This window comes from Nomascus leucogenys, chromosome 3 (assembly GCF_006542625.1).
Source record: "Nomascus leucogenys isolate Asia chromosome 3, Asia_NLE_v1, whole genome shotgun sequence".
Classification (NCBI taxonomy): domain Eukaryota; kingdom Metazoa; phylum Chordata; class Mammalia; order Primates; family Hylobatidae; genus Nomascus; species Nomascus leucogenys.
In genome coordinates, this window is record NC_044383.1 from 31,583,751 (window position 1) to 32,116,748 (window position 532,998).

General features: G+C 45.6%; 9 protein-coding genes, 1 non-coding gene and 2 pseudogenes across 41 annotated transcripts; 8 read left to right on the plus strand and 4 right to left on the minus strand.

Moving 5' to 3' along the window:
- Positions 1-11,163: 11,163 nt before the first annotated feature.
- HPS6 (HPS6 biogenesis of lysosomal organelles complex 2 subunit 3) lies at positions 11,164-13,847 on the minus strand. The gene has a single exon (XM_003255386.4). The coding sequence runs from the start codon at positions 13,725-13,727 to the stop codon at positions 11,400-11,402; it is 2,328 nt and encodes a 775-aa protein (XP_003255434.1). The 5' UTR covers positions 13,728-13,847; the 3' UTR covers positions 11,164-11,399.
- A 10,793-nt stretch (positions 13,848-24,640) lies between these two features.
- ARMH3 (armadillo like helical domain containing 3) lies at positions 24,641-239,750 on the plus strand. Of its 6 annotated transcripts, none has more exons than XM_003255385.2 (26): positions 24,641-24,749; positions 41,976-42,088; positions 47,855-47,911; positions 48,022-48,168; positions 53,238-53,345; positions 57,675-57,767; positions 59,171-59,245; positions 59,362-59,448; positions 65,972-66,028; positions 67,118-67,161; positions 68,224-68,284; positions 70,006-70,052; positions 70,579-70,654; positions 73,685-73,778; positions 78,203-78,304; positions 85,946-86,004; positions 87,703-87,768; positions 89,241-89,310; positions 90,676-90,736; positions 106,528-106,616; positions 124,158-124,240; positions 125,169-125,295; positions 140,524-140,599; positions 193,311-193,389; positions 235,436-235,552; positions 237,728-239,750. In XM_003255385.2, exons 2-26 carry the CDS (start codon positions 41,987-41,989, stop codon positions 237,818-237,820), a joined length of 2,070 nt encoding a protein of 689 aa, XP_003255433.1. In that variant the 5' UTR covers positions 24,641-24,749; positions 41,976-41,986; the 3' UTR covers positions 237,821-239,750. The 6 variants fall into 6 exon arrangements, 5 of the variants coding, with proteins under 5 accessions (XP_003255433.1, XP_030663837.1, XP_030663844.1 ...); XM_030807977.1 differs by lacking the exon at positions 237,728-239,750 and adding an exon at positions 204,950-205,069 and having other exon boundaries at positions 235,436-235,500; XR_004028954.1 differs by lacking the exon at positions 140,524-140,599.
- LOC101178128 lies at positions 48,842-50,238 on the minus strand (annotated as a pseudogene). The gene has a single exon (XR_178001.3). The product of XR_178001.3 is annotated as a mortality factor 4-like protein 1 pseudogene (transcript).
- Positions 149,674-150,516, plus strand: LOC115833571 (annotated as a pseudogene).
- A 1,590-nt stretch (positions 239,751-241,340) lies between the features above and the next one.
- KCNIP2 (potassium voltage-gated channel interacting protein 2) lies at positions 241,341-261,006 on the plus strand. 9 transcript variants are annotated; one of them, XM_030808026.1, is made up of 11 exons: positions 241,368-241,856; positions 255,789-255,884; positions 257,090-257,143; positions 257,792-257,912; positions 258,135-258,162; positions 258,285-258,354; positions 258,526-258,596; positions 258,727-258,834; positions 258,992-259,096; positions 259,234-259,296; positions 259,583-261,006. In XM_030808026.1, exons 1-11 carry the CDS (start codon positions 241,784-241,786, stop codon positions 259,628-259,630), a joined length of 837 nt encoding a protein of 278 aa, XP_030663886.1. In that variant the 5' UTR covers positions 241,368-241,783; the 3' UTR covers positions 259,631-261,006. The 9 variants fall into 9 exon arrangements, with proteins under 9 accessions (XP_030663898.1, XP_030663901.1, XP_030663874.1 ...); XM_030808014.1 differs by having other exon boundaries at positions 241,367-241,856; positions 257,788-257,912; positions 258,135-258,354; XM_030808053.1 differs by lacking the exon at positions 258,135-258,162 and having other exon boundaries at positions 241,369-241,856; positions 257,045-257,143; positions 257,788-257,912.
- An 8,042-nt stretch (positions 261,007-269,048) lies between these two features.
- Positions 269,049-304,976, plus strand: OGA (O-GlcNAcase). Of its 2 annotated transcripts, XM_030808065.1 has the most exons (16): positions 269,103-269,723; positions 273,952-274,003; positions 274,431-274,528; positions 277,209-277,339; positions 279,609-279,780; positions 281,692-281,790; positions 283,818-284,102; positions 287,759-287,917; positions 288,703-289,316; positions 290,013-290,187; positions 294,130-294,215; positions 295,182-295,286; positions 297,391-297,476; positions 297,742-297,934; positions 301,295-301,454; positions 302,856-304,976. In XM_030808065.1, the coding sequence occupies exons 1-16, from the start codon at positions 269,525-269,527 to the stop codon at positions 302,990-302,992; spliced, it is 2,751 nt and encodes a 916-aa protein (XP_030663925.1). In that variant the 5' UTR covers positions 269,103-269,524; the 3' UTR covers positions 302,993-304,976. The 2 variants fall into 2 exon arrangements, with proteins under 2 accessions (XP_030663931.1, XP_030663925.1); XM_030808071.1 differs by lacking the exon at positions 281,692-281,790 and having other exon boundaries at positions 269,049-269,723.
- A 57-nt stretch (positions 304,977-305,033) lies between these two features.
- On the plus strand, positions 305,034-308,080 carry NPM3 (nucleophosmin/nucleoplasmin 3). The gene is made up of 6 exons (XM_003255375.3): positions 305,034-306,138; positions 306,485-306,570; positions 306,811-306,930; positions 307,054-307,147; positions 307,550-307,677; positions 307,772-308,080. Exons 1-5 carry the CDS (start codon positions 305,943-305,945, stop codon positions 307,666-307,668), a joined length of 615 nt encoding a protein of 204 aa, XP_003255423.2. The 5' UTR covers positions 305,034-305,942; the 3' UTR covers positions 307,669-307,677; positions 307,772-308,080.
- Positions 308,081-309,040: 960 nt separating this feature from the next.
- On the plus strand, positions 309,041-319,271 carry FGF8 (fibroblast growth factor 8). 5 transcript variants are annotated; one of them, XM_030808077.1, is made up of 6 exons: positions 313,292-313,537; positions 313,630-313,666; positions 314,190-314,276; positions 314,494-314,674; positions 317,829-317,935; positions 318,774-319,271. In XM_030808077.1, exons 1-6 carry the CDS (start codon positions 313,506-313,508, stop codon positions 319,062-319,064), a joined length of 735 nt encoding a protein of 244 aa, XP_030663937.1. In that variant the 5' UTR covers positions 313,292-313,505; the 3' UTR covers positions 319,065-319,271. The 5 variants fall into 5 exon arrangements, with proteins under 5 accessions (XP_030663954.1, XP_030663937.1, XP_030663942.1 ...); XM_030808082.1 differs by having other exon boundaries at positions 314,527-314,674; XM_030808094.1 differs by lacking the exons at positions 313,292-313,537; positions 314,190-314,276 and adding an exon at positions 309,041-309,112 and having other exon boundaries at positions 314,527-314,674.
- A 69,582-nt stretch (positions 319,272-388,853) lies between these two features.
- FBXW4 (F-box and WD repeat domain containing 4) lies at positions 388,854-474,295 on the plus strand. 3 transcript variants are annotated; one of them, XR_004028979.1, is made up of 10 exons: positions 388,858-389,790; positions 407,710-407,805; positions 410,488-410,673; positions 411,114-411,246; positions 416,173-416,267; positions 448,995-449,067; positions 458,950-459,015; positions 472,454-472,594; positions 473,173-473,314; positions 473,551-474,295. XR_004028979.1 is itself a non-coding variant. In XM_003255373.3 (9 exons), the coding sequence occupies exons 1-9, from the start codon at positions 389,000-389,002 to the stop codon at positions 473,668-473,670; spliced, it is 1,770 nt and encodes a 589-aa protein (XP_003255421.2). In that variant the 5' UTR covers positions 388,884-388,999; the 3' UTR covers positions 473,671-474,295. The 3 variants fall into 3 exon arrangements, 2 of the variants coding, with proteins under 2 accessions (XP_030663971.1, XP_003255421.2); XM_003255373.3 differs by lacking the exon at positions 448,995-449,067 and having other exon boundaries at positions 388,884-389,790; XM_030808111.1 differs by lacking the exons at positions 472,454-472,594; positions 473,173-473,314; positions 473,551-474,295 and adding an exon at positions 468,465-468,795 and having other exon boundaries at positions 388,854-389,790.
- LOC115834538 lies at positions 460,803-460,909 on the minus strand. Its single transcript, XR_004029482.1, has one exon. It is a non-coding gene; the product is annotated as a U6 spliceosomal RNA (small nuclear RNA).
- A 997-nt stretch (positions 474,296-475,292) lies between the features above and the next one.
- DPCD (deleted in primary ciliary dyskinesia homolog (mouse)) lies at positions 475,293-496,914 on the minus strand. 3 transcript variants are annotated; one of them, XM_003255374.4, is made up of 6 exons: positions 496,807-496,914; positions 490,261-490,341; positions 484,114-484,238; positions 483,645-483,778; positions 476,023-476,125; positions 475,293-475,594 (listed from the first exon to the last, which is right to left on the minus strand). In XM_003255374.4, the coding sequence occupies exons 1-6, from the start codon at positions 496,868-496,870 to the stop codon at positions 475,490-475,492; spliced, it is 612 nt and encodes a 203-aa protein (XP_003255422.1). In that variant the 5' UTR covers positions 496,871-496,914; the 3' UTR covers positions 475,293-475,489. The 3 variants fall into 3 exon arrangements, with proteins under 3 accessions (XP_003255422.1, XP_030664048.1, XP_030664042.1); XM_030808188.1 differs by lacking the exons at positions 484,114-484,238; positions 490,261-490,341; positions 496,807-496,914 and adding an exon at positions 479,764-479,836 and having other exon boundaries at positions 483,645-483,708; XM_030808182.1 differs by lacking the exons at positions 475,293-475,594; positions 476,023-476,125; positions 483,645-483,778; positions 484,114-484,238 and adding an exon at positions 486,964-488,393 and having other exon boundaries at positions 496,807-496,913.
- A 4-nt stretch (positions 496,915-496,918) lies between these two features.
- On the plus strand, positions 496,919-506,323 carry POLL (DNA polymerase lambda). Of its 9 annotated transcripts, none has more exons than XM_030808121.1 (9): positions 496,919-497,005; positions 497,815-497,972; positions 499,077-499,371; positions 499,742-499,904; positions 500,302-500,619; positions 501,554-501,727; positions 502,323-502,451; positions 504,807-504,975; positions 505,384-506,323. In XM_030808121.1, exons 2-9 carry the CDS (start codon positions 497,861-497,863, stop codon positions 505,767-505,769), a joined length of 1,746 nt encoding a protein of 581 aa, XP_030663981.1. In that variant the 5' UTR covers positions 496,919-497,005; positions 497,815-497,860; the 3' UTR covers positions 505,770-506,323. The 9 variants fall into 9 exon arrangements, with proteins under 9 accessions (XP_030663981.1, XP_030664001.1, XP_012361209.1 ...); XM_030808141.1 differs by having other exon boundaries at positions 505,387-506,323; XM_012505755.2 differs by having other exon boundaries at positions 505,405-506,323.
- Positions 506,324-532,998: the final 26,675 nt, after the last annotated feature.

The following is a 532,998-nucleotide window of genomic DNA, read 5'->3' on the forward strand; positions in this document are numbered from 1 at the left end:
ACCCTGGAGGCGGAGGTTGCAGTGAGCCAAGATCATGCCACTGCACTCCAGCCTGGTGACAGAGTGAGACACTGCCAAAGAAAAAAAAAAAAATTAGCTGGATGTGGTAGCTGGCACCTGTAATCCCACCTACTCAGGAGACTGAGGCAGGAGAATTGCTTGACCCTGGGAGGCGGAGGTTGCAGTGAGCTGAGATCGTGCCACTGCACTACTCCAGCCTGGGCAACAGAGCAAGACTCCGTCTCCAAAAAGAAGAAATTAAAAAAAAAAAAAAGAAATACTCATTATTGGATTTAGGGCTCTTCTTAATCTAGAATGATCTCCTCTTGAGATCCTCACTTTAATTACATCTGCAAATACCCTTATTCCAAATAAAATCACATTCTGAGGTTCTACGTGGACACATTTTGGGAGTCACAACTTGGTTTGTAACAAGGAGCCTCCAGTTTGATGGGAGAGACCTAACCCCACTCTTGGAGAGTCCTCTAGTCTTAGAGGTGAAATCTGCCCCTACTTTAAGAAGCCCTTGTATGACAGGGAAGACCTTGATTCACAGCCTGGTCCTCAGGAGCCTTTAAATTGAGATAGGGCTGGGTGTGGTGGGTCACACCTGTAATCCCAGTGGAGGACTGCTTGAGCCCAGGAGTTGGAGACCAGCCTGGGCAACATGGTGAAACCCTATCTCTATTAAAAAGAAAAAAAAAAAAGAGACAGGCCCACAAATGTTGATGACAAGGAACGGTCAGCACTGGCAACATCCAGACCACTATTCTCTATAGAACAATGTGAGGACATTGGTCAGGATTTGGAAGAGTACGGACATTCATGTCAGAATTTGGAGGGATTGGTTCTGCCTTGACACGGCAAGTGAGGCAAGCCAGACACCTGTTCCTAATCTTTTTCCCATAGATATAGATAGATAGATGATAGATAGATAGATAGATAGATAGATAGATAGATAGATAGATGATAGATAGATGATAGATAGATAGATAGATAGATGATGATAGATAGATAGATAGATAGATAGATGATAGATAGATAGATAGATAGATAGATAGATAGATAGATAGATAGATAGATAGATAGATTTTGTATGTGTGTGTGTGGGGAGATGGAGTCTTGCTCTGTCGCCCAGGCTGGAGTGCAGTGGCGTGATCTTGGCTCACTGCAACCTCTGCCTCCCTAGTTCAAGTGATTCTCCTGCCTCCCAAAGTGCTGAGATTACAGGTGTGAGCCACCGCACCCAGCCTTGCCCATCTTTTTTTTTATTTTTTTTTTTTTTTTATTTTTTTACTTTCCTCAGCTCCCAGATGTAAAAGAACAGGTATCATTGTTGAATACCTTTTTGAAGATGAACCTCCATGTGATCAACAACAAAATGGGACTGTTCTCTAGGATGGGAGGTGTCCCATTATGGGTGGGGAAGCCATCAGGGTTAAACCCCTAGGAAGATCCTTCTGTCAATTCAAGCTAGTTCTCTGAACACTGTTTTTTCCTATCTTACAAGGACAAGGCCATTCAGCTGGGTTCCTTTTCTTTCCACTTTGGCAATTCCTCTCCCCTCCCCTCCCCTTCCCTTTTCTTTCTTTCTTTTTTTTTGAGGCAGGGTCTCTCTCTGTCACCCAGGCTGGAGTGCAGTGGTGCAATCACAGCTCACTGTAGCCTTGACCTCCTGGGCTCAAGCAATCCACCTCAGCCTTCTGAGTAGCTGGGACTATAGGTGTGCACCACCACCCCGGCTAATTTTTTTTTACTTTTCGTAGAGACAAGGTCTCACTATGTTGCCCAAGCTGGTCTCGAGCTCCTGAGCTTAAGTGATCCTCCTGCCTCGACCTCCCAAAGTGCTGAGATTACAAGTGTGAGCCACTGTGCCCAACGACTCTGGGGATTTTTTTCCTGAACTGAGAGCCATATAATATCATATCCAAATTGATAATCTGCACCCTCTTTCTTCCTTCCGTCCTACAAGCTGCAAGAGCCTCAGCCTGCTTACTGTCTACTTACTCAATCCCTGGGACTCCTCACTCCTATAGATTGGAAGCTGAGGGGGGCTAATATCTCCTCAGCTCTCCCCACACTTACTTGCCTCCCTGTTCACATCTCCCCAAAGACAACTACATGGTACCTTTTCCTTTGAAGGATTTTACAGTTGATCATTGTGGGGAAAGAGACCCAAGGTTACCAAGTCACTAGTCTGGGGGAAGGTGTGAAAATTTAAGAAACCTAGGAAACTTCTGCCAGCCCTGGTCTCTGGAATGAAAGGGCAGCCAGTAGCGTGGCTCTTTCTCCTCTCCTCTTAGTCCTGGCTTGAAGACCTCAAGCAGGGCAACTGTTCATGTCCTCCTTGCCTCAGACATGACTGCATTTGAGCTTCTTCCAATTGGTTATTTATTTATTTATTTATTTATTTATTTATTTATTTTTCTTGAGACGGAATCTTGCTCTGTCGCCCAGGCTGGAGTGCAGTGGTGCGATCTCGGCTCACTGCAATCTCTGCCTACTGGGTTCAAGTGATTCTCCTGGCTCAGCCTCCCAAGTAGCTGGGATTACAGGCACCTACCACCACATCTGGCTAATTTTTGTATTTTTAGTAGAGAGGGGGTTTCATCATGTTGGTCAGGCTGGTCTCAAACTTCTGACCTCAGGTGATCCACCCGCCTCGGCCTCCCAAAGTGCTGAGATTACAGGTGTGAGCCACTGTGCCTGGTCCTAATTGGTTATTCTCACCTCTGTATTTCCTCAGTGCCATGCAGGAACAGACCCGTTAAGGAAATATTTCTAGGAGAGCCACAAAGACTAAAGGATCTCAGTCCAAGGAGGTCTTAGTAGGGCTGACCTCCAATCTCCCTTTTCCTGTAATCAGTCCCATGGAGTTGAGGTTAGAGAAAATTGCAATATTATCAGGGGACCCGTAGTCTCTCTATGGTACCCCAGAAATAGTGAACAAGAAGGCACAGATGTTGTGGTAGGTATGGGATAGGGGTATATTCCGAGCTCCAGATCCCACTTTTACATTACCATCCCATTTCTACCATCTGCCCCAATCCATGTGGATACGCAGGTGGAAGACATTGGGATGTCAACAGAGTTGATGAAACAGAAGATTTGCTGAATTCAAATTTTAAGAAATTTGGCCAGGCATGGTGGCTCACTCCTGTAATCCCAGCACTTTGGGAGGCCAAGGCAGATGGATCAAGAGGTCATGAGAGGGAGACCATCTTGGCCAACATGGTGAAACCCGTCTGTACTAAAATACAAAAAAAAATTAGCCGGGTATGATGGCACACGCCTGTAGTTCCAGCTACTTGGGAGGCTGAGGCAGGGGAATTGCTTGAACCCGGGAGGCGGAGGTTGCAGTGAGCCAAGATCATGCCGTTGCACTCCAGCCTGGCGACAAAGCGAGACTCCATATCAAAAAAAAAAAAAAAAAAATTTGGGCCAGATGTGGTGGCTCAGGCCTGTAATTCCAGCACTTTGGGAGGCCAAGGCGGGTGGATCACCTGAGGTCAAGAGTTCAAGACCAGCCAGGCCAACATAGAGAAACCCTGTCTCTACCAAAAATACAAAAATTAGCCAGGCATGGCGGCTATGCGCCTGTAATCCCAGCTACTTGGGAAGCTGAGGCAGGAGAATCACTTGAACCCAGGAGGCGGAGGTTGCAGTGAGCTGAGATCGCGCCACTGCACTGTAGCCTGAGTGACAGCAAGATTCCATCTCAAAAGAAAAAAAAAAAAGAAATTTGGTGCACTGATAGACTCTGTGGATTCGACTATTAATATGCACAAGTTCAGAATCCATCCTTTTGAGAGACAGGGATGTGAGCACTGACCTGGGACAGATGTGAGGAAAGAAAAGGGATGACCAGGGCTTGACAGGGTATGGTGGGCAATTGAAGCTGGGGGACAGAGCTGGGAGGCACAGGGCAGACTTGCAACTGACTGAGATCTGCTGCTCTTTTGTTTTCTCTTTTCTTTTTTTATTTTTATTTTATTTTATTTTTTGAGACAGAGTCTTGCTCTGTTGCCCATGCTGGAGTGCAGTTGTACAGTCTCCGGTCACTGCAACCTGTCATTCCAGGTTCAAGTGATTCTCCTGCCTCAGCCTCCCAAGTAGCTGGGACTACAGGTGCCCACCAACACGCCCGGCTAAATTTTGTATTTTTAGTAGAGACGGGGTTTCACCGTGTTAGCCAGGATGGTCTCAATCTCCTGACCTTGTGATCCACCTGCCTTGGCCTCCCAAAGTGCTGGGATTACAGGCGTGAGCCACCATGCCCGGCCGCAACCCTTTCTTTATTCCCAGAAAAGCCACATTATGTCCTTCCCTTTCCCAACATTCGCAGGGGAGACCTACTCACTAGGGAATTCACTATGGTCTGACCAGTATGGTAAAGGGAGGAAGTGGTTGCTGATGTGTCCCTTCCCACTCCTTAGGCTCCCTGTAAATCCCATACCCCACACTGACCCTCCACTATCCCAAAGAAGCTATGAGAACAACAAGCTTATCTACTCAGTCATAAGCAGTCACTTGATTTCCCATCTGGGCAACTATCTCAGTGATACCTAGATCAGCATCCCCCCTGCCTTGTCCTAGGACCTGGCCTAGGAACTCTGTGTCCGCCTGACCTAATACCTCCCCTCAGTCTACCCTTCCTTCCCTTCCTCTACTGTGGCTCCCAATAGCCTTCCCACCCCCAGCATCAGGGCTCTGTAGGAAAGGCCTGCCCCTCAATTCTGAGGCTCCAGGCTGTTCCTAGAGCTTGCCTGGGGCTGTTAGGGATGAAGGCAATGCCCACCTTCCCCCCTTTTCTCCAGAATAAAACAAAAATAATAGAATTTGAGATGACTGCATATCACCTTGGAATCCAAATGGCTGCCAAAGCCTGAGGACCTGAAATCTATGTAAAGCCTGAACAGTTTGCTCCTCCAGGAACTCCAGGAGGCCCAGGATGAGATGGGTCTTCCACTTCCTTGGTGGAGGTCACCATTCCCCTTTCCTTAGCCCATCACAGCTCCTTCCCTTTTCCTCTATTCTCTAGATAATGGAAACTTCTAGAAGGCCAGATCTAGCTCAGCTGCCCCATTGGCTTTATGCATTGGCCATAATTCTGGTGACAGGCCCCAAAGGACCTTCTCTCTGTGCCTTCCTTCATCCTCCCAGCATTCATACCTGAGAGCCTCCTCTGCTCCCCAGAGTGAGCAAATTTCCCTGCTTCTCCCTCCTAGGCCCCTCTCCCCATGCCCATCTGTCGTCTCTCCTTTTCATTCTCTGCATCCAGTCCAGCCCCATCTTCTTCCTCATCTCTCTGATTCTGTCTCTCCTCGCCTTTGTTCTTGCTCCTGTCCTGTCTTGCTTTTGTGCAGAGACCTTCAGAGCCAGGCCCAGGCCCTCTGTTTGGGAATTACAGGAGAAAGCACTCTTAAGTCTTCTATCCACCACTGGGAGTGACCCTGGGCACTCAGTCCTGACTTCACAGCCTGATTCATCCTCTCTCCCCACCTGAATTTTTATTTACAGCAGAAATGGGGACCCATGCGGTAATAGTGTAAGCAAAGTTTATAATTCTCATGGTCTGTGAGCCCTGAAATTGTGATTCTGGAAAATATTTTTATGGGGGGGCTCACCTCTATTTCACATTTCGTGCATTAAGTGAGACTTTATTTATTTTGAAAAAGTCCCAGCATCTTCCTGTTCAAGGAAGTTCATATAAAATGTGAACTTGGTATGCCCTCCCAGGAAACTCTGCTGTGTGCCCTCAACTTCCTCCCCAGTTGGACCAAATTATCTAAGTCGGGTTGGTAGCTGGAACAGACTTCCAATACTGGAGACGAAGAATCCTGCCAGCCCAGGTCCCCTTTCTTCTGGGTGATAACTGTCCTAGTACAAGTCCAGGGCCCTTTCCCTTCTCCATGATTCTGTTCCCTGAATCTCTCCTTCCCTCTTCTCCTCTCTTGCTCTAAGAGAAGCTCCATTTACTACATCCAGAGGCTTCCTCAGTCCTTAGTTGAGAAATGGGCAAGTGTTCATGTTTGAGGGCAATGGGTGGAGTTGGCAGTGACAAGAGTAACCACCATGGGGAGCCTGTGCCTAAGAAGAGACTGAGGTGGCATAGGGGAGCCACTCAGGACTTTTCCCCCTTCATTCCCGGGCAGTAAGGCTGCCAAGCATTCCGGCCCAGGGTGGCTCCTTATAGACCTGGGAATCTAGAGCTCCTTCCTCCCCCTTTTCTGGCTCTCCTTCTCTTTTCCTGATTACCCGGGTCAGTGTGAACCAAACTGCTACATCTACACAATGTGAACGCTTCCTAAGGACAGGTTAGGAAGAACATGGCCCCTGGAGGGCCTTATTTTTTTATTTTTAGACAGGGTCTCACTCTATTACTGGAGTGCAGTAGTGTGATCACAGCTCACTGCAGCCTTGACCTCCTGGGCTCAAGCAATCCTCCCACCTCAACCTTCCGAGAAGCTGGGACGACAGGCGTGTGCCGCCTTACCTGGCTAATTTTTTGTTTTTTTGTAGAGACGGGATTTTGCCATGTTGCCCAGGCTGGTTTTGAACTCCTGGGCTCAATCTATTTGCCTGCCTCAGCCTCCCAAAGTGCTGGGATTATAGGCGTGAGCCACAGTGCCCAGCCTGGATGGCCATATTCAACGTAGGGATCAATCTTCCAGACCTTTGACCTCAACCCACAATTTCCACTAGCCCCTGTCACCAGTCTCTCCCCTGGAACCTCATTGACTCAGGCTTTCCTATCCCTTCTCAAACTCTCCTGATTTGGGGATCGGGGGCACTGGGTAGTACCAGTTATGTCCATTCCTTTCACCTCCACCTTCTCAACTCCTAAGATGGCCCCAGCTCAGTGGCTTCTTCACCCCTGCCACTGTCCTTGGTGGCTAGGTTCTGCCTTCAGATCCACCTGACTTACTGCCATCAATTTCAGGGCTGGATCAACCAAAGAGTCAGTCTGGCTTATGAAAAGAAAGGAAGAGAGCCAGAGAATCTCTACAGGCCAGAGCTTAATCCCTTCTTTTCACCCCAGGTCATAGGCATAGGGCCTTGTCAGTTCCTGCATTCACAATAATAATTAGGCCAGTTGCAGTGGCTCACACCTGTAATCCCAGCACTCTGGGAGGCCGAGGCAGGCGGATCACCTGAGGTCAGGAGTTCGAGACCAGCCTGACCAACATGGAGAAACCCTGTCTCTACTAGAAATACAAAATTAGCCAGGCATGGTTGTGCATGACTGTAATCCCAGCTACTTGGGAGGCTGAGGCAGGAGAATTGCTTGAACCCAGGAGGCAGAGGTTACGATAAGCCAAGATCACACTATTGCCCTCCAGCCTGGGTAACAAAAGCGAAACTCTGTCTCAAAAATAATAATAATAATAATAATAATAATAATAATAATAATAATTAAACCTACTATGAACCTGGCACTGTGATACATGCTGAGGATACCAAAATACAAATAACCATGGTCTGTGTCTTCAAGGAACTTGTATACTAATCAGGGAAATGAGCAAATAACTAGGCAATCACAGTATAAAAAAAGAGAAGACTGGAAGAGAAGACTGGAGAGGCAGGGCCAGACACAAAGGAAGGGATGGCTTTCTTAGGAGTTTGGCCTTTACCCTGAATATTGGAGTAGGTGATGAACTTGATCAGATTTGCTATAGTATACAATACTCTCGGTAACCAAGGTTAGATTTGAGGAGACAGGGATATCAATTAGAAAGCCAGTATAGGCCGGGTGCAGTGGCTCACGCCTGTAATATCAGCACTTTGGGAGGTCAAGGCGGGCAGATCACGAGGTCAGGAGTTCAAGACCAGCCTGGGCAACACAGTGAAAATCCATCTCCACTAAAAATACAAAAATTAACCGGGCATGGTGGTGCACGCCTGTAGGCCCAGCTACTCGGGAGGAAGGAGAATCGCTTGAATCCAGGAGCTGGAGGTTGCAGTGAGCTGGGATTGTGCCACTGCACTCCAGCCTGGGTGACAGAGCAAGACTCCATCTCGAAAAAAAAAGAAAAGAAAAGAAAGGCCGGGTGCAGTGGCTCACAACTGTAATCCCAGCACTTTGGGAGGCCAGGGTGGGCAGATCACGAGGTCAGGAAATCGAGACCATCCTGGCTAACATGTGAAACCCCGTCTCTACTAAAAATACAAAAAAATAAAAATAAAAATAAAAAAAAGCCAGGTGTGATGGCAGGCACCTGTGGTCCTAGCTACTCAGGAAGCTGAGGTAGGAGAATGGTGTGAACCTGGGAGGCGGAGCTTGCAGTGAGGTGAGATAGCGCCACTGCACTCCAGCCTGGGTGACACAGCAAGACTCTGTCTCAAAAAAAAAAAAAAAAAAAAAAAAAAAAATTAAAAAAAGAAAGAAAAAGGGAGGCTTGGGTCCCTGAGGCCACATAGGCAGTTGAAGGAGCCTTGTGCCCTGCTTCCTCGCCTTCACCCAGGATGCTTGCTGGGACTACTGTGCAGCACTCCTTGTGCCTAGCTTTACTGCCATGTGAACCTGAGAGAGCTCCTGAGGTGAGGCACACCTATGGAAATGCTCCTGCCCACTGGCTTAGGATCCTCCCCTCACCTTCCCAGGGACTTCAGATCCCCCTACTCCAGTCCTGCCCGGGGACCTTGGATCTGAGACCTTGTTCACCACTCAAAACCTTCAGCAGCTGGGTGTGGTGGCATGTTCCTAAAATCCCAGCTACTTGAGAGGCTGAGGTGGGAGGAGTGCTTGAGTCCAGGGGCTCAAGTCCAGCCTGGGCAACATAGCAAGAAATTGTCTCAAAAAAAAAAGAAAAGAAAAAAGGCAACCAAGGCAGGCATAGTGGCCTGTGTCTGTAGTTCCAGCTACTTAGGAGGCTGAGGCAGGAGGATTGCTTGAGCCCATAAGCCACTGCACTCCAGGCTGGGCAACACAGCAAGATCCTGTCTCTTAAAAACAGAAGCAAAAGGCTGGGCACGGTGGCTCACGCCTGTAATCCCAGCACTTTGGGAGGCCGAGGTGGACGGATCACCTGAGGTCAGGAGTTCGAGACCAGCCTGACCAACATGGAGAAACCCCATCTCTACTAAAAATACAAAATTAGCTGGGCGTGGTGGTGCATACCTGTAATACCAGCTACTCAGGAGGCTGAGGCAGGAGAATCACTTGAACCCTGGAGGTGGAGGTTGTGGTGAGCCGAGATCGCACCATTGCACTCCAGTCTGGACAAGAGTGAAGCTTCGTCTCAAAAAATAAATAAATAATAAATAAATAAATAAATAAATAAATAAATAAATAAATAAAAATGAAACCCATCAATGCCAGAACTTACCCCTTTCTCAGGTACTCAAGGCCAAGGACTTTGGCTTAAGATCTCCACCCTCCTATTGAGAGACTTCTGTCTGATAGCCCGCTCAGGAACTCCATTGAAACTCAGCCACACGGTGATCCCTGTGCTGTTTCCAAAGTCCTGCATCCCTGAGCTGTCTTCCAAAGTCCTGAGATGCAGTTGGGATCACTTGCACCCTCCACATTGAAAGGAAGGATAAGGCTAGTGTGATCAAGCACCAAGCCTGTAAAAGCAGGTAAAAGTCACCATCTAAGCCCACCTGCTGTGCTCAGAGATGCTGGGCTGGGTGGCCTTCATCTGGAGGCCCTACTAGTGGGTGGTCCCAGGGAACTTCCTTGAGCCATACAACCTTAAGGAAAAACCTGGCTTCCTTCCCTTGCCCATGCCCCCAGGGGCCCACTGAGTAGAATTCCTTCTCTTCTGGGCACAGAAGGAGGACCAAGCCAAATCTCAGGCTTGGGAGATTTGAGAAGAAGCAACAATGATTAAGCAGGATCATGAACAGGAAGCAGCTTCCCACTGAGGAGCCATGATGAGCCCAGTTTCAAGACCAAGAAGAGGAACTCCTTCCAGACCAGGAAGGGGCTGAGGTGGAAGCCAAGATTGGAACTGTCCCTATCCCTGGGCCTCTGGGAAGAACAGTAGCTTGACTCCAGGTATTGGTAGGCAGCCTGGCTTGAGGGCCAGGACAAGGGCCATCCAAGCTCTGGAGGAGGCCAAGATGGTACCTCAGGACTTGGCCATGTAGATGAGCCACCTCAGGACCTCTATGAGGCTGAAGAGTTAACACCAGCCATAGATAAGACTAAGTAGCTACTTCTCTCCCCTGAGAGACAGGAACTGTCCCTAGTCTCATTAGTCCTAGCCTGAGTCCACCTTAAGCCCAGGTTAAGGCTAACAGAATCTAAGCTGCAGGTCCCAGCTGAGGACAAAGTTGAGCGTCAGCTCTAACCTTGGCCCCAACCCTGGACAAGGGGTATCTGGGACTGGGGATGATGCTGAGTAGCTGCATCCAGGGTCCTACCCTAAGCTAGAACCACGGGTCTATCCTAGGCTAGCTAGGCTGAGGGGTTACTTAGGTAGAAATGAGCATGGGGCAAAGGCCTCTTCAGAATTGAGCCTGTTGAATAAGTCCAGACAAGCAGCGATCTGTGTTGCAGATGCTCTTATTTCTTGACTTGGGAGAGTCAGCAGGAATATGGGGCTCTCCAGGTAGCTCTGCTCCCAGTGAATTTTGTTACTGAGCCAGAGAGCTCTGCAGGCAGCTCTCCTGTCTGTGGCAAATCTTCCCCTAAACTAGAGGCTGCTCCAGAAATCCTGGTGGAGACAGGCAAGGACCTAGGGCCCAGCAAAGTTCCTACTCTGGAGCAGAGGAGTCCTGGGGAAAGGAAGGTGGAGCTCTGTAGTCCTCCTCCTCCTCTTAGCGGGCCAGGGAAGTCAGCATGGAGCCAGGGATGGGGAGCACATCCAAGCCCAAGCAGGTGGGACCTGCTGGGCTGTTCAGTGAGGTGGCTCCAATCTTTGAGCTGCTACTTTCTAGCCAAATGAACTTGGTCAAGTCATTTAATTTTTCTAAACTTCTATTTCCTGTAAAATGGGAATAATATCAGTACTTTCCCCACTGGGGTTATGAGAAGCATTAAATGAGGGATTATATAAAGATGAGTAGAATGCCTGGCTTGTATTAAATGCTCATAAATGTTAACTATTTTCATGATTGGAAGTGGGGACTTTAGCCAAAAGATCCAGATCCAACCACTCCCTCTATAACCTGCATCCTCTGAGACCCGTAGCTGTTTAAAAACACACAACTGTGTATATATTAAACTATGTATATATTTAACACACACATCTTAAAAATAGCTCCAGATGACAGAACAGTATTGCATACACAGGTCCATACATGGGCCCCTCCAAGTCCCAGGCACCCTTCCCTGATCACTGTGTCCCAGAAATGATTTCCTGTGTCAGTGACACAGAGGACCTGTCCAAGCAAGCCTCCAGTCCCAAGCACGCCTCCAGGCCCTGAGTGTTCCAATGCCTGAAGGGTAGTCATAGGTCCCGAGGTGGAGTCGGGGGTGGAGTGCTGGGGTCCCATAGGATGTCCTCATATGGGCTTAGAACTGGGCCCGAGGGCCATCCTTGAGCCCCAGTCTGCTCCAGCAGGGCTTTGAGCAAGCCCACAGTGAGAGGGGGCTCTGCTCCAGGCTCAGGGAATGGGGTAGGGGGCCCCACCTCATCTGGGAGGTATGTCCGCAGTAGAAGCAGGAGCTCAGCTGGAGCCAGTTCTGGTGGGCACAGGCGGCAAAGGAGGGGGAGGTGAGCATCAAGCCGGCGGTGCTGGGCAAACTCGGCCAGCAGCAGTTTGAAGATTTCACTTCGAAGCAGGGGACTGGAGGGGCCGAGGGCCAGGCCAGCATCCAGAGCCCGATCCCATTGCTCCTTTTGCACCAGCTGCCTGACAGCTTGGAGCACAGCTTTAGGCCGCCCACTGCTCAAGAGCAGCTCTAGCTCCAGAGCCTCAGGCCTGGTCCCCTCCTCACCTAGCACTGCCAGGGCTCGGCGATACAGGGGCAGTCCCGGGCCCCCTGCCCCCCAGCCCGGCCCGCCCTGCTGCTGTGCCAGCTCCACAAAGGGTGGCAGCCATCGAGGCTCCAGCTGGCACAGACATTGGCACAGGAGTTCAAAGGGGGGCAGTATTCCATTGGGGGGTTCTTTTCCAGTGGTTATTCCCCCTAACACTTTCTTCCACACATCAGGGGGTGCTTGGGACCTCAGCTTGCCATTCCCATCTGGCTGGAGCTGCAGGGCCCTGAGGGTGGCACCCCAGGCTGCTGTAGGAAGGGCTTGGAAAACGGTGTTGAGCTGGGCCAGCTGGTCTCCTATCAACTCGGTCCTCAGCAGGCGTGCCACTTCCTGCTCCGCCAGCTCAGTCCAACCAGCCTCCTCATCATCCCCAGCCACCAGCTGGGCCTTCAGCTGCTCTAAGCCTCGGTAATCCCGAAGCTCGGTCCTCAACATGATCAGCAGTGTAGATGGGGGCAGGTGGCCCCGGAGGATGGAGGCCAGAGCCTGAGGTGCCCGGAATGTGCTGCTGTGTCTCAGTTCTTCTGGAGTGAGCTGGGCACCCCGCAGGCTCCGCCGCTGGTAGTACCCGCAGGCCTCCTCAAACACCAGATCCTTGGCTGAAGGCAACTCAACACCCTGTGGGGCTTCCCAGCCCACACAAAACAGACCCAAGGCTGAAAGCAGACGAAGATTCCCTCGGGTCTCCAGCTCCTCCTCATCCTCCATGCCGGGGGCTGGCGGTTCTAGCAGATGTACCCTGTCTGTACTTAGGACCTTCCTCTCCAGCAGCTGCCCACTGCCCATGTCCAGCAGTTCCAATGTGGAGCCCAGCACACAGGCCAGAGTGCCCTGAAATGTGCCTAGGGCTGCAGACCCCCACGGGCCTACAGGTGCCTCCTGCAGGGTGCCCACAGCCCGGGTACCACCGTGGGACTGCACTAGGCTCACGGTACCCCCGAAGTCAAGCAATAGCAGGCCCTGGGGAGTTGGGGCCCAGGTGTGTACAGCCAGTGGCTCCCTGGGGGACAGCAACCCAGGAAGGCCTCGGAGCAGGGTCCGGAAGTCCCATGTGTCCCCTCGTCCAGGATTCAGACTCTTACTGTAGGAGAGGCCAAGCCGTGGGGCAGCCACCATCACTTTGCCCTTGCCTGGGCTCCAGATGAGTAGAACGTGGGCCACGCCAGGCCACGTGGTGGCAGTGGGCACCAGGAAGAGGTGTCTGCAGGAGGCCAGCAGCCCGAAAGCGGGGCAGTGGTGCAGCAGGACGTGTGTGCGGCCCAGGCTGGTGCTAGCTTCTCCGCTGGGCTCCAGGGTCCGGACGCACACACAGTGGCTGAAAGCGGCTGCTGGCGACCCTGACGGGCCCTCGGCCCGGGCCTGGCGCTCCTCGCACCACACCAGGCGGCCTCGGAGCGCCGCCACTGCCACAACGCGGGCTCCCCCGCTCGGACACAGCTCGGTGCTCTGCAGCAGCAGCCAGCCGGGCCCCACGCCCGCGCCCCACACCTCGGCCAGGCCACTCTCCCACACCAGCACCAGCGCCGGCCGCGCTGGCCACGGCAGGAAGAAGGCGTCCAGCGGGGAGGGCTGGCCGGCTGGCCAGGCCCGCTCTAGCTCCGCGCCGGGCCCTCGCGACGCGACTAGCAGCTGTGGGGCTACCGCCCCAGGGGGTCGCAGGAGCAGCAAGTGGCGGCCGTCCGGGCTGCCACGGACTCGGACCGCTGAGTCCCCGGCCAGCAGCTCCCGGAGCCGCGCCGCGCCGCCGAAGGCGCTCAGGTCCGAGAGCAGCCGCAGAGTCCCCGATCGCTTCATGGCGCCGCCGCGCGGGAGCGCGCACAGGCTTTGCCCAGGTCCAGCCGCCCAGCAGGGAGAGGCCCGATTCTCGGGGGAGCGGAGCAGGGCCAAGACTTCCGTCCCCCGTGGATGAGGTGAGCAGAGGCCGGGCTGAGCGTCGACTCCGCCCCACCAGGCCGGCTCCGGGATGGCTCCCGCAGTCGCCGTGCCGGCACTACACGCCCGCCGGGGGAGGAGCCACGGGAGCACCCCAGGGGCTCAGCGCCTGGACCGCGCCCGCCCGGGCACTCTCTCGGCGCAGGGGGAAGCCCTTCCCCAGACCCCAGGACACCGCCCAGTGGCCCGGAGTCCGACGCAGGAATAGGGATTCCAGCCCCCTGAGCCCCTCTCCCAAGGATTTCACCCCAATTTACTCATTCAGGAAATTTTTGTTAAGCACATGCTTTGTGCCAGGCTCTGAGTAGACAGCCCTAAACAAAATAGAAAACCTCAACCTCATGGAGATGACAATCTAGTGGAAATAGTAATAAACATGGCTGGGCGCGGTGGCTCACGCCTATAATCTTAGTACTTTGGGAGGCTGAGGTGGGAGGATTGCTTGAAGCCAGGCGTTCGAGACCAGCCTGAGCAACATAGGGAGACCCTGTCTCTATAAAAATTTTAAAAAGACAGAAAGAGAGAGAGAGAAGGAAGGAAAGACGGAAGGAAGGAAGGAAAGAAAACCACTTCCATATCACTATGTGACAGCCTTCTCTATCCCCTAGTCCCTTTTACAGATAAGGAAGATGAAGCACAGACAGATTACGTAATTTAACTAAGATCAAGCAGGTATTAAGTGGTGGAGGTGGGATTTCAACCACAGGCACTCTGGCTCCAGTCAGCGCACCAAATCACTTTATCATATCAACAACTCATCACCCAAACCAAAACAGAGAAACATAATTTAGAAGCACTGAGCCTGTGTGCCGACTCTTCAGTAACACCTACAAATTTGTATGCAGGGGTCCTTGCACCCCTTGACTGCCTTTTCAGGTGAGCAGTTTTCCTCCTCTCTCCAAGGCCAATCCCTCTTTATGAGCCCTGCCTCTCCTCCCCGGCCCCTACCTTCCTTGAGAACTTGCATCCATTTCTGTTTCACTGCCCTCATTCCGTCCTCAGCATAGAAATACCCTCTCATCTCTCCTGTCTTGGAATTCGTTCTTTCATCCTCATCTCCCCACTTCCATCTCCATCACTCCCTCCCCCTTTCCTTTCTCAGTCAATTTTCTTGCAAGGATGCTACATTTGCCACCTCCACTTTCTTTCCTTCTATCCTCAACCTACTACTTCCCTGAAGTAGCTTTTGCTGAGGTCTTCAAGGACATTTTTATTTGACAACCTTCTCATTGAAAGTCCCTCCTGTGGTTTGCACTCCATCTTTCCTGGCTGGTTTTCCTTTCTTTTTTTTTTTTTTTTTTGTTTTTTTGTTTTTTTTTTTTTAGATAGCACTACCTTGTTTGCCTTTGGTCCATCTTCCTCCATCCTTCATTGATTGATTGATCGAGATAGAGTCTCACTCTGTCGCCCAGGTTTGAGTGAAGTGGCACCATCTCTGCAACCTCCGCCTCCTGGGTTCAAGCGATTCTCCTGCCCAGCCTCCCAAGTAGCTGGGATTACAGGCACCCACCACCACGCCCACCTAATTTTTGTATTTTTAGTAGAGACAGGGTTTCACCTTGTTGGCCAGGATGGTCTTGATCTCTTGACCTTGTGATCCACATGCCTCGGCCTCCCAAAGTGCTGGGATTACAGGCATGAGCCACCGTGCCTGGCCTATTTATTTATTTATTGAGACAGAGTCTTGCTCCATTGCCCAGGTTGAAGTGCAGTGGCACGGTCTCGGCTCACTGCAATCTCCATCTCCCAGGTTCAAGCGATTCTCCTGCCTAAGCCTCCCTCCCTAGTAGCTGGGATTTCAGAAGCACACCACCATGCCCAGCTACTTTTTGTATTTTTAGTAGAGGTTGGGTTTTGCTATGTTGGTTGGCCAGGCTGGTCTCGAACTCCAGGCCTCAAGTGATCTGCCCGCCTTAGCCTCCCCAAATGTTAGAATTACAGACGTGAGCCACTGCACCTGGCCCCTCCATCATCCTTTAAATGTGCCCTTCCTCCTATATCCTGATTCCACTTTGAGCCCCTTTCTTTTTTCTTTTGCCTACAGCTCAGACATCTCTGCTAAGCTCCACAAAAAAAAGAGCATCCAAATGCCTACTATTTATTTCTGCCTAGAGGTCTCATCTCACAGACGTTTCATTCTCAACATGTCCTAAACATCATCTTCCTGCCCCAAACTGCTCCTCCTTCAATTGCTCTTAGTTGACATAGATTTCTTTTGTTTTTGTATCCTATCCTCATATTTAGAGTAGAGCCTGACACAAAGAAAGTCTCCACAGATGTTTGGTGAAGGAATCATAACGTTTTCATGGGCACATGTTTGTGTGTGTGATATCACTTAGAAAACTTTTCCTTAAAAATTACAGAAGTAGGCCAGGCATGGTGGTTTAAGCATGCAGTTCCAGCTACTCAGGAGGCTGAGGTGAGAGGATTACTTGAGGCCAGGAGTTGGAGTCTGCGGTGTGTAATGATTGTGCCTGTGAATAGCCACTGCACTACAGCCTGGGCAACATGGCAAGCATCCTGTCTCTTAAAAAAAAAAAAGTTACAGAAATAGACCATGGCTGTCTTAAGCAAAAATGAAGTTATTTAGAAGAACACAGGGGACTCACAGAATCTTCAGGAGAAAGGAAGAACAGGTGTGGCAAATGGTCATGAACCAAGACACCCACCGAAGACTAAGAAGTAGGAAGCACACCTTTTTTTTTTTTTTTTTTTTTTTAGACAGAGTCTTGCTGTCTCCCCAGGCTGGAGTGCAGTGGCACAATCCTGGCTCACTGCAACCTCTGCCTCCTGGGATCAAGCAATTCTTCCACCTCAGCCTCCCGAGTAGCTGGTATCACAGGTGCACACCACCATGCCCTGCTAATTTTTGTATTTTTTGTAGAGATGGGGTTTTGCCATGTTGGCCGGGCTGGTCTCGAACTCCTGGCCTCAGGTGATCCGCCTGCCTCGGCCTCCCAAATTGCTGGGATTACAGGTGTGAGCCACTGTGCCTGGCCACAACTGTTTTTTTAGCCGGAACAATTTGTTAAAGATACCATGATCTCTGGTGCTATACAAGCTGATCACTGCACTGGAAGACAGCACCTGTTATGAATAAATTCTGATCATACCTTCTACTGGGGTTCACTTCATTATACCTTTCTCTTGCCCCTGCCCACTTTTTTATATTCTATTAGGGTACAACTTTGATTTTTTTAAAAAACTGCAAATTCAGGCCGGGCGCGGTGGCTCACGCCTGTAATCCCAGCACTTTGGGAGGCCAAGGCGGGCAGATCACGAGGTCAGGAGATCGAGACCATCCTGGCTAACCTGGTGAAACCGCGTCTCTACTAAAAATACAAAAAATTAGCCGGGCGTCGTGGTGGGCGCCTGTAGTCCCAGCTACTCGGGAGGCTGAGGCAGGAGAATGGCATGAACCCGGGAGGTGGAGCTTGCAGTGAGCCAAGATCAAGCCACTGCACTCCAGCCTGGGCGACAGAGCGAGACTCCATCTCAAAAAAAAAAACCAAAACTGCAAATTGGCCGGGTGCGGTGGGTCACGCCTGTAGTTCCAGCACTTTGAGAGGCTGAGGCAAGCGGATCATCTGAGTTCGGGAGTTCTAGACCAGCCTGACCAACATGGAGAAACCCTGTCTCTATGAAAAATACAAAATTAGCCCAGCGTGGTGGCGCATGCCTGTAATCCTAGCTACTCAGGAGGCTGAGGCAGGAGAATCGCTTGAACCCGGGAGGCGGAGGTTGCGGTGAGCTGAAATCATGCCATTGCACTCCAGCCTGGACAACAAGAGTGAAACTGAGTCTCAAAAAAAAAAAAACCTGCTAATCATGTCTTTCTTTTTCTTTTTTTTTTGAGATGGAGTCTTGCTCTGTCACCCAGGCTAGAGTGCAGTAGTGCGATGTCAGCTCACTGCAACCTCTGCCTCCTAGGTTCAAGCGATTCTCCTGCCTCAGCCTCCCAAGTAGCTGGGATTACAGGCGCCCACCACCGTGCCCAGCTAATTTTTGTAGTTTTAGTAGAGACAGGGTTTCACCATCTTGGCCAGGCTGGTCTTGAACTCCTGACCTCAGGTGATCCACCCGCCTCGGCTTCCCAAAGTGCTGGGATTACAGGCGTAAGCCACCGCGCCAGGCCAATCATGTCTTATACTATTGTGTAAGTAGACAAGAAAAATAAAACTACCAAGGAGGAACCTGAACTTCTGTGTTAAGAGGTGTTTCCTAATAGATCTGGGTTTAAACGCTTCTCCACTTCTCACTAACTTTACATCTCTGTCTTTTTTTTTTTTTTTTTTTTTTTGAGCTGGGCTCTTGCTCTGTTGCCCAGGCTGGAGAGCAGTGGCATGATCTCTACTCACTGCAACCTCTGCCTCCTGGGTTCAGGCAACTCTCCTGCCTCAGCTTCCCGAGTACAGGCACCTGCCACCATGCCCGGCTAATTTTTGTATATGTATTTTTTTTTAGTAGAGAGAGGGTTTCCCCATGTTGGCCAGGCTGGTCTCGAACTCCTGACCTCAAGTAATCCACCGGTCTTGGCCTCCCAAAGTGCTAGGATTACAGGCATGAGCCACTGCGCTCTCTCTCTCTCTCATTCTCTTTCTCTCTCTTTTTTTTTTGACAGGGAGTCTCATTGTCACCCAGGCTGGAGTGCAGTGGTGCGATTTTGGCTCACTGCAACCTCCGTCTCCCGTGTTCAAGCTATTCTCCTGCCTCAGCCTCCCGAGTAGCTGGGACTACAGTTGCGTGCCACCACATCTGGCTAATTTTTTTTTAAATTTTATTATTTTTTTTTTGCACACAAAACAATAAACATTTTCTAAAAATACATACAAACAAAAAGATGCCTATCAAACATATTAGGAAGGTTGCACATGGGAAGATGGGGAATAGAAATGGGGGTTGGGAATTAAAGAAAATAAATGAGAGAGGGACTTTGTATGGATCAATGATAATAACTCAATCCTCTAATTGACAAAGAAGAAGGAGAAGGAAGAGGAAGAAAAAGAAAGTGGGATAAAGGATCAGAAAGGGAGGAAAATAGAAAAAATTAGAGTATGACTCCAGGGTAGACCTGTTTTGTTGTTGCTGGGTTGGTTGGTTGGTTTGTCTGTTGTATTTTTCATATGTTTCGCCATGTTGGCCAGGCTGGTCTCGAACTCCTAGCCTCAAGTGATCAACCCGCCCTGGCCTCCCAGAGAGCTGGGACTACAGACGTGAGCCACCACGTCCAGCCCCCACATTGCGTCTGGCCTCCGTGGTAGACCTCCCAGACAGGTTGGCTGGGCAGAGGCGCTCCCCACATCCTAGACGGGGCGGCCGGGCAGAGGCGCTCCTCACGTCCCAGACGATGGGCGGCCGGGCAGAGGCGCTCCTCACTTCCCAGACGATGGGCGGCCGGGCAGAGGCGCTCCTCACTTCCCAGACGGGGCGGCCAGGAAGAGGCGCTCCTCACATCCCAGACGGTGGGCAGCCGGTCAGAGGTGCTCCTCACATCTCAGATGATGGGCGGCCGGTCAGAGACGCTCCTCACTTCTTCCCAGACGGGGCGGCCGAGCAGAGACGCTCCTCACTTCTTCCCAGACGGGGCGGCTGGGCAGAGGCGCTCCTCATTTCCCAGATGGGGCGGCCAGGCAGAGGCGCTCCTCACTTCCTAGACGGGGTGGCGGCCGGGCAGAGGCTCTCCTCACATCCAAGACGGGGCGGCCGGGCAGAGGCTCTCCTCAGATTCCAGACGGGCGGCGGGGCAGAGGCGCACCTCACTTCGCAGATGATGGGCGGCCGGGCAGATGCGCTCCTCACATCCCAGACGGGGCGGCCGGGCAGAGGCGCTCCTCACATCCCAGACGGGGCGGCCGGGCAGAGGCGCTCCTCACATCCCAGACGATGGGCAGCCGGGCAGAGACGCTCCTCACTTCCTAGACGGGGCGGCGGCGGGGCAGAGGCGCTCCTCACCTCCCAGATGGGGCGGCCGGGCAGAGGCGCTTCTCACATCCCAGACGATGGGCGGCCGGGCAGAGACACTCCCCACCTCCCAGACGGGGTGGCGGCCGGGCAGAGGCTGCAGCGAACCAAGACCACGCCACCGCACTCCAGCCCGGGCAACACTGAGCACCGAGTGAGCGAGACTCCGTCTGCAGTCCCAGCACCTCGGGAGGCCGTGGCGGGCAGACCATTCGAGGTCAGGAGCCGGAGAGCAGCCTGGCCAACATGGCGAAACCCCGCCTCCAGCCAAAGGACAAAAACCAGACAGGGGTGGTGGCGCGCGGCCGCAATCCCTGGCAGCCTGCAGGCGGAGGCAGGAGAATCACGGCAGCCGGAGGCAGGGAGTGCGCAGCGAGCCACGACACTCCAGCCTGGGCAACAGAGGGAAGAAAAGAGAGAAAAGAAAGGAAGGAAGGAAGAAAGGAAGCCTAATTTTTTGTATTTTTAGTAGAGAAGGGGTTTCACCATGTTAGCCAGGATGGGCTCGATCTCCTGACCTGGTGATCCACCTGCCTTGGCCTCCCACAGTGCTGGGATTACAGGCATGAGCCACCGCACCCAGCCCACATCTCTTGATGAAGAACTAAGGCGCCGGGCGCGTTGGTTCATGCCTGTAATCCCAGCACTGTGGGAGGCCGAGGCAGGTGGATCAGGAGGTCAGGAGATTGAGACCATCCTGGCTAACACGGTGAAACCCCGTCTCTACTAAAAATACAAAAAAATTAGCCAGGCGTGGTGGTGGGTGCCTGCAGTCCCAGCTACTCGGGAGGCTGAGGCAGGAGAATGGCGTGAACCCAGGAGGCGGAGCTTGCAGTGAGTTGAAATTGTGCCACTGCACTCCAGCCTGAGCGAAAGAGCAAGACTCTGCCTAAAAAAAAAAAAAAAAAAGAAAGAAAGAAAAGAAAAGAAAAAAAGAAATGAAGCCCTTGAAAGCTGCACCTAGTGTCTGAACCCAGGTCACATGCCCTCACTTATCTTGGTTGCCCAGGGCATAGTTTTCCATTGAGACTACACCCAAGGAGGAGTCTTCCAGAATAAAGGAGGAAGAATTCAATGCTGAATAACCTAAACAATATGACATAGGGTTTTTATTATCCCCATTTTCTAGATGAAGAAACTAAGTCTCAGAGAGCTCAAGTAATTTCTCAGTCTTAGAGTTAGTGGATAGCAGATCTGGGATCCCTTCTCATAGTTTTCCAGAGGTAGTCCTCTTACCTACTCAGTATGTGGCCTTCTATATTTATTCTAGTCTGCATCAGTATGAAATTGACTTCCCTGGCATAGATGTGGGCAATGTATTGGGTTGCTTCATTCTCATACCTTCTTTCTTTTTCTCCTCTCCTCTAATGTTTGACTCAATCTTCACCTTTCTCAGAAAGCCTCTGGAGATTCACATGACATTTTCCCTTCTCTGAATTTTCAAGGCATTTACAGCTTGAGCCTTTGTATTCCAGCTTGTATTCATTGAGATTTAAAACATTTAATTGTATATATCTCTATCTCTGTACCTATCACTTTGTTACAATATACTCTCAGAATTGTTATTTTTCTTTTTACTGCTCCCAGGATTGGATATTCAGTAGGTGCCAAGGGGAACAATGTTGTTTATTTTATTTTATTTGAGACAGAGTCTCACTCAGTTGCCCAGGCTGGAGTGCAGTGGTTCACTGTAGCCTCTACCTCTCAGGCTCAAGCGATCCTCCAACCTCAGCCTCCCAAGTAGCTGGGACTACAGGTGCACTCAGCTAATTTTTAAAATTTTTAGTAGAGATGAGATCTCATTATATTTTCCGAGCTGGTCTCAAACTCCTGAGCTCAAGCGGTCCTCCTGCCTTGACCTCCCAAACTGCTGGGATTACAGGCATGAGCCATGGCAGCATGCCAGAAAAATAATTTTGTTAAAAAGAAATCAGATACGCCAGGGCATGGTGGCTCACGCCTGTAATCCCAGCACTTTGGGAGGCCAAGATGGGTGGATCACCTGAAGTCAGGAGTTGGAGACCAGCCTGACCAACATGGAGAAACCCCGCCTCTACTAAAAATACAAAAATTAGCTGGGCGTGGTGGCACATGCCTATAATGCCAGCTACTTGGGAGGCTGAGGCAGGAGAATTGCTTGAACCCGGGAGGCGGAGGTTGCAGTGAGCCAAGATGGTGCCATTGCGCTTCAGCTTGGGCAACAGAGTGAGGCTCCCTCTCAAAACAAAAAATCAGGTATAGAACAGGGTTCTTTTAGCTGAACACAGGCTTCTAACTGGTATTCAAGAACTATTGGGGTTCACCTCATGATACTATTCTCTTGCCCCTGCCCATTCTTTTATATTGTATTAGAGTACAGCTTTCATTTTTTTTAACAGCCAATCATGTCTTACACTTCTGTGTAAGTAGACAAGAAAAATAAAACTGTACCAAGGTAGAACCTGAACTTCTGGATTGAGAGGTCTTTCCTGACAGATCTGGGTTTGAACTCTGTAGGGTCCAGCCCTACAGGGCCTGTGGATTTTCTCTTCATGTGTGGAGATGAGAGATCGTAGAAATAAAGACACAAGACAAAGAGAAGAAAAGACAGCTGGGCCCAGGGGACCACTACCACCAAGACGCAGAGACTGGTAGTGGCCCCTAATGCCTGGCCACGCTGCTATTTATTGTATACAAGGCAAGGGGGCAGGGTAAGGAGTGTGAGTCATCTCCAATGATAGGTAAGGTTACACAAGTCACGTGTCTGCCGGACAGGGGGGCCCTTCCCTATTTGGTAGCCGAAGCAGAGAGAGAGAGCGGACAGCTTACGTCATTATTTCTTCTATGCATTTCTGAGAAAGATCAAATACTTTAATACTTTTACTAGTTCTGCTACTGCTATCTAGAAGGCGGAGCCAGGTGTATAGAGCGGAACATGAAAATGAACCAGGAATGTGACCGCTGAAGCACAGCATCACAGGGAGAGGTTTAAGCCTCCGGATGGCTGCGGGTAGGCCTGGCTAATGTCAGGCTTCTCACAAGAGGTGGTGAAGCAGAGTGTTCTCTAACTTCCCCAGGGAAAGGCCTGTCCGCTAAGTAACAGGTGCCTTCCCAGGCACTGGCACTACGGCTAGTCCAAGGTCTGCTAAGTAACGGGTGCCTTCTTAGGCACTGGCATTATCGCTAGACCAAGGAGCCCTCTAGTGGCCCTGTCTGGGCGTGACAGAGGGCTCACACTCTTGCCTTCTGGTCACTTCTCACCGTGTCCCTTCAGCTCCTAACTCTGTATGGCCTGGTTTTCCTAAGTTATAATTGTAAAATAGAAGTTATTAATAAAAGTAACGCTACGAACTAACGATTAATAATATTCATATATAATCACATCTATATTCTATTTCTAATATAGCTATTCTTATTTTAATTATTTTCTTTATTATACTGGAACAGCTTGTGCCTTCGGTCTCTTGCCTCGGCACCTGGCTGGCTTGCTGCCCACAGAACTCTTCTCCACTTCTTTTTTTTTTTGAGACGGAGTCTCGCTCTGTCGCCCAGGTTGGAGTGCGATGGCTTGATCTTGGCTGACTGCAACCTCCGCCTCCCAGGTTCAAGAGATTCTCCTGCCTCAGCCTCCTGAGTAGCTGGGATTACAGAGGACTGCCAACACGCCCGGCCATTTTTTGTATTTTTAGTAGAGATGGGGTTTCACCATGTTGGCCAGGCTGGTCTCGAACTCCTGACCTCAGGTGATCCACCTGCCTCAGCCTTCCAAAGTGCTGGGATTACAGGTGTGAGCCACCGCGCCTGGCTTATTTTAATTTTTTTACTTATTTTTTCTTTTTAATAGTATTCTTGCTGTTATAGCACATCTTTTTAAACCTTCCATTTGTGTATAAAAAAACAGAGACTCAGGCTGGGCACGGTGGCTCACCCCTGTAATCCCAGCACTTTGGGAGGCAGAGACAGGTGGATCACCTGAGGCTAGGAGTTTGAGACCAGCCTGGCAACATGGTGAAACCTTGTCTCTACTAAAAAATACAAAAATTAGCCGAGGGTGGTGGTACACTCCTGTAATCCCAGCTACTGGGGAGGCTGAGGCAGGAGACTCTCTTGAACCCGAGAGGCAGAGGTTGCAGTGAGCCGAGATCGCACCACTGCACACTAGCCTGGGCAATAGAGTGAGACACCATCTCAAATAAAAGAAAAAAAAAAAAAAAGAAAACAGAGACTCAGAGGCAGGGAGTGGTGGCACGTGCCTGTAATCCCAGCTACCAGAGGCAGAGGCAGGAGGACTGCTTGAGCCTAGGAAGTGGAGGCTGCACTGAGCTGTAATTATGCCACTGCGGCACTCCAGCCTGGGCAAGGGCAAGATCCCGTCTCAAAAAAAGAAAAAAAAAAAAAGGAAAAGAAAAGAAAATAGATTTCTGGCCAAGTTAATAGAGATTTACACGCTACTTTGCACTTAACAGGCACACACGTATTTGTTGAAAGAATGAGTTTGTTTTCAATCTTTCACGTACAAAGTTGTAATACACATTTGGAAAATATATCTTTCCAAACTTCGCCAGTATTTCTAGAGGATACATGTATTCCTAGAAGTAAAATTGCTGAGGTCAAAGAGTCGGCCATGTTTCGGAAAACTGCCATTGCGACCCAATAGGCCCTCAATAGACAAGTCCATTGCGAATTTATTTCTCGCGATGCCTTTCGGGAGTTGTAGTCTTTGCGATGCTTGCTGGGAATCGTGGTCTGAGCCGGTCTCAGGAAGCGGGCGTGGACTAACCCATTACACGGCGGGCTTTAGGACCCGGCGGGGCGCGGGGACAAGGGAAGGGTCGGGGAGGTCGGGAGCGCGCCCGTGAGCCCGGAGCAGCGGCAGCGTCGGTGGCGTCGGGAGCGAGCGGGCCCGGGAACGGCGCGGGTGGTAGAGGAGGAGCCGCGGGCTCGGTAAGCGGCGGCGGCCCAGCCCGGCCCGGTCCTCGAACCTGACCAACCCTGCGGGTCCTGCCATACTAGGCCTTGGCCCCGAGGCGGTTCTGGGGGCGGGGCCTGCGCTGGCCGCGGGGACGACGGGGACGCGAGGGGAGAGGGAGGGAGGACGGCTGCTGAGGCTGCGTATGCCGGGGAGGGCTGGGCCTGGGAGCGGCCGAGCCTAGAGAGAAACGGCTTCGCTCTTCCAGCGGCCGGTCCCTCGGACCACCCGGTCCCGGTTACGTCCTTCCCTCTCCCCCATCCCTGCGGGTCCTTTTGGCTGCCGAGGCGCTGACCTTTGGCCCCGCCAGCTGCCTCGAGAGCCTCCTCCCCGGTTCTTGGTCCTGTGGTACGGGCGTAGGGCAAGGCACCTTTGAGAATCTCAGGGATAGAGGAAAGCCGGTTTGTACGAAGTCTTCAGGTGTCCCAGAAGGGCTGCAGTCCTGTCTCTTTCCAGGCTCTGACAGGCTTTAACCCACTCTTCACACGGAATCAGTGAAGCTACTGTGTTTTCTTTGGATTACTCGGCGAGAGCCCAGGAAAGGAACCTGTTCCCAGGAGGATATAGGGAAGGAAAAAGTAGAGAGAAACCTGGTCCCCTGGAGAAGGAGAAGCTGAGGCGTGCTGTCCCTGGCGAATGGGGAAGCAGAAACTCGGGCCAGACCCAAATGTATGTCACTGGATCATCCCACCCTCCGCAGTTCTTCCTTTCCAGAAAGTTTTTTTTTTATTTTATTTATTATTTTTTTTTGAGACGGAATTTCGCTGTTGTCGCCCAGGCTGGAGTGCAATGGCGCGATCTCGGCTCACCACAACTTCCGCCTCCGGGGTTCAAGTGATTCTCCTGCCTCAGCCTTGCGCTACCACGCCCAGCTAATTTTGTATTTTTAGTAGAGACGGGGTTTCTCCATGTTGGTCAGGCTGGTCTCGAACTCCCAACCTCAGGTGATATGCCCGCCTCGGCCTCCCAAAGTGCTGTGATTAAAGGCGTGAGCCACCGCGCCCGGCCGTTTTTTGTTTTGTTTTGTTTTTTGTTTTTTGAGACGGAGTTTCGCTCTTGTTGCCCAGGCTGGAGTGCAATGGCGTGATCTCGGCTCACTGCAACCTCTGCCTTCCAGGTTCAAGCGATTCTTCCCTCTCAGCCCCCCAAGTAGCTGGGATTATAGACGTGAGCCACCACGCCCGGCTAATTTTTGTATTTTTAGTAGAGACAGGGTTTCGCCATGCTGGCCAGGCTGGTCTCAAACTTCTGATCTCAGGTGATTCACCCACCTCGATCTCCCAAAGTGTTCGGATTACAGGCGTGAGCCACTGCGCCCGGCCAGAAAAAGTTTTGAGTTTAGTGAGAGCTTTTTCTTTGCTATCCTTTAGTTACTTTGTAAACTAGGGTAAATATGATTTGTGTCCCTGCCCGTAATTTAGCAGGATTGGAATTATTTTGGGTGTACCTTAAGTTGGCTTTGTGTGCACAATAGCTTCTATGTGAAGGCTTTCAGGATATCAGATCACAGTCAAGGGAAAGAGAGATCCCTCTTGTTACGACTGTAAAGGGAGAATACGCATTTCAGTGACTAGAGAAGCCTTTAAGGTGTTTTTATTGGACTTTTAGGTATTATAATTTATTGTTCAACTTTTTTTTTTTTTTTTTTTGAGATGGAGTCTCGCTCTGTCGCCCAGGCTGGAGTGCAGTGGCATGATCTCGGCTCACTGCAACCTCTGCCTCTCAGGTGCCAGCGATTCTTCTGCCTTAGCCTCCTGAGTAGCTGGGACTACAGGTGCGCGCCACCATGCCTGGCTAATTTTTGCATTTTTAGTAATGAAGGGGTTTCACCATATTGGCCAGGCTGGTCTCAAACTGCTGACCTCATGATCCACCCGTCTCAGCCTCCCACAGTGCTGGGATTGCAGGAGTGAGTCACTGCCCCCAGCCGACTTGTTCAACATTTGTATGATTAAAACAATGTGAAAACCCCAAAGCAGTCATTATGAAATTTGGAATTTCACAGTGAGCACAGTTTAGGAATCTGTAACATTTGGGGAAAATGGCCAAAAATTGATCCAGGATATATGAGAGTGAACTGTTTATTCAACACATTGAGCACTTACTGTGTAACTTCGGGAGGCGGAGGCCAGCGGATCACGAGGTCAGGAGATCGAGACCATCCTGGCTAACACGGTGAAACCCTGTCTCTACTAAAAATACAAAAAATTAGCCGGGTGTGGTGGCGGGCGCCGGTAGTGCCACCTACTGGGAGGCTGAGGCAGGAGAATGGCGTGAACCCGGGAGGCGGAGCTTGCAGTGAGCCGAAATCGCCCCACTGCACTTCAGCCTGGGCAACAGAGTGAGACTCCCTCTCAAAAAAAAAAAAAAATTATGCAGTGTAATGGGAATACTGCCATTGCTTGGAAGAGTCAGAGAAATCTTTGCAGTGGGGAGATACTTGAGTTGGATGTTGAAGGATGAGTAGGAGATTGCACAAGTAAGAAAAGGCATTTTGACTCGGCCTGGTGGCTTATACCTGTAATCCTAGCGCTTTGGGAGGCCTAGGCAGGTAGATTGCCTGAGCCCAGGAGTTTGAGACGAGCCGGCTCAACGTGGCGAGACCCCATCTCTAAAAAAGAAAAGGCATTTCATTTGGAGAGAACAGTACTTGCAAAGGCTTGGTGAGGGTGTGAGAGGAAAAAAAATTATTTTAAATCTCAGAAATTTGTCCCAAACAAGATGTGTGGTGGGGAAATTGCTAGGAGGTGAGACTGAAAAGAAAGTGGGGAGTCATTGGAATTTTTTTTTCTCTTTTTTTTTTTTTTTTTTAGCTTCTGAGGAGTTTTTTTTAAGTTAGGGAGTGACAGAAATGCAGATTAAAGTAATGAAGAATGAGGCAGTGAGACTAATTAGAGTTGTTGCAATTGAGAGTCTGAAGAAAGTGTAGCTGTGGGAATGAAGAGGAGGGGATTTTGGAAATACTGTACTTCTGAGATTGATTCAACTTCTTAGGAAGAGAGTGGGCTAGGATTTCTAATTTGAGAGAGTGGATGTATGGGGATTTCATTGACAAGATATGGATTAGAAAAAGTAGAGCAGGTTTCCGAAGGTCAGGGCATGGAAAGAGGCATAGGGGATATGGTTTGGTACGCCGAGCTCAGGTTGCTTGTAGGATGTACCGATGGAGACCTTAGTAGGCAGCTGGAAGTGAGAGACCTGGTGAGCTTAATGTATTGGCACCAGCTCTGAATGAGGGCATATATGAAAAAAGTCTTGGGGAAAAAATAATGTTTATTTTATTTGTCTGTAAGGAAGTAGCAGATTATGCACTTCCTCCACTTAATAGTGAGCTTCTCAAGGCAGGGACTGTAATTTAGTAATTTTTTGGTCCCTTTCTGTCTTACACTATGCTTATGTTATTTATAAGGTCTGAGTAAGTGTTATTAAAGTAGCAGGAAATCAATTTACTTTGCAAGATGGCAGGTACCTTTTGGGCTTCCTTTAAGATTATGGGGTCAGGCAAGGTGGCTCATGCCTGTAATCCCAGCACTTTGGGAGGCCGAGGCTGGTGGATTGCTTGAGTTCAAGAGTTCAAGATCAGCCTGGGCAAGATAGCAAAACCCTGTCTCTACAAAAAATACAAAAATTAGCCGGGTGTGGTAGTGTGAGCCTGTAGTCCCAGCCACTCAGAGGCTGAGGTGGGAGGGTAGTGTAAGCCCAGGAGGTTGAGGCTGCAGTGAGCTGTGATTGTGCCACTGCATTCCAGCTTGGGCAACAGAGGGAGACTGCCTTTCGATGGGGTGGGGGAGGGGGGGAAGAAGATGATTATGGGACTTTATCTTATAATTTTCATTTTATATTTAGGTGGTGTTCATGAGGCTTGTATAATTGAGCAGGGGAAGAAATGAGAAGATATGAGTGACGGTGTGCCGTGTGAGGAAGTTCAGGGCTGGAGCAGGAGACAGACAGTATTAATTTACAGGAATCTCCGGCTCATTGAGAAGATCTTACCATGAATTTTCATTCTGGGATATGTCAGAAAATGTGGTTTCCAATCAGAATTTCCTGAAATACTGTAAATTTGGAGCTGGTTCCCCTTCGGAAGGAGGAACGCATTCCTTCTTGTGTAGGATAATTTGAAAGGGAACCTAAGGTGGTCATGTTTATTTAAATAAATGAGAGCTCATATTCATTTATCATTTGTAACATTAGGCAAACTGAGTAGATGCTGATGGGACCAGATTAAATTGTCTTTTGTGAAGCTAGTTGACCTGTAGTAGGTACAGACTGTGGCTGATACCTGAAATAGTCCTGGTTTTGCCACTTGCTTCTTAGTCTTGGGAAAGTCTCTGAGTTACTTCCGTTTTCAGGTATAGGCTGAACACCCATTCTGAGGGGAGCATTGTCTAGAGCACACAAGCTATGGACCCTGCCTTGTAGTGGTTCATGTGCTTCCTTAATCAGTCTGGTTCTGTCCTAGCTTCTAGAAAATAGGGATGACGCTTGTCAGGTGATGTCCTGAGTTGACTGACTTCTTTTTCTTTTTTTTTTTTTGAAATGGAGTCTCCCTCTGTTGCCCAGGCTGTAGTGCAGTGGCCCAGTCTTGGCTCACTGCAACTTCCATCTCTTGGGTTCAAGTGATTCTCCTGCCTCAGCCTCCTGAGTAGCTGGGATTACAGACCCCCTCCACCACACCCAGCTACTTTTTGTATTTTTAGTAGAGACGGTGTTTCACTGTGTTGGCCAGGCTGGTCTCGAACTCTTGACCTCAGATGATCCGCCCGCTTCGGCCTCCCGAAGTGCTGATATTACAGGCATGAGCCACCGTGCCCGCCTGACTTTTCTTTCTTTCTTTCTTTTTTTGAGACAGAGTCTTGCTCTGTCGCCCAGGCTGGAGTACAAGTGGCACAATCTTTGCTCACTGCAACCTGCCTCTCCCGGGTTCAAGTGATTCTCCTGCCTCAGCCTCTTGAATAGCTGGGATTACGGGTGCTTGCCACCATGCCCAGCTAATTTTTATATTTTTAGTAGAGGCAGGGTTTCACCATGTTGGCCAGGACAGCCTTGAATTCTTACTCTTAAGTGATCTGCCTCAGCCTCCCAAAGTGCTGAGATTACAGGCGTGAGCCACCATGCCCGGCCTTTTTTTTTTTTTTTTTTTTTTCTGAGATGGAGTCTTGTTCTGTTACCCAGGCTGGAGTGCAGTGGCATGATCTCAGCTCAGTGCAACCTCTACCTCCCAGGTTCAAGCAATTCTCGTGCCTCAGCATCCCGAGTGGCTGGGACTACAGGCGTGTGCCACCACGCCGGCTAATTTTTGTATATTTAGTAGAGATGGGGTTTTACCATGTTGGCCAGGCTGGTTTCGAATTCCCGACCTCGAGTGATCCACCTGCCTTGGCCTCCAAGAGTGTTGGGATTACAGACTTGAGCCACCACATTTGGTGACTTTTCTTGGATAAAATGGGAGTGTTGATATTGTGGATATCAGTTTGGAGTTTCTATAGAAGTGTAACTTTAACTGAATCTTTTCTTATTTATTTATTTATTTATTTTTTTGAGACAGAGTCTTGCTCTGTTGCCCAGGCTGGAGTGCAGTGGCGCGATCTTGGCTCACTGCAAGCTCCATCTCTCGGGTTCAGCCATTCTCTTGCCTCAGTCTCCCGAGTAGCTGGGACTACAGGTGCCCGCCACCGCGCCTGGCTAATTTTTTTTTTTGTATTTTTAGTAGAGATGGGGTTTCACTGTGTTAGCCAGGGTGGTCTCAATCTCCTGACCTCGTGATCTGCCCTCCTCGGCCTCCCAAAGTGTTGGGATTACAGGCGTGAGCCACGGCGCCTGGCTTTTTTTTTTTTTATTTTTTGAGACTGAGTCTTTCTCTATTGCCCAGGCTGGAGTGCAGTGGCGTGATCTCAGCTCATTGCAACCACCACCTCCCAGGTTCAAGTGATTCTCGTGCCTCAGACTCCTGAGTAGCTGGGATTACTGTGAATCTGGTTTTTAATGGTCTAGTTAGCTCTTGATGTTTTGCACTAACAGGACATTCTGATAGGGAGAAGCACTACCAGAGAGAAAGATTTAATGGCTTTATCACTTACTAGTTGTGTTACTTTGGGCAAAGTAATATCCTCATTGTAAAAATAGGTTGCGGCCGGGTGCAGTGGCTCATGCCTGTAATTCTAGCACTTTGTGGGGCCTAGGTGGGAGGATTGCTTGAGCCCAGGAGTTTGAGACCAACCTGGGCAACATGGTGAAACTCAATCTCTACAAAAAATATGAAAAGTTAGCCAGGCCTGGTGGCATGTGCCTGTAGTCCCAGCTACCCAGGAGGCTGAGGTCAGAGGATCCCTGAGGCTGCAGTGAGCCATGATTGTGCCACTGCACTTCAGCCTTGAGACCCTATCTCAAAAAAAAAAAAAGGATGCAGGCCCTACTCTATTTTCTTTCTTTCTTTTTTTTTTGGTAGCAGAGTCTCGCTCTATCCCCGAGGCTGGAGTGCAGTGTGCAGTGGTGCGATCTTGGCTCACTGCAACCTCCACCTCCTGAGTTCAAGCCATTCTCCTGCCTCAGCCTCCCTAGTAGCTGGGATTACAGGCACTTGCCACGATGCCCGGCTAATTTTTGTATTTTTAGTAGAGACGGGGTTTCTGCATGTTGGCCAGGCTGGTCTGGAACTCCTGACCTCAAGTGATCCGCCCGCCTCAGCCTCCCAAAGTGCTGGGATTACAGGCGTGAGCCACCATGCCCAGCCCTATTTTCATTTTGGATATATAGAATCCTTGGAGTGAACTAGCAGTAGAAATTCATTAAAATAGAAAGCGGCTATTTGCTTGTCTTAGAGCCAGTCTTTTGGGTGGAATTGGGGGAACCCGTCCCATGCTACTGAAAGAAGCTGTGCTAAGGAACCACGTGGAACAGTAGGATGTGATCTAGCAAGTGAGCTAAATACCTGGGGCTTTTAGAAAAGAAGAAAGAATGATGCCCACATTCTTCACAAAGGAAAAAAAAAAAGAAAGTGAGAGGCATATTAGGAGATAGCTTGAAGGGCTGGGGCTTGGAGATAGAAAAACTGCATTCTCCTTAAGTTCTTATAGTGCTAATGTTTACCTCCAGGTAGTATGGTAGGCCTTGCAGAAGGGCTTAGGGAGCAGGTAACTTTTGCTTAAAGGTTTTTTAAAAAACCCTGTATTTAGAGGAACTAGGGAATTTTTAGGAGATCAGGACAGGAGACTTATTGGAAAGTCAGGGTAGGAGACTATTTCTGGCTTGATATAAACATGTTGCCTCAGCCGGGTGCGGTGGTTCATGCCTGTAATCCCAGCACTTTGGGAGGCCGAGGCAGGTGGATAACTTAAGATGAGTTCGAGACCAGCCTGGCTAACTTGGTGAAGCCCTGACTCTACAAAAAAATACTAAAATTAGCTGGGTGTGGTGGCATGCCCCTGTAGTCCCAGCTACTTGGGAGGCTGAGGCAGGAGAATTGCTGGAACCCAGGAAGTGGAGGTTGCAGTGAACTGAAATTGTGCCATTGCACTCCAGCCTGGGCGACACAGTGAGACCCCTTCTCAAAATGAAACAAAACAAAAACGTGTTGCCTCCTTTGTATATTGGGTGAATGGCTCATGGTCAGATACTGGTAGTATTTTATTTGACTTAGCCACAACTCTTGGACAGATAGCTACATAAGATTTTCATCTCCATCACTAAGTATTGTGGATACTATAGTCAGTGTGTCTTGTAGGGATCTTCTTTCACATATGGGGAAATGGGCTACAGTCCCAAAGGAAGTGTGATTTAATGTGGGGAGAATGATATGTGGTAAGGTGAGTGTTGCTTCAATGCCCTTTTTAGAGACTGCAGAGATTTCATTCATTCTCTCATTATCCTCTGTCTAGATACTCCTTCCTTTTCCAAGTCTGGTTTAAGGCCGGGATGCGTACTTCTCAAACTTGAGTGGTCATCAGAATTACTTGGGGCAGGGTTTTTTAACCTCTTTGATATTGACATGTTGGGCTGGATAATTCTTTGTTGTGGGAGGCTGCCTCGAGTATTGTATGGTGTTTAACAGCATCCCTGGCCTCTACCTAGTAGATGCCAGTATTACCTCCTCTCCCAGTTGTGACAATCAAAAATGTCTCCAGACATTGACAAATGTCCCCTGGGAGGCAAAATTGCACCAGTTGAGAATCACTGATCTGGAGTGATTGTTAAAAATGTAGACCCAAGCTAGGCACTGTGGCTTATGCCTGTAATCCCAGCACTTTGGGAGGCCAAGTGGGCAGATCACTTGAGCTCAGGAGTTTTGAGACCAGCCTGGGCAACATGGCGAAATCTCGTTTCTACAAAAAAATGAAAAAATTAGCCAGGCGTGGTGGTGCATGCCTGTAGTCCCAGCTACTTGGGAGGCTGAGGTGGGAGGATCACTTGAGCCTGGGATGCGGAGGTTGCAGTGAGCCGAGATCATGCCACTGCACCCCAGCCTGGGTGACAGAGTGAGAGGTTGTCTCTCAAAAAAAAAAAAAAAAGTTTGGTTCAATAGAAGGGTAGGAAGGCTTAAGAATTTACATATTTAGGAGGCACCCTAGGAGATTCTGAAATAGGTGATCACAGCTCATCAGTATTAAAACATACTCTCTCCTAAGCTGAGGATTGTACAGACTCTTACTTGACTTGTTTTCCATTTCTTTCTTCTGTCCTGTTTTATAGTATCTTTCTATTCATTATCAAGTTTTGAGGGAGAATTATCCTCAGAGCACTGACTATACTCAATTAAAATAGTGAAAAAAAAATTAAAAATCCTGAAAGATAGTGGGAGAGTTTAAAAAAAATATCAATTAAATCCTGTAGTGGACATTAGGGTGTTTTATCCTTAAAAAAATTACCATATTGGATACATCTATCAACTTGACTAGACACTCAGATTCTTCTCCTGTTTTTCCAAGTTTTCTGCCATGCCTGTGATTTTGTCTATTTCTCTCTGTTTCACTTTACTATTACCTACATTTACAGACAGATGTATATACATCAGACAATTATCTTTTACTTTCTACCATGGCACCTTCATCCACTGACAAGCTAGAGTGGTGACTACTCAAGATATCTGGACATTTCATAGTTTGTTCATTAAAGCCAATGAGTACATACTCCCCTTTACTCACCTAGAACCTCTTCACAGTTTCTCTGTAGGCCCTCAGCTTTGTTTATGTATAGATGACTCTGCTCCTGCTCATTCCTCTGCCTTTTGAGATACAGTATAGCATAGTGGAGAAGAACAGGAACCCTAATATCAGGCTGCCTGGGTTTGAGTCCCCACACTCACTTATCTGGACAAGTTTATTTTCTTTTCTATTTTTTTTTTTTGAAATGGAATTTCGTTCGTTGCCCAGTCTGGAGTGCAGTGGCGCAATCTCGGGTCACCGCAACCTCCGCCTCCTGGGTTCAAGCGATTCTCTTGTCTCAGCCTCTCGAGTAGCTGAGCTTACAGGCATACGCTACCATGCCCGGCTAATTTTGTATTTTTAGTAGAGATGGGGTTTCTCCATGTTGGTCAGGCTGGTCTCAAACTCCTGACCTCAGGTGATCCGCCTGCCTCGGCCTCCAAAGTGCTGGGATTACAGGCGTGAGCCACCAAGCCCGGCCCATCTTTTCTTTTCTTTTCTCTTTTCTTTTTCTTTTTTTTTTCTCTTTTCTCTCTCTTTTCTCTCTCTCTTTCTCTCTTTCTTTCTCTCTCTCCCCCTCTCTCTCTCTTTTTCTCTCTTTCTTTCTTTTCCAGTTCATGCTTTAGTTTTCTCATTGTAAACTTTCTGGATCATAGGGTTGATATGAGGATAAAATGAATTAATATATATAAAGTGCTTAGAACAGTGCCTGGTACATAATAAGAGCTAAATAGACTCTGGTTGTTATTTTATTTTTATTTTTTCGAGATGGAGTTTCACTCTTGTTGCCCAGGCTGGAGTGCAATGGTGTGATCTCATCTCACTGTAACCTCCTCCACCTGACTTCAAGCGAGTCTCCTGCCTCAGCCTCCTGAGTAGCTGGGATTACAGGAATGCGCCACCATGCCTGTCTAATTTTTTGTATTTTTAGTAGAGATGGAGTTTCTCCATGTTGGTTAGGCTGGTCTCGAACTCCCGACCTCAGGTGATCCGCCTACCTCGGCCTCCCAAAGTGCTGGGATTACAGGCGTGAGTCACCACACCCAGCCCTCATTCAATATTTTCTATGTAACTTACTCACATTGCTTCATGTATCAGTAATGGGCTCTTGTAAGTTTCTATATGGTATTCTATTGTATGACTGTATCATAATTGTCCCATTTACTGCTGATGGATATTTGGATTCTTCTTATATATTAAAAAAATTCACAAACACAAAATACCCACTTTAATAAACTTTACAAAAACATTTCAGAAAAGGAATGTTTATGCTGTGTCTAGGCACGGTGGCATTTCTGTTTCTTGAACACGCCAAGGGCATTCAAATCTTGAGGTCTTCACACTTGCCATTCCCTCTATCTCGAACAATTTTCCCAAGATTTTTACTTGGCTGGTTTCTTCCTGTTATTCTAGATCTTAGTCCAAGTGCCATTTCCTCAAAGAGGCCTACTTTAATCTCCCAGTTGAGAGTAGTCCCCTTTGCAATTTGTCTTTAGGGCCCTTATCACTGTCTCAGTTTATCTTATTTGTTGTCTGTTTCCCTTCTACTGGAATGAAAATTCTGTAAGAGCAGGGATCTTTTCTGTCATGTTTACTGCTGTGTTCCCAGTGTCTGTGCCTAAAAGGTACTCAAAAAAATTTGTTGAATGAATGAATGAATAAATGTCTGATCTGTACATATTTTTTTCCCCCTAAACTATTTACTTTTGTTTCTCTCTCTTTTTTTTTTTTTTTTTTTTTTTTTTTTTGAGACAAGGGCTGGCTCTGTTGCTCAGGCTGGATGCAGTGATGTTAGCTCACTGCAACCTTTGCCTCCTGGGCTCAAGGCATCCTGTTTCAGCATCCCGAGTATCTGGGATTACAGGCTCCTGCCATCACGCCTGGCTAATTTTCATATTTTTAGTAGAGACAGGGTTTTGCCATGTTGCCCAGGCTGTTCTTGAACTCCTGAGCTCACGTGATCTGCCCGCCTTGGCTTCCTAAAGTGCTGGGATCACAGGTGTGAGCCACCACGCCTGGGTAATTCTAGCATTTTGGGAGGCTGAGGCAGGTGGATTGCTTGTGTTTGAGACCAGCCAGGGCAACATGGCAAAATCCTGTCTCTATAAAAAATACAAAAAATTAGCTGGATGTGGTGGCGTGCACCTATAGTTCTAGTAGCTACTTGGGAGGCTGAAGCGGGAGGATGGCTTGAGCCCAGGAGGTGGAGGTTGCAGTAAGCTGAGATCATGTCACTGCATCCAGCCTGGACAACAGAGCCAGACTCTGTCTCAAAAAAAAAAAAAAAAAAAAAAAAAAAGGCTGGGCACGGTGGCTCATGCCTGTAATCCCAGCACTTTGGGAGGCCGAGGCGGGTAGGTCACCAGGTCAGGAGATCAAGACCATCCTGGCTAACATGGTGAAACCCCGTCTCTACTAAAAATACAACAAAATTAGCTGGGTGTGGTGGTGGGTGCCCGTAGTCTCAGCTACTCAGGAGGCTGAGGCAGGAGAATGGCGTGACGTAGGAGGCGGGGCTTGCAGCAAGCCGAGATTGTGCCACTGCACTGGAGCCTGGGTGACAGAGTGAGACACTGTCTCAAAAAAAAAAAAAAAAATGTTGGCCAGGCGCGGTGGCTCATGCCTGTAATCCCAGCACTTTGGGAGGCCAAGGCGGGTGGATCACGAGGTCGGGAGATCGAGACCATCCTGGCTAACACGGTGAAACCCTGTCTCTACTAAAAATACAGAAAAATTAGCCGGGCGTGGTGGCGGGCGTCTCTAGTCCCGGCTACTGGGGAGGCTGAGGCGGGAGAATGGCATGAACCTGGGAGGCGGAGCTTGCAGTGAGCCGAATCGTGCCACTGCCCTCCAGCCTGGGCGACAGAGCGAGACTCCGTCTCAAAAAAAATAAAAAAACAGTTAACCTAGAACCCTGGACTGTTAAATTTGAAAGGCCACAGGGAGTGTTCCTTTGCTTCCTTCTACAGATTGGCAAATTGAGGCCCAGGAAAGGAAAAATAAATTAGCATTATAGAATGAGTGTATAAGACTTGGAACTGAAACTTAAGGCTTTTTTTTTTTTTTTTTTTTTAAATAAGATGGAATTTCACTCTTGTTGCCCAGGCTAGAGTACAGTGGCACAATCTCGGCTGACTGCAACCTCCGCCTCCTGGGTTCAAGCAATTTCTCTGCCTCAGCCTCCCAAGTAGTTGGGATTACAGGTATGCGCCACCACGCCTGGCTAATTTTGTATTTTTAGTAGAGATGGGGTTTTACCATGTTGGTCAGGCTGGTCTTGAACTCCTGACTTTAGGTGATCCCCCTGCCTTGGCCTCCCAAAGTGCTGGGATTACAGGCATGAGCCATCATGCCCTGCCAAACCTAAGGCTTTTGACAGATCAGCTGTGGTAACTCTGGAAATTAGGGTGAATTTCTGTTAAATTCATTTTTTGGTACTAGAGTTGGCACTATGCTCAAGAAGACAGTAAAATAAATGAATAACCAACTAGCTAAGTATAACTAGCATTCTTTGCTTATTAGACAGTTGAAGAATTTGGGTTTAGGTTTTAAAATCTTAACATTTGGCACTTCATCCTGCAAAGATGTGAAATCATGTGCATTTAAGAAGTGTGTGGCTGGATTGCTTAAGATGCAGATCTCCTCCCACCCCTCCCTCCCAACCCCTAAGACACATATCTTAAAAAGTTGTATCACACACCTGTAATCTCAGCACTTTGGGAGACAGAGGCGGGCAGATCATTTGAGGTCAGGCATTCAAGACCAGCTTGGCCAACATGGTGAAACCCTGTCTCTACTGAAAATACAAAAATTAGGCTGGGCGCCCTGGCTCATGCCTGTAATCCTTGCACTTTGGGAGGCAGAGGTGGGTGGATCACGAGGTCAGGAGATTGAGACCATCCTGGCTAACATGGTGAAACACCATCTCTACTAAAAGTACAAAAAAATTAACGGGGCATGGTGGCAGGTGCCTGTAGTTCCACCTATTTGGGAGGCTGAGGCAGGAGAATGGTGTGAACCCAGGAGGCGGAGCTTGCAGTGAGCCGAGATGGTGCCTCTGCGCTCCAGCCTGGGCGACAGAGCGAGACTCTGTCTCAAAAAAAAAAAAAAAAAAATTAGCTGGGTGTGGTGGCACACACCTGTAGTCCCAGCTACTCACAAGGCTGAGGCACAAGAATCACACCCAGGAGGCGGAGGTTGCAGTGAGCCGAGATTGCACCACTGCACTCCAGCCTGGATGACAGTGATACTCTGTCTCAAAAAACAAAAAAAAGTTGTATGACTTGGATCTTCCAGAGAGAAGTGACAGCAGCTCACCTGGCTAACAGTCTTTCAGGTTTAGGAATAAAAGCCTTCATTGATTTACCATTCAGTTGAGGGGATTTGAAACCATTTGTAAGTCTGATAGTAGGTGAAATTAGTATTGAAAAGTTGCCTGATTCTTTTTTATAATTTGTCTATGTCTTATGGCTGAGACACTGCCTTAAAGCCTAAACTGACATTTCTGTGGGATTACTGTGCCTTTGCTGTATTTGCTTCTTTGCCAGAAGGATTTAAAAGCTTGGATCAACAGGGGTCATAGCATAGTCACAGAATGTTTCTTTCTCTCCCTTATTATCCCATAGCATTTTCTTTGTACTTCTACTCCATTTATTTCTCATGATTTGCTTTGCACTATGGGTTGTTATGTGTCTGTCTCTGCCAGTAGATTATGAGCTCCCAGAGAATCAGGTCTGGAGTTGCCTCTCTTTAATCCTGTAGTGCCTAAACTAGGGCTTTAGGTGCTTTTTATATATTTGTGGTATTTCAGTGATGCTGAGAGAATCATTAGGTAATAGTCTGGTTCAATCCTCTTGTTCTACTTGTGAGGAAACTGAGAAGCATAGTAACTTGTCCATGTCGCCGAGTTGGTTGGGAGACCTGTGTTCTAGTCTCAGTTCTGCTGGTTACTTGTTCCATTATGCCTTGCAATTTCTCAGCTGATGCTGGTTCTCTCCTCTGGGAAGGAGGGGGATGGTTGTGAAATAGGAAAAAAGTGCTTGAGAATGTACAGATTACACTCACATTACTGATGTGCTGCAACTTTCTGCTCTACGAATCAGATATTTTACTTTTTCTTAGAGATGGAGTTTCACTCTTGTTGCCTAGGCTGGAGTGCAGTGGTGCAATCTCGTCTCACCGCAACCTCCACCTCCCAGGTTCAAGCGATTCTCCTGCCTCAGCCTCCTGAGTGGCTGGGATTACAGGCATGAGCCACCATGTCTGGCTAATTTTGTATTTTTAGTAGAGACGGGGTTTCTGCATGTTGGTCAGGCTGATCTCGAACTCCCAACCTCAGGTGATCCGCCCACCTTGGCCTCCCAAAGTGTTGCAATTACAGGCGTGAGCCACTGTGCCCGGCCGATATTTTACTTTCAAAATTAGGAGCATAGGCTTAATTTCTGAGACCCAAAGAAAAAGTTTTGTTACAGTTCTATAGTTCTCCCAGTCTGCCACCTTAGAAACTCCCTGGGTAGGAGTGCTGGCAGGAGGAGAAGACTTTATGTTGTCATTTTCCAGTCACATTTCAGGCAGCTTGGGTGGTAAATTCCAGTTGCCTGTGATGACAGAGAGTAATGAGTTGAGGCCTTGGCTGATTTTCCCGCTGCTCCAGATGGAAGGAGAATGATGAAAAGAATTTAATTTCGTAGGAAATTTGGTAGTTTGGATTGGAATTGTTTTTCCCTCCTCTCCTGTTCCCTTTGCTTATTAGAAAGTATTGATTCTGAAATAGAGAAAGTGAGTTTATTAGATTTGGGGTGGACATTGATTAGCTGTAACCCAATTATAAATCCTCAGAAGGGGATATTTGTAAACATGTACTTTTCACGTCTAAGAACTTGTGGTTCCCACTCTTCCTGCTAATCAACTGGTTGAAACTGAGCACAGGCAAGATCCATATCCACTAAGTTTAGAATTGCATTGCTTTTGATTTATTCTAATAGGATTCTCTTGATTTCCAATTTATTTTTCCTGGATAAGGACATCTTCCTCTTGACAACGTGTTTAAAAGACACAAGAATGTTTTGAATGGAGGCTATATTTCATGCTTTAAGGAAAAGCCATGATCAATAAAATGTAAATTGTCCCCAAGAGTCTTCTCTTTTCGTTATTGTTATTGTTTTTTTCATCAGTTCTCTCTGGACCATAACAGAATTTGAGGGCTAAATTAAGCCTCGATAGAGATATGTCTTAGTAAAATTTTAGGTCAGGCTGGGGACAGTGGCTCACGCCTGTAATCCCAGCACTTTGGGAGGCCGAGGCAGGCAGATCACGAGGTCAGGAGTTCGAAAGCAGCCTGGCCAACATGGTGAAACCTCGACTCTACTAAAGATACAAAAAATTAGCCATGTGTGGTGGTACACACCTGTAATCCCAGCTACTCGGGAGGCTGAGGCAGGAGAATCACTTGAACCTGGGAGACAGAGGTTTCAGTGAGCTGAGATCGCGCCATTGTACTCCAGCCTGGGTGACAGGGCGAGACTCCATCTCAAAAAAAAAAAAAAGTTTAAAAATAAAAATATCTAGTTGGAGAAATTTCCTGTGCTTTAGTGTATGCTCAAAGATGAATTTCCTCTTTTTGCTATATGTGTTAGAGAAGGGCAATGTCTAAGATACAATCTTTTGTACTATTGGATATATCTCTTCCTTAAACAAAATTTTGATTTTGATCAGAAAGATAGTGCATATTTTCCAAAAGTCACTGATCAAAATTAGTTCTGCTGTGTCGGATTTGTCTGGAAGTAAAATCCAGCCCCTCCCTATCTCACATACTTGTCATTGGATGAGATTAAGTTTTATTTCTAGAGCGTAGGATTTAAAGGAAAGAGAGAAACTTTGTTAATAATGAAAAGAGCCTGGGAGGTGAAGGGAATATGTGTAAATTCACAGTAAAGACCTGTGGGATTTCGGGTTCTCAATTGAAAAAAAAAAAATCGAGAATTCCTTGAAGCAAGATGGGAACATTTGGGCATGATTCATGGAACTACTTTTATATAGAATTGAAAAATACCTTGGAGTTTGATCTGCAATAGTGTTTTTTATATATATGTGTATATATATATATATATATACACATACACACAATTAAATTTGAAAGTAGTATATTACTCTATTCAGTTATTTTAAAATGAGATTTTTTTGGCCTCTTAGCTGCTATTTTCTGCCTTGGGTCTCTTTCTAGAGGAATTTCTAAAGACAGTCAAGTGCAGTGTGATTTATGAGGCAGTGAAGGCCAAGTACTTTGCAGTGACAAGGACCTACTTACTTTGGGGAAATCAATGAAGCACATCAGTCTGCAGCACACTTCCTGCCTTAATGGTCCTAAGCTCGATCAATATTTGAAATTTAACTTCACCATCAGTCTGTGGGCAGTGTGTGCTTTGCTGCCTTCCTTCCATCAACCTCAAATATATGGCCAGACCAATTACAGGTGGAGCGAGTTGCACTTTTGTGTTTGGTTTTGGATCTGCTTTAAGCCTTGTCCACTGGCACATTTTAAGAATGTAAAATGTGTTGTGCTGTTGGCCAAGTAATGATTTAAACCTTGACATTACCTAGTCAGAGAGGAGAGTGTTGGACAGATGCACAAGCTCTGTAGCATGGTTGTTTGTCAGTTCTTCTTCCTAAGTGTTTTCTCATTAAGTGGTATGTCAGGGACTCCAGCACCTTGGAGAGCATTCTGGCACTGACTGGCTTTCTTTTCTAAGATTTAATTTTTTTAGAGCTGTTTTTAGGTTCACAGCAAAATTGAAAGGAGAGGGCAGAGATAGCCCATATGTCTGCTTCCTTCACACATGCGCTGCCTCCTCTATTGACAACATCTCCCAGTAGAGTGGCATTTGTTATAAATGATGAACTTACATTCATATATTGTGACCACCCAAAGTCCACAGTTTACATTAGGGTTCACTCTTGGTGTTGTATATTCTATGGGCTTGGACAAATGTATGACATATATCTGCCATTATAGTATCATACTGAGTATTTTCACTATCCTAAAATGTGACTTTCTGTTCACAGATTTTCTAACCATGGCACAGGTGGAGAAACGTGGAGGTTTGCTCCGGAAATCTTCAGCCTCCAAAAAACCACTGAAGGAAAAAGTGGTGCTGATGTATGATGAGATCTTCATGGTAAGGCCCGCAGCCTTGTGTACAGCTTGACTCTTTAGTTTCTTAGTTCAAGATGAGAAATACCCTTACCTCTGCCTGCTAACTTCAGGTTCCTTGGGGGATGTGGAAGAGGGGTGAGAAAGAGGGTTTGAGGGTAAAAATGAAAGCTCTCAGAGTAGAGATTATAATCATGTATTAATTAATATAGGTTGTTATTGTGTTGTCCTTATAGGTTGTTGCCATGAGCCAGGTAAAACAATCGAAAGGAGAGAGGAAGGCTGGGGAAGCTCCTTTTCTGAATATTTTAAAGAAAGACTTGCTCTCTTTATGCTCCAACTTAGGACTCTCTTATCCTAGATGTCCCATGAAGTTTCTTTTGGACCTAGAATTCTATAATTCAGATACTTTTAAAGGATACATTATTATATTCCATCTCAAGTTGTTGGTAAAGGAAATAATTTCTTTTTCTTTTTTTTTTTTTGAGACGGAGTCTCGCTCTGTCCCCCAGGCTGAGTGCAGTGGCGCGATCTCTGCTCACAGCAAGCTCCGCCTCCCAGGTTCACTGCCTCAGCCTCCCGAGTAGCTGGGACTACAGGCGCCCGCCACTATGCCCGGCTAATTTTTTGTATTTTTAGTAGAGACGGGGTTTCACCGTGTTAGCCAGGATGGTCTCGGTCTCCTGACCTCGTGATCCACCTGCCTCGGCCTCCCAAAGTGCTGAGATTACAGGCGTGAGCCACTGCGCCCAGCCGAAATAATTTCTTAGGACTATCTCATTCTCCAACTATATGGGATAACTGAGGAATTATTAGTAATTGGGTTGGGGATTTCTTCGGGCCTTCAGAACTGATTGAATATGGTCCAAGCCTATATTGTAAACTATACCCTATCAGGAGCTGGGCATGGTGGCTCACACCTGTAATCCTAGCACTTTAGGAGGCTGAGGTGGGTGGATCACAAGGTCAAGAGTTCGAGACCAGCCTGATCAACATGGTGAAACCCCGTTTCTACTAAAAATACAAAAATTAGCTGGGCGTAGTGGCACACTCCTGTAATCCTGGCTATTCAGGAGGCTGAGGCACAAGAATCACTTGAACCCGGGAGGCAGAGGTTGCAGTGAGCCGAGATCGTGCCACTACACTCCAGCCTAGGCAACAGAGTGAGACCCTATCTCAAAAAAAAAAAAAAAAATACACTATCAGGGAAGATTAATTAGATATGCAGCAGGGGTACCTGCCTTCTGAAATTCTGGTCATAAGTAGTACACATAAAGTAGAATAATACTTACAAAAAGAATTACTGGCTGGGTGTAGTGGCTCAAGCCTGTAATCCTGGGACTTTGGGAGGCTGAGTGGGTGGATCTCTTGAGCCCAGGAGTTCAAGACCAGCCTGGGCAACATGGCAAAACCTCGTCTCTACAAAAAAAATACAAAAATTATCCAGGTGTGGTGGCGTGTGCCTATAGTCCCAGCTACTTGGGAGGCTGAAGTGGGAGCATTGCTTAAACCCAGGAGGTCAAGGCTGCAGTGAACTGTGATCATGCCACTGCATTCTAGCTTGGGTGAGAGAGTGAGACCCTATCTCAAAAAAAAGAAAAAAAATAAGATCATATATTGGATTTCTACTATGTGCCTGGAGCATTCTAAATGTATCACTAAATATAGAGGAGTTCTAATTCTGACAAGAATTCTGTGAGGGCGCTGGTAGTATCCTCATTTAACAGATGAAGTAATTTGAGATCTCTGCTGGAAGGTGATGGAGCTGTGATTTGAACCCTGGTGCTTGACTCCAAAGCCATGGCTAAGAATAAATAATCCAGTCTACTAAAATACCTAACTTTGGCAAGCGTTGGAAACAGAGTGCAGAAGATTAATACACATTGCCCAGGCCAGTACAAGCAGCTATACAGAGAAAATAAGTAGGTGCTAGGATCCTATTAGGATTCTTTCTGCTGGGCGTGGTGGCTCATGCCTGTAATCTCAGCATTTTGGGAGGCCGAGGTGGGTGGATCACGAGGTCAGGAGATTGAGACCATCCTGGCTAACATGGTGAAACCCCGTCTCTACTAAAAATACAAAAAATTAGCCAGGCATGGTGGTGGGCGCTTGTAGTCCCAGCTACTTGGGAGGCTGAGGTAGGAGAATGGTATGAACCAGGGAGGCAGAGCTTGCAGTGAGCTGAGATCGCTCCACTGCACTCCAGCCTGGGCGACAGAGTGAGACTCCATCTCAAAAAAAAAAAAAAAAGGATTCTTTCTTTCTTACGCAAGCTTGGTGTATACAACTCCTGCTTGAGTGAGCTTTGGGGATGGGAAGTGCCAGTTTCATGAATTCCGTGAGTTTCATTTGTAGACAATACAGTGATATTACAGAAGTGTGAGGGTCAAACTGTGACCCCTGCTTGGGAGCAGGACTTGAGAGAAAGTGATAGATAGAATCCATTAAGTGGCTGGGCATGGTAGCTCACACCTGTAATCCCAGCTACCCTGGGAGGCTGAGGTGCATGGATTGCTTGAGGCCAGAAGTTTGAGACCATCTCGGGCAACATAGCGAGACTCCCATCTCTAATAACAAAATTAGGTGGGTGTAGTGGTATGCATCTGTAGTCCCAGGTAGTACCAGCTACTCCTAGCTACTATAGGAGGCTGAGGTGGGAGGATCCCTTGAGCCCAGGAGTTCAAGGCAGCAGCTAGCTATAATTGCACCATTGCACCCAGCCTGGGTGACAGAGTGAGAACTTGTCTCTAAAATAAGTAAATAAATAAAATAAATAATTAATTTAAAAATGAGGACATTGTGAGAAGGCCAGAGATGTTGCTTCTTTATGCCATTCTCAATTAAAAATCCAGAAGAGGCTAGGCGTGGTGGCTCATGCCTGTAATCCCAGCAGTTTGTGAGGCCAAGCGGGGCAGATCACATGAGGTCAGGTGTTTGAGACCAGCCTGGCCAAGGTAGTAAAACCCCATCTCTACTAAAAATGCAAAAATTAGCTGGGCGTGGTGGTGCATGCTTATAATCCCAGCAATTTATATGAGTCCAAGGCAGGAGAATTGCTTGAACCCGGGAGGCAGAGGTTGTAGTGAGCTAAGATCATGCCACTGCACTCCAGCCTGGGTGACGGAGCAAGACTCCATCTCAAAAAAAAAAAAAAAAAAAAGGGAAAACAAAATCCAGAAGAGATTATTAATATTTTATTAGATCAGGACTTAACTACTGATGACATTAGTTACTGGTAGTAATTTTATGCTGTTTTATTTTAATTAATTAATCATTTATTTATTTATTTATTTTGAGATGGAGTCTTGCTCTGTCGCCCAGGCTGGAATGCAGTGGCATGATCTTGGCTCACTGCAGCCTCCACCTCCTGGGTTCAAGCAATTCTCCTGCCTCAGCCTCCCAAGTAGCTGGGATTACAGGTGCATGCCACCACGCCTGGCTAATTTTTGTTTTGTTTTCTTTTTTGAGACTGAGTCTCGCTCTGTTGCCCAGGCTGGAGTGTAGTGACACGATCACAGCTCACTGCAACCTCCACTTCCCAGGTTCAAGCCATTCTCCTGCCTCAGCCTCCCGAGTAGCTGGGATTACAGGCACCTGCCACCACACCTGGCTAATTTTTTGTATTTTTTATTTCACTGCGTTAGCCAGGATGGCCTCCATCTCCTGACCTCGTGATCCGGCTGCCTCGGACTCGGCCTGCCAAAGTGCTGGGATTACAGATGTGAGCCACCGTGCCCGGCCATTTTTGTATTTTTAGTAGAGATGGGGTTTCACCATGTTGGCCAGGCTGGTCTCGAACTCTTGACCTCAGGTGATCCACCTGCCTCAGCCCTATAAAGTGCCGACATTACAGGCGTGAGCCACTGTGCCTGGCCTATTTACTTATTTATTTTTATTTTTTATTTAATTATTTTTGTTTTTGAGATGGGATTTTGCTCTTGTGGCCCAGGGTGGAGTGCAATGGCGTGATCTCGGCTCTCCGCAACCTCTGCCTCCTGGGTTCAAGTGATTGTCCTGCCTCAGCCTCCCGAGTAGCTGGGATTACAGGCATGGGCCACTGCACCTGGCTGTCTCCTGGTAGTAGTTGTAAAAGGTCAACTTAAAATAAGGTGGTAGTGGGCTATTGACCTACCTATTTTATGCCATTCCTCTTTCTTTAAAGTAGGGCTTCTCTTTTTCTTTCTTTTTTTTTTTTTGAGACGGAGTCTCGCTCTGTTGCCCAGGCTGGAGTGCAGCAGCGCGATCTCAGCTCACTGCAAGCTCTGCCTCCCGGCTTCATGCCGTTCTCCTGCCTCAGCCTCCCAAGTAGCTGGGACTACAGGCGCCCGCCCCCACGCCTGGCTAATTTGTTGTATTGTTAGTAGAGATGGGGTTCACCGTGTTAGCCAGGATGGTCTCGATTTCCTGACCTCGTGGTCCGCCCACCTCAGCCTCCCAAAGTGCTAGGATTACAGATGTGAGCCACTGTGCCTGGCCAGGGTTCTCTTTTCCTTATTTTACCCATTAACCAGCAGCTTCTGACTTCCTAGAATTTGTTTGAAAATTATTGCTAGGAAATTTTGGATTTTAGCATGATAATTTTGCTTACTCTTTGGACCAATTTAAATTAAGAAATTTAGAGCACATTAAAAGCTCTGTACAGAATACTAAATGCATATGGAGGGCAAGTAGAAGCAGTCAACACAGCATGCTATAAAAACCACTGCGGTATTACTGAGGTGATCTGAATTCTGGCTCCTAAACTTGTGTAAGTCACTTAACTTTGTGGACTCTCTTTCCTAAAATGGGAGGACGCTGATAATATCTGTCCTTCCTGGCTCACTGGATTGTATTTCACATATGTGAATAGGTTTGAAAACAACACTGTACCAATGCACGGGAGACATGTTGTGATGTGACCAACTTATTCTGATGTTTGTGTTCATTTTTTGCTAGAAGATAAATATTTTAGGGAAGTTCTTTGAGCTATTATTTAACTTTTGGTGCAGAGAATATATATCCATGCACACAGTTCTCCACTTGGGGAAAAAAACATAAAGAGGTAACTGTTCTTTTTCCTGTTCTAGCAGTTTGGAATGACCAAGAATTTTCAAAGTTAATTTTGAAAACTAAGGGGCTGGGCGCAGTGGCTCACGCCTGTATTCCCAGCACTTTGGGAGGCCGAGGCAGGTGGAACACGAGGTCAGGAGATCGAGACCATCCTGGCTAACACAGTGAAACCCCATCTCTACTGAAAATACAAAAAATTAGCCGGGCGAGGTGGTGGGCGCCTGTAGTCCCAGCTACTCGGGAGGCTGAGGTGGGGGAATGGCGTGAAGCCCGCGGGGCAGAGCCTACAGTGAGCCGAGATTGCGCCACTGCACTCCAGCCTGGGTGACAGCGAGATTCTGTCTCAAAAAAGAAAAAAAAGGCTGGGCGCGGTGGCTCACGCTTGTAATCCCAGCACTTTGGGAGGCCGAGGCGGGCGGATCACGAGGTCAGGAGATCGAGACCACGGTGAAACCCCGTCTCTACTAAAAATACAAAAAAAATTAGCCGGGCGTGGTGGCGGGTGCCTGTAGTCCCAGCTACTCGGAGAGGCTGAGGCAGGAGAATGGCGTGAACCCAGGAGGCGGAGCTTGCAGTGAGCCGAGATCGCGCCACTGCACTCCAGCCTGGGCGACAGAGCGAGACTCTGTCTCAAAAAAAAAAAAAAAAAAAAAAAAAGAAAACTAAGGTTGACTGTGTATAGTATTCTTAATGCTTTTGGTGTTAGCTGGGAAGGCTGAATGTGCTTATCTTCTGGTTTCAGACAGAGGACCCCAGTAAGTGCAGTCCTCGGTTTTGGGAGGAGCTCTTTCTCATGAAGGTAAGAGTTGGTGGCATCTGTGGAATTTCCTGGTAACTAAAATTGCCTTCTCATATATTCTAGGCGCTAAGCTAAAAATGCACTCTGCCCATTATTTGTTTCCTTGGCAGGTGAATTTAGAGTACCTAGAAGGCAAGCTGGAATCTCTTGATGGTGAGGAGTTAATGAAGATCAAGGACAATATTAATTGCCTATTCCAACACTGCATCCAGGCTCTGGGAGAGGAGCATCCAATTCGAGTTGTCAATGCATTGCAGGTACAAGGCTGGGAGACTGGGGAAGTCTTGTTTAACAGGAGAAAGGAATTGTAACGCATCTGTTGGAACTGAGGAATCTAGAGTTGCTCTGAGGTATGAGGTTTTCTTTTTTATTTCTGTAAGTTACCAAATATTTATGCCATGTTTGTTTAGCCATCTTTCTATTTATACAAACTAATACTTAGGAGTAATCGTATCCATTTGTATAATTTGATCTAATGCTAAAGTAGATTCTTAGACAGAGTTCTTGTTTTTGCTTGAGAAAGGGAAGGAGAGGAAACTGAGGCAAGAATGATTAGTCTTTATAAAAAATCAGAAGACAGCTGGGCACGGTGGCTCACGCCTGTAATCTCAGCACTTTGGGAGGCCAAGGTGGGCAGATCACCCGTCAGGAGTTCGAGACCAGCCTGACCAACATGGTGAAACCCACCTCTACTAAAAATACAAAAATTAGCCGGGCATGGTGGCGGGTGCCTGTAATCCCATCTACTCAGGAGGTTGAGGCAGGAGAATCGCTTGAACTCGGGAGGCGGAGGTTGCAGTGAGCTGAGATTGCGCCACTGCACCCCAGCCTGGGCAACAGAGCGAGACTCCATCTCAAAAACCAAAGATTTTGAAAGGGATCTGTAATTCAAAAAACATTAAGAAACTGTTCTTTATGTTTTTTTTTTTTTTTGAAATTTAAAGAAAAAATTTATTGAAGATCTGAAAAACAATTCCTAAAAGATTGACTTTTCCAGAAAACTAGCTACCCAATGCGTTGCATCTATCATGTTAAAACCTGCATTAGACACAAATACAAAAACCATGAAACAAGCCACCATTCTTCAACAATTCGAGCCAAGATAAAATGCCTAAGTAACAACATGGATGACTTGCAAAGGATGGGCTCTTTACTTTAAGCACCATAAGAAAAAAAAAAAGGAGCACAAATGGATGAGTGTGTTCAGTTATATACACTGAATTGGACCTTTGGCACTAGGAATCAGAGCATTTTGTCATATAGCATTAATATGTATAATAAAATTGCGTAGTGTCAAAGGAATAGAACCACCAGCATTCAAAAGCAGCTTTGTCAACTAGGCAATAAAACACTCTACAGCATATCCCTCTGTTGTCCATCATTGAAAACACTGGCAGGAACTTTGAAATGAAAAAAAAAAGAAAAAAGAAAAAAGGAGCTATTATCCCTTTTATTTTCTCTGTTTAAAATCAAACAGAAAACAAACATCAACTGTTATACACCAACATCTTCAAAGCACATCGTTTGTACAAAGACTAAGAACAAAAATGTGTTTACGGAGATCCAAACATAAGTGAGTGAGAGTGCCTCTCACACAGCTTTCCGATGGTACTCAGGAGGAGCCACTTCATAATCGCTGGCACTAAACAAAGTTGCAGAATTCTTTGCCAGGTACTTTAGGAAATTGTGAAGATAATTGAATAATAAAGCAAGGCTCTTCTCATCCAGAGGTGTATAGGCCAACATTGCTCCAATTCGTACAAATAATCTCAGGAGATGTGGCGCGCCATACACCTGGGACATGGGTGCATCGGGATGATCTGCAAGAATTTCGGCATACTGTGGTCTCTCAAATTTGTAGAGTAGCTGGGTGCCCAACATTACATTGAAGTACTCTTTTATCCCTGCCACAACTTCATTAACTGCATACTCCTTATTATCTGTGTTTCCACGAGATTTCTTGTAATTTGCATAATCCTCAAGAATGGAATCCACGTTCTTCTTGGCAGGAAGATAAAAGAGCTGTTTTTGCCTGGTAATTAAGTCCCAGTCATCAACAAGCCACGGTTTTAGCTCTTCAGGAATCTTTACTTTAACTTCAACTCTGTTCATGAATGTTTCCTCATTTTCAACAGTAGGATCTACCCGGGCCCTTTTCTTATGAGGAGGCTGAGGGGTCTCACTGGTACTGCCACCATCTCCATTTCCAGGTGTTTTCTGTTTGTTCTGTTTTGTTTTCACTTCAACATTTTTCTGTTGCAGACCAGATGACTTCTTTCCTGGGGCAGCCCCTCTCATCTTCCCCTCTGCATACTGTTCCTGATTGGCTTTTTGAAGTTCTCACTGTTTCTGCAAATTGGTGTCCACGTATTTGAGTACTCTGCTCTCTGGAACCCACTCATCCCAATTTTTATTCCAACCACTGTAATGTATAAAGTATTTAACTTGTTTGTCCTTTATGGCAACCTTTACACACTTTGCTTCATAAAGAAAAGGCCCATGAAAGCACAGCACTCGCTCACCCTCCTGGAATTTAGGCTTCGGGTCCTGCTTTGGTGCCATTTATAAGTGATTCGCCGCCTCCTCCTTCTCCCACCACCCCCGACTACTGCCCCCTACTCTCTACCCCACCCAACTCCGTGTCAGACGCGCCATCAGGCACTGCCAGCTCTACATCCTGGGCCCAACTGTTCTTTATGTTAAGCGGCATGATCATAAGATTCACTCAACAACTATTCCTTGAATAATGTTATGTGCCAGGCTTTGGACTGCGTGATAGAGATACACTACAGACTTCTTGAGGGAAGAGACTTTGAGAGTTTCATTCAGTAGTTTGTTTCCAGTGAGTAGAATGCTCCTTGTGCACGGAGAGCAGTGTGTAGCAAATAGTACTCTAGAAGTAAGTTCTTATTGAATGAATGGTGACAAAGTTTCTAAAATTTAGTCTAGTAAGTTTAGTATAGCCTAGATTGAGAGTACCTAGGGCAGTGATTGATAGGTTTAGAATATGAAGAATCCTGGGCCGGGCACGGTGGCTCACGCCTGTAATCCCAGCACTTTGGGAGGCCAAGGTGGGCGGATCATGAGATCAGGAGATTGAGACCATCCTGGCTAACACGGTGAAACCCCATCTCTACTAAAAATACAAAAAATTGGCTGGGCGTGGTGGCGCATGCCTGTAATCCCAGCTACTTGGGAGACTGAGGCGAGAGAATGGTGTGAACTGGGAGGCGGAGCTTGCAGTGAGCCAACATGGTGCCACTGCACTCCAGCCTGGGTGATAGAGTGAGACTCCATCTCAAAAAAAAAAAAAAAAAGAATATGAAGAATCCATGATGGGATAAATAATTTTATTGGAACTTGTGATAGATTGGGTTTAAGTTTCCAACTTACTAGTTAGGCAGATCACTTTGTGAGCCCCAGTTTTCTCATCTGTAGAATGGCAATAATAATTACATCTTGAGTTGATGTCCCAGAAAGATGGACCATGTTTATACTATAGCTTTGTTAATTTTTGGCACAGTAAGTTCCACATTTTAAGTTGTAGCGTAGGGGCTCAATGAAACGTCGAAATTGTACTTCCAGTAATTGCAGTGCTCATTGTGTGGGCATGAATTGTAGACTGTTTTATTTGAGTGGAAATAAGTTGGCATTAAGCCACTTAGTGACCCATAAAATATTGTACATTGTTATAATAGCTTATGCTTACTGAGCTCTAACAGAGTTCCAGGGACTAAGTACTTTACAGTATTATTTCACATGGCCCTCATAACGTTCCTACAAGATGGATGTTGTTATTATCATTCCTACTTAATAGATGAGAAAACTGAGCCACTGGAAAGTTAACTAATGTGTGTGTCTAGAGTCTCACAGCTAGTACATAGTGGATGAGGATTATGAAGATTTTAACATTTGAAGCAGTTGGCTATTATATAGGGACTTAACTGTTGTAGTTATTAAAAATAATTACAAAAACTGTTGGCCAGGCATGGTGGCTCATGCCTGTAATCCCAACACTTTGGGAGGCTGAGGAAGGCAGATCACTGGAGGTCAGGAGTTCAATACCAGCCTGGCCAACATGATGAAACCCTGTCTCTATTAAAAAACTACAAAAATTAGCCAGGCGTGGTGGTACAGACCTGTAACTCCAGCTGCTAGGGAGACCGAAGCATGGGAATCACTTGAACCCAGGAGGTGGAGGTTGCAGTGAGCCGGGATCACCGCGCCACTGCATTCCAGCCTGGGTGAGAGAGTGAGACTCCATCTCAAACAAAAACAAAAACAAAACAAAACAAAACTGTTAAACTGTAATATAAATGCCAAAATTATTATTATTATTATTTTTGAGACGGAGTTTCACTCTTGTTGCCCAGGCTGGAGTGCAGTGGAGCAATCTCGGCTCACTGCAACATCCGTCTCCTGGGTTCAAGGATTCTCCTGCCTCAGCCTCCCGAGTAGTTGGGATTACAGGCATCTGCCTCCACACTTGGCTAATTTTTTTGTATTTTTAGTAGAGACTGGGTTTCACCATGTTGGCCAGGCTGGTCTCAAACTCATACCTTAGGTGATCCACTTGCCTCAGCCTCCCAAAGTGTTGGGATTACAGGCGTGAGCCACTGTGTCTGGCCCCAAAATTAATTTTAAATAAAGGAAAACTCCACCAATCCCATGATTGAACTCAAGAACTATTTTTAATCTTTGAATATCACCTCCCAGTCTGCTTTATAATTTTTAAAAACAAGATGACAAGAAAATAAAAAATAAGGATGACAGCAGTCTCAGTTACTGTTCCTCTTTTATTTGCTGGATTTTGCACATACTGAGACTCAGACTGGGCTGGGCACAGTGGCTCACATTTCTAATTCCAGAACTTTGGGAGGCTGAGGCAGGAGGATCACTGGAGCCCAGGTGTCGGAGACCAGTCTGGGCAATATGGTGAGACCCTGTCTCTACAAAAAATAAAAAAATTAGCCAGGTGTGGTGGAGCACACCTGTCATCTCAGCTACTTGGAAGGCTGAGGTGAGAGGATCACCTGAGCCCAGGAGGTCAAGGCTGTGGTGAGCTGTGATTATGCCACTGCACTACAGCCTTGGTGAAGAGTGAGACCTTGTCTCAAAAAAAAAAAAAAAACAAACAGAAAAAAACCCAAACCAAACAGAAAACCCCACAAAAACTCAGACTGTGTTTTGGAGCTCAGAACTCAGAGAAACTGAATTTATTCGGCGTCAGCTGTGTAAGGATGAGGCTGCAATGTGGGTCTACAGACCTAGTGTCCTAGTTTTGAGACTTCCTCTCCAGAAAGAATTCTTTCTCTCATTTCTGCAGACCCTCTGCGCACTCATTCGAGGAGTCCATCAAAAGAATAAGTCTACCTCTGGGTTTGACATTATCAACATGCTGATGGGCTTTGACAAGGCGGAGCTGTGCATGAAGGTGAGGCATAAGCTGCAGATGTGCCTGTGGATGGCAGCGTCTGACAGCTGTTCCTGGACACTGTCAGCAGACAAATGTACTCAAAGATTTGGACTCAGAAAGATACAGATGATTGAATTTGGCCTTGCATTTGGATATTTTTATTTCACAGATTTGCTTTATCTGAATAAAGGAAAATTTTAAATTCAAATTTGAATGGAGGTATTCTTTCCCTGCAGGATAAAGACAGAATATTTTGTTACTCGTATCATATGATCATACATTCTTAAGGACATTTATGAATTTAAATAAAATATAACAAATTAACATACAAGGGTAACTTTAATTCTAAACTTTAAGCTTATTTAACACAATTACTTTGATTTTATCAGAATTTTTCTTTCTGCTGTTTGACACTATCTTTTTAAAATAACAGCCTTATAATTCATATAGCATACATCCACCCTTTTAGATTGTACAGTCTGACCAGGTGCCATGGCTCATGCCTGTAATCCTAGCGCTTTGGGAGGCCAAGGCAGGTGGATCGCTTGAGCTCAGGAGTTTGAGACCAGCGTGGGCAACGTGGCAAAACCTCATCTCCACAAAAAATACAAAAATTAGCTGGGTATGGTGGCACGTGCCTGTAAGTCCCAGCTAGTTGGGGGAGGCTGAAGTGGTAGGACTGCTTGAACCTGGGAGGTAGAGGTTGCAGTGAGCCAAGATCATGCTACTGCACTCCAGCCTGGGCAACAGAGCAAGACCCTGTCTCAAAAAGAAGAAAATAAATAAAGTGTACAATCCAGTGGATTTTAGTGTATTCACAGAATTATACAATTATCATCACTATTAATTTCAGAACATTTTCATCACCCTAGAAAGAAAACCTGTACCCATTAGCAGTCATTCCCCAATTCTCCACTCTTCTCAACCCTTGGCAAGCATTAATCTGCTTTATGTCTCTATGGGTTTAGCTGTTCTGGACACCTCATATAAATGGAATCATATCGTATGTAGCCTTTTGAGTCTGGCAGTTACTTCACATAATGTTTTTGTGGTTCATCCATACTATAAGATGTATCAGTATTTCATTCCTTTTTATTGCCTAATAATATTCCTTTGGCTGGAGATACTATATTTTGTTTATCCATTCCTCAGTTGATAGATATTTGGGTCCTTTCAACATTTTGACTATTAGGAATAATGCTGCTATGAACGTTCATGTATAAGTTTCTGTATGGATGTATGCTCTTATTTATTTATTTATTTATTTATTCATGAGATGAGGTCTTGCTATGTTGCCCCAGCTGGTCTTGAACTCCTGGCCTCAAGTGATCCTCCTGTCTCAGCCTTCCAAAGTGCTGAGATTATAAGCATGACCCACTGCACTCAGGCCACACATATGTTTTAAATTCTCTTCGGCATATACCTAGGTGTAGAATTGCTGGGTCACATGGTAACTCTATATTTGACATTTTGGGAACTACCAAACTATTTTTCCATAGTAGCTGTTCCATTTTATAATTTCACTAGCAATGTATGAGGGTTCAAGTTTCTGCACATTATGTCAACAGTTGTTTTTGTCTGTCTTTATTTTTTTTTTTTGGAGAAATGTCTTTCATATCCTTTGTCCATTTCTAGATGGGGGTGTCTTTTATTGTCGAGTTATAAGAGTTCTTTTCGTATTCTGAATATGTCCCTTAGCAGATATATGATTTGCAGTGTTGGACACCATATTGAATGAATGTTTGAACTTTGAAGAACAGTCTTCTGTCACTCATTAAATGTAAAATAAATCTGTATACCAGAGAATCTTTATAATGATTAGGTTACAAAAAAGTTATTAATATATAATTATGAATATACAAATATTTAATACTTAAGAGTTATTTTTAAATTCTGGCCTTTTGCAGTTCATATATGTCATGGTAAAATCCCAGATAGCTCCTCATTCTCATAGTTCTAACTACTGCTTGTATGTTGATGACTGCTAAGTCTCTGTCTTTAGCCTTAATGTCTCTTCATGATCTCAGAGTTGTATGCTCTGCAAGTACTTGCTGAATGTACTCGCTGACACATCCCATAAGTACTTCTTGCTTGATATATCCAGAATGGAGCTCATTGTTTCTCCTGCATCTCTTCTTCCTCATTCATTCTCTTTCAGAATGGGAGCAGCTCTTTTCATAGGCCCCACGCTGTGATGAGGGGACTTCTCATCTTTTATCTCCAGATGATCACCAAGTTCAGCTAATTTTATCTCAGTTCATATTCCTCATACTTGTCTTCTTCTGTTCCCACCATCTCTGTTATGCTGTCTCTCACCAGAACTATTACAGTGATGCCTTCATTCATTCTTTTTTTTTTGAGATGGAGTCTCACTCTGTCACCTAGGCCGGAGTCCAGTGGTGCATTCTTGGCTCACTGCAACCTCCCTGTCCCGGGTTCAAGCGATTGTCCTGCCTCAGCCACCTGAGTAGCTGGGATTACAGGCATGCGCCACCACCCTCAGCTAATTTTTGTATTTGTAGTAGAGACAGGGTTTCACCATGTTGGCCATGCTGGTCTCGAACTCCTGACCTCAGGTGATCCGCCTGCCTTGGCCTCCCAAAGTGCTGGGATTACAGGCATGAGCCACTGCGCCTGGCCCATTCATTTTTTGACAAATATTTGTTGGGCCCCTATATGCCAGGTACTGTGGTAGGCACTGAGGATACAAGAGGCAAATAAGACATGGCAACTGTCTCAGGAAATTGAAGTCCTCATTAGTCTCCATCTTTTCAAGCTTACCATCTTTAAATCCATCATCCACACTGACACCACAACTGTGTGTTATTAGTGTGTATATCTCATGCTAGTGTGTACATCTTTCCTGCTTAAAATCCTTCATTAGTCTCCTGTCACTAACAGGATAAAGAGCAAACTCCCTAGTTAGACTTACAAAACTTTCAAAATCTGCACCATATTTACTTCTCCAGGCTTACATCTCCCCACTGTGCCTCATTCTTTATACTCCCTTAAAAACAAACTACTTTTATTCCAACCCCACACCAGGGCCATTTCTTTCCTTATGTGTCTTTGATGATGCTAATACCTGTCTGGAATTCCTTTCCTCCCCAATTCCTATTGAATTTTCAAAATATAACTCACTCCTGAGGGGTCTTGGAATAGGTGACTTTAGAGCAAATTCCATTCCTCTGTGTATATTTCCATCATAGTAACCACTGAATTGAAACTGTTGGCTTGTTTTTCTCTCGCATTAGACTAAAAGCACCTTGAAAGCAAGAGTCATGGTCTGAGTTTTTTCGTATATTCTTTTAAAGCACAATATTCAGCACAGAGTAGATGCTCACATATTTATTGAATTGAACTGAAGCAGCTTACCTTGGCCTTCTAGCACGCTTAAATCCTTATTCTCCATCTATTCTCCCTCATTTAATGTAGAATATTTCTTTTTCATCTTCCCTTTATTGTAGTATACAAGGGTTTCATCTTTTGATTAGTTTGGGTCTGTCAGCTGGCTTTTAGTGCAAGTGATAAATTCCGATTACATTGCCAAGCGGAGACCAGGATGGACACAAGTTAGCTTCTTTGGATAATTTATATGGCTAGTGATAGCCTGTAATGATACTGTTTCTTTTTCGTTTATTCAGTGTACCTGAATCAAGTGTTATGCTTTCTTTACCAAATAATGAAACTTGCCAGGCATAGTGGTTCACACCTGCAGTGCCAACCCTTTGGGAGACCGAGGATCACTTGAGCCCAGGAGTTCGAGACCACCCTGGGCAACATGGTGAGACCTTGTCTCTATAAAGAAAAAGAAAAAAAAAAACCCGGATGTGGTGGCACACATCTGTGGTCCTAGCTATTCAGGAGGCTGAGGTGGGAGGATGACTTGATCCCAGGAGTTTGAGGTTGCAGTGTGCTATGAACATGGCCTGCCTTCCAGCCTGGCTGACAGACAGAAAAGAAACTTATATACAATTATTTAACCATTAGATTTCCTTTTTTTATTTGCTTCCTTGTAATCTAAAGGTTTGTATGGGGATGACAGACTGCAAACATTCATTCATTTGGTAGAACAGTGAATTCTTTACTCTCTTGTGCAACTGTTCTACAGCATTTTTCTCAATATAGCTAGATTTTGAAGTCTTCCTATTTTTCTTTCTTAGCAACCCCAGCCTGAGAAAAAGGTCCTCCTTTTCTTTATCTAATCTTGTAAGTTCTAGGCCTAAGGAAATGATATTGTTGCTTTATTGTGTATTATTCACATTACCCTGTATAACATAACCCAGAGTTAGACAAAGGTGGGGTGTTATCTGGTATGGTTTAATGCTTATTGGTTCTCTTTCTCAGAACTTGATGGAGAGTTTGGATTCATTGCTTTGTGCAGAAGGTTCTGAAAGTCTGAAGAGTTTATGTCTGAAACTTCTCCTTTGCTTAGTGACCGTAAGTGACCTATGTTTGTCAAGGGTATTAATTGACAGGAGGGGCAATCCTGTTTGAATACTTGAGCCCAAAGATAGAAGGAAAAAGAGAAAAAATATTCTCAATGAGGGTATTACATCACTCCCTTGTGTCTGGATGTATAGGAAGTTAGCTGCGTGGTCTTTTGCTTCCTCTTTGGAGCAATTACTGGCATTTTTAGCCTGCAGGCTATGTGATATTTTACTTTAGAAGTTTCACTTCAGGAGAACAACTGTCTTCTGGGTTGTCAGACTTGTCCTCATCAGGTCTCATTTGGAAATAGTTTTTGTGATTCTGAGTATTTTTTTTTTTTTTTGAGACAGAATCTTGGCTCCGTCGCCCAGGCTGGAGAGCAATGGCGTGTTCTCGGCTCACTGCAACCTCTGCCTCCTGGGTTCAAACAATTCTCCTGCCTCAGCCTTCCAAGTAGCTGGGATTACAGGCATGTGCCACCATGCCCAGATAATTTTTTTTTTTTTTGTATTTTTAGTAGAGATGGGGTTTTGCCATGTTGGCCAGCCTGATCTCGAACTCCTGACCTTAGGTGATCCACCCGCTTGATCTCCTGACCTTAGGTGATCCACCTGCCTTGGCCTCCCAAAGTGCTGGGATTACAGGTGTGAGCCACCGCGCCTGGCCGATTCTGAGTATTTTTATTTGTTTTGGCTTTTATTTATTTATCTTTCAAGGTGGAGTCTTGCTCTGTTGCCCAGGCTGGAGAGTGCAATGGCGTGATCCTGGCTCACTGCAACCTCCACCTCCCGGGTTTGAGCAGTTCTCCTGCCTCAGCCTCCCGAGTAACTGGGATTGCAGGCACGTACAACCACGCCTGGCTAATTTTTGTATTTTTAGTAGAGATGGGGTTTCACCATGTTGGCCAGGATGGTCTTGAACTCCTGACCTCGTGATCCACCCAGTTCAGCCTAAATGCTGGGATTACAGATGTGAGCCACTGCACTCAGGTAGCTTTGATTTTATAACTGTAGGCTGCCTGTACTTTCTAGTGGAAGGAGGGTGGGGTGTTGATTATTTACTTTAGGAGGGTCCCTTTCCCTGCCACCTCTTGAAGACTTCTGCATTCATAAACCTCTTCCTGTGCACTTGAGGAATGAAACCCAAGAAACTGTTAAGCAAATGCATGTGTGAGGATATGAGAGAAAGAATGAGGAGTTCAAAGACTTAGAAAGTTTTAACTTGCTGATTTCCTACCCTTATGACTGTCTGTGCAGGCTCTCATGACTTAAGGGGCACTTGTGAAAGGTCAGCTAAGTTATCTAGTAGAAATATTTTAATATTTCTGTTTCTCTTAGATGTTAGGGGAGGAGACTACACAAGATATCAGAATGCCTCAGTATAGACTTTAAAAAGCCTTTTATTACATTCAGGTGACAGATAACATCAGCCAGAACACTATTCTTGAGTATGTAATGATCAACAGCATATTTGAAGCAATTTTACAGGTAGGTCAATTCCCTTGTTACCTCCTCTCTTTGGGGTAAACCACCTCTTCAAGTTTTCTCTGTGTTCTCAGGAACCAGGAGTTAGCAGTCTCATGCATTTTTGGTTCTTGTTACAGATACTTTCCCATCCCCCAAGTCGTAGGGAGCATGGGTATGATGCTGTCGTCCTCTTGGCTTTGCTGGTGAACTATAGAAAATATGAGGTAACTGGGCTCCTTAGTGGACAGTCGTTATCTGCCTATAATCTTCTTAAATGTGGCCCCTCCTAAAGGACTTTGCTTAATGTAGAAGACATGTTCTTGGTAAACGGTATATTGGTTAATTTTGATAATCCAGATTCTAAAAATCTTATATTAAATGCATGGGGCAGAGGATCTAGTTGTTCAAAGGAATCCTGTGAAGCAACTTCTAATGAAGTGAGTAAGTACTCCCTAATGTAGTGATTCCCATACCCAGCTTATTAGAATCACCTAAGAACTTTTTTTTTTTTATATTTTTGAGATAGAATTTCGCTCTTGTTGCCCAGGCTGGAGTGCAATGGCACGATGTTGGCTCACCGTAACCTCTGCCTCCTGGGTTCAAGCAATTCTCCTGCCTCAGCCTCCCAAGTAGTTGGGATTACAGGCATGTGGCACCATGCCCTGCTAATTTTGTATTTTTAGTAGAGATGGGGTTTCTCCATGTTGGTCAGGCTGGTCTCAAACTCCCAATGTCAGGTGATCCGCCCACCTCGGTCTCCCAAAGTGCTGGGATTACAGGCGTGAGCCACCGCGCCCGGTCCAGCTTTTTTTAGTTAAAAAATTTTTAAAACTTTTTAGTTAATAACTGAGACACACACACGCAAATTAGCATAGGCCTATACAGGGTCCAGATGATCAATATCACTGTCTTTCACCTCCACATTTGGAAGATCTTTAGGGAAATAATACACATGAAACTGTTATCTCCTATGATAATAATGCCTTCCTCTGGAATACCTGCTCAAGGACCCGCCTTCAGCTGTTTTACAGTTAACTTTTTTTTTTTTTTAAATAAGTAGAAGGAGTACACTAGAAAATAACAACAAAAAGTATAGTATAGGCTGGGTGTGGTGGCTTATGCCTGTAATCCCAGCACTTTGGGAGGCTGAGGCGGGTGGATCACATGAGGTCAGAAGTTTGAGACCAGCCTGGCCAACATGGCGAAACCCGATCTCTACTAAAAATACTAAAATTAGCTGGGCATGGTGGTGTGCACCTGTAATCCCAACTACTTGGGATGCTGATGCACGAGAGTTGCTTGAACCCAGGAGGTGGAGGTTGCAGTGAGCTGAGATCGCACCACTACTCTCCAGCCTGAGTGAAAGAGCAAAATTCCATCTCAAAAGAAAAAAAAAGTATAATATAGTAAATACATAAACCAGTAACATAGTCGTTTATTGTCATTATCAAGTAGTAGGTACTATACACGATTGTATGTGCTGTACTTTTTTTTTGAGACAGTGTCTCACTCCGTTGCCCAGGATGGAGTGCAATGGCATGATCTTGGCTCACTGCAACCTCTGTTTCCTGGGCTCTAATGATCCTCCTGCCTCAGCCTCCCGAGCAGCTGGGACTACAGGCATGCGCCACCATGCCCAGCTAATTTTTTTGTATTTTTGATAGAGATGGAGTTCACCATATTGTCTAGGCTGGTCTCGAACTCCTGACCTCAAGTGATCTACCCACTTCAGCCTCCCAAAGTGCTGGGATTACAGGAGTGAGGCACCGTGCCCAGCTGATAATTGTATGTGCTACACTTTTATATGACTGGCAGCACAGTAGGTTTCTTTACACCATTATCACCACAAATATGTGAGTAATGAATGCGTTGCACTGTTATAATGGCTAAAATGTCACTAGGTTATAGGGATTTTTCAGTTCCATTATAATCTTATGGGACCACCATAGTATATGCAGTCCATTATGGACCAAAATGTCCTTATGCAGCACATCACTGTATATCACATCTTATGCAATCTGCTTATGTAAGTATCGCTGTTGGCCTAGAAACTCCTTCTGATTTTAATGAAAAATCGAAGACAGTGCCTTATTCATATGAGTTCTGGAGTTCTTTTTGCCCCCGAATTAATCAAGGTGCAGATTTATAGGTTTTTGAGATGAAGAGCAGAACCCAGAGATTTATACTTGGGTTGGCACATATATTTGATTCCCTTCAAAAGGCAGAATACACAGAAAAGGAAGGGGACCACTCAAGGAAGACCGGAGGCTTCACTGGAGATTGCTTTTGAGGAGTAGGAAGCATTTGGCACTGAGTCCTGGACACTAGGAGTACATTACTGAACCCAAAAGTCAGGAGCTGCACTGAGGCAACCTGACTTTCTTCACTTAATAAATAGCAGTACTGTGAGAACTGGGCCAGCTGGAGAGAGAATTTTCTTTTTTGAGCTTCTGGATCTTCACCTAGTGATTTTTGATATGATTCCTAGTTAGGCTTTATTTGGCCAGGTTGAAAGTGATGGGTAACACAAAATCTGGAGCTTATTCTTACAAGAAGAGATATGGAAGAAGGGGAGGCTGTGAGAAAGGAATACTTAAAGAGGGACTAGAATATGCAGAGCAATGTGAATGTGTTATAAATTCCAGGATCCGATTGTTTTCATTGTCTTGGAGGAACTGATGAATGGTGGGTAGAGCTTATAATAAATATGAAATTTTTTTTTTTTTTTTCTGGAGACAGAGTCTCGCTCTGTCGCCCAGGCTGGAGTGCAGTGGCGCAATCTCGGCTCACTGCAAGCTCCGCCTCCCGGGTTCACGCCATCCTCCTGCCTCAGCCTCTCCGAGTAGCTGGGACTACAGGCGCCCACCACCACGCCCGGCTAATTTTTTTTTTTTTTTGTATTTTTTAGTAGAGACGGGTTTCACCGTGGTCTCGATCTCCTGACCTCGTGATCCGCCCGCCTCGGCCTCCCAAAGTGCTGAGATTACAAGCGTGAGCCACCGCGCCCGGCCATAAATATGAAATTTATTCCCAACACCTGTTTTACTGATGATCTGGGGGGGCTGGCATGGTAGCCATTTTGATCTCTGTCATATGTAATAGCCTCTGGGGCCTCATTACAACTGCAAGAAAAATAGCTGTGGAAAAATGCTGAGGCTAGTTAAAGAGAGGTGAGGGTTATATGTGATAGGAACACACTATCATCAGTAATGAATATTTTTGGAACATTCTACTGGATGCAGTCCACTCTGAGGCAATGGCTTGGCTTCGCTGATTGTGATCTGAATCCTGGCTCAGCTCAGTAGGGCTCTCTCAAATGTCAGTCTGAAATATTGGACATGGCCAAGGAACTGGAGAGAATCATATTTCTGGAATGAAGTATGCATCTCTAGTCTTTCAGAAGCCCCCCAGAAGAATTAATATAGTGGGCAAGGGCGAGCTGGTGGGCCTAATATATCTGGGCTTTGCAGCTTTTGATATAAATCATTCACCAGAAACCATTAAGGAAGGTTTTTGACAGGAACGTGAAGAATTCCAGATGAACATAGCAAAACCAAAGCTGGTGAAATTCTGTGCAAACTAGCATGAGACAGTGTGCTGGGGAGAATAGCATTCTAGCCCCCAGCACAATCAATCTCATGATCAATGGGGTAAGTTGTAACCTTTCCAGAAAGGTACCGAGGCACAGAGAGGCTGGGTACCCAACTAAGCACAAAGAAAGTGAAGAAGTTGTTGGACTTAAGCAATAAAAGTGATAGAAAAGATACCATGTAGTAAATGTGTAGTTCTTCCTCACTTCAAGTAATGTGTTCCATTTTAATCATTTCATCTAAAAAGACAAAAGAGCCCCCAAAAAAGGTCTAGGGAAGAGCAATGGAAAACGTTAAGTGTATCTGCAATCAAATAAAGGCAGGATCCTAGTAGAGTGATACTGTGAAGACTCACAGATTTTGTAATTCTGTCTTATGGATGAAAAGTAGATTTCCTCCAGTTTTAAAAAGTGACCAGTACAACAGGGGTATAGTTTAAATAATTGGCCTTTGGTAAAATAGAAATTTTCACAACATAAGATCCTGGCTTTCTAGGCTGGCCAAGTCTCCTGAGATGAAGTGACTCAGATCCCAACTGTTTCCTAGAGCATGACATTTCTCAGAAGTTACCATATTGTTTATTATGTCTAATTAAGTTGTTCCTTTTCTCCCCACACTGCCCTTTTTCCTAAAGAGCTTTCCTTTGAATGTGATAATAATGTAAAAGAGGAAAACACATAGCTACCTGTACCAATTATTAAGCCTTTAGCATGTACCAGCTGTTGTGCTAAGGATTTGATGTGTCTTACTTCCTTTAAGCCTTATAGCAACCCCAGGAGAAAAAATACAGGTTGACCGTTTCTAATCTGAAAATCTGAAATTCAAAATGCCCCCAAATCTGAAACTTTTTGAATACCAACATGACACTCAAAGGAAATGCTCATTGGAGCATTTCAGATTTTTGGATTAGGGATGCTTAACAGGTTAGTATAATGCACATATTCCAAAATGTTAAAATCCAAAATCCTAAGTACTTCTATCCCAAATGTTTGTTTGATTGATTGATCGAGACAGGGTCTCACTCTGTTACCCAGGCTGGAGTGCAAGGATGTGATCACAGCTCACTGCAGCCTTGACCTCCTGGACTCAAGTGATCCTCACACTTCATCCTTCCAAGTAGCTGGGACTACAGGCATGTGCCACTATGCCTGGCTAACTTTTTAAATTTTTTGTAGAGATAGGGTTTTGCCATGTTGCCCAAGCTGGTCTTGAACTCCTGGGCTCAAGTGATCCTCCCACCTTGGCTTCCCAAAGTGTTAGGATTACAGGCATGAGCCACCGTGCCCAGCCCTAAAGCATTTTAGATGAGATACTTAATCTTTATCCTCATTTTACAGATGAGGAAATAGAAACTTAGCTTTATGTGCCTAATTCGTCGCAATTAATAAGCAGAAGAACTAGAATGCAGAATGCAAACGTTTGCTTGGAAATCAGATGGCCCCAATTAAAACCTAACACAGGTTGGGTGCAGTGGCTCACGCCTGTAATCCCAGCACTTTGGGAGGCTGAGGCAGGCAGATCACCTGAGGTCAGGAGTTTGAGACCAGCCTGACCAACGTGGAGAAACCCTGTCTCTACTAAAAATACAAAATTAGCTGGGCGTGGTGGCACATGCCTGTAATCCCAGCTACTCAGGAGGCTGAGGCAGGAGAATCGCTTGAACCTGGGAGGCGGAGGTTGCAGTGAGCTGAGATCATGCCATTGCACTCCAGCCTGGGCAACAAGAGCAAAACTCTGTCTCAAAAAAAAAAAAAAAAAAAAAAAACCCAAAACTTAAAACAGTCTACTTTTGGGTGACTAGAACTTTAAAAAATTATGCCAAGATATAGTGGTCTGCTCTTTCTAGTGTTACTGTGATCGTGGCAGCATATCTAAGTCAGCCGATTTTGCTTGATTTTCTTTTCCGAGGACCCACTTGCATGGGAGCTTCCCTGAGGTCTGTAGAATCAGCAGAATTTGACTGTTTGTTATAGGAAGAAGTGTTGAGAGCCTTCCTTCTGTCAGATCAAGTAACAAATGGAGTGGGTTTTAGACCTTAAGTTGTGTTGCATTAAACCTTATAAAAATTTGGGCTGTTAAGAAAGCAAAGCTGTCTCTTTCTCTGTTCCCAATTGACATGCGAAAGATGCCCTCAGAAGCTTGGTTAAATAGGTCTGTGTGGGGAATGAGCCTTTCAGTTGAGTTTTCAAGTTTCTCAGTTATGAGTTTTTTTTGGTAGCTGTAGAAACTGCCAGTCTGAGAACTATTGTTCCTTGCCTCTCTTGGATTAGAATTGGTGCTTGATCTATATAAAATTTTTCCTCATATCCCATAGATGTAAGGAAAGGTCATTGGTTCTCATCCCCCTTGTAGGAGATGATCCAGTTGCTTTATGAGTTTAAATATATGTTGCTTTATGAGTTTAAATATATGACCATTTTCTTATGCTGCCTAACTGAGATTGGGTCTGGAAAAACCCAAGAACTCTTCCAGTGCTCTAAGTGATGGGACAATCATTAAATCCCAGTGTCCTGACCAGATTGTTGTTTGGGTAATTACATCCTTTTTTTCAGTTCTCCCTGCAGTGTTATTTGGATATCAGATCTCCATAAATGACCTCTCTGGCTGTTAAGCAGCTGCCACTTTCCACCCCAAGGTGGCTTTGCTTTACGGGTGGGTGAATCAGTCCTTGCATATAGTTTGTGAAATGGTTAGGGAGCCTTTGGGATGAAAATGTAAGTTAGCAACTTATAAATATGTGCCTTATGGCAAGAAGCTTTTATGTTCCCCAAAAGACGGCTATCTCTATGGACTTAGTAAATTATTGGTAGGGTAGGACAAAGTGAGTGTTGTGGAGCATTCACTTACTTTTTAGATGCAAGTAAAACAGAAAGATCGTAGAAGTGGTGGACATAGGGCCTGCACTGATTCAGCCTAATGGCAGAACTGAACAGAGGTGTGTATATGTATTTGTGTGTACACTTGATGAATGCCCAGACACACTGAGAAATTAACTGGAAATGGGAGGAGTCAGCAGGCAATATGGATTGGGACTGTGTATTAGGAGCATCACTGTAGAGAGAGGGCCTTATAGAAGCATTTTTATTAACACTTTGAAGACAGCTAATGGGCTTTCTTAAGGTCAGACTTACCTGGAGTCTCTTCTCTTATTTAACAGTCTGTGAATCCTTATATTGTGAAGCTATCTATCGTGGATGATGAGGCCACACTCAATGTGAGTATCTGGATCCTTGTGTATTGTCTTACTTATTTGCATTCAATGGTATTACTTTCAGTGGAAAGTACATTTAGAACAGAGAGAAGAGAGCTATTCTGTCAATTTCATCTGGTTATAGAGAGGGAATTAATATTTCTTTTTAGTGCATCAGTGCTACCGTTCTACTGTCTTCTGACTTATCATGGAAGGAAGATTTGAGGGGACATTTGCTTGCTAATCATGATGAAGTGGTTATGTTTCACGTTATAGTGTGCTGAAGTTGATTATCCTATGATGTCAATAAATTACACATTCAAGAATAAGAAAGCTTAGATGACTAAATGATGGGAGATTCCTTCTTTTAGAACTAGCCAGATAGTATTTATAGCCTGACCTGGTGAAGCTGAAACATGGGGATGATCTATATCTACTATATGTATCCTTGAAAGTTTGGGAAATAACATCTGATCTCTGAATATAGGGAGGAAGAAGATGACCAGCTGTCTTGCTTTATTCCCTTTCCATCCTACCGTATTCCTTCCTTCCAATTTCCTTTATGAAAAAAATGCACACATGATTCATGCTGTGGCCTTAATTGATCTTTGTGTTATGCATCACAGGTTCTGGGGGAAAGTTGATAAGTCACTTTAACATTTATTGAATGCTACTTGCCTTTACATTCCTGTGGCTTTAAAGAAAGCGGCTTATCTATGTGCACCTTCATTTAGCATGGACTCATTGTCACCTTGCTGTGGCTGTTTTGGAGACATTTGAGGGCTTTTTGTTTGAAGATTCTAACTGGATCTTCTCTTTCAAAGTGAAAATGATGCCAGTGAAATTGTCAACAATCTGGGCTGGTCTGTTTCACCGCTTGATAATCCATTTTAATTGTACCTGGGAACATTAAGATAATTAGACACGAAAAATCTTCCCAAAGAACTTCCTTTTGATGCTTTGACAGTGCCGCTCAGAATTTCTGTCCTTGTTGCCAACTTTCAGGCAGGACTTCTTGGGCTAATTAGTGTTCTTTCTGACCTTGTTCTAGCATCATCACCAACCCCCAAAGGCTGCTGTCTTATTTCACCTGTGCTATCTTTTCCCTTCTAGGGAATGGGACTTGTAATTGCTCAGGCTTTATCTGAGTACAACAGGTAAGTCCACCTTTCCAGAATGGAAGGGGGTCTGATTTTCATTTGAATTGGTTGTTAGAGTTTTGTTAGAGTTCTTGGGTCAAATTCCCTTACCTAGTCTAAGAGTATTCAGAGGTATAGCCCCTGGCAGATGTATTTGCTCTAGCTTTGCTTGATGGCCTTAGCAGGGATTGTTTTTAACACCAGGGGAAAAGTAGCTACCAGGTTAGTGTCTCTTTAGGCAGTTAGGCACATTCCTTTGCAACTTTTGGTATTTTATTACAGAGCATTTTAGCTAGTCTTCCAGCCACAAGTGGGCACTTCCATTTAGTCCAGTGTATCATACAAGTATTTTCCATTAAAAAAGGTTGTGAAGACTGCTTTTTTGTTATCTTAAAAAATATATAAAAGGAGAAAGTATATTAGGTAGCCCTAGTTTGACAGATGTTTCTTTTTTATTGGGAATGAATCTCAACTTCTCAGAGTCCCTGTTTCTCCTGGGGGCTCCCTTCATTGATGCTTGCTTTCCCTTTTGCTGGAAGGATCTGACATTAGTGAATGGAAACCAGAAGTATCCCTAATTCTGGCAAGGGCCAGGCAGGATCTTTCATGCTCCTCTCTAGACTTTTCTCACACACTTGGGTATCAGAACTTCAAATCTGTCCCATCTCTGCAGAGAGTTTAGTTTACTGATTTCCTTCCTCCTCCTTTAAAAAGAAACAAGATTTTCAGTGTTGTAGCCCTAAAGTAATTTTGCTGTCACACTTTTCAAGTAATAGATTGTTTGAGAAGTAACTGGATCAGCTATATGTTAGGGCACTTTTGCAGCCTGCTTTGTAAGTCTGAGTCTCTCCCAAAGTAGCCAGGCATTTTGGTACACACTACCTCAAGAGCAGACAGGTGCCTCTTAGCTTGCAGGGATTGTCATAATGCTTGATTGTCATAATGCTTGATTGTCATAATGCTTTAGTTTTCTGGAGTCAGAGAATTTTAAGAGTGCTCTGCCCTGATTATCCCAAATGCCAAGGACAAAGACATAATTGATAAATAATCCTAGAGTTGAATTTAGTTCTTTTTGTTTAGGCAGTATAAAGACAAGGAAGAAGAACACCAAAGTGGTTTTTTCTCTGCTTTAACAAATATGGTAAGTCCTGCTTTTTTTTTTTTTTTTCTCCTGAAGAAAACAAACAGTGTGGTCTGCAGGGGTGGACAAATCAGGCTCCGAAGTTCAGATATTTGAAGTGATGGCATGATGACAAGAGAGAGGCTGTTCAGAGCAGATTTTCTTGGGGAGTGTATTTCCTTTAGTGAGTTTCTTTCTTTCTTTATTTCTTTTTTTTTTTTTTTTTAAATCCCCACTTTTGATGTACCTTTAGTGAGATAGGGGAAAGGAGAGCTTTAGTTTCTCTGGTACTTAGTTTTTCCACATTAATTAATTAATTAATTAATTTTTAAAGGCTAAAGAAAAGGTACACATTAAGCCAGAATTTGCTTCCTAAAGAGTTGGCTCCGTTTAGGCACTGACTTTGTGGAACACAGTATAGTAGGGTTTGGATCTGAGTGCTCTCCTGAATGCTCCTTTGCTGTCTGCCATGGCTGTTTGATCCTCATAGCTGGTCCTAGGGTTGAGCGATTGTGCAGTAGATCTGAGCCACTCTTCTAATAGCTTAGGGTTTGGGCTTAGAGGTCTGAATTTTAGGGAAGTTATTGGTCCAGTTTGCAAGACTTCAGGGCAAGGTTTCTTGGCATTTGGTACCAGATAATCCGAGACTGATTTTGAAGAGATAAATCTAGGAGATTCTAGAATCTAGGCAGATTCAGAAAGTCTGTCTTCTGGGCATTATTATCCAAGTAATCAGCTCCAGGGCAAGACAATTTTTTGGTCATTTGCAAGAAGCAGTTGCCCCCTCTCCTCCTCCACTTCTGCAATTTTTTTTCCCCCACTGCTTACGAATTGTTCCTTCTGCCTTCTCAGCCTGTTCTCAGGAAGGGGCCTGATAAACTCTTTAACTCCAAAATGTAAATGAGTGAAGTCTCTCGGGGGCTAGAGAAGTTTGAGTTTTGTACTGGTGTTTGATTAAATGAATTAGATACAATTATACTGCTGCCAGATATCTCTGCCTTTCAGTCAAGTTTTCAGAAAGTTTTGTACCAAACACATGAAGCTCTAGCAGCATAGGTTTGTGTATAGTTTCAAGCATAATTAAGGAGGTGGAAGAGGTATTTTTTAGTGGGGGTGGGCATCTTAGTGCTTCTGATATCATACACATTAGAGGCAGCCTACTCCATTTACTTATTCACTTGCTCTGACTAGGACACAGACTAAAGATTTTGTTATCTGAAAAATGGAGAGTGGATCTTATATAGACAGCTTTGGTCTGAAACCCGAATATTGTTCCCAAAGATAGCTTTATGTTGGTTGAAGTCAGCCTGCTTCCTGTGAAGTTTTTCCTAAGTTAGTTTCTGACTTCAAATAAGCAACTTCTAGGAAAGATACAGAGTGATGAAGATGTGTAGGTTAACTGTCAGAGTGACTGAACTTACACACTGAAAAGGAGAGTTGGACAAAAGTACTAGGCTTTTTCTTTAAGGCAAGATGATTTAGTAGGCAAGATGATTTACTAGGCAAGATGATTTAGTAGGATTCTCATTATTTCATTTATTTCATTATTTCATTTATTACTTATGAGTCTTTTAAGATTTTCAAAGTGGGCTGGTTTTAGTGTGTGTGACTTATGGCCCAGAGTTCCAAGTTCTCCCCAGCTGGAAGCAGCTTGTTTTCTTCACTGACAAAAGGCTTCCTAGGCAAAAAGCTCCTCTCATATCCTCCTGCTATAAGTTTGCAATTCCCCTTTTCTTCCACAGGTGGGCAGCATGTTCATAGCAGATGCCCATGAGAAAATCTCAGTACAGTAAGTGCCTGACATTCTTGTGCAGTGACTTGGACTTTAGTGTGGGCTGTCCTGCTGGATATGAGAGTGTGCAGTGTTACCTCTTGCTAATCTTTTACAGCATCATACTTTTTTGGTGATTTTCAAATGTTTCATGGGTTTTGAACATTAATGGACCCTTAGAAATTTCTGCTTTTCATATGTATTGAGCGACAATAAGCTGAACAACTGTTGCCAGCCTATCTCTGCAATGAAACAAAAGAGGGATGAGTGTCTGAGCCAGTTGAGGACTTAACTGGGTTGAGGTGGAAAAACAGAGGGAAGATAATGAAGTAGATGAGAACTGGTCCTAAGGAATTAAAGTGAAGGCCCTGACTCCTGCCTATACACTTTTGCATACGCCCAAATGGCGAGTAAAGGGGAACTTTAGAAATGCAAAGGAATTGATAATGAGGCGCTGGGGTGCAATCCAATCTTATCTTCATGGTTATACTGTTTAACTCCCCCCACTATAAAAGCCGCTTCAATTTGTTCTCTTTTTCTTTAGAACCAATGAGGCCATTCTTCTGGCACTTTATGAAGCTGTTCATTTAAATCGCAACTTCATCACAGTATTAGCTCAGGTTGGTTACGTTAAAAATCCCAGTATTTTTTTCTCCCTAAATTTCATACCGATTAATTCCATTGAAAAGCCTATCTGGCTGTACTTGTTTAAACTCTGCTTTGCATTGGTAAGTGATAGTAACAAGGAGTTGAATCAGTTGCCTTTGTTTCCTGCTGTCCTCAAATATGTATGTTTCCATCGGTGCTGAAATGGGTCTAATAATGTGCAAAGTTAGTTTTTTTGGCCAGTTTACTGATCCTATTAACCCAAGTGAGTTGTCATGACTTCATTTTGCTCACTAGAAATCCCTGGTATTATCTGCTATGTGGATTTTTATATTGGGCTGTCTGCTTTCCACACCACTGTGGAATTACAACTGGAGATAAAATAGGCCAAGCCACTCATCTTATTATTTCACCAATTTCCAGAGGAAAAAAGTAAAAAATATCCTGGCCAGGTTAAGGTTAGCTGTTAACAGATAACGTGGTTTGCATGCATTGAAAGGAAATCATAGAATACTGAGCGCTGGGCCCTGTGCTGTGGCTCCTGCCTGTAATCCCAGCACTTTGGGAGGCTGAGGTGGGCGGATCACAAGGTCAGGAGATCAAGACCATCCTGGCTAACACGGTGAAACCCTGTTTCTACTAAAAATACAAAAAAAAAAAAAAAATTAGCTGGGCGTGGTGGTGGGCACCTGTAGTCCCAGCTACTTGGGAGGCTGAGGCAGGAGAATGGCATGAACCTGGGAGGCGGAGCTCGCAGTGAGCCGAGATCGCGCCATTGCACTCCAGCCTGGGGGACAGAGCGAGACTCTGTCTCAAATAAAATAAAATAAAATAAAAACAAAACAAAACAAAATAAAAAACAAACAAAAATACCCCCAGAATACTGAGCGATGGGTCACATGTCTGAGGGATAGCCGCAGTAATTGGCATAGAAGAGGACTAAAGTAGACCGAGAACTCAAGAGCTGTTAATGAAAGCCATTTTAAAAAATTGATAAAGTGTTTTTATCTTAAAGCCAGACTGTTTATGTATGTAGGGTTATTTTAAGGGAAAGTTTGCAGGCCGGGCACGGTGGCTCACGCCTGTAATCCCAGCACTTTGGGAGGCCGAGGCGGGCGGATCACGAGGTCAGGAGATCGAGACCACGGTGAAACCCCGTCTCTACTAAAAATACAAAAAAATTAGCCAGGCGTGGTGGCGGGCGCCTCTAGTCTCAGCTACTTGGAGAGGCTGAGGCAGGAGAATGGCGTGAACCTGGGAGGCGGAGCTTGCAGTGAGCCGAGATCGTGCCACTGCACTCCAGCCTGGGCGACAGAGCGAGACTCCGTCTCAAAAAAAAAAAAAAAAAAAGAAAGTTTGCTAATGCTTTTTCTCAAAAGGTAGATGTATATGGAATCTATTGATTTGAATTGTAACACAAAAATAACGTCATGCTTAAAAAGCATCGTGCTGGTTTGAGATCTGCTTCATAGAACACTTAAGAGTTTTCATGGCTGATAACATAGAGACTTTAGTTATTATTTTCACTCCGTTTCTTATCTGCTCTTCAAATCCTATAACTGATTTTAAAGGAAGAGGTGAGGAAGGTAAAGTGCTGGTAAAGCTGTTAGGGAAGAAAAGGGAAGTTTAAAACAGCTGTCACTCAGCTTAATTCTCAAGAGCTGATGTGGGAGGGATGGCTAAGAAAGGTTAGGGACAGAAGTGTCATCTGTTTTGGTCCCTACTGGGTGTCTCACTATGTCTTTGCCTCCCAGTGAAGGCAACACAGACTTTTGTTTGTTGTGGAACAGGAAGGCCGACGTCTGAATAGCTCTTTTGCTTTTTTTTTTTTTTGGAGACGGAGTCTTGCTCTGTCACCGAGGCTGGAGTGCAGTGGCACGATCACTGCTCACTGCAAGCTCTGTCTCCTGGGTTCAGGCCATTCTCCTGCCTCAGCCTCCCGAGTAGCTGGGACTACAGGTGCCCGCCACCACACCTGGCTAATTTTTTTTTTTTTTTGTATTTTTAGTAGAGACAGAGTTTCACTGTGTTAGCCAGGATGGTCTTGATCTCCTGACCTCGTGGTCCACCTGCCTCGGCCTCCCAAAAGTGCTGACATTACTGATGTGAGCCACCACACCCGGCTGAATAGCTCTTTTTATAGTACCTGGTATCCCCTTGACTCATGTACATCTACTAGTCAATTATGTGGTTATCAGAACAGCCTATTGATGTGTTTTAGGTTGATCTGATGAGATCCCAGGTCCGGATGGGATTGCAAATGTTCTCTGCTCTCTTGTAGAATAATCCTGTATATTTGTTTACCGAGTTTTTTTTTTTTTTTTTTTTAATTTCTATGGTGCCACAGAAAAACTTATGTAATGGGAACCTAGTTGCTTAAGATAAATTAGCACACAGAGCTTATTAGAGATTAGCAAGCATCAGCCGTAATCTCAAGTACTCATGAGAACTAAATGCAGAAGTAGTCCCTTCTCAGTGAGCTTTTTTTCTTTTCTTTTTTTTTTTTTTTTTTTTTTGAGATAGAGTCTTGCTCTGTCACCAGGCTGGAGTGCAGTGGCGTGATATCACCTCACCGCAACCTCCGCCTCCTGGGTTCAAGTGATTCTCCTGCCTCAGCCTTCGAGTAGTTGGGACTACAGGCATGCACCACCATGCCTGGCTAATTTTTTGTATTTTAGTAGAGACGGGGTTTCACCATGTTGGCCAGGATGGTCTCCATCTCCTGACCTCGTGATCTGCCTGCCTCGGCCTCCCAAAGTGCTGGGATTATGGGTGTGATCCACTGTGCCCAGCCTCAGTGAGCTTTCTAATTATGAGACTAGGGGCACAGTGGCATGCATCTGTAGTCCTACCTACTCAGGAGGCTGAGGCAGGAGAGTGCTTGAGCCTCGGATTTCGAGACCAGCTTGGACAACATAGCAAGATGCTGTCTCAAAAAAAAAAATTATAAGGTCCGGAATACCAGTCCTTATTGGTATTAGGCAGTTGATACTCAGGGAGAACTGGATTTTCTGTTTTCTTACACATCTGTGTATCTTTTTCAGAGCCATCCAGAAATGGGCTTGGTGACGACTCCTGTCAGTCCTGCTCCTACAACCCCAGTCACACCACTTGGGACCACACCGCCTTCCTCTGATGGTGAGCCAACCACCACTTTGCTTTTCTTGGTTAATATGATCTTAGATCTCTCAGAGTGAGCATAGCCGTGTTCAACAAAGAACGTAGTTGTTAATTTTTCCCACTAAATTTGTCTGTAATACTATCCTTCAGGCCTCCTAAATTTCCAAAGAAAACTTTGGAAAAAGACAGTCCAGCGATTTTCTCTGTAAAAGAAGCTTACATAACTCTAGCTTTTCCTTCTCAGGGAGTAGTTGTAGAGGCATGGAGTACTAGACCTGAAAGGTCAGTAATGCCTGTCCTGCCACAGTCTCAGAGTCCTTGTGAGGCTCAGATGAGATATTTTGTGAAAAATGCCAACTTGTGATTATAAAGCACTGAAATGAATGTAAAATAGTAATGTTATGTGATGTTACCATGTGATCAGTGAGGGAATTAAGGCCAGAGAAATGAAGCAGTTTGCCTAAAATTAGTGAGAGTAGAGACTGAGAACCCAAACGTGTAAGCAGGATCTTGTCTATTTTGTTTGCTACTATATGCCTAGCATAGTGCCCAGCATGGTACTTGCTTGATAAATATTTGTTGAATAAATGAATGAGAATGTGAACCTGGCTCTCATTCACTGTTATGTGTCTATCAGCCACTCCCAGTTGGAAATGACAGGCTTTGAGTATATTATAATTGGGAGTTTGGTGGATATGTAAGATTTCTCTCCCTCAAGACAACAATGGTGAAAATTTCTCCTTCATAAATCTTATGGCTGGAACCTAAGAAAAAGGCAACAGAAAAGAAATTATGAATTTTTGCCAAAAACTTTGAGGTCTATTATAGGCTGAGTGTTTTGGTGGAATATTGTAACCTAAAAACTATCTATGTTAATATTTGATGTTGTAGCTCAAAGATTGACCTTGTTTTGGGTAAAGAAGTACAGGCAATCCAACTTTGATACTTTCTTTTTGCCTCCCCACTGTTCGTGAAATGACCTTCTTTATTCTTTCTCTCCTTTAAGTTTTCATATACCACCTGTGGCAGTAACATTTCCAGGCAGTATAAATAGTACAGAACTATGACAGGGAGGTGCCATTGTTAGTCATATGTATGGTAGCAAATTGGATCTGTTTAGAATTGAAAGCCAAATCCCAAAATATCTTTTTTTTTTTTTTTGAGACAGAGTCTCGCTGTCATTTAGGCTAGAGTGTGGTAGTGTGATCTCGGCTCACTGCAACCTCTGCCTCCCGGATTCAAGCGATTCTCATGCCTCAGCCTTCTGAGTAGCTGAGATTACAGGCATGTACCACAACGCCTGGCTAATTTTTGTATTTTTATTTTTATTTATTTATTTGTTTTTGAGACGGAGTCTCACTCTGTCACCCAGGCTGGAGTGCAGTGGCGCAATCTCGGCTCACCGCAACCTCCACCTCCCAGGTTCAAGTGATTCTCCTGCCTAAGCCTCCCTGGGACTACAGGTGCGTGCCACCATGCCCGGCTAATTTTTTGTATTTTTAGTAGAGATGGGGTTTCACAGTGTTAGCCAGGATGATCTTGATCTCCTGACCTTGTGATCCGCCTGCCTCCCAAAGTGCTGGGATTACAGGCGTGAGCCACCACGCCTGGCCAATTTTTGTATTTTTAGTAGAGATGGGGTTTCACCATATTGGCCAGGCTGGTCTCGAACTCAGGTGATCCGCCTGCCTCAGGCTCCCAAAGTGCTGGGATTACACCCATGAGCCACCATGCCCAGCCCCAAAGTATCTTACTGAGAAGGAGCAAGTAGTAAGGATTGCCTACTTGTCTCTGTTTATTCGGGCCACAGAATAACCCAATGGCAATCCTGTACTTTCTCTTTAAGAATGAAGCCTGCCCGGTTACCATGGATATCAAAAGCAATATATATATATATATATGAGTTCCATGTGATGTTGGGGTTTGGATGCTTCAGAGAACTGCCTTTCAAACTGTTCATTGTGAACACTTCCACCCACACACTTGATTATGCAATGGCAGGATTTGTGCTTACTTACCTACAACCAGTGAGCTTTTATTTTTTCTAGTGGGAAGATCAAGTCAGCCCACTTTCAAATGACTGTCTCCCTTGACAAAAGCTGCTGGGAAGAATTATGAAGCCAAAGATCAAGGAATGACTCTTCCTTAGGAAGAAGATTTTAATTTGTGAGGGATTTTATTCTGTCTCTGTTCTATTTGTTCTTTTCCCTGTCTCCTAACTCATTTCCTTCTGTAGGGTTCCTAAGTATTACAACCTTGTTTTTAATTTTTAGATCTTAATTATAGTAGTGTTCAGTAGCCCACTTATATTTAAAGGTATGTCACCAGAGCCATATTTTTAAAAGCCGGCAGTTTAGCTATAACATTTGTTCTCAGCTCAGACTTGACATTTGACAACTCAGCCTTGGCATGAGAGGACTTTCTGGTAAACTAAAAATACATATACTTCTATATTTCTACATATTATATAAGATAGTTTTCCAGTTATTGCTGTGTATGAGCAGGAAAAAAGCCCCACTTACCAGTTAGGTGCCTCCTTGTATTGTACAAAGAGATGATTATGGGTTCTGAGCTTCAAAACAGGCTGTGGTTTGAAATGACAGTCTTGGGTCATTAACCCATAACATGAATTAAAACCTTTTAGTATTTCAACATAAAAATATATTTGTCTTATATTAGCTCTTGGAGGCCTAACTGGGAAAATAGCCAGGGGTTGGGCATGCTGATTTCTTTTCATAAGGCTTTTTGTTGTGCTTGCTGTTTATTATGGGTTCATAATATGCACATGTTTCCCACTGTTAATAAACGTTCTCTGCATATATCGTAATAACTCCAGAGGGATCTGTTACGGTTATGAGTACATATTATGAGTAATATCCCAAAGTCAACTGAGTCTTCATGGCTGAAAATATAGCAGAAAGCCATAGATTCTCTAGCTTTTCTGGGCCATTATAAGACTCCTTTTACTTATATATTGTGTCTTAGGCAGTGTAAAAGCACTTAACAAGAGGTCTGAGTCTAATTTAAAGCCTTAGAATTTTGGGAAGCCTCCATTAAGACTGTGTTCTGGGCCGGGCACAGTGGCTCATGCCTTAATCCCAACACTTTGGGAGGCCCGAGGCGGGTGGATGGCTTGAGGTCAGGAGTTCAAGACCAGCCTGGCCAACATGGTGAAACCCTGTCTCTACTAAAATACAAAAATTAGCTGGGCATGGTGGTGGGTGCCTGTAATCCAAGCTATTTGGGAGGCTGAGGCAGGAGAATTGCTTGAATGCAGGAGGCGGAGGTTGCAGTGAGCTGAGATGGCACCACTGCACTCCAGCCTGGGCAACAGAGCGAGACTCTGTCTCAAAAAAAAAGAAAATATTGTGTTCTGTATGGGTCAGCCCTGGTCATTAGAGACCAATTATCTGTCATTGTTCATTGGGACTGTGGCTCAGAGAACTTTGTGGAGAATTTCTCTTAGAAACATCAGCTAGGTGTATAAAACTCAGTTCCCAGGCTGTTCCAATCAGTAATGTTCATCTGTTTTTATTTGTTTATTTATTTATTTGTGACAGAGTCTTGCTGTGTCACCCAGGCTGGAGTGCAGTGGCGCCATCTCGGCTCACTACAACCTCTGCCTCCCGGTTTCAAGCAATTCTCCTGCCTCAGCTTCCCCAGTAGGTGGGATTATAGGCACTGGCCACCACACCCAGCTAATTTTTGTATTTTTAGTAGAGATGGGGTTTCACCATGTTGGCCAGGCTGACCTTGAACTCCTTACCTCAGGTGATGTGCCCAACTCGGGCTCCCAAAGTGCTGGGATTACAGGCGTGAGCCACTGCGCTTGGCCTGTTCATCTGTTTTCAGTCTACTATTACTTTTCAGTTCCCTCAAGGGGGGCAGGGAAGTCTGCCACTTAATAGTGGCAGAATTTGAATATACTTCTACCTTAACATTTTCCCCTCTCTATCATGGGTACGTCCAGCCTAAAGACTTGTTCTCAAAATTCAGCAAGCTTTCTCCTTGTTAGGAAGGAATCTTCACTGATTTTAAGCAGGAGACCCATCAAAGTAAAACTCATTTATATTCAATACAGATCTTTGCTTCAGGTAGAAATCAAAGTGCCTTTAAGAAGGGCCTTAAACTCTTTGGGGGTACTTGGCGCAGGAAGTGGAATCAACATACCCTTCCCAGGATGTTGGGAGAAAAAGCACCGTTCTTGGAGACTGGCCCTAGATAGGAGAGCAGGTCACTGGGCTTAATTTGGGGAATAGGAAGGGGACTCTACAGGCTTAGGAAGAGTAGATAAAAGTTTTATGATGAGCACTTGGTCCTTCCTCTGTTGTGGAAAAAGCTTATTTAGTGATTTTTTTGCCTGCCGGCAAATTGGCTATGTGGGTAGAAGTGTTAGATGGAATATGTTGCAGGCTAAGTGCATTTTATCTGTTCTATTCCAGTTATAAGTTCTGTGGAACTCCCACTGGATGCAGATGTACAGACCAGTAATCTACTGATAACCTTTTTAAAGTATAGCTCAATTGTCATGCAGGACACCAAAGGTAAGCCATAGCTATTTTGGGGGCTCAGGAAGTCAAAGGTGTGGCAGGCAGCTAGCATCAAAGAGCAACATTAATATTTTGAAGCTTTGACAAGATGAACTATTGGGGCCTTGTGTACATGGTCTTCATTGCTGGAAAACAGTGATGTCTCACTGCTAGATGGCAATTAGGTGGTGTTGGGAAAACCTGAAGCTGGAGGGGAGTACTCAAAAATAGAACAGGAAAAAAACTGGGCTCTTTGAAAACTAGCAAATCTTCTTAGCAGATCTTGGTAAGTAGATGCAGACTCATGTGTGGGAAGTGGAGGGATTAGCATGCTTCAGGGAATTCCCTTTTGAGGACAGGAACTGAAAGCATCAGCTCGTGGTGAGAATTAGAGGACTGTCGTACACAGTACAGTAGGAAGAGGTGAGATTCAGAGGGACTCTGTTCTTTAACACTTAAAATAGAAGTGTCAGTAGCCATCCTAGAAATGCAAGAGTGGAAGTGGGAGAAGACTGAGTGTTGGAAAAGTTTGAGGTTTTGTTGTGTGATTTCCTGTTTTTCCTCTGTTTATGATTTTGCTATGGCCTTTTACTTGGTGGTAGAATAGTGAAGTAGTTGTCCTAGGAGTGAGAAGGGGTTGGGAGGAGACACAGCAAATTCTATCCAGTATATATCTTAGTTTTGTTTTTTTTCCCCTACTTAGCATTTTTCTATATACAGGATTTACGTGAGTGTTCACAATTTTTATGTGTTTGTTTTTATTGTGGTAAAGTATATATAACAAAATTTACCATCTTAACCATATTTAAATGTACTATTTAGTTGCATTACTTACTTCCATATTTTTGTACAACCATCATCACTGGCTGGGTGTGGTGGCTCATGCCTGTAATCCCAGCCCTTTGGGAGGCCGAGGCGGGAGGATCACTTCAGGCCAGGAGTTCAAGACCAGCCTGGCCAACATGGTGAAACCTTGTCTGTACTAAAAATACAAAAATTAGCCGGGCGTGGTGGCATGTGCCTGTAATCCCAGCTACTTGAGAGGCTGATGTAGGAGAATCGCTTGAACCTGGGAGGTGGAGGTTGCAGAGAGTTGAGATCACGCCACTGCACCCCAGCTTGCATGACAGAGTGAGACTCCATCTCAAAAAAAAAACAAAAAAAACAAAAAAGACAACAAAAAAAATATCATCACCATCCATCTCCAGAACTTTTTCTTTTTTCTTTTTTTTGAAGGCAGGGTCTCAGTCTGTCACCCAGGCTGGAGTGCAGTAGTGTGATTTCAGCTCACTGTAGCCTCGACTTCCTGGGCTCAGGTGATTCTCCCACCTCAGGCTCCTGAGTAGCTGGGACTACCGGTGTGCACCATTATACCTGGATAATTTTTGTGTGTGTGTGTGTGTATTTTTTGTAGATATGGGGTTTCACCATGTTGCCCAGGCTGGTCTTGAACTCTTGGGCTCAAGTGATCTGCCCACCTTGGCCTCCCAAAGTACTGGGATTACAGGTGTGAGCCACCGCACCTGGCCTCAGAACTTTTTCTTCTTACAAAATGGAAACTCTGTACTCATTAAATACTAATACCCCATTCTCCTCTTGCCCCAAGGCCTGGCAGCCACCATTCTGCTTTCTGCCTCTATAAATTTGACTACTCTAGGAACCTGATATAAGTGGAATATATCCCAGTTTTAGGATTGCCTGGAAGTAAGCCTTTGATTTCATGGTGACACCGAGCTAGCATTTTTTCCTTGATTTTTTGTAATGAAAAAATTCTAGGATACAGAAGTTGAAAATAATTATGAAGTGATTTGCCTATATACTCATTAACATTTTACCATACTTGGTTTGCACTTAAATTTCTTTCTGTGTGTCGTTGTTGTTATTTTGGCTGAATCATTTTATTTTATTTTATTTTTTATTTTTTTGAGACAGAGTCTTGCTCTGTTGCCTAGGCTAGAGTGCAGTTGCAGCCAAGGCTCACTGTAACCTCCGCCTCCTAGGTTCAAGCCATTCTCCTGCCTCAGCCTCTGGAGTAGCTGGGACTACAGGCATGTGGCACAACACCTGGCCAATTTTTGTATTTTTAGTAGAGACGGGGTTTCACCGTGTTGACCAGGCTGGTCTCAAATCCCTGACCTTGTGATCCGCCCACCTCAGCCTCCCAAAGTGCTGGGATTACAGGCATGGGCCACCACGCCCGGCCTGGCTGAATCATTTTAAATGAAGTTGCAGACATCATGACTCTGCTTTACACATAAATATCACCTAAAGTTAAGGACATTTTCCTAGATATCCAGAATACCATTATTATATCTAAGAAAGTCAACAATAATTCTCTAATATCATGTAATATTTAGTCCCTATTTCAGTATCCCCATTTGTCCTCAAAATGCTTGCTTTTTTGGGACACAAAGCTAGCATTTTAATGAACATTTTTGTTAGCATTTCTTTTGGTACCTACAGGTTGATCCAGTGGGCTTCTCCTATTTAAAAGGATTTTTTGGCCAGGCGCTGTGGCTCACGCCTGTAATCCCAGCACTTTGGGAGGCCTAGGTGGGAGGATCACCTGAGGTCAGGACTTTGAGACCAGCCTAGCCAACATGGTGAAAACCTGTCTCTACTAAAAAATACAAAAATCAGCCAGCATGGTGGTGGATGCCTGTAATCTCAGCTGCTTGGGAGGCTGAGGCATAAGAATCGCTTGAATGTGGGAGGCGGAGGTTGCCGTGAGCCAAAATCATGCCACTGCACTCTAGCCTGGGCGACAAGGGCAAAACTCTGTCTCAAAAAAAAAAAAAAAAGGATTTTTTTTCCTAATTACAAAAATAATTGAAATATTCTTATTAAACAGTAAAATGTTCTAGCAATAGTTAACTTAGAAAGTGAAAGTTCTTTGTAATTTAAACTCTCCAGAGTTAATCACTCTTAACAATTTGGCATAGATTCTTCCTTTTTAAGACTTATTTATAAGAATCTTTAAATCCTTTTTAGGAACTAACTGTTCAGTAGTTTACATTTGGGTTCTTAAATTATGGTCCGCAGATGAACTTCAGATTCCCAAATAACAAAAAAACCAGTTCCACTTTAGAAGCAAAATTGCTGAAATACTATGGTTTTTGCCACTTTACTTTCTCTGAGGAGAGATTAATGCCTTGTAGGTGGTTTAAGTTTCCCTTAGGCATTAAGTATACTCTAGAAGGCTCTTATTTGCCAAGTGAGGTAGGTAGGTTTCTGGTTGGAGAGTTTTCAGAAGTTTCAGAATGGAGCTGAAAGGCAAGAACTGCATAGGAGACGAAGACCAGGATTCAGAGGCTTTTAGAGTGAGAAAGAAACCTTGGTAGACAGAGATAGGAGAGCTAAAAGGTGAGTATGGGAAATGAAGAATTGCCAGAGCAGAAAGGAGCCTGGGTGGGCAGAGTCTAAGATATGTTACACTCAGACATATTGTATTAGCTCTTGGAGATTTCTGCCTTGCAAACTTAGACTTTTTTCTTCCTTTATGTTTTGCGAGTGTTCTCTTTCAAGAGAGAGAGCTATATCAGGGATGAGATAGATGTAAGTAGTCCATGTCACTAACTCCTAACATAAAACAGTCCATTGGGAGCTGCAGAGATAGCTGAACCTCTGAGACTTGGCAAGAGAGATCTGGTAAGCAAGGATAACCAGACTTGTGTATCACTTTCTTGAAGCCATTGCTTCTTTATGGAAATGGTAACCTCTTCCTTTCTCTAGAAGTATTGCAGCAACCACAGAATAGAGAAACTGCATGGATGTGACCTAGAAAATGAACTTTTAGCTTTGCCTGATATAACACAGTGAACTGAGGCCCTTGGAACTCATTTTTAGCTTTAGTGATTATATAAGCCTCTTTGTCCTGGTCACTTGCCATCCATAAAATGGAAGGCAAAATTAAAGGCTGATTAATTGCAGAATGAGTGGTCTTGGCCAACAGGCAACCTAAATATGGCAAAGGGCAAGGTTAGGAATGAAGAGTTAATTTCAAAAATGACTCCTGTGTGGCTTTATTGGCCCAGCTTTCTTGCTGCCTCAGCCCCTGACCTGCTACATGCCTTGGCTAACAGCATCTCATTATGTTTTTAGCAGCAATAGAAGCAACTTTTTCTTGGCTCTGCTTCCACCACCCGCCCCCATGAGGATATTATCTTTTTCCTTTTTATTATATATTTATCCTTTAAACCCAAAAAGATACTTTTTATAGATATGTATAATAAGGTATAAAGTTTATAATAACTATAATAAATAGCATAACTTATAAAGTATAATAATAAAATGAACATATGTGAACCTACCACTCTTAAATAAAACAACATTAATGCTGTTGAAGCTACCTGTGTGTCCCCTCCCTAATCACTTCTCTCCTCTCCATTCTCCAGAATTTTTTTTTTTTTTTTTTTTTTTGAGACGGAGTCTTGCTCTGTCGCCAGGCTGGAGTGCAGTGGCACGATCTCGGCTCACTGCAACCTCTGCCTCCCGGGTTCAAGTGATTCCCCTTCCTCAGCCTCCCGAGTAGCTGGGATTACAGGCTTGCACCACCATGCCCAGCTAATTTTTTGTATTTTAGTAGAGATGGGGTTTCACCATGTTGGCCAGGATGGTCTCCATCTCCTGACCTTGTGATCCACCCGCTTCGGCCTCCCAAAGTGCTGGGATTATAGGCATGAGCCACCAGGCCCGGCCCAGAATTTTGTATTTATCATTCCTTTGGTTTTGTTTGTTTGTTTGTTTGAGACAGAGTCTCACTCTGTCACCCAGGCTGGAGTGCAGTGGCACGATCTTCTAGGCTCACTGCAACCTCTGCCTCGCGGATTCAAGCGATTCTCCTGCCTCAGCCTCCTGAGTAGCTGGGATTACAGGCGCACGCCACCACGCCTGGCTGATTTTTGTATCTTTAGTAGAGATGGGGTTTCACCATGTTGGCCAAGCTTGTCTCCAACTCCTGACCTCGGGTGATCCTCCCACCTCAGCCTCCCAAAGTGCTGGGATTACAGGTGTGAGACACCAAGCCCAGCCCCGATTCCCTTGGGTTTTCCCCTGCTTTTAAAGCCTTTATTCCTTGGGATTTTTCTGACTTTGGTGGTGTCACCTTAAAGAAGCTTCTGCTTAACCTTTACAATAGATACTAGGCCCTTCGCCCACTTTTTGATGGGGTTGTTTGTTTTTTTCTTGTAAATTTGTTTGAGTTCATTGTAGATCCTGGATATTAGCCCTTTGTCAGATAAGTAGGTTGCAAAAATTTTCTCCCATTTTGTAGGTTGCCTGTTCACTCTGATAGTAGTTTCTTTTGCTGTGCAGAAGCTCTTTAGTTTAATTAGATCCCATTTGTCAATTTTGGCTTTTGTTGCCATTGCTTTTGGTGTTTTAGACATGAAGTCCTTGCCCATGCCTATGTCCTGAATGGTATTGCCTAGGTTTTCTTCTAGGGTTTTTATGGTGAAGGACACGAACAGACACTTCTCAAAAGAAGACATTTATGCAGCCAAAAACACATGAAAAAATGCTCATCATCACTGGCCATCAGAGAAATGCAAATCAAAACCACAATGAGATACCATCTCACACCAGTTAGAATGGCCATCATTAAAAAGTCAGGAAACAACAGGTGCTGGAGAGGATGTGGAGAAATAGGAACACTTTTACACTGTTGGTGGGACTGTAAACTAGTTCAACCATTGTGGAAGTCAGTGTGGCGATTCCTCAGGGATCTAGAACTAGAAATACCATTTGACCCAGCCATCCCATTATTGGGTATATACCCAAAGGACTATAAATCATGCTGCTATAAAGACACATGCACACATATGTTTATTGTGGCACTATTCACAATAGCAAAGACTTGGAACCAACCCAAATGTCCAACAATGATAGACTGGATTAAGAAAATGTGGCACATATACACCATGGAATACTATGCAGCCATAAAAAATGATGAGTTCATGTCCTTTGTAGGGACATGGAGGAAACTGGAAACCATCATTCTCAGTAAACTATCGCAAGGACAAAAAACCAAACACCGCATGTTCTCACTCATAGGTGGGAATTGAACAATGAGAACACATGGACACAGGAAGGGGAGCATCACACTCCGGGGACTGTTGTGGGGTGGGGGGAGGGGGGAGGGACAGCATTAGGAGATATACCTAATGCTAAATGACGAGTTAATGGGTGCAGCACACCAACATGGCACATGGATACATATGTAACAAACCTGCACATTGTGCACATGTACCCTAAAACCTAAAGTATAATAATAATAAAAAAAAGACTGTCTATAATGAAATAGGCCTTAGTTTTGTATTCATAAACACTTTAATTTTAAAATTAAAAAAAAATATCTTAAGTGGAGAGATAGCTGCAGGCTTTTCTGTGGGAGTTGCCTATCAGTTTTTGGGAGGATAGTGCCATAGAAACTGTGGCTAAAGGTGGGTAGAAGAGTCGTGAATCTAGTTTTCTGGAGGCAAGGGCGTTACTCTTTGGCTATATCGGGGCTTTGATGAAGCTACAGGGAGTGTCAGATAGGGATTGTTACCATTACTCTCTTTGCATTGCCTATCTCTGAGGAGAGGTGAGTATATTTGTGGACTGTAATCCCCATTATGCCATCTAATTATCAGGTTTTAATTGGTAGATCCCATTTTTGACAAAGAAGCAGGTCAATGTCAGGGTAAATAGTAATAGCTAACTTCTGCAGCACTCTAATCCATTAAGAGGTCTTCTTTCTAGATTGGACTTCATTCTGGGGCCTGTTGAAGCTAATTTGAAAATCATGAGCCATTTGTCTGTTTTGGCTATGCTGGCATGATCCTCTTCTTACTTCCTTTTCACTCCTTCACCCACAGAGTTTCTGGAAAGTAAAGTAAGCTTGATGGATTCTCGTACTTGGCAGTAATGGATTAGCTCTTTTTTGTCCTTTTGTGTGTAGGCTTAGAGCCCTGCTATTGGAGGTTGCCTTCTTCTTTTTTAATAACTAGAATGGGAGTTGTGAGAGACCAGGGACCTTTGTCTGTTTTGTTCAGTGCTATATCTCTAGTGCCTTGCGCAGTGCCTGCCACATAGTAGTGCTAAGTAAATATTTGTTGAATGAGTAACTTTGACAGGAAGAAAAATGATCAAGAGTTCACAGCTTTCTAGGGCATAAGTATACAATTGCAAGGAGAAGTGTGGGCTGGACCCTAGTCTCCAGTTAATTTCTTTTTTATTTCATTGCCAGTTTGCTATGAGCAGTCATGAAATCTTTCTAGATTTTGTGGTAGGTGGTGCTTAGAGCTGGCAGATGAGAGGGTGGAAAAGGAAATGGACCTGACTATTCAAGTTCTATCAGCAAAGGGCTGATGTGAGAGTACTGGCCACAATTTGAGCCATGACAATAGGAACCATTATGAGTTAGATGGCTCTCAGGAAGGTGGTTAGCCATTTAACAGACTACCAGGATATTAAAAAAATAAATCTTCTGGGGGAATTCTTTTGCCTAGGAGAGAAGGAAGAATTACTATAGTAGTACCTTGATTTTCATTTATGGATTTTGTGGGAAAAGAAAGTGTGAATGTTTCCTTTTATGATATACGTCCTTGTTCTGTATTGAAACAGATGATGTAAGTCTGGATGATTTACAGAGAAGAGTTTCTTTTTTCTTTACAGATGAACACAGGCTTCACAGTGGCAAACTCTGTCTGATTATCCTTACATGTATTGCAGAGGTAGGTCTCACTAGCCTTCTGCTATTAGGCAGTCTTTTACAAAGTGCTGTCTTTCCCTGCCTCCCCTCACCCCATTACTATCTCATGACATTTAGGGTCCTAAAGTTTAGGAGAGAAAATCTTCCCCCTTTGTATTATCTGTCTTCTCCCACTAGAGTGTAGTCTTTGATGAAGCCATGGATAGACAGGGTCTTGTCTGCTTCCACGCTGTTTAGCTCTGTGTTTTTAAACTGTGGAGCAGTTTGTTTGTTTGTTTGTTTTGAGACAGAGTATCACTCTGTCGTCCAGGCTGGAGTGCAGTGGCATGATCTCGGCTCACTGCAACCTCCGCCTCCCAGGTTCAAGCGATCCTCCTGCCTCGGCCCCCCTAGTAGCTGGGATTACAGGCAGCGCCACCTTGCCCGGCTAATTTTTGTAATTTTAGTAGAGACGGGGTTTTGCTATGTTGGCCAGGCTGGTCTCAAACTCCTGACCTCAGGTGATCCACCCACCTCGGCCTCCCAAAGTGCTGGGATTACAGGCGTAAGCCACCATGCCCGGCAGTGGAGCAGTTTAAAAAATAAAAATAAAAAAGGAGCTCAGGTTTCCTGTGATGGGGTGAAGGGGTTGATGGTAAAGCCAGAGAGGGGAATTGGAAACTCAGTAATTGCAGTTTGCTGAGGAACAAGAGCTGAGGGGAAAAAGGAAGGGGTGCTTTGGCTTTTTAAGAAGCCACTTTTGGTTGGACTAATTAGGTTCAAACTCACCATGTATCTTGGTGACACGCAGGCATGGCAGAACTTGAGTGAGTTTAGAGCTAAATTTATAGCTTCAACCTCCCCCTTTACTATTCCCCACTCTGCTCTTTTCTCTCTTAAGAAAAATGGTGAAGGTAGTCCACATGAAGTAGAGATCTCCTCAGTCTCTCTCTCTTCATGTTCTCTGTGGAAAGATGACCTCCTTTTCACTAGATTAGGGGTGGCTGATTATAGAAGAGCTGCTTATTAGCAGTGGGCCTGGTATAATTGCTTTTCAAAAATCTTTCTAAGAAAATCTTTAAAGGAGTTGTTTTTCACAAATTGTAACAGTTCCTTGTAATTGGAGTCTGTAGGCTTGTCAGATCTTCAGAAAAGGTATTGGGAAAGGGCCAAGGGATGTTTATTACTAATCCATGGTAAGAGGTTTTTGATTTTCCATCAGTCTTCAGGAAAGCCCGGAATAGACAGGGTCTTGCCTGCTTCCACGCTGCCTGTGTAGCAGTTTGCTTCTGTTGGGTTGAACCCATTCCCAGCAGAGCACCGATTTTTCTTGTTGCTCCTAAACCCTCATGTGGAGCCTGCGCGTGAATCCTGCAGCCCCTATGAAAACCTGAAGCTATCACAAACAGAGCCAGCTCCTTGGGCAGATGGGACGGAAGAGGGAATAGGAAAACAGATTACTCTCATTCCTCTCAGCATCTGTCTTAAGTCCCTGCGTCTTAATTTTTATTGTTTTTGCTTGGAAATTTTTGACCAGTTAGAGATACACTGGGAAATTATACTGAAGAAAAATCTCATGGCTTAAGTAGGGTTTGACATAAGGCTCTAGGCTTATCCTATTAGCTGTCCAGATGATCCTTGAAAGTAGTTCTTAAAGTCCAAGGATTTGTACGAAGTGCGATAGATTACAGTTTCTTAAATATAGCTCTCACTTCTTACTTTTTCTCTATATTTTTATTAGGATCAATATGCCAATGCATTTTTGCATGATGACAACATGAATTTTCGAGTAAACTTACATAGAATGGTAGGTGTTTCTTTTGCTTCTTGTCTTTTCTTAGAGGAAATTTTTTGTATGTCGGTAGGGTTGGGGTGAAATTGATCCTACTAGAACAAATGTGGGTGGAAAGTTTTGCCAAAGGGCTTTGCATGACGGCTGTTCAACAGACCCATGCTTGTTGTTGGGATTTTTGTGTGTCATGGAGCTGTTTCTTATTCGAGAGTTTTGGAAGATTCACAAGCGTGGCAATGATGCTGGATTTCTTTTTTTTTTTTTTTGAGACAGAGTCTCTCTCTCTCTCTCCCAGGCTGGAGTGCAATGGTGTGATCTCTGCTCACTGCAACCTCTGCCTCTTGGGCTCAAGCACTTCTTCTGCCTCAGCCTCCTGAGTAGCTGGGATTACAGGTGCCCGCCACCACGCTCGGCTAATTTTTATATTTTCGTTACAGACGGGGTTTCACCATGTTGGCCAGGCTGGTCTCCAGCTCCTGACCTCAGATGATCCGCCCGCCTTGGCCTCCCAAAGTGCTGAGATTACAGGTGTGAGCCACCACGCCTGGCCTGATACTGGATTTCAATAATATAGGTTTCAGCAAGGAAATCGTTCTAAGCCTTTTGTTTTCAAAATGTAGTATAATTTTTGATTGGCTAAGACTAGCTGCTGCTCAGATTTGTTCATCTGAGAAGTGGGCAAATAGAATATGGAGGATCAGGGAATTTCTTAAAGCTTGGAGATATGTTAAAAAATATCACATTGAGGGCTGGGCTTGGTGGCTCATACCTGTAATCCCAACACTTTGGGAGGCCGAGGTGGGATCACAAGGTCAGGAGATTGAGACCATCCTGGCTAACAGGATGAAACCCCATTTCTACTAAAAGTACAAAAAATTAGCCGGGTGTGGTGGCAGGCACCTGTAGTCCCAGCTACTCAAGAGGCTGAGTCAGGAGAATGGCATTAATCCAGGAGATGGAGCTTGCAGTGAGCCGAGATCGTGCCACTGCACTCCAGCCTGGGCAACAGAGCGAGACTCCGTCTCAAAAAAAGAAAAATTACATTGAGGTTTAGATGTAAAACTTACTTTATTTTTTTGCAACTACTACTGTTGCTGCTTCACCATCATTTCCTCTTTTTTTATTATTATTATTTATTGTCAAAGAAAAATACCAGTGTACCTCTTTTGTCATTAGTAATGCCATTTATATAACTAAAAGCAAAATAAAACCAACAGTTTTCCCATTTTAGTATTCTCTAGTGCCCTTTGAGGTTGTGAATTGTAATTTTGTAACAGGTGTGCATTGATAACTGAAGCATTCACAAGTCCTCCCTTTCCCGCTTCACCCCATGCTACCCCGTTCCTCTCCCACCATGCGAAAAAGGGAAAGAAAAGGAAGTATCCCTGTAATAGTGATTTTATTTGCACAAGGAACATGATGATGGGCCACTGGATGTCAGTGCCAGTGTCTACTAATTTCCTTTCTTCATTTTTTTGTGTGTGAAGCCTATGAGACATAGGAAGAAGGCAGCAGACAAGAATCTTCCCTGCCGTCCTTTAGTATGTGCAGTACTGGGTGAGTGAGTATCATCAATATTGACATTGTTCTGTGATAGTGATAGGCTTTCATGATGAAGATGAAGAGTAGAACCTGTTTGATGTGCTTCTTCCGCAAATAAATTATTAGTTGTGTTTTTTCCCTGGCCTAAGAAACCGTGTTTATTGTTGTGTTTGGTAAAGCAACCCCAGTTATAGAGTGGTCAATAAAAGGGTCCTGTCGTTCAAAGAAAAAAGTCATTCTGGGGAGACAAATGGCTATGTCTAAACTTGATACATGATTTACATTTGTAAAATATCTTACTCTTGATCAAGATTTCAGGTTGAGCACAGTGGCTCATGCCTGTAATCCCAGCACTTTGGGAAGCTGAGGTGGGTGGATCACTTGAGGTCAGGAGTTTGAGACCAGCCTGGCCAACATGGTGAAAACCTATCTGTACTGAAAATACAAAAATTAGCTGGGCGTGGTGGCAGGCGCCCATAATCCCAGCTACTCAGGAGGCTGAGGCAGGAGAATCGCTTGAACCTGGGAGGCAGAGGTTGCAGTGAGCCAACATCGCGGCATTGCACTCCAGCCAGGGCGATACTGCATCTCAAAAAAAAAAGATTTCAAATTCTTCCCATCCTTTTTAGGTTCGAATTGATGTGCCAGCTGGCCAGGAGGCTTGAAGTTCATGGTTCACCTATACGAAACTTCCCCTGAGTAAATTAAACTGAGATGAGGCTGACTGAGTTGACAGGGGTCTATATCTTGGGTAATTTTGTCTGTCCAGAATTCTGCATTTTCCTCAGGGAATTAGCTGAATTCTTAATCCCATTTCACTTGGATATTCACCCCCAGTTTCTAAATCTACCTAATTTTAGAAACAGTAATTAAGGCTATATAATAAGCCTCTATTGACCCAAAGCCCCACAGCCCATTTCAGTCAATATCTGTCCAACGGAGCATGATAGTAAGATGAGATTGACTGACATAGCTTTAGAGCTGAGTCTCTGGTTACACAAATGTGATCCATAATTTCTTCTCTGAGCTTGCCTCATTGTCTAGTCTCAGAATATGATTTCCCTTTGGCGGTCTGCATTAATGCCATGGGATGAAATACCTATACAATGAAATTTTCCATTTATCTGAATTTATTGGCAGGTTAGGGTATCCTTCTGGAGGTCGGCGAGTGAAATAATTTCTTATTACTTTACAAGTGGCAGGTGGTGAACAGTGTTACACAAAGAGCGTTATATAAAATAAGTGTATATGAATAAAGATGTGGTTAGTGGATGCCGTTCAGTGTGAGTGCAAGGTGTACTCAGAAGCTTTTTTTCCAACTCAAAGGCAAGAAATGAATTCCATTGTAATTGATCCAGTTTTTCTCTATTCCCCTTTCAGACCTGATGGTAGAGTTTATTGTAACACACATGATGAAGGAGTTTCCTATGGATCTCTATATGTAAGTACCATGGTTCATTTAATGTGTACAAATCTATTTTAAAGAATTGAATGTTAGAAAATTCATGGTCTGTGTAGGCCAGGCGTGGTGGCTCACGCCTGTAATACCAGCATCTTGGGAGGCTGAGGCGGGCGGATCACAAGGTCAGGAGATCGAGACCACGGTGAAACCTCGTCTCTACTAAAAATACAAAAAATTATCTGGGCGCAGTGGTGGGCGCCTGTAGTCTCAGCTACTTGGAAGGCTGAGGCAGGAGAATGGTGTGAACCCAGGAGGCGGAGCTTGCAGTGAGCTGAGATTGTGCCACTGCACTCCAGCCTGGGCGGCAGAGTGAGACTGTCTCAAAAAAAAAAGAAAGAAAAGAAAATTCATGGTCTGTGTATACTTCAAGAAAAACACATTTGCATGTGGAGAAGTGTTAGGGAACATTTTCTGGCCTGGATCTGTACATCTTTTCGGAAGAGGTAATAAGCACAAACCACAATTTGGATTCTGCACATATCTGCGTGATCACTTCTAGGCACACTGCATGAAGAGGGAGCCGACACATGAATATAGTGATCGCAGGGGGCTGTTGTAATCAAAGATATGCAATACCAGCAGACCACTTAGTTGTCTCTGAGCTTTAGCATTAGGTAGGATGAATTTAGAGAGAGAGTGCTTCTGATCCCTTCTTAGCCTACATTGTCCTGACAGCCTAGCTGGAGCCCTGTTAGCTGGGCAGATTATGTCTCCAGTGGCCTGGCCATGAGATTCCTGCCTCCTGAGGAGATCTGATTGACCATCACAGTTTTTTGTTTTTGTTTTTGTTTTTTGTTTTTTGAGACAGTCTCACTGCGTTGCCTAGGCTGGAGTGCAGTGGCATGATCTCGGCTCACTGCAACCTCTACTTCCCAGGTTCAAGTGATTCTTCTGCCTCAGTCTCCCAAGTAGCTGGGATTACAGGTGCACACCACCATGCCCGGCTAATTTTTGTATGTTTACTAGAGATGGGGTTTCACCATCTTTGCCAGGTTGGTCTCTAACTCCTGACTTCAGGTGATCCGCCCACTTCAGCCTCCCAGTGTGCTGGGACTACAGGCATGAGCCACCACACCTGGCCGACCATCACAATTCTTTATAATGAGCACAACTGGAGGCAACTCAGAATCATCATATTTTATTTTTACTTTGTGACAGGGCCTCACTGTGTTGCCCAGGCTGGTCTTCAACTCCTAGGCTCAAGCAGTCCTCCCACCTCAGCCTCCCAAAGTAGCTGGGACTACAGGTGTGTGCCATTACACGTAGCCATCATCATATTTTAATAAAGTTTAAACCTTAAGAGTTTTCTTTCTCCTTTGCCACTCCTCCTACATTCTTCTCTTTAACACCCAAGAACAGCTGTGCCACATTAATGTCATCTCAAATACATATATTATCTTTAGTCCTTATAAAATATCTGAATTGAGTGTGACATCAGAATTGCTAACTCCATTTTTTGGGCAAGAGAGTAATTTGGTGAACAGCAAACTGAGTAAACCCCATTGCAGTGCCAGGCCTGGGATCTAGGGAGGTATAAAGGATTTCAGTCTAAATAGAGCAGACCTCTAGCTTGCTTTTTTTTTTTTTTTTTTTGAGATGGAGTCTCACTCTATTGCCCAGGCTGGAGTGCAGTGGCATGATCTCAGCTCACTGCAACCTCTGCCTCCCGGATTCAAATGATTCTCCTGCCTCAGCTTCCTGAGTAGCTGGGACTACAGTCGTGCCACCACCATGTTGGCTAATTTTTGTATTTTTTAGTAGAGACAGGGTTTCACCATGTTGGCCAGGCTGGTCTAGAACTCCTGACCTTAGATGATCTGCCTGCCTTCGCTTCCCAAAGTGCTGGGATTACAGGTGTGAGCCACTGCGCCCAACCTTCCAGCTTCTTAGATTGCTTATAAACTATATAGTCTTGCTTTCATAGGTCTGAAATAATGATATAAATTTTACTTTTAGGTAAGTTGGTTACAGTTTGGATTTTTCCATACCTTTTGGGTGTTTAGAAGTAAGTCTGATCCTTTATTTCAAGTCAAAGACCATGAACAGCTGCTTTTTATAACACTTAACAGATGAGTGTTCAGCTTATTTTAGCTGGGGTCCCTGAACTTCATTATCTTAGGGTTTAGATTTGTTTTTGCTATAGACTTTATTTCTGGCTCGATTATTTTATATCCTAGTTTTAGGATGTGCTATTTACTTTGTAACATGTATTACTGTAGTTTCAATTTTTTCATTTTACAAGAAAGGAAGCTGAGGCTCGGGAGATTAATTACTTTGCCCAGGGTTACTCTGTTAGTAAGCATCATTGCCTGGATTTGAACCCAAATTTTCTTACTATAAATTCTGAACTGTTACCTTCCCAGGTGTATTAGTTATCTACTGCTGTGTAACAAACTACCCCAGACATAGTGGTTTAAAACAAACATTTATCACCTCACAGTTTCTGTGGTTCAGGAATCTAGGAGAAATTTAACTGGATAGTTTTGGCATAGGGCCTCTCAAAAGGATGCTTTTTAAGGAATAAAGGTAATATGCATACTTGAGGATCACATTAACGTGGCACAGGTGTTCTTGAGTTTTAACGAGAAGAATGCAGAAGTGGCAAAGAATTAAAATCTTAAGGCTTAAACTTTATTAAAATAAGATGATGGCCAGGTTAGTTGGGGCAGCAAGCATCTGAGGTTCTACTGGGGCTCAAAAATCTGCTTTCAGGCTCACCTAATGGTTGCTGGTAAGCCTCAGTTCTTCACCACATGGGTCTCTCCGTAGGGTTGGTAGGCATGGCAGCTGTCTTTCCCCAAAGCAATTAATCTAAGAGAGAAAGAGAAGGGGAGCGAGAGCCCAGGATGGAAGCCGTAGTATGATTTATAACCTAATCTCAAGTAACATATCATTTCTAATGGTCACACAGACCAACCCTGATACAGTGTGGAAAGGGACTATATGAGTGTGTGAATACCAGGTTGGGGTCCATCTTGCAGGCTGGTACCACAGTTGCACAGCTAGTAAGCTGCATAACTAAGGTTAAAATTCATGACTGTCTGACCCTGGAGGCTGTTCTCTTAATCATGTCTGTGATAAGTGATGGAGGAAAGATTTGTATAGAGTGACTATGCTGGCTGGAGCATTAGAGAAGATATCGCAAGGTTGCATTTGACCTGAGTCATGAAGAAACTCTAGGGATTTTCTGTGTGGAGGAGTCAGGGAAGGACATACCAGGTAGGGGACCAGCATGTTTAGGTGCTTGGAGGCTTGAAAATGTGGTATGTTTGGAGAATAGAGCATAATTCCGGGTGGTTAGAGTGTAGAGTGCATAGAGGGAGGATAAGAGGTAGAAAAAAAGCTTGCCCAAGATTAAGTGGATGATGAGGAACAGCTGAAGGTGGGGCTGATATGATAAGATTGTATGTTCATTACTGTAAAGTTACAGGTATATTATCTGTTCACCCAACCCCCCACATTTCTAGCCAATGAACCTGGTCTCCCCAAATGTTCTAACCCCCTCCTCGCCCTAGTTCATAACTTCACCCTCAAAAGAGTTTTTATCTTGCCTTGCTTTCTTAGGTGCTTTTTCCACCTGCTCCTTAATTTACTGCCCTGGGGTTAGGGAAGATGGAGAAGATAACGAGGCATCAAGTTGACAGAGACTGGGCAGAAGGTCCCACCCTCAGGCTGAATTCACTTTCTTCATTACTACCCATGGGCATGTTTCCAGATCTTCCTTCTCCCGCTTCTAGCTCCCTTTCCAGTTTTTAGAATTTGGAGCATCAAGTCCTTTTGGGTGAACTTCCTGCTTCCAGCTGGGCAGCAGGCCAGGCTGCTGCTCTCCCTTCTCATTATGTACCCCTTCTCGGCAGTATACAGCAAAATGAGAAATTGAAAGCAAAATGAATTTCTGCCATTTCAGATAAGTTTATAATCTTCCTAGTGAAATATGAAGAAATATGGAGTTTGGAAAGACTTAATACTCAAAGCCAGAATCTGATTCAGAAATGAAACAATTTCACATCTGTGTGTGAATGCTGTGGGTAATGATGGGGGAAGGTGCTTATACTGAAGAAAAAAAAAAAAAAGAAAGGTCTTGCCTGGAGCAGTTAAGAGGTAGCAAAACTGAACCAATTACTTTCACCTCCTAGCTGTACTCCTTGATTCTTGCTGCCACTCTCACTGCCACCACAGGATTGGGGAGTGAGGGGATATAGTCTCTGGGAGAGTAAATTTTCCTTTAAGTTACTCTTACATGGAAATCTTGGACTCTTCTTAAGTTACATATTTCCAAACCTGTAGGTAGGCATCAGAAGAAAGGTACAGACTTCAGTGGGTCCTACAAGAAGATTTCAGGAGAAAGTGGAACTCATTTTGTGTTGAAATAGGAAATTGCTACAAGCATGAAAGAATCCCCACAAGAAGCACTAAATTTAGAGTCATTCTGCCAGTACATACATATGTGTGTGTGTGTGTGTGTGTATTTTATTTATTTTTATATTTTTTTGAGACAGAGTCTCTGTGTCACCAGGCTGGAGTGCAGTGGCACGATCTTAGCTCACTGCAACCTCTGCCTCCCAGGTTCAAATGATTCTCATGCCTCAGCTTCCCGAGTAGCTGGGATTACAGGTGCCCACCACCTCACCTGGCTAATTTTTTGTATTTTTAGTAGAGACAGGGTTTCACCATGTTGGCCAGGATGGTCTTGAACTCCTGACCTCCGGTGACCCATCTGCCTCGGCCTCCCAAAGTGCTGGGATTACAGGAGTGAGCCACCGCACCCGGCCTATGTGTGTAATTTTTTTTTAGAGGCAGGGTCTTGCTTTGTCATCCAGGATGTAATGCAGTGGCATGATTATGGCTCACTCTAACTTGGAACTCCTGGGCTAAAGCAATCCTCCCACCTCAGTCTCATGAGTAACTAGGACTGCAGGCTTGCACCACCATGCCTGGCTATTTTTATATTTTTTGTAGAGGTGGGAGTCTTGCTGTGTTGCCTAGGCTGGTCTTGAACTCCTGGCCTCAAGTGATCCTCCTGCCTCACCCTCCCAAAATGTTGGGATTTACAGGCATGAGCTACTATGCCTGGCCTCCAGTATATATAAACACACATATACACATACATGTATGTATATATACATATATATGTGTGTGTGTGTGTATATATACACATATACGTATATGTGTGTGTATATGTGTGTGTGTATATATATACGTATATACGTATTATATATATGTATATGTATATATGTGTATATATGTAAACCCATGGGATCTGTATATATATGTATATATGTGTGTATATATGTATATATATGTGTATATATAAACCCATGGGATCTGTATATATATGTATATACAAGTATATATGTATACATATATACATATATGTGTATACACATATATGTATACATATGCATATATACGTATATGTGTGTATACACATACACACATATACATATATGTATATACACACATACACACATATACATATATGTATATACACACATACACACATATACATATATGTATGTACACACATACACACATATACATATATGTATGTACACACATACACACATATACATATATGTATGTACACACATACACACATATACATATATGTATGTACACACATACACATATATGTATGTACACACATACACACATACACATATATGTATGTACACACATACACATATATGTATGTACACACATACACACATATACATATATGTATGTACACACATACACATATATGTATGTACACACATACACACATATACATATATGTATGTACACACATACACACATATACATATATGTATGTACACACATACACACATATACATATATGTATGTACACATATACATATATTCATATATGTATGTACACATATACATATATTCATATATGTATATGTGTGTATATATGTACACATATATGAGTGTGTGTGTGTGTATATATATATATTTTTTTTTGATGGAGTCTCGCCCTGTTGCCCAGGATAGAGTGCAGTGGTGCAATTTCAGCTCACTGCAACCTCCACCTCCCAGGTTCAAGCAGTTCTCTGCCTTAGCCTCTCGAGTAGCTGGGATTATAGGCAAGCACCACCACGCCTGGCTAATTTTTGTATTTTTAATAGAGATGGGGTTTTACCATCTTGGCCAGGCTGGTCTTGAACTCCTGACCTCGTGATCGACCTGCCTCATCCTCCCAAGTGCTAGGATTACAGGCGTGAGCCACTGTGCCCAGCCTCCAGTATATATGTATTTTTAAGGCCACAGCAGTGGTTAAAATTTTCATTCTGCTTGATGTATAGTATAAATTATTGAAACCACAAGGCTAATGATGTCACCTGTTGGTGACTGTGGAGACAGGAACAGAGCCTAGGAGCAGTGCTGGAGTGGATGTGGATAGGTGGCCGCAGGGGTTGGGGATGTAGGTCGCATCTCACTGCTGCTCTGGAGTGGCTCGGTGTTAGTGGGATGGCGTTATCAAAGGGGGCCAAATATAGGCCGTCCAGATCCAGGCCATATGAGAGGTGCTGGCATTCAGGAATGTACTGTGTGTGCCTAGGTAGTCATGTAAGGGCAGCATCTAGTCACATTTGCTGGCTGCAACAAAGCCGTTAGCACCAGGGACCTCATGACTCTCAATTTCATGGGAAAATTGACAGACGAGTTTGTAGATTGTTAAGGCAAATCATGCTCAAACAAGGGCGTCATTAAGTGACAACTGTATCAAACAGGATCACATCACAATTTCTAAAAATCAGCAAATTATTTGGAAACAATTAGGATGATTTATACTGCAACTTATATCACTTGGTAAGCAATTTTGGTACAGGTTTATGAGTGTAAAAAAACAGTGTTTTTTCTGTTTTCTCACTCAACAACAACAATCAACACAGAAGACTTCTATGACCAAATGTGGGGAGGGTTTACTCCCTACACACCAAGCAAGCAATCAATTCTGTAGCAGATACCAGCCGGGTGTACTGTATTTCAATTCTGACACTGTCTACCTGGAGGTAGTTTCAGATCCCATGGGTTTAGGGCTCAGTCCCTAAGACTACCCCCTGCTTTCAATGCCAATCAGAAGCCCAAGGTTATTTTGCCTGTGCTTCTGATGGACCGGCTATAAATTGGGGTTCCTACAACCTCCTCCTTAGGTTTGATTAATTTGCTAGAGTGGCTCACAGAATTCAGGGAAACACATTTACCAGTTTATTACAAAGGATATTTTAAAGAAACATATAAACAGTCAGATGAAGAGATACATAGGGTGAGGTCTGAAAGGGTCTGGAGCCCAGGAGCTTCTGAACCCTTGGAGTTGGGGTGTGCCAACCTCCCGGCACGTAGATGAATTCTTGTTCGCCTTCCTGTAGGCCTCCATGTGTTTAGCTATCCAGAAGCTCTCCAAACCCTGTCCTTTTGGTTTCTTATGGAGATTTCATTATGTAGGCATGTTTGATTAAACCATTGGCTGGCCATGGTTCATGCCTGTAATCCTAGCACTTTGGGAGGCTGAGGTAGATGGATCACTTGAGCCCAGCCTGAGCAACCTTGTCTCTACAAAAATTAGTCAGGTGTGGTGGTGTGTGCCTGTAGTCCCAGCTACTTAGGAGGCTGAGCAGGGAGGATGGTTTGAGCCGTGGAGGTCAAGGCTGCGGTGAGCCGTGATTGCACCACTGCATTCCAGCCTAGGTGACAGAGTGAGACCTTGTCTCAAAAAATAAATAAAATAAAATAAAAACCACTGGCCATTGGTAATCAACTTAACCTTCAGCCCCTCTTCTCTCCCTGGAAGTCAGGGCTAGGGCTGAAAGCCCAACTCGCTAATCATGCCTTGGTCTCCCCGGTGACCAACCCTCATTCTAAAGCTACCTAGGGGAGGCCAGCCGTCAGTCACCTCAACATACAAAAAGACATCACTTTGGAGATTCTAAGGATTTTAGGAGTTGTATGTCAGGAAACAGGGTTGAAGACCAAATATATATTTTACAACAGTGGTCCCCAACCTTTTTGGCACCAGGAACCAGTTTCATGGAAGACAATTTTTTCACAGACCTGGGGGCAGTGATGGTTTCGAGATGATCCAAGTGCATAACATTTATTGTGTATTTTATTTCTGTTATTATTACACTGTAATATATAATGAAATAATTCTGTAACTCACCATAATGTAGAATCAGTGGGAGCCTTAAGCTTGTTTTCCTGCAACTAGATGGGCCTGTCTGGGGGTGATGGCAGACAGTGACAGATCATCAGGCATTAGATTATCATAAGGAGCCACAACCTAGATCCCTTGCATGTGCAGTTCACAATAGGGTTTGTGCTCCTATGAGAATCTAATGCTGCCACTGATCTGACAGGAGGCAGAGTTCAGGTGGTAATGCAAACCATGGGGAGCAGCTGTAAATACAGATGAAGCTTCCCTTGCTCACCTGCCACTCACCTCCTGCTGTGCAGCCTGGTTTCTAACCAGTACTGGTCCGTGGCCTGGGTGTTGGGGACACTTTTTACAATATCACAAGGTTAGTTTATTAGAGAATAAAAGGGAATGACTTAAAATTTTTCCATGTATGTATTGATTTATAGATTATTTTTCTGTATGGTTTGTAAAATATTTGTTTTTTTCTTTTTTTGAGACAGAGTCTTACTCTGGCATCTAGGCTGGAGTGCAATGGCGCAATCTCAGCTCACTGTAACCTCTGCCTCCCGGGTTCAAGCAATTCTCGTGCCTCAGCCTCCCAAGTAGTTGGGATTACAGGCCTGCACAACCACTCCTGGCCAATTTTTGTGTTTTTTTGGTAGAGATGGCATTTCACCATGTTGCTAGGTTGGTCTCAAACTCCTGAGTTCAGGTGATCCACCCACCTTGGCTTCCCAAAGTGCTGGGATTACAGGTGTGAGCCACTATACCCGGCCTGTAAAATATTTTTAATATCACTGCTGAAGGTACCCCAGTCTTTGTTTTTTGTTTTTGTTTTTTGTTTTTTTTGAGATAGAGTCTCGCTCTGTTGCCCAGGCTGGAGTGCAGTGGTGCGATCTTGGCTCACTGCAAGCTCCACCTCCTGGGTTCACGCCATTCTCCTGCCTCCGCTTCCTGAGTAGCTGGGACTACAGTCACCCACCACCACGCCCAGCTAATTTTTTGTATTTTTTAATAGAGACGGGGTTTCACCACGCTAGCCAGGATGATCTCGATCTCCTGACCTCGTGATCCACCCGCCTCTACCTCCCAAAGTGCTGGGATGACAGGTGTGAGCCACCGTGCCCGGCCTGTACCGAAGTCTTTTAAGAGAGTACTGTTTAAATAGTTTTTACTAAATTCTGTCTGAGAGGCTCCTGCAAGACCACTTAGGGAGTGAGAAGAACAGAGAGAGATGTGAATAATGGAGCAAGTAGAATAAGCTAATAAGGTAGCAATGGAGGCTTATTATTTAGAGTACTATGAAAATATCTGGAGAAGAGTAATTTTAAGACTTTAACTTATAAATTTAGTTCAATTCACTTGTATCCTTGGTACGTTTTTAGGCATTTTGTTTGTTTTATTTATTTATTTTTAAGATGGGCTCTCACTATGTTGGCCAGGTTGGTCTTGAACTCTTGGCCTCAAGCAATCCTACTGCCTCAGCCTCCCAAAGTGCTAGGATTACAGGTGTGAACCACAAAACCCAGCCAGTTGTTAAGCATTTTAATTCCTCTACCTGGTGTCTCTGGCTCTCATTCTGCAGAGAGAGGTTAGTAGTGTTTTTTCTGCTTTCTTCTTTTCTCCTCTGCTAAGAGGCCCAAGAAATTAGCTACCCCTATTTTTTTTTCTTTTTCTTTTTCTTCATTATTTCTTCTTAAAAAAACAAAAAAAGATTACATGTGCAGAATGTGCAGGTTTCTTACATAGGTATACACGTGCCATGGCCTATTGATGCATCCTCTGAGTTCCCTCCCCTCACCCCCCCACCCCCCAACCCCCCAACTCACCCTAGTGTGTGTTGTTCTCCTCTCTGTGTCTATGTGTTCTCAATGTTCAGCTCCCACTTAAGAGTGAGAGCATGCAGTGTTTGGTTTTCTGTTCTTGTGTTAGTTTGCTGAGGATGATGGCTTCCAGCTTCATCCATGTCACTGCAAAGGACATGATCTCATTCCTTTTTCTGGCTGCATAGTATTTCATGGTGTATATGTACCACATTTTCTTTATTCAGTCTATCATTGATGGGCATTTGGGTTGGTTCCATGTCTTAGCTATTGTGAATAGTGCTGCAATGAACATACATGTGCATGTGTCTTTATAGTAGTAGCTACCCCTATTTTAGCTTGATTCCATGAGCTGTCAGATTGATATCCCACAGATTAATGTGGTGTCTGCTAAAGTCAGTGGGGTCTTAGGATATTCTTTGTCTCGGGTTATAGCCATAGAACTTAAAAGAGTCTCAGGCTGGGCACGGTGGCTCACGCCTGTAATCCTAGCACTTTGGGAGGCTGAGGTGGGCGGATCACCTGAGGTTGGGAGTTTGAGACCAGCCTGGCCAACATGGTAAAACCCCGTCTCCACTAAAAATACAAAAATCAGCCAGGCATGGTAGCAGACATCTGTAATCCCAGCTACTTGGGAGGCTGAGGCATGAGAATCACTTGAACCCGGGAGGCAGAGGTTGCACTGAGCCGAGATCATGCCACTGCACTCCAGCCTCTGTGACAGAGTGAGACTCTATCTCAAAAACAAAAACAAAACAAAACCCCCAAAAGACAAAAGGAGGAGCCAGTTTCATTTACCTGAAACTAGCAGTTTACCTAGGTTCAGTTTTCTAGGAACTTTATAACTTAGTTATAATAAGACTTAAGCAGTAGCATTCAGTTGGTATACAGTCAAGATTTGTTGAATGAATGAATGAAAAGGGTAGGTCTGACAGTTTCTTCTGAACCTTTTGGTTTGTGTGATGAGTGTGGAGTTCCAGAGGGGTGCAGTCCAAGCCCTGGGCCTGTGGCTGACCAAACCCTCCCTTAACTAAAAAAGTCCTAATTTAAGTACTTTTAGGGTAGAGAGGATATGACAAAGTGAGACTTAGAATCTGAATTTAGTTAAGACATTGCATTTTAGGCCATTTAGAAACCTCCATACACGAGGGATTCTAAGGGCTGAGATCATAGTTAATTGAATGTTGAATTTGTGAATTTAAGTTGAAAATAGGAAATATAAAAGCTAATCCTCTCAAATGAAGAGTATCAATTTATCCACCTAACACAGGCTATTAAAGTGGACATTTAATGGCTTAGTCAAGAATCCAAGCATACCTAGTTATAGAATATATGAAATGAACATTGCTGTGAAAGCTGTAACTTGCATATCTTGACAAATATTTGGAAAATGTAGGCCACAGAGTTTTTTTTTAAGCAGCTTTAAATTATACAATTTAGTGTTTTTAAAATATATTTACAGAATTGTGCAACAATTACCATGAACTAATTTTAGACCATTTTCAATCGACTCTTGCATAAAGAAATCCTGTACCCAGTAGTAGTTACTCTCCGTATTTCTTGCTCTGTCCTCTCCCTCAGGCCTAGATAACCCAGGTCTACAAAAATTAAAAAATCTACTTTTTGTCTCTATGTATTTGCCTATTCTGGACATTTTATATAAATGAAATAATAGAATATGTGGATTTTTACTACTGACTTCTTTAATTTAGCGTAATATTTTCCATATTCATCCATGTTGTAGCCATTCCTCTTTATGGTTAATATTTCATTGTATAGAATACCACATCATTGTGTTTATTCATTCACTAATTAATAGACATTTGGGTTGTTTAGACTTTTTGGCTATTATGAATGCCACCATGACTATTTGTATACCAGTTTTTGTGTGGACATATATTTTGTTTTATTTTTATTTTTTTTAGAGACAGAGTCTTACTCTGTTACCTGGGCTGGGGTGCAGTGGTGCAATCATAGCTTCAAACTCCAGAGCTCAAGCGATCCTCCTGTTTCAACCTTCTGAGTAGCTGGGACTATAGGTGCATGACACTGCACCCAGCTAATTTTAAAATTTTTATTTATTTTTATTTTATTTTATTTATTTATTTTATTTTAATTTAATTTAATTTTATTTTATTTTAGTTTTTGAGATGGAGTCTCACTTTGTTGCCCAGGCTGGAGTGCAATGGCGCGATCTTGGCTCACTGCAACTTCCATCTCCCGGGTTCAAGCAATTCTCTGCCTCAGCCTCCTGAGTAGCTGGGATTACAGGCGCCTGCCACCACGCCCGGCTAATTTTTTGTATTTTTAGTAGAGACGAGGTTTCACCATGTTGGGCAGGCTGGTCTTGAACTCCTGACTTCATGATCCACCCACCTTGGCCTCCCAAAGTGCTGGGATTACAAGGCATGAGCTACTGAGCCTGGCCTAATTTTTTTAGTTTTTAATTTTTGTAGACATGGAATTCTGCTTTGTTTCCCAGGCTGGTCTGAAATTTCTGGCTTCAAGTGATCCTCCTGCCTTGGCCTCCCAAAGTGTTGGGATTACAGATGTGAGCCACTGTACCTAGCCTGTTTGTGTTTTTCTTTTGTATACACCTAGTAGCGGAATTGCTGGGTTATGTGGTAGCTCTGTATCTAACATTTTGAGAAACTCCAAACTTTCCCAAAGTGGTTGTACTATTTTTATTTTTACCAGTATTCTTCGAGGGTTCTAATTTCTCTACTATTAACTTCCCTCTGTGAAGTGAGAGCCAGAGACACTAGCTAGAGGAACTGATGTGTATTTATAATTCACCATATGAATTTTGGGGGACAGATGTCAATCTGGAACATGTGCGTAATGATTTACTTGCTCTTCTCCTGGCATCAAATGTTCTTTCCATAGTTGTTTCCAGTTTTCTTTTATGAATGCTGTTTCTTTGTAAGCATGAAATCTATGTTCATTTGATATGCAAAAGTAGAATCATGTTTTAATATGCCTTTTAAAAATGAAGTTGAACATTATAGAAAAATGTTGGCTTTCCCTGTTCCCCGTTTTTGGGAGATGGAGGAATTTGTTGACTGTTTCCTTGGCCTGTCTTTGTTGTTCGAGGTTGTCTTAGTCTGTTTGCTGTTGCTATAACTGAATACCTAAGACTGAAAAATTTATAGAGAAAAGAAATTTATTTAGTCTCACAGTTCTGAAGACCAGGAAGTCCAAGTTCTAGGGGCTACATCTGGGTGAGGATCTTCTTGCTGATGGGGACACTGTAGAGTCCCAAGGTGGTGCAAGATATTGTATGGTGAGGGGGCTCAGGAGAGAAAGCCAGACTGGCTTATATAACAGATTTACTCTCATGATAACTAACCCACTCTCATGATAACCCATTAATCCATTAACCCATGAGTGGATTAATCTACTCCTGAGGGCAGAGCCCTCATGACTCAGTCACCTCTTAAAGGCCCTGCCTTTTAGTAATATTACATTTGCGATTACGTTTCAACATGAGTTTGAGAGAGGACAAACATTCAGACTATAGCAAAGGACACTGTTTTTATCATCTATGTATATAAACTTCTATATATTAAACATAGTAACTCTATTATATCATTTATTGCAAATGTAATTTCCCATGTTGTTTGCCATTTAATTTTAATCATTGAAATTTTTTTTATTAAACAAAATATTTGTATTTTTAGGAAGTAAATTTCATCAGTATTTACCTTTATAATTTCATCTGGCTTTTTAACCTTTCAAAATCCTTTCTCAGTCAGAGATGAAAAAAATGTTTTTGGTAGGTTTATAATTTTTAAAAATATCATTTATCTTAACCTCAAGCTACTAACTGCTTATTTGGAAATACTCTCAGAAACATATATGTCGTTGAGATGTGAATAACCCTGAATATTCCAGTGATCTAGCAGAATGCTGTCCAGTAGAAACTTTTGTGATAATAGAAAAGTTCTATATTTTTTTGTGTTCACTATAGTAGCCATTAGCCACATGTAGCTACTGAGCACTTGAAAGGTGGTTAGCACAACTGACAAACTGCATTTTTAAGTTTAACTTTTAATGTAAATAGAATTTAAATTTTACAGTTTGCAGCAAAAAAAAAAAGAAAAGAAAGAAAAAGAAACAGAACTTCTGGCTGAGCACGGTGGCTCGTGCCTGTAATCCCAGAACTTAGGGAGGCCGAAGCAGGTGGATCACTTGAGGCCAGGAGTTCTAGACCAACCTGGCCAACAAGGTGAAACCTATCTGTACTAAAAGTACAAAAAAAATTAGCTGGGTATGGTGGCACATGCCTACAGGGTGGCTGGGACTATAGGCATGTGCCACCATGCCCAGCTAATTTTTTTATAGATTTTATTTATAAGTAAGACTGGTATCATAATTATATATTTAATTAAAAATTTAATTTAAATAAAAACCACATTCAGATAGATATAGAGAGTTAAGGTCTTTAATTTTGTGTTTTTGCATTCCATGTCACTATACCACTTTGAGTGGAATAATTTAATTGTGATCCACTGGTTTATCCTTTTTCCCTGGAAAGGTACTCAAGGGAAAGATGTCAATGGCGCCTAATTGATTATTGACTTCTAAGTAGTTATAGCACCCTTTTCCCATTGATAAGGGGAATGGGTAGCACAAGCAGTATGTGATTGTGTGATTGCGTGTGTGTGTGTGTGTGTGTGTGAGAGAGAGAAAAAGAGAGAGTGAGAGATTGATTAGTCTACTAGAAGAAGGCAGAAGTTCTTTTTTTTTTTTTTTGGAGACAGTCTTGCCCTGTTGCCCAGGCTGGAGTACAGTGGCACGATCTTGGTTCACTGCAACCTTTGCTTCCCAGGTTCAAGCGATTCTCCTGCCTCAGCCTCCTGAGCAGCTGGGACTACAGGCATATGCCGCCACACCTGGCTTTTTTTTTTTTTTTTTTTTTTTTTTTGAGATGGAGTCTCACTCTCTCACCCAGGCTGGAGCGCAGTGGCGCGATCTCGGCTCACAGCAAGCTCTGCCTCCCGGGTTCATGCCATTCTCCTGCCTCAGCCACCCCTCCGCCCTACCCGAATAGCTGGGACTACAGGCACCCGCCACCACACTGGGCTAATTTTTTGTATGTTTTTAGTAGAGACGGGGTTTCACCTTGTTAGCCAGGATGGTCTTGATCTCCTGACCTCGTGATCCGCCCACCTCGGCCTCCTAAAGTGCTGAGATTATAGGTGTGAGCCACCGTGCCCAGCCTATTTTTTTTTTTTTTTTTTTAAGATGTATTCTTGCTCTGTTGCCCAGGCTGGAGTGCAGTGGCGCGATCTCGGCTCACTGCAACCTCCACCTCCTGGGTTCAAGTGATTCTTCTGCCTCAACCGAGTACCTGGGACTACAGGTGCACGCCACCACACCCAGCTAATTTTTGTATTTTTAGTAGAGATGGGGTTTCACCATATTGGCCAAGCTGGTCTCAAACTCCTGACCTTGTGATCTGCCTGCCTCGGCCTCCCAAAGTGCTGGAATTACAGGCGTGTGCCACCACGCCAGGCTTTTTTTTTGTACTTTTAGTAGAGACGGGGTTTTGCCATGTTGGCCAGGCTGGTCTTGAACTCCTAGCCTCAAATGATCTACCTGCCTTGGCCTCCTAAATTGCTGGGGTTACAGGTGTGAGCCACCGTGCCCGGCCAGAAGTTTTATGTATTTTTTTGCATGTATACATATTCATATCCAGGGTCTTTAGTGGCCTTAGCAAAGCCGGCTCACTAAGAAGGGATCTGTGGTGAGTTGCACTATATTCTCAGGCTTACCCTCATTTTTTGCTTTCCCTGTTACAGACGCTGCATCCAGGTAGTACACAAACTGCTCTGCTACCAGAAGAAATGTCGGGTACGCCTGCATTACACCTGGCGGGAGCTCTGGTCAGGTAACTTTCTCTGTTGAATTCATCTTTTTCTATACCTTTTATGAGCCCCTAGGCCTGGGCTCAAGATGGATTTTTTGTTTTTTAACCTTTTGGTTTGTTTAGGATGCCTTTATTTTCAGTTACTCTTTTTGTCTTTTTTTTTTTTTTTTTTTTTTTACATTTTAGCTTTTTTCGAATCCAGACCTGGGTGTGTCACATGTCTATTCTTTACTTTGTCCCTTGTTCCTTCCCCTTCCTATATTTTTTGTCAACTGGTAAAAATAATTGAGTATTTCTTGTGTTCCAGTAAATCTTCCTTTGAGTAAGAATGAGGTAGGAGGAGTCTGTACAAACTTGGGTTCTCACTCGGTTTCATTTGGTAGCCACATATGGACTATAGGGAGGCTTCTGTATGTTTCCTCAGGAATGTCATAGGGAGAGATGGAGGGATGGGGACGGGGTGGGGAGATGCGGGAATCCTGTTCTTTGTGTTACATCTGGCATTATTACTGTTTACAGACAGTGTCACTTGTACCACTCCCCCTATGCCAGAGACAAAACAGCAAATTACAGTGTTTACTTTTGTCTTTGTAACCATTTGGTAGCCCAGTAAAGTCACTGCTACCCCTGCAGGGGGGAAGTGGCTCTTCTCTAAGGGTACAATTAATGCTGGCTTGCCACCCCTTTCTTTTGTGTGACTGAATTGGAGGTTTCAGGAAAGCAGAGGAGACATGTTCCCTTGTCTTGGCAGTTGCTTGCTGCTAAGTCCTGTGGCTTTTGAGACCTGATGGTACAATAAAATCTTCTCCAGATGATTACAGTGATGAAAGGTTGCCCACCCATGGGAGAGCTGCTCTGTATTTTCAGCAGAATAGGGTGTGTTAGTGTCAGAGGCTTTATAAGAAACAGGCCAGTAACCCAGCCCCCTTCCATGGAATTCATCTCACTTGTTGTGACACATGATTTCCTCCCAACCCAATTTGGCTTTCTAAATTTGGTCCTCCATAATGGGAAGTAGAGATCTTTAATTAATGGATTAGCAAGTTTTTGCAGTTACTGCCTATGGTGGTAAAGGGGGAGTAGGAGAATAACACTAAGTGCCAATAGTGGCATTTTGATATTTTAGGAGAGGAGAGTATGATTGTGTGAGAGTTTGAGATTGAAAGAATGTCAGGAGAGTTAAAGAGAGATCAAAAGAGATGGAAATGACCAACAGTAGAATTTCTTAGGTAGCAACACCTCCTTTTAATATAAAGGACTATTATTGTTGCCTATGGATAGTTGTATGATTATTAGGCTCTAAAAGCATAGGATTAAAGAGAAAACACAATAATGATGCAGATCTTCAGATGTTGGTACAGTTGTTGGATTTATAATAAGTACAAATGGTTTATGTCTATAACTTGAATGAAATTACACATTGTAGTACTAAACAAGTTGGTAGTAGTAGTTGTTTCTGCCTGCCTCTTCTGATTCCCTTCTGGTTTTACTTTCTCTTTCATTCTATTTTCTTTCCTTTTTGTCATAGCTATTCTGTCTGTAGCCTCTGTGATCTCTGTGGCTTTTCTCTCATTCTCATGATCTGTTGTCCTCTTCCTCATTATCCTGTTCCATTGTCTTGTCCACATTGCCTTCTACTCTTCATTCTGGTCTGTCTCCTGAGACTCAGGGCTTCCTGTTATTCTCCTCCTATCCCCATTTTGTATCCTCTGTTCTCTTGATGAATCGACACTTTTATTGGTATGAAGTGTTCTTTGTGTTATTATAGTCATGCATTTTACTTTTTACGTATGTCATAAACTCCAGAATACGTTGTCCTCATTTTTGCTTAAACAAGTGATTATCTTTTTTCTTTTCTTTTTTTTTTTTTTTTTTTGAGACTGAGTCTCGCTCTGTCGTCCAGGCTGGAGCAGTGGCATGATCTCGGCTCACTGCAAGCTCCGCCTCCCGGGTTCACACCATTCTCCTGCCTCAGCCTCCCGTGTAGCTGGGACTACAGGCACCCACCACCACGCCCGGCTAATTTTTTTTGGATTTTTAGTAGAGATGGGGTTTCACTGTGTTAGGCAGGATGGTCTCGAACTCCTGACCTTGTGATCCGCCCACTTCGGCCGCCCAAAGTGCTGGGATTACAGGTGTGAGTAACCATGCCTGGCTGCGATTATCTTTTAAATTTAAAAATGTCTTTTATATTTATCTTTTCTGACTCAGCATTTTGCTCTTCTCACTAGGAAATGGTGAAGAAGAAGGCCATTCTTTATTCTGTGTTGGTCAGTTGACATTGTGTCTTTCAGAACTTGCAGCTCTATTTATAATTATGTCCTATTCTCAGGACTGATTGCATGACAGTCTAAGGCCCTTGATGAGTTGAGGGGAAGTATATATGAGTGTCCTTAGGCATGGACCATTGCTTGTCACGAAGGCATCTAGACATTTGTACTGGAGTTCTCTGCTAAGTGACGTTAGCTCCTTTTCCTGTATAGGCTGGATGAGCCCTCCTGGTATGCTGGCTCCGTGTATTCATATGTGGAGCGTACAGTGAGATGCAGAGCAGCAGGCATTAAGGAAAGCTGCAAAACAATGTTGCATCCCATGCAGTCGGAGCCCGTAATAGTGTATAATATTGCATTCTGTGAATACAAGTGTGTCTATCCACCTACCTCTTAGCAGGCACTACCCCTCATATGTTGGATTGCCCATGTTTTCACTCTTTCTTTGCCTTCTAGACTTAGGGATTTGAGGGAGCTGTGTGAAACTCATCATGGCAAATATGCTTATGTGTATATATCCTTTGCCATACATGTGCTGCAAACTGTAATGAAATGTTATTTATAAGACTGGTAAGGCATGTGTTATTAGACTGGACACACAAAAGCCCTTGGTTATCTAGGAAGCAGTCGTCTAGGGTCCAGACATAGTTTGGAATGTGGGTGTTTAGTATCACTGTACTTCATTGCTGATTTTATTTCTATGCTGTTTGACTATATTAGCTCTTTGTTATTATTGGGGAGGTAGCCAGAGGTCCCCAGATTCCCATAACAAATTTACAGGTGTGATCTTATGGACAAGGAGGAGCCAGCTGTATTAGTTGGGGGTTCAATCTTGCCTGATAAGCTTTTCCTAGTTGGTTTTACAGATATGAGCCCTGACCTATTCCCTGCTGCCACTGTCTGTTTCTATGATGCGTGTCACCATGATATCTGAGTATATAGGAAAATATATTTAGGCTAATTTTAACTAGAATATGGAAAGGAAAAAGTCCTGTTGCTCTGCATTGCTCTGTTTTCAGCAATCACTGTTTTTCACCACATTATAGAAAGTTTGAAAGCTCTTCTCTGATGTCTAGGCAACCCAAATCTCCCAGTCTGAGTAAAAGATTAGATCTTAAAACTCTCCACTGATAGAGGTAGAACACTGGGTTTTGGGATAAGATCATACTGAAATAGTTCTTTACTTTTGAGAATAGAATGAAAGCTACAGTCATCTTTGTATCCAGAAAAAATGTCCATTTGCGCATACGTATTTTGCATATAGTTTCACAGAGTTTCTGGATCCTCTGAAGCCCCTCCATGATCTTCTGTCAAAAACCTCTGTCTTAATTTTAAGTTCCACAGCCTCCCAATTAATCCTGTTCTCACAGAACATCTTAGTATCTAGGTAATTTTTTTTCTTTTTGAGAAAGAGTCTCACTCTGTTGCCTAGGCTGGAGAGCAGTGGTGTGATTGCGGGTTCAAACAATCCTCCCACCTCAGCCCCCGCCCCAAGTAGCTGGGACTTAAAGGCATACACCATTATGCTCGGCTAACTTTTGTAAAGATGGAGTTTTACCATGTTGGCCAAGCTGGCCTCAAACTTCTGACCTCAGGTGATCTGCCCTCCTCTGTCTCCCAAAGTGCTGGGATTACAGGTGTGAGCCACTGCGCCCGGCCAATATTTTTTCTTTATTTACTGGTCACACTGCCCTCCTACTGGGAACTTTAGGTTAGCAATCTCCTTTGCACTTCTTGAGGCTATAGACCATTTTGTTCACTATGTCTTATTTTTGGAGTGTTTTCTATAGCATATTGGGCCCCTATTTTAGTGTATCACATTGTTTTGCTATGTTTGCTTTTTTTGTTTTTTTTGGAGACAGAGTCTCACTCTGTTGCCCAGGCTGGAGTGCAGTGCCACAATCTCAGCTCACTGCAACCTCTGTCTCCTGGGCTCAAGTGATCCTCCCAACTCAGCCTCCTGAGCAGCTGGGACCATAGGTGTAAGCCACCATGCCCCAGCTAATTTCATATGTTTTTGCAATGATTTGTTTAAATATCTATATTTCCTCTCAAAAAAGTTCCTGGAGGACAGAGCCTGTTTTTTAATCATTGTTACATCTCCAGCAGACTGCTTGGCTATTTATTTATTTACTTATTATTTATTTATTTATTATTTATTTATTTATTTATTTATTAGTCTTGCCCGGACTGGAGTGCAGTGGCACAATCATGGCTCATTGCAGTCTCGACCTCCTGGGCCCAGTGGATCCTCCCACCTCAGCCGCTCAAGTAGCTGGGACGATAGATGTGTACCACCATGCCTGGCTTATTTTTGTATTTTTTTTTTTTTTCTAGAGATAGGGTTTCATCATGTTGCCCAGGCTGGTCTTGAAGTCCTGGACTCAGGTGATCTGCCTGCTTTGGCCTCCCAAATTGTTGGGATTATAGGCATGTGCCACAGCACCCGGCCTACTTAGCTTTTTAATAGGAACTCAGGTAACATTTGGATGAACAAATAAATGGATGAATGGATATGTAGGATTTTCATTAATGATGGATCAACATTCTCCAAAAGCAGCACAATGTTGTATTTGAGCTGAATAATAATAATAATAATAGAACCCAGTAGGATGTTGTTAATGTTTCTGTTGAGCTGACATCATCACCTTTGATAGGGCCAGCCATCCACCTTAGTTTATTTGATTTGTTGATATGAAAGAGAGTAGTTAGTAATTTCTTTTGTTTTTCTCATTCTTCCTTACCCACAGATGCATGGATTGCTTTTAACCAAGTAAAAATGGAAACTTTGATGGTTTCTAAGCCATTAAGCAAAGATTGAGCAGGATGTGCAGAGAGAAGCGTGTAGTTGTTGGAGAGAGAAATACTTGAACAGAGCTTCATGGAGTCAGCTTATTTTACTTCCACTGCACGAAGAAGGGGCATTGGAGGGGCAGGCTGCATTTAAATAGTATGACTTTCCATTGTCTGAAAACATGGGTTGATTTAAAGGCAGATTTATACTGACATTTTATATTCGACATTTATCTACGGATCACAGTTGTTACCCTTTCACTCTGACACATCCCGGTGATAAGGCATTATTTTTATCCCCATTTGTTGGGGAAGGGAGTAGAGATATAGAAGGGTTAAGTGACTTGCTAAGGATCATGGAACCAGACACTAAACAGTCATGATTAGAACTTAGAGTTCCTGACTCCTATGCTCAGACACAGATCACTAAGCAACATTTGACTCCCTGCAGGAAGAAAGGCCCCCTAAGCCCCCAGAACAATCTGTTCAGCTTCACTGTGCTAAGTAACATCCAAAGCATTCACAGCTTTGTGAAAAAGAAATTGTACATGGCCTGACCTTTTAGATATCTACTGGGAAAAATGGAAAACCCAGGGAGTATCACAGCGTTCTGGATCCAGCTGGCTCTCCCATTACTGGCAGAGGCTTATGCCTTCTAGGTTAGGTACATCTCAAGACTGGCAATTGAGAGCCTTTCGTTGGAAGCTTGTTTTACTTTTAAGTGTTGCCATACAGGACTGAAATTTTTCAAGAGAAAGGCTGACTCAAGCCATAGATTTATCTGGCAGTTCTTGTGTAGATGTAGCTTTGATAGTTCAGCAGCCCCTCTTGATTTTGAGAAACTATCCTTTGAACTTTTCATTGTGTGCTTCTTTTAGTTTAGTTTCTTTTTTAAACTTTTAATTTTGATGTAATTATAGACTTACAGGAAGTTGCAAAAATAGTATATAGAGTTTCATGTACCCTTCACCCAGCTTCCTCCAATGATGACATCTTATATAACTCTACAACATTGCTTCTTTTAGTTTTGAAGAGAGTATCCAGGCGGGAAAGAACATGGCAGTAAAAACTAGAGTAGATGGGAAGGGGAATTTTGGCAGCTGCTATTTCTATCTTGTTTTTAAAATTGCTCTTCCTCATTCCGCTAAATTTTCTCTGATTTAGGCAAATATGTCACAAGATATATTCTAGGCTGATGTGCCTAATTAAGACTGCTCTAGCTTCCATATGCAAAAATAGAGAGCCTTTTTTCCTCTATGGGTGATCAATTCCTTTCAAAATTAGAATGTTCTAATTCAGGGGCATTAGAAGGTATCTTTCTGGTTCTATAATGTAGTTATGAAATATTCTCTACAGCAGTATAGAAAGCCCAAGGACTAAAAAGGAATGCCAGGAAGCTTTTTTCCCTTTCAAATCACTACATTTGGCTGAATCCAAAATTTACACTATTTTGAATCTTTCTCTCATCCCCTCAGAAACTTGGCAAAAGCAAAAGATAAGAATCTCTAACAGGTTTAGCCTGTTACAGGGAGAAAAAGATTCCCACGTAAAAGCCCCCAAAAGAGCAAGAAATCACTTTGTTCTTTTCTCTGTGCATGCAGTCACTTCCTATCCAGAAAAATGTCAACTCTCATAGGCCCATGAGCATTTTGTCAAGTAAAAGGGACCGGGGAAGGATTAGCTGTGCTTTTGGTTACTCTGCCTATATTAGTTTCAAAGGGACATATCATGTGGTTTCATAAGGTATCATCCTTCTCTGGATCTCAAGGGAGCAAGACAAGTCTGTTATTGGTCCTACCTCATTTTGGCAAAAAGTAAAGTTATTGGTTCTGTGTCACATGGCTCCACTGAGACATGGTCTCATTGACTTTTAGATTTCTTAAAGGGTGATTTTGGCTGTCACTCATTTGGGAAACGTTGGGGGGAAAGGAGCAGGTGGTATAGGGCCCTAGAAGAAGGCAGTGGCTCCTGAGCATGCTTGGTTAGAGGCAGCTGCACAGGGACCCTACATTTCCCAAAGTCTAGGATCTGGGAACTTTCATGTGGAAACTCATTTTCATGAAAAAGAAGAGGGTGGGTGCTAATTGTGAGGTTTGCATTGGCTGCAAGAAAATGGGGAATGGAAGATGGTTGAGAACCTTATTATTACTATTTTTTTAGCAGATACACATTGACTGCAAGGAAAATGGTAAGGATGGAAGCAGATTTCCGTTTAAAGAAAGGATTTGTTCTATTTCTGACTCATTTAGAGGAATGTGGAACCTTTAGTCAGTGCAGGCTGTTGACATACTGACTTGTGTGCTCTGTTCACCTGGAGAGGCTGATAGCATACAGCCAGAGCCATTTCATTTTCTTGTTTATTTCTTTGGCCTCTGTGTCAGTGAAGTGCTTAGGCTTGCAGCCAGACAGATGCCTGTATTCTGAAAAGCCACCTAGAGTTGTTCCCCCCACCCCGGTCCCCCCACGACGGAGTCTTGCTCTGTAGCCCAGGCTACAGTGCCGTGGCGCGATCTCAGCTCACTGCAACCTCTGCCTCCCGGGTTCAAGCAATTCTCCTGCCTCAGCCTCCCGAGTAGCTGGGAGTACAGGCGCACACCACCATGCCTGGCTAATTTTTGTATTTTTAGTAGAGACGGGCTTTTACCATGTTGGCCAGGCTGGTCTTGAACTCCTGACCTTGTGATCCACCTACCTTGGCCTCCCAAAGTGTTGGGATTACAGGCTTGAGCCACCGCGTCTGGCTGAGTATTTTTAAATTATTCTACTGCCAGATGTTGGCTTCAGATTCTCTCCTGCACTACTCTGCTGATTGACAGTGAGCCTGCTGATTGCTGGCAATGTCCCTGGGTAATTGGTGATTTTGTCCAGAGATGCTGGAATTGGCTAGAGTTTATAGTGCCTCCAGGGTTTTGGTGGCATGAGCTTGTGACACTAGTACTATTTTCATCGTGTCCTTTGAGTTTCTTGACTTCTCTCCTAAGCAACTGAGATGGTAATATTATTCTTTTATCAGTCACTGTGAAATTATCCATCTCTCCTAATGACCAGGTTTTGATTTGGGTTCTGTGGTGCCTAATCCTAGCTCCATGCCAGGTCACAAAATCGAGTCTGGGTGAGTGTTGTCTTTGCTGTTTGTCTTCATAGCATGTAAAAGCTGCTCAAATAGACAGCTTTCTATGACCTGATTCTTTGGAGACATTTATTTGTGCTCTCCTGGAGGCTGTCTCCTTCCTGTTTTTAATCTTATTTAAATGTCATTCACTCGGTTTTGTAATTAAGCCTCCCCTCTCCTTTTTTTGAGGCAGGCGCCTGAGCTACCACTTAATTGTGTCTTCCTGTGGTTGGCTTGTTCCTCTCTGCACCTGGTTTACCTTAATGTGGGGGACAGGTTTTAGTCCTGGAGAAGTTCTCATATCCATTATTCATTCTACTGCTACATGGCAACACAATTTGCTGCTACCTTTTTTCCCTCCTCCTGAATTCAAAGCAGGATAGAAAAAATTCTGGGAAAGTCCTCATTGTGTATTAATGCTAGGAACAGCTCTGCAAAAAAGGTTCCTTGTGGGGTGTGTGTTCGGGGCGCTGTGTAAGATGGCAGGATTCTCAGATGGATTGTATTCAACTCTTCCTATTTGAAAATTAGGGTGGGCTGGGCGCAGGGGCTCACACCTGTAATCCCAGCACTTTGGGAGGCCAAGGCTGGCAGATCACCCGAGGTCAGGAGTTCGAGACCAGCCTGGTGGAGCCCTGTCTCTACTAAAAATACAAAAATTAGCCAGGTGTGGTGGCGGGCTCCTGTAATCCCAGCTACTTGGGAGGCTGAGGCAGAAGAATTGCTTGAACCCGGGAGGCAGAGGTTGCAGTGAGCTAAGATCACACCATTGCACTCCAGCCTGTCTCAAAAACAAAAACAAAAACAAAAAAACCCAAACCAAAAATTAGCCAGGTGTGGTGGTGCATGCCTGTAATCCCAGCTACTCGGGAAGCTAAGGCGCAAGAATCGCTTGAACCCGGGAGGTGGAGGTTGCAGTGAGCCAGGATTGCACCACTGCACTCCAGCCTGGGTGACAGAGTGAGACTCTGTCTTAAAAAAAAAAAAAAAAGAAAAAGAAAAAAAAGTTAGATTGTCTGCCTCTGCCTCTGCCTCTAGGAATTCACGTGGGATTTAGGGAACCATCAGAGTGCCTGGTCCTGGCTCAGCTTCCCAGAACCTGTACACTCTTCTATGTTCCACCTGCATCTGCATGCAGAAAAGTCAGAACTCTACACACTGTTGTCATACTCTTTCACCAAATATGATGCACAGGACTCCCCAAGGAAGGGAACATGGGCTGAAGCTGAGTGTGAGACTGATAGTTGCCTCTAGTACAGAGTCAAAAGAGACAGCAGTTGTAGCCAATTTGGAGTTCCTGAAAAAGAGCCCAGAAACTAAGTTTTCAAGGGGCCTGGTATGAAAGACTTGCCAATGAAGAAATGAGTGTGTATTGAGCACTCACTTCCCTACAACTTAAACGCATTTAATGTGTAATATAATACCTCAAATATTTTACTGCAGTAATTTCTCAGTTCTTCACTTGGTGCAGAGTAAGAGTACTTGGAGCCTCATTAAGTATAACAGATGAAACAGCAAGGATTAGGAGTCAAACCCAGAGTCCCTGAGGATTTTGTAGGATAGTGTTGGTACTTAGTGCATTGTTAGTTTGGATGGTGAACTTTGGTGATTATTTTGAAGACTGCCGCAGTGTTGCCTTCAAGGCTGCCTGGGGTTCATTTCGAATTTGCATTCCTGCTCAAGTTCGTGGGCTGTCTGTTGATTCAGTATATTTGGCTCCTTTCCTTTTACCTATCAGTGAGGAAGCATCTTTGTATGTTTGTCCCTGTACTCAGTATGGTGTACTTCGACGTGAATGTCAGCCAGTCAGTTATGCAGAGGTTACAGAGAGACTGGAGTGTTTGTGAGGCCATTGAGAGTGTCTGTGGGAAGAAAAACATTGACCTTTTGTTTTTCTTTTTAATTGGGGTAAAATAAACATAAAATTTATCATTGTAACTATGTTTAACCATACAGTTCAGTGGCATTAAGTGTATTCACATTGTGCAGCCATCACTATGTTCCATTTCCAGTACTTTTTTTTTATCTTCCCAAACTGAAACTCAGTACTCATTAAACAGTAACTTTTTTTTTTTTTCTTTTTTTGAGATGGAGTCTCACTCTGTCGCCCAGGTGGGAGTGCAGTGGTGCGATCTTGTTTCACTGCAACTTCCGCCTCTGGGTTCAAGTGATTCTCCTGCCTCAGCCTCCCGGGTAGCTGGGACTATAGGTGTGCACCACCAAGCCAGGCTAGTTTTTTTTTTTTTTTTTGGTAAAGACGGGGTTTCACCATGTTGCAGGCTGGTCTTGAACTCCTGACCTCAGGTAATCCACCTTCCTTAGCCTCCAAAGTGCTGGGATTACAGGTGTGAGCCACCATGTCCGGCCAGCAATAATTCTTAATTCCTCCTCTTGCCAGACCCTGGCAACCACTAATTCTGAATTTGATTCCTCTGGGTATTTCATTTAAGTGGAATTAAACAGCATTTGTCCTTTTGTAACTGGTTTATTTCACTTAGAATAATATCTTCAAGGTTCATCTATGTTGTCAGAATTTTCTTCCTTTTTAAGGCTGAGTAATATTCTGCCATATGTATATACCATATTTTGTTTATTCATTCATCTGTCGATGGACACTTGGGTTGCTTCCACCTTTTGGCTGTTGTGAATGATGCTGCTGTAAACATGGGTGTACAAATACTTGAGTTCCTGCAATCTCTTGTTTTTTTGAGATTGTGTGGGTTTAATTATCTAAGGCCAGTGGAGTGAAGTCCTGAGACATTTAGAGACATGTACTCTGAGCTGGCCAGGCGTGATGGCTCATGCCTGTAATCCTAGCACTTTGGGAGGCCAAGGCGGGCAGATCACTTGAGGTCAGGAGTTTGAGACCAGTCTGGCCAATGTGGCGAAACCCTGTCTTTATTAAAAATGCAAAAATTGCTGGGCACGGTGGCTCACGCCTGTAATCCCAGCACTTTGGGAGGCCAAAGTGGGCGGATCACGAGGTCAGGAGATCGAGACCATCCTGGCTAACACGGTGAAACCCCATCCTTACTAAAAATACAAAAAATTAGCCGGGCGTGGTGGCGGGCGCCTGTAGTCCCAGCTACTTGGGAGGCTGAGGCAGGAGAATGGCATGAACCCGGGAGGCGGAGCTTGCAGTGAGCCAAGATCACGCCACTGCACTCCAGCCTGGGCGACAGAGTGAGACTCCATCTCAAAAAAAAAAAAAAAAAAAAAAAAGAAAAAGAGAAGCCCTACTTTAACGAAAGGGGAATGGCATAAAATAAGTAGGTCAATAGCCTACTACCACCTTATTTTAAGTTGACCTTTTAAAACTACTACCAGGAGACAGCCAGGTGCAGTGGCCCATGTCTGTAATCCCAGCTACTCGGGAGGCTGAGGCAGGAGAATCGCTTGAACCCAGGAGGCAGAGGTTGCCGAGAGCCGAGATCATGCCATTGCACTCCACCCTGGGCAACAAGAGCAAAACCCCATCTCAAAAACAAAAATAAATAAATAAAAAATAAAAATAAGTAAGTAAATTGGCCAGGCACAGTGGCTCACACCTGTAATGTCAGCACTTTGTAGGGCTGAGGCGAGTGGATCACCTGAGGTCAAGAGTTTGAGACCAGCCTGGCCAACATGGTGAAACCCCATCTCTACTAAAAATACAAAAATGGCCGGGCACGGTGGCTCACATCTGTAATCCCAGCACTTTGGCAGTCCGAGTCTGAGGCAGCCAGATCACGAGGTCAGGAGATGGAAGCCATCCTGGCTAACGCAATGAAATAAAAAATACAAAAAATTAGCCAGGTGTGGTGGCAGGTGCCTGTAAGTCCCAGCTACTCGGGAGGCTGAGGCAGGAGAATGGCTTGAACCCGGGAAGTGGAGGTTGCAGTGAGCCATGATCATGCCACTGCACTCCAGCATGGGCAACAGAGTGAGACTCTGTTTCAAAAAAAAAAAAAAAAAATGCAAAATTAGGCAGGCATGGTGATGGGTTCCTGTAATCCCAGCTATTTGGGAGGCTACTCCAGGAGAATCTCTTGAACCCGGGAGGTGGAGGTTGCAGTAGGGCAGGATCACGCCACTGCACTTCAGTCTGGGTGACAGAGTTGAGCTCTGTCTCAAAAAAAAAAAAAAAAAAAAAAAAAAGGAGATGTACTCTGAGCTTATAGGATTTTTCCTTTGGTCACTTTGTTATGTGAGGGGCTAATCAGTGGAATTGTGATCAAAGTATGGTTTTTGGTGGCAAATATAGATATTGGCCCTAGATAGCTCCTGTATCCCCAACAAATATTTTTTAAATTGAAGTTTGGGTGGATCCAATACAGTTTCATAGACCTCAGCAGTGGGAGTTCGGAGACCTTCTTCTCCCCAGCATGATTTGTCCTTAATGCAGTTTAGCTCCAACCAGCATATTGGCTTTGGGTAATTTATATAACCTTTCTGAATTTTGATTTGCTCATCCGTAAAATGGGAACAGTAATACCTACTTCATCAGATAGTTAAGAGGATTCAGTGAGAAGAATATACTTTAAGTGCTTTACATAATATCTAGCACCTAGCAAGCACCTACTAAGTGTTACCTTTCCTGCCATTTATGACCATGGTGTTTCTCACTTTGAAAAGAGGTGAATGCAGTTTTAGGAAGGTGATTTCTGTAGTTAAGTGTCTTTTTTTTAAGGTATCAGATAGAGGGTAAAAAAAAAAAAAAAAAAGGAAAGTTTGAGATGCTCTGTGTGAGCTTCTGGACACAGTTATTAACTTGTAGTTGTTGTCACTCTTCTGGAGGAAATGATGCATTCCTCTGTGATATATGTCTTCGCGTTGGTATTTTGGGACAGCCCATTCCCAGGGATGTGGAGTATGGGCCCATGGGCATTATCTCTTAAGGTTTGGAAAGACTCAACTACCAAGCTTGCCCTTACCCAAAAGGATATTCTCTGCAACAAGCTATGCCATTCTGTTTTGAGGGAGTGAGCAGCCATTGCTCACCTAATGAGCAAAGCTGTTTACACAGTGTTAAGTTTCTATACCATAAGGTCATGTTTCATTGGAAATCTCTCAGACCAGGAGTCAGGCCTTTGGTGAAGAATCTTGTGTTAGCCCTTTTCCCCCCACTTCATTTTAGAAACTACTATTTAACAATGAGAAACATGATAAGGCAAAGGATTAAATTAAATGGTACATCCTGTCCCTCATATCTTCATAATGACTACAACATTTACTGTACTTGATTGCAAAGTCTTACAGATGTATGACTGATTAACAGTACTATGTTTATGCAGTCATCCCCTTATGTTTTAGTTATCTTAATTCTTCCCTGTATGTACTGTTACTTCTGTGAGTGTCCTTGGAACAATTTGGCTGGTCATGTGCCCAGATGGCATCAAGTGGACAAGTGGATCAAGGGCAGTTTTCTAAAGGTGTGTGTGTATGTAGAGGGGGTGAGTCAGGAGCCTGTTAGCGTGAGCTCTGTGTTGGCACTGAGATCCTGAGTGCCAGTTCTTTGCTGTCCTTGAAACTGCTCCTGACACAGGGCATTTTCTTCTTTGGCCTAAACCTGTCTTTTTTGGCATAAACCCTGTGCAAAGCTCAGTCTATAATAGTTTATAAATAAACCTGGTTATTAATTGTTTATACCCATTTTTTTTTGTTTTGGTTCTGATTTTGCCTAAAGAAAGGGGATCTTGGCTCCCTTTAATGTCCATATCCAATCATCTTCCATTGGCAGTACCTAATTTTGAAGAAGGCAACTCTGACTGAGGGAATTAGGAACAGTTTTAGTTGATAGTTATGTGCTTAAAAAAAAAAAGAGAGAAAGCCACAAGGAATAGAGAGGTGGAGGTGAGAGCTGAGATGTAGATAAGACAGCAGAGAGCAGGCCAAGGAGCTGGCAGAGAGGCCTGCTGAGGTGGCTCGTGCTGAGCGAAGCTTCTGGGAGTCTTTTTGTGTTGCCAGTGAGTGACAGGAAGGCAATAATGAGGTATTAAATACTTGTACTTTAACAGGTAGCTGAGGACCAAGGGAAAACGGGGACCAAATACGTGAAAATGACATAGAGCAGCTGACAGGTGGAGAAAGTTATAAACCAGAGTCTAGAGAAGTGCTGGTAACAGTATAGTCAGCAGGTCTAAGCACACCATTTATAGTAAGCTGTAACCCCACTCCCCACTTTAACATTCAACTTGATCTCGCACCTTTGTTTAATCTTCTCTCTTTTTTTGAGACGGAGTTTTGCTCTGTCGCCCAGGCTAGAGTGCTGTGGTGTGATCTCGGCTCACTGCAAGCTCCGCCTTCTGGGTTCAAGCGATTCTTCTGCCTCAGCCTCACGAGTAGCTGGGATTACAGGTGCCCGCCACCGTGCCTGGCTAATTTTTGTATTTTTTAGTAGAGACGGCGTTTCACCATCTTGGCCGGGCTGGTCTCGAACTCCTGACCTCATGATCCGCCTGCCTCAGCCTCCCAAAGTGCTGGGATTACAGGCATGAGCCACCGTACCTGGCTTGTTTATCTTCTTAATGTCATGGTAGAAAGAACACTAAACAGGTGACCAGGTTCTAGTCCCAGCTTAGTCACCAGCTAGTTTGGGGTGAGGGTGGAATGGGGCATGGAGTTTTCTTATCTAAAAATGAGGAAATTGGATTTAATGACCTAAGGTATTTTCTAGCTCTAAAAATCTATAATCAGCTATGTCAAAGCCTCACAGACTTAAAACTCCCATCATATCAGGTCAGAGGCTAGAATCTGTGTGTAGTGGTGTGTTATACACTGAACAGTTGATATAGTGAGTGCAAAGTCAGGGAGATGATGATGGAGAAAAGCACTATTTCATGGGATATTTGGGACATTCTCTCTTGAAGAATTACCATCTATGATGTCAGAGGCTTCATTTTAGTTGCCTGCTAAATTCCCTGTAGATAATTCTTGTTTTTTTTTTTTTTTTGGAGAAGGAGTCTTGCTCTGTCGCCTAGGGTGGAGTGCAGTGGTGTGATCTCGGCTCACTGCAACCTCCGCCTCCCGGGTTCAAGCAATTCTTCTGCCTCAGCCTCTCGAGTAGCTGGGACTACAGGCGCACACTGCCACGCCCAGCTAATTTTTCGTATTTTAGTAGAGACAGGGTTTCACCGTGTTGCCCAGGCTGTTCTCGAACTCCTGAACTCAGGCAATCTGCCTGTCTCGGCCTCCCAAAGTGCTAGGATTACAGGCGTGAGCCACCGCACCTGGCCTCTGTAGAGAATTCTTACTTCCAAGTGAGAAGACCTTGGTTCTTGGAGGAGCAGAATATCTGACCTGCATTTTCAGGGGCAGAATGCAAGCCGCTCTGGCACTGACTCTCAGAGTATTGCGGTACTGAACTCTCCCTTTCAATACTCTGGCTCCGCTAATGTCTGTGGCAGTTGGGACACAGGTTGCCTGTGCCAGAATTGCTCTCTTCCTCCTCTAATATTTATCACTTTGTCATCCTGGACTCTGAATCCCAGAGATCAAGACTATCTGTAGTCCAGCAGAGGAGCAATAAATCATTGCTCCCGCATCCTTTCCTCCAGGTTTCCTGCCCTTTAATTACCACATAGCCACTGCTGAGGCTGCATCTCTGTGCTGTGTGTCCTGGGGACAAAAGCCCTTGTTGATGGGATGTGTGCAAAAGCTGCTTTGTCGCTAGCCATTATGTTTTGCAGAGCGCCATGCGTGCTGCCCACCCCTTTCTCTCGCCTCTATGAGTTTATAGAGTCCGATTGTCAGATAGTATATCATTAACAGGGCTTGTCTAAACTCTGGGGATTAGGTGGCAGGGTGGGCAGCCCCCACGTAGCTCACTCAGCAAGGTGATCTTCTTTAAGGAGGGAAGTTTGGGTTAGTCATTTTTATGTGAATTTTAGCTAGCCCCCTTATTTGTGTGCTCCTGGTAGGAGCTAAGCAGGTTGTGTGATCCTGAATGGGCTCCCTTAGAGGCTTTTTGTCCCCCCAGTCCAAAAGATCACTTGATCACTTAACAGACACCATTAAAAGGGCCAGCTGCCTATCATTTCCCTTTTCATTATGAAACCCCAGAGAACTCAAGTTGGGGCCAGGGGTAAAGAGTTTATAAATGAAGATGCCTATCTCCTTCATGCCTGGCAAGGCTTTTTTGCTATTTGAGGGGAAGATTCAGGCTTTAGAAACAGAATGTGGGTGAAGCCAGCCTCTTGTACTTTCCTTGCCTGCTGTTTCTTTACTGTACCTGTGCTTTTAAAGGATTGAGAGTGAGGGGTGTTGTGTGGCAGGCAGCAGGAGTCTGGAGAGTCTCACTCCTACTCATCATTCCCTGCTGTTCCAAATCAAAGCTTACATCTCTTCTTTAAGAGTAGTAAACCACACAAAACTCTGACAGCATGGGAGAATGAACTTCTTTGCTGGCAAAGAAGCAGATATGGTCCTAGAAAAAGAGAGGTCAAGGCTTTTCTTGGGTCTGTGGAAGGTGGGGGTTTGTGGGGGAGAAGACAGAAGGACCACAGATTGCCTGCAGCTGCTGAACCCCTTTATAGTATCCCATCAAGTAGGGGAGGTAGGTACAGGAGCATTATCTGAGATGGGCAGAGAAGCAGGACTCATTTCGTGGACAAAATGTGCTAGGTGAATGAGTATAAGGTAACTGATAACTTCTTTTATGCTTAATATTTATTTGCAAAAATGTCTGAAGCTGTACTGTTAACCTAGGGACTTGGCAGTCAGTCTCTTTATTGAGGTTGCTTGGGTTTTAAGAATCTCTCCCCTCACTAAGAATTGCCAAGCAGAAAGAGATTTCAGTAAATGTTGTCACTGTCATGAGAGGTCAGCGCAAGCTTCACTTTGTTTGAATAGTTAGAGCAGTTAAGGGCTTTTTTTCTCTTTATGAGCTCTCCTCATCTACCGCTGCAGCCCAGCTGTAGGTTCTACAGTATAGCTGCCATATCTGGTGACCAGTTAGAATGGATACATTTTCCTCTTAGCAATGATGTCTGAAACAGATACATGTCTCAAGCTTGATGACAATAGAAGCTAGCAGCTAGGGTGGAAGGGGGACCCTCATTTTCACCTGCAAATTGAGCAAATTTGACGGGGAAATCACCATGTGGGAGTAAATTTGAAACACCAAGATGTCAGTTTTATAGTCAAATTTCTGAGCTTAATTGCTATTTAAGAAGTGGCAAAAAGAAGTAGATATTTAAAAACCTTCCATGATCAGATAAGCAGACACGTGCTTGGGAAGGTGAGTGCTTTCCTCAAATATACCTACCTTACCTGCTTTTTAAAAGACCTTGGTGGCCCAGACTTACTCACTTTAACCCTCTGGATTTTTTTTAGAGCTAGTCTGTTTTTATTTAACTTTATTAATCATGATTTGAATAGCTTGTTGATGTCTTTTTTTTTTTTTTAAAGCCTTGATAAATTTGCTGAAGTTCCTTATGTCAAATGAGACTGTACTTTTGGCCAAACACAACATTTTTACATTAGCCCTTATGGTGAGTATCAAAACAAATACTTCTTTTTCTGAAGCCATATGCTAAGGCAGAAATGCACTGGTTTGAAACAGGAGCTGGTGGTCTGGGAACTAAGCCATAGAGGGAACCAGACCTATATAATTTTTTTGGATCTGAATCTGGACTGGTGGTCCCCACTCTCACCTATGTCTTTGGCAAACTCTGCATGACTCTCTTTCCTTCATGAAAATATATTGTCTGGCAGAGGTGGGTATAGGTTAGATCTCTGTGTATGAATAGTGAGCCTTGGTCCCAACTGAGAGACTACTGTATACTACTGCGGTCTCTATGTTGGTAAATAGCAAACCCTCTGAAGGTTCCATCATGGCTGCACTTGGTTTCTGAGGGACGTTACAGATGCTTGCTTATCTGGCTGGTTATTTGGGATAGAAGGAGGCTATTTTGCATTTTGACTATCTTCTTAGGATATTATACAATGTGTTCTTAAATGTTCAACATTAGAGGGAAAAAAAGTCTTGATTCATAGCATTTGCTGATTTTCATTGTAGAGCTCCACCCACCATGGCCAATTTCAAGCTATCAGTGTGACATCAGAGTCATGCAGAGTTGGCAAGCAATGTGCAGTAGCACACCATTATATGACGTTTCCACCACACAGATATAATAGTTATAAATCTCCAGAGCATAGGTTATAGTAAAAGGCAGAAAATAATTAGGAAGTGATAAGTTTTTAATAGTTATTGCTTTCATTTTAATATAATTTACTTAACTATAAGTTTATATGAGTGAAATTTTTAATAATGCCTGTGTTTAACAACTGGCTTACAAAATTCCTGAAAATTTTACAGTCAACTCTTGCAAGACAGTAAGAGCTGGCTACAGCATACCACTGATAATTTCTAGTCTTCATAGCCTGATGCCTATATATGGGCCTTTCCTTCTTTTTTAGATTGTGAACCTATTTAATATGTTTATCACGTACGGCGACACATTTCTGCCAACCCCCAGCAGCTATGATGAACTTTACTATGAGATTATCCGCATGCACCAAAGCTTTGACAACCTCTACTCCATGGGTAAGCTGCCTTTTCTTTTTATTCCTCTCTCCACCATTTGTCTAGCTTTTGGCATATAAGAGGAAAAGACTACAAAAGATTCTCCTCTAGTTGTTTGGTGCCCTGTGTGGCACAGAAATATAGTAGCCTCCTCTTCTCAGGCAATAGGAAGGTACATGTGGGCCTTTTTGCCTTTAGGAATTCAGATTTCATCTCAGTGTAAAGCTGGTTAGCAGCCCTTTGTTGATGTTTGTGTGTGAGAGAGAGAGAGAGAATAGGGAGGCTTGTGGATTCATTGAATGCCAGGGAGAAGGAGGTGAAAGAGTGGGTGGGAATTGACAGCAGCAAATAAAAGAACTTGGATCCCAGAACATTGTGTAATTTGAGGATGTCCAGGATTTTAAGGAATCTTAGTGTACCTATGTATTTTTAGCATAACTTACAAGTGGAAGTGGGCATTAGATAAAAATCTTTTTTTGCAAATCTTTTGGTGATTGGCTCACTGAAAATGTACTCTCCAGCTACAGCAAGTATAACTTATTTCTGAAAGAAGTCACGTGTCCCTATAAGTTTGGGATAAGGGCCTTGTTAATTCTACCTGTAGTATAAAGGTTAAGGAAAAATCTCTGTAGATTGCACAGAAACAGCCACTCAGTAAAACTATCTTATTTTTAAAACCCAAATTTATTAGCTTTATTGAAGTATAATTGATATATAAACTGCACACATGTTAATTATACAAATTTTAGTAAGTCTTGACATATGTGTACGTATGTGAAACCATCACAATGATCAGGATAATAACCATATCCGTCACCCCCCAAAAGTTTCCTTGTATCTCCTTAGAATCCTCTCATGTCTCCTTCACCACCTTCACCCACTGTGCCTCATCCCTGGGCAACCACTGATGTGCCTCTGTCACTGTAGATTGGTTTGCTTCATCCTTTGTGATGAGATTAATTGTGAAAATCCCAACCTCTCCTTGGGACTCCTGTATCATGAGAAAACTGGAGAGGATTTGGAACAAGTACCAGGAGAAAGAATAGAAGCAGCAGTGGAAAAGAAGGATTGCCTGGGAGGAAAATATTTTTTTTTCTAGTATACTTTATTTTTTTTGAGAAGTGAAGGAAAACTTTTAAGAGAACTTTATAAGAGAACCTTTGCTATATATAATGTCTTAGGCAGTGCAAGTAGGGCCTTGTATTAGTAGGATGTTTTCAATGGCAAGTATCAGAAAACTTGGACTTAAAACTATCTTAAAGAGTAGGAAAATTATACGACAATTCTAGAATGGTATGATCAGTTGCTCAACAATGTCTACAAGGACCCAGGTTTTTAAAATATCTCTTCTCTCTCATTGTAATAGCTTTAGCATCAAGTCAGTTGCCCATGCAACAGCAAGTTTCAGTTGTCCCATCAAGACCCATCTCTTTTTTTTAGGAGCTTGGCAGCCTTACATAAGAACTCTCTAATAGACTTCACGTTGGCTAGATGTGCTCAGGTTACCCTAGTGTGGTTTACATCTGCCTGGCTTCACCAACTTCCTGAGAATGTAGAATGTAGAATTTTCCAAGGGTAAAGAGCAGCCCCAGAGGTTTTAGCACTCATTGGTAGATGAATAAAGATGCTTTTCAATGAGGAAAGGAAAGAGTTGGAGTGGGGGAGATATTTTATAAAAGTCTGACATACCTGCTCAACTGGGCCATATGTAACTAGTCAAATGAGATAAACCCTTGTAGCTACAGCAACAAGATAAGAGAAGATACCTGTGAATGTCCAAATCTGCCAAGGGAGTAAAAGTGTTAACCAGGAGGGCACAAATAGGAAAGTGAAACACAGCAAACAATAGGAGATAGCATGTTTCAGTGCTCTGTTTTATATAAAGTATAAACTTATGGTGAAAAAAACTTGTTTTTTATTAACCTTTTTGAGACATAATTTACATATATGGCAAAAATCACCCTTTTAAATGTACAGTTTTGAGTTTTGACAAATGCATATAGTAGTGTAATTATCACAAAAATCAAGATATAGAAGAGTTTCACTATCCAAAAAATTTCCCTTGTGTTCATATGAGGTCAACTCTGTCTACCCACAACCCCTAGCAACCACTGATCTGTTTTCTGTTCTCTTGGTTTTGCCTTTTCCAGAACATCTTATAGATGGAATCATATAACCTTTTGAGTCTGGCTTCTTTCGTATAGTATTTCATTTGAAATTCATCCTTGTCATTGCATGTATCAGTAGTTCCTTCCTTTTTATTACAGAGTAATATTCCATTGTATGAATTGCCATCTTAGTTTATCTGTTTATCAGGTGAAGGACATTTGGAAGGTTACCAGTTTTTAGCGATGATAAATAAAGCTCCTGTTAACATTCTCGTACATTAGTGAATACAAGGTTTTTTTTGTTTTTGTTCTTTCTTGAGATGGGGTCTTGCTCTTTCACCCATGGTGGAGTGCAGTGGCACAATTATGGCTCACTGGAGCTTTTACCTCCTGAGCTCAAGCAATCCTCCCACTTTAGCCTCCAAAGTAGCTGGGACTACAGGTACATGCCACCATGCCCGGGTCATTTTTGTATTTTTAGTAGAGACAGGGTTTTGCCATGTTGCCTAGGCTGGTCTTGAACTCCTGGGGTCAAGCAATCTGCCCATCTCGGCGTCCCAAAGTGTTGAGGTTACAGGTGTGAGCCACTGTGCCCAGCATGAACCCAGGTTTTTATTTCACTTGGTTATATACCTAGCAATGGGATTTTGGGGTGTTGTGGTAAGTATGTTTTAACTATGTAAGAAACCACCAAACCATTTTCCAAAGTGCATGTTCCATTTTACATTCTCTCCAGCAATGCATGAAAGTTGTCATCATTCCATATCATATCCAGCACTTGATATTCTCCACTTTGTTGTTGTTGTTGTTTGCTTGTAGATATATAGTGCTACCTCACTGTGTTTTTAACTTTGCATGAATAATGATGTTGAGCATCTTTTCCTGTCCTTATTTGCCATCCATATATCTTCTTTGGTGAAGTATTTGCTCAAATCTTTTGCTCATTAAAAAAAAAAAAAAAGGCTGGGCACGGTGGCTCACGCTTGTAATCCCAACACTTTCAGAGTCCCAGGCGGGAAGATCAAGACTAGCCTGGCTAACATGGTGAAACCCTGCTCTACTAAAAATACAAAAATTAGCCAGGCATGGTGGCAAACACCTGTAGTCCAGCACTTTGGGTGGCCAAGGTAGGCAGATCACTTGAGCTCAGGAGTTTGAGACCAGCCAACATGGCAAAACCCTGTCTTTACCAAAAATACAAAAATTTATCTAGGCGTGGCAGTGCATGCTTATGGTCCTAGCTACTTGGGAGGCTAAGGTGGGAGGATCACGAGCCCAGGAGGCTGAGGTTGCAGTGAGCTGAGATTGTACCTCTGCACTCCAGCCTGTGTGACAGAGTGGTACCCTATCTCAAGACAAAACAAAAACCAGTGCACACCAATGTTTATAATAGCACCATTCACAAGTGCCAAAAGGTGGAAGCAACTCAAGTGTCCATTGACAGATGAATAGATAAACAAAATGTGGTATATACACCCGGTGGGATATTATGCAGCCTTCAAAAGGAAAGAAGTCCTGTTACATGCTACAGTGTGTATGAACCTTGAGGATATTGTGCTAAGTGAAATAAAGCAGTCACAATGGGGTAGTACTTATATGAGGTATCCAAAGTAGTTAAATTCACAAATATGCAAAGTAGGATGATGATTACCAGGGGCTTTGGGAGGAGACAAAGAGAGTTGCTTAATGTGTGTAGAGTTTCAGTTCTACAAAATGAAAAAGTTCTGGAGATCTGTTTCACAGCAATGTAAATATACTTAACCCCTAAATTGTATGCTTAAAAATGGTTAAGAAGGGCCCCTCCAAAAGTAGAGTATCTCAGTTATTCACAGTCAGTTAAAGATTGAACTTCTCTTCTTTTCCCCCTTCTTACTACTGCCATTGATGAGTCTTTTTTAAAAAAATGGTTAAGAGGGTAAACTTTATGAGATGTCTTTCTTTTCTTTTCTTTTTTTTTTTTTTTTTTTTACCACAGTAAAAACAAACCTAAACTCTAAAGTTTATTTAGATTTTACCAATTTTTCCACTAATGTCTCTTTTGTATTCCAGGATCCCATCCATGTTACCACATTACATTTAGTCATCGTAACTCCTTAGTCTTCTCTGGTCTGTGACTGTTTGTGTTTCCTTGTTTTTTTGACCCTGATAGTTTTCAAGAATGTTCATGTCCTTTGTAGGGCCATGGATGAAACTGGAAAACATCATTCTCAGTAAACTATCGCAAGGACAAAAAAACCAAACACCGCATGTTCTCACTCATAGGTGGGAATTGAACAATGAGAACTCATGGACACAGGAAGGGGAACATCAGACTCCGGGGACTGTTGTGGGGTTGGGGGAGGGGGGAGGGACAGCATTAGGAGATATACCTAACACTAAATGACGAGTTAATGGGTGCAGCACACCAACACGGCCCATGGATACATATGTAACAAACCTGCACATTGTGCACATGTACCCTAAAACCTAAAGTATAATAATAAAAAAAAAAAGAATGTTCCTCAATTTGGGTTTGTTTTGTGTTTTACTCACGGTTTGACTTGGATTGTGGATTATAGAGAAAAATGCCACACAGTCCAAGTACCCTGACTTATATTACTGATGATACTAACCTTGATCACTTGGTTAAGGTAGTGTTTGCCATGTTTCTTTACCACAGAGTTGTAATTTTTTCTACTTTTTCATAGTCTGTTCTTTATTTTGTTTTATTTTTATTTTTATCATGTCTTATTCTTTGGAAGAAAATCACTAAATGCAGCCAACTTGAAAGTTGGGGGACAGAGAGGTTAAGCTCCACCTCCTGCAGAAGAATATCTATATAAATTATTTAGAACTTTTCTGTAAGAATTTGGTTGCTGTTGCTGCTGCTGCTGCTGCTTGTTGTTCTTGTTGTTGTTGTTCTTCTTCTTCTTGTTCTTCTTATTCCTCTTCTTCCTCCTCCTCATCCTCTGCCCCCGCCCCCCCTTCCTTTCTTTCTTCTTCTTCTTTTTTTTTTTTTTGAGACAGAGTCTTGCTCTGTGGCCCACAGTGGAGTGCAGTGGCACAATCTTGGCTCACTGCAACCTCCACCTGTTGGATTCCAGGGATTCTCCTGCCTCAGCCTCCCAGGTAAATGGGATTACAGGCCCATGCCTCCACACCTGGCTAATTTTTTTTATTTTTAGTAGAGATGGGGTTTCACCATGTTGGCCAGTCTGGTCTTGAACTCCCAACCTCAAGTGATTTGCCCTCCTCAGCCTCCCAAAGTGTTGGGATTACAGGTGTGAGCCACTGTGCCTGGCTTTCTTTTTTTTTGAGACAGTGTCTTGCTCTGTCACCCAGGCTGGAGTGCAGTGTCAATCACATCTCATTGCAGCTTCGAACTTCAGGGCTCAAGCAGTCCTCCCACCTTGGCATCCTTAGTAGCTGGGGTTACAGGTGTGTGTCACCATGCCCGGATAATTTATTTTTGTTTTTTTTTTTTGTATAGATGAGGTTGCCCTATGTTGCCCAGGCAGGCCTCGAACTCTTGGGCTCAAGCGATCCTCCTGCCTTGGCCTCCTAAAGTTCTGGGATTACAGGCATGAGCCACTGCACCCAGCCAGTATATGTTTTAATCAAAAGCTTACTGGAGTTTTGATTGGGATTATGGCAAGCCTATAGATCATTTTGGGGAAAACTGATATCTTGATAATGTACCTTACAATCCCTGACAAAATATATCTATTTATTGAAATCTTTGATTTTTCTCACCAATGTTTTGTTGTTTTCAACATGAAAATCTTGCATATATTCTATTAGATTTATCTTAATGTATTTCATGGCATTTGGTGGTGCTATTAGTATTTTTGAAAATTTTAATTTTTAATTGTTTATTGCCAATATGCAGAAACACTACTTTTTAATTTTTTTAATATGACAGCTTTATGAGATATAATTCACCTACCATATAATCTGCCCATTAAAGCATACAATTTGGTGAGTTTCAGTATAGTCAGAGAGTTGTACCACCATCACCACAATGAACTTTGGAGCATTTTCATCACCCCAACAGGAAACCTACCCATGAGTGGTGACTCCCCATTTACTGCAATCTCCTGAGCTCTAGGCAATCACTAATCTATTCTCTGTGTCTGTAAATTTGCCTATTCTGGACATTTTATATAAATGAAATCATACAATATGTGGTCTCTTGTGACTGGCTTCTTTTATTTTGGATCTTTTCAAGGCTTATCCTTGTTGTATCCATGAAGTAACAGTACTTTGTTCCCTTTTTACTGTGGAACAATATTACATTGTATGGATATACCACATTTTATTTATCCATTCATCAATTGGTAGACATTTAGGTTGCTTCTACTTTTTGCTATTATGAATTATCCTGCTATGAGCATCCATGTACAAATTTTTGTTTGGGCATGTTTTCATTCTGTTGAGTATATACCTAGGAGCAGAATTGCTGGGTCATATGATAACTCTGTGTTTATAACCTTTTGAGGAACTGCCACACTGTTTGACCTCACTTTTCCAATGTGGGTGTACCATTTTACACAAGCAAGAAACAATGCTGATTTTTAATCTTGTGTCCTGTTATCTTGCTATTTTTGATCTTGTATCCTGTCATCTCACTTATTAGGTTTATTAGTTTTTGTAACCTTTTTGGGATTTTCTACATAGACATTCATGTTGTATGTGAATGTTGTGTGCCTTTTATTTCTTTTTCTTGCCTTATTGTACTGGTTACAGCCTCCACTACTATGTTAAATTAGAGGGTAAAGATGGACATACTTGCCTTGTGTCCAGTCTTAAGGTGAAAGGATTAAGGTTATCCTCCATTAAGTGTGGTGTTAACTCTAGGTTGTTCATAGATGCCCTCTATCTGGTTGAGGAAATTGCCTTTTATTTCCTGAGAATTGTTGTCATTAATGAATGTTGAATTTTGTTAAACATTCTCTAGCATTTATTGACATGATTACATGGTTTTCCTACTATTGTCTGTTAGTATAGTGATTGATTTTTAAATGTTGACCAACCCCACATGATTATAGCATCATTTTTACATATTGTTGTATTCGATTTGCTAGTATTCATGAGGTATATTGGTCTGTAGTTTTACTTTCTTAAAATTTCTTTTTCTGATTTCAATATTAGTTAATTTTGGCCTCATGATATGAATTGGGAAGTGTTCTCTCATTGCTCATCTTCTATTTTCTAGAAGAATTTGTTTAAGAGTGGTTTATTTCTTAAATGTTTGGTAAAATTTGCCAGTGAAGCCACTGCATCTGGAGTTTACTTTCGTGGAAGATTTTAAACCATAAGTTCAATTTATTTAATAGGTACAGGACTATTTAAGTTATCTATTTAGCAGTGACCTTTGGAAGTTTGTGTCTTTGAAGAAATTTGTTTTATTTTGTTGTCACTTCTATGGGGCATACAGTTGTTGGTAATACTCACTATTAATGTCTGTAGGGTCCGTACTCAGCTTCCCTCTTTCATTCCCTATATTGGTAATTTGTATTTTCTCTCTTTTTTTTTTCTTCATCAGTTTGGATAGATGTTTATCAAGTTTATTGATTTCCCCTCCTCAGAGAACCAGCTTTTGGTTTTATTGATTTTTTTCTCTGTCATTTTTGTGTTTTATTGATTTATGCTGTTTATTTTCTTCTTATTGCTTGCTTTGAGTTTAATTTGCTCTTTTTTTGCCAGTTTTTTGGGGTGTAAGCATAGTTCATTGATACGAGACTTTTCTTTTTTTCTAATATAAATATTTTGTACTATAAATTTCCCTTTAAGTACTGCTTTAGTTGCAGCTCATAAATTTTTTTGTTGTATTTTTATTGTCTTTCAAGTTCAATGTATTTTCTCATTTCCCTTGAATTTCTTCTTTGACTTTTGAATTTTTTAGAAATGTGTTGCTTTATTTTCAAATACTTGGGGATTTTCCAGATATTCTTCTATTAGTAATTTCTAGTTTAGTTTTGTTTTGGCCCAAGAATGTTGTTTGTATTATTTCAATGCTTCGAAATTTATTGAGACATGTTTTATGGCCCAGAGTATGGTCTGTCTTGGTAAATGGTCCATTCCACATGCACTTGTATTTTGTTCTTTGTGGGTAGAGTGTTCTGTAAGTTTCAGTTTGGTTGAGTTGTATGATGATATTGTTCTGTTTTCACAAATTGTTCTGTCTACTTATTATAAAGGGACAGAGAAGATTGTTGAAACATTCAGCTGTAATTGTGGGTTTGTCTCTTTTCCTTTTTGGTTCTTTTTACTTTTTGGTTCATGTGTTTTGTAGCTCTGCTGTTAGGTGGATACACATTTAGGATTATTATATCTTGGCAAATTGACTCTTTTATCATTATATAATTTGGTCTCCTCCTTATACAATTTCTGTCTCCTCCTTTTCTGAGACTATAGTATCACAAAGATTAGACTTTTCGTTATTGTCCCATATGTTTCTGAGGCCCTGTCCCTCTCCTCCCCCATTTGTCTCTATTCTTCATATGTAATTATTTCTATTATACTTTATGTTCACTGACTCCTTTGTCAGTCTATTCTGCTATTAAGCCCATCCAGTGAATTCTTTATTTCACATAGTACATATTTTACTTCTAAATATTTGTCACCCTGGCTGGAGTGCAGTGGTGCACTCTTGGCTCACTGTAGCCTCAAACTCCTGGGCTCAAGTGATCCTCCTGCCTCAGCCTTCCAAAGTGCTGGGATTACAAGGCATTAGCCACTGTGCCCAGCTTTACTTCTAAATATTTTAATTGGTTCTTTGTTATGGCTTCAGTTTCTTTGCTGAACTTCTATCTTTCCATTCATTTCAAGTATGTTTACCTTTTCCTCATGGAGCATAGTTATGATAACTGCTTTAAAGTCCTTGATAATTTTAACATATGTGCCATCTCAGATATCTGTTTTTTGTCTTTTCTTTTGAGGATTGGTCACTTTTTTTGTTTTGTTATATATTCTGGTTCTTTATGACTAATTTTGGATTACCTCCTGGACATTTTTTTTTTTTTTTTTTTGAGACAGAGTCTTACTCTGTCACCCAGGCTGGAGTGCAGTGGCCCACTGCAACCTCTGCCTCCTGGGTTCAAGTGATTCTCCTGCCTCATCCTCCCCAGTATCTGAGATTACAAGTGCCTGCCACCATGCCTGGCTAATTTTTTGTATTTTAGTAGAGATGGGGTTTTGCCATGTTGGCCAGGCTGGTCTCGAATTGCTGACCTCAGGTGATCTGCCCACCTTGGCCTCTCAAAATGCTGGGATTACAGGCATGAGCCACTGAGCCTGGCCTCCTCCTGGACATTTTTAATGTTACGTTATATACACTCAGAGATTGGTTATAATCTTCTGGATTTTTTTTTTCTTTTTTGAGACAGAGTCTCGTTCTGTCACCCAGGCTGGAGTGTCACCCAGGCACGCTCTCAGCTCACTGCAACCTCTGCCTCCTGTGTCCAAGTGATTCTTGTGCCTCAGCCTCTGGAGGAGCTGGGATTACAGGCATGCACCACCACGCCTGGCTAAGTTTTGTATTTTTAGTTGAGGTGGGGTTTCACCATGTTGGTCAGGCTGGTCTCGAACTCCTGACCTTAGGTGATCCACCCGCCTCAGCCTCCCAAAGTGCTGGGATTATGAGCATGAGCCACTGTGTCCGGCCTAATTTTTGTATTTTTTGTAGAGACAGGATTTCGGCATGTTGCCCAGGCTGGTCTTGAACTCCTGGACTCAAGTGATCTACCCTCCTTGGCCTCCCAAAGTGTTGGGATGGCAGGCACAAGGCACTGCACCTGGCCTCTCAATTTCTTTCTCCAGAAAGATGAGGCTTCCTTTTGAGTTTTAACCATCCACACAGTTCCGCTGTGCAGCTCCGGAACTGGCTGACCCTTGGGGCAAAGCTGTAAGAGAAAATAGGAAAAATAAAACCTGGAAACTGACCCTCTTGTGAGTGTTTCTCCAAGTTTTGACTTCCCTCTATAATCTGTCTGCTTTTGTTTAATTCTCAGAGCCCTCAGATAATTACTTTTCATGTTTTGTCTAGAGTTTTTAGCTGTAATCAGCAAGAGATAGAGGCTTTAGTGGGCTTACTCTGCCATGCTGGAAGTAGAACACCATTTTTTAAAAAGATATTTTTGTTTAATATAAAATTTTTCATTCATTACTTTAAAAATCTCATTTCATTATTTTCTGGCTTACATAGTTGCTAGTAAGAGGTCCGTTGTTTTCATCTTTGTTTCTCTGTGCATAATGTCTTTGTTTTTCTCTGAATGCTTTTTTTTTTTTTGGGATGGAGTCTCACTCTGTCCCCCAGACTGGAACGCAGTAGTGCCATCTGGGCTCACTGCAACCTCTGTCTCCCGGGTTCAAGCGATTCTTGTGCCTCAGCCTCCCAAGTAGCTGAGACTACAGGTGTGCACCACCATGCTCAGCTAATTTTTGTATTTTTAGTAGAGACAGGGTTTTGCCATGTTGGCCAGGCTGGTCTCGAACTCCTGACCTCAGGTGATCCACCCGCCTCGGCCTCCCAAAGTACTGGGATTACAAGTGTGAGCTACCATGCTCGGCCTCTGAATGCTTTTATTATTTTCCCTTTATCATTGGTTTTCAACAATATGATTATCACATGCCTTGGCATGGTTTTCTTTATGTTTATTTTGCTTGGGATTCTTAGAACTTCTTGAATCTGTACATTTCTAGTTTTCATCAAATGTGGAAATGTTTTGGCTATAATTTCTTCAAATATTTTTTGACCCTGCTCTTCTGTTCTCAATCTGGACTCTCTCTCTCACTCTCACTCACTCTCTCTCTCTCTCTCTCTCTCTCTCTCTCTCTCTCTCTATATATATATATATATATATATATATAGGCTCAAGCAATCCTTCTGCCTTAGCTTCCCAAAGTGCTGAGATTATAGGCGTTAGCCACTGTGCTTAGCCGTGGGTTTCTTTTTTAATATTTCCATTTCTTTCCTCATCATTTTCAAATTTTCCTCAGTCTTCCTGAATATATTGAACATATTTCTAATAGCTGTTTTTTTGTTTTTGTTTTTTTTTTTTTTTTTTTGAGATGGAGTCTCGCTCTGTCGCCCAGGCTGGAGTGCAGTGGCGGGATCTCGGCTCACTGCAAGCTCCGCCTCCCAGGTTCACGCCATTCTCCTGCCTCAGCCTCCCGAGTAGCTGGGACTACAGGCGCCCACCACCACGCCCAGCTAATTTTTTGTATTTTTAGTAGAGACAGGGTTTCACCATGTTAGCCAGGATGGTCTCGATCTCCTGACCTCGTGATCCGCCCACTTCGGCCTCCCAAAGTGCTGGGATTACAGGCGTGAGCCACCATGCCCGGCCTCTAATTGCTATTTTATTGTCCTTGTCTTCCCTTTCCATTGTCTTTCTTCATGTCTAGGTCTGTTTCTACTGACTGATTTTCCCTCTGTTTATGCTTCATATATTTTTTGTTTCTTATGGTTCATATGTTTTTGTTTCTTTGCATGTCTGGTTATTATTGTCATTAGAATTTAGAAATTGTGATTTTTATGATGTGGATGCTGGATTTTGTTACGTTTCTTTTATGTAACATTGGACTTTATTCTGGAATGTGATTATGTTATGTGGAATCAGTTGGATCTTTTCAGGGTTTGCTTTTAAGGGTTGAGGGTAGATCAAGAGCAACCTTGAATGTAGGCTGATTTGTCCCATTACAAATGCAATACCCATTTACAGAACCTGCCAGATACTCCATGTGTTAACTAGGTCTTTCCACTCTTGCTGGTGGAAACATAAGTTATTTTCGTTGCAGAGTGTGCCATGAACTCCTCAGTTTCTTCTCCTTTCCAGTGGTTCTTTGCCCTCAGCCTTGGGTAGTTTCTTCTTCCATATGCATAGATCAGTGTCTGCAAGAGATGTAAGGGATCTCCAGAGCTGTCTGTCAAACTCCCTCCTTGCCAGCTTTCTGCCCCACATCCTCTAGATGTCTTGGCCTCTCCAAATGCTGATCTCTATGTCTTCAACTTGGCAAGACTTCTGGCTTCTATTTAGATTCCTCTTCCCAGCCCTGCAGTATGGGAACTTTTCTGCAGGGCAATTGTAGGGTTCACCTTCTTTGTTTTCCTCCTTTTAGGGGATCACAATTCTATACTGCTTGTTTTCCAATGTCTGACAACCATTGTTTCATATGTTTTGTCCAGCTTTCTGTTGTTTAAACAAGGTAGGAGGGTAAGTTATGTCTTATTACTGCATCTTGGCTAGAAGAGGAAAGACTTTTTTTTTTTTTTTGAGATGGAGTCTTGCTCTGTTGCCTAGGCTGGAGTGCAGTGGTGCAGTCTCGGTTCACTGCAACCTCTGCCTCCAGGGTTAAAGCAATTCTCCTGCCTCAAAGTAGCTGGGACTACTGGCACGTGCCACGACACCCAGCTAATTTTTTTTTGTATCTTTAGTAGAGATGGGGTTTCACCATGTTGGCTAGGCTGGTCTTGAATGCCTGACCTCAAGTGATCCACCCACTTCAGTCTCCCAAAGTGCTGGGATTACAGGCGTGAGCCACCGTGCCTGGCTCACTAAGACATTTTTGATAAAAGCACACATTTAATCTTCCTGTTTGGCTGCAGTGAAGCCCACTGTATGGGAAGGACCTCCACAGAAGCTACCCAGAACCATAAATGACATTATGTTTTAAGCTGTCTTTTCTTATTTTTAAAATCAAAGGTAATTACCAATACTAAAGAAAAAGCATATAAAATATTTAAAATCTTGTAATTCCTTGGTTCTAGTACTACCACTGTTTTCACTGTTGTATATTAACCCACATGCATGCATAGTTTTACAGAACTGTAATCATGATATCCTTCTAGCTTGTGTTTTTTAACATATGATTCATTTTTTTTGTAATTTTCATGTCTCTTTTTAAATGGCTGCGTATTATTTTTATGTACTATAATTTGCTACATAAATGATTGCTTTAGTTTGAGGCTTTTAGGGAATTTTGAAATAATTTTGTGTTTCAATTTGGTAGCTTAGAAAAGAATGTAAAAACCAATGGCGTTTCCAAAGGAAATGTAGTGATGAGGTCATCTGGGTGCCTGTTAAGTAAGGAACAGAGCTGACAGGATATTACAGAGAAGTAATCCGTGGACAGAGTTCAATACCTCTGTGAAAATGTGAGGAGGCAAAATTCAGCTCCATTTCATAAATGTCTAGGTTCTACCATCAGAGAACTTGTGATTTTGTGGGGAATCTGGTGAAAAACCAATGCATCTAAATAAATTTCACAATTGAGTTGAACAATAAATGTATGGCTTCCTGAAACAATTTTGTTCATTACATGAATAAATTCGCACATGCACGCAGTGAAACCTGAGTTCAGACTATAGAGCTCTAACTTGGAACTATACCAAATTCCCTTGCACTAAATCTTATAAATTAAAACAGCAGCACTGTTGATGTGTTTTATTAAGCCTTCTGTCTTCTTTTTCATTAAATTGCGTGAATTTATAAACGTGAGACATTGCTGGAACAGATGTAGAGCAGCCAGATGAGCTTGCTTTCCCCCATTACAGCCACAGGCCCTCCCTCTGATAGAGCTTCTGCTACAGCTCTTAAGAATCTTGGGTCAGGTGTACATAGTGATGGTACTCAGCTATGAAGGTCATATACAGATTGGTCACACATTTCTTAATGTTAGTGAGGCCCTACTTTTTTTCTTTTGGGAAAGTCTCAGGTACATGCATTCATTCATTCATTCATTCATTTGGGAGGTAGTCTGTTGAAATTAATAATAGCTAAAACTTATTTACTATGTGGCAGGCACTAATCTAAAGCTTTATGTATAACAATTCTTTCATATAGGTATTGCTGTTATTCTCTAGTAGGTGGCAGGGGCTGGACTTGGACCCTGACCATTGGCTTCAGAGATCTTGTACTTACTTCTCTACATAAATGTAGGCTCTTGAGTCATTTCCCTCCAGGTTTAAATTCCAGCTCCATTACTTACAGCTTGTGTGAATGACTGCAATCAGTTACCATACTTGTCTCCTCTGAGTCTTGGTTTCCTCATCTGTACGCTACATTACATATAACCTAAGTTGGTCCAGTGCTGGGCACATAGTAAACTCTCTACATATTTAGCTCTTATTAATTAGCCATTCATTAAAACATATACTTAGAGTGCCTACCATGTGCTTGCTCTTTCAAGGAGCACTTGTGCTGTTTTGTTTCTTTTCTAAAATGGCATGTGTGGCTCTGAAGATCATAGCTGATAGAGGATATATTCAGATCTGTATTTCTATTATCTTTCCTCTGTGTGTGAGTTTGGAAAAGGGAGAGAATTTGGTCACACAAGGGAAGAACATTCTTGTAGATTCATTTTGCCGGTCACACAGTTAAGTCAGAGGAGCAAAAAAAGGTTAATCTGTTCTCACTCATAGGTGGGAATTGAAAAATGAGAACGCTTCGACACAGGGTGGGGAACATCACACACCGGGGCCTGTTGTGGGGTGGAGGGAGGGGGGAGGGATAGCATTAGGAGATATACCTAATGTAAATGATGAGTTAATTGGTGCAGCACACCAACATGGCACATGTATACATATGTAACAAACCTGCACGTTGTGCACATGTACTCTAGAACTTAAAGTGTAATAAAAAAAAAGGTTAATCCTTGATTGACACATGACCATCCTCTATGTGGATGTGTCCTGTTTGACTGAGTTTATATGTTAAGGAGTTTATGCATATACATAGAGCAGGAAGGGACATCAACTAAGCCAGCCAGTTCCACTAAATCAGCCCCCACCATTAGAGAAATGATAAATATGGCAACCAGTTTACCCTCACATCACCACCCCAGTGTAGATTGTAAATGCATGCAAAAATTAAGTTATGGAACCCTGTTAGCAGAGGGGAGGGAAAACCTAAGGCAGAGAAGGAGTAGAGTATTTTGATAGAAAGTGAAAAGAAGTTAGAGAAAAAACTCGAGGGAAAATAGTTGAGAGAATTCTATAAGCCCTTGTATTTTTATCTAAGCCGAGGATGTTTTTAACAGAAGATTGGCACAGGCTTTGTTTGGTTATTCTGAGAGTGCTATTCTGAGATGTGTCTTCATTCCTCATGTTTGTGTTTTATGCTGGGGGTTTGACAGATCTATGTTCTTTCCTTCTTTGCAGTCCTGAGGCTTTCTACCAATGCAGGCCAGTGGAAGGAAGCAGCTAGCAAGGTGACCCATGCATTGGTTAATATCAGGTAAGGAATGAGAAGTATCTCTTGCAGAGTTCCTTGGCTCTTCTTGAGGTTTATTGTACCTTTCTAAGTAGAGTGTGTTGAACACTGCTACTATTTTAAGCCTTGATGTCTGTAGGAGTGGAAGAAAAATTGTCGTACTTGATCAAGAAAAGCAGGAGTACATGAGGCTTTTATTTTATCATATTGAAACAGCTCAAAGTGCTGGCTGTCCTGTGAATTTTTTTACTGAGAGATGGTTCCAAGCCCTTTTCAGGCATGCTAGTTGCCAGAGTGTTATCTATGTATAGGTCATCTGAAAGCTTTTCTCCAAAGATTTTCAGCTTTTCTCCATGACTTCAGTGAATGATTCATGGAGATCTAGAATGTTGACCTTTTACTTTACGTGACTGTTTCTATTTATGGTAAACAGAGGCAAATGGAGTCCATGGGGCTGAGCCATTTTAGGTTGCTTATGAAACAGCAAGGCAATTACAGAGCGCTGTATGTATTGGATAAAGTTGTGTCAGGCATGGAGTTGGTCAGGGTCTTGAGGAGGCACCACCCATGCACAGTTGTGAGCTATTGATAAATGGAGAAGAGAAAGTGCTTTCACCATTGGGAAACCTAAATTCGACTTTTCTTCTGTTCGTTGCTCCCTTTGTGCCTATGATTTTTCATTTTCTCAACAGTTATTACACTGTTCTTATAAACAATTGAAAAATTAACATTGAGTAAAAGAGGCAAACCCAACAGATGGGGAACTTGATTTAGCTCCAGATGTAAGCCTTGCCAGACATTCCTAGTAATAGTAATGCACATTTACAACTTGGTATAGATTCTAATGTGTGACAAAGCTGGTCTGTGATTTTTTTCCTATATCTTTTCTTTCTTTTTATTTGAAGTTAAAATGTCCTGTCCCTGCAGTGATTTACTACCCTGTTTGGCACATCTGGGCATAAAAGGAGAAGTGTGAAATGTGTGTGTTAAGAGGGCTGGGATGAGGGAGCATGGGGTGAGATGTGCTAACAAGATTGCAGTGAAGGTTTGGTCTGCCTTACCTGTCACCAGAGTCATTTTGCATCAAACACAATTTTATAAATCTCACAAATAAATGAATATCTGCATCTAGCAAATAATCCAGATACTGTGGTGAGGCCTTAACGATAAATGCGATTTTCTGTAAGAATCAGGAATTACAAACTGCCTTCTCCTAAATATCTGTTTATGACCCAAGGGCAGCATGACAAACGTGGGTGTTTGAATGAAGCACCAGGTCACCAGGTTCTGGGCTAGGGTATGAAGTGCATATGGGTATAATTTATGTTGTGTTGACTCATTCATGTATTTATGTAGGCCTTCCAGGCAGCTTCTTTTCATCTGGGGCCTGTTTCTTGATCACATTCCTTTATACTTGCCTTATCTTCTACTTTTCCTTTCGGTGGTTTCTGGCTTGGCTGCTGTCTCTGTTCTTCCCAAGGGCCATCAAGCAGCTGATTTAAGCTTTTGACCTCTCCTTTTTCTGACAGCTAAGAAAGGACTGGGCTGAGCCTTGTTACCATGTAACCTCTTTCTTCTCTTTGCATGACTGTCAGGCATATACCTTCATTTTCATTCCTTAAATTTCTCTGATGAACTTGCTGCAGTAATCACATCATTTTTACTGTTGCTCATAACCGGACTCAGTATACATCTAAAGTAGCAAAAAGATCCAGTCATGGACAGGCTTAGTGGCTCTTGCCTGTAATCCTGGCCCTTTGGGAGGCAGAGGCGGGAGGATCACTTGAGCCCAGGAGTTCAAGACCAGCCTGGCCAACATAGTGAGACCCTGTCTCTAAAAAACAAAATAAACAAAGATTAGCTGGGCATGGTGGCACATGCCTGTAGTCCCAGCTACTCAGGATCCTGAGGTGGGAGGATCATTTGAGCCCAGGAGTTCAGGTTGAGGCTGCAGTGAGCCAAGATCATGCCACTGCACTCCAGCCTGGGTAACAGAGTGAAACCCTATCTCAAAACAAACAAATCAGTTTTCTCAAGAGATTATTGGAAAGAAATGTTTGAATGTCACCACAGTAAGGCCAGATCAGGGAAAAATATAGGTAGTACTAAGCCTGCAAATGTTTACCCTTTTTTTTTTTCTGACATCTATTCTCACTTATTAAATGCCAGACTTTGTGCTACTCTTTCTTATACTACCTTCTTTAATCTTCAAACTCTATAGGGTGTATTATGTACTTTTTAAAATATACTTTTTCCTAGTGAGGAAACTGAGTCTTAAAGATGTCATATATTGTGGAAGGCCCCATATTTGTTCCTTGGCAAAGCTGAGAATTAATAATAGGTCTTCTTCTTCTTCTTCTTTTTTTTTTTTTTTTTTTTTGAGACAGGATCTGACTCTGTCACCCAGATTGGAGGGCAGTGGCGCGATTTCTGCTCACTGCAGCCTGTGCTTCCTGGGCTCAAGCAATCTTCCCACCTCAGCTTCCCAAGTAGGTGGGACTATAGGCACTTGCCACCAGACCTGGCTAATTTTTGTATTTTTTTGTAGAGATGTGGTTTCACCATGTTGTCCAGGCTGGTCTCAGACTCCTGAGCTCAAATGATCCACCTGCCTCAGCCTCCCAAAGTGCTGGGATTACAGGCGTGAGCCACCATGCCCAGCCTAATCATAGGTCTTCTAAGTCCAAGTTCAGGGCTGCTCTTTCTTGCAAACCATAATGCCTCCTTCTGTAAAGCTGCATTGAAGACTAACATGGAGGGTTAAACAGAAAACTCACCATGATGTATTGAAAGGAATATGGAAATTTGAGTTGGAAAAACTTATTATTTTCTTTTGTCTCTACCACTTACTGTGTGACCTTGAGCAAGTTACTTAGCTTCTGTGGGCCTCTATCCACCATCTATAAAGTGGGGGTGATGGTGATAGCAACTATTTCACCAGGTAGTAGTTGTGAGAATTATATAATGTAATGCATATGAAAGCTCCTAGTGAACTATAAAATACTGCTTATTTCACTCGTGTCTTCAAGGTTCATTCCTGTTGTAGCATGTGTCAGAATTCCCTTCCTTTTTAGGGTGAATAATCTTCCTCTGTCTGTATATACCACATTTTACTTATCCATTCATCTGTTGATGGACACTTGAGTTGCTTCTACTCTTTGGTTGTTATAAATAATGCTGCTATGGGCCGGGCGCGGTGGCTCACACTTGTAATCCCAGCACTTTGGGAGGCTGAGGCGGGTGAATCACGAGATCAGGAGATCGAGACCACGGTGAAACCCCGTCTCTACTAAAAATACAAAAAATTAGCCGGGCGTGGTGGCGGGCGCCTGTAGTCCCAGCTACTCGGAGAGGCTGAGGCAGGAGAATGGCGTGAACCCGGGAGGCGGAGCTTACAGTGAGCCGAGATTGCACCACTGCACTCCAGCCTGGGCGACAGAGCGAGACTCCGTCTCAAAATACATAAATAAATAAATAAATAAATAAATAATGCTGCTATGAACATGGGTCTCCAAATACCTGTTTGAGACCCCACTTTCACTTTTTGGGGACATATCCCCAGAGGAGGAAGTGCTGTGTCATATGATAATTTTGTATTTAATTTTTTGAGAAATTGCCATAGTTTTTTTTTTTTTTAGGTTTAGCATTTTGACCCTTCCTTAGAGTGTTTCCTAAGTACATCTTCATTTTTCCTTTCTTTTTTTTTTGAGACGGAGTCTCACTCTGTTGCCCAGGCTGGAGTGCAGTGGCGTGATCTCTACTCACTGCAATCTCTGCCTCTTAGGTTCAAGTGATTCTCCTGCCTCAGCCTCCTGAGTAACTGGGATTACAGGCACGCACCACTACGCCCAGCTAATTTTTGTATTTTTAGTAGATATGAGGTTTCACCGTGTTGGCCAGGCTGGTCTCCAACTCCTGACCTCGTGATCCACCCACCTCAGCCTCCCAAAGTGCTGGGATTACAGGCATGAGCCACTGCACCCGGCCAATTTTTCTTTTTTATAAAAGTTATTACCTTAACCTTGAAAGATATTTTGCTTTCCTTGGTAGGGAGAACTTGATAGCTTTGAATGAGGGCAATCCAGGGAGTTTTCTTTTCTCAGTCACTATTCTCTTAGCAGAGAGCAAAAAATAGTATGACTTGGAAGTATGTACTCCAGTGAACCAATGGTAATGAGTGCTGCCTTAGGCTCTTTTGCCTTTTGCTAATAGCTTGTGTTATATACCCATGACACTACTTTCTGTGGTTTAGAAAACAAGAACCTGTGTCAGAAAATCTGACCTGTGGTTATCCAGGAATACTGTGGGATATTTAACACCAAGTTGATGATCAAGGATAGAGATATAAACACTTAGCAGTAAAATTCTGATGTTGCGCAGCATTTGCTTCTGATGTTTATAAAAGGTATTTGTGCTGATCCGACATCTGAAAAGGATTTTTAAGGCAGAGTGAACAAATTCTTAGCCACCTCTTCTGTAGTATGTTCTTTAATAACCATGAGAAGGGCTTGGGTTGCATGTGAAGTCTTCAGACACCAAACAGCTGTGAGGCCTTCCAGACTAGTTTGCCAGTTGATGATAGCTCCAAATTATGTCTTTGAGATCTGGAATGCAGTGCATCTAATGACTACCATAAGGTAGTGTCTCCCTAGCAGGTGAAAGGCAGCAGGAAGGCTGTAGACCTTTCTGTTCTAAGAATACTTAGATTGTGACAGTGAAAGTTAAAAGTACTTCGACACACTCGGAGCCTAAATTTGCTCAAGTCTCAGTCTTTTTGCTTTTCACTTGTCTTTCATGGCTTAGTCAAGCTAGTTCTTTAACTGTCAAAGTTATTTGTATTTAAACAATTCGCCTCTCTCTGCCCGTTTGATCCTTCAGTGAGATTCTTAAAATGCAGCTGCTTAGAAACTGCTGTCTTTATTGGAACACAAACAGGGCCCTGTATGTTTTCTTCTCTATAGGAGAGTTGTGTCATTGCTTTGCTATACAATATATATATATATTGCTCCACCTTTGAGATTCTGCTTGTTGGTGTAATTGTTGCTTCAGCTGCTTCCACAGATCTAATGGTTCACAAAGGAGTACTTTGAGGGGCTGGTGCAGAGCTGCTTGGTGAACTGCAGCACAGTAAAGGAGTCTTGGTTTAGGAAATTCAGACATTGTAATTAAATAGTAAGATTTTTAGTTGGGGGCTGCTGTGTTTTAGAGGAGTGTGACTTCAGTATCTAAAACCCATCCTAAACTTATCCTGAAATTGGGGAACTTTTGTCTGAAGACTTACGTGCTAAATATTTCCTGCCAACACTTGGCAGGCAATCCCAGTGAGGTCTTGTACTTTAGGAAGATGTCTGCTATTAACCTTATTAGTCAAAAGAGAGAAAGATAGTAACTAAAATCTGACCTTCATCTAACCAAACAACTTTCAGGGTAAGTAATTTGAGGCCCTTAATGAATCTCTTCAAATTAAAATTTTAATGCTTTTCACTTAATGAGCATTTTATTAGGACCAAGTTCAAAATCCTGTTAGCTGATTGCTCACAGAAAGAAATAGTGACCGAATCACACTGCAAGTAGGTGATTCTCCTGATTTGTAATTTTCTTAAGTGGATAAGTTTTAACTATGGTTAATGTATTAACTTTTTTCTTTATTTGGAATGCCTTAAGCTGACATTCAGTATTTCTTAAGAATGACTTTTCAGATATTGTTATGATTAGTGACAAGCCTGGGGTTTGGAATGAGAATTTAGTGTATTTCTTTTAAATCTCTTGATGCTTCACCTAGTGAGTTTTCCTCTTGTCTTCCTGTTTACTTCGTGGTCTTTTTGTTCCAGTGCCAAAGTGGTCCCCTCACCCACCCTTCTTACTTGCTTATGTAGCTGTTTTCTTTCACCCTAAAAAACACTCTTCCCCTCATACATGGGTGCGCACATGTGCGCAAGCGTAGAGACACACACACGGTTAAGTGTACACTGCTGGGGAGGCTAAGGAACAAGAATAGCTTTCAGCAGCCTCTGAGATAACGGGGTTATTGAGTATAACATCTTTTGGAATAGGCTGTGTACAGAATTGTGAATGTCACAGGAAATAAGCCTTCAAGCAGTAATCACTGTCGATAGCAAAGTTAGGGTTAGGAAGGGATGTGAGGTCTCATCCAGCCAAAATCTCCCCAACTTCCTTTGCCCACTCACCTGTTTGGGCTAAAATCTTTGCTGCATTGCTGTAGTTCACTTAACAAAATGGATACCAATGAGAGATAAGCAGTTTCATGCCCAGGCACTTCAACTGAAGGATGCAACTTAGTCTCGTGAAAAGTAAATGTGGACTAAATTGATTAATGATAGAAGCAGAGCCATTGGGCTGTTGACTCTTGAATAGCAGGGAGTACATGAACATAACCTTCTATTCTGCAGTTGTCTGCTCTGAGGTGGCAGGTAGGCTCAGATTATCTCCACTGAGTTAGAATTTATCAATCATGACCTTTTTTTTTTCTGTTAATCAGACCCTGCTGATCTCCCATTAGAGAAAATGAAAAGCATTATGCAGATTAAAATGAAGCACCAAAATGAAGCTGGTATAATATTGTTTACCCAATGACTGGGAGCATTACATATCATTGTAATGGTCGCTGTTCCCTAATCTCTGAAGACTACAGCTAGAATTGAAAAACCAAACACTGAATCCCATGTGGTTAATCATCTGTTTTACCTTAGTTTGGTTTATGCTGCAAAATGAAGTTTTTCAATAGGTCATAGCTGGACTTGGTGAACTGCAGTACAGTAAAGAAGTCTTAGTTTAGGAGATTCAGACATTTGTAATTAAATATTAAGATTTTTAGCTGGGGGCTGCTGTGTTTTAGATGAGTGTGACTTTAGCACTAAACCCCCTCCTAAACTTATCCTGAAATTTTCTTAGAGTCTTTTTCTACATTTGCCCTATTTTTTTTTAGTTGTGATAAAAATACACATAACATAAAATTTACCATTTTAACTTTTTTTTTTTTTTTTAATTGAGATAGAGTCTTGCTTTGTCACCCAGGCTGGAGTGCAGTGGTGCAATCTCAGCTCACTGCAAGCTCCGCCGCCCGGGTTCACGCCATTCTCCTGCCTCAGCCTTCTGAGTAGCTGGGACTACAGGTGCCCGCCACCACGCCAGGCTAATTTTTTGTATTTTTAGTAGAGACGGGGTTTCACTGTGTTAGCCAGGATAGTCTCGATCTCCTGACCTCGTAATCTGCCTGCCTCAGTCTCCCAAAATGCTGGGATTACAGGCGTGAGCCACCGCACCCGGCTCATTTTAACCATTTTTAAGTGTACAGTTTAGTGGTAAGTACATTCACATTGTTGCACAACCATCACCAACATCCATCTCCAGGGCCACTTCTTTTTCTTCAACTGAAACTCTGTACCCATTAAATACAAACTCCCTATTCCCTCTTTCTCCCAGCCTCTGGCTATTATCATTCTGTTTTCTGTTTCTATGAATTTGACTATTTTAGGAACTTTATATAAGAGGAATTACAAAATATTTGTCCTTTGTGACTGGATTATTTTGCCTAATATAATATTCTCAAGGTTCGTCCATGTTGTAGCATGTAGCAGAATTTCCTTTTTAAGGATGAATAATATTGCATTGTATGAATATACCACATTTTGTTTCTCTGTGTTCGTGTCAGCGGACACTTGGGTTGCTTCCACCTTCTAGCTATTGTGACTAATGCTAGTGTGAACAGGAGTGTATATAAATCTCTTTGAGACTCTGCTTTCATTTCTTTTGGGTATGTACCCAGAAGTGTTATTGCTGAATCATATGGTAATTCTCTGTATAACATTTTGAGTAACTGCCACTCAAAGTGGCTGCACCATGTTACTTTCCAGTTTGTTCACATTCTTCCCAACACTTGTTTTCTGTTTCTGTTTTTGTTGTTTGCTCCACCTCTCTCCTGTTTTCCGTTTTTTGGTTACTAGCCATCCCAGCGGCTGTGAAGTGGTATCGCATAGTGGTTTTAATTTCATTTTTTTTAATAAATAGTGATGTTGAGCATCTTTTTATATGCTTATTGGCCATTTGTATATCTTCTTTGGAGAAATGTCTATTGAAGTCTTCTGCTCGTTTTTTAATGGAGTTTTTTGGTGTTTTGTTGTTGAGTTTTAGGAGTTCTTTATATATTCTAGATATTAATTCATTATCAGATATGTGCAGATATTTTCTCCCATTCCATGGATTGCCTTTCATTTCATTGATGGTGTCCTTTGATGCACAAGTTTTTAATTTTGATGAAATTTAACTTAGCTATTTTTTCGCTTTGTTGCTTATGTTTTTGTTATCACATCCAAGAAATCATTGCCAAATCCAATGTCATCAGGTTTTCTCCCATGTTTTCTTCTAAGAGTTTTATGTTGTTTTAGCCCTTACATTTAGGTCCTTGATCCTTTTTTGTTTTTTGAGGTAGGGTCTTGCTACGTTGCCCAGGCTAATCTTGAACTCCTGGGCTCAATTGATCCTCCTGCCTCAGCCTCCCTAGTAGCGAGGACTACGGGTATATACCACTACACCCAGCTTCCTTTGATCCATTTTGAGTGAATTTTTATATATGATATAAAGTAAGCATCCAACTTCATTTTTGGGCACATGGATATCCAGTTTCCCTAATGCCCGCTGCTTTTTTTTTTTTTTTTTTTTTGACAGTTTTGTTCTTGTTGCCTAGGCTGGAGTGCAATGGTGCAGTCTCAGCTCACTGCAACCTCTACCTCTTGGGTTTAAGCGATTCTCCTGCCTCAGTCTCTCGAGTAGCCAGGAGTATTGGTGCCTGCCACCACACCCGCCTAATTTTTTTGTATTTTTAGTAGACACAGGGTTTCACCATGTTGGCCAGGCTGGTCTTGAACTACTGACCCTCAGATATGAGCCTCGGCCTCGCAAAGTGTTGGGATTACAGGCGTGTGCCATCACACCCGGCCCCCACTGCTTTTCTGAAATAACCACAGCTCAGATTTCTTAGCTTGAGTTAGGCTGAATTTGGAACTTAACTGTGGTAAGAGATAGAAATGGAGCCTCTCCCGTTTTTTCCTACGTATTTCCATTCCTTTTTGTTTTTTAGGTTTGCTCATTCCTCTGCTGTTTAAGAGATAGCATAATGTAGTGGTTAAGAGTAGGGATTCGTGGGGCGGGGAAAGCGGAGCTCAAGCCCCACGTGGGACCGCCTCCCGAGCCATCTGAGCAGAGGGTGGGGTGCAGGCGGAATGGCCCTCGTGCCCTATGAGGAGACCACGGAATTTGGGTTGCAGAAATTCCACAAGCCTCTTGCAACGTTTTCCTTTGCAAACCACACGATCCAGATCCGGCAGGACTGGAGACACCTGGGAGTCGCAGCGGTGGTTTGGGATGCGGCCATCGTTCTTTCCACGTATCTGGAGATGGGAGCTGTGGAGCTCAGGGACAGCTCTGCCGTGGAGCTGGGTGCTGGCACGGAGCTGGTGGGCATAGTGGCTGCCCTGCTGGGTGCTCATGTGACTATCACGGATCGAAAAGTAGCATTAGAATTTCTTAAATCAAACGTTCAAGCCAACTAACCTCCTCAAATCCAACCCAAAACTGTTGTTAAGGAGCTGACTTGGGGACAAAATTTGGGGAGTTTTTCTCCTGGAGAATTTGACCTGATACTTGGAGCTGATATCATATATTTAGAAGAAACATTCACAGATCTTCTTCAAACACTGGAACATCTCTGTAGCAATCACTGTGTGATTCTTTTAGCATGCCGAATTCGCTATGAACGGGATGACACTTCTTAGCAATGCTGGAGAGGCAATTTACTGTGAGAAAGGTTCACTATGATCCTGAAAAAGATGTACATATTTACGAAGCACAGAAGAGAAACCAGATGGAGGACTTAATAATTGGCTATAATTTATAAGAATGTTGTCACTGAGTGTGTCACTTAAGGTTTTAGACTGCAAATCTAACCATATTTAATGAAATGTCTTACTGTACAAAAAGTCTAAACCAAAGGTTCTCAGGGGAGAAAGCACATGTGCAGTTTTAAAACAGAGCAGTGCTTTGTTCCATTGCTGTGATTTTTAGCCAGACTTTACTCAGTCTGAAATCCAATTAACATTAAAGGATTAAGTGTGAGATTTTGGTTTATGCTATTTCTGTATCCCATACTACTCCCTTTTAATAAACAGTTTCCACTGATGATACGAAGTGCTGGTATAAAGATGTCTTTAAATGAGTAAGTTTTCTTTGGTAAGATTAAATCTTACAAATTATTTTTAAAACCTTCTGATATATACAATGTTTAGCCGAGTTTTCTAATTTTCTGGATGTAAAACAAAAGGTTTAACCTATACATTCCTTGAGCTGTTAGTGCCATTGAAATCTTTTGCCCTGTTTAGATCCTAAACACTTTTAGTTGGGTGAGTAGGATATGAGTTTTTTTGGGTCTCGTATCATGCTTTTTGCCTTAATTTCGGTATATATAAATAAAGGAATTAAGCAAAAATAAAATTTCAGTTACTTTTTAAAAGCACCTGAAATCTGGCCAGGTGCGGTGGCTCATGCCTGTAATCCCACCACTTTGGGAGGCCGAGGCGGGCGGATCACCTGAGGTCAGGAGTTCAAGACCAGCCTGGCCAACATGGTGAAACCCCGTCTCTACTAAAAATACAAAAATTAGCCGGGTGTGGTGTCAGGCGCCTATAATCCCAGGAGGCTGAGGCAGGACAATCTCTTGAACCTGGGAGGCAGAGGTTGCAGTGAGCTGAGATTGCACCATTGTACTCCAGCCTGGGGGACAAGAGCGAGACTCCATCTCAAAAAAAAAAAAAAAAAAAAAAAAAAAGGCACCTAAAACTTTGAATAGGTTGTCTATTTCAAGTCAAGAGCTGAGGTTTTCCCCTTCTGTTTTACCCTTGCTCAAATGTCTTAATGCAGTTCTTTCCCAGGCTTTCCCTGCTTCCTTAACAATGCATAGGATGACATTAAAAGTTTTAAATCGCGTCCCTGCCTGAGAGGTTAGCTTCCCACATATAAGCTCCTTTTGTATTGTACTTGTAATTGCTCATTCAATGTTAGTATTGCCCCACAGAGTGTAAGCTTCTTGAGGGCCAAGAATGCTTCTGCCTCTTCCATTGTTGCTTCCCCAGTACCTTCTGTGTATTTCATAACCAAATAATGAAAAAGATATATTCCATTTAAAGGTCATTGACTTTGGGTTAAATGATTGTTATATTGTTTTAGGATTATCTATGATACACTTTGATGTCTCACACACACACATGAACTTTTCTTTTTACAATGCAAAAGTTTAAACGATAGCTTAAATTTAGACTGCAAGAATATTATAATCTCAATATGGTATTTGGTACTAGAGATAGATTTCTTTTATAAAATCTTAAAAACAGGACGTTCTCTTCCTTTTGAACCTTTATCCCAGAGGTGAAAATATCCAGTATGTTGTTTTCTGCATATATTGAAATAGCAGTTTCACTTTAATAAAGATGGATTAAAAGTTGAAAAAAAAAAAAAGAGTAGGGACTCTAGAGTCAGGTTGTCTGAGTTTGAGTCCTTGCTGTACCATTTCTTTGAACAAGTTATTTAACCATTCTTTCCTTGAGTTTTCTCAGCTATAAAGTGAGGATAATAATGGTCCTATGTCATTATTGAGATTATTAAATGACAATATATATAAAGCATGTAGAATAGTGCCTGGCACATATTCAGTGCTATATACATGTTTATTATTATTATCTTTAAAAATTTGTTGTCCTGATTGTGCAAGTCTGGGAATCTTATCAGCCCCTTCCATACCCAACTTTGTTCAGTCCTTTTTCCGTACTCATGTGGGCTTAGTAGGGACCAGAGATACAAAATGATATTTATTTACAAGCTGACATCAGGGGCAATACTGGAACTTAGGCTGTCAGCCTGAGCCTTTGCATCATTGATGGGAAAATAGTTTGGGTGGGAAGAGTTTGTGTTTTCTATCACTTTCAGTCCTTTGAGGAGATGTCTGACCATGCAACCTTGGCTATATCATTGTGGTAAAAGAATGTCTCCAAAATGAATACACATATACCTGAGAGGCTATTAACCAACATGTTCTTATCTCTGGGTGGCAGGATTATAGGTGGTTTTATAGGTTGGTGCAAAAGTAATGGCAAAACTGCAATTATTTTGCACCAAACTAATAAGTTTTCTTTCTTGTATTTTAATTTATTAAAACATTTAGCTGTGAACTTTTTTTGTAGGTACTCTTTATCAGGTTGAAGAAAGTCCTTTCTGTTCTTAGTTCGTTGGGTGTTTTTATCATCAAAGGGTGTTGGATTTTGTCAAATGCTTTTTCTGCTTCTATTGAGACAATTGTGTGGTTTCTATTTCTTATTCTATTTATAAAACGTACTATATTAATTGATTTTCAGATGTTAAACCTTGCATTCCTGGGATAAATCCTACTTGGTCACGGTGTATAATTTTTATATTTTGCAGGATTCAGTTTGCTAGTACAGGATGAGCATCTCAAATCTGAAAATCTGAAATCTGAAATGCTTTAAAATCTGAAACTTTTTGAGCACCAACATGATGCTTAAGGGAAATGCTCATTGGAACAATTTGTGTTTCGGATTTCTGGATTAGGGATGCTCAACTGGTAAGTATAATGCAAATATCCAAAATTTAAAAAAAAAAATCTGAAACCTAAAACTCTTCTGGTCCCAAGCATTTTGGATAAGGGATATTCAGCCTATGTTTTATGTCCATATGCAATATCTGCAGACCAAAGAGGTATTGCTATCTCATTTTTTGTTCCTCTGATCCTTCTTTACTGCTTTCTTTTGCATTAAGTGAATATTTTCTAAAAAGCATTTTTATTGCTTTAATTTTTTTTTCACTATTTTTTGAGTTATTTCTCTAGTGCTTGCTCTAGGGCTTACCATACATATCTTAATTTATCAGAATTAGCTTCAGATTTATACTAAATTAATTCCAGTGAAATATAGAAATGTTACTCCTATGCAACTCTAAATAACATACACATACAACACCCACTTCAATAAACTTTATTTGCAGAGGACACTCTTTCCTGAGAAAGTGAGGACTCACTAGAAACAGGACTCTAATTTTGTCCACTTTATCATTTCTGGAGCAAGGACTAGATGATAGTGGGGAAAAAGTCTGTATTTAGATTTTAGATACATACATTTCCTTTGTGGGAGATTTTCTCACATGTAGGTGTCAAACACAGCATTTTAGATCCTGCTCTATTCCTTGGTGAGCTAATAGCCCACAGCTATTTCTTTTCCTGTACTCAAAATGTGAGCAGTCAGTGCTCATTGGCTCTTAAGGTCTGCATATTGAGCTTTATAACAAAGTACAAGTACAAAAGTAACAGGAATAATAGGGGAAGAATTGTTTTGGGGGTATATAATTTTGAAAGGACACAGTACTTTGATAATGTAGTCAAAGAAGGAGTTGTTTGGTGTATTCCTTTATGTCTGGAGTCTTTAGAACTACAGTCTAGTTCCTTTGTGATTTGTAGAAGACATTCTTGTACTGTGCTCTATCTTTTTAAAAATTTATTTTATTGGCCAGGTGTGGTGGCTCATGCCTGTAATCCCAGCACTTTGGGAGGCTCAGGCTGGTGGATCACCTGAGGTCAGGAGTTTGAGACCAGCCTGGTCAACATGATGAAACCCCGTCTCTACTAAAAATATGAAAATTAGCCGAGCATGGTGGTGGGTGCTTGTAATCCCAGCTACTCGGGAGGCTGAGGCAGGAGAATGGCTTGAACCCGGGAGATGGAGGTTGCAGTGAGCCGAGATCGCACCATTGCGCTCCAGCCTGGGCAACAAGAGCAAAACTCTATCTCAAACAAAAACAAAAACAAACAACAACAACAGCAAAATATTTTATTGTATTGTATTTTTTGTTTGTTTGTTTTACTTTTAGAGACAAGTCCTCTCTCTGTTGCCCAGGCTGGAGTGCAGTGACATAATCATAGCTCATTGCAGCCTCAAACTCTGGGGCTCAAGTGATCCTCCCGCCTTAGCCTTCCAAGTAGCTGGGACCATAAGCATGTGCCGCTGTGCCTGGCTTGTGCCCTGTCTTTTGTATCTCATTTTCTCCCACTAAGGTAGGGCCTGCTGATTGTGGCCTGTTTTTATTGGCTCAAATGAGGAACTATTTCTAGAATATTGCTCCCAGGAGAAAAGGAGTCAATCTTGAGCTCAGCCCTCTGTCCTGAATCAAGCTACCGGACTATGAAAAAGATCTCTTTAGTGGTTCCAGGTGCATTCTCTGAGAGTATCATTTGAAGCCTTGTAGATATGGGTCCTCACCCTGTGTAAAGTCTCAGATTTTATAAGAACGTGAACAGCCAACCTGAGGAACCTTATAAGAACCTTTGATCATATTTGTGAGTTAGTTTGGAAAGATCTTGTATGTATCTGGTGACCTTACTTTAAATATTGTTTTGGCAAATGATTAAACATTCCTTTTTGTTGGTTAACTACACTGACATTTTCTCTTTCTTATTTTATTTTATTTTTGAGACAGTCTCGCTCTGTTGCCCAGGCTGGAGTGCAGTGACACGATCTTGGCTCACGGCGACCTCTGCCTCCCAGGCTCAAGTGATTCTCGTGCCTCAGCCTCCCGAGTAGCTGAGGTTACAGGGATGCACCACCACACCCGGCTAGTTTTTTGTATTGTTGGTAGAGATGGCGTTTCACTATGTTGGCCAGGCTGATCTTGAACTCCTGACCTCAAGTGACCCACCTGCCCTGGCCTTCCAAAGTGCTGGGATTACAGGCGTGAGCCACTGCATCCAGCTCTTCTTTTTGTTTTTCTTTTTATAGTGACAGGATCTCACTATGTTGCCCGGCCAGGTTGGTCTTGAACTCCTGGGCTCAAGCAGTCCTCCTGCCTCAGCCTCCCAAAGTGCTGGGATTATAGGCTGAAACTTAGTGTTCATCCTCTTTCTTAATGAATTATGCCAAATACTTACTTGAGCCTTTTGGAGGTGGCTGGGAAGGACTGCCTATGTGACTAAGACAGTGATAATGGAGTAGCTGCTTCCTGATGTCTAGCAGTAACTCAGAGTATGGACCTTGAGGTAAATTTAAAGGGCTGTGTTCTGAGCAGACAGTTACAGATGAAATTGCCAAGAACATTGGAAAAGAAATGGATGATTGGCAGTTTGCTCCAGAATATTATAGCTCTTGGTCCCAGGTAGGTAAGTAAATGGCCCCCCGATGGCAGGAGAGCACATTTTCTCCTTTCTCTTTAGGTCCACAGTCTCACTTTATTATTTCTGTAAATATGTATTTAAACAGCAAAGGCCTTGGGTTTGCACTTGTGCCATTAGTAATTGATTGGATCTCCTACCTATAATTTTATAGTATGATAAATTAACTTTAATTTTTAGTCTTAGCTTTAACTTTTTATGAGTGTCTGAAATGAGCCATCTGACATATGTCCTTTATTCTGCTAAGCTTTTAATTAGCAGGACCTACCATATGCTATTTCCAATTTCTTTAGGTAAGCATCAACATTATGGGAAGAGAGAGATTGAGAGGAGGAGAGTGAATGAGAGGCAGTGTAGAAGAAAGGTATTTCCAGTGGACTCATTCTATAATGGGGTCATAGGGATGAGAAGGGGCTAGAGTCTATATATCACTCCAAACCCTATCATTCCTGGGCGTTTGTTCTTTCCCGGCCAGCTCTCCCGAGGCTCTGGCTCTCTGGAGATGGACTGCTTTGGCTGGCGTAACTATCCCTGATCCTTTAGGGTTGTGCTATTCCCTAATTATTATTAATTCCAAGGTAGGAAAAAAAAAATTGTTTTCACTTAAGAAAAGGTTAATTTTTTTCCCCAAAGGAACTCTTCCTGGGAAATGTAGCCATTGAATTATAAAATACTGGCTACTAATTATAACTTTTATAAGATCTAGCTGCAAAGTGTATAAATAGGCATAGTTTAGGTCCCTAATTCCTTTATCTTTTCCATTCTATATCTAGGGTACTTAAAAAAATAAGTTATTTTAAAACCATGTGCAGTTTTTCTTATCCCTTATTTTTCCCTCTCCACATATCTTTCCCAAAAGTTAGAGTAGAGCTCTGGCCATATAACTCAGATATTCAATCACTAAATTCTCATGTTTGGCTGCACATGGTGGTTCGCACTTGTAATCCCAGCGCTTTGGGAGGCTGAGGCAAGAGGATCACTTGAGGCCAGGAGTTTAGCCTGGACAACATACAAAAAATAAAAAAAATAATTAGCTGGGCATGGTGGCACATGCCTGTAGTCTTAGCTATTCTGGAGGCTGAGGCAGGAGGATCACTTGGGCCCAGAAGTTCGAGGCTGCAGTGAGTTATGATCACACCACCGTACTCCAGCCTGGGCGGCAGAGTGAGCCTTGTCTCCAAAAAATAAAATAAAATAATAAAAAATAAATTATCAGGTTTATATCAGAATGGCTAAGGTACCAGAGCTCATCTTTTCTATTGGGCCTTGCCCCTGCAGGTTAGTAGTCCCTGGATCACAGAACCTTAAACACCGAAAGAACCTAAGAGGCCATCTATGTCAGTCTCCTTCCCAAAGCATAAATCTCGTTTGTTGGAGATATATTCAGCTTCTGTTTGAATACTTAGAGAAATAGTGCTTAATACTTTAGGTTCCAGACCATTCATTCATTTTTTTTTTTTTTTTTTTTTTTTTTGAGAAGGAGTCTTGCTCTGTTACCCAGGCCGGAATGCAGTAGCACGATCTTGGCTCACTGCAACCTCCACCTCCTGAGTTCAGGCAATTCCCCTGCCTCAGCCTCCCTGGGTAGCTGGGATTACAGGCACCTGCCACCATGCCCAGCTAATTTTTTGCATTTTTAGTAGAGACGGGGTTTCACCATGTTGGCCAGGCTGGTCTCAAACTCCTGTCCTCAGGAGATCTGCCCGCCTTGACCTTCCAAAGTGCTGGGATTACAGGCTGAGCCACGGCCCCCAGCCCATTCATTCTTTTAAATGATGAGTATTTCATATGTTGCAGTCTTTCTCTTTATAACCTGAACCTGTTGATTCCATTTCTACCTTTAGTTACAACACTAGAAAATTTACCCTGTCTTCTAAATGTTAACTTCTTCAAAGGAGTAACATGTGTACTACTGCTGAACATTCTTTCTCTCTCAGCTATTCTTCATATGCTATGGTTTCAAAATCTCTGACATACTGTGATTGTCCTTTGGACATATTCTTACTTCTTAATTTATCTCCTAAAATATGGTGTTAGGGTCTGCCTTATACCAAATAAGCATTCAGTGAATGTTTCCTGCATTGAATGACATCTAGAACTGGATCTAGATATGTAGCTCAGATTACAAGGAGACTGTTTATACACATGATATGGACATATTTTATTTGCAGCCTCCAATTGCATTATGTTATTCAGCAGCTGAATCACACTGTTGGTTCATAGCAAACTTGAGTCCCACTAAAACCTTCAAATCTGCTTAAAGTGACCTGCCTTCAAGCTAGTTCTCTCCCGTCCTATACTTGTTCAGTTGATAGTGGTATTTTGTTTTGGTTTGTGTGGTGCTGCTTTTTATTTTATTATTATTATTTTGTTTTGTTTTGTTTCTTGAGATGGAGTCTTGCTCTATTGCCAGGCCAGAGTGCAGTGGCATGATCTCGGCTCACTGCAACCTCCGCCTCCAAGGTTCAAGCAATCCTCCCGCCTCAGCCTCCCAAGTAGCTGGGACTACATGTGCGTGCCACCACACCCAACTAATTTTTGTATTTTTAGTAGAGATGGGGTTTCACCATGTTGGCCATGATGGTCTTGAACTTCTGACTTCAGGTGATCCGCCCACCTTGGCCTTCCAAAGTGTTGGGATTACAGGCATGAGCCACTGTTCCTGGCCATATTTTATTTTATTTTAATGCTACTTGCTTATTATAAAAAAAAATGTAAGCAGGCTGGGCGTGGTAGCTCACGCCTATAATCCCAAACTTTGGGAGGCTGAAGCGGGCGGATCACGAGGTCAGGAGATAGAGACCGTCCTGGCTAACACGGCGAAACCGCATCTCTACTAAAAAAAAAAAAAGCCAGGCGTGGTGGCGGGCGCCTGTAGTCCCAGCTACTTGGGAGGCTGAGGCAGGAGAATGGCATGAACCCGGGAGACGGAGCTTGCAGTGAGCTGAGATCGCGCCACTGCACTCGAGCCTGGGCGACAGAGCAAGACTCTGTCTCAAAAAAAAAAAAAAAAAAAAAGCAATGCAGAAAAGCACAAAGACCAAAGTAAAATAAAATTATCTAAAATCTCACCCTTCAAGATAGCTACTATTGCTATTTTGGTGAATCTCCCCTCTGAACATCTACAGTTCACTTTTTTCTTTTTAAACTAACCTATATGCAACACTTTATTTTTGTTAAATGTATTTTGTTGGTTTCAGCCCATCATTCTAGCTTCTGAGGGTATTTTTCGAATCCTGATTATGTCATTCTGTGTATTGGTTATCTTTTGCAGCTTTGTATCATCAGCACATTTAATAAATACGCCTTCTAAATCTTTATCCAGATGCTTTGATCTATTCCTGACTCTGCTACTGATTTGGTGGATAATTTGGGACTAATCTCTCCTCTTTCTGGGCTTTGGCCTGCTGTTATATGAAATGGCCTTGAAGACTGAAAAAATTCCTTAAGAATCAACTGCAAAGCTCTTTGTGAGGAATGAATTTGTGAAGAAATCTGTGGGTGGGGGAATCATCAGGGCTAGACTAGAAAAATAAGACTCTTTTATGGAAAAGTCAGGGATGACAACCTTCATAGGGTGGTTTAAATCTTCCTGTAGCCTCCTACTCTTCCCAAAACCGCAGCAGAGGGATTCACCATTTGGATAATTTAAAAAAATAAAATAAGATTGTAGCAAGCATTAGTTATTTTGTTGAGAAATTAGACCATAGCAAGTAAAGGGCAGTAAAAAAAGACATTTTTGGAGTGAGAGTAGGTGGGAGAACTTTACTGAGAAAGAAAATGGTCTTCACTGTTTTCTCTTTTAATTAGTAGTAAGCTTGGGGGTTACAATACAGGCTCTTCTGAGTTGGGGTCCTTAGGGAGGGAAAAGTGTGCAACTCACTGCTGCTTGCAAGTTCTCCCCTAAACAAGCCTTGCTAGTGCATGCATTTCTCTGCATTCTTAAAGAAGGTGTGATAATCTGAAACTGAAACTGAGGCAGCATTTTAAGCAGGCAATTAATGACATGGTAAGATTTTTTAGCTCCAGTAGATTAATTGTTAAATGAATTGTGTCTGCATTTTACTGTCATTTTACTGTGCTATCAGCCTAATTATAAATATAGTGTTACATAGTGGAAGATAATAATAAGCAGAATTATGCACTCAGTGATCAGATTTCAGGAATTTCTAACACTGAGGAAAAGATTTTCTTCTTAAACTGCCTCTTGCTGTTCTTTTTATGTAGGTTTTGATTAATTTTACCTCGATTATACATTTCTCCCTGGAGCCCAGGTATTGTGCATGCTCTAGCAAAGTGGGCTCCTGTTGTAAGAGGTTTAATGAGAGTTTTTTTTCTAATTGGTTTCTATATAATTTCTTTTAAAACCACTACCATGTGAGTGGGATGTCAAACATGGAGTATACTAATGCATTTTCACTACCCAGTGTACCGAAGGACATTAATTTCTCTCTCATTAGATACCATTTTCATATGATGAAAATTCTCAATCTCAAGGAAGCTCCAAAGACAGTTGGTTCCCATTGGTCTCCCCTCACATGCATTCATCTTGGTGACACACTGAAAAGGCAGCAGGAGTAGCTATCTGTAGTTGGATCTCATTTCTGACCACTTTTGAATGTACTTCATCTTCCTTGTGGGATAATTTACTAGATGGGATTCAGATAGAGATGGATTAAAATCTGTTCCTTTTACCCAATTAATCTGAACTAATTTCCTACTTATGCAAAAAAAGAACTTTTGATAAATTCTGTTAATGAATATATATAATAAAACTTGACATAGAATGAACATAGATGAACCACTCACCTTAAAAAATAGAAGGGGCTGGGCACGGTGGCTGTATTACACTTGTAATCCCAGCACTTTGGGAGGCCAAGGCAAGAGGATCACTTGAACTCAGGAGTTTGAGACCAGCCTGGGCAACATAGCAAGACCTTGTTTCTACTAAAAATAATTTTAAAAAAATTAGCTGGGTATAGTGGTATGCACCTGTAATAGTCCCAGCTACTCTGGAGGCCGAGGTGGGAAGATTACTTGAGCCCAGGAGATCGAGGCTGCAATGAAGTATGATTGTGCCACTGCACTCCAGCCTGGGTGACAGAGTAAGACTCTTTCTCAGAAAAACAAAAAAGAAATAGAATGTTACCAACTCACTGAAACTCAATCTTTATTTCTTTTTAATTGAGATATCGATATATGGTAAAATATTAAAAATCTTAGAAGGTGTGTAACTGAACACCTTTTTAAAATTGATGTATAGTATTTATATGTATTTGTAGGGTACATGTGATATTTGGTTACATGCATAGTCTGTATAATGACCAAGTCAGGGTATCTTGGGTGTCCATCATCACTTCGAGTATTTTTCATTTCTGTGTTGGGAACAGTTCAAGTCCTCTCTTCTAGCTATTTAAAAATATATAGTACATTGTTGGTAACTGTAGTCACCCTACTCTGCTATTGAACATTAGAAAGTATTCCTTCTATCTAACTATATGTTATATCCATTAATGAACCTCTCTTTATCCACTCTATCTGCACCCCTGCCTTCCCAGCCAGCCTCTGGTGTCATTCTACTCTGTCCCTTCATGAGGTGAACTTTTTAGCTCCTATGTATGAATGAGAACATGCAAAATTTATCTTTCTGTGCCTGGCTTATTTCACTTAACATAATGACCTCCTTTTCCATCTGTGTTGTTGCAAATGACTTGATTTCATTCCTTTTTATGGCCAAATAGTATTCCATCATGTGTATGTACCACATTTTCTTTATCCGTTTGTCCATTCATAGACACTTAGGTTGATTCCATATCTTTGCTATTGTGAATAGCTGCAGTAAACGTAAGAGTGCAGGTATCTCTTTGATATACTGATTTATTTTCCTTTGGATAAATACCTAGTAGCGGTATTCTAAACAGCTTTTTATATATGTATACCACCTATGTAAATCACCATCCAGATCAGGACATAGAACCCCAGAAAGTTCACCCTAGAAAGTTCCCTCATGACCCTTCTTTTCTAGTCAGTAGTCCCTTTCCCCAGAACTATGCCCTCTCCTGACTTCTGTCACCATAAATTAGTTGTACCTGTTCTGGAACTACATATGAACAGAGTCATATAGTGTGCCTTCTTTTGTGTCTGACTTCTTTCACTCAATATCAGGTTTTTGAGATTCATCTACTTTGTGGTATATATCAGTAGTTCAATCCTTTCAAAAAATGTTTTAAGATTTTAAATTGTGGTAAGAAATATAAAATTTGTCATCCTAATGATTTTTAAGTTTGGTAGCATTAAGTATATTGACATTGTTGTGCAACAGATCTCTAGAACTTTTTCATCTTGCAAAACTGAAATTGTACTGATTAAACAACTCCCCATTTTCCCCCTCCCCAGCCCCTGCCAACCACCATTCTACTTTGAGTCTCTATAAATTTAACTATTTTAGATACTTTATGGTGGAATCATAGTGTATTTACCTTTTTGTGACTGGCTTATTTTGCTTAGCATAATATCCTCAGGGTTCATCCATGTTGTAGCATGTGTCAGAATTTCCTTCCTTTTCAAGGCTGAATAATGTTCCATTGTATGTATATACCACATTTTGTTTATCCAGTTATCTGTTGGTGACACTTGGGTTGCTTCTACCTTTTGGCTACTGTGAATGATACTGCTCTGAACATTACTTGTACAAGTATCTAGTAGTTAGTTCCTTTTTATTGCTGAGCAGTATTTTATTATTACATAACTGTACCACAGTTTATTTATTGTTCACATTTCTTTTTCACTTGGATTCTCATAGTCTCTGATCTCACCTATCATCTTGCCTGCCTCTTTCTCTGTCTCGTTTTTCTCTCTGTGCTTGTCCCCTCGCTGGCCCCCCTCATCACCACAGAAAAACATTTAAGCTCTGTAGGGTAGCCTACATTGCCATTCTTCATCTTATTTCTAGAGTCTCTGTCCTTATCTGTCACCTCACTGCAGCTATGCCAGACCACCTGGAGTTCTCTGGACAAACCAGAGACACTTAGAATTCTCTGGACAAACTGTTTTATAGTCCAGGCCTTTTGGATATACTATTCCTCCCTGCCTAGAATGTCCTTTCCCAACTTGTCAACTCACCTCCTGAAATAGTGCATTTTGAGCATCACCTCATCCTTAGAGCCAGGCCTGGCCACACTACAGCAGCAACTATCTACTTATCTGTTGTCCTCTTGACTAGGCTGTGAGCTCTTTGAAGGCAGGCAGCATCCATGTCTCACTCATCTTAGTAACAAATTGACTCTTTCTTGAAAATAGATAAACAAACGTAGTTTCTTTCTCTTAGAGAAGTGAGGATTTAGGATATTGGTTGGGCCTGATCTAGGATTAGCTGGGAGTAATGGTACTTCAGTTATTGGGCAGATGGAGGGAGCCAACAAGGGCAATTCAGAGACAGAAGCTCAGAGAAACACTAAACAAAAATGCCAGGCAGACTTTCCAAAAGAGAAATTGACTGAAGGGCCAGGCAGAGGATAAAAATCTAGGTCAAGCCAGTAGTACAGCCCAGAAATACTAGAGTAAAAGGTTTGAAGGAAAAAGGTAAGGGTTGAAATCTAGAAGAAATGCTCTGGGATAAATAGGATATCTGCAACAGCATTTCTTTTTTTTTTTTTTTTTTTTTTGAGACGGAGTCTCGCTCTGTCGCCCAGGCTGGAGTGCAGTGGCGCCATCTCTGCTCACTGCAAGCTCCGCCTCCCGGGTTCACGCCATTCTCCTGCCTCAGCCTCTCCGAGTAGCTGGGACTACAGGCGCCCGCCACCACGCCCGGCTAATTTTTTGTATTTTTAGGAGAGACGGGGTTTCACCGTGATCTCGATCTCCTGACCTCATGATCCGCCCGCCTCGGCCTCCCAAAGTGCTGGGATTACAAGCGTGAGCCACCGCGCCCGGCCCGAGAGATGGGACTATTAAGGGAAAGGCTTATAAGGTGCTGTGAGCTTCCTTGGCAAAGAAAGATCTGTTCATCTAGTCTCAAATGTAGCCAAGCAGAGAGGGAGCTGGGAAGGGGATATGAAGATAACCTTAGCTAATGTGTGTGACTCTGCCTTTGAATGACCATTCAAAACATCAGCCTGTTGGTGTTCTTCAAACTGGTGAGGCTGTTGGGGGCTCAAGGAAAATGGGTCATTGTTTAAGACAAAAAGAAAGGAAGGGAGGGAGAGAAGGAGAGAAGAAAGGGAGAGAAGGAGGGAACAAAGGAATTTCTTTGAGTTAAATCTCACTGCATTAATATGCCCCCTCCCCCTTTTTGCTTGTTCTGAAGACCAAAAGCTCTGTTTTCTTCTGCTGAGGGTCCTCCCTTTGGGGTTTTGGTAATATCTGTGATCTATAATTGTTACTCTTAATACTAAATATTTTCACAAGTCATTTATTAATTATCTATAGATTTGACTAAACTGACCTAGATTTAGATTTAGGTTAAGCCTTCCATGCCTAGTGCCACATACCTCTGCCTCACAAACCTGAGCTCTTTGAGTGCTCCAGGACTATAACTTGATTTGAAAAGCTGAATGTTCTTTTTCATCAGAAATCAGTGTTCTACTAAGCCTGACAATTCATTGTCTCCTAGACAATTTTGAGTTGGGATAACAAATTAGAGTTAGGGATACATTACAAATGATAAATGTGACTTCCTTAAAGGGAAATCCATTTGTTTTGCCTAGTGTTTCTGTGATTAATTACTTGCCAGATTAAATTGCTCCATAAAAATGCATAGTATTTTATTCTATTGCTCTTCATGGTGATTAATTAGGCCATACTGTTGCTTGGTATGTTAATTATGCTGACATTTTTTTCTGTTCTCTAGTTTAATTAATACAGCATGTATTTGAAAGACTGTTTTTAGGATGGGATACTATCTGTTTTAGGGATAAGAAAGTCCAAACTTGCTTACAGGCTGATGTTAGGGAATTAACACTTCCAGTTTTCTAAGTATACTCTGTATCCATGACAGGCAAAAAGTAGACTAACTATGAATGAATTGGGGAAAGCTCTGTTTGGTTTTCCTATAGTTATTAAAGATAATATAATGGATGGCCAGGCACGGTGGCTTACGCCTGTAATCCCAGCGCTTTGGGAGGCCGAGGGCAGCGGATCACTTGAGGTCAGGAGTTCGAGACCAGCCTGGCCAACATGGCGAAACCCCGTCTCTACTAAAAATACAAAAATCAGCCGGGTGTGGTGGTGCACACCTGTAGTCCCAGCTACTTGGGAGACTGAAGCAGGAGAATCGCCTGAAGCCGGGAGGTGCAGGTTGCAGTGAGCCGAGATCGCACCACTGCACTCCAGCCTGGGCCACAGAGCATAAGACTCTGTCTAAAAAAACAAACAAACAAACAAACAAAAAACCCCATAATATGCTGGAGATTCTTGGCTCAATTGAAAATTGATTAATTAAGAACATAGAGAAGAAGCTGTTGATGCAAAATGAACTGCAAAACGATTGTAAACCTTAATGCCAGTGTGGGGGCTGGGGTAGTTGGGAAAGATTGTTATTTCCTGGGATGCTGCAGGGTGCTGATGAGGAAGTCAGGCATATTTAGCATTTTTATTAATGAACTAGGGCTAAAAGTAAACAAAGTATTAATGAAGTTTGTAAGTGATACTGATTTGGAGGTGTTTCCTATACCCGGGAGGGCAGAGAAATGATATTGATGGACCAGAAAGAGAAGCATCACAGAAAATAACCCAGCTATTCCCTTGGGAAAATTGCATATCTGCTAAATAGAAATAGCGTAAATAGTGTCCGGCAGATCTTTTCCAAAGTAGACCTTCCAGCAATCCACTCCTAAATGTTTACCCAAGGGAAATAAAAACTTGGATTGGACAAATGTTTATAGTGGCTTTATTTATACACTGTCAAAACTGTAGACAACCCAAATGTCTCTCAATGGTGGAACAGATAAACTATGGTACATCTATATAATGAAATACTATTCTACAGTAAAAAGGAATGAACTACTGATACATGCAACAACCTGGATTAATTCAGTTGCGTTATGCAGTATGAAACTATCCAGATCCAAAAGGTTACATGCTGTATGATTCCATTTATATGACATTCTGGAAATGGCAAAACTATAGGGACAGGGTATAGGTCAGTTGTTTTCAGAGGCTGGGGTTGGCAGGAGAGGTTGATTACAAATGGGCACAGGGGAACTTTTGAGGTAATGAAACTGTTCTGTATCTTGACTGTGGTGGTGATTATCTGGATGTATGCATTTTTCAAAACTTGCAGAACTGTATACTTGTATCAGGGTTTTTCAGAAAACAGACCGATAAAATATACATAGTTATACAAGAGGAAATATACTATGGGAATTAGCTCACATGATTATGGAGGCCAAGTCGTTTCACAATATGCTGTCTGCAAGCTATAGAATCAGGGAGCTAATGCTGTAGGCTTCCAATTAAAGGTTGAAGGACTGAGAACTTGGGTGGTACTGGTGTAAGTCCTAGAGTCCAAAAACTGGAGAACCAAGAGCTCCTGATGTCTGATGTCTAAGGGCAAGAGAAGATGGACGTCCCAGCTCAAGAAAAGAGAAACAGAGAATTTGCCCTTCCTCTGCCTTTTGTTCTATTCAGGTGGGCTTTCAACAGACTAGATGATGGCTGCTTATATTGGTGAGGGTGGATCTTCTTTACTCAGTGTATGGATTCAAATGCTAATCTGTCTCCTGGAAATACCCCTGTCAACACACTCAGAAATAATGATTTACCAGCTATCTGGGTATCCCTTAATCCAGTCAAGTTGATAACAAAATTAACCATTACAACACTAAAAAGGGTAAGTTTTGTTGTATGAAAGTTATTCCTTAATTTTAAAAATCAGAAAAAGAAATAGTTATTCACAGGGAAGGGTAAGAGATTCAACTTCTGACCATAGTTTCCATTCTTTATGTGTGGCAACCTTTTGAAAATAATTTGAATGACAGGAGTTACAATTGGAGGATTTGTATTTTCTTCATATTTCTTACAAATTCCCAGGTTTCTTTTGTTTGTTTTTGAGTGGGAGCTGGGATGGGGGTAGGTTGCTGATGGTTTTCCTTAGGTGTTTGCATTATGTAAATCTATATACTGATGAGAGGGTTATTTTGAGAAGGAAGGCACAGTTAAGATCTTGGACCTCATTGATAGCCATCAGACGTAGATCATTTCCCCACTTTATGGATTGAATCTAATTATTTGAGTTCTCTGGATTTAGCTTTCATTTTAAAGCTTTGTTATTTCTTCTGTCTGGGCCCTACTACTGTTGAACTGTGTATTATAAGACTTGGAATAGGCCAGGCATGGTGGCTCACACCTGTAATCCCAGCACTTTGGGAGGCCGGGGCAGGCGGATCACAAGGTCAGGAGATTGAGACCATCCTCGCTAACACGGTGAAACCCCGTCTCTACTAAAAATACAAAAAAATTAGCCAGGCACGGTGGTGGGTGCCTGTAGTCCCAGCTACTCGGGAGGCTGAGGCAGGAGAATGGCGTGAACCCGGGAGGCGGAGCTTGCAATGAGCCGAGGTAGTGCCACTGCAGTCCAACCTGGGCGAAAGAGTGAGATTCTGTCTCCAAAAAAAAAAAAAACAAAACTTGGAATAGTGCCAAGGGATATTTCTGTTCCAGGACTAACTTCAGAGACAACTTCCACTCCCCTCTGCACTTAGACTGGGACAGAAAGCTTCATCACACTATGGGTTTGTAAGGCAGATTTGTACAATATCAGGGACCCAGGGATAGGTGAACCATGAATGCTAAACTATTGCAGGCAGCTACTGTGCCTCCTTCCTCCCTTTCTGCCATGTCTCTAGTGATCTGAACTGTGTGTACACAGCGTTTGCTTCTCATGGTCAATTTGAAATACCTTCCCAAATGCCAAACTATCTCTATTCAATTGCTCAGGAAGGGGGAATACATGGTGGTAGTAGTATTGCATTACTTGCAGCAATAGTATTGAATATTGTTCTGTGGCTGCAACTTAGTGCACTCACTGCTGACTACTCTGAGCAGATGTGTAGCCATCATTTTGGCTCAGACCAGGTAGATTACATTTAGCAAGATGCTGATTGCCTAAGTGACTTGCTGAACAAATGTCCCTGGGTCTTTCAGCTGAATGATTTTCAGCACTGGACCTGAAGAGGCTGCTGTGGCCCTCAACCAAGACCCCATCTGTTAAAGCCTCATATTGATTTGTATCCCTTTTTTATAAATATCTGTCCCTTCTCCTCCTCCTAGTGTGATAAATAATGCAGATATACTAGATGAAGTCTACTATTGGAGCAGGACTCGAGTCATTTTGGTTAGAGTTGAACTAAACTAAACAGAAATGAGACTCTCAAATAGCCATCTATGTCAAATGGTTTCTTATTTTCTTATCCTTGTTTATCATGGTTACCAATACTTGCAGAGTCTAGAAAGTAACAAAAAGCTGTAATTAACCTTGTAAAAATAAGTTTTAATAGGGAAATAAATTATAAGAATTATAAGATGACATTATAAGTGCTTTTTTTTTTTTTTTGAGACGGAGTCTTGCTCTGTGGCCCAGGCTGGAGCACAGTGGCGTGATCTCGGCTCACTGCAACCTCTGCCTCCTGGGTTCAAACAATTCTCCTGCCTCAGCCTCCCGAGTAGCTGGGATTACAGGTACCCGCCACCATGCCTGGCTAACTTTTTGTATTTTTAGTAGAGACAGAATTTCACTATGTTGGCCAGGCTGGTCTTGAACTCCTGACCTCATGATCCTCCTGCCTTGGCCTCCCAAAGTGCTGGGATTACAGGTGTGAGCCACCACGCCTGGCTCGGGTATCATATCTTAATCCTGTGTTTTTATGCCCCTTCAGCCCGATTTACTGACTATTCATAATAGATACACAGCACTTCATCCAGCTGGGAAATGAAGGTCCATCTTGGCCAACACTTAATTAGTCATTAATTATTTATTGTTAATTTCCTGTGTACCCAACCCTGTGTCCTTAGTTTCTGACCTACATTGGTAGTACTACCACATGGCAAGATTTCATAGGATAGAATGCCATTGCAATTAAGACTTCGGAGGAACAGCTGAAGGCCAGGGTACAATCCTGCTGTACCCGAGTTAGAATGTGACCAGAATAGCTATACTTCCATTATAGCTCTTTTGAAAAGCTCCAGGAGATGACAGACCACTGCTTACCACTCATTATTTGCACCTGGGAAGTTTCTGAAGCGTTCCCTCCCTTTTGTGCAGTTATGGCAGCTCCGGGAAGGATGGGACCGCTTTACGCACCAGACCAAACAGGTCTGCTGAGGACATTTGCTCACTAAAGTCTGGGATCCTTTGGCTCTGGTCAAGACTGATGTGGGCCTGGTGCAGTGGCTTACGCCTATAATCCCAGCACTTTGGGAGGCTGAGGCAGGAAGATCACTTGAGCCCAGGAGTTTGAGATCAGCCCTGGCAACGTACAAGACCCCATCTCTACAAAAACATTTAAAAAATTAGCTGGGTATGTGACGTGTACCTTTAGTCCCAGTTACTTGGGATGCTGAGATGGGAAGATCACTTGAGCCTGGGAGGTTGAGGCTGCAGCGAGCTGTGGTGGCACCACTGCATTCCAGCCTGGGCAATAGAGAGAGACCCTGTCTCAAAAAAAAAAAAAAAAAAAAAAAAAGAGAGAGAGAATGTACTTCCTTCTGTCTGTCCTTTTAACCAAGAGCTTTCTCCTAGACCAAGAATTCCTGGCCAGGTGTGGTGGCTCACACCTGTAATCTCAGCACCTTAGGAGGCTGAGGCATGAGGATCACTTGAGCCCAGGAGTTCAAGACCAGCCTGGGCCACATAGTGAGACCCCTATCTCTACTAAAAATAAAAGCTTAGCTGGGAGTACTGGTGCATGCTTGTAATCCCAGCTACTCAGGAGGCTGAGGCAGGAAGATCCCTTGATCCCAGGAGTTTAAGGCTGCAGTGAGCTATGATTGTGCCACTGCACTCCTGCCTGGCTGACAAAGCTAGAACCTGCCTCTAAAAAAATTTAAATATTTCCTTTTTTTCCCTGTCTTTGGTATCCTTTTATAGATAGTATGTACATATGGAAGTGTGTTTTGACTTCAGGGTTTTGTTTATCCATCATCTGAGAAATGCAAAATCCATTTCTGATAAAAATTCTCAGCATACTAGGAATAGAAGAGAGCTTTCTCTGTATGATATAGGGCATCTGTGCAAAGCCTACAAGCTGTCATATTTAATGCTGAAAGACTGCGTGCTTTTCCCTAAGATTAGCAACAAGATGGATGTCTGCTGTCACCACCTCTATTCAGCATTATGCTGGAGGTTCTAAACAGTGCAATCAGACAAGAAAAAGAAAGCTATCTAAATTGTAAAGGAAGATGTAAACTGTCTTTACTTGCAGCAACATGATTGTCAATTTAGAAAACCTGATGGAGTCTACAAGTTACTAGAATAAATGAGTTCAGCAAAGTTGTAGGATACAAGTTTGATGTACAAAAATCAATCAGAAATGGTATCTAATGAAATTTTTCTCTTTTTTAGTATCATGAACTCAGCATGTTATGTATTTCAGTTTATTATTCTTGTGCTCAAATCTTTTTTTTTTTTTTTTTTTTTGAGACGGAGTCTCACTCTGTCGCCAGGCTGGAGTGCAGTGGCACGATCTCGGCTCACTGCAACCTCCGCCTCCCAGGTTCAAGCGATTCTCCTGCCTTAGCCTCCCAAGTAGCTGGGATTACAAGCGCCCACCACCACGCCTGGCTAATTTTTGTATTTTTAGTAGAGATGGGATTTCACTGTATTGGTGAGGCTTGTCTCAAACTCCTGACCTTGTGATCCGCCTGCCTCAGCCTCCCAAAGTGTTGGGATTATAGGCGTGAGCCACTGCACCCAGCCATGCTCAAATCATTTTCTTTGGACGTTCATGGGTGTACATTCATACTGGATTCCATGTCTTTTTTTTTTTTTTTTTTTTTGAGATGGAGTCTCGCTCTGCTGCCCAGGCTAGAGTGCAGGTGCACAATCTCAGCTCACTGCGGCCTCCACCTCCTGGGTTCAAGTGATTCTCCTACTTCAGCCTCCTGAGTAACTGGGGCTACAGGCGCCCACCACCACTCCTGGGTAATTTTTGTATTTTTAGTAGAGATGGGGTTTCACCATGTTGGCCAGGCTGGTCTTGAACTCCTAACTTCAAGCTATCCACCCGCCTTGCCTCCCAGAGTGCTGGGATTACAGGCGTGAGCCACTGTGCCTGGCCCCATGTCTTTTTTATGTTTTATTTTAGAGATGGGGTTGCTCTGTCGCTCAGGCTTGAGTGCAGTGGCGTGATCATGGTTCATTGCAACATCGAACTCCTGGGCTCAAGGGATCCTCCTGTCTCAGTCTCCTGAGTGGCTACGACTACAAGTGCATACCACCATGCCCAGCTACTTTATCTTTATTTTTTAGAGATGGAGTCTTGCTGTGTTGCCCATGCTGCTCTCGAATTCCTGGCGTGAAGCCATCCTCCCGCCTCAGTCCCCTGAGCAGCTGGGATTACAGGTACAAGCCTCTGCGTCCAGCCTACATCTTTTTGACAAGACTCTGGTAGTCTTTGTTAGCCTTTTTGCTTTCTGGCACAAGATGTTGCAGGATTATCATCTACATTTCCTGCTCCAGACCTGGAATCAAACATTTCTTCACAGAACCCTCACTTCTTTTGTGTGGGAGGTTTCATTATGTTTGACAGCAAAGCAGAGAATTGCAGCCTGGCACCCATTGACAGCTTATAGAATGTCAATAAATCCCCTCAAAATATACCCAGAACTGTGTTCATACACACATTTTCTGAGGACTTGAACTATAACATTGATCACCTTCTCTCTTTTTTTTTTTTCTGTATGGAATCTCACTCTGTCACCCAGGCTGGAGTGCAGTGGCATGATCTTGGCTCACTGCAACCTCCGCCTCCTGGGTCAAGCGATTCTCCTCCATCAGTCTCCCGAATAGCTGGGATTACAGGTGCCTGCCACCTCATCTGGCTAATTTTTGTATTTTTAGTAGAGATGGGGTTTCACCATGTTGGCCAGGCTTGTCTCAAACTCCTGAACCCAGGTGATCCTCCCGCCTTGGCCTCCCAAAGTGCTGGGATTACAGGCATAAGCCACTGTGCCCAGCCCACCTTGAGATTTTAGGTTCTTTTTTCAAGAATTCAGAGTGTGTATGGTAAATGGTGGCAAATAACACAATCTAAATAATCTAAATACTAACTTTAATATTTATTCTCCCAGTTCAGTGCTGGAAAGCTACATTTGGAGTAGCTAGGTTATCAAATCATAGGTGTTGGAAACAGAAGGGAGAAGCTTGTTCCCCTTGGTAGTAAATCTCCGGGATGAAGGTCAGTTTGGTTGTAATTCTTTCTTCAAGTGTCAGCGGCAGATGGTTAGAGACAGCATTTATTCACCAAGGACTAGGCATTTTGAAGAAAATTCCAATCTCCAGTGTTTCTGACTTGCCAGGGCCGCATCATTGTATTGATTTCCTACATTGAAGGCCACAGGAAGAGCAGGTAGACAAGTAACAGGGAAAGCATTTGCAACAAGGTCTACATAGCATGATTCAATAGAAATACATTGTGAGTCACATGTAACTTTAATTTTGAACAGATGAAATTAATTTTTAATAATTATTTTACCCAAAGTACCCAAAATATTATTCTTCTAACATATAATCAATATGAAAACATTATTTTAATTTAATTTTAATTTTTAATTTTGGTGGGTACATAATAGTTGTATATATATGAAATACATGAGATGTTTTGATACAGGCATGCAATGTTTAGTAATTGTGTCATGAAAAATGGGAGACTGGGCATAGTGGCTCACTCCTGTAATCCCAGCACTTTGGAAGGGCAAGGGAGGAGGATCACTTGAGCCCAGGAGTTCAAGACCAGCTTGGGCAACCTGATATTTACAAAAAATACAAAAATTAGCTGGGCCTGGTGGCACGCGCCTGTAGTTTCAGCTACTCAGACGGCTGAGATAGGAGGATCACGTGAGCTTGGGGAGGTTGAGGCTGCAGTGAAATGTGATTGTGCCACTGCACCCTAGCCTTGGGACAGAGTGAGACCCTGTCTCAAAAAAAAAAAAAAAAAAGAAACTTGCAACATACCTTCCTCTGGTCTGTTTTTTTTTTTGTTTGTTTGTTTGTTTTTTGAGATAGGGTTTAGGGTTTCACTCCTGTCGCCCAGGCTGGAGTGCAGTGGTGCAGTCTCAGCTCACTACAACCTCTGCCTCACAGGCTCAAGCAGTCCTCTTGCATCAGCCTTCCAAATAACTGGGATTACAGGCATGCGCCACCACACCTGGCCAATTTTTGTATTTTTAGTAGAGATGTTGTTTTGCCATGTTGCCCAGGCTGGTCTCCAACTCCTGGCCTCAAGTGATCTGCCCGCCTCGATCTTCCAAAGTGCTGGGATTATAGGAGTGAGCCACTGCGCCCGGCCCTGGTCTTTTTTTTTCTTTTCTGTTCTGAACATAGTACTATCTTCTGCATTTCCACTCAATTCTGTGTCAATAACGTGCCTTCACTTTTAAATTTAAAAATCTTTCGATACTTACTTTTTAAAACTAGAAACAAAATTTAATTATAATTAAAATAATAGTAGGGTCAGGGGTGGTGGCTCACACCTGTAATCCCAGCACTTTGGGAGGCTGAGGCAGGTGGATCGCCTGAGGTCAGGAGTTCGAGACCAGCCTGGGCAACGCAGTGAAACCTCGTCTCTACTAAAAATACAGAATTAGCCGGGCGTGGTGGTGCATGCCTGTAATCCCAGCTACTCGGGAGGCTGAGGCAGGAGAATCACTTGAACTCGGGAGGCGGAGGTTGCAGTGAGCTGAGACTGCACCATTGCACTCCAGCCTGGGCGACAAGAGCGAAACTCTGTCTCAAACAAAACAAACAAACAAAAAACAAACAAACAAAATGAAAAAACCCACAATGGTAATTATTTTACTTTGATTAGCAATTCTGATTTACGTAATCAGAACTGTAACTTGGTGGTTTTCAACTGATATGATTTTACCCTCTGGGGGACATTTGCTATATTTCAGTTGTCACAACTTGGAGAAAGGAGGATGTATTACTGGCATGTAGTAGGTAGAGGCCAGCTATGCTGCGAAACATTCTACAGTGCCCAGGACAGCCACAGCAACAAAGTAGCCCCAAATGTTAGTAGTGCTCATGTTGAGAAACCGTGCTATAACTCACGTTATCACATAAAATATTAAGTAAATATATTACATTGTTAAATTAATATGTAAAAAGTAAGTCATTTTAACTGAATCCATTGACATCAACTAGATTGATGATGTATTTACATGCACTACTAGAAACAACACATGTGCCCAACACATGTACTGTAATACAGCAATAATATCTTATACAATGCAGCAGTTAAAGTGAAATGTAGCCCTACCAAAACAGTACAATTGTATTTAGTGGAACAAAATTTAAACTACTTTAGTTTTTTTCATTTAAATTAATAAAATTTAAAATTCAGTTCTTCAGTTGCACTGGCCATGTTTCAGATGCTTAGGAGCTACATGTGGCTGGTGGCTACAGAACATGTCTAGAGGAAGATCAGATATGATGGGTTGGCTAAAAATTCCTTACACTGTAAGGCAAGGGGTGAGGATGGTTGACTCGTTACTGCAGGGCTTGAAGTGCGGCATGGGAGCTGAGTTTAGCCTGGTTTCTACAGCCACTATTTTCCTATACTTGATTTCTAAAAATAGAGAAATCAACACATTGTTTTATTAGGATACTACTTTGGGTTTTAACCTTGCATTTTCCAAGATTGGTTACTGCTGAAAAACAGGCCTGACTCTGGTAGTGTAATAGATTCCCAGCTATTCGTGTGTACCACTAGGATGAAACTGTGGAATCAAAACTATTATCCCGGCCCAGCACAGTGGCTCACGCCTGTAATCCCTGTACTTTGGGAGGCTGAGGCGGGTGGATCATTTGAGGTCAGGAGTTCGAGACCAGCCTGGCCAAAATGGTGTAATCCTGTCTCTACTAAAAATACAAAAAAATGAGCTCGGTGTGGTGGCGCATGCCTGTAATCTCAGCTACTCAGAGGCTGAGGCATGCGAATCACTTGAACCCAGGAGGCGGAGGTTTCAGTGAGCTGAGATTGCGCCACTGTGCTCCAGCCTGGGCGACAGAGTGAGACCCTGTCTCAAAAAAAAAAAAAAAAAAAAAAAATTAACCCAGTTCCTGAGCTTCTATTCACACTTTGTTGAAATTAGGAAGAAAATGAAGATACATTATATATTCACTATAACTTCTCAGTAAATACTTTATTTTGCTTAAAAAATACGTTTCCATAGATCTAGAAGAGCAAGGAGTTCAAAATATAAGCAAATTATATCTATAAATGTATCTAAATAGGAACTTAAAGGAACCAAAGCTTGTTACCTTTGTCAAACAGGATGTCAGGTCGTCTCCCCATTGGTAGACATTTAAAGCACAGTTTGGTAGCTCTCTGAAGACTAGTGTTATGAAACTGTCTTCTTTCATCCCTGCTTGTTCCATCTTAAACTGAAGGCTTTAGTCTAGGCAGGTGGAAAGTCAGATATAGAATTAGTTCAAGGGGAGGGTACCTTGTATCATGGGGCATGTTAGTGACTGTTTTTTTCCTAGAGTAGAGAAACTGGTGTTAACTGGTAGGAAGTGCTATTTATTTTGCCCTTAACTGTTTTGAAGCTACATATCTGATTCTTCACGGCTGCCTAGGTGGACAGGCTTCAGTTTTTACTACCAGCATGGTCTTGCCTCTTGAACTTCATTCCCTACCCAGAGGTCCCACAAGTACTTCAGACTTGACATTCCAAAGAAAACGCTTTATTGCCCTACCCCTACAATTTAAGAACTTTTCTCTCCTATGTTTACCATCCCAATTAATGGTGTCATCATCTGTTCAGTTGCCTAAAGTAGAAATCTCAGTTACTTTAAATTCTGTCTCTGCTACCCAGTCAGTAGGTTCTTTCCACCCTACCTTCTAAATATCTCTCAAGTAAATTCTTCTTCCCCAATGCTACAACCACTATCTTATTTCAATGTCTCATAATCTCTCATGTTACAAGAGCCTCCTAACTGTTCTTTCTGCCTTCAGACTTTTTCTTATAGCAGCCACTATTCAATTTATTCAGTCACAAGTTGGATTTCAGAAGCATAGGTCTTTACACTGCTGGTGGGAGTATATGTTAGCAGCATCACTTTGAGGGCAGTTTGGCAACAGCTAGTAAAGTCAAAGTTGCCCAAACTTTGTGACCCAGTAACTTCACCTCTAGGTACATTTCCTTGAGAAACCTTCTCAAACAAGGGTGTATAAACAACAACGTTGATTGCAGTATTAATCCAAAAGAAATACCAAGAGAAAAAACAAAAGCAAACCAGTTACATTTCTATGAACAGGAAAATGGATTGTGGTATATTTATACAATGGAATGTTATACAACACTGAAGATGGGCTAGAGCTACACAAATCAGAATAAGTCTCACAAAGATAATATTCATTAAAAAGTAAGGTGCAGAATATAACATGTATGTAACATTTAAGAACACAAAGTGATATGTTATTTAGAGACACATTTGTGTTTAGTAAATAAAAGGATAAACACTCTGTATAAGAATGATACTCCAGGAAAAGACGGACAGATAAACAATAAAAAAGGGGTTCATGGAGGGTTTGAAAGGTAGTTACAATTCTTTCTACAATTAGATGGTAGGTATATAAGCATTCAGCGTATTCTTTTTTGCGCCTTTTTGTACATCTGAAATATTTCATTAGGAAACCACCAGATTTTAAGTCTTGCTTGATTCTCCATCATTGATAGGGATAGAATAATGTCCAGACCTTTTTGCATGACATTTGATCCCAACCTACCTTTCTAGCCTTATTTGTTGTCACTCTCCCATCTATCCTAAGATCTGTCCCAATTAGACTTGGCCATAGAGTCTCAAATTTCATACCTCTGCACATGCTTTTACCTAGAATGTCTTCCCTCTTCACTTTTCACCTAGCAAAATTCTGTTTATGCTTCAAAATCTAGCCCAGATGTAACCTTCCTTGAAAGCTTCCTGGATTCTTTGAGAGAGAATGATTCACACCTGCATTGCCAAAGGGTTTTGTACATTTCTCTCTTGTAGCATTTATCACATTGTGGTATGGTTGTTTACATGTCTGTCTGTCACCAAATGGACAGAGACCATGACTTTTTTACTTCTGTAATTCCTGCCCCAGCACAATCCAATATCTTACGATAAGTGTTGAGTGAATGGATGGATAGCAGAATGAAAGATTTAATCTTCCAAGGCCTTTACATTGCCATCATTGTCTTCCAGAATCATCACCTGACCTGAGGCCTTAAGCTACAGAAATGGACACTGAGATGCCTAAGAAGTCCTATAGGACTTTGCCTCTGATTATGTTTCCCAAATGTGTCTGTGGAGCCCCATTATAAAAGTCTGCTTCAGATCTTAACAGACAACAGGAAATATAGTCTTAATAGCTCCTGGATTAACCCAGTATAGCCAGGAAGTATGCTTTGAAATTGTTAGAGTTCCCTTTCTCAGTGATGAACTAGTTGTTTTTTCTTTCTTTTCTTTTTTCTTTTTTTTTTTTTTTGAAATGGAGTCTCTCTCTATCCCCAGGCTGGAGTGCAGTGGTGCGATCTCGGCTCACTGCAACCTCTGACTCCCGGGTTCAAGTGATTCTCCTGCCTCAGCCTCCTGAGTAGCTGGGACTACAGGTGCGCACCACCACACCCAGCTAATTTTTGTATTTTTAGTAGAGACAGGGTTTTACCATGTTGGCCAGGCTGGTCTTGATCTCCTGACCTTGTAATCTGCCTGCCTCGGCCTCCCAAAGTGCTGGGATTACAGGCATGAGCCACCATGCCCAACCGAGTTTTTTTTTAAATCCCAACACTGTAGAATTTACTGACTTCCAGTTCCCTCCAGAGTAACAGGAAGACGGCTGAAAGGCTTTAATTATCCAAAATGGGGCTTGAGACAACTAAAGCCACTTTGAAGTGAGTTATTGATAGCATTATGCATTGTTTTTCTTTCTTTTTTTAAGTAACAAGTCAAAGCAATTAGTGCTATTTTTATCTTTGCAGATTCACTGAATTATAAGGGATTTTAAGGCTGCCTTAAAAAAAACTCCTCACTGGCTGAGTGCTGTGTTGCTGTCATTTATGTAAGCTAGAGGCCCTGCTGAGGGAATGTGTGTGTGTTCTGGGGCTGTTTCACATGCCACTGGTGTAGGTGTTTGGATGCCTTACTGCTCTTGGCGGTAAGGTGTTTGCTCAGGTTCTTCGTGGCATTAAAGGTTCTCTTCTGTGTTTCTCACTGAGGACCTTCCCAAATGTATATTATTAATCTTATAAGCCAAAAGAGAACCAAGGACACTCTTGTAACAGGCAGCTGCAAAGCCAAGCTGTTTAGTGTCATCATTGTGGTTTGGTGGAGATCAGAGACTGGAGGCTTCAGTGTGGCTTTAAGTGGAACAGCTGCATCACCAGCTGGAGACTGACAGCCGCAGAGGGCGGGCACAGCACAGCTGAGATCCATCTACCCCTATGGGAGCCTGAAAGACGTGCCTCCAACTTAGAAAACTGCTTTGTGTTTACAGTTAGTTTAGGGGAGAAGAAGTACAGATCCTGCCCTAGCCTGTCTCCATGAGCATCTTTGAGTCAGTACTGAGCAAACATGTGTAAACAGAACCCCAACAGGCAGAGGTCTTGTGGCTTTCACAAAAGTTGTCCTGCTTCCCCTTAGATGGAAAATATTTAAAATGAGACACTGGGAAAGGAAGCTATAACTTTTATCTTTAGTTTACTGGAAAAATTTGACTATTTGTTGAATGCATGAACCTAATTTTTAACTAGTAAGGTTTCTTTTGTTTGATTTAGTAAAAGTTCAGTATCAGCCTCTTTCCCTATAAGAAAATGTGCCCACACATTCTCACCTTTCCTTGCCTAATTATAAACTAATTCATATTTCGAGACTCTGCTCAAGCACCATGTCCTTCAGAATACCCTTTCTAAGCCTGCAGGTTGGGCTAAGCACCCCTCCTCTGTGCTTCCATGATACCTTTTGTCTACTCTTTGTCTGCCTTAGCCTTTACCGCATCATAATGAAATTATCTGTCTGTGGTGTGTGTCTTTTCCATCTATGAACTCCTTGATCTCTGGGATTTATTTTATTCACAACCTTCATTGCCTAGCATAGTGCCTGCACATGATAGGTATTCATATGTTTGTCAAACAAACTGAATTATCAAGAGTCACTGGCAGTGCTGGCAAACCTTTGGCTTCAGATACTGTAGAACTTCCTTCTAGGGACAGAGATTCCTTGACTATATGAGAAAGCAGTCAATTTGCAGAGTAAGAGAGGAAAAAATATAGAAGTTCTCTTTCTAAAACAGTGCTTATAGCATAAACAAAGTTCTTTAATTACTTTAAAACTAAATTTCTCCTTTTGGTAGCATTACCTTTCAGGAGGAAGAAAACTTACTGCTCTTTCTGGTATATCGGAGAGATGGCAGCTAATAACCTCTTTGTGAGCATAAAACAATTATACCAGCTTCCTGTGGAGACAGTCTGCCAGAGCCAACCGCCTCACCCTCCGCATGGGCTTCATTTTCTTACTCTGGAATCTCATCGACTCTCCCCTAAAGACCTTCATCTTGTTGCACTATTATGATGAATGTTTGGAACTGGCTCTCACCCCCTGCTTTACTAGCTATTACTGGAGGTGCTGTCAAAGAATCAGGCCCCAAATTTATCCTCCCGTTAAGTCCTCTCCTGGGCAGCGCTGCTTGGTTCTGAGTAGCAGTCATCTAGTTTCCCCTCCTTTTCCCACCTCCCGCTGCCTTTGAATGTAAGCAAACTGCAGGCCCTGCTGCAGACAAAGAGCTGTGGTAGAAAGTAAGGTTGCAAATCACTTTCTACTACAGCTCTTTGTTTGCTCTTGTTCTAGACCTGAAGAGAAGTGCGCACATATGAGTGCCTGTGCATGCATCTGCTGTGAGACCTCCAACATCAGTTTCTGTCACAAGCCCAGCCCAGAAGTGCCGCAAGTGACATTTCTTCAGTTGGTTGGTTATATCTGTCTCCCAGCAATGTCTTTAGGATTTCTTCTCCATAATAAGTTAGAGATGTATTGGTTTCTGGACACAGGGACCTTACCTACTTCTGTCTATTCATATCTATTCCTCTGAGTAATAGACATACGGTGTTTGGCTTTTTAAACTAGTCATATGATTTTTTAAGTTTGTCTCACAGGTACTCTTACAGCCTTCCCCTTGTGAGAGTTTCTGTTGAATAAAAGCTTTCTGGGTCTCTGATGTAGTTGGTTGGCATTTGGTCAATTTGGGCTTTCATTTTGACTCTCAAAATTATTTGCAGAAAGAAATAGGGCCAAAAGGTGCTTCAAGTGCCATTTGTAAATCTTAGGATAATTGATGAGTATTCATTTATTCTAGCAAGCAGTGGATTTTGTTAAATAGTAGATACTGATTAGGTCTCAACAAATCTGACCCTGTTAGCTTTGGTGCTAACTCATTAATAAAGCTGATGTTGAGGCTGCCATTAACATTAGAAAAGTGATGTTCCCTAGTAATATTTCTTTCCTTGAGGAGAAACTATTTTGCAATGAACTTCTTCCCTTTTCAGAGAGAGAGAGACTATCAACTTCACTTAGGCAGAATGGTTCAATACTTTGGGCAGCTTGTTTATTCTTTATTTACTTCTTGATTTACCAAACTATCCCATTCTCTTTACCTCACTGACATAACTGCTACCCAGCGCCCCTGCTTTCTCCCATCCTCTCTACCTCTCAAGCCTCCCTTCTGTAGCCAACCCTACCACCTGCCACAGTATCCACACCCAGGCTTCTTATAGGAAGCCATCTCTGTGAGGGTCTGTCTGAAAGTAACATAAGTCAGTGCCAGAGCAGGTGAAAGCAGCCTGCTTTTTCAGAGCTGACGAGAAGGGCGAAGCTCTCTGTCACAGTGGGTGGGTGAGCAGCTAGGGCCAAGTAACACCACATCTCAGTGGTTAGCACCTGCAGGCTCAGAGCTGACAGTGCACTGTAGTGAGATTCATCTTTGTTCACTTAACTGATGTGAGCTTTATGGTAAACGTTCGTTTGCTTAATTACTTTGGCAGACTTGCTGATTGCCTTTCCTGAGGAGTTCTAAAAGTTCCCCCTGGGATGGAGTATAAGCCTGTTTCCATGTCTTTTAATTTCATTCTTTTCCTGGAGTACTTGAAAACCAGTACGTGATCCATATGGCCCACCCTCTCATCTCTCCTGTATGTGAACATCAGGACCACTGCTATCTAGTATGGAATCCATATGGCCCACACTGGACCACTGGGAAATCTTGACAGGTTTCTTCCTCCTTTGTGCACGAGATCCTCCTCCTCCGCCACTGAGGTATTATGTATGGCTCATCTAGTCTAGTTTAGGATTCATATGCCTCTTTTTCTCTAACTGGCATGGGATCCGCAGAATATTTCCCTCCTTCCTCAGTCGAGCGTGTGATCCACTAAAATAATTTCCCTTTATTTTTAGAGACAGGGTCTTGCTCTGTTGCCCAGGCTGGAGTACAGTGGCATGATCACAGCTCACTGTAACCTCAAACTCCTGGATTCAAGCAATTATCGTGCTTCATCCTCACAAATGGCTAGGGCTATAGGTGTGCACATTATGCTGGCTAATTTTTAAAAATTTTTGGTAGATATGGGGGTCTCACTGTGTTGCCCAGGCTGCTCTTGAACTCCTGGCCTCAAGCAGTTCTCCCACCTGGGCCTCCTAAAGTGTTGGGATTACCGGCATGAGCCACTGTGACCAGCCAATTCGCCATTATTTTTGAAGTGACGGGAAAAGAAGACTAGTCAGTTGCTCATTTGCTTGCTCTCCCATGCTTAAAATTTAAGTGTCTTATAATAAATTGATTAATTGGGCTAATGGGAATGAGGTGTAATTAAAATATTTCAGGTTTTTATCTCATGCCAGTTTTTAAAACGTTCTTAATTCATATTCAAGGGATTGGAATGTTCACCATTAATCAAAATTAGATCAGTTTTTGGGGGTTTTGAGCTTATCTTCATTGCTTCAGAATTCCTCTTAGGTATGTGTTAGGATTTTCTTATGTCCTGAAAAGGGACAGAACATCTAATACACATTTTCTTATAGGCCATTCTGTTCCTTTATATTCATTTGTCATTTCTGAGCATGTAGAGGAGCCTTGCTTCTGGAAATAGGAAATCTAGGAAATAGGAAATAGGAAAACCAATTCCAAAGGTTATTAGAGGTTTTCATTCTGTAGCCCCAGGAACTCTGCCAGTAACTTCGGCCCTGCCACTAGAGAACAGAGTAAGGTAGTCAGAAGCACAGAGTAATGGATCTGAGCAACAATAGGATAATCTTGTAGGTGTTTTATGTTTAGGAACGTTGTGGAGCCTCTTTTCATTTATTGAAAGATTTAATAAAAAGTAGACATAAGGGGAATGGATTAAGTGATGATGCCTTTTATGGAAATGTAGATGGTCCATTTGACTTTTGTGGTTCTTTCAACACTTGTGGTTCATTCTCCATTTACATTGGATCATTGGGTAAAGTAAGCAACTATATGCACTGGTCAGTAGTTCATCCTTCTTGCTGGTTGTCAAAATGCCTTTTATACTAAGGTTCCATTTTTGTGTCTTTGGTCCTGAAAAGAATGGCCACAGGGACAGTAGTATAATTTATGGAGGGAAATAATTGTCCTGAAAGGGTTAAGACCTAAAACTTAGGGGGTAGGTTAGCAGGATAATCCTAACAGGTCAGTTGCTGATGTTTTGATTAGATAGTTTCAAAGTGAAAAGGTTAGAAGGTATTCTTACTTGAGGTTTTATTTTGTTTAATGTTAATCAGCAGAGTCTCTGAGGCTTGTAATGCACTTCTGTTAACAGGCATCAAGGGAAACTACTTTTTTTGTTGTTGTTGAATTGGGTGGGCTGAAGATTCATTGACTCCATGAAGAAGGAAGCTTAGTACTGCATGAAATGGGAGTCTGTGAGGCAGTTCTGAAGGTGAAAGAAATGTTAGTTTAAAATTAAATAACTCAACCTCAGATGAACCATTTTAACTACTGCCACATACACTCAGTCATACCTTTACCCCTTCTCAGAAGCCAGTATTTTACCTGTATGCCTGAAGGTTTCCCAGGTAAAAGCAATTACAAATATGATGGTTTTCTTGTCTTTAATCGCAGATACCTGAGAACATACTCTGTAGTATATTGCATAGTAGTATATCACTGGACTGGTCTAGGAAAAGGGAAGCTGCCTTGGGGGAAAAAAATTCTTTAGGGGTAGTTAGATGGTATACAGGAAAACAGAGAGGAAGGTTTTGGAAGTGAAATTCAACTAAAGAAACTACTACTCAGAGAGGTTGGTCTCTTGCCCAAAGTCACACAGTTAATAAGTGGAGGAATCCAGATTTTTTCAGATCTCCTTTCTCTAAAGGCATGCTGTTTTCTGTATGAACCATGTTGTTCGGGGAAGCAATGGTATTTTAACTGGGCCTTCAAGGAAAAAGATGACTTAGGCTTTTTAGTGGTGATAACATTCTATGTGAAGAAATCCAGGTAAACAAAAACAAGACATCCAGGTGTAAATATTTAGTAAGCATTTGAAAATACAGGGCTACAGCTCTTAATGAGGTTGGAGCTTAAGATCCAAATTTTTTACTAAGCTTGAGAAATTCACCCACAATCAGACTCGTTAATGTAAATCTGGTAGTCTTATAGGAGTAGTTTTAGGGTGAAACCTTCAAGAATCTTCATATACATACGTGTGTGTGTGTGTGCGTGTGTGTGTGCGTATTGAGTATACCAGTTATGTTTCCTCCTTCCTTGGAATGAGAGTTACAAAAACAACTTTTGCTTGTTTTTCCCTGTTCTGCCTGAAAGATGTACATAGCAGCTTTTAGAGATAGCCTGCTTCCTTCAGGTATCTCAGTAAACAATCGCCGTGTTCTGAACTTCTGAATGAAACTATTTATTTATTGTTTCATTAAAGACTCGTGGATGCTTCTGTCCATGGGAGATTGCATTTTGGAGGATTTGCTTTAGCTTTATATTGGATATGAGGAGGAATCCACATTTTCTTTTTCTTCTTTTTTTTTTTTCTTAAGACTGGGTCTTGCTCTGTCACCCCGGCTAGGAAGCACAGTGGTGTGATCATGGTTCCCTGCAGCCTTGACATCCCTGGCTCAAATCATCCTCCCACCTCAGCCTCCTGAGTAGCTGGGACTACAACAGGCACATGTCACCATGCCCAGCTAATTAAAAAAATGTATATGTTTGTTTTTTTTGTACTCCTGAGCTAAGCACTTCTCCCACTTGAGCCTCCCAAAGTGCTGGAATTATAGGCGAGAGCCACCGTGCCTGGTCCACATTTTCTCTTAAGCTATATTGCCTGCATTGTTAAAGGAACATTTCCATGCTTATCTTTAATGCAAGTTCGGCATTAACTATGTGTCTCAGTTAACAACTGCCCGGCACTTGGGAAAAGAGAACTGCTTTGCAGAGTCATGAGTCAGAGAGAATAAGTTAAAATGGACCAAGAAATCCCCAGCCAGTTTACTGCTCATCCTTACTGTTCCATCTGTCCACTTCATTTTGCTTCAGCCTGTGTAAGTGACCTCTATCTTCTGCAGTCAGAAGTTGACAGTTGCATTGGAGGGTGGCCCAGATTCCTGCTCTTAAAGATGCATTGGGCACAGTGCCATCCCTCACTGTGGTTGGCTTTAGCAATTTCTCTTTACTATGATGTTGTCTGTTTATTTTTCCTTCCCCTTTGGGACTTTCTAATTCAGTGGCTTCAGAGGCCCAGTGTCAGAATAAAACACACTCCCCCACACCTCACCTCATCCTCCCCACCCTCAAACAAACACACAAACAAAACCTAGGCTTACTTTTAGAAGGTATTAGATTACTTAAAGAAGAAATGCCAGAAAGCTTTCCTCTAGCCTCTTGATATGACTTAAGAGGAAGAAAAGCTTTATTGTCATCAGTGTCAACTTTTGCTCCTTCTTTGGGAGGACAGCTGTTCATGTCTGAGCCACCTTTTTTCCTGGGATTAGGATAAAACATTTTAATTTTTATTTTCATACTTTGGGAGGATAGCTAGTGATTCTGGATCTCCAGAAGCAAAAGCTACTTACAGTGAAACTGGACAAAATATTGGTGAGCAAAATAAATTTGGTACCTGCTGTCTTGGAGCTTTTAGTTCAAGTTTCAGAAAAGATAGAGGTTTGGTTAGAAATTATATTCTCTTTTCCCACTAAGTTCTGTCTGTGGGTAGAACTCATTTACCCTTCCTTGGGCGTTATTACAACCTATATTTCTTTAAATCCTCTTCCCAATTCTGTTTCCTTGAATAATGTGGGCAACTCCAACTATTGCTGGAAAAAAAAATTGGTAAAGGATGTTGAGAATAAGAGAAACTTTCTTCTCATCCACCAACTCTGCCACCCCCCTCAATATCCTATTCCAACAGCCAAAAGTTGACATCCTTTGCCACATGCAGAACTTTTGATTTAAGTATATCATACATATTACCATGAGTTGGACTCTTCTCACCTCCAGGTAGGGTCAGTCCTTCCTGAGCATGTGCCCTTCAGCACCAGTCTCACTCGCCATCTCTGCCACCTTTTGTGGTATTGCACCACAGAGCCCTCTCTCTCCAGAAGCTCCTGAAACTCCAGCTTCTGTAATTTATAGGACAGTCCATGGCCCAGTAAGCTCCTTTTCCTACTGCCATCAGCATTGCTAACATATGCAAGCTTTAGAAAAGTTGTCTTTTTTTTTTTTTTTTTTTTTGAGACGGAGTCTTGCTCTGTTGCCCAGGCTGGAGTGCAGTGGCGCAATCTCCGCTCACTGCAAGCTCCGCCTCCCGGGTTCACGCCATTCTCCTGCCTCAGCCTCCCGAGTAACTGGGACTACAGGCGCCCTCTACCGCACCCGGCTAATTTTTTGTATTTTTAGTAGAGATGGGGTTTCACCGTGCTAGCCAGGATGGTCTTGATCTCCTGACCTCGTGATCCGCCCGCCTCGGCCTCCCAAAGTGCTGGGATTACAGGCGTGAGCCACCGCGCCCAGCCTTAGAAAAGTTTTCTTGGTGAGTGAATCACCCTGGGAGTCACCACGTGAATTCTGTGTGGAACTGGTTGGAAAAAGCAGCTTGCTCAAAAACTGCTGGGGCCAAGGAGGCCATAATCATTTATATATGATACAGTTCATCCATTTAAAGTATACAGTTCATGTTTTCTGGTATAATCATAGGTTTGTGCAACCATCATCACAATCTAACTTTAGAATATTGTGTTCCCCCTGAAAGAAACCCTATACCCAATAGCAGTCACTCCCTATTCTTCCCTAACCCTCCTTGTAGCCCTAAGCAACCATAAATCTATTTTCTGCCTCTACAAATTTGCCTATTCTGGACCTTTCCTATAAATTGAAGTAGCTGTACCATTTTACACTCCCACCAGCAATGTATGAGAGTTCTTCTCCACATCCTTGCCAACACTTGTTATTGTTTTGTTTGTTTTTGAGACAGGGTCTGCACTCTCACCTAGGCTGGAGCGCAGTGGCTCCACCTTAGCTCACTGCAGCCTCGGCCTCCTAGGATCAAGCGATCTGCCCACCTTGGCCTCCCAAGTAGCTGGGACTACCAATGCGTGCCACCACACCCAGCTAATGTTTTTTTGTAATTTTGTAGAGCTGGGGGTCTCCCCACATTGCCCAGACTTGTCTCGAACTCCTGGGATTGCAGGCATGAGCCACTGTGCCCAGCCTTGCTGTTCTCTTTTTACCACTATCCTGATGGGTTTGAAGTGGTATCTCATTGTGGTTTTGATTTGGATTTCCCTAATGACTAATGATATTGAGTATCTTTTCTTGTCTATTCAAATAATTTGTTCTTTTAAAAATTGTATTGTGTGTAATTTATTGTTGAATTATAAGAGTCCTTTATATATTCTGATACAAGTTTCTTATCAGACAAAATTTGCAAATATTTTCTCTTATTCTGTGGATTGTCCTTTCACTTTCTTGATGGCATTGTTTGCAGCACAGTTTAAACTTCAGATCGATCCACTTTTTCTTTTGTCATTTGTGCTTTTGGTGTTTTATCTAAGAAATCACTGCCTGACCTCAAGTCATGAAGATTTACTTTTAAGAATTTTACAGTTTTTCAGGGCTGGGCGCAGTGGCTCACACCTGTAATCCCAGCACTTTGGGAGGCCGAGGCAGGCGGATCACGAGGTCAGGAGATCAAGACCATCCTGGCTAGCACGGTGAAACCCCGTCTCTACTAAAAATACAAAAAATTAGCCGGACATGGTGGTGGGCGCCGGTAGTCCCAGCCACTCGGGAGGCTGAGGCAGGAGAATGGCATGAACCTGGGAGGCGGAGCTTGCAGTGAGCTGAGATTGCACCACTGCACTCCAGCCTGGGCGACAGAGCGAGACTCCCTCTCAAAAAAAAAAAAAAAAAAAAGAATTTTATCGTTTTTAGACCTTATATTTAGATCTGTGATCCATTTCGAGTTGTTTTATGTATGGTATAAGGAAGGGATCTAATTTCATTCTTTTGCATGTGGATAACTACTTGTCCCAGTACCATTTGTTGAAAAGACTATTTTTTCCCTATTTAATTGCCTTGCCACCTTTGTCAAAGGGAAACCTTAATCTTTTCATAATGGCTATGTTTTCTCATTCATTGTCCACTCATACCTTCCTGTATTTTCTCACAGTTCTGGAGGCTAGAAGTCCCACATCAAGGTCTGGCAGGGTCAGTTTCTGGTGAGAGCTGTCTTCCTGGCTTATGAGATGGCAGCCTTCTCACTGTGTCATCATGTGACAGATAGCAAGAGAGCTCTCTGGTGCCTTTTTTTTTTTTTTTTGGCAGAGTTTCACTCTTTTGCCCAGGCTGGAGTGAAGTGGCATGATTCTGGCTCACTGCAACCTCTGGCCCCTGGGTTCAACCGATTCTCCTGCTTCAGCCCCCCAAGTAGCTGTCGGGTTTTGACCGGTAAAAGTGAGAGAGAAGTACTGTTAGAATCTCCCAGAAACCCCCTCCCTAAAGGTTCAGAAAAGATGGTAGTAAATCCTTTTGGAGGTGCTATCAGTGAGAAGTAAAGCCTAAAGAAAATGGAGAGATTCCTCCTTCATCTATAAACCTGGTGCCTCATCTTTCTCCCGCCAAGAGCTAGTCAAGCATGAGTCCTCATCTAGCGCCTTGGCCAGGTGAGATGCTGTGGAATCACAACACAGGTGAGCCTGGTAGCCGTCAGACTTCCTGGGGAAGGAGAAGCAATGTAATTCAGTTACTGCAAAGGTGTGTCACTCAGCTTGGTCTGGCTTAGCATGGTTCCAGTCTTCTGTCATTTCTGTGCCATAGCAGGACATATTTCCATTTCAATAGTACAAAGTACTAAGAACTTTAATGGGAAGCCTCCAAGCCCTGTCTGGAATTCCTTTCTTAAGAGCCTGGGGAGAGAAGAGCCAGTGTTAGACTATTTTTCTTACTGCTTAGGCTGAATACCCTCCACCTGGCGTCCCCAGGACATTAGGTTAGACTCAGATTTTGCAGATAACAGTCCCAAAGAAAGAGCAAAAAAAAACCATAAGGCCGACACATATACTGCCTTTGTGGGTACTGAGTTAGAGACTACTAACTGAATCTAGACTGTCCCACCTTCCTCAGGTTTCTAAACAGTTTCTCAACCCGCCTGGTGGGAGACCTTAATCACCTGCTTAGATCTGAAGTTCTGAGGTGAGATTGTCACAGGGCAGGTTGGAAGATGATTTTATCTTCTTTCCAAATATATATTCCCAGAGTGGTAAATACCCTCAGGATAAGTTTGCCCAAACAATATCAGCATGTATGTCCTGCAATATGAAGAACAGGTCACCCATAGAGCCAGCTGACACCTGATAAGTGTAATGGTGAGAAGGGAAGGAAACAAGTGTACATTTTGAAGGTAATGCCTTCTAGGTTTTCCTTTCTCTCCCTCACTCCCTCCCTGCCTCCCAGCCCCTCTCCCCTTTCTTTCCTCTTTCCTTTTCTCCTTCCCTCTCTTCTTCCTTTCTCTTCTTTCCTTTCTTATGTCCTTGCTTTGTTTCCTTGTGAAATAACTACTCAGGTAGAAAGGAAAGAGAATTACATCTCCAGCAATTCCATTCCCAGGGATTATTTCACTGTTCCAACCTCACTAGCTCCCCTGGGTTGCCCTGGTGGCTGCTAACATTCCACCCAGACAGATAAACAAGAACAAAACCTCTAGTTCAGTTGAGACAGGAATTTTTCAAAAAAAAAAAATTTCCTAAGAAATGTAAGGAAAGCCTGATTTAAAAAAACAAAAAACAAAACCTAAAAAAGCATAAAATGTGGATGCATTTACAGAGTGCAAAATCTTTTTCTGAAGATACCTGTGGTCTAATGGTAGATTGATTTGACTACTGAAGCTCCTTTCCTTCAATCGTGTTGGTCCTGGATGCTAAACCCTATGACTCAGACTCCACCCTAAGTGAACTTTAAATTAGTGCTACTGCTAGGATCAGTGGGATTATCAGTTCTCCTCTAAACTTGCTTCCCTTACCTTCTCATTGGGTTTAGGGTCCTGTTTTTCCTTTCTGCTTGTGGGCTGTGGTCATCTCTGCCAACATCCTTGAGCCTTGCTCTCTGATTGAGAAAAATATTTGACCCCCACTTGGTCACAAAATTCTTTCCTACTTTGGATTTGGAGCAAACCTCAGCCTTAACTTGCAGATATGATCTCCAGCTTTCTCAGTAGTTTCTGGAAAAATAAATTGTCAGAACTCTTTTCTTGCTCCTGACTCATGTCTGTCGTATTTGGTTTATTCACTTATTGAATATTTATTGAGCACAAGCTGTGTACCAGGCATTGGGTTAGATGTTTGGCATTGCTTTTCCAAGTTTTTATTATATGTACTATAAATGTTATATATTATGTTATATAAATTTTATAAATGTACCCTCTAAGATTTAGCCCTCTTTCAACAAACATTTCTTATATGGCTGTAATAAACTATTCCCAGGTATTGTGATAAGTGCTGGGATTGGTATTTTTTTTTAAGTTTTTGGTTTATACTTTTATTACCTGAATTAGATTAAATGGTTCTATAATTCTTTACTATCAAGAAGCTATAAAAGAAAATAGTGATTTGTTATGCTAGCTCATACATACACACACACAAACACACATACACACGTGCACACGTTTTATTTTTTATTTTTGAGAGAAGGTCTCGTTATATTGCCCAGGCTGGAGCGTGGTAGCACAAACGCCACTCACTGCAGCCTCATTCCCCTGGGCTCAAGTGATCCTCCCACTTCAGCCTTCCAAGTAGCTGAGACTACAGGCAAATAAATGCCACCACACCTGGCCCTGGCTTATTATTATTATTATTATTTTTTATTTTGTAGAGACAAGGTCTCCCCATGTTGCCCAGGCTGGTCTTGAACTCCTGGGTTCAAGTAATCCTCCCACCTTAGCCTCCCAAAGTGCTGGGATTATAGTTGTGAGCCACTGCACCCAGCCCACGCACCCATTTTGTTGTTGTTGTTGATTTTGGGTGGGTTTTTTTGCGGGGAGACAGGGTTTCATTATGTCACCCAGGCTGGAGTGCAGTGGCACAATCTTGGCTCACTGAAACCTCTGCCTCCCAGGCTTAAGTGATCCTCCCACCTCAGCCTCCCAAGTAGCTGGGACCACAAGTGTGTGCCGCCACACCTGGCTAAATTTTTTTGTATTTTTTGTAGAGACAGGGTTTCACCATGTTACCTAGGCTGATCTTGAACTCCTGGGCTCAAGTGATCTGCTCACCTTGGCCTCTCAAAGTGCTGGAATTACATGCATGAGCCACCACGCCTAGCCCACACCACCCATTTTAATAAACTTTCTGTTTTGGAATAATTTTAGATTTACAGAGAAAGTAAAAAGATAATCCACAGAGTTCCTGGATACCCTCAGCCTAGTTTCCCTCATTTTATGTCACCAAGGTACATGTATCAACACTAAGTAACTGGCATTATTATTAACTAAATTCCGTATTTTGATTAGATTTTACCAGTTTTTCCATTAATGTCCTCTTGCTGTGCCAGGGTCCATTCCAGGATATGCATTTAATTGTCATATCTCCCTAGTGATTTGTGACAATTTCTCAACTCTTGTTTTTCATGACTTTTAGAGTCTTAAGAAAGTACTGGCTGGGCACGGTGGCTCACACGTGTAATCCCAATACTTTGGGAGGCCAAGGTGAGTGGATCACCTGAAAGATCAGGAGTTTGAGAACAGCCTGGCCAATGTGGTGAAACCGCATCTCTGTTAAAAATACAAAATTAGCTGGGCATGGTGGCGGGGGCCTGTAATCCCAGCTTCTTGGGAAGCTGAGGCGGAAGAATTGATTGAACCCAGAAGGTGGAGGTTGCAGTGAGCTGAGATCGCACCATTGCACTCCAGCCTGGGCAACAAGAGCAAAACTCCATCTGAAAGAAAGAAAGAAAGAAAGAGAGAGAGAGAGAGAGAGAGAGAGAAAGGAAGGAAGGAAGGAAGGAAGGAAGGAAGGAAGGAAGGAAGGAAGGAAAGAAAGAGAAAGAAAGAAAGAAAGAAAGAAAGAAAGAAAGAAAGAAAGAAAGAAAGAAAAGAAAGAAAAGAAAGAAAGAAAGAAAGAAACTACCAGTCAGGGCCAGGAGCAATGGCTCATGCCTGTAATCCCAGCATTTTAGGAGGTGAGGAGGGAGGACTGCCTGAGCTCAGGAGTTTGAGACCAGCCTGGGCAATCTGGCAAAACCCCATCTCTACAAAAAATACAAAAATTAGCCAGATATGGTGGCACATGCCTGTAGTCCCAGCTACTTGGGAGGCTGAAGTGGGAGGATTGCCTGAGCCAAGGAGATGGAGGCTGTAGTGAGCCATGTTTGTGCCACTGCACTCCAGCCTGGATGACAAAGTGAGACCCTGTCTCAAAAAAAAAAAAAAAAGTTCCAGTCAGGTATCCTGTAGAATGTCCCCTGTCTGATATTTTTCTTGTGATTAGATTGAGATATTAAGTGCCCTTCTCATCAGATCATACCAAGGGTTACATGATATCTACATGATATCACTTGCAATGTACAGCTTCATCATTTGGTTAAGGTAGTGTTTACCAGGCTTCTTTGCTATCAAGTTACTGTGTTTCCCATTTGCTACTCTAGTCTTTGGCAATAAATCACTAAATCTAGCCCACCCTCAGGATGAGAAATAAACTTCATTTCCTATAGGGAGAAGTATCTACATATATTATTTGAAATTGTTCTATAAGAAAGATTTGTTGGCCAGCCGCTGTGGCTCATGTCTGTAATCCCAGCACTTTGGGAGGCGGAGACCTGTGGATTGCTTGAGCCCAGGCTTGAGCCTGGGTGACATGGCAAAACCCTGTCTCTACCAACAAAATACAAAAATAATTAGCCGGGCATGGTGGCACATGCCTGTAGTCCCAGCTACTAGGGAGGCTTAGGTGGGAGGATCGCTTGAGCCTGGGAGGTTAAGGATGCAGTGAGCCATGATCATGCCACTGCATTCCAGACTTGGTGACAGAGTGACACCCTGTCTAAAATATATATATATGAAAAAAAGAGATTTGTCTCTTCTCTATGAATCATTTATATTCATATGGACTCATGTAAAACCCTGATCTAAAACCTGTGTTCTTTTTGCTACACCAGGCAAGAAATGACAAAGACCTATACCAAGGCATTGGTTTCAGGGAAATTTATTTCAGATTTCAGAGATTTTTTAAGAGGTAGATTTGATAAGACTAGGTAATTTTGGATGTGACCAAGTGATGGGAGAAGGGAGTGTTTTAAAATGACACTCAGCTTTTGGGTTGAATGGCCGGATGTAAAATTTTGGTTTGAAACTATTTACTAACAAGTATGAAGATTGCTTCTATTTAGCCTGTATGTTGTTGGCCCAGCTTTACTGAGTGCCCTGTTCTCCCAAGTCAGAGAAGACAGCTTTTCTTGCTGATTGAAGCACCAGGGCCCCCTAGTGGACAGCCCTCTGGGTTCCCTTTCTCATCTGAAGGACTCAATATTTTTGTTTGGCCTTGGGTTTTTTCCGTTAGTTCATTTGCAGAGCAGAGATGCTTGATTCTATTTTCTGTCTAATAGTAAATCCTTCCCACTTCAGAGTTATCAGTTCACCCCCATTTGTGACTACCTCATGTTCAATAAGAGGATAGTTACTCAGTCACAATCAGTCCCATGCTCTAGTACTCTAAACCAGAGGGTACTTGATCCTTATTTTTTAACAGATGTATCCCCCTCTTCCATCTGGCACCATATTAATATGAATTCTTTGTTTCAGAGCCATCATCAACCACTTTAACCCCAAAATTGAGTCCTACGCTGCTGTGAATCACATATCCCAACTGTCAGAGGAGCAGGTAAGCCACTATTTCCCCAGATGACCTAGTTGGTGGCTAGGATCAAGCAGTTAGTTGCCTTCTCTCTGATGGCAGGGGGATTCTGTGACTGAGCTTTTGTGGTGGTGACCAGGGCCAGGCTGCTGAGAGGAATTAGTGTGGGGTTGGTTGATGGTACTTTTAATACAGAGTGATGCTGTCTGTCTTTGTGCCATCTGAAGGGTTTGTTAATTATATAGAAGATATGTAGGTGAAAATCTGGTGAATTATTGTTTTAGAGTGTGATAAGGCATTTCTTTTTTTAAAATCTTAGGCAGAGAGTCATTTTGATTTTTGAAAATAAGAAATGAGAACTTAGAAATGGATGAAACTGCCAATTAGAAAAACCCTGAGTTCAGCTTAATTTGAAGCTATTTGGCTCGTTAAAACATGAGCCCTCATTGGGACAGATTTTCCTTAGTAATTGAGTTCTCTTTGCCTTGAGCAATTATTTTTGAGGAGGTTTTTCTGTGGTGTGGACTGAGTTAGAGATGCAGATAGCCTTGTGTCTTTGTTTTCCTTAAATCTGGCCTGATTTCCCCTTCTCCCAGAGCGCCTGCACTCAGCTCTGCATTATATAAAAGTACAGATGAGGCGTTAGCGTGGCATGGGATTGAACTTGATGTGTCAAAATGAGACTCTTGAGTCCTTTTCTTAAAAGCACAAAATAAGACATCCTATTCATATGGTTCCCTTTCCTTTTCACCCGACTCCCAAATTGGAGGGGCCAGGGTATAGACTCCAAGCTGGTAGGAAGACCACATGTGCCCTGTTCTTCCTTTTTTGCCAGTGCATCTTTGTAACCCTTGTTTGAGCTTCTTGCTGGCAGAGCCAGCCAGCCAGCTATGATTTGACCATGTGTTTCAGTGTTCCTCAAAGCTATTCAGTTCTCCCAGTGAAGCACCAAGCAAGCCTTTTTCCTAATAGACAAGCTTCTCAGTATTCCCACCAGTGGCTCTTTTCTCAGCCAGATGGATAGGACTCTATTAGTCTGTCAGTTGTTCCCTTTGACATATTTGTTCTCTTTTGTGAGGCCAGCTGTGAGAATCCATCCTCACATTTAAAACTGCTTTTATAAATGGCCTTCATTTCCTTTTTTCCTCTCTGCCTGTGGAGCTATCCTGAATCCTGTTCTTTGATGCTGTGCTGTCTGTGAGGTGCTTTGTGATGCTACCATTTTCTTGTTGGACTGGTTCACACTAATTTTACTATATCATTTTTATGCAAAATAATTCAACATCTTGAGTTTTATGCAGTAAGAGAAGGGGTGACTTTCCTACCACAGTGAGCTCTGGTTAGTCTAAAAGGTTTTTTTTTTTTTTAAAAAAAAAAAAAGGAAGAGACATTTGCTGTGTCAGCCACGTGCAGTATTCATCCCCCAGCAGCTTGGGAAGGTCAAGCTGAAATCTTTCTCCAGCAGTAGCTGCCACAGACCAATAATAAAAATCCTTTCTGGCACACAAGGCAATCTGTGAAAGGATGATTAGCAAGCACGTGTCCTCAGCCTCCTCCAACTTCTTTCAAAGTTAAATGAAATGATGAAAGTGCCTCCCAAAAAGAGTGCACAAGCCAGAGATGAAGCGATTTCAGTGGAGAGGGATTTCATAGGAGAAAGGGGAAAGGATAGCAAGATTGATTTACTTGGTCAGTATATAATTGTATACCTGCTGGGTGCAGTGGGTCACACCTGTAATCCCAGCACTTTGGGAGGCTGAGGTGAGCAGATTGCTTGAGCCCAGGAATTCAAGACCACCCTGTACCACATGGTGAAGCTGTCTCTACAAAAAAAAAAAAAAAAGAGAGAGAGAGAAAGAAAAATTAGCCAGACGTGGTGGTGCGCACTTGTAGTCCCAGCAACTTGGGAGGCTGAGGTGGGAGCTGAGGTGAACCCAGGGAGGTTGAGGCTGCAGTAAGCTGTGATCATGCCACTGCACTCCAGCCTGGGTGACAGTGAGACCCTGTCTCAAAATAATAGTAATAATAACAATTATCATTATTATTGTATACCTTCTATAATATAAGTTGTGGTGCTAAGGTAAATGGGGATCAGTGGTGAATAATCTTAGTCATTGCTCTCATGGAGTCTTTGTGTACTCATTACCTCTTTTAACAGTCCTTTTCACTTGGGGGTTTGGAGGAGGGTGATACTATTCTGGGACCTTCTTGAGAGCCACCCTCAAAATAGTTGTTGCTTCTCTTCTCTAACTGACTTTGAAGGGTGCTAAATGACAGCATTACAGTACACTTGGTTTATTCTCAGCACTATCAGATTAGAGGTATTTGACTGCCTTGCTAATCTCCAGCATGTGTTGGAGCACTTCTCTCCCTTCACTTAGGAGCATTAATGTGAATGTCACTTAATGTTAACAGTATTCATGGCCTCTCAAAGAGCTAGTTTTATGGATTGCAGTAGGGCCCTGCAGTTGTTAGCAGCAGACTGAGTAGAGAAAAAAGTCAAGAACTTAATCCTCAATAGATTCTAAAGTACTCCTAAAATAAAACCTAAAGACCATGGATAGGTGTTAAATGGAATTTGTAGCATTTAGTAAGTTAGCAGAGAAGACAGGGTTCTTTGCTATGTCTGCCTGCCCAGCCTGCCGTTTTTTTCTGGCAAAGAGATTTGTGAATTCTTGAATTCTGACAACCCCTAGACACATTCCAGCCTCTGTTTGAGGCATTTCAAGGTGATACTTGTAAATCCATTATTGCATATTAAACAAAGCCCAGCCTTTCACATTGGGGTTTCTTTTCAGACATCCAGAAGGTAAATGACATTTTTCTATTAATTGTCATTGGCTTCATCATTCATGATAAACTTTTTAATCAGTTAATACCCTCAATGTGACTGAAGGATCGTTCTTTTTTGTTCGTTTGTTTTTGAGACGGAGTCTCACCCTGTCACCCAGGCTGGAGTACAGTGGCACGATCTTAGCTCACTGCAGCCTCTGTCCCCTGGGTTCAAGCGATTCTCCTGCTTCAGCCTCCCAGGTAGCTGGGATTAGAGGTGCATGCCACCATGCCCGGCTGATTTTCGTTTTTTTTTAAGTAGGGTTTCGCCATGTTTGCCAGGTTGGTCTCGAACTCCTGACCTCAAATGAGCCACCTGCTTTAGCCTCCCAAAGTGCTGACATTACAGGCATGAGCCACTGCACTCAGCCTGGTCATACATTTTTTTAATGTAATAAACTGTATGCATTTTTATGGTGTATATGCAGGTGCTATATTTGTCTGGGGTTAATTGTGAAGCTTGTTCATTTTTACCTCTTTTTTTTTAATATGTGGTAGAATATACATAACATAAAATTTACCATTTTAACCCCCCCTTTTTTTTTTTTTGAGACGGAGTCTTGCCCTTGTTGCCCAGGCTGGAGTGCAATGGCGCGATCTTGGCTCACTGCAACCTCTGCCTCTCGGGTTCAATCAATTCTCCTGCGTCAGCCTCCCCTCTCGGGTTCAATCAATTCTCCTGTGTCAGCCTCCCTAGTAGCTGGGATTATAGGCACCCACCACCACGCTCAGCTAATTTTTTGTATTTTTTAGTAAAGATGGGGTTTCACCATGTTGGCCAGCCTGGTCTCGAACTCCTGACCTCGGGTGATCCACCCACCTTGGGCTCCCAAAGTGCTGGGATTACAGGCGTGAGCCACTGTGCCCAGCCCATTTTAACCCTTTTTAAGTGTACAGTTCAGTGGCATTAAATACATTCACATTGTTGTGCAACCATCTCTGCTCTCCTTCTCTCCAGGGATTTTTCATCATTCCATACTGAAACTCTATATCCATTAAACAGTTACTCCCCATTTCCCCTACCCTGAGCCCCTGACAACCACTGTTCTACTCTGTCTCTATGAATTTGACTATTCTAGGTACTTTAATGGAATCATACAGTATTTGGACTTTTGTGACTAGGTTATTTCACTTAGCATCATGTATTCAAGATTCATCCATATTGTACCATGTGCCACAATTTTGTTCCTTTTTAAGGCTGCATAATATTCCATTGCATGTATATACATTCTGTTTATTCATCCATTGGTGGACATTTGGGTTATCTCCACCTTTCAGCTATTATGAATAATGTTGCTTTTGAACATTGGCGTATTACAACTGTGTGTTGGAGTCCCTGCTTTCAATTCTTTTGTGTATATACTCAGAAGTAGAATTGCTGGATCACAGGATAATTCTATGTTTAACATTTTGAGGAACTGCCAGACTGTTTCTCAGATTGGCTGTACCATTTTACATCCCAATTTCTCCACATCCTTGCCAACATTTGTTTTCTGTTTTTTTTTTTTTTTTAATAGCCATCCTAATGGGTATGACGTGGTATCTCATTGTAGTTTTGATTTGCATTTACCTAATGATGTATTGAGCATCTCTTCATGTACATATTAGCCATTTGTAGATCATCTCTGGAGAAATGTCTTTTCAAGTCCTTTGCACATTTTTTAATTGGGGAATTTTTGTTGTTGTTGTTTACTGTTAGGAATTCTTTATATATTCTGGATGTTAATTCCTCATTAGATATCTGCAAATACTCTACTCCATTCTGTGGTTTGTCTTTTTACTCTATTGTTAGTGTCCTTTCTGCATAAGACTTTTAAAAACTTTGGTGAAGTCCAATTTGCCTGTTTTTTTTGTTTGTTTGTTTCGTTTTGTTTTTTGTTGTTGTTGTTGTTGTTGCCTGTGCTTTTGGTGTCAAATCCAAGAAGTCCAAGAAGTTATTTCCAAATCTAATGTTATGAAGCTTTCCCCCTTTGTTTTCTTCTAAGAGTTTAGTTTTAGCTCTTATGTTTAGATATTTAATCCATTTTGAGTTAATTTTTATATATGGCATTAGGTAAGGGCATTTTGACCTCTTTTTGTATTTAACATATCTTTATGAATAAAGATTATGGAGAAGATACAACTTGCTTTTCTAAGAGCTATGAAACTACTCATAGTTTATTCCTTACTGGATTTGGCTTGTTTCTAGGACACCTTTCAAAATTGTCCTTCAGGCCCCCCGCCCCCGCCCCTCAACTGAGATTTAGTTCCTTTCTCTCTCCAGAGTGGCTTTTTAGTAAGCATGCATCCCTACCTAGCAGAATCATTTGATATGTCCAGGAAAATTGATCATCAAGGAATAAGGATTCCCAAAAAGATGAAACTAAGGGGTCAGACTGGAAGATTTAGAATGCATACCAGCTTAAGTGGTTTCTGACATTAGGAACTTTGAGTCTACTTTGATTCTTTCCATTCCTAAGGCTACTTTCTCTCTGCTTCCAGTTGTGTTCATCTCCTCTAGCTCTCTTCTCTTTTAAAGAGGACCACAAATAATGCAACCTGAGCACATCAGTCACCCTTGTAAGCCTTCCGAAATTCTGGTCTTCAGCTTGTCCCTCGCTAGTGGCCTGCACCCTAATTTTCTTTTTGTTTGCTTGGCGGATGTGTGTGTGTGTGTGTGTGTGTGTGTGTGTGTGTGTGATCTCACTCTGTTGCCCAGACTGGAGTGCAGTGGCATGATCATAACTTACTACAGCCTCGACCTCCTGGGTTCAAGTGATCCTTCTATCTTATCCTGCTGAATAACTAGGACCACGAGCGCATGCCACCATGCCTGGCTAATTTTTTAAATTTTTTGTAGAGATGGAGTCTCACTATGTTTTCCAGGCTAGTCTCAAACTCCTGGGCTCAGGCAATCCACCCACCTTTGCCTCCCAAAGTGCTGGGATTATAGGCATGAGCACCAGGCTACACTCTGATTTTCATTCCCCAGGGAGGATAGTTGTCATACAACTTGTGTTGCATAGAATAACCTCATGACCATTTTGTCTGTACTAAATAAATGTAGATGGCAGGTATTTAAGAGAAACTTAAATACTTGGGTTTGGATGCTTTGAGGATATCCTGTCTTGATGAAGCAATGCTACTACCTTCACAGAAGTATGCTGAAATGGAAGAGCTCTCCAGGGAGGTTCTTCTGCCTACCCCGTCCTATCTGACACTCTTAGATACTCCCTCTCCTCTATTCTTACTTTTATTTTATTATTTTTTTTTAGAGACAAGGTCTTGCTCTGTCACCCAGGCTGGAGTGCATGGAGCGATCATTGCTTACTGTAACCTCAAACTCCTAGGTTCAAGCGATTCTCCTGCCTTGGCCTCCTGAGTAGCTAAGACTACAGGAGCATGCTACCATGCCCCACTAAATTTTTTTCAGTTTTGTGGAAAGAGGAGTCTCAAGGTGTTGCCCAGGCTGGTCTCACACTCTTGGCCTAAAGTGATCCTCCCATCTTGTCCTCTCAAAGTGCTGATATTATAGGTGTGAGCCACTGCACCCAGCCCTATTCCTACTTTTCAAACTAGGAAAAAGATTTTGATATTATCAACTGCATCATATTAGAAATGCATCCACGTATGTGCTAGAGGTCTGCCATGAGGTTTCTTGGAATGATATTAATTCACAGGTGGTGCTTAACCTAAGGTCCAAGAATAAATAGGCTTTAGGGAGTTAGTACACACCCTGAAATTGTGTGTGAAAATATGCATATGTCCTTTTTTAAATTATTATTATTGAAGAGGGTTCATCTTTCCTAAGATCCTCAACTGGTCTTTGACTTCCCTTTTACAATATTTTAAGAATCACTAGCTTAGCTACTTTCAAAAGTACCTCATACTTACGCTGGGTGTGGTGGCTCATGCCTGTAATCCCAGCACTTTGGGTGGGCAAGGCGGGCAGATCACGAGGTCAGGAGTTCGAGACCAGCTGGCCAACATGTTGAAACCCTGTCTGTACTAAAAATACAAAAATTAGCCGGGCGTGGTGGCATGTGCTTGTAATCTCAGCTACTCAGGAGGCTGAGGCAGGAGAATTGCTTGAACCCGAGAGGCGGAGATCGCAGTGAGCCAAGATCATGCCACTGCACTCCAGCCTGGGCGACAGAGCAAGACTCTGTCTCAGTGTTGGGTTGGAGGGTAAAGTACCTCATACTTTTCTTTGCTCCAAAGCCATCATACCTTTGAAAATGCTCATTGAGGATCTTGAGCTCCTTTTAGGCTATTCACCGTTTGAGTTGGTTTACAAATGCTATGACATGGTGATTTATATCTGCTCTAATTTCCTTATAGGCAAGAGAGGGCTTCATAGCAGACCTTTGCAGAAGATTTTCTAGAGCCCTGAATATCTAGCAAACATAGTGGCAACTTAGGGTTCAAAACAAAACCTTCTCTGAACACCTTATTTCTTAAGCTTTCAGTCACATTCCTGACCAATTTTATGCCTTTGAAATATCCCACTGGAAAGCAAGTAAATTATTGGCTCATTCTTGCTTTCTTCAACCTTCATTCAGCTATCAGTATCTTGGTGTTTAGTGCCTGCTCTTTGCCTCTGAGTGTGCTAGGCATTTGAGGGATACAAAAGGGCTTTTGCTATCAGAGGATGGAATAGTGCAAGAGATGGTTTAAGGCAACTTGTTATTGTTAGCTTACCAGTGGATCTATTCTGTTAGGGAAAGATCTCTGCAGACGATCAGAAAAGTGGTCAGAAAAGGCCATACGGAGGAGAAAAGAATTGAGTTTGGCCTTGAAAGAGGAAGGGTAGGGATTGGATAAAATGAAGAGGCATAAATTGTTAAGTGTACTCAAAACCAGGATCTGAAAAGGACAGAAAGAATAGAAAATAGTTCTAGCAAGTCATGTCTTTGGGTCACAGAACACCCAGAGGCTGGATGACTTAAAATATAAGTCAGTCATTTAATCACAGCCTCCATAAACCCTGTTGCACTGCCTCTCATCCCTGTCCTAAGTGTACTGCCTTTGGTTCAATTCACAAGCATTTATTAGGGGCCTGGTATAAGCCAGCCTCAATGCTAGACATATGATGAGGCCTATTGGGTAAATCTGTCTTTTTTTAAAAATTGCGGTTAAAAAAAACCCCCCACCTGTCACTACTTACCATTTTAATCATGTTAAGTGTATGGTATAGTACACTTAACAATATGTCCATTGTTGTGCCACGGATCTCTAGAACTTTTTCATCTTGCAGAATTGAACAACTTCCCCCCAACCCTCAGCTGCCCTGGTAACCACCAGCCTGCTTTCAGTTTTTAAGAGTGGGCACACTAATCTCGAAGTTGGTGTTCTTTTCAACCAAGTGACCCAGCAGCTTGCTAAAAATCTCTGTACATATAAATTTAGAAATTTTCTGGGAAGAGCAGAAAGGTGTTCTGCTGGTACCCCCATATGTCACAGGGCCGTAGGATGGTGTAACCAGGTTCCTAAGTTTAAGTCTCCACTCTAACTAGGGCTTTGGATTTTGGATTCAGAGGAGATCTGTATAATGTTGTATAAGACATATCTTCAAAAGTATTGTGACAAAACAGGTTATTCATTTGTGGGAGTAGGTTAAATAAAATTAAGGAAAAATATGCTTTATATCTGAATGAGTGAAGGTTATGTTAGAAGCTGCTAAGTATTTTCTTATTTCCATCTACTGGTAATCTTGCTAAACCATTTTTGTTTTCTTCTGATCCTAAGAGTCATTATAAATAACTGCTGACTCTTTAGAAATACAAATGATGCCTAGCTTTATTTTCCCAGAAAGGATTGAAGCACTCATAAGAGGAGAACCCCAGTTTGTGGGGAACAACATTGTTAGGGGCCCTGGGTGGCATCCATTACATGAGAACATCCAGGAGAACAGAAAGATCTTGGGGAAAGGGCCAGAGAACACAAAGACTTATGAGGAAAATGGAGCCTGATACTTCAGCTTGAGAGTCGTTGGTCCTTGGCCTACTAGTAAATGTTTAACAATTGCTGGGGGGCCGGGGATTGTGGAGCTGTGAGTGGTGGGAGGGGGGCTGATTTGTAGTGTTCAGTGTGAATGCTCCCACCATGGCTACTAATGTGAAGCCAGCTGGCTCTCACCATTTTTGAAATTTAACAATCAACTCTCACAAGCCAAGCCTCTGTATGAGCCATCTCCAGCACACCACAGGTTGTTGAGGAAGACTGAAAGAAGGGGGCTGTAAAGCTGTGTGGGGGAGTTTTCTGAGCAGGAGGTGAATGTGACCCACTTTCCCCATGGGAGCCACCTAAGTAAAAGTTTTCCCCAGGGAAGCTTTGGATCTCAAATAGGGTAATTGAGGCCTCTCTAAGCAGCCCACTCCAAGAATTCCTGTGGTGTTTTCTCATCTTAGAACAGGACCCGAACCATCACACAAGGCAGCCTTGGCAGAGACATGTGCTGAAGAGCTGAGATGTAAGACTCCCACGACAGCCATAACTCAGTTTTCTGTGCTTGGCATCATGTTTTTCTACAACAACCTGTATTGTAGTCTTTCACTGCCTCCCTGTAGCCATGAATGATGGTTGCTTTGCGAATTCTCGAGTGTGAGCATGTGACACCAGCACTGGCCATCCAACCCCACCTTCTTTGTTGCCTTTGTTTAGATTCTGGCATTTCAGCTGACCTGTTTGCAGAAAAATGTTTGATATGAGTTGTTCACTGGATTCACTACTGCCAGAAAGACACGTCAGAAGTGGGGATGAGGTGGGGTTTTACAAGCTGCTTATCCTCAGTAATCATCTTTATGTTATATAGGGCATCTTGAGAAAGCCCACATGAGAGGGTCAGCAGAACAATGATGTGCTGTTAGGATGACCACTGTCTTCCCTGGACCAGGAGATAAGCCGCACTGCCAGAGGCCCTAGACAGGAGAGAAAGTGTTTCAGATTTAAAGTATGTGCAAATAGATAAAAGGAAAGGAACAACTGGTAGTTTTTGAGCTGCACACTTTTATATGGGTTATTTACTTAATTCTTATGTCATAGGTCGGGCATAGTGGTTCATATCTGTAATCCCAGCACTTTTGGAGGCCGAGGTGGGTGGATCAGCTGAGGCCAGGAATTTGAGACCAGCCTGGCCAACATGGTGAAACCCCGTCTCTACTAAAAATACAAAAAAATTAGCAAGCTATGGTGGTGGGCGCCTGTAATCCCAGCTACGCGGGAGGCTGAGACAGGAGAATCTCTTGAACCCAGGAGACAGAGGTTGCAGTGAGCCAAGATCATGCCATTGCACTCCAGTCTGGGCGACAAGAGTGAAACTTAAAAAAAAAAAATTCCTATGTAAATTATTTGGGGTAGATGTACTTATCATTTTATAGATGAGTACACTAAGGAAACTAAGTAATTTGTTCAGGGTCACACAGCTATTAGTGGTAAAGCCATAGAGTGAACCTAGGTCTGTCTGACTCCAAAGCCTGAGCTTTTTCAGTTTTATCAGGCTTGGGCATATGTGACAACCTAAGTGTGTCAGATATTCTGAAGGAAAAAGTACAGGAAAGTGGAGAAAGATGGAAGGAGAGTGAAGATAATGGCTTATTCCCCGGGGATGGGGGAAGGTCTTAGACGGGGAAGGGCCCATTCAGTTGAGGACAAAAAGCACTGACGAGGGGTCTGGGGACTGTGCCTGCCAGTCAGGCAGAAATGTGTAAGTAGAAGATCCTGGCACAGTATGATAACTTTATAAATGAGAGAAGAGACTCTTTATTCCAATCAAGTGTCTCAGAAAGGTCCCTATGAGAAATAAAGCTTCTTCTACACACTAAAGGGACTTGAAGACTTAATTTTTTTTTTTTTTTTTAATTTTTAGAGACAAGGTCTTGTTCTGTTGCGCAGGCCGGAGTGCAATGACACAATTATAGCTCACTGCAGGCTCCAACTCCTGGGCTCAAGCAATCCTCCTGCCTCAGCCTCTCAAAATGCTGGGATTACAGGCATGAGCTACCATACCCAGCCACCTTTTTTTTTTCTTTTTCTTTTTTTTGTTTGTTTTTTTTAAGAGATGCAGTTTCTCTCAGTCACCCAGGCTGGAGTGCAGTGACATGATTCTAGCTGACTGCAACCTCGAGCTCCTGGACTCAAGCAGTCCTCCTGCCTCAGCCTCTCGAGTAGCTGGGACTACAGGCATGTGCTACCATGTCTGGCTATTTTTTTTTTTTTTTGATAGAGATGGGGTCTTACTATGTTGCCCAGGCTAGGCTGGTCTCAAACTTTTGGCCTCAAGCAATTCTTCTGCTTCGGCCCCCCAAAGCACTGGGAATACAGACGTGAGCCACGATGCCCTACCTAAAATATTTTTACTTACTTATTTTAGTAGATAATATACCATTCAAGATCTAAAAGGTAGCACACAGAATTTTTATTTATTTTTTATTTATTTTTGAAACAGAGTCCTCTCTGTCGCCCAGGCTAGAGGGCAGTGGCATGATCTCTGCTCACTGCAACCTCCTCCTCCTGGATTCTGGCAATTCTCCTGCCTTAGCCTCCCGAGTAGTTGGGATTACAGGCGCACTTACCACACCTGGCTAGTTTTTTGTATTTTTAGTAGAGACAGGGTTTCGCCATGTTGGCCAGGCTAGTCTCGAACTCCTGACTGACCTCAGATGATCCATCTGCCTTGGCCTCACAATGTGCTGGGATTATAGGTGTGAGCCACTGCGCCCAGCCAGCACACTGAATTTTAATTGTTTTTAAAATAGTGATTCCATTTTGTTTATAGAAAAAAAAAAGACTAAAAATGAATGTCCCACAGCCAAGCTGGATGAATGCAGAGGTCACTGGCAGAGAAGAGCTCAGCTTATTATTTATCTCTATCACTGTCAACATTTTCTCCAATTAGGTATGAATTTTCAAATGACTGTCATATAAACTTCTGGGCTTTCTCAGGCAACTGTGAAGCTTCACTGGCAGTGCATAGAAGGAACAGTGATGGAGGCAGTAGGAATTCTAGTAATTGTCAGCTTTAAAAAAAAAATTTTTTTTTCTTTTTAAGACAGTCTCACTCTGTCACCCAGGCTGGAGTGCAGTGGCACAATCACGGCTCACTGCAACCTCCACCTCCCGGGTTCAAGCGATTCTCCTGCCTCAGCTTCCTGAGTAGCTGGGATTACAGGCACACACCATCACGCCTGGCTAATTTTTGTATTTTTAGTAGAGACGGGGTTTCACCATGTTGGTCAGGCTGGTCTCAGACTCCTGACCTCGTGATCTGCCTGCCTCGGCCTCCCAAAATGTTGGGATTACAGGCGTTAGCCACCACGCCCAGCCTAAAAAAAATTTTTTTTGAGACAGGATTTCACTCTGTATCCCAGGTTGGACTGCAGTGGTATGATCATGGCTCACTGCAGCCTTAATCTCCTGGGCTCCAGTGATCCTACTACCTCCACCTCCTGAATAGCTCACTGCAACCTCGAGCTCCTGGACTCAAGCAGTCCTCCTGCCTCAGCCTCTCGAGTAGCTGGGACTACAGGCATGTGCTACCACGTCTGGCTTTTTTTTTTTTGGTAGAGATGGGGTCTCACTGTGTTGCCAGTCCCAGCTGAGTAGCTGGGACTACAGGTGTGTGCCACCACACCCTGCTAACTTTTAAAATTTTTTGTAGAGACCAGGTCTCCTTATGTTGCCCTGGTTGGTCTTGTACTCCTGGGCTCAAGTGATCCTCCCACCTCAGCCTATCCAAATGCCAGGATTACAGGTGTGAGCCACCGCACCTGGCCAGTAGTCAGCTTTTGAAGAGATTACTGGAGACAGCAGTCCTTGCTTTCTTGGTTTAACCCAAGAATTATCCTTTATCCTGGTTACTAGATGAGACTGTTCAGGTAGGAATTTCCACTTCAGTTTGTTTTTTAGTCACCTTTTTTCCAGTAGATCTTGGGGAAGTTCTTTTTGTTTCCACTGCAACATCTTCCTTCAGGAAGTGGCTCAAAACTCTTTAAGATGTGCTTGGAAGAACATGGTTTGTCACTACGGTAACATCAGAGGCCACATGTGTCATTATGCAAACTTGTATCTCTATTATGAACTGTGTGGATTGGAAATGTTTTTCCTAAGTACCATAACAGCATTTTGACTTTTTATAGTGATCTTGTTGAAAAGATGTTGTGGTCTTCAAAATGACCCACCCAGTTAGAAAGGAAGCTGTGCATAGCCCACAGATGGGATTTCTGTTAAAAGATTCTGTTTGGGAGGGATAAATAAATGAGGTCTGGCAAAGAGACAGAGATCCCATGTTGAATTACCAGTGAGTTAGGAACAAAGACAATGTTTTCTCTCTCCCTTTCTTAGATGTGATGTTTCCAAGAAAGGAAATTTCAGGTGGGGAGGACAAAGATGTCAGCCTCTTGGTTGGAGCTAGGGAGAGTGCCCTGCATGCAACAAGCCATAGAAAAGAAGTTTTTTGTTTGTTTGTTTTTGTTTTGAGATGGAGTCTCGCTCTGTCGCCAGGCTGGAGTGCAGTGGCGCTATCTCAGCTTACTGCAACCTCTGCCTCCCGGATTCAAGCAGTTCTCCTGCCTCAGCCTCCCGAGTAGCTGGGACTACAGGCGCATGCCACCATGCCCAGCTGATTTTTTTGTATTTTTAGTAGACATGGGGTTTCACCATGTTGGCCAGGATGGTCTCAATCTCCTGACCTTGTGATCTGCCCGACTCGGCCTCCTGAAGTGTTGGGATTACAGGCATGAACCACTGCACCCAGCCAGAAGAGAAGTTCTAATGTGATATTTGTGTATCATGTTTCCCCAGCCCCATTAGTGTGATTGGATGCCTTGCTTGTGCAAGGTAAGGACCTGTGTGTGTTGGATTTGTAATTAGTGAAAAAAAGAAAAAAGCTTCACAAGGGGTGTCTAGGGCTTCAACCAAATAAAGTCAGAGAGGTGGGGGTGACTGCCCAGGGAAATTAAAGTCATGTCACCACTCTTTTAACCAACTGATGGGCTCTCAGTAATCACCCACTGTGAGGTTCATTATCCGGTTCACCTTGCTGAAGGGCAGAGTCAGCCTGTCAGATCAATAAATTTGAGGGCAGTGTAGAGCTCTTTGGTAGCAGGCTTGAAAGGCATGGATGGACTGGGAGAACTGGCCAGCTTAAATTGGGTCTGAAACTGGGTTTGGTCCTGAAGTTTAGGAAATGAAAATAGAAAGGGGGGAGAAACCTTCTGCCTGTTATATACAATGTGGCTGTATACAGGGAAGTTACCTTTTAAAAGGCAGAACAACTTTCTGTAGTCTAAGAGATTTGTGTCTACCTTTTGGATCATTGTTTCCAAATAATTATATTGAGTGTTTGTACCCTGGAGAGAGATTCAGATTTTCTTGGATAGAAAGTCACTATAAGCACCCAGTGGAGGGAGGGATGCTCACTCCATGAGGTCTGTGGTTTTGTTACAGTTCACTACTCTAGTTCCTGTGCTTTTGGCTATTTATTTATTTATTTATTTATTTATTTTTTCGGTCACTTTGGGCTACTAAAGTGTTGTGGAAAAAAAGAACCAATTCTTGCCTCCAAAGGAAACTCTCAGGACCTGCTTTGGTCTAAGAATTCTCAGCTTCTAAGTATCTTTAGTGCAGTAAGGCAGAGAAGGGTTGCCCTGGCTTAATGTTCCCCAGATTTATTTTCTTCCATGCAGAAGTACAGAAGTATGTATTCTGTGCCAAGCCAGGGGCTACAAAAATCCAAAAACCATACCTGCCTTTGAGGCCTTCATGGAATATGTATCAGGATCACTACTTTCATTTTAGACCTTTGCCTGTGTGCGCACCTTAGACCTCTCAGCTGATGTATGTGAACGGAGTCTTCATAGCAGTCCCACCTGACCCTTTGTAAGCCTAAGAAGGACGGATAAACCTCCCTGTTCTCCTTGAACCCCCACTGATATATTGTCTCTTTGCAGATCCCTAAACTGTTGGCTCTATTCAGAGTGAGGTGCCACAAGGAGAGCCATGATCATGTAGTATCTCTCATTCTTGCCTCAGTTTCATAAAAAAGGCAAAAGCAGAATCCTCATTAGGTGTCCTTAGTAACGGCAGGACCCCAGAAGTTCCTCAGCTTAGCAAATGATTGAGTTTGTTAGAAAGCCCAGGTAATTACACCCACTAAAAAACCTTCCTGTAGCTAGTCCCCAGCTGAGCATAGTTCCGGGCACTGTTGTTTGCTACCTGGAGTCAATTTAATTTGTCAGGGAGGATTGTGGGGTTGTTCAGGGGTGGTGGGGAAGAGCACAATGGGAGGACTCATTAGCATTGTTGAAATACTGACTCCTAGCTTAGAGTTACTGATGTATCAGTCTGAATCATTCTTGTCCCAACTCAGAATGGAATATTAAGACCAAAAATGACACAAGCTTACTGCCCATGGCCATAAATTTTTTTTTGACTAGTCCTGATTTGCTGGACTTTTAAATTTAACTTTATTGAGGTATAATTAACATATAATAAAATATGTTTATGTAACCACCACCACAATCAAGATGTAGAACATTTCCGTCACCCAAAAAATGTTCTCTTATACCTCTTTGCAGTCAGTCCTCACCCCAAGTCTGGGCCGTAGACAACTGCTGATATGATTATTTTCACTATAGAGGAGATCTGTCTTTTTAAAAATTTTATATAAATAAACTCATGCAATATGTACTCTTTTATGTCTTCTTTCTGAGATTCATACACGTTGTGACACTCCTTGGGTGTTTACTCAAGAGAAATGAAAATATGTATCCACCCAAAGATCTGTACACAGATGTTCATAGTAGCATTATTTAGGATGACCAAAAAGTAGAAACAACCTAAATGTCCATCAGCAGTTGAATGAATAAACAAAGTGTGATTCATTCATACCATGGAATATTACTCAGCCATAAAAAAAAGAAGGAAGTACTGATACATGTTACAACATGGATGACTCTCAAAAACATTATGATAAGTGAAAGAAACAGTCACAAAAGACCACATATTGTGTGATTTCTTTTATTTGAAATGCCCAGAAAATCCATAGAGACAGAAAGTAGATTAGTGGTTGCTTGGGCTACAGGTGGGGAGCAGGGTGGGCAGGGACTGCTAATGAGTATGGGATTTCTTTTTAGGTTGATAAAAGTGTTTTAAACTTAGATCATGGTAATAGTTGCATAACTGTGTGAATATACTAAAACCATTGAATTGTACACTTTAAGCGAATGAATTATATAATATATAAACTATATCTCAATAAATATGTTGAAAGAAAAAAAGAAACTGCCACGCTGGGTTTTTTTTGTTTTGTTTTGTTTTTTTGACAGAATCTTGCTCTGTCCCCCAGGCTGGAGTGCAGTGGCACAATTTCGGCTCGCTGCAACCTCTGCCTCCTGGGTTCAAGCGATTCTCCTGCCTCAGCCTCCTGAGTAGCTGGGATTACAGGCGCCTACCACCCCACCCGGCTAATTTTTGTATTTTTAGTAGAGATGGAGTTTCACCATGTTGGCCAGGCTGGTCTCGAACTCCTGACCTCAGATGATCCACCTGCCTTGGCCTCCCATTTGCTGGGATTACAGGCATGAGCCACCATGCCCAGCCACTTACTACAACTTTTTAATATTATTAGTTTTAATTTGCATGATGACTAGAGCAGGTTCAAGTGATTCTCCTGCTTCAGCCTCCTGAGTTAGCTGGGACCACAGGCACGTGCCACCATGCCCAGCTGATTTTTGTATTTTTAGTAGCGATGGGTTTTCACCATATTGGTAAGGCTGGTCTTGAACTCCTCAAGTGATCCACCCGCCTTGGCCTCCCAAAGCGCTGGGATTACAGGCATGAGCCATTGTGCCTGGCTAGAGCAGCTTTTTATGTGGCCATTATATATCTTCTTTTGTGAAATGTCCAGATCATTTACCTATTTTTAAAATTTGGTTGTTCCTCTCTTCTTAAATTGTATTATTTATGAGTTTTTATATATTTTTGATGCAGGTTGTTTGCGCCACACACACACACACACACACACACACACAGAGTAAATATTTTCTCCAAGTCAGTAGCTTGCCTTTTTTCTTTGCATATTCTCAGTGATGTCTTTCAAAGACTAGATATTTTTAAGATCAATTTTAACTTAAGTAGATATTCATGAAGATTAATTTACTTTTTAAAGGAGTCATGCTTTTGTGTTTTATTTAATAAATCTCTGCCTACTCCTGGTTGCAAAAATGTTCATTGTACTTTCTTTTTTTCTTTTTTTTTTTTTTTGAGACAGAGTCTTGCTCTGTCGCCCAGGCTGGAGTGCAATGGCACATTCTCGGCTCACTGCAACCTCTGCCTCCAGGTTCAAGCGATTCTCGTGCCTCAGCCTCCTGAACAGCTGGGATTACAAGCGTGCACCACCACACCCAGCTAATTTTTGTATATTTAGTAGAAACGGGATTTCACCATGTTGACCAGGCTGGTCTTGAACTCCTGGCCTCAAGTGTTCCACCCGCCTCGGCCTCCCATAGTGCTGGGATTACAAGTGTGAGCCACTGTACCCGGCCTCGTTGTATTTTCTTCTGTAAGTTTTGTAATTCTGGCTTTTACATTTAGTTCTGTGATTCATTTCAAATTAACCTTTTTTATGGTGTGTGGTAAATGTTCTTTCCCCCCTGCCAAATATTCAGTTATATTGCCATTTGTTGAAAAGACGACTCTTTCTCCGTTGAGGTACCTTGGCACATTGTAAAATAAATCAATTGAACATGTATGTGCAGTTTATTTCTGGACCGTCAGTTCTGTTCCATTGGTCTATATGTCTAAATTTATGGTCTACCATGTCTTGATTATTGTAGGTCTATAATAAATCTTGAAATCAGCTAACCCTCTAATTTTGTTTTTTTTTTTTAATGTTTTTAAATATTCTAGGTCCTTTCCATTTCTGTATAAAATTAGCTTGCTTGTTTCTGCAAAAAGACTGGTGAGATTTTGATTAGAATTGCATTAACTCTATAGATGACTTGGGAGAGAATTAATACTTTTAATAATACTGTTTTCATATCCATAATGGAGTAAACATACCTCTCCATTTATTTAGGTCTGTTAAAATTTTTATCAGTGTTTCATAGTGTACTTGTTTTATGCCTATTTTGCTCAATTTATCCCTAAATATTTCATTTTTATGTCATGTAAATGGTATTTTAAATTTCAATTTCCAATCGTTTGTTGCTAGTTTATGGAAATATACTTGTTTTTTAAGTGACTTTTTTTTTCTGCATCCTTGAGAAACTTATTTATTAGATTTTTGGGTTTTTTGTTTGTTTGTTGTTTCGGTTTTTTTGAGACAGGGTCTTACTCTGTCATCCAGGCTAGAGTACAGTAGCGTGATCACAGCTCACTGCAGCCTCAACCTTGTCGGGCTCAGGTGATCCTCCCACTTCAGCCTCCTGAGTAGCTGGGACTACAGGCTACCAGCTGCCACCATGCCCAGCCAACTTTTGTATTTTTTGTAGAGATGGGTTTTTGCCATGTTGCCCAGGCTGGTCTCAAACTTGTGGGCTCAAGCAATCCGCTTGCCCCTGCCTACCAAAGTACTGGGATTACAGGCATGAGCCACCTCACCTGGCCATTAGTTGTTAGAGTATTTAAAATGTTCTGTGCTCATACTCATTTTGTGTATGAATAAATTCAGGTTTACTTCTTTTTTTCAAATCCATATGCTTTTTATTTCCTTTTCTTATCGTATTTCACTGGCTGCTATCACAATATTGAACTAGTGAGAATAGATAGATGTCCTTGCCAGATCTTAAGGGGAAACAGTTGCTCTTTCATCATTAAGCAATAACTTAGCTGTGAGTTTTCATAGATTCCCAATATTAGGTTGAGGAAGTTCCCTTCTATACCAGATTTGCTGAGAGGTGTTATTATGAATGGATGTGCCATTTTGCCAATGCTGTTTCTACAGTTGTTGAGATGATCATGTGGATTTTCTCCTTTATTGTGTTAATATGGTAGTTGATTTTTTTTTTTTTTTTGAGATAGAGTCTCACTCTGTCACTCAGGCTGGAGTGCAGTGGCGCTATCTTGGCTGACTGCAACCTTCTCCTATTTTTGATAGAGACAGGGTTTCACCATGTTGGCCAGGCTGGTCTCAAACTCCTGACCTCAGGTGATCCACCCACCTTGGCCTCCCAAAGTGCTGGGATTACAGGCGTGAGCCACCGTGCCCAGCCAGTAACTGATTTTTGAATATTAATCCAGCCTTATATTTCTGAGATAAGCTCCTCTTGATCATGATACAGTATTTATTTTAAATATTACAGAATTTGAGCTGCTAATATTTTTTAGCTATTTTTGTATCAGTGTTTATGGAGGGATATCATTGCTAGTTTATGGAAATATACATGTTTTTTAAGTGACTTTTTTTCTGCATCCTTGATAAACTTATTTATTAGATTTTTGGGTTTTTTGTTTGTTTGTTTGTTTGTTTGTTTGTTGTTTGGGGTTTTTTTGAGACAGGGTCTTACTCTGTCATCCAGGCTAGAGTACAGTAGCATGATCACAGTTCACTGCAGCCTCAACCTCGTCGGGCTCAGGTGATCCTCCCACTTCAGCCTCCTGAGTAGCTGGGACTGTAGGCTACCAGGCCTCCCAAAGTTCATTGTTTTCTTGTGATGTCTTTGTTTGGTTTGGGTATTAGAGTAATATTGCTCTTAAAAAATGAGTTGGGGAAGTATTCCTTCCTCCCCTGTTTTTAAAAAGAGTTTGTATAGGATTGGTTTTATTTCTTGCTTAATGTTTAGTAGCATAATCAGTGAAGTCGTCTGGACCTATAGTTTTCTTTGTGGGAAGAATTTATACCCAATATTTTATTAGGGAAAATTTCAAACATACAGTAAAGTTGGAAAAAATTATATGGTGAATAGCCACATAACCCTCACCTAAATTCTGTTATTTACGTTTCACTATACTTGCTTTATCACATGTATGACCCATAGGATAGATCTCCATCCATCAATCCATCTTTTTTTATGTGTTTCAAAGTAAAATGCATATATCAGTATACTTCTGTGGAAAACATTTTAATTGGTAGTTGAATTTCTTTAATAGATTTAGGAATAGTGAGGTTTACTACTTGTTCTTGAACCAGTTTTAATCATTTGTGTCTTCAAGGAAGTTATTTATGTAGGTTGTTGAATTTATTGGCATAATTCATTCATAAAATTATCCCTGTTCCTTGAAATCCCTGTAGGATTTATAGTGATGCCCTGTCAAATTCATGATATGAATAATGTGTGTCTTTTCTCTTCTGTTGCTTATCAGCCTGGTTAGAGGTTTGTCAATTTTATTAATCTTTCAAAGAATTAGCTTTTAGTTTCATTGGTTTTCTGTTATTTTTCTTTTGTTTTCTTTTTAAGACAGGATCTCACTTCATCACCCAGGCTGGAGTGCAGTGGTGCAATCTCTGCTCACTGCAGCCTCCACTTTCCAGGCTCAAGTGATCCTCTGGCTTAAGCCTCCTGAGTATCTGGGACTACAGGCTTCCGCCACCACACCCGGCTAATTCTTGTATTTTTTGTAGAGATGGAGTTTTGCCATGTTGCTCAAGCTGGTCTCAAACTCTTGAGCTCAAGTGATCCACCCCGCTTAACCTCTCAAGGTGCTGGGGTTACAGGTGTGAGCCACCATGCCCAGCCTGTTATTTTTCCTTTTCATTGATTTATACAGTTATCTGTATTATTTCCTTCTGTTTGCTTTGATTTAATTTGCTCTCTTTCTAATTTCATAAGGTAGAAATTTAGGTCATTGATTTTAGATCTTATTTTCTAATATGAAAAGTTAGAGCTGTAAATTTTTCCTGTGCTAACAACATCTCACAAATTTTGGTAGGTTCTGTTTGCATTTTCATTCAGTTTAAAATATTTTCTCATTTCTCTTGTGATATTTAGTAATGTGTTTCATTTCCATTATTTGGGGATTTTCAAGATATATTTTTGTTACTAATTGCATATTTAATTCCCTGATGGTCAGAAAATATACTCAGTGTGATTACAATCCTTTTAAATTTATTGAGATTTGCTTTATGGTCCATTGTACAGTCTATCTTGTTGAATGCTCTGTGTGCATTTGAAAAGAATGTGTTCCCTTGTTGTTGAGTTGTTTTCTATAAATCGCTTTTAGAAGTTAAGTATGTTGGTAGCTTTTAAATATTCTCTCTTTACTCATTTTCTGTATACTGGTGACCCTTAAAGAACACCCAAGTTAGAGGCACTGGCCGCCTGTGCAGTTGAAAATTTGCATATTTTGACTCTTCAAAAACTTAACTGCTAATAGCCTACTATTGACCAGAAGCGTTACCTCTTTTTTTTTTTTTTTTTTTTTTGAGACAGAGTCTCATTCTGTCTCGCAAGCTGGAGTGCAGTGGCACAATTTTGGCTCACTGCAACCTCCGCCTCCCGAGTTCAAACGATTCTTGTGCCTCAGCCTCCCAAGCAGCTGGGATTACAGGCGCCTGCCACCACACCCGGCTAATTTTTGTATTTTTAGTAGAAATGGAGTTTCATTATATTGGCCAGGCTAATCTTGAACTCCTGACTTCAAGTGATCCACCTGCCTTGGCCTCCCAAAGTGCTGGGATTATAGGCGTGAGCCACCGTGCCTGGCCCAGAAGCTTTGCTGATAACATAAACAGTTGATTGACCCATATTTTATATATGTATTATATACTGTACTCTTACAATAAAGTTAGAGGAAAGAAAGTGTTATTAATGATTCTCTTAATAAGGAGAATCATAAGGAAGAGAAAATATATTTACTATTCATTAAGTGGAAGTGGGTCATAAGATCTTCATCATCATCTTCATGTTGAGTAGGCTGAGGAGGAGGAAGGACAGGGAGGGAGGGGTTGGTCTTGCTGTCTAAGGATGGCAGAGGTGGAAGAGGTGGAAAGGGGAGGCAGGAGAAGTAGGCACACTTGGTATAACTAACTTTGTGGAAGTCCATCATAATTTCTGTCTAACATTTTTACTTTTTTATTTCTCTGAAAATGTTTCTATATGGTACCAGTCTTTTTCCACGATTTGCTTTAGTTCTATTTCCTGTATCATAGAATGGTTCATGTTGTAAAAGAAGTCAAAAGCAGTCTTGAATAATTGGAAACCTTCATCCAGGTTGTCTAATGTCAATTTGTTTCCTGGCTCTGCTTCTTCTATGTCTTCTTCCTATTGTCTGGCACTGGTTGGGGAAGAACGCATCTCCATCATGTCTTCTTCTGTTTATTCCTCTGATGTTGTGTCTGTTAGCTCTGGAATTTCTCCAAGATCCATATCTGCAACCTCTTTTGTAATTTCCTTGATTTGACTCTGTTGTAAATCCTGTGAAGTCATGCACAACATCTGGACACAGTTTTCTCCTGCAGAAATTTGTTGTTTTGGACTTGATGACTCGTGGCTTTTTCCAATTCTTTTTTTTTTTTTTAATAGAAACAGGGTCTCACTACGTTGCCCAGCCTGATCTCAAACTCCTGACCTCAAGCCATTCTCCTGCCTCAGCCTCCCAAAGTGCTGAGATTACAGCCATTAGACACCACCCCTAGCCTTTCATGGCTTTTTCTTTTTTTTTGGAGATGGGGTCTCACTCTGTCACGCAAGCTGGGGCGCATTCACGTGATCACTGCTCACTGTAGCCTTGGCCTCCTGGGCTCAAGTGATCCTCCCACCTGAGCCTCCCAAGTAGCTGGGACCACAGGCATGCACCACCACACCCAGCTAATTTTTTATTTTTTGTAGAGATGGGGTCTCACTATGTTGCCCAGGCTGGTCTTGAACTCCTGGATGCCAGCAGTCCTCCCATCTTGACCTCCCAAAGTGCAAGGATTACAGGTGTGAGCCACTGCACCTGGCCCATGGCTTTGTCTGTAACAGTGATGACATCTTCAGTGTTGTAATCCTTCCAGATTTTCATGATATTCTCTCCAATTGGGTTTTCTCCCTTAGCATTGACAATCCTTTGCATAGAGTACCATATGTAATGAGCCTTAAAGGTCTTTATGACCCTCTGATTTAGAGACTGAATTAGAGACATCTTTGGGGCACCCATGGTTGGTGCTGAATTCGTGGGGTCATGGGTAGCCAAGGGCATTGTACAGTATCAAAAGAACTTTAAAAGGCAGCTCCTTACTGGCAGGGTACTTTGTGATTTCAGAGACAGAATCAATGGAACCAATCCAGTAAAAGGGTTTTTGTTGTCCAGGCCTTCTTGTCATATAACAAGAAGACTAGCAGAAGACTAGCAAGGTAAAAACTAGGTGTTTTTCTTTTCCCTTCAAGACTCAGGGCTTAAAGATTTATAGATAAGGACACTCCTCATCATAAACCCAATTGCAATTGCACAAAGCAGGGTTACTGTTCCTGCCTTAAATCTCGGTGGTCACTTTCCTTCCTTACTAATAAATGTCTTTTGCAGAAATTTTTTTCAGAATAGGGTACTTTTGTCTACAGTGATTTTCTTTGTTCGTTCTTTTTGTTTGTTTGTTTGTTTTTGTTTGTTTTTACAGACAGAGACAGGGTCTTGCTATCTCAGTGATTTTCTTAATGGTGTCTAGAAATTCATCTGTTGCCTATTGGTTGGGAGAGGCTGCTTCTCCTGTTATCTTGACGTTTTTAAAGCCAAATTTGTTTCAAAATTATCAAGCCATCCTTTGCTGATATTAAGTTCCCCAGCTTTAAATTCTTCACCTTCCTGTTGCTTTAAGTTGCCATATAATGACTTCACTTTTTCTCTAATCACATTAGAGTCTATAGGTATGCCTTTCTTACAGCGATCCTCCATCCCCATAAAAGCTGCATCTTCAATACAAGATAAAAAGGTATTTTGCAAAAAATGCAAGATTTTCATGCCTGCTGGCATAGCTGCAGGAATGGCTTTACAAATTGCCTTTCCTTTTCTTTTCTTTTTTTTTTTTTTTTTTTGAGACGGGGTCTCACTCTGTCGCCCATGATGGAGTGCAGTGGCACAATCTCGGCTCACTGCAAGCTCCGCCTCCCGGGTTCACGCCATTCTCCTGCCTCAGCCTCCCGAGTAGCTGGGACTACAGGCGCCCGCCACCACGCCCAGCTAATTTTTTGTATTTTTAGTAGAGATGGGGTTTCACTGTGTTAGCCAGGAGGGTCTCGATCTCCTGACCTCGTGATCCGCCCGCCTCTGCCTCCCAAAGTGCAGGGATTATAGGCGTGAGCCACCGCGCCCAGCCTCTTTTTTTTTTTTTCACACTTGTCCTTACACTGGATTCATTCTTCTTGAAGTGGCAAGTGACTGCAGCTGCAGACCTCAGTCTGTGGTACATATCAAGCAATTCAACCTCTTCTTGTAATGCTGTGACTCTTCTCTGCTTCTTGCGAGCACTTTCAGCCTCTCTCATGGCACTTTGTGTGGGTTCCATGGAGTTGTTCAAGTTTTACACTATTGCACTAAACACCATGAAAAATATATGAGAACTGCTAAAGATTGCTTTTGTTTGTTTGTTTGTTTTTTTCTGAGATGGAGTTTCACTCTTCTTGCCCAGGCTGGAGTGCAATGGTGCAATCCTGGCTCACTGCAACCTCCATCTCCTGGGTTCAAGTGATTCTCCTGCCTCAGCCTCCCAAGTAGCTGAGATTACAGGCAAGTGCCAACACACCTGGCTAATTTTTGTATTTTTAGTAGAGATGGGGTTTCGCCATGTTGGCCAGGCTGGTCTTGAACTCCTGACCTCAGGTGATCCACCTGCTTTGGCCTCCCAAAGTGCTGGGATTACAGGCGTGAGCCACCGTACCCGCCTGAGAGATCGCTTTTTACTGCAATACACAATTTATTGGAGAGAGGAACTACTCACGTGGAGATGATTAGCGTCACAGGGCATTTTAAGTGGATAGTCACACTTGAGCTCACCACACTAGCAACAGGAGATGGCTATGAAAATATTACAGTAGGCCAGGTGCAGTGGCTCACGCCTGTAATCCCAGCACTTTGGAAGGCCGAGGTGGGCGGGTCATCTGAGGTCAGGAGTTCAAGACCAGCCTGGCCAACATGGGGAAACCCCATCTCTACAAAAAATATGAAAATTAGCCGGGAGTGGTGGTTCATGCCTGTAATCCCAGCCACTCGGGAGGCTGACGCAGGAGAATCACTTGAATCTGGGATGCAGAGGCTGCAGTGAGCCAAGATCATGCCACTACACTCTACCCTGGGCAACAGAGTGAGACTCTGTCTCAAAAAAGAAAAAAAAAATTACAGTAGTACGGTAGGTACTACAGTTAATTTTATACAGTTATAATTTAATACTGCCTCTTTACGTTTGCTTACATTTCTCTCAGCTGCAAATGGTGCCATGTGTGGTGTTTGTGTGCATGAGTTTTGGTAAATTTTAACTTTTTATAATAGACGTGTATATTTTATGGTAGTAAATGATAAAATACTCTCTGTGTATATCTTACGTCTTCATGACATATTTAATGTTTTCTTACTTTTTTGGTTTGTTTTGTTTTTGTTTTGTTTTTTTGAGACGGAGTCTCGCACTGTCGCCCAGGCTGGAGTGCAGTAGTGCAATCTTGGCTCACTGCAAGCTCCGCCTCCTGGGTTCATGCCATTCTCCTGCCTCAGACTCTCGAGTAGCTGGGATTATAGGCGCCCGCCACTATGCCTGGCTAATTTTTTGTATTTTTAGTAGAGATGGGGTTTCACAGTGTTAGCCATGATGGTCTCGATCTCCTGACCTTGTGATCTGCCCTCTTCGGCCTCCCAAAGCTTTAATTTAATTTAATTTAATTTTTTTTTTTTGAGCTGCATCAGGGCTTTTGAGAGTTTGTAAAGTCCTGATTTTTTTTAAAATTTAAGTTCTAGGGTACCTATGCACAATGTGCAGGTTTGTTACATATGTATACATGTGCCATTTGGTGTGCTGCACCCATTAACTTGTCATTTACATTAGGTATTTCTCCTAATGCTATCCCTTCCCCTTCTCCGCACCCTACAACAGGCCCCCGTGTGTGATGTTCTCCAACCTGTGTCCAAGTGTTCTCATTGTTCAGTTCCCACCTATGAGTGAGAACATGCGGTGTTTGGTTTTCTCTCCTTGAGATAGTTTGCTCAGAATGATGGTTTCCAGCTTCATCCATGTCCCTACAAAGGACATGAACTCATCCTTTTTTATGGCTGCGTAGTATTCCATAATGTATATGTGCCACATTTTCTTAATCCAGTCTGTCATTGATGAACATTTGGGTTGGTTCCAAATCTTTGCTATTGTTAATAATGCTGCAATAAACATACGTGTGCATGTGTCTTTATAGTAGCATGATTTATAATCCTCTGGGTATATACCCAGTAATGGGATGGCTGGGTCAAATGGTATTTCTAGTTCTAGATCCTTAAGGAATCGCCACGCTGTCTTCCACAATGGTTGAACTAGTTTACAGTCCCACCAACAGTGTAAAAGTGTTCCTATTTCTCCACATCCTCTCCAGCACCTGTTTCCTGACTTTTTAATGATGGCCATTCTAACTGGTGTGAGATGGTATCTCATTGTGGTTTTGATTTGCATTTCTCCGACGGCCAGTGATGATGAGCATTTTTTCATGTGTCTGTTGGCTGCATAAATGTCTTCTTTTGAGAAGTGTCTGTTTTGTGTGTGTGTGTGTGTGTTGTTGTTGTTGTTTTTTTTTGAGACAGAGTCTTGCTCTGTTGCCCAGGCTGGAGTGTAGTGGCACTATCTTATCTCACTGCAGCCTCTGCCTCCTAGGTTCAAATGATTCTCCTGCCTCAGCCTCCTGGGCAACTGGGACTACAGGCATGTGCCACCACGCCCAGCTAATTTTTGTATTTTTAGTAGAGACAGGGTTTCACCATATTGGCCAGGCCAGTCTCGAACTCCTGACCTTGTGATCCAACCTCTTCGGCGGCCCAAAGTGCTGGGATTACAGGTGTGAGCCGCTGTGCCTGGCCTTTATTTTATTTTTTAAGAGATGGAGTCTCACTGTGTTGCCCAGGCTGGTCTTGAACACCTGGGCTCAAGCGATCCTCTCACCTCGGCCTCCCAAAGTGCTGGGATTTACAGGCATGAGCCACCATGCCCAGCCAATTTTTTCAAAATTTCTAAGCTACACAATTTGCAAGATTTTTCAAATTGTTCCAAATCTTCAAAAACCTTTCTAATATATATGTATATTTTTTAATTTGCATATAAGTGGACCCACACAGTTCAAACTCATATTGTTTAGGGTTACCTATTTGTTCTATTAGTTACTGAAAATAGTATGGAAACCTTCAACTTGTAACTATATATTTTTCTGTTTCTTCTTTGGCCTATCAATTTTGTTTCATTCAAAGTTTTGAAACTGTTATTAGATGCATATATGTATGGGTTTGCTACCTCTTCATAATGAATAGACCTCTTTATCATTACAAAATTTTGCTCTATATTCCTGATACTATTTCTTGTTCTTAAGTTTCCTTTGTCAGATATTAATATAGCAATTCAACTTTCTTCTATCATTTTACTTTCAACCTGTGTCTTTATATTTTAGGTAGATTCTTGTTGCCCAGGCTGGAGTGCAGTGGCGCGATCTTGGCTCACTGCAACCTCCACCTCCCGGGTTCAAGTGATTCTCTTGCCTCAGCCTCCCAAGTAGCTGGGATTACAGGCGTGCGCCACCATGCCAGGCTAATTTTGTAATTTTAGTAGAGACGGGGTTTCTCCATCTTGGTCAGGCTGGTCTCGAACTCCCGACCTCAGGTGATCCACCCGCCTCTGCCTCCCAAAGTGCTGGGATTACAGGCATGAGCCACTTCTCCTGGCTTAAGTGGATTTATTTTAGGCAACCTGTATAATTGGCTCTTGATTTTATATCCAATCTGAAAGTCTCTGCCTTTTAATTGGAGTATTACATTTAACTTATTTATGAATATAACTGAGTTAAAAACTACCATCTTGCTTCCCCCCATTTTTCCCATTCACTCGTTGTTCTTTTTTTTGTCTTTTTCTGCCCTCTTTTCGTTTTACTGAGGTTTTTTTTTTATGATTTCATTTTATATCTGCTATTGTCATTTTAGCTATCCGTTTTTGTTTTCTTTTTTTAGTGGTTGCTACAAGGCTTACAATATACATCTTTAACTTATCACAGTGTACCTTCATGTTATTTATTTATTTGTTTAGATGGAGTGTCACTCTGTTGTCAGGTCTGGAGTACAGTGGTACCATCTTGGCTCACTACAACCTCCCCCTCTTGGGATCAAGCAATTCTCCTGCCTCAGTCTCCCCAGTAGCTGGGATTACAGGCACGCGCCACCATGGCCAGCTAATTTTTGTATTTTTACTAGAGACAGGGTTTCACCATGTTGGCCAGGCTGGTCTTGAACTTCTGACCTCAAGTGATCTGCCCGTCTCCGCCTCCCAAAGTGCTGGGATTGCAGGTGTGAGGCACTGCACCTGGCCATAGTGCACCTTCAAAATAATGTTGTATTATTTCACGTTACATGTGAAAACCTTGTAATAGTATGTTTCCATTTGCCCTATTCTTTCATTGGTACTATTGTTGTCATACATTTTAAATTTGTGTAAAAATAATTTCTGTTTACCCATGTATTTACTATTTCTAGTGCTCTTTATTATTATTTATAGATACAGGTGATATAAGTTTCCTTCTGCCAAAGAACATCTTTTTTTTTTTTTTTTTTGAGAGGGAGTCTCACTCTGTTGCCCAGGCTGGAGTGCAGTGGCACGATCTCGGCTCACTGCAGGCTCCACCTCCCAGGTTCACACCATTCTTCTGCCTCAGCCTCCCAAGTAGCTGGGACTACAGGCGCACGCCACCATGCCCAGCTAATTTTTTTTTTTTTTTTTTTGTATTTTTAGTAGGGATAGCGTTTCGCTGTGTTAGCCAGGATGGTCTCGATCTCCTGACTTCGTGATCCATCCACCTTGGCCTCCTAAAGTGCTGGGATTACAGGTGTGAGTCACTGCGCCCAGCATTTTTTTTTTTTTTTTTTTTTTTTTTTTTTGAGACGGAGTCTCGCTCTGTTGCCCATCCTGGAGTGCAGTGGCGCAATCTTGGCTCACTGCAACTTCTGCCTCCCGGCTTTAAGCAATTCTTCTGCCTCAGCCTCCCAAGTAGCTAGGATTACAGGCATGTGCCACTACACCCGGCTAATTTTTGTATTTGAGTAGAGACAGAGTTTCACCCTGTTAGCCAGGCTGGTCTTAAACTCCTGACCTCATGATCCGCCCGCCTCAGCCTCCCAGAGTGCTGGGATTAGAGGTGTGAATCACTGCGCCCAATCAAGAACTTCTTTTAATATCTCTTGTAGTGCAGGACTTTTGGCAACACATTCTCTCAGAATGTTTGAAAATGTCTTTATTTTACTCTCATTTCTGAATGATGTTTTTGCTGGACGTAGGATTCTAAGTTAACTATTTTTTTCCTGTCAGCACAAATATTATTATTACATTGTCTTCTGGCTTACATATTTTCTGGCAAGCAATGTGAACTCTTATCTTTGTTCCTCTATACATAATATGTCTTTTTTTCTCTAGCTGCTTTTACTATTCTTCCTTTAACACTAGTTTTATTACGATGTGCCTTATATCTACCATTTTTCTCTTTATTATGTTAATGAGTCTTTAAAATAATAGCTCTTTAAATGTCCTTGTTGCTAACTTCATCATCTCCCTCATTTCCGGGTCTATTTCTATTGACTGCTGTTTCTCTTGATTATAGGTCGCATTTTTCTGCTTCTTGATCTGGCGATTTTTATTGAAGTTAAGTGCTAGATTTTGTTGTCTTCCTTTAAATTATATTGGACTTTATTCAGGAAGGCAGATGAAATATTTATGGAGTAGTACAATCCTTCTGACATATTTTTGAAATCTTCATTTGGGTAAGTTTAAAGTAGCCTTTACGCTAGGGCTAGTTTAGTGCCACTGCTAAGGTATAACTATTGTGGCATCTTGTTTGAATGCCCTAGGTATTCAACAAGTACTCTTCATTCTGGTTAGTCAAAATTCAAACATCTCCCAGCCCTCTGTGAACTCTGAGAATTGTTCAGCTTACAAATTCTCAGTTAATTTTTGTCTGACCTAGTTGAGTCAGACCCAACATATGCAATCCATATTACTAATATTTAGGAACAAATTCAGTAGAAACACTTTGAAAATTTCTGAAGCTCCTTCTCGGCCTATCTCCCTTCTCTTTGATAATCTGCCTCCCCAAACACCTATGTGTCTCCTTAGCTTGGCAGGACCTTCAAGTTTTCCTTCTCTTAGGATTCCTGTCCTGCACTGCCTGATATCCAGTATCTGACAAGAATTGTTTCCCAGTTCTCAGTTACTCTATCAAGTGGAAGTTCTGAACTACTTTAAAATACTGCATACCCTGAGTTACCAACTGAATTTTTTGAATTTCACATATTTTTCAGAGAACCTTCCCCTACATTAACTATTCATCTATATCTATATATCTATATCTATATCTATATCTATCTATGTATCATCTCTGCCTACTTCATTCTCTTTCTTCCCTCCTCTTTTCTCAGTTACTACAGAGGGAAGTCTCAAATGGATGTTGGAAATGGTATATATAGTGAGCATTTTTATGTCCTTTTTAAGATAATTTACTAAAACGTTTCTGATATTCCTTTTCCCCGTTTTTTTTCCATCTATTCTTGGGTCCAAGTGCTAGCCTTAACTAACATTGATCATTTACAAAGGCTGAACCTTCATGTCTCTCAACAGTAAGGAGAGTTTGAACCTGAAGCTTTTGGGTCTCTAATATTTTATCCTTTTAACTGTCTGCTTGGTCACTGTGTCTCTTTGAGACCCTCCATCTGCCCATGGACCAGAAGGGTAAGCCGATAGCATTTAAAGGAATTTAACAGTCTCCTCTGGGTACTAGTTAGCATTGGAGCTCATGAATCTAATTGTTTTCCTTGTTGTCTGAGATACAACTCTCTTGGTTGCTATATGCAAACAAGTGCTAAAAATGGCTCAGCAACTCTTTGAACCTGGCTGCTCAAAGATCACCATGTTTGTCTGCTTAGATTGTTTTGGACAGTTATCTAATAAGTACACTGCACAGTTGAGCTGAATTTATGCAGCTGGAATCCATCGCTACATTGAACACACCTCAGAAGGACATTTCAGAATGGATCAAACGTAATTTCTGAGAAACCATAGCTATAGCTTGTATATTTTGAGAGTAAAGTGACATCCTCTCCCATTCGTTTCATCTTTTGCTCATCTTTTGTACAGGATTTATTTATTTCAGTGTCAGGGCTGAGCCTTGAAGAATCTGCCTTTCAGGTGATTGCCCTGATGGAGTCTAGGCTGTCAGTGTCAGTCACAGATATGTCCAAGCTAATGGTTGGTCCTTCCTGCAGCTGCTGTCTCAGGGGCCCTGCTACACTAGTGTAGAATTTTGCACTCACAATTAGCTACTACAGTAATGTAAAGAGGAAGAGGTGGTAAACAAAAGAGAAGAAACCTTGGGTTCCTTATTTTCCCAGTCTTAGAAGGTGTGACACTATCTCAATCTAGCTGCCCATTCACTGGTCAGTTAAGCAGCTGACTCCAAACCATACTTAGTGTTACTGGCTCAACCCTCTATGTCCTTACATCTGTGGGTGTGCCTGTTGATGGTAGTTTATCTGGATTCCTCAGTTTGCATGTTAGCTCCATAAAGACAAGACTTGGCTCTGAGGGCTTTCGAAGCCTGTCAAAGAGTGCTGAGAACAGTGCAGAAGGTACATCAGGGTCTAACTCTAATCTTACCACGTGACCTTGATGAGAGATTACTTTCTTTTTTGGTTGGGCCTGTGTTACTAAATTAGTCTGCAAACTTGTTGACTGTTTGTTGTTTCTTAGGACTCTCTTAGACATTATGAAAATCCATAATGTCACACTGAGCCTCCTTCAGAGTGCTAAGCATCTAGCTATGAGAGATTTCAGTGAGGAAATGAGTAGTAATGGCATGTTTCTCTAGGAGAGGGCCTGCCACTCTGCCTGCGTCCACCTGCTAATGCACGAACCCTAAAGCAGTATATTCTTTCCTCCACAGGAAATCCCTCATTGGGAAACCTGTAGAGTGCAAATATCTTCCAGAAAGGGTGGGGACAGATGAGAGGAATTTTCTTATTTATGGATGGGGTTGAAAGGGAAGCTATGGAAGTAGGTCACTTCTCCCAATTTCAGGCCCTAAAAAATAGTTATTCATAGGGTCATATCAAGGCAAAAGAAAATAATAGTAACAGCTACACTTCTTAAGTGCTTTCTGTGTGCCAAGCACAGAAAGCTTTCAATACATTGTCTTATTTAGTCCTCAGAACCAGCTATATATGATGAAGTTATTAGTATTTCCACTTTAAAGATGAACAAACAGGCTTGCCCAGCTCCACCCTGCTGCTAACTGTTGAAGATAGGATATGAGTCCAGGCAGGCTAACTCTAGAGCCATGCTCTTAACCACTATGCCATCTTGACTATCACTAGCTACTAATTGGAACTTTTCAGCACCCAGGTGCAACTAGACCCAACAGTGACCTGCCAAGATCTTTACTTAGAGAATATCTTTGCAGCGCTTTGCTTCTTGTTTAGCTTTAACTAATCTTGAATTTGGAAGAATATGGGTTTTAGGGAAAGAAGAATTGGCTTTTGCTTCTCCCTTCTCAGAATCCCTCTTCTAAGCTGTCCAGCATCTGACTACCACTTAACATAATTGTTAGAACGCCATCAAGAGGCTCTGCCTAGGCTGGTGTAATTGCAAGGTTGGGGATAGACCTTTATTGCTTATGGGAGAAAAGAGGGCTATTCCTCATTAGGAGACATATAACCAGTTCTGGGAAAGGCCTGGTTTTAGGAAAATAGAGCAAGAGTGGGAGGCTAAATTTAGTCCTTTCAGTGAAAATAAAAGATAAGACCTTCCATTTCTCTTTCAGTCTCTTGCCCAAGTTTATAGAGCATTTTAGACCCAATAACAAATCCAGAGAAGAGAATTAGGCAATGCCTTGAGTAGGTCATTCTCATTTTTGTAGGAAAAGTTGTCTTCCTTTGAATCTGAGGAAATTTGCTGGGTATTAGAAAGAAGATGACTTCAGCCTTTCTGGCCGACAAATGGTATATTTGACTTATGATATTGTCTCTCCAGGATGATGAGAGGGAGATTTCGTTGTATATTTACCATTAAAAACTGCCTGCAGCTTTTTGGACCTTCATCTCCCCTCTAGCAGTCCATTTGCCAGTGACCATTGTTGAAGGCCTAAGGTATGTTCAGCACTATTTTTTTTTGAAGTGGAGTCTCACTGTCACCAGGCATGATCTTGGCTCACTGCAACTTCACTGAACCTCCTGGATTCAAGCGATTCCCCTGCCTCAGCCTCCCGAGTACCTGGGATTACAGGCACATGCCACCACTCCTGGCAAATTTTTGTATTTTTAGTAGAGATGGCGTTTCACCATGTTGGCCAGACTGGTTTTGAACTCCTGACCTCAAGTGATCCGCCCACCTCGGCCTTCCAAAGTGCTTGCATTACAGATATGAGCCACCGCACCTGGCCCAGCACTATTTCTTTTAGGGATAAGACAATTATGCTAGGACCAGGAGATCAGAAAGGTCAGAGCAGTGAACAGCTTAGAAAGGTGGTGTGGGAGCAAACCTGATTATTCAGTCCTTCTTTTTTTTTTTCTGTATACCTACTTTGTGGTCCAGACTTCTTGCTTCTTGATTCTGTGGGCACCAGGATAGATGTGTCCCAAATCCTGAAACATCATGAGGAATAAACTCCATTACCCAAGTTGCCGTGGAACAAACTCATTATTTCTCCATTATCAGCTTGCAGAATAAGTAGTGCCTGCCCAGCCCCCTCCACATTATGGGAAGGAGAAGCAAGGGCAGTGTCTGGACTTAGCCTGGTGATGCTCTTGTTTATGTTTTCAGAGTTTGATGACTCAGGCTGTCCTCTCCTGCTTTGTGGAAGAAATGGGTTCAAAAAATCATATTCTCTAGTGAGTAAACAGCTAAAGTAGAACAATGATCAAGAATCCAGTGGGACAGATAGATGGAAATTATTATGAAAATCCTATAAAAAGCCTTTTTATCTTTTTTTCCTCCTGATTCCATTTTAACTCCTTTATCTCTTTCAAGTCATCCAGAGATTAATTTTTTTATGATTAGGAGTTGGACAGGGTTAAAGCAGAACTGCATGGAAGTGGAACAGAATGATGACAGTCTCTTTGGGAAAATGGAAGATTAGCTTGGAGATAGAAGCATTCATTGTAGAAGGGATTTATTGAATCTTTCAACATCCCACCCCGAGCCTGAAGACCGCAGGATGGCAGAGGCCCAAAAAGCCCAATTAAAGATCAAAGACCTTTGAATTTCAAGCTTCTATCTAAAATGAGTATTGAGTAATCAAAATAGCAGCCAAAATGAGATATTGCTGACAGTGAGTTTGGAGTGGTCTATAAAATTTTGTTGGTTTACACCAACAATCAACAGGGTTGAGCAGGGTGTTCAACTGCTAGTATTGAAAATTGTCAAACCCTGGAGCCCTAAGGAGCTGGGTAGTCATTAAAGCTCAAACAGCAAATCAAGGCTTCACCAGGTTATTTTCTTAGCTCTCCACAAATCATACTTTCAAACTTCTTAGGAGAAGCAAGTTTGAATTCCTTGAATCTTTGGTCTCTGAAGGCCAAGTTTAGCCTGTAAACCCAAGAATGTGCCCCAGGTTAGACCAGCCTGCACTGGGTTGGGCACAGCCTGCACTGGGTTGAGCACTAGGAAGAGCACTGGATTGAGAGGAAATTCTGGCATATAATCCCAGTTTTATGACTTTGGGCAATTTACAATCTTTCTGGACATTTATTTCTTCCTCTGTGAAATAAGGGCCATGAACTAGCTAAGTGATTTCAAAGGCACCTCCAGAACTATTATTTTTTCCTTTATATATATATTATATATACATTTACATATAATACATAAATATATTTTTTATAATGTATTTTATATAAATATATATATGTATTTTTTTCACACCTGTGATTCCAGCATTTTGGGAGGCTGAGGTGGAAGAATCACTTGAGACCAGAAGGTCAAGGGTGCAGTGAGCTGTGATTATGCCACTGTACCCCAGCCTGGGTGACAGAGTGAGATCTTGTCTCAAAAAAATAAATAAAACATAGAGATGGGGTCTCGCTCCGTCATCCAAGCTGGTCTTGAGCTCCTGACCTCAAACGATCCTCCCACCTCGGCCTCCCAAAGTGCTGGGATTATAGGTGTGAGCCGCTGTACTTGGTCCAGAACTATTATTTCTGTGGTTTTGTCCATGTAGTAGCACTTGGCCAAAAAGAGGTATGATAGCTGGGCGTGGTGGCTCATGCCTGTATCCCAGCACTTTGGGAGGCCGAGGCAGGCCAATCACCTGAGGTCAGGAGTTCAAGACCAGCATGGCCAACATGGTAAAACCTATCTCTACTAAAAATACAAAAATTAGCCAGGAGTGGTGGCAGGCACCTGTCACCAGCTGCTTGGGAGGCTGAGGCAGGAGAATCACTTGAACCCAGGAGGTGGAGGTTGCAGTGAGCTGAGATTGTGCCAGCCAGGGTGATAGAGCGAGATTTTGTCTCAAAAAAAAAAAAGAAAAAAGGTATGATTTTCCATATCACTGTCCTCAGATGCTAGGAATAACTCCAGGCCCTCATGGCTACCATGTAACCAGCTGATTCATCTTATTTGAATACATCAGACACTTTTTCTTTTTTCCCCTCCCTCACATCAGATACTTCCATTGTCTATTTCCGTTTTTTCTATTTGTTTCCATCTCAATAGCCTTCATGCATTTGGCACCTTCTATTTGCTAGGCCCTATCTTTTTTTTAATATTTATTTTGTATACTATCTCTAATCTTCATAATGTATGAGAAGATAGTATTAGGACTATTTCACCATTAAGGAAACTAAAACCCAGGTCAAAGTCATATAACTAGTAAATGATGGTTCAAAATTTGAACCTAGGTTTCTGATTTCGTAGCCTCTTTATTCCCTACTACCATCCTGTTAGGTTCCTGGTTTATTTCCTATTCTGTAAGAAGTCTCTGTAAGCTTCTCTGTTAGTATCTTGTGGTCTCAGCCTCATCTGGCAGCCTGGCCCCTAAGAAAGACCATACATGTTGCCCTGGTTGGGAGAGGGCTGGTGGCAGCCTCACATGTTTTCCCCAAACAGGTTAAACTGTAGATGTCAGCTTAAATTGAGAAGAAAGTAATGAACACAAGTTTGCTGTCAGGTCGCATCCTATTATTTAGGTGTCCTCTCACTGTTATTCTGCTGGGAATTCAGGTCAACAGAGATTCGAAACTGAGTAATTTTTCAGGTACAAGGCAAAGCCCTCTGGCATTGAGACTGAATAGCCATTGCCAGGAACTTTTCCATGTTGGTGATTCTTGTTTTGCCGCTGCTACCTTCAGGGTAGAATTTAGTTTGTGTTTCAAAGGCCTTGCTGAAATAAATGGAACACAGGGTACTGAATACTCTGTGAGGAATGCATATTATGTGTGCTAGGGTGTGTATGTGTCTGAAACCTTGTCAGCAATTTTGAACTAACCTTGTGCACTGGGATCTCATCTACTTCCTGTCTTGAAGACATCCTCATCCTGATGTGGCCAACAGCCTCACAACCTGCATCATTCAAAGCCAGGCCTCTTTGCTTAGTTTTTCTTTAGTATAACCTGTGTCATTTTGCACTATCAAAGTTATACTGGCCATTCTCTGAGTTCTGGCTGATGCCTTGCTAGTTACACTGAAAATGGTGAGGTCACTGTGGGAAGCTTGCTTTCACATTGCATAGACAATGTTAGCCCAGCGCAGTGGCTTACGCCTGTTATCCCAGCACTTTGGAAGGCCAAGGCAGGCGGATCATGAGGTCAGGAGTTTGAGACCAGCCTGGCCAATATGGTGAAACCCCATCTCTACTAAAAATAACAAAAAAAATTAGCCGGCATGGTGGTGCGCACCTATAATCCCAGCTACTCAGGACGCTGAGGCAGGATAGTTGCTTGAACCTGGGAGGCGGAGGTTGCAGTGAGCTGAGATCACGCCATTGCAGTCCAGCCTGGGCGACAGAGTGAGACTCCATCTCAAAAAAAAAAAAAGAATAGACAGTGTTGTTTCCTCTTCACCAGAATCTGCCATAGGCTGAATGAAGATGTATGAGGCCCTAGCCCCTGGCTTATCGTTAGAACGATCTTGAGACAGCCAGAACTCCAAATACTCCTTGTCACCAGAAAGATTTTCGTTATAAAATTAGTAACCATTATTGACTATTGATTATGTACCAGGCATTGTACAATTGTTATCTCATGTTATCCTCACATCAGCCTTATAAGATGTAGATGGTGTTGTCTTCATTTTATAGATACTGAAAACTGAGGCTCAAAGACATTAAGAAACTTGTATAAATTTATTTTGCTAATCAGTGGTTGACTGGGAACTAAAATTTAGGTCTCTGACCTCAATCCTATGTTCTTGATGGCTTTGCTGTCCTCTCAGGCCCCTTACCTCCAGAGGCTTCAGGGGCAGATGTTTAGGCCCTCCCAAACATTGCCCACTTTGTTTTCCCCTCGCCTAAGTTGAGGCAAAGTGTTTTAAGGCAAAGAAGAGGGCATGAGATACTTGAAACTGAGGCCATTTGTGTGTCCCTTGTCTTCCACTTGAACCCAGAAGATGTTCCCTTGTGGTGAAGAATCACTTATGCACATAGAATCTTTGGGACAGTTTGAAATAGGCAGGTACTTCCTGGACTCTGAAAGTAGTTACTTTTGAGTCATAGGAGCTGTCTAAGTAGCTGTGTAGCCATTGGGATGACAGTGTTTCCGTCAATTGTATGTTGCTTAAAACTTTTATTCAGGAACTTAAAAACTTTTATTCCCATGTCATTTTAGGAAGGTGAGTTCAAGTTCCATTTTATAGAAAAAAGGGCTGAGACTCGCAGATGCTAGGTGAATTGTCTGAAGTCCCATAACAAGAGTAGGACTCCCAGCTCAGTTAATTTTCTTTTTTTCTTTTTTTTTTTTTTTTTTGAGACGGAGTCTCGCTGTGTTGCCCAGGCTGGAGTGCAGTGGCATGATCTCGGCTCACTGCAACCTCCGCCTCCTGGGTTCAAGTGATTCTCCTGCCTCAGCCTCCTGAGTAGCTGGAATTACAGGCGCCTACCATTGCACCCAGCTAATTTTTGTATTTTTAGTAGAGACGGGGTTTCACCATCTTGGCCAGGCTGGTCTCGAACTCCTAACCTCGTGATCCATCTGCCTCGACCTCCCAAAGTGCTGGGATTACAGGCATGAGCCACCGTGCCTGGCCAGCTTAGTTAACTTTCTATCAGGCTCTCACCACGACCCAAGTGTCTATTTCCTAAGGGTCACAGGTGGTGATGTGAGGATTCCTTGGAGAGCATGTGACCTGTAGGTGACTTACTGGCTTTGAGGCTCCTTTGGGCTGAGGTGGTTGACATGATTCTAGGAAGCCCACAAGCCCAACGGCCGATGAAAGAAGGTAGCCTTGTGTTTGCGGGGGCGCAGACTGTTACCTGATGGATTGGAAAGGGATTTCAACCTGAGAGGACCTTTAGAGTTGCCAGGAAGCAGATACTGAGGCTGCAAATTGTGGTAAGCCTCAGGCCTTTAGGCAGAGGCTCTGGGAGATGGCCCTCTGCCTAAGTGTGGCCCTCACCATGTCCCAGGCCAGTGCTGAGACTCAAATGAGACATGTTCCTTAAGTCTGAGCTACAGAAAGCGAAGTCCCAGGCTAGGCAAGTACCTGCCAGTGTTCTGAAGTCTTGGATGGGTTGGGGCCCAGACCTGAGCCTAGAATGTCTTTTTCTTTTGTGAGTAAAAGAAAAGTGACAAGGGCGGGAGACAGCAGAGACTAGATGAACTGACAGGCAACTTTCCTCGGGTATAAGAGGAAGAAAGGAAGTAAGCCCACAAGAAAGGGCAGGGAAGGCTGGGCGCTGTGACTCACGCCTGTAATCCCAGCAGTTTGGGAAACCGAGGCAGGTGGAGCACCTGAGGTCAGGAGTTCGAGACCAGCCTAGCCAATATCGTGAAACCCCGTCTCTACTAAAATTACAAAAAAAAAAAAATTAGCCGAGCGTGTTGGCAGGCGCCTGTAATCCCAGCTACTCAGGAGACTGAGGCAGGAGGATTGCTTGAACCTGTGAGGTGGAGGCTGCAGTGAGCTGAGATAGCACCATTGCACTCCAGCCTGGGTGACAAGAGCAAGACTGTCTCAAAAAAAGAAAAAAAAAGAAAGGGCCAGGGAAGGGGGAGGTGGCAATGGGCAGTGGCTGGACAAGAGGAGAGCTGAGATCATGGGCACTATAAGTCCAGCCAGGCTTCTGGATTTCCTTCTTTTTTTTTTGAGACAAGGTCTTGCTCTGTCATCCAGGCAGGAGTGCAGTGGCACGATCACTGCTCATGGCATCCTCTGCCTTCTGGGTTCAAGCAATTCTCCTGCCTCAGCCTCCCAAGTTGCTGGGATTATAGGTGTGCACTACCACTAATGTTTGTATTTTTAGTACAGATGGGGTTTCACCATGTTGGCCAAATGGTCTCGAACTCCTGACTTCAGGTGATCCACCCGCCTCAACCTCTCAAAGTGCTGGGATTACAGGCATGAGCCACCACGTCTGGCTACTTCTGGTTTTCTTCCAAGGAGCTAGTAGCTCAGGGACCTTTTCTGCTCTCACCTCCCTGTAACAAACTAAACTAAACCATGCTGGCAAAAGCCAGCTTTATTGGGGTAGGAAGAAATCACTCTTCTAAGTGAGACCTTAGACCTTCTACCGTGCCCTGGCAAGAGGAGAGAGTCTGGGTGATCAAAGCAGCCTTACCTGCGGCCTGAGGCTCTGAGGATGTAGTCAGAAGGTACAACCATCTCTTCATGTGCAGTAACCTCTTTCGCAGAAATTAACTTTAGCATGATGTTTGTCCTTGGCACTTGACACTGCTCAGGAAAGGCTGAGCCCAAGTTGCTCGGTCTTAAGCATTGCTGAGGCTCCCCAGATTTCAGGGCGTAGGAAAACATGTATTATTCTATTCTGCCTGGTTCCTAGGGGCTGATTCCATCTTGGAGGAATTTTGCCTCTTTCTGGGCTTGAGCCATTCACTTCTGAGCCAAGACCTTGGCTGCAGATATTCCAGCCACGAGTGCAGCCCACGTGCATGAGAGGACCAGATTACTTTGTGGGTGACTGCTGTTGCTGGGTACCAGTCCTCCTGCCTACAGAACTGACAAATGGAATGAGAAGCAGAGGAACCAGCCTATACTACAGTCTGTGGGACACACCAGGCAAAATGATCTTGTAGAGCTGGGTGTCTGAAGGGAAGAAAGCTGGGCCAGACCTTTGCCCTAGCTGTTCCGTTCCTCCCAAACCGAACTCGGTAACTCTCCCATAGGGACACAAGCCTTCCCTGTGCCCTCCAGCCCTTCTCTCTCCTCAGGAATTTTTGGCAGCCAGAGTGTTTGCTACCAAGTGAAGTCTGCCTGGCACAAATTTGGACTGGTGCAGGGAACATTGCAGAGGCACCTTTGGGCCCCTCAGGAGCCTGTCCTCCATCCTGACTCTGGCTTATTTCCTCTTCCCAACCCCCCACCCCCTTCTGTCAGAGCTGTGTGTTCCTTGTCACTCACTAATTCCTCCAAGCTGCCTACTGAGCAGGGAGCTCTCCACGATGCCATAGGCTTTCCTCCAGGTCAGATCAACTTCACTCCGATAATCAGAGTGAATGATCATCCCCTTTCTTGGTCTCCCCTTTCTTCCTAGCTCACTTCTTCTGATTTGATGTGTAGTGCCTCTCTCCCGACTGTCCTTGCCTTTGATTCATGATCTTATAAGCTGAAGTCACATCTGGCCTGGCTATGAACAGTCCCTTCTTTCTGTAACCACAGATAGTCAAGGTTCCTGGAGTCAGTGGAAGTCTGAATCCTCCCCGCATAGAAAATCAGAGAGATGTTGTGGGAGAAAAACCCCACAGAACAAAGGCTCTAGCTTAGTCTTGAAAGCATACCCTATATCCAAAGGCTGGGATGCCCTAAAGTTCAATCCAGGCACTGGATAAGAAGACTGAGTTGGCACTGAGCAATGAAAACAAGTAGCAGATGGTGCTGAGGAACATCCCAAGACTGAAGAAATGTGGTTCCCAGAACGGGAGAAGGAAGGAGACATTGGCAAAGTCTTACTCAGCAACTGTGACAGCCTGACCAGGGAAAGCTTCAGGATAAGCCTGAGAGCACATTTGTGGTGTCAGGGATACTGGTGAGCTGAGATGCTCACTGTTCTGTAACCTCTTCTCATGCTCTTTTACCATACTCAGAGTAAATAGACTTGGTGGCCAGGCTGGGCTGGTCAGGAAAGGCAGGGAATATAAGAGATTAGAAAGTCGCAGTGGGTGCAGTGGCTCACGCCTGTAATCCCAGCACTTTTGGAGGTCAAGGCTGGTGGATCAACTGAGTTCAGGAGTTAGAGACCAGCTTGGCCAACATGGAGAAATCCCGTCTCTACTAAAAATACAAAAATTAGCCGGGCATGATGGCACGCACCTGTAATCCTAGCTACTCAGGAGGTTGAGGCATGAGAATTGCTTGAACCCAGGAGGCAGAGGTTGCAGTGAGCCGAGATTGCACCACTGCACTCCAGCCTGGGCGACAGAGTGAGACTCTGTCTCAAAAAGGAAAAAAAAAAAAAGAGAGAGAGATTAGAAAGTTGGCCAGGCTCAGTGGCTCACACCCGTAATCCCGGCACTTTGGGAGGCCAAGACGGGTAGATCACCTGAGGTCAGGAGTTCGAGACCAGCCTGGCCAACATGGCGAAACCCCATCTCTACTAAAACATATAAAAATTAGCCAGGTGTGGTGATGTGCCCCTGTAGTCCCAGCTACTCGAGAGGCTGAGGCAGGAGAATCGAATTGCTTGAACCTGGGAGGCAGAGGTTGCAGTGAACTGAGATCACGCCACTGTACTCCAGCCTGAGCGACAGAGCAAGACTCAGTCTCAAAAAAAAAAAAAGGAGAGAGAGAGAGAGAAAGTGGTCCCAGAAACCTGAGGCATCGCTCCCTGTAGCCAGGCTGTTTTCTGGAAGATAAGTAATGAGCAAGGTTTCTTGGGGGTGTTGTCGCAGACCAAACCCAACCCAGTAGATCAGCAGAATGGGGCTAAGGGATGTGGGATTTGCATGACCTAAGCCCTGCCTGGCCCTTGATGTCCTCCAGGTGCTGGAGGTGGTGAGAGCCAACTATGACACGCTCACGCTGAAGCTGCAGGATGGCCTGGACCAGTATGAGCGCTACTCAGAGCAGCACAAGGAAGCTGCCTTCTTCAAAGAGCTGGTGAGTGCCCCACCGCCTCTGCCTGTGTCTTAGGGGCCCGCCCCCAGCCACTGAGTTCTACTGTGCAGATGGGCCTCTAGGGAACAACTGCGGTTTGCTGAGGGCAGATAAAACAAGACTTGAGGGGTCTGCTGGGATGGGGTTTGCAACTTCTCTCCCCCACTGTACCAGGCAGTAAGAGAAGATGCTATTAGAGGTAGTATTGCCTACTTCTCCTCTGCAGCCATGGAGACAGCCCTTGCACAGCTCCAGCTGGGCCTGGGGTTTGATGTGTGTTCCCAGGAGCAGATCTGGCTCATTATTCCTTAACCTGTCCTCAGGGCAACTAATAAGAGTAATTAATTCTTCCCCTTCTTATGGAATCACTTCTTCCTAAACTCCTAACTGGCCACTGGTCTGAGTCCCCTCCCTATCTAGTTCTCCAGTCTCCACTCCCTGCTTTCCAATCACTCAGCTTCCTGCAGCCCCCACCCGTGGGCACTTGGAGCCATGAACATTTGCTCTGCCTCCTACTTAACTTCCCAGTCAGTGTCTCCACAGAGCTAGCCCTATTGATGGTCCCTTTTCTGCCCTGTGCTCTGAGCTGTTCTCAAGAAAAGCTCAGCGCCCCCTGCAGTCCTGTAACCCTACCAACTTGGTTTACACAAACATCCTGGCTGGGGACGGAGACCAGGACATGCAGGCCTCGGTACCCACTTCCCCTGTCCTTAGTCCTCCCTCTGCTGGGGCTGAACTTGCATCAGCTCAGCTTTTACTTACCCCATGCCAAGTGTGGTGAAGGCACTGCGTTTTAGATCGTTTGTCTTGTGCTAAACACAGCCCAACTCTGATCCTGACATGACATTCCTCAGGATTTTGGACTTCCACAGGGTCAGGAAGACATGCTCTGGGATGAGTTAGTTTGGAACACAGAAACCATTAGTGTAAAGTGATAGCAGAGTAGAGCATTTTTATGGGATGGTTGGCAAGTCTTTAAGTTGATGTGGAGGAAGTTCTGGGAGCCAATGGTTAACAGAGAGCAATCTATGAGGAGCTGGAGAGGGTTACAGGAGCGGTGTCTCGAGGCTCTGAGACACTCGCCACGGCCTTACTCAGTTCTGCTCATATTTGTTCCCCTGGCACAGGGGAGCAAAGAGGGTCTGGTCCAGTTTGGAGCTAATGAGCTCAAGTTTCCTGCTGTTTGCCATGCTGCCCTTTCCTCTGCTTCCTTCCTGACGACTTCATTAAGTTTCCTGTAGCATAGCAGAAATTGAAGGAAAGCTCCTGAGACTTTGGGGCCCAGGGCAGACACACTGTCCTCCTCCTTCCCCTTTTTGTTTCTCAGGCAATCTACACAGGTATTTCCTGTGGGGAAATCTCCTTGAAGAGTCTGCCAGATTCCTCTTGGAATCCTCTCAGAGTAGGGACTTGGGCCCTCTGACATTTTCTCTACGGGCTTTTCCCCTGCTGACCCAGGCAACACTGGGTTAGGGTTCTGTGGGTAGAGAGTATGTGAGGTGAGCAGTGGGCACACAGCAAGGATACGCCCCAGACTTCCCTTTCAAGTGGGCAGGCATCTTTAGAAGGAGTGCTAGACTAGGAGTTAAGAACCCTCGGCCCTGCTCCAGAGCTGGGACTCACTAGCAGTGTCACCTGGCCCTGGCCATTGAAATTGGCCTCCTTGGATCCTACCCTTGCCATCTGTGCTAGAAAAGGACTGCATCTCTAAACGCTCCTTCCAACCCAAAAATGTAAATAAATCCAAAGGGAGAGTGAAGAGACTAGAAACACATCTAAAGAGAGGTGGCTCTAGAGCATGAGTCCTCTGGCCTCAGTTTCTCCTCCTCCATCAGATCACTGAGCAGCCCAGTCCCCCTTCTGCATAGCCAAAGCAGAGACAGAGGCCAGCCTCAGCCCTCCTTTCTTGTCTGTGCCTGCTTCTACCTCCCCAGGAGCCCAGATGCTCTTCTTACATCCTCTAGAGTTTGTTCCTGTCCGCTCTTCTCTCCTTCCCTGCTGTCAAGGAACTGTTTGCTTATTTGCCTGCAGGGATAATAGCTGTTAAGGGTTCATTTCCTAAGAGAGAGACTTCTAGTGCCCCGTGTAGCAGGCACTGTCCTCTGCCGTTTAGAACTGACTCTTTCCTGTTTTCTCTCTGGCTGTGCCCTCCCACCTTCCCCAACTACCCTTTCCCAGGTTCGATCCATTAGCACCAACGTCCGGAGAAACCTGGCCTTCCACACACTCAGCCAAGAAGTCCTGCTCAAGGAGTTCTCCACTATCTCCTGAGGCCACGCCTACCTGAGCAGCCTCTGACTGCCCTTACCCATGAGGATCTTGGGCTGGAGGGGGAGCGAGGGGAGAGGGGGCTGCCCCTGAGGTTGGAGAGAAACACAGATACCAAGTTCTCTTGGTGAAGACCACACTTCAATGGAGCTCGGGCAGCAGGGGCAGGAGGGTCAAGCCAGGGATAATCTTATTTGGGGAGGAATGGGTGGGCACAGTGTGGAGAGGCCTCCAGGAATGTGGGGACTTCCAGAGTGGGCTCCCTAAACAGCCCCTCACATTTCCAATCTTGAGGTTACAAGCTGTGGCTACTGAGTAATTTTCGGGAGCTGGTGAGGCAAGCCTTGGGGTAATGCCAGCATCCTGAAAGTCAGTGGCTCTGCCCGGCTTCTGAAAACAGATCAACTCTCAGATATAGCTGGAGCTCCTGCTTCCTTTGGGCCTGGGGCTGTGCTTGGCTTGAAATCTGTGTCTCCTGCCCCCACTGGCACTTTGTCCAGCCATCGGGACCTTTGGCTCAGATTTAGGGTAAGATAGGAGTAGTGTACTTTTTCCTTTTTTTTTTTTTTTTTTTTGAGACAGAATCTCACTCTGTTGCCCAGGCTGGAATGCAGTGGTGTGATCTCGGCTTTACTGCAGCCTCTGCTTCCTGGGTTCAAGCGATTCTCCTGCCTCAGCCTCCCAAGTAGCTGGGACTACAGGAGTGTGTGCCACGCTCAGCTAATTTTTTGTATTTTTAGTAGAGATGGGGTTTGACCATGTTACCCAGGATGGTCTCAATATCCTGAGTTCGTGATCCACCCGCCTTGGCCTCCCAAAGTGCTGGGATTACAGGCGTGAGCCACCACTCCCAGCCAGTTTTCCTATTTTCTGAATTCAGAATTGACTTCTCTGGGAAAACTGGAGATGAGAATCTGCCCAGTGCTCTGCTGTCCGGCCACCGCCTTTTGAATTTTAGTTTTGGCACCAGGAATACCGTTAGCTTTCCCCTTCTGGCCCATTTGACTCATCAGCACAATAGGGTCACAACCTTAACTTTTCATTTCTAATCTGGTTTACTGTCTTTAGGGTGTGTATGAAATAAACATTGACAGGCTTTCTGGAGCCTTCAAGGTGCCTACTTTGCTGGTTCCCTTTCCAGCAGCTCCCCCGCCTCCCTAGCCCCCCCTCCTCTGGCAGCCTCTCCTGCCTCTGCTGAGCTCCCCTCCACGTGTTCCACCCCCTTACCCTGCTGTTGTTTACATCTAACCTGCCTGAGAATTTCCTCTGGGGAGGAATCTGTTCCTGTCATGGTCTAGTGCCTGGAAGGGAGAGAACTTTCTGGGGGTAGGGTGCCCTCCATCTGAAACAGGCCAGGTGAGCATCATGCATAAGGCCTCCATTCTGTCCACTCAGATTCTGGGTGGGGCCACAGGCAAATCTCCTGACTTCTGGGGAGTTGCCTTGTGGTTCCTTCCTTGGATAGCCTCCACGGAACCACTATAGGCTTTCCCCACAGCTGCCTCTGAAATAGCTGCTGCTTCAAGATCCTCCCTTTTTAAAGCAGTTTCTAAAGCCCTCAGGATGGCAGGAGCAAACAGCACTAGTATATTCTAGGAGTAAGTGCAGGAATTCAGCAGTAAGAGCATGTCTGGGACCACCTGGGCTGCCATCCATTTAACCTCAAATCTCTTTGGGATACTTGCCCTCCCTGGGAACCAGAGTTCTGGCTCTAACATTGAGCAGCTATGCACTAGTTCCAGAGAATCCACTAACAGGCTGCCATGTGTAGATGTAGGTTCTTAAGAGATCACAGGCTGGGTCATCTGATCACTGGATGGATAGCTCAGCCTGGGGCATTTAGTGTTTTCCCTGGTGATAAACCCCCAAGGCAGCTGGATCTGAAGCTGGTGGCAAGTTGAAATTATTAAAAATTGATTTGCGTGGGACTGTCTTTAGTGTTGCTTTTTTTTTCTTAATCTCTGTTGCCCAGACTCATTCCTCAAAGATAGAGGTAAGGTAATCTCCTAGGTGCTGCTCCCATCTGGCTAGGGGACCCCTACCCGCCCTTGTGAACTCTCCTCCTTCCTCTGAGTCTCCTGGCCCTAGTAGAGGTCAGTTGGGTTCGGAGAGCTGTAACCTCTCTTGCCCTCTGGGTAGAAGGAGGGAGAAGGGAGTTAGTTCCCTTATCTCCAAACTTAGTAGTATTGAGGCAAGCCAACCCATTTGGCCACTTATGGATTCCTGCCAGCCTTTCCTCCAAGTGAACGAGGACAGGGCATGGGGCACTAAGCAGAGGGCTCCTTGCCCTCCATTGGCTCCTTGCCCTCCATTGTAAAGGCCCTTCTCTTGACCAGTTTATTCACATATACCTGTTCCAAGAACTCCAAATGAGAGTGCCCATTCTCTCCTGGAAATGAACCTTAACAGGAGCTGCCCAAGCACTTTCTATGCCCAGCCTCTATGCCAGGTCTGTGGAGGCTCCTCCAGAGCCAAGGGAGATCCAAGCGCAGGGCATTGCTCCTAAAGACAATCTTACCCTCAGCCACTTGTACCCCTCTTAGGCCGGAACTCCTGCCACAATTCCTGCTGGGTTGATTAAATCAAGTGGTTGGAAATTAAAGCCAATTGAAGAGATTAAGTGTGCTTGAGTCACTTTAAAGTTTTTGGTCTTAACAGGTCACTCCTTCAGACCCACCAGACAAGGTCCCCTCATCCTCATGGCAAGGGGTTGGGGGGCTTTTGAGTGTGGAGCCCAGGAAGCATCCTGAGGAAGGTCAGACCTGTGGCGCTCAAACATTCAGGATCCATTCCTGGGTGATGAGGGAGCCCAGCTTCCGTGCTAGCCCTGCCTTTGGAAAGGAGCTAATCTTAAGGAAGGGGTTTCATAACAAGGGCATTTCTTTCCTACTCTGTATCCTGACTTGGATCCCCAAACCTGTCAGTTGCTCCCCATATCTGCTGGAAAACAAGGAATCTAGGACAGGACAGGTGACAAGAGAAGGCAGAAAAGTTGCTGTGGGGGAGGAACAAAAGAGCAAGGATGTCTTGAGAAACTGACCTGGTTCACTAGTTTTTTTATCTTCCTAGTCGGCCTATCGGGGGTCATTAGATCAGTGAAGGAGGCACCCTGAGAGTGAATAGGTTCCAGAGACGGGGTCCTGGAGTGGGTGAGAGTTGGGGTCCTTCTGGAACTTGAGAGAAGACGAAATAGTAGTCCATTGGCCCACGATGAGCCTGCTAATATTAGAGGCTGGGTTGACTCTTCCTTTGCATCCCTAACCTGCTTTAAGCACGGTGGGGACTGTCTGGGACCACGAGAGAGGCATACACGGGAGGAGGAACAACAGAGAAAATACAGGCTGACGTGGAGGCAAACGGAGCGGGGACTCAGATATGATACCCCAGGCTCTGCCTCAGCCAGAACTGTGCTGACTAAGGGGGAAGCGGTGCCTGAGAATTGGGGGCGGGGTTTCCTCTCAGTGGGGCTCTTCTGTCCCGCGCTCTTCTCCGCCTCCCCCCCCCCCCCCCCGCAAAGCCCCGTGACTTCTGGTTTGGGGCAGATTGCTGGGGAGCTAGTCTCCTTCCCCGCACTTTGCAGTTCACCCTTTCACCGGGTGCCTCCCCCGGGCTGCAAAGGGTGGGGGGCGGGGGCAGGGGGAGCCAATCCCGGCAGCTCCGAAGGGGGGAGGCGGCGGTGACAGCCGCGGGGAGGGGGCGGGAGGAGAGAGGCGGCTCGGCTCGGCTCCGCGCTCAGCTCCGCTCTGCCTCCCGCTCTGCGCTCACCTGCTGCCTAGTGTTCCCTCTCCTGCTCCAGGACCTCCGGGTAGACCTCAGACCCGGGGCCCATTCCCAGACTCAGCCTCAGCCCGGACTCCCCCAGCCCCGACAGCACACTAGGCCGCCAGGGGGCGCCGTGTGAGCGCCCTATCCCGGCCACCCGGCGCCCCCTCCCACGGCCGGGGCGGGAGCGGGGCGCCGGGGGCCATGCGGGGCCAGGGCCGCAAGGAGAGTTTGTCCGATTCCCGAGACCTGGACGGCTCCTACGACCAGCTCACGGGTGAGTCAGTGACGTGGGGGTCGCGGGAGGGAGGGTGGATTCCATTCCTCCAGACCCTTCCGCCTCTCCGACCCCGGCCTGGCCCGCACCCACACTCTGCCCCATTCCCAGGCACTCTTATGGCCGGTCTGGGCGGCAGGACACTGGGGGTTCAAAGCCTTGGGTCCCGCAGGGGTTGGGGAGGAACAGAAGAGGCAGGTGTGGAGAGGCAGCAGGTGTGGGCGTATGTGACACAGGGCTGAGAGGGTGTCTGGAGTGGGAGGTGTTACGTGCGTGAGCGCCTGTCATTGTGTGTGTGTGTGTGTGTGTGTGTGTGCGCGCGCGCGCACCTCCCACAGCTGGTTGCCATGTGCCCTGGGTTTGGTGACAGCTAGGGTGAGTGTGATTGTATGTGGCAGTGCAATTGTATGGTCTCGTCAGATGTTTGAGTTTGCGTAGGACCCTGGTTGTACTGATGAAGTTGTTTTGACCATGTGTCTCTGTTATATGTGCAACGATGTGTTGTGAGTGTGTAATTTTGTATGAAGTGGTGTGTAACTACCAGAATGTATCAGGGCTCCGCTTTAGGGTGGCTTGTCTCTTTGTAAGACTTCATGACCATGAGCCCTCTGGGCAAGAATTTGTTAAAGTAGGTTGTGTTGTGTTTTGTGATTGTGAGATTAGTGTTCAGTGCTAGTTGTGTACTTTCATGTGGTGATGTCTGCAGCGGGGCTCTGTGAGTGTCCATGACTTGTCTCATCCTTGCTGCCTCTCTGGCTTCCTGGTACGGATAGGGGTCTTTAGTACACCCCACTGCTTCACCAATTTTTCCACAAATAGCCCAGGTGGACCCAAGGAGGGACTTTAGTGTTCAGCTGCCCAGCCTGGTTTCCAAGAGACCTTATGGCTCCAGCACCTGGCCCCTGTAGGGAGGCTTTAGTTAGTGCTGGGTCAGCCCTCTCTCCCCACACCAAATCATGTACTCAGATTATTCTTACAACTGAATCCTTCAACCCCCAACAAACCTTTCAGAACTTCACTCGAACCCCAGGAAAACACATCCTCTTGCTTCCCCTCCAGAGCCAGAGCTAGAAGCTCTAGGCCTGGGAAGTGCCATGTGGTGTCCTGTATGTCCCCCCAAACCACTTGGCTGCCCGGGCATCCTCTCTTTCCCACAGGGGGAGGTATGTGAGACCAGTACATCTGTGCATGTGCATGTTCCTGGGTTTGGTAGGAAGAGCCATGTGTTTGCGTAGGTGACTGTGTCACCCTGCGTACATTTCCATGTGTGTGTTTGCGTCTCTCATTGTGCAGCCTGCTCTAGAAAGCCAGCAGAGTGGGAGGAGGGAGGCTGTCTCCCTGAGGCCAAAACAAAGCTGGGGAGGTGGAGGGAGGCCATGATCCTTGTCCTTCCTGAGGGGAGTGAGATTGAGACCTGGGAAGGGAGAGGGGACTAGGATGAGGTGCCTTGAGCATGTGTCTTCCCCCACCCCCCATCACTGTCCCTAGGGAGGCCCTAGTCAGGATCAGGGGAGCCACTCTGGCTGGCCCCAGATGAGAGAGCATGCCAGATGTGCCTCAGAGCTGGATGGAATCCAAAGGGTCCACTGTCCAGCTCTTCTATGAATTCTGTTCCCACCACCAGTTTAGGATTCTTGACAGTAGTAAGGGCCTAGGGGCCTTGAATAGCATCACATTAGTCAGTGTTTGCTTCCAGCTTTAATAGGTTCTCACCCTTAGTGAAACCAACCCTTCCCCACTTGGCTGTTTGAATGAGGTTGGGTGGGGGAAGCATTTGTATTTGGAGATGCCCTGCCCCAGGTCAGTCAGGAATGGAAGCGTACCAACTATGTGACTTTTGTTCTCTTGGCCCTCACCTTTCTCATCTGTAAAAGGGAATGTTACTTCCTGCCTGCCTGCCTACCTCCCAAGGAAAATGGAAAGGTCAAATGTTGACAAGTATCAAGAATCGTGGTCCGGGTCTACAGCAGCCTAGCTGTAGATAGCTCCACACACGACTTGGAAAGTAGAAATAGGACTACCAGGAGCTCTCTTCTCGAAGGGCGGCTTATTTTATAGCGGGAGACAAATCGGGTTGGGACGCCAGTGTCAACGAAGACTCCGGGCGGGCGGGCGGCGCCGAGCTCTGAGCGGTGGGAGATGCCTAAGCTGAAGCATAAAGGGGAGTCGTTGTCCGCGGTGCTGAAGCGCGCGCCAGGCCTCGCCTCCCCTTCCCTGCAGGTGGGATTCCTGGGATCGGATTTAGGGTGGTCTCCAGCTCCCGTCATCCCGGCCCATCAGGCTTGCAGGGAGGCAGCTGGAAAGTTACACCTGAGGGCATCCTGGGTACCTCCGACCGTTTTGCTTCCCCACTCCCACCCCAAGCTCAAAAGGGAGCTGGGAGAGACTCTTTAGGAAAACAAAACAAAACAAAACAAAAAACAGTCCGAGCCCCACCCGGATCCCTGTCTAATCCCTCGGGTCTTCCCAGCCCGGCGGGGCCACTGGGCAGTGCGGTTCCGAGGGGAAAGGCCGCGTTTAGCAGCGGCCCTGTCTGAGCGGAAGGGAGAAAGGCCAAGAGAAGATGCAGAGAGGGTTGGAGCCTGGCTGGCCAGCCCTGAGCTCGGTCCCCGGACTGGGATCTCCGTGGAGTCCCTCCGGCCCTGAGTATTGTTCCCGGGGCGGGGGCGCCCCCGTGTGGCTGCGAGGAGCCATGCGCACGGAGCTGCTTCGCAGTGGGTATAGTCGCCGTCAAGTGGACAAGATTTGCCCAGAGTTAGGAAGTCATTCTCACCACTTAAATGTAGGGTTTTCAACCAAACATGCGGGATCTCAGTCGAAGGAGCGGGACCATATCTCTCCCGTAGGCTTTCCCAGGAATTTTAAGGCGTTGGAGAGTCCTGGAAGGGTTTACTTGGGGTCTAACCTGATAGAGATATGTCCGGAGTCCGGGAAAGGGGCGCAGTGGGACCGAAGTGGGGGTGGGGTGGGGGTGGGGCTCTTCTCGAAGCGTTCGGCTGTAGCCAGCGTGTGGTGGTAGAGTCTGTGAACCTGCCGCACCGAGACAAACACAAATAGAAACGGTTATAAGAGCAAGGAATTTGGAGCCAGGAGACAGAAGGCAGTGGGGCACAACTCTGCCGCCTCTTCTTCGCCACACCAATACACTGGCCTCTTTCTCCTTCCTCCTGCCTTTCTTCCATTGGTCCAGAAAGTGTGGAAGTGTGGGGAGTTGCCATGACAACTCTGTCCTCTTACCCCTTCGGCTCTTTATGCCAAAATGGTGGGGGCGGGGTTCAGGGTGCGGGGAGGAGTGCGACAGGCGGAGAAAGGGGGGCTGAAAGGGGGCAATAAAAGATACGGTTCATTCCCCATCCAGCTCTTTTCTCAAAACCCACATGTGCCTGCCTGGCCTCCCCGCCAGAACCCAGAAAAATGCTCCCTGAGAAGGCTGAGTCCGCGCGGCCCCTCCCCGCCCCCCCCAGTCCAGGAACTTTGGGGGCGGGTGCTTCACATGATGGGGCCAGGGTGAGCTCCTCTTGTGCGGCCAGGAGAACATGGGAAGGCTCCAGGGTTTCGATCCTATGCCTGCCGGGCCGGCCCTCCCGCGCCGCCCACGCGGGGCCTACCCGGGTGAGGGCGGAGACCGGACCGCCCCGGGGCCTGGGGGCGGAGCTTGGACGCCGAGCTCTCCGCCAAACCATGAACCGATGCCCCCGCAGGTGCCGGAGCCCGCTGGGGCAGGCAGCGCGATCCCTCTACCAGCTGGTGACTGGGTCGCTGTCTCCAGGTATGAGGAAGGGAAGGGAGGGGCAGGATCTTTCAAAAAGTGAGCGAAGTGGGGTAGGAGCTCCGCAGAGATAGGGAGGGAAGGGCCCCTCACATAGATGGAGGGAGCAACATCCCTCCAAGGAAAGGGCTCCCAAGACGAGATCCCGGACAGAAGCGGAGCAGGGGATGGGCCTCTTACAGAGCTGGAGGAAGACAGCGCTCTTCAAAGAGGAAAGGAGAGGGGCATCAAGGTCCCTCACAATGGTGGAGGGGGCGGGGCTTCTCACTGAAGGCAGAGGAGGGGGCCTCAAGTGAGGGGCAGGGAGCCTCCCAGGGATGAAAGGAGGAGGCTTGCAGCAGAGCAGGGAAAAGGTTCAGCCCTTTCATGCCTTTCTTGGCTGAAGGGGTCTTAAGATGAAGGGTCACTGTTCAGAAGGAAAAAACCCTGAGATGGGCCTAGACCAACATGAACTCAGCTAGCAAGTTCATGCATGACGTGGGACTGATAGACTTGTGTGGCTTAAGGATTGTATGTCTCTGTTTTCTCTCTCTCTGGGAGTGTGTATTAATGGGATTGTGCATTACTAAGTTGTGCATCGCTGAGGTATGCATGGCTGAGTCTGTGTCTCCCTGGGGTTGTGATCACTGGGATTCTGTGACAAGGAGACTGTGTGTACCTGGAGTTCTGTACTTTAGGATTGGGTTGAGGGTTCCTGAGTCTCTAAGTTGGTTGTGTAGCCTTCGTGAGGTTGTACCTTGGTGTGAGATGTGTGGAGTGTATGAGATGTGGATTGTGAGTATCCCACGGCACTGCTGAGGTGTATGCACATCTCCACTTGCGTTTCCTTATGACTGCTTGGGCAGGGCCCACAGAACCCAACGTCCCCTCTGCACCTGGCCTCAAACAGACCAAAACAACCTGGTCCTGTGGCATTCTGAGATGTCGTTTTCTGGCTCTCTCCATGGGTATCCACTTGAGCCCCTGGAGTATAGGTAGGGCCTGTGGCCTCTCCTTGCCATCTGTCCCCCAAAAGGAGGGGAGATGGATGGTCCTGAGCCAGAATCATACCTGGAAATCTTTTGGGGAGCATACAACCTCCAAGCCCCCTGCTTGGGCCTGTCTCCAGTGACAGATGGCTGGAGCCAGGCAGGGCCAGCTCTCAGTCATTGCAGGCATGACTTCCAGGACCCAAAATAGCCCCAACGTCTAGGGAGGTCATTAATCACCCGATGCAGCTGGGGGCTGCGGTGTCTTTGGCCTAGCTGGGAATGGTGTGGGTCTGGGGGACTGAGAGAAGGGCTTTGAGGTCTTCACTGGCTGGGTTAACAGTGGTGGTGGGGGGTGGGACAAAGGTAGACTGGAGAAGGTGGGACAGTTGCATAGAGTGAGTTCCCCCACAAGGCAGTGTTACTCACATTTGAACTGGGGGAGATAAATAAATAAATGATAGGAATATCTCTGTGGTAAGATTTGAGGGATCTGGGGAAGGCCCACCTCATGCCTCGAGATAGTTTTCCCTTGAGTTCCCACTCTGCCAAATTGCTTCCACAGAGATTTTACTTTGAGTGAAGAGCTAAATTCGTGGCACAGGGATGCTTGGGGAGGATGGATCTGGCAAGTTTCTCACTGAACCCGAAGACTTGAGAAGTCTCTGAGTGGGGAGAAGGGAGAGCCTGGAAAAATAACTCGTCCTTTCACTCCTGACAGACTCTGCCGTGGGATGCCTGCTGATTTAGTACCGTGAGTCCTGGCGAGGCTGGATCACGGTCTCTGAGAGATGAGAGTGGGAGTTAGGAAAAGGAGGCGCCAGGGCCAGGGCCAGGGCAACTGGCTGCAAGTTATCAGTAGCAGGGAGCAAGGAGGGGCTGTTGTGGGGCCCCTTTCCATTCAAATAGTTTGGCTTGGCATTCAAGGTTTCATGGAATTTGACCCTTTTTGATTTTATTACCCATAGCTCCCTTACCTAAACTAAGCTGTAGGCCCTAGGATTCCTTGACACCCCACACATACTGGAGAGACTGCCTGAGGGAGCTGACAGATCACTGAATCTGGTTAAACTCATTATTATTATTTGAGACAGAGTTTTGCTTTTTCAGTCAGACTGAAGTGGCGTGATCTCAGTTCACTGCAACCTCCGCCTCCCAGGTTCAAGCAATTCTGCCTCAGCCTCCTGAGTAGCTGGGATTACAGGCAAGCGCCATCACACCTGGCTAATTTTTGTATTTTTAGTAGAGACGGGGTTTCACCATGTGAGTCAGGCTGGTCTTGAATTCCTGACCTTGTGATCCACCCACCTTGGCCTCCCAAAGTGCTGGGATTACAGGCGTGAGCCACTGCACCCAGCCAAACTCATTCTTTATTAGCATGTCAGCTGTTATCTTGGAAAAAAATCACTCTTTTTTCCCAAGATAAGCAAGGAGCTTATCTTGGCGGGGAGCTTCAATTCGTTCATCTGCAAAATGGGTACACTACCACTCACTCTGACCATGTCAGCTGTAAAAACAGGAATAATAGATCCTACCTCTCAGGTTTATTATGAGGACTAAGTGAGATACTACATGTAAAGTATCCAGGACAAGAAATGTGCTGGATAAATATTATCTCTTTGTTTATTTTGAGATGGGGTCTCACTTTGTCATCTAGGCTGAAGTACAGGGGCACGATCATGGCTCACTGCAGCCTTGAACTCCCACCTCAGCCTCTCAGGTAGCTGGGACTATAGGTGTGTGCCACCACGCCAGGCTAATTTTTTTTTTTTTTTTTTTTTTTTTTTTTTTTTTTTTGAGACAGAGTCTTGCTCTGTGGCTCAGGCTGAAGTGCAGTGGCGTGATGTCAGCTCACTGCAACCTTCATCTACTGGGTTCAAGCAATTCTCCTACCTCAGCCTCCCAAGTAGCTGGGATTACAGGTGTGTGCCACCACGCCCAGCTAATTTTTGTATTTGTAGTAGAGACGGGGTTTCACCATTTTGGCCAGGCTGGTCTCGAACTCCTGACCTCATGATCCACCTGCCTCAACCTCCCAGAGTGCTGGGATTACAGGCATGAGCCACCTCGCCTGGCCCAGGGTAATTTTTTGTAGAGACAGAGTTTCACCATGTTGCCCAGGCTGCTCCGGGACTCCTGATCCAACCTCCTCAGCCTCCCAAGTGCTAGGTTTACAGGCATGAGCCACCCACTGTGCCTGGTCAAATGTTGATCTCTTTGTTAAGGTGGACAGTTGACATTTGAGCCTGACCTCCCAGTTAAGAAGCTTTTGCTATAACTCATTTCATAACCTGCCTGTAACAGCTCCTATCACCTATAGGCATCCCACAAGTATTTTTTGAATGAGTAGATTTCTTAGAGTTCTCTCAGTGAGGCTGTCTCTCCCTACCCAGTGAGGGCATATTTGGTTCACCTTCATTGCACAAGCACTAGCTCAGAGCCTGGCACTCAATTTGTGTAGGTCCAGAGTTTTTTTTGTTTTTCTTTTAACATCTTTGGTCTCTCAGGAGGTTGGAATGTATTTGAGGAAACAAGACTGATACACAGAAATCTGGGTTCAAATCTCTGCTTCATATCCTGTTAGTTGGGTGACCTCAAGCAAGGCCCTTTATCTCTCTGTGCCTCATTTACCTCATTAGTAAAATCGGTACAATACTATTCACTGCCCGTCTCACGGGGTTGTTATGAGAAGCCATCGAGATAATAGCGTTTGTGGAAATGCTTTATGAACTGTTAAGAGCTATAGAAATGTAAGGGGGAGTGTTACGTTGTTAATAATGGTAGCAGACACATATTCAGCAGTTACTCTGTGCTAGGTGTTATTCTTTTTTTTTTTTTTTTTTGAAATGGAGTCTTGCTCTGTCACCTAGGCTGGAGTGCAGTGGCACAATCTTGGCTTACTGCAACCCCTGCCTCCCTAGCTCAAGCGATTCTCCTTCCTGAGCCTCCTGAGTAGCTGGGATTACAGGCATGTGTGCCACCATCCCTGGCTAATTTTTGTATTTATAGTAGAGACAAAGTTTCACCATGTTGGCCAGGATGGTCTTGAACTCCCGACCTCAAGTGATCCACCTGCCTCAGCCTCCCAAAGTGCTGGGATTACAGGCATGAACCACCGTGCCTGGCCTGTGCTAGGTGTTATTCTAACAACTGTCCATGTATTATTTTATTCCCCCCTCCTCAGCAACCATATGAGGTGGGAAACTGAGGCATACAGAGGTTGAGAGCCCATCCAGTTATTGCAAGTTGCAAAGCTGGGATTTGAAACCAGGGAGTCTGACACCCTATTCCATTCTAACACTTACTATTCTACAACACCTTTTACTGTTCCCACTGATAACATTACAGAATTCCCTGCTGAGTTTTGAGGACTCTGCAAGGAATTCAGTCAGAATTTAGGTTACTGGTAGACCACTGAAGGCTGGAGCCTCTGAAGGGAAGGGAATTTAAGCTGCCCCTAACGGATAGGTAAGAGGAAATGCAGAAGGGAGGGCAGCCCTGACAGAGATGGTAAGAGCAAAAACACAGAAATAGGACAGAGTTTAGTGTGTTTGAGCTACAGTGAGGAGGCCAAACTGGCTGAAACAAAAGTATCTACCCTGATGAGGGTAGAGGGAAGAATATTGCCAGGGGTGGAAGTTGGACAGTCATAGGGAGGTATTTGCTGGTTTCATCTGTAAATCAGTAACCTCTAAGATGTGAGAAATGGCAAGCAATCCCTAAATAGACTTTTTCCTAGGGGAAAGGAGTGGAACAGACCAAGCCTATTTGAGGTCGGACGTGGTGGCACACGCCTGGAATTCCAGCACTTTGGGATGCCGACGGGGGCAGATCACTTCAGGCCAGGAGTTCAAGACCAGCCTGGCCAGCATGACAAAACCCTACTTAAAAATATAAAAATCAGCTGGGCGTGGTAGTGCACGCCTGTAATCCCAGCTATTCGGTGGCTGAAGCACGAGAATCGCTAGCACCACCGCACTTTCGCATGGGTGACAGAACGAGACTCTGTCTCAAAAAAAAAAAAAAAAGAAAGAAAAGAAAAAAAAAAAAGCTCTTTGTGAAGCGTCATCTTCCCACCCCTTCCCTGGATGGGGCAGGTCAGGGAGAAGGAAGGGATATAGTACTGTGTGAGGTTGGACGCGTGCCCCCCGGTGGTGGCTGTATAGAACTGCAGATCAGCCAACCTCTACCGGGGCCTTAGGGACTGGCCCCCACCCCACAAATTGGGCTGAGACACAGTCATCTCAGAGCCGGACAAGAGGGAGGGCTCCTTCTGGGGCCAATCCCCCTAAATTGGGCCTCCTGGCTGGGCCAGCTTTCTAAGAAGGGAGCCAGTGTAGTGTGGTGGTTTAGAGTGAAGGCTGAGTCAGACTGGGTTAAAATTGAAGCTCTGATCTTGAAGATTTGCTTAACTTCTCTTTGACTTAGTTTTACCACCTGTAATATGAGGATAATAGTACTGCCTTCATAGGCTTATTGTGAAAATTCAGTGTTACAACACCTGTAAGCACATAGCGCATTATCTAGTACATAGTGAATGCTCAGTCACCGTTAGCCAGCAGCGGTAGTAATGGTGTTACTAACCCAGAGGCCCTAGTCTTGTGGCTCATTGGCTCTGTAGGCCTCTCCCCACCCCTTTACACACACAGACACCCCACCAAGAAGAGGCAGGGAAGAGGAGGGAGGGACTCTGGGGATGCTGGCTGGGAGGGGCGGCTCCCTTAGAGGGTTCAGATTTCCCTCCTACAGCAGCTGGGCTTCTCTATCAGCTCAATAACAGTTCCTAAGGAGCAGGCAGGGCTTTGGCATCTCCTGGATGAGGTCCCAGCCACATAAGGAACCAGCACAGTCCCCCCTCCTCTCCCAAGAAGCTTGGGTCTCTTGACCCCAAAGGCAGCTGCAATAAGTCCCCTCCCCAGAGGGTCCTGATGGGGTTAAGTGGCCTTTTTCTGCCTAGGCTACTACTGTATCTTATCCCCCCTCCCTTGGGCCTCAGTTTCACTGCCTGTGGCCTGTGGGAAGAGAGTGCTTCCCTCCTCACAGTCTCCATGGCAACCAAATCGATATTGGTGATATCCTCCTAGCAGGAGAGGTCACTGCCTTCTCCGCCATTATTCTCATACAATTCCATGCCAATACAATGACACAACAGTAGACCCACCCTCCAAATTATACGACACATCCATACCTAACAAACTTCAGACCCACATCCTACAACCCTACTAAAACACAGGAACCTCACTCCCCATGCACACTCACAAATACTTCAACACACTCCCACACATGCAGACCATAGACACCCAGCTCACATACCCATATACACAAGAGTCAAAATGCATAACCATACGCCAAACACACACCTCTGTGACAGGTGCACAGTCACGTGTAAGTGCACAAAGACACACATAAAAGGAGACATATGCACTGCCATACTGACAAACACAGGAATATACACACAGGAAAACACCTGGCCACCACAACATATTCTGACCCATGCATCTGATTACTTATACATGTGCAGATGGTGGTTTCTCACGCACATACACCATGCCCTTCCCTGCCTTCTCCCTAAGCTCAGCTCCTCCCTCTGCCCCCTCCCTTTGGCACAGAGTAGCCACAGGATGTCTAGGGGAAGCACTTCTCAGGGACAGAGGCGGGTCACTGCCCCCTCCCTCCTCTGGCCCATATCTTGTCCTGTCCTGGTCCATATTCTTTGCACCAAAGGTTCCCGAGGAGGTGCCAGTCCAAAGGCTGAGGTGGCCCTGCGAAGAGGAAGAGGCTGCGGCTGTGGTTGGGAGGCCTGTGGGGCAGAGGCGGGGTGATGGGGGAGAGGGAGGAGATCCTGGGAGGGAGGGGGTAGGGAGGCTGCAGGCAGTCCTACTCAGGCTGGGGAGCCTGAGGGGGAGGTGGTGTGAGGCGGCGAACCGGCGTGTCTGAACCTGGGCCCTGTAGGGGCCATGCCCCAGGCCCACCATGAACCTGGAAGGGCTGGAGATGGTCGCTGTGCTCGTGGTCCTCGCTCTGTTTGTCAAGGTGCTGGAGCAGTTTGGCCTCTTTGAGCCTGTCTCCTTGGAAGGTAATCCAGGTGTCCTGGCATGTCTGAGCTGCTGGCTGGTGGGGCAGCTGCCCCACAGCACTAGGGAGGGTGTTTGTCTGTCTTCATGACTGGGGGCAGGGATGAGCAGGTGAGTGATGGGACAGGGATCTAGGAGGTGAGTAGGGGTGTTTGGGGGATACGACATCTGGGAGGGGTGAAGAGGAGGCCTCAAGGAGTAGATATGGAGGGAGGAGCGAATCTGGGGGACAAGGTGTCAGGAGGTGATGAGGGGTGCAGTGTGGGAGGACTGGGGTGTGGAGATGAGGAGGTGAGGGGATTCTGGGGGATACCAGGAGGGGTCTGGAGATAGGGAAGGAGTGTCTGGAGTAGAGGAGGGAGGTTCTAGGGATCCTGAGATAACAGATTTCTGGGGGGTCCTTTTTGGAGTCAGGGGCCCACCACGGTGCCTGTGCATCCTCTCTACACCTCCATCTGTGCAGTGTAGCTTATGGGGTGTGTGGGCTCAGTGTGTGAGAGACACAGGGTGTGACTTTGTGTTCCTGTATGTGAGAGAGTACAAAGTGTGTAACTGTGAGCCCGTGTATGGGACAGGGATATGACTGTATGTGTGAGTGACAGGGCATGTGGCTTTGTGAGAAGGTGGATGTGGCCAGGCCTGAGTGGCACAGTATGTGGCTGAGCCTCTTTGGGTATCAGGTTGTGCATGTGGCTGTTTCCAGAGTTTCCTGAAGATATACCAGCTCCATACCCAAGGCTTGGGAGGAGGTGGGTTCTGGAGGGAAGAGTGTGAACATTGTGAAGGAGACATTTATAGCCCAGCTCTGATTGGGGATGAGGTGTGGATAAGATCAGGGACGCTGCTTCCCAAGTCCCCTTGCCTCTCCAAGCTCCTGTCAGGATCCAAGTACAGAATGGTCTCCAGGGCCTAGACACTGGGAGTGGAAAATCAACTCCCCTCCCCAGCCCACCCCAAAGTCAGTAGGGAGAGTAATATTGGGGTGGAATGGGGAGCACTTCTGCCTCCCCCTTGGGAGTTTTGACCTCTCCCTCCTCTTCACGGCTAGAACTGTGTAACTCCATAGCATGGCTGTTCCCCAGTACCACCAGGGACAGGAAGACAGACCAGAACCATGATGGAGGACTGCAGGGTAAATACCTGGAAGAACTGGAAAAATATGAAGGAAGCTGGGAACAAGAGGAAGGTGCATGAATTGCCTGCTCTAGGGTTCAGTAAGAGCAGAAAACTCCTAGCTCACCCTCCATCCTCTGCTGCATTTATTGGGGTGGAGTGGGGAACAGGGAGTTGGACCTAGATGAACTGGGACAGCTGGGCTGAGCTTGTTCTCATTCAATCTGGAAAAGGTGAAGTTGATTGAGCTCTTAACTTGCCATCCCTTTTAGATGGGAAAGGGGGAAGAGAGGGCATCTGGGAATCCCAGGAGTCTTGGGCTGAAGGCACTCTGTTCTCACCTTTAGAGGAGACAGAGGCTTAGAAACAGGTAGCGGGCTGGGGTGGGGGGCAGGAGAGCCACCCCCGAGTCGGGCGACTACACCATTGGAGGCCCCAGGCGCAATCTGGCTTTGGGAAACCAGAGTCCAGGCTAATGGAGCCCTGGGCCAGAGGCCAGACCGCCATCAATCCCCCTGCCTGGCCCACTGCCTCCCTCCCACCTCTCCATGGCTCCTGGGGTGGGAGGGAGGTAAGGATATGTTGAAGGAAAGGAGGTGGTTACTCACCCAATTACCTCCTGAGAACAGGGCCTGATTTGGAGGGTGAAGCCTGGATTGGGAGGGTGGGGTATATGGAGGGGGAGTAACCTTTAACTAAAGGAAGTTGGACCCCCTCCAGGAATGGACTGAGGCCAACTTCTGCCACTGTGTCAGATCCAGTGGGATCTGACCCAGGAATCTGGATGCAGTGCAGCTGGGAGGCACACAGACACACACACACACACACACACACACATACACACACACACACACACACTGAGGGTCCTCTGGGGGTGCAATTAAAGCTGTAGAGCATGTGCAGAAATAAGGGGAGAAGAGGGGAAGGAGAGCCATGATCAGTGGGCCATGGATAGCCCCACAATACACCAGAATACTGCCCTCCAAGATCTCTTATTGCCGCAAAGTTTACTATTATTTCACCCTCAAAGAGCAAGCCATACTGGAAAAGACTGTGAAGGGGCCACAGTTTAGGGTAGATGAGTTAGCTGATGAGGAACCCTGCCCTTTGGCAGAAAGATTCTGGGTGCCTTGGAATGAGGAGGGGTTACAGGAAAGAAAAGTGGGTGTACCCAGGAAAAATGAAGCCTCTGTGGGTGAGGTATTGAGGTACAGCCTTAGATATCTGGGTGCCATGGGGACCCAGGTCACAGTATGATATGGGTATGTTTCATGACAACCTTGATATGTATCATAATGTTATAAGTCACAATGTCATAGTGTTCTTTGTAGACTCACATGTCATGATGTCCCAGAGGCATTGTGTGGTTTTGTGTGGTTTGATCATGCTGTGTGTGAGATGGCCTATATGGGTCTCCATGTGTGTGCATCCTGTTTTACTTAGGTCAATTTGTATATGTTTGTGTTAAGGAGTAGCAGGTCATTGTGTGTGTGTGTGTGTGTGTGTGTGTGTGTGTGTGTGTGTGTTGGAGCATGCATATTAGGCCATCAGGTGTGAATTACTGGATATCAAGCTGTCACTGGCACCCATCACTGTGATGTATTGTTCTACATGTCACTATACACGCCTGTCACTGTAGGTGTGTATATGAGAGAGGTGTTCTTACCCAGGCAATCTTTGGGTTGGACATCATCCTGAGAGGTCCAGCCATGGCACTTGAACCAAGGGTACTAGGTCAGCAAATACACTGAGGCCACTGCCACCTCATCCTTGCCGCCTCGCTGTCATCGGCCACGTCCCATTAAACAAAGTGCCTGAGCCTCACCTCTATGGACCCACTGGGCTCCCCTAACCCGATTCCAACCACCCTTGCCATTCCTTTCCTCCCCTTAATTCCTCCCCCAGCCTGGTCCCCAGATGGGGTTGATTTGTGACTGGCAGGGAGGGGACAGGGAACAGAGGGACAATGGGAGTTAATGTGCCTTCCTGGGGTCTTCTCTCTCCCCAGGCCACCCTCCAGGGCCCACTAAAAAAGCGCTGAAGCAGCGATTCCTCAAGCTGCTGCCGTGCTGCGGGCCCCAAGCCCTGCCCTCAGTCAGTGAAAGCAAGTGCCTCTCATGTGCTTCCGGGGGCGGGGCCCGATGTGTGTGTGCGTGCGTGTGTATGCGTGCATGTGTGCGTGTGTGCCCCAGGCCTGCGTGTGTGTGTGTGTGCGCATGCTCCAGGCCTGCATGTGTCGGGGGACCGTGCCCCAGGCCTGTGTGTGTGGGGGTGGGGCCTGCCCCAGGCCTGCGTGTGTGTATGTGTGTGCACGTGCGGGCGCGCGCGCGCGCCCCAGGCCGGCGTGTGTGGGGGGGCGTGCCCTACCCCTGCATGTGTGTGGAGGGCGTGCCCCAGGCCCGCGCGTGTGTGTGTGTGTGTGTGTGTGTGTGTGTGTATGGGAGGCGTACCCCAGGTCTGCGTGTGGGGGAGGGGCGTGCCCCAGGCCTGCGTGCGTGCGTGCGTGTGTGTGTGTGTGTGTGTGTGTGACCAGCGTGGCGAGGGCAGGGGGGTGGGTGCTGGCTGGGCTGGAGCATAAGGGGGCACACATACTGTGTGCATGTGCGGCTGAAGCCAGCGTGTGTGGGCGTGGTCAGTTGGGAGCGGGTGTGTGTCACCGCTCCTGCAAAACTGTGGGACCCGAGAGTGTGGGTGTGACCATTGTGACCGGGCTGAGGCCTGAGCCTGTGTAGCTGTGGCGGCCTGTGTAGACCAGGCGGCCGTGAGGGTCTGTATGTGGCTTAGCTGGGTGTCTTCAACTCTGTGCGGCCGCCCCCTTCCCCCACCGTGTTTTGGACCTCTGATGTGTGTTGCCTATGCCCCGACAGGACGGTGACAGGTGTAGAGGATGGCGCCTGCCCTCCTCCAGACGCCAGGGTATTTGGGTTTTCTGTCCCAGCCTGGTCCCCTGCTGAGTGATCTCGAGTTGAGTGACCTCGCTTTGTCTCTAGGTCTCCGTTTCCTCGGTTGGGCCTTGCCCACCTCATAGGATCATACTGCATTTTGCAAACCATAAAGGCCCGCTTTGTAGTTATTTGAGCGTGCTGTTGTGTTGGACTTAGATGGGTCCCACACGGGGGTGGATTCGGAAAAGGACAGGCGTGAGTCCCGCAAGCTTGTGTGCATGAGGTCCATTTCGTGTGTGTCTGTGCTGGTTGGGTGTGCCTTTGCACGGGCTGGGGTGTGAGGTTTGCTCTGAGTGAGGGGCCAGGTGTGTGTCTGCAGTTGGCCGGGTCTTCCGCTTTCTCGGTGACAGTTCGCTCCCTTCAGCATTAGCCGCCCCAGCCTCCCTCCGCCCCCACAGACCCCGCCTGCTGGACCCAGGTGACTTACGCTCCTGGTGGGGGCGGGGCGGGGCAGGGCGGCTTTGCCATCTTGGGGTGGGGGGCACTTGCCTGGGGGCTGGACGTTGGGGGCGGGGCGGGATTGAGATTGGGCCGGGGGTGGGGTCTGGATGGAGGTTGGCTGAGCTGGGCGGGGCATGGCTCAGGCATGGCTGGGATAGATGGGGCTGGGCGGGGCGAGGGGAGGGGATGGGCGGGGCGAGGGGGAGGGGTTGGGCGGGGCAAGGCTGGGGCTGGGCGGATCTGAGTTGGTCCCCGAAGGCCCGGAGCTCTGACCCTCAGACGCCCCCTCCTGAACGCGCTTTTCCCACTCCTCCTTTTCTGAAACGAAGATGCTGCTGGGGGCCTTCCCCTCCAACGAGGGATCAGGGCCCAGGGGCGAGCACTGAGTTGGATCCCTGGCTCTGGGGCCAGGCCAGGCCTTGGCCCGCTGATAGACCTCGAAGATGGCCAGCATCTTTTCTCCTTGCCTCAGTGTCCTCGGCTCGGGGCCCAGGGAACTGGCAGCCTGGTCTCCGGCATCGGATAGGGCCGGGGGTCGGGGAGGGGGTGAATGGGTCAGTGATTTGAAGAGGGGTCGCGGAGGCTGGGCCTGAGGCGCGGCTGTCCTCACCGCTCCCGCAGACAGCGTGGAGGATGAATTTGAATTGTCCACCGTGTGTCACCGGCCTGAGGGTCTGGAGCAGCTGCAGGAGCAAACCAAATTCACGCGCAAGGAGTTGCAGGTCCTGTACCGGGGCTTCAAGAACGTGAGTGCAAGGCGAGGCCAAACTCAGCGAGGGTGGGACAGGGAAGCCCGTCCACAGCTTCCCAGAAAGCATGGCTTGGATGCTTGAGGTGCGGGCGGAAGGGAGGCGAGGCCTTGAGACTGAACTTCTAGCTGGAGGTTCTGGGGCGGGGCCAGAACGGAAGCGGCGCCTGTAGACTGTCAGTTTCGTTCCATGTTTTTTATTTGTGCACTGGGAAAGAAGTCTTGCTTCCCATCACGTGAGCCACGTGGTGAGTCCTCTGGAGGCTTGAAGATTATCCCCCTCCCTGGGAGTCTTGGGCCATGGAGGGTGGGGGCGGTGAATGGAAGGGGATTTTGTCTCTGCCCTCAGCCTGGTGCCCTCTCCTTCCAGGAATGTCCCAGCGGAATTGTCAATGAGGAGAACTTCAAGCAGATTTACTCCCAGTTCTTTCCTCAAGGAGGTGAGGGGACAAGGCCCAAGGGGAAGCAGCTGTCCTTCTCTATCTAGGCTGAGGGAGGGAGGGATTCTGGAGGGGCTGGGAATGCCAAGGTGATGGGGGGTATGGGGAACTCCGTAGAGGGAGGAAGTCCTCTCCTGTGTGGAAGCCAACTTCTCCACACTCACCCTGCAGACTCCAGCACCTATGCCACTTTTCTCTTCAATGCCTTTGACACCAACCATGATGGCTCGGTCAGTTTTGAGGTGAGCTGGGCGAGGTTGGCCAGGGAAGCCTGTTTCCTGGACTTCAGGGCCAGGATCTCCAGGCCAAACCCAGAGAAGGGGTTGGGTGAAGAGTACCCGAGGACACAGCTCCCTCCTGCCTCCTTCCCAGGACTTTGTGGCTGGTTTGTCCGTGATTCTTCGGGGAACGGTAGATGACAGGCTTAATTGGGCCTTCAACCTGTATGACCTTAACAAGGACGGCTGCATCACCAAGGAGGTGCAGGGCAACTGAAGGGCTGGGGGTCTGTGGCGGTGATGGGGGTGGTGTGCAGAGGGTGATGGGAGGGAAATATGACCCACATATACCCACAAGCAAGGGATCAAGGGAGGCTGGAGGCTCTGAGGAAGGATCCTCTTCTCTCTTGGCCTAACAGGAAATGCTTGACATCATGAAGTCCATCTATGACATGATGGGCAAGTACACGTACCCTGCACTCCGGGAGGAGGCCCCAAGGGAACACGTGGAGAGCTTCTTCCAGGTACTTGGGACTGGGTAGGCTGGAGGGCCCTGGAGTGAAGGGAAGGAGGCCAAGAACCAGCAGGGAACTCACCTGACTTCTCTCTGCCTCTCTCTTGCCATCCCTCCTGTTCTCCCTGCCTGACCACCTTCTTGCAGAAGATGGACAGAAACAAGGATGGTGTGGTGACCATTGAGGAATTCATTGAGTCTTGTCAAAAGGTATAGCTCCCTGACCTCTACATTACCCTGACCTGGACTCAGACCTGATTTAGTAATGTAGGGAAAAGTTTCTTTGGGCAGAATACCACCTTCCCACCTCACCCCCACATTTCAATCCTATTCCTTTGTGGGAGGCTTACCCCTTCCCTACCTCAGGTCTCTCTGGGCATGTCCTTCCTCTGTGCTTTTGAATGTCCTCATCTGTGACTGTGTCCCTCTCCCTGTCTCTGATAAGCTCCTTCTCTTTCTCTCTCTTCAATCTGCCTCGCTCACACCATGGCCACAGGATGAGAACATCATGAGGTCCATGCAGCTCTTTGACAATGTCATCTAGCCCCCAGGAGAGGGGGTCAGTGTTTCCTGGGGGACCATGCTCTAACCCTAGTCCAGGCAGACCTCACCCTTCTCTTCCCAGGTCTATCCTCATCCTAGGCTTCCCTGGGGGCTGGAGGGATCCAAGAGCTTGGGGATTCAGTCCAGATCTCTGGAGCTGAAGGGGCCAGAGAGTGGGCAGAGTGCATCTCGGGGGGTGTTCCCTACTCCCACCAGCTCTCACCCCCTTCCTGCCTGACACCCAGTGTTGAGAGTGCCCCTCCTGTAGGGATTGAGTGGTTCCCCACCTCCTACCCCTACTCTAGAAACACACTAGACAGATGTCTCCTGCTATGGTGCTTCCCCCATCCCTGACCTCATAAACATTTCCCCTAAGACTCCCCTCTCAGAGAGAATGCTCCATTCTTGGCACTGGCTGGCTTCTCAGACCAGCCTTTGAGAGCCCTGTGGGAGGGGAACAAGAACGTATAGGGAGAAATCTTGGGCCTGAGTCAATGGATAGGTCCTAGGAGGTGGCTAGGGCTGAGAATAGAAAGGCCTGGACAGATTATGATTGCTCAGGCACACCAGGTTATAGCTCCAAGTTCCACGGGTCTGCTACCACAGGCCATCAAAATACAAGTTTCCAGGCTTTGCAGAAGACCTCGTCTCCTTAGAAATGCCCCAGAAATTTTCCACACCCTCCTTAGTATCCATGGAGAGCCTGGGGCTAGATATCTGGCTCATCCCTGGCATTGCTTCCTCTCCTTCCTTCCTGCATGTGTCGGTGGTGGTTGTGGCGGGGGAATGTGGATGGGGGATGTCCTGGCTGATGCCTGCCAAAGGTTCATTTCACCCTCCTTGCTCATCGTCCCTGTTTTGAGGGCTATGACTTGAGTTTTTGTTTCCCATGTTCTCTATAGACTTGGGACCTTCCTGAACTTGGGGCCTATCACTCCCCACAGTGGATGCCTTAGAAGGGAGAGGGAAGGAGGGAGGCAGGCATAGCATCTGAACCCAGTGTGGGGGCATTCACTAGAATCTTCAATCAACTTGGGCTCTCCCCACCCCCCCAGATAACCTCCTCAGTTCCCTAGGGTCTCCTCTTGCTCTACTCAATCTACCCAGAGATGCCCCTTAGCACACCTAGAGGGCAGGGACCATAGGACCCAGGTTCCAACCCCATTGTCAGCACCCCAGCCATGCTGCCACTCCTTAGCACACCTGCTCGTCCCATTCAGCGTACCCTCCCAGTCGGCCAGAATCTGAGGGGAGGGCCCCCAGAGAGCCCCCTTCCCCATCAGAAGACTGTTGACTGCTTTGCATTTTGGGCTCTTCTATATATTTTGTAAAATAAGAAATATACCAGATCTAATAAAACACAATGGCTATGCACAGGCTGCCGTCTCTGCCTTTTGTCCCTCCCACCTACAAATACTACACAACCCCTAACTCATGTACCTGCAGCCTTTTAGATCCCCAAGAAAGTGGCTTTCTTTTCCGTAGTTGGCCATACCTTGGCATGAGACTGAGACACAGGCTCTGGAATGGTTGGAAACCCACCCAACCTCAGGCTCCCACATGAATCTCCCTCCCACACAGCCTGAGAGGAGACAAGGAAGGAAGGACAGGACACTGATGTCCCAAAGACTGTGCCAAGCAAGCTGTTTTTTAGCTGACATTCTTACAAGTTGAATCACAGATTTCTAATTTACAGACTTTTTAGTTAATCTCAAAGTGCTTTCTTTTGAGGGGCCTCCCTTTAGTTTCTTTCTTTTTTTTTTTTTCTGAGATGGAGTGTCTCTCTTTCGCCCAGGCTAGAATGCAGTGGCGTGATCTTGGCTTTACTGCAGCCTCCGCTTCCTGGGTTCAAGCAATTCCCTTGCGTCAGCTTCCCAAACAGCTGGGATTACAGGCATGCACTGCCATGCCTGGCTAATTTTTGTATTTTTAGTAGAGACAGGGTTTCGCCATGATGGCCAGGCTGGTCTCAAACTCCTGACCTCATGTGATGTGCCTGCCTAAGCCTCCCAAAGTGTTGGTTACAGGCGTGAGCCACCGTGCACAGCCCCTCCCTTTAGTTTCTAATGAAAGTTCCTTTGTGTCAACATTCCAAGCTTGCCTCCAGTATAGATAAATATTTTTTGTGTCCATACCCCAGCCAGGAATGATGGAGGAATGAGACGGAGTGGACCCAGCGCAGGTCACCATGAGGCAGATGGCATAAAGGATGACACGGACTTTCTGTGTGTTCCCACTCTTTCTTTGTTCTGCTCCTGCAGAGGGACCCACCAATGGTCAGTTCCTCTCATCCTTTCTCTGGGTCACCATTATGGGTGACTAAACTTCACCATCCACAGGAGGAGTATCAGGCCTTCTCCTCCCTCATGACAAAGTCAAGGGGAGGGATATGTTGTCCAAAAAGCAAAAACTCACTTTTAGCATCCATTGTTTTATCATCTGTGTGCCCTGCTTATATCATCAAAGAACCATCTGCTCCTTGGGTCCTTAGGTTTCTTTGAGTCATCAGCATAAAGATCTGATAAAAGCTGTGGGCCCACTATCCAGAAGAAAAAAAAAAGGCAAGAATTCCCATGCATTTTTGTATCCCTGAAGCTCATCTATGGGTCCTAAGTTAAGAACCTGTGATCTAGAGTGAGTGCAGTGGCTCATGCCTGTAATCCCAGCACTTTGGGAGGCTGAGGTGGGTGGATCACTTGAGGTCAGGAGTTCAAGACCAGTTTGGCCAACATAGTGAAACCTGGTCTCTACTAAAAATGCAAAATTAGCTGGGCGTGGTGGCGCATGCTTGTAATCCCAGCTACTTGGGAGGCTGAGGCCAGAGAATCTCCTGAACCTGGGAAGCGGAGGTTGCAGTGAGCCGAGATGGCACCATTGTACTCCAGCCTGGGCAACAGAGTGAGACTCTGTGTCAAAAAAAAAAAAAAAAAGAACATGTAATCTAGTCTAACCCTCCACTTCATAGAAGAAGCAGGCTCAGAAAAGGGAGACTTGCTCAAGGTCACTCAGTAAGTTTGTAGCAGGACTGAGACTAGACTCAATCCCTCAAGTCTGTCAACAGTGGCCTTTGGGCACAGTAAAGAGTTGTATGTGGGCCGGGTGCCGTGGCTCACGCCTGTAATCCCAGCACTTTGGGAAGCCGAGGCAGGCAGATCACGAGGTCAGGAGATCGAGACCATCCTGGACAACACGGTGAAACCCAGTCTCTACTAAAAATACAAAAAATTAGCTGGGCGTGGTGGCGGGCACCTGTAGTCCCAGCTACTCGGGATGCTGAGGCAGGAGAATGGTGTGAACCCGGGAGGCGGAGCTCGCAGTGAGCCGAGATCGCACCCCTGCACTCCAGCCTGGGTGACAGAGCGAGACTCCATCTCAGAAAAAAAAAAAACCAAAGAGCTGTATGTGAAGGGTGGATGCTGTGTATGTTATGCATAATCCAAGCAAAGTGACACTATGACAGGCTCTCATGATGCCCTCTGCTTTTCCTTTATGGCACTTCTCAGTTTATAACCATATACTTACTTGGGTAATTATTTACTTGTCTTCTCCTATACACTAAGTTCCTGAGGGCTCCCTGAGTGCCTGGACTAGGGTTTTTTTCTTCACCATCTTATCCCTGGGGCCTGGCACCTAATAGGCCTTCAGTAAATAATAATGGATGAAAGGACATGGTGAATATGTGTATATAATTACATATGCATGGAGACAGTTTTTTTTTTTTTTTTTTTTTTTGAGACTGGTCTCACAATCTCAGCTCACTGCAGCCTCCACCTCCAAGGCTCAGGTGATCCTCCCACCCCAGCCTGCCAAGTAGCTGGGACCACAGGTGCACGCCACCACGCCTGGCTAAATTTTTGTATTTTTGGTAGAGACAGGGTTTTACCACATTGCTCAGGCTGGTCTCGAACTCCTGAGCTCAAGCAATTTGCCCAACTCAGCCTCCCAAAGTGCTGGGATTACAGGTGTGAGCCATCATGCCTGGCCCAGTTTCCATTTTCTAAGGTAGATTCAAGTTTAGTGGAACTGAAGCAGAGAACTGCTAGTAAGCTGAGAAGTGCCCCAGAGCCCAAGCCTACAGATGAGATCCGGAAAAAAAACAGTAGGTTGGCATTCAGATTGTCACCCAGGCTGGAGTGCAGTGGAGTGATCTCCGCTCACTACAACCTGTGCCTCCCGGGTTCAAGCGATTCCCCTGCCTCAGTCTCTGAGTAGGTGGGATTACAAGCACATGCTGCCATGCCCGGCTAATTTTTATATTTTTAGCAGAGACGGGGTTTCGCCATATTGGTCAGGCTGGTCTCGAACTCCTGACCTCAGGTGATCCACCCGCCTCAGTCTCCCAAAGTGCTGTGATTACAGGTGTGAGCCAGTACACCAGCCTCAGATTATTTCATCTTGGCCATTGGTTGGGTTCTGAGTGTTGTCAGCTGCTCCATCTCAAAATACTCTCCTTTCTTGCCTTCCAGTATTTCCTACTCTCCTGGTTTTCCTCGTGCCCTTCTGGCTACCCCTTCTCAGCCCTCCCTTATAGACTCATCCTTCTCAACTTGAATTTTAAATCTTAGGCCCCACAGCTCAGACCTAAGCCTCTTTCCCAAGCCACCCCTAATCCCATGGTTTTAAACACCATCAATATGCAGAGGCTCCTAAGTTTATATCCCCAGAACTCTCTCTTCTGAAATCCAAAACCTATCTATCCAATTGCCCCTCGCTTTTTTTTTTTTTTTTTTCCCTGTCACCCAGGCTGGAGTGCAGTGGTACAATAATAGCTCACTGCAGTCTCAAACTCCTGGGCTCCAGCGATCCTCCCACCTCAGCCTCCAGAGTAACTGGGGCTACAAGTGTGTGCCACCCACACCCTGCTAATGTTTTAATTTTTTGTAGAGATGGGGTCTCACTGTGTTGCCCAGGCTGCTCTTGAACTCCTGGGCTCAAGTGATCCTCCTCCAGTCTCAGCTTTCCAACGTGCTGAGATTACAGGAATGAGCCACCACGCCTAGTCCAGTTGCCTATTTGAGATATATAAATATATATATATTTTTGAGACGGAGTCTCACTCTTTCACCCAGGCTGGAGTGCAGTGGCGCGACCTCGGCTCACTGCAAGCTCCACCTCCCAGGTTCATGCCATTCTCCTGCCTCAGCCTCCCGAGTAGCTGGGACTACAGGCGTCTGCCACCGCGCCCGGCTAATTTTTTTTTTTTTTTTTTTTGAGACGGAGTCTTGCTCTGTTCCCGAGGCTGGAGTGCAGTGGCGCGATCTCGGCTCACTGCAAGCTCCGCCTCCCGGGTTCACGCCATTCTCCTGCCTCAGCCTCTCCGAGTAGCTGGGACTACAGGCGCCCGCCACCACGCCCGGCTAATTTTTTTTTTGTATTTTTAGTAGAGATGGGGTTTCACCGTGGTCTCGATCTCCTGACCTCGTGATCCGCCCGCCTCGGCCTCCCAAAGTGCTGGGATTACAAGTGTGAGCCACCGCGCCCGGCGAGCCCGGCTAATTTTTTGTATTTTTAGTAGAGACGGGGTTTCACCGTGTTAGCCAGGATGGTCTCGATCTCCTGACCTCGTGATCCGCCCGTCTCGGCCTCCCAAAGTGCTGGGATTACAGGCGTGAGCCACCGCGCCCGGCTGCCTATTTGATATATTAATGTGGACCTGTAATGGTTAAACTTAACATGTTCAAAATGGAGCTTAGATTCATGCCTTTTCAGTCTTTCTCATCTCAGTAAATGACACCAACATCCATCTAGTTGCTCAGGTCAAAATTTAGAAGTCTTCATTTCTTCCTCTCCTTCATTCTCCCTCCACCCCCATTTAATCAATCACCAATTCCACCACCAAAGGTACACCACCTCTCTCTCTCTCTGATGCTGTTTCCCAGCCCAAGCCACTATCGCTACTCACCTAAATTACTCCTTCCTATTTGTCCATCTGAAGTAGCTCCTCCTTGATGCAGTTGGCCGGTTTCTTCCTTTAATAGCCCTTACCACAAACTGTGAGTTCCTATGTGTGTACTGAATTTGTTATTGTCTGGTTCTCCAAACAGAATGTAAAATCTGTGAGAGCAGGGCCCTATCTCATTCATTCCACAAATATTCATCATAGGTCTACTAAGCATTGTTACTGTTGTAGGTGTTGGGGGTGGGTGGAGAGAGGTGTGGTATGGTGAGAAAGTGTATAGCAGTTATGTGGCAAGAACCACTCTTCATATTTGAGGGACACAGAAATGGGGCCAACCTTCCCTATGAGACTGGACTGTGGAAAGTAGGAGAAATTGTGGCTGCTGACTTGCTGGCAGTGATTAAGGCAAAGAGGAAAATGTCATGAGACTAAGGACATCAACCAGAATGACAGCCCCCAAATCTCCTGTCAACCTATAAGGAAGAAGCTGAGGCAAAATGAATACAAGTAGAGAGTTTATTATAAGCTTGAGGATTGCAACCCAAGAGCATAGATTCAAGTTGAGTTGCCCTAAGTAGACACTGATTAGCAGCAGTTACAAGTAGATTTTTATAGGGAAAGAAGAGGCAGTTCCTGAGTTATTTACCAAGAGTTTACATTAAAATAACATAAGCTATTGATTGGCTATACATTGTTAAACTATAGGGTGTGTGTTTGAGTGTCCAGTACAACATTATTAGGTTAATTTATAGCTACTTGTGGCAACAGCAAGCAGTGTCAAGAGATGAATACATAACTCAAAGGTGGGAGGCACAGGATGTGATCCTGTCATTTTATTTTCTTTCTTTTTTTATTTTTTGAGACCTGCAACCTCTGCCTCCCAGGTTCAAGTGATTCTCTTGCCTCAGCCTCCCAAATAGCTGGGATTACAGGCACGCACCACCATTCCCAGCTATTGTTTGTAGTTTTAGTAGAGACGGAGTTTCAACATGATGGCCAGGCTATTCTTGAACTCCTGACTTTCTGCCTACCTTGGCCTCCCAAAGTGCTGGGATTATAGGCGTGAGCCACTGAGTCCGGATGATTCTGTCATTTTAATGCCTCGCTAGGCCTATTTATTTATTTGTAATTTTTAAAGATTTATTTATTTTTTAATTTTTAAATTTTTTTTTTTTTTTTTTTTTTAGAGGCAGGGTCTTGTTCTGTGGCTCAGGCTGGAGTACAATGGTGAGATCCTAGCACTACAGGTGCACACCACTATGCCTGGCTTTTTTGTTTTTTTGAGATGGAGTTTAGCTTTTGTTGCCCAAGTTGGAGTGCAATGGCATGATCTCGGCTCACCGCAACCCAGGTTCAAGTGATTCTCCTGCCTCGGCCTCCTGAGTAGCTGGGATTACAGGCATCTGCCACCATGCCCAGTTAATTTTGTATTTTTAGTAGAAATGGGGTTTCTCCATGTTGGTCAGGCTGGTCGCGAACTCCCAACCTCAGGTGATCCATTTGCCTCGGCCTCCCAAAGTGCTGAGATCACAGGCGTGAGTCACCACGCCCGGCCTATTTTTATTTTTTTATAAAGACTGGGTCTGGCAATATTGCCCAGGCTGGTTGCAAACACCAACACTGTGCCCAGCCATCTGGGCCTGATAATTTAAAAGGACTCTCATTCCTCAGATAAAAGTTCTTTTCGGCCAGGTGAGGTGGCACATGTCTGTAATCCCAGCACTTTGGGAGGCTGAGACTGGAGGATCACCTGAGCCCAAGAGTTTGAGACCAGCGTGGGCAAGATGTTGAGACCCCCCCGTCTCTACCAAAAATGAACAAATTAAAAGAGTGTAGTGGCGGTCACTCGCCTATAGTCCCAGCTACTCGGGATGGCTAAGGCGGGAAGATCCCTTGAGAGCCCAGGAATTCGATACCTAAGCTATGATTGCACTAGCCTGTGTGGCAAAAGTGAGACCTCTTCTCTTACAAAAAAAAAAAAAAGTTGTGTTCTCAACCCCAACGGACCACAATATCCAGTAAAGCTGCTATGGCCCCTAACTCTCAGCACAGGAGGTCCCTTAAGAAAATGCTTGGCCGGCCGGGCGCAGTGGCTCACACCTGTAATCCCAGCACTTTGGGAAGCCGAGGCAGGTGGATCACCTGAGATCAGGAGTTCAAGACTAGCCTAGTCAACGTGGCGAAACCCCGTCTCTATTAACAACACAAAAAATTAGTCGGGTGTGGTGGCGCGTGCCTGTAGTCTCAGCTACTCGAGAGGTTGAGGCAGGAGAATAGCCTGAGCCCAGGAGGTGGAGGCTGCAGTGAGCCGAGATTGCGCCACTGTGCTCCTGCGCTCCAGCCTGGGCGACAGAGTGAAACTCCGTCTCAAAAAAAAAAAAAAAAAATGCTTGCTGCTAACCCACATCTCAACAATCCAGGACTGAAAAGAAGAGGGACCATGAAAGTCCTTGAAACTACAAGTTGGGCTACGGCTAAAGAAGGTAAATATCAGACTGAAGTGTAAGATGGACATTACTAAGTCTTAATCATCATTTCATGTTTATACCTCACAGGTTGAGACAGATTTCTCAAGCAACATAAATGTAAAGTGCATTAGGGTAGGTCTACAAGAGAGCTCTGAGAACATACAGCAAGGAGACCCAAACCCATCTAGGGCTTAGGGAAGGCTTCCCAAGGAAGCGATGCCCATGCTGAGGCCCAAGGGATCTCATGCCCCACTGCACACACCGCGCGCTCCCCATTCCCAAACAAGGCAGGCTTTTCATGCCTCCCTACCTTTGGACTCCGTTGTTCGTTCCACTTTCCTGGAGTGCTGTTTTCCCTCCCCTCCTGCTCAGTCAGGCTAACTTCACATCCTTTATAATCCAGCTGAAAAGTGAAGCCATGCCCACGGCCTCTCCCCAAAGGAGGAGTGAGTATCACCTGTTCTGAGCTCCGAAGTTCTTGGGGACACCTTGTGGTAACTGCGTGTGTGGTGGCTTGTCTCCACCACCGTACTGTGAGCTCATAGTGTTCCTAGAGCCCAGCACGAGGCAAGCTCTATAGATGTCTACTGAATGAAGGAATGAACGAATGATTACATTTTAAATGGGATTAGGGGAAAATGATTCAAGGCAGAGGGGTGAGCTGAGCTCCTTGGAATGGTGTCTTTACCGAACCAAGCCTGGGTCAGGCAGACGTAATGAGCCCACCTATTACAAGAATCTCCAAAGAAAGTAGGTCAGTTCTTTCCTATCTCTTTAAGAACGAGAGGTCGCGGCTCCGCGCCTGCGCACTGAGAGAGTAAACACCTCTCCTTTTCACCCCTTACTCTCTATTGCCCCAACCGGCAGCAGCCTCCTCCCATACTCCCCTCCTTGGGGGCGGGTAATGGTCCGTCCCAGGGTGCCAGGCTTGTTCCGGAGGGTGGCAAGCAGAAATGGTACATTCCACTGCCTTCATTACCGTCTGCTTTTCGCGTCTCCTGTTCTATTTCCCCCTACCTAAAGAAGCTTAATAGGCTAGCCCCAAAGAAGGCGGGGGAACCGGGCGGAGGGGACCGGTCTGAGCCGGTCTGCAGCGCAAGCGCAGTGCGGATAAACAGGAAGCGGGCGGTGGAGGCAGCAGCAGAGGAAGAGCTCGGGGCTTCGAGGGGGAAAAGTAGAAGAGCTAAGATTATCGGGAGGGCAGCAGAGGCAGAGAACGAGGACAGGACCCTTGGCCGTCTTCTTCCAGGGAACGAGAGGTCACAGCCTCGCTCTCCGCTTAGGCTTCTGGCGCCCCAGCTTAAAGCTGAGGCTGCGGCTGACAAAGGGCTCACGCCGGTGCCGCCGCCCTTCTCATCCGGGCATTCGGGTCCCTGCGGAGAGGGAGGGGGAAGGGCAGAGGGGGAGGGGAAGGAGCCGGAGGGGCGCACACTTGGAGCTGAAGCCCTCTCCAGGGCTCCGGGCCGGTGGCCCAACGGACGGAGGTCGAGGAGGACCCGCAGAGGTGGCGGCGGCCGGGGGCAGGAGGATGGTGCAGAAGGAGAGTCAAGCGACGTTGGAGGACCGGGAGAGCGAGCTCAGCTCCAACCCTGCCGCCTCTGCGGGGGCATCGCTGGAGCCGCCGGCAGCTCCGGCACCCGGAGAAGACAACCCTGCCGGGGCTGGGGGAGCGGCGGTGGCCGGGGCTGCAGGAGGGGCTCGGCGGTTCCTGTGCGGTGTGGTGGAAGGTGAGCGCCCTCCTTCCCGCCCCGCCTTGGCACTAACACGTTCTGTCCTCGGGAGGAGGGTGGTGGCGGGGATTTTGGAGACTCTAAAAGGCCGGAAAGCCTCTGGGTCTGACATGTGGCCCTCCTAAAGCGAGGGGAGAGACGAGATGTTGGGCGAATCTCCTTGCACGTCCTTAGACGGCGTCGAATTCCCCCCTGGCCACTCACAAGTCTGACCCCACCCGTCTTGGACTTGGAGCCAGGCCACCTCCTAAGGAGGCGGTGGTTAGGAGCCTGGTGTTCTGTTAGCCTTTGAGTTCTACTTCTTTGTACCTTGGGATCTTACTCCCTAGGGTTGTCTGCGTTCCAGTGAAAAAATGTGTGTAGTGCTTCTGTCACCACCCTTTGTGGAAAATCGACCCACACTAACGTGCTTGTACTTCTGGAGTGAAGAGAAGCACGGTTGGCCTATAGTATTTCAAGTTCCACTTTGCTTAGATTATTTTTGTTGCTTCCCCCCACCCCCGCAAAAATTCATTTGCAACTTAGAAAATTGCCCTCATTCCCAGCTACTGTACTTTGCTCTCGAGGGATGAAGCTTTGGCTTTAATCACAGATTCTCAAAGTATCTGAGATGCGTAATTTGAATTTAGTGACCGCAGAAGTGGCTTTAAAAATGCCCTTCTCGCCGTTTTTCCCATTTACAGTCGAAAAGAACGATGGACTTTTTGGTAGTGAGAGAAAATTACCAGATGCTTGTTTCACAGTTTCTGGATAAGAATGGACACCTTGCAGCTCTGTAGAGGCACGAATCAGTTACATTATTGGTCTTCCCGCAGTTACAGCATATATTTGAATTTTCTGAAGTATTTTGGCCGACTCAGAGTTTCCTAGATGTCTGTTTTATATCTCTCTGGTATGTAATGGCGTGGATAAGGGTAAAAAATATATACATTTAAAAAACCAAAAAGATATGGAAAATGGATTGCTCTCGAGGTTGAGAACATCAGCTTTTCTATTTTTTTCACCATATAAATTAGAGTATTCTTTCGAAAAATGGGTGGTGGTTATGGTACAGACCATAACAGGCTACTTTGCTGCTACAGTAAGGCATGAAAGAGTTCAGCGAAGTTAACTGTCGTGCAGAATTTGGGGGACTACAGAATGGAAAACTGCCATATAGTGTTCATCAAGAATGATTGCATTGTGTGACTTATATCGATGTATTTCGATGTATTTATTGGCTTGAGTGCAGGGAGATTTTAGAAAAAGAATCTGGTTTTTGTTATCAAAGATCTTAGGGTGGGGATGAGAGAGTGCTGGGAAATTTCGGAGCTAGACTGGAATGAGTCTAAGGAAACTTGCCAGTCCATTATACCTTCAGTTATAAAAGGAGAAAACTCATTTGGTTTAAATGGGTTTGTTTAGAATAGTATTAAAAGGCTATTCTTTCTATTTAAAGAACAGAGTTGTCTGCCGTTCTCTCGTTTATTCCTCCTCCCTCCCGTGCCCTTGTATATTTTAGTGACTGAGCACCTGAGCCAGCACTGATTTTTTGTGTGTTTTGTTTTTGTTTTTGTTTTTGTTTGGGGAGACGGAGTTTCGCTCTGTCGCCCAGGCTGGAGTGCAGTGGCGTGATCGCGGCTCACTGCAACCTCCGCCTCCCGGGTTCAAGCAATTCTCCTCCTTCACCCTCCCAAGTAGCTTAGACTACAGACGCAGGCCCGGCTAATTTTTTGTATTTTAGTAGAAACAGGTTTCACCGTGTTGCCTAGGCTGGTTTCCACCTCCGGAGCTCAGTCAGTCCGCCCGCCTTGGTCTCCCAAAGTGCTGAGATTACAGGCATGAACTACCGCGCCTGGCCTTTTTTTTTTTTTTTTTTTTCCACTTTTTGATACCTCTTGGTTGGCACCAGCCGTAAAATGAATGAGCATAGAAATACTATAGTTACTGCTAGAATTTTTTTGTTTTCTTTCCATCGCAAAACTTTCTTGGTTTTTAACTCACATTAACAGCATTGCTTCCTCTTTGTGGTGCCAGTCAACCGAAACCATGAACCTGACTCTCAAAAGAGCCAAGGTAGGGTTTCTAAAGATTAAAATGTTTAAGCTAGACATTTGAAAAGTCTTTTTTATATTGGAGCAACTCTGAAAGGATGTTTAATGCCTACTCGTTAAAAAAAAATGATAATGCTAAGTGCCGTAGGGATGCTAAAGACTTGTGTAGGTCTGCCTGATCAAGAATATTTTATATTGGCTGGGCGCAGTGGCTCACGCCTGTAATCCCAGCACTTTGGGAGGCCGAGGCGGGCGGATCACGAGGTCAGGAGATCGAGACTAGCCTGGCCAACATGGCGAAACCCTGCCTCTACTAAAAATAGAAAAAATTAGCCGGGCGTGGTGGCGGGCTCCTGTAATCCCAGCTACTCGGGAGGCCGAGACAGGAGGCGTAGTTGCAGGCCGGGAGTTGGAGGAGTAGGTTACATAGAGCCGAGATCGTGCCACTGCACTCCAGCCTGGGCGACAGAGTGAGATTCCGCCCGAGGAAAAAAAAAATATTTTGTCACTTGTGAGAGGCTAACATTAGATTGTCCAGATGAAAGTGCTACAGTTTTATACATTGGTATATAATGAATTTTAATTTGGTCTGTCATTGTCCTTTTTGTGGTGCAGAGGAGTCATTCTGCCTAGAGGTTGGAGCTAAAATACATTGCAGAAATTTCTGTTCTAGACTAGTCTCTTATGTAGACTGTGTGGGTTTATGTAGAACATTTTGTGTTCAGAATGCTTTTATTAACCACCTTCATGGTACTCTTGAGAGGTTGTCCTTATCTCTTACTGATGATTAGACTGAGACAAGTGGAAAGTAAAGGTTAGACAAGATGTAAAGTGTGTGGTTTGAGCTGTGATGAGCACATTAGGGAGTTCCAGATACCAGTTTGATGCTTATTCAACAATTTAGGTCATCGGTCTGCAGGTTTGTTTTCTGCAGTGTGCATAACTAGTATTTTGTCCTCTTAGAGGATACTCTGGGGCAGGTCACATTCTTGAGTTTTCTTTGTTTATTCTTTTCCATTTAGGACCAGAAGTAACATTCTGGAATTTTCATTTGTTCAGATCATTGCTCTGTAATTAAGAGTGCTTGAGAGTTTGTTGTTTGGGCCAGTTAGGCTGTTGAATTTCTTGGGGAATGTGGTTTCAGACATTTTTTTGGTCCCTTTGATTATGTCATTGTATCGGGACCTTTTTTTGAGAGAGAGAGTTTTGCTCTTCACCCAGGCTGGAATGCAGTGGAGCAGATCTTGGCTCACTGCAACCTCCGCCTCCTGGGTTCAAGCAGTTCTCCTGCCCTAGCCTCCCAAGTAGCTGGAATTCCAGTCCTGGCCAGGAACTTTTTTTTAAAAAAAGGAGCACGATCATAAAATTAAGTCAAGATTCTTTCTTAATCCTATCTCTGATTTTTTTTTGACTGCTTTACCTGTTTATCTCCCCTTACCCTTTTGTTGTTGTTGTTGTTGTTGTTGTTGTTTGAGATGGAGTCTTGCTCTGTCGCCCAGGCTGGAGTGCAGTGGCGCAGTCTCGGCTCACTGCGAGTTCATCTCCCAGGTTCAAGTGATTGTTGTTTCTCAGCCTCTCAAATAGCTGGGATTACAGGCATTTGCCACCATACCTGGCTAATTTTTGTATTTTTAGTAGAGACATGGTTTCACCATGTTGGCCAGGCTGGGTCTGGAACTCCTGACCTCAAGTGATATACCTGCCTCAGCCTCCCAAAGTGCTGGGATTACAGGCGTGGGTCACCTCACCCGGCCTCCCCTCACCCTTTCTAAAGCAGTTTTACTATCATTCTAGGAAGTAATTGTTACTGTTGGCAGCTTGTATTACACTGCTGCCCTTCCCCATTGTAAGATTGAGATCTCTTAAAAAATTGGATTTAAATATATTTGGCCTTTATCAACAGTAAAAAGATGATAGATGTTTGTTTTAAAATAACTATCACCTAAGTAACTAATGTCATGGTAGAAAAAATAAGAAAATTTACCTAAGCAAAAATGGAATAAAAGTCACCTTGTAATGTCACCACCCAAAGATAAAGGAACCTTAGTATTTTATTAAATATCCTTCTGATTTGGTGTATTTTACGCTTTTTACAAAGTAGGATTGTATTGTATGTTTTGTAACTTGCTTTTCTCAATAAAGCTTACCACATTTTAAAACTGAATACAATTTCATTCTTACTTTGAATCTAGGATTTTATGGAAGACCTTGGGTTATGGAACAGAGGAAAGAACTCTTTAGAAGGTAAATCTTCATTATATGAAGGAGAGAGGAGAATCTTAAACTCTTAACATTTTCTTTTGTTTGAAGAAATACTAACAGTGAATAGCCTAGGTGCATTTTGGTGGTTTCTCAATTGCAGAAGTTATTTTACCTTGGTCCCTTATTTCTTCACCTAGGCCTTTGGTTTTCAAACTTTTCCTGGGGAGCTGAATAGGTTTTGGGCTTCACCTTACCCAGAGCTGTTGTGTTTTTTAAGAGTGTTTTATATGTTGGCGTACATTGTAATACTTAATTTTTTTAAATTCTACTGATTACAAAAAGGTTAAAAGCTACTGTCGTAGAATATTAGCTTTGTATGAGATGGAGATGCTCCAAGAAGAGGGAAATGGAGATTGACAGCCTATAAATGTTGCCTGTTTATACATATGTAATTTTCTTTCTTCTTAAGGCTCCAGAAATGGGAATTAAATACATACTTGTATGCCCCAAAAGATGACTACAAACATAGGATGTTTTGGCGAGAGATGTATTCAGTGGAGGAAGCTGGTAATCTTTTTCTTTTTAATCCATAAATTCAGAATCTGTGAAGAAAACAGTTATATTTTAAATGTAGTTGTACAAGAATTTTATGACATATTTTATTTTTATTTTGTAGGTAGTTTCCTTTTCTCCTATCTGGTAACTATTCAGTTAGCTGAGATTGAAAGAGTGCTCTGCGCTAGCAAGTTCATGACCATACGTGTGATATCATGGGCGTGCTAGGCTGACTCCATCTGTTCTGTGGTCATAAATTGTGCTGCTTACTTCTGCCAGTGGACTAAACAGTGGGCCACTGGGCAGAGAAGTGCTGGAGCTGGGCTAGGCCCAGGGCAAGGCAAGTGAGGCACGTACTTTGGGTGCAAATTTTAAGGGACCTCCAAAAAGTAATCAAGATAAATAACATTTTATGCAATATTTTTTAAAAAACCAAAATTAATGCAGCAATTCATGATGGACACAATGCTAAAATTTTAGGTAAAGACAGGATCAGCACTACTGATTGTTCCTTTTGCTTCAGGCTCTAGTGTGGCTTGGCCTTGTCAACAGTTACAGGTCCTTAAACCCTAGTCCAGGAAAGCGGGAAGCCATTAATAGGCTGTCTTTGGGTTTTGTTTTGTTTTGTTTTTTTGAGACAGAGTCTTGCTCTGTCCCCCAGGCTGGAGTGCAGTGGTGCGATCTTGGCTAACTGCAACCTCAGCCTCCCGAGTTCAAGAGATTCTGCTGCCTCAGCCTCTCAAGTAGCTGGGATTACAGGCTTGAGCTCCTGTGCCCGGCTGGCCTGCTATGGGTATACTTATGTTGAGTTGGTTACATAAAATTGATAAAAAGTTAGTAGTATAGCATTGAACTACCAAATTAGAGAGGTGCTTTTGTTTGGGAACTTGTAAATGGTGAAACATTTTTGTACTTGAAATTAAATGGTATACGCGTATAGCTAACAAGATATTTGGTTACAGAGCCCAGCCAAGGCATGGTAGGCTGAAAGTTTTCTTGAATTACAAAGAAGCAATTACAACTTATCCCATCTCCATCTAGTGTTGTGGTTTACTATTCTGTTTAAGTGTGCCTTCAACTTAATTACTTTCTGGTGGTGCTGGTAATGAAACTTAATGTGATCAATAATCAAAATAGAGTAAAAATGACTATCTTGAGATACTACTGAAAATTATTCAAAAATATGTCTTATGGTATATAGTAGTAGTATTTAAGTTGATGTAGGAAAATTGTAAATTAATAATTTTAAAAGCTTAAAATCTATAATTAATGTTTTTCCCATAGATAGAAACGGGTCAAGATTGTTAAGGCCGTGACTTAACTCTGGTTCTTTTTCTTTTTCTTTTTTTGGAGACAGTGTTTATCACTTTGTTACCCAGGCTGGAGTGCAGTGACTCACTGCAATTTTGATCTCCTGGGCTCAAGCAATCCTCCCGCCTCAGCCCCCCAAGTAGCTGAGACTGCAAGCTCAGGTCACCATGCCTAGCTAATTTTTGTATATTTTGTAGAGAGAGGGGTTTGCCTTGTTGCCTATGCTGGTCTCAAACTCCTGAACTCAAGCAGTCAACTTGCCGTGGCCTCTCAAAGTACTGGGATTACAGGCGTGATTCTTTTTGAGATGGAGTCTTGCTGTGTGGTCCATGCTGGAGTGCAGTGGTGCGATCTTGGCTCACTGCAACCTCTGCCTCCAGGGTTCAAGCAATTCTCCTGCCTCAGCCTCCCTAGTAGTTGGGATTACAAGTATGCGCCACCACGCCTGGCTAATTTTTGTATTTTTAGTAGAGATGGGGTTTCACAATGTTGGCCAGGCTGGTCTCAAACTCCTGACCTCACGCAGTCCTCCTGCCTGGCCTCCCAAAATCCTGGGGTTACAGGCATGAGCCATTGGGCCCGGCCTACCCTGATTCTTAAGAAAGCATTTTCTTTCTTTCATATTATAAAGTAGTTATGCTTAGGTTTATTTAGTGTTAGGAATTCCAGTTGTTCAGAGATGGCAAAAAAAAAAAAAAAAAAAGCAAGATCCAGTACCGTGGCTCATTCCTGCAATCCCAACACTGTAAGAGGCTAAGGCAGGCAGATCACTTGAGGCCAGGAGTTTGAGACCAGCCTGGGCAATATGGCAAAACCCCATCTCTACTAAACAAAAATTAGCCGGGTATGCTTGTAATCCCAGCTACTCAGGAGGCAGAGGTTGCAGTGAGTCAGGATTGTGCCACTGCACTCCAGCCTTGGGCAACAGAGCAAGACTCTCAAAATAAAAAAGCAGCGGCTGCATTTTATGCCTTTCAAATGCTGCAGGAAATAGAAATGGCTTAAGTTCAGTAAGAGAATTGACAATTCAGTGTTTTTGAGAAATGGTAATGAAAGGGAGGAAAATGTTTATTGATTTTAGCCTGTTTCCCCAAAAGGATAAGAAACTACTTGGAAGTGAAAAAGAAGGGCCTCTTATTTTCTGTTGTTCAGATTTCAAAGGTGTGAAAACTATTCTTTTTCCCTTACTGTGACATTAAATCACTTCAGGCTTGTACCATTTTGTATGGCCTGTTGTTAAGTTGGACATGACAATTTGTAAAATGTGAGGATCTTTTCCTTTCTTGTAAGTTAGAAGAAATAACCTCTTCGGTTAAACCTTCAGTGAAGGTTCTTTTAGTTTTCTGTTCTGCTTTCTAAAAACATGGACTCTGTTCTTTAGAGCAACTTATGACTCTCATCTCTGCTGCACGAGAATATGAGATAGAGTTCATCTATGCGATCTCACCTGGATTGGATATCACTTTTTCTAACCCCAAGGAAGTATCCACATTGAAACGTAAATTGGACCAGGTAACTCCTCACTTTTTATTCATTTTTCCTGACTATGTACTTGAAACTAGAAGTTTACTCACTTGCTTTTATGATGTTGAAAGGAAATCAAATTCCTATTTCTTTGTTTTCTTTTTTTGTTTGTTTGTTTTGTGTTTTGGGACAGAGTCTTGCTCTGTTGCCAGACTGGAGTGCAGTGGCACAATCTCGGCTCACTGCAACCTCCTCCGCCTCCCGGGTTCAAGTAATTCTCCTGCCTCAGCTTCCCGAGTAGCTGGGATATAGGTGCGTGCCATCATGCCCGGCTAATTTTTGTATTTTTAGTAGAGATGGGGCCTTCACCATGCCAGTCAGGCTGGTCTCAAACTCCTGACCTCATGATCTTCCCAAAGGGCTGGGATTACAGGCGTGAGTTGCCATGCCTGGTCTTTTATTTCTTTGTTTCTGTAAGAATTTTTTTACTTTGAATGCTTTTTTTTTTTTTTTTTTTTTTTTTTTTTTGAGACAGAGTCTTGCCCTGTTGCCTGGAGTGCAGTGGCCCAATCTCTGCTCACTGCAACCTCCACCTCCCAAGTTCAAGCGATTCTCGTGCCTCAGCCTCCTGAGTAGCTATTACAGGCACACCACCATGCCTGGCTAATTTTTTTATTTTTAGTAGAGAAAGAGTTTTGCCACGTTGGCCAGGCTGGTCTCGAACTCCTAACTTTAGGTGATCCACCCACCTCAGCCTCCCAAAGTGCTGAGATTACAGTCGTGTGCCACTGCACCCAACCTTGAATCCTTCTGATGGAGGAATATTTTCCAAATTAAGTAAAAAGAGCTTTATTGGAGGTACTAGTTCTTCTCAAATTTCAGTTTGCGTAAGAACTGCCTTAAAAGAATGATTAGAAGTGAAGCTTAAAAGAATGCTGACTACTGGAGTTTATTTCCCAAATGGATAAGGTGGGGACTGGGAATCTAGGTGATTGGTGGTCAAGAACCACATTTTGAGAAATCAGATATATCCTAGGCTGCTTGGCTTGAATTTACAACTGAGATTTTAGAAACAGGGTTTTACCTATTAGACATTAGTTTCTTCAATTATATGGACAAAGCGATATCTGGAAATGGCTAGTTTCTCAAGATGAGAAGACAAACAGACTAGGTGAACCTAATTGATTGTAAAGTCTGCTTAATGTAAAGCTGCACATTGTATAAGGCTAATGTAAAAGGCTTCCATTTTCCTTTTTTTTGAAACTGAGTCTTGCTGTGTTGCCCAGGCTGGAGCGCAGTGGCGCAATCTCAGCTCATTGCAACCTCCGCCTCCTGGGTTCAAGCAATTCTCTGGGCTCAGCCTCCTGAGTAACTGGGATTACAGGTGTGTGCTACCACGCCTGGCTAATTTTTTTGTATTTTTAGTAGATATAGGGTTTCACCATGTTGGCCAGACTGGTCTCGAACTCCTAACCTCATGATTTGCCCGCCTCGGCCTCCCAAAGTGCTGGGATTACAAGCGTGAGCCACTGCGCCCGCCCCCATTTTTCTGTTTTTTTAGTTTGCTGGTTTTTCTATATACATGTCTTATTTCTTTAGGCAAAGATTTATATGAGTGGCATTAAAATGTCTGGTAAAAAATTTAAGGCAGTGGAAATTTTCATGAATGAAGTTATTTTACTGTTTGATAAAACTCTGTTCTTTCTGATTCATACCTGGTTAGGTTTATCTGCAAAGGGATCAGTGTGCCTTTTGGGACTAGTTCACAGCCTGGCTTTTTCATGTCTTAAGGTTACTTACTCATGTTTCTGTATTTTTCTGACTGTTGGGTCTTCTACAATCAGCAGCCCATGAGTTAGGAGGCTAGGCCACTTTGTCGGATCATATTGTTATATAAGTTGAGTATCCCTAATTCAGAAATCTGAAATGCTCCAAAATATGAAACTTTTTGAGCTCCATAAAATTCAAAGGAACTGCTCATTGGAGCATTTCAGATTTTGGATTTTCAGGTTAGGGATGCTGAATATAATACAGATATTCCAAAATCCAGGAAAAAAAAAGAAATCAAAATCCAAAACATTTTTGGTCCCAAGCATTTCAGATAAGGAATACTCAACCTGTAGTGCATTCAAACCCAAATGAGAAATGGGTCCCAAAACTATTTAGCTTAAAATTTTTTAATTGAAAATGTAAAAACAATAATCTGTCTTTGAACATTCTAGTAAGAAAAATATTGGATTTTAAGTATAACTATTAACTCTATAATGTTTGGAATTGTTGATTTTTTTACTCTTGATTCTTTTTTTTTTTCTCCTAGGTTTCTCAGTTTGGGTGCAGATCATTTGCTTTGCTTTTTGATGATATAGACCATAATATGTGTGCAGCAGACAAAGAGGTATTCAGTTCTTTTGCTCATGCCCAGGTCTCCATCACAAATGAAATCTATCAGTACCTAGGAGAGCCAGAAACTTTCCTCTTCTGTCCCACAGGTATTGTATATAATGGCTTTACATTTAACTAGTCGTCTTGGAATATATAACTTATAAAGGACCATAGGCCCCATTCTCTCTCCACTTCCCTCCTGCCTTGGTGTGTAAAAGTAGGAATCTTTTTTTTAGAAGACATTTTTCAAGATCCTAAATTGGAGAAATTTTAGGAACTAATAAATGACAACTGACTCGTCAGAAGATTTTTATGTATTTTTTAGTACTGGAAGTATATGAACATTACATTGTCAGTATTAAAAGAGGGATAGTATTGAAATGGAAACTGGAGAAAAACCAAGTTACATTGCTTTTACCTTAGTCACTTCTCATTTCCTCCTACTTGTCCCCTTTTTCTGCCCATGCAGATCTGTCCCTTTTTGCACTCCTCCCACTTCCATCTGGGCTCTTATTTCAGGTAGTCAGCATAGAAAGCTTAACAGTTTTTCCCCTTTTCCTTTCTTTCTGCCCCTCTGGTTTCTTTCATTGAAAATATTTTAGTCTCTTAGTTGCTTCTCAAAATTCAACTTACAAGAAGTTTTCCCAACACTTCCCTGTTCAGGAAGAATTTTAGACTAAATTATTTAACTTTCTTTGTGTGTACTGTGAGCCGAGAACCTTATTTTAGTTGAGTACTACATTAGTATCCAAAAGTTTTAAGCTTATACTGGGAATTAATTAGCTGCAAGTTACAGTTTAAGTTGCAGTTGAGTACTAATAGCCATTGGTATATGCCTTTAAAAATTTTTTTAATTTTATTTTTATTTTTATTTTTTAATATTTTTTTTTTTTTTTTTTTTTTTTTGAGACGGAGTCTCGCTCTGTCACCCAGGCTGGAGTGCTGGAGTGCAGCGGCGCGATCTCAGCTCACTGCAAGCTCCACCTCCCAGGTTCACGCCGTTCTCCTGCCTCAGCCTCTCTGAGTAGCTGGGATTACAGGTGCCCACCACCACGCCTGGCTAATTTTTTATATTTTTGGTAGAGATGGGGTTTCACCGTGGTCTCGATCTCCTGACCTCGTGATCCGCCAGCCTCAGCCTCCCAAAGTGCTGGGATTACAAGCGTGAGCCACCATTCCCAGCCTAATTTTACTTTTAAATTTGTATTATTTATTTAGAGACCGGGTTATAAAACTGGCTAATTTTTATATTTTTGGTAGAGACTGGGTTTAGCCATATTGCCCAGGCTAGTCTCGAACTCTTGGGCTCAAGTGATCTACCCACTTCAGCCTCCCAAAATGCTGGGATTGCAGGTGTGAGCCACTGTGCCCAGCTGCCATTGGCATATTCTTGTATTAGTTCTATTATGATATTATCAATTCATTCTGTTTGGCGTTTAATTGTAACTGAGAAAAGTAGGCAATTCAGAATTCTGTAGAAAATGCTACAGTTCTTGTTTTTTTAGTAAACTTGTATTTCTAGTAACTGTAGTATCGTAAGAATTGATCTGTACTACTGTTGGAGGAAAAATATCAGATTTTATGAATTTCTTAAGTGAACTGCCCACTTTAGTTCCTTGTAGGAGGCCTTTCATCATTTGGATGAAAATCATTTAGAATTGGCAGACATTTTTTCCACATTCAAAAACCCATGAGCCTTTTGGGAGGTCGAGGCAGGCGGATTGCCTGAGCTCAGGAGTTTGCAACCAGCCTGGGCAACACGGTAAAACCCTGTCTCTACTAAAATACAAAAAAAATTAGCCGGGCGTGGCAGCGTGCGCCTGTAGTCCCAGCTACTTGGGAGGCTGAGGCAGGAGAATTGCTTGAGCCCAGGAGGCGGAGGTTGCAGTGAGTGGAGATCGCGCCACTGCAGTCTAGACTGGGCGTCGAGTGAGACTCCGTCTCAAAGAAAACAAACAAACAAACAAAACCCATGAGCATTTTATTTCTAACTTTTTTACTTTTCTCCCTACATTTAGAATATTGTGGCACTTTTTGTTATCCAAATGTGTCTCAGTCTCCATATTTAAGGACTGTGGGTGAAAAGCTTCTACCTGGAATTGAAGTGCTTTGGACAGGTAAGTCTTAAAAGATTTATACAGTCAAACTTGAATTAACTAGGACTTAGAGAAATTGCTTGTTGTTGTTGAGTACTTTTTTTTTTTTTTTGAGACGGAGTCTCGCTCTGTCGCCCAGGATGGAGTCCAGGGGAACAATTTCAGCTCACTGCAAGCTCCACCTCCCGGGTTCACACCATTCTCCTGCCTCAGCCTCCCGAGTAGCAGGGACTACAGGCGCCCGCCACCACACCTGGCTAGTTTCTTGTATTTTTAGTAGAGACAGGGTTTCACCATGTTAGCCAGGATGGTCTCGATCTCCTGACCTTGTGATCCACCCGCCTCAGCCTCCCAAAGTGCTGGGGTTACAGGCGTGAGCCACCGCGCCCAGCCTTTTTTTTTTTTTTTTTTTGAGACGGAGCTTTGCTCTTGTTGCCCAGGCTGGAGTGCATTGGCACAATCTCAGCTCACTGCAAACTCTGCCTCCCGGGTTCAAGCGATTCTCCTGACTCAGCCTCCCAAGTAGCTGGGATTACAGGTACACACCACCACGCCCAGCTAATTTTTGCATTTGTAGTAGAGACAGGGTTTCTCCATGTTAGCCAGGCTGGTCTCAAACTCTCGACCTCAGGTGATCTGCCCGCTTCGGCCTCCCAAAGTGCTGGGATTACACATGTGACCCACTGCACCTGGCCCAGAGAACTTGTTAAAATACGCTTTCTTTTACAAAGTTTACATATTCTCTTAATATAAAAAAACATATATCATGGTTGGGGAGCCTGAGGGGGGACCCTGAGGTGGAAGACCCCAGGAGTTCAAGACCAGCTTAGACAACATAGGGGGACTGTGCAAAAAATAAAAAACTTAGCCAGGTGGGGTGGTGCACGCCTGTAGTCCCAGCTACTTAGGGGGCTGAGGTGGAAGGATCACTTGAGCCCGGGAGGTAGAGGCTGCAGTGAGCTGTGATCATGCCACTGCACTCCAGCCTGAGCAACAGAATGAGACCCTGTCTCAAAAAAAATTCAGTTAATAAATAATAAAGATTTATAGGGAACTGGGCCAAAGGGTATTGATCCCAACCCTAAGCAGCTTTAGGAAACTCTTCTATTTTATGAAATGAAAAAAATAAAGCTCAGTAAAAGACATGTTGTTGTGTTTTCAAAAGAAAAATTGTGGCTGGGTGCAGTGGTTCGTGCCTGTAATCCCAGTGCTGTAGGAGGCTTGAGTTGAGGTAGGAGGATCGCTTGAGGCGAGGAGTTTAAGATTAGCCTGGGCAACATAGCAAGCCCTTATCTGTACAAAAAAATTTAAAATTACTGTGAGATGGTGGGGCACACCTGTAGTCCCAGCTACTTGGGAGGCTGAGGTGAGAGGATTGCTTGAGCTCAGGAGCTCAAGGCTGCAGTGAGCTATGATTACTCCATTGCACTTCAGCCTTGGTAACAGAAGAGACCCTGCCTCAGAAAAAGAAAAGTTGTTATAAAATGTACATGCAAGGGGCTGGGCGCAGTGGCTCACGCCTGTAATCCCAGCACTTCGGGAGGCCTAGGCAGGCAGATCACGGGGTGAGGAGATCAAGACCATCGTGGCTAACACGGTGAAACCCCATCTCTACTAAAAAATACAAAAAATTAGCCAGGTGTGGTGGAGGGTGCCTGTAGTCCCAGCTACTCAGGAGGCTGAGGCAGGAGAATGGTGTGAACCCAGGAGGCGGAGCTTGCAGTGAGCCGAGATTGCACCACTGTACTCCAGCCTGGGCGACAGAGCGAGACTCTGTCTCAAAAAAAAAAAAAAAAAGGATATGTAAGGAAAACACAAAAAGTTATATACGCAGTATATTTTAAAGAACCATGATTCTTTTTTTAAATATATTTTTTAATTTAAAATTAAAAAGTAGGGTCTCGCTATGTTGCCCAGGCTGGTCCGAACTCCTGGGCTCAAATGATCTGCCCACCTCGGCCTCCCAAAGTGCTGGGATTACAGGTATGAGCCAATGCATCTGGCCAAGAACCATGATTCTTTTAACAAACGGTTGTCGTTATTTCTAGGTCCCAAAGTTGTTTCTAAAGAAATTCCAGTAGAGTCCATTGAAGAGGTTTCTAAGATTATTAAGAGAGCTCCAGTAATCTGGGATAACATTCATGCTAATGATTATGATCAGAAGAGACTGTTTCTGGGCCCGTACAAAGGAAGATCCACAGAACTCATCCCACGGTTAAAAGGAGTCCTCACTAATCCAAATTGTGAATTTGAAGCCAACTACGTTGCTATCCACACCCTTGCCACCTGGTACAAATCAAACATGAATGGAGTGAGAAAAGATGTAGTGATGAGTAAGTAGCCTGTACTTGATCCTTCACCTTGGGAGGGAGAGCTGGGGTTAACTAGAGCTAGTGGAAAGTATGCATTCCTTTGTCATCACAACTTAAATAGTTTTATTTATTTTTTAAAAAACGTATTTTGTTTTACTAAGAAGGAAACAAAACCAAGTGGTTTTATTACGGTATGCTGTTTCATTCTGTTGATGAAGATGTGTATGATAGAAGAAAGGTTGAATGTCTTTGGACAAGTCACTTAACCTCTTCCCTTAGTTTTTTTGTTTTGTTTTGTTTTGTTTTTTTAAGTATGATTCAGAAGCGGCGTGGTGGCTCGCTTATAATCCCAGGAACTGCACTCCAGCCTGGACAAACAGATGACAACCCTATCAAATAAATAAAAATAAAATATGATTAAGTCTTTGAAGTCTGAGTACTAGAGGAGACAGTCTTTAAGTGTTTCCATTATCTCTAGAATCATTTGGATAAAATGTATTTTCAGGCAATTTTATTGAAAAGGATATTTTAGATGACTAGATACTCTTAATCTGAGTCACTTAGATCATTTAGATTCAGCTTACATTTATCTTTTATGGAACATACTCTTTTTTTTTTTTTGGAGATGGAGTTTTGCTCCATCGCCCAGGCTGGATTACAGTGGCGCAGTCTCAGCTCACTGCAACCTCTGCTTCCCAGGTTCAAGCGATTCTCCAGCCTCAGCCTCCCAAGTAGCTGGGATTGCAGGCACACCCGGCTTTTTTTTTTTTTTTTTTTTTTTAAAGTAGAGACTGGGTTTCACCATGTTGGCCAGACTGGTCTCGAACTCCTGACCTTAGGTGATCCACCCGCCTCGGCCTCCCAGAGTGCTGGGATTACAGGCATGAGCCACCCTGCCTGGCCAAATGGAATATAGTCTTATTTTAGACATTGGCTTACTAATTTTTAATTTATGAAAAATCTCTAATTAATAGAGTTCTAAGTAAGGTGCTTGATAATTGTTTATTTACATTTAAATAATCTATCATGTGGCAGATGCATGTTCATGGGCACTGAGATGGCAAGAATAAAGTAGTTTTTTTTGTTGTTTTTTCTTTTTGAGATGGAGTCTTGCTCTTGTTGCCCAGGCTGGAGTGCAGTGGCACGATCTCAGCTCACTGCAACCTCCGCCTCCCAGGTTCAAGTGATTCTCCTGCCTCAGCCTCCTGAGTAGCTGGGATTACAAGCATGTGCCACCATGCCTGGCTAATTTTGTATTTTTAGTAGAGACAGGGTTTCTCCATGTTGGTGAGGCTGGTCTTGAACTCCTGACCTCAGGTGATCCACCCGCCTGGGCCTCCTGAAGTGCTGGGATTATAGGCGTGAGCCACCGCGCCCAGCCATTCCTACTTTTGAGAAACAGTCTAGTGTTGTGTAAGGCTTATAGGCAATTGTACTATAGTGTGATAAGTGTTGTAATAGTTTAATTTATAAAGTGCTGTGTGAACACGGGAGAGAGTGATTATTTTTGCTGAGATTTCACAGACTTTTAAGCTGGATCAAAGTATGAGGAGAGTTTGCTGGGCGTTAAAGGTTTGTGGGCTGGAGGTGAAAAACACTGAACACTGAAACATTTTTTTTTTCTTTGAGAGAGAGTCTCACTCTGTTGCCCAGGCTGGAGTGCAGTGGCGCGATCTTGGCTCATTGCAACCTCTGCCTCCCTGGTTCAAGCGATTCTCCGGCCTCAGCCTCTTGAGTAGCTGAGATTACTGGCGCGCACCACCCCGTCCGGCTGATTTTTACACTTTTAGTAGAGACAGGGTTTCACCACGTTGGTCAGGCTGGTCTCGAACTCTTGACCTGGTGATCTGCCTGCCTCTGCCTCCCAGGGTTCTGGGATTACAGGCGTGAGCCACTGTGCCCAGCCTGAACACTGAACTTTTGAAGTTCCCTGAATTTTGGCCCATTTTGGCTACTGAAGTGTCATGATAGTATGTAGTAATATTAATAGTTGTGGTCTATTTCTCAGTTCCATACCTCTGCTTTGAATTGTTTATTGAATTAATGTCTCCCTTTTGTTTGGCTCAGTCATTGTCATCCTCCTCCCCTCAATAACAAACAAAAATTGGGAATATAATTTAAATGCTGTCAGTGTACATGGCACTTAACTCCTACATCTTTTAAGGCAGAGCATGGAACATATTAAGGGTGGCAGACACTATCCAAACCTGGGACATATGTAGGAAATATTAAGGAAAGCTAAGAATAGAGAGTTTTTAAGTACAGAACCAAAGAATTCAGACTTAATTTTCTCTACCACTATCCTGGCTCAGAGCTTTGTTGCCTTATGTGTGCTAATTTGTGGGTCTCTGTTGATTATCTCTTTTTTTTTTTTTTTTTTTTGAGACGGGATCTTGCTCTTATTGCCCAGGCTGGAGTGCAATGGCCCGATCTCAGCTCACGGCAACCTCTGACGCCTGGGTTCAAGCAGTTCTCCTGCCTCAGCCTCCTGAGTAGCTGGGATTACAGGTGCCTGCCACCACGTCTGGCTAATTTTTTGTATTTTTAGTAGAGATGGGGTTTTACCATGTTGGCCAGGCTAGTCTCAAACTGCAGACCTCAGGTGATTTGCCCACCTCAGCCTCCCAAAGTGCTGAGATTACAGGCATGAGCCACCGTGCCTGGCCTCTTCTTTTTCCCTCAGTGCCTTTATTAATGAAGTTACGGTCGGTTGTAGGGGCTCACGCTTGTAATCCCAGCACTTTGGGAGGCCCAGGTGGGCGGATCACAAGGTCAAGTTCGAGACCAGTCTGGCCAACATGGTGAAATCCCATCTTTACGAATAATAGAAAAATTAGCCAGGTATGGTGGCATGCACCTGTAGTCCCAGCTACTCGGGAATCTAAGGTGGGAGAATCGCTTGAACCTGTGAGGTGAATGTTGTAGTGAGCCAAGATCCTGCCACTGCACTCCAGCCTGGGTGACACGGTGAGACTCCATCTCAAAAAAAAAAAAAAAAAAAAAAAAAAGCTGGGTACGGTGGCTCACGCCTGTAATCTCAGCATTTGGGGAGGCTGAAGCGGGAGGATGACGAGGTCAGGAGATCGAGAACGTCCTGGCTAACACGGTGAAACCCCGTCTCTTCTAAAAATACAAAAAATTAGCCAGGCGTAGTGGCGGATGCCTGTAGTCCCAGCTACTCAGGAGGCTGAGGCAGGAGAAAGGCGTGAACCCAGGAGGCGGAGCTTGCAGTGAGCCGAGATCGCGCCACTGCACTCCAGCCTGGGCGACAGAGCAAGACTTCGTCTCAAAAAAAAAAAAAAAAAAAGAAGTTACAAGGCCCTGAAGGCTATGCAATGTTTTCTTCATATGAAAAGCATGGTACTTTTGACCTTGACTTCCCAATAATTAGTACTCAGTGGAAATTTCAGATTGACTCTTCCACTGATACTAAAATTTATATTTCTTATTTCAATTGAGATTTTACATTTAGCATTGCATTTAGGTTACTACCCTATATGAAATGGTTCGGTGAAGGATCTTGCTTTTATTTGCATTTTTATGTTTAAGGTTTGTTCTCATTCTAGTTCTTTGTTTCTGTGGTTATACTGTGACAACTAGTTGCATTTATTCTTCTCGCTTGTCAGAAGGCTTTTGTAATCAAAACTATTTTTGTGCTCTTTTTTTATTTTTTGCAGCTGACAGTGAAGATAGTACTGTATCCATCCAGATAAAATTAGAAAATGAAGGCAGTGATGAAGATATTGAAACTGATGTACTCTATAGTCCACAGATGGCTCTAAAGCTAGCATTAACAGAATGGTTGCAAGAGTTTGGTGTGCCTCATCAATACAGCAGTGAGTTTGGCCATTCTTTGTTAAGGGGGTTAGATCACATAGTTGAGTCACAAAGTAAAGAACACTCTCCCGGGCACAGTGGCTCACACCTGTAATCTCAGCACTTTGGGAGGCCGAGGCAGGCGGATCACCTGAGGTCAGGAGTTCGAGAACAGCCTGGCCAGCATAGTGAAACGTTGTCCTTACTAAAAATACAAAGATTAGCCGGGCGTGGTGGCATGCGCCTGTCATCCCACCTACTTCTTGGGAGGCTGAGGCAGGACAGTCGCCTCAACCTGGGAGGCGGAGGTTGCAGTGAGCGAAGATCGCGCTACTGTACTCCAGCCTGGGTGACAGAGCGAGACTCTGTCTCAAAAAAAAGAACACTGTCATGTGCCTTACCTTATGCCCACTAAGCAAAGTGAAATTAAATGAAATTGGGGGATCTAGAGAATAAGGATTTTTAAATCTTACTTTTGGTCTTAAATATTAGCTTTTATTTTGATGAAATGCTAATTTCTCTTAACATTTTTTGAAGTAATTAAAGGGTTTTTAGATAGAAATTTTCAAAAGAAAATGTAATAGTAGATGTTGGCATGTTTATTACCTCCCAACCCCCTTCCATTCCTGCATCCCTAGTAGTATAGAGAAATCTCATTTTTCTTAGAGGTCAAATTAATTTGGATCTAAAATTGAGGTTCCACTTAACAAATACGATAAAGCATCTTTCTGAATCTAATGTGTTCTGTCTCTAATTCTGATTATCTCTATGACCATTTTATTTATACATTTATTTATTTTTGTAGGTAGGCAAGTTGCACACAGTGGAGCTAAAGCAAGTGTAGTTGATGGGACTCCTTTAGTTGCAGCACCCTCTTTAAATGCCACAACCGTAGTAACAACAGTTTATCAGGAGCCCATTATGAGCCAGGGAGCAGCCTTGAGTGGTGAGCCTACTACTCTGACCAAGGAAGAAGAAAAGAAACAGCCTGATGAAGAACCCATGGACATGGTAGTGGAAAAACAAGAAGAAACGGACCACAAGAATGACAATCAAATACTGAGTGAAATTGTTGAAGCAAAAATGGCAGAGGAATTGAAACCAATGGACACTGATAAAGAGAGCATAGCTGAATCAAAATCCCCAGAGATGTCCATGCAAGAAGATTGTATTAGTGACATTGCCCCCATGCAAACTGATGAACAGACAAACAAGGAGCAGTTTGTGCCAGGTCCAAATGAAAAACCTTTGTACACTGCGGAACCAGTGACCCTGGAGGATTTGCAGTTACTTGCTGATCTATTCTACCTTCCTTATGAGCATGGACCCAAAGGAGCACAGATGTTACGGGAATTTCAATGGCTTCGAGCAAATAGTAGTGTTGTCAGTGTCAATTGCAAAGGAAAAGACTCTGAAAAAGTGAGTATGTTTAATGTACCTGCTGCTGAAGCCTGGGTGGTTCCTCATACTGGTAATGTGGAGAAGGTTCTTAAATGAGTACACTGTAACTGACAGAAAATTGACCATGTTTTAGAATATGTTCTTTAGGCCGGGTATGATGGCTCATGCCTGTAATCCCAGAACTTTGGGAGGCAGAGGCGGGCAGATCACCTGAGGTCAGGAGTTTGAGATCAGCCTGGCCAACATGGTGAAACCCCATCTCTACTAAAAATACAAAAATTAGCTGGGCGTGGTGGCGGGCATCTGTAATCCCAGCTACTCAGGAGGCTGAGGCAAGAGAATCGCTTGAACCTGGGAGGCGGAGTTTGCAGTGAGCTGAGATCGTGCCATTGTACTCCAGCCTGGGTGACGAGAGGGAAACTGTCTCAAAAACAACAACAACAACAACAAAAAAAGTATGTTCTTTACAGTGGATGTGGACTCTGCTAAATCTGGTACCTTCAGTTTCATGGTTTTCCCTTCTAGTTAAGAATGAGGAAAGGTCAGTGTTATTTTAGGAATATTTGTCAGTTTGGGGAGACACAAAATGATAACTTTTAATGGTTAAGATAAATTGCCAGTACCTGACAACATAAGCAGCTTAATGTGTAACTGTGTCTCAGATTATTTTGTTAAGCTTGCAATTTTTTGAGTCTTTTTATTGATCTTCGATAGATTGAAGAATGGCGGTCACGAGCAGCCAAGTTTGAAGAGATGTGTGGACTAGTGATGGGAATGTTCACTCGGCTCTCCAATTGTGCCAACAGGACAATCCTTTATGACATGTACTCCTATGTTTGGGATATCAAGAGTATAATGTCTATGGTGAAGTCTTTTGTACAGTGGTTAGGTAGGTGCACCAGGAATAATCTCTTCTCCTCAAATATATTGTCCCTTTAAAAAGATTATCCCACAGGGAGAAAAACATTGAGGGAATTGGCACGTTTCCAAGTCTTTTCAATTCGTTGCCTAGGTTTCTTTCAAAAGTAGGCATTATTGAAGACTTGAGATGCAAGTCTTAGTAAATACATCAAGCACATTAATTTTTCTCCCTTGGGCTAATTCAGCATAAGTATCTTAAAAATATGTTAGAAAGTACTGACTTTAACTTGCTCTGACTGAATGCTTTCTGGATGGAACCCTGTATACCACTTTTATCTGATTTGGAGATGAGACACTATGAAATGTGACTCCATAAGCTTTCTGCTGCTTGCTGTGTCTTGATAACAGTAATGCTATGTTTAACAGAACAATTGCTGAAATGACCTAAGGGGCCTGGCAAGAGGAAACCATCCTCCCAGCCCTGTGCGCATGCGAGCTTTAGTGTAAGGCTATTCTGGTGCTATTCAGTATTATTTCACGTGGCTTTTTCTTTATCCTTCTACCAAGTATTGGTTTTTACCAGGGGATAGAAATTGTAGTCCCCTAAACATCTCTGCTACATTAAATGGACTTTTGTATGTCTCCTTTGAACACTGATGTTTTTTTTTTTTAATTGTCAAACTTGGTAAAAAGCACCAGCATGGCCAAGTTTCTCTAGGGACTTCATTTCATTTTCAGGTTTTCAATCCAGCTATAAGGAATATGTAATGGACTTACATACAGCACACAGCAGGCAGCAAGGCTGACTGACATGTCATAGTTTTCATAGTAGTCACAAATACTATGATGGGTTTCATGGTCTTGGTTGTGAAATAGATATCTGAAACACCGTGAGCTTAGAATAGAAAGTAGTAGTGAGATTTTCCACTTTCTGCCTGTATACCTTTGAGCTCTTAAATATTAAAAAAAAAAAAAAAAAGTTTCCCTGTGATACAACTAATTAGCTGCTAAAAGTAAAGTCTCTGTTAATTTGAAAATATATAACTTTTTTTGTATTGCTGTATATAACAGGTAGAAGACAGTATTTTGACCTCATGTTAAAAGGCTCTGTATAGCTTCGGGCGCGGTTGCTCACCCCTGTAATCCCAGTGCTCTTGGTGGCTGAGGTGGGCGGATCACTTGAGGTCAGGAGTTCGAGACCAGCCTGGCCAACATGGTGAAACCCTGTCTCTACTAAAAAAATACAAAAATTAGCTAGGCATGGTGGCGCATGCCTGTAATCCCAGCTACTTGAGAGGCTGAGGCAGGAGAATTGCTTGAACTCAGGAGGCAGAGATTGCAGTGAGCTGAGATCACACCACTGCACTCCAGCCTGGGCAACAGAGGGAGACTCTATCTCAAAAAATAAATAAATAAATAAATAAAGGAAATATTGGCCGCACGCAGCGGCTCAAACCTGTAGTCCCAGCACTTAGGGAGGCCGAGGCGGGCAGACCACGAGGTCAGGAGTTTGAGACCAGCCTGGCCAATATGGTGAAACCCCATCTCTACTAAAAATACAAAAATTAGCTGGGCGTGCTGGCACGTGCCTGTAGTCCCAGCTGTTGGGTAGGCTGAGGCAGAAGAATCACTTGAACCCAGGAGATGGAGGTTGCAGTGAGCCGAGATCGTGTCACTGCACTCCAGCCTGGGTGACAGAGCGAGACTTCATCTTGTGGGGCGGTGGGGGGAGGCTCTGTATAGCTCCTGTACATGGGAGACATCTACCCTTAGGCTCCAGAGACCTCACTATTGGTTGCTAGATGACAACATTTGCCTTCCAGGTTTCTGCTCAGGTTCTTAGAATTAATTCTTACAGAGATTTAAACAAGTTTCTAAGGCCCTTAGGAATTTTGAACCTGAAATCTGGATTATTGAGCTTGAAATGTATTACAGAAAACATTTGATATTCAGTTTTTAATATAAGAATTATTAAAAGTTAAATTCTTGATTATACACAGTATTGTTTCTTTCTCTTCTCAGAGTTTATCTCTGCACTAAGCATTTATGGTGGTAGCTTTCCAAAATTATATAGATACCTCTTACACAATCCCAAGCTCTTACAGCAAGCTTGTCCAACCTGTGGCTCAACACAAGTTTGTAAACTTTCTTAAAACATTGCGAGTTTATTTTTTATTTTTTTTAAGCTCATCAGCTGTCATTAGTGTATTTTATGTGTGGCCCAAGACAGTTCTTCCAATGTGGCCCAGGGAAGCCAAAAGATTGGACACCCCTTATAACATTTTAGAAGTTTTAAGTAATTATCTTCGTATCCACATAGCTTTACAAAAGCTCACGACAGGGAGAGTATTTTCTTGGTTCTGTAGTAATTTCAGGAGTTTACTGACTGGAACCCTTCCTTTTCCTCCTCTCTCCAGTCCAGCTGGCATTCAGTCCTTTAAACAATGTGGCTATGCAGTACTTTTGATTACTAATGACTTCTATTATCTTCTTCCCCATTGTGTACAGATGGGAGAATCCTCAGCACAAGTGTCTACTACTATTGGATGGACAGCGGCAGATGTTCACAGCGCGTCATGATTAATTAGTTTAAATTGCAAGGTTCTATCTGTGAGGTAGCTCAGGTAGATTTAAGGGCGGTAGACATGAACTGAAGTCACGTTTGCGCAGCGACTGAGGCATTAACCATGTTTTCATTTACACAGCTCTTCGTACATGCAGCTTTTTATTGTAATAGTTGGAAGTGCTAGTTATGTTGTAGTCTCAAAGTAGGGGGTAGGGGAAATTGGCTGATCTTAAAGTTTGAGAGGTACAGTTTTTTTCCTGCAGTGTAAATTACACTGAGTTACGGAATGGGACAGGTTCTCTTATAGTCTAAATTTTGACCGTTTCATATTTATTTTACAAATACTACATTTTATGTTTTTTAAAAGTACCCCTACCCTTGAAAAATGACAAACCAGATACAATCTCTTAATGGGCCTGAATTGTAAACAAAAAATTGGTTTGCTTTGGGACTGTCTGACTAGCACACTATATCTTGTACTGATGAGACTGTTAACTTGAACAGGAGGTAGAATGCTGTCTTCCAATGGAAAAGAACTATATTGCGCTGCTTTATCTTGTCAGAAGACTAGGCAAGTGATTTTGATTTGGCCTCCAAACATTTGCCTTTATGTCTTACTGTTAGCTAGCGTTATTGCCTATTAAGTTACCTGGTGACCTTAAATAGTGACTTCTGTATTCCATGTGTATGTTCAGTGTATTGCAAGATTATAATGGCTGGTCAGAGGAACCAGATACTGTCATACTTTTCAGAAAAGTATATTTAGCTCTGGGCAAAATAACATCAATTGGCTCTCCTTAGTTCTCAGAATCCGTCAGACTGGTATTATTAGCCAAGTCTGATTTTGAATTGTTTTTGTCCAAAAAAGTTTTTCTCATTATGTTTCATTTTGTCAACTTAATTTCTTGTATTTTATTCTACTGACCTTAGTTTTCTGACAAGATTAATCCTCCTCCCCCGCCCTTTTCCCTTACCTGTACCCTTCCTCAAAATGTAAAATGTGACTTCAGACAGGTTTAATTCCTTCATGGGCTGTGATAATAAAGTGTCTAATTATCAGTCATATTAGTTACTGTAATTTTATGACAGAGCAAGCAGCTAGCTTGATTTGTATAATATCTAGGGAATATATAAAGTTGACCCAGACAAACTTGGGACTTACTTTCCTTCCAGTAATTAAAGAGTAGAACTGATAATACTGATTATTCATTAATTGGAAGAACATTAGTATTGAAATGCCATTACCATTTTTAAAAATAATAATTATTATCATAGCCTTGCCCTGAAACCCTGATGATTGTTAGAGAGCTATTTCCACGAAGTGTTTGTCAGTTTGTTGGACATTTGAGACCCCAGGAAATCCCCTTTCTCGTAACGTTCTCCGCTTGGATCTGATCTCAACAGGGTGTCGTAGTCATTCTTCAGCACAATTCTTAATTGGAGACCAAGAACCCTGGGCCTTTAGAGGTGGTCTAGCAGGAGAGTTCCAGGTATCAATATGAATTCACAACTGAATTGACATTTTCTTTGTTTTATGAGAAACCTTATGTTGCGCATCAGATGGCTGGAAGGATTGGTCTGCCGAAGGCTTTCTAGTCCCAAATTCAATTTAGTTGACATAGCTGGATTTTTAAATCAAATTTTCCTCCTCTTTCACAGTAATTTCTGAAGGAGATGCTGCCAATCCCCCCCGCGCCTGCGAAGCGCAGCGGCTCTAGGTATACACTTCACATTGTTTCTTTGCAGGTCGCACAGCATTTTAATCTGCGCCCGCAATGCACAATGCGCGCATGCTTGTCTGCCAGTGGAAACTCCACGAACAAAAAATAGTAATTATGCAAATAAATGGTGAAAGAGCTTTTGGATATTTATCCAATTATTTTATAAATATAGTGTGCTTGAAAGAATTGTCCATTGCTGAAAATATGAACAAAATATGAAGTTTTTTTGCTGCTGGAATTTGTTCATGGACTTTCTAGGTGCTCTACTTTTCTCCCCCCAACAGGTGCTCTGCTGCGCACAGCAAACTGAAGCGCATTGCTTTGGGGATAAAGCGTCTCCTGGACAGATAACCCTCTTCAGACCAAACCTCTCCTCCTGACATTCTGTTCTGCCATCTTATCGTAGAGAGATGGTCTAAGATAGGTTTAAAAAAAAAATAGACCTGTCATAATTGGAATAGGTTTGTTTTTGTTTTTGTTTTTGTTTTTACTGTAAATTTAAATCCCCATTAATATGCCACTAAAGCTGTAACTCAGAGTGGGTAATTTCTATTCAGAAGCACTCCCCTCCCCCAGCAAAGAGGTATTTCTATTAGTAAAGCATAGTACACCCCTCTTCTTTAGGTCTGCCTGCAGTAGCCAGTTAATATAAGTTGGTAATCTGCAGTGCACACCCATTTAAAAAAATGGATACCTTCCCCACACTAATCCATCTCCTTTTTTTTCTTCCCACAGCGTTTGCTGCCAATTGATGGGGCAAATGATCTCTTTTTTCAGCCACCTCCACTGACTCCTACCTCCAAAGTTTATACTATCAGACCTTATTTTCCTAAAGATGAGGTAATTGTCTCTCTACCTACCAACTTGGTGTATGGGTAAACTTACCTTTGAACTCACTGGTTAAAAGAATCCTTCTGTCTTTTTTTTTTTTTTGAGACGGAGTCTCGCTCTGTCGCCCAGGCTGGAGTGCAGTGGTGCAATCTCGGCTCACTGCAAGCTCTGCCTCCCGGGTTCACGCCATTCTCCTGCCTCAGCCTCTCCGAGTAGCTGGGACTACAGGCCCCCGCCGCCACGCCCGGCTAATTTTTTGTATTTTTAGTAGAGACGGGGTTTCACCGTGGTCTCGATCTCCTGACCTCGTGGTCCGCCCGCCTCAGCCTCCCAAAGTGCTGGGATTACAAGCGTGAGCCACTGCGCCCGGCCTAAGAATCCTTCTGTCTTAAAACTGCAAACTTTAGATGGAGAAAGTTCATTAAAACATTCAATGTATCTTGAGAAATTTAAGGAAAAATCTAAGGAGTTTAGACTTTTAACATCTTGTGCCAAGTTCTTTAATTTCTCCCTTGAGAAAGTCAGATGAAATGTATTCAGAGTTGGAGTTACAAAATAGTTAATGTGTCTAAATGATGTGTTGTCCTTAGACTAGTTTTCTCTAATATATTGGTTTTCTGTAATTTCTTTCAATCGTGAAGTACCTACAGGCTGTTGACAATCAGCTAAAGAAAAAAAGCAAGACTGTTTAACAGGGCCAGGCGGTGGTGGCTTACGTCTGTAATCCCAGCACTTTGGGAGGCCGAGGTGGGCAAATCACCTGAGGTCAGGAGTTCAAGACCAGCCTGACCAACATGGTGAAACCCTGTCTCTATTAAAAATAAAATTAGGCCGGGCATGGTGGCTCACGCCTGTAATCCCAGCACTTTGGGAGGCCGAGGCAGGCAGATCACGAGGTCAGGAGATTGAGACCACGGTGAAACCCCGTCTCTACTAAAAATACAAAAAAAATTAGCTGGGTGTGGTGGCGGGTACCTATAGTCCCAGCTACTCGGAAGGCTGAGGCCGGACAATGGCTTGAACACGGGAGGCAGAGTTTGCAGTGAGCCGAGATCATGCCACTGCACTCCAGCCTGGGACGACAGAGCGAGACTCTGTCTCAAAAAATAAAAAATTAAATTAAATTTAAAAAATAATAATAAATTAGCTGGGCGTGGTGGCGGGTGCCTATAATCTCAGCTACTCTGGAGGCTGAGGCCGGAGAATTACTTGAGCCTGAGAGGCAGAGGTTGCAGTGAGCCAAGATCGTGCCATTGCATTCCAGCCTAGGCAACAGAGTGAGACTCCATCTCAAAAAAAAAATTAGATGGGTATGGTGGCGCATGCCTGTAATCCCAGCGAATTGGGAGGCAGAGGCAGGAGAATCACTTGAACCCAGGAGGTGGAGGTTGTAGTGAGCCGAGATTGCACAAATGCAGCCTGAGCAACAGAATGAGACTCCATCTCAAAAATAAAAAATAAAAAAAAGGCAGTGACAGGTTTAAACATTTTAGAAGTATCCTTAATATATAGAAAGTCAAGAGACTATACCTCAAGGTTTGCTGGCCTTTGAATCCACAACTTACTATCAAAAATCATCCTCTGCAGGCTGGGTGCAGTGGCTCACCCTGTAATACCAGCACTTTGGAAGGCCAAGGCAGGCGGATCACGAGGTCAGGAGATCGAGACTATCCTGACCAACATGGCGAAACCCCGTCTCTACTAAAAATATAAAAATTAGCTGGGTGTAGTGGCGTGCACCTGTAATCCCAGCTACTCAGGAGGCTGAGGCAAGAGAATTGCTCGAACCCAGGAGGCGGAGGCCACAGCAAGCCGAGATTGCGCCACTGCACTCCAGCCTGGTGACAGCAAGACTGTCTCAAAAAACAAACAAAAAAAACCATCCTCTGCAAAAGCCAATTCTCAGTATTCCTAAAACCTTGCTGTTTTTTGCTGGTTTTACAAATCTGCCTCAATGAATAAATCTTTATTTTACAAAGAAGAGGTGATATTTCTGATAGATGTTTCTGATAGGCCATTTTGTTACTCCCTCCCCAGACTGACTTGTAAGTTATATTGTTAGATTCTGCTGCCATTTTTCTTGATGTGTTGCTTAACTAGATTATATTTTCAGGCATCCGTGTACAAGATTTGCAGAGAAATGTATGACGATGGAGTGGGTTTACCCTTTCAGAGTCAGCCTGATCTTATTGGAGACAAGTATGTGATAAGTATTTGGATTTGAGAGTAGACCTTTCGTAGCCAGGCTTATCAGGTTGAGGGGAGGTGATGACTGGAAATATATTTACTTATTTTAAATCCCACTTTGGCTTTAGTAAAATCTGAATATGTGTGCATTTCCAGTTTCTTACACCAAATGTAGCTTCTGTAAGTTCATTCAAGTACAGTGGGTCTTGCATCACTGAAGTCTGAATTTTATATTAGCAACTTAAAAGTTTACTGTGGCCTCTTTCCTTCTGAGCAGGTTAGTAGGAGGGCTGCTTTCCCTCAGCCTGGATTACTGCTTTGTCCTAGAAGATGAAGATGGCATATGTGGTTATGCCCTGGGCACTGTAGATGTGACCCCCTTTATTAAAAAATGTAAAATTTCCTGGATCCCCTTCATGCAGGAGAAGTATACCAAGCCAAATGGTGACAAGGAACTCTCTGAGGCTGAGGTAATACACAGGTTAAGAATTACACTATGGTAATGGTCTTTTTTATTTATTTTTATTTTTTATTAAAGTACTTACTAAAATGGAAAAGTATGTAGATACATCATAAAATCTTAGTGCTTTCTAAATTAGTTTTCTTGCAGAAAGAATTCTTATGGCTTATTCTTAGCATGACATTTTTCGCTGTTTCCCCAATATTGGGACAATTTTTTATTTGAGAGTACTGTTGTAATATTTCATCAGGTGAAAACACAGTAAAGACAAAGAACATTTTTTTCCTCTTTGTTGTAAAGTTTCGTACTTAAAGATGTTATGGTCTTGGCCAGGCACGGTGGCTCGTGCCTGTAATCCCAGCACTTTGGGAGGCCAAGGCGGGTGTATCACCTGAAGTCAGGAGTTCAAGACCAGCCCGGCCAACGTGGTGAAACTCCATCTCTACTAAAAATACAAAAAAAATTAGCTGGGTGTGGTGATGGGCGCCTGTAATCCCAGCTACTTAGGAGGCTGAGGCAGGAGAATTGCTTGAACCCAGGAGGCAGAGGTTGCAGTGAGCCAAGATTGCGCCACTGCACTCCACCCGGGGCAGCAGAGTGAAACTCTGTCTCAAAAAAAAAAAAAAAAAAAAAAAAAAAGATACTATGGTCATTTTATTGAGTACTCAGGACAATTTAAGTAATTTAAATCTATTTGGTGGTTTGTCAGAAGGTTAATAACTTGCCTTCTGAATAATGCATTCTACATTGTGATTTAAAAATAAGAGTGAGCTTCTCTTGAGAGTCTACTTTGTGATAGGAGCACTTCTTAATAAGTCTGTGCTGTCCCAACTGAAATACATTTTTCATCTCCAAAAAAGTTTTATGCCTCATGTTGGCCAACACATTATATGATTATTTTGGTTTATACATCAGTGTATGTTGTTGTTGTTTTGAGACAGTGTCTCACCTTGTCACCCAGGAATGCAATAGCACAAACATGGCTCACTGCAGCCTTGACCTCCCAGGCTCAAGTTACCCTCTTGGATCAGCCCTGCAAGTAGCTGGGACTACAGGTGCAAGCCACTACGCACCAGCTAACTTTTTTGTATTTTTTTTTTTGTAGAGATGGGGTTTCGCCATGCTGCCCAGGCTGGTCTCAAACTCCTGAGCTCAAGCAGTCCGCCTGCCTTGGCCTCCCATAGTGCTAGGATTACAAGCATGAGCCACTGTGCCTGGCCAGTATATGCATTTTTTAGATAGTTCTTTCTTGAGGATAGTTTTTATGCACAGTAAACAAGATATTTGGACCCCTACTTGTGATACTTTTTTCTTTTCTTCTATGTTGTTTCTCTTCTCCTTTTCTAAAATTCTCTACCCCTCTCCACACCAAAGTATTCAGTCTTTTTTTTTTTTTTTTTTTTTTTTTGAGACAGAGTCTCACTCTTGTTGCCCAGGCTGGAGTGCAGTGACCCAGTCTTGGCTCACCGCAACCTCCACCTCTCAGGTTCAAGCAGTTCTCCTGCTTCAGCCTCTCGAGTAGCTGAGATGACAGGCGTGTGCCACCACGCCCAGATAATTTTATATTTTAAATAGAGATGGGGTTTCTCCATGTTGGTGAGGCTGGTCTCGAACTCCCGACCTCAGGTGATCCGCCCTCCTCAGCCTCCCAAAGTGCTGGCATTATAGGCGTGAGCCACCGCACCTGGCCTCATTTTCTTCATAGTTTATTTCTATATTTTACCTTCTGCGCTTAGTCACATGGCTGTGTAACAAAAGGCTGGTTTGGTGTTGCCTCGCTTACTTAGGATTACATTGACACTATGCTGGTGATTGAGCTGCTGATGTATTGCTGTTCCACATCTGACACTTTTCAGCATGAGAACTTTTTAAAAATTGTAAAATATAAATAAAATTTACACATTTTTGTATAAGGAATACTTAATTTTTATGTATTTTAAATGATTTTAGATTTACAGAAAAGTTGCAGAGTTAAGACGGAGTTTCTGTGTACTCCTTATCCATTTTCTGTATTTGTGAAGTCTTGAGTAACCCACATGGGTATATTATTAATCAGACACCAAACTTTATTCACCAGTTTTTTCTGCTAACGTCCTTTTCCTGTTCCAGGATCCAATACCACATAGCATTTAGACTTTTTTTTTTTTTTTTTTTGAGATGGAGTTTCCCTCCGTCGCCTGGGGTGGAGTGCAGTGGCGCGATCTCGGCTCACTGCAACCTCCACCTCCCGGGTTCCAGCGATTCTCCTGCCTCAGCCTCCCGAGTAGCCGGGATTACAGGCGCCCACCACTAGGCCCAGCCAATTTTTGTATTTTTACTAGAGACGGGGTTTCACGATGTTCGCCAGGCTGGTCTCAAACTCCTGACCTCGTGATTCACCTGTCTCGGCCTCCCAAAGTTCTGGGATTACAAGTGTGAGTGAGCCACCACGCCTGGCCAGACAAACTTTTTTTTTTTTTCACCCAGGCTGGAGTGCAGTGGTGGGATCTCAGCCTACTGCAACCTCTGCCTCCTGGGTTCAAGCAATTCTCCTGCCTCAGCTTCCCTAGTTGTTGGGACTACAGGCACACGCCGCCATGCCTGGCTAACTTTTTATGTTTTTAGTAGAGACAGGGTTTTACTTTGTCGCCCAGGCTGGTCACAAACTCCTGAGCTCAAGCAGTCTGCCTGCCTCAGCCTCCCAAAGTGCTAGGATTACAGGCGTGAGCCACCAGGCCCAACCCAAACTTTTTTTTTTTTTTTTTTTTTTTGAGACGGAATCTCGCTCTGTTGCCCAGGCTGGAGTGCAGTGGCGCCATCTCGGCTCACTGCAAGCTCCGCCTCCTGGGTTCACGCCATTCTCCTGCCTCAGCCTCCTGAGTAGCTGGGACTACAGGCGCCCGCCAACACAACCTGCTAATTTTTTTGTATTTTTTTTAGTAGAGACAGGGTTTCACTGTGTTAGCCAGGATGGTCTCGATCTCTGGCCCAAGCTTTTTAAAAGTGAAAACAGTGGCCAGGCACAGCGGCACACACCTGTAATTCTAGCACTTCAGGAGGCTGAGATAGAAGGATCACTTGAGCCCAGGAATTCGAGACCAGCCCTGACGATATAAATAGGGAGAGAGAGAGAGAGAGAGAGAGAGAGAGCATGTGCACGCGGAGAGAATGCCTGCCTCTCTCCAGCCTGGCCAACAGAAGGAGATCCTGTCTCAAAAAAAAAGAAAGTGAAAATGCTTCAGCTAGAATTATAGGACAATCCTGTGTGAGATAACTTACATAGTGACTGGAAGAGTTATTACATATTGCTTTCTTGTTGCTAAGTTCTGTAGTTGGGTTAGATATCTAATGCGTAACTATTGTGAAAGTCAAGAGATTCTAATTTTTCCAGAAAATAATGTTGAGTTTCCATGAAGAACAGGAAGTACTGCCAGAAACTTTCCTTGCTAATTTCCCTTCTCTGATAAAGATGGACATTCACAAAAAAGTAACTGACCCAAGTGTGGCCAAAAGCATGATGGCTTGCCTCCTGTCTTCACTGAAGGCTAATGGTGAGTACTCACATATTTGTGGAGTTGGTGGTATTTGGGCAAGATAGGGAAAGAACTGTATATTTTTAGATATAAAAGGAAAGAAGTGAATTGTAAATTTATACTGCTTTTCCCACCTTTTATGATTTGGTTTCTGAATTAATTAGTGGTGAAGAATTGCATGTGTATTAATAATTGAGAAATGCTGGTTGGGGTTGGTGGCTCATGCTTGTAATCCTAGCACTTCAGGAGGCCGAAGTGGAAGGATCACTTGAGTCCTGGAGTTTGAGACCAGCCTGGGCAATATAGCTGAGACTCCATCTCTACCTAATTAAAAAAAAAAAAAAAAAAAAAAAGGCCGGGCGTGGTGGCTTGCAGCACTTTGGGAGGCTGAGGTGGGCGGATCACAGGGTCAAGAGATCGAGACCAGCCTGGCCAACATGGTGAAACCCTGTCTCTATTAAGAGTGGTGGCAGGTATGGCCCGGGCACGGTGGCTCACGCCTGTAATCGCAGCACTTTGGGAGGCTGATGCGGGCGGATCACAAGGTCAGGAGATGGAGACCATCCTGGCTAACGCGGTGAAACCCCGTCTCTACTAAAAATACAAAAAATTAGCCGGGCGTGGTGGCGGGAGCCTGTAGTCCCAGCTACTCAGGAGGCTGAGCCAGGAGAATGGCGTGAACCCGGGAGGCGGAGCTTGCAGTGAGCAGATATCGCGCCACTGCACTCCAGCCTGGGCAACAGAGCAAGACTCTGTCTCCAAAAAAAAAAAAAAAAAAAGAGTGGTGGCAGGTGTCTGTAATCCCAGCTACTCGGGAGGCTGAGGCAGGAGACTTGCTTGAAGCCAGGAGGCGGAGGTTGCAGTGAGCCGTGATCTTGCCACTGCACTCCAACAGAACAAGATTCTGTCTCGGATTGGGGGGAAGCTAGGTGCAGTGGCTCACACCACTCATTATTGAATTTTTTGAATATGAATTTTTTTTTTTTTTTTTTTTTTGAGACGGAGTCTCGCTCTGTCGCCCAGGCTGGAGTGCAGTGGCGCGATCTCGGCTCACTGCAAGCTCCGCCTCCCGGGTTCACGCCATTCTCCTGCCTCAGCCTCTCCGCGTAGCTGGGACTACAGGCGCCCGCCACTACGCCCGGCTAATTTTTTGTATTTTTTTTTAGTAGAGACGGGGTTTCACCGTGGTCTCGATCTCCTGACCTCATGATCCGCCCGCCTTGGCCTCCCAAAGTGCTGGGATTACAAGCGTGAGCCACCGCGCCTGGCCATGAATTTTTTTAATTGTGTGGAATGTAGGAGCTGGTATAGATAGACAAGCCCTGTTTATATTAACCATATCGAAGATTATAGTTTTATATCTATAATTATACTAATTAAGTGACTTATTTATGTTTTGAATATTTGTTTTATTTCTAGGCTCCCGGGGAGCTTTCTGTGAAGTGAGACCAGATGATAAAAGAATTCTGGAATTCTACAGCAAGTTAGGATGTTTTGAAATTGCAAAAATGGAAGGATTTCCAAAGGATGTGGTTATACTTGGTCGGAGCCTGTGACATTTGTTGACACTGTGAACTGTCCAAAAGTCTCTTGACTGCACCTTGTGAGTGGTAGTTGAGGTCTTCATACAGTTCAGCCTCTAGAGTGGTAACAAATCAGCCAATTGGATTCGAAACAAAGAAGACTATGTAAAACTCACCCATCACACTTTCAGACTACTCACTGGTTGGAAGAATATAGTATTGCAGCAAATCCTGTATGAAAGAGAGATGTGGGCTTCCTTTTTGAGTCTTGTGTTAGGTGCTGAGACCTTTTACACAGGCTTATACAGGGAGAGAGTCTTCAATAAATGTAGTCAGCACTATTTTCTGCATCCAGTGTGGTTGCGTTTCTCACCTGAGAGTAATCAAAATAACATCTGTCATCTTCCTTGGTTTATTGAGTGAAATGTCTCAGTCTTTGGGGACATGGCAGAGATGAAAGAGTGGGTTTCAGAAGTGTCAGGGTGGAGTGATTCCAAGTGGGATGGTTGTGGCATTAGTTTAAGCTGAATAATTTCAATTTGGGGCAGTTATTCTGCTTTTTGTAAAGCTGTGGCCAGTTGTCTCCAGTAATGACTGTTGGTTCAGGCATGTTGTACTTTGTAGGGACAAATGTGCATTTGTTTGTGGCAAAAGCCTACAATTGGCAAACTTGTAAATTTCTTTGTATATAAACTAGCTGTAACCTGACTATCCTTTGTGTTTACTGTTTTTGTAAATTTTTTTCCTCTATAAATGAAAGGGTGTTGGTTCAGAATGGCACTTTGAATAATGTAAACCAGTGAAAAGTGGATTTTCTTTACTTTTGTCTTTGGGTTTGGGGTTGTTTTTGTTCTTTTTGAAGTTTTATTATTTTTAAAGTGCCTCCCACCTAGGCGTAGGCCATGACCATTTGGGGTACGAGAGCCTAATTTTGTAGGACTTAATCTGTTGAAAAGCGCAGTTACTTCTGGAAATTAACCTCAATATTAGGTCAGCATGTGAAACGTTGGATTTGACATGTCAGGTAGGGTGCGGGAACTGATTGGTCCCATTTGCCCTCAGGTCAGTTGTTCTTTAATCTCAAGACCTGTTACTACTGATTTGATTAAATCAGAGTCTTTAATTCTTGCATGTTTGTATCTAATTTCTGAAAGAATGAGCACACTTTAACCAGTTATTTACAGTTACCTTTTTCCTTTAACCAGATTGTGAAAGCTTCATGTGTTTATTAATTTAGATTCTGTGTTTTTAAGGGTTCTGAGCATGAAGCTGGCAGATAGTCTGCAGGACTCATTTTTTCATCATGGCTGGCTGATTTCTCCATAGATTCATAACAGTATTTTGTTATCTTGCTTCTCTGTAGTTTTGCATCAGCTGTTTAACTTCGAGCTGAGTGAGGGGAGAGGGGTAAAGAGAAAGAAACTTCAGTTTTCTTTCACAGAACTCCACCAGTGTTGGCTTTGAGAGAGCCCTAAAGCATTGTACCTGGTGGTACCTAGTGACTTCCAACCAAAGCCTTTGAGTATGCACTAAATAGGTGGGAAGAAAGGAGAGAAGGTTTTTAGGTTAGAAACCTTTAACTGATAGAAGGATATGGTATGTTGTAAAGCCGGAACCAAGTTTGCATTTTTGAGGGCTTGAGATGAAGGGAAGACCCCTACCAGACAGTAAGACAGCTGAGTTTTCCCGTCTTTAACACTAGTGGACAATTCTGGCATTTTGTCTGGAGGATTTCAGAGTTAACCTCATGGAATCAGGATTTTTTAGCAAGTTTACTTTTGGTTTTATCTTGGCTTTTAGTAATCATGTTGGCTGGTCTGGTCACAGGTTAACTGTGAAACAGATGCCCTGGTCTTGCTTTCATCACTCTAGAATCATGAAGTGATATGCTATTTCCTGGTTATGAATATTAAGGTTGGAATGACATTTTTATTGATTGTTTAGATCAGAGCTCAGTTCCTGTAGAAAACGAACTGTAAAAGACCATGCAAGAGGCAAAAATAAAACTTGAAGTGAATGCTTGTCGTGTTGTATTGTGTGAATCTATTTCCTGTCTGCCCCCTACCTTTTCTCCTCTTTCATGCCTCACCTACAAGCAGGTATTCCTCCTCTCCACAGCTGTTCCAAGTTAGAGATTGGATCTTGAAGGCAGTCCTCCCCTACCTCCATCACCAGTTAAGACTTCCAGATTTTCCTTAAGGCAAGAGCTAAGAAAAGTAGACTAGTTCTTAGCCAAGCCACCCCACCCTCTTGCCACAGTTATAACCTGGATGTGAAATAGGGCCTCTAGTTTGAGTTTTTGCCATCTATTAGGAAGAAAGCATACAGTTTGCCTGATTCTTAAAAGGCGAAAGATGGCGCGAGTAGCATAAATTGACAAAATAATCCAGGGCGCAAATATATTCCTGGATGATTTGGAATTAAAAGCTCAAAAAGTGTGGGTGGGCCAGGAACAGCAACACACATGAGCTAACTAGTCCTCTGCTAGCAAGTGCCAGCAGCTAAGGCCAGTGAAGGCATAGCAAGTTGCAGGGTCTTTAGAGCAGGAAGAATATCTAGGAGAGGACAGACAGAACAGACGTGTTGGGATGGAAATTGCTGGAACTTAAGGCTCCTCGGCTCTTTTGAGGCAGACAATCTGAGTGCATTTCCTTTGCTTGTGGCAGAAAAGCACTGCCCTGAACCCCACCTTTGCTGGCAGAAGTAAGAAGGGTTTACATTTTTGTATCTATACCTCCTTTAACGAAAGCTTACCCTGGGTTGGAAGAGTGGGAGACACCCGACACAGAGCGAGGAGCTTGGGGAAGTGGACACCCTCATAGTCGTGGAAATGAGCAAGGATGTTAACATAAATCCCAAATCCATTCTTCTGTGATGTTACTTCCTTTCTCTTCGGTCTTGATAATAATATAAGCAGAAGCTGCGGGCTCCGGGTAGGGCTGCGGGGTCTCGGCGCCTTTTCCAGGACGGAGCGTCTCCTTTAATGGGCGGGGCCGGAACTGGCCGAGGGTCCCCGGCTTTGTGCGTGTCGGGGGCGGAGTTTGAAGAAGGCCTTTGCAGCATGGCCGCCGGCACTGCAGCTGCCTTAGCGTTTTTGAGTCAGGAAAGCCGAACGCGGGCCGGGGGTGTAGGGGGCCTACGGGTCCCGGCCCCGGTCACTATGGACAGTTTTTTCTTCGGTATTAGGGAAGGGAGAGGCTGAGGGTGGTACTGGGGCGGTAAGAGGTAGGGATGTGAGGCGGGAATGCGGAGGGTTTCACGGCGTGGGTGTGGGCGGAGGGCTGCTTTGCTGTTCCCGCAGGAGAGGGGGCCTGGCACGCACAGCCGAAGGGGGCGGCGAGATCCCTGCCCCAGATGTGTTGCGCGAGGCCCACGGCAGAGCGCCCCCGGTGTTCTGAGAAGAGACGGAGGTGGACGTGTAAATGACCCGTCCGCCTAAGGTTACACGTGACGGCGGGTTGGTGACATCCCCCGCTGCCCAGCGCCGTACACACGCTCAGGCATACTCACTGTTATTTCTACCAGGCTGTGAGCTCTCCGGCCACACCCGCTCCTTCACCTTTAAGGTAGAGGAAGAGGATGATGCGGAGCACGTGCTGGCACTAACCATGGTGAGGGGCAGGGGAATGGGGTTTTAATGAATAAGCCCAGGCGGCAATATAGGTCTCTACCCAACCCCCGGATCCCCTTTACTTGGAGACACCTCCTCAGCCTAACCCCCCCGGCATGGGCGGCTCCCCTGCCAGGTGAACCGGGACCTCTGAGGCTGGGCAGGTGCTAGGGTAGATGCCTTTACTTGTGGTGTCAACCCTCGCTTGAGGAGACCTTGAGGCCCTGTGTACCGTTCCCAGCTCTGCCTCACCGAGGGAGCCAAAGACGAGTGTAATGTGGTAGAAGTTGTGGCCCGGAACCATGACCATCAGGAGATCGCAGTCCCTGTGGCCAACCTCAAGCTGTCCTGCCAACCCATGGTGAGTTCCCCAGCTCTGCCTTGGTGTTGGTGGTAGTGGTGAGGGGATTGAGGACGTTAGTACTCATTACAGTGTGGGGTGGGCTAGGAGTGGGCCAGGCCTTCATCCTTGTCTTCCTCCCAGCTCAGTCTGGATGACTTCCAGCTCCAACCACCTGTAACCTTCCGCCTGAAGTCGGGCTCTGGCCCTGTGCGGATCACTGGGCGGCACCAGATTGGTGAGAAGAGGGGAGGGCCCTCTCCTTTGCTTCCAGTAGACTCTCCCATCAGGCTTCCCCCACTCCGCACTCCTGCCCCATCCCACTCTCATCTCCCAGTGCAGCCCTGTACAGGTCTGCGTGCCCTCCACGCTGTGCCCTGTGCATGACATGCCCTCTCCTTTCTGTCTACTCAAGCCTACCTCCTCCATGGAACATGGCCCAACTTCTCCAGCTCCAGTAATGAAGACTCCTTTGGCTCTTTGTGACCAGTTTAGGGTCTGAGGTTCTTCTCACCTAGCCCATAAGCACTGGGAGGTCAGGGTCCCTGTAAGCCTAACACCACGGCATGAAGAAATGGCATGCGGTGTGAAAGGGTCTGGTCTTAACACCCCATCCTTGTACTGCTTGTGTGTTCACCAGTTACGATGAGCAATGATGTTTCTGAGGAGGAGAGCGAGGAAGAGGAAGAGGACAGTGATGAGGAAGAAGCTGAGCTGTGCCCCATCCTTCCTGCCAAAAAGCAGGGGGGCAGGCCCTAGCCCTCCTTGGTGAGTTGTGGGGAGAAGTGCCCAGCAGGCTCTGGGAAGCGGCAGGAGAAGCAGGTGAGGGCCTAGATGCTGATTCCTTGTTTCCTCTTTTCAGGTCAGCTCCATGCGCCATGCACCGCCATGCACCCTGTTCCCCTACAAGTTTCAACAATTGTAAATGTTTCTTCCTTGAAGAGGAGAGCTTGGGTGGGGGTTGGGTGGGAGGGACGTGGGTCTTTGGTGCTAGGCGAGGGCCTGTGCTCCACACAGCCCTGGTTTTCTGATCTTGCACCATGCCCGGGGCCTCTCTTCCCACCTGCCTGTGAGGATTGGAGGTTAGTGCCTGAAGCTCAGAACTACACATTTTTAATAGTTTTTACATTTTTGGATAAAGGTTGAAATAAAGTGGTGTGGAGTTTTTGCAGCTCTTGTGTGGCTTCTTCCTGTGCTGGGTGATGTTTCCCTAGGGACCGCCAGGTGGCACTGTGGCAGCACCCAGGGTGGCCCTGGGCCTGGGGGAGGGTGGAGAACTGGGGGATCCTCTACCCTCATGGCCCTGGGCTAGGACCTGGGGCCTGGGCCCCAGTTGCCTTGCTGGAAGGGGACCTCCCAACACTCAGCCCATTCCCAGTCTCTGCAGGTGGGGGAGGGTCATCGCAGGAGGTTATCAGCATCCAAACAAGGGGTCTGGGCCTCTGTCAGCACTCAGGCTGATGGGCAGGGGGCAGATAAGCGGGCTTAGGCAGCCTGAGGAATGTGCGTCCCTAGCCCCACGAGGGGCTCTGGCCCACAGAGGGCCTGTGAGGGCAGGGCGGGACCAGGCTTCGTTCCTCCTTTGAGCCTTGCAGGCTGTCTGAGCAGGGCTGGGCCCTTAGAGAAACCTGACTCCGGGGGCCAGATGGAGGGGACTGGCCAGATTGGGTGACAGGGAAACCAGAATCCGGGTGGCCTGGCATATGGGGGCAGAAAGGGGCCCCAGGGAATTGGCCTCCTGGACTAAGGGATTCTTGTGCCCCACACACCGTGGGGTCTGGGGGTCTCTGGTGCCTGGAATCAGGTAGTTCTGGCACTTGGCTGCCTTTGTGCCAGGAAGAACTGACACACCTGGTTTGAGGATGAGTGTGTGTGACCAGCTCTGGGGTCAGCAGTTCAGCAGCTGTGTTGGTGGTGGGCGGGGGGGAGGGTTGTCAATGCCCATAAACAAACAAACAAACAAAACATTGCCTCCCCAGACAACCTGGGGCCAGACAGGCTGAGGATAGACAGAGAACAGGGCCTGATGGGGGTCAGGCCAACTCCCACCCCCAGCCTCTGGGCAAGGGGGAGGGGCCCCGGGATATAGCAGGCTGGTGGTTCTGCGGCAGGTGAGGTCAGTTTTGAAGATCTTGCGTCCGCAGTACTGACCCGCACACTCTTCAGCGCATCCCTAGTGAAGGAGGTTCTCCCCTAGCCCGTGGTGAGGAACTAGGGGTCCAATTTCCAACCTCACTCTTCCTCAAGTTGAGGACAAAGGGAGATGACGCCCGTCTGTGTTGCGGCGATCTGGGTCGCAGGCGCCTTTCTCCGCTCCAGGAGGACGCTGCTAAAAATGCTTCGCTGGGGAGCCCGGCGGAGGGGTGGCCTGGCTGGGAACCATGGGTCTCGCTGCGGAGCGCGGTCGGCAGGGAGAGGGAAGTCGGGGCTGGCGCCCTCTGGCGGGCGAGGTTGAAGCCGCTCGTGGTCGTACCGCTCACCCGGCCTCCTCTAGAGGCTCCCGGCGGGCGCCGTGGGGCCGGGGCCTCCGAGTCCCGCCACTGCCCTGGGCGGCCGACTCTTGGGCAGAAGGCGTGGGAAAGCCACTGAGGTTTGCATGCACGCGTGCATACGTTCATTCATTCATTCGAACGACTTGAGTTGGAGCGGGGAAGTGGCTCTCACTCCTCTTTCCCTTCCTCCTCTTGGCCCCAGCCTCCAAAGTCCTCGGCACGTGCTTGGCAGGAGGAGCGGGAGACTGGCTGAGTCCTCTCTCCGGGGAGGCCTCCCTAGCTGACCCATCTACCCCCTGCGCGGCCCCGCCCCAATATTTACCCCACCCATCCCCCGCGATGCCACTGATCGCTCCTTGCATTCCTCGCCGGTTTTCCAGGTCTGTCTCCCGGTGGGCGCGGGCCTGCGCCGAGCACGCTCCTGCCCGCAGTGGGGACCCAATCCACATCAGCCTCTCGGCCCAGGAGTTTCTCGGCCGGTTGGGGCGCCCCGCGGACACAGCTGGGCAAGGTTTATTCCTCTCTCCTCGCCCCCGCCTCTCCTCGAGCCCTCTTCTCTCCCCTTCAGCGCACAGTAGGAGCGCTGCCGGCTCACTGTGGCCTCAGACCCCTGGGGGATGAAGGCATACGCCGGGGTTTGCCGACTGCTGGAGGAAGGGCAGGCTCCTATTTGGGGGCAGAGGGAGACGACTCCCAGACAGCGGCCGAAGTGCTTAACGTAGTCTCGGCGATTTGCATTTGAACGGTCGGCGGTGAGTCCGCGGCGCTTTGAACGCCCGGCACAGGAAGCGCGCGTCGGAGCGAGCTGCGGTCTCCGGCGGGGGGGGATTGGAGGGGCCGGGGGCTGGGCTGGGATCGAGGGGTGCGTTTGGAAATAGGCTGAAGGAGTGTGTCTGGGTGCCGGCGAGGGCGTGTCTGCGGAGACGGGCCGTTTGTGTTGGCGAGGAGTGTGTGTTTGTGTTTGCTGGCGAGGGAGTTTGTGTCTGTGCGTGTGTGTGTTTGTGTTTGCGGAGTGTGGGGGCGGCCGGGAAAGGTGGCCGGGCTGTCACTCAGCGATCAAGTTGACAGGCGCTCCCTCATCTGGGCCAGGGAGCTCTGATTGCAGATTCGAGGAAACAAAATAGCAATTGTAATTACCGGGCTTTGATAAGATAAAGGAGGGAGGGAGCTGGCCGGGAGGCGGGCGAGCCAGCGAGGGAGGGAGCGGCCTGCGGGGGCCCGGCGGGACATTTGCATCTGTCAGTCACGGGGCGTGCTGGGGAAGAGCCAGGTGCTTGTTCCCGGGTTGTCCCCATCTGCTCCTCTCCCCCAGAGAAACGGACTTTTGGGGAGATGAGAATTTCAACGAACTAGGTGAGGGTCCGCTTCTCAGGAGGGTCTCCAAATCCAAATGTAAAGGAATCCTGGTCCAGCACAGGCTCCCTGGCAGAGGCTGGGACAGGACTGAAACTTGACCTCGGACCCTTCAGATCCCAGGACGCCCATCTCTGGGGCAGAGGAAGAAGGGTGGCTGAAGACCATTGAGGGTCAACCCAGGGCCCTCAGAATCTTCTGAGGGTTCCACAGCTGGAGCTGAATGCTGGTCTCAGCCAGGGGCTCTGCCCCTACCCCCATTCCAGGGAGGGGCAGGTAGCCAGAGTGGCTCTGGCTGTGACCCCAGGACCATGCAAACACTGTTTGATGGGCGGGTCACCCTCACCCCTGCCTGGGGCCTACTCCCTGTTCCGCTTATCTCACTGATGTTCAGAGAGTCCATGGTGGGAGAAAGCCCATTTCTTACAGGAAGTGCCTGCTCTCCATCTCTCCATTCAATCATTTGTTCGTCTATATACACAACTAAACATGCTTGAGGGCCTACTGTGTACAAGGATGAGGGTAAGACCACAAGCAAACAGACATCACCCTTGCCCACGTGAAGCAGTGCAGAGAGGGAAACAGACACTCAACGAATTGTGACTCAGGCCTTACACAGAGCACAGGGAAGGCAAGGGCTGGCCTGGGCTGTGGCCACTTGTATCCACCTGACTTGTCTCCGCCTGAAGGACCCACCTCCCCATGGGCTTTAGAGGAGACAGTGCCTGCCAAGCCTGTAGCAGATACAAGTGCTCACTAACTGGTGGAGTTGCTGGTGATAATCTGTTGGGAGGAGGTGAAGGCAGGTCTTCCTGGGGAAGTTGCAAATAGGCTGAAGTCCAAAGGCTCAGCCACTTTCCCCATCATTCATTCATTCATTCATTCAATGAACTCTTAACTGCAGAACAGCTCTGCCCAGCTTTGTGCCACGAGCTGTGATTTCTGAGCTCGTAAGTCATGGTCCTTGCCACAAGGTCTGTGTGGGCAACAGCCCAGTGAACAGATTCCTGGAGGGGGATGGCAGGTGTGCTCTGGAAGTCTACTTCTCTGAGGAGGGATAAGATCTTGGAACGCACCCTCTAACTGTTTTCCCATCTCTCCATTGCTCAGTGTTTGCATTTATGGCTGGGAGTTGGAAAGATGGGGCACAGGGAAAGGTGGGACACAGAGCAGGGAGGGAGGCAGGGCCTGGCTGTGCCGCTGGACTAGGGCTGCCGCTAATTTTGGCCTAATGGCTTCCTGGGACCACACCAAACCCTCCAGCCCTACCCCCAGGGGAATGGAGGGTCATTGGGGAAGGGGGAAGGGGAAGTTGTGGGTGAAGACAGCAGCCTGGTAGGGCATCACCTGCTCCTCACAGGGCACCTGTCCCAGGGCATCTCTGTCCACCCAGGCTGCTCCCACAGAAGCAGCGTGGGGGCTCAGGGTTTCCAGAAACCTCAGGGGGGAAGCCACAAGGTGAGGGGATAGGAAAGGCTTAGACAAGTGCCTACCTTCTCCCATGCCCCAGGCCCAGCTGACCAGCCCCTGCCTAGAATACAGTAGGTGTGTAAATACCTGTTAAATGAAAAACGAATGGGGCTTTGAGGGAGAAAGGGCTGGGTGGCCTGGATGGAAGTCCCTTCCCCCAGTAAAAGCTACTGAGGGTTTTTTTGCGCCTGCTGCCTGCTGGGGTAGGGGGACAGTGGGTCCTGCCAGGTACTTCCGGGCTCTCTCTTCCACACAGGTGGCTTGGGGTGCTCCTCAAGCTTCAGGCTAGTGTGTGTGTGTGTGTGTGTGTGTGTGTGTGTGTGTGTGGTGAGGGGCACAGGGGAAGGGGTGATGGTGATAATGGGGTGGGGGGAGGAGGAGGCATTTCTGGCTCCCAGGGCCTCCTCGGGAGAGTGAACGACACTGGAGAGACCGACAGGACGGGGCACGCGGCCGAAACAGGGGAGCGGGGTCCAGGTGGCACCGGCACGCACTGCGCAAGGGCCGGGTGCGCAGCCATTCGCTGCACGGTTAGCGGCCGCTCCCAGGGGCCCGGCGGGACACACAGTAGGTGGCTCGGAGACCGCTGCGTAGCCGGCGGCGGAAGCGTCTGGGCCCGGAGGCGGAGACCCAGCCCCACCGGACTCAGGCGCTCCGGGAGGTCGGGGAAGCCCAGGCCCGGGGTCTCCTGGCCCGCAGAGCTCGCAGCCCTAGGCGCTCCCATCCCCGCGCGTCCGGGCCCGGAGAGCGCGCGAAGGGACAGGCCGGGGATAGGGGGAGGCGCCCAGACCGGCCGCCCCCGCCCCTCCCGCGGGTCCCCAGACCCCTCCCCTAGCCCAGACCCTCAATCCCGAACCCGTCGGCCGCCCCGCCCCGGCCGCCCCGCCCCCGCCCCGGGCTGCATCCAGGCCCCAGTTCCCAGCCGGGGGCTGCGGGCTCCCGCCGCCCGTCCCGCGCTCCCCCCTCTCGCCCGGTGCGGCGCCCCCCGCCCCCACCCCTCCCCGCCCTCCCACCTCCCCACCCACCCCGCCAGCCCGTGACCCTCCCGCCCGCTCCGGCTCCCGAGCAGCCAGCGGCCACCGGCTCCGGCAGCGGCGCACAACGATTCGGTGCGGCGCGGCGAGCACGACGTTCCACGGGACCCGCGGAGCCGCGTCGTGATCGCCGCCGGCCTCCCGCACCCGCACCCTCTCCGCTCGCGCCCCGCTCCGCGCGTCCCCCCGCGGCCGCCCGCGGGACGGCGTGACCCGCCGGGCTCTCGGTGCCCCGGGGCCGCGCGCCATGGGCAGCCCCCGCTCCGCGCTGAGCTGCCTGTGAGTACCGCGCCGCCCTGCCCCACCGCCCGCCCGCCGCGCCCCTCGCCTCACCCGCGCCTCTCTCTCCCGCCCGCTTTTGTCTCCCACAGGCTGTTGCACTTGCTGGTCCTCTGCCTCCAAGCCCAGGTGAGGAGGGGTGCACAGAGGCGGGGGCCGGGCGCGCCGGTGGGAAACCCGGGTGGGCAGCGCCGGTCGGGGGCACCGGGACCGACTCTGCGGCCGGCGCGGGAGGGCTGAGGGCACCTTAGAAACCCAGCCCCGAGCCACCCCGAGGAGGGAGCTGAGGCACAGAGAGGTAGCACCCCGCCTGAGGTCACACAGCGAGTGAGTGGCCAGGATAGAAACGAAGGTCTCGGAGCCCAGCACTGTCCCCCGTGCTTCCTGGCCGGCTGGGGGCATAGGGAACACCCAGCCGCCGAGGAAGGGGGCAGCCGGGGCCAGGGGATGGATGTTCGATGTCAGGGGAAGCCGGGTGACTGCAGCAGAGACCCTCTCAGCGCCCCTCGGGGGAGGCTTGTGGCCGGTTTGGCCCAACGATCGGGTGCCCAGGTCCCCTGCACTCTCAACATTTGCTCCGTAAATTTGTCTTTATAAATGTCAGGGGTCGAGGAGGGCTGCCTCCCTACTTAAAAGCGCCCTGCTCCTCTAGGAAGGCCCGGGCGGGAGCCCTGCGCTGGGCAGGGAGCTCGCTTCCCTGTTCGGGGCTGGCCGGGAGCCCCAGGGTGTCTCCCAACAGGTGGGTCCAGCTTCTCCCTGGGGCTCGTTCATCCTGGGCTGGGTCTGCCCGACTTGCCTGGGTGGGGGATGGTGGCCTGGGCTGGCATGTTGGGGGAACCCCCAGCACCTGCTGGCGGCTTGGAGCAGTGAGGGGGACGCAGGGTGATGGGGCCACTCGGGCCCCTGGGCAGAGTAGCATTATAATGGTGTATTGTGTATTTTTCAATTTCCTAAAGGTAACTGTTCAGTCCTCACCTAATTTTACACAGCATGTGAGGGAGCAGAGCCTGGTGACGGATCAGCTCAGCCGCCGCCTCATCCGGACCTACCAACTCTACAGCCGCACCAGCGGGAAGCACGTGCAGGTCCTGGCCAACAAGCGCATCAACGCCATGGCAGAGGACGGCGACCCCTTCGGTAAGGCGCACTGAAGGTAGCTTATGGGATGCGCGGCGCCTGGACCGCCAGTCCCAAGTGCACTGGCCGGGGGCCTGCAGGGTCCCCAGCTCAGAAGGGAAGGAGTTAAGGCAGAAAGGTGTCTTGAGGGTCAGCTGGGGAAGAGAGGGCTAGGGAAGGGGCCTGGGGGAGTACTTGGCCACAGGTGCCCCCTTCCCTGCCCAGCAAATGAATGAACCTAGGAATCTCCCTTTACACCTCCCCCCTTCATACACTCCTCCCCAGCTGCAGGTGGAGGCAGGGGGTTCAGGGGGAGGGGGCCTAGGTTTAAGGGAAGCGCTTGAAAGAGGATATGTCGCCAGGGCCCACAAAAGGAGAGTGGGAAAGAGAAGGGAGAGAAATCCCCTCAACTCTCCCAGTTGGAAAAGGGGGTTGCTGGAAACCCTTGAATACTTTAATCGGATGGGTCAATTACACGTGGAAACTGGGCTTGGAAGGGGGCTCTCCCTGCTCCACTCCCCTGGGAACACAGGCGGCTGGGGCAGGGCTCCCGGCTCCCTGTGGGGTGGCAAGTGCGGAGAGCTACTGCCGGCAGAGAGGCTGAGGACTGATTGATTTCTAAAACATTCAATATTCCTGCCTTGAAACGGGGCCAATTTCCAGAGTCCTGGATGTACCAAGAGAAAAGCAAGCCCTCTGGGCGGCTGGTGTTGTTTTTAGAGAGCGATTATTGTGAGTTTAAAAACCTTTAAATAATGACCACGTTAAACAAGCATGAAAGGAGAGGGGAAGACTCTATTAAAATGTAATAAAAAGGTGAGGCATTTTAAGAGCTAAGAAGAAAAATGAAGAATGATATAAAACAGAAAAAGAACGAGCTTTTTTTCAGATGTGGAGTTTGAAAGGAGTTGCAAGTCTGTAAATGTTAAAAAAGAGGTTCAAGATTGTTCTCTCTGAATCTCTGGAGAGACCCCCGCGTCTGGCAGAGCGATTAAAACTCTTCTTACTTTCACCTTTTTTAACATTTCCTGAATACTTTCTCCTCTTCTTGAGCCAGTTTGGGGGATCGAGTATGTCTCGCTGCATTTTTTCTGCATCGACGTAGCTGACTTCCCTTCAAAGCTGGAGGAGGAGACATAATTTTCCTGGGATAAATCTGTCACTGGGGTGGAAGAATAGGTTTGAAAATGTTAAGCTTTCCAAAAGCCCGGTCGGGAGAGCTGCCGTAAACTGCGGCCCCAGCTCCCCAGATCGGAGCAAATTCAACCGACATGGGAGAGAGGGGGCTCTCTGGGGTGGGGCGGGGGCGGCCTGCCCGGTGGCCGAGCTCCCCTGCTGGGCTGGCAGAGCAGGCCTACCATCCCTTTGTCCCTCCAAAGTAGCTGCTTGCTGCCCTTCTCAGCTTCTAAGGAGAGGAGACGAATGCCTGGCTCTTCCAGGGTTTGCTCTATCAGAGCAAATGGCCCAGCATCCTTGGATTTTGGGGAAGGAAGCAGAAGCCAAGCCGATGTGGTGGAATTCATCTTCAGACATCAGAGGAAGCCTGATGCTCACTTCTCTCCTTGGCCATATAAGAGGTTTCCCGCCTTCCCTAGTTCCTGCCCCACAGCAGGATAGGAGCTGGAGGCCCTAAGAACAGAGGCTCAGGGTATTCGGCCAGGACAGGAGAATAGCAGAGAGGTCTCAATGGCTTCTTTACTGGCCCCAGGAAGATGCAGAGGCACCTACTTCATCCCTGCCTGCCACATCTGGCCAGAATCCCCAGAGTGGCATCCTCTCACTCCTCCAGTCAGCATCCTTCCTGGCCCTTAAAAACAGCTGCCTCTTGCTGTGGAAGGCAGAGCAGGAGAGGGATGAGCAGACTGGCTAGGTCCAGGAGGAGGTGGGCAGGCAGTGAGGTGACAGCTGCATTTCCCTGCTGACTTGGGGCCAAACTGGGGGCTTGGCCACTGGTCCCAGCACTGAGCCTGTGTGAAGCGGGGAACATTACAAGCTGAGCAGTGATGACTGACTTGATGACCTCGGTGCCCCAAATCCCTGCCATGGGTTTCAGGGACAGAGGAGGTGCCGTATGTCAATGCAGGCTAAGTCTGAGAACTGCTTTCTCAAGGAGGCGAGAGGCTAGGCTCTGCGGCAGGGATGGCAGGAGAGCCAGCGCCTTCTGTCCCTTCCCAAACAGTGAAGTCAGACTCACTACTTTCTTGAGGACAGCCTATAAGAGATGATTGCATAGAGAGGTGAACGGGACAGGCTTCTGTGGCAAGTTGGCTGTCTAAGGGGAGGGGAGTGGGAAAGGAGGCGTAGAATCTTTCAGCCTTGCCTCCTGGCCTCCAGACTAAGAGGCCAGTGAGCACGATTCTCCCTCCTCCTCACCCACAGAAGGTATTTGGTCACTGGGCTGAGAAGCCCAGCTGTGACGAGGATGAAAGAGAAAAGACGATTGAGTTGTTGATTTCTAGACACTGGGCTGGGGACCCTGGTGACTGGGAAGCCACAGGGAAGAGGCAGGATCCTCCTGGCAGGTGTCTGAGATTCTGGGAAAGCAGCCTGCTTTGGGCTGTGTGTTTAGGGAGAGCTGTCCCCATCCCTAGCACCTTCTCAGCAGAGCAGAGCCTGGTGATGTTGAGGGGCTGGGGGTGGCCAAAGCTGTGAGTTAGAACCCAAAGTGGCAGAAACAGGAGACAATGCTTTCATCTTTGGCCTTGGGACTGGAGGTCACCACTTCACCCAAGTGTTTGTAATGACCTGTGAGACACACGCACATAATATTTGGAGTTGGAAGGATCCTCGGAGATCTTTTGATTAGCTATGGAACTCTGATTCAATTAAACTTTACTTAGAGCCTCAATCTAAGAGACATCACTGTCTGGTTTAAAAAGAGGGTGGAAGGAATGGCACTTCAGCCTTTTCAATTTGATGGTCCCAAGACCTCTCTTGAGAACCCAGTTTGAAAACCATAATCCCATCCACTGCCCTCTGTAAACCCAGGGGTGGGGCTTGAGGTCCAGAAAAGCCCTTTCTCCGGGTTGCACAGCATGTTAGTAGCTGGGCTGGAGCTAGAGTCCATGTTTTGGCTTCCTGGTCTTTGGAGCAGTTGCTGCTGGGCTGTGACAAGTGTGTGGACCAGCTAGGGTCAGGGATCTGCCAATAGCCATCCTGCTACCTTCTCTGACAGCAAAGCTCATCGTGGAGACGGACACCTTCGGAAGCAGAGTTCGAGTCCGAGGAGCCGAGACGGGCCTCTACATCTGCATGAACAAGAAGGGGAAGCTGATCGCCAAGGTGAGGCCCCAGCAGGCAGGTGAGGTCCGCGGGACCTGGGGAGTGGCTTGGGCTGGCTGGACTCCTCCGTGACAGTCCTGTGCTCTGATCCCAACAAGGTAGGCAGAAGGCCACAGGGCCATCTTGGGGTTACCTCATGATTGGGTGCAGGAGTGAGGGAGAAGGAAGCTGTTTGAGAGATGAAAACTAGAAAAGGCAAAGGAGGAAGAATGAAGGCTAGGGAAGGGGCTGGGGGGTGTTGGTAAATTCCATATATCTTTTTAACAAATCGCCAAATTGCTTTGCTATTATGTCCAATTACATGGTACCAGCATTTGGAATGTTCAGTAAGCCGCAGGCCCAGCCCCTCGGCCGAGCTCTGAAATGGCTCCATTAGTCACGGCTCCTCTCCAGCCTCGAGCTCCCCGCTTCCTGGGCTTCTAGGGCTGGGGTCTCAGCATCTCCTCCCAGGCCTCCCCTCCCCCATAGGGTGGCTGCCCTGGGGCCAGGGAGCCGAAGTCCTGAGGGGGTGAGAGGGGCAGGTGGGGAGACGGGTGGCCAGACTGGTGGGCAGGAGGCCAGAGCAGGCAGGCTCTGGGCCCCTCTCTCTGTCTTTCTGTGTTGGGGCCCAGCCCCTCCGTAGACAACCATGTGTCACTGCTGCCTGGGAGGACAGGAAGTTGCCGGGTGGGCTGCGAGTTGTGAGGGATTAGAGAGCGGGTGCCCAGGCAGGGGGTGGGGCTGCAGCTCCTGCCCACCTCGCCATCTGCTGGGGTGCCCACCTGCTGTCTGGGGCCGCTCGCCCTCTGCCTCTGCTGGGGGGGCTCTGTAACTTGGTGTCTGGCTCCCCTACCTGCAGAGCAACGGCAAAGGCAAGGACTGCGTCTTCACGGAGATTGTGCTGGAGAACAACTACACAGCGCTGCAGAATGCCAAGTACGAGGGCTGGTACATGGCCTTCACCCGCAAGGGCCGGCCCCGCAAGGGCTCCAAGACGCGGCAGCACCAGCGTGAGGTCCACTTCATGAAGCGGCTGCCCCGGGGCCACCACACCACCGAGCAGAGCCTGCGTTTCGAGTTCCTCAACTACCCGCCCTTCACGCGCAGCCTGCGTGGCAGCCAGAGGACTTGGGCCCCCGAGCCCCGATAGGTGCTGCCTGGCCCTCCCCACAACGCCAGACCACAGAAAGCCTCATCCTGTAGGGCACCCAAAACTCAAGCAAGATGAGCTGTGTGCTACTCTGCAGCTGGGGAGGTGTGGGGGAGCCCTGGGTTCCGGTTGTTGATATTGTTTGCTGTTGGGTTGTTGCTTTTTTTTTTTTTTTAAACAAAAGAGAGGCTCTATTTTTGTATTCCACTTGGCTGTGGTGTCTGTCTTCTTAACTCTCAGAAAGCCCCATTGGTGGCCTAGACTGGGATTCCGGCTGGGGGTTTGTGGGGCTGGGGGGCTTTCTCTAGCCTGTGCTGCTGAGGCCCCAGTACCTGCAAGGCCAGTCCCAGGACTGGGCAGCCAGGGACTCCACTGCACCCCCAGGTGGGGCAGGGAGGAAAGGACTGTGACACAGGGCAGTCCTCTTAGAAGTGGGTATCAGACTGGTGGCTATTAAATGATTGAAATATTTATTTAACTTGCATATTAAAAATGTGTGCTGGAGAGTGAGTCCTGCCCGGGTCAGCCCCTTCCCCCAGCCTTGCCGCAGCTGGTGGGCGGCTGGGAGACGCAGATGACCAGGCGCCAGCTCTGATCGCAGCCTTCCTCCAGCCTAAGGGCCCCTGCCTGTCAATCATCCCGACACTGTCACTTGAGGGGTTTTCCTGCAAGGACAGAAGCAGGGAAAGGGGCAAGAAGAGGCTCTTAGCTAGTCCTTGGAGCTCTCAGATGTGTACCTCCTAGCGCTTTACAGAGGTCATTGCTAACACTTCCCCAGGCCACCTCAGGGCCAGAAATAATGGATGTGCTAGGACCAGAGCTGTAATCATGGATTTAAACCTCTTAAAAAGTGCTTCTCTGAGTGCCTAGGTCCATGTGGGAGACAGGTTGGAGATTCCAGAACTTGTTCTTTCTGAGACTCAGGCTTCAAAAAATGAAAGAAAAGAGCAGCTACCAGGGTCCAAGGTGGGGGCATGTTGGAGGGGGACCGCCAAGACTGGTGTTGACAATTGTGATGTGGGACAAGTGTTAACCTTGGGTGATCTGGTGAGATAGCTGTGGGCAGAAAGCACTGAGCTCAGGTGCTGCAAAGAGCCTGGGGAACTGTCTTCCAGGAAGAGGCTGCCCACCTCGGAGGATGGGCCTGGTGGGAGAGGAGCTGGGCACTGGATGGCACCAGAAGGGAAGCTCATAGGCCTAGCGCAGAACTAAAGGCAGTCATGGCCTTGGGGAGAAGCAGGAGGCCATGTGTGGAGGGAGGGAGGGCTGCTGTGGGAGTGGTGGAGCAGGTCATGGTGTGGGCAGAGAAGGGAATGGGCAAGGGTGCAGGTGTGTGTTTGCGTGTGGACTGGTGATACTGGTGTCCCGCCACACCAAAGGAGAGCCCAGGCCCCACGGCAGTTTCCTGAGTACAGAGCTGGCCCAGCCTTCATCACTGAGGCCTCCCATTAGGGCTGCTCATGCTTCCTTCCTTGTGGATGCCCCGGGCTGGTCCCACAGCCCAGCTACTGAGCCAGTCTAGAAACTTCCCTCCTCTAGGGCTCTGTCCATTGGCATCTCCTGGGGTAGGGAGCAACCCAAGGCTTCCTCCCCAAGTTTCAGGCCCAAGTCCCAGGCTTAGCCCACCCCGGCAGATCAGGAATTTCGAGGCTTAGTGGGAAGCCTGGCAGTAGAGGCTGGCTTGTCCATCCACCTCTCGTGGCCTGCCACAGGCGGTGAGGGGCTCTGGAGAGAGTGGGTTTCTGCTGGTGCGTAGACACTGGATGTAGCGAAGGGGCCCTAGATGTCTCTCTTCCAGTTCCCCCAGCTCTTAGTGCCTCCTCCTCTGCTCCCTTCCCCCTTTAATTAATTCTGGGTGAGCAGCCTGGCTTTATTGTGCAAGGAGCTGGGGTCTCACTGTGGGAAAAGTCACACCTTCTGAGCAGCTTCTGATGCCATGCAAATGAAGGGACCGTCCAGGAAACGCTTTCATCTGCACGGTCTCCTGTCCAGCCCCTAGCCCCGTAATTACCCACATTTCATTTGTTTGAGAGCAATTCCTGGGGGAAGGCACTGAGTAGGAGGGAGTCTGGCGCGGGGGGTGGAATGTCAGGCTCTCCGCCTGTGATCCTGGCCACAACGTGGGGCCAGGCTGGGCCAAGGCTGGTCACTGGCTAAAGCTAATCCTCATGCCCCCAGGTTGGGGAGGCCTGAGTCCTCCAGGGTGGTGGCAACGGGATTGTGCCATGTTTACTTCTTGGAAGAAGAAGGGAGCTTTCCAGAGAGCCAGACCTGCCTTCTAGAGACACCTCGATAGGGAAAGGTGAGGTGGAGGGGGACAGAAGGGTGGGACCTGGTCTTTGAGGTTGCCTGCGGCTTTGGGAAGAGGTTGACTCCCAGTAGGACCCCAGGCCAGGGACCCATGGGAGCTGCGCCCAGAGCACTGGGGCTAGGCCGGGCTAGAGCACCCATCAACTTGTTTATCTTAGAGCCGCTGCCTCCACAGAGCCCTCACTAATGGGGTTTTACAGCCCACTCAAGCTGCAACTGGCCAAGAATCAATCATTACCGGCACTTAGTGGTTTGATAGTTAACAGCCTGAACTGAAGCCAAACTGGTTGTTAACTGTGATAACAACTGATTTCAAGGGGTTATTGCCGGCCCAATATGCTCAGCCCATTTATTTCGGGGAAAACAAGCAGGGAGCTGTTGCGAGGCCCAGAAAAGGGAGGAGGACTGGACTTCTCTCAGCCAAAAGGCGCCCTGCCACTCGGTCCCGGAGTTGGTGCTGGCTGCGAGGGCCTAGGGGCAGGCTGAGGGCTGCTTCAAGGCTTGACCGCGCACACCCACTGAGGGCCTGCATGTGAGCCCAGCCGATCCACACACTAGGCCCTATCCAGCCTTCCCTCTCCCCAGTACTCACTTCAATTCTCCTCCTGTCTCCTCCCCATGATGTCCCAGAAGGACGGTCTCCATGAGGAGGAACCCAGGCCCAGTGGCCAGGCCTCTACTTGTCCCCACTCAGCAGCTGGGGCTGCACCCCCTGGCTCATTCCTTCCCCACCCAGGGCTCCCAGAGTCCTGCCAAGTACAAACCAGAAATGCCTTTCCTTTCAAAGCCAGCAAAGAGTCCACTTGGGTCTTGACTAGAAAAAACGAGCAAGAGTTCTCTCTTTCCACAGCACCAGGTCCTGCCTCTACCCCTCCCTTCCTCCCTCAGCCAAATGGAAGCAGGTGAGGCCAGGGTCAAGCATCATTCTAGAATGTTGCTGCTACAAAGGGCCTCAGGAATTCCCCACCCTCCACAGATGACAACGGCAGCCCAGATGAACCATAGCTAGGGTCAAAGCTGGTGCTGTCCTAGAAATTGGGTTTCCCCTCCCAGATCCAGGCTGCCTCCTGCAGGCTGCAGGTCTTTCCTTAATTCCATTCATTCATTCAGTAAATTTTGACTGAGTGCCTATGATGTGCCAGGCTCTGTCCTGGGTGAGGGGACAGAGCAGAAAATAAGACACAAAAATGCCTGTTACTCTGGAGCCCATATTCTAGTCGGGGAGGACACATCAGTCAGTGACAACCACCACATAGACCAATATAGATTCAAAAACCACCTTCTTGGATTCTTCCCTGTTTCTATCCTCTGACATTCAGTCATCTCAATATTCCAGAGAAGAGGATGAGTGTGAAGGGTGGTGGCGATTTTAAACAAGGTGATCAGGAAGACCTTGTGGATAACTTTGGGTCTGAGCACACTCCATCAGGGTAAGGTATTCCCATACCTGGGGGAGGACGATCCAGGTGGAGGGAGCAGCCACTGCAAAGGCACACTGCATTAGGGGGACAGGAAGGAGGCCACCACGGCTGCGGCACAGCTAAGGGAGGATCTTGGGGGTGTGCAGTTGGGGGTTGGGGGTAGCAGAGAATGACAGAAACTGAGGTGAGGTCGCAGAGACAGAAGGGGTGCAGAGACCTTCTGGCAAAGGGCGGATCATGTGGGGCCATTGAAAAGACTTCAGCTTGGACTCTGGATGAGACCGCAAACCACTGAGGATTTTTTTTTTTTTAAACAGAGTCCCCCTCTGTCACCCGGGCTGGAGTGCAATGGTGCCATCTCGGCTCACTGCAACCTCTGCCTCCTGGGTTCACGCGGTTCTCTTGCCTCAGCCTCCCAAGTAGCTGGGATTACACGCATAGCTAATTTCACTGAGGGTTTTCAACAGTAGAGTGACATGATCTGAATTAAGTTTTCCCAAGGTTGCTTTGGCTGCTGTGTTGAGACTAGAAGGTAGCAGGGCAAGGGAGACCAGTTATGAGGTTACCGCAATAATCAGGTGAGAGATAGTAGTGAATGGAAGATGGTGAGGAGAGAGTGGGGTTTTGGACATTTTTCGCAAGTAGAGATGACAGGATTTGCTGATGGATTTGCATGTGGCTTGTGTGGAAAGAGAGGAGTCTAGGAGTTTCCATGGTTTCTGGCTTGAGCAACGAAAAAGATGGAGGTGTCATTCACTGAGATGGGGGAGATTCCAGGATGGGCAGATTTGGAGGGGAAGGGTAGGAGTTTGGTTTTGCACATGTTACATCTGAGCTGACTACATACGTATTCAAGAGGAGATGAGTAGGCAGTTTTGTGTGAGTCTGGAATTCAGGGGAGAAGTCTAGTGTGAAGATAGCAATCCGGGAGTGTTCAGCACACAGATGATTTTCAAAGCCGGGAGACAGGATGGATTCCTTAGGGAGTGAGCAGAGATGGAGGAGAGGAGCCAGCCAAGCCTCAGTGTGCTCCAAACATTTAGAGGTCAGGCGAAGAGGGAGAACTGGCAAAGAAGACTGAGACTGTGTGGCCCATGAGGTAGGCAGGGGGAAAAGCAGAGAGGGCTGTGGCCTGATGACCTAGGGGAAGGACAGAAGGATTCTGAGTCCAGAGCTTTACCTGGGGCTAGGGAAAAGTTTCATGTCATCCTGTCTCCCTACTCCCTACCCCCCACTCAACCCCAGGGCTGAGAGGAGGTGGCAAAAAACCAGGGCTAGTTTAACCTGGGAGCATCACCCTTGCCTCTCATCAGGAGTTCCTGCTGGCTTTCCCTCCAGAACATCTCTCCAGTCCAACCCATCCACCACCCACCCTATCTACCTATCTACTGCTACCACCCTGCTTCAAGCCATCATCAGTTCTTGTCTGGCTTATGGCAGTACCCACCCCCCCACCTCAGTTGCTTTTCCTGTTTCTTCTCTTATCCCCCTACAATCCATTCTGCACTCAGAAGCCAGAATCTTCAAGACACAAATCTGATTGTGTTACCCCCACCACATACCCACACTTGAATTCAAACTCATTTCCAGACCAGCACAAGCTTCTCCATGCTCTGCCTGTGGAACTCCGCTCCTTCCCCGCCCTCCCTCTTGCCTGCTGCTCCCTGGACACACTTCCTCCAGCTTCTCTAACAAGCCCAGGGAGCCTCAGAGCCTTTGCACTTGCTGTTCTCGCCACTTGGAATGTCTTTCCTCCAAATCACTGGCTGGCCGACCGTGTGACGTGGGTCTCTCTGCTGTCACTGTCTGCTTTCTTGGGAGGGGGGTGGGGGATGGAATCTCACTTTGTCACCCAGGTTGGAGTGCAGTGGCATGATCTTGGCTCACTGCAACCTCCACCTCCCGGGTTCAAGCATTTCTCGTGCCTCGGCCTTCTGAGTAGCTAGGACTACAGGCAGGCGCCACCACACCCAGCTAATTATTTTTTGTACTTTTATTAGAGACAGAATTTCACCATGTTGGTCAGGCTGGTCTCAAATTCCAGACCTCGAATGATCTGCCCGCCTCAGCCTCCCAAAGTGTGGGACTACGGGCAGGCGCTGCCACACCTGGCTAATTATTTTTTTTTTTATACTTTTATTAGAGACAGAATCTCATCGTGTTGGTCAGGCTGGTCTCGAATTCTAGACCGCAAATGATCCGCCCGCCTCAGCCTCCCAAAGTGCTGGGACTACAAGCAGGTGCCACCACGTTTGGCTAATTGTGTTTTGTGTGTGTGTGTGTATTTTTAGTAGAGATGAGGTTTCACCATATCGGCCAGGCTGGTCTCAAACTCCTGACCTCAGGTGATCCACCTGCCTCGGCCTCCCAAAGTGCTGGGATTACAGGCGTGAGCCACTGTGCCCGGCCTCTGCTTTATTTTCTACATTACACTTATCACTATCTGATCTTATCCTGTGTTTTTATTTACTTGCTTTTGGTCTACTCTACCCTTACCTCCCAGGAGTGCAGGAACTTCGTTTGAATCGCTCATTGATGAACGCCCAGTGCCTATAATGGTGTCCAGCACATGGTGGGTGTTCAGCAAACATTTGTGCAAGCAATCCACATAGAGCAGGTTCTGAGGCAGCTGCGGAGAAGGCAGGCTGGGAGTCCTCTGTATCCAGGCCATGGGTCAGGCGTTAGGAAATGTCTGAAGGGCAGGGAGACCTGAGGATGGTCCTGGGATGGGTGACTTCTCTTTGCCCATCCGACATGCACTGCTTACTAAAAAAGGTCCAAGGCTGTCTGGCACAGGCCCCCCCATCATTTTCTCAAGCTGCAACAAACGTCTCCAAAACCTGGACAGGCAGACATCTAGGCAGGGCCTGTTGGGCTGGACATCTCAGAACCTCCCCAAATTCTGCTTTCTTCATCACCATCGGGTTTCCGTAGCAACCAGAGGACTTCACAGGAGAGAGTGAGGGGGAACTAAGAGCCAGAGAGAGCAGAGGAGAGAGGAGGAGAAAGTGGTAGCAAGACAGATGGGGAGCTGGCAGGAACTCCAGGGGGATCCCCAAGTCCCATGCTGCCGTGGAGGATTGTGCCAATAGGTCCCTTTGGTTGCCCCCTTCCCCATCTGGATCTCTTGCTGACCCTCAAGAAGTAACTGTCCATCTGGGCAGGCCCCAGAGCTGACCCCTCATGAAAAACCCACCCCCCCACCACCCCCGCTGGCAGGCCCTGAGTGAGGCTCCGGCTCCATCTGCGGTCTAGCTCCCTCCCTAGCCCCTCTCTTGGCAATAGTGGAACTGGCTGCAGCCCCTGGGTGGGTTTGGGGAGCATTTCCTGCCATTCCTTCCCTGTCTGTGTATGGAGGAGTGGGTATTGGGGGAGGACAGTCAGCATTCTGCCCTGCTGACCAAGGTCCCCACCATTGGCATTTGGAGATATGGCCAGGTCCCCAGTCATGAAGACTCAGATGGACTGTAGGTGAGCGCCTGGCTGGAGGTGCTCAGAACAAGGGCCCAGGCCTGGGCATGGCATTCAGGGAGCGCAGAGAAGCCTGAATAGAGCTCTGGCCAGTGTGCTGCCTCGCATTCCCTTGACACCATAGGTCCGGAAGATGCCTGGCTTGGGACCTGAGAGTGGCAGAATAGCAAAGCCTGCAGCAGCCACAGCACTGTGGTCCTGAGACCCAGGCCAACTTCATAGAGGACTGGTCGGTGACTTCAGATGTTGGGGGTGGCCTGGGCCAACACCCAATTCCAGCTGTCCCTCTGCCCCCATACATGCAGCCCCCCAAAAACCCAGATTCCAAAACTACCTTCTTGGACTCTTCCCTGTTTCTAGCCTCTGACATTCAATCATCTCAATATGACAAATATCACCAAGTCCTGCAGAATATTTCTTCACAAAGAACTGCCCCCGTCCCATCATAAACACACCTGGGCCACCCCGTGCTCTTCCAACCCATTTCCCTGCCCAGTCTCTCCCTGGGCTTTTTCTACACCCTCCCCCTCCCCCGCTCTGCAAGGAGCCCTTGGTAATGAAGAGCAAACTCATAAAACATTCATCCTGGGTAATACACCATGTAGGAGCTGCCTGATCTCAGTTCTGATAGAACAGGCCAGGTCAGCAGGACGCTGGGACGTAGGCTTCTGAGGGTTTGGGCTGACTTCTCTACCTTGGGCTCAAGTTCCAGCCACTTCCCTTAAGGCAGGTCTTATCTTCCCTGGGGTGCTGGGGGTGGGGGCTCTTGAGCTGAGTGGCAGAGGAGGTTCCTGAGAAGGGGTGAGAGCAGCCCAGGGAGAGAGGGTGGCTGCTAGGGGTGTCCTTAAATGAGGTGTGATGGGTAGCTGGGGCTCTGGGGAAAAAAGCTTGACGACAAGGTGAGCCGAGTGACCAAATGGCTAAAGCCACAGCTTTGTGCTGAGTGTGGGGGGCGGTCAGAGCCTAAGCAGGTGGTGTCTAAAGTTGCTATTTTGGCCTGGGGAACCCTGGTATGAGTGTGTACAAGTGTGTGAGGGATGGGAGACTCTGGTATTGGTGGCAGGCCCTCTGCAGGAACCCGGCCTCAGGAAGCAGGCCCCCATCTGGGCACTTTCAGCAGACCAGCAGGATGGGTAGACAGACGGAATGGAAAGAAAAGGGGATTTTCCTTTTTTTCACTCCCTCTACCCCTGGCATTTGCTCTGACACTGCTGTGGCATCCTCCAGGCCTCAGCAGAGTCGGAGAAGGAAGTCAGAGGAATGGCCACAGGGACAGCCAGAAATCAGAAGTGGCCTGGTGTGAGGGTGAGGGGCAAGGGCTTTGGAGTCCAGCAGCCCTGAGCTTGAATCCTGGCTCTGTCACTGCCTGGTCATTTAACCGGGGCAAGTCAGCTCACCTCTCCCAGCCCCCACTTCCTCACCTGCACAACAGGGAATCACTCCACCATAGGAGTTGCCAGGACTGAGTTAACATGAGCGTGTCAAGTGTCCAGCGGTTACCTTAACAATGCTTCCTAACAGTGATGGTGGCTACTGCCGGGAGGGAATCTGGGAGAGGAGGTGGGCCACCTGAGCTAAGTCCCTGGGAGCCCAGGTTTGCACAGTGGCATCATCAGAGAGGCATCGAGGAGCAGAGTCTGCAAGGAGACTGCTTTCCTGGGGAAACAGCTCTGGCAGCTGAGGGCCTAAGGCAGCCAGGAGGCTGGGAAAGAGACTGGGCAAGGTCCTTCATGCACACAGAGACTGACTGGCCTCTCCCCATCCCTTCCACTCATCCAAGCAGGTGTGGCTGCCAAAGGCCCGGGCCCCTGAAGGCCTGGGAGAACTGAGACGGACGGATGATGTGGTGGCTGCAAGGGGGATGGTTTCCCTGCTTATCTTGGGGGCCAGTGTGCACGTTCTTGCCTCTCTGCCCCTCAGACCTGGCTTTGCCTCCCCCCTCCTCACTCCAAATAAGCCCATGCAAATGGGGGAAAAGTCAAGCCTGAGTTGCTGGAGTTGGGAAAAACAGAAAAAGAGAGAAGCACTGAGAACACAGAGAGCTGACATTCAAGGCTCTGACCTTTCCTCTAGCCAAATGCGAAGACTTTCCTTTCCCTAGTGCCTTGCATTGATTCAGAAGGGTTTACTGAGCACTTCCTATATGCCAGGCAGTAGAGTGTTGGGAAGCAATGGTGCACAGGTTGGATAGATCCCTGACTCCTAAGGCCTCCCATGTAGCAGATGGCCATGGTTAGACAGGCCTTCCTGATGAGGAGTGGGAAAGGCTGAGACAGGAAGAGCAGGGTTTGTGTGAAGACGCTGGGGTTTAGGGGATGGGGGGCAGGAATGCTGAGTGTGCTGGCCATGGCTGGTTTTTAGGCAGCTAAAAACTGGTGGAAGACAGGACCCTGGGCTGGTTCTGCTGGAGTTCAGCTCCACTTAGCTCAGTCCCAGTTGAATTCCATGAACACCGAGTATTGAATTATGGGAGAGAGTGGGGTGGACGTGGCAAGGTCCCTGCCTTCAGGCTGGCCCATGTATTGGGCTTCCCAGAGTAGTGAACCTGAGTCTACTATACAACATGGCGCAGGTAACACGTGGGTTAGCACCAGGCACTGTGCCTGCGTGGCTCACAAGAGCCTTCACAGAGAAGACAGATGAGAATGGAATTGCTGTAGGATCCTCTGGGAAACTTGTCTTTTCTGAACCTTAACTTCCTCATCTGGAAAGTAAAAGGTTTGAATTAGATTATTTGCTTAAAATTTTTTTTTTAGCAACAGAAACTTTTTTCCTGAGCAAAACCTGTATGGAAGCCTATTTTATAAAATAGACTTACACAATATTTGTTTTGGATGGCTCAGGGATTGGGGTCCCTTCAGCTTCTTGTGCCTGGCATCTCAACTGTAGCAGGTGGTAAAGGAGATGAAGGGTCTGAACCCTTCAAAACTCTCTTGGACATCCAAGAGAGGATGATGGCCAGGACCTACCAGAGGAGAGGTGGGTGGGCTCCAGGCCTGCTGCCCAGGGTCAGCCCCTGGGCCTCGATGGGAAGGTGCTTCCAGGACAAGGAGCGCAGCTCTGCTCCCTCCTCAGAGCACCTGGACTGGTGGGGTTGTTCCCACTGCCTCCCAGAGAGGCTCCTGGCTCTTCCTGCACTGACCACTCACACCCAGGGATTATCCCAACCAGAAACTTCCATTTGGAACAAAGCTCCCAGGAATGAAACCCGAGCTGCCACTAAGAGGCTCCCAGGCTAACTGGGAAGTGGCTGGGAAAGGGAGGGAAAACTTGCAAAGCACTGGGAGCCTCAGGGAGGCTGTGAAACCTGAAGACAAACGACCAGCCAGCGGACTGGTGCTGCGGAGCTGCCACCGCCTTCTGCAGAAAGGTCAGGGCTGAGCAGAGTGGGAAAACGGGGGTGGGGGAGAAGTGAACCCCAGGCTTTCTTTGAGGGGAGAGTAATTGGTGCACCTGTGGCTAGGGCCTATATCCCCTGTGAGGCCCTCAGGGCTGGCCTGCAGTCACTCAAGCTCTCAAGCTGTCCCCTCCCTTCCCCTCTTCCCCCGACCCCTCTCCCAGCTGCTTCCACTTACTCCAATGGGCTGCTGGAGCAGTCAATGATGGGGCCTCCAGCAGCAATGGGGGCCTGCACCCGCTCAGCCAAGGGAGGGCAGAGGAGAGGAATAGCCATGGTGACCATGTACTGAGCACCCACCAGCTGCCAGGCATGCTGAGTGTGTTATTCTGATCCTCATAATAGCCCTGCAAGATCAGAACTACTAGCCCCATTTGACTGAAGCACTTTGCCTGAAGTGCTAGAGCTAGGCAGTGGCTGACTTCGGACCTGAACCCAGGGCTTTTGAACTCTGAAGTACTCATGCACCTTCTGCCAACCGCATTCTGCACACTTGAAATCCTGCAGGAGAGCCCAAGAACCGTGGTTAATTTCAAAATAAATTCTTTCTTCCCCTTCAAGCCATTATGTGAGACAAAGGCTAGGAGTGGTCATTTGTCTAGCTGGGATCCTTGTGACCTTGGGAAAGTTTCTTCACCTCTCTAGGACTCAGTCTCCTCATGTGTAAAATGGTATTCACAATAGTGCCTACTTATAGGTGGAAGGCCAACAAGAAAGCACACCCAGTAGTCAAAACAGTGCTGGGCACAGCATCCACTCAATACGTGCTATGAGGGTTATTGTTTGAAGAATTCCTTTTCCCCTTTTCCCCTTTTCCTAAGCAGCCCAGAGCCCTCAGAGGAAGCCCTCAGCAGGCTGAGTAGATTATCTTAAGCTCAACCCCTTCCCTGCCTGCCTCCAAGGATACAGATGCAGGTTAGAAGGTGTCTCAGAAGGGGTATGGCCTTTGAGGTTTCCAGAGATCCAACAGGGAAACTTCTGCTGCAGAGCAGCTCCAGGCCCTCCAGCGCTGACCCACCAAATTTTGCTGCATCAATGTGCTTGATTGAGCTGTTATGTGGCCCTGGCATGGCTCCGAAGGCCGACTGAGAATCCCAATCCATCGCGGAGGATCCTTGGAATTAAGCCAACAGGGGATGAGGGCAAAGAGAGGTGGTTGGGATGGGTCCCAGGGGCAGGGGCCTCCCTGTGCTACTGCTGAGTGGGCAGCAGCTTTGGACTCTGAGAAGGGGTCATTTTGCTGGTGCTAAGGCCGGGAGCTTATTCTCATGCTGTGGGCTCTCCGACTGGCCTTTTACCTGCAGCCCCCAAGCTCAGGCTTCCCAGAATGACCATCCTCTGGGGCTGGCACCAAGAACTGGCTCTGTGCCGCAGTTAGAGAGAGACCCTGCTGGTCCCTGCTCACTTCCTCAACATCTCAGCAGCTCAAGGCCAGGCTTCTGGCTGCCATTCGTGACTGGGGCCTGGGTTAAGAAGCTTAGGACACTATCTTCAAGACAAACTGAAGTAAACTTGGGTGATGATTACACTTGACCTGTGTAAAGTCAGCGAAAGTAGCAACTGAAAGGGGATAGTGGGCTTGGCTGGAGGCAGCTCCCAGCTTGGGGACTGCTCCAAGTAGAATGTGGGGCTTGTGAATGATTCTTTCCACTCACATGCACTGAGCCCTAAGCTCCATTCCATTTCTCTCTACAGAGAAGCCAATGATTCATTCTTGTTCCCAGGGAGCTTGCAGTCTAGTAAGAGAAACTACATACGTAAGTTATGGTTGAATGTCGAAGAGGCAATTATAAATGGGCATATTTTTCAGTTTTATTCCAGCTATTCAGTGCAGTAAGTCAGATAGTATCATTACCCTAAAGATAAGAAAACCAAGGCATAAATGCAGTATCAATATTGACACTAAGTCCACACTATATAAATGTTTTAAGCTAAGTGCTTAGGTACCAAGACTACTACTGTATGTATGTGTGGTGAGAGGTCTATACGATGTTCACACAAATATTTTTTAGTGAGCGCCTTGGGTTTCAGGCACTGTTTACTTACTTTATTTATTTAATTTATTTTTTTTGAGACAGAATCTCACTCTGTCGCCCAGGATGGAGTGCAGTGGCACAATCTCGGCTCACTGCAACCTCTGCCTCCCGGGTTCAAGTGATTCTCCTGCCTCAGCCTCCCGAGTAGCTGGGATTACAGGCGCTCACCACCACGCCCAGCTAATTTTTGTATTTTTAGTAGAGACGGGGTTTCACCAGGTTGGCCAGGCTGGTCTCGAACTCCTGACCTCAGGTGATCCACCTGCCTCGGCCTCCCAAAGTGCTGGGATTACAGGAACGAGTCACCACGCCCGGCCCATACTTTCTTTATTATTATTATTATTTTTATTTTTTTTTTGAGACAGAGTCTTGCTCAGTCAGGCTGGAGTGCAGTGGCGCAATCACGGCTCTCTGCAGTCTCAACCTCCCAGGCTCAATCGATCCTCCCACCTCAGCCTCCCGAGTAGCTGAGACTACAGGTGCATGCCACCATGCCCAGCTAATTTTTGTATTTTTTGTAGAGACGGTTTCACCACGTTGCCCAGGCTGGTCTTGAACTCCAGGACTCAAGTGATCTGCCTACCTCGGCTCCCTAAAGTACTAGGGTTACAGGTGTGAGCCACTGCACCCAGCCACTTTATTTCTTTTTTTTTTTTCTTTCCCTCTTCTTCTTCTTTTTTTTTTTTTTTTTTTTTTTTTTTCTTTGAGACAGAGTCTCATTCTTTTACCCAGGCTGGAATGCAGTGGCAGGATCACAGCTCACTGCAGACTTGATCTCTTGGGCTGAAGTAATCCTTCCACCTCAGCCTCTTGAGTAGCTGGGACTGCAGGCATGCACCACCACATTCGGCTCATTTTTTATTTTTATTTTGTAGAGATGGGGCCTTGCTTTGTTGCTCATGCTGGTCTCAAACTCCTGGCCTCAAGTGATCCTCTTGCCTTCTAAACTGCTAGGGTTGTAGGCATGAGCCACTGGGCCCAGCCATACTTTATTTCAATTATTCCTTCTATTGACCTTCTAATGACCCAATGTGTTAGGTATCAATATTCCAGACTTACAGAAGGGGAAATGAGAGTTCAGATAATTAGATAACTTCTCCAAGCCATACAGTTGGTAAGTGACCAAGCCAGGATTTAAAGCTAGATCTGTTGATGCCAGTCTCTTTCCACTCTGCAAAGCACAACATTAACTAATAATGCAAAGCAGAATGTAATGGCAAAAGTGACCCCAGAGAGGTGCCAACATGGTGCTAGGTAATTTCTGTCAGGGGAGAGTTCCCACCTGATGAAGGGAAGTGGTACTGAGGAACAGAGATTTACTCGCCCAAGCTCATACAGCCAGTTAATCAGGAGTTAGAAGGCTGGGCACAGTGGCTCACACCTGTAATCCCAGCACTTTGGGAGGCTGAGGCAGGCAGATCACTTGAGGCCAGGAGTTCGAGACCAGCCTGGCCAACACGGTGAAACCCTGTCTCTACTAAAAAAAAATACAAATATTACCTGGGAGTGGTGGCATGTGCCTGTAATCCCAGACACTTGGGTGGCTGAGGCACGAGAATTGCTTGAACCCGGGAGGCGGAGGTTGCAGTGAGCTGAGATTACACCACTGCACTCCAGCTTGGGTGACAGAGTGAGACTCTGTCTCAAAAACAAACAAACAAACAAACAAACCCCATAATGACATAAGTAGGCTGAAAGTAAAAGGATAAAAAGTAATACAACATGCAAACACTAAGATCCGGGTGTGGGCTCACACCTGTAATCCCAGCACTTTGGGAGGCTGAGGCGGGCGGATCACTTGAGCCCAGGAGTTGGAGACCAGCCTGGCCAACAAAGTGAGATTCCCATCTCTATTTCAAAAATACATATATTTTTGGCCGGGCACGGTGACTCACGCCTGTAATCCCAGCACTTTAGGAGGCCGAGGCGGGCGGATCACGAGGTCAGGAGATCGAGACCATCCTGGCTAACACGGTGAAACCCCGTCTCTACTAAAAATACAAAAAAAAAAAAAAAAAAAAAAAAATTAGCCGGGTGTGTTGGCAGGCACCTGTGGTCCCAGCTACTCGGGAGGCTGAGGCAGAAGAATGGTGTGAACGCAGGAGGCAGAGCTTGCAGTGAGCCGAGATCATGCCACTGCACTCCATCCTGGGTGACAGAGCGAGACTCCGTCTCAAAAACAAAACAAAACAAAACAAAACAAAACAAAAAACATATATTTTTTTAAAAAGTTAAAAACCACGGAGAAAGAAGTTAGAGATAAAATTCAGATTTCCTGACCCCAAGATCAATACCAGTTTTTTGTAGTGCCAAGAACTTTGAGAGGATGCCACCTCAGCTCTGTTTTGTGAAAGCAAAAATTCTGAAGTCTTTGAAAGTCTCTCAGAACCTTTGTGAAATTTAGATAAACTAAGAGCACATGCAAAAAGTGGAGAGGAAACTGACTTCTCTCTCTGGGAAAGCAGCAGCAGCACTTTCTCGCCTTTCTAGTGGGGCAGCATCCACTTCCCTGTCCCAAAAGTTTGGGGGCTCCTTCTACCATCATTCCACTATAAAGCATCCAGAAGAAAAGTTTCTAAACAAAGCCAAGGAGCATATCAAGTCACCCACAGGCTCAAAAATCTCCAGTTTCCCTCTGCCCACAAAGTAAAGTTCAAATTCCTGAGCTGGGCATAGGGAGTCCTCCACAATCTGACCACAACTTCTCAGACTTACCTCCATCTGCATTTTTTTTTTTTTTCAGAGAGGGAGTCTTGCTCTGTCGCCCAGGCTGAAGTGCGGCAGTGGCGGTGCGATTTCAGCTCGCTAGAACATCCGCCTCCCGGGTTCAAGCAATTCTCCTGCCTCAGCGTCCCAAGTAGCTGGGATTACAGGCACCCACTACCACACCTGGCTAATTTTTGTATTTTTAGTAGAGACGGGGTTTCACTATGTTGGCGAGGCTGCTCCTGAACTCCTGACTTCGTGATCCGCCTGTCTCAGCCTCCCAAAGTGCTGGGATTACAGACGTGAGCCATCATGCCTGGCACCACTTTCTTTTTGAGACAGAGGCAGCTATATTGCAGGAGCCCAGAACTCCTGGGCTCCAGTGATGCTCCCGTCTGGTCTCTCAACTAGCTGGAATTACAGGTGTGAGCCACAGTGCTTGGCTTCCTTCCTCTTTTGTGGAAGGTTCTAGTGATGCAGAACTTTTTAACATTTCCCAAATGCTATATGCTTTTCCATGCCTTGTTTTTTCATGTGCTGCTCCCTCTGCCTAGTGAACTCCTACATACCCTTTGAGACCTAAACTTTTCTACCCTCTATTATGTCTCCCAGGCAATCCTCTGGTCTCATGCATTATTCTGTTTACAACATTGAGTTGTAACTTCTTATTTGTAACTATAATGTTTCAAGTAGCCTCGGAATATAGTAGGCGCTTTATAAATTTTGGTAAATTAATGAATGAAGTTGCCATTATGGGGCAAATAAGAGGGCTGCAAACATTATCTGGGGAAACTTGGCCAGCAGTCCCCAGAGTTCTGGACCCTTCTAAGATTAGAGATAGTTTGAGAAAAGATAACAACAACAAAAGCTACATACCATTTATTAAGTGCTTACTGTCTACTAGAGCTGTTCTAAGCCTTAGTACACTTCATCTCATCTCATCCTCTTAATAGTATTATGAGGTAGTTATTACCTTCATGAGGATTTTTTTCCCCTGAATACATTATCTTCATTTTACATTGGGGAGACTGAGGTTCAGAAAAGCAAAGGAATTTCTTCCTTCCAAAGTTTTACAGCTAGGATTTAAATCCAGATCTGGGCCAGGTATAGTGGCTCACACTTGCAATCCCAGCATTTTGGGAGGCCAAGGTGGGGGAATCACTTGAGGCCAGGAGTTCAAGACCAGTCTGGGCAACAAAGTGAGACTCCGTCTCTACAAAAAATAAAAAATTACCTGGGAGAGGTGGTGTGCACCTGTAGTCCCAGCTACTTGGGAGACTCAGGTGAGAGGATCACTTGAGTCCACTGGATGACAGAGCGAGACCTTGTCTCTAAATAAATAAATCCAGATCTGTTGGCCTTTCAAATCCAGGCTTTTAACCCCTAAGCTTTTCTGACTCTGAATTCTCGAAGTGTGAACTTTTTCTTCTGTATCATGGGAGAACCGAATCCCATTGCTCCTTCTGCCCAGTCTTAGAAACTCCATTGTCAGATGGGTCCCAAACTGTATGGCAGGGGGACTGGGATTACACAGACAGGCTGGGAGAGATCAGAAGTTCCAACCTGATCTTTGTGCTGAGATCTTGACCTGCACCCTTGGTGGGGTGGGGGGTTACTAATCATTTACTTACTACTTATGACCTCTGCTACCCCTGGAATGGCCTGGGCTGTGGCTAAATTAGCAAAAAAAAAAAAAAAAAAAAAGCGGATCTGAGATTGGCTGGAGTTCACCTCTTCAGGTTACAAGGCACTTAGGAAAATAAAACCCTTCATTGGAAGCTCAGAAGGACTTCACTTTGAGGGTTGAACCCGGGTTCTAGCCTGGCTTTTGTTACTAACCAGCTGTGACCTTGGGCAAAGGGCTTAACCTTATAAGCCTTTGTAAGTGGGCAGGAAAATGGGCAAGAACACAATGCACTTAGGAAGAAAAGGGCCAGACAACACCCGGAGGATGGGAGTCTGAGCCTCCAGGAAAGAGGCTGCAGAGATGCCAGTCGGTGGCAGCATCCCAGTGTGCTGGGGGGAGTGAGAGGCCACTTAAGGGCAGCCACCAAATGGGAGAGGAGCATGGGAACGGGAGAGGCAACCAAAGACAGAGAAAGCATTCTCCTCTCCTCTTGTGGGATGCCAAATTAGGTCCTATCAATCTCTCTGGAATGTCCAGAGGTGGGCATGGGGAAAGTCCCACCTTCAGGAAAAGCCGACCTCCCCCTTTTTTGGGCCTTCTTGTACCCAATACATACTTCTAGCTTGGAAATGTCTTCATGCCTTCTACTTAAAATGTCGATCTTCTTAATAGAAAGTAAATTTCTTGAGGGAAGAAAACGTAACTTATCCATCTGTATTCCTCAGCTGCTACACTGCCCGACTGCCTGGTTACCAGTAGAGACCACATAATTGACTGATGGATGAAAGAATGAAGGAAGGAAGGAAGGAAGGAAGGAAGAAAGGAATAGAAATCTGGTGATTAGGCAGAGGTCCAATGTATGTCAGAGTAGAGTAAATCTTTAAAGCTCATTACAAAAAAGGAGGTCCTATTTGGGAAGTAGAATCCCAAATGACATAGGGAATTTGGGAGCAGAAGAGCCAAGGAGAGCTGAGAGTACCAATACACGTGGTCCCTAGGGCCACCAGTGGCCACAGAATTCTTGGCTGGGTAGGTTCTTGCTTAAGTTCTTTAGAGAAGATGTAAAGACAGGTGGCACACAGAGAGAGCACACAGAGCTCTCATTCATTGTCCTTAGCTAGAGTCACCATATGTCCTGGTTTATACGTATTTTCCCAGGGTAATTATTAATACTTCAAAAGTGTCAAAGTGGGAGAACTGCCTGAGTCTCAGAGGTTGAGGCTGCAGTGCGCCATGTTTGGGTCACTGTACTCCAGCCTAGGGAGCAGAGCGAGACCCTGTCTCAAAAAAAAAACAGTGCCTCAGTCCTGGTTCGGATGACAAATTTTTTTTTAGGTGGTATTTTTTTCCTCCATCTTTTCCATTTTTGTTGTTGAGATATAATTCACATACCACAAACTTTACCCCTTTAAAGTCTATAATTCATACGTTTAGTATACTGAGAAACCTTTACAACCATCAGTATTATTTAATTCCAGAACATTTTTATTTATTTATTTATTTATTTATTTATTTATTTATTTATTTATTTTTGAGACGGGGTTACTCTGTTGCCCAGGTGACAGTACAGTGGCGTGATCACGGCTCACTGCAGCCTCTACCTCCCAGGCTCAAATGATTCTCCTGCCTTGGCCTCCTGAGTAGCTGGGACTACAGGTGCAAGCCACCATGCCCGGCTAATTTTTTTTTTTTTTTAATTTTTAGGAGAATTGAGGTCTCACTATGTTGCCCAGGCTGATCTTGAACTCCTGAGCTCAAGTGATCCTCTCATCTCGGCCTCCCAAGGTGCTAGGATGACAGGCGTGGGCCACCACGCCTGGCCAGAACATTTTCTTTGCCCTACAAGAAACCCTTTATCCATTAGTAGTCACTCCCTACTCCCTGGCTCCCCAGCCCCTGGCAACTACTATTTTCTGTCTTTATGGATTTACTTATTCTAGACATACAAATAAAATTATACAACATGCAGCCTTTTGAGTCAGGCTTCTTTCACTCAGCATAATGTTTTCAAGGTTCATCCATGTTGTAGCATGAATCAGTACACAGGACAATAAATTTTTCAGCCACTCTGTGTATAGACCTTAATATTTTAGCTGTTGTATTGTGGGTGTTTCCCTGGAGCCAAGGAGGAATTGAGATAGGGAAGCCAGGCTGAGATTCTCTTACTGGAGAGGCTGTTCTGTTGACTCAAGGCACAGAAACACTGGTGTGGGGATGAGGCCAAGGAACCTGATTTAGGCTTCTAGACTCTTGTGTTGGAATTTGTATTAGCTTTGAGGTCTTGTCTTCCTGATAATAGTTACAGACAAATGACAACAGTCTAATCTACTGCCAGCTTCTTGGAGCAAAGGAGCAGTCAACGAATTAATAGAATGAACCAGGAGAAAAATGAATCAGAGACCCTACATTTGAGCCTTTGCTCAGCTACTGGCTTTGAGTGATTTAGGTCCCTTTACTTTTTCTAGTCCCTGTAAAATGAACACAGGAGGCCGGGTGTGGTGGCTCACGCTTGTAATCCCAGCACTTCGGGAGGCCGAGGTGGGTGAATAACCTGAAGCTGGGAGTTCGAGACCAGCCTGACCAACATGGAGAAACCCTGTCTCTACTAAATATACAAAAAAATTAGCTGGGCGTGGTGGCGCATGCCTGTAAGCCCAGCTACTCGGGAGGCTGAGGTAGGAGAATCGCTTGAACCCAGGAGGCGGAGGTTTCAGCGAGCCAAGATTGCGCCATTGCACTCCAGCCTGAGCAACAAGAGCGAAACTCCATCTCAAAAAAAAAAAACAAAAACACAAGGACAAAGAGAAAAATCCCAATGCCATCATTAGGTGTTAAGACACTTCAAAGAATCACTCAGTATTAAAATGTTATGGATGTTTCTACAGATTCATGTCTACTTGTTTCATTTCTCCTAATGGATGGAGTTCCCAGGGCCAAGGGCCAATTTTTATACAATTCTGTCTCTCCTACAATACCTGACACAAGGCCTTACACATATAAGGGCCCAGTGTGTATTGCAAAAAAGAAAGAAGCCTGAGTAAGTAACATTCATTAGTGTGTGGAAGTATTTCCTCATCTCCAGAACGATCTGGCAAGGACTCTGAGGCTAGGGTGAGCGGCCTCACACTTCTACCTCAGGCAATCAGAAATGGTTTTGAGGTGCCACTAGATTCCATACCAGGAGGGAGGCCATAGAGCAGCAGGGCCTGTGAGTTGGCAGTGCTGGAGGGCTGTCGTCAGGGGAAAACCGAGGAGGACTGGCGTGCTAGCCAGGCCTGCTGCGCTGAAAGCAGCAGACGGGTAATTTCCAAATGACCATTTCAAAGGAAGGTTGAATTTCTCCAAGATAAGAGGGAGAGCAGAGAGCATGCCTATATCTCTAACCCCCTGAGCTCACGGCCGTGATAACAGCTGTGGGGTTGGAAACCTAATGCTGATGAAAGAGTTAAAGGGTGGCTGCGGGCAGCTATCGGTGACACTGCTAGGAATGGAGCATGCTCCTGGAGCGCGGCTGGGGACTGGTGTTACTCCATGAATAGAGGCCACTCTCAGGGAGTTTTTCCAGGAACAGAATGGGGTCAGGGAGCCGCTTGGGGAACAATGGTTGCCACCGACTAGCTGAATTTCTTACAATCACACACCATACCCCCTGATCAAATAGCTCCTTTGTCCGGCTGATATAAAAACATGTCATACAATGATGATTTGGAAGAATGACACGGGTTTGCCTTTCACAGAGATCAGAAGGGCTTGTTGTGCAGCAGGGGGAAAAACATCAGAGTCAAGGAAAACCTGGAGAATAAAAGGAGCAAATGGAAACAGACAGCAACAATAAGAAAAGGGCTGGGTTGCTGGAAAGACAGACAAGGGCTTGGTTACCAGCAGGGAAACCAAGCAGCCAGGCAGCTCCAAGGAAGGGCCTGCCGGCTGCCCAGTAACCAGTTTCACAGCGCCCCCTTGAAACTCATGAGAAACTCAAGGAGGTAAAGAAATACAAGAAGAAGAATGGCCTCAATTGGCTGGTGAACGCAGGGCAGTATACACAGCCCATAGGGAACGTAAAGGGACCTGAGAGATCATCCTATCCAAACCATTATTTTATAGATGGGGACACTGAGGCCTGGGGAAGGACGGTGGCTTAGTCATCTACCCAGGTGGTCTAGGTTCAGGTCTTGTTTTACAACTGCTTCTCCTATTTCTTGACTTTGAAGATGGAAATGCTGGAACTTCTCAAGCACTCTCTGTTCAGAGAATAGAAGAGATGAACATTAGGGGTTGAAATGAGACTCCTGCCTGAACCGCGGATTCCAACAAGGAACTCAAGCAAAGTACTGCACTTCTGTGTGCCTCTGTTTCCCCATCTATAAAGTGAGGGCACTCCTGAAGGCAGGCAGGTAGCCAGCCACAGGCTCAGTCATCATTTATTAAATGCCTTCTGTGCATCCCCCCCTGGAAGAGGACACTGGAGAGAGGAAGCAGGGAGCCTCGCTAAAAGATAAGACACAGTCACTGGACCCAGCCAGGCAATCTAGAGAGACTGTGTGGACACCAAACCCTGATTCTCAGCTGAGGCCTGTAATTGAGGTGGGCAGCTTTCTTGTCTGTTTCAGGAAGGTCAGACTGACACTTGGTTGTTCAAAGACAGAAGGCTCATATGGCAAGATTCCTGCAGCTGCCAGTCACCAAGTAGGTTTACAGAGAAAATGACGATTGTCAATGTCACTAATTAACATTCGCCTCTAGTACAGCAACTGTAAGTGGATCCCAAACCTTTATATTAGATTTCCTTAGAACTATGTGGGGTTAAAAAGCAAGAGTATTTTGTGTTAATATATTCCCTTTTATTCACAGGTTCGGAAATCCTTTACCCGTAGATAGCCAGTTCTCAATGCTACCCCTGTGGGGAATGTGGCAAGTGCCACTCTCCCCGTTCTCCAGCTGGGAGGCCTGGGTCACAGAAAGGTTCTAAGTCCTGCAGTGGGGGGTGGAATGCAAGACTGTCACCCTTTCCTTCACCACTCTGGCTTTGGACTAAAGAACAAGGTGCTGGAAGGCAAAACTGAAGAGTAAACCAACAACGGATGTGGTAAACTTCTGTTATAGGAAAGCAAAAATGCTTTCATATGTGTATTATATACATATTACATATATAATACATATATACATATTATATATAATACATATATACATATTATATATAATACATATATACATATTATATAATATGTATATACTATATAATATATTATATATCATATATAATTATATATTATATACATATCATATAATTTATATATTATATACTATATACATATTATACATTATATACATATTCTATGATATGTTATATACATATTATATAGTATATCATATATATTATATATAATATATAATATATATTACATACATATATATTTTATATATATTTTTTTGAGATGAAGTTTCACTTTTATTGCCCAAACTGGAGTGCAGTGGTGTGACTGCAGCTCACTGCAATCTCCACCTCCTGGGTTCAAGTGATTCTCCTGCCTTGGCCTCATGTGTAGCTGGGATTACAGGCATGCACCACCATGCCCAGTTAATTTTTGTATTTTTAGTAGAGATGAGGTTTCACTATGTTGGCCAGGCTGGTTTCGAACTTCTGACTTCAAGTGATCCACCCACCTGGGCCTCCCAAAGTGCTGGGATTACAGGCATGAGCCACCGCACCCAGCCACGCTTTCATATTTTAAATTTTTTTTTTTTTTTTTTTTTTTTTTTTGAGACAGAGTCTTGCTCTGTCGCCCAGGCTGGAGTGCAGTGGCGCAATCTCGGCTCACTGCAAGCTCCGCCTCCCAGGTTCACGCCATTCTCCTGCCTCAGCCTCTCCGAGTAGCTGGGACTACAGGCGCCCGCCACCACGCCCGGCTAATTTTTTGTATTTTTAGTAGAGACGGGGTTTCACCGTGGTCTCGATCTCCTGACCTCGTGATCCGCCTGCCTCGGCCTCCCAAAGTGCTGAGATTACAAGCATGAGCCACCGCGCCCGGCCGGAAAAAAAAAAATTTTTTTTGTTTAAATAGATCATATGTTTACATGGTACTTCAAAGGGTACAACAGAATATCGTACCCCTCGCAATCTCCCTGCAACCTCTGTCTCTACACACAGCATTTCCTACCCTGGAGAAGACCCAGTAGCCAGGTTCTAAGAACAATTCTATGTAAAGTCATACGATGTTCAGTCAACGACAGCTGCATATAGGATGGTGGTCCCATAAGACTATAATACTGTATTTTTTACTGTATACCCTTTCTGTTTCCATATGTTTAGATACACACATATTTGTCATTGTGTTACAGCTGCCTACAGTATCCAGTACAGTCACATGCTGTATAGGTTTGTAGCCTAGGGGCAATAGGCTCTAGCATATAGGCTATGTATGCAGGAGGCTGTACCATCTACGTTTGTGGAAGCACACTCTGTGATGTTCACACAAAAAGGAAATCACTAATGATGCATTTCTCAGAACATATCCCCCTTATTGACACATAATGATATTTATAAATACAAAGATAAAATACTTTTTCTTGCTCACATATGATATATAAACTATTCTGCACATACAGAACATTTTAAGATGCATATTAAATGAACAGACACTCAGGGTTGAGAGGACTGTGGGAGCCCAAAGTTTGGCCCCAGGTTCTGGGGAGAATGTCCGCCGCACTCAAAATGAGTTGCTGGCTTTCTGTGCTCTCCTTTACAGAAAGCCACTCATAATACCAGAGGTGTAGTGTATGAGTTCCTCTGAGCTCCTCTGTTTTGAGACAGGATCTTGCTCTGTGGCCCATGCTAAAGTGCAGTGGTGTGATCACAGCTCACTGCAGCCTCGACCTCCCCAGATCAAGCAGTCCTCCCACTTCAGCCTCCCAGAATGCTGGTATTACAGGTGCCCACTGTGGAGGGCTCCTGTGAGTTTCTTAAAGAGAACTACCTACAAACAAGGGTGGTTGTGGTCTCACAATTATTTTCTACATAAAACATAGAAACTCAGGCCAGGCACGGTGGCTCACACCTGTAATCCCAGCACTTTGGGAGGCCGAGGTAGGTGGATCACCTGAGGTGGGGAGTTCGAGACCAGCCTGACCAACATGGAGAAACCCTGTCTCTACTAAAAATACAAAATTAGCTGGGCGTGGTGGTGCATACCTGTAATCCCAGCTGCTCAGGAGGCTGAGGCATGAGAATCGCTTGAACACGGGAGGCAGAGGTTATGGTGAGCTGAGATCACGCCATTGCACTCCAGCGCCTGAGCAGCAGGAGCGAAACTCCGTCTCAAAAAAAAAAAAAAAAAAAAAAAAAAAAAGGAAACTTAGCCAGAGTTTAAAAACAAGAGGTCAGTGGCATCCCACCCCAGAGTCTTCCCTGCAGCAGAATGTCCTGTGATCTTCATGTAGGAATTGAGAACCCTTGGATGTGATGTGTCCTGCATAGGTTTCAGAGGTGACATTTGAGTGCTTACTGTATGTTATGTTGAGCTTTTAAAAAGTGATAAGCTCTTTTCATACATTATTTTGCTTAATCCTCATGGCTGTTATCTCCATTGTACCTCTGTGGAAACGAAGGCTTAACTAATAAATGGCAGAGCTAGGAAAACTTGACCTTTGGTCTGTGTCCTACCTTCACACTGAGTCCCATGAGGTTCTTGCCTCTGTCTAGTACCCGAAGAATTAAATCCAAACTCCTGAGCCTGGAATTTCAGCCCCTCGACCATCTGTACACATTTACCTCCCAGGCTTCTGTCTTCTTGCTCCTCGCCACGCATTGCATGCTTGCATCACACCAGATCACTCGCTGTCACTGGTCCTTGTGTTCTTCCAGCCTCTTGCACAGGCTGTTCTTTCCCCATGGAATCTTTTTCTCTCCTCTCTGCCTGGCAAGCTGCCAATGTGATTTTTTCCTAAAACTCAATCTGACTGTTACTTCCCTGTTTAAAGCCTCTCTGTGTTTCCTCACCACTTTCAGTGATCGGGATGAAGTTTCTTAACTTCACACAGAAGATCTTCAAGTTGTGGGTCCTGCTGACGTTGAAGGCTCACCTCTATCACTTTTGGCTCCTCCTTAATCCTCCACACTATGATCTACTTGGAGTTCCCTGAGCATTTGGGGCACTCACTGTTCCAGGCCTTTGCACAAGCTATTTCTTTTTTTTTTTTATTTTTATTATTATTATACTTTAAGTTTTAGGGTACATGTGCCATGTTGGTGTGCTGCACCCATTAACTCGTCATTTAGCATTAGGTATATCTCCTAATGCTATCCCTCCCCTCTCCCCCCACCCCACAACAGTGCACAAGCTATTTCTTTCCTAGAACACTCTTTGCACCTCCTTCACTTGGTTAATTTTTACCTGTTCTTATCATAGCTTGGGCGACCCTCCTCAGAGATTTTTTTCCCTTACCCTTCCAGCATATCTGTGCCCTCCCTCCTCCCCCAAGGTATCTGTTTTAAAATGTATTTTTTCTATGCTATGACTTCCTCAACATTAGTGACCAAATCTAATTAATGTCTGGTTTTCCAGAGCCTCCCATAGGGCCTGGTATCCACACAGTCTCAAGAAATAAGTGATGGGCCAGGCATGGTGGCTTACACCTGTAATCCCAGCACTTTAGGAGGCCGAGGCGGGTGGATACCTTGAGCTCAGGAGTTCAAGACCATCCTGGGCAACAAAGCAAGACCCCGTCTCTACTAAATAGAGACGTGTGGCATGTGCCTATAGTCCCAGCTACTCAGGAGGCTGAGGTGGGAGGATGGCTTGAGCCCAGGAGATTGAGGCTGCAGTGAGTCATGATTGCACCACTACACTCTAGCCTGGGTGACAGAACAAGACCTTGTCTCTAAAAATGAAATAAAGTTAAAAGAAAGGAAAAGAAATAAAATGGGCGTGGTGGCTCCTACCTATAATCCCACCACTTTGGGAGGCTGAGGTGGGTGGATCACTTGAGCCCAAGAGTCCAAGACCAGCCCAGGCAACATAGTGAAACCCTGTCACTACAAAAAATACAAAAATTAGCCAGGCATGGTGGTTGCATGCCTGTGGTCTAGCTACTCAGGAGGCTGAGGCAGAGGATCGCTTGGGCCTAAGAAGCAGAGTTTACAGTGAGCCAAGATCACACCACTCCACTCCAGCCTGGGCAACACTCTTGTCTCAAAAGACAAAAAATAAAATAAAAGGAATAAGTGGTAAATGACAGAATTAATGAATGAATGGAAGGATGAGCTAGAATTTGGAGCCCCTAAATGGAGCCTGGGTACTCAGTCTAACTTCAGACCCTTCCTTTTTTGCCAGCTGCTGGATAATCTCACCATTATTCCCATTACTTGGAACCTCTTCACTGCAATGTGACCTTGTTTATGTGAGTTTAGCTCTCTGAGACTCAGTTTCCTCAAATGTAATATGATAAGGTAGGAGTATCTGATCCCTACTGTCCCTTCCAGGCTAGTTTTATTTATTTATTTATTTTGAGACAGAGTCTCGCTCTGTCGCCCAGGCCAGAGTGCAGTGGCACGATCTCAGCTCACTGCAAGCTTCGCCTCCCGGGTTCATGTCATTCTCCTGCCTCAGCCTCCCGAGTAGCTGGGACTACAGGTGCCTGCCACCATGCCCGGCTGATTTTTTATATTTTTAGTGGAGATGGGGTTTTACCATGTTAGCTAGGATGGTCTCGATCTCCTGACCTCGTGATCCGCCTGCCTCGGCCTCCCAAAGTGCTGGGATTACAGGCGTGAGCCACCGCGCCCAGCCTGCCCAGGCTAGTTTTAAACTCCTGGCCTCAAGCAATCCTCCCACCTGAGCCTCCCAAAGTGCTGGGATTACAGGCATGAGCTACTGTACCTGACATTTAAAAAACTTTTATTTTTTATTTTTTATAGAGACAGGGTCCCACTATGTTGCCCAGGCTGGTCTCAAACTCCTGGTCTCAAGTGGGCATCCCTCCTCAGCCTCCCAAAGTGCTGCAATTACAGGCATGAGCCGCCATGCCAAGAGCCATCTCTTTTTAAAAAATAAAGAGAAGCCAGGGGCGGTGGCTCACGCCTGTAATCCCAATGCCTTGGGAGGCCAAAGTGGGTGGATCACCTGAGGTCAGGTGTTCAAGACCAGCCTGGTCAACGTGGTGAAACCCTAAAATACAAAAATACTAAAAATACAAAAATTAGCCAGGCGTGCTAGTGCATACCTGTAATCCCAGGAGGCTGAGGCAGGAAAATCGCTTCAATCTGGGAGGCAGAGGTTGCAGTGAGCCAAGATTGCGCCACTGCATTCCAGCTTGGCGACAGAGTGAGACTCCATCTCACCAAAAAAATATAAATAAATAAATAAATAAAGAGAAAAAAATAAGGATACTATGATTTCCCTTTTACAGATGAAGAAGCTGAGGTTTAGAAAAGTCCAGTAATGAGGTTGGGCGCAGTGGCTCACACCTGTAATCTCAGCACTTTGGGAGGCCAAGGTGGGTGGATTACCTGAGAACCTGAGATCAGGAGTTCGAGACCAGCCTGACCAACATGGTGAAACCCCGTCTCTACTAAAAATACAAAAATTAGCTGGGCCTGGTTTTGGGCACCTGTAATTCCAGCTACTCAGGAGGCTGAGGCAGGAGAAACGCTCGAACCTGAGAGGCGGAGGTTGCAGTGAGCCAAGATCTCGCCATTGCACTCCAGCCTGGAAGACAGAGCGAGACTCCGTCTCAAAAAAAAAAAAGAGAGAGAGAGAGAGAAAAGGCCAGTAATTTACCCAAGGTTGCATACTCTGTAAAAAGGAGTAACAAAACTCACACTGGAATTTATTGACTCCTAAATGCATGCGCTGTCTTCTACCCCATGTCAGGGGCCAAAGTTTTCAATTTGGATTGAGGATTTGGACCAATGCTGGCTTTAACCCAGCAAGCACTTGTTTAGGGAACAGGTAAGAGCTCAGATTTGTCTGAACTTCCCTCAGGACCCCAGGTTCTTGCTTTGAGACCCACTGTGGGGTAAACCAGAGCAAAGCCCTGAGAGGAGGCAGCTGTTCCTCTTTCTGCAAGAGGGTCACAAGGAATCTCTGTGATGTTTCCATTGTTGTGCTTTAGTCCCCCCATCCTGTGCATTTAGGTCCTGCTGAGCCTTTGGCTCTCTTGATTTTGTTCAAAAGAAAAATACCCCATGCCACAGACTCACAGGGGTGGAAAGGACTTTGAAGGAGAGTTATTAGTACAACCTTCCATCTGATGCTTCACGGTGCCCCAGTTTCTTCCTCTGTCTCTCAAGATTTCACAAAGGTAGGAGAGGTAAAATAGTGGGGGTGGTAGCATAAGAACTGGGATAAATAGTATGTGGTCCTGAACGCTTTAGATCTGTAGTCCTTTTTTTTTTTTTTGAGACAGGATCTTGTTCTGTTGCCCAGGCTGGAGTGCAGTGACACAATCATGGCTTACTGCAGCCTCGACTTCCTGGGCTCAAGCAATCCTCCCACCTCAGCCTCTCAAGTAGCTGGGACCACAGCACACATAACCACACCCAGCTAATTTTTGTATTTTTTGTAGAGATGGAGTTTTGCCACGGAGATTTGCCCAGGCTGATCTCGAACTCCTGAGCTCAAGCAATCTGCCCTCCTCAGCCTTCTAAAGTGCTGGGACTGAGCCACAGTCATGAGCCACCACACTTGGCCCCTAGCAGTTCTTAAAGTGTGGTTCGGGGACCCCTGTGAATCCCCAAGATCTTTTCAGGGGTCTTCAAGGTTAAAACTATTTTCTTATTAATACTAAGATGTTATTTACCTTTTTCATTTTCATTCTTTCACAAGTAGACAGTGGAATTTTCCAGATGCTACACAATATGTGACGTTGCAACAGATTGAAGAAGCAAATATGAGAATCATATCTTCTATGGAATCAGAAATTAAACTTGCAAAAATGCAAAAAAATGTGACTCTTCTCACTATTCTTTTGGGATATACAATTATGTTTAGTTAAAATGTTATTTATGTCATATATAATGGTTTATTATTTTTAAAAATGAATTAACTATCTTTAAAAGTTCTCAGCTTTAATTTCTGAGCAAATACTGATAGATATTATCCACAATAAACAAAAGCTTTGTGGTGTCCTCAATACTTTTCATGAGTGTGAAAGGATCCTTATACCAAAAAATTTGAGAACTGCTGGTTTAAATAATCATTAGCATCACATTGACATTATAGCAGACCTAACTGTGAGTGGTGAAAAAGAATTTCTAGAATCATAGGCCTCACTAATTGGAATTTCTCAGTGAGAAAAACCAGTAACAGCTACGTCCTCTCACCCCAACAGGACCCAGAGACAACAGCATAAAAGTCTAAACCTGGCTGGGAATGGTGCCTCATGCCTGTAATCCTAGCACTTTGGGAGGCAGAGGCAGGCAGATCACTTGAGGCCAGGAGTTTGAGACCAGCCTGGCCAACATGGAAAAACTATGTATTTTGTATTTCTACTAAAAATACAAAATTAGCCAGGCATGGTGGTGCACACCTGTAGTCCCTGCTACTTGGGAGGCTGAGGCAGAGAATTGCTTGAACCCAGGAAGTGGAGGTTGCAGTGAGCTGAGATCGCACCACTGCATTCCAGCCTGGGCAGCAGAGTGAGACTGTCTCAAAAATAATAATGGTAAAATAAAATAAAAGTCTGAACCAGAGTCTGGCTAAGCCCTATGGTATCAAACATAACAAAGAGTACATGCATTTGTAGAAATGATTGGGGATGGGATATTTTTATGCTTTCTTGGGGGGATGATTTCATTTAGAACATGATAAGGATCTGTACATTTATTCAATGTCCCAAAGATTTACATGTAAACAAGATTCACAGCACAAAGCAGATTGATAAAGTTACTCCTATGCTTTTTTTTACTTTTTGAGACACAGTTTCACTCTTTATGCCCAGGCTGGAGTGCAATGATGCCATCTCGGCTCACCGCAACTTCTGCTTTCCAAGTTCAAGTGATTCACCTGCCTCAGCCTCCTGAGTAGCGAGGATTACAGGCACGCACCACCACGCCCAGCTGATTTTGTATTTTTAGTAGAGATGGGGTTTCTCCATGTCGGTCAGGCTGATCTCGAACTCCCGACCTCAGGTGATCGGCCGGCCTTGGCCTCCCAAAATGCTGTGATTATAGGTGTGACCCACTGTGCCCGGCCCCCCATGCTTTTTAAAAAAATTAACAAATAATAATTTAGATATTTATTTAAATAATTTACATATTTATGAGGTACATAGTATAGTGATCAGATCAGGGTAATGTTCAGCTTTTTTTTTTTTTTTTTTTTTTTTCCTGAGATAGAGCCTCACTAAGTTGACTAGGCTGGTCTTGAACTCCTAGGCTCAAGTGAGCCTCTTGCCTCAGCCTCAGTTGCTGGGATTACAGGCAGGCATCTTCGCATCCAGCTTTTTTTGTACCTTGTTTCAATCTTATCAAGATATACTTGAGGCATATTAACTTGCATATATATAACGTGTACAATTTGGTCTGTTTTGACATACGCCTATACCTGCAAAACCATTATAACAATCTTATAACAATCAAGATTATCAGCATTTCCATCATATCCTAAAGTTTCTTCATGCTCCTTTATAATCCATCTCCCCTCTGTCCCATCCCTAGGTAACCACTGGTTTGCTTTCTATGACTATTGATTAATTTGCATTTTCTATCATATTATATACATGAAACCATAGAGTACATACTCTTTTGTTGTCTGGCTTCTTTTGCTCTACATGATGATTTTAAGATTCACTCATGTTATTGTTGGAATGAGATTTGAACTGAGTGACTTTGGGGAAATTGCTTAACCTCTCTGTGCCTTAGAAAAGAAACAATAAGGCCAGGCACAGTGGCTCACACCTGTAATCCCAGCACTTTGGGAGGCCAAGGCGGGCAGATCACAAGGTCAGGAGATCGAGACCATCCTGGCTAACATGGTGAAACCCCGTCTCACAAAAATTATTAGCCGGGCATGGTGGTGGGCGCCTGTAGTCCCAGCTACTCGAGAGGCTGAGGCAGGAGAATGGCGTGAACCTGGGAGGTGGAGCTTGCAGTGAGCCAAGATTGCTCCACTGCGCTCCAGTCTGGGCGACAGAGCAAAAAAAAGAAAAGGAAAGAAACGAAAAGAAACAATAAATAATTTCTACCTTGCATGGTTGTGAAGATAAAATGAGTAATGTAAGTAAATAAAACATGTAGCTCAGTTCCTGGTGTTTACTGGGTGTTTGACAAATAGCAGCTAGTTTTGAATATATGTTTGGGGTAGGAATTAAGGAGGGTAACTAGTACAGCATGGGGTTAGGGGAGAATCTTGTTTAGACTAATTTGATTCATAGCTCAGGTTTAACTATTTGTTCAACATTTCTCACCTGCTGCACACCTGAAACTTCCACACATGCCAACCTAACCAGGAAATTTTTCTTCAGTGAGGCCTGGGGACATGGAAATTTGTAGCTTTGAAAGCCCTGACAATTTGGAGTTACCCTGTTGGAAAAAAACAAAATCCCACTAGGCTGCTTTGAAAAGGGAAAAGGTGTATTCCTCCTTCACACTCATTGATTTCAAGTCCAACAGGCCAGATTTGCTCAAGCTTGGAATGAAAACTCTTTGCTTGGGGATGGGGCGAACTTCAGAAGGTTCCTGGCCAGAGGAAGTAGGAAAGCAAGGTTTTCTGTGTGACTCCTTGCAGCCAAACCTAGGTTGAGACAGACGTGGTCAAGCTGAGAAGTTTCTCAGAGAATCCAAACAGGATCCCCTGCTTGTCCACCTTTCCATGCACCAAGGGCCATGGGGACCTGTTACAATCACGTCGTGTTTGCTACAGGCAACTGCAGCTTCTTGCATCTTCATGCTACTGGGAGGTATCTGCTTTTTCCTAAGCCTGAAGACACAGCCTGAGAGAAAAAAAAAAAAAAAAGACACAAAGAGGACATGAGAGAAGAGAGAAGGGAGGGTGAGAGAGGATTGAATTGATCGCCGTCTGTTCAGGTCTAGCTGGAAAACACAATGAAGTGAAAAGGCTTCTTGGTTGGTGTGCTTCTCTTCATTTTTTTTTTTCCCAGGGTTTGAAGTGGGGAGGGAGGGATGGGAAAAAAAAAAAAAAGAAAGGAAGAGGAGGAGGACTGGCATGGCCTGAGCCCAAGCAGAAACAGCACGGAGCCTTCAGCCTTAGGAAGGGGAAAGTCATTTGGGGATTCTGGTACCCCCTTGGGTCATCCCTTACTGACCAATCTCTTCCTTCTATAAGCGACTGTGGCTGAAGGTGATGCTGCCAATAGTGCATTTTAAATGAAGAAAAACCAAGTGGCTGAAGCCTACTCATCTCTGCCTTAGGAAAAAACAAAACAAAACAAAACAAAACACCATACTATTTTTCTTCCACTTGGTGGTGGGATGAGTGTTTATTCTGGTTTTATTTTTTTCCAGCATAGAGTATTTGCCAACTTTTATCGTGTTCTTAGTTTGTGTTAAACATTATCCTGAGTGTTTCACATGTGTTATCTCCATTAATCCTTGCAACAACCTTGTGAGGTGTTGGTTCTATTATTAGTCCCATTTTACAGATAAAGAAACAGAGTCTCAGAAAGATTAAGGAAAGACCCTGAGTTCATATAACTAGTAAGTGGCAGAACAGGCTTCTTCCCCGTCAGTCTGGTCTCTAAGCCTGCACTCTTAAGTGCTGCACCATGTGGATATTTAGATATAGTCTCTCAAATAGCTCACAGTTTATTATTACTAGGGAAGGAGGGTTGGAGCTAGGGAGGAAGGAGATGGACAGTCACACATGGAAGCAGCCACAGTACAATGTGTTATAGGAAATCCTACCAAGTTGAAATAAGTTCCTGAAATAAAGACCAAAGAAGAGAATGATTTTTCTAGAGGCCTGGGATGATAGGGAAAAGTGTCTTTTTACTTTTTAAAAAGTTAATAGGTGACTTTTATTTTCTTATTTATTTATTTTTTTAGAGACAGGGTCCTACACTGTCACCCAGGCTGGAGTGCAGTGATATGATCATAGCTCACTGCCGCCTAAACTCCTAGGCTCAAGTGATCCTCCTGCCTCAGCCTCCTGGGTACCTGGGACTACAGGTGCATGTGCCACCAAGCCCTATTAATTTATTTTTTGGTAGAGAATGGGTCTTGCTATGTTGGTCAAGCTGGTCTTGAACTCCTGGGCTCAAAAGTCCAAAGTGCCTTGTCCTTCCAAAGTGCTGGGACTATAGGCATGAGCCACCACACCTGGCCAATATGTGACTTTTTAGAAGGCTAAAAGTGCCAGAGAAGATCTGGGTAAGAAAAAGGGGTTTGGGGGGTGGTTAAAAGTTCAAGCTGTAGAGCTTACTGCCTGGCATCCAACTCAGCTCTGCCACTTAGTAGCTCTGTCAAGTTACTTGCCCCCTCTGAGATTCATCTACAAAATGAAGACACATGCCCATGCGCAGTGGCTCAAACTTGTAATCCCAGCACTTTGGGAGGCTGAGGTGGGCGGATCACCTGAGGTGATAACTCAACAACAAAAAGACAACTCAATTTAAAAATGGGCAAAGCAAAGCCGGGCGTGGTGGCTCACGCCTGTAATCCCAGCACTTTGGGAGGCCGGGGCGGGCAGATCATGAGGTCAGGAGTTTGAGACCAGCCTGGCCAATATGGTGAAACCCCGTCTCTACTAAAAATACAAAAATTAGCTGGGTACGGTGGTGTGCACCTGTAATCCCAGCTACTCTGGAGCTGAGGCAGGAGAATGGCGTGAACCCGGGAGGCGGAGCTTGCAGTGAGCCGAGATCGCGCCACTGCACTCCAGCCTGGGCAACAGAATGAGACTCCGTCTCAAAAAACAAAAAAAAACGGCAAAGGGGCCGGGCATAGTGGCTCACACCTGTAATCCCAGCCCTTTGGGAGGCTGAGGTGGGTGGATCACTAGGTCATTAGTTCGAGACCAGCCTGGCCAATATGGTGAAACCCCATGTGTACTAAAAATACAAAAATTAGTGGGTGTGGTGGCACGCACCTGTAGTCCCAGCTACTCAGGAGGCTGAGACAGAAGAATTACTTTAACCCAGGAGGCGGAGGTTTCAGAGAGCTGAGATTGTGCCACTGCACTCCAGCCTGGGTGACAGAGTGAGACTCTGTCTCAAAAAAAAAGAAAAAAAAAAATGGGCAAAGGACTTGAATAGACATATCTCCAAAGAAGATATTCAAGTGGCCAATAAGCACATAAAAAGATGCTCAAGGCCAAGCGCAGTGGCTCACACCTGTAATCTTAATACCTTGAAAGGCCAAGGCACAAGGACGAGACCAGAAGTTTGAGACCAGCCTGGGCAACATACCAAGACCCCATGTCTACAAAGAATATATTAGCGGAGCCTGGAGGCACATGTCCATAGTGCCAGCTACTTGGGAAGCTGAGACGGGTGGATTGCTTGAGCCCAGTGAGCTATGATTGTGCCACTGCATGCCAGCCTGGCTAGAGTGGTTACTATTTAACAAACAAACAAGCAAACAAACAACTCAGTGATACGGTTTGACTATGTCCCCATCCAAATTTAATCTTGAATTGTAGTTCTCATAATCTCCATGGGAGGGACCCGGTGGGAGGTAATTGAATCATGGGGGCGGTTACTCCCATGCTGTTCTCGTGATAGTGAGTGAGTTCTCACGAGATCTGATGGTTTTTTGTTTTGTTTTTTGTTTTTTTTTGAGACGGAGTCTCGCTCTGTCGCCCAGACTGGAGTGCAGCGGTGTGATCTCGGCTCACTGCAAGCTCTGCCTTCCGGATTCATGCCATTCTCCTGCTTCAGCCTCCTGAGTAGCTGGGACTACAGGCGCCCGCCATTACGCCCGGCTAATTTTTTTTTTTGTATTTTTGGTAGAGACGGGGTTTCACTGTGTTAGCCAGAATGGTCTCGATCACCTGACCTCGTGATCCGCCCGCCCCGGCCTCCCAAAGTGCTGGGATTACAAGCGTGAGCCACCACACCCGGCTGATGGTTTTATTAATATAAGGGACTTTACCCCTTTGCTCAGGACTTCTACTTCCTGCTGCCATGTGAAGGACATATTTGCTTCACTTTTCACCATGATTGTAAGTTTCCTGAGGCTTCCCCAGCCCTGCAGAACTGTAAGTCAATTAAACCTCTTTCCTTAATAAATTACCCAGTCTTGGGCAGTTCTTTATAGCAGCGTGAGAAGGGACTAATACACTCAGAAAATAACAAGTGTTGGTGAGCATGTGGAGGAATTGGAGCCCTTGTGCACTGTTGGTGGGAATTTAACATGGTATATATTAGATGCTATGGAAAATAGTATTTTATTTATTTATTCCTCAAAAAATAAAAAATAGCCATATGGGTACCATGTGACCTAGCAATTACACTTCTGGGTATATACACAAACGCATTGGAAGCAGGGTAACAAGCAGCAGGGTGTACAAATGTACACCCATGACCATAGCAGCATCATCTACAATAGCCACAAGGTGAGAGTGACCCACGTGTCCATCGATGGATAAATAGATAAATAAATGGGATATATTCATACAATGGAATACTATTCAGCCTTTAAAAGGAAGGAAATTCTGATACATGCTACATCATGGTTTCAGGCTTTTCCTACCCAATTCTGCTTCGTTCCTCATTTATCTTTCACAGGGGTTACTGCCCCCAACCACCAAAATCTTATTTTGTCTCTGCATCTGCTGCCCAGAGGACTCAACTGATACAAAGTTCAATAATGACTCATTTTGCAGGATTTGTCCAGCCTGTCTGAAAATAGAAGCCCTAATTTCTCCTTCTTGTCATTCTACATCTTTCTCTCTCTCTCTTTTTTTTTTTTTTTTTTTTTTTGAGATGGAGTTTCACTCTTATTGCCCAGGCTGGAGTGCAATGGCACCATCTCGGCTCACCTCAACCTCTGCCTTCCGAGTTCAAGCAATTCTCCTGCCTCAGCCTCTCGAGTAGCTGGGATTACATGCATGCGCCACCACACCCTGCCAATTTTTGTATTTTTAGTAGAGACGGGGTTTCTCCATGTTGGTCAGGCTGGTCTCGAACTCCCGACCTCAGGTGATCCCCTGCCTCATCTTCCTTTGTATATGTATGTAAATCTATGTATGCATATCCCAAAGTGCTGGGATTAGAGGCGTGAGCCACTGCGCCTGGCCCATTCTACATCTTTCTAAACATATTCCTAATATCTTAAATGATAGATTAGTAGCACTCTATTATTATTTTTTTAATTAAAAAAAACTTTTTTTGGTGGGACACGGTGGCTCTCGCCTGTAATCCCAACACTTTGGGAGGCCGAGGCAGGTGGATCACTTGAGGTCAGGAGTTCAAGACCATCCTGGCCAACATGGTGAAAGCGTCTCTACTAAAAATACAAAAATTAGTTGGGTGTGGTGGCGTGTGCCTGTAATCCCAGCTACTTGGGAGGCTGAGGCAGGAGAATAGCTTGAACCCGGGAGGCAGAGGTTGCAGAGGCACCATCTCGGCTCATTGCAACCTCCACCTCCCAGATTCAAGCAATCATCCCACCACAGCCTCCTGAGTGTCTAGGATTACAGGTATGTACCACCACACCCCACTAACTTTTTTGTATTTTTAGTAGAGATGGGTTTTCACCATGTTGGCCAGACTGGTCTCAAACTCCTGACCTCAAATGATCCACCTGCCTCGGTCTCCCAAAGTGCTGGGATTACAAGCATGAGCCACTGCACCCGGACTGTTAAAAAAAACTTCTGACTTTCGTTCTTGATTAAAGCACTCGATTATTTAGCATTTATTAAATATTCACTGTTTAACATTATTCACGCTAACCTGTATTTGGAGGACTTCCATTTCTTATCTCATTTAATTCTCAGATGAGTCCTGTGAGATGAGGAAACAGAGTCTTGAAAGGTTAGGTGATGTATCCAAGGTCACGTTGTCAGAGGGTGACAGGTAGTTTATTCAGATCTGGTTTTCACCCCCTCAGAGAGCCCTGCCTTCCTGTCTAGAACCTTCCCTGCCTCAATTATTCTCTATTCCTCTGCCAAATTTTGTATTTCACCATAGCATTTACTGCTGTCTGAAGTCACCATTCTCTGTGTTTATGGAGGACAGAGGGTCTGTCTTACTGACTGCTGTATTCCCAGAACCTAGAACAGAATCCGGCAAAGAGTCATTGAAAGGATGCTCAAACTCACCTTTTTTTTTTTTTTTTTTTTTTTTTTTTGAGACAATCTCACTCTGTCACTCAGGCTGGAGTGCAGTGGTGCGATCTCGGCTCACTGCAACCTCCGCCTCCCAGGTTCAAGTGATTCTCCTACCTCAGCCTCCCGAGTAGCCAGAACTACAGGTGCCCACCCCCACGCCCGGCTAATTTTTTTTTGTATTTTTAGTAGAGATGGGGTTTCACCACGTTGGCCGGGCTGGTTCGAACTCCTGACTTCAGGTGATACACCCTCCTCGGCCTCCCCAAGTGCTGGGATTACAGGCGTGAGCCACCGCACCGGCTAAACTCACCTTGAAGGCATGTTTATATTCATTGTTTTAAATAATAGGTCACATTTGAATAACACTCTACAGTTTGCAGAAACTGTGTTTCCGCTGGCTGTCACCTCCCTTGGTCATCCTCACAGAAGCCTTTGGGGCAGGCCCAGCACAGGTTACTCCTTCTTCAGGGTCTGCTCAGACTTGCTGGTGCTTCAGCCTGGGATGCCCCCAGTTCTTTGCCTGCATCACTCTCTGCCTCCTTCTATGTCCCTTCCTCAGTAAGGCTGGCCCTGGTCTTGCAGCCCAGGTCAGGAACCCTGCAACATACTCTCTTCTCCCTTTGTAAGTATCTTTGTGGCCCTAATCACAATAGTAGTGAAATCATTATGCCAGTATTTTATGATAGGCTCCCTGACTAGCCAGTGCTCCATGGGGACAGGGCCTTGTCATGCCTGTATACCTCACACACCCCTCACTGTGCCTGACACAGAGTAGGTGCTCATTAGATGTATGTGTATTTGTATATGTATGTATATCTATGTATGCATATAAAATGAATTATTTCCAACAAATAGACTAGGAGATTGAAGCTTTATGGTCTCAGCCAGGGGTTCTCAACCCCCTAGGCCATGGACTGGTACCAGTCCATGGCCTGTTAGGAACCTGGCTGCACAGCAGGAGGTGAACAGCAGGCATTACTGCCTGAGCTGTACCTCCCATCAGATCAGTGGCGGCATTAGATTCTCATAGGAATGCGATCTCCATTGTGAACTGTGCATGTGAGGGATCTAGGTTGCCCACTCTCTATGAGGATCTAACTAATGATCTGAGGCGGAACAGTTTAATCCCAAAACCAGCTCCTCTGCCCCATCCATGGAAAAACTGTCTTCCGTGAAACCTGTTCCTGGTGCCAAAAAGGTTGGGGACCACTGGGCTAAGCCACTGGCTTGAAAACTTTTTGTTAGCTACCTATAGTAGAATGTTTATTGTTCATTATGACCCCAGGAATCATACATGCACACGTGTACTTCCCCTTACTGTGGACTAAGCCCTGGTATTTTCTATTCTACTCAATTTATTTTATTCAAACATTTTTTAGAGCCAGGTGCTGTGGCTCACACCTGTAATCCCAGCACTCTGGGAGGCCAAGGAGGGCAGATCACCTAAGGTCAGGAGTTCGATAACAGCCTGGCCAACATGGTGAAACCCCGTCTCTACTAAAAATATAAAAATTAGCCGGGCTTGGTGGCAGGAGTCTGTAATCCCAGTTCCGGAAGGCTGAGGCAGGAGAATCGCTTGAACCCGGGAGGTGGAGGTTGCAGTGAGCCGAGATTGAGCCGCTGCACTCCAGCCTGGGCAACAGAGCAAGACTGCATCTCAAAAAAAAATTTTTTTTAGTTCCAATCTATTTCATTGATTTCATGACCCACTAACATCTGTGGAAGCTTAGCCAACGTGACTTGTTCAAGGTCACATAACTAGTAGAGTGGTGGAAGCCAGTATTCTCCCACCTGTTACATTCTGGTGGGTTTCTTGCCCTAAGGCAAAACTAAAAGTTTTGTGTCAGTTTTGATAACAAAGGAAAAAATTCATTCTTTTACTTCTCAGTCACAGTTCAGGCAAGGCTGGTCTCACCATCTGCAGGCATTTCAATTAGTTTCATCGAGGTACTTCAGCTTTATGCAATGTAGCTGTCCAGAAGGTTCCTCCTAGAAGCTCCAAAGGAAAAGCTTTAGTCCTAATGGGTGGCACACCCAGACTTGCTGGAATTCTCATCCGAATTACACAAAACATTAACATATGGACAAAGGCACATGGCATATTAAATGATTTACTGGGGTCAAAGATCAAGTCAATGGCAGGCCTAACGTTAACCTGCCGCACATCCTCAGAGTCTGCTGGGCTAAGACACAGGGAAGCCTTGGCTAGGCTGGGCCCAGCAGCCCGGACCTGGTCAGTCATCAGCAAGTTAATCTACAACGGCACCTTCTTTTCCTACCAGAGGGAGGTTTCACTTGAACTTTTGGGAGAACTGCCTTCTTGGAATCCAGATTCCTCTGCTTCAGAGGCTAATTTAGCTGGTGTTGGATGCAAAAGCCTAGAGAAAGCCAAAACTTGTTTATTTGTTCTTTTATTCCTGGATTTATAATTTGACCTAATATACTGTACGTCTGTACATGTGTTGATCTCAGAAAATGTTTGAGCTTGCCTGCTGCTCAGGCCACGTTGGCAGACAGCTGTTAAAGCCATCAGCAATGTTTGCTTCCAGTTACAAAAGAAAACATTCTCTATTTGGGGCTATGTTGTTGTTTTTTTCTTTCCTGATTTAAAAGGGGAAGTATGTTTCCCAGTAGAGATGTGGGGCTGCCCCCATCCCCTTCTAGGGCTAAGAATGACTAAGAAAACTTTTCAGCACACCTGGCTCATCATCTTTCTAATATTCATACTCTTTTTCTCTCCCTGTGGAAATATCCTTAGGGGCTTTGGTTTGAAATTATTTGAGCAACTGAGCAGGTTTCTCTCCTTTCCCTGGGGACACCAGTTTATGGTTCAACATCTCCCTCAAACTCTGGTGTGTTTTTAGCTAAGAAAGACTCGGGTTTTGTCCCATTATCAGGTGCACTGACAAAATAACTGCTGATGGGGTAAGAAAACACGAGCAGTTCTAACCCCTGCCCAGAACCTTTGAAGGAATGCACAAACTCTGACCTCGCTTTGGTGCTTTGGAGAGACCATCTGGGGAAAACTTCATTTCCAAAAATATATATGAATTTGAGAGTTCCTCTGGCTGGAATGGAGGAAAAGCCATATGGTAAATGGCGGCAGGGGAGGGTCACATACGCAAATATTTGTTTCAGAGAAAGCAACTCAAATCAGAGTTGTCCATGATACGTCTACCCTTGAATGCCTGACCCGTGCACTGGGGAGGAGGAGGGAAGGAGTAGAGATAAAGGGGAATGAAGAACAGAGAAGCCAGACAATGGCCGGGAAACAGGCCACAGAGGCAGGACACTTGCTGTAGGCTGGAGGTACCATTGGAAATGTCAGACCGAAGTTCAGGAACCAGCTGGAAGCAAAAGAGGCAGGAAGGTTTGAAAATGAGGAATGGAAGTCTCTGAGGAAAATTTGGCTGCCTAAATGAGAGAGGCTTGGAGAAAAAAAAATGTCAACAAATAGTACCTCAGAGGAATCCAGTGACTATTAGAACCGCTCAAAAATCCATTTTGACTCAAAATTGAAGATGAGGTCTGGGCTACTCCATGGAAAGGTCTCAACAACCCCAGGATTTCTGGTTAAAAGGCACAGTCAAGCTGAAACCGCGTTTCACTTGAACCACGTGACTCCAAGAAATAAGGCTTATAAATGTTATCTCTTTTTTTAAAATTTCAAATCCTAGCCAGGCACAGTGGCTCACACCTGTAATTCCACTTTGGGAGGCCAAAACAGGAGGAATCCCTTGAGCTCAGGAGTTCAAGACTAGCCCGGGCAACATAACAAGACCTCATCTCTATAAAAAAAAAAAAAATTTTTTTTTCCAACAAGCCAGGCATGGTGGCATGCACCTGTAGTCCTAGTTACTTGTGAGGCTGAGGTGAGGATTGTTTGAGCTCAGGAGGTGGGGCCTGCAGTGAGCTATGATCATGCCACTGCACTCCAGCCTGGGTGATAGAGCAAGACCCTGTCTCAAAATAATAATAATAATAAATAAAATAAAATAAAATTCAAATCCCAATTATTCATTGCTGGTATTTAGTATATGACAGCAACTGGCTTTTGTATATTGATCTTGTAACATGGACTCTCTCTCCATTTATTTAGATCTCTGATTTTCTTCACCAGTAGTTTTTCTCATATAGATCCTGTATTTATTTTGTTAGATTTGGGCCTAAGTGGTTTTTGTTTTGTTTTGATTTTTGTTGGTGCTATTGTAAATGGTATTTTTTTTACATTTCAAATTCCAGTTGTCCCTTGCTGGTCTTTAGGAAAGCATAAGAAACAAGGCTTTTTTCTTCTTAACTGCCGTTCTGAGTTTGTACCCAAAACCACTCCTAGTGAGGGAGAGCTGGGGCAGGATGGGTCAGTAATCACAGCTGTCCCCTTCCCGTCTTTCCCTCCCCTTCACTCTGTAAATGTTTGTTTATTTCATTTGACTGAGTTGATGTTATGCTAAAGAACAGCCAGGGCGGAGAGGTACTGTTAAGAAACAGGGGAAAATTCTAAGTCCCAAGGTTAAGATCACTGGAGAAGAGATGTTTGAACTCTTAGTGTTTGAGACAGAATGGAGAGTGTGGGAAAATTAATAGGAATAGCATAGTGAGAGAGAGAGAGGGGGTTTCACCAAATGAGGTGGGGAGGCTGGGTGAGGTGGCTCATGCCTGTCATCCTAGCACTTTAGGAGGCTGAAATGGGCAGATTGCCTGAGCCTAGGAGTTTGAAACCAGCCTGGGCAACATGGTGACACCTCATCTCTACAAAAAAATACAAAATTAGCTGGGTGTGGTGGTGCATAACTGTAGTCTCAGTTACTCGGGAGGCTGAGGTGAGAGGATCGCCGAAGTCCAGGAGGCAGATGTTGCAGTGAGCTGAGATTGCACCACTGCACTCCAACCTGGGTGACAAACCCTGTCTCAAAAAAAAAGATGGGGAAATAGACACCTGGTAAATTTGATACCTAGGGTTACATGTAACAATCTACAAAAATAGTATGTGAATTGAGTTCAAACTCCCATTTTTGGCCCAGAATAGAGTATAAATAAGTTTTTTTGTTTTTTATTTTTATTGTTTTAAATAGAGATGGGGGTCTCGCTATGTTGCCCAGGCTTGTCCCAAACTCCTGAGCTCAAGCAATCCTCCTGCCTTGGCCTCCCAAAGTGCTAGGATTATAGTCAAGAGCATGGCCTAAGTCATTGCTGTTACTGTTTGTGCCAATGCCTGTTTCAGAAAAACAAGAAGATTGCAAATGTGATAGTCTCTGTGCAACTTGGAGTTTGCTGTTGATATGAGGCTTATTGGTTGTGAGAAAGTAGGACTTTCTGTGGAAATTGGGATGAGAAAAATTGAGAAGATTCTGTACCTCACCCTTTTACTCAAGTGCCTGGCAAGTTACGTAGGAAGTAGTGTTCAATAAATGCATATTGAACGAATCTGGAAGCAACTAGGCAACTTTGATCTTAGCATCCAAGTGTGGGATGGTGGGGACAGAGTTGAGTTTAAGCAACTGTTATCAACAGAATCTACAGTAACAGTTAAGTCAGGATTCATTTGGCTTCCAAGAGTTGTTTGTTTGTTTTTAAGACACTTTTGGCCTGGCATGGTGGCTCAGCCTGTAATCCCAGCACTTCTTTGGTGGGGCAAGGCAGGAGGATTGCTTGAGTCCAGGGGTTCAAGACTAGCCTGGGCAACATAGCAAGGTCTCATCACTAAAAAAATAAAAAATTAGCTGGGTATGATGGCACGTGCCTGTAGTCCCAGCTACTCAGGAAGCTAAGGTGGGAGGATTGCTTTAGCCTAGGAGGTTGAGATTACAGAGAACTGTGATCATGCCACTGTACTTCAGCTTGGGTGACAGAGCGAGACCCTGCCTCAAAACAAAAACAAAAACAAAAAATGAAACACACACACAAAGTAAAGAAAAGAAAATAATTTTTTTTTAGAGATAGGGTCTCGCCATATTGCCCAGGCTGGCCTTCAACTCCTGGCCTCATGCATTCCCTCCCACACTGGCCTCCAAAAAAGTGCTGGGATCGCAGCCTGAACCACCACGCCAGGCTGGCTTCTAAGAGTTTTTAATGAGACAAAGGGTAGAGCTATACTCTGTACAAAAAGGGTGTTGCTTACTCAGTGACCAAGGAAGCTGAGAGACATGGTTCTGCCTTGGATTGCAGGTGAACTATCTGTGGATTTACACCTTCCCTAAGTCTAAAGAATGTCTGCTGAGCTGTCAGGATGAAAGTGTAGCTGGGAGGTACGCGGGTGTGCTAGAGAACCGGGTAGTGACAGGATGTCCTACAAAATCTCTTCTAATCAGAATCACCTGTGATTCTTTTGGATTGTGTACAGCTGTACTCCAAGATGCCCTTGAGCTGTGGTGAAAGTTGTGCCCGTTGCTGGAGGAAGTCTAGTTCATGGTGGCCACAGGGGGACACCTCCTGGGGTGCCAGAGCCACGGCTTGGAGGAGAAGTCCCTGAGCCTTAAGGGGTAGGGACAGAAGGTCACCAAAGAGATAATAAGTGTAGTAGGGGAAACATTTCTAAGAGATCTGCTCTGCGTCACAATTAGTTAAGGTGTAGGGGAAAGGGCACCTTCTTACCAAATGCCCAGGTGTCATTCTGGGCCCCAAGAAAATAATTTACACAAGTTTCTCACCTGGAGCATTTCCCCAAGAACTGGCATATTGTTTTTGTTCCTTTCATGCCTCCAAAAACACTGAAGAGGTTTCTTTAGGTGGTTACTATACCCAAGAACACCGGCATTTTTTTCTTAGGCAAGGACCTCAAATTCAACCATAATACTACTTTAGAGACTAACAAATGTCATGAACAGTTAAATACAGAAGGAGGTTTTATGATGTGAGGCCATGAGCATGAACTTTGCAAGCAGCAGATCTGAGTTCAGTTTCCAGTTTTTCTGTACATTAGCTTTGTGTCCTTGGACAAATCACTTGACCTTTCTTAGTCTTTGAGAAATAGGGATGATGAGAGTAATAATATCCTTTCTGTTAACTTTACAGGCTACTGTTGTAAGCTGGGAGGTGCTGTGCATTCATTTTAATTATTGTTGGGACAAACTGATATCAGGGCTCTCTGAAAACTGCCTCAGGAGAGAGTCCATTTAGAAGGACTGATGCAAGTCTTATGGACCTACTGACACAGGTAGGTCATGAAGCACAGGGAAAGTGAAAAGGGTCAGCATAAATACTTAGGGCCAGGCACAGTGGCTCACGCCAGTAATCCCAGCAATTTGGGAGGCCGAGGCAGGCAGATCACTTGAGGTCAGGAGTCTGAGACTAGCCTGGCCAACATAGTGAAACCCTGTCTCTACTAAAAATACAAAAACAAGCCAGGTGTGGTGGTGTGCTCCTGTAATCTCAGCTACTTGGGAGCCTGAGGCAGGAGAATCCCTTGAATCCAGGAGGTGGATTGCAGTGAGCTGAGATCACACCACTACACTCAAGCCTGAGCAACAGAGTGAGACTCTGTCTCAAAAATAAATAAATACATAAATACTTAGCATTTACTATGCGGGAAACACTCTTGATACGGAGGTGCAAAAGTGGGGTTGGGGGAAGAAATAGTAGATAGTAGATAGTTAGCCGGGCATGGTGGTTCACGCCTGTAATCCTAGCACTTTGGGAGGCTGAGGTGGGCGGATCACGAGGTCAGGAGTTTAAGACCAGCCTGGCCAACATAGTGAAACCCCATCTCTACTAATAATACAAAAAATTAGCCGGTCATGGTGGCAGGCGCCTGTCATCCCAGCTACTTGGGAGGCTGAGGCAGGGAATCGTTTGAATCTGGGAGTTGGAGGTTGTAGTCAGCCAAGATCTGCCATTGCACTCCGGCCTGGGCGACAGTGCGAGAATCCGTCTTTAAAAAAAAAGAAAAGAAAAGAAATAGATAGTAGAAAGTTTGGCTCCTTGACAGGTCACTTGGAGAAGAACAATACACTGTAAAAACTATAACCAATACTAGGTAGTACTGACCAATGCCAAATCAACAGAATAGCCAGGGAGTGCTTAGGACTGGTGTGGGAAGGCTTTCAAGAGGGATAAAACATACTTGCTTTGATGGATGGGCAGGATTCAGATAAAAGAAGACTTTTCCAGAAAGAGAACAGTTTGGAGCAAAGGCTCAGAGGCCAGACAAACAAGACCTTTGTGTTACCTATCAAACACTCAGTATATATCCAACATTGAGCTAGCTTCTTTTACATTCTGTTGTCCAGTTTAACATATACATAATAGTACAACAAATTAGGCTTCGTTATCCCTATTTTACAAATGAGGAAACCGAAGCTCAGCAAGATTCAGTATTTTCCCCAGGGTCCTAATAAAGCAATGGCAGACCCAGGGTTCAAATCCACATTGTCTATCTCCAAGTCCAAAGATTTTTCCAGAATATATGCTGCTTGTTTGGCATAAAGGAAATAGGTCAGTTTGGATGGAATGGAAGGCTTCATGCTGGGGCAGTCAGATGCAGAGAGGTCAGGAGAAACCAGAATACTGAGTGCTAGGCAAGAGGGTTTGGATTGACCAGGAAGCCCTTAGGTGGCTCAAGGTATCTGAGTAATAGAGTGACATAACTGAAGTTTGTCCAGGATTCCCAAGTCTAAGGCTTTGTCAGGGCATAAGCTATACCAATTAATGATTAGTTCTGGGCCGGGCATGGTGGCTCTCACCTGAAATCCCAGCACTCTGGGAGGCAGAGGGGGAGGCTGGTGGATCATTTGAGGTCAGGAGTTTGAGACCAGCCTTGCCAAAATGGCAAAACCCCATCTTCACTAAAAATACAAAAATTAGCGGGGTGTGGTGGCACACTCCTGTAGTCCCAGTGCATGCCTGTAGTCCCAGCTACTTGGGAGGCTGAGGCGGGAGAATCGCTTGAACCCAGGAGACAGAGGTTGCAGTGAGCCGAGATCGCACCACTATACTCCAGCCTGGGTGACAGAGGGAGACTCCGTCTCAAAAAAAAAAAAAAAAAAGAAAATTAGTTCCAAAGGGAGAAAGCTACTACCCTGTCATTTATTCTTGGATGTTTCCTCCTATTGAACTTATTTTTCAGTTAATTTTCTCATTTGTGTTATTCGTGGGTACTCTTAAATACTTCTGCAACTTCCAGCACAGAGATAGCATCATATTTCAGTAGTGGACAAAGTGAGAAGGATTTAGATTGGTCCTGGATCCAGTAGTGAACTGCAGAGAAGAAAGTACTCACACACAGACTATTTTAGCACCCCAAGTACCACTGAATCTAGCTTTCCATTAAGAGGCTCCTACATTCTTTTCCTAAGCTGAAGGTTTCAATGTAGGTCAATGGTGAAAGACAAATTGTTGGAGGACTAACAGACAATGCTCACTCTTTACATTGTGTGTGGGAATTTCTCAGCTGATTCAATAGATGTTTGCTTGGGTGTTAAGCATGTAACAGCAGTAGCAATTCCTTCTGTCCTCCCATCCCTTTTTTAAACTTCATTTTAAAATGGACATTGATTTCAAAACTTTAAAAAAGTTTATGCGCGATGACGCAGCAATATCACTGTTAGGAATTTATAAGCAAATGTAAAGCAAAGTATAAAATGTGAATACGCAGCACTCTTATAATGCCAAACATTTGGAAACACCTAAGTTTCTAATAATAGAGAACTGGTTGAGTAAGTTATGGTACATCTTATTCAGTGAAATGCTGCAAAGGCAATAAGATGACATTGTTGAAGAACTTTTTTTTTTTTTTTTTTTTTTTGCGACAGTTTTGCTATTTTTGCCCAGCTTGGAGTGCAATGGTGCCATCTCGGCTCACCGCAACCTCCACCTCCCCGGTTCAAGCGATTCTCCTGCCTCAGCCTCTTGAGTAGCTGGGATTACAGGCGTGCACCACCACGGCCAGCTAATTTTTGTATTTTTAGTAGAGATGGGGTTTCTCCATGTTGGTCAGGCTGGTCTCAAACTCCCAACCTCAGGTGATCCCCCGCCTCAGCTTCCCAAAGTGCTGGGATCACAGGCGAAAGCCACCGCGCCCAGCCCTGAAGAACACTTAATGATGTAGAAAAATGTTAACATTATGTTAGTCACAGTTTAGGCCATTGTTTGTTTGTTTGTTTATTTATTTATTTATTTATTTTGAGACAGGGTCTTGCTCTGTTACCCAGGCTGGAGTGCAGCGGCACAATCTCAGCTCACTGCAACCTCTGCCTCCCAGGTTTGAGTGATTCTCCCACCTCAGCCTCCTGTGTAGCTGGGATTACAAGCATGTGCCACCATGACCTGGCTAATTTTTGTATTTTTAGTAGAGACTAAGTTTCACCATATTGGCCAGGCTGGTCTCGAACTCCTGACCTCAGGTGGTCCACCAGCCTTGGCCTCCCCAAGTGCTGGGATTACAGGCATGAGCCACTGTGCCCAGCCTCATTGTTCAATTTTTAAAAGTATATAACCACTTCACATCCATTATAATAAAAACAAAACATGTGGGCAGAGGGCTCACACCTATAGTCCCAGCACTTTGGAAGGCCAAGGCAGGAGGATAGCTTGAGCTCAGGAGTTCGAGACTAGCCTGGGCAACAAAATGAGACCTCGTCTCTACAAAAAACACAAACATTAGCCAGGTGTGGTGGTGTGTGCCAGTGGTCCCAGCTACATGGGAGGCTGAGGCAGGAGGATCACTTGAGCCCAGGAGGCCGATGCTACAGTGAGACATATATTGCGCCACTGCACTCCAGCCTTGGCAATAGAGCAATACCTTGTCTCAAAAACAAAAAACAAAAAAACACAGGGCTTGGTCTTTGGCTTACATCTGTAATCCTAGCACTTTGGGAGGCTGAGGCCGGCGAGACCAGCTTGGGCAACATGGCAAAAACCCATCTCTACAAAAAATACAAAAGATTAGCCAGGTGTGGTGGTGCGCACCTGTAGTCCCAGCTACAGGAGGCTGTGGTGGGAGGATCGTTTGAGCCCAGGAAGTTGAGGCTGCAGTGAGCCGTGATCATGCCACTGCACTCCAGCCTGGGCGAGTGAGACCCTGTCTCAAAACAAAACAAAACAAGAAAACAACGTGTTGGCATGGATACAGAGAAATAGAAACCCTTGTATAATGCTGGTGGAAATGTAAAATGGTGCCTCTGCTGTGGAAAACCGTATGGTGGTTTCTCAGAAAATTAAACATATAATTACCATATGATTCAGCAATTCCACTTCTGAGTATGTACACAAAAGAACTGAAAGCAGGGACTCGAACAGCTGTTTGTATGCCAATATTTATAGCAGCATACTTCACAGTAGGCAAAAGGTGGAAAAACCTGAATGTCCATTAACAGATGAATAGATAAACAAAATGTGCTAAATACATACAATGGGGTATTGTTTAGCCTTTAAAGGGAATGATCAGATACATGCTACAACATGGATGAACCTTGAAGACATTATGCTAAGTAAAATAAGCCAAACACAAAAGACAAATATTGTATGATTTCACTTAAATGAGGTATCTAAAATAGTCAAATACATAGATACAGAAAGTAGAACAGTGATTACCAGGGATTGGGGGGGTGTGGGGTGGAATAGGGAGTCATTGTTTACTGTGTATAGAACTTCTATCTGGGAGGATGAAAAAGTCCTGGAGATAGATATTAGTGATGGTCATACTAACAATGTGGATGTATTTAATGCTACTGAGCTGTATACTTAAAAATGGTTAGAAGGGTAAATTTTATGTTATGTATATTTTACCACAATAAAAAAAAATTAATTTTTGTAGTTGTTGAGACAGGGTCTCCCAGGCTGGAGTGCAGTGGCACAATCATGGCCCACTGCAGCCTCGACCTCGTGGGCTCAAGTGATCCTGCCATCTCAGTCACTCGAATAGCTGGGACTACAGGTGCATGCCACCACACCCAGCTAATTTTTGTATTTTCTATAAAGACGGGGTTTAGCCATGTTGCCCAGGCTGGTCTTGAACTCCTGGGCTCCACTGGCTCTGGCTTCCTAAAGTGTTGGGATTACAGGCATGAGCCACCACACCATTCCTTAATTTTTATAGTACATTTTAAATTTAATGTAGTACACTGAAGACTACAAAACATTAATGAAAGAAATTGAAGAAGGTGGCCGGGCACAGTGGCTCATGCCTGTAATCCCAGCACACTGGGAGGCAGGGGAGGGCGGATCACTTGAGGTCAGGAGTTCAAGACCATCCTGCCCAACATGGTGAAACCCTATCTCTACTAAAAATACAAAAATTAGCCGGGTGTGGTGATGTGCACCTGTAATCCCAGCTACTCGGGAGGGGAGAATTGCTTGAGCCCAGGAGGCAGAGTTTGCAGCGAGCCGAGATCGCACCACTGCACTCCAGTCTTGACGACAGAGTGAGGCTCTGTCTCAAAAAAAAGAAATTGAAGAAGACGCAAGTAAATGGAAAGATATCCTGTGTTCACAGATTGGAAGAATTAATGTTGTTAAAATGTCCATTTTGGGGCCAGGTGTGGTGGCTCACGTGTGTAATCACAGCACTTTTGGAGGCCAAGGCGGGCAGAACACGAAGTCAGGAGTTCAAGACCAGCCTGGCCAGCGTGGTGAAACCCTGTCTCTACTAAAAATACAAAAAGTTAGCTGGGCATGGTGGCACGTGCCTGTAGTCCCACCTACTCAGGAGGCTGAGGCAGGAAAATTGCTTAAACCCGGCAGGCGGAGGTTGCAGTGAGCCGAGATTGCACCACTGCACTCCAGCCTGGGCAACAGAGCAAGACTCTGTCTCAAAAAGAAAAAAAAAAAATGTCCATACTACCCAAGTGATCTACAGATTCAATGTAATCCCTATCAATATTCCAATGACATTTTTTACAGAAATAGAACAATCCCGAAATTCATATGGAACCACAAAAGACCCTGAATAACCAAAGCAATCTTGAGCAAAAAGAACAAAGCTGGAGGCACCACCACCCTACCGGATTTCAAAATCTACTGCAAAGCTATAGTAATCAGCCGGGTGGGGTGGCTCACATCTGGAATCCCAACAATTTGGGAGGCTGAGGCAGAAGGATTGCTTGAAGCCAGGAGTTCGAGACCAGCCTGGGCAACATAGGGAGACCTTGTCTCTACCAAAATAAATAAGTTCAAGACCAGCCTGGGCAATATAGGGAGACCTTGTCTCTACCAAAATAAATAAATAAATAAATAAAATAAAATAAAAATCAGCCAGGCATGGTGGCACATGCCTGTGGACCCAGCTACTTGGGAAGCTGAAATGGGAGGATCACTTATGCCTGGGAGGTTGAGGATACAGTGAACCATGATTTCACCACTGCACTCCAGCTTGGTCAAAAGAGTGAGACCCTGTTTTAAAACAGACAAAACAAAACAAAACAAACAAACAGAACAGACACATAGACCAATGGAACAGAATAGAGATCCCAGAAAGAAATCTATACATTTACGGTCAATTGATTTTTATTTATTTATTTAATTACTTATTTTTATACAGATGAGGTCTTGCTATGTTGTCCAGGCTAGTCCCGAACTCCTGGGCTTAAGTGTTCCTGCCTTGGCCTCCCAAAGTGTTGGGATTACAGGCACGGGCCACTGTACCTGGCTCAACTGATTTTTGACAAAAATGCTAAGAACCACACAATCGGGAAAGGGCAGTCTTTTCAAATAAATGGTGGTGGGAAAACTGAATATCCATATGCAGAAGGATGTAATTAGACCTTCATCTCACACCCTATACAAAAATTAACTCAAAATGGATAAAAGACTTAAACGTAAGACTGGAAACTATAAAACTACTAGAAAAAAAAAAACGGGGAAAAGCTCTGTGACATGGGTCTGTGCAGTGATTTTTTTGGATATGACCCCAAAAGCACAGGCAACGAAAGCAAAAATGGACAAATTGGATTACATGAGACTAAAAAGCTTCTGCACAGTAAGGAAAACAATCACCAGAGTGATGAAAGACTGTATTTGCAAGCCACCCTTCTGATAAAGGGTTAATATCCAAAACATATAAGGAATTTGGCCAGGTGTAGTGGCTCATGGCTGTAATCCCAGCACTTTGAGAGGCCAAGGTAGAAGGATTGCTTGAGCCCAGGAGTTTGAGGCTATAGTAAGCCATGATCATGCCACTGCATTCCAGCCTGGGCGACCCTGTCTCTAAAAGAAAAATTAAACAATTTAAACAAATAAATAAAATATAAAGGAATTCAAATAACTCAATAGTAAGAAAACAAATAACCTGATTCAAAAATGGGAAAAGAAGCCCCAATAGACATTTCTTAACAGAAGACATACAAATGGCCAACAGGTATATGAAAAAATGTTCAACATCACTAATCATCAGGGAAATGCAAATTGAAACCACAATGAGATGCCACCTCACACCAGTCAGAATGGCCATTATAAAAAATGAAAGATAATTGTTGGTGAGGATGTAGAAAAGGGAATCTTTGTGCACTGCTGGTGGGAATGTAAATTAGTACAACCATTATGGAAAACAGTATGGAGCTTCCTCCTCAGAATTAAAATTGGAACTACCAGCTGGGTGCAGTAGTTGTAATCCCAGCACTTTGGGAGGCCAAGGCAGGAGGATCACCTGAGGTCGGGAGTTCGAGACCAGCCTGACCAACATGGAGAAACCCCGTCTCTACTAAAAATACAAAAATTAGCCAGGTGTGGTGACACGCATCTGTAATCCCGGCTACTCGGGAGGCTGAGGCAGGAGAATTGCTTGAACCCAGGAGGCAGAGGTTGTGGTGAGCCAAGATCATACCATTGCACTCCAGCCTGGGCAACAAGAGCAAAAACTCCGTCTCAAAAAAAAAAAAAAAAAAAAAATTGGAACTACCATATATCTAGCAACCCCACTACTGGGTATACATCCAAAGGATATAAAATCATCATGTTGAAGAGATATCTGTACCCCCTTCCCGCCCCTGCCCTGTTCACTGAAGCACTATTCGCAATAGCCAAGATATGGAATCAACCAAAGTGTCCATCAAAAGATAAATGGATAAAGAAAACGTGGCATATATACACAATGGAATACTATTCAGCCTTAAAAAAGAAGGAAATCTCATCATTTACAACAACATGGATGAACCCGGATGGCACTATCTTAAGTGAAATAAGCCAAGCACAGAAAGACAAATAACACATGGTCTTACCTATATGTGGAGTCTCCATGAACTCTGAAACAGAGAGTAAAATGGTAGCTTCCAGAGGCAGGGGTTGGGGTGACTGGGGAGATGTTGGTCAAAGGACACAAAATTTCAGTTTGACAGGAGAAATAAGTTCAAGAAATCTATCATACATCATGGTGATTATAGTTAATAACAATATATTGTATACTTGAAAATTACTGGCAGGTGCCTTTAGTCCCAGCTCCCCAGGAGGTTGTGCCACCCACCAAAAAATGGTAAGTATGTAAGGTGATAACACCTGTTAAGTAGCTTGATTTAGCCCTTCTGCAATGAATACAGCAATTAAGACATCATGTTGTACACCATAAATATTATAATTTTTACTTGCCAAATAAATAAATAAAAGTATATATACAAAAGACTATATGGGAGGCTGGATAGTAGTTTTTTTTTCTTTTTACTTATCTTCTGTGTGTTGGTTTTTAAAATCATTTAAAAATTGTGTTTTGGCGGGGCACGGTGACTCACACCTGTAATCCCAGCACTTTGGGAGGCCAAGGTAGGCAGATTGCTTGAGCTCAGGAGTTTGAGACCAGTCTGGGCAATATGGTGAAATCTTGTCTCTACAAAAAATAAAAAATTAGCCAGGTGTGGTGGTGTGTGCCTGTAATCCCAGCTACTCAAGAGGCTGAGTTTGGAGTTTCACCTAGGCCCAGGGAGGTCGAGGCTGCAAGTGAGCCATGATTGCACCACTGCACTCCAGCCTTACAGAGCGAGACCCTGTCTCAAAAAAAAAAAAAAAAAGGTGTGTTTTAATTACATTACATGAGAATTACATAAATACATTTGCCTTATAAAAAATAAAACATTACTGATAAAATTAAAGTCCTCTTAAATACCTCCCTCAATCCTGTATATCCCTGCATATATATATATATACCTGAACCCACGAAAATTATATGATTCATTTGTACATATCATTTTAGTAATATTATTTTCAACTTTTTGTTTCTCTCAACACTATTTATTTTTTCTCTCTTTCTTTCTTTCTTTCTTTTTTTTTTTTTTTGAGACAGGGTCTCACTGTGTCACCTAGGCTGGAGTGCAGTGGTGTGATCTTGGCTCAGTGTAACCTCCACTTCAGGGCTCAAGTGATCCTTCTGACTCAGCCTCCCTAGTAGCTGGGACTACAGGTGCATGCCACCATGCCAGGCTAATTTTTGTATTTTTTTATAGAGATAGGGTTTCACCATGTTGGCCAGGCTGGTCTCAAACTCCTGGGCTCAAGCAATCTGCCCACCCAGGCCTCCCAAAGTGCTGAGGTTACAGGCATGAGGCACCGTGCCCGGCCTCAAAGCTATTTCTTTTTTTTTTTTTTTTTAATTTATTTTTTTTTATTAATTTTTTGCACACAAAACAATAAACATTTTCTAAAAATACATACAAACAAAAAGATGCGTATCAAACATATTAGGGAGGTTGCACATGGGAAGATGGGGAATAGAAATGGGGAGTGGGAATTAAAGAAAATAAATGAGAGAGGGACTTTATATGGATCAGTGATAATAACTCAATCCTCTATTTGACAAAGAAGAAGGAGAAGGAAGAGGAAGAAAAAGAAAGTGGGACAAAGGATCAGAAAGGGAGGAAAATAGAAAAAATTAGAGTATGACTCCAGGGTAGACCTGTTTTGTTGTCACTGGGTTGGTTGGTTGGTTTGTCTGTTGTATTTTTCATATGTTTTGCCATGTTGGCCAGACTGGTCTCGAACTCCTAGCCTGAAGTGATCAACCCGCCTCGGCCCCCGAGAGTGCCGGGACCACAGGCGTGAGCCACCATGTCCAGCCCCCACATTGCTTCTGGCCTCCGTGGTAGACCTCCCAGACGGGGCAGTCGGGCAGAGGCGCTCCTCACTTCCCAGACAATGGGTGGCCGGGCAGAGGCGCTCCTCACTTCTTCCCAGACGGGGCGGCCGGGCAGAGGCGCTCCTCACTTCTTCCCGGACGGGGCGGCCGGGCAGAGGCGCTCCTCACTTCCCAGACGGGGCGGCCGGGCAGAGGCGCTCCTCACTTCCCAGACGGGGCGGCCGGGCAGAGGCGCTCCTCACTTCCCAGACGACGGGTGGCCGGGCAGGGGCGCTCCTCACTTCCCAGACGACGGGTGGCCGGGCAGTGCCGCTCCTCACTTCCCAGTCGACGGGTGGCCGGGCAGAGGCGCTCCTCACTTCCCTCAACGCTATTTCTTAGACATATTTTCATGTCATTATTTTCCACTTTTTTGTTCTCTCTCTCTTTTTTTTTTTTTTTGAGACAGAGTCTCGCTCTGTTGTCCAGCCTGGAGTGCAATGGCGTGATCTCAACTCACTACAACCTCTGCCTCCCGGGTTCAAGTGATTCTCCTGCCTCAGCCTCCTGAGTAGCTGGGATTACAGGCGCCTGCCACCACACGCAGCTGATTTTTGTATTCTTAGTAGAGACGAGGGTTCACCATGTTGGCCAGGTTGGTCTCGAACTCCTGACCTCAGGGGATCCGCCCGCCTCGGCCTCCCAAAGTGCTGGGATTACAGGCGTGAGCCGCTGCACCCAGCGTTTGTGCTCTCTTTTTAATTATTATATTCTTTTAAATTATTACGTGTTATTCCATAAATATATACATTGTCGTTTATTTAGCCAGTTTCCTGCTGATGGGCATTTAGGCTGTTTGCAGTTTTATGCTATTACAAATAATGCTGCATGGACACCATTTGTATTTTTTACATTTCTGAATAAAGTGTGTTCATTTATAGAAAGAAAAAATATTTGTAAATATTTAAAAATATTTGTTTTAATTTGAACTGGAACAAAGGCCAAGACTTTAGGTATTAATTCAGCGTGTGTCCCCATTTTTCAAGTGGCCAAGCTTGTCCAAGACACACATAATGCCTTTATACTGTTGATGTGTTAGAACTAATTGATAACACTTGCTTTCCATCTATTATTTTTTTTCCCTCACAGAATTCAGAGCAGTATAAATCCATCAGCTCCCCAACTTTCAGGATCCATAGGAGAACTGAAAAGACCAACCACTGCTACAGATAAGGGATTGAATCTCACTCCTCCTAAAACCTCAAGTCATAGAAACAGACCTGGAGAGAGATTTTTCAACCCACAGAGGGACAGGAGGTGATAAAATAGATATCTCAACCCCCATGGCAGATCAGAATTTGTAGCTAGAATTGATATAATTTGATCCCTTGGATATGCAATCACATTCGTCCCTGTCATCACTTGATCTTCAACTCTTACCCTTACACTTGGGATACTGGAGACGGAATTAATGAGGAAATCAGCAAATTCTCAGCTACTTCTACTTGGTGCCATGTCATCCTTAACCAAAGGTGCAACTGAGTGAAAAATAAATAAATTTCTTGTATTTGATAAAATTAGTTACAACACAAAGGCTCTCTGTTAAAAAAAAAAAAAGAGAGAGAAAGAAAAAGAAAAAAGGGAAAGAAAACACTTCCCTCCCTCCAGCCTCCCCTCAAGCCTCTAATCTCATCTGTGAAAAAGAACTGTACTTTACTGTCCACAAAACAGTCTATTTTCAAAGTGAGAGGAGAATGGCCCTGTGAGGAAAGCCATCAGTAACTGCAGTTCCCGAATTCCTGCTTGTTTATAGAAAGCAGTGGCGGAGGATAGACACTTTGAAACCACCTGTGAAAGAATTAAAGACCAAGGGGGGCAAACCCCCATCACAAACAGAATCTCACTGATCAAGTGTGAAAGAAAAGGAAGAAAGAAAAAGCCAAGTAGATCTTTGCAGGCAACCACTAGATGGACATAGAATTCAAAAACATTCTTTAGCGAGATCAAGGATGGCAGGCTTTGAAGCCTGGAGAGCTGGCGAGTCTCAGAACGGCCTGGCCGTGGCAAGCCCCGCACCGAAGCGCCCGCAGTCTTGCACTTGCTGGAGTAAAGCATTTAAATTGGAACAATGTCAAATTTCACAGCTATCTTATGTCTAGTGACCTTAGGGGACCCCAAGGGGAAGACAGATAAAAAATGATTGTTCTCGACAAGTTCCTGAAAGCGAAGAAGTCAAATAGGCAACCTCTCGAAATGAAATCGCCCACAAACTGTTGCATGCAGGGTGGCCAGCAAACAGGGCTTATTTATTTATTCATCTATTTATTCATTTTACCAAGGACTCACAGCGTGTCCCTTTCTTCATAGAACACACACAAAGATAAAGTCCCATCGTCATAGTATATTAATTTAGAAAGAAGGTTATTGTGGGCAAAAAGGAGGTAACAACTATTCTGAATTATTCAATCGATTTGAAATAGGTTTTACTGTTGTTTCAAGAAAGCGAGACATAACTAGTGTCTGACACACAAAAAAAACTATACATTACGTGAAAGAACAGTTTATGAGGACAAAGACGAGATCTCAAACTTCTGCTGTGTTTTTTAGACAAGAATTTCAATCAAGACAAGAACTTCACATCCCCTAACTATGCCTAAGTGAGTCATCTTAGCTTAATGGCTTTTTTTCTTTTTAAAAGAAATAAACATTACAGAGGTAACTAAAATTCCCTTTTACTACTACCCTAAATCTCATTTGCCTGCTTCCTTTCCAGAGGCAGCCACTACCATGAGTGTGAGGTGCATAATTCTGTTCTATTTTTTGTACTTCTACAATATATATACACATATACATATCCTTAAAGAATTACAATATTGTTTTGTGTTAAATATTTTTGTATATATTGCTCTGAATCTATTTTGCTTATGTCGCTCAACTTGATGTTTTTGCCACCTATCCACATATATGTTTTGTTCCTCTTTTGGACTTAATGTTTTAAAGGAAGAAACCAAGGAGGAAGAGGTTTATTCACACAAGAACAGCTATCTGTACCTATATGTTTCCGCCTGTCTCTGATTGAAGACTAAAGTCAGGAGGACTTCTTGGAAGAAGCAAGGAATTGAATTTGGTTTTTGAAAGAGACTGAAAAAATGCTGAGTGTGAATGTTGTGGGGGCATTTCAGAGATACCCCTTACAATAATTCCATAGACTAAGAATTGTGAGGTTTGTTGTATGATCTTTCTTTCATTATTTAATTATAGATTCTATGGCTTTTTTAATATTTAGGTTAGACAAATGTTTTGACTGTGGAAGATACATTTAAAAAGGGATACTAAACAAATCAAGATTTACTAAAACTGAACAACAGAAATCCTGTAAAACACTATCATTTAAGCCCAACAGGTGGACACACAAACTAATTACAAATCAAAGAGGCTTTGATCCATGGAGTCTTTGGTGTATGCCGAATAAAATACATTCAAAATGTATTTGTAGTGTGAGATAAAGATATAAAGGTCACTTCGTAAGTGCTGCTTATGTTAGTAGTTTTAATTTTACCTTGTCAGTGCCTCTGTGTACAAAACTTAAGAAAGCAAGACTTTGATTTGTTCAGGTTTCCTTAAGGAGGGACACAGAATCCTTGAAGCATGATTTGAAAAAGATGGATAAGATATTCTACCCAAAATTCAACATCACCTTTAATCTTGCCCTCTCCTCCTCTAATCCCTAGGTAATGTTTTGTGCTTCTTTTGCAGAAAAGCAATTTTGTTAATCACTTTAGCACCAATTCTTGCATCCCTGGCAATACTCAGAACTGCTTCCATCCAAGTCTTTGATGTGGGAAAGAAACACACACACACTCTTTCGCATGTAATCTGAAAACAATTCACCTCTTGCCAATGAATGCACAGCACTCCACTTTAATAGAGAGCAAGTTCTGTGGAGGTTTCTAATCCTTTCTGCCAAAGAAGAGAAGAGAGAGAATCACTCAGGTAGCCCAACCTCATTCAGGAGTTAAAATCACTTGGAATGTTTTGTGGTGTGTTTGGGGATTTTTAGAAATATCACTTGCTGAAGATTACTGCTCTCAGGGGAAATCAAAACAACTCAAGATCAAAAAAAAAAAAATAAAAAATAAAAATAAAAAAAGATCTCCCAACTCAAACAGGATATTCTTCTCAACTTAGATAACTTGATCTAAGTGTATTACAAGAAACCTACTTTAATCCCTCAAAGCAATGGTGTTATAGATAAGTGGTAACTGAGGTGGCTTAAATTCCAGAAATGTACAAAAGATTTGGTTAGAAACAAAACTAAAAAAGAAAAAAGCTCAATCAGCATTGCTGTGACTTAAAGAGGTAAATTTAGGGCAGTAAAAATGCAAAGAATGACCTTTCTTAAAGAAATAGTCATAAAAGTCCAGAATTATCTCAGTGCTCTCATTGGCTTTTTATAGTGTCTGTGTGTGTGCATGTGTTCTGGGTGTGTATGTGTTTGCGTGTGTGTCAGGGTTCTATGAAATTGAAATTTTTTTTTTTACTGATATGAACATATGATAGGGTTCATTTGAAAATTTATTTATACATTTTACTGTGATGTTACAACATGCTGAAGCTTTATTCCATAATTTTTTGTTCTTTGTATAATTTTTGGTTGAGTTATAGTATTTTCTTCCTGTTTAGTCCATTTCCTAACATATCATTGCTTACTTAAATGCAATGAATGAATTTTATTCTGTTTCCTTCTGTCAATAATTATCCTATTTTCACAATCTGGGTATTAATTTTGATCTACCTTCAGATATCCCAGTTAACACATTGCAAATCCCCACTCTCCCTTCTGCACTATAGCTCTCTATTGCAAAATAAAGGCAATTTCTTTGATTATGGACTCTTCCATTTACCCAAAACATGCTCTAAAAATGCCCTTTCACTTTTTAGAGAGTCCCCTTAGAGATGAAACGCTTTTCAATGGGTAATAAGTGCAAATAGTTAATAAACATTTAAAAGGTATAAAATAGTATACAATTGACAAGAAATTCTGTCTCCCATCCACCCAAATTCCCCTCCTTACAGGCAAACACTGGTACTAGGTTTTTGTGTATCTTTATGGATATATTTGGTGTACGTGAGTCAAAGCACACAAATACAGTTTTCCCCTCCACAAATGGCAATATATTATACACACTGTTCTGAATTTTGCTTTTTTTTCACTTAATGTATATTAGAGATCCTTCTCTAGTGATACATACAATCTTTCTCATTTTTTTCACAGCTGCTTATTATTCTATTCTACGGATATTCCATGATTTATTTAAACAGTTTGGGAGATATTTGTTCTCAACACTTCTATTCTCTGTCAGTGTCTTGTTCCTTCTCAGGTTGTTTCTATGACTCTATCTTGGATACTGTTGAATAAGTAATTTTATTTATAACATGGAAGACTACTGAAAAATAATTTAAATTTTATTTTCTAAATGGTTTAAAACTTCAAAAAATTACCAAAAGTGATGTGGGTTTATAGTTTTTAAAAACCAGCATTGTGAAAGCTGTATGATACCAAGACTTTTTTTTTTTTTTTGAGACAGGATCTCACTCTGTCACCCACGCTGGAAGGCAATGACACCATCTCTGCTCACTGTAACTTCTGCCTCCCAGGCTCAGGCGATCCTCCTACCTTAGCCTCCCAAGTAGCTGGGACTACAGGCTTGGACCACCACGCCTGGCTAATGTTTGAATTTTTTTTTTTTTTGAGACAGAGTCTCGCTTTGTCACCTGGCTGGAGTGCAGTGGCCCAATCTCAGCTCACTGCAACTTCCACTTCCTGGGTTCAAGCGATTCTCCTGCCTCAGCCTCCCGAGTACGTGGGACTACAGGCGTGCACCACCATGCCCAGCTAATTTTTGTATTTTTAGTAGAGACTGGGTTTCACCATGTTGGTCAGGATGGTCTCGATCTCTTGACCGCGTGATCTGCCTGCCTCGGCCTCCCAAAATGCTGGGATTACAGGTGTGAGCTACTGTGCCCGGCCTAATTTTTGTATTTTTAGTAGAGATGGGGTTTTGCCATGTTGCCCAGGCTAGTCTTGAACTCCTGGGCTTAAGCGATCCACCCGCCTTGGCCTCTCAAAGGGCTAGGATTATAGATGTGAGCCACCATGTGCAGCCCAAGACTTTCAATTACTTCCTCTCAGTCTCCTCATAGATCCCACTTATGACATAACTGCTTAAACACTTAAAATTCTGTTGTTCATTTATTTCTTATGTGGGCTAACATAAGACACACACAGCATCAATAATTTTCTTCTAATAGCTGATATTAACTTTAATTCTCTTACCCCTGCAAAATATCATTAAATATTACTTTGCACATCTTTAATTAAACTCCAACATGCTATCTCATACATGACTAAAGACTCAAATCAGAAAAATTGCAACATCTGGTTGACCTCAATTCTTTTACAGGAGTTAAGCAAGCTATTGGGTCTGACCATTGTGGTTCCTCTCCTATTGTTATATGGTCTAAGAGATGGAGATCTTTTTTTTTTCTTTTTTGAGGTTGAGTCTCGCTCCATTGCCCAGGCTGGAGTACAGTGGTGTGATCTAGACTCACTGCAACCTCCGCCGCCCGGGTTTAAGCAATTCTCCTGTCTCAGCCTCCAAAGTAGCTGGGACTACAGGCGCCTGCCACCATGCCCAGCTAATTTTTGTTTTTTTTTTTTTGAGATGGAATCTTACTCTGTCGCCCAGGATAGAGTGCAGTGGCGTGATCTCGGCTCACTGCAGACTCCGCCTCCCAGGTTCAAGCGATTCTCCTGCCTCAGCCTCCCAAGTAGCTGGGATTACAGGTGCTCGCCACCGCACCTGGCTAATTTTTGTATTTTTTAGTAGAGACGGGGTTTCACCATCTTGGCCAGGCTGGTCTCAAACTCCTGACCTCATGATCCACCCGCCTCGGCCTCCTAAAGTGCTGAGATTACAGGCATGAGCCACCGCGTCTGGCCTAATTTTTGTATTTTTAGTAGAGTTGGGGTTTCACCTTGTTGGTCAGACTGGTCTTGAACCCCTGACCTCAGGTGATCCACCCGCCTTGGCATCCCAAAGTGCTGGAATTACAGGTGTGAGTCAACGAGCCCAGCCAGAGATGGAGATCTTGAGAGATTATAAAGTTGCTGGGTTGTGCCACATATCTACTGAGCTTGGTGCAGTGTAAGGAATGCATGAGCACCTGGTCAAAAACTCCTCTCTACTCATTAGCTGCTACATAGCACTTACAGACCCACACCCTTGCCAAGAGATAATTTGAGCTCTTAACTCTGTCTTGCCAGGGCTGATATCGACGTAATTATTGTTTGATTCTACTATAAGACTGAATTCAGTTTCAGCTTTTTAATTTGTCCATTTCACTTCTCATTTATCAGCTTCTATTGCAGATGTGAAGGTTAGCATTTCTTTGCTCACTCTTTTACTGGGAAACTCTTCTAGCGGAAAGCCTGTCATCTGTTGTGAAGGAGAGCTGGTGTCGACTTGAAGCAACAGAGTTGGTGGTCCAGTGGCCATTGTCCTGTGTTAGGAGCAGGTGGTCTCGCTAAGCTCCATGTGTTTGGAAATTTCTCTGACCAGTGCTTGTTCTGCTAAAGGAAGAAGAGCTCAAGCTGCACTCCGTGTTTCCAGGTCAATCTACTGAACCTGGGAAAATCCCCAGGGGCTAGCTTGAACTTCTTCCTGCTTTTCTCTTCATGGTGGATTTTAAACATAGGGGATTTTCCTCATTCATCTATTTGTATTTCAAACAGCTGCTATAAGAAAGGGGAAAAGGCACATTTTATAGTATATATTTTTAGAAGCAGTGACATAGTTTCTCAAAGGATAACAGTTAAATTTTGGTCCAAAGACTATAATTGCTCTTTACTTGGTGGGTGGGTGTGTGTGTATTATATATATATATATACACACACATGTATGTGTGTATTATGTTTTTGAGTATGTGTGTATACATTTTTTACTAAAGTAAAAAACAAAAAAATTAAGATCTATTCTTATTCCATTCACATTAAAACTTGTGTTTATATTTAACAACTTAACACAATCCACCATCTGTTGAAGATACTGTAATTGAATCATACTCCAGAAAAGTTGTCCTGTGTATTTTTCACATTTTTTTCCACATTTTTAACAGGACTTGAAACCTAGGACAATATAAATAAATGATATCCTGTGGTTTCATTCAGTGTAATAAATGTCTCAAATGAAAAAAATTTACTTAAACTTTGGCATTGTTAAATAGTAGTGATAACAATAGAATCAGAAATAAGAATTTTGTATTTAACCTGGCACTTTCTTCCAGAAAAACTAAAGATGCCTAGGAGCAAATTTTTTCTAGAACTTAATTCTCATTATTTTCTTGGAAAAGAACTCATAAGGTCATATTTGTACATATTCTATCTTAGTGGTGACTTATTATTTACTTATACTTTTAAAAAGAACCTGGAATCTGAAGGCAAGGTAAGAAATCCCCAGTGATCATGAAAATTTCACAAGGTTTTGTGGTTCCCTTCAGCTTCAAGTTTTTTTTTTTTTATCTTCCATCATCTGTTACCAAATGACTCAGTCTTCTGACTGGCAGAGATCAGAAAAATCACAAAATCTTTTTTTTTTTTTTTTTTTTTTTGAGAGAGTCTGTCTCCCAGGCTGGAGTGCAGTGGCACGATCTCAGTTCACTGCAACCTCCACCTCCCAAGGGTCAAGTGATTCTCCTGCCTCAGCCTCCCGAGTAGCTGGAATTACAGGCGCCTATCACCATGCCTGAATAATTTTTATATTTTTAATAGAGACGGGGTTTCACCATGTTGACCAGGCTGGTCTCAAACTCCTGACCTCAAGTGATCTGCCTGCCTTGGCCTCCCAAAGTGCTTGGATTACAGGTGTGAGTCACCACGCCTGGCTTAGAAAAATCACAAAATCTGATGTCACATGGCAATGGCAATACAGGAATTTAATCTTAGATCTGAATGCTGATGGTATGCTCTATATTTTATTCAAAATCTCTTGGAATGTACACTGTTGACACAAAGAAGGCCATTGCATACTAATAACAGCATTACTAACTGGCAAAACCCCTGGAGATGTTTTTTTCCCCCCCAAAAATTACATTGTATATTTCTATCCTGCCCACCTGCCCACCTCCTTACTTGCTCTACTGTTCATTATAGACATATGGTCCTTAACTTTTGTAGACATAGCTATGTATTTACATACCATGTATTTAAATGCACATACATATATAATTTATATAAAAATTAGTGATGGGAAATGTGTTTTTCTCAGTTATAAAATTAGGACAGTGTCTTGGAATGATGTTATGTGACCCTTTGGAAAACATCTTACAGCTGTTATCCAGGCTGGAGCATAGTGGCGGGATCATAGCTCATGTAACCTCCAACTCCTGGGCTCCAGCAATCCTCCAGCCTCAGCCTCCTGAATAGCTGGGATTACAGGTGCCCACTACCACACCTGGCTAATTTTTGTATTTTTTGTAGAGATGGGGTTTCACCATGTTGGACAGGGTGGTCTTGAACTCCTGACCTCAAGTGATCTGCCCGCCTCAGTCCCCCAACGTGCTGGGATTACAGGTGTGAGCCACTATGCCTATCCTAAGATGAAACTTTTAAAAACTTTATTTTTTAGAACAGTTTTAGATTTACAGATAAATTGTGAAGATAGTAGAGAGTTTCCATACACCCCTATTATCACATTTTACAATATTATGATTGTTATTATTAACAAACTGATCCAATTTCCTTAGTTTTTATCTAATGTCCTTTTTCTTTTCTGTTCCAGGATCCCATCCAGGATACATTACCTTTAGTCATCATGTCTCCTGTGGCTCTTCTTGGCTGTGACAGTTTCTCAGCTTTCCCAGTTTTAATGAACTTGCCATTTTCATCACATTGTACCAAGACCTACTATCAATGTTACTTACGACTAGTCGTGCTGACCTTGATCACCTGGCTGAGGTAGTTCTTGTTAGGCTTCTCCACTGTCGAGTTGCCCTCCCCATCCCCCCTTTCCATATTGTACTCTTTGAAAGAAAGTCACTATGTGCAGCCCTTCCTTAAAAATATTAAAATGAACTAGCTTAATTAAGTTCTTTCTTACATTTAGGTGTAAATACCTCTGAGGTTTTTTCTTTTAAAAAATGATTATCTATGTAATACATACTCACTGCACAAGACTTTAAAAATGCAAGAAAAGTATAAAGCAGCAGCAAATAGAACTACCCATAATTCTATCTCTCACAAGCAACCATTTCTAGCTTTTTGTCTTATTTCCTTCCAGTTTTTTTCTTCTGCATAAAATAACTATTTTTATTTCTATTTATTTATTTTTTTGAGACAGAGTTTCACTCTGTCACCAGGCTGGAGTGCAGTGGCACAATCTCAGCTCACTACAACCTCTACCTCCCGAGTTCAAGGGATTCTCTTGCCTCAGCCTCCTGAGTAGCTGGGACTACAGGCGCGTACCACCATGCCCAGCTAATTTTTGTATTTTTAGTAGAGACGGGGTTTCACCATGTTGGCCAGGATGGTCTTGATCTCTTGACCTTGTGATCCATCCACCTCGGCCTCCCAAAGTGCTGGGATTACAGGCATGAGCCACCGCGCCTGGCCAAAATAACTATTTTTAAATAGCACCTGCTTGAAATGATTTCATAGGTGGTAAAAATATTTTATCTTTGAATATGGCAAAGAAGATGGATTCATATAAAACCAGAGCAGATCTTGGTGGTATTTCAAGATATAAACTACCAACCCAATAGATAATTTCTGAAAATAACATTTTAGAGTCTCTTCCTCTATTTTTGAGAAGCTTGAATATTTACAAATACAGCATTCACTGTGAGACTTCTTGTTTCTTTTCCAAGACTTTTCTTGTTGTTTATTTTACTATTGCATGAAACACATTTTATTTTAATTTTTAAAGTTTTAGTATTTTTTGAGGCAAGGTCTCATTCTGTTGCCCAGTTTGGAGTGCAGTGGCATGAACATGGCTCACTGCAGCCTCAACTTTTTGGGCTCAAGTAATCCTCTAGCTTCAGCTTCACGAATAGCTGGGACTACAGGTATACACCACCATACCTACCTAATTTATTCTTATAGTTTTTAGAGACGGGGGTCTCGCTATGTTGCCCAGGCTGGTCTTGAACTCCTGGGCTCAAGCAATCTTCCTGCCTCAGCCTCCCAAAGTGCTGGGATTACGGGGATGAGTCGCCACACCCAACCTTATTTAAATAAGGTTTGAGGAAACTTGGGTAGCTGGTTAAAACTCTGGCAATGATCTAGGTTTCAAATCACCAAATTCCTTTTTGCATGGTGTATAGACTCATGACAACTCTATTTTTTTTAAAGACTTTATTTTGTAAAGGTGTACATGCTTCTTATTGAAAAATTAAGTAATACAGAAAAGTACAAAGTAAAATCCCAAAATTCTATCACCTAAAAAAACCATTAACATTATTCCACAAACCTTCCCTTTGCATATATACACAGAGATAAATTTACACAAAAGGCTCACACATACCATACATAGTTACTAAATGAGGATGAAGCAAAATGAAGAAATTGAAGAAAATGAAGCTGAAACAAAATGAAGGAATTACCAAATTTTAGCTAAATGTTCTTTTGCAAGACACTTTAGTTCCTAACAATCCCTTTGAAGTTTTGAAAAAAGAGTATGAAAAGCATTAAGAGTTTGAAAGTCTACATGATTAACTTTTTTTTTTTTTTGAAACAGGGTCTTGCTCTGTTGCCCATGCTGGAGTGCCTTGGTGTGATCATGGCTCACTGCAGCCTTGACCTCCCAGGCTCAACTGGTCCTCCCACTTCAGCCTCCAAAGTAGCTGGGACCACAGATGTGTGTCACCAAGCCCGGCTAATTTTTTAAAATTCTTTTGTAGAGACAGGATCTTCCAGTGTTGCCCAGGCTGGTCTTGAACTCCTGGAGGCTGGTCTTGAACTCCTGGGCTCAAAAACAATCCTCCTACCTCAGCCTTCCAAAGTGCCAGGATTACAGGTGTGAGCCACCGTGGCTGGCTGGAAAGCTCTTCTAATAGTGGCTGGCATATACTAAGTGCTTATAGTAAATGTAAGCCAATGCTATTATAGAGGAATAACGGTGAGCATCTGGGCCCACGTATGATATGGAAATCTGTCACTCACAATCTCTTTCTCTCTCATTCATCTCAGAATAATTTTCCTGTTAAATCTACCAGCTCCTGAGGGGCGCTGAGGGTATAACCAATGGGTATGTGGGCATCAATGTAATGAATGTGTGAATAGGTGATTCTGTCATCTGTTTATAAGAATGGCCAGAACACAAAATTCTAGCCTTTTTACAATCCTAAACATATACTGTGTGCTACCAATAACAGCAACAATCACCATCATGCATGTCACTTACATGTACACACTAACGTAAAGAACTTTATATCTCTGCTTTAAAATCCTCTTTAAAAGTAAACTATTAGCCTGGGTAACATGGTGAGACTTCCTCAATGAAATAAAAAAATTAGCCAGGCACCTGTTGGCCCAGCTGCTCTGGGGCTGAAATGGGAGGATTGCTTGAGCCCAGGAGGTCAAGGCTGCAGTGAGCCAAGATCATGCTACTGCACTCCAGCCTAGGTGACAGTGAGGCGCTGTCTCAAAAAAAAAAAAAAAAAAAGTAAATTAATGTTAGTGTTTCTAAATACCCACAAAATTATGAAATTTATATTGTGTCTTAAGTTTGTTTGTTTTTGAGATGGAGTCTCGCTGTGTCACTCAGGCTGATGTGAAGTGGTGCAATCTCAGCTCACTGCAACCTCCACCTCCTGGGTTTAAATGATTCTCCGGCCTCACCCTCCTTAGTAGCTGGGACTACAGGTGCGCAGCACCACGCCTGCCTAATTTTGTACTTTTAGTAGAGACGAGTTTTCACCATGTTGGCCAGGCAGACCAGCCTGACCTCAGGTGATCTGCCCACCTCGGCCTCCCAAAGTGCTAGGATTACAGGCGTGAGCCACCACACCCAGCCAATATTGTGTCCACTGTTTTCAGTTTATTAATCTATAAATTAATTTTTTAAAATAAAACTTTATGAAAACAAAGGTAGATTTCACCTCCCTGCCTTATTTCATGATGATTCCTGAATCTGAACTTCAAGGGAGTTGATGACTTTTACTTAAAGATGTTCTGGGCTGGGTGGGGTGGCTCACACCTGTAATCCCAGCATTTTGGGAGGCTGAGGCAGGCGGATCACGAGGTCAGGAGATCGAGACCATCCTGGCTAACATGGTGAAACCCAGTCTCTACTAAAAGTACACAAAATTAGCTGGTCGTGGTGGCGGGTGCCTGTAGTCCCAGCTACTCGGGAGGCTGAGGCAGGAGAATGGCGTGAAACCGGAAGGCGGAGGTTTCAGTGAGCTGAGATCGCGCCACTGCACTCCAGCCTGGGCAACAGAGTGAGACTTAGTCTCAAAAAAAAAAAAAAAAAAAAAAAAAAAAAGGCCGGGCAAGGTGGCTCACGCCTGTAATCCCAGCACTTTGGGAGGCCGAGACAGGCAGATCATGAGGTCAGGAGGTCGAGGCCATCCTGGCTAACACTGTGAAACCCCGCCTCTACTAAAAATACAAAAAAATTAGCTGGGCATAGTGGCGGGCGCCTGTAGTCCCAGCTACTCGGGAGGCTGAGGCAGGAGAATGGCGTGAACCAGGGGGGCGGAGCTTGCAGTGAGCCGAGATCGCACCACTGCACTCCAGCCTGGGCGACAGAGCCAGACTCTGTCTCAAAAAAAAAAAAAAAAAAAATTCTCCATTAATGAAAATAAAGTAAATTACACTTGTGTGATTATGGATTTTAATCCTGATTTATGTTGGGTTAAAGAAGTTTTAGCGCCTCCACTAAAAATGAGATAGAATATAGATGAACTACTCAGCTTTACTATGTATCCTGAATGAGTTAAGTACTCAAACAGTAAGAAATTACAAACATCTCTAATACAAATCTAAACACAAAATGCAGGAACCATATTCCTGCTATATCATTTGTCTTCCTTCTTGAGTAGCTCATAGTACACAAATGTAGCAAAATCAATAAATGTTGAACTCAGGACACCACCTAAATGTGAAGTGTTCCCGCCTCAATAGTCTTCTAACAGTAGGATACCTGTGAATAAGTAAATTTCTTTATAATGATCTCTAAAAGATGGCTTAAATTCTTTGGCTGCATTGAAATCTATAAAATATTGCTTTCAATAAACCACTGCCTTGAGTTTGGAAATCGTTTTCTACACCAAGTCTTTGTTGCATTTGGAGGCGGGGAGGGATGGCATTTTTTTGTAACAGGATTTGACCTGTAACTATTATTAAGAATTTTCTTAGAGGAGTTCAAAGCATTTTACAGGGATCATCTCATTTATCCCTCGAAAGTAAGGCAGAGGCATTATCTCCACTACAGATTGAGAACACTAAAAGGCCAAGATAGGTGGGGCTTTTTGTTGTTGTTTTGCTAAGATCAAAAAGTAATTCTAGGGCAAAGCCAGATTCCGGTCTGACCTTGTTACATGATGCTTCTTGCAGCACCATAATACAATGTAGTTGCTTCCCTAGGTTTCTCTTTGGCTATGCTAGGTGTTGAATAATTTTCGGGGTCAATTTTTATTCTTCCCTGCTCCCTGAAAATGAGTGTTAAGATGTAGATAAGTACAAGAGAAAACTCCCCAATCCTTCCTATCTGGATTTGGAGTACAGGATAAACAGACAGAAACTGGCATCTTCCTCCCCTCCTCCAAGTTTTACTGCCTAGCCCAATGCTAATAGAAAAATAACCCGAACCACAAATGCAAGTCCCATGTATAATTTTAAATTTTCTAGTAGTTACATTAAAATATATTGTATTTAGCCCAATACAGCGTATCCAAAATATTAGCACTTCAACACGTAATCAATATAAAATTATCAATGAGATATTTTGCATTCTTTTTTTTGCATGCCTTCAAAATCTGGTGTGCATTTCTCACTTATAGCTCATTTCAATTTGTATTAGCCACATTTCAAATGCTCAGCAGCCACATGTGACGAGGGAGGACACTGTTGGACAGCACAGGTCTAGACCTCAGGAGCTCTCCCTTCAGATTAATGCCATGTGAATCGAATGGCTGGTATGAAGAATGGATGCTGAGCCCTTGGAGAATCAACTTGCACTTGGGTGGTGACTGATAAGAAGCCCTAGCTGTGCCATTTCCTGATACATGACTGTTTTTGAAGTTATGGACTCAGGATCTAGACGACTGTAAATCCCCAAATATGTCTAACACCCAAGCTCACGCGAGGACCGTGCTTCCCGGCCTGTGTGAGAACCGAAGCTATGGAACCTGTCAACTTCTAGGGCTGCAGATTCGTTGGGCCCTCACATGTGGCCCTTGGAAAGGAGGCATCACTCGAGGAAGAGGAGGGCTTCTAGAGGGGCAAGGCCACCCAACTAGGGGCTTCTTGAGGGCAGGTGCTCCAACTGGCCGCTTCCTGAGGGCAGCGGGTCCTCTTGCGGCGTCAGGCAGGGCCCTGAAACCGGCCTCACGTGTTTGCAGCACGAACTCCTGTGCTTCCACCAAGCGCTCTCGGGGATGCGGGGGTGTTGTCAGCGCCCTGGCCCCAGCCCGCACCCCGAAGTGGCTCCAAGGCCGCAGGTGTGAGGGGCGTGCCCAGGGCTCGGCCCGCGCCGCCCCATGTGACCCTGTCCGACATGGTGTCGCCTCCTCCCGGGGCGGCGGCGGTGGCGGCTCGGGCTGGGCTCTGCGTCGGGCCGGCCCCGCGGCCGCTCATGGGCAGCCAGGGCCGCTCGGGGCCCCCCGGGAACGGCGGGCCCGGCGAGGGCGAGGGCGAGGGCGGAGAGGCGAGGAAGCTGCAGGAAGGGAGGGTGGCGAGGGGGAAGCGAAGGAAGGGGAAGGGGAAGGGAAAAGCGAGAGCGGGGCAAGGCGGAAGAGGAAGCGGGACGGAAGGGAAGCCCGGGCCGCAGACGGCGAAGGAGGCAGCGGGGCCGGAGGCTGACGCGGGAGCGAGGGCATGCCCAAGGGAGGAAGCAGAGGGAGGCGGAAGCGTGGAGGAAGGGGCGAGAGGCATCGTCAAGGGAGTCGAGGGGAGCGCAGGGGCCGGGAAGGAGGCACAAGGAAGAGAGTATGGGAAGAAGGAGGAATGGAGGGTCAGGGCTAGGCGGCGGGAGGGCGCCAGGCCGGGAAGAGCACAGGGACGAGGGGGTCAGGCTTGGGCCGACATCGCGGGGACACGGGTGGCCATGGCGGCGGCGGCCGGGGAGGAGGAGGAGGAGGCGGCTGCCCGCCCGGCCGCGGGGCCTGCGCTCTGGCGCCTTCCGGAGGAGCTGCTGCTGCTCATCTGCTCCTACCTGGACATGCGGGCCCTCGGCCGCCTGGCCCAGGTGTGCCGCTGGCTGCGGCGCTTCACCAGCTGCGACCTGCTCTGGCGCCGGATAGCCCGGGCCTCGCTCAACTCCGGCTTCACGCGGCTCGGCACCGACCTGTAAGCGTCCGCTCGCCCGCCCGCTCCCCGCCCCGGGCCGGCCCCGCGTCCCGGGAAAGGGCGGGGCGCCGCGGCCTGGTCGGCCCAGGGTCGTGTCGCACCCCCAGTTCCTAGGCCTACACCTGGCCTCCGCCTACACCCTTTCCCGAGCACTCTCGGGGACCCCTTTGCCCCTCCTCCCCAAGGCCTCCATCTGAGGCAGCCTCCCGAGAGCATCCCTCAGTAGGCACCCTCCCCGGTGGGCCGCTCCTCACAATTAGCCATCTTAGGCACTCCCTACAGCTTTCGATTGTGTGTTTTTGCAGAGGTTTAGCCGCCCCGGTTCCTTAGCACCAGAGGAGCCAGTCTGGTCTATGTGGTTCCTTCGTGCTTTGGACGATTCCTTGAGTCCAGGTCTAGGACTCAGGTTCCTTAAGTGGTCTATCATAAATTTTTGTGGACTTTCATCTTTCATCCTCCCTACGCTTTTCTAAAGGTTGTTAAGCTTCAGGGCTCGGACCTTAAGGGAAGGCCCTCGGTCCCAGTGTTCAGCCATAGTTTATGACTTCATATAGGCAGAGCGACACGAAAAAGGGTGTCTGCTTGAGGCAGGAGGCCGGAGTCTGTCCAGGATATGTATAAGACATGGTATTGCAGTTTGGCCTGTTTTTGGTAGGGTCTGAGACCTGTGAATGAAAAACTTTTCTGAACCACTTAAGCTGTTAAATAGGAAGGAAGAAACATGTAGGGAATTGGGGGAGTAAGAGCTTTCAGATTGCCCCCTATTCCACCCATTTTTTTTTAAAAGTAATTCTTTCTAGTACATTATGACAACATTAAAGAACGTTTTTAAAAACATAAAAAGCCATAATACCATCACCTCTAGACAATTATTTTCATTTAAAAGCCTTTTCAGTTGCACATACAACTGCTATCTTACTGATCCTAACAGAATAGGTACATAGTAAATGTTTGTGGGCTGTCCCATAATGAGATTAAAGAACATCCCTCTACTATTAAACTTACATGTTGTGTTCAGCTTTTTGTTATTATAGATAATAATGAAATAACGCATTTTTTAGTGACAGCTTTACTGAAATATAAGTCAAATGTCATACCATACATATTTTTTAAAAATTAGTTCCTTAGGATAAAGTCTCAAGGTGGCATTATAGCAAAGGTTATGGTTTGCAGAGGTGCTGTACCAAATTATAGTGGGACCAGCACAGAGTGAACAAATTTTCTGTGAGAATTTAGAAAATCTGCTACTTTAGTGGTCATTTAAGGTACCAAAGTTGTGTTATTTTGCATCTCTTTTACCACTGGCTGGGATAAATATATTTCCATGTGTTCGTTTCACCTGCAAGACTGTCTGTTCCCACTGTTTGCCCATTTATTACTGGGGTCTTCGTGTTTTTCCTATAAATTTGGAATCTTTGTGGGTCTTAGATGTTGGAATCTAGTCTGTCATCTTTGATCCAGATATTTTTTCCAGTCAATTCATTTTACTTTACTGTTTTACACTTTATTAGGCTCTGCCAGTCTTTTGTGATTTTTTTTTTCTTTTTCTCCCCAAAGCTGAGAAATTTATAATTCCTCCACAGACCTGATAAATCTGTTTCCCACTGGTTTTCTCACAAATTTGATTTTTTTTTTTTTTTGAGACGGAGTTTCACTCTTGTTGCCCAGGCTGGAGTGCAGTGGTGTGATCTCAGCTCACTGCAACCGCCTCCCGGGTTTAAGCGATTCTCCTGCCTCAGCCTCTTGCGTAGCTGGGATTACAGGCATGCACCACCATGCCCAGCTAATTTTGTATTTTTAGTAGAGATAGGGTTTCTCCATCTTGGTCAGGTTGGTCTTGAACTGCCAACCTCAGGTTATCTGCCCACCTCGGCCTCCCAAAGTGCTGGGATTACAGGCGTGAGCCACGGCGCCCAGCCTAATTTGATTTTTTAATAGTTAACACTTTCATCAATATCACTTTTGGTGCAAGAGGTTATTTCAACTTACTATTGTTGTCTACAACTTTGTTAAGTAATTCTCTTTTCCTTTGTTTTGGAAAGCTTATTTTGCCATATAATAAGTTTATATATATATAATAAATAATATACACATGTATATACACATGTATATACACATACACACACATATATGTGTGTATATTGGATCTATATCTGAACTCTTCATTGTGTGTCACTGATACAGTTTTCCATTTCCATACTATTTTAAATATTGTCACTTTTTGATAGAGTCTAGTAATCTGTCAGGGTAAGATTATCCTGTTGGATTTATGTGTGTGTGTCACTTCTACACTTCTGTTCAACTCCCCGTCAAAAAAAAATTCTGTACTTTTTCAAGGACTTTTGTAGTTTTCCTGATAAAGTTCTCACATATCTGTTGTTGCACTTACTCCTATGTATTTCCAAAAATATTATGCATTTCGTTTTTATTGCAAATATACTCTCTTCAGTATGCTTTTTGGTTGGGTATTACTGAATATAGAAGACTAGTCTACTCTTGTAAATTTTGAATTTGATGGTTTTTTATTCTAGGATGATTTTGTTCATGATAATGGTTCCTTGGGACTTCTTGGGCATGCAGTCTTGTCACCTGCAGAAATAGTTTTTTATTCTCTTCCTTTCTTGTAAGAATAACTCTTTCAAAGAATATTATCAGTTGACCTATAAGAGAAGTCTAAAGTGACTGGAACCCAAGCCAGCTAAGGCAAAGTTTGGCTTTCTCTCTCTTCATATAGAGATTGAGTGAATGAATGAAAGAATTGGTGTTTATTTTCAAATGCTCTAAAAGAGAGATATTGGGAATGAATCTACATTCTGTAGCAGTAATAACAACAAAAAAAAGAAAGTGAATTTATGGTGTAAAATGCTTTGAGATTGCCAAATGATATGGCTTTATTATTTATTAGACATGTGTGTTTTGATTTCTCGCCCGTGACCTAGGGTAAGGTGTCCTAAGGTAAAGGTGGCCTTCTAGGGAAGTTATTTTACCATAGCACTTGATAAAGAGCAGGGTCACTGCTCGGGTTTTCTGGATTGGGGGAAGAAGTTATGTGTGTTACAGCAGGTGGAGAGAATGTTTACCAGTGTGGTCCGTTTCTGGACAGCTGCAGAGACTTAATAAGCCACTGAGAGAGGTGGTTGTCATCCCTGGAGGGAGAAGGCATGCACCGCAGTCCACTTAGGGAGTCAGCTTACCCGGGCCCAAAGTACAGCAAGAGTATGGCTGCTTGGATAGTGGCAGGGCTGTCGTTCATTGCTTTGGGCTAATTAACTGCAGACTAGATAAGTGAGATGAGTTTTTATCAGCATTACACAAAACTTGATTTGATCAGAAGCCACGTAACCTCACTGGCCCTAGGTTTTATTACCTATAAAGAATGGGAATAACCTTGCCTGGTAAGATGAGGCTTAAATGTAGAATGCTGGCTAGTACAGCATTAAGCACATAGTAAGCACTCAATAAATTGTAAAATGCAACTTTTTAATTGTTTGGGTTCTCCTCTAGTTAGTCTGTATATAGCAAAAGTGGGGATAGTTTGACTTGGAGGTGCTGACTAAAGACAGAGGGGAGAACATGCACACACATGCACTCTGCTTGGTTTCTCTCACCTGTCCTGAATGTTTTTGGAAACATGACAGCAGAACCTGTGGACTTATGGCCTGCACTCCGGGATGAAGAGCCTCTTGATTCTCAGAAACACAAACTGCTAAGGTTTACTGACCTTCCGGCCCAGGGCAAGCCCCATTCAGTTTGGCTGTTCCTAACTGATCATAGCTTTGTTGAGTAAGATGAACTGCTTTGGTTCCTTGTGATTTGCTAATGGTCTTATACTTGTGCTTGAAGGCATTCTGGCCACTTTAAAACCACAAACAAACAATTTGCTTCCCTTTAGGCCTCTTGCCCGAACAGTGAACACTAATAGATATCCTAAGCTTTCTTTTCTTTTCTTTTTTTTTAAAGGGACACAAAGACAGTTGGAGTCAGTCATCTGATTTAAAATCAGTTTTGTTTGGAGATTTTATGAAGCCTGTTGGAATAGAAATATCCTGAATATAACAATAAAAATCAAAGAAATGTTTCATATAGCATCTTTCAAATTTTCCCTAAAGAGTAAGAGGACAAACTAACCTAGTTCCGTTTACAAGAACAAGACAGTAGAATTCAGCTGTCACTTGATAATGTAGACTGAATGCAAGAAGTAGGCATTATGACAGGGGAAGAACAGTGCTATCTGCAAATTCTGATACTGAAAATTAACAAACGCAAATAATGGAAAGAAAAAGTACATCTGTGCATGTAAAGCTATTTTGAAAAGATTCTATTGCCAGTCTTGTGTTAAAGAAAGCTTACTTGATCCTCTTCCTCCCGAATTAAGTGCTACATATTCTCAAACAGGAATTTTATTTTAAATAGCCTTTGAGCAGTACCTGGGTGCTGTCTTGCATTTGCCTATGATAGATTTGCCTGGAATTAACAATAGGTGTTTAGGGAGTGAGGCTCCTGAGGTGTTTGTCCTGGCATGTACATTCATTCCTGTGGAGGGGTCCTGTAGCCTTGGAGCTCTTTGAGGCTGGGGGCCTGGGGTATCTATTTCAGTGATGATTAACGTCCAGAGTGGTGAGATAGACACAGATAAGCAGAGTGTGTTTATTTGTTTTCAAATGATTGTGCCTAAGAGCATTTTCTTGGCCCAGAAAGCATATAGTTTCCTAACTCTGAATGGGGATGGTATTGCTAACTGGTTACATTTAAGGCCTAAACTGTGATCTTCAGAAAACAATGAACAACTCAAAGTAGCTTAGGCTTTCTCCAGTTTTCTGCCTTACCCAGGGAGGAGAGTCACTTATTTGTTCCCTAATTCACGGAATGATTTCACATATGGATGTATTTATTGTCTTCAGCGTTTGGAAAGGCCTTATTTTTAATGGTTTCTATGAGTTAATAAAATAGAGTTTAGTTTACAGGTTCAAAATAAAACAGTACACCTGTAGAAGCAGGACATGGTCTAGTGCAATCACTACCTCCAAATGCGAGCTGGAAGAATGGAAGAAGCCTTCTCTAAGACCATGAGAATACAGAAGCTGTTTATATCCTTTCCAGTCTTGTAAAACTTGAATGGTAGGGGCTGAATTTTCTAGCTTTCAAGGCAGAAACATGGAGAAACCCAATGTCTTCACAGTCTGTGAGATGAGCAATCTGTAGTATGAGTTCATACTGGAATGAGAGCTCTGAAAATATTTCAGTACTCCATGCTTTCATTTTTTTTTTTGCACCTGGAACCTTCATCTAAGGTAAAGATTGTGCGTCAGCTGCTGAAATCCCCAACTGACAGTGAGGTCACTGAGGAAGTATACAGGTTTTTTTAAAAATTATTTTTGAATGTGTGACTTAGAAAAGAATTACTTGTGTGTGACAACTTAACCTTAGCTCTGGGTTGACCCTGGCACTGGATTAGTTTCTGGTCCTGACATGTAACCATGAAACCAGGAGAAATTTAGGCAGATTCTTCTTGAGACCAGGCTCCAAAAATATTTGAAAATTAAGATGAGATCAACTGTTTGAAAAAAAGAGGAGAAAATGGGGTTTTGAATTTTCAGTGAAAATTGGCAGACTCCCTTCTTTGATCTGCAGAAACTGACTTTTGCTAAGCTTCAGAATTTACCTCAGGTGTGTCAACCATGAGTCAAGGTTGAGAATCCAAAGATTTGGTCTACGCTTGAGGAAAGTCCTTCCTATTCAGTAGTCTTGCTCAGATGGAACTCCAATTGTAGTCAATTGAATCAAGATGGTTATGGTAATTAAGAATATGTTTATGTACCCTGAATCATGTAAATACTTGAGCTTTCTCTAAAAGTGAGTATGAGACTATCTGGAGAAAGAATTTACCTCCTGTTAGAGGTTTGGCTGCCTTGTCTCAATTTTGAGTCAGTTCTTCATTTTATCCAAACTGTCCACATTGCCCTCCCTGGAAGTCTGGGCCACCCAATGGGCCCCTGTGCCTGCCGCCCCTCTTTAGCCTACAATTAATTGCCAGCACATTCTTTCTTCTTCCTCTTCTTTTTTGGTATTTGACATGAGCTCAAATTGCTGAGAAAGGTGACAACTGTGAAATGAAGACAGGGCTTGGAGACACCTTAAAAAATACATGCAAAGGCCACTAAATGACAAGAGCAGACTGCCAGGCTCTTTCAAAACATCACCACGTCTGTTGACTTTCCATTCCTTGTCCACAGCACAAAATTGGAGGTCAAAGAATCATAGGAGTTAGAGATGGAAAAGACATTTGGGGTCAGCCAGTTCATCCCTCCACCTTCTCCTGCCCCTGATTCCAAATCATTCCTTACATTATATTTTCTCCCCCACCTCTTGTACAGTTTTCACGGTCTTCACTCAACCCTGGCTGTCACCTTTGGGGAATGATGCTGGAGGTTCTCTCCAGTTTCTCCTTGGCAAAGAGAGATACTGCCTGTGCCCCCAGTTGACATTCATGAACTTCTTTGTTGGTGGTCTCAGCTGAGAGGCTGAAGGATAACTGGATGCCTCTCTGTTGCCTGGTGATGGGGCGTTTTTAGACAGAATTGAAGAGCGTTTAGTGTATGATGATATTGGGCAAGGGATATTGGGCAAGGGCTGGGGTGTAGGGTAGCCATTGATGAATTTGTTCCTAGACTTTTGTTGTTCAAGTCTCTTGACCTGGAGGGGGATTCGTATTTGTATGGAGTGTGTGGTATTGGGACAGGTGGGCAGAAATAGGAAATTACAGTGAATAGGAGTTTGATAGGAACCCTACCTTGGAGATTGGTAGATTAAACAAATAAGAAATACTGGTCTTGTGAGGTGGTAGAGGATTGTTTTAATAGTTACATGTTAGGGGAGAAATAGAGTGGTGGTTACTGTACAGAAGCTTCAGTTTAGAGTCATATTGGGGAGAACAGATGGGCCGGAAGCAAGTATTTTGGATTAGGGTATGCTGTTGATTTTGTGGTCTCCCCTTGCTTTAAGAAAGTAGAGAAAGAGAAGTCTTATGCTCACTGGCTGTGTGGGTTGGAAGGGGGAATGGTCATTTTTAGAGGCAGCTTTGGAGGGATACCCCCAGCTCCCCCGTCTTTTTCCAGCAGCTGTTGGGAGCAGTCCGAAGGGGGTATTATATTTCTTCTGGTAACTCTGCCAAGAATGAGAGGAAATCCACAATCTGTGGGTTTTGTAGGGGGGATGAGGATGGGGTGGCAGGTGATGGGACAGGGAAATTAAATTGTTTTATAGTAAATATGTTGAGATACTTTTCCTGGAAAGCTATTTCACTGAAAGGAATGATATTTCCCCTGCTCACTAACCCTGTAATTAGTTCATTCTCCTTAAAGAAAGGGAAATAATCTTTGAGTACCTCTTTTTCTGTTTTCCCTGTAGTTCCAGCTTTGACCTCCCATGTTTCTTTGAGTTTTCCTTTAGAAAGTCTACGTCAAAAAGTTGAATCAAGGTTCAGATATGGGTGGTATGTGTGTTTGTCCCCTCCAGAAGTGAGTTGCTAAGGGAGTACTTCATTCCTTATCTTGGATGCAGTTTGACTTTATCATAATGGCCTAGAAGCTGGAGATGTAAAAACTTTCTGGGTGACGTCTGGTTCATATTCTCCTCATCCCTTCATTCAGGCTGGAAGGTCACCAGGGATTTTGAAGTCTGATCACTTGGGTTGAGAACCTGTTTTGATGATTTATATAGAACACAGTTTCATGATTAAAAACAATAAAAAAAACCCTGGGAAGCAGAGCATTGTAATTATTTCTCACATTTCAGATGAGGAGTCTAGGGAAAAGTCATTTTGAAGGTATGAGAACAAAGTCTACCTCTTAGTCTGCTAGTGCCTAATTCATGAGTCACTTAGAGGAAGGCCTGTTCACCGCTCCCTGCCCCCCAAAAATCGGCGTCTGTCTTGCCATTGTTCATTTTTAGAAAGTGCTAGATCAGCCTTTCCAAAAGTTGTATTGTGGGATTCTTGAAAAACTAATTCTGTAATCAAATGAGTGGGGAAAATGCTGTGCACCACATTCCCTCTCTTGGGGATCACAATGTCTATTGGGGATTAAACACACTGACAAGTCCTGTGATGGAGGGACCTGTTTACTTTTGTTTCAGCCAGCATCATGCAAAATGTTTTGACCATAAAATTCTTTTTTTCACTGCTAAATATCTCTTTAACATCTTGCAGAACACACATACTGGTCAAGTGCTGTGCAAATACAGAACCTAACCAATGCTAGGAGGAAAAGGATGTGAACACAGCCAAGTTCTGAATCTTAAGCTCATGCACATAAAGGACCCAGGGTTATGCTTAGTGCTTCTGAAACCGTTTAGACATTTTTGACATGTGGGTGCCATGTTAAGATACTTTATCTGCTCAGATTTCTTCCCTTGAGCCTCTCTAGAATAAGAATTTGGAGGCTTTGGCTGAATTCTTGAAGATGTGGTATGTTAACACATTTTAAGGAAGGGCCTTTGGAGCTACACGTGTTGTTCAAAGTGTGACTTGCCAAAGGGAGAACCATGTTTTTGGAAACTCTTGCTTGAGCAGTTCCTAAGCAATGTCTATCAAAATACCTATTATGCTAGGACCATGGTTCTCACTTTTTGTGTTAAAGTCATAGTTTTGTATAATGTTAGAATTTTTGATAGTACATTAAAGAATTAAAGGTAAATGTCATTTTTTTTTAAAAAAGCAAGTTTCAGAAAATTGAAGAACCTGTTCATGATTATTTACACTATTCACTTGTTCACCTCTGGTGTGTTACTGTTTGAACAGTATTGTTTGCAGCCCTGACCTTGTTCTCTTATATCCTTTGAGGTAAAGTTCATATATGTTCCTTTGAACATGCAATCTTTATTTTATTTTCAGCAAATTGTATCATGGGCAATATTTTGGCTTAGTGTCTGATAGAAATCCCTGTAAAAGTGTGGATTGTTAGTTGAACAAAAATAAATTCTATATATTGTTTAAAATTTGATGGTGCACTTATTCAGGGTTACTGCTATACCACTTGTCTGCACAGTGATGATTGAGAGCCACTTTTAGAAGCACCAAGTGGTTTAAGACTTGATTCTGTGGAATTTATGACTGAATTAGACAAAAAAGATGATGTATAGCTGTGAAAAGCTAGCAATGCCTAGGTGTATGGTAGATTCCATCTAACAGTTCAGATGGCATGTTTGGAAGAGTCACAAAAGTAGAGGCTTTATCTAGATTTTAAAGAATGGATGAATTTGACTAGTCCCCAGAAGTAGCAGTCAGGGGCAAAGGTAGGCTGGGGCTAGCAATATAGGTGCAAGTGTGGGTATAGGAATGAACGTGGAAGAGATTGGCTTGGTGGGAGTCCAGTTGCATAGTGTGAAGCATGAAAAGTGAGTTGAATGGGTAAAGTGGGTTGACAGCTGGGGGTCTTTCAAGGGAGCTGTGGGTCAGTTCAGTCAGCTCCATGCCTTCTTTGTGCATGGTCTTGTCCTCATGCTGGCATGTTTCCTACAGTCTCCCTTCACTCTGAATTTTGGGGCTATTCTCTGTTCCTTGGCCAAAAGGATAAGCAATTTAACATGATATAAAGATTTTTTATTAATTTTGTTTGAACCTTAATTATAAACCTCTGCTACTGAAGCTATTGGAAGATTCAGGCTAATGCAAGTTTAAATGAAAAGTTAGAAGGTTCTTATCTTTGGCTGCTTAAATACTTTACACTAAAGCCAAGTTCTTAGCATTGATAGAAGAACTAGTGAGAACAGGCAATCTGGGGAAAAATCTGGAGAGAAAGAATATAAGAGAAATCAAGAGATCGTGTTAATTTAAAATTCCAAGCCCCCAAGGCCCGGTGCTGTGGCTCACACCAGCACTTTGGGAGGCCGAGGCAGGTGGATCATTTGAGGTCAGAAGTTCAAGACCAGCCTGGCCAACATGGTGAAACCCCATCTCTATTAAACATACAAAGATTAGCTGGGTAGGCCAGGCGCAGTGGCTCACGCCTGTAATCCCAGCACTTTGGGAGTCCAAGGCGAATGGATCACAAGGTCAGGAGATCGAGACTATCCTGGCTAACACAGTGAAACTCTGTCTCTACTAAAAATACAAAAATAAATTAGCTGGGCATGGTGGTGGGCACCTGTAGTCCCAGCTCCTTGGGAGGCTGAGGCAGGAGAATGGCGTGAACCTGGGAGGTGGAGGTTGCAGTGAGCCTAGATTGCGCCATTGCACTCCAGCCCGGGCAACAGAGCAAGACTCCATTTCAAAAAAAAAAAAAAAATTAGCTGGGTAGGAATGGCATGTGCCTGTAATCCCAGCTACTTGGGAGCCTGAGGCAGGAGAATCACTTGAGTCTGGGAGGTGGAGGTGGCAGTGAGCCCAGATTGCGCTACTGCACTCCAGTCTGGGTGACACAGTGAGACCCTGTCTCAAAAAAATAAATTAATTAAAATAAAATAAAATTCCAAGCCCCAAGCATTTTGTGTAACCCTGTTTTCCCCTCCTTGGCCTGGTGCCTCTTGACATGGCCTTGTTCTACACTTGGAGACACTTTGCTTTCCTGAGTTTCCATCCAAATTAGCAGGATGTTATGCTTATGGAAATCATGCCATCCATGCAGTTGGTCAGCATTAGTGGCTTTCAGGGGAATCAAGCTGTGAGATGGGACAGAGAGGGAAATTGATCTGTGTTCCAGGAGTTTTCTGATCTCAGAGATTATGTTGTTTAAGATGTCTTCGATATACATACACTTCCCCTTCCTTCCCCCCAGCCATTTTTCTTCAGACTAGGTTTATTTATTTGCTTTTGGTTTTGGGGTGTGAGCAAGGAGAGGGGAAGTGAAAGGTCATTCTAGATAACTGCCTAGATTAATTTCTGTCCCTCTGGACTCACTTGCCAAGATTTGAAGGGGCCAGATAGCTTACTGTGGGTACATGTTGTGTTGTTTTTGTTTAAAATAGGTCATATGCCCAGGAATGCAAACTCTAATGGTTACTAAGTGCCGGAAAGCTGAGAGGGAAGGGGCCTAGTGGAAAAATGAGCCTGAGGCAAGAGAAGGAAGGCTGGGAAAATGGCAGTTCAGCCAGGCCCACGGGGCCAGGTCCTCTGTGCATTAACATCCACAAAGAGATTTATTTACAGGGCACTAATCATTTTTTTGAGAGGAGCACCCTCACTTTACATTAGTAACCATATGGAGAAATGGCTGGCCAGAGGCCGCTTCAAGGATGGGAGCAAGGGTCCCTGGTGAATTCCAAGGGGTACCTGCTCCTGTCTTTTCAGGTACTTTTCTTCTGCTGCCTTGTTCTACTGACCCCCTTTGACTGGCAGTGACACGTTCCCACAGGGATGGAGGGATACCTGTTTTCAGAGAAAGGAGATATTTTAAAAATTTCTTTGGATTTTTCAGGTGCTGAAGCCAATAAAAATATAGATATGATTTGGCCAACAGCTAGGGAAACTGTAACCATCCAAGATGGTTAGACAAAAGATATGAAAAAGCTGAGTTGTTAAATTGTTTTTAACAAAGTAGAGCTTTTTCAAGTTAAAGCCAAATTGAACGTTTTTTTTTTTTTTCAAAGTCTAAATTTGAAGGACTACAGCCAAGTATTTTGATTACGAGATTCTTCTTGGGAGAGGATGCCTGCACCTGCTGTTTGGTAGCCGCTTCTAAAGTTCAACTCTGAAAGTTTCTTGGTGCTATGATCAAACCCTCAGGGGAGTGTTTTGACCCCTAGTAAAGTGTCACATGGCAGTTAAGTGACCAGGGAGGTGAGAGAAGTGCTGTCTTTATTCCAATTCAGGAAATATATCCATTCTTTTGTTTTCTTCCTGCTATGATCCAGAATATTCCCTTTTTAGTTTCATCACCACTCATTAATTTTAGACCTAATTCAAGAGAAGAGATATAACTGTAAACAGTTTCTTCCTTTATATCTGGGAGGGATTTGCAGATACGAGTAGACGGGGAAGTCTATTTTTTTTTTTTTTTTCGTTTAGATTTCAGTTCCTTTGGCCCATCCTGTTAAGTATCTTTTACTGTCCTCAGTAGTAGTCTGGTAGTGTAGGTGGCTCTATAGTGATTTAAAACCAGGGACTACATTACCCAATAGAATAATTCAGTAAAAGATTTTAGCCTTAACATGTGTATAGCCAAAACTGTTCAGCCTGAAAAATAACAAATGTTTGATATTGGAGGAACAATTTCTAATAGTTATAACTAAACTAATTAGAAGGAAAACGAATGATTATTAGAGTCACATTAGTGACAACACCATTAATGGATATTATCTACTACCTATACTTATGTAAAGATAATTAACTTTTTTTGTAGTGATTTATAACATGTATTGTACTTCGTTTTAGGTGTCATTTTAAAAAACAATTGTGTGAAATATTATCTTCATTTTATAGGTGAAGAAATGGATAATTAGAGAAGTTAGTTACCTGGGTTGTGCAATTAGTAAGTGGTAGAATTGGGATATAGATCCCAGTTTCCTGAGTCTGCCTTCTGTGCTTTTTCAATTTTATTTAATCTGCTCTTTAGTTAAAGGTAAATAGGAAGACATAACCATCAACAATTATGTGATATATTTTCAACAACTGATCACTTAATAAAGCACCATCTATTAACATCTTTAGACCTGTTATTATTATTATTATTGTTTTATTATTATTTTTTTTTGAGACGGAGTCTTGCTCTGTTGCCCAGGCTGGAGTGCAGTGGCACGATCTCGGCTCACTGCAAGCTCTGCAGTTCACGCCATTCTCCTGCCTCAGCCTTCCGAGTAGCTGGGACTACAGGCGCCCACCACCTCGCCTGGCTAATTTTTTGTATTTTTAGTAGAGACGGGGTTTCACTGTGTTAGCCAGGATGGTCTCTGTCTCCTGACCTCGTGATCCACCCACCTCGGCCTCCCAAAGTGCTGGGATTACAGGCATGAGCCACCGCACCCAGCCTTATTATTATTATTATTATTATTATTATTTTATTTTTATTTATTTATTTATTTATTTGAGATGGAGTTTCGCTCTTGTCGCCCAGGCTGGAGTGCAATGGTGTAATCTTGGCTCACTGCAACCTCCGCCTCCCAGGTTCAAGCAATTCTCTTGCCTCAGCCTCCCGAGTAGCTGGGATTGCAGACGCCCACTACAATGCGGGGCTAATTTTTGTATTTTTAGTAGAGATAGGGTTTCACCATGTTGGCCAGGCTGGTCTCGAACTCCTGACCTCAGGTGATCCACCCTCCTTGGCCTCCCAAAGTGCTGGGATTACAGTTGTGAGCCACCACGCCCAGCCTAGACCTGTTATTTATGGAGACATAATTTTATGTAGTGTCTCCCCACCTCTACCTTTATAAATTTAACTTAGTTTTAAAAAATACCATTACTTGCTACGTAGTTGTTGCCAAATGTTTTGCAATCCTCACATTTGTCATTTCTAGTGGCAGTATATTCCATTGCATTAGTATACTATTCTCCCCCACAGACAGACCTTCGGGCTATTTCCAGATTTTAGCTCTAATATATAGCTGCAGCTATAAATATCTTTGCAAAAATTTTTTCTTTTGAATTATTTCTTCGTGATACAGTGCTCAAAGTAGAAATGCTAGATCATAAGCTGTCATTTAATGACTTTTGTCTTAACAGAATTCCTTTCTGAAAGACTGTACCAGCTGAATGTGCTATAAGCAACATGTAACCAAATCTACACTCTTCTATCAAATTAAAGCTAGTGTCAGTTTTTTCTACTTAATAGATGTGAGGTGGTACTTTAAAAATTGTTTTAATGTACATGCCTGTAAACTATTCTTGGGGGATGTTTCCTCCAATGTTTTACATTGTGAACACTGTGACTGTCCTTATACTCTGTCAGACATGGATGATAGGGTGTTGGAGACAGGGTGTTATCTTGATAGATTTTTATCAGCTCCCTAAAAGTTTTAGAGATAAAACTTATATCTACAGTGTTAGTTAAAATTTTTCCCCTACTCTGTTGCTTTTAATCTTTTTTCCCTTCCTGTAGCATTTCAAATTTAATAGCATTAAACTCAAATACTTTATAATTGATACATTTCTATTGCTTCAATAGAATAATTTCTATTATCCCCATTTCAGTTGGGAAATTATCTTTGCTCTTCATTGAAATATGTATATATTTTGTTTTCTTCTAGTTAAACTTTTAAATTCACCCTCATATTTTTGGAATTTATTATATTGTGGTATAAGATGGCAATCTAAATCAGTTTTTTTCTCTTGATATTCAACAAGTTTTATCAACAGCATTTATTATTACTATTTTAATGACTATTTGAATATTACTCAGCCATAAAAAAGAATGAAATAATGACTTTTGCGCAACGTGGATGGAATTGGAGGCCATTATCCTAAATGAAGTAATGCAGGAGTGAAAACTAAATACGGCATGTTCTCACATATAAGTGGGAGCTAAGGCATGGGTACACACAGGCATACAGAGTGGTATAATGGACATTGGAGATTCAGAAGGGAGGAAGGTGAGGGGGGTGAGTGATAGAAAAATTACCTACTGGGTACAGTGTACACTATTCAGGTGACTGGTATACTAAAAGTCCAGACTTCATCATTATACAATTCATCCACGTAACCAAAAACCATTTGTACCCCTAAAGCTATTGAAATTAAAAAAATTTTAAAAAAGAAAAAGAAAAATTAGAAAATATGTAAAAACATAAAGGAGAAAATAAAAACACCCAAAGTTGACTATCCATAGTTAACTATGGGTGTTTTATTTTATCCTTCCAGTATTCTTTCTAGCCATGCATATTCTTATTCCCTCTCTCCTTTCCTTCTCATAAAGTCAACGTGCTATACAAACCCAACAGCACTAACTAAAGTGATTTATTTCCTTAGTTTACAATTTTCTGTTTGTTATATATTAAATTCATATCAGTTTGGGCCATTTCTTGCTTTCTTTTTTTAAAATCAAAGACAGTTGCTTATTGCTTATTTCCAATGGAAAAGAATATACTTTCTAGAAATATAAGAAATATAATTGCTCTTTATCAGCACTCATTGATATGCGTAAGGCATTGGGCAAATAAAAACAGTGCCTGGCATATTGTGAGCACCACATTAAATGTTGGTTAAATAAATTACAATTGGAATAATGATCCAGAGAGATTTATAACATTCTATATAATTTAAAAATAGTATTCAGTTGGCCAGATGCAGGAGGATTGCTTGAGGCCAGGTGTTGGAGACCAGCCTGGGCAACATGCATATATACTTATCTACAGTGAATACGTAGTTGCCTCTAGAGAGGGAGAGTCTTGGCTAGGGGTTTCGAGAAAGACTCACTTTTGCATTGTTAACCTTTCGTACTATCTGTGTGTGTGTGTGTTTTTTATCCTGTGCATTTATTACTTTATTAACCAAAAATAATTATTCTATACGAATAAATAAATGAAATAACACCAGGAGGCAGAATATTATTTAGCTAAAAGTGAATTAGGTATCTTCTTTCTGCCTGCCAAAACCATTCTTTCTAACCTGTGTCCATTAGAATCTTGAAAGCTGGACTTGCTTGCTGGCTTTTAGTAAAATGTGGTAAATGTGAAGGTATAAGTAGAGACTGGAAGAAATGAGTGTATCTTGCTGGGCGCGGTGGCTCACGCCTGTAATCCCAGCACTTTGGGAGGCTGAGGCAGGTGGATCACGAGGTCAGGAGATCGAGACTATCCTGGCTAACACAGTGAAACCCTGTCTCTACTAAAAACATTTAAAAAAATTAGCCGGGTGTGGTGGCGGGCTCCTGTAATCCCAGCTCCTTAGGAGGCTGAGGCAGGAGAATGGTGTGAACCTGAGAGGCGGAGCTTGCAGTGAGCCGAGATCGTGCCACTGCACTCCAGCCTGGGCAACAGAGCGAGACTCCATCTCAAAAAAACAAAACAAAACAAACAAAAAAGAAATTAGTGTATCTTTCTCTCCCTGGCTAGCAAATTTCCAGGCGGACATGGCAGTTATCACTCTTGTCCCAAGCAGTGTACCTTGTATGGGCAGTGGAACAAGCTAAGGAGACACAGGAGATATATGGGAGCCTAAAATGGAATTTTCAAATTCTTGCTCATAATTTCAAAATTCTCTTCAAAGGTGTACTCTCTAAGGGGCTTAGAGCTCTTCTCCCTATTGCCTATTAACCCATCCCCAAACAGTGCCATTCCTGTAGCTTGTGTGCTCTCTTCTCTTATTGCTGTTAGCTCACCCAGAAAGTACTATGGACACTCACCCTCCAATGTTTTGAAGAATTTAAAACTCATAGAAAAGTTGAATGAATTGTACCATGAACACTCATATATGCACCACCTAGGTTCTACAATTAATATTTGGCTGTATTTGCTTTATCATGCATTTCAAAATAAGTTACAGATATCAGTACATTTATCCCTAAAGGCTTCAGGGTGCATACATATCATTGACTAGAGTATAAGTTTATAGGTTTTTTTTTTTAAGAAAAATATATATTCAATGAATTTATATTTGCATAAACCACACAAATCTTGTGTATTATTTGATGTTTTTCTTTTCTCTTTTATTTTTTTAGAAAGTGAGTCTTATTCTGTTGCCTAGGCTGGAGTGCAGTGGTGGAATCACTGCTCACTGTAACCTCGAATTCCTGGGCTCAAGTGATCCTCCCATCTTGGCCTCCCAAAGTGTTGAGATTACAGTTGTGAGCCACCATGTCCTGCACATTTGGTCCATTTCTGACAAATGCATATAAACTTGTATAACCCAAGCCCCCTCAAGACTTAAATATAGAATATTACCTCAAAGTTTCTATATGTTCTTTCCTAGTCAGTCTCCATCCCTACCCTGGTGGTAATGACTGTTCTGATTTTTTCATCGTAGGTTAGTTGTCTCTCTTCTCAAGTTTCATGTAAATGAAATCATACACTACAATTTCTTTTGTGTAAGATTTATTTCATTCAACATAATGTTTCTGTGATTCATCCACATTATGATGTGTATCAGTACTTCTTTCCTTTTTTTTGCTGAGTAGTATTCCATTATATGAACCTACCCTAGTGTGTTTATCCACTTTCCTGTTGATGGATGCCTGGGCTGTTTACCACTTTTGGCTATTATGACTAAAATTCCTATGAACATTCTTGTGTAAGTCTTTTTGTTTCTCTAAGGTTATTGCTAGGTCATAGAGTACATACATGTTTAGATTTATAATAAACCGCCAGACCTTTTCCCAAAATGGCTGTACCATTTTGCTTTCCCACCAACAATGTAGGAGAGTTTCTTATTGGTCATTCAAAAACATATGAACAAATACAGAGAGGACTTCCTCATCAGGGTGCAAAGTCCTGTCAGATATACATTCTGTGAATCTTTTCTCCCAGACGACGGCTTGTGTATTCATTTTGGTGAGCAGATGTTTTGGATTTGATGAAGTCTGATTTAATGGATTTTTATTTTCTGTTATTGCTTTTTGTGTCCTAAGAAATCTATGTCTACCTTCTTAGTCAGAGAGATGTTTTTATATATTTTCTTCTGACAGCTTTATAGTTTTAGATTTTAAGTTTATGATCTGTTTTGAATTACTTTTCCTGTATGGTATGAGGTAGGGGTCAGGATTCATTTCATTTTTTTTTTTTCCCCAATCTGGACATCCAGTGGTTCCAGGGTTGTCATCCGTTCTCCATTAGATTGCTTTGGCATCACTGTTGACATTTTTGATAGTTTAAAGGACAGACTTTTCTCCTTGGCTTTCTTAGTCAAGTATGGAGAGAGAACAGTTACTCCTTCCTGGTCTCCTAATCTCTTTACTTGTATTCTGGATGCTCCTGAATCCTGACTCAGTAAGCCCATGGAATTTTCTGTGGTTGGCAATAAGTTGTAGTGATTGGATTATCTGTTCTTTCTGGACATAGGATGACCAGTGTCCCAGTGAAGGAACGGGTGAAGGTGTCTCAGAACTGGAGACTGGGGCGCTGCCGAGAGGGGATTCTGCTGAAATGGAGATGCAGGCAAGTAGCCTCTTGACTTTTTAAAAGCTACTTGGGATATAAAAACATAATGGAAAGTAAAAAATCTGGTCCTACATAGAGGCTAATGGGGCTATCTTGGGTGGGTGGGCACTGGTGAGCCTTTGAGCACCACAAAGGGGGCATCAGAAGGACAACTTTTTCACATTTAAAGAAGGGAATACAAGAAATGTACTTTAACAAATGACTTTTTTTATGATTATAAAGAAATCAATGCTTATTTTAGAAATTTGAAGAAAAAGAAAATTCTAAAGAAGAAAATAAAACTAACCTGTAACTCCACCACTCAGAGGTAACCTCTGTTAACTTATGCCATCAAAGGAAATAAATGAAATCAAGGTTTCAATTCATCGTATTTTACAAATATTTTTATTTAAATCTTCTACTCTATGGAGTTACTTCTTCATTCGTGGCTTCCCTGAGTCCTCTCCCCTACTTTATTAAAAGGCAGGGTAGGATCTAAAGGTTTGGATACATATGTTATAGGAGTTAGAGCTTAGAGCAAGTATAAGGAAATTTAGAAAATGCCTGTGGCACTGCCAATGCTACCGATTTTTATGCTTCATTGATGCTAAATGATTTCATAGGTATTATTTTACTCCCTACCAAAAAATTGCTCCTTGTTGATTCGTTGCAATGGATAGGGAACATCATGATTCCACATTCTGGAGTGACCTGTACCTGTGCTGAAGACATAGGCAGCCCTCTTCATCTGATGAACCTTTCTTTCCTGCTTGCATCCAGTTTCCACTGGTTTCATGGGCATCAGATGCTGTGAATAATGTGGTATTGGGTAGTGGTGGTGGTGATGGTAAAGAAACTACAGGAGAGAAAGACGGATTTTTATGATGAAGGACTTTACCCTCTGCTTCCCACATTTGCCTTTTGGGGCTAATTTCAAGCAGTTTGGCAAATAAACACACGGAACAGTTACCAGGCTGCCCTGGGATTCTCCACTGTTCACCTGGCATGAACCTGGTTTCTTGTCCTAGGCAGATGGCTGTTTACCAGATGGCTTTAAACACAAAAATTCCCACCCTCTCTGTTTGCTGCCTACTTGAGTGTGCCACACACTCACGCAAGGGGATATTGAAGAGGAATTTGCATAATGAATGAGAAAGCAGGCATCTGTACACACTCTACACATGTTCCATGTAATATATGCACACACTTGTAAAAACCTCATGAGCAGAAACTAAGTTACTACAAAGTCTAAGCTGCATTTAATGGCCCGTCAAGTCAATTTGCAGAACTTTTCCACATTCCCATGACACTTGTATGAGTCTGGGGAAGAAACACAGCCCAGTTTGCTCAGACAGGCTTGGGAATAGGAGGTGGTGGCTGTTCTTGGGGATGAGTCAGCTGTCCCTGTGCTTTTCTTGGGACCTGGTAACTCCAGAACCCCTATGTAGAATAGGACAGGTGGGATGTCCACCTTGGGAAAGGGGCTTAGTTTCTACCAGAGAGCCTAGTATCTGACAGTCTTCTTTCTTCTTAAGTCTCATTCCCTGCCACAGGACTTGTCTGTGGCTTCTAGCCTTTCTTCCTCCTGTCAGATTGCAGAGGGAATCTAACTATTTGTGGATTTCTCTTATCAGTTGCCTGTGAGAGCTGACTTTCTCTGTAGCCCCTGAACTGTAGCAGAATGCTCTGGGGCTGTGTTTTTCATTGCCACACTTACCCTCTAATACAGAAACGTAGATATCCCTGTGAGGATCTAGGTATCTAATCAGTACATTAGCATCCTTTCCTAAATGGCTTCATTCCTTCCACTTATAAATGACCCCTTAGCTCTAACAGAATAAGGGAATGTGGCTTCCCTGGGTTTATTCTTCTCTTTTCTCCATCACACCTTAACTGATCTATTGCGGAAGAGGCATGTATGGGAATCCTAGAACCTTGAAACTTCCCACTTACACTTCAAATTAATGAGGATGCAGAATGAAAGAAAGTTATTTCACCTGGCTCGAAGATTGCTTTCTTTCTTTCTTTCTTTTTTTTTTTTTTTTGAGACAGAGTCTCCCTCTGTCGCCCAGGCTGGAGTGCAGTGGCGCGATCTCGGCTCACTGCAACCTCCGCCTCCCAGGTTCAAGTGATTCTCCTGCCTCAGCCTCCGGAGTAGCTGGGATTACAGGCGTGTACCACTATGCCTGTCTAATTTTGTATTTTTAGTAGAGACGGGGTTTTATCATGTTGGTCAGGCTGGTCTCGAACTCTTGGCCTCAGGTGATCCACCCACCTTGGCCTCCCAAAGTGCTAGGATTACAGGTGTGAGCCACTGTGCCTGGCTGAAGATTTCTTTTTGACCCTTCTCACCCCTTGACCGTTGAATTTTGTAAGCTGTGCCTACCCATGAGAAGTCCAGGTAGCCAGTAGTTGAAATATTAAATATTCTGCAATTAAAAGTGGTATTTAGTTGGTCTTTTAATTTTGAGTCTCTTTTAGAAAGTCCAGGGAAGATTAGATCACCACAAGGCTCAGTTACTCTAGTTTTCTGAGGATAGCTGATGGGTAGGTAATTTTGAAGGAGGGTATCAAGTATAGATAATAAGCCTTGTTGGTTATCCTTGCTAAGTTGGGGATTGGTCAGCTTCTTCAAAGATTGGAGTTGAGTTTTCATACTGTATCTTGATGACTTTTAAATTTTCTTTTCCATCATTTCAGTCAGATGCCCTGGATGCAGCTAGAGGATGATTCTCTGTACATATCCCAGGCTAATTTCATCCTGGCCTACCAGTTCCGTCCAGATGGTGCCAGCTTGAACCGTCGGCCTCTGGGAGTCTTTGCTGGGCATGATGAGGACGTTTGCCACTTTGTGCTGGCCAACTCGCATATTGTCAGTGCAGGAGGGTAAGTGCTGCAGGTTTCTCCTTCCACCCTTTTCCATCTTATTCTTTGGGGACATTCTGCCTGCCTCTGACTTTTCTGTCTTAACTCCAAAGGGATGAGGAGGGAGACCAGAAGGGTTTTCCATTTAAAGCAGAGAGATTTTACCAAAAGGAGTTAATAGGGTTAGCTGGAGAAGGAAAACAGGAAGAGCTTCTAATGAAAAGTGAAGCTGGTTTTGATATTCTCCAGGGGAAAATATATTTTTTCTCTCAGGTCTGTTCAGCCCCAGGTGTGCTGAAGAAGTAAAGGTATCTAGAAAGTCATCACCTTACTGGGCTGAATTGTCCAATGCTTAGCAAATTCGGATGTCACTGGAGACTTGGGCTGTTTCTGGAGAGTTATTCTCTTTCTACAGAAAGAATAATTGGTTCTTGGGGGTTGGCCCCTTATTTCTCTCCTAGAGATGGGAAGATTGGCGTTCATAAGATTCACAGCACCTTCACTGTCAAGTACTCGGCTCATGAACAGGAGGTGAACTGTGTGGATTGCAAAGGGGGCATCATTGTGAGTGGCTCCAGGGACAGGACGGCCAAGGTGAGGTGGTCTCCCCCTTACATACTATCACTCCCTCCTGTCTATAGGGAGGGGGTGGATAGATCCCTGAGTCTCAGGATTGGCTGAGAGTATCGGCTGGGGACAGGGGAGAAAACGACACAATAAAGGACTCACTTATGTGCCTCTGGCATGCAGCTTGCCATGCCAGGCGTTGTCCCTGCCAGCTGGACTGGGAAAGGAGTGGACAGTGGCTGGGAAGGTTGCCATTCACTTGCAATGTGGCGTGAACTCAAAAACAGAGGACCTGGCAGCCTTTCCTCCCTGAGTTGCGTTTCCTCAAGTTTGTGGGTTGAGTTCTGACCCTAATATTTTATTTTAAAATCTCCCTCCTTTTGCCTGCTCTCTGTTTAGGGAGGTTAATTTTTCACCACCTTGTTTATAGGCAATCAGGCTGATAATTAAAATGTGTTTTCATTGCTTCTCTGGAGAGTGATGTGGTCAGTAAGCAGTAGAGACGATGAGAGACGGGTGTTGTTTGTTGCATCTTTGCCAAATTTCCCGGTCCACAGATATCCACCAAGGCATAAAAGAAAGTGAGGCTGATAAATAGCATGACACTGACTTCATGGACTCATCCACATCTGGGTCAAATAGGCTCCCACCTGTGAGACAGAGAAGTCTTTCTCCAGGCTTGTGCCCATCAGCCCTAGCCAGGGCCTGCACAGGCCTGGTCCTTTAGGGTTGCTGTGGGAACTTTGCTGACAATTCAGTTGGTGGTGCAGGAGGCCCAATAGTGTCTTGTTATGTATTTCCTAGCATCTAGGTTCCATAATGCTAACAGGAACAAAATGCTTGCTGGTGTGTCAGCAAATGGGCCTCTAAAACACATAGGGAGAGGACTCAGGAGAGGGAAATTGCAATCTTTACTCAGTAACTTCTCTGACTGCATGTACCCCCTGGTGATTACACCTCCATATAGAAATATTGCTAATTTATGTAAAAAGAAGAGCTAAATATGTTCCTTTCTTTTTATGGAAGTTTCTCCTCCCTTTACTGTTTTCTGCCTTACTTTGTACTCACATCAGCACAGGAAGCTTGAGAAAAATCCAGCATATCTTTTGAACCAACACGGAAACTGAATTTCCTGTCACTTGCTTCCTATTACCCTACTTCATACTTACTGCAGGCTTCTGATTGGTCACTGTCTTTGTACCATTCCTTGAAAAGATTCTGGCCTAAACCTGTTATACTGCCCAAAAGTCAATTTGCATAGAAACCTTTTGTGGCATGTGTGACCTAGGTACTCCTGTCTTATTCTAGCCATCTTCCTGTCATGGCTTCAGGCTTACCCAAGTTCCTCCTTTTCAGTGACACCTCTTTCTTCTATTCTCTGTAGTCTGACACCCAGAACAGTATAAAACTAAGCTTTATAACCACAGGTAGCAGTCTGAGGGCATGGATTACTTACAGTTGAAGAATAATAGCAAGTTTATTTGAGGTATTGGGTTAATTTCATGTTTAAGTACTGATTTAGCCCTATTTAGTATCTTAGATTTTTAAAAAGATCTAAAATAAATGCTTCCTTCTAAAATTGTCACCACAGTCCATCTTCTTCCTTCTGAGGATTTCTTTTAGGTCAGTGATAGAATTCTCTTCTCTGGTCCTGAAAGTTGGTCAGCTGGTTTGCAGCTCCCCTGTGACCTCTCTGCCAACTCTTCTTTCCTGGCTTTCCAGATGCTGCCTGGGTTTCCCTCCTTTCTGTTGTCGTCTTTGCATCCAGCCACCTTTGTTATCCTGAGCCATTTCTACATTACTGTTGTATTCAGTTTGTCTTTTATAACTGAAACATCATTTCTTTTCAGTGACATCTGAAATTCTACAGCTGCTTCTCCAGGCTTCTAATACACCTGAACCTTCATAAGAATTTGCAGTGATATTTGCCTGTAACCATCTATTTTTGGGGAGTTTCCCAAATATGTACTGTATTTTAGGAAAGAGATTTATTTTATGGGGTAAAGGGAAGTAAAACAATCTCTTTGCAAGACATCTGAGCTAGGGACTGTCCAAAGAACCCTCTTCCTTCCCCTCCGCACAAGCCCAGTTTCAGGTTTATTGTGACTTAGCTTGGATTGTGTCTCCGGGCTTTAGTGGGGCCAGCCCCATCCTGAGATGTAAACAGCTGGTAGCTTATGTTCTTAATGAGCCTGGGCTGGTACTAACCGTTCCTTCATTTCCTTCTTTATTTCGCTATTCTTTCTTCCGAGTGCCTACTGTGTGTGAGGCTTGGTACAGAGGCACCTGTGCTGTTCAGAAGTAAGGAAGATAAAGCCTCTTATCCTTAGGGTGAGAAGAGATGTGCGTACCTGGCCATGGAGCTGATTGGAAGTGGCTTGGACTGTGGAGTATAAAGCTCTAGGGCAAGAGCCAGAAAGTTTAGAGGGTGGAGAGATCAGATTACATCTGGCTTAGAAGGGAAGATTTATTGTAATAAGAACCACCACTATTGTTTGCCTGATACCTGCCAAATACTATGCTGCTGTGCTAGATGCCTTATACTTATCTCCACTTTTCCACACTATAACTCTGAGATAGGCATAATTTCCCATTTAACACATGTGGAAACGGAAGCTAAGAAGTTACCATTAAGATCAAAGATAATAAGTAGCAACTAGGGTTCAAATCCAGATTGATCAGATGCCAAAGCCTATGCATGCTTTCTCTGCAATTGCAGGCTGCAGGGAATATTTTACCATTTAGGTTTTTCTTTTGTTTTAGGATTATTTTCTTTAGGATAGATTTTCAGCAACAAAATTACTGAGTTAAAGGCTGTGGTCATTTTAAAAGTCGTGATGCATATCACCAGTCTGCTTTTCAAAAGAACTGTATATATGTCCACTACAGGCCGGGCGCGGTGGCTCACACCTGTAATCCCAGCACTTTGGGAGGCCGAGGCGGGTGGATCATGAGGTCAGGAGATCGAGACCATCCTGGCTAACACGGCAAAACCGCGTCTCTACTAAAAATACAAAAAAATTAGCTGGGCATGGTGGCGGACGCCTGTAGACCCAGCTACTCGGGAGGCTGAGGCAGGAGAATGGCATGAACCCAGGAGGCGGAGCTTGCAGTGAGCTGAGATCACACCACTGCACTCCAGCCTGGGCGACAGAGCAAGACTCCATCTCAAAAAAAAAAAAAAAAAAAAAAAAGTCCACTCCCACTGAATCTTTTCCAGGGATGGATCTGTTTTGAATTTGGCCATGGAGGGCAAAGATAGGATTGGTGTATTGTTGTCAACTCCTGTCCCTCAGGTGCCAGGATGGAATCTCATGTTTCTGGAGGATGATGTGCTGCTGGGCCAAGCCAGGAGGGCCACTTTCCTAAGATCTTGCTCAGAATTGGCGGCATGCTTCCTTAGCTGCTCCTGGAGACCAGGAACCTTGTTCTGTGGTTTGCAGAATCTAGGAATCGACCTTCCCTTTCCGTGTAGGACATTAGTGAATTCAGGCCTAGGCCTTCCCCATAGATTTTGTTATCAGAGTCCTTAGTGTTTCCTCACCCCGTAAGAAAGAATCTGCCTCCCAGGGAGTTTGTGTCAGGGAAAAGGCAAAGCTGTCTTTTTAGCTGGGCTGCTTAAAAGAGTACATTGGAAATGTATCTAGTTATTGCCAAAGAGGACTGACTATGGAGTCCAAAGAGTAGGCCTGAATCATGGCACTCAGGAAAAGTTGTGGTGTTTACCTTTGTTTTCTGCCTCTCCTCGTTTAGGATCTTCTTGTTATGTTTATTTTCTTTTCACTGTATTGGGAAAAGTAACTCACACAATCATCCCATCCCCCACCCCCATCATACACACAAACTCTCAACAACACTTTCTCCTTTTATAGGGAAGAGTTATCACGTGACTCTAAGAAGGCAGGACCACCCCTACTCCGTCACCTACCCTTTAAACTCAAGGAATGTTTCCTTTAAAGTTCTTCCATCTAAGGTCCTGCCTGAGTTTTGTGTGTTCCCCTTATAGCACTGCTGGGACCTTAAGAGGTCACTGATCCATCCGGCTGCCTCTGGATCCCTCTGTTGCTGCTGTCTTGGGATAGCCCTGTACGTCTGAGGTTTCCTGTCTGTTTGGTTAGGGGCTTATGTCCCTGCGTGTGTCATCTAGGGTAGGGTGAAGTGAGGGGGGTGCCCTGTGCTTAATGGGAGATGTCTAAATGCACTGACTGCTGAGAGGGCTCTGTGAGTGTTGATTAGAGTTAAGCCCAGAGTGGCTGCTAATGTACATTCCTGACTGATAGAGACCAGATAATGTGCTCCAAGCAATATTTTTAACCTGTAGGAGATATGGAAGCTTAAAAGAGTTAAGCTTTTCTGCTACTTTTGGTGACACTAGGTGCTAAATTCCCTGCTGACGTGAATAGTATTGGATCCTGGGCATTATCAACAAACAAACAACAACACACCACCTTCCCACTTGGAAGTCTCTCTTCTTCTTCCATTCTTTCCTTCCCTTGCATGTTTCTTTTTACTTCTCTCCCTAATTCTATTGCTGTCCCCCTATACTATGCCTTGATCTTCTTCCCTCTCCCTACTTCTCCAAAGTAAAATCTTGGTGAGAGATAGGAGAAAGGAAAATCCACAAATACAGGAAAGCTGTCAAGAGAGGCAAGCCCCACCCACCCACTTCTTCTCAGTCAAGTCTCCGCTGAGGGTTGTAGAACTTCTGATTCCCCAAGTAAGGACTGTCAGTGGAAGTAAAAGAGGTAGTTAGGATGGAGAGCTAGGGCCTATCTGCGGGGGTAGGTGAGCCAGAAGCTGCAGGGGCCCCTCTGCTGATACCTGAGCTCTGTGTGTGCAGGGCATAAAGGATTCCCCATTTCTCCACCTCCAACAGTCACCCCTCCCGGAGCACCTCTCCTCCCCACTGATCCCAGGCAATGCCAACGAGAGCATCTCCTCTCCTGTTTCTAGGTGTGGCCTTTGGCCTCAGGCCGGCTGGGGCAGTGCTTACACACCATCCAGACTGAAGACCGAGTCTGGTCCATTGCTATCAGCCCATTACTCAGGTAAGGGAGACATATTTGGATGTGGTTTTGTCCTGTATCATAATGCTTTTATTTTACTAGATCAGGTGAGCTAGAAAATCTTCCTGTTGTGTATTCTAGGTTGCTTTGAGTCACTGTCTTGGAGATTTTTTAGTCCTCCAGAGATTTGAGGTATTTAGGCCACTTCATATATGTGTGGGATTGAGATAACCTTCTAAATGCGAATTTCCTAAGCATCTAACCTCAGAAATGTTAAGGAAAGAGTACTATATGAGAATATAACTAAGAGTCCAGCTGTTAGCCAGGAGTGTCCCTTCTGGAACAGTTGTCCTCTGGGGTCATTCTCAAAGCAGAGGCCTCTCACCACCTCTCGGAGGTGACAGCACCAGCCAACCGAGCTCTTACAACTCACATGTCTGCTTTGTTCCCCTTGGAAAATGTCCTCTGGAGTATCCCTTACAGACTTAAGTCATCAGGAGAGGCTTGGGGCCCAGATCCAGCTGGGTCCTCAAACAAAGACATGTATGTGAAGTAGTAACATTGATTATTGTGGCAAAAGTGTGAAATTTTGATGATGGCTTTTACTGTACCCTTTGGCCTGCTTGTTACTTCTCTTTTTTATTATTATTTATTTTATTTTATATTTAGAAATGGGGTGTTTTTTTTGTTTTGTTTTTTGTTTTTTGTTTTTTTTTTGAGATGGAGTCTCGCTCTGTCGCCCAGCCTGGGGTGCAGTGGTGCCATCTCGGCTCACTGCAAACTCTGCCTCCCGAGTTCACGCCATTCCCCTGCCTCAGCCTCCCGAGTAGCTGGGACTACAGGCGCCCGCCACCACGCCCAGCTAATTTTTTGTATTTTTAGTAGAGACGGAGTTTCACTGTGTTAGCCAGGATGGGCTCGATCACCTGATCTCATGATCTGCCTGCCTTGGCCTCCCAAAGTGCTGGGATTACAGGTGTGAGCCACCGTGCCCAGCCCTAGAAATGGGGTGGGGTTTTTTTCGTTCTTTTTTCGTTTTTGTTTTGTTTTGTTTTTTTGTTTTTTGTTTTGTTTGTTTTTTTTAGAAATGGGGTGTTTCTGTATTGACCAGGCTGGTTTCAAACTCCTGGCCTCAAGTGATCCTCCCATCTTGGCCTCCCAAAGTGCATGAGCCACTGCACCTGGCCCTGACTGTTATGTCTCTAACCTTACCTATGGACAAATGACGTTTGCATCCCAACTTCTACTTTCGAGGCTCTCTGGAACCAAGACAGAATCCCTGTCCTCCCCAGCAGGGTACATAGACTTTCCTGTACCTGTTCTATCACAACATTTTCCTAGGATCTTCGTCCACTTCCTTCACCCTACTCACATGGAAATGTGAAAGCTGTAGGGCTGCCGCCCTCCAACACTAGGTTTAAGTCAGTTGCTTATTTTATAAGAGACTTGGTCCTACCCACTTTGCTTAGACCCTTCAGCTTCTTTCTCCTCACCCCATGGAGCCTGCACCCCTCCTCCTACTCCCTTCCACAACTCCCTTTCAATTTTTTTTCTTTCTAAGAATTAGAGCCGATTAGCCACGTCATTAATTCTTCAATTTGACGGCTGATATAGCAGGACCTGAAACACATTGCTGACCCCAGAGAATGGAGACCCCGTTCCTTAGCATATTGACGATGAGAGAAGTTAATTAAAATTCCACAGAGCAGAGGTGTCGGCTAACCTATAAACCTGTCGCTGTTCAAAACAAATCATTCTAGCAATCGTAGGAAAGAGGGAAGGAAAGACCAGCAGGGAGTGGAGAGGCTAAGTGTGTGGGAGCGGAGAGTGGAAAATGGAGCCATTGAGCTTTGTCTCCTCAGTTTCTTCCTAATGCTGCCCTTTTTAAAGACAGCCAGACCTGGGCGTCCGTGGGCTGAATAGAAGGAAAGTGCTATGGCCAGTGAGAAGTGACAAGTGTGCTGGTGACTTTGTCTTAATGGTTGCTTGTGGATTTCTGCTGGTTTTGGGAGACTGGAGTGGAGGTGGTGGTAGAGAGAAGCTCTCAGGGCTGGAGATGGTCCGTGTGCTTCCTGCATATGGATTGAAGCCAAAGAACACAAACAGGCTCTGCCCTGCATCCCTACCCCACATTTCTCTATTCCAGCCTCCTCCTCTGGAATGTGTTAGGCTACCTCTTAACAGAATAGGGCACAACAACTATTGAAGATGGTGTCAATAAAAGAGGTTGAGGACAGGGTCTGCCCTCATCATTAAGAAGCATTTAAGATTACAGTAAACCGATTTTGGGTTTTTTGGCCACAATTTGGAGACTGGCTTTGGGGAAGGACCTAGCTTTCTGGCATTACTACTGCTACTATATGACTGCCACTACTACTAGTAGCTAACATTTAGTAGTCATCTGCTCTGTGCCAGACCCTCTGCTAAGGCCTTGATGTGTCTCATCTTTGGTGAAGACCTAGGCCTTACGTTTTCTTCACATTCATCTTCAGGGTCTTCCTGTCCTCTTCTTGGCCCTGGGATGATTTTTTGAGAGGGGTCTCACAGTGTTACCCAGGCTGGTCTTGAACTCCTGGGCTCAAGCCATCTTCCCACCTCAGCCTTGGGATGATTCTTTCACTCTGTCAGCTCCTGACCAATAGTTATTTAAGATGGTCTTCCCCTAACTCCAGAAATGAGGTCTTGGAGTCTTTTAAAAAATAGTTTGTATTTGAGATTCTGTCTTTACACTAGATGACCGGAGTGTATGCCAGTGTTATCTCTGCCTCTTTTTCTCTTACCCAAAGAATATACTGGGATAGGGTCTTTTTACCTCATTATTAGATCCATTTCTTCTCAATGTGACCTTGAATTTGAACCTTTCAATAAACTCATCCATTTTCTCAGTCTTGAGAGACACTGCCTCCCAGCCTCAGGGTCTGTTCTTTAAAGCAGTCTGGGAGATGAGTTCTGCTTTGCCTTCAACTAGCAATGTGGCCTCAGTCATTCCTGCTCCCAGCCTCAGTTTCCTCATATTAAATATGAATACTATTTCCTTTATAGACCTTACTAGATTATTGTGAAAATGACCTGAAATAATCTATATGAAAATATTAATACTCTGAAAAGCTAAAAGGGCTGTAATATATATGTGTTATGCATACTGAGACAGGGTTTCATTTTATCACCCAGGCTGATTATGAACTCCTGGCCTCAAGTGATCCTCAAAAAGGGCTATAATGTAATGTCAACCAGAATCCTTTCTTGCCTGGTGTAGCATTTGTTTAGTGGCTTCAACTGCTGTCAAGTCTCTACCCTTTTCCTGGGCTCCTCCTGGCCCCAGGGAGTTTCCCTGCTCTTTTGCAGTCTTCTTGAGATGGGGACTCAGTAGGAATCTCTCTTCCCCCTGTAGCATTCCTGCCCTCAATGACCACCTTCAGTTCCCCTCCCTGCCACCATTCCTGTTGAGTATGGTTGTCAGTGTCACTAATGTGATATGACCCTGGACTCCTCATGGAGAATATGAGGGGATGTGGCAGCCAGTGTACTGGCCCTAGGGCAAGTACTCCTGGTTTACCTGCCAATTTCTCAGCCCTTTGTTGCTCCCTTGTGCAGTTAGGAGGAACCTGGACAGTTAGGAGACCTAGCACAGCTCTTTTCTCAATTTATCTCTTTCTTCTATTTAAAATAATTTGTCAGACATATTAATCTTATTTATCTCTGATGCTTGGACTTTTCTACCTTCTCTTCTTATGTATGTACTCAGGCACTTGTATGAAGCCTCAATCCAGAGGCTTAATTTGAGGTCCTCACGACTGAGAGAAAGCAAGTATCTGTCCTGTGTTCAAGTGTCTTCTTTCCTTTCCTCCTTTACTTTGAGTTCTTGATTTGTAGAGTCATGGAGGATGATATTTAATACTGGTTATGTGCTTAGAGCCATGTGTAGTCAGTCAAAAAACACAGAAGGAGAACCAGCAGGCTCCAAAGGAAAATGTCAGGCAAGGACCTCTTCTTCTGCCTCTCGCATACCCTCTTACCCATCTTATTGTTCAACACTGGTAATCCTGTTTTTAAGATTCATGACTTAGAAAAGAAACCCTTCTCTTGTAGAGGAGGTCTCACCTGGATGATTGATAGAAGGAAAAGTTAAGATGGCCCAGGAATGAGATGCTGGAGGTGTGCCTGGGGTGGAGAGGCATATGTCTGAGTGTAATTATGGGGCAGGAATACCTTCAGCTCACAGGCCTCAGAGATACAACCTCCTGAGGTCACATGGAATTCTGAGCAACTTCCCATGAGTAACACAAAAGAGCAGACTCTTTTTTTTTTTTGAGACAGGGTCTTGCCTGGAGTGCAGTGGCACAATTATAGTTCACTGCAGCCTTGAACTATTGGGCTCAAGTGATCCTCCCACCTTGGCCTTCTGAAGTGCTGAGATTACAGGTGTGAGCAGCTATGCCTGGCCAAAAAGCAGATTTTAAAAAATGTGTAATATGTTTTATCGCCATTTAAGAATTATTTCCAGCTGAATACAGTAAATACTAAAGTATGAGGAAATGTAGAAATATTAAACACTTAACTTCATTCCCTTTGACTTTCCATCTCTTCCCTTCTCACCCTTTCACCTCACTCCTTGTGTATTTACTGAACACTTGATACGTGTCGGCTTCCCCGAGGATCTTATTCAGTGGTGGGGAAACGATAGGCACATGGCTGTAATGATTGCCAGATTATACTAAGCGCCTTAACCTAGGCTGTCCCTGGTTGGAGAGGAAGGGGAAAGGCATTCTCTTCTGGGGAAAGGCAAAAATTGAGGCCCAGGGAAGATCAATGCAGGGCCACATGTGGAATGGGGCAGAAGAGGAGTAGTTTGTACCCAGGTCCCTAGCCTGTTCCCATGTCCTGTGTGCTGAGGGACAAGCAGGCCTTTGGTCATTGCTGTGCCTTATTCACCAGCATCTTGGATGGTAGCTGTGGCCCATAAAAGGCTCTGTGGGGACCTGTGAACATTCTCTCTTCCTGGAGGCCAGAGTTGAGACAGGGAGTGGTGGGAGAAGGCAGCATATGATTGAGGCTTGGACTTAGTCAGGTAGCTGTGAATGCTTGCACCATTCCAGGAGTGTGAATGCACATAGATCTTCAGCTTTCAGGGTCCCCTCCAAGCCAGCCATGGGGGGCATGTGGTGAAGTGAATCTATAGATCTACCTACCCTGTTTCCCTGGGAGGGGAAGGGAGAGGAGCCCACAGCTCCTCGTCCCTCTGCAGACACTATATGTATTGCCCTCCAAGAAAAAAAAGGTGCTTAGCAGAACCCTTTCCCTGTCTCCAAAGGACACTTGCTATCGTGTGAGTGAGTGTGGTCAGGAAGGCTTCCCATGACACTTGGGTTTTAATCCCTTCTCTCCCGCTTCTGTCATTAGGGAAATATATGAGTGGTATAGGTGTAGAAACTTGACTTAGCTGTGTTATTAAATATACAATATAATTTTGTGTAACTTTGCTTGCTGTGGTGGCCTGTTTGTTTTTGGGGGGATTAGTCCAAGTCTGCATGAAATGTACCGATTCAAATTTGTAAAGTGAGTTGCAGCCTCTGGGGGGTTTTGATGGAGGAGCTGCCCCTTCTTGCTTCATTTCTCCCAGAGGTGAGGGAGAGTCTGGAAGGAAAGCAATCACTGTGTACTGTTCGGTAAAGGGGTGGGTTTTGGGGAAAGGAGGGTGTTTGTTCCCAGTAGCTACAGGGTTTACTGTGTGTTGTGTGTGTGGTAGATGCATATTCAGCGGCCTGTTGAAATACATCTTTCTTTAGTGAAAGGTAATTGCATCTGGAGTTTTCTCTGACAGAGAGGTTTGCAAGATTGGAAAAGGAGGCAGCCAACTTGCAGTTCAGATTCTTTTGGTTGCCAGTGGTGCCGCAGTCCTTTGGCCCTGGACTTCATAACTCACTGAGTACTTCTAGGGGAAGAAGAATCAAAAGTAAAGATTGTGCCTCTGAGTTTTTCTTTTTCTGGCTGGCTGTGGACAGCTGGGTGTAAAGGGGATGCTTGACCTTGAAAACTTGAGGAAAAACTCAGGTGGATGACTGTAGTGCTGTGCATTGTAGCTGGTCCTCCTGATGGCATGGACTGTAGCTGACTTGGGGACATCTCTCTTCTTCTTTCCCAGGGTCAGGGGCAGAGGGGGTAGTTTCTTCTGGGTCTTGTCTAGGGAAAGAAGACCTGAAGAGCTAGTCGAAGATTGGCTTGGTGTCCCCCTTTGCGAAACTGCAGAGCAGAGAAGGGAGCTTCCTGCCTGTGGTGCCCTGGATGAGAGAGTTGCAGGGACAAAGACACCATAGAGGGCCCAGGGCTGGCGTGGCTAGAAGGGGCGTCATGACACCCGGAGAAAGATGGAAGCTCCAGGTAATTCTAGGTGGGCCCACTGGTTCAACTGGCAGCAAGCTAAAATTGGAAAGGGATCAGTGTGGGGATGTCATTGATTTGGAGTCAGGTCCTGCCAAATCTCAGTACAGTGCCCTCCACCCTGGAGTTCATTGCCCGTGCATATCCAAGCCTATCAGACAGTCATATCCATCAGTAGCAAGGACCAAATAACCACAGGGGTGGGTTTCAATTCCTCAAGACCCTGGATTTCTGCCATTACCCAGAGCAGGATAGGCACAGGGAGGCTCATGTGCTGAGCTGCTGGCCTGAGACCAGCACTCTTCCAGCCCTGGCTGGCCCAGAACCCATTTGTGGGAGCAGCTCCTTTGTGGGAGCACCTCCTTCCTTGGCCAGCACGATTGGCCCACTTGTCAAGAGCCGACTTAAATGAAACCCTACAAGTAGAAACAGAGGCTGCTGCAGATGGCTGAATACTGTGGATACAGAGTTGATGTGTCCAGACTTGGTCCCCTGCTAACAGGGATGCATTTCTATCCCTCAGTCTAGTGTTTAAATTCTTTCTTTCTCCATCTCTGTCTCTGTCTTTCTTTCTCTCTCCCTCCTCGACACCCACCTTCCACTCTCTGTCTCTCTCCAGATACTGCTTAAGCATTACCATGTTCTGGTCACTAGAGAGACAACAGTGAACTAGACAGCATAGTCTGATGGGAGAGACCGACAAGTAAAATAGGTAGTAGAGTGTGGTAAGCTCTCAGATGAGGTTGAGACAGGACCTTGGGAGCACGCTGGACGGATCAGTCATCTTTCTCTTCCTCCCACTGCCTACACCTCCCGGCTCCAGTCCCTACCTGTACCACTCTTTCTTCCACTCTGCTCATCAGGAAGGGAAAAGGGAATTTTCCTGCTTTAGCTGCTGCTGACTTTTCTGGGTTGTGTGTGCAATATGCCTGTGTTTTTCCACCTTTGATCACCGTTCTGCCAACAGATAATTTAGCAATCACATCCCAAGGTGGAAGCATGGAGTTAATGTTAAAATTAGTTTTCTTTTTTTTTCTGTCTTTAAATTTCAGTGGGTGATGAGGCAGAGAGGGAGGCAGGAGGGTGAAGGGGAGCCATAAATTCTGTGGCTGGTGTAGCTGTTCTCTGAGCAGCCGGGAAGCCTCTGATGTCTCCACAGCACTTTCATTAACATTTAAATTAAGGGTTTGTTTTTCAGTCTGTTTTATAGGCAGGGACCTTTCATGGCCTGTCACATGCAGCACCCACCCCGCTCCCGCCCCAACTTCCCAAGCAAGTGTGTAATTGTAGCCACTGCTGTATCCTAACTCTAGGTTGCAGTCAGAGGTTCAAAGGGAATTCCTGGAGCTGGAGTTTTGGAGGTATAAGATGTAATAGTCAGGATGTGGGTGTTACTCCTCAAATGAAGGTGCTGTGTTGGAGCTCTTTCTCCTCTTATCTGACCTGTGCTTTCTCAGCTCTTCAAGGGACACACACTTCAATCTGACTCCGACCCCTCCCACCCTTCCTTCCTTTGGGCCATGGGGCAGGTAGAAAAGGGTGCAGTCCATTCAAGTGATTTCTCCTTATATTGCAAGTTAGGGCCGGGGACAGACTATTCTAAGATACAGATTTCCATGCTTATCTTCCTCCTTTTGATTATTATTATTATATTTTAGTCTCACAAATACTTCCTCCTACTCCACTGACTCTTGGAGAAGTAATAAAATCAATGGGATTACCATCTGAGAAGAATTTGTAATTACAGTAGGGTCCTTTTGTCCTAAAAAGTGTATTCTAACATGGATATGCGTATGCATACCATACTTAGTCACTAGCTCTGCATGTACCTTGTTGGAAATAGCTTACTGATTGAATTTGACGAAGCTATTCTCCCAGATCTATGCATTCAGAAGAAACTCTACTACAACCTCAGGTTTCTGAGCTTCCTTTCACACAGAAATATCTGGCAGCATTTGAGGAGGTTTTGAAAAGACATCCCTGCTCTGGTCTCCTCCCCGTCAGCACCCTGTTGATCTATAGATGACAAGAATGTGTACGAAACACACATGAAGCATCTCATTGCTTCATAACCTCTGAGGGCTTAGTTTTCCCACCACTAGTCTCTAGGTAGCTTTCTTCCCTGGACAGTGAAGAGAGGAGCACTGGGACCTTTCTCTCTTTCTGTTCAGAGGCTGAGAGTTTCCCTTCCCTTGGAGCCTGGACTTTACTGCACGAGTCACTGTATCTTTCCTCCTTCCTCCACTAAGCCACTCAAACCATCCATGACTTATCTGCAGGGTTCAAGATGGCTGAGTGTTTTGCCCTTCTATGCCAGGTAACCTTGTGAACAGGTGGACACCCTCATGCCCTGGGGTCTTGCCCAAGGAGAGTGAGGGAGGTGCTGGGGCAACCCCTCTGCAGGTGCTGCTTGGGCTCAGATTGCAGGCTGATGTCCAGGCCCCTCCTGGTGGTGATTAATCTGGGACACGGGCCGACAGAGGCCCAGCCAGGGCTGCTTTGGTCCCTCACTGTGAAGACCTTTGGCTTGGAGACTGAACTGATCTCTATAGCCTGCTTCGGCTTGGGGTTTGATCTGTCAAGGCTAAAGAGGAACCTGATGGTAGAGCGGAAACTTGTAGCCCTGTCTGACTTATGGCACTGATCCGTTCCAGTGGCCTTGTCATGATAATACTCGTATATTTAAGAAGATTTCCCCACCTGTTAGCTGTAACACTCAGATCAGTCAAAAGAGGGATCTTCATGAAAAATCTGTGCTTTTAGTTTTTTGAGCCAATGGAGCTTACTCTTGTAAGTAGACTAGGGGGTGGGTAGGGGTTTCTAATGAGAATGAGTAAAAAAGGCAATAATGAGGTTGTGGCTAGATTAGTAGCAGAATGTATGTTTTTATGTGGAGGGGCTCATATCAGAGGTAGAAAGATCACCCCATCCTCCTGCAATTAGGCGGCTCTCAGGCCACTTGGAGCAGATTTCCAGATTTCAGTATTTAGAGTCAAGTCTTACCTTCCTCATTTTCTTTTTCATTTCAAACCATTCCCCCCTGCCACCCAGACGAAGTCTTGCCCAGGCTGGAGTGCAGTGGCGCGATCTCGGCTCACTGCAACTTCCGCCTTCTGGGTTCAAGCAATTGTCCTGCCTCAGCCTCCCGAGGAGCTGGGATTACAGGCGCCCACCACCACGCCCAGCTAATTTTTGTATTTTTAGTAGAGACGGGGTTTCGCCATGTTGGCCAGGCTGGTCTTGAACTCCTGACCTCGTGATCCACCTGTCTTGGCCTCCCAAAGTGCTGGGATTACAGATGTGCGCCACCACGCCCGGCCTCAAACCAATTTTTTTTTTTTTAAATAGTCCTCCCTCTCCCTTTCTATGTACCAGAGTCCTGGTCCCCAGGACTTCCAAGTGGCAGTACATGGTGCCAGCTATATTTCTTGTCCGAGTTCAGGACAATCACACGTGGCTCCTCCACTTGATAATGGGCTTAAGGCCCAAGAATAGGAATTCTGTTGCCCATGACAGTTTCTCTGAATCAGTGAGTCTTAGTGAGTTTCATCATTATGGTAGTTCCATTTGGCAGTTAGAAGCTTGGGATTAAGAGCTAGGACATTTTCCTTATACCATGGAGAAAGAGAATAGGCACCATGTTGTACACCAGAAGAATATGTTGACACTGTTAATGTGGGAAGCTGGCTGTAGAGACCCTATGAATCATAAAGGTTGTGTTGATACTGAATTTTGCTTTGCTGACTAGAATTTTACACATGCTGACAATAAAGAATACATGCATCATCAGACCAATGAATATTTTTGGCTCTTCCTTCAGACCAGTACTAAAAGGTCTCTGACTATGGATTGGACATCTGCTAATTCCTATGCCTCTCTAGCAGTTTCTTGAACAAGAAGACTCTTTCGAAGTTTCAGATAGTGAGCTTTTTTTTTTTTTTTTTTTGAGACGGAGTCTCGCTCTGTTGCCCAGGCTGGAGCACAGTGGCACGATCGTGATCTCACCTCACTGCAACTTCCACCTCCCGGGTTCAAGTGATTCTCCTGCCTCAGCCTCCCAAGTAGCTGGTACTACAGGCAAGCATCACCACGCCCAGCTAAGTTTTGTATTTTTAATAGAGATGGGGTTTCACCATGTTGGCCAGGCTGGTTTCAAACTCCTGACCTCAGGTGATCCATCCGCCTTGGCCTCCGAAAGTGTTGGGATTACAGGCATGAGCCACCGCGCCTGGCCAGATAGTGAGCTTTTGGAAGCAGGGGTTTTATTTCTTGTCTCATGTAAGAGTTATGTGCTTGTGTGCCTCAGACGAAATCCCTGTGCCTCTGGGGTGCCCTAGTAAGATGATTACCCAAGACCCTTGCCTCATTTCCAAGCTTGTTCTTACTCCTCTCTTGGGCCAGGACATTTTCCACAGGGAGTAATGGGTAACATGGTCTGTGGGACCCTGTCATACAGGCTTGGCTCAGGCCTATCTGAGGTGCTGACAAGGGCAGGAGAATTGGAGGGAGGAGGGAAGTGACTATGTGCATGCAGAAGCCATGGTAATTGCAAAGGGAATATTAGTCCAGGAGCTGCTGGCCCAGGAAATTGCTTTCTGTAGAAGCTTTCCTTTTCATGGTTTTCAGTGCAAATTGAAAACATAAATGGGCACAGAAAAGTGTAGGGGGGACAGGTGGGGTGCCAGTTGGGATGTGATAACATCCAAAATCTTCAGCAGGGTCTTAATTTGCAGAAGAGAATTTCAAGTAACAAGAGAGAACCTTATAGGATATTAAAATAATGTTAGAGCATGTTTTGCTGTGACCTTCCCACCCCCATGTTTTCCATGTACTTGTGTTCAGGCTTGTCTCTGGGCCTGCTCAGCTTGCCCTGCTGCCTCTTCCTCTGCTCTTTCCCACAGCAAAGCCATAATCCAGCTTTTAGAACAATGGCCATAGTAGTCATGGTATAGTATTTTGGTTTTCACAGCAGGCTGGGAAACAGTAGCCCCATCCAAAGTCAGTGCGCTTTAGAAAATGTACACATTGGTCCTGGGGACTGGAGCCTCCATATGTGGGCTAAAGAACATGCCTCTTGAAGGCAACAGCTTGCCTGCTTTGAGAAGCTGTTAAAGCCAAGGCTCCTCATTTTATGTGTTCTCTCAAGATCAGCGGGTAGGCTTGATGAAGTAGAATGTGAGGCCACCAGGCCTTTTTCCTCTCTCGATTTCCCACACCTCTAGAGAGGTGTGACTTTCTGGTTCCAGGCTGGAGACACTTACGTCTGTGTTGCCTCTGGATGCTTTGGGGATACTGGCCAATAGGATAAGCATGGGGTGACCACCACTTTGATTATGTTGGCATAGCAAGTGATCAGGTGAGAAGCTTCAGACTGGTTTCTTTCTAGCTGCTGAGCTAGACAAGAAGACACAAAATGAGGCCAAAAGGCAGTGTGAAGGGTGAGCTTTTCCAGTGTAAATATACCCGAGTAGTAGAGAATACTATGGAACTGTGGGGGCTTCTTTGCTTCCTTTGTGTGGGCCTTCAGTGCGCAGGTGATATGCATTGGCTGAAGAAAAGGCTGAGCTGTGTGAGGTAAAGTGAAATGTACCTTTTCTGTCCGTCACCACCATGAGTGTTCCTTCCTCGCTTCTTCATTGATTGGGGAATTTTGAAAGAGAAATTAGCCCAAATCTTGCCCTGGGTCCGAGCTGTGGTGCCTGGTCAGAACTTGAGTTTCAGGAGCAGTCTCCCACTAGGATGCTGTCCAGATGTAATCAGCCACTGCTTAGCACATGCTCCTCACCCTAGACTTATGGCACCATGGCCCCCTCGGGCTGGAGAGGGTCCAGTCCAGAGCACGGGACTCACTGTCTCTTTCTCCTGAGGACTCGACTCATGCAGGATGTTTACTTCTCCTGCTATTTTCCGCCTTGTTGCAGCTGCAGCTTTAGCTATCCTAGAGAAACCTGGGTCTTTCCTCCTGTGCCTGAATGAGAAGAGGCCAAGTGAGTGATTAGGGTAGGGTCCTTTGGTAAATGACCTAAGAGAAGGTTCAGCTGGGCATGATGGTGAGATTTGTAACATTTGGCAAAGAGGAAGAGACACATGTGTTAATGCCTTTGAAGTGTTCTTTCCCTGCCAGTTGGACTCTTACTAGTATCCAGGGTGAGCTGTGGTTGAGAATTTTAAAAAAAATTAACAGGAAAAAAACCCCAAATTATTCAAAGGATTCTTCCAGTTGTTAGAAGTCTTTGGTCCGGAAAATCCTTCTTTGCAGGCTGATAAGGATGAGTTCAAGAATAAAAAGAGGAAAAGTTAGAGTTTTTAAATTGCATTAGGTTGGCAGTGAGTATCAAAATTAAAACATGAACACCTTTTGACCCAGAAATTCCACTTCTAGGAATTCATTGTAAGGCAATAACCAGACAATTATGCAAGATATATGTACAAAGACTTATATTAAGAACACATAAATAGGCCAGGCATGGTGGCACACACCTGTCATCCCAGCACTTTGGGAGGCTGAGGTGGGAGGTTAACTTGAACCCAAGAGTTCAAGACCAGCTTGGGCAACAGAGTGAGACCCCACTTCCACAAAAAAATCTAAAAACAAAATTAGCCAGGCATGGTGACGTGCTCCTTTAGTCCCAGCCACTCAAGAGTCTGAGGTGGGGGGACTGCTTGAGGCCAGGAGATCGAGGCTGCAGTCAGCTGAGATCGTGCCACTGCACTCTAGCCTTGGTGACAGAGCAAGAGTCTGTCTCAAAAAAGAAACAAACAAACCCAAAAGAAACCATAAATATCCATTAGTAGGGTTCTGATAAAATATTTTATACTATGTTCCCTCAATAAAATGCTATGTAGCCATTAAAAGGATGATGCAGATGTACATTTACGGACCCAAAAGATGTCATAGCAGATTGTGGAATGAAAAAAGGTCAGAAAATAGTATGATAGTTTATTTAAATATCTCTTCAGGGTTTTTTCTTATATGGTGGATTTCTGTTGATATTTGATATTTACTTACTTTTTACTTTTAATGTATTTAAATTTTTTATAATGATCCTATTTTATAATTAGAAAAAACAAATTACATTTAAATGTCTATTTTAATATCAGGCAGCTATGGAGAGAATACCCCCTTTTTTTCTTACATAATTTTTAAAATTAAGGATGCATAGACCTACATTTACTATTTTTAAATAGCCTTATTGAAGTAGAATTTATATACCATAAAATTTACCCATTTAAAATGTATAATTTAAGTGTACAATTCCATGATTTTTAGAAAATTTACAAAGTTGTGCAACTATCACCACAATTCCATTTGAGAACATTTCTAACACTTTCAGAAGATCTTTCCTTACATTTGCTTTTGCAGCATTAAACATGGTTTCATGCTTGGGACCTTTTTTGGGGAAAGAAATAAGTAAACATACTAGAATTTTTTTTAAAGGATAATATAAGCTTTGGATTTTTTTTTTGTGATACATATCTCCGAGTGCCTGTCTTTTTTTTTTTTTTTTTTTTTTAAGACGGAGTCTCGCTCTGTCGCCGGGCTGGAGTGCAGTGGTGCAATCTCGGCTCACTGCAACTTCCACCTCCAGGGTTCAAGTGATTCTCCTGCCTCAGCCTCCCAAGTAGCTGGGATTACAGACTCGTGCCACCACACCTGGCTAATTTTTGTATTTTTAGTAGAAACGGGGTTTGACCATGTTGGCCAGGATGGTCTCGATCTCTTGACCTCGTGATCCACCTGCCTTGGCCTCCCAAAGTGCTGGGATTACAGTTGTGAGCCACCGCACCTGGCCCCAAGTGCCTGTCTTATAGATGTATTGAATGCTGCTGTGTGCAAGATCACATGGGAAGTATGAAACACAAGAGACTGTTTTTACTGTGTAGGAGCTTATAGTGCAATTGTGGAAACAATGCATGTACTGAAACGACAATTTATTTGGTTATATATGCAATGTAATTGCTAGCAGCTACTGGGGTTATTGACAGGAAATCAGAGGAAAGCTGTAGCCTTCTTATTAAGTCAGAAGAGCTTCATGGATGACATGGAAGTTGAAGTGGGACTTACATGATGCCTGTATTGAAACTGCATAAGGGAACTTCAAGCAAGGGGACTGGTCTGAGCAAAGGCATACAAAGAGATGGGGAAGCTAAAGGTAGGTTTGGGAGTTCAGAGTGGACAAGTCTGGCTTGCTGGAGGAGAAATTTGGAGTCTAGTTTGGAGGGTGTTGAAGAGCAGAGTTTGACTTTAACTTGAGGAAGACAGGGAACTTTGGACCGTTTTGGGCCAGATTGAAGCAGTTAAATGGTTTATGTTGTGCTATAGCGTATAGGATTCTTTGGAGGAGAGAGACAGGCTGTTCTTTTCCAGGAATACACTTTGTTAGCAGGAAGGGACAAGACTCATAGGGACAGTGGGAAGACAAATTTCATTCAGGAAAACTATGTAGGAAAAAATCAGTAGTCAGACATGACTGCCTGTCAGGGAGAGAAGGAAGAGACGAGTACCTCTGTGAGCCTGATGATGGAGGGGGCACTGGGTTTGAGAAGACTGAATTTTGTTTTATGGGACAGTCAGGTGGCAATGGCCAGAGACAGCCCAGGAATGGTTGTCTGGAGCTCACACGTGGGGTTGAGATGTGGAAGGCCTCAGCACAGGGACAACAGTTGAAATAATGTGAGGGATTAGCACCAAAGGGCAACTCAGAAATAGACAGTGGAGCAAGGAGAAACAAAGAGCCAACATGTCCAATCAGAGGCAGGAGGAAAATTGGGAGCCTGGAGAAGAGTAGGTCAGCCAGCCAGAGTAGATGGTGGACAAATGAGTAATTCGGGGGCAACTTACATAAATGAATTTATCTCTGCCTTGCTTATTATGCCTTTTCCCTATTCTGATTGATAGATACCACCAATAAGGTAAAAATGTATACCCCTAATATTGATGCATGGAGATTTATAAGCATTTTCTTTTCCTTGCTTGACTTCAGCATTTTGTTTTCAAACTATAATAAATTTGCCTTTTTTTTCTAGTTCTTTCCTCTGGCTCTTGTTGTGTTTTCTATTGTTCTACCCTGTCGTTATTATTATTTTTTTCTTCTTGAGGGTTGCCTACTTTGGGCTTGGTAATTTTTCCCCCTCAGCTCACAAAACCAGGCAGTGGGATTTGGATGGTCAGCAACTGAGCTAGAGATGCTAAGTGACAAAGTGAGGGAATATCGTGGATCCCAATTGTTTCCTCCATATGTACTGGTATCCAGGGCGAAGCAAGAGAGACTGATTTAGAATCAAGAAAAAAGCTACTGACCACGGATGTTGCCATTTGGAGAGGTTTAGCATCAGAACCATAGGAGCTGCTCAGGTTCTGGGCTTGCTTGGGCAGCTATGGCTGTCTGAAAACTTTTTTTTTTTTTTTAAAGAGATATAACTAAAAACTTTCAAGTCCTCGGATTTTGGGGGTAGTAATTCCACAGGGCTTGTCATTTGTGTTTGAAGCTGGTGGTGAGGAGGGCGGTGTGAGGAGAAGCGAGGGGGTGGAGATGGGAAGCAAAGAAGGAATCAGAGAGAGAAATTTTATTGAGGGAGAGTTTGCTGGGTTTATGGGAGGGAATCTCTCCCCTCCTCCCCATTCGGATTTGAAAGGGCCGGTGAATCTTTGATTAGGTGCAGGTCAAAAGAATTTACACATTGTGACCTTAATAACTAGAGGTGATTGGCAGGCGGGCTGCAGGGAGAGGGCCGCGGCCCCCTTTCATCTCACTTAGCACAGAGGAGAGACAATGGGCCAGCCGATTTTCCTTGTTGTCCCTTGTTTGAAAAGGTCTGGTGTCTCTACTAGGTACCTGTGACATGGGGGTCTTGATTGGGGTCTCATAAAGGCCCCTGTCAGTATGTCCAAAGGCCAAGAGTACAAAAGCAAGCAGTGGGTGGGGGTCTCAGCTGACCACTGAAGAAGGGAGGGGAGGGCCCGGGAGGCAGTGGAGGGAGAAGCAACCCCCGATGGGAGCCCTTATAGAGGGAGGGAAGGAGGGGGGCAGAGAAGGGCCATTTTTGTCCCTAACTCATCAAGCACATCTGCAGAATTGTCCAAGCTGCTGCCTCCTGGTTTCAAAAGAAAAAAATGATCGTTTGATAAACCGTCCCTGATTCACCACTTTCTCACAACGGTGGGAGACCCAGCCCTGACCTCTGTATGATTTCACGTCAGGACCAGGCTTTCTTTTCCCACCCCCAAATTGCTAGAGAAACTTTGAAATGTATCCTGTGGCTTTCTCTCCCTTCTTTCACCCCCCACCCATTTCCCACCCTCTCTACCCCACTGGCCTCTGTTTTCTCTCTGGGCGCTCCAGAGTGTAGGCGAGTAATTAGTCCCCTCTTTCTGGGGCACAATGAAGCCAGGGTGTTTGGCGGGCCCCTTCCCACCGCTCACAGAGCTGGGGCCTGGGGGGAAGGACCAGGTGGCATATGCAGTGTGTTCCAGGCCTGTACAATCGCTGGGGGACAGAGCTGGGGGCTCAGAGACTGGTGTGCTCCTGTTTCTCGAAGGAATGTGCAGAGGCGCATGCATTAATGGTCCCCACACAATGCTTGCATTTTTTTTTTCCAGGCAGAGGCATCTTCCCCGTGAAAAGGCTGCCGAACTCAGGGCCCAGGCGGGAGCTTTTGCCGGCGTAGTGGCGTTATTTCCCACCCTGCGCTTAGTCACTTGGAGCTAACATGGGAGACCAACAGGCCGCGTCTCTCGAGAGCCCGATCTTTGTATCCGATGTGTGCTCCCCCTCTGCCCTGTCAGTTTTGTGTGTTCACGGAGTGTTGATTTTAATGCGGGCCTGTGTTGGGCTGGGAGGCCAGGCTGGGGGGCCTCAAGTCTTTGTCTTGCAGGGCTTTTTCTTCTTGGAGGGTCTTCGGCCCTAGAGGCTGGTGGCAGATTTGAGAGGTAGGGTGAGATGCCAACTCTGGCTGGCAAAGGATTTCCCCATCCATGTGTCTGTCACAGACCACTGTGGGGTGCCTAGAAAACAAGAGCACCTTGGGATGCTCGAGCACACACTTGCTTGGCACCCCACCACCCCTTGAGGGGGGCGGTTAGTTCTACCCCATAGGGCTGCCAGCTTGAAGTGAGTTAAACCCCCCTTGTGACTGGGTCTGGCAGGAGCACAGATTGTGAGCCTCAGGGAGCCAAAGCAGGGCCTTGCTTGCAGGACTCTGGGGGAGGTGGGGGCAGGCAGGAGGGGTGCTAGAGCACAGGTCAGCTGCAGAGACTACTCTGCAATCATTAAGGGACAGGAGAGAATAGAGACCAAACAGAAAATAGGCAGAGTGTCTGGGGGAGCTTCAGGAAATCACAAATGCTCATCTCAGGCAGTCGAAGGGGAATGTCCCTAGGAACTAGGGCCTGAGTGGAGGCATTTTCCCCAATGAGGAGAACTGGACATGGTCACAGGTAGAGCCACCAAGGACCAATGAGCAGGCTGTCTTCTGTCTTTACCACTCGCCTTGTGCCGGGAGCTGGGGGATGGGGTCTGGGTGGGTACCTTATCTCAAACCCCGAGTCTTGCTGCGAGACAAGATGCCTATGCATGACTCGAGGAGGAGACTCTGGGGAGCCTCAGCCTGGGTGTGGTCTGCTCTGCTTCTGGGGAGAGCAAAACTTCGAGTACCTGGAGTCAGGAAGTCAGTGGATGAAGGCCTCCAGGCCCCCAACCATGGCCAGGCTGTAGCCCTGGCATCCGTGTGGTCCTGGGGCTGGGGACCATCATCTGGAATCAGGCTTTTAGAAAGGGGCTGTGTCTTCACTTTCCATATGGATCGGAAGGCAGAGATGCAGGCTGGCCACTGAGATGAGGTGGCCCTGGGGAGGCATCCCGCCAAGATTCATCAAGCACAGGGGCTCCTCTGTGCTGCTGTTGGCGTCCTTCAGACTGTCTTGGGAATTGGCACCAGTCACACTGCGAGGCCTGACAAGGAAAAAGAAGCTGGAGCTCCAAGGTCTTCGAGGGGCCTAAATCCCAAAGGAACCCACCAGTAAGAAGCAGCTCCTGCTTTGGGTCACTCTGTTTCAGAGGACATTTCTTTCATTGGGAAATAGGCACTCCCAGCAATACCCACCCCTCCTTTTTCCTTTTACTGTTTTTTTTTTTTCCCCTTAATATTTTCAAATGTTGTTCCTCCCTTTCCTTCTCTTCCATTTCGTGGACCGCTCATAAAAAGCCTGAGAGAAACAGAGTTTATGTGTATGGATGTGATAATGGTGGGTGGGGCATGTCAGAGATGGTTAGGCTGGGGCTCCCGGATTGTAGAAAGCGCTGTGACTTCCCTGGGCTGCCCTGCCAAGGCCTGGCTGGGAGGGCAATGGCACATCATAACCTTTAAATGCAAACTTGATGGAGGAGAGAGATGAAATCATGGAAACAAATTAGATGGATCTATAGGGAGTGTTCAACTGGAGAAAACGAACATTTCTTACTAATTGGAGTTCAGGGTGCCTCATTATTAGCTTCATTACAAGGGGAAGAGTACAGCAGCCTCTTTGGGGATTCCCTGGGCTGCCTTTTCCCTTTAAAAAGTATAATTGTATTTATGGTGGAGGAAGAAGTAGGAATTGCTCTTGGTAACTTTGTGGAGCACCTAGGGATTTAAAGCAGAGTTTGGAGCACGGTAGAGGAGAGGGAGAGATGGACTAGTGAGAGAGCACTTAGAAGCCTCATTCCTTGATGATAAAAAGGAGGTGGGAAAAGCTCTGGTGGGGATGGGAACCTCCCATCTCAGACCAAGATTGAGGAATTGGGAATGACAGGAATAATACTGATCAGAAAACCTGACTTTCTGGGAGATCTGATATTTGACTATTTTAACTTTTGTATTAAAAGGGTAAAATGGCGGAATGCAGACACAGGGTAAAGGTCTGACAAAACTTGTTTTCCAGCATACACAGGACCTTCTCCTCATGGGCCAGGGAAAGGCTGGGGTGAGTGTGGCCTTAATTGGGCCTGGTTGGATGCACATTAACTTCTGTCCGGGCAGGGCGCTTGTTCTGTCCGTGGAAGATTATCGACTGAGATAATGAACTTGGCTGTACAGTTCTGACTCCTTTTCCTGTTGCCACTGCTGCAGCCCCAGGGCTCATGTCCAAAGTATAATCAGTCCCCCAGAAAACTCTGATCCAGGGTGCTTGCTCAAGGAGGTGACTTACCTAAGTTCTGTCTAGTCAATCAAATTATCTGGTATTTAATGTTCTCAAGAAAGCTGAGAAAAGATACTGTTTTGTGATGGGAGTGTTTATACCCAAGAGCAGGGGGTACAAAATCTCAATCATCTCAAATCAATGCTTGTTGTGACTTCATCAAAGGCCCAGAATTTTTGCTTTTTTCCTCCCAGCCTGTCCTTTGCTTTCACTACAAGTCTATGCTTAGTCCAACCTTCCTGAGGTACCTGGGACTTTAAATATACAGGATAAAAATAGGAAAAAACAAGCAAAAAAACCCAAAATGCAGGATATCTTCTACTGGTTGGTAGACCTCATCCCTAATGGAGGCCTAATCCCTTTTCCTAGTGGACAGGGACCTCCCTGATGATTGGGTGACCTGTGATTTATGAGCTCACTGATTACCTATAGGAGGCAGCTCATTTTTATCTCCCTCCCTGCAGATTCCGAGCAAGTTATCATCAGGGTCTAAGCTCTTTAGCTTTTCCACAGAGGGATAGCAGAATATTGGGGGTGGGATGGGAAGCTGGTTTTCTCTAGAAACTAGACTTGCAGGTACCTCAAGTCAGCAGCTAGCAGTTGTCTAGCACCTGGCACAGGTACTGTGGAGAAATGAAAGCCTGAAGTAAGATGGGTCACCCAGCCATTAAATGAGGAATATATACCACTGTCAAGTGTATTTGCAAATTTGTGACCTTTCTTATCATTCTTCTGAAAGGTTTGTATCCCATCCCAAGTGGCTTAGTGGGAAAGAAAGGAAGCTTCCAGTGAAATGACTTTTTGGTCATTTTTTGGTGTCCTACTATTTTTCCAAAGAGAAAAATCTTCATGGCTTTACAGTTTGGGATTTCAGAAATGCAAGACAAAAACATGCCATTGGGGGAAAAAAATCAATTCCAAAGCAAGTGTTGGTGTGGTGCGAGTGGGTGGAACTACACTTGAGGTTGGATGGGATGGGCAGGCAGCTGCCTAGGGAAGGGATTCCCAGGCTTTAGCAACTCCTTAAGTGCCTATGTGTAAAACTCTGCTACTTCAAAGAACTACCCAGCAAGTAGTTCCTCCCCTCATCGCTCTAAGGTGGTAGTCACCCAAGGAAGGTGCAGGGTCGCACTCTGAGGCCTGGTGGAAAGGAGCTGATGGGGGCAGAACGACCTGTGGGTGAGAGATCCATTCCCTAGAACTAATGAGAGGAACAGATAAATTAAGGTCACCATTGGAATCTCCTCACATTGTAGGCATCCCTGCCCAGGCCTGGGACCCAGAAAACATGATTCTTGAGAATAAGTGGGTTCTGGCAGCCTCCATTGGGAAAGCCACACATACACATGACTAGCAGTACTGCATGGGTGTGTGAAGACTTGGGGAACTCGAGGTCCTAGAGTTTTGTGGTAGAGCTGACTGAAGCCATGCTTGCACCCCATTCCTAACCACCACCACCCACCCCGCCAGGCGATAGAAAACCTCCCTCCAGCCTCTTGAGACCAACTCCGGCTCCACTGGGGCTTTAAATCTCAGAAGAGGGATAATGGGTATTAGATGCTGTGGGATCACTGTAGGCTATTTATGATCTAAGTCCTGGGTTTGAAATTAATTGGATTGGAAAACAACTTCCTTTTATTATTTTTTCAAACCAACTAAATACCCCAAAACCAAAAGGTAAAACCCCCAAACCTTTCATCCTTTTCCCTCTCCCTGTGACTTTATTTGCTGGGTAGTGAAAAGTGCTCTCTCCAGCCTCCTTTGGGTTACTGTGCTGAACAAAGTGAGAAACCCAGGGAAGAAGGAAGCTGGTGCCAAAAGGGCTGGCCGCTGCCCCTCCCAGCTCTGCGTCCCCTGGCCTTCCCGGCCGCCTCACAGTCTGGGCCCCAGCCCAAGCAAGCAAAGGCGCCTTGACCAGCAACAAGCCCCGGCTTTGTTGCTCCTGTGGGGGAAATGCTTTCTGGAGCCCAGGGATCTCCTCTGAGAACCACCTGTGCCTCTCGGCCTTCTGCCTAGCCTGGGCCTTCGGCACAGGGGCCCCTGCATTCCAGCCAGCAGGCTAATGGTAGGGAGTGAGGGGTGGGAGTCAGCTAAGGGGGCTGTGGTCAGTTTGAGGGGGCTCAAATTCCAGTCTGCCCCTTTAAGGCCCCTGGTTGGCTCAGAATCTCCTGAGGCCCTGGCCAGGTTAAATTTGTCCTGTCTGTCGTCAGCCTTGAGAGTAGCTTTCTAAAGTGGTCTACAGAATAGGGACAGGGGACCCAAGGCCTCACTTCTTACCCCATACTGCAGGGGGGTATAGGTTCCCTTTACTAGGCCATTTCCTTGATCAAGAATCCCAACTGATGCTCTATGGCCTGGCCAGTGATGATCACAATAATGACAAGAGTGATTAGCACTTGTAGAGTGCCGATGAAATGCCAAACACTATGCTGACCACTTTATACCTTATTTAATCCCCCCAGATAGGTACCATCATCATCCTCAGTTTACAAAAGGAAACTGAGACCCAAGAGAGGCTAACTAAACAGCCAGAGTCACATCTCTCATAACCAACACAGCCAGAGTTGGAGTCCTGGCATCTGACTCCAGAGGTCATGCTTTTTCACTTCCATGCTACACTGTCTGCTTCCCCGTCCTGTGCTGAGCTCTCTCATTTGGAATTAGAACTTGTTGATTATCTTGAATTGTTTCCAACTTTAAAAAAAATGAATTCAAGACTTGATTCTCTGGCTGGACCTTAAGCTGCCTAAGGGCAAGCCTATATGAATTTGGTTTTTCTTGAACACCCCAGCATCTATCACAAGGCTGGCATGGGGAGCCCCTGGGTACTTATTGAAGGAATGAAGCCCTGTCTTTGTCTGTTCCCCGCTCAGGGATTGCCCGGGCAAAATCTTGTTTTGTGAAAGGGGTGGTGAGTGCCAGAGCAGGACCTTCTGTTTGTCCCGGGGAGGCAGCCTGTGCATGTCTGAGGAAAAGGTGACGGGGAGAGGGTGTCCTGTGCAAGTGGGACACAAGACTGATGCAGGGGCACAGGAAGATGGGAAGACAGAATCCAGGCCAAATGGGACTGGGGAGCCAAGCCAGTTGTTCTGAGCAAACCGTTTCATGAATCTTCATGGGCCTTTCATCTTGCAGGCCTGCTTGTCTCAGGCAGGTTGTTGGACTGGGCTGCCCCCCAAAGAGAAGAGGCTGTTCCATGCCGCAGGGGTGTGAGGGCAGGGTCTGGCTTCACATCTGAACTGTGGGTATTGAGACTAGCCACCCTTTTCTTTGTAGATTCTGCTATAGAGAATGACTTTGAAACTCTTGCAAAGGCTTGAGGTGGGGGTGAGGGCGTGGACAGTAGTTCTTTGCAGCCAGCCCAGGCCATTGAAGGAGCAGGCTGGGGTGGCACATCATAGTGCAGTAGTTTTCATGGCTAGATCTCAATGCCGAGCAAACGGGCAAAAAGTGACCTGACCACCACCTACAAATCATGTACCAAACTGCTCCTACAGCCCACGGCCATGATTGCCCCTGAATATAGCTCACTTAGGCTGTCAGAGACTCCTCTGTATGTGGTGAGGTTTTGGGTGGCAAATGGGGGCATGATCTCATTTTCGTTGGCATGACTGGAGGGCAGGGCTATAGAGCAGTGGCCTGTGCTATGGGCAGCTCAGCTGTGTATCTTTTCATCAGTACTGGGTTCTGCTGGATCATAATGTTATTAGTGGAGTAGCCTTGGAGAGTGCCTGGTTTTGGAGTTTCTAGACAGGGCTCTGAAAGGTCTGTGGCATTTCTGGGAGAATCTTTTTCCCTGAAGCTTCCTGACTGAGTTGCCCATGAAGGCCCAAAATATGATGTGAGCTCCAGCCCCAGGCCCTCTGGAGAGAGCAGAGCAGATCCAGCACTGTGGCCACCCTGCTGCATAGCCACCTCCCTTGGCCCATGGCTGCTCAGGTTCAATTTGCCATCTTTTTCCTGTTCCTTGCTTCATAAATGCAGGGCTGTGGTGCTAAGTACAAGTCAATTGTCTTGAGTGTCTCCACTTCCCAGAAAGCTATTTGGCCTACTGACTCTGTTTGGAAGATGCAGATTGGGAGGATGACAATGTAGGTAATAGATGGCAGCACCTTCTTTCCCTTGCCCAGGCCCCAGTCCCAGCTGCCCCCACCAGTCCTGCTTTGGCTCACCACGGGGCCCAATTCAGAGTCCTCTTTTGTTTGGCTTGCACAGAGCAGCTCCAGCTCACCGTTCCCACATGCCAAAGTTTCCCCACCATTCACTGGGAAGGCTGAAAAGCCCTCAGCTAATTGAGTTGGGCTGAAAATTACCATTTCCCTGTGTTCCCCTGCTGCTGAGGACATTTGTGTCACTGCTGTATTTAGGGGGAACAAAGGCCCCCTGTGGGGAGAGCCCAGGTACGAATGTGGGATGGGGGGAATAATTGCGGTCTCTCCAGGTGAAAGCCCCTGTTAAACTTCAGTAAGTCAATTAGGCTTTGCGGGGAGGGCAGAGACCCCCACAATAAACTGTTCCCACCAAGCAATTAAAGAAAATCATTTTAGCTTTGAGGAGAGAAACTGCTTATTAGAAATTTTGTGGGCCCCCCCACTTCCCTACCCCAGGCCCCCTTAGGGATGAAACAACAAAACGCCTTCCTCAATAGAAGTGTTTCTCCTCCTTCCACTCATTGTGTGGCCTGAAAGCACTTACCGTGGGAGGGAAGAGGGAGGGACAGAGACTGGCCTAAGGGGGAGAAAACTGCAGGGGCTTAACACCTGGGCTAGTGCAAAATCACAACTGCCCAGTAAGTTTAGGTAAAGAGACCCCTGTGGGCACAGTGTGTCTACAGGATCTGTGTGGAGTTTCCTTGTGTGGGACATGCGTGCCCACAGACCGCTATCTGCTCTTTAGCACAAGTGGAGATGCAATGCAGAGCGTGCGTTTGCCTGCGGCATCCTGGGTGCCCCCTTACCGAAGGGAGCAAACGCGGCTGCATGTATGTGTGTGTGTGCCTTCTCAGCAAAGGATGGCAAGGTCAGGACAACCCAGAGGGCATGTACCTCTTCCCAAGGCTGTGACTGGGCCCATGTTCTCTCTCTTCCCGGGGGCCAAATCCCAGCACCTGGGAGTTGAGCCACAGCACAGCTTTCCACCTTGGACAGTTGGCAACTGAAGGCTGAATGACCAGCAGCCACCTACTGGGCCTGGGCTAGGAGTGATGTCTGGGGAATTGAAGGGAAGACACGCTAATCATTACAGTCTTGCTCCCATGTTGTTTGGATGAGGTGAGGTGTGGAGACTCAGCAGTAAAGGAATCAGTGGCCTGGGCTGACACATGCTTTCTTGGTCTCTAGTTTGGCTGATGTGTCTTATGAGAGTCTCCTGTTGGCAAAGCCCTGCCTTCTCCTATTTCTGAGGGGTAGCACAAGTTGGAAAGATAAGGTGACCTTATTTTATATTATTTGGGGAGGATGGCAGGGAGGGAAGTTGACCTGTGCATCAGTAGTCTAGAATTTGGTAGTTTACAGGTATGTATGTATGTGCATACCCCCAGATCACAGGTAGTGTAGGCATCACGCCCAGCCCTGCCCTAAATCTTGGCACTTTAAAGGAGGGCCTGGTGGCGCTGATGGTGGGCATGGCATTGATTCAGGCACTGCCCTGGCCCCAGTGCTTCCCTGTGGCTCATGATGTGTTTGGCCTTTATTCCAATGTTCCAAAGAGGTGAAATTAAACATCGAGGGGCAGACTTTTCCCAGAAAGCAAATATGCTATGTTATTTGCCTACCAAGGAGGCTTAGGAGGTAGAATTTGGTGCCTACAGACTGGCAGTGGGGAGGTGTGTGGGCTGTTGACAAAGTCCTGAGCAGGAGGATGGAGGGGAGGTTTTATACAGAGTAAGAGCTGCTTGGAACTTGGAAGTCCCAGAGGAGTGTTGTAGCTTGGAGAGGAGCAGGAAGGGGCAGCTCACTGTGGCAGGCTCTGCATAGTGGCTGCCTGTAAGGAGATGGGACTTCAGAGGAACTTGAGGCTCAGATACTTGTCATGTTTTTTTTTTTTTTTTTTTTTTTAATTAAAAAAAAAAATAGAGATAGGGTCCTGCTATGTTGGCCAGGTTGGTCTTGAACTCTTCGCTTCAAGCAATCCTCCCGCCCCGGCTTCCCAAAGTGCTAGGATTACAGATGTAAGCCACTGTGCCTGGCCACTTGTCATGTTTTGCTTCAATTTTTAAATGTGTATATATTCATAGACATATCCTAAACACATACACGTGTGACTATTTTATTTTATTTTATTTTATTTTTTTGAGATAGAGTCTCACTCTGTTGCCCAAGCTGGGGTGCAATGGCACAGTCTCGGCTCACTGCAACCTCTGCCTCTCGGGTTCAAGTGATTCTCCTGCCTCAGCCTTCCAAGCAGTTGAGATCACAGGCGTGTGCCACCACTATGGCTAATTTTGTAATTTTAGTAGAGACGAGGTTTCATCATGTTGATCAGGCTGGTCTCAAACTCCTGACCTCAGGTGACGCACCTGCCTCAGCCTCCCAAAGTGCTGGGATTACTAGTGTGAACCACTGTGCCTGTGCCTGGCCACATGTGTGTCTACTGATGTACTATACAGTGATATGTTTATAGAGTTCTTATGTAACATCTCATGTATTATTTTGATACACCATAATGTGATTTTCCATAAATAAGCTTTGGTTTCCTCGTACCTAATTTCTGATTTAGAACTTCAAATGTCTTTCTGATCTGGGGCCAGGTTCATTAAAAAAAAGGGAGTGAGAGGGTTTGGGGGGACACACTTAAGATATGTATGTGTATTGTTTTGTTTTTGTTTTTTTGAGAAAAACAAAATCTTACATGCACTGTGTGAATTTTCTGCTTGGTTTCTCTTGTGTTTTGTGTTTGTGTGCACATGTCACTCAGAGGGATTCAGAAGTAGAATATTTGAGTTTGCTCCTATAGTCAGATTTATTTTTCCCTTGGTTTTTGGGTCATTTGTACCAGGTCAGGGTGGAGAAGAGATAAAAGAAGTTGTAACAAAGGAGTTGCTTGGGGTTACGAAGAAAGATGACAGTCAATTGGTTTTGATTGTGGATGTGTATTTTTTAACTTTAATTCTGAAAAATTTCAAAGATAAAGAGAAAAATAGTAAAATTAACCCCTGTGTTTTCCATCACCATCTTAATTATTTTATGCATGCTTTTTTTCCTTTTTTCCCCCTCAAAGATTCTCCTATCCAATTGTGCATGCTTTTAATTAAAATTAAATGAATACGTGGAAAATATATTTAAATTATCTATCTCTTAACTGCCTGGCACTATGGTTGTTGAAAATGGAAGGGTCGGCTGGGTGTGGTGGCTCACACCTGTAATCCCAGCACTTTGGGAGGCCGAGGTGGGTGGATCACCTGAGGTCAGGAGTTCTAGACCAGCCTGGCCAACATGGTGAAACCCCATCTCTACTAAAAATACAAAAATTAGCTGGGCATGGTGGCGGGTGCCAGTAATCCCAGCTACTTGGGAGGCTGAGGCAGAAGAATCGCTTGAACCTGGGAGCCGGAGGTTGCAGTGAGCCAAGATCACGCCATTGTACTCTAGCCTGAGTGACAGAGTGAGACTTGGTCTCAAAAAAAGGGGGGGAAAATAAATGGAAGGGTCTAGGTTGGGCAGGGTGGCTCACACCTATAATCCCAATGCTTTGGGAGGCCGAGGCAGGTGGATCACTTGAGGCCAGGAGTGTGAGACCAGCCAGGAGTTTGAGACCAGTTGAGACCAACACAGCAAAACCCCATCTCTACTTAAAAAAAAAAAAAAAAAAAAAAATTAGCTGGGCGTGGTAGCACATGCCTGTAATCCCATCTATTTGGGAGGCTGAGACACAAGAATTGCTTGAACCCAGGAAGCAGAGGTTGCAGTGAGCCAAGATCATGCCACTGCACTCCAGCCTGGGCAACAGAGTGAGACTCTCTCTCAAAAAAAAAAAAAAAGAAAGAAAAGAAAGAAAAGAAAATGGAAGGGTTTGAGAGTAACCAAACTCTGCCCCATTAGAATGAGTCATGTGGTTTCCAGTAGAACATTCAGTCTCATCAGTCCATAAAAAGGGATTCAAGGGACCAAATCTCTGAAGATCAGGGCCTTGTCCCTTGAAGACTAGACTCCTATCCCTCAAGCAGCATCCTTGTTATTTTCTGTTGTCCAGACCATCTCCTCACCCCCTACTGGGAGTGGGCAGGTAGATTTTCCCTGGCACTGTTCTTGGGCATTGGTGTAAGAGAACACCTCATCTCCTTTCTGAAGTTCCAGGCCAGCCTGTGTGGTTCTGTTTCATCTGCTCTCTTAGAAGACCTACCAGGTATTAATTTTGTGGTTGAAGTATCTTCTTAGGCCCCAAGGTGTCCAGTAGAGGCCTGGCAAAGCCCTTTGCTCATCTCTCAGTGAGGACATTCAGTTGGGTAAGAAGCCGAGCAGTTACTCAACAGAGGCTCTATATTACTCAGGACACATTTATTGTAAGTGACAGAAACCAAATTCAAATTCACATAAATAAAACGGCATATTTGGCTCATGAAATCCAAGGGAAAATGTGAAAAACCAAGCCAAAGGCAGAACTGAAATACAGCCTTGGGACTAGCTGAACTGAGAAGCCACAGTGCTGCCATGGCTTTATCCTTCTGGGGTGCTCCATCTCTTTCTTTATAGTTCTTAGCTCCTTCCTTTCTCCAAGCTGACCAGCTTATTCCATGAGGCTGCCAAGAGCTCCTGAGTTTGGCAGCTCATTGCTTCAATCAGAGAGAGTGCCTGGCTTCCAAAAATCCCAGGCCTGTTTTGGGTCAGCTGCGCATCTCTTGATTAATTAACTATGGCCAGGGAGGGAAAGTCATGTAAGAACATGGTGGATCTCTCAGGAATCACATATATGGAGGGACAATGTGGGCACACAGAACAATAGGTGTCTACTAGTTGGATAAAGGCCAAATTACTCCATGATGTCCAATCCCAAAGTGTCTATGTGAATGGTGACTGAGCTCAGAGACCTTGGCTACCAACTCTTAAACAAAGTGAAGAGTCTGATAGGAACTGTTGTGCAGCCTTTGACCTCCTCCCCCTCACATTATTACTAGTCAGCAAATTAAGGATTCCTCCTTTGTAAGCTGTTGATGATGTCCTTAGCAAAACCTGCCATATTCTAATGTGACATGCACAGAGAAAGAACTTGGTTGCAGACACCTGAGGTTGTATGAATGAGCAGTGGCCTAGCACCCTCCCCGAGGGGCAGAGAGAGACTGGAACCAAGTCCTGGGATGGCACAGGTCTGGTCTGCCCAGGCTTCCTCCAAGGGAAAATGATTAGCAAGCTGCATGATTTGGGATTAAACTGCAGGGAGTTGACACATGCACCAGGGCTTGCTGCTGGCACTCCTCTGCAAATGGAGCACTCCTTTCTTGTGAGGGATAGGCTTTACCTATTGTGTACATAGATACAGTAGGTCTTATTGTCATGGATCCTACTTCTGTAGTCCTGCTGTGTATAATTCATGATGCATAGCATCTCTTTACAAAGAGAGTGGTTATGAAGCAGAAGTTTAGGGGGAAAGCACTGTCAGAGCTGCCGGAAAACTGGAATTCTCATAGGCAGCTGTTCCCAGGCTTTCACCACTCAGAAAGCCATCCAGGTAAAGGGTCTCTGTCAAGTCCCAGATGGAGCCAAGATATCGTGTGGTTTGTGCGATAATCAGAATCACATTTAATTCAGTATGCTACTAACATGCAGCACATCTTTCAAGTAACTTCAAAATGAGCATTTTAATTACCATTCTCCTTTTAATTTCTTAATTTCTGTTTTGTTGTTTTATACGTAAGTGATGTATAAATGTGTTCTAATTGTAAAAATTCAAACAATTTAAAATACATAGAATAGAAAGGAAAAATCTCCTTCAGTGACCTGTGTCCCCTCCCGTTATCCTACTCTTTTTTTTTTTTGCAGGACATCTAGTATGTGTCATTCCAGATCTTTTCATTTGAAGCAAATAGCAGATATCATATAGTTTCATCAATATGTGTACATATATAGATATATGGTTCTGCTTTGTTTTAGGCTCACATTATACATTTGTTCTGCAGCTTGAATTTCTCATCTCCCTATGAGGTTTGGAGGTCCTTTCATGTCAGAGCACCCCATCCTACCATGTTCTTTTTGACTGCAGCATTCTAGTTCCACACCTTACAAACCACAGTTTGTAACCATCCATCTACTGATGGACACGTAGGTTGTTTCCAGTGTCTTGCTATTACAAACAGTCCTTTGGGAAACATCTGTGTACTTGCCTATTTTTACATATGGTCAGGTATCTTTCTAGGAAAGATGCTTAGAAAGAACATGCTGGATTGAGGAGGAGGAAGCGCACCGAAAAGTTTTTAGACACCGCCACATTGCCTTCCAGTTAGACCGTATCAGGTTCTATACCCGCAAACAGTGTACAATTACCTATTTCCTCTTATCAGTACTGGGTAATATCTGTTTTTTGAAAAATTTTGCCACTCTGATAGGTAAAAAATGATATTTAATTTGGGGAGTGAGTATAAAATAGTGATTAAGGGGTGGACTTTGCAGCCCACATGGCTGGGGTCAAATCATCAGTCCCTTTCCTACTAGCTGTGTAATGTTGGTGAGTTACCTCTCTATTCCTCGATTTCCTTATCTGTAAAAGGAGGAGGATAATTTTGGCTATATAAACCTCATAGTGACCTTTTTTTTTTTTTGAGACGGGGTCTTGCTTTGTCACCCGGGCTGGAGTATAGTGCCATGATCTTGGCTCACTGCAACCTCTGCCTCCCACAATTCTCATGCCTCAGCCTCCCAAGAAGATGGGATTACAGGCATGCACCACCACACCTGGCTAATTTTTGTATTTTTAGTAGAGATGGGGTTTCACCATGTTGGCCACGCTGGTCTCAAACTCCTAGCCTCAAGTGATCTGCCCGCCTTGGCCTCCCAAAGTGCTGGGATTACAGGCATGAGCCACTATGCCTGGCTCATGGTGGCCTTTTTTTTTTTTTTTTTTTTTGAGATGGAGTCTCACTCTGTCGCCCAGGCTGGAGTGCAGTGGCATGATCTCGGCTTGCTGTAAGCTCCGCCTCCTGGGTTCACACCATTCTCCTGCCTCAGCCTCCCGAGTAGCTGGAACTACAGGCACCCACCACCATGCCCAGCTGATTTTTTTTTTTTTTTTTTGTATTTTTAGTAGAGATGGAGTTTCACCGTGTTAGCCATGATGGTCTCGATCTCATGACCTTGTGATCTGCCCGCCTCAGCCTCCCAAAGTGCTGGGATTGCAGACGTGAGCCACTGCGTCTGGCCCATGGTGGCTTTTTAAAAACGTTTTTATAACGGAAAGTTTCAAAATATACAAAAGTAGAATAATTACCAACTCTTGGCTAACCTTGCTCCATTAATCCCTATACACTTTACTGTCCCATATTATTTTGAAGCAAATATCAGACATATAATTTCATCTATAAATATTTCAGTCTGTACTCTAAAAGATAGTGATACTTTTTAAATATAATCATAGGCTGGGTGCAGTGGCTCATGCCTGTAATCCCAGCACTTTGGGAGGCCGAGGCAGGTGGATCACCTGATGTCAGGAGTTCAGGACCAGCCTGACCAACATGATGAAACCCCGTCTCTACTAAAAACACAAAAAATTAGCCAGGCATGGTGGCAGGCACCTGTAATCCCAGCTACTCAGGAGGCTGGGGCAGGAGAATTGCTTGATTCTGGGAGGTGGAGGTTGCAGAGAGCCGAGATTGCACCATTGCACTCCAACCTGGGCAACAAGAGTGAGATTCCATCTTAAAAAAAAAAAAAAAGTAATCATAATACCATTATCATACCTAGAAAAATATTATCAAATATGTAGAAATGTCTTGAGGGTTAAGTGAACTAATTGATAGAAAGTGCTTAGAACAGCACTTGGGCACACACTAAATACTGTATGTGTTTGTAATTATCTTTGTTGTTTCTCTAATTTGCAATTCTTTTTTGTTTTTTTTTTTTTTGGTTGTTTGTTTTGTTTTGTTTTTGTTTTTTGGTTCTTTTTTTGAGATGGAGTCTCGCTCTCTCACCCAGGCTGGAGTGCAGTGGCTCAGTCTCAATCTTGGCTCACCACAACCTCTGCCTCCTGGGTTCAAGCAATTCTCCTGTCTCAGCCTCCTGAGTAGTTAGGATTACAGTTGCATGCTGCCACCCCCAGCTAATTTTCTTTTTTGTATTTTTAGCAGAGATGGGGTTTCACCATGTTGGCCAGGCTGGTCTTGAACTGAGCTAATTTTTTTCATATTTTGTAAAGACAGGGTCTTACTTTGTTGCCCAGGCTGGTCTTAAACTCCTGGGCTCAGGCAATCTGCCTGTCCTGGCCTCCCAAAATGCTGAGATTACAGGCATGAGCCACCACTTCTGGCCTCCCATCACCTCTTTTAATATTCTCAGTATTAATCTTTTGACTATATATCAGCAGTCCCCAACGTATTTGGCACCAGGGACTGGTTTCATGGAAGACAGTTTTCAATTTTTCCATAGCCTCGGGGGTGGGAGGGGGGTGAGTCAGGGTTTGGGATGATTCAAGTGTATTACATTTATTGTGTACTTTATTTCTATTATTATTACATTGTAATATATAATGAAATAATTATACAACTCACCATAATGTAGAATCAGTGGGAGCCTTGAGCTTGTTTTCATGCAACTAAATCGTCCCATCTGGGGGTGATGAGAGACAGTGACAGATCTTCAGGCATTAGATGTTCATAAGGAGCCACAATCTAGATCTCTTGCATGTGCAGTTCACAATAGGGTTTGTGCTCCTATGAGATTCTAATGCTGCCCCTGATCTGACAGGAGGTGGAACTCAAGGTGGTAATGCCAGTGATGGAAAGTGGCTGTAAATTCAGTTGAAGTTTGCTTGCGCACCACTTACCTCCTGCTGTGCGTCCTGGTTGCTAACAGGCCATGGACTGGTACAGGTCTGTGGCCAGGGAGTTGGAGACCCCTGCTATATATGATAATTCCTTTCAGCTTGTTGTTTTTGATGTCTTCTGTTGTGTAGAAGTTTTTGTTATTTGTAGGTTAGGCCTGTCTGATCACTACCTTCATGGCTTTAGAATTTTGTGTTTAAGAATGTCTTTCCAAGATTATAAAACTATTTTCCTATATTTTTTTTCTTAGACCTTTATGGATTTTCATACAGTTTAAAAATGTTTATCTCCTTATTCCATCTGGGATTGATATCTGCTGGGAGGTAGGCTTCTAATTTTTTTTTTCAAATGTATATCCAGTGGACCCTATACCATTTATTGATTAGTTCATTCTTTACTCTCTTTAAAGACCACACTTAGGATCTATTGGTTTTCTACAAGTAGATAGGTGTGGCTTTGGATTCGTTATTCTGATCCACTGATCTATTCACCTATTGCAGCATGAATATCATACAAACTATGTTTTGATTCGGTAGAACAACTTCTTTCTTATTGTTCTTTTTCAGATGTTTCTGGGTTATTCTTGTGGTTTTCCTCTTCTAGATGAATTTTAGAATCAATTGATTAAGTAAAAATCTTGTGTAGATGGGACTGTATTGAATTTATAGATTAATTGGGGGAGAACTGACAGTTTTATAATCAAGATTTCACATCTGGGAATATGATGTTTCTAAACTTATTCAACAATTCTATCTCCTTTAGTAAAGTTTTATATTTTTATCTGGATCTTTTCCAGTGATTTTTGTTTATTTGTTCATTTTTCTCTTGTTTTTTTGTTAGATTTATTCTTAGATATTCTACAGTTTTTAAATCCTTTTCGTGAATGGATTTTTATTTTATTTATTTATTTTTTGAGACGGAGTCTCGCTCTGTTACCCAGGCTGGAGTGCAGTGGTGCGATCTTGGCTCACTGCAACTTCCCCCTGCCAGTTTCAAATGATTCTCCTGCCTCAGCCTCCCGAGTAGCTGAGATTACAGGTGCCCACCACCATGCCCGGCTAATTTTTATATATTTTTTTTTAGTAGAGACAGGGTTTCACCATGTTGGACCAGGCTGAACTCCTGAACTCAGGTGATCCACCCCGCTCAGCCTCCCAAAGTGCTGGGATTTCAGGTGTAAGCCACCACGCCCAGCCTGGACTTTTAATTACATTTTGGTTACAATTGGTTATTGCTGGTATATAATAACACTTGGTTATTGCTGATATGTAATAACACTTGGTTATTGCTGGTATATAATAACACTTGGTTATTGCTGATATATAATAATAACTAACATCCATGGGTGTGTGCTATGTGTATATACTGTTTTAATCATCTTTTCCCATATAATTTTTTTTATTATACTTTAAGTTCTGGGGTACATGTACAGAACGTGCAGGTTTGTTACATAGGTATACATGTGCCACGGTGGTTTGCTGTACCCATCCACCCGTCATCTACATTAGGTATTTCTCCTAATGCTATCCCTCCCCTAACCCGCTACCCCCTAACAGGCCCTGGTGTGTGATGTTCCCCTGTGTCCATGTGTTCTCATTGTTCAGCTCCCACTTATGAGAACATGCAGTGTTTGGTTTTCTGTTCTTGTGTTAGTTTGCTGAGAATGATGGTTTCCAGCTTCATTCATGTCCCCTTCATAGTAGAATGATTTATAATCCTTTGGGCATATACCCAGTAATGGGATTGCTAGGTCAAATGGCATTTCTGGTTCTGGATCCTTGAGGAATCGCCACACTGTTCTTCCACAATGGTTGAACTAATTTACACTCCCATATAATTTTTATAACAAGCCAATGCCTAGGTACTATTATTATTTCTGTCTTATGAAGAAGAAACAGGGCTGTAGAGAGGTTGAATAACTCACTGTGGATCACATGATTACTAGGTGGCAGAGCCAGGGGTCCACACCTGCACCCCTTTCTACTGTTGTATGCAACATGCCAGCTACCTCATCTGACCCTGGTATTAATTGTGATAGTTTTTTGGTTGAGTCTTTTGGATTTTCTAGGCAGACAATTATATTGTCTGCAAGTAATTACCATGTATAGCTTGTCTTTTTGCATGCTTCTTGTTGGGTACCTCGTTTTGTGAATATTGTATCATCATTTTTCAGGAAGTCTGAACCAGTCAGTTTTTGCTTCAGCACAGGGACACCTTGCCATTTCTTTCTTTTAGGAGCACATGGAGCAGTTGTTTAAGGGGCCATGTAGATGGAAATCCAGTTTAGAAACTCTTCTCCCTGCAGCTCTCAACACCTTATTAAGTTCAATAGGATGAATGAACTTATGTTATTCCACTGTACTGAGAGTTTTTGTTTTTTATTTCCTTATTTTTTTCCCTCTCTATTAATTCTGTGCTCCCATTGCTCAAGTTTCTAAGTTTCTGATTCCTGAGTGAATCAGAAACCTCAGGCTTCCTTTTGTGTAGCCTGGGCCAGGCTCTCCTATCCTTGGTTAGGCTGACATTGTACCCTTGGTTAAAATAGAGAATAATCATTTTGTGTTTCTCTGTAGGCATTCTCTGGCTGTAGGAATGCACTCCTCCACAGAAACCCTGCTTTGCTGGCCCTTATTTGCTGGAGTTGCAGTTGGGGGGCAGGGAGCAAGCAGTAAGAGCTCCAGCCACTGGACACTATCCAGAGCCTGACCTAGGCGCCTACTTGCACCATCCTGTCCTGATGCACTTGGGTTGAGAGGTGCGTGTGTGTGTGTGTGTGTGTGTGTGTGTGTAGAGAATATGTGTGGTATGTGTACTGGGAGAGGTGTCCCAGACCTCTGCCAGCTGTGGCCTAATTGGGAGAAAGAGGCCAGTGGGGCATCTCCCTTCTGAGCGGGAGCTTCTTGGCCTAACCTTAAGCTACTGATCAGTCCTATCACTTCAGGGCAAGGTGTGCCAGGGCCATGGTTGCTGACACTAGCTGTACCAGGTCGCTCACCTTCAGGTCTGCCTGCCCTTGGCCCCCAGTCATGGACAGGAGTGTTATGTTGTCTTTTCTCATATAAAATGTAAATAATGGCTGGGCACGGTGGCTCACGCCTATAATCCTAGCACTTTGGGAGGCCGAGGTGGGTGGATCACTAGGTCAGGAGATCAAGACCATCCTGGCTAACATGGTGAAACCCTGTCTCTACTAAAAATACAAAAAATTAGCCGGGCGTGGTGGCACACGCCTGTAGTCCCAGCTACTCGGGAGGCTGAGGCAGGAGAATTGCTTGAACCTGGGAGACGGAAGTTGCAGTGAGCTGAGATCGCGCCACTGCATTCCAGCCTGGGCGACAGAGCGAGACTCTGTCTCAAAAAAAAAAAGTAAATAATGTGTTTTTCCCTTTAAAAAACAGCACCATGCTCATTAAATAATATTTGGTAAATGAAGAAAATTTAAAAGAAGAAAGAATTGCTTATCATTCTACTGCCCAGACACAATCACTTTTAACATTTTAGTTTTCTTCCACTCTTTCCTTTTCTCTGCATAGGCTCTTTTTTTTAGTAGTTGTAACAGTGCTGTTTGTACCCTGCTTTTTTCTCTTATAATAGTATATCATAAGTATCTTGCTTATATTATTTGGGAACATCATTTAAAATGACTGTATAATATTCCATTAAGTAGATGGACCATCATTTATTTCACATGCTTTGGTCTTTACCCCTTGAAGGCAAGGCATATCCTCCTTTCCCTGTTAACCCATTATGGTTCAGTCATCCGTGAAGCTGGCTAAGCTTTTGAATTTAAATTTTCTGTCTGCACTGTCTCTTTGAGGTAATGGTATGCCAGTTGCTGTGTGAAATGGAACTTCTTTTTATTTGCTTTAAACTTTATTAATTCAAGCTTTAGCTAGGCATCTTGTTCTTATTCGGCTTTAGTTTGATGAAAAAAGTTGTGTTTATTTTCCCCTGCCTGGTCTTGCAGCTTTGGTCCTAGGGCCTCCCTTCCTCCTTTCGAAACAGACGCCACTGTGGATGGTAGGCTCCACAAGCATGGCCCTGTCCACTCATCACAGATGTGACTCGAGCAGCCTTCTGGAGCTGCGCTCTACAGGGCATTCAGGTGGATGTTTCCTCACCTGCAAGGTGGGATGTTTGCTGGACAGATAACAAGATTTGCCTCTTTTTTTCCCCTTCCCATCACATCTATTTCCTTATCCCTTTGGTGACCCAAGGTGCCCTGTTAGCTGGATCTTAGGAACTGGTTGTCTCACATTTTCACCTGCCCCCTGCCTGTGTCTTTCCCTTTCCTGACTTCTGTTGACCTCCTATTCCCACTCCACTGGTCCCTCCCTCACAGTGCTGTCACTGCAGCTATGCTCCTGGCTTCCCCTCACCGAGTGAGTTTTTGTGACCTTCGCACTGTATTCATGCTTTGGGACTTACCGCTGTAATGATGTCAGTGGCGGAGGTTAGCAGATGGCGGCAGCAGCAATGAGACCTGACATGTTCTAATGACTCCCTCCTTCCTACCCTTGCTGGCTGAGCCAATGGAGGGACAGGGGTTTCCTTGAGGTATTTAAGGAGGGGGCCAAGGGAAATCGGGGGGCCCCCAGGTGCTGATGAGGCCTGTGACCTTTGCTGCTATAATATCAGTGTTTCACAAGCAGGGCGGTTCGGGAGCCCACTTGCAGCCCATCAAAAATTGATTTAATTGCAATTTTTCCTCCAATTAGGAGCACTGGAGCCTGACTAATTGGAGTAATAGAGAGTAATAAGGCTCAGATAAAAAGCCTTCCTCGGCTGCCTTTGTATCTCGTGTCAGTGCCTGTCAGAGGTCAGAGAGCTTGCATATTCTATTAGGCAGCCTGGCCTTCATTTGTACAAATTAGTTTACCCAACAGTAATTAAAATGCCAATGCGGGTTGAAGAGAACTGAATACACTTGATGGGCATGTTGGTGAATGATGTGACAGCTCTGGTGGCCTCCCTTGCCAAAGTGTGTCAGCCCAGGCTCAGAGGCTGCTGGGGCCTGGGCCAGCTGGGCGGCTCTAGGCCAGCCACGGGGCACAGCTGCTGAGCACGCCACTTGTGCTGCCCTGCCTCAGAGCCACTCAGTTGCTTCTTTCTTCTTCCAGGTGGAGTCATTTGTTCAGTTGTCCATTCATTCATTCATTCAATCAATAAGCATTTGAGTTTTCAATATGTGTCAGGCATACTAGATGCTGGAGATTCAAACAAGACTAACTCTTGAAGTGTAGCCCACATGAGAGCTTCTGGGTGAGGGGTGGTATAATAACTTGGATCTGGAATCAAGACTGACTGGGTTCCAATTCCAGTCCACTAGCTGCTACCTGTGTGAGCTAGAGCAAATTAATTACCTCCCAGAGCCTCAGTCTCCTCATTTGTGAAATAGAGAAAGTGGGGCTGAGTGCGGTGGCTCATGCGTGTAATCCCAGAACTTTGCGAGGCCAAGGTGGGTGGATCACCTGAGGTCAGGAGTTCGAGACCAGCCTGGCCAACATGGGGAAACCCTATCTCTACTAAAAATACAAAAATTAGCCAGGTGTGGTGGTGTGCACCTGTTAACTCAGCTACTGGGGGGTGCTGAGGCAGGAGAATGGCGTGAACCTGGGAGATGCAGGTTGCATGAGCTGAGATTGCACCAGTGCACTCCAGCCTGGGCGACAGAGCAAGACTCTGTCTCAAAAAAAAAAAAAAAAAGGGAAAGTGGTACCTACTGCACAGCGTTATGAGGATTACATAGGATAATGCTTTTGAAACACGTGCTCAGCACCTGGCACATAGTAAGTGCTCAGTAAATTACTAGTGTTATTAAGAGGGCCTAAGCTAATGCAGAAGCAGCAGGAATCTACCTGCCTTTCAGACTGCCCATGCCCAACTAATTTCCCTTCTTACCTTGCTCTCCTCTTTTCTATGTCTTGTTATTTTTAATCTCTCAACTTGAATACACAAACTCTAACTCCGTGGCATCATCCTCTGGTGAGACAGGCTCCTATGTCTACTTCTGGAGCCTGATGATAATCTGCATGATGCCAGGTTTGCCTGAGCTAGGGCCAGGGGACGAGTAAGGCAGGTTGAAGATCTGGTTAAGGTCTGGGACAGGGTGAGAAATTATAGAAGGCTGGTTTCTGGTAAGGGCTTTCTGTTCCAAAAAGAGCTTATGGAGTCAGAATGACTTTTAGACCCTCTAGCTAAGAGGGGATATGTGTACTTGTATGAGTGTGCCTGAGTGTGTGTATTTTGATGTTAATTTTTAGATGTTGGTACCTCTCATCTCTTACCTGGTTGTGGTGCTTATGAGGGACTTCTTACTCCCCTAATACTGTATGCCTGTGTCATGTGTCATTCAAGTTTGACCCTTTGGTATTTGGGAATTATTCCTTTAGGAAGCAGAGGGACCAACTTCACAGAGCACATAACTAGCTTTCCCAGCTATGTAGGCTTTGGGCTCTGGAAGGCCCTCTTAGTTCATTTCCACAAGTTTGTATTGAGTGCCTTCTCTGGGCCAGGCACTGTGCTAGACAGTACAGTACCCAAGAGCCTCTAAAGGATTCTGATCTCAAAGGGGAGACGGGAAGATAAACCAAAAATGCCATTTGTCCCATGAGTATGGAAGGGACTAGGAGGATGGTCAGCCTACCTGGGGAGCCACCAGCTCTTGCCTCTGTCTGTTCAGCACAGATTTGATGTCCTTGTCCCTGGAATACCCCTGAGGGAAGAGATGGGACTGAGGGCAAAAGCCATTTGAATTTTCTTTCTTTTCTGAGCCGAGCTGGGTTTTTCATCACTTTCAAACCCAAAATTGAAGTTATAGCAAAGGCCTTTAGTGGGGAAAATTCACTGAGCAATCCCTTGTGAGGAGCCATGGAGGGAATGATACATGTTTTCATTTCATTGATCTCCCAAGTATTTATCGAGAGCCTTTGACATGCCTAGCACAGGAGCCAGCACCGTGAGGGATGTGACGAGAATCTGGCTGAAGACATCTGGCGGATTCAAATCGAACAGGTTATCACAGCACAGCATTTTGTTTGGGTTAAATCACCTGGGTTAGAGAACTGAGGCCAGTGAGACTGCCTGTGATGCACAGATCCCACCCCACCAGCCCCTTTTCAAAGTGCTTTATCCCATGAGTCTCAAGGGAGGAGTCTGAGTGTGGGGGTAACAGGTCCTGTGTGCAGCCACAGTATTTTAAGTCCATTCATGGAAGCTTGGCCTTTGCTTCATATTCACTTTCTGCACAATGGGAATAATAATGCCTATCTTGTGGGCTCATTGTGAGATGTGACGCACCCTTTGGGTGTTGGAGAGTAGTGAATTCCTTTGCTTCCTCTGCTTTATGTATCTGTTGTACCCTGAGATTGCATGTGGGCACACCCTTTCTAATCTTCTGACTTTGAGTGTGGCTGGTCTGTAGCTTTTGCTCCTTCTTCCTAATGACCATGGGAATAAGGGAGTGGGGTGGGGGGCAAGAATGGTTGCAGGTAGTGGGGAGTAGTTGAAGGTGTGCAAAACTGTGTCTGCACCCAGCCTGACCCCCAAGAGTCCTGGGCAGGCCCCGTGGTTTGGGTGTAAGTCCTGGTGAGTGTTTGCTCAAAATCTGCCTGACTGTTGATGGTTGTTTACTGAGTGTTAAATTTGATTAAACTCTTAAGTCCTCCTAAGTGCCAGGAAGACACTCTACTTTCTCTCCCTCTTTTTCCTCCTTGATTCACAGTGGTTAGGTGAGAGAAAAGGGCAGCTTTTGGAAACAAACATTTATAGATGTCACATCCAGGCAGTTAAGAAAGCGCTTCACAGGAGGCTGAGCGCCAGTGGTTCACATCTGTAATCCTAGCACTTCGGGAGGCTGAGGCAGGTGGATCAACTTGAGCCCAGGAGTTCAAGACCTGCCTGGGCAACATAGTGAGACCCCTGTGTCTATTAAAAAAAAAAAAAAAAAGGCCCTGTACAGGGTATGAAGGTGAGGGGCACTCCTCCTGGCGGCAGATGATCAGGGCCAGATGTGGGTGGGCCAGAATAGAGGAGGATAGGAGTCCCTGGGAAGGGGATTTGCATCCCCACCCCACCCTCATCCCTGCCACTCCCACAGCTCTGACCTCCAGCAGGATTAAAGTTGCTCCCCTCTCTATTGATTTACCTTGATGCTAATTTAGGCCTGCGGCCAGTCAGAGGCCTGCCATAGGCCTTAGACACCTGGCCGGGCACGGTGGCTCACGCCTGTAATTCCAGCACTTTGGGAGGCCAAGGTGGGCGGATCACGAGGTCAAGAAATCGAGACCAGCCTGGCCACCATGGTGAAACCCTGTCTCTACTAAATATACAAAAATTAGCTGGGTGTGGTGGTGCATGCCTGTAGTCCCAGCAACTTGGGAGCCTGAGGCAGAGGAATTGCTTGAACCCAGGAGGTGGAGGTTGCAGTGAGCCAAGATTACGCCACTGCACTCCAGCCTGGTGACAGAGGGAGATTCCTCTCAAAAAAAAAAAAAGAGATGCCTGTGTCTGTGCTGGCGCCCTTCACCTGGCCCCCACTCCTCAAATCTGGAGAGTCCAATTACCTGCTCGAATGATTTCCAAGTGGCTATTATGTTTCCAGCCCAAGGTAATTGGCTTTACCAGTTATTAATGGATTACCCTAAATAGAAAAATGTTGGGGGAGGGAGGAGAGGGCAACACCCCCTGACTTTGTAGTTTGGTTCTTCAGTACCCACTGGCTGCTTCCCAGGCTGGCAGTCACTTGGGGCATGGCACAGTGGCTGTTTTGGCACTCCCACTCTATAGTTTAGTGGCTGCTGGCAGCCTTGAAGAAGCTAGGATGATGGGGCATGTCCCTGGAGGAAGTCTTGGCTTGAGTCATGAAAGCCCCAGGATAGCTCGTATGGCCTTTTTATCAGCCTAGGGCTGAAGAGCAGACACCTGCCCTGCAATTGTTATTGTAAATCAGTGGTTTGGCCAGTGCCTGCCCTAACATCTCCCCTATCAGCAACTGGCAGGCCAACCTCCCCACCCCAGCCAAAGCCACTGGCTTCTCCAGAGCCCTCTCTGTGGAAATTCATCTCCTCACTGACATGCTTGGGATCAGAGGAGCCACAGGTGCTGGGCTGGGTCACAGTGGATGGGCTGTTGCCCCCACATTGCTAATGTGTTATTAGTATGTCCAGTCTTCCTTCCCTCCCCATGAAAGACATGTAGGGACATGGCCCATTCCAGCCCCAGGGCTCCTAACACCACTGCTTTCAACTCACTTGCTTGCTGTTTAAGTTTCAAGCCCAGGTTTCCTGAAGGCTTCCCCTCTCCACCCTACCAAATCCTCTAACAAGAGTTGTCTGGCTCATAGGTTCAAGTTCTAGGCCAGCACTACAGCCAGCCTGGCCCACTGAGTTTATCCTTTACACCAGGCTTGTGCCTCCATTTAAAGTGAGACTCTGCAGATTGTATATGTTGAGGTTTTTAGGGCTCTAAAGGGACACTCTGGGCAACAGGGTCAGCCTGCTCCTTCTCGTGTGCCTCTTGGTGTTGTTTGTTATTGGCCTCAGAGGACTCTGGCAGACTCCCATCCCACTCTCCAGAAGCCCTGGCTGCCTGGCTCCTCTCATTCCCCACTCCGCCCCACCTGTGTACTAGCATATACCCATCCAAGGAATTCACTCATCTTTCATATTTTTTCCTTTTCTCATTTTGGTGCCTTTATACCTGCCCTGTGCTTATACCACATTACCAGATTCCCCCAGCTCTTAAAACCTTCAGGAATGCCCCTCAGCTGCCCCTGCTTCTGACCACGAGCATCACCTTCCAGCCCCAGCAGCCTGTTCCCTGGAGCCCTTTTCTGTGCCCTGCCATTATGCTTTTGGGGTTCCTAAATGGGAGCCCGACAGGCTCGCTCTCTCTTGGGCTCAAACTTGCCACATCTAGAGATCTGTTTTTGTGGTGCACAGAGACCACTCAACCTAGTCTGTGCAGCAGGCCCAGCTGTGGCTGAGCTTGTGGGTCTTCTGGCCAGGCACCTCTGGGGGCTACACCCCTCACAGTGCTCCAAGATGTCTTTCCACAGCTCCTCTGATGGCTCCCTTGGCCACTTCTCTCATTCTGGCTTAACCCACAATCCCCTGGGGAATGAGCACGGCATTTTCCATTGTTAGCCATTTCCACCGCAGGTTCTGACAAGCCAGATCTGATTCTGCTCTCCTTTTGTTTGGCAGCTCTTTTGTGACAGGGACGGCTTGTTGCGGGCACTTCTCACCCCTGAGAATCTGGGACCTCAACAGGTAAGAGATTCATGAGCTCACGCTGGCTTCCAGTCCAGGGGGTGAAGGAAAGCTTGCTGAGCCAGCCTCTGCCTCAGTTGGCTGAGTGGTCCAGGAGAAGGCTGGGAAGTGGTCTAGTAGGAGGCCTGTGCTGTGGTGCCTTCTCACATGGAATCATTCAGGGTTAGCTGGAGGAGACTGTTGAAGTAATTTATAATAGGTAAAAAGTTTCATGTAGAATTTATGATAACAACAACAATTTAGATTTATGATACTCTTTCTCTGAGGAATGCCTATGTGGCTATATAAAATCCCATCTATCCCCAGAGATGATTTTGCTAAAATAAAGAAATTTTGAAGGTGGCCTACAGACCTATAAAAAGAATTATACAGAACAGTAAAAATACATGCAGGTTTTATTCACAATTCTCTGCCTTGGCAGGCTTGACATATTCCCATCTGATTATCTGCCATTCTGGTTTTTTTTTTTAACTTTCTAATTTTGAAATAATTATAGATTCACAGGAAGTTACAAAAATAAGATGGAAAGGTGTTTGTGTAACATCTTACATAATATATAATAATCAAACCAGGAAATAGACCCTGGTACCATTCATGGACCTTTATTCAGATTGCACTGTGTGTGTGTGTGTGTGTGTGTGTGTGTGTGTGTGTGTGTGTGTGTGTGTGTGTCTGTGTGTGTCTAGTCCTTTGCAATTGTATCACGTAGATTCAGATAACCATCACCACAATCGAGGTACAGAACTCTTTGTTCCATCAGCACAAAGATTCCTTATATACCCCTTGGTAGTCACACCCATCCTTCTCCCCTCCTCCTCTTCCGATTGTCCCTGATTCCTGGCAACTTCTTATGTGTTCTCCATCTCTATAATTTTGTCATTTTGCAAATGTTACATAAATGGAATCATACAGTATGTCACTTTTTGAAACTGGCTTTTTAAAAACTGAGCATAATTCCCTTGAGACCCACAGATGTTGTTGCATATATCAATAGTGCATTCCTCTTTACTGCTGAGTAGTATTCCGTGGTATGGATATACCAAAGTTTCTTTTCTCCATTGAAGGACGTTTGGGCTGTTTTCAATTTTTTTACTATTGCAACTAAAGCTATTACAACACGTACAGGTTTTTGTGTGGGCATACATTTTCATTTCTCTGGGATAAATGCCAAGGAGTACAAATGCTGGGTTGTTTGGTAAGTGTATGCTTAGTTTTTCACCTGCCAAGCTATTTTTTGGAGTATCTTTATCATTTTACATTCCCACCACCAATGTATGAGAGATCCAATTTCTTCACATCGTGAGGAAATAGTGGTATTGCACTATTTTTTTTTCTTTTTTAAAGTCTGTATTTATTTATGTTTTTTAGAGATACAGGTTCTCATTATATTGCCCAGGCTGGTCTTGAACTTCTGGCCTCAAGCAATCCTCCCATCTCAGCCTCCCTAGTAGCTGGGACTACAGGCATGTGCCACCAGGCCCAGCTAATTTTGTGTGTGTTTTTTGAAGAGATGGGTTTGCCATCATGCCCAGGCTAGTCCTGAGCTCAAGTGATCTATCTGCCTAGGCCTCCCAAAGTGCTAGGATTACAGGCGTGAGCCATGATGCCTGGATTCACTATTTTTAAACTATTCTAAAGGTGTTATATTTCATCATGTTTTAATTTGAATTTCCCTAATAGCTAATTATGTTAATATATTGTCATATGTATATTTGCCATATATTTCATATATAAATATTCTCTTTGGCGAAACGTCTGTTCATGTCTTTTGCCTGCTGGATTGTTTTCTTTTAATGGAACACTTCATGTATTTGCATGTCATTCTTGCATAAGAGCCATGCCATTCTTCTCTGTATCATTTCCATTTTGATATATGTGCTGCCAAGGCAAGCAGTTTGCTTTTTTTTACCATTGAGTTTTGACAGTTCTTTCTGTATTTTAGGTATTAGTCCTTTGTCAAATATGTGATTTGCAAATATCTACCCCCAATATGTAGCTTGTATTTTTTTTTTTTTTTTTTTGAGATGATGTCTCACTCTGTTGCCCAGGCTGGAGTGCAGTGGCGTGATCTCGGCTCACTGCAAGCTCTGCCTCCTGAGTTCACGCCATTCTCCTGCCTCAGACTCCCAAGTAGCTGGGACTACAGGTACAGCCACCACACCTGGCTAATTTTTTGTATTTTTTAGTAGAGACAGGGTTTCACTGTGTTAGCCAGGATGGTCTCGATCTCCTGACCTCATGATCCGCCTGCCTCGGCCTCCCAAAGTGCTGGGATTACAGGCGTGAGCCACCGCACCCGGCTGCTTGTCTTTTTATCCTCTTAACAGGGTCTTTTGAAGAGCAAATGTTTAAAATTTTGATGGAATCTAAATTAGTGACTTTTTCTTTTATTGACTGTGCCTTTGGTGTCGTCTAAGAACTCTTCACCTCGCCCTAGGCCCCACATGTGGTCGGTGTCTTAATGCCACATTTGACAGCATTAGTGAAGATGCTCTTCTCACCTGCTTCCTCAGTTGCTATAGCTTTGTCTTCTCCATTTTACTCCATCTCCCTAGGAAAGCATTAGCCATAGCTTTTTTTTTCTTTTTTTTTTTGAAAAATCCACTCTATAGTCAGTCTTTTCAAAATTTTTAAAACAACATGAGATGTTTTAATTAATAAATCATGGTTTTTTCCTTCAACATTCTCTTTTGATAGTCATCCAAGAACAGGGATGGGAAACGCCCTACTTCCCCAACCATTCTGTCTTTCGGTAGCTCTGTAAATGAGAATGCCCACCCTTTATCATGGATTGATTTGCTCCCTGAAGCTGTGATCCTGGACAAGAGACAAGCAAGTTGAACCTCTCTCCTGAAGAACAGACTTTTAAATATCTGAAAACCTTGGTTCTGTTCTTCCAGGGCCTCCTCTTCTTCAGGCCAAAAGTTCTAGGTCCTTCAGTTGTTCCTCATTAACATAGTAGATAAGTTAGCCATAGCCTTTGGCTGTAACGAAGACCTAATTCAAAGTGGCTCAAACAGGCCAGGCACAGTGGCTCACCGCACCACAGCACTCCAGCCTGGGTAACAGAGTGAGACTGTTTCCAAAAACAAAAGCCAAAAAACAAAGTGGCTCAAACAACAATGGGATTATCACTATCTTAGATGACAAGGAACCCAGAAGTTGGGTGGTTGGGTAGTTCCAGGGTTGATGGTTCAGTAGCTCAATGAGACCATGAGGGCCCAGATTCTCTCACTTTCTGCTTTGCCACCCTGGTCAAGGTGGCTTTTGCTCTCAGGCTTGTTTAGAGCTGCTCCACCAGCTTGCAAGGCAACACTCAAAAGGGAAATAGGAACAGCATATGTCCCTGTCTGGGGCCCCTTTTTAAGATGAGGAAGCCTTTCTTAGGAGTTCCCAAGCAGACTTCTCCTCACATCTAATAGTCAAAATTGTATTCCAGTACTCACCCTAAATCAAACCCTGGCAAGGGGAATGGAATGACCAGTCAAGATTCACTTCTTGGGCCAAGGGAAGAACTCAGCTTCCACCCCTGCCCCTACACATTAGCAGCAGCAGGTGTGGGGAGGGATGGCATAGAAGCTGGGTTTTGTTGGCTAGAAAGAATATGAGGAATGTCTAGATAGGTGACCTATACTGTTGGTCTCACACTGGTTTCAGGACCATTCTCACCTGAAAGTTTCTCTAATTTATCTGGTTTTATCCCTCTTGAAATGGCATGTTCATAACTGATTACTGAACAGATCAGGTGTGGTCTGATGAGCAGCAGATGCTGGCACCTCCTTTATTTTAAATCTTCTACTTTTGTTAATATAGCCAATAGTCGTACCCCACTGTTGCTAGCCTAGCTGAAACTTCCCAGGACTCCTTTGCTCTTTAGCCCCTGGGATATTGGAGCTCCTACAGTCTGTGAAACTTGTTCCCCATGAGCTCACCCTGCCAAACTCCTGCCACTGGCCCTCCTTCCTTTTGAATGGGTCTGGGGCAGAGGCAGCCCCTCCTCTGGTGCCAGGGCCAGTGTGATGGGAGGCTGTGAGGAGCCTGGGAGGGAGAACTGGCTGTGTGGCCAAACAGACCTGGCTTCCAGAACTACTGTGCCTCTTGCTGTGATCTGGGGCCCTCTGAGCTTCAGTTTCCTCATTTGTAAAGTGGAAATTAATTATCCCTACCTAACAGAACTGGTATGAACAAAATTATTGTGAAAGAGTGTCCCACACAGTGCCTGTCACCTTGGAGGCATTCAACTAATGCAAGCTGTCTCTTTCCTGCTCTTCCTTCCCACCCAAACTAGTACCTTGGAGTTTGTGGAAGCTTCTTTTTTTCTTGAGAGACAGGGACTTGCTCTGTCACCCAGGCTGGAGTGCAGTGGCATCATCACGGCTCACCGCAGCCTTGAACTCCTGGGCTCAAATGGTCCTTCTGCCTCAGCCTCCCAAGTAGCTAGGACTATAGACATGCCCCACCATGCTTGGCTAATTTTTAAATTTTTTTGTAGAGACAAGATCTCGCTATGTTGCCCAGGCTGGTCTCAAACTCGTTGGCTCAAGTGATCCTCCCACCTTGGCCTCCCAAAGTGCTGGGATTATAGGTGTGAGCCATTGTGCCTGGCTTGTGGAGGCTTTTAATTCTCAAAATATCCATGTCTTAGTGACTGGTGGAGGAGGAGGTGAACCTGCTGAACTCGTGGCACAGGGAAGGCTCTTGACAATGGGCTGTGGATCACAAAGATGGGCATTCTGATGAAAGTTTTTACTTGGTTACATAGCTGGGCCTTGTGTTTGGCATCATCACCTGCCTGGGCCCAGGATGACACACAAGCCAGGTGGCGGGCTGGGTACACCACTGTGACCCAGCATCATCTCAAATGTTGGGTAATCTTTGAATGGCCTCTTCTGCCTATGGTTGCCTTGTATTTTTAGTAGAGACAGGGTTTGGTGAAGGGTACTCTTCAGTACAGATTTATGGTCAGGATGGAGTACGAAGGCACCATTTATTTGACTGTTATTCTCTTATGAAACCCCTAGATCTCATTAACCCCAAACACTGGGTCGTTATTGAAACCAGAATGGACCCTAATGAGAATGGATGGGTATGAGACAGTGATTAGCCAGGCATGGTGGCTCATGCTTGGAATCCCAGCACTTTGAGAGACTGAGGCAGTAGGATCGCTTGAGCTCAGGAGTTTGAGAGCAGCCTGGGCAATATGGTGAGACCTTGTTTCTTACCAAAAACAATTAAAAACAAAACAAAACAAACAAACAACTATGGCCTCAGTTCTTCCTGGAGCCTGAGAAGAAACAGCCCTGCCTGCTCTGGCCAGCCTGTGGGCTCTGCTGTTTGTGGCAGGGTTGCCCTGGGCACCACTTGGCAGTGCCTTCTCTCCAGCCCCAGGTTCATCCACTGGGAGCAACCAGGCTTTGTTTAAACATCTGTCCTGTCCCCAGAGAAGCTTGGAGGACCAAGTGGTACAGCGATTGAGGAAAGATGCCCTGGTGGAGGCATTTGCTTTTGGTGGGAGGAAATGGATGGACAGGATGACTCTCTAGAGCTGTCTTTCCCAGAGAAGCCCAAGTAGATAATAAAGCCATGTAGAAAATAGGATTAAGGTAATGAACAGGCAGGACAAAGTTTGATCTTTCAGTAACACCAAAGCCTGACTGACAGGCCAATCCAAGAGGTGGATCAGCATTGCCGGCAGGACTTGGGGTTGGGTGGTGAGCGGTGCTGGATGGATTCTTTGCTTTCAACCGGTCACTGCTGAAACTTGAGGAGCGCCTGGATTTTCTCTTTTATGTATGTGCTGGGGCTTGGGCGGAGAGCGGGGAGTACTGGAGGGGCAGTTTGCCCTAAGCATTGCTATACCCTGGATGATGATGGGGGCTGGGACACACTCAAAGCTGTAGCCACCCGCTGGGCACCAGCGCTCCCATCAGGGGAGCCATCACCCATGTCTATGTGTGTCTCTCAGCTACTCGCCCTCAGGCAGCCAATGCTGCTTCTCACAGAACCTGGACCCCTTTCAGGGTCACCATTGTTCCCTCAGCCCCTCATTCCATCAAGACCTCTAGAGACTGTTCTCCTTGCAGGCTGGGCTAGAACAGGGATGGAGGGGCAGTTGCTAGCTGGAGCACACAGGTCAGAAGGCAGCCACAGGCACACAGCCGTTGCCTAAGTGGCAAGGAGCTTGCCTGTCCCCTTCTCCCTTCCTCTTTTTCTTTTTTTTTTTTGAGACAGAGTCTTGCTCTATTACCCAGGGTGGAGTACAGTGGCGCTATATCGGCTCACTGCAAACTCCGCCTCCCGGGTTCACGCCATTCTCCTGCCTCAGCCTCCCGAGTAGCTGGGACTACAGGCGCCTGCCACCGCGCCCGGCTAATTTTTTGTATTTTTAGTAGAGACGGGGTTTACACCGTGTTAGCCAGGATGGTCTCGATCTTCTGACCTCGTGATCCACCTGCCTCGGCCTCCCAAAGTGCTGGGATTACAGGTGTGAGCCACCGCGCCCGGCCTTTTTCTTCCTTTCTGTCTTCTGGAGCTGGGTACCATGGGGTTAGGCCCAAGGACAGAGGATTACTATGTAAACGAGAAAGAGTCCTTCACCCAACCTCAAAGTGCCAGAATATTTCTGCTTCTGATGGTAGGTGGTCTTCAAGCCCATTCCCTAACTCCCAAGTGCCAGGAATTCCTGTACCTTCATCTTGACTGACCAACCACTGAAGTATCCCTAGCTAGGCCCTGTGATCCCATCAGGCCCTGAGGAACTATGCCAAAGCCATCCTGCCCGAGCCTGGGGTTTGGAGGAATCAAGGCTCATCTTGTGTTCTCTGTCTATGTTTGAGCAGGACCCTTCCTTGGCTAGGCCCCAGGGAAGGTGCCATGTGTTGACTGTGTGGAGCCCAGCTCCTGGCAGCTGGAAGGCCCAAGTGGGTCTGACTGGCCTGACATCACAAATACCCCCTTCCTCCATGGGCTTCCTCTTGCTGTGGGTTTTATTTTTTTCTGCCAAGGGGCATTTGAGATGGACCTAGCACTGGTGCCCTGAGCACAGGGCACAGCTGGGCCCCTGATAGCCTGTGGGCAGGTGGGCTTCAGGATGGAGAGCTCTTTAATCCCAGACCTGAAGGTGTCATAGTAGGTCCAGCCACAGCCACAGCCCTAAGCCCCGCTGGGATTGTGGGGTGGGGAAGGGGTGGGGAGGTGGTTGGTGACCTGGCTGCTCCTAGGGTATTGAGTCCTTGGCCAGGTCCTGTGCTGCCCTGTGTGTGTGGCAAGCCCTGCACATATCCCATTGATTCCCCTTCCCCTTTGGGCCAGGGTCATCCCCGGTCCCGTTACACCTCCACTTCCACCTCAAAGCTCCCAAGTTCCCCTTTTCTCAACAAAGGCAGGGGCAGAATAGGCTTCTCACCCATCCTAACAGATGCCCTAGATTTTTCTCCTCTGAGCCTGTGCTCAAGCCAACCCCATGCCCAGAATACCCCCTCTGTGCCTAATGAAACCCTGCTCGCTCTTCAGTATAAACAGCACCTCCACCACAAAGCTCTCCTTGATCCTCACCACTGTGGCTGGAGTTGGTGGCCCTTTCCACTGAACACAGTGTTGGAACACTGATAAGGGCCACCTGGTCAGCCATGGCTGTGGCCTGGTAGAACTCTCCCTCTGAGAACTGGGAACTGACCTTGGTATCCTGAACTGAGCACAGGATATGAGTGAGTATCAGGGCATCTAATGACATTTGGAATGGTAAGGGACATTTGGCTGGAGCCCCTTTTGTCTGGAGAAGGAAGCTGTGTCCTGCACACAGGCTGGGCCACTCTGAGGGCACTGTTAGTGCCCATCCTGCCCAGGTGTGGCTTTGTCTGCCCCGGCCCTCTGCCCCCACCCTGTGCAGGGGCCTGGCCCACAGTCAGGGTGATTACGGGAACTGCCCCTCTTTAAAGTACCTCCCTTCTCCTTTGAAAGCATTACTGACAGCTTTTTTTTATTCTCTTTTTTCTTTACCTCTTTAAGGAACCCTGTAATTTCTTTCTCTTTCTTTCTCCCCTCTTAACTTTTTCTTTCTTGTCTCCTCTGTCCCCCTGAACTCTTTGAAATTGGCTTTCTGCCTGCTGACACCAAACTGATACTTTGTGTTTCACTTCTCCTTATCCCTTTATGGCAACAGATGTTGAAATTTTGTATCCTTTTATCTGCCCGGCTGCCCCTTCCTGTAATTATGGCCCCCTTGTTAGCAGTACAAAGTGGGCTGCCTGGCCTTTGAGCCGTTGTGTCTGAACACATGTGCGCGGGCGGGTGCTGGGGGTGCGTGCTCACAGACACATGCATGTGAGAGGCTGTATGCTTGAGAAGGCCCTTCCTTCTCACCTGATGGGGCTAGTGAAGCTTCCATAGCTCCTCCATTGTTAATGTTTAGAACCTATCTGTCCCCTTGATTCTCTCACTACCTCCACCAGAGGGCAAGCCTCTGGGCATCTGTGAGGTGGAAAAGCCTACAAAGAGCTGGAAAGGGCTGGAGGTGGCCCTGGGTAACTCTTGGGGCAAGTCCAGTTGTGCAACTGTAATAGAGGATGTTGAGGGGCCAGTGATGGAGTGGCTGCATTGTCTGTGAAGGTGGGGAGTGCCAGCACCCTGGAGCATATAGATGTGATCTAAGATTTACTGGGTGCGTGACCCCTGCGCCTTCATTTTCTCATCTGTAAAATGGGGTTAAGAAACTTACCTCTAAAGCCTGTTGTGAGGATTAAATGGGCTGATACGAGTAAAACACTCAGCACGTTGTCTGGTACAGTATGGACTCAGGATATGTGAGCTGTTGCTGCGGTGGCTACTCTGCCACCAGGTAACCTAAGCAGCCGTCTCATCTGGCTCCAGCAGACACAAAGAGAACAACAGGCCCTTCGGCTTACTTCCCTCTGTTCCTGTCATCTTGAAAGCTGCTACCAGACGGGATTTCCAGGAGCTCTGCCTTTATCATGGATTCAGGCTCTGCCCTTCCTTGCTATACGACGTTGTCACTTTTTGTCTGTGACTCTTGGTTTCCTTATCTATAATCGGGGCCTGGACTAGGACAATCACTGTTTGTTCAAAAGCCTCATGGCTGTCTGCCACTCATGGAGTTCGTGCCAGGTGAGGGATATGCACCCTAAGGCCCACTGTGGCCTGGAGGCCAGACCCTGCCAGCACACTCCCAAGCCTCCAACCAAACCAGATTGCCAGCTGCCGCCAAAACAGCCTGGTTGCCCTAGCGCTGCACCTTTGTTGTTGCTGCTCCTGCCACCTGGGCCATCTCCCTATCTTGTCATTGCCTATGACAGCCCTGTCTCTCAGTGAAGAATCAATCAACACCCCCAGCCAGAAATGCTTGCTTTTCTTAGCTGTCCCCTTGTAGAACTTTCCGTTGTTCTCTGTGGTACCTACCAACTCACACTTTGTTAATTGGATATATGTTGCAGACTTCTTTCTCTCCCTGGATCGAATACTCCTTGAAGGCAGGGACAAAGTCTCCTTGATCAAGTCACAGCTTACATCTCCCTGTAGTTTCCATTAAGCACAATGCTTTGTATACAGAAGATGCTCGACTGAAGGAAGGAGGAGATAGAAGGGAGGAAAAACCTCCCATTCTCTTTGCAACCATGTTGGGCCCAGCTTATACCTTCAAGCCATCTGTCCCCCAGGCAGCAGAGATGGAAGAAGGTCAACTCTTTGTCACCCTTCCCTCCTCTCTCTCTCTCTCCAAAAGCCATTGTTGCATTTCAAGGTAGCACATGGCAGACAGGTGCACAGGTAAGCACAGACCCAAACGGATGCAGGAATGAGCATCCATAGGGTCCCAGAGGACAGCGTCAGGAACCCAGTATGTTAAAAATGACTGAAAAATGGTGTGTGAGCCATGGACATGCTGAGCTGTGGGCTGGGAGGTGGAGGAGGTGGTGACTCAAGAGTGCTCTAGTACAGGCGGCTGTGGGGGAGGCTGGGAGAAGTGCAGCAGGGCACCAGGCTTCCTAGCTGCAGTGCAGACTTGGTGGGCAGGGGTAGGGTGCCAGGGACTGCCCCCTGTGCCCAGTCCAGCTTAGCACTCAGGGCCTGTCCCTGGTGGGCCATCCAGGTTTTTAGGGCCAGCCCCTACCATCAGTTAGCTGCCCCCACAAAGATGGTGATGGGTGTCAGCGTTTCATGTAAATGTCTCTCCTCTCTGACTGGCAGGAAGTTCTCTCCCTCCAGCTGCAGTAGAGTCACCTGGGTAGCAGGATGGATTGGGCCAGGGGGCCCTGACCTCTCAGGGGTGTGGCCGCACTCTGCTTGCTTCTTCCTGTCCAGGTAGTGGGGTTCCCAGGAGCAGCCTGCACACGGTCAGAGCCAAGGAAACAGGTCTCCCTCAGGCTGCCCCTCCTCAGCCTGCGTCTCATTCATCAGGCTCACACAGACGGCTCCATCTGTCTTTATGTTTCCCTGGGTGGAGAGAAAATTGCTGGACTCGACTCGGGGGAGGTTAGGGTGTGGAGGCCCCCAGCCCTTAGTGGCTCCTGGAGGCCTGGGCTTTGTCCATAGGAGTTGGAAGGGAATGGACTTTTTGTCTGGCCCTCTATAGTGACAGGCTGGCCCTTGCTCCCATCTTGGCCCAGGGCTCTGAGCAGCAGCCCTGTTCCCACACAAGCTGTGCAACAGCCAAGGCTCTGCACCCCCCTCTCGCCCCCCACAGTGAGAGGCCGAGAAGCATTCTTAACATTCTTTCCAGAGAAAAGGGGTGAAATGTCTGAATTTGGGGGGTCACCACGTTATACAAATTGCAATCTAATCGTTTTTACAAGAACACACTTGCAGTAAGAAAAGGAGCCCAGGAGGAGGGGATGAGGAGACAGCTTTTTTTGTCACCTTTTCCCCCAAAGTTTGGGGCTATTGTCGGGCCAATCTCTCCCTCTACCAGAGCAGTTGAGCTAGAGTTTTCTAGTTAAATAGGTCTTGGGGTGGGGGCCGAGAAGGGCCCACGGTGCCATTTCTGTTTGTTTTCCCAAATCAAAGCCCCAGCAGGGCTCCTGTGGCACTGCTGGGTTGCTATTTGAAGAGATGGGCCTTTTCCCAGAGCCTGGTGTGTCAGTTTATGCTCTGAACTTAACCTCACGGGCACCACACAACAGAGCCTTGAGGGTCCTGGGCCCAGGGGCAAAAGAAATTGTATCTTTTTATTGGCCCATTTAAAGTGTGTGTGGCCATTTTAGAGAACCAGAGAACAGCACAGCAGAAAGAAACTTCTCAGCCCCTGCCAGGCTGTGCGGGCAGACCAGGGGCTCTCAGGACTTGTGCTGGCCCCCAGGGCCTGGTGCTCATTGGGCCCTTGGGTCTCCCCCTGAGGGTAGGGACCCCTTGGGCTGTCCTGTATTTCTGACTGCAGATACTTATGGCCATGACATTTTCCAGTGGTGGCATGAATGCTGGGGTGGGGGCCCAGGTTGGCAGCCCAGTCTGGGTGGGCCTCTTACACTGCTGTCCCTGTGCAGCCCCATGAGTGCCCAGCTCTCCTTCCCTCTGAACCCAGGGACCAGGGTGGGCAGGTAGAGCCATGCTGGGCTTCAGTCCTCCCAACCCCCACTGCCTTTCATCTTCTATTTCAAACAAACATGAAATTACTTCTATAGATTAAAGGGGAGAGCTCCTCAATCATTCCTTAAGGCCTCACTAATGGAGGGGGCAGGGCCCCCAAATCTGGAAGAGGAAGAACTGTGGAGCCAAACAGCCCCTACCCAGCATGCACCCAGTATACCTGTGAAAGAGAATGACTCCCCTGCAGGGCTCTGGCCTGCCCAGGGTGGCTGAGTCTTGGCTGGTGGCCCATCTGGGAAGGCAGGGCTTCTCTGGGAGCCAAGGTTAGCAGTCTCTATGGGATGCTGATCTGGGGAGAAGGCCTTCTGCCTGATCCCTCTCAGGAGCCCCCCAACAGAGGCTTGCCATCTCCCCACAGGCCCAGCTCTGGGCTACTGAGAGGAAGACCAGAACTTCCCTGAGGAGTCTGGTAGCAGGGGTGCTGACTTGGGGATTAATCCCCCACTGGCAGCAGCAGTGCTCCTGGCCAGGGCTCACTGCCCAGGGCTCAAAGGGGGAAGGGTGGAAGGGGCACAAAGGAACCCCCAGTCTCTTCCTTTGATTCCTTCGGCCTTCGGGAAGTTGGCAGCTCTGTCGGGGAGAAGGGAGGTTGTGGGTCAGGGTCTGAATGAGGTGGAAGGATGAGAGCTGACATCTGCATTCAGACATGCGGCTGGCTGCCTTGTCTGCCTCAAGCCCTTTGCTGACATGCTGCTTGGGCCAAAGCTGGGCTGGTGAGCCATGAAGTCCCCTCACTCCATGCCAGGGCCTCTTACCTGGACATTGCTGTGAAGTGTCCATGGCCTTGTTTCTCCTGTCATGGCATGGGGAGAGCCCATCGTCTCACGGGTAAAGGAAGCTGAGGCATCAGGCCCGGAGGGCACCCCTTTTCCTTCATTCCCCCCAGTCATTCTGTGGAAACTCAATACTTCTACCCATCCCCTGGCTGCAGGGATTAGCGGGTGCACTTGATGTTGAGGGGTAGTTGCTAGGGACAGGAGGCCCCCCTACATAGTTGCTAGGGGTCTGGCATCAGGGCAAAGGGTCTGCCCACTGCCGCGGTCACGGAGGGAATTACACAGTCACAAAGAAATTGTTCTTCTCAGTAATCTGCTCTCGGCCACCAGGTGGGGTGGGGTGAGGGTAGGGGGAGCAGGCTGGAGCCCCACAGGCTGGGGGCTGTGATCACAGAGGCGTGCTAGCCCCGGGCTGGGGGCCAGCTAGGCCAGGAACACCAGGGACAGCTCGCTGAGCTGCTTTCTCAGCGATTTCTCTCCCCAGACACAAAGGTGTTTACTTGTTTTAACATCTCCTGGGACTCCCCTTCTCCCTTTGTGTGGTCTTTATCCCCAGTGAGGTTTGAGCCCCAGATTACAGGCAGGAATTAAGGCATTGGACTCAGGCAGCTCAGAACTGCATGACCTGCAGGATCAAGAAGTATAAAGTAACCGAGAGAGAGAGAGAGAGAGAGAGAGAGTGTGTGTGTGTGTGTGTGTGTGTGTGCGCGCGCGCGCGCATGTTCATGTGCATGTGAATGTGAGGGGGGCCAACCCCTTCAGCAAGCCCCATTCATTGTCCTGAGGAGGAGTAGCTGGGTGGGTGGCAGGAGGCACGCAGGTGTGATAGAGGGGCTGCTGAGGGCTGGGATGCTGGGGGAGGGGTGGGGCCTGGGACTGGTTGCAGAGGTCTCATGGCAGGGGTGAGGTGGGTAGGAACTGGGCATCTCCTCCCTCAGCCCCCTTCCTTGAGTCTCATTCTAGCTGAGGAAAGAGAACATTTCCCCAAGGTCTGATGCCCTCTGAAGGTGGAACGAATGTGTATGGCCCACGTGGAGCAGCCTCTCACTCTGTCCTTCCCTTCCCAGTGGACAGCTGATGACACACTTGGGCAGTGACTTTCCCCCAGGGGCTGGGGTGCTGGATGTCATGTATGAGTCCCCTTTCACACTGCTGTCCTGTGGCTATGACACCTACGTTCGCTACTGGGACCTCCGCACCAGTGTCCGGTGAGTGTGCTGGGCAGAGGGAGGACAGGTGGTGGGGGCCCTGCACCAATCCTGGTCCTTCCTCCAGTCCTGGGTTGGCCCATGGTAGAGGGCACAGAGAGTCCATGTCAGGGCTGGGAAGGAAGAGGCCTGCAAGGTCATATCAAGCTTAGACTTCCTACACTTGGGCAGCCCTGGTCCCAGTGGCTTGGCTATAGCCAACAGGCTTTGGCAAAGGCAGGCGTTCCCAGAGCCTCTGGAGCCATCAGCGTACTGTCCCTCAATATTCTGTCCCAGCCTTTCTTCAGGCCTGTGTTACTTCAACCTTTCTTGAGTCCAGTGACAAGTAGCTGGCCATGTGAAAACAGAAGTGCAGGCATAATCTGCTGTGTCGTCTGGGCCATGGCAAGAGAGCCCTCTACAGAAGATGCTTTCTCCCATGAAGTTCGGTTTTTGACGAATCTGATGATTTAGGCTTCTTTCTCTTCCATCCCGGAATGGCTCTTTAATGCTCCCCTCAGCCACTCTAGGCCCAAGAAAGCTGGGGTAGAGGTGGAGGGTACCCTAAACCTCCCTCTGCGTCTCCTCTTCCTGGACAGGAAATGTGTCATGGAGTGGGAGGAGCCCCACGACAGCACCCTGTACTGCCTGCAGACAGATGGCAACCACCTGCTGGCCACAGGTTCCTCCTACTACGGTGTTGTACGCCTGTGGGACCGGCGCCAAAGGGCCTGCCTGCACGTAAGTGGCCTGCCCACACGTAAGTGGCCTGCCCACCTCTTCTCCAGCATGCCGGGACTCATGATTATGGGCTGCATTTGGGAGATGGTGAGGTAGCCAAGGACGTGCCTAGAAAGGGTTGGAAGAAGCCTACAATGGCACATGTCCCTCTTCCCCTGGGCCTGGGGATCCTGGGTTGGGGCACACCCATGTCCCACTTGGAAAGCTCTTACCACTTCCTGTGCCCTCCCTTCCAGGCCTTCCCGCTGACGTCGACCCCCCTCAGCAGCCCTGTGTACTGCCTGCGTCTCACCACCAAGCATCTCTATGCTGCGCTGTCTTACAACCTCCACGTCCTGGATTTTCAAAACCCATGACCATCAGGGCCACCCGTGCCTCTGGGCCAGGGAAACCAACTACTCAGGGACCTCTCTTGCCTGGAGGGTGCAGTGATAGCTCCTCCTCACTGCCCCACTGTGCTCCTGGGCCTGTGACCCCAGTGCTCAGGCACCTTGCACTAGAGGCTTCTGACTCCTGGGGCTCTGGAACTTACCAGAGATGCAGTCCCTCCCAGGAACCTGTTGGAGAGGCAGGACCTGCTGCTTTAGAGTGCAGCTGAACCTGGGCCTTGCGTCCCTGTTTGGCCAGAGCAAGGACTTGGCCTGGAGAGGCCCATCCTATACCCCTTATTAGAGCCACGACAGCCTACAGAGTGAGGTGAGGTGCTCCCACCTTCCCAGATGGTTCCTTTCTGCCCCTTCCTGGAAGGAAAGGTGAGGCTGCCAATAGCCTGCTGGCACCAGCAAGACCTCACCCTTGACCAACCTCTCGGGGCTGGGGGTTCATTCCTGGGGCACTGTGGCCTGGTTTTGCTTTGAAACCAAGAAAGAGCAAAGGGAACCCAGCAGTTGAGTGAGTTCTGAGCCAGCCCTACCTCAGGCTGGCTGTTGAGACATGCTACAATTTTCATTTTTGTAAAAATACAGCTTGATTGTTCACAGATCTGGTTCCTCACTGGCTGAGTAGTCCTAGGAGGCTCCAGGAGAAGGCAACAGCAGACCCAAGCTCAGGGTTGTGTGTGCTGCTGAAATGACAAGACCAGCCTCATGGCTCTGTGTCCCAAAGAACAAAGGTTTCTTTTTTTTCAGGAAGAGTTCCCATTGACGACCTATCCCTTAGCCTTTGGGGTGTGGAGGGTCACCTGTGGGTTTGGAGAGGGGACTGTGGAAAGGGTCCAGGCTGCTGGGAGCTCAGTTGTTACCTGTGGTGACCCCTACCCCAACACACACCCTTGGCAACATTATGACCCTTATTCTGGCTTTTTACCCACAATGCCTTAACATCCTGTGTTCTATTTCCAAGGTTTCTGTTTTGTTTTTTGTTTTTGTTTTTTTGTTTGTTTTGTTTTGAGACAGAGTCTCGCTCTGTTGCCCAAGCTAGAGTGCAGTGTCATGATCTTGGCTCACTGCAACCTCCACCTCCCAGGTTGAAGCGATTCTCCTACCTCAGCCTCCCGAGTAGCTGGAATTACAGGCATGCACCACCATGCCCGGCTAATTTTTGTATTTTTAGTAGAGACAGGGTTTCACCATGTTGGCCAGGCTGGTCTTGAACTATTGACCTCAGGTGATCTGCCCGTCTCGGCCTCCCAAAGTGCTAGGATTAAGGCGTGAGCCACTGCGCCCGGCTGGTTTCTGCATTTTTAAAACTTTTCCCTTGCCCACATATCTTCAGGAGTTTCCTCTGAGCCACTTCTGCAAGCTATGGTAGCACAGGGTCCCTCCAGCCCGGTCTTCCTCTGAGTTTGTGTAAACAGGTTTCAGGGAAAGGCCAGCTCTGCCCTGCTAGGGCCATGTGCTCCCACCCTATTCTCCCTTTTTGTGGAAAGCTTTATGTTGAAGGTCCCCGGGATAGAGACAGGAATGTCATCACACCCTCCCAAGGCCAGTGGGGTCTGGGGCCAGGCAGCATACAGAGGTGAACAAGAGGGCAGTCCCTGTGCAGTAAGTAGCTCAGAATGACTTTACTCAGGAAATATGACCAGGACTCACTGGCTAGGAGTGCCCCATGCCCAGTTCTTAGAGACCCTTGATAGCTCCTAGAAGATAGGAGGCTGCCATGGTCAAGAAGGGCCAAGCCTTGAAGTCTCACGGCACCCCCTGTGCTGGAGGTATAAGGCTCAGGGGCCAACTACAACTACTGGGTCTTGCAGTCCCCATCGTTGCCGTGGGCTGTCTTTACCTTCTTTAGTTCCTTCTGTAGCTCGGACTCGGCCACCACAACCTCCTTTGGCTTCTGGTACTGTGGATGGAGCCAGGAATAAGAAAATAATTCAGCCACTGTCCCTTCTCCTTCGGCACACACTTGGGGCCCCTTCTCCTTCTGATCCCCTTATTTGCACGAGAAAACTGAGGCCTATAGGATTGAATGATTTGCTCAAGGTCATGTGCCTGAGTAGGAGCAGACCTTGGACCAGAAGAACCCAAGTTCAGCAATTTCCACCGCTTCCCTTTCATCCTCTCCCTCTTCTAGCTGTGAATTATATGGTCAGGCTCCTCCCTGGGCCCCCTCCCTGCTCTCCCCCATGCTGAATGAGAGATGCCTATTCTCCCACAAGCACACCCTAGGGCTTGGGGCTAGAACTGAGGACTCTTATGGGATGGGAAGTGGGCAGGGAAAGGGGAAGACTCTCCCTGATGCAGTGTCCAAGAAGTCTGGGTGAATCTTACAGAGATGATCAGGGTGCAGTTGGCGTGGGCAAAGCTCAGCAAGGCGTCATCCAGAGGTAGCTGGTGTCTATCTAGGTCAGGAATGGAGAACTTCTTGTAGTACCTGTGGGGACACCGACAGGCCATTGGGGCACTCGGCAAGGTGACCCAACAGCTGGGCATCAGGCCCTCTGCTGCCTAGCTTCTACCTAGTTCTCCCACACCTTCCACACATGCAGAGAGGGAGAAGGGGAACCAGTTAGAACACCAGTATTTTAGAGCTCAGTGGCCCTGGAAAGCATAGAATGCAAGCCTTATGTCCAGTCCAGTGGCAGAAGAGCAGAACCCAGTTATAATTCTGTGATTAGACCAGGGGTTGTAGTGACTCACATCTCAGAGCTGGGTCTCCCAAAGACAGGCAGAAGAAGCCTGGAACACACAAATAGCTCAAGCAGCTTGGGACTCCTCTACACCCAAAGCCTCATGGAGACACCAGAAAAAAGGGACGTGTTCTAACAAAGGACAGAATAAGGACATTGAGATCTGTCTCCCAAAGCTGGGGCCCTACTGTTACCATTTACATGGGAGGTCCACTGAAGGCCTCAACTACCTCTTTCTCTTTTGGGGCCTTTCAAGGCCTTGTTAGCCTGGCTCTACTTGTAGGCCAGAGGAAAAGTATATCTACTAGGAGAAATCTCTTTGAGAGGACAAACCATGTTACTCATCATGGAAGCCAGACCTCTGGACTACTTGGCTGGCCCCAAGTCCCTACTCCTCCATTTTTACACATCATACATGGTCCTTATCATCTGCAGGTGCCGGTTCAGAGATTAATGATGCCTTTTAATTAAAAAAAAAAAAAAAAAAAAGAACAGATAGCAACACCCAGTCTCTAATATGTATAACTAGACTTTGCAGGAAATTTGACCCCCCCTTACCAAAAAGGGAACTCGGGCTCAGAGAGATGAAATGTCTTGCCTTGTTTCACAGCCAGTTGTCAGTAGGGATGGGAGTCAAGATTAGAATAAGATTCCTTGTCCTTGGTCTGATCCTTACTACACCAAAGCACAATGAATGGCCTCCTCATCTCTAACCATACACCAATTTGGCATTTTCCTTGGTGGAAATGTGGCTTAGGCTCTGGCCAGGGGCTGCTAGACCTATCACTTGGGCAAGGCATCACTTTCTGCTGTAGAGACTGTATGGGCTGTGAAGGGAAACACCTCAGGCAGGTACAAACAAACTCAAGTGAGAGGCCTGGGGAGGATGGGGCTTTTAGTACTTCAGAGGGGCCTGGTCCTTGTGGTGACAGCTACCCTGAGTCCACTTCAAAAGCCCCTATGCCCTGGGGACTCAGAGAGTTGACATCAATGCAGCACTTCTGCTCCCGTCCTCCCTGCCCAAATCCCTCCGTTCAACAGAGGCTCTCGGGGCCCCTCTCCTCCCAGGTTCCCCACTCCCCACCAAGGTACTGGGACGCATCGCAGGAAAATAATGTTTACTTAAAGGCTGACAGTTCAAAAGGAGTGGGGGCTGGGGGATCCTAATGGCATTGCAAGTTGCTTTATTTTCCAAAGCTCTGCCCCAGGGAAAGGCAATCCATCTGCCTGCAAACAGGGATGGAATGCCTGCCTCATCCTCTTCCTAGCCAGCTCAGGCTGAGGGCTCTTCCTGGGGCCTTTGGTCTGGCCAGCAAAGGTGGCAGACACTGATAATAGGAGAGAGTCAAAGGTTAAACAGCAGAGATTAGATGAACACAAAGACTTGTTAGGAAGTGTTAACATCTTCCCTGCAAATATACACAAAAAGCAGAACCAGGAGGGAAGCAGCCCAGCAGAACCATTCCCCCAGGCTGGGGCAGTGGGACCGGAAAATGAATCCCAGGGCTTGGCCACAACAGCAAGGACAGGATCAGAGGGAACTTAAGGTGCATAGCTTGCACCTGCTTTCCTTGAACTACTCCTACCACCAGGCAAGAGGAATGGAGGCAGAGCAGGTGGAGGCTCAGCTTGGTTTTGAGTCTATTGTAATAGATTTAGTTTATTGGTCCAGGTTAAACAACTTCTTAGAAGCTCCCGATAGTCAGGCTCAAGGGACTAGGGAGCATCTGCCTTTTCTCCTCCTGGGGCAGCCCACCCCCTTCTCACACCCATTCCCCGAGACATAGGGTTTTTCCATGATAGGTACTGTACTTGACTTTCTCACCAGCACCTGGACAAGAGAGAGACCCACTGTGCTTCTGGAAGGGTCATAACGTTCAGCCTCAGGCAGCTGTAGGTAGGCAGCAAACATTTATTGGGCATCAACTGTGTCCCAGGCCTTGAGCTGTGAGCTGGAGATTTAAGGATGAAGAAGAGGGCGGGTCTGGCGGCTCACACCTGTAATCCCAGCACTTTGGGAGGCTGAGGTGGGAGGATCACTTGAGGCCAGGAGTTCAAGACCAGCCTGGGCAACATAGCGAGACCTTGTCTCTACAAAAAATTAAAAGAAAAGGATGAAGAAGAAACAAGGCCTCCAGATGCAGTGGCTCACTCCTGCAATCCCAGCACTTTGGGAGGCCGAGGCAGGCAGATCACTTGAGGCCAGGAATTCAAGACCAGCCTGGCCAACATGGTGAAACCCTATCTCTACTAAAAGTACAAAACTTAGCCAGGCGTGGTAGCAGGCGCCTGTAGTCCTAGCTACTCAGGAGGCTGAGGCAGGAGAATCACTTGAACCCAGGGGGCGGAGGTTGCAGTGAGCCAAGATCATGCCAGTGCACTCCAGCCTGGGCAACAGAGCCAGACTCCATCTCAAAAAAAGAAACAAGGCCATATCCCTGCTGATCAGACCTTGTTTTTGTTTCTGCTAAAAGCTGAACCCTTACAGCAGGATAGTTCCCTGGCTTCCTGCAGATGTCCTGCTCTCCCCCATTCCCACCTCCCTTCACTGTTCTATTTCAGCCATACAATGAAAGATGACATTTTAAAAGCTTATTCTGTGCCAGGTTCTAAACACATTTAATTGTCAAAACAACTCTCTCAGGTTGGTTACTTCTATTATCCACTTTTAAACAAAAGGAAACTGAGGCCCAGAAAAGTTAGGTATCTTGCCCAACTCACAAAGCTGGTAAACAGAGAAGCCCGTATTAAAGTAAGAATCCCCCAAATCTCCTGACCCCTCCATGTCTCCACATTCTCACCACAAAGTAATAGCCCACCATAGTCGAGATTATTTGCATTTGTCCAACGATGGGGCAGATATTGAGGTGGGAGGTGGGGATGTTCAACAATGAACAGGTTGTCTCCCCTGGGGTCTGAACACTCTGCGAGTCTGCTGGGTACTCTCTCCAACACATCGGTGGCCTTCCTTTCTGAATGTCAAAAGTCTTCAAAAGATGTATGTGGAAGTAAAGGCTTGTAGCAGAACTCCTGGCCCTGCCCTGTGACCCTGGACAGGTCACTTAATTTCTGGGCCTCAGTTGCCACATTCCTTCTTCGAATAAAAGAGCTGCACTAGGTGAACTTGTAGTCAATGTCAAAGGGCCCAGAACAGGCCAACTCTGTACCTGTCTTCTCCCTGTTCTACAGACAACTCCTCCATTTTGGCTATTGCAGAAATGATCTACTGCCTCCCATCACTCTCTACTGTATCCCCTCCCCAATCCAGCCCTTCAACCCAAAAGGGCACCAGAGGCCAGGCCCTCAGAGGCAGACAGACTCTGGAGGCTGAAGGCAGGAGCAGGGCTGCTGTGGACAATCACTCGGGTCATGCCTCACATACCTCAGAGGGGGTGCCATGCACACCTGCACACCGCATGGCCAGAGGGGTCCAGAGAAGCCTCCAACCAGTCCGCCTTTAGAAAAGCAGCAAGCAAATCTTCTTAAACATCAAGGCGCTGGGCAAACTTGGCACCCCCACCCACAGTCGCCCCCTGCTAGAGAGTCACAATCACACACACATACTAAAGGCTCTCGGCCCCACCAAAGAGAAGCCTGTTTAATCCAGAGTTTCTTAAACTTATTTGACCACAGAATCCTTTTTTCTAGTGAAGCCTATTAACACCTCCCACAGTGTTAGTATCACCGATGTCAAATCAGCCAAGCTCTCCTCAGATTCGAATTTCCAAAGAACTGTTGAGGACCTGTTTCAGGCCAGCCATTGTTCTGGCCTGTACATATATGATTTCATCAAATTCCCCAAAATCTGTGAAGTAGCTGTGAGTCTTCTCTAATAGATGAGGAAACTTTGCCTAAATTCTACAGCTAATAGTGACAGAGGCCAGATTTAACCCAACAACTTCTCACTGCTGCACCCTGGCTCATTCCACTTACAGCGGCCAACTTCCAGGCTGAGGTTAGGAGCCCTCTTTCTGCACAAACGTTATTATCAGGAATAGATGGTCCAACACTGGGATCCTGGAAAAGCACTTTTTTCCTTCCCTGATTCATCCCTCACTAATATGTGAGGCCAAGGACATGATACATTACAATCAATTCCTTCAAGTAAAGTCACCAACCCAGCTCTTCAGAGACAAGGCAAGTATGGGTAAAGAAACTCTGGCTTTGGTCAGTAACCACATTCCAGAATATTAGAACTGGGGCAGGTATGGAACCTCCAGGTGAAGGAAGAGGTCAAATCAGAGAGAAATGCCATGATGTGGTGGAAAGTGCAGATGCCTGGGTATCAAGAGAGACAGTCACTAACTTTCCTTTCAGCAAGCTGGTTCATCATGCTAACCTTATGTATACATTTATATAATCATCTATAATACAAGAATAAAAGTATGGCTCCTGTCCACCTCCCGACAGAATGATGATCAGAAAACAGATTTTAAATGTACTATATCCTTAAAAAGCTAAACACTGTGGAAGGGAGTAGCCACTGAGTTTTTGGCTTCTGGCCGGAGGCCACACTTCCCAGCCTGCCAGAATGGCCACCCTGGTCTGGGTGTGGTGGCTCATGCTTGTAATCTCAGCACTTCAGGAGGCCAAGGCAGGAGGATCACTTGAGCCCAGGATTTTGAGAGCAGCTTGGGCAAAATGGAGAGACCCCCAATGCTACAAAAAAATTTTAAACTTAGCCAGGTTGGGTGGTATGTGCCTATAGTCCCAGCTTCTCAGGAGGATCAGGCAGGAGGATCCCTTGAGCCCAGGAGTTCAAAGCTACAGTGAGCTATGATTGTGCAAGAAGTGGACTCTAGCCTGGGCAATAGGGCAAGACTCCATCTCTTTTTTTTTTTTTTTTTTTTTTGAGATGGAGTCTCACTCTGTCACCCAGGCTGAAGTGCAATGTCATGATCTTGGCTCACTGCAACCTCTGCCTCCTGGGTTCAAGCAATTCTCCTTCCTCAGCCTCCCGAGTAGCTGGGACTACAGGCATGCGCCACCACGCCTGGCTAATTTTTGTATTTTTAGTAGAGACATGGTTTCGCCATGTTGGCCAGGCTGGTCTCGAACTCCTGACCTCAGATGATCCACCTGCCTTGGCCTCCCAGAGTGCTGGGATTACAGGTGTGAGCCACCGCGCCCGGCCAAGACTCCATCTCTTAAAAAAAAATAAAAATAAAAAAGAATGTCTATGCAGGCTGTAACCCTTGATAAGAAATAAGTATCTCCCTTCCAAATTAATAATAATAATAAAGGAATAGCCATTGAGTTCTATATAATTAATGGGAGTAAAGGTATAAAACACATTCCTCCAGGTAGAAGGTAAAAATGCCACTAGGTTTGGGAACGATCTGGCTAAGGGTTCAGCGGCCTCTAGGTTACCTCCCAACGGAGAGACCTGAGGAGGGCAGGGATGAGCCAGGCTGGGACACTGGACCAGAGGCTCAGTGTGGGTTCCAAAGTGGGCCTGAAACACTCTTCTGTCCTCTATGGGAATCCAACCCTCAGCCCTGCTCCTCCAGGGGCATCACTCCCATCCCACCTGGCCTCACCCATCATTTCAAAAATGTCCAACAACCCCCACTTGCCTTGAGAGCTAGCCTGGGCCTCCAGCCATGGAGCTCCTGGCCAACAGCGCCACCTATGGCTGGATGTGCGCAGGAGATGGGACCCAGAGGATCTGCCAGCAGATGAATTTTTTGGTGAGCTAGCTAGCCTCTTTCCTCACTCCCTGGTAATCACATTTCTGTCTGATATCTGTATTCGACAGTGACCTCTGGGGGACAAAAAAGAGGCAGCAGCCAGCTTCACAAAGTGCTGGGCTGCAGATTCAAGTGCTATCAGAAGCACTTTTGTTCCCAGTTTGGACCCAAGGCCTCTTCCACCAGGGAATGCTTGCTGAAGCATGGAGTTTGTTCTCCTACAGGCAATTTCTCTGTTGTCTGAAATTGCTAAATTCCACTTTAGGCAGTGACTCCTGTTAATGATGAGAACAATAACGGGAATAAACTGCCTCTTATCTGAGGGCTTCAAAGTGCTTTATAAACACAAACCCTTATTATTATGACTTTATATTTATAGACAAGGCCCACTGCAGGGGCTGCTGGCTGCATGTACAGCAATAATCCTGAAATTAATTCATCCATCTCCACCCTTTCCCCTGTCCTCTTAACCCTGCCAAAGCAATGGGATATGGGGGTCACAAGAGGATGGCAGCACCCAGGGCTGCGATGGGGGAGTCTGGGAGCTACCCTGCTTCCCTGTGGGCCTCGTGGGCCTGACGGAGATGGAAGGGGAGACTGGCACCACATCACTTGAGGAGATGCACAAGAGCTGGGTCCCCATTACGGCATGTAAAGCAGGAGATGGGTGGGGGTATCCCCATGAGGCATGTTGAATGGCTTCACAGCTTGCAGACAGGTAACTTATAAAACCTCCCATCTCGATGCCCAAATCTATTTTGTGGTAGTTGGCCCTAGACTGTATTCTCTCTAGCCCAGGTCAAGACTGATTCATTTCAGGGCCATTCCCTTCAGGCCTCACACTGGGCATTTCTCTTCTCCTGTGATCAGTCAGGGCTCCAGAAACCTAAATGAGATCAATGCATTTCCATAATGGAAATGCACTGTGGCCACCTTCTGTCCTTTCAACCCCTGCAGTTTGCCTCCCCTCTAGGGGACCACAAAGGGAAGCTGAGTACCCCTTTTGAAGCATTATGCAAGGGACTTTCAAGCGGCCCAAGCATCTGCCCCACTGTCACTCAGTCTGGGGAGGGATTAGGTTTACTGCTGCCTAGTCTGCTTTAAACTGCTGTCAAGTACTGCTTTAAAGGACTGTCACTGCCACTTCAGACAGGGGTGCCTTCCAAGCTATGGCTCCCTGCCAGCTCTGACAGTGATGTCACCAGACCACCCTTACCAAGGCCTGGATCCAGTCAGGAGACCAAGATCATAATAACCTTTCAGCAGAACCACCTGAGACCACAAGTTTATGGTCGTGTGATTTCCCTCATCATCTCATTCATTCAACAAATATTTACTGAGCCCCTATCTATGCCAGGTACTATACTAGATACTCATTCAAGTTTCTCTTCCCCGATGGAGCTGATTACATTATTCAGGCCGGTCCTGCAGAGAGGAAGCCCTTCCAATACCTGGAAGCAGGAGGGCTTCCTCTCTGCAGGACTGGCCTGAATAATGATCCTAACCCCAGATCAAACCCCACCCTACACCCTGCTCATACACAAGCACACAGGGTGCCTTCCACGCTACTCACTTCTTGTTGGTTGTTCTGACAATGATGCAGCGCTCCTTCTGGTCCACACAGACACTATAGACATCCTTAGGATAGGGGAGGTTTCGAATCCGCCACTGGAAACTCATCTTGGTGTCCTTGCGCATGAAGATAGGCTGCAGAAGGCAAATCCAACTCGAGGACTGTTCCTGGGGAAGGGAAGGCTCCACCCTCATCAGAGCTCTACCCCGGGGCACAACAAGATCCTCGGCTCTTCTCCACTCTCCCCTCTGACGCTGCTATTGCTACAGCACTCCAGGCCCTGAGCCCCTGCCCTGGGATGATCAAGCCAAAATGTCTGTATTCATTCAAACATTTATAGAGTGCTGTGTCCAGGTGGCACACTGGAGGCGAGGAGGTGAACAAGACATGGTCCCTGCCCTCAAGAGCCAGTAGCCCATAGCCCACCCCCACCTCAGCCCATGCAAGACACCTGGACAGATGGACGTACATTGGCATTGCTTTCCTTGATGAGTTCAGGCCCCAGGTTCCCTGCTCCTAGGGGTGCTGGCTCTCCTACTTCAAGCTGCCACTGGCCCAGGGCTCCCAGGGCACTTTTCACACGCCACTTTCTCACTGAGGAGAGAAGCAAGCATTGGGATGAGAGTGAAGAGAGGGTCTCTGCTCTTTTCTGCCGAATCACCGGCACCACACTAGGTAACCAGCACAAGATGAAAGTGAGAGTGTTGGGCCTTTACTCTCAGCTTCGTTAATCTAAGGAGGGACCTCACAACTTCTGAAATTTCAGTAGAGCATTTCAACATTAGACAATCTGCAAAGCACATCTCATGGGTGCTCAGGCAAAAGGAACTGGAATGAAGCTCTGAGAAGCGCCAAATGGAGTCAAGAAACCCTCAGGTGTGGCTTCAAGCAAGGAGAAGATGTGAAGATTAGGAAAAGGGTTGTTTCTGGTAATGGAGAAAATCTGGATCCCAAAAAGGAGTTGAAGCACATTTTTTCCCTCAAAAACATGCAGAGGAAAAAATAATTAAGAGGGTGAAAGCTGTTGGGCAGGTCTGTATCATGATTCAGAAAGTCCAAATACAGAAATTCACTCATTTCAGGTATACCTTGCTTAAAAAAAAAAAAAAGAAAAAAGCAAAAACAAAAAAATGCCCCAAAGCTGCATTTAAACAAAATTGTAGGCACATGCCCTATATTAAATGCACGGTTTATAAAAGATCTAATGTGAATTTTTTGTAAAAGAGAATCCTTCTAGAATGCAAATAACCATCTCTATTTTACTTTGTTTCACAACCCAGATGCTTGCATAAGATTTTAAGGCATATATATTATGAAAATTATAAATCAAGAAACTAGTTGAATGGACAGTACCTGAAAACCCCTGCTGAGATTTTCATTTTCAGGAACCATGCAGTCTATCACTGCAGGGCGATCTTTTCTGAGCCATGATCTCCTATCCCCCAGTTCCTTTCCCTTCCTGCTGCATTTGGAATCCGGGGGCTGCCCACTATGGTATCCTCCAGCCTGAGGAGCCCAGTTGGTGCTAAAGACCAGCAGCCTCTGTAGCTGTTTAAGGAGCTAAACAACTCAAAAAGTGCATAGTACTCAGTTACAGTTGTTTCTGTTTGCGTCTTTTTCCAGGTAGGAGTTGAGAACTACAGTCAGGTTCTCAGCACTAGGCAGCCGGCGGTTTTACTTCAGACCTTTTGAGCAGCTGTGTCAAATCCAAACGCCCTCACCACTGTAAGTAAGGCACACAAGCTGAACACAAAAGTGTGCTGTAAAATTAGAATTTTCCCTTAAATATGTGCTTTTATAAGGTCTGCTGCATTCTGCAGTGTGATTTTATTACCTCTTAGGGCTAAAAATTCTCCCTAGAAACACATTTCCAAGTTTATAATGAAAATTAATAAGGAAGAGTAAAACTTAGAAATATGCTTTATAGGCAACTTTTTTTCCCCCACAAATACTTCTCTCTTAAGTGAATGGACTGTGACCAGGAGTATATCCAAATCTATTCAGTGTTAATACCTCACTTCACTGGAAGCAGCCTTCTGGGGGCCTCTGTCACAGTTGCAAACTCAGAAGTGACAAATGCCTCCGAGCAGCAGCTTATTGTGAAAAGATCCATGTACCCTACTCTATACTATAGGAAAGATCACTCTCAGATTCTCGCTCTGACTAGGTATAAAATGCTGTGTGAAGAATAAGGCAGGAAATTACTTTTTTTCTCAGGCATATTGACAATGGTATCGGGGACAGCTCACATTAGACGGCAGTGTCAGAACCACATAAACACTTGGGACCATTTAGTATAAGGGCAAACAAGCACCCTTAGACTCCAATGGTGCCACTTTATAATAGAACACAACCATCACAGATTTTAAAGGTGGAAGCTCCTTTAGAAAGCATCTACTCCAGGCCAGGCATGGTGGCTCATGCCTGTAATCCCAGCACTTTGGGAGGCTGAGGCGGGCGGAACACCTGAGGTTGGGAGTTCGAGACCAGCCTGGCCAACATGGAGAAACCCCGTCTCTACTAAAAATAAAACATTAGCTGGGTGTGGTGGCACACGCCTGTAGACCCAGCTACTGGGGAGGCTGAGGCAGGAGAATCACTTGAACCTGGGAGGCGGAGGTTGTGGTGAGCCGAGATCGTGCCATTGCACTCCAGCGTGGGCAACAAGAGTGAAACTCCGTCTCAAAAAAAAAAAAAAAAAAAAAAAAAAAAAAAAAGAAAGCATCTACTCCAATGTCTGTATTTTTAAAATGAGAAATAGCATTTTTTCCCTGACTGCTCTCTTTCAATCCTTGCCACTACTCTCCAGGAAACAGAGTATGAAGAATTACAGAGTATGAAGACTTACTGAGGCTCAAGGAGACAATCTTACAAATGCCACGGCTAAACTCCAGGTGTCCTAACTCCAAATCCAGAATTTGAATTATTAATAAAACTTTATTCTGAAAGTGTTCAATAAGCACATGTAATATTTTGAAAGGTTCTGTTTTTTTTAAGTAGCTCAATTTATTTTTTATATTTGGCCTTTAAAGGGTAAGCTTTGATTATCTGAAAAAGTAAATTATGAGGACTACCTCACTACCTGGGGCTGGATAAGTGAGGTGCCCTGTAAGTCATGGACCTTACTAAAATGGGTGTCCAAATGCACAATAATGCACCAAGGTGGCCTGAGGGATGACAACCACCCCAGGGTTTTCTGTGCACTCTTTCGCTCCAAGAAATTTTGAGTTTTACACAGAAAACTTCCCAAGAAGTACTCAAAGAAGGAAGAAAATCAGCTTACTTCTGACCTTAAAAACCACTCAGGGAACTTGACATCTCTGGCTGCTTCACCTTTACTTTTTGTTTAAACACCTTGAGAATTAAATTCTTTGTTAGAATGCAGAAGAAAGTCTCCTTTCCCATTCCCTCCAGAGATAAGACCCAATAAAAGATTTTGGAGAAGTCCTTCTTATTCTTCCTATGCACAAGTGCATGGGTGTGAATGCACACGTACAAATGCACACTTTGTCTTGTCTTTCTTGTCCCTGTCTTTGTTCCTGAACTCAAGGACGGCTCCTACGGCAACAGAAGACTGTTTCCACCTGCTGTCACTCTGATTTGATTATATGTTAAACCCAAACTGGTGTGTGTGAGGCAGCTTCCCGGGATGCTGTCATATCTTCCCAGCTGAGCCCCAGCCAGACCTTGGAAAAGAGACTTTCCACCCCGGTGAAGGGTCTGATGGGGAATATATAAAGGAGGTGGCGCCTGGGGGCTTTTTCCTAAGTCAGCAGGAAGCAGGCTGATGTCCCAGACTGCTGAAAGGAGGCCCCATCTTTCAGGTGGGCTGGAAAGCAGAAGTCCTAAAGGCCTCTTTCCCCAAAGCTCCAAACCCTGGCCCACTTCCAATGTGGATAATTACATTCCCCTTCCCTAAATACTCCCTGCAGCTTAAACTAGATGCAGGATTCTTCTTTTCTGCCCTAAAACACTGCAACATTGCTATGTGGCTATTAAACAGCTGCCATGTCCCATCCCAGAGGAGGCCGAAGGGAATCGAGTGGGTCATTTATAAAGCCAGTGAAGTGCTTGGGGATGAAAGTGCTCAATATCCTCCAAATGCAGCCTGGGGTGGTTAGGGTGGCGGTCAAATACCAAAGCAGATTAAGTCGGTAATCCGAATGTAATCGCTGGGGGATGGCCTGCCCTTCAGCCTCAGCCCCCTTGGACGTGCTGTGTTCTTCTCAGGCTGGTTTGATGTTCCGATCATTGTTGTGGGGCCTTCAGTTTTTTCCTCTATGAATACATGCAGCAATCATTGTGGGGGGTGGGAATGAATAGCACTGAGAGGGTAGGAAAAAAACAGGACACTAACATGCTTATTAACACCGACTGGAGGAACTCTGTCCCAGACTGACGCACACCTATTGGCCATTCTTTCTCTGTAAATTACTTTTGAGTTTTTCTAACAGAAAACCAGTTTGACTAATTATCAAATTTGTATACTTAGCTAGAAAAATGGAAACTATTCCTGTTTATTGCCACAAAAACCATGTCCCTATTTTACTTCATAGAATGCACAAGCAAAAGCCAGCTCAAGCCCTGGGATTATTTATACTTAAAAATTAATAATGGACAGTATGTTGCCAGGGCAGCTGGGGTGGTGGACAGGAAGAAGAGTAAGAAAAAGATCTGCTGTTCTAGAGCTGGGCCCAGTGACTCAAGTGAGGTCCTCCTGTCTGCCCATCAGTCTACACTCCGGCCTTTCTGGCGAAAGAAAAACATAGTAAGAAAAAAAGAAAGTTGGATTTAAGTATTCTCAACCCCCAGCACTATGTTGTTGAGGACTAAAGCATGGGCTCTTAATTGGACAGAACTAGGCTTAAATCCTGGCTTAGAAACTAGCTACATAAGTCTCAACAAGGTGCTTAACCTCTTTGAGCTTCCATTTTTTCCAAATGTAAAATGGAGACAAGAGTATCTACCTCCTAGGGCTTTAATGAGGATGAGTAAATGAGGTAATTCACGTAGAGCACTTAGCATGGTGCCCAGTAAGAGTCACACTATTAATATCATTATTAGGTCAACTTTAGCCAAACAGTGTTCTCCTGTGAACACTCTTCTTCATTTCCGATTTTAAGAAAGAGGAGTTTGGAAGCCATGGTCTATTCCCCACCTGCCACCCGGAGAAGTGACAGGTTAATGTGGGATATCAGGGCACACGGTGCTACAAATGAAGAAACCTGGACTTGTTTTTAATTTCAGTTTCATGTCCAAGCACAACAAAGAGGCCGGGTTTTATTTGTTTGTTTTTCAGCTGCAGCAGCTATAGCTGTTTTATTTGCTCTGTGTGGAGGAGTAGAGAAGTGGCACGGGGGGGCTGGGAGTGAGGAGCTGCGGCTACTCTCTGGCCTGGTTATGGTGGTGGCTAGTCCACGTGACCTCTGCTTTCATAAGTTCTCCCCTGTTAGGCATTCCAAGGCTGTCATCCCCTGGGAGCACTATAAATTACAATGCATTGTGAGGATATTACTACTGTATTGGTTTCCACCGAATCAGTGTCATATGCTAAACACATCAAGATTTTTAATAGCACCAGACTAAACCAATTGGGACTGGAGCCCAAGCAGCTCATAATAAGGAGGGATCAACACTTCACTGTGCGACTGAACATGCGCAGGACAAACATTTTAAGACTGGAGACTGAGGGAATGCAAGCCAGTGTAATCCATGTTGTCGGTTCTAGACATTTATGAGCTGTCAGAAAAAGGGAAAAAGAAATTCCCTCACCAATACTACCTGTCGATCAGGCCCAGGAAGAAATTAAAGCCAAGAATAATGACAAGAAAATAAACCAGCCTGTGATTCCATCATTGGTCTTAGCATTTCAGATGGAACTTAATAAAGAGACCAACTCCCACTGCTGACAGCCTTGGGCCCTGGGTCAAAGAGCCAGCCACCTAGCTCTGGGAAGCTGGTTAATGCTGATGTGCACACCTGGGAACAGAGTGAACAAATCAAATAATTCCCAGAAATCTGAGCTGGAGCCCCTATCCATGAGTTTGTTCTTAGAGGAAAGGCGCTGCAGGAATGAAAGTGACCATGCTGCAAAATCACTGTTTTGACCCTCTTTTGACTGAGATGTTCTTCAAGATAAGGACCATATTTTATAGTGTTGCCTTTGAGGCAAGCTCAGAAGCTCTGCCTCTGATACTCGCTTGCTGCTGGCATGGCTTTAGAAAACAAAACAAACAAAAAAAAAAAAAAAAAAACAAGGAAAAACAAATTGCGGTGGAAGTCTGCCCTTATCCCTCCTAAACCTACAAGGCTCACTTCCAATACCACCTCCTTTGTAAAGTTTTTTCCCAACTGTTTCTCTACATCTTAGAATTACTCACTCTCTCATTTGTCTGGGGTGAGGGGTGGGGATGAATTTTACTGGTCAAAAGGACTCGCACTCCACTTCTGGTGCCCAGATTATGCTCAGGAACATTGTTGTCTCGAGGGCTTCAGTCTCTCCCAGCTTCTACATTTGATCTGGGCTCCTGCCTCAAGCCTAAGGCTAGGAGTGTTCACTGTGCTTATGTCAGCCCCAAGTATTACTAAAGGCCCACTGGGAGCCTCTGTCACTTACCAAGTAGTTCACTCGTCTTCTCGTCATATTCTTCAGCCATTTCCTTGCCGTCTGGGAATAAATAGTGAACCTTCCTTCTCCCTATGCACAAAACAGAGAATGCCTTACCTCAAAGCCTCCCCTTGCCCTGTCCCTTGCAGATCAAGGGGCCTACCTGGGGAACAGTGCCAGCCTTGGGAGTACTGAGGAACCCAGCCAGGACCTCCCCAAACTTCTTGCCAACCATACCTACCATTACTTTAAAACATATCCTGAGACTCTCTCCCTTTCTGAAGCTTTCCTTGAACATCTTTGCTCTGCTGTTTCCTCTACCAGCAACAGCTCCATACTTTTTCCTATCTGTGGAACTCTTCTTTGCCCTTCAAAATCCAGCTCAAATGCCACTTCCACTGGGAAGTCTTCCTCCGCTATCACCTCCAGCCACCTTGGTAGGATTAATCACATCCTCCTGTGTGCCTCCCTAATGTTTTACTCATATCCATAGTGGAGCATTTACTACATACCATGACACTTTTAAAAGCATTTGTCTTCCCATGAATGACATCGTATTTATCTCTCTCCCCACTTCCTAAAACCAAACCTATGTGATCAGGACATTGAATTGGGTTTCCTGACCAAGCACTCCCTCTAGCCATGCCAGTGCCCTGCCTTCTTCTGCATATCTCCAGGTCATTCCTATCACACAGTAACACAATGTTAAGTCCCCATGTATTTTCTTCATGGCACTTAGTTTGGTATGATTTTACATCTATTTATGTGACTCTTTGATTATTGCCTATCTCTTCTACTAGATAGGAGGGGTTTTATCCCCATGCTACGGTTTCCTAAAGACCAAGCGTGGCTCCTGGCATAGGCTAGGAGCTCAACTAAATACTGATTGGAAAGGATGAATAAACATTGATGCACTATCCGTTGAAAGAACAGAAGAAACTAAGGGAGGCCGGGTGTGGTGGCTCATGCCTGTAACCCCAGCACTTTGGGAGGCCGAGGCGGGGCGGATCACAAGGTCAGGAGTTCCAGACCAGCCTGGCCAACATGGTGAAACCCCATCTCTACTAAAAATACAAAAATGTTAGCTGGGCATGGTCACGGGCGCCTGTAGTCCCAGCTACTCAGGAGAATTGCTTGAACCTGGGAGGCAGAGGTTTCAGTGAGGTGAGATTGCACCACTGTACTCCAGCCTGGGCAACAGAATGAGACTCTGTCTAAAAAAAAAAAAAAAAAGAAGAAGAAGAAACTAAGGGAGTCTCCTAGCCCAATTCCTCTACCCCTGGAGCACTTGCTTAAGAGTGGCTATGTAATTTCCCCTTTCTTTTTATAGGTAAATAAGTAGATACAGGCAGACTCCTCAGTAAAGCTAGTAACAGAGCACTAACATCCAGTAGACAAGTACCCTATGTATGCTTGATGAATAAGAGCCCCAAGGTGCCTTCTTCCTGTCCAATTCACTTCTCTGGGATACACTTCCCTTGAGCCATTCCTAATCTGTATTCTGCATAAACTCACCCCTAAATTTGCAGGGCCTCTAGCAGAGCCCTAGTTTATACCACCCTTAATCATTTGGATGGCTCACAGGCATTAGAAAGGGCTCTCCTGTCAGGAGCGGGATCCAAGGTACTGCCTGGGAGGAGCTGAGGGGGTCTTGTCTGACCATCTTCTCCCCTTGGCATCCAGCCTTGAGTCCAGGCAGGATGCAGCACTTACTAAATTCAGGCATTTCACATGTCTTATCAAATTTAATTCTCACAATAATCCTATGTGTTTTCATTACCTGTATTTCATAGATGAGGAAAACTGAGGGTTTTTTGTTGTTGTTGTTTTTGGTTTTTTGACAGAGTCTCACTCTGTCACCAGGCTGGAGTGCAGTGGTGCGATCTCAGCTCACTGCAACCTCTGCCTCCCAGGTTTAAGCAATTCTCCTGCCTCAGCCTCCTGAGTAGCTGGGACTACAGGTGCATGCCACCACACCCTGCTAATTTTTGTATTTTTAGTAGACACAGGGCTTCACCATTTTCGCTAGGATGGTTTCAATCTCCTGAGCTCGTGATCTGCCCACCTCAGCCTCCCAAAGGGCTGGGATTACAGGCGTGAGCCACCACGCCTGGCCAACTGAGGCTTTTTTTTTTTTTTTTTAGAGAGTCTCGCTCTGTTGCCGAGGCTGGAGTGCAGTGGTGCAATCTCGGCTCACTGCAACCTCTGCCTCCTGGGCTCAAGTGATCCTCCACCTCAGCCTCCCGAGTAGCTGGGACCATGGTTGCACACTACCATGCCCAGCTAATTTTTAAATTTTTTTTGTAGAGATGGAGTCTTACTATGTTACCCAGAATGATCTCAAACTCCTGAGCTCAAGTGATCCTCCTGCCTTGGCCTCTCAAAGTGTTGGGAATACAGGTGTGAGCCACCATGCCTGGCCCTTAACTTTGTTTAAAGTGGGTTTTCCCAAACAAGTGTTTTTGTTTTTTAAGAGTGTCTGGCTATGTTCCCTAGGCTGGAGTGCAGTGGCTATTCACGGGCATGATTATAGCACGCTACAGCCTCAAACTTCTGGCCTCAAGTGATCTTCCTGCCTCAGTTTCCCCAGTAGCTGGGATTACAGGTGCCCAACACAGGTGTTTAGTTTTTATAAAGCCAACTATATATTTTCTTTCTTTGTGGTTACTGCCTTAGAAGTTGCACTCAGAGCATCCTCCCTTACCCAGTGATTATTCAATACTTATCTATACTTTGTTTTAATAGTATATTTATTCTAGAAATAAATGTACATATAAATTATTAAGTATATTAGCATATTTTTGTAAAAGAAAAATAATTGTGCATGTATGCATGAAATAATATAGAAGTTTATGTATAAAAATATAAATTATGGGCTGGGCGAGGCGGCTCACGCCTGTAATCTCAGCCCTTTGGGAAGCCGAGGCAGGCGGATCACCTAAGGTCAGGAGTTCGAGACCAGCCTGGCTAACATGGTGAAACCCCGTCTCTACTAAAAATTTAAAAAAAAATTAGCCGGGCATGGTGGCGGGCGCCTATAATCCTAGCTACTCAGGAGACTGAGATAGGAGAATCGCTTGAACCCAGGAGGCAAAGGTTGCAGTGAGCCGAGATTGTGCCATTGAGCTCCAGTTTGGGCAACAAGAGTGAAACTCGTCTCAAAAAAAAAAAAGTAAATTATGATTATCTGGGTGGTAATATTATATGTGACTTCTTTATTTTTCATATTTCCACAGTGAATGTAATTATTTCTTAAAAAAAACAAAAGTAAATTGGAGTCTCATTATCCAATCCAAGATATCAATAGCCATGATTCTTGGTGGAAGGGAGTAACCCCCCCGCCCGCCCATTCCCCACACCCCTCCTACACACCCAGGGGTAAATCTGCAGGTTTGACAAGGCTTAACCACATATGCAATACTGAGTTGTTTTTCAGTTTGGGGATAGGGTGGAATCTAACAATATCATTTTGTGATGCTACTAACAAAAGAACTTAACAAAATCCTGGCTGATAAAATATTTGTTTAAAAACTTCTGTGACCAAAAAGAGTGAAAGCAGGGACTGGAGTGGATATCTGTATACTCATGTTCAGAGCAGCATTACTCACAATACCCAAAAGGTGGAAGCAACCCAGGTGTCCATCAACAGATGAATGAATAAACAGAATGCAGTATAGACATACAATGGGATATCACTCAGCCTTAAAAAGGAGCAAAATTTTGACACATGCTACAATATCCATACCTCTGTGCCCACCTCTTCCAGGCACAGCCCTTGGTCCTTGCTCTATCTCCCCTAAAAACACAGGGAACATTTAGAGGTTTACTTTACAAACGATATTACAGCTGGAAAGGACCTCAGACACAACAATCATAGCCCATCCACTTCATTTTACAGATGAGGAAAGTGAGATCCAAACAAGTAAAGGGGCCGACTAGAGATCCTGTGGTGAATTAACGGCACAGCTGGAAGCATCCAACTGTGGCAACATGGATGAACCTTGAAGCATTAGACTAAGTGAAATACGCCAGTTACAGAAAGACAAATATTGTATGATTCCACTTAGACAAGGTTCCTAGAGCAGTCTAATTCATAGACAGAAAGTAGAATGGTGGTTGCCAGGGGATGGGAGGAGGAGGGAATGAGGAATTGGCATTTGGTGGGTACAGAATTTCACTTGAGCTGAGTGTAGTGGCACATGCCTGTAGTCCCAGCTATTCAAGAGGCTGAGGTGGGAGGATTACATGAGCCTAGGAGTTCAAGGCTGCAGTGAGCTATGATCGTACCCCACAGCCTGGGTGACAGAGCAAGACCCGTCTCCAAAAAAAAAAAGAATTTCCATTGAGAAAGATTAAAAAGTTCTGAAGATGGTGGTGATAGTTACATAACAATGTGAATGTACTTAATGCCACAGAACTGTACACTTAAAAATGATTAAAATGCTAAATTCTGTTGTGTATTTATTACCACAATAAAAACAAAAACCACTGTCCTATGAGAAAATGTCCTAAATCTTTAGCAAGGCATGAGATCTATCACAATATGTCCCAACTTATCTGTAATCGCTCTTCATTTTCCACAACTTTCCCTCATTGCTGCTTGAGAAAAGGGACCTTTTTATTCTCCCTTCTATCCTGACACCTAGAGTAGTACCTGACATAGTTATAGGTGGTTTGTTCTGACTGAGTGACTGCTTTAACATTACTAAACGTTTTGTTATTCCTCTAGTAATCAGGCACGTACCTTCACACCTTCACATAGGGTCCTTATATGTGAGTCGTTCTTTGAATAGCTATCCCCTCTTCTTCACTCAGCAAACACCTATTAATTCTTTTTTTTTTTTTTTTTTTTTTTTTTTTCTGTTTTTTTGAGACAGGGTCTCGCTCTGTTGCCCAAGCTGGAGTGCACCGGCATGATCTCGGCTCACTGCTGCGTCTACCTCCCTGGCTCAAGCGATCCTCTGGCCTCAGCCACCACAAGTAGCTGGGACTACAGGCATGTGCCATGATGCATGGCTTGCCTAGTTAGTTAGTTAGTTAGTTAGTTAGTTAGTTAGTTATTTATTTATTTTGACTGAGACACAGTCTTACTCACTCTGTCACCCAGGCTGGAATGCAGTGGTGCAATCTCAGTTCACTGTAACCTCCGTCTCCCGGGTTCAAGCGATTCTCCTGCCTCAGCCTCCAGAGTAGCTGGAATTATGGGTGCGCACCACCATGCCTGGCTAATTTTTTTGTATTTTTAGTAGAGACGGGGTTTCATCATGTTGGCTAGAATGGTCTCGAACTCCTGGCCTCAAGGGATCCGCCCACTCGGCCTCCCAACGTGCTGGGATTACAGGCGTGAACCACCACATCCGGCCATAGTTTCTGTATTTTTTGTAGAGATGAGGTTTGGCCATGTTGCCCAAGCTGGTCTCGAACTCCTGAGCTCAAATGATCCGCCCGCTTCGGCCGCCCAGAGTGCTGGAATTACGGGCTTGAGCCACTGTGCCTGACCTTATTAATTCTTTAGGACCCAGAAACATCATCACTTCCGTTGGGTCTTCCTCCAAAGAGATGTCGCTTACACCTTCACTCTTTCCTACCATTTTATACAAGACTACAACCTCTATTTAACGCTTCTTATTATTTAAGTACATGTTTTTCCCAACCACTCTGAGTCCTGGGAAAACATATCTTTTTCTTTCTGTTCTAGTTTAGAGCTTGGCACATAGTAAAAGCCTTCCTAAATGTTGCACGAACGAGTAAATGATTTTAATTTCCACAAACTCCAGGCTTCCCTGACTGGCCTCTGCCTGTGAACACGAGTCACCAGCTGTTATCTTGAAAGCCTCAGGAACTTCGGACGCAATTCATCCTGGCTACCCAGTGGGTCCAGAAAGGACCCAAGTGCACAAAGGGGCCGACATTGGCCAATCCTAGGGTGGGGAAAAGTTAGGTATCCATGCCCCTGTGCCCACTTCTTCCAGGCACAGCACTTGGTTCTTGCTCTAGCTCCCCTAAAGACACAGAAAACATTTAGAAGTTCACTTAACAAAAATATTACAGCTAGAAAGGACCTCAGAGATAATGGTAGTCCATCCACTTCATTTTACAGATGAGGAAAGTGAGGCCCAAACAAGTAAAGGAGCCGACTGGAGCGCCCGTGGTGAATTAATGGCACAGTTGGAACCAGAGCCCAGGCCTCTCTCCTCTCTAAAGTCTAAACCATTCTTGGATTTCAGTTTCCTCTTCTGTAAAACGGGGTGGAAAATTAGCCTCTCAGGACAGTGGTGAGGAGCAAATGAGATAATGAATGTAAAAGAAATTACTATATTAGCAACAGAACTCAGAGCTGAGCGAGACGGTGTAGAGGAATCTAAGGGGTGTCCGGAGACATGTGTTCCAGTCATGTCATCTCTGTGAGCCTCAGTCTCATCTGCAAATGCAGGACCTGGCACGGTTGACCGCCGAGACCCTTCCAGCTCTGCCGACCCAGGCCCTGAGGCCCCTCCCGGAGGGCCGGACCCTGAGGGAAAAAGACGAAGGAGCCCGTGGGGACCCTCGAGTTACCGTCCTGCAGCAGCGCAGTTTTCTGGGCTGTCAGCAGACTCTCCAACCAGCCCGTCACCGCCATCTTTCCCCTGCTAAGCAACACGCCCAGCCGCTGCCATGGCAACCGTTCCACTGAGGGTCACTTCCGGCTGACTCGGAAGCTATTCTGGGCATTTGCCCTCCTTCCCCCCTTCGTCCGCTCTCATTGGCTCTCCTGGTAAGTGGTCTATTCCTGCCCACCCCCGGGTGACTAGCTTGGCCAGTTGTCGACCCCACCCGGGCACCGACTCTGGGGGTTGGAGAGAGACTCTTGGGGCCGGGGTCGGGCACTCCAGTTTTCTTCTAGCCCCGAGCTGGGATTCCCTGGCCTGCGCCAGCTGCGTACACGGCGAGTACACCGCACCTGCCCGGGACTTCACCCGCAGCTGCGAGACTCTTCTATTCCCGGAAGGCTCCCCACACCTGCTGCGGCTGTGCCCCATCTCCCCGCAGCTGCGGCGCTGAGCACCCCCATGTCGAGAGGCTGAGACCAGGACAGGTGCAGGGCTTTCCCACTCACCCCCGAAAGTCCCCCTCCTCAGGTTTTCCTCTGCAAGTCTGTGTTGGAGGTAGAGAAATAGTATGTGGGGTTTATGTGCAGGTCCTCCCCAGGCTCCGCTCCGTCCCCTAAAGCTCCATTTCCTAGCCCAGCATCCTATTTTGGTAAAGCCCTTCGAAGTGAGCCGCAGCAGGAGGGCTGCGCTGAATCTTTAGTGCAACCCCTCTGAGGAATGGTATCGTTTCCTACTCCTCAAAAGTACCCCCGATGGCCCCAGCCTTTCCCTCATTTCCCCTAATACTCCAACTTCGAAAGGCTGGGGAGTGTGAAGCTAAGCTAAACCACTGAAGTTTAACCGGGTTTGAAGAGACTCCCCCCGCCACCTGCTTCCCCAAACTGGGCTGCTAACCCCAAGGCCTGGTCAGGAAAGACCCTACCTCCGTAGGCAAAGGGGTTGGAGGTCCTCAATTCTGGATTTCCACGTGCAGCAGCCCTGACCAACCCTCCAACAGGCCGAGATCCAGCCATACTTCAATGGATCCCAGGGGTATCTTGAAGGCATTTCCCAAGCGGAAAAAAATTCATGCTGATGCGTCATCAAAAGTACTTGCAAAGATTCCCAGGAGGGAAGAGGGAGAAGCAGAAGGTGAGCTGACCCACTCTCAGAACTCTCGTGTGCTTGAACCCTCAGCCTTCATGTGCTTCAGCCCTACGTTGTTCATGTCCAGAGTCAGATATTGGAGCTGACTCTGCCTGTCCAGGGCCTGCAGGTCTGTTTGTATCTGCCTTGTACTAAGCTTGGTCCTGGGTCTTGGACAGGCCATTTGCTGTGTTACCTTCTTTTCTACCCGAAGACCTCTATCCATCAGAAAAGACTCCCTGGGCCCTCAGGGAATGACCAGTATAATTTTTGCCCTGGGGACTGGGACAGAAACCCCCCCTGCATTACCCAGGCTTGTTGTTAGTTGTTTTGCAGCCAAATTGACAAATAAATGGCAGAGGCTTTGGAGGCAGGGTTGTCGGGTCTGTCAGACTGTAAGGGCAAGAAACGTGCTTTGTTGAAAGAATAAATGATAAAGGATTCAAAGTATGGAGAGAGGCTGGGCACAGTGGCTCATGCCTGTAATCCCAGCACTTTGGGAGGCCGAGGCAGGCAGATCACCTGTGCTCAGGAGTTCGAGACCAGCCTGGGCAACATGACGAAACCCCGTCTTTACTAAAAATACAAAAAATTAGCCAGGTGTGGTGGCACACGCCAGTAATCCCAGCTATTTGGGAGGCTGAGGCAGGAGAATCGCTTGAACTTGGGAGATGGAGGTTGCAGTGAGCCAAGATGACACCACTGTACTCCAGCCTGGGCGACAGAGTGAGACGGTCTCCAAACAAAAACAAAACAGAGACTGTCTCCAAACAAAAAACAAAACAAAACAAACAAAAACAAAGTAAGAAGGGAGGAGGCATTCATTCAACAGATATTTACAGGTTACCTACAATGTGCCAGACACTTCTAGGTTGCACCAAGGAACAGGACGTATGAAAATCCTTGTCCCTTACATTCAAGTGCTGGCCTGTGAGAAAATTTGCTGTATGTAGAAGGAAAGCTGTCTGGATGGAAGGGAAATGCTTATTTTCAAGGTAGGGGACTGTGAACACATCACTCAGATCATGTTAGAAGTTATGTCGTGGCCAGGGGGTGGCAGATAAAAATTAAAAAGTTACAACAGTAGTCATCTGGATGTTCCTTCCACAGAGTGGCTGAGCTCCCTTCGGGCCCATGTTGTGCGCACTGGCATTGGACGAGCCCGGGCAGAACTCTTTGAGAAGCAGATTGTTCAGCATGGTGGCCAGCTATGCCCTGCCCAGGGCCCAGGTGTCACTCACATTGTGGTGGATGAAGGCATGGACTATGAGCGAGCCCTCCGCCTTCTCAGACTACCCCGGCTGCCCCCGGGTGCTCAGCTGGTGAAGTCAGCCTGGCTGAGCTTGTGCCTTCAGGAGAGGAGGCTGGTGGATGTAGCTGGATTCAGCATCTTCATCCCCAGTAGGTAGGCTGATCCCAGTCTTTTTTTCAAATGTTTTCTAGTAGCATCTTGAATTATTAAAAATTACTATCATTAATTAAAAAATTAGCCAGGCATGGTGGTGTGTGCCTGTAGTCCCAGCTATAAGAGGTTTAGGTGGGAGGATTGATTGAGCCAGGGAGGTTAAGGCTGCAGTGAGCCTTGATTGTACCACTGTACTGCAGCCTGGGTGACAGAGCAAGACCCTGTCTCAAGAGAAACTCCAAAAACCTCAAAAAACTCATTTTCGTAATTGGACACACTGGGAAACCAAGTATTTCAGAGTACAGAAGGACTGGGGACAGATACAGGGTGAGACCTTTGGTGTCTTAACCTCCCATCACCATCCCCACAGGTACTTGGACCAGCCACAGCCCAGCAAGGCAGAGCAGCATGCTTCTATTCCTCCTGGCACCTGCGAGGCCCTGCTTCAGACAGCCCTTTCTCCTCCTCCTTCTTCCACCAGGCCTGTGTCTCCTCCCCAAAAGGCAAAAGAGGCAGCAAACACCCAAGCCCAGGTCAGGAGCCTTCCATCCCTCAGAGCCCCCTTCCCCTAGGAAGCAGATCACAGAAATGGGGAGGGCCTGGTGGCTGTTCGGAAAGTCCCAGGCCCCTGAGAGAGGAGGGCTCTATTGTGAAGCCATTTAGCTCTTCCCAACACTCGTCACTGCTGCATTCACCTAGGCCATATCTAACACATACCACTGGGGATCCTAGGGCTAGGCAGTGCGTGGAGCCAAAGGGAACGTGGCCCCACACCCAACGATATCCAAGTCTGATGCAGAAGGCCCCACCTCATTCTTAGGTCTGACTAGAATACCCTCCCCCCCGCACAAAGAAGATGACCCCCACCTTTAAGGATCCCTTCTCCTGGAGGACAAGAATTTATTGTTTTCTTTTCTTCTCTACCCCAAGCCCATCTCTGATGATGAAGCCAGTGATGGGGAAGAAACCCAGGTTAGTGCAGCTGATCTGGAAGCCCTCATCAGTGGCCACTACCCCACCTCCCTTGAGGGAGATTGTGAGCCTAGCCCAGCCTCTGCGGTCCTGGATAAGTGGGTCTGTGCACAGCCCTCAAGCCAGAAGGCAACCAACCACAACCTCCATATCACAGAGAAGCTGGAAGTTCTGGCCAAAGCCTACAGTGTTCAGGGAGACAAGTGGAGGGCCCTGGGCTATGCCAAGGCCATCAATGCCCTCAAGAGCTTCCATAAGCCTGTCACCTCATACCAGGTACCCAGGGGCTAGAGTGGGTGGAGGGGTCTTTACTAGCCAGCAGTTAGTGAAGGCGCCGCCAGTCACCAGTGGGGTTCAGGTACAGTGGTGAAGATTTTATGGGGTCTAGGACTTGCACAAAAGAAAAAAAAGGAAAATTGATGAAAGCAGATTGGCAAAATCTTGATAGTTGTTGAAGCTGGGAGATGTACGGTACTTGGGGGTTTGTTATACTGATCTCTCTACTTTTGAATTTTTTAACATAATTAAAAGTTTTTTATTTTTAATTTTGTTTGTTTATTTATTTATTTATTTATTTAGCAGAGATGGTGTTTCGCCATGTTACCCAGGCTGGTCTCGAACTCCTGGGCTCAAGCAATCCACCCTCGGCTCAGCCCTGCAAAGTGCTGGGATTACAGCCATGAGCCCCTGTGTCCGGCCTAAAAAGTTTTGTAAAAGTTTAGACTCTGAAGCCTAACAGACCAGAGTTTGAACTCTGGTTCCTGTCATTCACTAACTGTGTGACTCCAGACAAGTTACTTAAACTCTCAAAGCATCAGTTTTCTCATTAGTAAAAAGGGGCTACTATTAAATGAAATGGTCCCTGTAGCACAGGACCTGACATACAGTAAGCCCTCAGTAAATGTTAGCTCTTGCTGTTGGAATGATGATGATGGTGTTGGTGGTGGTGGTGACTAATATCATCATTATTTTCTACTTCTTACTGCTGGTATCCATCCTTCTGGGAACCAAAAGACAAATTACCCAGCCCTCATTCTATCTAAAATTCTCATCTTCAACTACACCCAAGCTTTACACAGCCACACAGTTGCCAAGCAGCCAGGCTGGCTTTTATGCCAGCATCTGCTAGAGGAGTCAGCTTCCTTTCCACTGGCTCTACCTCTTCCATCTCCTCACTCTTCTTTCTTGCCTCTGCCTCCTCCTCCTCTAGGAGGCCTGCAGTATCCCTGGGATTGGGAAGCGGATGGCTGAGAAAATCATAGAGATCCTGGAGAGCGGGCATCTGCGGAAGCTGGACCACATCAGTGACAGCGTGCCTGTCTTGGAGCTCTTCTCCAACATCTGGGGAGCTGGGACCAAGACTGCCCAGATGTGGTACCAACAGGTCACACCCTGGCTCAGCCCCTACTTCAGTTTTGCTGTGTCTCAGAGTTCCTGCCCCAGAGTTCCCTACCCTGTGCTCTGATGGGAATGCACCCACAGTATAGGGAGACCATTTTTCAAGTGGACCAGGACTCATATAGACCCATCAGCTCCCAGAACAGCCTTGTTGCTTGGTATCCTTAAGAAGGAGTAGACAGGGACAAGAAGTATGTTTCTTAGTCTCCCCAGACCAGCAAGGGCCTTCCTGAGGAGGCCAGGCCTTGACACTGCGTGTCTAGAGCAGTGGTTCCCAATCCTGGCTCTGCCCACAATCACCAGGGCAGTTTGGTAAGGATGAAGATGAAAAGGTCCATCCTCAGACTGATGGAATCATGAACCAGTATTTTAGGATAGTGGCAGGGCTGGATGATGGCATGTTTCCCATGCTCCCTGCCTTTCCCAAGTCCTGCTGAGTACAGACCCAACTGCCCCTAGGTTGGTCCTGCCTCTAGCCTTCCCTAGAGTCTGGGGCGATGGAAGCCTCGTGTGTGTGCTCACTCATGCCTCTTCACTGGTCCTGGATCCTTAGAGCTTCCCATCTGGCTGCTTTTTTCCAGGGCTTCCGAAGTCTGGAAGACATCCGCAGCCAGGCCTCCCTGACAACCCAGCAGGCCATCGGCCTGAAGCATTACAGTGACTTCCTGGAACGTATGCCCAGGGAGGAGGCTACAGAGATTGAGCAGACAGTAAGCAGGTGTCCCAGAGCAGTGAGGACAGCTAGGTCCTGCTCTGAGGTCTTGGGTCAAAGTCAAGAACCCCTGACTCCTCAGCTAGGGAGCGCAGCAGGCAGAGGAAACTGTGGGTCACCAGAGGTTGAGCACAGAGCAAGTTGAGACTGAAGCTCCAGGCCCAGAGGTGGGGGTGGGGGACTGTGGGAGGAAAGAGCTGTAACACCAGCCCTCTAGATTCTAGTTCTCAGTAGTCAGGCCTATTAGGATTGGATTCGATTCTAGACTGGTTGGTGTTAGGATTGGGTTAATGTTAGGGTTAGATTACAGGTGAATTATATCTGTATTACTTGAGGTTAGGGTGGGTCAGCAGAGGGTTTTAATATTTTATTTTATTTTATCTCATTTTTTTTTATTTCACCAACTTCTTTGAGAACCTGATAAAAACTGTAGACTGTTTTCTCCCCAAAATGCACAAATGTGCAAAGGTTTATGTCTTTTTCCAGATGTATGGACCTTCTACAGCCCACACAAGGCTGGCTCAGCATTTGGGGTAGAGTTGGTGTAAAAGCACAGTGTCAGTAGGATTTGGTTTGGGGTTGGAAGAAAGCTCCATCAAGATCGAGTTAAGACCAGGCGCAGTGGCTCACGCCTTTAATCCCAGCACATTGGGAGACCAGGGCGGACAGATCATCTGAGCTCAGGAGCTCGAGGCCAATGTGGTGAAACCCTGTCTCTATAAAACATACAAAAATTTTCAGCCTGGCAAACATGGCAAAACCCCATCTCTACTAAAAATACAAAAAAGTTAGCCAGGTGCCATGTCTCATGCCTATAATCCCAGTTTCTTGGGAGGCTGGGGTGGGAGATTTGCTTGAACCTGGGAGGCGGAGGTTGCAGTAAGCCAAGATTGTGCCACTGCACTCTAGCCTGGGCAACAGAGCAAGACTCTGTCTGAAAAAAAAAAAAAAAAAAAAAAAAAAGATTGAGTTAAAGTTAGGCTTTAATTAGGTGTAGGATTTTCTTAATGTTGGTTGCTTTTAAATTAAGATTTGTAGTTGTCCAAGAAATAAGATTTGGGTTTGGTTTAGAGTTGGGTTAGCGATTAGGTTCATGTAAAAGCTAGATGAGAGAGACACTGGACTGCATTTAGGGCTAGATGTATCATTTGTTCAGTGGGCATTAGGGTTAGGAGCTGCTTGTAATAGGCAAGGTTTGCTCACTTTGGTCACCGATTCTGATAGAATGGGATCCCATGGAGACTGGCTCAGTTTGATTGAAATCAGCCTCCAGCTCCATTCCAGGCCACAAGGCTATGAGGCCGGTATGAGATGGATGGACAGGCCTCTTTGTCTGCCCATCACCAGGCCTTGGTGCTAGTGATGACACCGTCACTCAGCCATGGTATCCAGGCATGGAGAATGCCTCAGTCAGTCCCCAGCCCATTGGAACAAAAGAGGCTTCCCACCTTGCCTTCTGTGCCCCCATTTAAGGGCTCCAGCCATAGGAGTTTTGATGGGATTACTCACGTGGACCTCCTCCTTCCATTCTCTTGGGAGGCTCAAGAAGGGAGTAAGGGGATTAGCGGAGCCCTCCTGTCAGGATACTTGAGGTGTCGGGGGCCCCAGAATTCTCAGTGTCCTGGGGTGGAGGCGGGAGGCCATCTGCATATGAAAGAACCTCAGTGTCTCAGGGGTGGAGGCTAATGGGTTTATTTTTCCTCAGAGGGACAATCCTTCAGCTGACAGTTGCTGTCTCAGCTCCCTCCCCACCAAGAATGGATGTGGTTGTTGGCTCAGAACTGCCCCCTCTTTGCTTTCTTTCCTCTCCTTTCCCACAGGTGCAGCTGTATTTCTGTGCTCCACTTTCTCCTGGGCCTGAGCCTGGCGCATGCTGCCAGCCACCTGCTCAGGCCTCAAGCCCCAGCTCACATATTCCAAACCTTTAGCTCCAAATCAGTAGATATCTGGGGCTGCCTAGACCTGGCTGAGGGCTTTCAGCACCTGGCCCCTTGTCCTAAGTGGAGTTTCACAGACCTGGGCATGTGGGCTGGGGCAGGGGCAGAGACAGTCTGTGTCTCCCTACTCTTAAAGAGCTCCATGGGGCAAGCTCAGTGCCCACTCTCAGCAGCAGAGCCGGCACCTTCTCCCATCTCTCCTCAGGCTTGCCTCCTGCACAGTGAGCTTTTTCTTCTCTCCTGTCCTAGCGAAGGGAAAGAACAGCAGCTCCCAGGGTGGATTCCCCTGGGCTTGGAGCAGGCATCTGGGAATGGGCATAAGCTGAGGGTGTGGGCCCGAGTCTGGGAAGGCCTTTGTGCTGCTGTGGGAGAGGAGCTCCCCATGGCCCCTCACCTGTCACTGCTCTCTTTCCCAGGTCCAGAAAGCAGCCCAGGCCTTTAACTCCGGGCTGCTGTGTGTGGCATGTGGTTCATACCGACGGGGAAAGGCGACCTGTGGTGATGTCGATGTGCTCATCACTCACCCAGATGGCCGGTCCCATCGGGGTATCTTCAGCCGCCTCCTTGACAGTCTTCGGCAGCAAGGTATAAGCTCCATCTCTGGGTGAGCAGGTTGACAGGGGGCAGCACAGGTCTGGGGGCCCCCAAGAGGGAGAACCTCAGAAGTTCCAGTCCCGAGGCAGGAAGCAGGGGAACAGTGCTTTGCCAGCATCCCATCTCTCTATCGGGGCCGGAATCCTCTCCGGGGAGAGATGGAACAGCCCCGCCACACCTACGTGGAGGTGCTCAGTGAACCCTGCAGGCCAAGTATCTTATCTGATCTTTCTGTGACACTATGGGGGAGATGGGAATTACTATGCATGTTTTACAGAAAAGGAGAAGGGCCCAGAGAGGGTAGTGTCACCCAGGTAATACCTGGGCAAGCCCCAGCTTAGAGATCAGGAGAGACCTGGGAGGATGGGACAGCCCAGGCCTGGCTCTCTGCCCTCCCAGCAGTCCCCTCTGTTGGGCCAGGGTTCCTCACAGATGACTTGGTGAGCCAAGAGGAGAATGGTCAGCAACAGAAGTACTTGGGGGTGTGCCGGCTCCCAGGGCCAGGGTGGCGGCACCGGCGCCTGGACATCATCGTGGTGCCCTACAGCGAGTTTGCCTGTGCCCTGCTCTACTTCACCGGCTCTGCACACTTCAACCGCTCCATGCGCGCCCTGGCCAAGACCAAGGGCATGAGTCTGTCAGAACATGCCCTCAGCACTGCTGTGGTCCGGAACACCCATGGCTGCAAGGTGGGGCCTGGCCGAGTGCTGCCCACTCCCACTGAGAAGGATGTCTTCAGGCTCTTAGGCCTCCCCTACCGAGAACCTGCTGAGCGGGACTGGTGACCCATGGGCTGGGGGTGCTGAGGAGAGCCGACTTGGACTGGCTACCCCTCCTGGCCACCCAGTACTCCCTCCAGCCTCAGTTGGCCGAACCTCGCCGCTCCAACCACCAGCTTCCTCAGCGAGCAGGGCCCAGGGCTCTGGGCCTGAAGCAAGAGCCAGCCTGGCTTCCAGTGTCTGCCCAGCCCTCTCCCAGACAGGAGCAGGCTGCCACCCCTTCTACCTCACTGCTGCCCCTCGAAGAATTTTGCAAATGGCCCCTTGTCCCATTTTAAGCAGGAGCAGGTGGCTGGTTTGAAGCCCCAGGTATCCCCCTTCCCTGCTCTGGGAAAGGCCAAGCTGCTGGGTGGGGACAGAAGCTGCAGGGAAGAGGGAAGCAGCTGTGCTGTCAACATCGTCCCGCACCCTCTGGGGTAGGAGAACAGCCATTCCACACGTGTTCCCTCTATCCATCCTGCTTCCTGGGCAGCTGGTGGTGCTGGGAATGGGGTGCCCCAGCCTTGGTGAGGACAGTGTTGGGAGGCCCAGGGGCCCAGTAAAGTGCATTTGACATTGAACCTGCCTGGTGTCTGAGCTGCTGCAGCCTCTGCCTACCTTATTCCACCGAGGCAGGGACGACAGAGATGGGAACTGAAAAGAGGAGCCCAGAAAGGCTGTGTTAACTGTCCTCCAGACAGGACTGGCCTGAGTCAGCTCCTAAACTCACAGCGAGGACAGCAGTGGCTGTGACCAGGGAGAATCGTGGAGTCAGGCACCCGGAGCTCCTATCTAGCCATCAGCATCTTCTGCAGGCCCTGCCTTAGACCAGGCTATCAGGGGACTTGAGCAAAAGTGACAAGACTCAGGAAACCATTAGGAACAACTAAATGGTGACCTGTGTACACAGGAATGGGTGGCCAGGGAAGGCTTCCCGGAGGAGGAGAGAGGTAGACTGGCAGGGAAATTGCCTCTGAGAGGAGTCAGCAGGCTCTGTTTGGGGACAATTAAGGACCAGCTTTGGAGAGGACACTGTGTGCTGGGAGTCAGGCGCAGGCTGGGCTGGTAGAGGACTGGCAGCAGAGCTTGGTTTGATAGAGCAGACAGGAGCAGGTCCTGCTGGGGAGTGCGGGATGGCTTCCTGAGGCTGTTTCACAGGGCAGGGAGACTTGGTGGGGGCGTGGGGGCATGGAAGGAGCTTCAGGCAGCCCAGGTATGAGGAGGAGCAGGCACAGAGTCAGAAGGAGACTGTATTGGAGGAGGAGCGAGGAGCCTGGAGAGGCCCCATGCTGGGAGTTGGGTGGTGACGTGTGAGGGCAGCTTCGGCTCCAGAGGGGGATCCCACCTTGAGTGTGCTGGGTGGGCTACATGTCTGTTGGTAACTTGCAGAGTGCTGGAGCCAGCCTTTGCCTGGTCTCAATCATGGGATCCTAACAGCCTGGGAGTAGGCGCCTCAACTCAAGCTCATACCCCTGAAATGTAAGTCAGGGGGTCTTCCCAGCACTGATCATGTTGGGAAAGGAATCAGAAGCCCACAGGAGCTGGAGGGCCCTTTCGCAGCTCAGCACCAACCCGAGAGATGGCCAGTCAAAAGCCTAGAAGCCTTCTAGAGGGGCGAGCCTTTCCCCTGAGAGTGTCTACAGCTGCCAAGAGCCACAGTGGGCCTGGGTAGATAGGAGAGGGGCTGGGAAAGGCCTGGGCCCCCGGGTGTGAAGGCTGCTTTTGGTCCCTCTCTGGACTGGTCCCTCAGTGCCTGCTGCTGTCCCCAGCAAGAGTCGGAGTCAGCAGAAGTCCAAAGATGTGTGTCTGGGTCCAAATGTGGAAGTTGCTTCTCTCCTTTTGCCCCAGCCTGCTCCAGGCCCAAGGAACAGGACCTCCAGGGCCGGGGGTGGAGGGAACCAGTGTGCAGCAGGCCATAGAGTAGCTCACTCAAGTTTTCCTACACACAGGGATGTCCCAGAACTGCAGGGAGGGATACTGCTTACTTCTTTGTCTGAAATTAGGGTCTGACCTCCATTCTTGACATCCCTCCCCATCTGCCTTAACTCGTTCCCCCAGGAGACTCAGAATTCAGAGACTGCCTTGAAACCATGCAGACTCTTGGTCCCACCTCCTGGCCAGGGCAAAACAAAGTCGTGGGATAAAGAGGGAGCATGCCCCACCTCCAGCGACCCATCTGGGTGTCCCTTCGGCTGCCCAGTCTGACACAGAAGCCCAGGAGAAGAGCCACTGAGGCAGAGGAGCTAATGGAAGGATTTCTGAGTCTTGAGAAAGGCTGCCCAGTTTGGGGGTGAAATTAGGTTCTCTGAGTCCAAGTAAGCAAGGAATATGAGTATTGGGGGTTCCCAGGCACTTTAGTGCTGACCTGGTTCTCGAGCAGGCTTTCAGCCCAGTCTCCCATCCTGCCGGACAGAGAGACTCCATTTCAGGGCCCTGGTGGGAACTGGGGTCCTGTCCAGCCCCTGAGCACCCCACACACCTACCACCCAGTCACCACCTGGCCTGGAGTAGGTGGAGAGAGACCCCACAAGCCTGCTCCCTGCTCCAGCCCAGTTCTCATCATTCTGTCCCTGAGCCAGGGTTGTCCTTGGACAGGCCACGTGTGGCAGGCAGAATAATGGTCCACTGAAGATGTCCATGTCTTAGTCCCTGGAACCTGTGAATATGTCACCTTAGTTGGCTGGAGGGACTTTGTAGATGTGATGAAGCTGAAGCATTTTGAGATGAGGTGATTATGCTGGGTAATCCTGTGGGCCCAATGTAAACATGAGTTCTTAAGAGCTACAGTCATGGCCGGGTGCAGTGGCTTATGCCTGTAATCCCAACCCTTTGAGAGGCCAAGGCGGGCTGATCGCTTGAGCCCAGGAGTTTGAGACCAGCCTGGCCAACGTGGCAAAACCCCATCTCTACAAAAAAAAAAAAAAAAAATACAAAAGTTAGCCAGGCATGGCCAGACCTGGTGGTGCCTATAATCCCAGCTACTTGGGAGGCTGAAGTGGGAGGATCACCTGAGCCTGGGAGGCAGAGGTGCAGAGGTTCCAATGAGCTGAGATTACACCACTGCACCCCAGCCTGAGCTGTAACAGAGTGAGACCCTGTCTCAAAAAAAAAAAAAAAAAAGCTACAATCTACAATCAAAGAGAGACTTGATGAGGAAAGGTCAGAGAGATGCGAAGTTTCTGGCTTTGAAGATGGGGAAAGGTCTCAAGCTGAGTGTGAGCAGCCTCTAAGAGTCAGAGAAGCCAGGAAACGGCTTCTACTCTAGAGCCTCCAGAAGGATGGCAGCTCTGCTGATGCCTGGCCTTATCTCAGAGAGGCCTATTGGATTTTGAGCTGGTGGAACTGTGCGATAATGACTGTGTTGTTTGAGCCAGTAAGTTGGTGTAATTTGTTAATATGACTGCAGAAACCCCAATAGACCGAGTGCGTGTTGGGCTCTCCCTGTACAAAGGCAGAGGGACAGCAAGTGTGAGCAGGCCCTGCTGTGAGGTAGAGGGTGTCCTCTGAAGTGTGTGGGGAAGGAGGAGCCTCACATGAGCCCAGGGCTGCCACATGTTCAGTCTGAGCCTCCCTAATTTCAGTTTCTTCCTGACACTTTGTGCAAGATGCAATTCCCCGCTGGGCTGCTCTTCTCCACCCCTACCGAGCTTGGAGCTTCATCTTTTCCCAGGGCCTGGGGTGGCGACCTCAGTCTTGACCTTAGACCTACACTAAAAGGGGAGCAAGACAGTCCCCAGCCTTTCCTCCTGGGTTCCAGCTGCTCACAGGGCAGATGTGGGCACTGGGAAAGGGGAGTGAGACAGGCCCCGGCCTTTCCTCTTGGGTTCTGGCTGGTCACAGGGCATGTGTGGGCATGGGACAGGGGCTTCCCAGGCATCACCTGGAGTGGGCATGACAAGGTGGGCAAGTCCAGCTGTGTCCCATCCTACAGTTCCAATGGCTGGGAAGGGCAAACCCGGGCCCATTGTCTTGCTTCTCCAGGAGAATCATGGAATTACTCTCCCTTTAAATGGAACAGGATGCCTCTTGCCAGGATGGAGGACTGTGGCTTGGAGAAGACTTGGGCTCCCCAAGCGGGCGCCCCTTTCCAGGCCCTCCCCTGTTATCTGAAGGAGTGGCCTCCCATGCAAGTTACTGCTGTTGGGGTACCTGCTGCTACCAGGCTTGCAGGCCTTGATGGGCTCAGCCGCAGGTGCCTTTTGCCCTATGTCTGCTCTGCCCTTAGTTTTCCAGAACTCTTGAGCCACTGGGCAGTACTGCTTCTGAGCTCTGAAACTGGAGAGTCCTCAGGGATGAAGCCCCAAACTGGCCTGAGGCTCTGGGCCAGGTCTCAGCCTCATCAACTGTCAGGCCTCTGAGCCCAAGCTAAGCCATCATATCCCCTGTGACCTGCATGTACACATCCAGATGGCCAGTTCCTGCCTTAACTGATAACATTCCACCACAAAAGAAGTGAAAATGGCCTGTTCCTGCCTTAACTGATGACAATGTCTTGTGAAATTCCTTCTCCTCGCTCATCCTGGCTCAAAAGCTGCCCCACTCGGAGTGCCTTGTGACCCCCACTGTGCCCGCCAGAGAACAACCCCCCCTTTGACTGTAATTTTCCTTTACCTACCCAAATCATACAAAACAGCCCCACCCCTATCTCCCTTCACTGACTCTCTTTTCAGACTCAGCCCACTTGCACCCAGGTGAAATAAACAGCTTTATTGCTCACACAAAGGCTGTTTGGTGGTCTCTTCACACAGACGCGCATGAAATTTGGTGCCGTGACTCGGATCAGGGGACCTCCCTTGGGAGATCCATCCCCTGTCCTCCTGTTCTTTGCTCTGTGAGAAAGATCCACCTATGACCTCAGATTCCTCAGACCGACCAGCCCAAGAAACATCTCACCAATTTCAAATCCGGTAAGTGGCCTCTTTTTACTCTCTTCTCCGGTCTCCCTCACTATCCTTCAACCTCTTTCTCCTTTCAATCTTGGCACCACACTTCAATCTCTCCCTTCTTTTAATTTCAATTCCTTTCATTTTCTGGTAGAGACAAAGGAGATACGTTTTATCCGTGGACCCAAAACTCCAGCGCCGGTCACGGACTGGGAAGGCAGCCTTCCCTTGGTGTTTAATCATTGCAGGGACGTCTCTCTGATTATTCACCCATGTTTCAGAGGTGTCAGACCACGCAGGGACGCCTGCCTTGGTCCTTCACCCTTAGTGGCAAGTCCCGCTTTTCTGGGGGAGGGGCAAGTACCCCAACCCCTTCTCTCCATGTCTCTACCCCTTCTCCACCTTTCTGGGGGGAAAGAAACCCCCAAACCCTTCTCCTTCACCCTTAGCAGCAAGTCCTGCTTTTCTAGCAGAGGGGCAAGTACCCCAACCTCATATCTCTGTGCCCCGATCCCTTATTTCCACGCCCAGACCCCTTATATCTCTGTGCCCCGATCCCTTATTTCCACACCCCAACCTCTTATATCTCTGCACCCCAATCCCTTATTTCTGTGCCCCAACCCCTTTCCCGCTTTTCTGGAGGGTAAGAACCCCCAAACCCCTTCCCTCTGTGTCTCTACTCTTTCTTTTCTCTGGGCTTGCCTCCTTCACTATGGGCAACCTTCCACCCTCCATTCCTCCTTCTTCTCCCTTAGCCTGTGTTCTTAAGAACTTAAAACCTCTTCAACCTGACCTAAAATCTAAGCATCTTATTTTCTTCTGCAATGCCACTTGACCCCAATACAAACTCGACAGTAGGCAAACTGTCTAAGGTGCCTGACGTCCAGGCTTTCTTTTACACATCGGTCCCTTCCTAGTCTCTGTGCCCAATGCAACTCATCCCAAATCTTCCTCCTTTCCCTCCCACCTGTCCCCTGAGTCCCAACCCCAAGCGTCACTGAGTCTTTCTAATCTTCCTTTTCTACAGACCTATCTGACCTCTCCCCTGGCCAGGCTGAGCTAGGTCCCAATTCTTCCTCAGCCTCCGCTCCTCCACCCTATAATCCTTTTATCACCTCCCCTCCTCACACCTGGTCTGGCTTATAGTTTCATTCCGCGTCTAGCCGTCCCCCACCTGCCAGCAATTTACTCTTAAAAAGGTGGCTGAAGCTAAAGGCATAGTCAAGGTTAATGCTCCTTTTTCTTTATCAGACCTCTCCCAAATCAGTGAGCATTTAGGCTCTTTCATCAAATATGAAAAACCCAGCCCAGTTCATGACTCGTTTGGCAGCAACCCTGAGACACTTTACAGTAGATACCTCTACTCCCTCGTTGGCGACCGATCATGCACCCCTTACCATCTCATTAAAACCTAATCACCCTTACCCCGCTCAATGCCAATATCCCATCCCACAGCATGTTTTGAAAGGATTAAACCCTAGACCCTAAAAGGTCAAAAAGCCGTCTTATTCTCAAAATACATTTTGTTACCCAATCTGCTCCCGACATTAAATAAAACTCCAAAAATTAAATTCTGGCCCTCAAACCCCACAAAAGGATTTAATTAACCTCGCCTTCAAGGTGTACAGTAATAGAAAAAAGTTGCAATTCCTTGCCTCCACTGTGAGACAAACCCCAGCCACATCTCCAGCACACAAGAACTTCCAAATGCCTGAACCACAGTGGCCAGGCGTTCCTCCAGAACCTCCTCCCCCAGGAGCTTGCTACAAGTGTCATAAATCTGGCCACCAGGCCAAGGAATGCCCACAGCCCAGGATTCCTCCTAAGCTGCATCCCATCTGTGCGGGAACCTACTGGAAATCGGACTGTCCAACTCACCTGGCAGCCACTCCCAGAGCCCCTGGAACTCTGGCCCAAGGCTCTCTGGCTCCTTCCCAGATCTTCTTGGTTTAGCGGCTGAAGACTGACGCTGCCCGATTGCCTCGGAAGCCCCCTAGATAATCACAGACGCCGAGCTTCCGGTAACTCTCACAGTGGAAAGTAAGTCCGTCCCCTTCTTAATCAATATGGAGGCTACCCACTCCACATTCCCTTCTTTTCAAGGGCCTGTTTCCCTTGCCTCCATAACTGTTGTGGGTATTGACAGCCAGGCTTCTAAACCTCTTAAAAGTCCCCAACTCTGGTGCCAACTTAGACAATACTCTTTTAAGCACTCCTTTTAGTTATCCCCACCTGCCCAGTTCCCTTATTAGGCCGAGACACTTTAACTAAATTATCTGCTTCCCTGACTATTCCTGGATCACAGCTACATCTCATTGCTGCCCTTCTTCCCAATCCAAAGCCTCCTTTGCGTCCTCCTCTTGTATTTCTCCACCTTAACCCACAAGTATAAGATACCTCTACTCCCTCGTTGGCGACCGATCATGCACCCCTTACCATCTCATTAAAACCTAATCACCCTTACCCCGCTCAATGCCAATATCCCATCCCACAGCATGTTTTGAAAGGATTAAAGCCTGCCACCACTCGCCTGCTACAGCATGGCCTTTTAAAGCCTATAAACTCTCCTTACAATTCCCCTATTTTACCTGTCCTAAAACCAGACAAGCCTTACGAGTTAGCTCAGGATGTATGCCTTATCAACCAAATTGTTTTGCAACCACCCCATGGTGCCAAACCCATATACTCTCCTATCCTCAATACCTCCCTCCACAATCCATTATTCTGTTCTGGATCTCAAACAAACATGCTTTCTTTACTATTCCTTTGCACCCGTCATCCCAGCCTCTCTTTGCTTTCACTTGGACTGACCCTGACACCCATCAACCCATCAAGCTCAGCAAATTACCTGGGCTGTACTGCTGCAGAGCTTCACAGACAGCCCCCATTACTTCAGTCAAGCCCAAATTTCTTCCTTATCTGTTACCTATCTCAGCATAATTCTCATAAAAACACACGTGCTCTCCCTGCTGATCGTGTCCGATTAACCTCCCAAACCTCAATCCCTTACAAAAGAACAACTCCTTTCCTTCCTGGGCATAGTTAATGCGGTCAGAATTCTTACACAAGAGCCAGGACGGCACCCTGTAGCCTTTCTGTCCAAACAACTTGACCTTACTGTTTTAGCCTAGCCATCATGTCTCTGTGCAGCAGCTGCTGCCGCCCTAATACTTTTAGAGGCCCTAAAAATCACAAACTATGCTCAACTCACTCTCTACATTTCTCATAACTTCCAAAATCTATTTTCTTCCTCATACCTGATGCACATACTTTCTGTGCCCCGGCTCCTTCAGCTGTACTCACTCTTTGTTAAGTCCCACAGTTACCATTGTTCCTGGCCTGGACTTCAATCCGGCCTCCCACAGTATTCCTGATACCACAGCTGACCCCCATGACTGTATCTCTCTGATCCACCTGACATTCACCCCATTTCCCATATTTCCTTCTTTCCTGTTCCTCACCCTGATCACGCTTGATTTATTGATGGCGGTTCCACCAGGCCTAATCGCCACACACCAGCAAAGGCAGGCTATGCTATAGTACAAGCCACTAGCCCGCCTCTTAGAACCTCTCATTTTCTTTCCATCGTGGAAATCTATCCTCCAGGAAATAACTTCTCAGTGTTCCATCTGCTATTCTGCTACTCCTCAAGGATTATTCAGGCCCCCTCCCTTCCCTACACATCAAGCTCGAGGATTTGCCCCCACCCAGGACGGGCAAATTAGCTTTACCCAACATGCCCCGAGTCAGAGAACTAAAATACCTCTTAGTCTAGGTAGACACTTTCCCTGGATAGGTACAGGCCTTTCCTACAGGGTCTGAGAAGGCCACCGCAGTCATTTCTTCCCTTCTGTCAGACACAATTCCTCAGTTTAGCCTTCCCACCTCTATACAGTCTGATAACAGACCAGCCTTTATTAGTCAAATCAGCCAAGCACTTTTTCAGGCTCTTAGTATTCACTGAAACATTTATATCCCTTACAGTCCTCCGTCTTCAGGAAAAGTAGAATGGACTAAAGGTCTTTTAAAAACACACCTCACCAAGCTCAGCCACCAACTTAAAAAGGACTGGACAGTACTTTTACCACTTTCACTTCTCAGAATTCAGGCCTGTCCTCGGAATGCTACAAGGTACAGCCCATTTGAGCTCCTTTTTATTAGGCTCCAGTCTCATTCCAGACACCAGACTAACTTGGACTGTGCCCCAAAAAACTTGTCATCCCTACTATCTTCTGTCTAGTCATACTCCTATTCACCATTCTCAACTACTCATACATGCCCTGCTCTTGTTTACACTGCCAGTTTACACTGTTTCTCCAAGTCAGCACAGCTGATATCTCATGGTGCTATCCCCAAACCGCCACTCTTAACTCTTAAAGTAAATAAATAATCTTTACTGGCAAGACTATGCTGAACCTCCTTAGGCACTCTCTAATTAGATGTCCTAGGTCCTCCCAATTCCTAGTCCTTTAATACCTATTTTTCTCCTTCTCTTATTCCGTTTAGTTTTTCAGTTCATACAAAACTGTATCCAGGCCATCACCAATAATTCTAAATGACAAATGTTTCTTCTAACAACCCCACTATATCACCCTTTACCACAAAATCTTCCTTCAGCTTAATCTCTCCCACTCTCAGCTGGGCACAGTGGCTCACGCCTGTAATCCCAGCACTTTGGGAGGCCGAGGCGGGTGGATCATGAGGTCAGGAGATCGAGACCATCCTGGCTAACACAGTGAAACCCTGTCTCTACTAAAAATACAAAAAATTAGCCGGGCATGGTGGCGGGCGCCTGTAGTCCCAGCTACTCGGGAGGCTGAGGCAGGAGAAAGGCGTGAACCCGGGAGGCATAGCTTGCTGTGAGCAGAGATCGCGCCACTGCACTCTGGCCTGGGGGACAGAGCGAGACTCCGTCTCAAAAAAAAAAAAAAAAAAAATTCTCTCCCACTCTAGGTTCCCACGCTGCCCCTAATCCCGCTGGAAGCAGCCCTGAGAAACATCACCCATTATCTCTCCATACCACCCCCAAAAAATTTTCACCGTCCCAACACTTTACCACTATTTCGTTTTATTTTTCTTATTAATATAAGACAGGAATGTCAGGCCTCTGAGCCCAAGCTAAGCCATCATATCCCCTGTGACCTGCAGGTACACATCCAGATGGCTGGTTCCTGCCTTAACTGATGACATTCCACCACAAAAGAAGTGAAAATGGCCTGTTCCTGCCTTAACTGATGACATTGTCTTGTGAAATTCCTTCTTCTGGCTCATCCTGGCTCAAAAGCTGCCCCACTCTGAGTACCTTGTGACCCCCACTCTGCCCGCCAGAGAACAACCCCCCTTTGACTGTAATTTTCCTTTACCTACCCAAATCCTATAAAACGGCCCCACCCCTATCTCCCTTCACTGACTCTTTTCGGACTCAGCCCACCTGCACCCAGGTGAAATAAACAGCTTTATTGCTCACACAAAGCCTGTTTGGTGGTCTCTTCACACGGACGCGCATGAAATCAACCTACCAGGGTGTCTCGGCAAGACCTGGTCCCCACACTGCAGGGAACATCCCTGAAGAAGGCCCCAGGCCTGGAGATGAAGCGAGGCCCCAGGGGCTGAGGGGCCATGGGTAGGGCCCCGAGGTTGCCCCTGGAGGGCAGTATGGATGGCCAGGAAGGCAGGCCACTGGCCATTGCTTGAGTGGAGCCTCTTAGCAACGCTGTGGAGCCTCTTAGCAATGGTGGCACCTTTGCCCTGCTGGACTCAGCCTGGCCCTGACGGAGCAGGCCCAGAGCCCCAGATACAGCACACCTCCTGCCACCCCTTGCTCTGGTTCCCTCAGCTTGGTTGTTGTTGTGTGTGTAGTGCCCCTGCATATGTGTGTTCATGTTCCACTGCGGGGGCATGTGTGTGCCTAACGCACATTCCCGGACCCTGCGTCTGTGCTGCGTGTTCATGATTTTGTATCTGAGTGTGCGTGTGTGTGCTCAACCCTGGGCATGTGTCCGTGTGGCCCTGTCTGTTTAGGTCTCAGTGGAGGCCCTGCGTTGTTAAGGGCTCAGGCAAGGCCTTGGGTAGAAGGAGGTGGGGGGTCCCTGGAAGTCCCCAGTGGTGCTAGAGTCCCTGCAGGTGGAGCCCTGGCTGGGCCCCCAGACCCTGTGTCCTCATGTCCATGGAGGAGGCCGCAGGGTGGGCCGCCTGTGTCAGCCTTGAGCGGCCATCAATAGCGCGCGGTTAATTAATTTGATGGGAACAGCAGGGACCGCCGTTTGCATTTAGTGAAGTTCCAGGAACTTCCAACCTCATCTTCATAATTGGCCTCATAAATTGTAAGAAAGAGAGAGATCAGCAAAGCGGGAGGGAGGAGGGGCTGCCCGTCCGTCCTTATTTAATTTTATTGCTGAAATTCATCTTTTTAGCCTCCTCCGCCGGAATCGGCTCTCCCTGCCGGATTTGCCTAATCATGATAAATTAATATTCATTTCCCCGCCTCTTACCCAGCTCCCGCGCTTGGATGGAGTTGGGGAGGGTCTCCTTCCAGCCCCCTCTGCTGGGCCTTGGTGGGAGCCTGGGGGAATGGGGACCCCTGAAGGGCAGCTTGTAGGCAGAACTGAAAGTGGCACCTGGGGAGGGTAGGAGGGGCCTGGGAGAAAGATGGGGAGTGAAGCAGTTGGGGCTGGATGATTGGGACTCTCAGAGGGCCTAGGATGCTGAGGTCAATGCCCCCTGTCCAGCTAGGGCCAGGTGGGAGGGGCAGGAAGAGCCTGAGAAGGCCCTTTTGGAGATGCAGAAGCTGAGATCAGTACTGACAAGATGGATCTGGGAGAGGAGCCTGGAAACCAGCTTGAGTGGAGAGGTAGAAGGGTTGTTGCCCACCCAACATGGACTTTGCCTCACCCCACACCCAAGTAGATCCAGCCCACCTTGCCCTGTGCAGGCTCCGTAATGGACCCATCATGGTCTATGGGGCCTCACAGGCACTGTGGTCTCTGGCTACAGAAGCAGCCTCTCCACTTGCCCACAACTCAGCTCAGCGGGGGAGCTGGCCGCCTTATGCTGGGCACCTTTGCTGTGCTGTGTGGTTGTCACCGATCCTGCTGTCCCTAACAAGGCCCTGTGGGAAGTCGGGATGGGGGTGCTGCTGGAGGGCAACACAGTCCTGCTCTTCCACGGTCAGTGGGGCCCCCAGTCAAGGGATCTGAATTCCCCATCCCCTGTGTCACAATTAGTATTTGGGACCTGGGAGGAATTTTAGATGCCGTCCAGCCCCCTTGCCCCATTTATAAAAGAGGAAACTGAGGCCCAGAGATGGGATATGCCCTGGTTCAAGGTCTCTCAGAGGTCAGGAGGGCTGGACCTAGGAGTAAGCCATGCTTCCACCCCACCCCAGAGGCTGAGTGTGGTGGGCAGGATTCAAAGGATCACCCCCAGTTATCTTTGCCTTTGGATTATCTCCCATTTGAGTGTGGGTACGACTGTGAAGAGGTGTCACTCATGTGGTCATGTCACATTATATGGCAAAAGGACCTAGTCTAATCACATGAACTCTTTAAAAGCAAAGAGCTTTCTCTGGCTGGTAGCAGAAGGGCAGTCAGAGGGATTTAAAGCATGAGAAGGGCCAGAGAGGGTCCTTGAAAAGCAGCCCCGGCTGACAGCCAGCAGGGAAACAGTCCTACAGCCACAAGGAAGTGAATTCCACCAGCCACAAGGAAGTGAATTCCACCAGCAACAAGAATTTGTGTGGACGCAGCCTTTCCCAGAGCCACCAGCTAAGAGCCCAGGCTGGCAACACCTGGATTTCAGCTTTGTGGGACCCTAAGCAGAGAACTGGGCTGAGCCTGCTCAGACTGCTGACCTACAGCACTGTGAGATCATAAGTTGGTGTTGGTTTAAGGGGCAGAGTTTGTGATAATCTGTTATGCAGCAGTAGGAAACAGACTCACAGGGCCTAGGGGAAGGGTGTCTTAGGAAGCTCCTAGGAGGTGGGCAGGGGATGAAGTTGGGAGAGGGCTGGGTGCTCTGTCCTAATGCCATCCTTCCCCTATACTTCCACATGGCAGTAACTGACTGGACCCAAAGTCCTCACCACTCCCTACTGCTGTAACTGGGACTGAACCCTGTAAGCATTTACATTTGTGACTCTTGCCCAGGTGGAGTCTGGGCCCCTGTGTGGTGAGCAGCAGTGAGCTCCCCTCTCACAGGAGTGGGTCCTTGACAAGAGGAGTTTCTGTGGCATTGGCTCAGGTAGAGCCTTCTAGGTTATGGGCACTCCAGGCAGGCTAATCTGATGCCTTTTCAAACCAGAGTTCCCTTTCTCCTCCCAAACCAGAGTTTTTCAAATGTATGTATTCATGATGCCTGGATTGGTGCCAGTAAAAGATGTTTTTTGTTTGTTTGTTTTGAGATGGAGTTTCACTCTTGTTGCCCAGGCTGGAGTGTGCAATGGCGCAATCTCAGCTGACTGCAACCTCCATCTCCCGGGTTCAAGTGCCGGGATTCTCCTGCCTCAGTCTCCTGAGTAGCTGGGATTACAGGTGCATGCCACCATGCCCAGCTAATTTTTGTATTTTTAGTAGAGACAGGGTTTCACCATGTTGGTCAGGCTGGTCTCAAACTCCTGACCTCATGATCTGCCCACCTCGGCCTCCCAAAGTGCTGGGATTACAGGCGTGAGCCACCATGCGTGGCCAAAGATCTTTTTGATTCCTACTAGATAGAAGGCAACAGCTTCTATGGAGGTTGGAGAAGACCGAGGCATATTTTTCAAGTTATGAAAGGAGCCTCCAGTGAGGAGTTAGCTGTACCCTATTTCTGGTTTGTTTCAGCAGAGTTTCACCATCATTTATTGACTCCTGAGCCTGGCCAGTCCACCCTTAACCCATTCTGCACATGGATTATATCATGTAGGCTTCCCAACAGCCCTCTGGTAGTTGTGTTATCCCCATTTTGCAGATGAGGAAAGTGAGGCCCAGAGAGGTTCATTTACTAGTCCTAAGTCACACACCATATGAAGAACAGAGCTGGGTTTCAGCTCAGATCTGTGTGACCCGGGAAGCCCAGCTGGTTCCCTGGCTCCTCTCTGGGAGTGGTTCGGGCCCAGATCTAACTGGGCTTTCTGTCCTAAACTCTTTCCCTCCTTCCCCCTTATCTGAAGCAAGGAGCCTGAGCTTTTCAGTCTGTGGAGGGTTCCTGTGCTGATGTTGAAGGACATAGTCCCCGGCCCTGAAGCCTGGGGTTTGGAATCAGCAGTCGCCCGCTTGCCCTGAGGTGGGGTCTCCTGACTTCTCCACCTCCATTTGGGAATTAGTGGTGTCGGGGGCTCCAATGCCTGGGCACTCCTAAGCTCCAGCCTTGCTGGAGGCGGGGGTCTGGGCTCTGTAGCTCACAGACATCCCTACGTGCCCGCCCTGTCCCCCATGGCCCCAGCGGGCCTGCACACACCTGACCCTTTCCCCTCAGCCCTTGGCCTCATGTCCCTGCACACACTCGGCCCGGCCCCACAGCCCACACATGCCTTACTTGTCCACATGCCAACTCCACCACAGGGCCTGATGGGGGCCTTACCTGGCCTGAGACGTCCCCTCCCCACAGCTCCAGGAGTCCGCTGAGGAATCTTCCCTCATCATCCTGACCTTGGACCCAGCATTCTGTGGAGCACTTTGGGGCCAGTTTGAGCAGAGCCTCTGGTCGAGCTACCCTCCCTACCTGCCAGCCAGACAGCACCTTGTAAGGGGATTATCCCCCGGCCTGTTCCCCTTCCTCCCGAGCTGCCTAACGGGGAGGGAGCCGAGGACCCTCGGGCGTGGCCCCAGAGGAGAACCCAGAGGCCATGCTCTTCCTCTTCCTGCCGGCAACAGTCCTGAGCGCCAGCTTCCCACCTCAGAGCCTCTGAGAACCAGGGTCCACCCACCTGAGGGCCTCCTTGGCCCTCCCTTACCCTGTGCCCATGGGAGCCGCAGGACCACCAAGCGGAGGGGCGATCTGCAAGGAGATGTCCCCTCTCTACCTCCCTGCGAAGAATAAATTCGGGCTGCAGATGCCCCTCGGGCTCCGCAGGGAGGAGCCTCACTCGCCACTCTAGCTTCAGGCTCTGCCTTCCTGATCCTAACACCCTCCACCCTCTGGGAACAAACGGGCCTCTGGGATCCGAAATGGGAGCGGCCGCACTGAAACAGGGGGATGGCGGGATGGGGAGTGCTCCGTGGGGCGTCCTCGGGGACGGGTGCGGGGCCTGCCGGGCTGCGGGGCCTGCCGGGCTGCGGGGCCGGGCTGGGGGCGGGGCGGGTATTGGGGGCCACGGGCGCGCTTCCCGGAAGCCGCCAGCAGAGGGCGCGCGAGGACCGGCGAAGAGGCCCGGCCGAGCGGGAAGGCCCGGGTGGGGTGTGGTTGAGGGTGCCGTGGGTGCGGGGCAGGAGACCTGCGGCCGGGCTTCTCTCCGATCTCGGGGGTGGGAGTGGAGTGGGGTGGAGTGGGGTGGGGCGGAAGGGTCCCCACTGCGCTGCTGCAGCGCGAGTCCCCTCTGCTCTCTGCAGGAGGCGGCCCGATGGGGCCTGGCGTGCCCTTCGAAGAGGGTAGAGCCTCCCCGAAACCCCGCCGGGAGCTGAGGCAGCGGAGCTGGGACTGGTGACTTTGGTGCTGAATCCGGTGGGACCCCCTTCCCCACACTCAACCCTGGTCAGGGCTCTGTGCCTCAGTTTCCCCGTGGGTGTGTTTTGTCCTTGATCCTGGATGTTCTAAACTGGAAGACCAGGTGGGGTGAGAACACCGAGTGGGCGGGAACCAGCACCTCCCCAGGTCCCCACCCCATCCCTCTTTCCCCGCCCACCTTGAACGCAGAGCCTGAGAGAAGAAAGAGATGGGGAGAGGAGAAAGGCGTGAGAGACGGAGGGAGGGGCTGCCTGGAGCAGCGTGGGGAAGTTGAGAAGGTTCGCAGAGGAGGGCCGGGATGCGTGGACACGAAGGCGGGCCCAGCTCCCCCCGGGAAGCTCTTCCGAGACTTGCTGAGGCCGTCTGCGCCTCCTCCCGGACTGAGCTGGGGGCTGAGCTCTGGACTGCATCCCAGGGACCATCGCACCGCCTGTAGCCCACCTCCAGCCGCCGTGATTTATGGCTGGGCCAGGCCCGTCGACCTTGGACGGACAACTAATGACGGGTCAATAACGCTACAGAAAAAGTGAACGGGTGAGGGGAGGAGGGACGAGGGCCATTAGCCGGCCCATCCCCTGCCTGCCGGCATCTCCCCTCTCATCCTGGTGCCTTTCACTGCAGTCCCCTTGCTGGGGGCTTCCCAAGGGCCTCCTGACAGGTCTGAGAGGTGATGGTTAACACCGCTGCAATGGGGGTGGGGGTTGGGGTAGAGGCGGGACCAGAACACATTGGAGAGACCCAAAATGGGTCACAGGAAGGTGAAGGAGACAGGTGGGGGTGGTGGGGGTTCCTGGGAACACACGCCATTTCCATTCTCATATTGGGAAGCCAGCATTGATTGAGGGGGGAGGGAGCAGTCCCTGCCGGTGGAAGGCAGGGTACCCTCGCAGAGGAACCCTGGTGCCCCCACCCCCCTCTACCAGGCTCCCTCCCCAGGCCCCTCTCTCTGGTGTCCTCTGCCTCCCCCCACCCCAAGCTACCTGAGGTCAGAGTGTTTACTGTAGTCTTTGGGGGCCACCTCATTTCTGTGCCTGCTTGTATGTGGGTTGTACAAGGCACTGGCTGGGGTCTCAGTTCCTGTATCATCTGGTTTCTACTGGGAGTGGACCACTCCTCCTGTCAGGAGTGCCAGCCTCCCTCCCCCTGTTTGAGGTCACCTGGGTCATCCCCTGGGCCCCTCCACTTTCAACACTGCAGGGAACCCAGAGTTGGGGGTAGGGAAGCAGCTTTTTCAAAGCCTGCCTCCATTTACTCTACCTTGGTGTCAGCAGCCAGGTGTCCATGTGAATGCCTTTCTGTCTGCCATCCCCATTTTGCAGATGAAGAAGTTTGAGCTGAGAGAAGCCAGGGAGGAGCTGAGACTGGAAATCAATCATAGCCTCTACTCTGTCCCACCTTCCCCCGGGTCCTGGGCTTCTCCCGCTCTCTGCTCCTCCTTAACTCCTGCCCAAATCTGCCTGCAAAGGAGACACCCAATGAGAGGGCCACTGAGGCAAGGGCATTCCGCCCCCAGGTTAGACACAGGGTAACAGAAAAGTCTTGGACGAAGAGTGGGGCAGTGACAGTGGGATAGGGGAATATATTCGGTCCTGCAGGTACCCTTCTTGGTGGGGTCAATGGGTGCCCCGTGAGTACGTATGTGGATTCATATGTGCACATGTATTCATGAATACAGTTATTCATTCAACAAACAGGTACTGAGTGGCTACCATGTGTCAGGCCCTGGGCATGTAGGGGCAACACTGGGAGCTTGCGAGTGCTGTATTCTAGCAAGGGGCGCGTGCACAGGATAGGTATGTCTGAGGGCTCTGGTGGTAGGGTGCGGACTCACTGCAGAATCGAAGTGGACTTGGGCGCTGGCAGATGCGAGGCAGCAATTCTCACTTTGTGGATGGAGACATGGAATCTTCCCCCGTCTCCTCAACCCCCATTCCACTTCCAGCCTCTCACATACCCGCCGTCCCAAACCAAACTCACCAGCGCCTCTCCCAAACCTACTCCTGCTGGCCTGTCTTACTAGCTCAGCCTGGAAACCTCAGGATCCAGGATGGGCAACATAATCTTCAAGGCCTGGTGCAAAATGAAAACAAGGAGATTCTTAATAAAAAATTAGAATTTCAAGACAGAGACAGTAGAATGTACAATCAGGCATGGGGCTCGTGTAAGTGCAGGGTCCTGTTAAGTCAGCCTGCCTGGTGCCTCCTGCCCTCTTACTCTCCCGTTCATTGACTTCCTGATCCTCTCCTTTCCTTTCTATGTCTTAGGCTAGCCCAGGCCTCACGGGTCTCTCAGGTGGACCAGCTCCACCCTCCTCGATCGCCTACTGGCTTCCAGCCTCCCAGTCCTGGTCTGTCTGAGAAGTCTCATTCCCACCACACTCACCCAATGCCATTCACCTGGATTCCTGCCCTCTTAGACTTCTTGTCTTCAAACACTCCCTACATTTCCCCGTTTCCATACCTTTTGTTCAGAATTCAGTTCCTCTGAAAAATTCACTCTTCCTTTAGCCACCTCCTCCAGGAAGACTGTCCTGATTTTCCAGTTGTAAATCTTATATCACAAACTATTTGGGTCAAAGCACATAGCAACCTTCTGCCTTCACCCACAGCCATTGGTCTGCCCCCTCCCATAAACTTAAGATTCTAGAAGACCGGGATGGTGTTACGTTCATCATTATAACTGCCCCAGCACCTAACTGACAGGCACATGGTAGGGACTCAGTCAATACTTGTTGATGCAGCTGTGGGCATCTTTTACATGTGTGTGGGTGTTTAGACACCCTGAATTGTGTGCATAGAGCAGTGTGTAGGGCTTGTGTTCATGTGCAAGCATTTCTGCTTATAGGTATACATATTTCCATATCTATGCATGAGCAATCATGTTAGGCGCATACATGTGTATGGACATAGTGGTTTCTGTAGGCGTGTGTAAGAATTGAAGGTACACGGGTGTGCACGGTGGTGTGTGCATGGATTTACATTGGCGGGTGTATACCCAGGTCTGGTGGCAGATGTATGTGTGTGCGTGACACAAAAGGATGTGTGCATGGTCCTATGAGGTCAGGGTTGTGCCTGAACAAGTGCTGCAGATGCACCGTACAAGGACATAGGCGCCTGGCGCGTGTGCAGGCCATGTGTGTGCACAGCTGCATGTCCTGGCCGCAGGCAGGCCAGATGCCCGGTGAGCCCCCTGCGGCCGCTGAGCGCAGGGCTTTGTTCCTCCACCGAGGAGGGCCGCGTGGTTTCACGGCTCCTCGGTCTGGGCGTCTTGGGCCCCGCCGTGATTGGCGGCCCGGCGGCAGCGGCTGGGCTCCCTCCCGGGCGGGCGGAGCAGGATCGGCTCCCGTTACCGGCACGCGGTGGGGGTGGGGGGGCGCCAGGCCATCCATCTTCTGTTATTACAGCGTAATGGGGCTGCTCGGGCGCCCGCTCATTTGTCATCGGCCTCGTTCGCTGATAACGGGCATTTGTCATCACTTTCCTCTGCGCCAATGTCATCAGCGCGGCTGACAGCGGGAGGGGGGCGTGCATGAGCACAGGCGCGCACACGTGCACATGGGCCTGCTGGACACATGCTCGCGCACACACACACATGCACGCGGAACCTGAGAGACACGCCGATCCTGGGGGACACATGTCCCTATGCAGGGATCAAGGTTCCCTGGAGAGGACACACATGCAGACACACACTCACAACAGCCTCATCTGTCAAGAAGATATTCCCAGCTGGAGATCTTCTTCCCCAGTGGAAGAGCTGTATGTAGGGGGGGCAGGGGGGAGGATGTTCCTGGTTAATGGCAGCTTGTATGCAGGTGGCCCTCTGCCAGCTCCGTGTGCACACGTGTGACATCAGCCACCAAAATTTACTGCGCTCCCCACAGGCCGTACAGGCCTGAATGTGACTCTGTGTTCCATTGGCAGCACAGGGACAGCCAAAGAGTCACAATCAGGCCGGGCACGGTGACTCACTCACGCCTGTAATCTTAGCATTTTGGGAGGCTGAGGCAGGCAGATCATGAGGTCAGGAGTTTGAGACCAGCCTGGCCAACATAGTGAAGCTCTGTCTCTACTAAAAATACAAAAAAAATTAGCTGGGCTTGGTGGTGTGCGCCTGTAATCCCAGGTACTTGGGAGGCTGAGGCAGGAGAATCGTGTGAACCTGGGAGGCCGAGGTTGCAGTGAACTGAGATCACACCATTGCACTCCAGCCCCGGGGACAGTACGAGACTCCCATCTCAAAAAAAAAGAGTCACAATCAGGGCTCCCAGGACTCTCAGATACAAGGATGTTGGTGGAGTCTGCATGGCTGGCTGGGGGGTGGTGATGAGGTGGGGGCATGATGGGTGCTGGATGGTGGGATGACTGATCCCCACAATGCCTTCCTCCCAACCTTCCAGAGACAGTGTGGCATGGGAGTCACTCTTCCATTCCTGGCCCCATTCAGGCTCTGAGCCTAGGCTGATCTGCAGCAAGAGGGACTTAGGAAAGACTCCAGAAAGAACTTCCTGCCTGGAAGGGGTGTGAGGCAGATTGGGACAGGGTAACACTGGTAGTCCAGGGAAGCTTGGAAGGGAAGGAACCTCTCCCACTTGTCTGTGTCCTGTGCCCTCTAGGCTGGGTCGGGGCCAGCCCACTTGGGGCACGGATATGTCTTTCTGATCCACATTCACTTCAGGATTGCAGAGGGGACTCTATTAGCACTTATTAGAGAGAGACACCCGCCCCCACCTCTCTGGTTCCTGATTGTTTGGCACATATTATGTGCTCAATAAATAGCTGTGGAATGAATAAATGATTGAAGACAGAGTGTATGGTGGAGGTAGGAGGTCCTCCTAGTCCCTCCCAGAATGGCCGCCAGTCCCTGATGGCCAAGATCTCATCTCACGCCCTCTCCCTAACTCCCCTTTTCACTCCTGCAGTCCCCCAAATTCCCCTTCTCCCCCAGCCTCTCCCTCCTGGGCTGAGGGGGAGGGCTGTGGGGAAGTTCCCCTGGTGGAGCAGGGCTCGCTTGTTCCTTGTAAATGAAGACCATAATTAACATTAAATTAAGGTAATACAAATGAAGGCAACATAGAGGCTGACAAGATGAGCGTTTGGGGAGGCAGTGGGGAGAAGTGATTCATATTTTTAATTTACTGTATGGATGGGCCGTGTGGCTGGGGAGCGGGCGGCTCGCGTGGAGGGGGTGTCGCCCCGCGATGTTTGCTGGGCTCCGAGTGAGCACACAATGACTATTAAACTCAACTGTCCATATAATGGGACAGACTTGACATGACGCCCACCGGAGCACCAGGAAACCTGGCTGGCCAAGCTGTAAATCCTGACCACACCGTGCCTGCCTGCCCACCTGCCTGCCTAGCCAGCCTGGCCCAGGCCCAGGGCAGGACAGATGCAATCCCCACGGAGCCTGAGAGGGGTCTTGGACCTGGGGAATCGAGGGGGCCAAGAGGGTCTGGGTTCTGCCCCAGAGTTGGGGGACACAGCAAAGTCAGATGCTGAACGTGCTGGGGTGAGAGGGGCCCTGGCATCCCAACCTCAGCGCAGCGCCTTGATGCCAGGATGGGGCTGGAGCTTGGGGCCCCCCCAACATGGTCCATTCCAGGAATTGAACAGAAGACAATGATGTCCCATCCCAAAAAGGGGAATTAGTCATTGTTGTCACTATCATTATCATCATCACCACTCACATTTGCCAAGCACCACCCCCGAGCACTTTTTCTTTTCTTTTCTTTTTTTTTTTTTTTTTTTTTTTTTGAGAGAGGATCTCACTCTGTCGCCCAGGCTGGAGTGCAGTGGCACGATCACTGCTCACTGCAGCTTCCACCTTCCTGGGCTCAGGTGATCCTCCCATCTCAGCCTCCCGAGTAGGCGGGACTACAGATACACACCACCAGACCCAGCTAATTTTTGTATTTTTTTGTAGAGACAGGTTCTTATTTTGTTGACCAGGCTGGTCTGGAACTCCTGGGCTCAAGCAATCTGTCTGCCTTGGCCTCCAACGTGCTGCTGGGATTGCAAGGCATGAGCCACTGCGCACAGGCCCCCTCACCCCCCAGAACTTCTAATCCATTCACCTCTCCCGGCATTCCCACGGCCATCCTATGAAGATATTATCTCTGTTTTACACATGTATAAACCGAAGCTGAGAGATGGGGAGTAACTTGATCACAAAGCTTGTAAGTGTCCACTGCCTTATGTTGAAAGAGTAAACCTCAGAGCCTGGGACAGCCCCTGGATCCGGTAAACTCTGTGCAAGGAATGGAGGCCAGCATCCCAGGCAGCCCTCATCCATGGGACCCTGAGGCCTTAGACACGGAGCTCTCCGGGGACTTGGGGTGTGTGTGTCCACATCCACCCTCACTCCAGCCAGAAGAAAGGTGTCACCAACTCCCAGGCAGGCAAGGAGGGATTCTTGCTTACTCACTCTGCAAACGGGGCTGAAAGATGCTCGTCCCTGGGATGAGAGACGCAAGTGTAATTTAGGTTTTGATATTATGAAAGTCTCGCTGCTCTAAAACAGCAGGGCACTCGGTGCCTCATTAATAAAGGATAAACTCGGAGTCTATTTACAAGGCGCTTTTTGGGGTTATTTACTCTCCAATATACATATGTAATGTTGCGCATACTTACCGCTAGGTACGACTCTTCCTTCCAGCCTGGGCTTCCACCCTGGGAACGGGGTCCCTGAGGGGTGGAGAGGGTCGCTGGGGAAGAGCGGGGATGCTGAAAGGCCATCCCTGGGAGTAGAGAGGCCCCATGGAGGGATGGGAGTCACAGAACTGTAGAGCTTGGAAGTAGAAAGGGCAGAGGGCGCACCCCATCTGCATCCTCTCCTGCCGGCTACCCTTCCTGAAGCCACTTGTGCTCGCCTGCCCTGCTGTCTCCAAGGCCAGTACCTTAAAGGTACTACAATGACCACGTATCCATAAACATTGACACAAAAGAGATGCAGTCCACAGGCTCCATGCCCCTGCTGGCATTCAAAGCTGTCTCTCCAACACCCTTCTCTCTGTGCCAGGCTGGAACTCCTGGACTCAAGTGACCTGCCCTCCTGGGTCCTCCCAACATGCCGGGATTGCAAGCACGAGCCACTGCGCCCGGCCCCCTGATGATTTTTTTTTTTTCCCCAGAGAGTCTCACTCTGTTGCCCAGGCTGGAGCGAAGTGGCACGATCTCAGCTCACCGAAACCTCCTACTCCCGGGTTCAAGAGATTCTCCTGCCTCAGCCTCCCAGGTAGCTGGGATTACAGGCACATGCCACCACACCTGGCTAATTTTTTTGTATTTTTAGTAGACCACGTTGGCTAGGCTGGTCTTGAACTCCTGACCTCAGGTGATCTGTGCTCCCAAAGTGTTGGGATTACAGGCGTGAGCCACTGTGCCCTGGCCCCTGAGCACTTCTAATCCATTCACCTCTTCTGGTGTACTCATGACCATCCTATGAAGAAGATATTAACCCTATATCCCCATGGCAGCCTCCCCCACCAGAGCCCTGCCCTGACCAGATCATGCCCACGCTGGGAAGAGCTTCCTCAGCTTCTGAAAGGAGGCCCCCGCCGCAATTCCTATCAACAAGTATGTCCTGTGCAACTACTGTGCACCCAATCCTACGCCACCCTTGTCACAGCCCTACCACCCCCTCCTCCCATTCTGTGCCCAACAAAGCTTGCAGTTGTTGAGGTCTTTTTCACACCAAGGTGTGAGGTCTCTCTCCCAGCTCCTTGTGGCCTCAGCTGCCCTGCACCCCCCTTCCCTTGTGGCTCCCACCTTGGCCTGCTCTGTTCACTTGGCATGCAGTGTTGCAGTGAAAATCCAGGCAGCTATCTCTTGTGGGGGAGTTCTGTTCTCAACCCCACTCTTATAAATGAGGGAACACTTAGAGGTTAGGGGACACACCCAGGTCATACAGCCAGGAGCATGCCACTTGGGGCTTTAACCCAGATTAGGGTTCTCACCTCCATAAGCCTCCTGGGCCTCCACGGCCTGTCCTGGCCCCTCTGCTTACCATGGGCCCCAACCAGCCCATGATCTCCAAACAGGTGCATGGATTTCCTCTCACTGATGGATCCATTTACTCATGGAGTCACCAAACATCCACCACCTGCAGCTTTGGGCCTGGGCATACGGCGTGGGTGTGTGTAGGCATGTGGGGGAAGGGAGGCCTCGCCTTGGTCAGAGACCCCATTTCATTCACAGGGGAGCTTGAAGTTAAGGATGCCCACTCACCCTCCAGCTTGTGAACTGCAAGCCTTTCTTTCTGCACCTGTCAGCTCCTGTGATGAGGAGCATGTGGCCCAGACACCAGTCTGGGCGTGGTGATGTGGCATGTGTGTGATGGGTGGGAGTGAGGCAATGTTAGGGTACCCCCGTTCCCCGGCCCGCCTGGCCAGTTTGGACCAAGGAGACATCTGGTGGCTGTGAGGAGATCTGCAGCCTTGCTGCAGGAAGCCCTGGGTGAAGGTATCGGGATCTGTCGAGTCCCCTGGGAGCCCCTGGGGGCCCAGAAGGACATCATCACCCTTGGGGTAGAGCTCACGGCTGCTCCTAGGCCTCAGGGCCTGGGACTCGGTGGGAGAAGAGCCTGTGCTCATGTATCCTTCCCAGCCCCAAAGCTAGAGGGAGAGCTGACCTGGAGGGTGCTGGACAGGGAGGATGGCAAGCAGGAGGACCCATCCATCATTGTTGGTGAACAATGAGCTGTCACCACCCTAATTAAAGATGTAATTACAGCAAATACATTCTGGGCTGCAAATGAGTGACGGATGGCAGGAAGGCACCTTGTGGCCCACAGCCAGGAGACACTGCTCCCCTAACACTCCCCTCTCCAAGCTGGGGAACCCTTCCCTCAGCATCCCTCCAAGCAGATTATAGGGTGCCCTGGTGCCTCCAAAGAGGAAGGACTGAGGTTGGACCTGGGGGCTGGTCAGGGGCTGGGGTCTGGGGCCTGGCTGGAGAAGTGAGAGTGGGAAGGAGGCCGTGCAGCTGGGGTGAGAGGGCCTGGGCTGATGCCTGGGTCTCAGCCAGGAAGAAGTGGGTGTTTCTGTGTGAGCGTAAGAGAGCGCTAGGTGGGATTTCAAGGCACTCATGCTTGGGGGTAAGTGGACCCTTGCCAAGGCCTGGGGTGGGGGTGTCTAAGAGCCAGGCCTGGAGGACTCAGCCTGCAGACCAGTAACCATAGCAAGGCTCTGGTGTGCCATACTGGCTTTTTGTTCTGGCCTAGGCTTCAGAGACTCTCCTGAGGGCTGATTTGTCCTTAGCTGGGGGTCAGGATACAGGGCAAGGATCTGGCCACCTGGAGGGAGGAGAGATGGGCTCCTGTGGCCGACCTGGCTTCTGCTGCTCTCCCCTTCAGCAGGGCAGGCCTCCAGCCACCCCTTGCTCCACAGCTCCAGCCTGGGACCACATCTAAAGTTGCAGGCATTGGTTGTCCTTGGGAGGCCTGGGGCTTGGGACACCTCTTCCTCTCCTGAGGATCCCAAGGCCTGTTTAGCCTGGGGCCCCCACTCCCACTTACCCTCAGGGAACAGGAAACACTGAGCATACAGTCAGGTCACTCTGAAGCCAGCCTGCACTATGACCACTCCAGGGCCAAGGCATGAAAACCTGCCCCTTGGGAGCTTGGTGGCCTCAGCCTCTTAGACCTACCTGCTGTGGTGGCCCCTGGCCAGGTCCTTTGGAGTGTGTGGGCCAACCCCATTGGGGAGAGGGATGGGTGGGGAACGGCGGGAGCCTAGGCAGGCAGGCAGAGGGGCGGGAGGAAGGCCCTTGACAGCAGGACAAATGCTTGTAATTTTATAACCAATCGCAGTGTGTCCATGGGGGGCCGTTTGTGCCTCCACTCAGGACCAATCAGCCTGACAGAGCTATGAGTCCGCCTGAGTGAATGTGAGCAGCTCACCCCACTACTTACTGCAATCTCATTACCCGGCCATTCAAGACTGGCCAGAGCTGTGGGGCTGCAGGGAAGGGGGAGCCACCCAAGCCGAGTAGAGCCAGGCCAGAGCCAGGGTGGGCCTGGGGCCAAGAGGGCAAGGTGGGCGGGCCTTGTAGACCCAGCAGCTCAGAGGAAGGGGGAGGAAGGAGTCAGAATCTCAGGAAACAACAAACAGTAAACATTGACTGGGTGCGGAGCATTTAGGATCCAGAGAGAGCCTAAGCCCCTGCCCTCAAGGGGCTCGCAATCTCCTCAGGGCAGATGGAAGATTACAGATAGATGGGCCTTGGGGAAAGGGCGGCTTAAGATGGAAGTGTTCAAAGTACAAAAAGGAGGCTGAAGGCAAGGTGAGGGACAGAGTTCTAGAGCCAGGCTGGTACTGGGCAAGGGGCTGGAAGGCAAGAGTAGGTGAGAGAGGGAAGGGGAACCAGAGACAGCTCGGGAGTGCATGTAGAACCCGGGCAGAGAGAGACAGGGGCTGGGGAGAGAAATGCCCACCCACGGGAGGGAGAAGGGGGCAGCCAGGGGAGGGTTGGGCTGGCCAGTGGTGGATATTAAAGAATGGCCTTGCTGGATCTGGATATCTGGCTCTGGGGATGGCTATGTGCCCATTAGTCTCCCTAATTGTCAAAAATCTAATTTAGTGTCTGGAGCCCGGGCTGGCCTCGGGTTAAGTGGAGGGAGGCAGGCCTAGTCATAAATCTGCCCTCACGGGCTGATGCTAATTCTGCAGTTAACTGAGGGGTGAGGTGGGCGCAAGATGGGACAGGCAGGGCTCTGGAGAGGGCGTGTCCCTGCATGCCAGCCCCCATGTGTTAGGTCATAGCCAGGCTCTCCTCTCTTGCAGGGGGCTCATTTGGACCGCCCAGGGGAAGCGCCTCACATTCAACATGAGCTCAGGGACAGGAGTCGCTCAAGGGTCTGCACGGCCGGGATTGTAAAACTGTCAGCCCCCTCTCCTCCTCTCCTCCTGGACCCATTCAGGGTCTACGTGGGCTGTGCTTTTGTTAAATGACCAGGGACTGTCCCTCACGGGTGGGAAAGGCACATTTCCTCCATGAAATCATGAGCGTTTGTTGAGGAAAGGAGCATGGGGATTCACACTATGTGAACAAGTGACTGGTCATCCAGTGACTGCTAGGGATGGCCCCAATGATGAGGACCAGGTGACATTCACCTGAGCTGCTTGGGGAGTCATGCCCCATTCCTTAGTGGGGAGAGCACACTCCCCATTGGGCTGCCCAGCCTCTCCTTCCCTGGGCCCAGGCTCACGAGGTGCCTGGGAGTCTGGCCAGCCCCTGAGGACCGCATGCAGCCTGAGGTGGTGCTGGTGGTGGTGGGGGTTCCAGCCTGGGTTTGGTAATGACCTTGCTCCCCTCAGAGTTGCTAATTGAAAGCAAGGGGTGTAGTAGGCGCAGCGGGAGGGTGGGGACCGAGAAGGTTCCCTGAGAGGCTCTGCTTCCATGGGGGGAGGAAAACAATTTCTCCCGGCTTCGGCTCCGTCTCACCAGGCACCCACTTGGCCTCTCCTGCTGCTAACGAAGTGCCTTTAATTAGCAGCCTAATAAAATGCTCTTAATTGGCAAGAGCCAATCAGGAAGAAGAGAGGTCTCCTCCCCTTAGTCATTGCTGATGGTGGCACAGCTACAGGTTTAAAGTGGGGAGGGATTCCTGGCCCAGCCTGGCAGTAGGAAACCACGGCTATAGGGTTGAGACTTCCCAGGGCAGGCCCTAGACCCCACCCTTCCTGGGGAAGAGATCTAACATAGTTTGAGGGTGAGGTCCACAAACTGTTAGGC

Coding starts and splice junctions, on each gene's coding strand:
- HPS6 (XM_003255386.4), bottom strand. CDS start 13,727: ATGAAGCGATCGGGGACTCTGCGGCTGCTCTCGGACCTGAGCGCCTTC.
- ARMH3 (XM_003255385.2), top strand. CDS start 41,987: ATGGCACAGGTGGAGAAACGTGGAGGTTTGCTCCGGAAATCTTCAGCC. Junction 67,162..68,223: donor GCTTTATCTGAGTACAACAG/GTAAGTCCACCT, acceptor CTTTTTGTTTAG/GCAGTATAAAGACAAGGAAG. Junction 235,553..237,727: donor CTGCCTTCTTCAAAGAGCTG/GTGAGTGCCCCA, acceptor ACCCTTTCCCAG/GTTCGATCCATTAGCACCAA.
- KCNIP2 (XM_030808014.1), top strand. CDS start 241,784: ATGCGGGGCCAGGGCCGCAAGGAGAGTTTGTCCGATTCCCGAGACCTG. Junction 257,144..257,787: donor ACCCCGCCTGCTGGACCCAG/GTGACTTACGCT, acceptor CCGCTCCCGCAG/ACAGCGTGGAGGATGAATTT. Junction 259,297..259,582: donor TCATTGAGTCTTGTCAAAAG/GTATAGCTCCCT, acceptor CCATGGCCACAG/GATGAGAACATCATGAGGTC.
- OGA (XM_030808065.1), top strand. CDS start 269,525: ATGGTGCAGAAGGAGAGTCAAGCGACGTTGGAGGACCGGGAGAGCGAG. Junction 297,477..297,741: donor CCTGATCTTATTGGAGACAA/GTATGTGATAAG, acceptor CCTTCTGAGCAG/GTTAGTAGGAGGGCTGCTTT. Junction 301,455..302,855: donor GTCTTCACTGAAGGCTAATG/GTGAGTACTCAC, acceptor TTTTATTTCTAG/GCTCCCGGGGAGCTTTCTGT.
- NPM3 (XM_003255375.3), top strand. CDS start 305,943: ATGGGCGGGGCCGGAACTGGCCGAGGGTCCCCGGCTTTGTGCGTGTCG. Junction 306,931..307,053: donor AGCTGTCCTGCCAACCCATG/GTGAGTTCCCCA, acceptor TCTTCCTCCCAG/CTCAGTCTGGATGACTTCCA. Junction 307,148..307,549: donor CACTGGGCGGCACCAGATTG/GTGAGAAGAGGG, acceptor TGTGTTCACCAG/TTACGATGAGCAATGATGTT.
- FGF8 (XM_030808077.1), top strand. CDS start 313,506: ATGGGCAGCCCCCGCTCCGCGCTGAGCTGCCT. Junction 313,538..313,629: donor CGCTCCGCGCTGAGCTGCCT/GTGAGTACCGCG, acceptor TGTCTCCCACAG/GCTGTTGCACTTGCTGGTCC. Junction 313,667..314,189: donor TCCTCTGCCTCCAAGCCCAG/GTGAGGAGGGGT, acceptor CTGCTCCTCTAG/GAAGGCCCGGGCGGGAGCCC.
- FBXW4 (XM_003255373.3), top strand. CDS start 389,000: ATGGTGTCGCCTCCTCCCGGGGCGGCGGCGGTGGCGGCTCGGGCTGGG. Junction 411,247..416,172: donor CCAGGGACAGGACGGCCAAG/GTGAGGTGGTCT, acceptor TCCTGTTTCTAG/GTGTGGCCTTTGGCCTCAGG. Junction 416,268..458,949: donor GCTATCAGCCCATTACTCAG/GTAAGGGAGACA, acceptor TTTGTTTGGCAG/CTCTTTTGTGACAGGGACGG.
- DPCD (XM_003255374.4), bottom strand. CDS start 496,870: ATGGCGGTGACGGGCTGGTTGGAGAGTCTGCTGACAGCCCAGAAAACT. Junction 484,239..490,260: donor GAAGACGAGTGAACTACTTG/GTAAGTGACAGA, acceptor TTCTCTCCTCAG/TGAGAAAGTGGCGTGTGAAA. Junction 476,126..483,644: donor GTCAGAACAACCAACAAGAA/GTGAGTAGCGTG, acceptor GTGTCCCCACAG/GTACTACAAGAAGTTCTCCA.
- POLL (XM_030808121.1), top strand. CDS start 497,861: ATGGATCCCAGGGGTATCTTGAAGGCATTTCCCAAGCGGAAAAAAATT. Junction 499,372..499,741: donor AGCATCTTCATCCCCAGTAG/GTAGGCTGATCC, acceptor CCATCCCCACAG/GTACTTGGACCAGCCACAGC. Junction 500,620..501,553: donor AGCCTGTCACCTCATACCAG/GTACCCAGGGGC, acceptor CTCCTCCTCTAG/GAGGCCTGCAGTATCCCTGG.